At 37.5% G+C, this 532,672-nt stretch overlaps 2 protein-coding genes and 3 long non-coding RNA genes across 5 annotated transcripts; 2 read left to right on the forward strand and 3 right to left on the reverse strand.

Moving 5' to 3' along the window:
- Positions 1 to 65,555: 65,555 nt before the first annotated feature.
- Positions 65,556 to 66,241, reverse strand: LOC125367187 (chromobox protein homolog 3-like). Its single transcript, XM_048367808.1, has one exon. The coding sequence runs from the start codon at positions 66,239 to 66,241 to the stop codon at positions 65,690 to 65,692; it is 552 nt and encodes a 183-aa protein (XP_048223765.1). The 3' UTR covers positions 65,556 to 65,689.
- A 52,469-nt stretch (positions 66,242 to 118,710) lies between these two features.
- LOC125367251 lies at positions 118,711 to 140,694 on the forward strand. The gene is made up of 3 exons (XR_007214026.1): positions 118,711 to 118,852; positions 129,763 to 129,766; positions 140,683 to 140,694. It is a non-coding gene; the product is annotated as an uncharacterized LOC125367251 (long non-coding RNA).
- On the reverse strand, positions 123,181 to 486,675 carry Plxdc2 (plexin domain containing 2). The gene is made up of 14 exons (XM_048367888.1): positions 486,555 to 486,675; positions 327,020 to 327,228; positions 297,868 to 298,014; positions 280,331 to 280,400; positions 219,189 to 219,311; positions 215,663 to 215,781; positions 204,507 to 204,606; positions 195,405 to 195,500; positions 195,119 to 195,200; positions 169,631 to 169,691; positions 164,510 to 164,657; positions 162,687 to 162,725; positions 146,406 to 146,566; positions 123,181 to 126,401 (listed from the first exon to the last, which is right to left on the reverse strand). Exons 1-14 carry the CDS (start codon positions 486,664 to 486,666, stop codon positions 126,285 to 126,287), a joined length of 1,584 nt encoding a protein of 527 aa, XP_048223845.1. The 5' UTR covers positions 486,667 to 486,675; the 3' UTR covers positions 123,181 to 126,284.
- Positions 459,163 to 468,542, forward strand: LOC125367250. The gene is made up of 3 exons (XR_007214025.1): positions 459,163 to 459,172; positions 463,879 to 463,884; positions 468,293 to 468,542. It is a non-coding gene; the product is annotated as an uncharacterized LOC125367250 (long non-coding RNA).
- On the reverse strand, positions 467,605 to 483,169 carry LOC125367249. The gene is made up of 3 exons (XR_007214024.1): positions 483,024 to 483,169; positions 473,167 to 473,169; positions 467,605 to 467,617 (listed from the first exon to the last, which is right to left on the reverse strand). It is a non-coding gene; the product is annotated as an uncharacterized LOC125367249 (long non-coding RNA).
- Positions 486,676 to 532,672: the final 45,997 nt, after the last annotated feature.

Below are 532,672 nucleotides of genomic sequence, written 5' to 3' on the forward strand. Positions count from 1 at the left end.
AAACATGGGTCACAACAGAAATAAGTGTGTTTTGTTATGAGCCATAAAGAATTCTCAATTTTCTCACATTAATGGAAGTCAGATATGGAATATGAAATTTAATATCTAAATTGGACTTGATTTAGCGCTATTGATATTATGACTTTGATTGATCGAGTAGGTACTGTCAATACCTCATAAAGGTAACTTACATACGAATGACACAAAACACCTTTGTAAACAACTCTCACTACCAGAGTCTGTGTACCCGCGGTAAATACCAGAGAATGCTACACTTTGACTGGTGAAAGTAAACCTCAAGCACATTCTCCTGTATTCCCATCACTATTGTTTATCATATTCTTCTTGAGTAGGAACAATGGTGGAAAGCAACTAGAAAGCTTCTTGTTAAACGGTAGAAACTTTGGAAAGTAATAAAAACAAACAAAAAGGAAATTTGCTGGATAAACAGATGAATAATGCTCATACTCTTAGCATGAGTTGGGAAAGGAGCTTGGAGGGTAATTTATTCATTTGTCATTTTCAATGAATCCTGAGTCTAGGAAAACAATCCAAGGCTAAAATCCTTCCAGTAAGTGATCATTTGTTCTGCAAAAACATAAAGGAAAAACACATTCAGAAGCAGAGAAAAATATGAAGATCAAAAAAAGGTGAAAGGACAAGAGAGACAGGAGTCTACAAGAAGTTGATGAGTTGATGCTCACCACTGAGGAAGAAGTGCTGACTGATACGCAAAAAGACCAAAGAAACTTCTTAAAGCTGAAGCTCAATTTGACCTACAGGTTGTTCGTGTGGCTCATCTAAGTTTTAGATAGCTTTTCTGTAAAAATTGGCAAATTTCAAGCCAAATTCCTAAGTTACAACTCTGTTATCATACTCTACAGGCTTGTGTGGAAAAGGCCTGGTCCCCAGCTTCCTGCTACTGGATAGTGATGGAGCCTTTTAAGAGGAGGGGCTTAATGGGAGGACTTAAGTCACTGGGGGTGTTGTGTGGCCTTCAAAGGATTGTGGGACCCCGATCTCTTTTTCTGTCTTTCTCAGATGCCAGGAGATGTGTTGGCTTCTTCTATCTGTTGGCTTCATGCTCCTACCCAGAGGCACTTTGCTTTCAAGCCACGGGGCAAATCATTCATAGATAGAAACCTCTAAAACCGTGACCAAATTAATCTTTCCCACTTTTAAATTGCTTGTCTTGGGTATTTTCTTACAGTGATAGGAAGCTGGTTGTCATTAAAGTGATAGCTTCTGATTAACAAAAGCTTCTTCTGAAAAAAATTGATCTGGTCATTTTGTTTGTGCATTTCCTCACCCTTGGAACTATGGCATTGAGGATTGGAACTTTGGTATAGATAAAGAAGTTAAAGTAATTAGCAGGGAGGCAACTATAGAGAAACTTTCAGACTTAATGCCCAGGAAAGAGCGTTTGGAGAGAAAATGGAAAAGATTGGTTTAAGCCAAATCGAGAGCACTTTGAAGGTCAAGACAAGCAATCTGGATTTTATTTGACAGGTTCTTTACACCAAGTTCCATAGTGTATTTTTACTTTGTGACTTCAGTGGACGTGTTGTGAGGGTGAAATCAAATAATGTCAGACTTTCCCAATTTGTGAAAAATCAAATTAATGTAGCGAGACTTTTATTCTCAACTTTTTTTTTTTTTGCAGTTTTTTGATCTAAAATATTTTTCTTAAATACTTAGTACCCCTGCTAGTGAAAGTTGGTCCTGTTAGTAGAGGAAAAGATTGAAAGATTTTTTTTTTTTTTTGGTCTTTGAATAAAGACTACTCAGAATGTGTGGGTTTCAGGTTTACTCTTAACAACTTTTTCATTCTTGAAATCTTGTCCTGATATTTGTGTCCTCATAGTTTGGATTATGCAGTCACACAATCTGCTAAAAATATGGCTTCTAGTTGAAATGATTAATATGACATAGCATTTCTATAAAAAGCATGGATATCACCAAAAGCAAAGAAGAGGGCTAAGATTTTTGAGCCATACTGACTGCTACATGTAATGTTAAATTCCTCACAGTCAAATCCAATTTTACCCTCCTCAAGTAATGCTTCTTATTAGAGAAAAAAGTTTCTCTAAGTGAACAGCAACTGAGCACAATTTTAGTATTTAACCCCAGGTACAGCTGGTGACAAAATCTGACTTTGACCTTTCTGAAGTCTGGTGACTAGCAATTACTTGAAGTTTGAGAATCATAATCATAACTAGTAGGTAAATTGGTAGTTACTTTTTTGTTCTCTTCCAATATTGGTATCCTTTACATTGTTTAGCTTTGTTTCATTTTGATGTTCAAACAAGGCCTGGTTATGTACCCAAGACTGGTTTGGAACTGAAAATCCCATGTTGGTGTTTCAGGCGTGTACCCTCACAGCTAGCCTTATTATTATTTTTCAGTAAGACAGTTCTGTATTTTGAAAAGGATGGATTTGGTATTACAATGGAGGACTGATTACAGGGAAGAGCAATTGAAGCTCGGCTGCTGACACAGTGAGGAGAACAGTACCCCAAGGCAACGCGATACATTGAAGACTTTTCTCTCTATCTGATGGGGGTATTTTCCTGCAAATGGATAAATGTATAAGTGAATCAAGGAACATTTTTGTATGCTTTAAACTTAAGAAGTATTCAGTTTATAACTGAGAACAAAATGGAAATGAAAGCATTCCCTTGCGTCTTTTGGCATGCCCGCATGCTGATGTCGAAGGATAGAGACACTCCTTATACTCCTGCCTCACTAATTGAGCCAGAAGTTCAATACTGAGGTAATCACAATATCTCAGAGGCAAGAAGTAATTATCTGGCTGAGGCTAAAAGGAAAGAAGGGTGGAGGAGGAGAGTGTGGTATGTCCAACAATATTTCTCAAATGTGACCACATTTCTTTACATAGAGGAAAGTAGATGAATTACACAGACTTGATAATCACAATGGTTCATGCAGAGAGACACACAAAAAGTTCAGAGGAGAGATGATATGATGTCAGAAGCAGAGACGGTTGTGATGTGCTTTGAAGATGGAGGGAGGGGTCAGAATTCAAGGAATCCAGGCAGACACTCAAAGCTGAATAAGGCAGGTAAATAAATTCTCCTCTAGGGTCCCCAGAAGAGAACAGTCTCATCTATACTTTAACTTTCTCTGTAAAATTATTTTCAGATTTTGGAACTATGTAATGGAGGCATCAGGAATTGAGAGAGAGAGAGAGAGAGAGAGAGAGAGAGAGAGAGAGAGAGAGAGAGAGAGAGAGAGAGAGATTTTCCCAATGAGGAAAACAGAAGTTATGGTGAATGGTGAGATGAAAGCCAAGGGTGATTTCAATATTTTAATTCTGAGAAGCATGTCTTTTAACCTAGCCATTGTTTTTCAGAGCAGGAAATAATCACAGAGGGAGATGTAGGGGTGCAAGGGTACTGGTGTTGTTTTTTCATCTTAAGCAGTATGGCAGGTACATGTGAGTATTTGTTTTACAGTTTTATAGATACGTTAAAAGTCTGAAGGTGCCAGATGCTGGTGGCCCATGCCTATAATCCAAGCTACTGGGGAAGCTGAGATCTGAGATTGTGGTTTGAAGCCAGTGGAGGCAGGAAAGACCACGAGACTCTTGTCTCCAATTAACCACTTGAAAACCAGAAGTGGCGCTGTGGCTCAAAGTGGTAGAGGACTAGCCTTGAGCAGAATAGCTTAGGGACAGCACTCAAGCTGTGAGTTCAAGCTCCATGACTGATGCCGCCCCCCCCCCCCCAATAAAAGTCTGAGTGATTGTGATTGAAAGAAGGGTGTCAGCAGTAATAGAAACATGGAACTTTTTATGGTACAAATAGAAAGTCATCTAAATCATTGAAGGCATGTGTAATCCATCAGTGTGTCCTATTCATAAACTCACTTATAGTGAAGAATCAGAATGTTTCTGTGTTATATATTTATGTGTCATATCCCGAGAGTATATACTTGACCAGCATTTTCTCACAGAATTCTGACCACTTAAAGAAGCATTCCACCCATCCCCCACTGGTATTAAGCAGTCATCAGGAGTTGCTTCCTTGGGTTCATATCTTTGCTATATTACCAGCTCTGAGACTTAAGACAAATAACCGAATCTCCCTGGATCTCTGTTTCCTTGTCTTAAAAATTGGGATGGTATTTTAAATGATTTAGTTAAGTGTTGCCCAAATGCCTATGCATTCAAAGCTCAGTTCCCACTTCATGGAAATACTGGGAAGATGTGGAATTTTTAAGAGATGAGGCCTAGTAGAAGGTCTTGGGTCACCGAGAGTGTGCCCTCAAAGGGACATGTAGCATGCCAGCCCCTTTCCCCCACTTTCTCTCTGCTTCCTGGATAAAAGAAAGCCGATGGATCCCTGTCACACTCTCCCACCATGAAATGCTGCCTCCTCAGAGTTCCCAATGCATTGAGACCTACAAAATTAGGAGTAAACATTAGCCTTTCCTCTTCTTAAGCTGATTATCTCAGGCATTTTGTTATAATAATAGAAAGCTGAACAGCAGGGATGGTGGTAACACCCTACTGCATAGATTTGTTATATACAAATAAATGAATGGATTCGTGAAAGCCATTTTCCTAGTACCCAACATACCATATAAATAAGTTAGTGCTAACAACTTTACTAGCTGGTAGAAAACCTGAAAGTTGGAGAATTAAAATCAAGACCATAGAGCTGGGAAGTGGTAGGAATGGAATTTTAAATTAAGCAAGTAGGATAGGTAGCAGTAGACAAAACAAATTCAATCATCAGGAAAGTCAGTGTGAACATATCACTCAAATTAGATTTTTTTTGAGCTCTTAGGGATTAAACTGCTTTCATTACATTGCTTTTGATTTTAACCATTTGTTGTGTTTGATCATTTAGACACGATTTTCTTTTTTTTCTTTTTTTTTTTTTTGACCAGTCCTGGGCCTTGGACTCAGGGCCTGAGCACTGTCCCTGGCTTCCTTTTGCTCAAGGCTAGCACTCTGCCACTTGAGCCACAGCGCCACTTCTGGCCGTTTTCTGTATATGTGGTGCTGGGGAATTGAACCCAGGGCCTCATGTATACGAGGCAAGCTCTCTTGCCACTAGGCCATATCCCCAGGCCCGATTTTATTTTCTTGATGCTGTTATAAATACAGAACCATAGTAGTCCAATGTTTACTCTAAAAAAATACAGGCCAACTTTTCTTTATCTTCAAATAATTTTTCTTATGGTCTACTGCTGAAATACAAATCTGAAGGATGTTTAAATACATTTTTTAAGAGGCAGGGAAAATACTGTGTATGATATTTTGGCCTTTTCTTAACAACCAATATTAACTAAAATTAGTAGTAGGCCTTGTTTGTTATTCTTGCTGAAATAATAACCTTCTAGACATCATTTGAAGTAGCTGTTTCCATACAGCATGAACAATTAGCCAAGGTCATATATTGTAAGCCACAGTGGATTTTCAAAGAGAAACTTTCAACCTTAATGATAGATTGATGATTAATTTATGTAACCTTTGATTTTGAGTCATTTGGAAAATTTCAACCAAACCAGATATGTGTGAGTAAAACTAGCTTTTCTATTTGAAGAAAAATAATATGAGTAGTACTCCAACTCAGAGCCATTATTATCAGTTACTTTTCTCTTGGTAATTTTTTTCACTTTCATGAAGCAGATGCATGTTGAAAAGTTCCAGATACCACTTTAAACCCACTTCAAACAGCATAAGTTGAATTACACTTTTTTTTTTCACAAATTAAGAGTCTTTGTGTATTTTCCTTCCATTACTCCCCCCACATACACAAACACACCTATCAAACCAAATTGTGAAGGAGTTGTTGGCTGTCAGGGAGAGTTGAAAACTAATATAAAACTTGCAAGTTGAAATAAAATGCCATAGTTACCCGGGCATTTACTCCAACTGTGGTCTTGAATCCATTATTATTCAACCTTTGGCTCAGTGTAGTTCCTTTCCAGGCAGTATAGTATTATTCCTTAAAGCTCTCCAGCTGATTTTTTTTTTTTTTTTTTTGGCCAGTCCTGGGGCTTGGACTCAGGGCCTGAGCACTGTCCCTGGCTTCTTTTTGCTCAAGGCTAGCACTCTGCCACTTGAGCCACAGCGCCACTTCTGGCCGTTTTCTGTATATGTGGTGCTGGGGAATCGAACCCAGGGCCTCACGTATATGATGCAGGCACTCTTGCCACTAGGCCATATCCCCAGCCCCTCCAGCTGATTTTTTTAAAACAAAGTTTAAGGCATGATGGGCAGCATCAAGAACACCCAAGTTTTTACCATTGGAATGAAAGCATCCGTCAACTTCTTATCTTGTGGCCCATAATGTGACATTGATTCAGGTGTCACCATGTATGCTGTATGTCTAATGTCCAATTTCAGAACTGGCTAAGCCAGAAGAAGGAAAAACATATAAGTCTTGATTTTCAGTGGAAGGGCTTTATATGTGAGAAACATGTAGGGGAATCTTGTACGGTTAAGAGAACCATCAGGCATCAGAACTGAAGTAGTCTAGGTGGGTAGAGGTGAGGGAGGGCGCACGTTTTTATCTGCATGTCCTTTCAGCCCCAGCTATGGGAAATTACTGAGCTTGGCTTGGGCCATGCACGCCAGTTCTTCCTGTTGTCTCTCCTGGGGGAGAACACTGTACTGTGGGATTTGCTCATTAGGGGAAGCGGCAGTAAAGACACTTTTATGGCTGAGGAAACGCTTCTTAAATGATCAGCGGTGAATTTTCAGCTGCTGATTAGGAAGAGTGAAGACAAGATGAGGACTTTAACATTTCTTATTTACTACTGTAGTCTTGAAACCAGAGCTGGGGAAAATATTTCTAATAACCGCCCTCATTTCCTTGAGCTCTCTCCCACAAGAAAGCTGAGAAGAACTTTGCTAATGAATATAAAACACACAAATAGTGCCAATGAAGAGAAACAAATTACTTATGTGACTTACATGCCAGGAGATGGAGTTGCTAATGAAGTCGGTAATATGAACATTTGGAGCCATGTTTTGTATTCAGTCTTGTCTTCAGTCATTTCTCCCAACTCATTTGTCTCCCTTTCACTTACAAAAATGAAAACAAAATCATTTGGAACAGAGTCTCATTCTGTAGCCCATGCTGGCCAGAAGCTTTTAATCCTCCTTCCTCTGCCTCCAAAGTATCACCATGCCCATCTTCCTTCACATTTTTAATCAAATTAATTATCATTGTTATTGGTGGCACTGGATTTTGAACTCACAACCCTGCTTTTGCTAGGCAGGTGCTCTACCACCTGAGCCATACCCAAGGTCTTTATATTTTATTTTTCAGAGAAGGAGGTCTGCCATCTGTGATTGGGACTGAACAGAAACCAAGATCCTCCTCCCACTGCCTCTCAGAAAGCTGAGATTACAGATGTAAACTACCATGCCTGATTAGCTGAAATGGAGGGAGTCTAACAAAGTTTTTGCCTCGGGAACTTGGCCTTGCCCTTGAGCCTCCCAGAGTGATAGGAAAACAATCGCAAAAATAGCCAGCCAGACACATTAATATTCCTTTTGTTTGTGAACCTTGCAAATTTTTCCCAGGCTAGAACTCACAACATACCCTCATTATAAGTAGCTGGAATTACAAGTATACACTACCAAGCCTGACTTTCTAAATCCTTCCATTTTAAAGTTGAAGTAGTAATATCTGTTATATAGTTCTGAATTTAAATTAGAAAGCATGTGCAATCTCTTAGCATTCTGACTGACATAAGGAAAATATTCTACAATATTGGCAGTGTTTTAATTACTGTAATTTGCTAGTATGTTAGGTACCATTGTAAACATCTAGGTAAACCAACACAAGTCAACACACACATGTTTATTTAAATGAGTGAATTAGATCATCTCCATTCTGAGGTGTACTTGTCTGGCTGTATCCATGTCATCCCCCTCTAGCATGTTGCAGAAACATTGCCAAAACAATCTGTACTCCCAGAAGTTAGTTCTAAGTGTTCAGATCCCTCATCTCTATGCACTGAAACTATTTAAAGAATCATAGTCAGCCTAGAAGCAGATTGAATGCCATTGTCTTAACAGAGGTTACTCCAGGCAATTTGTGTCTAGAGAGAGAGGAGAGAGAGATTGAGAGATTGAGAGAGAGAGGTTGACAGATTGAAAGAGAGAGAAAGAGAGAAAAAGAGAGAAGAGAGAGAGAGAGAGAGAGAGAGAGAGAGAGAGAGAGAGAGAGAGAATGTTATTCATCACGTTGGAAACCTCCCTGGATGGAAAAATCATTCTTTGCAGAAATTTTTTGCTGTCTAATATCCTCTTATTCTGTGATGAGATAAAGAATGCTTGATCATTCTTTTTTGTGACTGTTGTTTATGGTCTCTATGTTCATCCCAGTGGGATTTTTCTTGGAATTATTCCAATAGTTCTTTCTTTTCCAGCTGAGAGTTATAACTGGCATTTGCTCTTCCCTAAGCCTGGGACTGCCTTGTCCAGCCTCTTCCCAGGCTTTGCTTGTTGTTATCCTCAGATCTTCACCTAAGCTGCACTCCCCTGTGCCCCAGTCACTGTGAACCCAGAGCCACCACCATCACTGCTGCTGAGACAGTGCCATATTCAGGTTGATCGCTCATGCTGCGTCCCTCAGGGTTGGAGACCTGGGTAATGGAGCCTCAGTCTTACGTCTTTACTCGGGTAGCAAGGGTGCCTAGGAGAATTTCTCTATTTCTCTTCTATAGAGAAGCTCGCTTATGATGTGGGCCTATCGAGCAGAAAACATGTGTCCAAAATTTGTGAAACAACTGAGACTAAGATCTCTGAGCTCTTTACCTAGGCATGCATGTACTGCATAGGCATGAATTCTCTGAGGAAATGAAAAGTGGCAAATTAAGGAAGAGGAAGTATAGGAGCCAAGGGTCAAGTGACACACAGCCCCAGTCATCTAATACAGGATGCACAGGCTGAGCCGGTGCAGAGGAATACAGAGCTGTCAGACACGAGACATTCCAGGTGGCAGTGTAGAAAGCAGGTGGTCATAGAAGATATGACCTCCAGCTTTATTTCAAAGACCTTTTTTTTTTTTTTTTGGCCAGTCCTGGGCCTTGGACTCAGGGCTTGAGCACTGTCCCTGGCTTCTTCCGGCTCAAGGCTAACACTCTGCCACCTGAGCCACAGCGCCCCTTCTGGCCGTTTTCCATATATGTGGTGCTGGGGAATTGAACCAAGAGCTTCATGTGTAGAAGGCAAGCACTCTTGCCACTAGGCCATATTCCCAGCCCTGATCAGAGACCTTTCTAACAGAAGCTAGAACACAGACTTGTAAAAAACCTTCAGGGTCCAAACATGGTGGCACATAAGTATAATTCCAGCTATGATTACAAAGTCAGAGAAACAGGTAGAACAGTTGCTGTTGAGGTTGGCCTAGGCAAACCACAGATTCTAACTGAAAACTAATTGCCAGCACAAAGACTGAGATATGAACATAGTTCAAGTCATAGTACCAGGCCTTGAGTTTAATCTTCAGTACAAGAAAGACAGAGACAGACAGCGAGAGAAAGAGACAGAGGGGAAGAGGAGAGAGAGAGAGAGAGAGAGAGAGAGAGAGAGAGAGAGAGAGAGAGAGAGAAGAATGGAAAGAAAAGAAAGGAAGGAAGGAAGAAAGGAAGGAAGGAAAGAAAGAAAGAAAGGAAGGAAGGAAAAAAGAAAGAAAGAAAGAAAGAAAGAACAGAGAAAGAAAAAGAAAGTATCTGGCCATATGGGCTCTAGTGGTCACACCTATAATCTTAGCAGACTGAGATCTAAGGATTGTGATTCAGCCTGGGCAAGAAAGCTGGGACGCTTATTTCTTACCTTCTTTTTATTTATTTATTTTTTGCCAGTCCGTGGCCTTGGACTCAGGGCCTGAGCACTGTCCCTGGCTTCTTTTTGTTCAAGGCTAGCACTCTGTCACTTGAGCCACAGCGCCACTTCTGGCCATTTTCTGTATATGTGGTGCTGGAGAATCGAACCCAGGGCTTCATGTATAGGAGGCAAGCACTTTTGCCACTAGGCCATATTCCCAGCCCGTTATCTTATTTCTTTGAAACTTTTTTTTTTTTTTTGCCAGTCCTGGGCCTTAGACTCAGGGCCTGAGCACTGTCCCTGGCTTCTTTTTGCTCAAGGCTAGCACTCTGGCCACTTGAGTCACAGTGCCACTTCTGGCCATTTTCTATATATGTGGTGCTCGGGAATCGAACCCAGGGCTTCATGTATATGAGGCAAGCACTCTTCTCACTAGGCCATATTCCCAGCCCCCGTTATCTTATTTCTTAAGAAAGTGAGTCTCTTATTTCCAATAAACGACCAAAATGCTGGAAGTAGAGATGTGGCTCAAGTGGTAGAGAACTAGCCTTTGAGCAAAAGGAAGGAAGGAAGGAAGGAAGGAAGGAAGGAAGGAAGGAAGGAAGGAAGGAAGGAAGGAAAGAAGGAAGGAAGGGAAGGAGGGAGGGCGGGAGTGAGGAAAGACCTGCAAGAGGTTTCTGTGCACTTGAGTGTTGAGACTATAATCCATCTGTAGAGAGAACAAACTTGTCCTTTAGTGTTGAGGATACTAAGTGTCTGTGTCCTGAAAAGTACATTGGAGAAAGATGGTTCTAGGTAAAACAATAAGGTTGTGGGAGTGGGGGAAGAAAATAGCTCTACAAAACAAAAAGCCCAACTTAATTTCCCTCTGGTATTTAAAATTAAAATTGTATGCTGTGAGTTATTTTAATGTTGCTGAAACCGTGCTTATTTTAGATTAATTTCTGAAAGAGTAAAATGTATCCAGTATGCAATCTCATTTCTTCATCTTATGGAAGAGTACATTTTAGTATTAGATGAATGGAGGAGTGGACAGTTAGCATGAAGATATTTAATTTTTTTAAATTTATTTAACCCTCAAATGAATTGTTGAGCCAGGTTCCATGTTTGCTTATTACTTGTAAAGTAGATTTCTTCATTTAGTACATAGTGAGTCTTCTTTTTTATAAAATTGTCTTTGCTAAATACTGAGTACTTGCAAAAATGTATATTTTCTATAATATGAAATGTCTAAGGGTGAAAGCACATGGCCCCATGACTTCCTTGTTCACCTTAAGAGAGAGAATGGAAGCAATCGCCACACAACAGAGGGAAGTCTGCTGTGGACATGGGTTCTTCTTGTTCCTTTCTTTCTAGTTTTCTGGTATATGTACTTATGTATCCAGGGACATTTTGTATTTTTCCAAAAAGAGGTAGAAATGAACATCTGTGGTAAATTAAGCATCATTTTGAAAACTTTGCTATCAAATAGCACTGTTGATGGATTTCGCAAGCATCTTACAGAAGCCTCATGAAAAATTTATTATTAATCTACATCTAAAACGAAACCTGATTACAGCAGCTAATGTGAAGCTATCGAGAATTACAACTAAAGGAACATTATAGTTTAGAGGTAAAAAGAAAATAGCTAAAGAAGTTTCAGGGAAAAATACTGAATAGACATATATATTTATGTATATGAAGCTTTTAATTGGCCAGAGATGGAATTTCTAATGAAAATGTGACAAGCTGAATATTTTTTTCTTCTTATGCAATATTGGAGTTATGTGAAATCTTTGAAAATAAAAGCCTAACTGTGTAGCAATTATGAAGACTTTTTTGCATAAGTCTTCTTGGTTATTAAGACAGCTAAATGAAGCACAACTAATGAAATAAAACATTGGCAATTAATGCTCTAATGGAAGTCTGATCTGTTGTAAATGAGGAGCAAGAAAGCATTAAAACTCCTTTCAAAGGAAAGTATGTTTCTTAGAAATAAAATTAAAAACAGTCCTTATTTTTGGAAATGACTAAAAGAATTTGCCTAATATAGAAACCACCCAGACACTGGGTGGCAAATTCTCCAGTCCATAAGAAATACTCATCCTAACTTGAAATTTGATTCGTAAGAAGAAAACTTACAGTTACCATAAAAATTACATAATACATGTGTCTGTGTGTATATGTATGTGTATCATATTCCCTTTGATAGTGTTGCTGTTTCTGGGTAACATGAAAATCTCAACATTGAGATGTAATCATTGGATTGAAATTTGACATTTCACTGCACAGCTAGCAAATGCTGGATGTTTAAGGGAGTGATAAGACAGAAGCAGTACAATCATTTTATGACGTACTTGTCAATCATATATTCACCAAAAATATGATCAGGAATGGTAGATTTGTATCTAAAGGCAACTTAGGAATTATCACCTGCCTCATAGTTTACATGTACTGGTATTAATTGCTTAACCAATTTCACATTGATACTCTTCCTTTAATGTGTGGTCCATCAAGGTAAAGCATACACACTTTCAGCTACTTGTTTCTCATTTGTCTATTAGTTTAAAATAAAAAAAATTAAAAATAATATGGGCCTAATTTCTAGATCTGGTTAGAATATATTACTAAGTCTAAGGAAACAAAATTGAGAGGTATGAAGTGATATGGGAATGAATTCTCAGCTTCAAGTCCATTAAGTTTACTTCTTTTTTTTTTTTTTTTTGGCCAGTCCTGGGCCTTGGACTCAGGGCCTGAGCACTGTCCCTGGCTTCTTCCCGCTCAAGGCTAGCACTCTGCCACTTGAGCCACAGCTCCGCTTCTGGCCGTTTTCTGTATATGTGGTGCTGGGGAATCGAACCTAGGGCCTCGTGTATCCGAGGCAGGCACTCTTGCCACTAGGCTATATCCCCAGCCCCTACTTCTTTTTTTTTTAAAGTTTATCTTTTTGCCTTTATTGTCAAAGTGAAGTACAGAGGGGTTAGAGAAGAACTAGACTAGAAGCCTAGAAGCCTTGGCCAGGCCACTCCTGGCTCCTGGTTCTGCCCCCACCATCACATTTCCTTCAGCCTAGTCCATACTTATTTTTATTTCTGGAGCCATTAAACCCCTAAGATGTCAAAGGATGCCATTACTATGCTTAAATCTCCTTTGCCCAGTCTCATCTCCATCTGGTCAGTGCTGCAAAGGTCCCTGTTGAAGCATCATTTTTACCTCCTCCAAGAGTCAGTACATTCACCATAGCCAAGGTATGGAATCAGCCCAGATGCCCCACAGTGGTTCAAGAAAATGTGGTATATATACACAATGGAATTTTATTTATCCATTAGAAAGAATTCTGTTGTACCATTTGTAAAGAAATAAAAAGGCCTCGGGAAAAAATTCTATTAAGTGAAGTAAGTGAAGCCCAGAGAGACAAAAGATGCATGTTTTCCCTTATACATAGAAGCTAGATTTAGCTTGTAAACTTTTTAGTAAATATGTTGACCGATATGCAAGTGTATGCAAATGTATTAACTGAAACATGGTAGGTTCAAAGGAGAACTCAAATAGTGTAATTCCTTAAAAAGACAAAGTCAAAGTTCAACAAAGTAAACACCAGGAAGAAGGTACTTGAAAGGGGTGGGGTGGAGTCAAGGAGTAGATAAATGAAGAGGAGCAAAGTGGTTAAGGGAGGAATGGATGAGAATGTTGAAAGAGATGCCATCCTTCAAAGATATATTTTATTCATAAACTACTTGGTTAAATAGCAACTCCTTTATACAAGTACTTAAAGGTAATAGTAGTAGTAGTAGTAGTAGTAATAATAGTAAAGAACTCTAGGGCTCGGTGGTGCCAGTGTCCTCCCCAAAATATATTTCCTCCAATAATCTTAGAATGTGAACTCATCAGGAATAAAGATCTTGTGATTTAGGTTAAAGATCTCAACATCTTCTTAGACTAGGGTGGGGTCCAGATCTAGGGGTGGGAATCAGTGAAAGAAAATGCAGTGCTATGCAGAGGAGGAAGGCCATGGGAAGACAGAGGCAGGGACTGGAGTCACACTTTGTAAGCCAAGCACTACCACACAGCACTAAGAGCCCTCAGGAACCAGGAGAGGAGCATGGCATAGAATTTCCATCAGAGCCTTCAAATACAAGCGACTCAACCCACCTCCCACCACCCTGCCTTGATCAAGATCCCCCAGAATCATGAACTGGTAAATGACCATACTGTATGCATGAGAAATCTCCAGAACATAGATAGTCTTTTCCCTTTGCTTGGAATCATGATTTTTTTTTCTTATTTATTGTCAAAGTGATGTACAGAGAGGTTACAGTGTCATACGTTAGGCCTTGGGTACATTTCTTGTACTGTTTGTTACCTCCTCCCTCATTCCCTCCTTCCTCTCCCCCTTTCTCTCCCCCCCCCCCCAGTGAGTTGTTCAGTTGGTTTACACCAAACAGTTTTGCAAGTATTGCTTTTGTAATCATTTGTCTTTTTATCCTTTGTCTCTCGATTTTGATATTCCCTTTCACTTTCCTAGTTCTAATACCATTATATGCAGTTTCCAATGTACTCAGATAAGATACAGTGATAGTGATTGGGTTTTTTTGTTTTTCCAGGAGGCAAATTTGTTTCTTAAAAGCCAGTTCCAATGCCTTGGCCATGTGGCAGAGGAGGTGGGGATAGAGATTAACAGCTGGACTCCCTAGTTCTCACCCCTGCCCACTCCTGACACTTAATGAGTTAAAGAGCAAATTTGATCAAGTTATTTGACTTCCCTGAGCTTCAGTTTCTTACTTGCAAAAGCAAGAATAGTAAGAGAAGTACTATTAACTATGCTAGAACATATGAAGACTTATAACAATTCCTGGCCTGTTTTTTCTTTTTTTTTTTTTTTTTTTTTTTTTGGCCAGTCCTGGGCCTTGGACTCAGGTCCTGAGCACTGTCCCTGGCTTCTTCCCGCTCAAGGCTAGCACTCTGCCACTTGAGCCACAGCGCCGCTTCTGGCCGTTTTCTGTATATGTGGTGCTGGGGAATCGAACCTAGGGCCTCGTGTATCCGAGGCAGGCACTCTTGCCACTAGGCTATATCCCCAGCCCCATCCTGGCCTGTTTTGAAAAATACTTAAAAAGATATCAACTATTATGATTTTTTTAAATGTTCCCTTTTGTCTTAAAAATATTTTAAAATTATCTTTAAGTAGTTGTACAGAGGGGTTTTATTTCAACATATCCACTTTGTAAAAGTTTATTTATTGGGGCTGGGAATATGGCCTAGTGGCAAGAGTGCTTGCCTCCTACACATGAAGCTCTCGGTTCAATTCCCCAGCACTACATATATGGAAAACAGCCAGAAGGGGCGCTGTGGCTCAGGTGGCAGAGTGCTAGCCTTGAGTGGGAAGAAGCCAGGGATGGTGCTCAGGCCCTGAGTCCAAGGCCCAGGACTGGCCAAAAATAAAAAAAAGTTTATTTATTTATTAATTAAACAAAAAATTTTGACAAGGTGTTGTGCACAAGGGGTACAGTTACATAGTAGGGCAGTGTGTACATTTCTTGTGATATCTTACATCCTGTTTTTCTTTCCCTTCCCTAGGTCAGGTAGACATATATACAATACAGAGTGTACCAAGAACATATACAGTAGCCGCGTGGCCTACGCCAAAGAAAATTCACCTAGGGCTTTAAATGTAATGTTGACAGTAGACAATATGTCAACAGTAGTCTTATATGAATGTACAGACATAGCTTTTGAGCTATTGTGATCTACTGAGAGGTCTATTTTTGACCTTTATATATTGAGTAGTTGTTTGGTTTTAGTTAAATAATGTAGGGTTGCTGACCCAAACCTGTGGGAAATACCATTTGACAAGAAGTTTTTGGTTTCACAGACCTGGTCTCTACTGTCTCCCCTCCCCCCTCCTTAACAGTCATATATCAAGGAGATCATGCCCCTTTTTTTTCTGTGTTCTAGGCTTGTCTTGCTCAACATTATTTGTTCAAGTTCTGACCATTTCCCTGCGAATACCAATATTTCACCATTTCTAATCGCTATGTAATATTCCATTGTGTATAGGTACCATATTTTTTGGATCCATTCATCTGTGGAGGGGCATCTGGGTTGTTTCCATATTTTGGCTATTGTGAATTTTGCAGCGATAAACATGGAAGTGCAAATGTCTTTTTGGTATCTTGGGACCTGTTGTTCAGGATAGATGCCTAGGCGTAGTGTGGCTGGGTCATAGGGTAGGTCTATATTGAGCTTTTTGAGAAACCTCCTTACTGTTCTCCAAAGTGGTTGTACTAATTTGCACTCTCACCAACAATGGAGAAGGGTTCCTCTTTCCCCGCACCCCCTCCAGCATTTGTTGTTGGCTGAGTTCAGAGTATAGGCCATTCTCACTGGAGTGAGGTGGTATCTCAGGGTTGTTTTTATTTGCATTTCCTTTACTGCTAGGGATGTTGAACATTTCCTCATATGTTTCTTTGCCATTTTTATCTCTTCTCTTGTGAAGTCTCTCTTTAGCTCCTTTGCCCATTTCCTAATTGGTTTACTGGGCTTGGAGGGGCTTAGTTTTTTGAGTTCTCTGTAGATGACAGATATTAGGCCTTTGTCTGTTGCTGTGCTGGTAAAGATCCTTTCCCATATGGTTGGCTGTCTTTCTAGTTTGTTTGCTATGTCCTTAGCTGTGCAGAAACTTTTTATTTTGCAGTAGTCCCATTTGTTGAGTCTCTCTCCTAATTGTTGTGCCCCTGGGACTCTATTCAGGAAGTTCCTTCCTGAGCCTATAAGTTCTAGCGTCTTTCCTACTCTGTCCTTCAGTAGTTTCAAGGATTCAGGTCTGATGTTGAGGTCCTTGATCCATTTTGAGTTGATCTTGGTGCATGTGATAGGCTTGGGTCTACTTTGAGTTTTCTGCATATGGCTGCCCAGTTTTCCCAGCACCAGTAGTTGAAGAGGCTCTGTTTATTCCGTTGCATGTCTTTAGCTCCTTTGTCGAATATCAGCTGACTGTAAGAGTGCAGTTTTATTTCTGGATCTTCAATTCTAATCCATTGGTCTTCAGGTCTGTTTTTATACCAGGCTGTTTTTGTTATGATGGCCCTGTAGTAGATCTTGAAGTCTGGTATTGTGATACCTCCTGCACTGCTTTTTTTGCCTAGAATTGCTTTGGCTATTCTAGGTCTTTTGCTGTTTCATGTGAATTTATGGGTTGCTTTCTCTATTTCAGTGAAGAATGTAGCTGGGATTTTGATGGGGATTGCATTGAAGTTGTATAACAATTTGGGCAATATGGCCATTTTCACTATATTGATTCTTCCTACCCATGAGCATGGGAGGTCTTTCCATCTCCTTGTGTCTTCTTTGATTTCCCTCACGATGAAACTAAAACAACTGGAGAAACAAGAAATGATCGAACCTAAAATGACTAGGAGGAGAGAGATCACAAAGATTAAAGAAGAGATAAATCTGATTGAAAATAGAAAGACCATTCAACAAATAAATAAGTCTAAATGCTGGTTCTTTGAGAAAATTAATAAAATCGACAGACCCCTCTCAAGACTTACAAAAAAAAGGAGAGAAGAGACTCATATACATAAAATCAGGAACTCCACCGGAAAAATTAAAACAAATACACATGATATTCAAACAATCATAAGGAATTATTTCCAGAACCTCTACACACTAAAAAACAATAATTTTACAGAAATGGATCAATTCTTAAAGAAGTATAAACTCTCCAAACTGAACCAAGAAGAAATAAATCAAATAAATAAACCAATAACTTACAGCGAGATACATGGGGTAATCGAGAGCCTCCCAACAAAGAAAAGCCCAGGCCCAGATGGATTCATCAACAAATTCTATAAAACCTTTAGTGAGGAGCTAATACCAATACTCCTCAAACTCTTCCGCGAAATAGAAACAGAGGGAGAAATCCCAAACTCATTCAATGAAGCTAATATCATACTCATTCCCAAACCAGGCAAAGACCCAACAAAAAAAGAGAACTACAGACCAATATCACTAATGAACACAGACGCAAAGCTCCTCAATAAAATATTAGCTAACAGGATCCAGAAACTGATCAAGAAAATCATACATCATGACCAAGTAGGCTTCATCCCACAGTCACAAGGATGGTTCAACATCTGTAAATCAATCAATGTAATCCACCACATCAACAGAACTAAAATCAAGACTCACATTGTTATCTCAGTAGATGCCCAAAAAGCCTTTGACAAAATACAACATCCATACTAATTAAAAGCTCTGGAGAGAACAGGAATAGATGGAACATTCCTCAAAACAATAAAAGCCATATACAACACACCAACTGCTAACATAGTATTTAATGGGGAGAAACTAAAATAATTCCCCCTAAACTCAGGAACAAGACAAGGATGCCCATTCTCCCCACTTCTTTTCAATATAGTGCTGGAATCCCTAGCCATAGCAATAAGAGAAGAAGAGGACATCAAAGGGATCCACATCGGCAAGGAAGAAATCAAGCTATCCCTATTCGCAGATGATTTTATCTTATACCTGAAGGACCCAAAAAACTCAATCCCCAAACTCCTACACTTAATAAACCATTTTGGCAAAGTAGCAGGATGCAAAATCAATCCACAAAAGTCAGCAGCTTTTCTGTACACCAGTAATATACAAGCAGAAAAAGAAATTATGGAAATAATTCCTTTTACAGTAACCAAAAAAAGAATAAAGTACCTAGGGATCAACCTAACCAAAGACCTATTTAATGAGAACTATAAAACTATATAACTATAAAACTATAAAAATCTAATAAAGGAAATCAAAAGTTTTCTTGAATGTAGTCCTTTCTCTCTCTCTCTCTCCTTCTCTCTTCCTCTCTCCATTCTTTCTTTCTTTCTTTCTTTCTTTCTTTCTTTCTTTCTTTCTTTCTTTCTTTCTTTCTTTCTTTCTTTCTTTCTTTCTTTCTTTCTTTCCTTTCTTTCTTCTTTTGCTAATCCTGAGCCTGAGCACTGTCCCTGGCTTCTTTTTGCTCAAGGCTAGCACTCTACCACTTGAGTCACAGCATACTTCTGGCTCTTTCTGTTTATGTGGTGGTGAGGAATCGAACCTAGGGCTTCATGTATGCTAGGCAATCACTCTACCACTAAGCCACATTCCAAGCCCCTCAAATTATCAATTTATGAGTACAATATACCTTGATCCATGTCCTGCCCTCCATTGTTCTCCAACATCTCTCCTAATTATTATTTTTGTGTATATTTATTTTATTCTATATTTTAAAGAAAGCACTTCCCAGTTTGTAATAAGGCTAATAATATAACCATAGGAGATTCAATAATTGAGCTTACATGCCTGAAGTGCTGGGGAGGTGTGGGGGGCATATTCATGCTGTGATTGTGTGCTACCTTCTCTGAATTGTCTGAGATATAATCTGGACACTGACACTTGAAAACTGTGAACCTGTCTCTGCCAGTCAGTTACTTAGGATATCTTGGAAGGCTGATCTGTCCTTCCCAATCTGTCCTTCTTGGTCCTGAACCAAATCTACCCTAGAGGGATAGTCACACAGCTTATCTGCCCAGTGCCCAAACCACCTGTCTAATAGAAATGTCATCCAAACATGTAATCTCAAAATTCCAATAGCTAAAGATAAAATAAGTTACTAGCGGAAAAATTAACTTTGGGGGCTTAAAAACTGTTATTAGTAAGTAGTTGTACAAAGGGTTACAATTCCTTAAGTCAGATTAGAATTACAATGCTGCTTGGATAATGTCATCCCTCCTTCATTCTCCCCTATTTTCCCTCTCCCACCCCATTCCTGAATGTACTTTAATAATACTTTATCCCAATCTGTCCATGACATTATCAAGCATAATCAATGTAAAAATTATCAGTGAACTATCTTATAGTGTCTGTAACTGAATTTTAAAAGCCCCTGTAGTTTGTAATTGCAAGGCTATCTCCATCCAGACTGGAGTCTCTCCAAGTGGCCAATAGCTACTTGTGGCTAATGGCCACCATGCACCATATTGGATAGCTCAGCCCTAAAGGGTATATGACATAAAGAATAAGCAAGTGGATATATCAGCAACAAAATACCATGAGTATGTTCAAGGTGTCTACACAAAATAACAAAAACCAACATAATACATAGACTTTGCCATTGGCTGGGTACGGGTACTATTGAGTTTGCTCGGTCTCATCTCATGAAGACACATGGTTAGCCTATGTCTAGACTGCTGTCACTGCCTTAGTGATGGTGAGAAATCAGAGGAAATGACAGATTGCTTTCATTGCTTATGATTGGGCACCAGAAACTCAGATGAGGCCCTCAAATGCTGTCTGTCTGTCTTTCTATCACTTTCTTATTCTCTTGATGTATTGAGATGAACTTCACTTTTTTTTTTTTTTACTGCAGTCTTTTCCCATTTCTAGCAGAATGTTTGTACAACTGTCTGTAGGGAAGGGGAGACAATTTATTTTCATCTGAAGCTGAAATTGTCCACTGTGTTTCTATCTGGATTCCTTTTAATCTTCCATTGATCCATGCCTATAAATCTAAGGATAGATTTTGGGATCAGCAGGGCACCGTGGTGAATCCCAGAGTGAAGTCTGGCATACGCTGCAGCCTGACCAACCTGAAGCCAAAATACCCTTTGGGGGTAATTAGTGCCCTTACCTCTTTGTGTGTTCTCAATAAGTCCAGTTATCTCACAGCTCAAACTACTTCCAGGAGATAATTAGGAACTGCTGAAAGCTGAATTAACTCTGCTAGGCCATGGGGGCATTGCAAATGACTATTTCTTAAAGAGACTCAGCAGCTTTCAGCAACTTGCTGCACCTCAACCCTCAGCCCCAGAAGGGTGGAATGTGGCATGCTTGGCTTATCCCATGCTCATTTGGAGGCTTAGAATCTCTTCTCGCAGACTGGTATTATTGCTATGTTTTAAAGGTAACGTTGGGGACATGAAGAGTTAATGCTGTGGAGAAGGCTGATTAAAGATGAGGCCATAGTCCCAGACAGAGTATTCTGACTCACTTGATTCATGACTATATTGATTTCCATCCAGCTTTCTACTTCATCCCACAGACTACCACGTTGTATGAAGGCTTACTAGCTGTATCTTGTAAAGCTCCTATTAAGTGTCATGCATGTACCAGGTGTTATCTTCAATCTTACAATAATGATGTTATATTCATAGTAAGGACATAGAGAAAGCTAGTAATGTCAGAGGCATGATTCTTGGCATCTTCCATATGTTAACTTTTGAATATTCCAACAGACTGCAAGATATGTACTGCCCTTAATTCTGTTCTGACAGACAAGACTAAATCAAAAGGAGAGATGACGACTGAGGTTGTAAAGCCACACTTCAACCTTAGGATCTGTTCAGGTGTGTGTGTGTGTGTGTGTGTGTGTGTGTGTGTGTGTGTGTGTGTGTGTGTGTGTGCCTACCCATCCAGGGGCTTGAACTCAGGGCCTGGACACTGTCCCTGAGCTTTTCCTGTTCAAGGCTAGCACTCTACAATTTGAGCCATAGCCCCATTTCTGGCTTTTATGGTGATTAATTGGAAATAAATCTCACAGATTTTCCTGCCTGAGCTGGCTTTGAACTGTGATCTTCAGATCTCAGCCTCTTGAGTAGCTAGGGTTATACCAGCATGAGCCACTTGGTATCCAGCCAGATTTGTATTCTTTTTTAAAAAAAATAATTACTTATTTATTGCCAAAGTGATGTACAGAGGGGTTACTTGATTTGTATTATTAATCTTTATATGACACAGTTTTTTCTTTTTCTTGAGCTTGGACTGGAGCACAGTATGTACTATGTACACTTGGTGGAAAAATGAAGACTCTCTAGCTGTGTGTTGATATTCTGGCTTGCATTACAGAACTAAGCAAGAGCCTCAATACACACAGAACACACCTGGAATTGTGGGAGGTAGGGCTGCTCCCTCATGTCCATGACCCTGTGGCTCCTCCAATGACCTGAGCTGCCAAGAGCACCATGGAGCTCAGCCCTGTCTAAGATGATTCAACTGTCACTGATTGCCTTCTGAAGTGAGTAGAGCTGCAGAATGTCTCATGTCCAGACTTCCTGGCTCTGCCCAAGCTCCCAGCCTGGAAGCCTCCCTCCAATTTGTAATGGAAGCGCTGATGATTGAATTAACTCAGGTGTGAAGCACATAGAGCATACAGGACTTTGTGTGCACATAGGTCTAGGCCTCTGATGAGTACTCAGCTGCTCTAGGCCAGATGCTCAACTCCAAGGTTTCCACAATGTCAAGTCTGGCAACTTGCCCTAATATGCCATGAAAAGACAAGTAATGGTGAAGGACAAAGGAAAATTTATTAGTCCCATGAGTACACCTCAGGAAGAGGCAAAGTAAGCACTTCAGCCCATCTTCAGGACAAGGATCTGAGCTTTAGGTTTAAGTAGAGAAAGAATTGGGGTAGTGAGTAGAGGTAGGCATATGCTTATATATTGTATGATATGTATTGTATGTATATGTTATATACATATGTATATATACTCATGTATATCGATATACTCATATATACATCTATATATGGACTTATACACACTTATATCTGCACATATATAATAATATGTGTATATATATATACAACATACTGTATATATATTATAAACAAGGATAATTAATGCTGCTAAGTAAGAGAGGATTTGTTCTTGTAACATTTTACATTATAAAACATTTTACGTTGTATTTACATTACATTTTACATTATGAGTCTCAGTGAGTCTTAACCTCTACTGAAATAAATAATTTTACTTAAGATAAGGCTGGGATGCTTTGCTACTTCCACTCCGAAGAGGGGGGACACAAAAGGAAATGCAGCATTAATCCTTTAGGCAGCATTTCATTGACTGATGAAATTTTCAAGTGCTTCTAATTTAGTCGGTCATTTTGCCTGGTGCTGAGCAGAGATTAGCAGGCTGTAGCAGCTGATGAGTTTCCAGGTCTCCCATTTGATCCATGGCAGAAAATGTTTTGTCTTTTAGTAAAATGCACTATGGGTAATGACAGCCTCAGGAGACTTAGAAGTTGTATTTGCTTACAGACTGGACTCCTAACTGCTTCTTTGGCATTTGTAAAGCCCCATTGCTTGAAAGGAGTCCATTTCCAGAATTTCTTTAGCCTCCCCATGCTCAGGTTTGCCCTACACACCTGAGATGTAGCTAATGAAGTATTTTAACAATTTAAACAGTAGTTTGTTCTGGAGAGAATGTCTCTGCTTTATTCCTCTAATCCAGAATGCCCTTATTGGAAATAAAGGCCTGGATTTCTACTTCCAGTTATTAATCTTTCCAGTAAGTGACATCTGCCCTCCCATGTCGTAATTTTTACTGAAAATATTCAAACTCTGTCTCCTATTTGACATAGAGAAGCATGATCCCCAGAACTCAGGAATAACTAAGGCAGGAAAATGAAGTTGGATTTCAAAGTTCTCATTAGTACTAACTGCGCACTCCAGACCTTCCTTGTCTCCCCTAACACAGAGCTTCCCCATCTCTTCTAAACTAGGATCAGAGGAGGTAGGATTTTTCCTACAGGAAGCACATTGTATTTGAAATATCAGTTGTAAAATAACTTAACCCATGGATTTCAAACAATGGATCCCAGGAAAAGAAGGAACCTACTAAGATTCTGAATGGCTTCATTTTTAACACAGAATGGTAGGATGGGAGGTATGGGAGGTGGAGAGAGGTTTGACAGCTGAGATACAGTGTTCCAAAACTTGGCTAAGGTCACTCAGCATTAGGAGCGGAGGCTGAGCTAGAAGCCAATTTCCTGGTTGTCAATCCAGTTATTCCATTACACTGTGCAGACACCACATTTGCAAATGTCACATTGAATTTTTTCCTGTAGCCAGGGGACATTGGCCATGAGTCAGGAGTCGGCATTTGCAAGGAGTCCTTTGTAGTTAGTACCTCCATATTGTCACTTACTTAGTGGCACTGTTTGGATGCTTATTTTACTTAGGTGCTTGTAATGGGTTTTGAAAATTCCCAGAGCCAGGATATACCTAAACCTAAAAAAAACAACAACAACCAAAAAATAAAAAATAAAATAAAAAGGAGGAGGGGGAAGAAAAGAGTGCCAGGAACTTGGAATGACTATTTTGTGTTAACACTCTTCTATGTTCTTCATCTAATTACCCTATTGCCCAGCTCAGTCAGACTGGCTTAGTTGTAATTGTGTTTTTTAGGCTTTTTTTTTTTCTATCATACCATCCAAAGGTTTGAGCTGACTCTGTATTGCATTAAAAAAGATCTCAACAATGAAGTAGGGTTCCCTTTTGGCCACATCCCCTCCAACATTTGTTATTGTTAGTTTTCTTGATAAAGGACATTCTTACTGAGGTGAGGAGGAATCCTCAATGTTGTTTTGATTTGCATTTCTTTTATGGCCAGTGATGTAGAGCACTTTTTCATATGTCTCTTGGCCATTCTCATTTCCTCACCAGAGAAAACTCTTTTAAAGTCTTTAGCCCACTTGTTGAGGGGGCTATTGGTTCTTTGCGATTTTGTTTTGGAGGGATTTATTTTTTTTAGTTCTGCATACATTTTAGATATGAGGCCTTTGTCTGTTGTATGGCCGGTAAAGATCTTTTCCCAATCTGTGGGCTTTCTGTTTATCTTGTGAGCTATGTCCTTTGTCCTGCAGAAGCTCTGCAGTTTGTTGGTGGGAATGTAAACTGGTTCAGCCATTCTAGAAAACAGTATGGAGATTCCTTAGAAGGCTAAACATAGAGTTCCCCTATGACCCAGCAGCCCTACTTTTGGGCATCTACCCAAAAGACCACAAACAAGAACACACTAAAGCCAGCAGCACAACAATGTTCATTGCAGCACAATTTCTTATAGCTAAAATATGGAACCAACCCAGATGCCCCTCAGTAGACGAATGGATTAGGAAAATGTGGTACATATACACAATGGAATTTTATGCCTGTATCAGAAAGAATGACATTGCCCCATTTGTAAGGAAATGGAAAAACTTGGAAAAAAATTATACTAAGTGAAGTGAGCCAGACCCAAAGAAACATGGACTCTATGGTTTCCCTCATAGGGAATAATTAGCACAGGTTTTGGCTAGTCACAGTAGAGGATCACAAGAGTCTAATAGCTATTCCCCTTTGAACGAATAAGATGATGCTAAGTGAAATGAACTCCATGTTATGGAAACGAGTGTTATATCACTGTTGTAATTACTTTCAACATGCCATGTGAAACCGTAGCTTCTCTTGTTGATGATCCTCTTGTGTCCCTTCCTGTGGTTGTACTTGTGCTATCACTATATCTCATCTGAAAACACTGGATACTGTATATACTGGTATTAGAACTAGGGACGTGAAAGGGAATATCAAAATTGAGAGATAAAGGATAAAAAGATAAACGACTCCAAAAGCAATACTCGCAGAACCATTTGGTGTAAACCAACTGAACAACTCATGGGGGGAGAGGGAAAAAAGGAGGGGGGGAGAGGGGAATGAGGGAGGAGGTAACCAACAGTACAAGAAATGTACCCGAGGCCTAATGTATGAAACTGTAACCTCTTTGTATGTACAAAGAGTTTGACAATAAAATAAAAAATAAATTAAAAAATAAAATAAAATAAAATAAAAAAGATCTCAGTGGCATAAGTTCTTCGGCATAGCTATGTCTTTCTTCATTTGTCTCCCAAACTTACTGAAATTCTTCAGTCTATGAGCTGTATCTTGTAATAAATGTCCGAGAAAGTGGCGCCTACAGTATTCTGATTTTCAGTATACTCTCACTCTTCTGCATAACTTATTCTAGAAGAGAAAATAATTAGCAGTTTGGCTCCAAAGTCAAGCAGAGCTCTAATTACTGTACTGTAATGTATTAAAAATGTATTCTGTATTCGTAATTTGGGGCTGACCACTTGAGCCATGTAGCACCACTTCTGGTTTTTTTCTGATCATGTGGTACTGAGGAATAGAATCCAGGGCTTCATGCATGCTAAGCAAGTACTCTACCACTAAGCCACATTCCCAGCCCTCTCAAATATATGTTTTAACATAGCCACCTTTTGTAGCAGAGAGACCTGACTCAGGCTTGCTTATACCTGAATGACTAATGTGGTTTGAAATTGCCTTTATAGTTAAGTGACCACACACTTTTGGGGTTGTAATTAGATGGCTTTTGAAAACAATGTTTTGGAAATGATGACACAAAATTAAAATTATGATTCATCAATACAACAATGACACAAGAGGTACAAAATTCTTTTCCTGATAGTTGTATCAATAAACTAACCTCCAGTGAGTTATTATACAGATTTTTTTTTTAAAAAGAGTAAATTGTCATGGTGCTTAGCTAAAATATGGAACTAACCCAGGTGCCCCTCAGTAGATGAATGGATCATGAAAATGTGGTACATACACCCAATGGAATTCTATGCTTCTATCAGAAAGAATAACATTGCTAAATTTGTAAAGAAATAGAAAGACTTGGAAAAAAATCATACTACATGAAGTGAGTCAGACCCAAAGAAACATAGTTTCTATGGTTTTCCTTATTGGTAATAATTAGTATATGTCTAAGAGAGTCCTAGCAGAAGATCACAATACTTCAATAGCTATGTACATATGAACACATAAGATGATGCCAAGCGAAGTGAACACCAAGTTATGGAAATAAGTGGTTTATCATGGTTTTTGTTATGTTCAATGTACCATGAGAAATTAGGTTATTTACTTTTGACTTTCGTCCCCATGGTTTTATACCTGATGTCACTGTTACTGATGTTGGTACCCTAAGTATTATATACATTTTAACTGGAAGTAGGGAAAGGAAGGGAACATCAAAATGGAGAGACAAAGGGCTGGGGATATGGCCTAGTGGCAAGAGTGCTTGCCTTGTATACATGAGGCCCTGGGTTCGATTCCCCAGCACCATATATACAGAAAACGGCCAGAAGTGGCGCTGTGGCTCAAGTGGCAGAGTGCTAGCCTTGAGCAAAAAGAAGCCAGGGACAGTGCTCAGGCCCTGAGTTCAAGGCCCAGGACTGGCAAAAAAAAACACACACACACACACAAAAAACGGAGAGACAAAGGGTAAAAGGCAAACCAATGCAACAACAATACTTACAACACTATATGCTGTAAACCAACTGTACACCTCGGGGGAGGGGATTGGAGAGGGAGAATGTGGTAGAAAAATGAGGGGGGTAACAAGTTGAACAAGAAATGTACTCACTGCCTTACGTATGAAACTGTAACCCTTCGGTACATCACTTTGACAGTAAATAAATCAATTTAAAATTTAAAAAATTTTTCATGGTATTAATGTAGAAGTAAAAGTTAAACTTTGATAGGGTACAATATAAGCATCTGAGTGAGTCAGAGAATAGAAGATTTTTGAAACAAATAACACCAAATCATTAGGTATTTAAATATTATTATATCATATGCTAAATAAAATAAGCTTCTTGGGGCTGGGGATATGGCCTAGTGGCAAGAGTGCTTGCCTCGTATACATGAGGCCCTGGGTTCGATTCCCCAGCACCACATATACAGAAAACGACCAGAAGTGGCGCTGTGGCTCAAGTGGCAGAGTACTAGCCTTGAGCAAAAAAGAAGCCAGGGACAGTGCTCAGGCCCTGAGTCCAAGCCCCAGTACTGGCCAATAAATAAATAAATAAATAAATAAATAAATAAATAAATAAAATAAGCTTCTTTATCACAAAATGAAGTATATAAGAACAATTAGTAGTTGAAATTTAAATGAAATCTTTATGAGTATCTCATTTCTGAATGGGGGAAAACATGGAAACAAATTAAAACCAATCAACAGAAAACTATAAAACACTGATGAAAGATATTAAAAATAATACAAATAAGAGAAAAGATAGCCTATGCTCATACATTTGAAGAATTAACATGATTAACTTGACACTATTAAGTTGAAAAGTTCTACAAATTCAATGCTGTCCTTATCAAAATTTTGATGGCATTTTTTAAAAAACAGAAATAGAAATTAAAATTCTGACATCCAGAAAGAGCCTGCATTGCCAAAGCAAAGCAATCTTGGTCAAGAAAATCAAAACTGGATCTGGGAATATGGCCTAGTGTCAAGAGTGCTTGCCTCCTACACATGAAGCTCTTGGTTCGATTCCCCAGCACCACATATATGGAAAATGGCCAGAAGGTGCGCTGTGGCTCAGGTGGCAGAGTGCTAGCCTTGAGCTGGAAGAAGCCAGGGACAGTGCTCAGGCCCTGAGTCCAAGGCCCAGGACTGGCCAAAAAAAAAAAAAAAAGAAAATCAAAACTGGGGACATCATGTTTCCCTATCTTAAGTTATATTACTATTATTCATCATAGCATATTACTTGTATAAAATGAGACATATAGACCAATGAAACAATATAGAAACAAACCTACACTTATACAGACAACTAATCCCCACTGAGACGTAAAAAATAAAATAGGAACACATATTAGTGTAAAATAGTCTTTGGGAAACTGGATTTCCCCAGGCAAAAGAATGCAGTTTCACTCACATCTTCTACACACACACAAAGTCAACTCAAAGTGGATTAAAAGTTTGAACATAAATCCAGAACATAAAACTCCCAGAAGAAAACAAAGGAAGAAAAATTCTTGTCAGTGATGTTGATAGTGAGTTTTTTGGCTATGATACCAAAGGTGCAAGCAATCGAAGCAAAAGTAAACAAGTGGAATTACGTCAAGATGCAAAGCTTCTGCATAGCAAAGCAATCAACAAAATGAAAAGACATCTTACAAAAGGGTAAAAAATACTTCAAAATCATATATCTGATAAAAGATTAATACTGTATTGATAGCAAAAGAATAATCCAGCAAAAGAAATATGACATATAATCCAACTGCAAGGACAAAAATTTGGGTGGATATTTCTCCAAATAAGACTTCAAGTGACAGAAAAACAAATATTGCCACCAAATATCAAAGAAGTTCAAGAAAAAACCTTTCGAATTAGATATCACTTCATACCTGTTAGAATGGGTATTATAATTTTATTATTATTGTTATTAACCATTATAATGCTAAGTTTTGGTGAGAATGTTTAGTGATGAGAACTCTGGTGTGCTATTAGTGGAATGTGAAGAGTACGTCATTATGGAAAGCTGCTTAGAATTTTCTCAAGAAATTAAAATATGGTATTTCTTTACAATAAGTGTCAACGGAAGCTCAAAGAAATTCTCATACTACCATTGTTCATTGTGGTATTCTTTCCAGGAGTGAAGATAGAGAACCAATCTAAATGTGTCTATTGATGAATGGATTCATAAAGAATGGATGCATAAAGGCTTCCATGTACACATAAGAAGAATAAAGTGGTTATGGCATGTGCTGGTGGCTCATGCCTGTGATCCTAGCTACTCAGGAGGCTGAGATCTGAGGATCAAGGTTCAAAGCCAGCCAAGGCAGGAAAGTCCATGAGACTCTTATCTCGAATTAGCCACCAGAAAACCAGAAGTGCCTCTGTGGCTCAAGTTGTAGAGTGCTAATCTTAGCTGAAGAGCTCAGGAACTGCACCCAGGTTCAGAGTTCATGCCCACAATTGAGTCCCCCCCAAAAGAGGAGGAGGAAGAGGAGGAGGAGGAGGAGGGAGGGGGGAGGAGGAGGAGGAGGAGGAGGGAGGGGGGGAGGAGGAGGAGGAGGAGGAGGAGGAGGGAGGGGGGAGGAGGAGGAGGAGGAGGAGGAGGAGGAGGAGGAGTTGGAGAGGAAGGAGGAGGAGGGAGGAGGAGGAGGAGGAGGAGGAGGAGGAGGAGGAGGAGGAGGAGGAGGAGGAGGAGGAGGAGCTGGGAATATAGCCTAGTGGCAAGAGTGCTTGACTCGTATACATGAAGCCCTGTGTTCGATTCCCCAGCACCACATATAGAGAAAATGGCCAGAAGTGGCGCTGTGGCTCAAGTGGCAGAGTGCTAGCCTTGAGCAAAGAGAAGCCAGGGACAGTGCTCAGGCCCTGAGTCCAAGGCCCAGGACTGGCAAAAAAAAAAAAAAAAAAAAAAAAAACGAAGAAGAAGAAGAAGAGAGAGGTTTGGAGGAATCTGTAGGGGGTGGAGGACTATCTGTGACCTTTGTGGTGATGTTTCCACAGCAGTCTACTTACATTCTTTGATTTGTGCATATTCAATGTAAGTGATTTTTTGTATGTAAACAATGCCTCAATAAATTGTTTAAAAACTAAAGTCAATGAAATCACAAGATAATGATTCTGCTATATAAAGCATTTTCTAAACATTTCATTAGCTTATATTAGCTTTACTGAGCCAATGATTATTGAGTACTTACTGAAGGTCTTATCTACTAATTGTTTTGAACACATTCGATGAGCTAAATACAGTGGTGCACACTTAAATTTCAGTACCAGAAATCGAAGGCAGGATGGTTATGAGTTTAAAATTAGCCTGGGCCACATTATGAGACTCTGTCTCAAAAAAAAATTCCACATGCATTCCATTAGTTAACGCCTTTCATTATTACAACAGCTTATGAAACACACAGTACTGCTATATATTTCACACATAACCAGACTGGAACACAAAGTTCTATGACTTGCTTATAATAACATGTTATATAGTATTAAATAAGAAATATAATTTTAAATCAACATACATTATAGCATAAGAGAATGTCATAATTGATGGTAATTTCATATATATGTGCAGTGTACTCTGAAAATGCTCTCCCCATCTATTCTCCTCCCATACCTCCTTTCCAAGTGTTTGATGGGTTTCCTTAGGCTCTCTTTCTGTCTGTCTGTCTATCTATTCACCCATCTATGTACCTAAATTGTTTATCATCTATGGAACTATCTCTTTGTATATGTGTGTATATAATATATGAATACATATATAATGTATATATACATATGCATGTGTAATATGTACATACATGTATATGTAATGTACCTTGATCCTCCTCACCCTTCAGTATCCTTTCCTTTCCCTTCTCCCTCTCACTATCACTCACTATACTGGTCCCTTCCTTTACATACATGTCCTGTCATAATTATCATCATCATTATCATCATCATCATCATCATCATCAATATCATCATCATCATCTTCATCATCATCTATAATATATATGGATGATGGTGCATTAGTCACGTTGTCATATTTCTTCAGAAAGTCTGCATTTTAAAAGTCACTTTTCAAGGAATCGTGATGTCTGGGATGCCCCTTCTTAGCCTTATGTTTACCATCATCTTGGCTCCTAACTCATTAAAATGTATTTTAGAATACATTTCTACAGTGCTATGTTTTCAAACAATGGAGTGCTTTCTAGAGAAGAGATACCTTTTCAATATTCTTTTCACTCATCGAATTAATAAACACAGTTGGCCCTCTGTTTTCACAGGTCCACAAATACGAATTCAACCAATTAGAGATGGAAAATACTTGGGAAAAACTGAATCTGTGTTGAATACATTCAGATGAGTTCTTTCTCATTATTCCCCTTAACAATGCAGTGCAATTACTATTTACATACCTAATATTTACGTATTAGGTGTTAAAAGCCATAAGCTATCTAGAGATGATTTAAAGTTTTTGGCAAGATGGATGCAGGATGCAGGTTGTATGAAAACTCTACACTGGTGTATTTGAGAAGCCCGAGCATCTTCTGATTTTTTTTTTTAATTTTTGGTATCCACAGAGAATCCGGGAAGAAATTCCCCCATGGACACCAGTGAGCAACTGTATTTTCCTAAAACTAGTGGACTCAGTGTAGAGAGTGAGAGGGGAATGCACATTCTCACAGACTGCTTGAGAGAGACTCAGCTAGATAATTCTTTTTGAAAATTTAATTGATAAAATGTGTGAACATATTTACTAATAATAAGTTTTGATCATTTTAAGCCAGTAATTAAACATCTGCAAGTCTATACTTGGTTATTATAATTATATGTTATACATTATTATGCATCATTGTATGAGTGTGTTTGTGTGCATGGTGTATGTGCATGGGTGTGTGCATGTGTGTGTGCACACTTGTGTGTGTATGTGTGTGTGCTGATCCTGGGGCTTGAACTCAGGGCCTGAGCATTGTTCCTGACCTTTTTTGCTCAAGGCTACCTCTCGATCACTTGCTCCACAGCGTAACATCCAGAATTTTGGTGGTTAACTGGAGATAAGAGTCTCTGGGCCTTTCCCTGGGGATGGTTTTGATCAGTGATCCTCAGATGTCAACTTCTTGAGTAGCTAGGATTATAGGATTAGATGTGCCACTAGCACCCAATGTTTCAACAAATGGTCGTGGCACATGACTATAGAGGTTGAGAGATTCTCTAAGTTCAAGGCCAACAAAACAAGATCTACAAAACAGGGCTACAAAATGATGCTACAAAACAAGATCCTGTCACAAAAGCCCAAATCAGACTCAAACCCAAACCCAAACCAAACAAAATAAAAAAGTAATTAATGCCTAAATATTTAATGAAAGGTTATTAAATACAACTTTCTGACAACATGAATTTGAGTAATGTATTCTCATATATTTGTTTAAGGGATAAAATTATAGTTTATTTCATTTTAAATATAGTTTTATTATTATTATTAAGGTTATACAGAAGGATTGCAATTTTATGCCAGCTAATGAGTACATTTCTTGTTTTGAACAATGTCGCCCCTTCCTTCTGATTTTTAATGGTAGGAGAAACATACAATGTTATGTGCAGTAAAGTATAATATGAAATTATAAATTCTATACTAGTGTAACCTTTTGTACTATTCATAGGAAGTCTAGAGGATCCTATTTAAAAGTTACTGGGGATTTCCTTTGGATAGTAAAACAATGGGTAATTATTTTCCTATTATCTTTTCCAACATAGATTTTTTATTCAAGAAATGTAAGTAAAAATATGTGCTGCAGTAGTTACTTTTTTCATGATCATAAAAGACTCTAAGGTAAATGATAAAACTTTTTTTTGTAACTTTGAAGTGAACATATGGTGGAAGGCACTAAGATAGTGACATTTCTAAGTTGCCTGTGAAGGCATGAGTGGCTGGTTTTGCCCCTAGATAGGCACCTTGGAACGCTGCCTCAATATCCCATTGGCTTCTCTCTCCAGTAAAATTCCTCAGGATAAAAATGTCTAAGGCTTTGAATGGCACCAAAGTCCCAGAAAATATTTCACTTTCAATGAATGTGCAGTCTAGATGGAGAACCCGAGAGAGTAGGGTAGGGGGAGCTGAAGTTTCTGTGGGTAGGTAACAGTGCACCTATAAGCAGTAACAAATGCTTTCAAGTGATGTTCCTTATCTTGCTGCTGCTATGCAGATATTATGTTTGCACCCCAGTAATGAGACTGCTGCATAGTGACTTCTGATGATAAAATGTCTCAGTTGGACTGCATTGCTCATCTGGTGAAGACCAATAGGTCAAAGTCCTAATGAATTGGTTCTAAACACACCTACAGCAGCACCATGTACACAGATCAGGCATGCAAAATATACAAGATGGTACCCTGTACTGTCCATGAAGATAGTGTCTATTCTTGCTGGATGAAGATGCTAAGTGAGAAGTTGCAGAAGTGATCATTTGCTTTACACATGGTGGAGAGCAAAGATGTCAGTCTGCCTTTTGTGGTTTTGTGTTTTGTTTTGCTCTCTTTAACAGTACTAGAGTTTAACTTGGTGCCTCAAGCTTACTAGGCAGGTATTCCACTTGTAAGCCATACCTCCAGTTCTTTTAGTGTTGGTTATTTTTAAGACAGGATCTTGCTCCCTGCCTTGGCAAATGCCTCAGCTATGAACCACCTGCTTTTGGCTTCCCATGTTAGCTGGGATGGCAAGCATATACTATCATATCTAGATTCTTCTGCTGAAATGAAGTCTTAGGGACTTTCCTGCCTGGGCTATTCAGGAATCATATCCCTTGATTTCAGCCTGCGATTTAGCTAGGATAACAGGTGTGTTCCACAACACCCAGGTAGGTGTTTAGAAGGGATTTCACATTTTGTTTAAAGGTGGCCTCTGTGATCTTCCAATTCCTAGCCTTCTGGGTGGCTAGGAAGGCATTCGTGAGCCACTGCACCCCAAATTCACCTGAACTTACTTCCCACTGTGACATTCCCAAATAACTAGGATTACAGGCATAAGCCACTGGTGCCTGGCTTTTTATACCTTGTTTTAGAAATAATTGCTACTCAATGAATAAATAGTAGAACCATCTCTGTTTGTTATTATTAGTGATATGCTTTATTAGTTTTAGCAGTACTAAGGATAGTAATACTGAAACTGTGTTCACTGTAATTGTTTGCAACATCAGTGAACAGGTCCAAGCAATGTACTTGTAACAGAGCTTTATTACTCTTGACATACACATAACTTACCACCTCCTAATTTACATAGCAAGCCCTGTGGAGGTTTTAGAAACATAAAGCAAAGCTGAAGGCAATACACAGTAGGCTTCCTGCCTTTGAAGGAAGAGTCCTGCAAGTTATACTTTTATTGACAAAGGGTATGTCTTTGCAAGCTCATCTGGGTACCACGAATTCTCCATGCCTCCATGTGTAGAAGTATAAACTGGAATGATGTTACTCTCTTTCCTTCGTGCTCCTGACTAAGAGGAGTTATTATAACTCATATTTCTTCTCAAGTAATGTTTGCACACAGTGACTTTGAGGCTGTCTTGTTATATTTGTATGAAATTACCTACACAGTGACCACAAGTGCATCCGATGTGTGTCATGCAGCTAATGTAGGGTGGGAAGTTCCTGTGGTAAATCAGAGCTCAACTTGCTTTTTATTCTTAACAGAAATGCTGTCTATGGTTATGAGATATTATGATTTTTTACTGAATTCAACTTTCTAGAATTTTAGGATATACATATGGATATACATATATGTATATATGTATTATTTATAGTGTGTATTATATATTGATATATATATATTATATTACATATTATATAATACATATCCATATATTATATTATATAATATATAGACATATAGATAGATTAGCTACACTTATGGAATATACATAGTAATGTGTGTGTGTGTTAGTTTTTTATTGTCTTTGCATTTTAAGAGGGATGTTTATACTATTACTTTAAATGTAATTATTGACATAGTTACATTAAAGCATATTTTTTCCTATTCAGTTCTTCACTTTTTGTTCTGTTCTTTGCTCTCTTGTTCTTTCCTGCTTTCTTTTGGGTTTCATACTCTTGATAATTTTATCCTATCTACCTTGCTGAAATTTTTTATTCTACTGTTAGTTTTTCCCCTTTAGAAAACCGTACACATATTTTCCGTACTTACAGGACTCTCATCACAATTTGTTATAATGGCACTATATTTTTATCTATATTATTATTAGTTATTTATGTTCATGTTTTACTTTATAAACTAAGGTAGAATAAGGGTCATTTATGTAGAGTTTGGAACTCCCCATCCTTTCAGCCATCTAGTAGAGTTTTGGAACATTACACTACAGAGAAGTTTTTTATTTATTATTTATTATTATTGTAAAGGTGATATACAAAGGAGTTACTATTACATATGTAAGGTAATGACTACATTCTTTTTGAACAGTGTCATCCCGTCTCTGTTTTCTCCCAGTGTTTTTCCCTCCTGACCTCCTTGCCCCCACAAATTGTATAGTTCATTTTCAACACAGTGTCTAGTGTTTTACCATTGCATTTGCTCAATCTTTGTGCTTCCCCTTACCAACCCCCAAACAAACTTACATACAAGACAAAAATAAAACAACAACAAACACAAAAAGCAAAATACAAACCCCTTTTTTTCCCATTTCTTGGAGTTCATTTCAGTAAATATAATTTTATGTGATCATATGCACATAGCAATTGAGCCCTTGTGGTCCTCTTCTAAGAATATCTTCCTTTGTTTAGAGTTCTATATAATTTATAATTTCCAATTGTGATTTTGTTTTTGTATTTTACCATCCATGTGATTAGTTGTAGACTTTTAGGCACATTCTAATTACTGCAAATGAGGGAAACCATGCAACCTATGTTTCTTGGGTCTGGTTACTTTGCTGAATATAATTTTTTCCAAGACTTTCCATTTTCTTACAAATGGGGCAATATCATTCTTTCTAATGGAAGCATAGAATTCCATTGTGTATATTTACCACATTTTCTTGTTCCATTCATCCACTGACGGGCATCTGGGTTGATCCATGTCATGGCTATGGTAAACAATGCTGGAATAAACATGGTTGTGCTGGTCACTTTAGCATGGTTTTGATTGTGGTCTATTGGGTAAATGTCCAGGAGTAGGATTGTTAGGTAATAGGGAAGCTCTATGTTTAGTCTTTTGAGAAACCTCCATACTGCTTTCCAGAGTAGTTGAACGAGTTTACATTCTCACCAGCAATGTGGTAGCATTCCCTCTTGGCCACATTCCTGCCAGTATCTGTTATTGTTAATGTTCTTGATAATAGCCATTCTAACTGGGGTGAGGTGGAATCTCAAGTTTTTGTTTTGTTTTGTTTTGCCAGTCCTGGGGCTTGAACTCAGGGCCTGAACACTGTTCTTGTCTTCTTTTTGTTCAAGGCTAGCACTCTACTGTGAGCCACAGCACCACTTTCAGCTTTTTCTGTTTACGTGGTGCTGAGGAATCCAACCCAGGGCTTCATACATGTTGGCAAACCCTCTACCACTAAGCCACATTCCCAGCCCCTCCATATTATTTTCATTTGCATTTCTTTTATGGCCAGAGATGTTGAACATCTCTTCGTGTGTATCTAATACATTTTGTGAAATCAGAGGTTTAGCTTGTTTTTATACAACTTTACTTATATAATTTTACAAAACTATACTTGTATTTCAATCTTACCAGTATTAATAATATTACCATGTACTTTACTTTTGCATACGTTTACCATCACATTTTGTAAATAAATTTCATGAGTGTCCACTTAGTGTTAGAGATGACATGGATATCAGCAGCTAAGAAATGTGAGAAAACTTGCTGATGCTTTATCAGCTATTTTTTTAGCTTTTCTCATCTAGTTATTTGTCTTTTTGCTTTCAATTTGGGTAGCTACTATTTAGATGCCCCAAAGTTTGTTTTAAAAATGTATGTTGTATTAAAAAAGAAATGTACTCACTACCTTACTTGTGTACCTATAACCCCTCTCTATATCACCTTTACAATAAATAAAAACTAAAATAAAGTAAAAATAAAATAAAATGGAAGATTAGACTTTAAAAAGTATGTTAAAATATGTTATTTCATATCTGATTTTTTTTCTAGTTTCTGGGCTTGAACTTGGGGCCTGGGTATTGTCCCTGGGATCTGTTGCTCAAAGCTAGTGTTCTACCACTTTGAACCACAGCGACACTTTCAGTTTTTGAGTGATTAATTGGAGATAAGAGTTTCATGAGGACTTTTCTGCCCTACCTGGCTTTGAACCATGAGCCTCAAATCTCAGCCTCCTGAGTATTTGCTAGGATTGCAGGCATAAACCACCAGCAGCCAGCTTAATCTGGAGTTCATTTTATCAAAGTGTTTTTTCTTTTTCAGAAGTTGTAGTTCATCTCAAGATGTTCTAATTATGCTATGTTGGTCTTTTCTATGTCTGTATGTGAATGTTCAATCTTTCCTCTCAGTTTTTCAGCATCTGGAATATTTTTAGTGTTTCAATGTCCTAGCTTACTAACTTGACCACTTTATTTCAGTTAAGGGTATGATTTTCTCATCATGGTAAGTCATATATTTTTGATTCTTGGGCATCCAAATGATTTTTGTTTGAATGTCATTTGTCATTATTATTCTGCCAGATGCCAGATAGCTTTGTCTTCATGTAAGCTTTGTTCAAAGACATAACAATTTGATGCTTTGGAGTGTCACTATTAAACATTGGAATCACAATCTCATTTAATGTGAGATGATTTTCTCCTGCCCTGAGCTAAAGTCTTCTGAGTATTTTTCCTTATTTCCCACAAATTATGTCCATTATTTTCAGCCACAGGGAATGAAAGCCTAGAGAATGCTTGCTTAGTCTTTTTTTTCCATCTAGACTTGATAGTTTTCTCACATGTATAATCATGCTGAATATGTCTTGGGGTGGCAGGAGGTGTAATACAGATCTAATTTCTAATGCCAGTTTCTTATTTTGCTAGCTAGTTGTTCTAGGGCAATGCCTTTATAATTTCTCAACTTCAGAATCATTTTCTACAAAATGATTAACATGGTAGCTATTTCATAGCAATTCTGTAGTGATAAATGCAGTTTTCAGCATGATGACTGCTGCATGAAATGTATATATATCTTTGTAAAATATAATGTGATTTGAAAGCATGGTCATATTTAAAAATGAAATTTTCCCTTTATAGGAACTTGGAAAAGGCAAAATCACAAAGAAAATTGTAGTAGTCGACTGTCCATTGCCATTATAAAATACCCGAGGATAGACACTTTATAAAGCAAGCAGCATTCTTGGGGGGGGGCACACATTTTGAGGAGCTGAAAGCTCAACATCATACTGACTCTAACCTTTCTGACTAGAAAACGTCATGGAAAATGGTGTCATAGCATGACCACCAACAAGTGAAGAAATCACATGGAAAGACAGGAAGCTAAGGAGCTGGGCAGGGGCAATATTTATTGTCCAGATCATCTTTCTCAAGAACTAACTAGAGTAAAGCAGAAACAACATTAATTCCTTTCAAGGGCATCCCCCTAATCATATTCCACTAAGCCCCACTTTTCAAGATTCCCACCATTGTCCCCATCCCCACACTGGGGGACCAACTTTATAGCTTATGAAACCTGGAATGATGCAATTAAGCCCTATCAAAAGCATAGTAAACATGAACAATATTGAACCAATGTCTGTGAATCTACTTCATTTTGCCTTATTAAAAAAATCATAAAAATAAAGGGACTATTAGAACTAGGGAAGGGGAAAGGAATACCAAGATCAAGAGACAAAGGATAAAAAGACAAATGATTCCAAAAGCAATACTTACAAAACCATTTGGTGTAGACCAGCTGTACAACTCATGGGGGGGGGGAGATAGAAAGGGAGAGGAAGGAAGTAGGGAAAATTGAGGGAGGAGGTAACAAGTTGAACAAGAAACGTACTCACTGGCTTGAATATGAAACTGTAACCCCTCTGTAATTCACTTTGACAATAAAGGGAAAAAAATAAGGGGACTTCCCTCTCTAATTGTCATCTAACTTCAAGGTAATGAGTTGGAGAGACTGACACTTCTTAGGAAGTAATTAATGTTTATGGTCATTTCATGCTTTGAAATTACTGTATTTTGAAATACTAGATATCAAAATGATCATTTCATGGAACTCTGTAGATAGGTTTAAATCCAGTAGGTAGAGTCAGCATGAAAAAGTCTATGAAAAAAATTTAAAATGTAAGATGCAAGGTGAAAGCATCAAGAGCTAAAGGTAAGTAACAGATGGAAGTCACTTGTGTTATTTAAGTCCATTGTCCTTTTCCTAAAGTAGTCAGGATGATTTGATGACTTCACAACAATCATTGTTAGAAACGCATGACTCTGGGGCTGGGGATATAGCCTAGTGGCAAGAGTGCCTGCCTTGGATACACGAGGCCCTAGGTTCGATTCCCCAGCACCACATATACAGAAAACAGCCAGAAGCGGCGCTGTGGCTCAAGTGGCAGAGTGCTAGCCTTGAGCGGGAAGAAGCCAGGGACAGTGCTCAGGCCCTGAGTTCAAGGCCCAGGACTGGCCAAAAAAAAAAAAAAAAGAAAGAAATGCATGACTCTGATGCATGAAGCCATGCCAACATGATTATTTTTCTCCTACCACAAGTAGAACTACTTTCTTGAGACATCTTGTTTACACTCTGGTCTGACAGTTATACTCCACAGAACACATTTCTTATGTTGGAAAGTACAGTGGAATTCTTCTGGCGCTGTGTCATTTTGGAAATCTTCTCAGAATTTGAAATTTCTTATATTGGTCCCTTCAGTTTTGTTTTGGGATGTTTTCTTAGCCTTGGTAAAGTTCTCAGTGGTGGGTCTTTGGTTTGGATGTGCACCTAGAGCAGGACTGGAAAAAAAATGTCAAGAAGTTGCTTTATTATAGAAGTCATTCATAAAAAGAATCCATTGCCATGGAATGAAAAAAAAATCAAGCCCAAATCAAAGCAAAACAAATGCTACTATCACTTAGAATCTAGAGGATATTCTGAGGTTTACAAAATTATCTTTGTCTCTTAAGGAAAGGTTCTACTATACATTTTAAAACTCCAAAGGCCTATCCTAAGATAATAATTCCACTTAGCTACCATTTTCTTCCTTTAGTCTCCTGTGGACATGGTGATGATCATTAAAATTAAAGCCTGCCCACTGTCTGGGAAACAGTGGGGCTCTGTTCTCAATGATCACCCCATTTTCAGCTTTCCCAATTTCATCATCAGCAATTCGAAATTATTTTCCTAATGAAAATGTCAACTGGTCCTCCATATTACAATTTTTCCTATCATAGGCTGTATCAAATTAAAGCATACAGAGGTATTTATATTGAAGACTCCATAGCCCATTCCCATATGGGATTACTCAAACCAGGACTACTCTAAATCTGTGCTTGTATCTCTCATTTTGTTGTCAAAGAGCATGAGTGAAATAAATTTCAGCTGCATAGTGGTGGTGATGTCCAGCAATGCCCAAGTATTCCTTTCGCCCTCAGAATTCATACAGATCTACAACATTCTAGTAGTCATTTTCTATTTTGAAGTTCTGAAACAATCACATGGAAAATATTAATGGGATATATTATCTCTTGGACCTTGTCATCAAAACCTATAAATTAATCCAGTTTAATGTTTGATTATTGGCCATGAGCAATTGTGTCCTGACACTGATCACAATTTACTGGTTGAGAATTATATCCTAGAATTCCTGTTTATTTCCCATGTACCTTTACCTAATGACTTTCTATCCATTATGATGTCACTGATTCTTGTTCTAGAAGATGAGAATGAATAAAGATGCTAGTGTCTTAGCACTGTATCTTTATATACCCTCAATGACTCCTTTTCTAGGAAGTTTTATAGGATGCCAGTCATAAAGTGATGATGTGAGAATTTGTAAAAGTCAGGATCACAGACATGTTAGTCTCAGATAAATGTTTCTATTTTTACAAGTTCTTATCTTTAAATATTTGACTATATCTTAACTGTGATTGATCTAAAAGGAAGTAGCAACTTCTCCTCAAAGAAGTTTCACTTTAATTTTCCACTTGTTTTTGTTGAAATTTCAGTTATTTTGAGCATGCAGAGTAGTATACTACTAGACAGAATGTATTTAGTGTGACCAATTACTGTACCTTAACTCAATATACCTTTAGAGAAATTGATTACACTCAAAGAAAGTAGTTGCATCTTTGCTAAAAGAAAGGAAGGAAAAAGAAAGAAAGGAAAAAAGAAGAAAGGAAAAACGGAAGGAAGGAAGGAAGGAAGAAAGGAAGGAAGGAAGGAAGGAAGGAAGGCATTTATATGAGGCCATCAGATTTTAAGTAAAATATCTCTGATATCCTCTTTTAAGAATTCCTTTCCCTGCAAGTCTTCATCTTACTAACGCTACCTTTCAACAGGCAGCCTGAATGCTAAAGACTGTAGTTTAACAATGAGTTTCTGTAGGTATTTTGACCCCTTTGTGCCTGTTTCTTTTTCTTCTACATAGTGGAATCACTGCACTGCAGAGAGAAACACATTTTCATTGGTGGATTGAGAATGAGGAGGACTGACCCCAAAAACTTGGCCATGGGGATTTGTATTGAAATCTTGGAATTTTGTATATGGTAAGGAAGGGAGACGAGATTGAGAATAGACAATATATGGAAAATATCTGTACAGAATTGCAGTTAAGTGGCCTTCACAAATGTGTGCTTGTTTTGTCCATTCTCTCCACCCCAACCCCATCCTGCCCCATAAGGTTGAGTAGACTTGATGAAAGAGAGTAGAGAGGAAAGAGAATGGAAGGGAGATGGGAAACAAGGAAAGAGTTTTCAATCTGATCTTTGGCTTCCATGTTAGAAACTACATGCAGATGGAGGGCATCTTAGTAGAAAACTACCAAATGCTATTGAAGCGTAGATGCTTTGTCTGTGGAGTGAATGGCCTTAAGAACAATCACCACCTGCTTAGGAATCAAAGCAAGGGCTTAGTTTGTAATCAATTGCTTTGATTTGGGTCTATTTTAGCAATACAATATGTCATGAGTAGCAAAGTTTGGACTTCCATGTCAGCACCTTGCAATGATTAATGATGCATATATAATTAGGGATTGCTTTGTTTATATTTTGTTTATTATTTTGTTTATATTTCTATGCACTTCCTAATTGAAAAATGATGTATGTGTAAAAAAATTAGTACATTACTGTCTTTTGCCAACATGTGTAGCAGTAAATCCTGAGAACAACAGTAAAAATAAAATGTGCTCGTTATTGTGTTTATTATTAAGGACCACCGATGTTTTCATCACTGGCATTCAAATCTACTGAGCATTTTGCAAAATGGCTCTATGAATAAATTATAAAAATATCAGAAAATCAATCAAAGATACCGTATTGTATTATGCATTCAAAGTCTCTGTTATAAAGAGCATCATCTAGAAGAGAAGACTTTTAGGAAATTGGTCTCAAGTGTCCAAGCAGATGGTGGAATTTACTAGCTACATGGTCAGTTAAGGCTGGATGAATATGACCTATACGTTGATTTATTCACAACCCAGGGTAGCTCATTTGTTGTAGCTTACTTGCTTATAACTTCCCTCACTTCTGCATGTATGTTCCAATGGGGATTGCTTCTCCTATTTCAATAAAGACAGTGAGAGAGATACTGGGTCTCTTTCTGTCATTCCAAGAGTATTTGTCTCATATTTTGATGTCCTGTGAGTTTTATCCTTTGTCCTTGAAGTGATAACTATGTTAATTGAATGGTCTGGTGTCTCCTAAGAGGGAGGTACTTTCAAAAGGATTGGTAGAGAATAGGCTGAGCTCATTTCTTCTTATTTCATTTAGTCCTTTTTTATGACCATTGTGTTTCTCATTTTACTTTGGAAGTTTCCAGAAGGCACAAAGTGTTTATTTCTAACTTTCCAGTCAACCTGATACCTGTGAATGACTGGACAAGAATAAAATATAGCTATTTTTAAAATTAGTGTAGTGTTATATTAACTAAATAATGACATTTCTTTTTGTGTACTTGTGCCAGTTCTGGGGTTTGAACTCTGAGCCTAGGTTCTGTCCCTGAGCTATTTTTGCTTATGGCCAGTACTCTATTACATGAGCCACAACTCCATGTCTGCCTTTTTCTGGTGATTAAATGAAAATAAAAATATTACAGACTTTCCTGCCTAGGCTGGCTTTGAACCACAATCCTCATATCTCCACTGTCTGAGTAGTTAGGATCACAAGTGTGAACTACAAATGCAAGGTTTGTGTTGTAGTTATATTAACATCTGTTAGTTGTACAAAGATGTTTCATTTTGTCATGTTCATATATACTTACACTGTATCTTGATCATATTCCTTCCCTTCATTGTTCTCTTTCTTTCTCCTCTGTTTTCCCAAACCAATCTCAGCAAATTTCATTGCTCTATTTTCACAAGTGTACATGAAGTATTTTGACCATAGACACCCTCCTTCAGCCCACTTTCATTAATACACCACAGACAGGACCTGCTTTACATTTCTTCAATCATTATTTTAATGTATGCTAATAGTTCAAAAGAGTTTTCTCCTGCATAAACAGTATTATCACTTGATGTATCTTTTTGATATAGATTCAGTATAAATAACAGACTCTACAGGCCACTTATTTTAGTCATACAGTGGCATTAGCTAAGCAAATTTTCGGTACAGGAAGGTAATTCACTTGAAGATAATTACAATGATTCAATGTACATTATTACAGGGATAGTAGATCGGAAGCAGTTCTGTTGGTGGTCTTCCTCTGTTACTGGCTTAAATGAAAGGTTTTACTCTATGTAAACACACAAGGAAATTCATGCCCTTTTCGGAAAAAAAAACAAACCCTTAAGTTGATGATATAAGTGAATTAACGAATCAAACTATATTTTCACCATGTGAGCTAAAATCTATACACTATAGCCCAGTGCTGGTGTCCCATTAGTGTCATTTAAAGCTAATCTCCCTTTCATTTCTATAATGAGTACTTGAATTTGCCTGGGAAATCACTGGATGATTCTCTCAGCCAGTATAGACAAGCTGAACAGGAAATTACCTTGGCAGTCATGTTGGTGGCCAAACCTGTTACCATCAAGCATCCTTGTCTGTCTCCAACACAAAGTTTGTGTGAATAACCATGAATTGGGGACCATCTTCAATGATCAAGGGAATTGGATTCAGGCACTTTTGCTTTGTGAGGCAAAGTATAATAGAACTTCTGTGTGATAAAGTAGCAAGGATCCAGAGGATCCCATTCCACATCTATTCAATACAGGAGAGCATAGCAAAGCCTGTTTTTTCCCTCTGTACCACATTTTTCCTTTGTATCACCTCAGAGGAGACATTACCATCTTGGCAGACAACTTAGCTTGATTACTTCTATGAATCTGTTCTTCATTCTCCTTGAACAACAAGGCTTAGATCTCAGCCTCTTACTTAGCTAGGATTATAGCATCTGGCTGCACATTGCCTTTTGTTGTTGTTCTTGTTGTTGTAGTGGTACAGGAATTTGAACTCAGGGCCTTGTTCTAGCAAGGCTAAAGCTCTACCACCGAACCACACTTCTAGCTAAAAATTGTAACCTTTTTTACATAGATAATTTTTTTAATGCTTAAGGAGTTTCTGCCAGGAGGTGATTACATGGGCCTGTAATCCCAACAACTCAGGAAACTGAGACCTGAAGAATCACAATATGAAGTCAGCCAGGGCAGAATAGTCATTGAGACTTTAATCTCCAAGAAACCATTAAAAGCTTGGCTGGAGTCATAGCTAAAGTTGTAAAGCAACAGTAATGAGCAGGAGAGTTGAACAAGAGTTTGAAATGTTGAGCTCAAGTACCACCACTGGCAAACAACAACTACAAACAAATAAACTTAAGAGTTGAGTGCTAGTGGCTCACACCTACAATCCTAGCTATGTAGGTAGCTGAGATCTAAGGTTGAGGTTTAAAGCCAGCCCAGGCAGGAAAGACTATGACACTTTTATATCCCAGTAGCCACCAAAAAAATGCCATAGTGGAGCTGTGGCTTAAGTGGTAGAGCATGAGCCTTGAGTAAGAAATCCCAGGGACAGTGCCTAGGCCTTGATTTCTAGCCCCAGGACTTATTCAAAATCCAAACAAAACAAAAGCAAGCTAAAAGCATAGTATATCCATCTACTAACAGGTCATAGCATCTTCTGTAAGTCCTTTAATTTCTTTCAGCTTCTCCGATTCTAAACATTGTCTATAGATAAAGTTGGATGATGTTGATCATTTTGCAACTCTGTAGGTTTTATAAAAATCATTTGTATACTTAACAATGAGTGAATTTTATAATATGCAAATTTTGTCTCAATAAATTTAAAAGAACTTACCGCTGAGCATGGTTGGTTTACGGATGTGCTGCAGTATTTTTTCACTTTGGAAACCTTGATATATATATATATGTATATGTATATGTATATGTATATGTATATATACATATATATATTTACAATTTACTGAGAAATCACACATACCATAACATTCTTTTATGGTGAGTAGACAATTCAATAATTTTTAAAATAAATTTACAGAGTCTGTATATCTATTATATAAGTAACCATATTATAGAATTCACTCACTTCTTGGGGTAATGGCTACTGCTATTTAGACTTGAAATGATTAGGTTCATGTCAAGGTTACCGAGCCATAATTCCCACAGTTAGAGTAGGTAAAGCAAAGGGTCAATCCTTGCTGGTCATGTTCTGGTGTTCTGTACACACTTGTTAGCAAAAATACTAATAAAGTAATTTTGTATGTATGTGCTTTTGTGTACAAGGATAGCACTCTACCACTTGAGCCACAGCTCCACTTCCAGCTTCTTGGTGTTTAATTGGAGATAAGAGTCTCACAGACTTTGTTGCCCTGGCTTCAAACCATGATCCTCAGATTTCAGCCTCCTGAGTAGTTAGGATTGAGCTTCACTTGCATGCTCTCATAACATTGACTGTGAGCCTTGTCCCTTCAATTTCAAAGCTTTCACTGTCCTAATAAGTACAGTTGTCCTTCGGTGGATAAAAGAGAAGCCAGAGTTCACATGGCTTAGCAAGCTTTCACTAAGAGATCTAAAGAGTGGGGGAATCAGAAACAGGTTTTCCTTATTATGTTCTTATTTGTTTGTGAATTTCTCAAGGAATAAAGCTTAAAAACATTTCCTGCAGAGTCTAAAACAAACAAACTATGCTGTACAGTATGTCAAAGATTTCCACTTATTTGTAACGGCTTAAGAAAGGAGAAGCAAAGGTCTAGGTTTTGTTCTTTGAAAGGAAATCAGGTCCGGAGAACAATTTTCCAAGGGGAACATGCCAGCAACACTGTCTCCTCAGTCAATTACTTTGAAGATAATTCAGCACTGAACTATTTTCTGGCTAAAGCATCACTGAGTCCTCTCTATACTTGTTTCCTACTAAACTAGAAATAAATTATATGCAATATTTCATATACAAAAGTAGGTCTGGACCTCCAGAATGATCCTGATCCTGACATCTTTCTGGTCTCCTGTGTGCATTGATAATTTCACCTTGCTTTGTAAGAGTTTATTTGTGCTATCATTTACATATCAGAAAAAAATCTTTTAAACTGCAAATTTCAAAAATGCTAGTAGATTTACAGACTTGTGAAATCATTGCCCCTCTTCCAGTGTAAATTAAAACATTTTTAAAATCAGCCCCCAGAAGAAATCCTGTGCCAATTAGTAATCTTTTCCATCCTTCTGTCTCTACCCTTGAACTCCTCTTTCCCAGGAAACACAATTCTATTTTCTCTATATAGAGATTTTCCTATCCTGAACATTTAATCAATTCATACATTTTATTTTGTGATTAGCTTCTTTCTTTCAATATAATTTTTTTGGGGGAATCTTATAGAATGTATCATTTCACTATTCCTTTTTGTTTGGTGAATTGTGTTCCATTTTAAAGAATCACAAAGTTAGGTTTTTATTCCTTCCTCAGGTGGTAGAAGTTTTATTTCTCCCTTGTTTATGTTAGTTATCTGACACTGCATTATAATACTCGAAGTTTGGCCAATTTGTAAAGGGAAGAGGTTTTTTTTTTAAATCACATTGTTGGAGAGGCTAGGAAGTCAAAATGCTCTGAGCCAAAGTCTTCTCTGCTTCTGGTGAGCCTGGTGGAGAGAGTATAGGCAGGTATGTGCAGAAGAGCCAACACAATGCAATGCATGTCTGCAACACACATTCTTGACCACTGCAGCAATCCTGCAAGAGCTAGAACTCACACCTTCCAGAAGCAACCCAGTCCAGGAAAGCAGTCATTAATCCTTCATAAAAATGAAATAACTGGAGCTGGGAATATGGCCTAGTGGCAAGAGTGCTTGCCTTGTATACATGAAGTCCTGGGTTCAATTCCCCAGCACCACATATATAGAAAACAGCCAGAAGTGGCGCTGTGGCTCAAGTGGCAAAGCCTTGAGCAAAAAGAAGCCAGGGACAGTGTTCAGGCTCTGAGTTCAAGCCCCAGGACTGGTAAAAAAAAACAACAACACCTTAATAACAATAAAATTGTATTAAAAACTGAAATAACTGCCTAAAGGTCCAATCTCAACTTTACCACAATCCTAGTAACATTTCAACATGTTTGGGAGGGAACAAGTCATGTTCAATCCATAACAGGCATCTGTTTGGCCCATTATGAATAGCATGACTAGTTTTTTGCATGTATGTTTTCATTTCTCCTGAATATATACCTAGAGGGGAATTGTTAGACCTAATGTCAACTTTCTGTTCAAAATATCAAGAAACTGTGTTCTAGAAATGGCTACCATGTCTATTGTCTTATCTGTACTGTCCAAGACTTCTGATTGCTGAATTGTCTTATCTTTATCCATTTTAGTAGATATAAAATGATACATATGCATACATGCACGGAGAGAGATCATACAGGTGTGTGTGTGTGTGTGTGTGTGTGTGTGTGTGTGTGTGTGTGTATCTTTGCTGGTCCTGGGGCTTGAACACAGGGCCTGGGCACTGTCCTTGAGTTTTTTTGCTCAAGGCTAGTGTTCCATTACTTGAGCCACAGCTCCTCCTCTAGCTTTTTGGTAGTTAATTGGAGATAAGAGTCTCATAGACTTCCTGTTCCACCTGGTTTTGAGCCATAATCTTCAGATCTCAGCCTCCTGAGTACTAGGATTACAAGTACATCACTATTTTTTAAACTATACTTTTAATTTGTATTTACCTATTCACGATTTTAGCATATTTTAAATATTCTGATGTACCTTTAAAACAATCCCCCAACATTTTAAAACCAGGAGAACAGTGAGGATCATAGCCCTTCATGCCTGAATTGGTCCAGTGTTTCTTATAATCATGCTCAGCACATCAAAGCTATAATCAAAATAAGAAGGCCTATTTAAATAGCTATATTTTTCAGACTGTCAGGAAGGGCAATTCAGGAATAAAAGTTATATAAGCTGTCACCTAAGTAAAGTCATCTTTAAAATATATTGAGAGACATTTCAACTACTGAAATTTGGTAGAGCAAAAGCCATAAACAATTGCAGGATAATAAACTTCAGGATTTAGGCTCAATATTTCTTCTCTCCTACTGAGAGATCAAATAAAAAGTTAGGAAAATATTAATAAACTCTCCTTTTATTTCTGATAGGCAAAGCTTATCCCTCATACAGAAATGAAAGGCAGAGGCAATAGCACTGTTTTCTTCCTGTTCTGTTTCCCCTTGGTCTGCTGTTTCCCAGTGGCCTCTTCCAAAAATTTTTACTTCGTCATTGAGGCAAACAGGCAGTAGCTATTACTGTATGGAAAGGAATATAATACTGGAGTGGTAGTGGTAGGCAGTGGACTCAGGCATGGAGGGCTAATACAAGAATGGGAAAGTGCTACTATGCCTTTATTAACACAAGCACTACATCATCTCTAAGTATGTGCTTCCCTAAATTCCCCACACCAAGGATTCTACACTAGCATTTGACTATAGTTGTGAAGTTAATTAGCATTTCTCAGGAACTTTAGGGGTAGCAATGCAGGAAGATCATAGAAATGTAGATTATCTCTTCAGATATATTTTATATACACAGAAATAAAGATATATAACACACACATATCTAACACATACACACTCATTCATATCCATACAATATACTTTCAGTCAATGAATAAAATATGTTATATACGAATCTTAATTTTGATTTTAATCAAATCTGTTTTAATGTTTAATATCAATGTATCCTTCTAAAATAGTTCTATATCTATTGTATAAGTATTGTACAAATTTAATTTAGACTACAATTGTTGGGTTTTTAGGATATGTACATCCGTAATGTTTGTTTCTCTATCTGTGGGGTGCGTGAGAGCGGGCAACATGGGGCTTGAACTCCGTGCCTAGACATTGTCCTTGATCTCTTTTTGCTCAAGGCTAGCCATCTACCACTTTGAGCCATAGCACCACTTCTGGTTTTCTAGTGGCTAAATGGAGACAAAAGTCTCATGGACTTTTCTGCCTGGCTGGCTTTGAATTTTGATTCTTAGACATCAGCCCCCTGAGTAGCTAGGGTTACAGGTGTGAGCTCCCAGCACCCAGTTTTGTTTCTCTATATTTTTTAGTATTAATATATATAGGGGCTGTAAATGAAATCTAGAAACACAATTCAAAATGTATAGTTTCCAAAGAATAATCTACTCCAATTCTTTCCACTTTTACTGTAAGTATTGCTATAGAAATAGCAAGAAATCTGACAATTTTGGCCTGAAAGCTGTTTCTACTGAACTCTTTCTCTAATATTTATTTATTTAATTTTACAAAAGACTTGAAGCTACATCATCAGGTATCTGTTCCCAATGCTACATCAATTAATGAGACCTGAAAATCCAATTCCATTTAGTTTTCTTGAAATGAAAACCTAGGAAAAACTCTCTCTCTTTTTAAAAGGAAACCAACTAAAGACTGTCTCTATTATCAAAGATGATTGTCCTCTGGGCTTTAGGACAGCAGAAACACCGTGTCTGGAAAATGGAACAACTTCAAGCACATTTATATCCATTTTAGATAATTACATGGGAAGGAAAGTTCTGAGTCCACGTATTTAAAAAAATTAAATCACTTTGTAGCATTGAAGAGTTCTCTCAAGGATGAAATGTCTCCATTTTGTTCTTTGTCACTTTAGAATCAAAGGGATTTGTGGATGTTCCCCTACCTCCACCTCTAAGAGGATTGCTTTCCTCTACCAAGTAAGGAATACAGTACTGAGTAGAGTTTTCATTAAGCCTGGCTTGCCCACATCTCTACCTCCAGTCTCTTGTCTAACATGGCCTCTACTCTGTGTCTGCAGAAGCTCCAAGTGCCAGTAACTGCCTTCTTCTAGCCTCATGGTGCCCATAGAACACTCTCATCCTCCATTGAATTGTCTCTGTTACTGAAATAATGCATAGTTAACCAAACAATCACATCAATGTCTCTTGCCTGAAGTCTGATCATTCCCACATTTTCCATCAGCAAGTCCTACTGCAGGTCAAATATATTGCACCCTGAACTAGTGCCCAAGGCTCCTAACTCCCAGATGTATCTGCCTCTTGTCCCCAACTCTAGCCCTTCGCAGTTATTCAAAGCAAGTAGAGGGTTCCTGCTGAAGTGACATCATCACCTTTCTCCAAAGGCTTCTCAATCTCACTTGGAGTGAAGTTCTCACATGCCCATCCTGACCTTCATGTCTGACCTCATCCCTAACCACTGTGGCTTATTTTGTGTTGCTCCAACCACAGAGGTCTACTCCATTTCCTCAATTTTGTCTAATATATTCTTGCCTCTGGGCCTCTCACTATCTTTTCTGGCCACAATATTTTCCATGGATATCTGAATGGCTTAATCCTTCAATTCTCTCCCAGCCTCTGCTTAAATTGCTTTGTTTTAGAGAAGTCTTTTCTGAGTATCCTATGTATAGTTGTCCTTCTATCTTCCTCTCTTGCTTTATTGGGTTCTTAGAAGACCTATCACCAGCTGGGCACTGGTAGCTCCCGCCTGTAATCCCTTTGCTCAGGAGGCAGAGATTTGGGCATTGTAGTTCGAAGTCCGTTTATGAAGGAGGAAGTCCACAAGATTTTTATCTCCAATTAAGCACAAAATAAATCTGAAAGTGGAGCTATGGCTCAAGTGGTAGAGAGTCAGCCTTGAACAAAAAGAAAAAAAAAGCTCAGGGATACCACTGAATTCCTGCTCAAGGAGCTGGTGTGTGCGTGTGCACATGCGCATGCATGCACAGACACATACACACACAGATCTTATCACAGTCTACTCTGTACCTGTTTGTAAGCTTCATGTTGCCCTTAACATGTAAAGTCCCAAAAATGGAAGTTTTCTTTCCCTGATGGAAAGTTTTCTTTCTATATTGGTGGTTGTACGATTTGAACTCAAGGTCTTACATACTTGTTCAGCTTATTAGCCTGATGCTCTAGCACTTGAGTCATGCATCCAACTCTGATTTTTGCTGGCTAGGTTGGAGATGGAGTCCCATGGACTTTTCCTCCATGGCTGGCTTCAAACCAGTTCTCTGGGTCTTGGCCTACTTAGTAGCTAGGATTCCAGGCATAAGCCACTGGCACCTACAAAAGCTTTATTTTACTATTATATGTCAAATATTCAACACTTTGTTTAGAACATGTAGTTTAGGACAGTTTTCCCTTACCAGACATTTACAGGCTGGATGTATAGCATAGATATGATTCAAAATGATAGTTCCTTTACACAAATAGAAAGTGTGAATGGATAGGGTATGGAGAAGAAAAATTGCTAGGCTGGAGCTCTAGCATTTGAGTCAGACCTCTAGCCCTGACTTTTGCAGATAGAACTGCGAGTCAGATGATTTGAATTTGAGTCTCACTAAGCAAATTAGTAACTTTGGGATTTTATTCTTTTAGCCTGGTTAGGCTCACTGTAAACATGGGAGTAATCATGTTTGTCTCATCAAATCATTGCAGATATGAAGTTAAATAATACGTATGAGAGCACTTGCATTGATGTCTATAAAACAGAGGGAGATCAAAATATGTTTGCTTAGCTAATAAGCAAATGAACTAGCCAGCACAGAGGTAACAGCTGGATATGTGTCTTTCCTATGTGCAGCATTTAATGACCACTTATTGTAAAGCCACACTCAGAGTTTTCCTGTGGGTTGACACATGAAATCCACTAGAGGCTGAATTATATTTTCTTTTCCTTCATTTCATCCCACCATAGGGAAAAGAATATTGCAATCATTTTATGGATTCTGGCTTTGTTCTTCATTTAGAATGACACTGTCGAATATTTGGAATGGAAGCAAAAAGTCTTCAAATGAGTAACTGAATTAGTCTTTATTGAAAGAAGTGAAATGATCCAAAGGTTTTGAAATTTCTCACAGCAGGCTCTAGTTCTTCTTGATAAAGCTTTAAAAATGGCAATGAAGACTTATTCAGATTTAAGGGCATCTGAAACCTTCACACTTAGAATTCTGTAGCTCTCAGATTGTGAAGCCCAGCACATGGGATGCCCAGAGGCGGTGGAGGCTGGAAGCAGAAGTTTCTGTAGTTTTGGAAGAGTCTCTGCTGACAGTGCAGGATGCTCACTGCAGAGAAATAATCATTTTGCAGCATACTGGCAAAAATGAGATGTCTACATGAGAAAGAAAATGATAGCTGAGGCCTAGAAATAAGAGAGAGACAAGTTAAAATCCAGTTATTCCAATTATGCAAATGGTATTAGGATACAGGGCTTGGGTTGAACTTTCCTAAATGAAATGTAGCATTTAACAAACAGCCAATGAAGAAAGGTGTGGGGATAGAACAAGGAGAAGTGATGTAAGGAAAGGAAAACAGAAGAGCAAGGAGGAAGTTGAATATTTTTCACAGGAGAAAAATAAGATTCATACCAAAACTGACAAGGATTTGAGAACTGAGTACCAGGACTTCATGCAGTCTTGGGGAGCTTCAACTACAAACATATGCCTTAAGCAACCTTGGAATTTGGAAGTTGGAAGTCTATGATCACATGCCAGCATGATGCCTCTACTGTTTCTCTCTTTGCTGCACCTGTGCTTGGGAAAGAGAGAGGGAAGCAGAGAGGAAGAAGGAGAGAGAGGGAGAAAGGAGCGAGGAGAGGGAGAAAAGGAGAGAAGGAAAAGAAAGAGAGCAGAGGGAGAGGCCAGAGGAGGATACAGGAGAGGAAGGGAAGAGAAGAGAGAGAGAGAGGAGGATACAGGAGAGGAAGGGAAGAGAAGAGAGAGAGAGAGAGAGAGAGAGAGAGAGAGAGAGAGAGAGAGAGAGAGAGGAGGCGGAGAGAGAAGGGATGGTATCTGTTCCTTCTCTTTGAAAGAATACAAATCCCTTGAATCCCATTTCTGAAAATTCTCCCCTCATAGCCAGAAATGAACCCCCAAATACTCTACCTTCAATATCATACATTGAAGGTTAAAGCCTCAACATTTTCTCTTGAGGGCTGCACAAACATGCAGTCCACGCCAAGTAAGCATCAAGATGAAGAATCCTTCAGCTCTGCAGACTAGACTTCCTGAGTTGGAAACCCAAGTATTTTAAATATGTGGCATGATTGATGGCTGAAAACAGACATAGGCAAGAGCCCTACTAGAAATCTCCTCCAGCGAGCCAGAAGAAGCATTACTTAGACTTGAGCCCAAGGCTTCTGGCTTGAAATCTAGTGCTGCTCTTACCCTGTGCGTGCCTGGGCAAATAAAGAGCCTTAGTCTGTCCCACAATGATCGAGACTAAAGAGCCCTGAGACTGGAAATGGGGAGCTTGTGGTTGAGAAGAAGCAACAGCCAGTTCCTCACCCTTGAAGTAGCTGCAGTTTTTGAGGGGCAAGTCGTCTTATTTATTCATTAATGTAAACAATAAACAGGGTTAGAATTAGGATTAAGGTATTTTAATTACAGGATTGTTTTTCGCTTAGATCTCCCCATCACCACCTCCTGCTATAACAATTAGTTTCAACCATGCTGATTGGTTAAATACAAAATCTATCCCTAGGTCTTCCCCTATCTGTTCCTAATTCCGTTCATATCCTGTTGGTAGCATGGATGTCTCTTTTCTGCATCTTTTAGCATCTACTGCCCTGCACACAAGTCGCAAACTTTGTGTCTGTGCCTCCAATGTAACAGATAACTCTTTGGAGTAATAACTGTTCTGTATTCTTCTTTGATTCTCTTTTAAAGTAAGAACTTGCCCTTTGAGAATATGTAATTTCCAGTGTCATTGTAATTGTCTAGGTGTCTGACCAGGATTGAAGATGAAGGGTTGGGGTGAAATGAACATTTTACTTTTAGGAGGAGCAATTTTCAGATAGACTTACAAGTTCCTTAATGTAAACTGAATGAGGTACCTTACTAGAAAGGAAGGATGAACTCTTATCATTTATCTTCATTCACACAGTTAATCACCAGTTTTGTGTGTTTTTTTTTAGCACGTATGTGTGTCTGTGTGTGCATTGAGATGATTCAGGCTAAGAATATGTTAGCTTTATTAGGAATATAGCTTTAATGCAAATATATTGCTTGTTTCCTGACAGCTACAGACTTTCAGAATTTGTGATATAAATATACATATACATATATATCAGGTAATACCTACACTTATATTTTCTAATGAACCAATTACAGTCTAGGCTTAATGGTACATGCCTGCAATCCCATCTATTCAGTAGGCACAGGTAAGAGGCAGTTAAGGCCAACCCAGGGCAAAAAGGGCAAGATACTGCCTGAAAAGTAAACTAAAGCGAAAAGGACTGCAAGTGTGGATCGAGTGATAGAGTACCTGCCTAGCAATCAGAAAGCTCAAAGATTAAACCCTACTATTGACAAAAGTAAAAAAAAAGTAAAGCAAATCAAATAAACTAGTATACTACTAATAGATTTTTCAAAGGAAAATCACATAAAGTATGTGGTATATAGTTTTCACATATATTGTTAGAACTACCCAAACTTTAATATTAACAAATGTTTCTCTCTCTCTCTGTGTAGTGTGTGTGTGTGTGTGTGTGTGTGTGTGTGTGTGTGTGTGTGTGTGTGTGTGTACTGGGGCTTGAACTCAGCTTCTTTGCCCAAGGCTGGCACTCTATCACTTGACCCATAGCTCCACTTCCAGCTTTTTGCTCTTTAATTGGCGACAGGAACTCATGGACTTCCTTCCTTGAACTGAGATCTCAGACTCCTTTGTAGCTAGGATTATAGGCACGCGCCAGTAGCATCCAGCTCTGTTTTTTTTTTTTTTTGAAAGCAAATAAAATATAGCAGCCAAAAATCAGGAATCTAAATCACATTTAATTGTATCATAAAAACACAAACTTTATTTTGAGCCGTAATTAAGAAAAATAGCTCCTCCCTTCCCTAGAGAACAAATGGTTCTAATTTATAATTTATTACTTAACTTATCCTTGTTATATACACATAAAATAATAGGTTGCTCTTTTCAACAGCCAAGTAAAGAATGGTTGTACAAAATTATTCTAGGAAATTTCAAAGCACAGCTAGGTTTCCTCAGTTTGGAAGGGCACATGGCTCTAAGTTAATACATGGCATTCATTTTACATTTATGTCTTTGAGGTTATAAGAGACCAGAAGGACTCCTAATTTTTTTTTCTTCCTTGTTCTTGCCCTTCATAGCAGAAGCCCACTCATTAAAAAATGTCACATTTTTATCAAGGGTGTACATAAAAGTCCTAGCACAGGTAATAAATGTATTCACGTGGGAGCAGTAGCCTAATTTTAGATGTCTGTGTCTGGTTTCCCAGAGATCTTTTGCTAAATGAAATACTCCAAATTCCCAGATGTTTCATTTAATCATGTGGCCCAGGCTATATAGAGCCCATTCAGGTCAGTGTACATAGAACATGATATCTTCATCTTCTCTGAAACCTGTCTGAGGACATTTTCCCTTCAGGACATAGAAAGTACATTCAAAATAATAACAAAAAAAGACTAGTGACACACGGAAGGTTGGTTGTGCATTTGTTCCAAATCTGCAACAATTTATATTTATCATTCTAGGCCCTTTATTGCCCTTAAGTTCATTATCAAATGATACTCTCTTCTCAGGAAAGCCCCTCAGCTGTTCCTGGGGAGGAATTAGGGAAATCTGCAGTCATGCCTTGGAGGGAATTACCACCCTCAACTCTTTACACACTCTCTCCATGCCTTCTATTAAGTGTCAGGTGCTTGAAGTCAGATGACTTGGGCTGCGCTGTTATTTTACTGGACAAGAACTGCCTTGGAATTCTGAAGAATGAATAATATGACGAGAAGAGCTTGTGCAGATTCGTTGTTACAATTCAACAGCATGTAAGGACCCAGGAGACCTGGACTCTTGCTTTATGGAGTCCTTAGCTGGGGGTTTTCATCTCTGTTATTCCAGCACTGCAGCTTTGCGAAAGCTGTGAAGAGGAAGTAAAATACATTATTGAAAAATGTCCATTTATGATATTCTCCTATAGGGTGAGGTGAAATCTACAAATAAGAAAACAAACATAGGGGAAAAACTAAGCGAAAATAGAACGAAATAGTCATGTTTTCCACTAGGCAATTGTAATGGTTTTTCTCTGCTTCCTACTATATTCAAAGCTTTTGCTATTTTGTATAAAAAGACAAATTAAGCCAAGCACTAATGGTTCATGCCTGTAATGTTGGCTATTCATGAGGCTGAGATTTGAGGGTCATGGTTCAAAGCCAGTTTGGGAAGGAAAGTCTGTGAGACTCTTATCTCCAAGTAATGACCGAAAAAGCTGAGAGTGAAGCTGTGGCTCAAGTGCTGGAGTGCTAACCTTGGGTCAAAAAGCTCAGGGATAGTGCCCAGGGTTTGAGTTCAAGGCCCATTAATTGGCACACCACAGACACACAAAAAGTGATTAGTTCTTAGAAAAAATATATACATATTTGTATGTGATAAATAAATATAAACATATAATAAATATATATGCTATATTTATTTATACAAAATAAATTTATATTATTTATACACATGCAAGTATAATATCTAAACATATATAGTGAATAAAGACACCAATTATTTTAGTTGTTGTAATTTAATTATTTATTTTTTCAAATTTTTATTATCAAACTGATGTACAGAGAGGTTACAGTTTCATACATTAGGCATTGGTCGAAATGTAACCAATTTTTTAAATCATGGTGTTTCTTCTTGTTTGGAGATAAGATGCTGAATCAGTTATATAGGGAAGTATTCTTTTTTTTTTTTTTTGGCCAGTCCTGGGGCTTGAACTCAGGGCCTGAGCACTGTCCCTGGTTTCTTCTTGCTCAAGGCTAGCACTCTGCCACTTGAGTTACTGCGCCCCTTCTGGCCATTTTCTGTATATGTGGTGCTGGGGAATCGAACCCAGGGCCTCATGTATACGAGGCAAGCACTCTTGCCACTAGGCCATATCCCCAGCCCAGGAAAGTATTCTTTAAATTAAGTGATAATATTCTTTTATTAAGAGATAAACAGCAATGCCTTTAGAAATGATATAGCAAGATATCAACTTGCCCTTAAGTAAATCTGAAAAAGAAAAAGTCAGTGTAAAGGATGTTAGTGACTAATGAACCTAGAAAAATGAGACATGAATATTCACTGTCTCATTTTTACTACTTTCTGTAACTTTATAACTTCTCAACATGTTTTTTAATTCAAAATATTCTTGCTACCAAGAAGAAAGTCTGATTACTTTCCTTACATTTTTGATTGCTTTTATTCTACATTCACTGGGGTGGGTAAATCTATGAATTTATATTAATCCAAGTGTATAGTAGTCCATTACCTTTAGTTATAAATTTTATGACTTTCCATTTCATCCCATGACAAAATAGTCAAATAGAGCTAAATTAGTTGAAATCCCTGAATTTGAATATTTATGAAGTAGTACTCTGAGCACTTTCAATTAAATAGTTTAGGGCATACAAGATCTGATTTGGGGCTAATGGACAGGTAATTTAGGGTATTTTAGATTCAAATTACCTGCCCTCTAAATGTCATTTAAATCTATATCTTCTAAAGTAATATTTTATTTTTAACCGTTTGGGGAAGATGTGAAGTAAGAAATAAAATCAGGAAAACATTGTTCTAGATTCAATTTAAAGTAAAAAAAATTTTTTAGCTTGAATTTTGGGTTCTGATGTAATATCCCCCAAATACCTCAGCTATATATTGTAGCTCAGAGAACAGACACAGCAATTCCAAAGCTCAGTAGAACCATCTTCCTGCTCATAAACTAGACTGGTTGGGATTTTTCACAGGATAAATCACATACAACACAAAATAAAGAGTCCATAAAATTGGTGAGTAAGTTTTTAAAATGCTGGAGGCAAAATAAGCTTTGGAAACTCTGAAAACTTTGAAGAGATATTTGAGAGCAGGATAGCTTAGCTTAAGACTGACAGAGAGGGGCTGGAATGTAGCTCAGTGGCAAAACACTTGCCTAACAAGTGCAATGTCCTGGGTTTGATCCCCAGTACCAAAACAAAACAAAACACACACACAAAAAAAACTGACAGAGAGTGGGGAGAGAAACTCCAGGGAATCAAAGTGATCAGTATCTCCCTGGATTCCCCAGTCACACTACACAGCCTCCCTTTCCTCGGCAGGACAGCGTGCTATGTGGAACTGTAGTTTCTATTGTTGATGATCTTCTTGTATCCCCTTCCTGTGGTTGTACCTACACTATCTCTGTATCTTATCTGAGTATATTGGAAACCGTGTATACCGGTATTAGATCTAGGAAATTGAAAGGGAATACCAAAATCGAGAGACACAGGGTAAAAAAGGACAAACAACTACAAAAGCAATACTTGCAAAACTGTTTGGTGTAAATGAACTGAAAAATTCATGGGGGGAAACGGAAAGGGGGAGGGGGAGGGGGAATGAGGGAACAGGTAACAAACAGTACAAGAAATATATCCAATGCCTAATGTATGAAACTGTAACCTCTCTGTACATCAGATTGATAATTAAAAAAAACAAACCTACATGGTTCACCCAAAGCCCTCTAGCTGCATCTCAAGTATCAATGGCTGGTGCAGTTACTCTTTGATTCCATTCATCTTCCAATCCTGAGGCTCACAAGGACGCTGGAGGCAGCTTGGGCCTATTGATTATTTCCATGTTGTCATCACTCTGAGCTTGCTGTGTGCGCCCCATTATTTCCTCGTAGTGTTATTTCTCTTTTATTGGCTATTATTTTTGCTGGAGTTGGGTGTGTGTATCAAGTATTATAAATTGAATTTCCCAACATGGTGACATTATTCTGCTTGGTTTGTGGTTTTGTTATTTTGTTTACTTTGCCTTTTTTAGATGGGGTACTGGTTTCATTTATTTATTGTCTGTTTGTTTTGATGTTGCTTTTATCAAATATTTGATTTGTGTGTGTGTGTGTGTGTGTGTGTGTGTGTGAGTCTTTGGCTTGAACTCAGGGCTTGGGCACTGTCCCTGAGGTTTTTTTTTTCTTTTCTTTTCTCAAGGTTAGTGCTCTACCAGTTGAGCTCAGTTCCAACGCTAATTAGAAATAAGAGTTTCAAGGACTTTCCTGCCCAGGCCAGCTTTGAACGGCAATCCTCAGATCTGAAAGTTGTGTGTAGCTATGACTATAAGGGTTAGTCACTGTTAGTGACAATCAGTGACATTTAGTGACACTGTTAGTCACAATTGACAATAAGTCAATTTTCCCCTTCAAACTTTCAAAAGTTTTTTCTTGGGGCTCATTAATTATTTCCTCTCTATTTCTCTGAGCCTATCTGAAATGATATGAAGAGCTCCAGGGACTTCCGGGAAGACAGTGGAGGAGCAGCAGAGCCCTAGCTGAGCTCCCTCCGACATCATAGTTTTCTCACCCCATAGAAACTTTTACTCCTAGAAAGACAGCCAGAGTAAGTTGTAACAGTACAGGGATTCTGGCCAGGAAGGAAAAATCGACTTTGCTCATCTGAAAACACTGATTTGAGCTCCGGGCGGCGTCCCGCTGCTGCGCCAGTGCCGGCACCGGCACAGCACCGGACACCGCGACCCACACTTCGCGCAGCTAAAGCACACAGCGGAGACCAGAGACAAATACTCCAGATGGCGGCTGAGCACAGATGACCTGAAATCGCAGAGAAAGGCGTGAGTACCCCAAGAAAGATATTTTCACTCGGGCCCACAGAGCAGCTTCTGGAAGGCAGCCCTTCCCCCACTGCCAGAGCAAAGCGCCATCTTTGCCACTGGCATAGGGTCAGACGAGATTGGAAATAAAGCGGGCCTGGGGAAAGCGAGGACAAAGGAGCCATCTTTGAAAAGGGCAAGAGGGACCGGCCAGTCACTGCCAGCTCCACTCAAGAGAACGCCCCCTGCCCAGGCGGGAGGCGCATCTTGGGCCGCAGCTTAGCCAGAGGTGCCCCACCCTGCCCACTGGAATTTCTAAATTTAAAGCAAAAGTGGCGAGCAGCTACCGGTGGCACAGAAACACCAGACAGGGGAACAAACAGTACCTGAGACAGTTAAACGGTCCCGTCACAGAGGGAGCCCAATTCCCAGCCTGAAACAGAGCTGCATTCCATAGCCACCTCCGCCAAGGAGGCCGCCCTGCCCAGGAGGGAGGAACATCCCCAAGGCAAGCAACTCTCAGCCAGGTAAAACAGGCCAGAGGCGCCCCGCCCTGCTGAGTTCACAGCCTATTCAAAGCCAGGCGTCAAAGGCAGTGGCCCCACAGCAGACAGAGGAGCCACAGTTCCCCAGACTGCTCACGTCCCATCTACAGAGGATGCCCAAGGCCTACCTGCAAGCTGTGCGAACCTCAGAGACCCACGATTGCACCAACAGGGGAGAAGGGTCAGAACAGATCCACCCCTTGCAAACTGAAAGCAAGTCAAACCAGACAATCAGGAAAATAGACTGCAGACCATAGCAAGGAAACCAGAGACTGGGGAAAGACCACCCAAACAAGGAGGACTCCACTTTTTTTTTCTTTTCAAACATTTTTAAACTTTAAAAAAAATTTATTTTTAATTTTATCACTTCTGAAACGTCGTTGGTTTTTTTTTTTGTTTTCGATTTTTACCTGTTTGTTTTATCAAGTGTTTTTTTGTTTGTTTTGTTTGTTTGTTTTTCTGTTTTATTTCTTTTTATTTTGTTCTTTTTAAAATAATTTTCCTCTGTTTTGTGCATCTGTCTTCCAGTATTTTTACTTTATTTCTCTCTTTGCATTCTCTTTCTTTAAAAATTACTTTCCTATGAATAACACCTCCACTCCTTTCTGCTAACTCTCCATTGTCTATCATTTTAACCTTGTTCTCTCTACTGATTCTACTCTTCTCCACATTTCCACGACATTTCTGAGGCTGAAATCAGGAAAGCAACTCCTTTTGCAATAGCTCCAAAAAACATAAAATACCTAGGAATAACCTTAACCAAAGAAGTGAAAGACCTCTTTGAGGAGAACTTTAAAAGCTTGAAAAACGAAATTAAGTCAGAACTAAGGAAATGGAAAAACCTCCCATGCTCTTGGATTGGGAGGATTCATATAATCAAAATGGCAATATTGCCAAAGGCTATCTACAAATTCAATGCAATACCCATTAATATCCCAATACCATTTTTTAATGAAATAGAAGAAGCAATCCAGAAATTCATATGGAACAATAAAAGGCCTAGAATAGGAAAAACAATCCTAAACAGAAAGAACAGTGCTGGAGGAATTACAATACCCAACTTCAAGCTGTATTATAAAGCTATAGTAATAAAAACAGCTTGGTATTGGCACCGGAACAGGCCTGAAGACCAATGGAACAGAATTGAAGACCCAGAAATGAACCCACAGAACTATGCCTACTTAATCTTTGATAAAGGAGCTAAAACAATAGTTTGGAAAAAAGATAGCCTCTTTAACAAATGGTACTGGCAAAACTGGCTCAACACATGCAACAAACTAAAACTAGATCCTTATATATTACCCTGCACCAAAATCAATTCCAAATGGATTAAAACCTCGAAATCAAAACAGACACCCTGAAAACACTAAAGGAAGGAGTAGGAGAAACACTTGGGCTCCTTGGTGCAGGACAGAACTTCCTTAACAAAGACCCAGAAAGGCTACAAATCAAAGAAAGGTTGGACAAATAGGACTACATCAAACTGCAGAGCTTCTGCATGGCAAAGGACATAGCTCGCAAGATAAACAGAAAGCCTACAGACTGGGAGAAGATCTTTACCAGCCATTCAACGGACAAAGGCCTCATATCTAAAATATATGCAGAACTAAAAAAATTACCTTCTTCCAATACAAAACCGCAAAGAACCAATAGCCCCCTCAACAAGTGGGCTAAAGACTTACAAAGAGACTTCTCTGATGAGGAAATGAGAATGGCCAAGAGACATATGAAAAAGTGCTCTACATCACTGGCCATAAAAGAAATGCAAATCAAAACAACATTGAGATTCCATCTCACCCCAGTAAGAATGTCATATATCAAGAAAACTAACAATAACAATTGTTGGAGGGGATGTGGCCAAAAGGTAACCCTACTTCATTGTTGGTGGGAATGTAAACTGGTTCAGCCACTCTGGCAAGCAGTATGGAGATTCCTCAGAAGGATAAATATAGAACTCCCCTATGACCCAGCAGCCCCACTTTTGGGTATCTATCCAAAAGACCACAAACAAAGTCATAGTAATGCCACCAGCACAACAATGTTCATTGCAGCACAATTTGTCATAGCGAGAATCTGGAACCAACCCAGATGCCCCTCAGTAGATGAATGGATCAGGAAAATGTGGTACATTTACACAATGGAATTTTATGCCTCTATCAGAAAGAATAACATTGCCCCATTTGTAAGGAAATGGAAGGACTTAGAAAAAATTATGCTAAGTGAAGTGAGCCAGACCCAAAGAAACATGGACTCTATGGTCTCCCTTATTGGGAATAATTAGTACAGGTTTAGGCAAGTGATAGCAGAGGATCACAAGAGCCCAATAGCTATGCCCTTATGAACACATAAGATGATGCTAAGTGAAATGAACTCCATGTTATGGAAACGATTGTTATATCACAGTTGTAACTACTTTCAACGTCCCATGTGTATCTGTAGCTTCTATTATTGATGATGTTCTTGTATCACCTTCCTGTGGTTGTACCTACACTATCTCTGTAATCTTATCTGAGTATAGTGGAGACTGTGTATACTGGTATTAGAACTAGGAAATTGAAAGGGAATACCAAAATCGAGAGACACAGGGTAAAAAAGACGAACAACTACAAAAGCAATACTTGCAAAACTGTTTGGTGTAAGTGAACTGAACACCTCATGGGGGGAAAGGGAAAGGGGTAGGAGGGTGGGGGGGATGAAGAACAAGGTAACAAACAGTACAAGAAATGTATCCAATGCATGAAACTGTAACCTCTCTGTACATCAGTTTGATAATAAAAATTTGAAAAAAAAAGAGCTCCAGGAAGTCTTAATGTAGCATTTATGAAATGGATAACCTTTCAAGAGCTCTCCAAAGTAGTACAGGAAAATTACTGAGAATTGTTCTTTAGAAAAGACAGAACTTGGGGGAATGAGGGAGGAGGTAACAAACAGTACAAGAAATGTATCCAATGCCTAATGTATGAAGCTGTAACCTCTCTGTATATCAGTTTGACAATAAAAATTTTAAAAAAAGAAAAGACAGAACTTCCAGGTATATATAAAACAATGGATTAAGGTACTTGTTTTTAGGAGATGAGAAGCTATCATGTGTTAAGGACATTGGCTACAACAAGCTGAAAGTTAAACTCAGTTGCTTCATTTGTCTTTTGCCACATTAAGAAAATATGTTCATTTATATATTCCCAGGATGTCTTCTTCTTTTCACTCATCAATTTGGGGGTTGATATCATACTGATAGTGAAGAATTTATCATATTAGAAGCGTAATTTTCCCCAAGAAGAAAAATATTGCCTTTCAGAACCAAAAGTGCCTTAGATAATTTGAGTTTTAAGAACATTGATATCCATTTTTTTTCTTTTTTTATTATATTATAAAACTGATGTACAGAGAGGTTACAGTTTCATACGTTGATATCCATTTTTAAAAAATGAAATTGAACAGAAATATCAGTGGAGAGTGTGGTCAGTCCGTTTAATCTCTAACTAACAAATTAAATCATGGCTAGGGAAAATTAATATCTACAGTCAATTTATTCATTTAGGAGAGGAAAAACCTCCTGTATTTCCACCATGGTGTTTCAGTATGATTTTTAGAAAATATAATTTTGATGCTGTTCACAGAGTAAAAAGTAAGTATGGAGTCTTGTGTTTATGCTCAGGTCTTTTTGCCTCTGTGTTTTGGGGCCATGTGCTAGTCAAGCCTTCCATCATTGTAACAAAACCCCTAAGAGAAACAACCTAAAAAGAGGGCAGATGTATTTGGATTCATGGTTTCAATCCAAGTTCAGCTGACTCTATATTTCTGGGCCTATAATGTGGAAAAATATCATGGCAGACTGACATGTAGATTAAAAAAAAATCTCCTTGCCTTATAGCAAGCATCTAGAAAGCAAAGAGAGTCAAAGGCAGGTTCTATTTTTCTGGGTCTGGCCTTCTAGTGGCCTACTTCCCCCACCTTCCACAGCAATTCCACCCCTCTCAATCATCTATTAAGAATTTGAGTCCACTAGTGGATCAGTGAAGGCAGACTTCACTTCCCCCGATCACTTTCCTGAAGTTCTATCTCTCAGCACTGTGTTTATCCTAGAGCCAAGCTCATTCATGCTATAGAAGACTGTTTTCTTTACTAATCCCTAAGTGTATATATATTATAAATCTGTGCTGTTCTCTGTCATTGGCCACAATGACTATTGATCACATGTCTATTACACATGGAAGTATTTTGTGAGTGCAGATAAAAGAATTCAGAAAGACCATATGGAAAATGGAAAACTGGCCAATAGCATTTAAAAAAATTATTGGGTTAAAAATGTTATTTTTAAATTATTTTCATCTGTTTATTATCAGATGTGATTATTAGAAAATTTAAAACTTGTTTGCGATTTACATTCTGTTTCTACTATTGGGTGGTTTTTGTTGGTAGTAAGCCCCTTTCTACTTTTGCTTTAATTTTTGTGTTTTTCTTCTTATTTTCTTTATGTTGTATTATGTTGTGCCAAAGAGACTGCTTGACTACAATAGAGAGACTTTAGAGGGCCGAAGGAGAGAAGTGAATGAATGTATTTCATTATATTCAATGTATATTATGTTAAAATTAAATTATGTAACTTGAGGGTAGGGATGAGATGGGTGGAAATGGGAGAGAACAATGGAAGGAGTGACATTGATTGAGATGCACTGTACTTAAAACCTGACATGGTATTGAAACCTCTGTACAACATCATCATCATCATCATCATCATCATCATCATCACCACCACAATGTTCTTTGGATATACTGCGAATGGACTGGATCAGTGAGCAATAAGAAGGAAAGGATCAAAGACAACCTCCTAGATTTAGAATCAAACTGTTCAATTTTTTTAAGCAACTACAGAAAGCCCTTATTATATTTGTTCAAAGTAACTAATGCTATTGAGGAAAAAAAAACACTCAACGACTCCCCCAATACGACTTTCAAAAGCAACATATCATACTTGATTTTCATTAGAATGTAGTAGTGTTTCACACCATTAATTCAAAACCCAAGACTCAGATTTTATGCATATGTATAAGTATATATAAAAAGCAATGCAAACAATTATTGAGCTTCATCTTCTGGACAAGAATGCCAAGTTAGTCTCTCTTCATAGAAAGCAATCACAATCTGAGGACCACTTAAATTTGCCTCTTTTGCCAGCACCAAGTGAGTTGCAGCTGAATCTTTCCATTTCATAAGAAACATAAATTCTCCACTGCTGTCTGTGGCACCAATGATTCGTTCAGGATCCAGAACCCTGGCAAAGCTCTTTGGTTTGTCAGCAACATCTCTTTTCTTCTTTGATTTGCTATCATCAGATTCACTGTGTGATAACGATTTTCTTTTTGTACCATCCTTTTCTTTACCAGCTTTTTGAGAATTAAGAAATGCTTCAATTAATTCTGGACAATCTAAATTTTCTTCAGGTTTCCAAGTATTATCAGCATCTCTAAATCCCTTCCACTTCAGGAAATATTCTACCTTCCCATTCACTACATGTCGGCCCAGTACTTTTCCTACAACAAATTCTTCAGGCTCTGCTTCTTCAACTTTTTTACTCTTGCCATTCTGTTTCTTTCCCACTTTTTGCAATGTAGTCTTGTTAGAGGCCATTTTTTTTTTTTTTTTTTTGGCCAGTCCTGGGGGCCTTGGACTCAGGGCCTGAGCACTGTCCCTGGCTTCTTCCCGCTCAAGGCTAGCACTCTGCCACTTGAGCCACAGCGCCGCTTCTGGCCGTTTTCTGTATATGTGGTGCTGGGGAATCGAACCTAGGGCCTCGTGTATCCGAGGCAGGCACTCTTGCCACTAGGCTATATCCCCAGCCCCATTAGAGGCCATTTTTAATTATAGGTTTGAAGAGCTATTATTTACCACCTCAGATGCTCCAGTTGCCCAAACTGTTCAATTTTTTAAAAGCTATTTTCAAGTAGTTATAGATTAATGAATCTGACTTCTTATAGTCCAAATTCTCCAAGAGGAAGAGGTTGAAGCTTGTCACTGTCAGATAGTGTGATGTAAATAATGACCATTCTCTCTCTGCTGTACACCGTATTTATTTCTCATGCATTTGTGGAACTCAGGGCTGGGCTGATCTCGGTTAGGCTGGGCCTCTCAGCGCAAGTTGAGCTTTGATGCATGTTTATTGTAACATTCCACCTTGAACACAGAGCAACGCAGGAGGGATTGGGGAACCATCATAATTAATTCTATGGACACCCCATATTACATAGAGCATTGTATTATCAGCCTCTGTTGGGACTACCTATAGCCGCTCGTGTCCATATTATGTTGTTCAGAGAAAGTCAGTGATCAAGTTCCATGTCGTGGGATTATGCACCAAACTCTGCTTCCTCCAGTTCTTGATATTTTCTCTAGTGTGGGTATTAACTGTTCTCCACAGGCTCATTTGTACAAGGCTCCGTCAGCAATGTGGAGCTGTTGGGAACTGGTGGCCTAGTTGGAGGTCTTGTCAGTGTGGGATGCCCTCAAAGGGATTGTGGGATCTTCGTCCCTTCCTTTGCCTTTCACTCCTTTTCACGCTGGCCACTGTGAAACAAGCCGTTTTGCTCTTCAAGGTGCTCACAGCCATGTGACTGCCATGCCGCTATGATGGGTGGACTTGTCACAGGTCTCAAGGAACACGATGAAACATCCATAGACTGCAACTTCCAAAACTCAAAGCCACTCCAGCCCTACTTTTCACTGGTTATTTTGGAGATGGAGTCTCATAGTATGTTCCTGCTGGGCTAGGCCTCAAAATTAGCTCCTTGATGTCCCAGGCACCTGAGTAGCTAAGATTATAGGTGGGAGCCACTGTTACCTGGCTCAAACCTTCTGTTTTAGGAGTTAATTTGTTAACTCATAAAGTGGTTTTTTTTTTTTTGTCAGTCATTGGTCTTGAACTCTGGACCTGGGTGCTCTCCCCAAGCTTTTTATCTCAAAGCTAGCAATCTACGACCTGAGCCACTAGAGATGAGTCTCATGGAATTTCCTGCCTGGGCTGGCTTTGAACCATGATTCCCACAAATCTGAACACTGCAAAATAAAAACAAGGGCTTTAAAATGCTATGTTTAAAAAATTCTTAAGAATCACTATGGATGTTAAATAACTCTTGTCTGACAGTGTACCAATATTAAAGATGTAAAGAAATATATTGAGAATAATTAATAAACAATAAATACATAGATAGGTGAGCTGCATGCTGCATGTGTATATGGCTATATTTTCTAACCACTATATTATGAATTTAATTGAAGGGATAAACAGAATGGATCTTTGAGAACCTACATGGCAGACCATGCTATCACAGTTTGATTACAAGCAGTGTTGGCAATCAAAAGGACTTTGGTTTGACTTTCTTTTTCTTTTAATTTTTTTTGTCAAAGTAATATACAGAGGGGTTACAGTTTCATATGTAAGGCACTGAGTACATTTCTTATCAAACTTTTTACCTTCTTCTTCATTTTTCTCCCCCCTTTCTGCCTTCCCAATTCCCTTCCCCCATCCCCTGAAGTGTACAGTTTGTTTACAGTATATTGTCTTGTAAGTATTGCTGTTGCACTGGTTCACTTTTTTTATCCTTTGTCTCTCCATTTTGGTATTCCCCTTCCCTAGTTCTGACAAACGTATATACAATACCCAGTGTACCAAAGTTAGTTACAGTGACATCAGGGGTAAAACCAAGAAAGACAAAATAAAAAAAGCATAATTTCATCTGGTATGTTGAAAATAACACCAATGATAAACCACTTATTTCCAAATCTTGTAGCTCATTTTGCTTAGCTTTCTGTGATGCAGTTTACTAATTCTTCTGAACCTTCTCAAGCTTCGTATCTTTCCTCAGACTAATATTCTTCACTTGTGAAGTGAGACACTAAGATTTGATTTACAGGGTTGTCATGCCTTAAAAACAAGCAACATGTTTAATCGCTCAAATAATTACTAATGTTACTTGCTTCTCCCTCATATCATATACATACTCTTTTCCTGAGTCACTTGATTGTATTGTATTAATGTATTCCTATCTTTCTCTTCATCCCTCTCAATTCACAGTTCCTTTGAGCATTAGTAGATTACATGCAGATCACACTATAATATCTAGTACAACAGCTAACATATAGAAGATGTTTAAGAACATTTTGTTTTAATAAGTTGAATGGATATTTTCCTTTTTAGTGACAAGCACTAGAAAATAACAGAGGACCACAATCCTCTGTTTTCTTGTTCCTGTCATTCCTGAAAGACTGTATCATGATTTAGTTATATTCCTGTGTGATAAGTGGCTTTAGTAAGTACTTGGTCCATTTTATGAGCTTATTAATTTTTAGCTTTCTTTCTTTGTATTTGAAGATTTTAAAAGGAATAAGTGTTAGAGCATTATAGCCTCCTTAATTAACAGATTTTTCAAAACCAATCTGAAATCCCCCTTTCAATACAGCTAATTCTGTAGAAAAGTGCCCATTAAGTGGTTTGTAGTTGTAATGGCCAGAAAAGTTTTGCTGTGCTGTTGAATTTCAGAAAGGATCTGATAAATGACTGTATTAGAAAGTTATGTAGGAGCTATTCCAAAATTGTTTTCCATTGTGGACTTAGCCTGGAATTTTTTTTCGTTGTTAATCAAAATTTCATTTCCATGTGAACTCATCTCTTTATTAATCAGTCCATGTATAATACAGATCTGACATCCACTATGGTACTTTGTGTCATCATTGCAAGATAAATTTTTGTGACAAAATAAGTATGTATTTTACTTAAATATTTTTTTTCTGGAAATGGTATCATTAGGAAAGTGACAAGACAGCCCAAAGAATGTGAGAAAAATAGTGCCAAGCTTTATATCTCCTAAGAGGCTTTTATCTTTGAGTATATTTTAAAAATGCAACTCACAAAATTAAAAAGATAACCCAATTCACATTAGGCAAAGAAGGGTCTGAGTAGACATTTCTCTACGAATATAGGAAAATGGCTAGTAAATCATAGAAAGACATTAGACAGCATTAGTCATTAAGAAAATACAAATAAAAACCACATATCCACCCGAATAAATCACTGATAATTAACACTAATGTTAGTGTTAATGATATCAGACTACCAATGTGGCTCTAATTTAAAAGTCAGGAAATAACAAGTGTTGGTGACCATGTGGAGAAATTAGAACTCCCACCAACTGCTAATGGATCTATAAAATCTTCCAGGAATTCTCAAAATATTAAACATGGGGAGAACACTGTAGCTCAGTGGGAGGAGCTCGTACTTAACATATATAAAGCCCTGGGGGTTCCATCCCCAGCACTCTTTAAGCAAACAACACTATAGAGAATTCCCATATTGCCCAATACTTGCACTCCTAGTTAGAATTGCCAAAGAAAATATCCAAATGAAAATTGATAAGTGCATGTACCAGTATTAGTTACAAAAAGCAAAACATTGAATACCACTCATGCTCAACCGCTGGCTAAACAAATATGGTAAACAAATATGGTAAATATTATTAGACAGTAAGAAGGAATGAAGTAGTGATGCATGATCCGGTATGAATAAAAGGGTTCTGTCGATGACAGGTTGTTACAGTACCAGTTGTTGGAAAATAAAACAATTCTTTCTTTATGGAGTTGCCTTCTCTCCTTGTTGAAGTTCCACCTAGTCTATTTTTGAAGGTCTATATTTAAGCCTTCTATTCTGTTCTACTGGCCTATTTTTTTTTCTGTTCTTTTGCCAGTATTGCACTGTCTCAATTAGTCCAACTTTTTAGCAAATTTTGAAGTTGGTTAGCAAATACTGAAGTCAGTACTAAAATGTTAGGTTATTTTGTTTTACCTTGTTGTTTTTGTGCCAGTAACTGGGGCTTGAACTCGGGGCTTGAGCTTTTGCTTGGCCTTTTCTGCTCACTCACTGGCTGGCATCCTACCACTTGAGCCCTGTCTCCACTTCCACTTCTTTTTCTGGTTATTTGTGAATAAGAATCTTGTGGATTTGTTTAACTAGGCTGGCTTTAATTATGATGCTCTGATCTCAGCCTCCTGAGTACCTGAAGAGCTAGTGATACCGGGTTTTTAAAAAATATTTTTAAAATATTTTGTTGACTGTCCTGTCTTTTGCCACTCCATATCAATGTAGAGTCAGTCTGGTAATGTCCACATAATAACTTGATAAGATTTTAGTGTTTATTATCTGGTTCTTATGATACAGTTATCATCTTTTATTTCTACTGGCAGTGTAGGATGCAATCATTCTTCTATTGTCTAATAGCAAATGAACACACATAGATAGGCACTGTTTTCTAAGGTATTTTCACCACATTTTGAAAGTGCTTGAGTTTTTATGCTTCTGCTAGTGAATCCTGAGAACCTCTTCTTATTGTGTTCAAAAAGATTATGTTTTCCAGGCAAACTTTATTTGTATCAAACCACTGAAAATTGTATAAACTTGACAAGGATCGATTTGAGAATATAGTGATAGTTTTCCTTGATAATGCTATTTTTGTCAAATCATTTCTGTTAAAAACTTTTACACACAGAGATTTCTGGGCCTGTATTCCTACAAGGCGTGTGATCTTAGGCTCCATCGTCACAGGTAATATGGGAACTTAAAGTACCCACAAACATTTGCAACACAGCAGAATGTCTTTATAATGCTGTATAATAACATACCTGTAGAGTCCGAAGGAAATATTCACCTTTAAGACAGTATTTTTAAATGGAAATACAGGACTTCATCTGGTGCCTGATAAGAGACATATTCACAATTTTAAATGAAACAACATTTACAAAGCTTGCCAACTGTGAATATGGTGACAAAACCAAATATGTCATTTAAAATTAAAATTCCTGTTGAATAAGTGATGATACAAGCTCTGTATAGATGTGTGTATGTGTGCACATGTACAGGTATGTGTGTGTGTGTTGCACAGGTATGTGTGTGTATGTTTATTCAGCTTTAAATTTCCAAAGATAGAGACCTCTGTCTAATTGTTTGCATGAATGAATAGACAACACATCCACGTACATGAATGAACAATCACATAAGCAAAGAGATCTGTGCACGTTAACTTTAGTCAATAGATGCTTTTTAGGGAAAATGTTGGTCACTATTATTCTGCAGTCCTAAGGCAACATTTATGTTGTTCTATTCTATGTTTTCACTTCCTAGGATGAAATACATATTTTTGAAATTAATAAGTAAATTAACTCTAGTGTCATAATCCCTTTAGGATTAAATAACAGGATACCACTGACTGATAGGTTTGTAAACAGTAGAAATTTCTTCCTCAGAACTCCAGAGGCTGCTTAGAGAATGATCTAGGTGCCTACAGATAGCATGTCTACTTAAGGCCTTCTTTCTAGGTGTCACTGATGGGGTATAGACTGAGGTCTTCTTTCTGGTGGTGGGAGACATGAAGCTTCTCTATGGGCCATACATGTCATTCATGAAGTCTCTAGTCTCCTGAGATAATGGCCTTCAACATCACATTAGATTTTAATATGAACTTTGGAGGGTTGTAAAATTTTAGTGGATAGCATTCATTTTTTTCTCTGAATTCTAAAAAATGGATCAGCAGGTTAAAAATTAAAATTGAAAGCCCAAAAGAGAACAGAGGATTGGGAGTCTAGCCCAGTGGTACAGTAAGTGGTTAGCATGTACCAGGTCCTATAGGTCAATCTATATCACTAAAAAAAGAAGTAAATAAGAACAGGAAGAAAGATATGCTTCTTAAAAAGTCACATTCATTGTGCTTATGGTCTTATCTTACCTATTTAGGTTTGATGTTAGGGCAGTTACAAAGTCCTCTTTTCAATGTCATATGCCCTGATAATGAAGGGAGTGTGGCAGAGGCAGTAAGATACTTGAGCCACAGAGGCCATGAGGAAAAGTAAAGCAGAGAATGTAAAGTAGGAAAAAAAATAGAAATGGAATCTATAAGGGGATAGTTTGTGCATATATTTATCTTTATGGAAAGGACTCTTGACTAAATTAAGGTAGGGAATCTTAAAACCACACCACAATGAAACACATTTTAAGATGATTTCTTTAAAACACCTGGGATTCTGGAAAACAAACCAAAGAATACAGATCCTACAGGCGCTAACTCAGTAGCCAGCTATCATAAAGAAATCGAAAGAAGGCTTTGTGAGTTGCTGTGCCAGTGGACAGTACTGTTGGATAACACAGCACTTTAAAAGAGGTGAAAAACAGTCTTTAAGGGAGAAGATTAAAGGCCCAGTCTTCCATAAGTGTCTTCAGTGTTGCTAAGTGTCATTACACCGCTTTAAGAACCCATTTTAACTTTGGTAAACCATGAGTCATGCCATTTAACTAACGTCCTTTCCCTCCCAATGTCCAAGGCACTGAGAAACCCTCCCTTTCCATCAGTAGGAATTTTGGCATAAAGCAGGAACTCCAAGGAGCTCAGCCATTAACCAGATTGATGTTGGGCCCCCAAGGCCAATACCACAACACAGAAACAAAAATAAGTTTTTACAGCTCACAATTTTGCCAACTTTATACCTGATCGGATTCCTACTTTCAGTATTCATGGCAGGGATTCTAAAAGGTCCAGTGTGTGCAAGATCTTGCATTGTGACTTTATTGCTGAAACTAACTAGGAAGTATTTTCTGGGGAGATGAGAGCCAGGAAGTGCTTGAATGTGCCTTTGTAAACACTTTGCTCTTTTGTGGGCCGCCATTGTGTCAGTTACCACAGTCCTTAATTGTTTCCTTCTATTATTGTCTAAACTTTAATTTTCCCCATCATTCCTCTCTGTATTCTATTTCAGGCAGTGTCATTATATCCAGATGACAACTTCTCTATCTCCAGAGGCTACCATTAAAATCTTGTTCTCTGATGAAAATGGCGACATTGATCAAGATGCATTGTACTCATGAACTGACACACTGAATTGAAAGCCCTTTGCGAAACTACTTAAAATTATAGAAAAATAAACTCTTGCTCTCATATTGTATAGAGAATATTGGTATAAATTTTCCAATTATTTCAAATTCCTTTACATTAAATATTACTTAACACTACTACTGCTTGAATTCACTCACCTATTTTAATTCATATGAATGGAATTCATTTGGCCTTGTTTTCAAATGCATAAACCATAAAGAGATAACTTACTATAAAACTGTACAGATTATTGTCTTCCTACTAATAGAAATGTTCTTATTTTTTTGCCAGTCCTGGGGCTTGAACTCAGGGCCTGAGCACTGTCCCTGGCTTCTTTTTGCTCAAAGCTAGCACTCTGCCTCTTGAGACACAGCACAGCTTCTGGCTTTTTCTATCTTTGTGGTACTGAGGAATCAAACCCAGGGCTTCATGTGCTAGGCAAGCACTCTATAGCTAAGCCACATTCCCAGCCAGAAATGCTCTATTTTAAATATAATCATATATCTAAAGATCCACAGATGTGCATTATCCCCATTTTGAATAGTTTTTTTTTTTAAATAAACATAGCAAGTATCTACGTGTTTCATCTTTGCTGGGCCTATCTATTTCTATTTCCACTGAACCCTGAGTTTTCAAAATTGAATACAAAAGGAATTGCATAGGTGTCACTTTGGAATTTGTATTTGAGTATATAGGAGACTTCTTCCAGTCCAATTTTCTCATGTTATTCTGATAACTAGTATTCTTGTCTTCTTCAGTTGTCCTTCAACAGTTTCCTGTAAAATTTTCATGTGTTTACCTCTTCAAATACCTCTTCTGCTGAGTATTTCAGCAATATGTGTTTTTCCTTGAGAAATTGTTTTCTTTTACATGAACCTAATGAATTGATTTAACCATAGAAATCATTTATATTCAATTAGTTCATTTTCTATGCCAGGTATTTTGCACATTACCCAGCATCTAGTGGGCGTGTTTGAACTGTTTTAAAGATGATGACAAAATCCCCAACTAGCCAGCCAGCATTGCACGTCTTTTTGCAGCTACAAACTTATCTATGAAAAACTGCAATACTTGAGATAAATCTGTGCAAGTCAATATTTCATTTCAAAATCCAAGCAGCTCAAATCTACTCAGAAACGATGATGAAACTCTTCAACTGTAGAAACTTGAGGCAAATCTCTTGACCTTTAAAAGTATAGCCCCTATCAGTCTTTTTTGATAAGAAGTTCTGGAAGGCAGAAAACAACTTTCCCTCCTATATGTAAAGATTATTGAAACAAAAAGTAATTTCCCTGGACCTGAGCGTGTTGATTTATATTTAGGTGACCTTATGAGCTTGACTCCTGCTTCTTCAGCATTCGGCTTTGATTTTGTGAGATAAAGGTAAAAACCAAATACTGAACCATGCAAATAGAGATGGTAGAAGTTTGGGAGTGAAAATAAAGTAGTTTTCAGAGCATAAAAATTTAGAATTTCAATGTTCCCTAAAATGTCTTCCAATTAAATCTAAGATTCATAACTGATTGGTGGAGTAATTGTTTCATGACTCTGCTTCTCAAAGTGTGCCCTCAGTCTTTCCTCACCTGAATTATTATTTTTTTAGAACTTCAAAGTCTCAAGATTAGATATTGTGGATCATGCCTGCAGTCCTGCCTACTAAGGAAATAAGAATTGGAAGAATTGCAACCTATTCAATGAAAACAACCTATGTAAAAAGTTAGTAAGACTCCTATTAGTTAATAAGCAAGACATGATAGTTCATTTCTGTAATCTTACCTCTACAGGAGGCACCGGGTGCCAGATCATACTCCAAGGTGGCCTTGGAGTATGGGACCCCATCTAAATGATAACTAAGAGAAAAATGAGTTGGGGCTGAGATCAAGTGTTAGAGCCTAAGCTAAACAATTAAGTTAAACAGTCTTGAAGCCCTGAGTTCAAACTCGGGCCAGTAAGAAAAATGAAAAGAAATGCTAAGTGTAACTCGGTCATATCTCGGCATATATGTGAAGGAATGTCACCTGTCTACCCTTGTTTGGAACTGCAATATCAATGACAGCTAAGTTATGAAATTAGCTTAGGTGCCCATCAGTGGATGAGTACATCAAGAAAATGTTGTGTAGAAGCTAAAAACACAAATGACAGGAATGTAGAACATCCTATTTGGGCAAGGATGGGTGCAAGTGGGAGGAGAAAGGGAAACCAGAGAGGGTAAAGGAGGGTGAATATGGTCCACATGATTTCAGGTACATGTTTGACAAATAGACCAATGACGCTGCTTGAGCTTGGTTGGGCAAAGGGAATAGGGGAGAGTGACGGAGGTTATGAAACTGACCAAGGTACAATGCACACATATATGGACATAACAAAATGAAATCCCCTCATACAACTAATTTCTGATAATGAAAAATACTCAGAAAAGAGAACATTTGAGCGATGTAAACAATGGAGCATTATTTAGCCAGAAAGAATAAAATTATATTATTAGCAGAAAAATGGATGGAACTTCAAATAATAACATTAAGTAAAACAAGTCAGGGTGAGAAAAATAACTTTGTGTCTTTAATTTCATATCTGGAATCTAGACCTAGAAAAAAAAAGGAATGACACAGGAATAAAATGGGAGGGCTGTTTGGGGATGCAAATGAATGGGAGGATGAGAGGAGGTACATATGATAAAAGTACTCATACCTATATATGAAAAAAGATTAATGAAACTCATTAAAATTGTTTAGATGGAAGCATAAGAGTAAGGGAGTGAATCTGATCAAATATATTTGAGTGGAAATATCACCACAAACCCCTTTCTAGAATTAATATACCTTAATAAAAAGAGATAAGAGGAACATTTGGATAATCTGGATGTATGATAACAAAATTTCATCAGTTCTTGGTCTCCTGTTACTATAGCCTGGCCTAGTGCTATGCTTCCTTCCCAGACCTCTCTAGAGGTTTGGGAATTAATGTCGCAATAGCTGTATGTGTCAGGAACAGTGGAAGAAATGGGCTGTTTTCCTTACCAATGTAGGCTTCTTGTTGCTTTGTTATTTGAAGAATGCCTGCATGACCCCAACACTAAGGAATGGTTCTCAAGGTGGTATTTTTATGTGCTTAAACTGAAGCATATATAGCATTTTTCACCAGTGAATAATATTTAGAAGTATCTCACAGTTCCACCAAGAGAAGAGAGACATTGATTTTACTTTAAAATTTTCTTACCAGAAGCTCGTGCCTATAATCCTAGCTACTCAGGAAGCTGAGATCTGAGGACCCAGTTCAAAGCCAGCTTCAGTAAGAAAGTCCATGAACTTTTTGTCTCCAATTAACTACTAAAACAGCTGGACATAGAGCTGTGGTTCAAGTAATAGAGCACTAATTGAGCAAAAGAACTCAGAGAGAGCACCCAATCTATCTGAGTTCAAGTCCCAAGACCCACACAAACTTTTTTATTTTTCTTACCAGAGTTAAGATGAGTTATGATCGTAGTTACATAATCACAGGCACGATATGCATCTGCTTATAAGCAGATAAAGACTGATAGTTTTTCATTAGCATATATTTATTGTATAAAAGGGATTCACTGTGATATTTTCATATCTGAATAAATGGTATCCTGACTAAGCTCATCCCTTTCATTGTTCTTCCTTGTCTTCCACCCCTGCCTTTCTTCTTGGAATAATGTCAACAGGCTTTATTATTTTGTTTTTATACATAGGTGTAAAATTAATTGACTATACTCAACCTCCATACTATCTCCTTTTACATCCACCACCATCTGAGACTCTCCTCATGAAGAACTTGTCCTATGTTTATGTGCTTTATTTTTAAGGACTGGATTCTGCAAAAGAGAAAGAAGTCATATCTGACTTTCTCAATTTGGCTCATTTCATTTAATACAATGATCTCCAGTTGCATCCATTTTTCCTCTAAATGACATAATTCCATTCTTCTTTATATATGAATAATACTCTATCATGCATATAGACACTAGTTTCCTAATCCATTCATTGCTTGACACCTGGGTGGATTCTATAGCTTGGATCTTGTGAGTAGTTGATGTAAACCTAAGTGTGCAAGTACTGCTATTTGCTGATATACATTCTTTTAGTATAGATTAGTATAAATGCCCAGGAGTGGCATAGCAGGATCACATGGTAGATCTGTCTTTTCTTCAGAGACCTCCATACTGATTTCCACAGAGGTTACACTAGTTTACATTCTTACCAACTCTGTATATGGTTCCTTGTTCTCCTACCTCCCTGCCAGTATTTGTTGTTTGTCTCTTGGTGACAGCCATTCTGACAGGGGTGAGATGGAATCTCAATGATGTTTGGATTTGAATTTCCTTCTGGCTAAGGATCTTGAACATTTGTATTTCTTTTGAAAACCATCTGTTCAATTCATTAAGGCCAAGAGTTCTTGAATCAAATTAAGTCAGACATTATTTTGCCATTAATGTTCTAGAGTCTTCTGCTTATTTTTTTTTACCCTAGCCAGAATATTTTAGGATTAAAGGTGACTCCTCGATAAAGGAAAGAATTTTCTGAATTTTACCAATCAAGCTTGTGTATTTCTTTTCTAAAATCCTGGCCTGGTTTACATTTTTAAAAATGCAGTTATTGAAATCTCTATGAAAACCATAGGTCCTGATCCAAATTGGGCATAAACTCATATTTTCCCCAATTTGTTTTTGCCAAGGAGATGGTCAGTATGAATTAGCTCACATTTTACAAGTCATTAACTTATTTTACGTCAATGAAAAAATAAAGAAATTAGGAATGGTGAACCTATAGGTCTGTTCATTTCACTTGCGACATGGTGAAATAATTGCATAATTGTCTAAATATTATGATTTGTCAGTAATTTCCTTTTTAGAAAAAAAACACAACTCTTGGAAAGGAAATCTTTATTTTTGATCAAGCTTAACAGTATGATGACATTATGCATATTGAGAACCTTTGTCCATTTTTCTTTCTAACATGGGTAGAGTCCCCTCATTTCCTCAGCTTCTCCAAGAGTTAAGGATTATGTAATGCAGGTTTATAAACTCACTGTGGAGTCACTTGGAATCTACTGTCATGTGTGGTTCTAGACTCCTGGAAAATAGAGCCGCTTAAGCCTTTTTCAGTGTGCAGTCTATTATGTTTTCCTCGGACCACATTCAGATTTTCATTCTGGGTCTTCAATTGTTTTAAAGATCAGATTGTACAGGCACACAGGGAGATTGAGTTTACCTCCTTTAGGAACCGAGCATTGACAGACACAAGCACCAAAAGGGGCTTGTGGAGGAGATGTTTGTCTATGTGGATATCACCTACATGGAAAAAGAAAACCTTACAATCTATTAAGTCTCTTTTTCTCATATCATGAACTTACCAATTTGTGAGCTTCTTTAAATAGCTTTATTTTTTTCCTTCAAGTGTGAAGTCTGAAACACCAGTGCACCTTGTACCAATGTATATCCTATAAAATTAAGACAAGGGAGGGAAGAAGGGATTAGGAGGAAGGGGGTGACAATATTTAAAGGGATGAACTTGATCAAGAAGCAGTGTAGTCATAAACTACTTTGTTGAAACACCACTCCTTTGTACAACTACTTAAAGATAATTTTAAAAAAGAATTATGATGCAAATATTTATCTTAAAACTTTCCTTCCTGATTAAAGAGGTTATCCTCTTTGTTTGAGTTTCCAGGTTCTGAAGAATAAGCTACCTCTACAACAAAATCAAAAATAGCTTCACCCTAGCTAGTTGCCATTAGCTTACTTCTGTAATCCTAGCTACCCAGGAGGCTGAGATCTGAGAATTTAGACTCAAATCCAAGCTGGGCAGCAAAGTCCATGAGACTCTTGTCTCTAATTACCCACTAAAAAGCTGGAAGTGTAGTTGTGGCTTGAGTTGTAGAACACTAGCCTTGAGCAAAATAGCTCAGGGTTGGTGTCCAGGCCCTAAGTTCAAGGCCCAGTACTGGCACTCACACACAAAAATAGCTTTACACTGTCTTTATTTTTTCAACTATAGTTTGTAATTGTCTTCATGGGACACTCCCTTTACTCCTCTGATTATTTGTTCTTTTACAACATAATAATAATGTACTATTACACCTATTATATTTATATATAGTAGATGTCATGTTCTGTCATGCTTTAATTTCTCCTTTAAGTTAACTATGTTTTCCTGTCTTTATGATTACTACCTCTGCAATTAGGTATATGAGGTTTTGCCATGTGATAATAGAAACTTGTAAATTGTTGAAATTGAAAGTAATATTTGCTAATAGCTAAACAATTATTCCTGATTATTATCTTAATTGTAGTATTTTCATTTTTCATATGAAACATTGTAAACATATTTAATACCTAATTTTTAACATTTTATACCACAGTATTGTTCAACTTGTGTATAAAATATAAATGTGGAATTTGCTTGTGCCTCTAATCCTAGCTCTTCAATAGGCCAAGATCTGAGGATTGCAGTTTGAAGCTAGTCCAGGCAGGAAAGGCCATGAGACTCTTATCTCCTATAGCAAAATGCTGCAAGTAGAGCTTTGGTTCAAGCAGTAGAGTACTAGCATTGAGCAGAAAAACTAAGAGACAGTGATCACACCCTGAGTTCCAGTTCCAGGACTGGTACATACACATTATAAAATTATCTGATAAATATATAATTATCTCTGATAAAGCTGATATTGACAATGACACAGACCTTGTGGGACACCAAAATTATATACAACCCATACTTTCCTCATATTTACTATTTCTTATTTCTCTCATTTTTCTTTCCTATGGTTTATCCCCTGTTACCATTGTATTTGATTTTGGTACCCTGGGTATTGTATATGTGTTTATCTGAATTAGGTACGAGAAGGGGAACACTGAAATGGTGAGACAAAGGACAAAGGGGGAACTAAAGCAAAGCGATATTCACAAGAGAATATGTTGGAAATTAACTGTACAGCTTGGGGGGGTTATTATTAGGGGGACAGAAAGTGGGATAAAATGAGGTAGGGGGTAACAAGTTTGACAAGAAACCTACTACCTTACGTATGTAACTGTAACCCCTCTGTACATGACCTTGGCAATAAAATTAAATTTTTAAAAAAAGACTGTGATCATTCTGTATTATTTCCAAATAGTCTACTTAAATACGTGAGCCCAACATAACCATCTCTGTATAAAAAAAAGTATAAGTTCTTATTCTTGTCCATATTTGAAAGAGCATAATTTTAAAAGAAGAAAAAAGTCCCACTCATTAAAATGTATTTAAGAGGGCTGGGAATATGGCCTAGTGGTAGAGTGCTTGCCTTGCATACATGAAGCCCCGGGTTCAATTCCTCAGCACCACATATATAGAAAAGGTCAGAAGTGGCACTGTGGCTCAAGTGGTAGAGTGCTAGCCTTAAGCCAAAAGAAGTGCTCAGGCCCTGAGTTCAAGACCCAGGACAGGCAAAAAGAAAAAAAAAAGTATTGATGTTGGTTCATTTGTCTTTTTGATGAAAGGTTAAAAAAACTGGGAGACAGTGAGCAAAGGGGTGACAAAAAGAGAAGGGGCTCAAAAAGAAATGTACTCTTTAACTGACTTATGTAACTATTACCCCTCTGTACATTATCTTTACAATAACAATTTTTAAGTACTAATTTTTGTTATTATTTTCCATTCACAAAGCATGAATTTCTCTGCAAATTTTCCCTCCTAGAAGCTTGATTGGTATAAACTTTGAGTGTTACCGGTATTTTCCACTAGTTTTCTTTAAATAGACTGTACTGCAGGATTGGCCTTAGAGCCAATGTTCTAGAGGATTCCATCATTCAGATTATTTTTCATGTGTAGGTTGGCCATTTGTGCCCTACACATTTTGTTTTGTTCTTTGATCTTCTTTCGCATCTGGGCTGTGGATAATGGCAAATATGGGGAATATATTTTACTCGATATTTTCCATAGTTCCTAACTAAGCATATAATAATAAATATTCATTGAGTGAAATGTCAATTTTCTAGAACACTAAAACAATGTGCTGATATTTCCAATTCTATGTTGATTTAATTAAAACATAATGGCCTTTGCATGAAACTTCCTGTAAGACATTTCGAAGGTTTAACACAGCCATTTTCTCAGTATCCTTTTCCACATAAATATGCATCACGTCAAAGGAGCCTATTTGGTTAGTCAGGAATGATTTATGCTAGGAGAGCCACATTAACTTTTTCCAAATAGATCATGTCAGTGAAAGTGTCTCATGATTGTGTCTTTATTTTATATACATGTAAATCATTCCAAACAATCTCTATGGATGCTGGACAGAGGGCTACATGGTGATAGAGTATATGTTCTCTCTCTAGAGCATTTACAACTGTGAGAAGTCCAGAAAGTAACAGTGCTTGATGGCCACATGCCTTTAGGCACGTACCCTCCTCCTTTGAAAGGCATACAAAAATAGACTGAACATAATACGTTATCAAAAAATTTGAAATGACATAAGTGTCCCTCAGCAGATGAATGAACAAACAAGAAGATGTGGTAGGAAATATTGTATGGTCACTAACAAAAAAAAATGAACTTCTGACAAATGCTTCAACATGGGTGAATGTGAAAAACCTCAGGCCACATAAAATACATCAGACACAAAAAGAAAATTATCACATGGTTTTCTATTTGCTTGAAGAAACTACAGTGGACAGTTCTGTAGAGACAGAGAGACAGATTATGCCCAGGGTTAGTGGGAAGAGGTAATAGGGGGAGTGATTGCTCATCAGTTACAGAGATTTTGTTCAGTGATGTGAACATTTTGGAAATAATGGTTACAGTTTCACAACTATATATGCAACTATATATGCAAATATGATTGATTCTCCTTAATCACAGATTTTAAACTAGTCAAAATGGAAAATCATGTTATATATATTTTATTAAATATTGAATAAATTAAAACATGCAAAAAAAAACCCCTAGTGACTGTATATGTTGAGTTTTTTGATGGGTTTGCTTTCCATTTAAGACGACATATCTCAGGCTGGACTTGAATTTTCAATTCTCCTGCCTTACCCTTCCTAGTCTGTATGGGTTTTATGCATCTAAACCCAGGTATAAATAATTAGAATTTTTTCTAGTGCCAGAATTGAACTCAAGACCACACAAGCTACATCCACTGAGCTACATCCCTAAATGACTGCGTTTCTAATGGGTAAATTTTATGGCAGGTGAGTTATATTTCCCCCTAAATGGTTCTTAAAAAGACAACTGAAGGTTGTGAAGTAAAATTATATACTCCTTTAGTGCTCCTATTACCCTTCAATTAAAGGAAGTTATAGAAATAATAATAATAATAAAAATGAAAATAAATTAAAAATAAATTTACCAACACTTTTGGAGTTTGGGCAGATTCTGGGAAATGTGTCTAAATCAATATATGAGTGGTGTTTTCAAATACTCAATCATCATACCTAGATTCTAAAACTTTCCCAGTCTTGTTATATACGTGTGTGTGTGTGTGTGTGTGTGTGTGTTTCCCCCTAGCCTTGGCAGAACAGGTCATAGCTCCACAAAGCCTTTGGGTATCTGCAAAGAATCACTTCTTTTTCCCCCTTCATCTAGGAACTTTTGCAAACTGCAAGCTTTGTTTTGCGATCTGAAGGGCCTCAGAATCTGTGAGCTGTATGGCTTTGCCAAGCTTGCCAGTTTGCCAAATCCCCAGCTGCCAAAAGACTAGCCCGGACTTCTTCATGTGATAGAAGTACAAAAAAGGGCCATGTGCTTGGCGGACTTGTCCAATTCCCTTCGCTTCACAGGGAAAATAAATCTCTGAAGAAGTCCAAGAGAGAGCTACCATCTGGTCTGTCTCCTGGCTTCCTCCATGTGGTTCCTAACACCTATCGCCAAGTGTCAGAAGGGCTTCCTGTGTTGGACAAAGGCCGGTGTTAGTGTTTGGTGCCAATATGCTAACATCAGATGGGAGCCTGATGAGGTGAGATGGGCAGACTGCCTTCAACCTGCAGTCTTCTCACCACCACTGGTGCTCTCAGGGAGCGCTCAACATTTCAGCAATAAAATTGGAGCAAATTAAGAGCTGGCCCTGCCCTTGCTGAGTGCCCACTAATTTCATGAAGCAAAATACCAATGCAATAATCGCAATCTTGTGCATCCACGAGGACCCTAAGGCATTTGGAAAGAGCTGAAAAGCTGCAGAACTTCCCCGCCCTCCTTCTTCCTCCCTTCCCCTCCCTCCCTTTCTCCATACCTCCTCTTGCCCTTAGTCTATATTAATTGTTCTAAAAGGTTTCTTTCACTGTGATGCTTCCATACATACACATTGATTAAAATCACCCCTTTGTTTATTCTCTGTTATCCTCACACCTTTTAAAACAATTTGAATGGGTTTCTTTTCATACATGCACACAGGCATATGAAGTACTTGGATCATATCCCCTCTTTCTCCCACCCACCCTCGCCACCAGAACTGTTTTAGCCATGCAGATATTCAGCAGAGTTTTTTTTTTTTTTTTGGCACACTTCCTACTCAGATCTGCACACTGAAAGCCAAGCCAATTTTTCTTTTCAGTTAGGCTTACTCATGATACAAAAGTTCACATCTCTTAGGAATATTTCTGTTATCTGCCCTTTGAATTTATCAGCAAAGCCCATACATTCCCCCGCCTCCTTTTCTTAGTAAAAATCCTCTGTGTAAGCTTCACAGGGTAGCCAAACATCTGTATGCTGTTGCTCCCCAAACCAAACTCACAACTATTTAAAAGGCTCTAATTACTTCTGGGAGGCTCAGGTTTTATGCTCCAATCACTTCCTAGAAGGTCTACCTCTTAGTACCCACACAAAATGGGATTAAGTTTCAACAGCAATTTAGGATCCCATGCATTCCAACTACAGCAGAGACCAAATCCAGTCTGCAGCCCAGGAAGATTTTTACCAGGAATTGATATTTAAATGAAGATCTAAAGGATAAACAGATTAAATGGACAGTATTTTCTAGTAAATGATCTCAGAACTGACTTTAGCAAGTAGACACAAAGAGAGACCTGCAGATATGAGAAATTTAGCTTTTGCAGCTTCACCATGGAGGAAGAGTAATTAGTAAAAGAAATAGCATTTGGTTTCCTTTCCATGCTCTCTGAAATCTTCCCTCAGGAAGGATGATGCTGTGTTGATCTGTTCTGGTTTAGATTTCAGATTATTTTCTACCTTGAAATGAGCAGCTTCAATTCAGACTAGAATTGGAAACAAGATTGGAATCCCAAGGGAAGTGTATAAAGAAAAAATGAAGAAATGGGATCAGGAGCCTAAAGCTAAAGGTCAAGCCATGGTCAGGCACTCAAGAAACAATCAACAGACAAAAAGATGGGAGAATCTCAGAGCTCAGTTCATCCATAGTTGGGCCAGTCAGAACCAGCCTGGTTTGGAATGCAGAGAGCTAGCCAAGAAAAGGGTTTGAAGACAACATTTAAACTTCTCTCAGTCACCTTTAAAAACCAGATCTTACCATGGTCTAACAATTTCTGTGGTTTTTAGAACATTTACTTTCATGTCAAAATATTTGTGAAATTTACACAAATCTTTGAGAATGGAAGGTCCTCAGGGATAAATAGCACTTCTATTTATCACTTCCTTTGTGTGATACAATAAAGCCTTAAAATGTTTTGATTGCATATACTGAAGAGCAGCAGTCAATTATGAGCTCTAATAACAGCAATATATAAGAGTAAATATGAAAATGATATGGAGTCTCGTCAAGGTATTAAGGAGAGGAAGAAAAGGCATTTGCAGAGTCTCTCCATATCATTGTGTGAGAATCATATGACCATCATAAGTATCTTGATACTTACCAAAAGTGCACAGAGGAAGAAGCTGGGGCTGGGGGGACTTACACCAGAGGAACACCAAGGGAGATGAGATGGTGATATCTCCCGGATACTCAGTTTGCCTCTTAGGAAATTTCTAATAATGATTCACTTGAGGTGACAGAGATACACATTTAATAATTGTTGATAGATCACCAACAATTCATAGTCAAAATTGCATCTAGAACTAGAAGAACGTATTCTCTGTAAAGTGCATCCTGAGATATTACCATCATGTTCTACTTTCTGAGCTGCTATAAGAAAGCCATGAAGACTGGCAGAACGCTATTCTCAAAAGCTGTATAACAGAACTCATACCAAAACAAATGAAGACCCAGCACAGGATGTGAAACAGCTGTGATCCAAGCCATTCTGGAGGGAGAAGTAGGAGGATCATGGCTTGAGGCCTCAAAATTGCAAAATCCTATATAAAAAAGTAACTAAAGTAACAAGGGCTGGAGATGTTACTCAAATGGTAGAGCAACTGCCCAGCAAGCACAAGGCCTGAGTTTAAACCTTAATACAGCAAAGCAAGACACCCTCAAGCACAACAACACAAAACAAAACACCACAAAGCAAAAGCAGATAAAATTAGAGACACTAACACTTGTGACTCTGTTCTCAGCTAGTCTCTGACACTGTTACTGTTCTTAGAACCCCCTGCAAGCAACCATAGAACTTCCCAGAGACCTCAAACCAGGTCAGTTTGTGTTCTGGAAGTCAGGACACATTGTAATGAAGGCAATTGAATACACAGGGTCTTTTTCAGAAGAATTAAGTATGAAGGGAGGCACTATCCCACTGGGGCAAAGTCAGAACCTTTGTCTTTTCAGAACTATGTACTCACAGAAGTTAATACAGAAAAATAATAGAATTAAGTTTAGTTAAACATGGGTAGTAATGGATAGTGAAGTCTGGTATCAGTTCATGCAAATAAGCAAGATTTTTCTACATGGTTGCCAACTGAATTATTATTTAGTGAGATTTTTACTATGATAATTAGGTTGTCATGTTTTCTTGTTAGACATCTGAAATAGCTTTATTTTGTATTTTTTGTACCTGGACATAATATTGTCAGCCATAAGGATACATATTCAGAGCTTAATATATAGGCAAATTGAGCAGTTGATATTGCAGCACTATTTAGGCAATAACTATGAAGAATCTAACATGGAAAAACAAATGATAAAACTTTCATGTGTTAGGAATTTATTTTTAATGAAGAGCATTTTCTGCCTTTCCAAATAAAGTAGCACAAATCACTTGATCATAAATTATGAATGCTGATATTTGAATCAGGCTAGTGTGAATTCAGACCTCCAGAGTGCGTCCTCTCCCTCCATTATGCAAAATAAAACATAATCATGGCAGAGTGTTTCAATATGGAAAATAAAAACCCACTGACATTCTTTTCTTTTTTCTGTCTCTGTCATTTTAATCAGTTCGGGCCCCGAATTGACAATATTTAATTCATTAATTTTTGCCTGCCTGTTTTACATGGCAGATGCTCATCACTGCTGCCATGTAACTTAGAACTTGAGAGCAAAAATAAAATGTAGGCTTCTATACATGCAGTGTGGGTATTTGCATAAACCCAGACTTGGCACTCAGATTGCCATAGGATGTGGTGTTCTCCCCTCTCTACCTTCCATCTCTCCCCACCTGAAGGCTGGAGAGGGTTAGGCATTCCCATAGGTATTATTTTTAATCTTAGTTTGGTTGTGACCCCTCACAGCTCTGCTGGAGGGACTCGAGCCTCATGAACATCCTATAGGAGCCAGGAAGCCTGTCTATATATGAAGCACCCAACCAGGGTTGGGTGCTCTCACGAGGGTCTTCTGACCTTAGCATTTGGCTGTCTTTTTCTCTCTCAGCTACAGAATGAACATATATGGGATAGACATGAGATTAACTACTGAGACTAATATGGCCCCAAGATCAGGTAAGCCAGAGCTGGAAGCAGAGCTGTCCAGCAGAACTTATTTTAAACCAACAGAAATATGGTCTACTTAGATATAGATATACCAGTGAGCTAATATACAGCAACAGTTTTTCCCCCCCAGTGGATGTCGGTCAGTATCCCATCGGTATAACGAACTCATAAGCTAATTGGTTTACAATAAGGAACAATTTAATTCAGATCACAGTTTGGGAGGTTCCAGTCCATGATCAGTTTCTCTGGCTGCTTTGGGCATGAGGTGGAACAGCGTATCGTGGTGGGCTGGGTGGTGGAGCTAAGCCACTTTCCTCAGCCAGGGACAACTAAAAGAGAGTGAAGGAAGTGGGGTCTCACAATCTCCTTCAAAGGCACACCCTCAATGACCTGAAGAGCCCCAAGTACATCCCACATCTCAAATTTCCACCACTTCACAAAAGTTCCAAGCTGGGAGCTAAGTTTTTTTTTAATTATTTTATTATCATTACTTATTTATTGTCAAAGTGATATAAAGAGGGGTTACAGTTTCATACCTTAGGCCTTGGGTACATTTCTTGTACTGTTTGTTACCTCCTCCCTCATTACCCCCTCTTGCCTTCCCTTTTCCCTCTCCCCCCATGAGTTGTTCAGTTGGTTTACACCAAATGGTTTTGCAAGTATTGCTTTTGGAGTCATTTCTCTTTTATCCTTTGTCTCTCGATTTTTATATTCCCTTTCACTTCTCTAGTTCTAATACCGGTACATACAGTATCCAGGGTACTCAGATGAGATACCCTGATAGTGCGGGTACAACCACAGGAAGGGGATACCAGAGGACCATCAGCAAAAGAAGCTATGGTTTCACATGGCATGTTGAAAATAATTACAACAGTGATATAACACTTGTTTCCAAAACATGGAGTTCATTTCACTTAGCATCAACTTATGCATTCATTATGCATACTAGGCTCTTGTGATTCTCTGCTGTGACTAGCCTAAACCTGTGCTAATTATTCCCTATGAGGGAGACCATAGAGTCCATGTTTCTTTGGGTCTGGCTCACTTCACTTAGTATAATTTTTTCCAAGTTCTTCCATTTTCTTACGAATGGGGCAATGTCATTCTTTCTGATAGAGGCATAAAATTCCATTGTGTATATGTACCACATTTTCCTAATCTGTCTACTCTGCACGATGGTGTCAGGCCATTGGCCAGCATAGAACTGGATATCATCCTGCTCCATCTGCTCCTGTTAAGCAGATCTGGAGGAGTCAACCAAAAAGTGCTTTAGTGCAGACAAGCAAAATTGGTTGCAGCTACACATCACTGAAGAATACTTCTGTCATCCTGAGGATTGTTCTTTTTTCCTTCTTCTTCTTCTTCTTCTTTATTGTCAAAGTGAAGTACAGAGGAAGTAGAGTTTCATATGTAAGGGAAGTCCATTTCTTATCCAACTTGTTACCTCCTCCCTCATTTTTCCCCATCTCCCCCCTCCAAAGTCCCCCTTCCCTCCGCATGAGTTGTACAGTTGTTTTATACCAATTGTTTTTGTAAGTATTGTTATTTCAAGGGTTAGTCTTTATATTCTTTGACTCTTGATTTTGGTATTTCCTTTCCCTTCCCTAGTTCCCATACACGTATACACAGTATCCAGGGTACTAAGATACGTTACAGTAATAGCAGGAGTAAAACCACAGGAAGGGAATATGAGAGAAAAAAAAGGTACAGTTTCACATGACATGTTGAAATGAACTACAATAATGATATACCACTTATTTTCATAACATGGAGTTCATTTCACTTAGCATTATCTTATGTGTTCATATGTGCATCACTATTGATCTATTATGGTCTTCTTCTATGTCTATCCTAGAAATGTACCATGTTTCTTTGGGTCTGGCAAACTTCACTAAGTATAATTTTTTCCAAGTTCTTCCATTTCCTTATGAATGGGGCAATGTCTTTCTGATAGAGGCATAAAATTCCATTGTGTATATGTACCACATTTTCCTAATCCATTTGTCTACTGAGGAGCATCTCGGTTGGTTCCATATTTTAGCTATGAGAAATTGTGCTGAGATGAACATTGTTGTGCTGGTGGCTTTAGTGTGTTTTTGTTTGTGGTCTTTTGGGTAGTCGCCCAAAAGTGGGGCTGCTGGGTCATAGGGAAGCTCTATGTTTAGTCTTCTGAGGAATCTCCATACTGATTTCCAGAGTGGCTGAACCAGTTTACATTGGGAGCTAAGTTTTTAACATACCAGGCTCTGAAGACTTTCTAGACCTGAACTGTAACCAAGTAACTGTCTACTCTGCACGATTGTGTCAGGCCATTGGCCAGCATAGAACTCGACACCATCCTGCTCCATCTGCTCCTGTTAAGCAGATCTGGAGGAGATTCCCTATGAGGGAAACTGTGGAGTCCATGTTTCTTTGGGTCTGGCCCACTTCACTTAGTATGATTTTTTCCAAGTCCTTCCATTTCCTTACCAATGGGGCAGTATCATTCTTTTTGATAGCGGTATAGAATTCCATTGTGTATATGTACCACATATCTTGGTCCACTCATCTACTGAGGGGTATGTGGGTCAGTTCCATATTTTAGCAATGACAAATTGTGGGTTTTTCTTAAGCTAAAGGGACATCGAGAGATTTGTAGCTCATCAAAGCTAGGCTCAAAATTCAACCCTCCCCCCCAAAATAATGAGATGCAGTGCCTAATTAAATCTGTACTGAGGACTGGACACAAATCTAACTCCTGGTGATTGGTTTGGGTAATTGTCCCAGAGAGGGAGAGGTTAAGACTACATCCTGGCAGGATTTCCATCTGTTTAACATCCTAACTACGCTAGGAATAGGTTATCACTCTTACTGTTCAGTTGATGGACAACATGTAGACTTCACTGCTACATAAAGACATTTCAGTTCTGAAGTGGGAATTGCAGACAAGACGTTATGGATTAAAAGAGAACAAAGGAAGGAAGGCAGAGTGCACAGTTCCTGAACTATCTCCACTGTTTTGTAAATCTGTGGTTTTGGAATGAGGACTCCATCTCGCTGCTGTTTGCATGCTTGTGTTCTCTCAAGGATAACATCTGCTCCATCCACATCCTCGTGCTGGTCGAGGATCCTATATGACAGGCTAGGAGGCTGCAAACAGCTTTATGTGTTGCTATGTGAAACAGCTGTTAGGCGACAATGCTTCATACTGCTGGAGAGTATGCTGGCTTTGAAGTCACGTGAGCCACAGTGCTGGCTTCTACATTGTCACTGACTATAGTAGAACTGTGAACAAGGTACTCTGCCAGCCTGAGCCTTCTAGATTAAGTGTGCCCACCTTAGAATCATGAGAATTAAATGAGGTAAGTAAAGTGAGCATTTAGCACAATGTCCAGTGCAAAACAGGGCTCAAAACTATGGTAGATGGTTTTATTAGCACATTCTAGTTTGCAGCCATTGATGCAATGGCAGTGCGTAAGTTTTTGACCTTCTGCTGTCACCAAAGCCCATCAAGTACTTGAAGACCAGCCTGGCATGGCTGGTAATGAGTGTTGCCAGTTCAGACCTGCATAATTCATTAACTTACTGTGTATTCATTAACCTACCAGGGTATTCTCAGTGAGGGAAAGCAAATGACCAGCATGGACCTTGTTTTCAACTTGTAAGATTTTTTTAAGCTATAGTGTTGATTGGTATATGAAAATAGAAGAAGCACAAACTCCACAAACATGAGACATCAGGGGCCTCTGGATTTTCCTGTTTTCCATCAACAGAAGCATTTCCATGTGGGGTGGAAAATGTGCAAATTCACTTACAATTTCTATCACTTAGCAAATATCTCCACTTTTTAACAAACAACATTTTGTTAGATATTCGATTAAGTAAAATTCCATTCATATATTTGAAAATACTTGGTATTATCTCATGCACCATTCCATTCCCATTATAGAAAATTTAGGGAAAAATGCAAGAATATTGTAAGAAGAATTAAAAGACAGAGTTCTACAGATGCTGATGTTTCTATTTTGATGTATTTTTTTCTGGTAGTTTTCTTCTTCCCTTATTATTATTATATTGAATATGATGAAAGTTGTATATATTTATAGTATACAACACAATACTCTGATTGACCTATCTATTACTTCACTTTTCTATCATGAATGCTAATAACACACTCTTAGAAATTTTTGAGTACTGTTATTAACTGTAATGACCATGATATACAATACAGATATTGAATTTGTTTGTTTTCTACCTAATTGAAATTTTCTGTTCTTTGACCAAGAGCCAATCCTCATACACACCCTGATTACTTTCAGTTACAATTCTAGTCTCTGCTTCTCAAAGTTCATCTTTACTAAATTCCTTAAACACATCAGGTCATATGGTACTTGTCTTTTCTTTGCTTGGCTTATTACATTTAATATAATATCCTCCAATGTCCAGCAAATGACTTATGTCCTTTTTCTGTGGAGTGGAATAGTACTCCATTATGTCTGTGAGCAATAGTTTTTTTATTTATTCTTCCACTGATGGGCACTTTGGTGGATTCCATTTAAGGCTATTACGAGTATTGCTTCATTGATCACAGGTGGGTCGCCATATATCTTTGTAAGATAGTGATTTCATTTCTACTTCCAGGGGAAGAAGTAACAAAGGGATTGTATGGTATTTTTATTTTCATTTTTTGGAGGCATATCCTTAGCGCTTCCCATAATGGTTGTACTAATTTCTAGTTGTATTTCATGCAAGCAATTTTAACTATATGATTTCCACACGAATGTGTTGGTGCGCTTCTGATAAAGGATGTGTTTTCCATAAAGGTATGTGAATGTCACAAAACTTTGCCTTTTTCAGAACCAAAACGAGTACTCATCATCCTTGACATATAATAACAGACCTAGCATCTAGATGCATCTAGAATGATTGCTTAAAGCACAACACTGACAAACACATGCTATTTTGAAAATTTGTATCTAAACTTCAACTATTGAGCTAAAAAATTAAGAGACACATCTCAGCAAATGGAATGGTGTAGAGTTATCACCAGTTCTCCTAAAAAGAGAATAATGTATTGCAATTGACAATAGCCGGGGCACTTTATTTGGATTTGTCTTTCTATGTGTTATCCATTGGGGATTTACAAAATCCACGCGAGCTCTAAAAAAAAATCCTACAATTTCCTGCTGATGAAGTCCATAATGGAAAAATAGCAAGTACAATGAAAAACAGCCACCTAGCTGTCAGAATAAAAAATATTAATCCCATCCCCATGGTGAAGAGATGGAAAATTATTATAGAATAAGATTCTTTCATCAAAGCAAGTATTTGCTATTGCTCCCAAGTATGCATCTGGCATTGCTGCTTCTTCACACATCTGCTTTTTCTCCTTGAACTTGATATCCATCTCAAGGGGGCATGCGGTTGCATAGCTCCAAAATAATTAGTTCTTTCCATTCTATATTACGATTGATGGGGCAGACCTCAAAAATACTCAGAACTGGGATTTACATAAACTCTGGGCAGTTCCGAGACTTTTCCAAAATTCAAATCAACCTTCTGGAAAAAAAAAAGGCTTGTACACTTTCCAGTCTCTTCCTGGAATCTTTTGCATTTCACCTCTCTTTGACTATTTTCCCTTTAGCCCATTTCTCTGCAGTTTTTTTTTTTTTTTTTTTTGGTACTTAATTGCTGGCAGCTCTTCAAGATCCTCTCTGGAATATTTCAAAGACAACCAACTTGAAGGAGCTCACACCAACCACAATAAGTGAATGTGCCAGCAAATTATGAGGCTGGTATTTTGTGTTATGCATGGAGAATTTTGACTGCATTTCCTTCAGAGCATTAGGAATTTGGAAATTTCTTTAGAACAGCAGTTTTACAGTTGTCTCCTCATAAGAGAAAAAAACCTGCCTTCCTTAAAGCTGTTCATGATGCTTTGGGTCATTTATTAAGATTTCTCCTGGTAACCATGCCTAGAGATGGTATGAAGGTCTCTGAAAGAAAAAAAAATCCATATATTTTTATTTGGGATCCAAGTCTTTGTATTCATTGAAGGAGCAAAGGGGCCAAGAAGGAGGTGACATGAAACCCTGACATCCATGCAGGAAGGAATTGGATCCCTGGGGGACATTTAGGCGTTCTAGAATAAAAAACATAAATGGCATTATTTTTTTTCCAATAAATGCACAGCAGCTTGACATGATTTGGGAATAGCACTTAGCCAGCCATCATTCCAAACTGCAGCTTCATGAAGAGAGTTTGGAAAGGAAATGTCTGTTTGTCTATGGTATCCATGTTTGATTTGTAGTCAGTGAAGAGATCATGCCTTAGTTGTATCATACCTTGGTTGTACATTTGTGTGGAAGTTCATTTTCCTTGTTAGAAGTAAATAGTAGTGATGTGGAAGGTTACTTTGTGAGCCTGCTGGATGGTACGGTACTTCATTTCCTGTCACCTGCAAATTGTTGTTAGGAATATATTCAGCTCAGTCTTAACTTTGGAGTTTTCAATTTATTGATGTGTGTGTGTGTGTGTGCATGCATAAGTGTGTATTATCATAATAGTAGTAGTCTATATACATATATACATATACCGATATACATATACGTTGATAGTATATGTATATATTTGACTAAATCTAAATTCACAATATCTTAATATGTCTTTGCTTTTTCCAAACCTAATTTCATAATCTAGCAAAAACCGTAGAAGTCATTTTAGCCCCTTTGGAAAGCCTGTCATTTTCATTTTTCCTCTATGTTTTGTGTGGCTGGGGTAGCAGGAAGCCCATGGAGAACTGGGATTGCCACTTGACCAAGGTTTCTATTTCCTGGTGTGTTGGGGGAGGGAGTATGCCATTACTAGGGCCTAAACTTAAGACTTGGGTGCCATCCTTTAGCTTTTTCTCTTAAGTGGCTCTCTATCAGTTCACCTATAGCTTCACCTCTCTTTGTGTGGTTAACTGGAGATAGAAGTCTCACACACTTTCTCTCCTGAGGCTAGCTTCTAACCACAATCCTCAGATCTCAGGCTCCTGAGTAGCTAGTATGATAGGTATGAGGTTTTCTTCTCTTAACTCCAAGACTGCAACCTGGCCCGGCTTTCTCCTGCCTTTGTCTTCCTCTTCCCGCATGTCCACTACCCACTGTATTACACCACAGGGTGGGAATGTTGAATTCGTACTCCAGTACCTCTTTTGGGGGTAACAGTGTCCACTTCCCACAGCTGCTAGATCACTTCCTCAAGTAGAGATATCTTTTGGGGGGTCCAGAATCACATCCAAATGCCTGCTTTTAATATGACTTGTCTACCTCAAATTCAATATGTTCACCAAACTCTGACTTTCCATCCTACTCCTCTTCTATGTGAGATTAAAGACACTCCCAATTTCATCCCCATATTCCTGCTGTGTAAGGGCAGAAGAATGGAGTCCTGACTGTGGAGAAGACAGTATTCATCCTTTATCTGCTTTCCTGTCCCCCCCGGATCCCAGTCTGAATGAATGGAGCTGCTCACTTTAGGGACGCATCATTACGATTTAGTTCGCACACTGTCACATCATACCACTGTCACAGACATGCTTGGGTCTACACAGGCATGTCCGAGTCTACGCAGTTACTTGAAAACACCTAGGAGTGCCTTTCAGCAGAAGAATGGGCTCAGAGGCTTCTGAGATATTAGAAAGAAATTTTTAAAAAGGCCACCCCACCTCAACTTTCTGAGAATTTTTTTAATCCAGCTAAGTTGATATGCCCAATTGACTATCATAACAATATGTTAGGAACAGGACTCAGCATTTTCCCAAGTGTAGTCAGCACATCAGGTGCTGAAAATCCTTGCTCAATAAATTATGGCTGGAGACAAAATGGCAAAGGTGTCAACCTTTGTAGCTGGCACTGTTAAGAACTGAGCGGGCAAGGAGAAGGGTTCTTTCAGTTGTAATGATTCCATTTTAGAACTTAAATGCCAGTTGAGTAGAAAACAGAACTGGTGCTTCATTTTCATTGGTAGAAAGAAGTAGAGACTGGGTTTGACTAAAAATGACCGATTCTTTGGTTGGGCATCAAGGCAAATCCTTGATGGGCAAGTAAGAGAAGGACCAAAGCTTGTCATTGCTGCCTTGATTTTCTATCTGTCCTTTTATTATCTTAAACTTAGGGTCAAATTCCTGCCCAACTCTCCAAAGAGGATGAAAAGTGTTCATGTAAAATTGGTAATCCTTCTCTCTCAAGTACAAAGATACCAAGGTAAGTAAATAGGTTTCAATGGATTGTCCATTACCAAAGTTTACAAGACCCCTTCAGAGGCTCTGACTCCCAAGGTGGTACCTAGCAGACTTCCATCATCTTCCCAAATCATCCAGAAACAGCGAAGCCTTGTAGGCATGGAGAGACTATATCCTATCCCCATGAAAAGACTATATCCTCTAAGCAGGAGCATTCTTTTCTGGGGGACCAAATGGCTTCTCCTTCCAGGATCTCAGATCACACAGATCAACACCTCCCTCATCTTAGCAGCAGAGCTATTGGCTTCATTTCCAGCCCCTCACCCTTTCTAGGTTTTGTTGGGACCTCAGGGTTGGATCCTTGGTCTAGGACTTTGATAATAGTAGGTAGGATCAGTAGAAAATATTTTCCAGAATGAAAGATGGGGCTGACAATAGCAATAAGAAGGGAGGCGAAGTACTGGCAGTACTTTGAAAGCCAGTTCTGCCTCCTTGGAGCTCAGCAAAGCACTCTGAGGCAGAATCCAGTTTCCTGGATTAATTGGTTTGTAGGTGACACCAATGGCAACCATCAGAGGTTCCTAGAGGATGCCTCATTTCTCCACATGTCATTGCAAGCCTGCACTCCCAAGTGGTTGACCTGCTGTTTTTGCCCTGCCACTCACCTAGCGACTTTCTAAAATGCTTCTGGCTTTATCATATATTTGAGTACTTGAATAACAAAGGTTTAGACAGGCAACCCTGAAAACAAAATACTCCCCAAACTGTATCAATTCAATGAGCAGCACTTAAAATGAGAATGGAAACAAGTCAAATATAGCCAGTCAAACAGAGTGAACAAGCAAGAGAGGAGAGATTCAGCTGATGAATTGAGCAATTGTATGCCTGTGCACTGTTATGCTGACAAGAGTGAAGTTCTTAATGAGTAATTGCAAGTCTCCTTGAAGTGAATATCCCCCAAGGAACAAACTTCAAAATGTATTATCTTCAGAGGAGGCAATGGGGCCTGAGTGGTTTCTGCCAAAAATCCATTTGCAAGCTGACTACTTGCCTGGGGCACAAATACACACATGAGCACATGCGCGCACGTGGGCATGTACACACACACACACACACACACATTCCCCAGGCGAACACACATACTCATACAAACCACAAACAAACACCCTCCTGCCAGGCACAGCCTAGAGGTACACACGTATAGACCACCTTTATTGAGTACAGTCCTTTAGGCTTCAAAATTCAAATATACATCCCATTATTTCAGTAGGGAGGCTTTAGAGAAATACATTTAATTTTAAAAGGGAACAGGATACCAAAAAATTCAATGTAAAATCCATTTCTTTGGAAACTTACTCCCCTGGGGTCCAAGGTCAAAAGTCTCTGACCCTTCCTTCCCCCACTTCTCCTTAATATATCCCTTTGCATACATCACCCTCATATTTACTTATACTGTTGTAATTTCTTAGCCATATTCTAGACCCTGGAGTCTATGTTCTGGTCTAAACATATGACTCTACCACACAGATATATCTGAAATAATGCCTTGATTACTAACTCAGAAATGTCTTAGTACATAAGTTGTGGTCTTGCCAGTCAACATATATTTAAAAAATTAATAAAACAAAAATTGACATGGGTCAAGACACATTGCATTTATAAGCTGCCTTGTTGAAAGGCAACTCCTTTGTACTACTGCTTAAAGATAACAGATATAATCAAAAAGAAATAAAAGAGGGCACCCAATCAAAAATGCATATAGGCTGTGAGTGACAAGCACCAAAGAGCAAGAAGAATGGCTTCCTGGTCCCTAGAGTTTGATTTGCATGTTATCCCAAGGCAAATACAGTGAACTTTTTTTTTCTTTTTAATTTTTTAGATGATTAAAAAAGAGTTGATAAGTTGATATTGGCCTCAACCAGGAAACCAATGAATTGTGCCTCTTCTGTGTCATGGTTCATATGGTGTAGGTGGTTGTAGTGGCACTTGAACTCAGCCTTCCTCTTGACAGACAAGTTTTCTATCACTTCGGCCATGGTCCCAGCCCCGTTTTCTTTAGTTGCTTTTCAGATAGAACCTCAATCTTGTACCCAAGGCTGGACTTGAACTGTGATCCTCCCAATTGTTGTTTCTTGGATGGCCGAGTTTATAGAAGCACACAGTGGGCTAAGAAAAAAGAAACAAAGAAACACCTCTCATTTTTATGATTTCACAAGATGCTCAGAAAGCTTCTCTAAAGAGCTCCAGCTGCAGCACTTTGAACCTCAAAGACAGAGGTGGTCAAAGCACTCGGGGCTCTTCACATTATTCTGCAGCCAGTTTCTGTTTCTTCTGGACCAGGATGTGTTGCATGCCATATCCTATATGTAAAATACAGATGAGTAGGAGGACCTCGACCTCCCTTCATATCTCATCTCTGACAGCTTTTAAAGACTCCCAGCAAACCACAAAATCCAGCATACCTACAAGAGTTTTTTTTTCCCAGTCCTGGGCCTTGAACTCAGGGCCAGAGCACTGTCCCTGGCTTCCTTTTGCTCAAGGCTAGCAGTCTTCCACGTGAGCCACAGAGCCACTTCTGGCCATTTTCTATATATGTGGTGCAGGAGAATCGAACCCAGGGCTTCATGTATAGGAGGCAAGCTCTCTTGCCACTAGGCCATATTCCCAGCCCACCTACAAGAATTAAGTGCTGAAAAGTCACCAAAACTGTATCACAAATGTCTGCTTTATTAATCACTCTAAATAAAGGAGGCTATTACATTATGAACTTTAGCATAAAATAAAGCCGTTTGTTTTGACAACTATGACAACCTAGCTACATGAGTATTGGAAAGAGATGAAATGCCAGATGAATAAATCTAAAGAAAGTTTTTATGTTCAGCATCTCAAGATAAAGTGGAATGATAGTTCAATCATTAAAAAAAAAAATACCAGTGGGGCAGAATGTAGAAAAGAAGTCCCTACAATAACCTATACTGGTGACTTTCAATTTCTTTCTACCCATCCACATTTTTCTCTGACATCTGAAGACTCTGTACTGGGTTAACACTGGAACTATGTAGTTAATGATGTGGTTGTTATTTGGAGAGCCACAAACAAGCACAGAGTTTAAGTGATTTTGTGGATAGATTCAGAACACATGGCCATCATTCCTTAAAGACAGAAAATAGGTAGGTCAAAAATTTCAGCAAAACCATGACCACTTCTTTCTTTGATAGCAGGAATAAGTTTATGAGGGTCAATAATGAGTTTCTAGGGAGAAACTGCAGTACAGCTTTGCTTTCTGACTTAAGTCATAGGGTGTAGCTAACATATGACAGAATCACTATTGAAAGCAATTGCTTTCTCAAGACCAGCCAGGGCACCATGTTCTTGGTTCAAATAGGTAGAAAGTGTTCATTGTTATTTCTCCCATGCTAGGGTGAGGCTTAATTAAATATTATTCCTTTAGATCACATAAATTCTCTAGGAACAGATAGATGTATTTCTCTCTTCATTGGTGTTTCTCAACTCTAAACGAGACTACTAATCTACTCCAAGGAACTGGAAGGGGCAAAAAATATGCCATGAGAATTCCTCTTCCTTCCATCACCTTGTACAGACTTGTTCTTTCTTTCTTTTTAGTTCCTAAAGAAAACCCACCTAGGCCTATGGATAAGTAGAAACAGATAAGAAATCTTCATTTAGAGAGATAGAAGTAGGAAATATACACTAATAATACATTGGCCCTAAAATAGCTAACTATCCAGGATAAACAAAATAGGTAATCCTAAATTCTAGTGTTATTGCAATAAGTTACTTCTGCCTTAATCTTTAAAGTGGTTCCGTTACATTCACATAATAAAAGTCTTATTAAAATCTCAACAGACTTCGCACTACTTTATGCATGTAACTGTAACCCCTCTGTATATCATCTTGACAATAACAATTAAAAAAAAAAAAACCTCAACAGAGTTCTCCAGCAAGTTATGTCTTTTAAAGTTTGGAACCCAGCAATATTTAAGGAGTTACCTGTCAGAAATATGGATCATAAATTCACTAGCTGGGATTGCCCCAAGAGGGTGCAACCAATGGTGAATCTGCGAGAACAAACACATAGGCTGAGTGGAAGATTCCCTAGGAAGAGCTTTTATTCTGCTTTTTGGAAGGCTGAGGCACTGACTGCCAATCAGCTGAGTTTTCATGTGGCTGTGTTTTGTCCTATTCCCAGTACAATTCTCCCCAGAGTAAAACTGGCTGTACTTTATGAAAGCATTACCAAAGGTACCTTCGTCTTTCATGTCAACAGCAGAACAGCAGTGACATTCCCACTGGCAGTGTAGGGAAGCGGGTGTAGTAACCCTGTTGTCACTTAACGTATTAACCTAAACACTTGAAGAAGTATTTTATTAAAGAGCAGTGCATGTTGGGATAACCCAGGGAATTGTTCTAAAAGGCCTATGGTGAGGCCACACTCCCAGAATGCTCATCTGTGGGTAGCCATATGATTTGATATTGTAAATAAGTATCCTAGGATATTCTGATGGAAGAGCTTTCCAATTCCTTTTTAGCAAATAGCTGTAAACTAGTGCTATTAATTCTATTTTGGAAGAGTAAAACAGGTGTTAACCAGTTTTGCCAGCACCATTTGTTGAAACTGTCTTTCTTCCATCCTATTTTTTTTAGCTCCTTTAGCAAAGATTAAATAGCCATAACTCTGCAGGTTCATTTCTGGGTCTTCAGTTCTATTCCACTGGTCCCCAGGCCTGTTCTTGTACCAATAACAAGCTTTTTGTTGTTGTTGTTGTTATTACTATAGCTTTGTAATACAGCTTGAAGTTGGTATTGAAATTCCTTCAGCACTGGTACCCGGGATGTTATATATACGTGTATTGGAACCAGGGAAGGGAAAGGGAATACTAAAATTGAGAGACAAAGGATAAAAAGACAAAGCAATGCAACAGCAATACTTACACACACAACTCAAAGGGGCGGGGGAGATGGAAATGGGGAGGGGGGAAATGAGGGAGGAGGTAACAAGTTGGATAAGAAATGTACTCACTTCCTCACATAGGACATCACTTTACATCACTTTAACAATAAAGAAATGAAAAAAACCTTTCTTACTACAAAATTGAAAAAAAAGAGTAAATGAATTATTTGCTCCATAAAGTAGTCATGTATACCAAAGCAGCATAATTAAGGCAACGTCATGTTCTAAGCAGGACACTAGTTATCTATAATCTTCTACCATCAAAGAGTGACAATACATGTGCACATCACTCTAAGTGCTCCTTGTGCAACATTATATAAAGCAATATGAATTTAAAAAATAGGTTGAATTTTTGTTAGTTGCTAGTAGCTCTCACCTATAAGCCTAGCCTACTTGGGAGGCTGCAATCTGGAGGATTAAAGTTTGAAAAGCATGGGCAGAAATGTTTATGCTAGCCTCTTTTCCATCCCTAGCTATGTGCAGTAGAGTTGGTGGCTGAGAATGGAATAATTCTAGTTCCATGCCAACTGGATGGAGATAGAAAGTGACCTATCAGAAATAACCAGGGCACAAAAGGAGCAGGATCTTGGCTCAATGCTGGGACACCTAGATAGAAAGCTCAAGGCTGTGGGTTCAAGTCTCAGTATCATCCAAATAATAAAAGCATGGCTTTCATTATTTATTAGTACACCTAGAGAAGAGTTTGGGTTATTTTTGTTATTGTTGATTTGAATGAAAAATGCTGCATTGTAAAAGCCTACATCATTTTCAAAAGCTATAATATGGGTTTTGACAAATAACTTTCTACAACTTTCTCAAACACATTTTAAATCTTTGTATTTCATGAAAGAAAGAAGAAAGACAGAGAGAGAGACAGAGAGAGAGAGATTGAGAGAAAGACAGCACCTCTGGTATCCCATTTGCCAATAGACATCTGAATTCAACCCTCCAATAAAAAGTATATGTCACATATGTGATTTTAATATTGATATTAATAAATATTATTGATAACTGTTTCTTATGCCCCACTTTGTTTTGATTGATACTTAAAGTAAGGTAAATGTAGTCATATTCAGAGATGTAGTCATAACTTTAGAGAGGATAGAAAATGATATTCAGGAATATGGAAGTATTAGTTGAATTCATAGAACATAAATCAGTAAAAAAAAAAACCACCTTGAAGTCTGACTCTATAGTTCCTATTTTTTTTTTAGTGTTTTGGGAGGCTAAATCTAGTTGGACATTAGGGGAAAATATTATGTGTGCCTAATTCTCTGGAAGCAATGTATCAGGTAACAGGAGAATGAACTACTGAACATACAAGAGAACATGGTAAACATTGGCCTTCACGGTATTTCCCTGCATTTCACTTTCGGAACCATTGCTATTTAGATTTTGGGTTGGTATTTTGCATGCTTTGTCTCAGCTGAAAGGTGATTTTATTTCCTGGAACATATAATTGAGAACAATGCATGAATGGAAAAATAGATTTTTTCCATTTTAACTGCAATTTTTGGCTATTTTTATGCTCGGCTAGCTTGAAGGGCCAGATTTAACAGCTGAAATGTTGCATGTGTCTAGTTTCACTCATAGGGAAACTGTTGGCATTTGTGTCCTGGAAAAGCTAAATAGCATGGTTGATAAATAATTGACAAAAATGGCCTTTGGATATAAACAAGAAATTTTGCATTGCAGAAACCCTAATGTGTATGTAGTTCTAGCTTTAATATTTCTATGCAGAATTGAATGCTTTCCTGAAAGATTATTAGATTTTCTTCATCTGCCTTTTCCTCAAATGCTCCCAGTTTATCAAAAATTATTTCAATCACTGGCTTATGGTTTGAAACATTAAATTATGGATACTTTTCTCCCAGTCTTTCCTTGTTTTCTGAATTGTATCCCTTTTTCAACTATCTCATTTTGCACAGGTTCCCTGTCATTATAACAAAAGTATAAAGTGTCTTTTGGGAAGACTTGCAATATTGATGGATATATTGAAAGTGGAAAATAGTCTCTTTTCTGTTACGGTAAGAAAATATCTGAGATGATCAACTTATCAAGAGAAAGGATATATTTGGAAATTGCAAGTTTTGGCTTGTGATCCATTGCCCTTTTACTCTGGGGTCTATGGTAGAGCAGGACATCTTGTTGACAACACCATAAAGGTGCAAAGCTGCTGACCCCATGACTGGAAGTCAATGAAATAAAAAGGAAGAGACCAGAGTCCCACAACCTACTGAAGGGATATCCTCAATGATGTAAAACCTCCCAATTGGCCTCATTTTTTTGTTTTCTTTTGCTTTTGTCAGTCCTGGGCTTTGGACTCAGGGCCTGAGCTCTGTCCTTGGCTTCTTTTTGCTCAAGGCTAGTACTTTGCCCCTTGAGTCACAGCGCTACTTCTGGCCATTTTCTATATATGTGGTGCTGGGGAATTGAACCCAGGGCTTCATGTATATGAGGCAAGCACTCTTGCCACTAGGCCATATTCCCAGATCCTGGCCTCATTTTTTTTTTTTTTTAACTTTCACCATATCCCAAGGGCACCACAGCCTTGGACACAGGGAACTTTGGCAGAGCATTCTAAATCCAGATGGTAGCATAGCCTGGTTATTTTCCATTTGGAATCTTGTGCTTTTGTCCAGGCCATTGTCACATCATGGATTTTCTACCTTTTCCAACTTATGCCTCCTGTATAGGTAAATTATATACATGTGAATCACCATACTTGGCTTTTTAACTGAGATTAAGTCCCATTAATTTTTTTTACTCCTGGGCTGGCCTCAAATTATGATCCTCCTGATTTCTGCCTTTGAAGAAGCTAGGATTACAGGCATTAGCCACTATGGTCAGCTTGTTCTGGGAAAAGAAAAGAAGGGACAGGCTTAAGATTGGACAGGGGAAAATACCTTGGAAGGTTCGAGGTTATGATAGTATCTTGGTGGTGGTCTCTGGCTGTCTTGGTATAAGGTCCTGGGTTGATTTAGGGCAAAACAATCATGTTCATATATGAGGAGAGTCTGATAAAGAAAGGTGGGTTTGGGTATGCATTCTGGACTGGTGACTCTCATATCAAATGTACACTCCCAAACAGGTTGTTTACTATTTGCAAAATTGAGCTAGCCCTTTATGGGGTGAGATGACCTCGGTTCCAAGACCCCAAGATGCCCATTCTATATTACCTTCAGGTGTGAATGACAGCAACAGCTTTTCTCATTCATGAAAACACTTGATCACTTGATACTGCCTCTGGTTTTTATTTACGTTCGGCCACTCAAGAAATACAGTGATACGTGTTGTGATTTTAATTTGCATTTATCTAGTAGCTCCCAGTGTTGAGTATCTTTTCATGGATTTAATGAGTATATTCCATCTCATTCTCTTAAGTATTTGGGCAAATGTTTCACCTATTATTAATGGCAGTGGTTTTGCATGGTATCATAAAGGGTTCTTGATGTATTCAGGATACAAATCCTTTATGAGACATATTTTGTAAATATTTTAGTTTATTTCAATTATTAATGACTGATGATTGTTATTAAATATTTTTCTTTCTTTATCTCTTGCAAAAATAGCATATTATTTTTCCATCTCAGTCAGTTACACGGCTGGTTATATAAAAAATTTTCCCCAATTATTAACTTAAATTTCAAAAGTGTTAACTGGTGATGCAATTTTTAAAATATTTTATTGAATTTATTTAATAAGTTTTTAATTTAATAGGTTTTTCAGATTTAAAAAATTCTGTTTCAAAATACTTGTTATTATATTTGTGCGTCTTTACTATCAATGTTATTCTCATCAGATGCTATAGGTTGGTTTATTTCTCTTTATATTAACTTTCTGAAGTAAATTATGTAAGAGTAGCAGCCTCACACACAGACGCACGGTGTTATATGTCAGTTCCTTTTTATTTGTTATTGTTATTATTATCAGTTATTTATTTATTTTGTTCCTGAAGACATATCTCCAACATTATTCTGGGAATATATCTTTTTCCTATATTCAATACACTGTATGGTCTCATCTCTTTCTTTTCCCTTTTATTTTGATGGACTATATCTCACTGGAAAAGGAGTCCTTAGGGAATATGTGACAAGTCTCATGTCTGAGAATGTCTTGTCATCACTTATGCTGGATTTATTATTTGACTGGAGAGAGAGATCTTAAGTTATAAATCATTTTTTCATTTTGAGGGGAATTTTCCATTCTGTTGTATCTTGGCAGAGAGTTATTGAGAAAGGGGCTGCCATTTTGATTCCTCTGGTGCCCTAACTCTGTCCCTGTACTTTCCCTTCTTTACCCCTGCCCATCCCTGAAACATAATAGTGATTTTCATACCTCTTTCAATGAGTCAGGCAAATCTTGTTTCAGTGGTTTATCACTAAAATCATGGCGAAGTTTCAATTTAAAGAGGGGCAAGAAAATCTACAAACACAAATATCTTCACCAAGTAGTGAATCCACACTAGTTAAATTAGATTCATTTGTCAAATGGATGGGATTCTACTTATATTCACTCCATTTATCATACCAGACAACTTCTGCTTGCATGTGATTTTACTTCTTGCATTCATTTGCTTCACACCAAAGAGAATAGTTGATGGTTTGAGGGTAAATGCCACTAAGAAGAAAAAATGTTTCTTTATTATTAAGAAAAGCAGACTACTATAACAAATTAAATGTAACCATTATTTAAGCAAGATTATTGAATGAAAAATTAGAAAATATTGTAGCCAAAACTGAGATGACATTAAAGGGATACTGATTAGTGTTGAATGATCTCATAAAATGTGTTCTGAAATTTAGAAATTATAGTCAAATGAATAGCAATGTATCTGATTTGTTTTACCAGTTAATCTTAAACAGGATAAAAACATATCAACACCTGAAATTTAAAAAAAAATAGTATAGGGGCTGGGAATATGGCCTAGTGGCAAGAGTGTGTGCCTTGTATACATGCCCTGGGTTCAATTCCCCAGCACCACATATATAGAAAACAGCCAGAAGTGGCATTGTGGCTCAAGTGGCAGAGTGTTACCCTTGAGCAAAAAGAAGACAGGGACAGTGCTCAGGCCTTGAGTCCAAGGCCCAGGACTGGCAAAAAAAAAAAAAAAGTATAACAAAGATTGCAATAAAAAGTGATGATTTCAGTGTCACAAAGGAGCTAGAAATATAAGGAATAGTATATACCCAGCCACACCCATGTTCTTTCAGTCATTCAGTCCCACAGAACAGCCAGTCTGTCCTGTTTTCCTGCCTCAGTGATCAAGAAGGCTCACAGCTGTACCAACACAGGCCCAGAGCAATGGAGCCAAGTGATTTTATATACTGGAGCTTCAGAAACTGTGATCCAAAGTAAACCTTTTCTTCTTCATAAGCTCATTGTTTGAGGGGTTTACAGTTGCACATACCACAACAGCCAGCCCAAGGGATTTATTATAAAAGATTAGCTTGAGAGATTAAGGAGGAAATGTGCTATATCTAGGAAGAGCCATAAATGCTTGTGGTTCAGTTATAGTCTAAATCCACAAGCCAGAAAACCAAGGGCACCAGTGTTCAAGGGGAAGGGAAGATACATGTTCCAGATCAAGCAGGAAACAAATTTCACTCTTCATTCATATTTTGTTCTCTTTGGACCTTGGGTGTAATGGAAGCTACCTGCTCATTTAGGTAAAGATGATCTTCTTTATTCTGTCTACTGATTCAAATGCCAGTCACCTCCAAAGACACCACCTAAAAACATCCACAAATGATGTTTTACCAGTAACCTGGGCTTCCAGTAGCAACTTCATTCTTTTTGTTAACTAGTGAGGATTTGAACTCATAGTCTGGCACTTGCTAGGCAAGTGCTCTACCATTTAAACCATATTCCTAATGTTCAACTAAAATAAGTAAGCTGGTAACACTGAGTTGCTCATGTCCAGTACAGAGTACTGTTAGAAAAATATAAATTTCCATGATATGAAAGTGAAAAGAGACATCTTACAGTATGAAAGCCAAGTGCATAGCTTGAAAATTATTCGTGAACACCTATTATGCACATACCCTTGACCTTTGAATGAAAAATGCACAGTTACTCATTTAATTAACCCTAAAACACATCAAGTGAGAACTATTTTCATGTAATGAGAGAATTATACAACCCTAGTATACAGTCACACATCTCTAAGCAGAGGAGTAGTATTCAGATTTCGCTCTAAATTCTGCATTGCTACTGCATTATTGTATTGGTTTTATTGATGCTAATTAGTGCTTGGGACTGACCTGGTTTTTACTTATAGACCTGGGATTCTGTTTGGTTTTGTAAGTCTTTGAGTTAACGAGATTAAATCTGAAGGACCATCATGGACAGCCTGGCCCCCCTCCTCCTGCTTCCTATTTAACAATCAGTATTTGTTATGTGCTGGACACTATGGTAATCATTTTAGAATATTAACATACTAATCTGCTTTTATATTTGTTAAAATCCTTATTTTACCAATGTGAAAACTAGCTGAGATTCAAAGCCTTGTGATGGCAACTGGGAGAGAGAGAATGGCTCCTGGTTTTAACCCCTTTCCAAAATTAATAGACCTATGAAACTTCTACAGGAAGTCCACTTATTTGATCACAGAATCCGCTGTATTTTTTTTTTTTTTGCACTGCTCTCATGGGACTTGTTTCCTTAGCAATGCAGAAATTCCTTGACTTCAAAGAAGGAAGGAAACTGACCTTTATTGAACAGCTGCTGCATTTTAATTATGGTGCCAGAGTTTTGTTATTGTTGTTTTTCCCCCCAACAGTGATAGCAAAGAAATGTATGAGCACAACTTTTGACGTAAAAATGATTGAATGTATGTAGACTTGATGAAGTCTATGATAGCCCCTGGCTATGTAGCTAATCCTAATGGCTGAGTTTTCCCCACCACAGGGCACCATTATTTTTCTCTCTGTCCCACAGTGAAATAAACTGGGTGCTGGGTTCATAAACAACAATCTTAAATTAGATCACAAATCACTTCCCAGAAAGTCAAAGCCCACCCTAGAGCTGAAGGTGTTTGCATTAATATATAGCCCAAGGGCTCCCTGGAGGCAATCCATCTGCTCAGTTACCGGACCCCAAATCACCTCTGATTTCTTTCCTATTCAGCTTTTTCACTGCTTCTAAAAGCAGTGCTGATAATTCAGGAAGCCCCACTCTGTCTTTGCAAAGAGGCCTCTTTATCTGTTACCTGGATTGTATAATCCAAAGCATGACAGAAAAAATTTTTTTTTCAAAGGCTGGAAATAAACACACTGGAGTCACAAAGTTCTTCGGAAAGTTAAAGTAAAAGGCACATACAGGTGAAGGGTAATGAAATGTTCTTTTATTGCTGTCTTGGCAGCTATAAAACATGAGGTATTTGAAGCACTGTGTTTGGTTGATTTAAGATAACCTCGGTTGAACACAGAGGCAGAAAAATGGGAAAATGTTCAGTGACTCTAAACATGTTATTCCGAAACCTACATAACAGCAAAGCCATCATCCTTCTCAAAGCAAGCAAAGTATGTTGGCAACACATTTGTATTTGGAATCTTCTGATTCATACAAATATGATTGCCAACAATTATAATCAAATAATCCTAAATATGTAGGAAGATATATTTATGTGTTATATTGTATATATATATATGTATATATAGTATATACTTTGTGTATAGACACAATAAAAATACTTACAATAGCCCAGAGCTGGGGGGTTATGCCTGTAATCCTAGATACTCAGGAGGCCGAGATTTTAGGATTGCAGTTCAAGGCCAACTTGGACAACAAAGTCCATGAGACTTATCTCCAATTAATCACCATAAAACCAGAAGTGGTTCTGTGGCTCAAACTGGTAGAGAACTAGCCTTGAGCTAAAGGGCTCAGGGGCAGTGTCCAGGCCCAGAATTCAAGCCCCATGACTGCCAAAAAAAAAAAAATACAATATATGATAAGTGATAATAAATAAATGGTATATGTTACAAATATAAATACATATGTATTTAAAATAAAAGTTCAAAGAAATGTTTGTGTGTTCTGTTTGAGTTTTTTTAAAATTTTAAGCCAGACTTCACTTAAATTTTATATTATTTGTAGAGAGTAAATCAGGGCCTTGTAATATGTATCTAAAGACAGAACTCCTGTTTTGATACTTTTTTAAAGTAGTGAATATTCTAAGCATGTTTGGATTAAACTAGAATTTTTAACCACAATAATTGGTCCTATCACATGAACCTCTTAGGCATTGCCAAGAAAACAGTAAGAAGCAAACAGGGCTGGGATGTAATTAGGTGGAAGAACCCTTGCTTCCCACACACAGGGCACCTGCATTGCTTCCCACACACTGGGACCTGAGTTCTATCCCCAGCACTGTGAAAAACAAAACAAAACTAACAAAACCAAAACCACCAACTATTAATTCCAATGATTTAACAAAATGAAACAAAAAAGATAAAAGTATCCTAGAATGTTCATATTCTTCAATTATCTTTTTTTTTAAAAAAAGGAAATGCTAAAATGTTACTATAGCAAAGACCATAGGATAGCATGTTACCTAGACAAAGCGAAGAAGTACATTTTTTCCTTTCTTCTTTAATTCATTTAAATTAATTCAACAAATCCAAGTGCCTATTCTTGCTGAGCATTCTTGTAGTCACCAGACATAGAGAAAAACACCTTTTTAAATTTTTTTTTACTATCTCTGATGTTGGTTTTAGAGCAGAGCATAGGAAATCTATCTTCCATGAGAAGGTCTACCCGTTTTTCTTTATAGATGGCAACATTTTGTCAGGAATAGATATATGCCAGGTTAGAGTGGTGTTATGGGGTGAAGTGAAATAGAATCATGAGCTTATGCCTAGAAAACTGTTTAGAACTCTGCTGACCAGGATTTCTTGGTCAGTATATCCACAGGTTGGGGGTAACTAATATCCATGACTCATCTCTGATTAATAACAAATGTAGGAAAACTGGATTAACTCTAGGATTTGAAGCATGTAAAGTTAGATTTAGAAGTCTTTCTTATGTATAAAATTAACTTCCTGTCCAAAAAATTCAGCATAGTTATTTGTTCCAATTGTGGTATAAATTCTTACCACAATTGGACTGCATCTTTGAGATTAGGATGAACAGCTTTCTAATCAGATGGTCAAGAATTCCAATTTATTGTCATCTTCATATGCACATAGAAGGTTAGTGACTATTTCTGGATTTTTGAAACACTTTGTTCACTTCTGAGATATTCTTGCGCTGCTCTTCCTTTTCTAGTCTGTGCTGTTCCATAGTTCCACCTCCTCTTAATGGCGCATCCAAGCATTCAGCCACTCTTCAGTCATTTGGCACATTTTTGCTCTGTCTACACTCACTTGAATGAAATCATTGAGTCCCATGGCTTTAAAAACCATATTTATGTCAAACACTCCCAAATTTGTATCTCTAGTCCAGACATCTCTCTTGACTTCAGAGACATAAATTCATTTTCTGTCCACCAATTTCACTTAGATGTCTTTTTCCTTAAAAGACAGTTCAAACACAAAATGCTATAAACAGTTTTCACATCTTCTCACAATCTTGTTAATTTTATGCTCTTTTCCATCTTAGCTAATAGGAACTCTAATTGCTTCATATCCAGATTTCTGCTGATTCCTTTTACTCTAGCATCCCTTATCTAAATCATTAACAAATGCCCTTGACTCTTGTTTCAAATGGAGACTCAATCTCACCATCCAGTGAGGATGATAATAGATTTACCATTGATTTATCTTTTTAAAAAAATTATTTTAAGTGCTGTTGTGATCTGGGTAGGGGTCTGGTAAGGTCTCCTTGTTGAATAGTTGGATTAAGTCCACCCCTAACCAACTTTACTTATTGGGGTCACATATGAGACCACAATACATCCATTGCCCCCACTGACATATACCTGGCATCTTTGCACAGATCTGACAGGCTGGAGCCTTAAAGATTGCACATGCACCCAGGCCAATCCATTGGTGAAGGGAAACATTGCTAATCCCCTACCATACTTACTAAGTTTAAACCACCCTCTACAAATTTAGCTTGCCCTTGCTTTGTCCTGGGGTGAAATTCCATGTGGCTATATTCGGTGGTGTAGGTAACAAGATCAGAGCCTGGAAAGCTCAGCTCCATCTCTCAGTCTTCAGGGGATGGGAAAGGACCTAGAGATCTAATGAATCGCTAGTGGCCAGTTTAATCAACCATGCCACTAACAAGAGATGTCCATACAAAGCCCTGAATGGTGAAATCTGGAGAGCTTCCAGGTGGGTGAGTGCAGAGAGGAGCTAGGAAGGTGGTGGGCCTAGAGAGGACACGGTGGCAAGGGATGTGGAAAGAGGAGCTAGCATGTTTCTGAGTTGTGTCCTTTATAGAAAAACAAAACAAAATAAAACAAATGTTTCCCCTGAGTTCTGTGTCCTTGAGCTCTATGAGTTGTTAACAGCAAATTATTGAGCTTGAGGAAGATGGCCAAGAGGAGACTCCCCATTTTTAGCCAGTGGGTTAGTTATACAGATAGCTCAAGACTTACCATTTGTTGTCTAACTTGGGAGGTGATTTTGTGAGTTTCAGTTGTTAACTATGTGTCTATGTATGCTCTCTCTGTGCAATTACTGTGAGAATTGAGTTAAATAGTAGAATAGCCAGCAGCTAGCTGGAGAGTTGGAGAATTGGTTGGTGTGGGATGTACCACTCCCTATATACATAAATATGGTGTCAGAATGTTCTATGGAGAGAAACAGTTCAGAAACTGGTTTTAGTCTTAGGCTGCCATCATAACGTTTATTTGCATGAGCATTTTTTTCATATCTCATCCATTTTATCTTAAACAACTTGGAAATTATTTGGGACCTATTTCCCTCATTTTGTACACTAAGAACTTAATGCAGACACCTAAAGGTCTTAAAATAACACTCAGCAGCATTATTTGATTTTTTTTGTATTAAAATATAAGAGAATAAAGAGAAAGGGTGGTTGCCTCTCCTCTTAAATTCTAGAACCCATTGTCTGTTTATGATACAGATTTGTGTTTCAGAATCTAATTGTTCTGCCCTTAATTAAGGTTCTCCTTTCTTTCATCTCTCTATCTCAGAATGGGGAAAGACTAGTATTAACCAAGACGATGAAGAAAAATGAGATTCACAGGAAGAACAAGTGGAAACATTGAAAGGGACACATGTTTCCTCCCACGTGATTTCCAGCCTCGCTTCTTATTTTGCAATCTATGCATCCATTTAACGGTTTGTTCGTGCTTTTATCTTGAATTTATCTTCTTCGGAATGAAGACAGTTTTTTCCTGGGCAAAAGGAATGGGTTTTCCTATACAATGATAATACTGCAGCTGTAAGTTGTGATGTTGGAACATGAAGCTAAATGATTCAGAGCCATGTACATGGTGTCATAAACTCCTCGGATGTAACTACTTTATTGATCATCATTTCACAGATAATTGGGACTTTGAGAGGCACGTGAGTGACATTGCAGAGCTTGTCCCTTTAATTGTTGCTAGTGGCAGAAAGAGAAAATTTGTCTCAGAAATCTAATGCAAGTAAACAGGAGAGAAAATGATGCTCAGCCAGCATTTTACGCTGTAGGGGTCCTTGGTGTGGTTGTTCTGAGAAGGAAAAAAGTGACTACCCCTGGACCTTCCTTCCAATTGTAGTGGACACTGAATGTTCCCACATCTCAGAATGGTGACAGCTAGGTCAGTTATGTGGTATGGTTTTATGTCAAGGAAATGCAACTGACTGCAGTAATCTGTAATCTTCCACCCCAGTGCCTTTAGACAGCTTCCTACCAGATGAAAAAGTATAACATGCTTTCTAGAAATCCATATGGATCTCTACCTTCGGCACACATGGCTGCACCAGAGTTCACTGCTTCTAGGTGATCAGGAGCCTCCCAGGAGAGTAACACACTCGATTCAACTTTTCCAACACAAGCACTCTTACTCTATTCAGCCGACAGATGTTTAACTTGCTAGGATCTTGTCTTGTTCAAATAATATATATTTCCTGGAGGTGACATCTAATTAAATTCCAGTGGTACCATTTCACAATAAGAATGGTTCTCCTTTTTATTTTTTCCAAGTTAGTTTCTCTTTCCATGTGCTCTTGCTTGATCAGTGTCTCACTTCAGAGCATCATGATGCATATTAATCATATTCTAGAAAGAAATAATTCAAAATCCTATAACATGTGGAATAATACATAACCCATCCTCTAGACTTAGAGCTCAACTCCAGGAGGAGCAATTTGCCTTGCATTCTATCATGATTCACACCACAAGCCCTTTTTGGAAAAGACCTATATTGCTATTCTATGAAGTAATTTTAGAAGAAATAATAGCCCAGTATGGCCCTTCAGTCCTAAAATATTTGTCAATTTAACCATAATGGTTAAAGGCTGTAAATAAAGATATTAGGATGACACATGTTGAAAAGGGGTTAATTAACATTTATCAAGAAATGCTGGCATTTCTGAATTCATTTACTCTGCAAGGCCAAATGCACTTGTTTGATTGCTGGAGTTTTTCAGAATTTTGAAGTTGCAAACAACATATATATATATATATGTATATATATATATGTATATATATTCTCATTTCTTTCCTTTGACATATTTTTTGAGACTCTCTAAAAGTATAATTGCTCTACATCTAGAGAAGCAGATCTGTACATGACATTTTTTAACACCAAAGGCCTGGCCTGTGTCAGAAAAAGTGTCAGCTCAGGCAGTAAGTGCTTTACTATTCACACAGGAAGGAATTATTTTGTTTCTGATCACTCATCTCCTCCTGTTGTCTTCCATGTTACATGCCAGGGAAGTGGAGTACACATGTGAAAATTGGCTCCGTGTAAATGGGAGCCCAGAAGACTGGAACAAGCCGGTTAGCTTCTCATTTCCAGTTCCTTACATCTCCAAGGCCCAAGCCACCCTCCCCTGGCATGCAGTGCAGACACACTTGAACTACCAGGCTATGATCTTTAAACACACAGCCAAGCTCATGGAAGCCAGTTGGCTTCCTTTACTATTGACATCTTCATTGTTTCCTGATGACTAAATCAGGTGTTTATCGGCTTCCCTGGAGAGCACTGAGAAACTTCAATATGCTCTCAAATTATCCAGAGGCAGTTTCAATTCACTCTTTGAAATCCTCTTGCTGTGAAGAATCTTGGAGATTTTGTGTGAAGTGTCTGTCAGTGTTGATATTCTGATTTCCTCCCCTTCCTGGATCTGAAGTCTAGTTCTGCTCTTTATAGACATTTGTGCCCAGAGAGAGGCTTTAGGTGGGTCTCTGGTTTTTATCTCAGTAGGAAACCCTGTGATCTTTCCAAACGTTTTATTTTTTCCATTTAGATTGGTGAGCTTTAAAATAACCCAAAACACACCTGACTGAGCACTTCCTAATTCACTAATTCTGAAAATAGCTTAATAGGTTAATTGCTAATATTAAAAAGAAGAAAAGAAACCAAGCATTCATGTCTCATACCTTAGGTGGCTGAGATCCAGAGGATCTTGATTTGGCCAAATGGGGTAGAAATTTCTTCATCTCTTAAGTGATCAGCAAAAGGCAAGGCTGGAGGCATGATCCAAGGGGTAAAATACCAGTGAGATAGCAAGCCACACTGAGTTCAAGGCCTGAGTTCAAACTCTAGTACTACCACGTACCCCGCCTAAAAAAGTGTAAGGACTTTAATTTGGGAGATCATACCTTAAATCCCAACCTCTTTATCCAAATATTTTCCAGCCATACTGCAAACAACTTATCCCCATAAGTACCAGGAGAAAATTAAGATTAAGGATACTTGTTATTTTCCTGTTTTCTTATGATCATAAGAGAAAGATAACCTCAACTTCAGATGGTTTTTGAGTTGTTGTAAGTTAAAAAAAATTTTTTAAAAAAGGACTCCTGTATGAGGGACAAGGTAACAAACAGTACAAGAAATGTATCCAATGCCTAACGTATGAAACTGTAACCTCTCTGTACATCAGTTTGATAATAAAAATTTGAAAAAAAAAAAAAAGGACTCCTGTATTTGAGGTCATTCACATGCTTCCTTTCAGTTCTGGCCTCTATTGCTAGTCTTCCTTTATTAACTTCCTCTGTTCATTTATTCTTCTCTTGTCAAAGTGGAAATGATGGTACCTGAATCTCGGGGTCTGTTGGATGTGGGACTCGCATAATTTTTGGAGAATGTGTGAAATGGGATGTTTCCAGTTCCCTAAACTCGGCAGATCTGGGCCATTTATCATGAAAAGACTTTCAACTTTGTTCTGAAGAAGCTGACATACCGAATGTCCAGGAATGGATGACTGAGCAAGGAGAGCATCCCCCCAAAAGGGCTGAGTGTTTAGCTTGCAGTACAAAAGGACTGAGTCCATGGGGATGAAGAGCAGAGAAACAGAAGAAATGGGAGGCATGTTGCAGTGGTGGATTTAAACAGACATACTCACTGCTGCTAGGTTTCTCCCAAGGAATTTATCCCACATTCTGCTCATTGAGGGAGCTATCTAAAAATGTCTGGGTTAAATCTGGGTTCAATGCCTTTAGATGCACCTATTACTTTGAAGGTTAACTTTAAGGCTATGAATGTCACTGAGTATCTAACTCTGTGTCTGGTCACCTTGCTTGCCTGCCCATTCCTTTGGCTACAAACACCATTTGCTCTGTGGAAGCCCCTGTCCTTTTCCATACAGAATTAACTCTTCCTTCTTGCAATGTCATCGTGTTGTGTTGATATTTCTATCATGGGACCTGTAATCTAAGATTTAGTATATACAAATATTTACTTCCTCTACTCTACCATGAGCTAATTGAAAGCACAAAACATGTCATTCCTTTAAAAGCAATCAAGTACACTTCCCTAGCAAAGAATCTTCATTTAACAAATGATCATCTAAAAACAATCTAACAGGAAACATTTCAAAAAGTATGTGACAAGACTCAGATTTTGAAAACTGCAGTTTCAAAGTAGGGAGCAGTGAAGAGTACTAGCCTTGAGATTTATAAATGATAAATTTATAGCTAATGTAAAAGTTCAACAGTCATTAGTGTCTTTGCTCTTTAACATATATCTTAGTTCATTTGTTCTGCTTTAGTTAAAAAAATGTCAAAATACATTAGGCAATTTGTTTTAAAAAGCAGTAGGGTCTTTTTTATTTTCTAGAAAAGTTGCACAATTCTCATTAACATTTTTTCCTTTGGACATCATAAAGATAATTCATAGTATTTAAAAGTGAAGTTCTAAATTGATTTCATGAAAGTTAAATCAGCATAGAGTCACATGGCGATTAAGATTTAAAAAGTCAAGCTGGGCCCCGGTGGCTCATGCCTGTAATGCTATTCAGGAGGATGAGATTTGAGGCTAAGGATCATAGTTCAAAGCCAGTCTGGGTAGGAAAGGCTGTGAGGCTCTTGTTGCCAATAAATTACTAAAAAGAGATGGAAGTGGCACTGTGGCTCAAGTGGTAGAATGCTAGACTTGAACAAAAGACCCTCCAAGACAGTTTCCAGGCCCAGATTTCAAGCCCTAGGACTGGTAAAAAAAAAAAAAAAACAACAAAGAAAGAAATTTAAAAGTTTAAAAAAAGGATTTAAGGCTATTGCTCAGGGACAGGCACTTTTGGAATTTCTAAAAAGTTCAGTTATTTTGTATGCTACTCAGTCCTGGGGACTAGCCTGCATACACTTGATGGGGTTATCAGGGAATCCCCAAAATGCTGGACTAAGAACATAGAAGGAGTTTGTGGAATTTGAACCATCCCACTTCGATGTTCCACAAAATTTTCCTGAAGCACACAAACAATAGACTTCGCGAAGTATCATAGTTTCCTGGTTCGCACAAGGGCGTTGAATGAATAGAGAACCTTTAGGTTCCCTACTTGGAAAATTAATGAGTTCATAAAGCAAGACAAGGGACAGAGGCTGGGGTTAAATTAGATACTTGGAATTATTCCAGCTCTCAGATTTGGGATGCTAAAATCCTATCTGTCAGACACAGAATTCCTTCTGGCACCAGTTAGAGATAGGGCTGCCTGCTATGACCTCCTGCATCCTTCATTTTCTGTCACTCACTCTGGCTCATATCAGTCCTTACACCAGAGCATGTTGAGAAACAACTGGATTGACTACCATGCTAATAGCCTGATGCTACTATTACTATGCACACAGAGTTTCTGTCCCAGCCAGTAAAATATGTTAAAAACTAGTGGAGAAAAGGGAAAAAATGTGTTGAAAAGACAAGGGTAAAGAAATTAAAACAAATGCTCATTTATTGTTTTTAATATGTAGTCAAATAAGACAGCAATATTACACAAATAGCTCCCTTCCATCTTCCCCTCTAATATCCCAAATTGTTGATTCCATCTGCTGGTGGAGGAAAAAAAAACTATGTGGTTGAATTCTGAAAATAGCAATCAACAGCAAGAACATGGGTCACATTTGTGGTCACAACTAGCTTCTAGACCTTAAAAATGATGTATTCTGTTATCATGGCAGTCAGAGCACTGGATTTCTCATCAAATGTTATTAGGGAACAAAAGATTACCTGAACACGATATGTAGAAAGAGAAGAATTGCAGAAATGCTGATAAAAGAAACTGAATTCTCCCCTGCAAATGCTATATTTCTGTTAATATATCTGTGTACACTTGCATACAACCCATTGTGTTTATTTGTACATGTAAAAAGTTGTTCTAGCATCCACATATGAAAGAAAGCATTTGTGCTTTGTATCTCTTGGCCTGACGTATGGGGAAAGTAGGACTTGAAAGGTTGGTAAAGTGGGGTGGAGGGGATAGGCTCAAAGGGAGAGTGTTAGACTGATGAAGAGAGGGAAGAGCAGAGAAGTCAGTCATAATTATCAATACATACCCTACAAAAATTAAGAAAATGAGGGGAAAGGTAGGGTTGGAAGAGAAGGGGAAGAACAATGGATGAGAGGGGTGACTTTGGTCACAGTACATTGTACTCATCAACTGATCTGTTCAATGGTAACTTCTTTGTACAAGTACTTAAAGCTAACAAAAAATAGAACTAAACAAAAAAAAAACTGGGGAGAAAAAATGAGTGGATTATCACAATCCTGATTCCCAGGTCCAGGATAGATGGCCAAGTTACAGATTAACAGGGAATACATTCAAATTTATGTAACTCATCTTAAAATTAAAATAATCAGGAAACTTGTACTGAAATTTTCCTAAAGGTCTCCTATATAAGTAATATTTCTTTGTCTCTCAAACATACTCAGTGCAAATTCAGATACACTTGCTCTTAAATTTACAGGTTCAAATAAGTCCAACCTCATGTCATTGTGAACACTGTGAATGTAATCTTAGCCTGACAGGAAGTTAGGCTTGGGACATCTTATTGACATGACAAGAGGCCATAGGAAAGATGGTCTGAGGACTGGAAGGAATTCAGCCTGCTCAATTTTCCAAGCCTTGTGCTAATTGGTTTTTCTTTATTTTGGAGGAAAAATATCCCCTTGAAAAATTAATTTTCACCTGAAAGACATGTTCTTGATTGGACATACAAGGCTTTGGGAAGCAGTGAGAAATGTCCCGGGAATGGGCAAAGCTCCCTCCACACAATCTTGCCTTTTGTTTGAGGTTGACTGGATTTCCAGGGTCAGATTTTCCTCAGTGTTCTCTTTAAGCAGCACCATAGTGAGCTTTGTGCTTCTGACAAAGGGTACAATTATGCCCACTTCAAAATGCATTACAGATATTCTGTGCACTGGTGAAATTGGCAGGAAACACAGACAGCAAGCTCCCTCTCCCCACACTTCCCCAAGTGCTCAACTTTTTCTCTTTTTACCCTTCAACATGTCAAATAACTACAAGCAGAATTACCAGAAACAGTAGTAAATTCCTGGCATTGGAAGTTCCCATGATCCCAGCTGGCGTGCAAAAGAGGCTCACTCTCTATTTATTTCCCCCCTTGGAAATAATGTACTTCCCAGGCTCTGTCCAAATGCTTCAAATCAAGCAAATGCGAGATTTGTTTTGACCAACCAATGAAAAGACGTGTCCAGTTTCTCAGCCAAGGGCACTGAGACTGAATTACAGTAATACACAAGATGTTGATGGCTAAAGACATTTTGATTTCTGTAGAGCAATTTTTTGCAAGGGAAGCTCAGATATCTATTAATGTTATTTTCAGGAAAGCTTGGTAGAAGACATTTGAGCTGTGATTTTTTTTTTTTGCTGTAAATATGACCATTTGAGCATATCTTGGTTCAGTCTACCTTTCAAATGGTTGTATAGATACCCCACACAATGGTTAGAGTAATAGCAAGAGGGAGGGATTGTGTCTTGAGAAAGCTACACTTCACAGACATCTCAAGTTCTGGCACCCCAGATAAAGGTCTCCTTTCTTAGCTATTCCTCAGGAAAGTTATTTTGATTTTACATTTTTGCCTTTGGATAGTTGGCTGGGTCATGGTCAATGATAAATGGAAACCAAAGAACATAGTCCTGACTTTAAAGTGAGGAGGATACAAATGCAGTCTGTTTGAGGTCATTGCCTGGCTGTCATTGTTCAGTTTCCTACAGCAGGGTTAAAGTTGGTCCCGTAAAGGTTGGAATGATGGCTATGTTTCATACTAGTTGGACTTCCTATACTTTGTGTATATCACTTATCTCCTAGCATCTCTTGCAAAATCTGCATTCTAGTATCTGAATGACCTAAATTTGAGCTGATCCTCATAGACTATTTATCTGAACACTACTCTGAAGAAGGAAAAAAAAAAAACTGCCTGATGGGACATTTAGATCTTTATAATTTTCCCCCAAACGAAACCATCTCTATCCACTCCACTGCCAGGTTTACACCACTCCCAGTGTAGCCACTGCTCCATTTAGTTTCATGCTATGCATTTGATTGGCCTCAAAAGCCTACAGCTGTATGATTGGTCAGTGACATCTCAACTTCATCGTGAATATATATTTCTACGATGCTAGAGAAAATAGAAACTGCTGTTAAAAATCCAAACTGCACCCTGGGTATGGTAGTGTACTCATCTAATCCCAGAATTTTGGGAGGCTGATATGGTAAGATTATGAATTGGAAACCAGCATGGGCAACATAGCAACTTCAAGGCTAGTTTGTACTACATAGGGAGACCCTATCACAAAAGGAAAAATAATCCACATCCTAATGGATTAGATAGAAATCATTGAGGTCTTTCCATTGGGATAAAATTGAATATAATATCACTCTCTACCAAGTAAAAAAAGTTTACTTTATTCCATTAGGAAGGGATTTTTTTTTAGTAATTCTCAAAGGTCAATAAATATTAGATTAGATAAAAATGAGTACCAGCTTGTGATTTGCATTTAATGATTTTTAAGACTTTTATCTTAAAATAAATGTTGACAATAAGCTAAAAATGAACTCCCAACAGCAAGTTTTAAGTATTTTCTTCCAGCATACATAATTTGGTAATTTGGTCATTCATAGTAAATGCACTATAGAGAATACAAGAATGACTTGCATAAACTTTGTGAACAATTCACTCAAAAATATGTGATTTTACTTTAATAATGATCATCTTGCTTCCTTTCAACAATCACTGTGAAAACAATGGAGACTAGTGGAGCCAACACTACACCAGGTAATAATTTAAGTAGAAACTAGATGTTTAGCCCATTTAAAAGTCTTAAGAAGTAACACTACCGAGTCTGATTTGTAGCACAACAGAAAGTCAAATATACATTTGGAGGTTTACTAAGTTAGAGTTTTCAGTGTTCGTGACTAAACTACGAGGGCTTTCCATGGGTATTCTGTAGCTATAGATTTTAATCTATAGCTTTACAGTTTTAATCACGTGTCCATATTAATAAATAATTATGAATGTTTTCCAAGTCTGGGTTGGGACTTTTAGCTAAAAGAGTAAAGGGAGGTCTGGTGTTCTAGTTTTAGTTTGCCATTTATTCTAGAATTCTCTTAATGAGCTGTTTCTTTGTAACTCCAGCATGTTTTCTAATTGGTGCAAAATAGATGCATGTAAAAACTAGTAGATTTGAAGTTAGTCATAGGAAATCTCTGAGCTGCCAAGGACATCTAAAATAAGGCACATCAAGTGACTACAAACTTTGGATTGACAGACTTAAACTTTCCAATACTGAAATACCCAGTTTCAATTACTTGGGGCACGGTTCCCCCCTCATAAAAATATACCATTAAAAATGATCACCATCATCTTTACTGCTTTAAACCCACAGTTGATTAGGTAGTTAAAAAGTAAAATATCCTGATGATGCAAACAAGAAAATTGAGAAATTAATAATAGAACTAAAAAGGTTATCCAGGTCTGCTTAAAATTAGAGAGTCATCTTTAACTTCAATGTACATATTAAAGCAAATAGAAAAAAAAAGATTTGCAGAGGGTGAAATGACAATAGTTAATCCTCAAGCAAATGGGAAGTTGACTGACTTCATTCAGTATTTTTGTATTCATTCATACCGGATGGAAAGATTCAGTTAGTGCCCACCACAGTGGTTGCAGCACAATTAAGTGTAATTAAGCAGTAGCATCATTTATAGCTGTAGAACAATCAAGTCTCAAGTTTCCTCGATCGATTTGCTAGACTGAGAGATGGAGAAACGCAGAGGATGATGTGTGTGGTTGAACTGTGTTGCTGCCAAATAGAAAAGTTCATAATTCAAAATCTTGCTATGAATAAAGGCCTACACATGATGGAGAATATTTTTTTAAATCGACATAAAATATTTGGTCAATAGATCACAGTGGTTTTAACCAGGGGATAGTTTAGCCAATCTCTCACCTCCTTTCCACTTTGGACATGCTACTATCTAGACAAAACGAGCCATGAAACTGCCTAATGTACACAAGCCCTTCCCCTACCCAATGAAGACTTGTCAGTCTGAAGACATCAATGGGGCAGAGGTTGAAGAAATCTGAGGAGGTATAACACATGACTTAACCACACACAGCTAAAGTGAAAATGATAATAAATCTTTCCTATTTGAAAAGTTGTGTGTGAGCATTTTATTGTCTTATGATGATCAGTTCACTTGCCAGAACTGTTTACATGTACTTATCACTGTATGCTACAACATCCTCTAGAGTAACTTGATTTCAGTAGATGCTCAATAATTAAGTGAATTGAAGCAGCATGTAACCTGAACTATAAAAAATGCAATATGAACATACAGAAAGTACTATCACTGAACTCAGAAGCTGTCTCATAATACCTACTAGGGACAAAAAATGTCTAAATAGTTGAAATCAAATAAAAGGTTTAGAAATATGTGAGGTAGGAAATTCTTCAATGAACAACATTAGCTTGCCAGTATATCTGGGAAGAAATGAAGTAGAGGCAGAAAGGTTTTCAATGACAAAAATAAATAGCAATGCTAACTTGGATGGGCACAGATGGGGAAGTAAGAGAAGTGATATGCAAACCAAATAAAGACCCAGTAGTAGCTAAACCATGAAATCATTGATATTCAAATAACAGCTTTCTTAAGCCAGAAATAGGAAGACAGGAAGATGAGTCTGCTGAACTATATTACTGAATAGAGCTCAGAACTCATTCATTAAATAAAGGTAATGTTGATATGGACTAAGCCTTTTTTTAAGCTTCTTGGTTGGCCAACAAAAAAATGGAACAAAAATAATTAGTGAGAAGTGTATGATCCAGTTTTAATCGTAGGAAAATTGCTCTGTCTCTTTGGGTTCTAGCTTTCTTAGCTGTAAAATCAACAGATTCGGTGGGAAAAAAAACCCTTCCATTAGTCTCTTATCATTGGATGTTTAAAGTGAGATGAAGGCTTGGGAGATAAAAGCAGGACCTATCTATTGGAATTGGGGAAGTGTGTTATACTAAAACATCTGGAAAACAACTGAAGGAATTCAGAGAAGAATATTTCACAAGAGGGGAAAAAACAAACCATGGAAATCACTTTGAGTTAATGTTAAATGTTCATTTCTTATGAAAGTTCATTTAATCACAGAATGGATTTTAGCAAAACTTTTCATAGGCCACAGATGCAAGGGGCATTACTAATTTATGGCTCTTTGAGAAGAAATAACAGGATAGATTTTTTTTTTGCCAAAAAACTAGATAATTATGCCAATTTGAGACTATGTATTATCTGAATATTTGCATAAATTGAAGTAATTTTATTCCTTTTAGTGTCTGAGTTTACAAGATTTTACTTTTAAAATTAAGTTGTACATAAGTTTATACTATAATGTTATATAGTCCCTTACATGTGTGTTGCAGGGAGCAAATAAAATGAAATTATTTATGTTACAGTACTAACTTCCAAAAAAAACCCTTCTGTCAGCTCTGAGGTTTCTTTTGTCATAAAGAATAAAATGAGAAATCAAAGGTACTAGGGAAATTAAGTAACTCTACATAACAAAGAACCCAGCCAGGTGAAGAATGCTTGTAGTTAATTTGGGCCAGGAAGAGGAGAACTAATTTGGATGGTTGTCCTGTGCAACAAATTTAGACTTGGGCAAAAGGAATTTAAGCAATTTCACTGTGTGCTCGGACGGCATTCTCCTTTGACACTTTCTCAAGAAGGTTTTGAATTGATCATCTTTGATTGCCTTTTGGATTGATGCACGGGACCTTTAGATGTGCTTTATATGCATTGCATTGACTAGGAGTTCAATAATCTGTACGTCGACACATTTAATCAGTCTGCATAATAATCTTGGAAGAAGACAGGAAAAAAATATTTTTATTTTCCAAAATTGCAAATGGAGTGTCATGGAAGTTGATGTGATTTCCCCAAGATGACATAATGGAGACTCAAAGCTATGTCACCTGATATTCCTGTCATTGCTTTATGGGTCCCCTCCAAGTTACTAGCCCCAGCTGGTTAGTGGATATAATATTGGACAGCACCATTCCAGATAATATGTGTGTAGGGTTAGCAAATTCCCTCAGTGCCCCAAACCAAAGTAAAAATTGTGAACAATACCTTGTCATTTATCTTAAGTTCTATTTGTTGGCATATCTTAATGTCAAAATATTTCAAAAACAGATATGATGGTCCATACAATCTGGTTGGCTTGAGGTATTGTTCTTGGCTTTTAAATATCTTTATTAAACTAATTATTCCTTTTTATATAAATAAGGTGAAATTAGTATATTCCTCTATAGCACCATTTACCTGATTTCTCTAAAGTTTAAGTGTTTTCCCTGTGTTATTTTAAAATTGTCGTTATTAAACTTTCTCAATGGCCACAGCACACAGAGACCTGCACACTTATAATGCCCTCTTTAAGACACAATAAGTATAAAGCCCAAAGCATTGGTGATCATTCTGAAAAACCCAGAAAGTGTGTGCTTGCCCTTCTTTCCACCAAATGGGCTCCAAGAACAAATCAGAAGGTACAAAGAGAAGGCAAGTTTCATGAAAAGAAAAGGACTGAGTCAACGATTCACCGTTGTATAGACAACCGAGCTGTCTCACTTCCTTTCATCTTAACTCCCTTAGGAAACTCATCCAACTTTCCAGAAAAATATTCTTTTATTACTCAGTGCTATGTTTCACTGAAGAATTCAGGGTTGTTCATTTATATATTTATTTATTTCAAAGGAATTACCAATTTGTTTGAATTGGAAATGGAAGATGAGCTCTGAAGCACAGAAAGATAACATGATTTTATAAAGGAGTTGTGCAAAGAGTCAGATAGGTATGCAGACATCCCTCTCAGTGCTAATCATTTACTGTTGGAAGTCATACCCACTGCCAAAGCCTATGGCAAAGCATCATCTGATCCCCAAAAGAAGTTGTCCTGGTGTCCCTTATGTATCTGTACAAGAGCAGTTGTATCAGTTACATTGGTGAGTCATTTAGTTATTGCTATCTGACCAAACCTATTCTACAAGTTGGGCTCTATCATATAAACTGAATATAGCTACAGCCAATATTATTCTCACATTCTCCTATCACCTATATTTTCAATTTTGCTGTTATTAAAGAAATAGGCTAGAGAAAAAGTTACTGTTCACCAGACATTTAAAAATGTAAAGCAAAATAACAAAAAAACCCCAAAAACCCCAAAAAACCTATAGCAGAAAACAGCACTTGTTTATGTCAGACAGTTGTAGCGCTGATACTCTTGTTAGTTCACGGATGCCGTCTAATACAGACATTGTGTGCAAATTCTACACAGTTAGTAAGGCGCTACTTTTGAGACCTCTCTCCTTTTTGAGATCTGCAAACACTGAGCCAACAGTTTCTTGGCACAGAATATAAAAATGGGGTCAGAATGTTGATGAAATTGTACACACCATGTCTGAATTTAAATACTAGGTGGTATGTATAAGCATTAACTACTTTCCTTCTCAACAAAACCTTTCCTTTCTTCATGTGTAGTGAAATTTTCAAAACTTGATTAGCTGGCCAACAGTAGTTCCATCTTCAGAGTCTTTTGCATGTTCTTCCTTGAACTAAAGAAGGAAGGGGTTGGTAGGAGTGGAAGAGTGGATCAAATAAGGCAGGACAATAATGGATGTTGCATCTAATTGAACCATCTTTGCTAAATGACATAAAAATATTCTACCATTAAAGATTATTTTACAACTCTATGGAAGCAATGCAGTGATATATCTTGCATTTGTGTTGTCACAATGACAAAATGCACTCTTAACAGTCACAAGAGCCTGCCTTGTGTTAGTTATAAACAAAAATATATTTATATATTTTTTATGTAACTATTATGTGCTTTAAAGAAAATTATTGTATGGTTCAGCAGGGTTCATTCATTTCTTCTGTCATCAGGAATATGCTGACTTGAATGGCTTGTTAGACAGGAATCCACAATGAAATGGGCTTTGCTTACAGAAATTGCAAAACTTAAAAAAAAAAAAACAGCAACTATAATGTCCCTTAACAGTTTTGTCTCAAAAATGATCAAGGAACTCTTGATTATTTCCTGTTATTTCCATCAGCCAAGAGTGATGGTTGGCTTGGTAGTATTTAATAGATGGGAAATAAGAGGTAATACTTCTTAAAACAAATCAGTGCTGAGGCAGGAGTATGAAAGCCTCCTCTGTTACTTTCTCCTTCTTATCTCTTAGCTAAAAGCTAGGAAAGTTTGTCACAGGCCTCAGAAGGGACATTCATTATCAAGGAAGAAATACGCATAGTTTAAATCTCCTGTGCAGATGAAAGATTCGTCCCATAAAGTAATCAACTTGTTGCAGCATCTGGATCAAGAGTAGAAAACCAAGCTCCTTTTGCCACAGGTCTGTTTAGAAAAGATAGAAAAGCTCTTAGCTTGGGTTTGGTTTTGTTCCCATATGAGCTATGCTCAGTAATTTCGAAACGTCATCAGTACTCTTTCAAGAGAAAGAGTTCCAGCCTTTGGAACATGGTTATCTTTGAGACCTCAGAGAAGAACATTTGAACCAAAGGTTGTAGATCCCTTGTGAACTAAAGCTTTATTATTATTATTATTTTTCTCTCAGTTCCTTTGTAGCCCTGCACCTAAAGCCAAAAGCATTTTAATCTTGTCATATTTCTGCTAAGTCCAAAGGAGATATTCCAAGTGAACTCTGGATGTCATCCCATTAGGGAATTTTATGTTTAGTGTACATGATGTCTTGTACAAGAGTTAGTGTATCTTTTACCCTTCCTGAATTGGGTGTGTCCAGAAATCTTTTTTCCTTCAGGCTATAGCAGCTTAGGTGTGTGTGTGTGTGTGTGTGTGTGTGTGTGTGTGTGTGTGTGTGTGTGTTCAAGATATAAGCAAATTTTAGTCTTAACACCTGTAAGCCAGTACTGGTGCTAGTCTGTCTTAGAAATTTTAGCACTGCTCTGATACAATAAAACCTTCTTTCTCTCCAACTGGTTCAACTTCAGCATAGGCAGGATGACCTGAACCTCTTCGAAACTTCATCGCAGGCCATCGGCTTGGACGTCTCTAAAACAGAAAATGCAAAAAGTAATGAGTGTTGGGGTGAGACATTCTCATCAGGAAAATATTTTTGCCCATTATTCTGGAATAGCTTCTCAATTAAATGTAGCAAATAGGTTAAATGATGTCTTAATCCCAGGAAAGTTGGAATCAATACATGTTCCTTTCTGTACACTCTCAAGGCCTGCACTTGAATCTGTACGGTGGCTTTAATATCCCTTCAGCCGGTGGAAGTTCATTTGGGAGCTACAAGTTTCTTAAAGGCAAGGTTCCATCCTTAGGCACATTCATGGCAAAAGTGCCCAAATACAACTAGGTAAAAGTGAAATCTTTAAAAAGAAAACACACATAGCCACTGACATTTCTCCTCTCTAGAAGTCTATATTGCTATTACTTCATTTTGCTAAATGCAATAAAAAATGCAATTGTGTATAACCTTACACAAGTCCTACCCGTGTGCTTTTTAGTTTGCTGATGGACCTCCTAGTAAATAAGTGCCAAGAAATATCCCTTAATATCTTAAGAAATTGTTTAATAACACATCCATACTTCTTTGAGGCCTTTTTTACTTGAAAATTTAAAGTGGCATATTCTAAAAATGGAATCCTTAATTGAGGGTATGGATAATTTGGAACCTATGAAGTAAAATATTGGCTAGATGACTCTGGTCCTGAAATGCTACTTGAATGAACAAAAAATGAAGCATACCCCACCCCCCAGCATCCTGTCTATCAAACAAATCTTCCGTGGCTTGGAAATAGATGTACTGAGATGAATTATGAAGTTGTGGGAGCAAAAGACACTAAAATGCATTTCACTGCCACAGTGACATTGGAAACGATTACTTCATTTATCAAAGTGCCTGTGATTTGGGGATAAATAAGGCAATAAATATTGAAAGAAGTTTATTCCTATCTAAGGAATTTTAATGCAAAAAAAAAGGTTAGATGTCAATTTGCATATCCAAGCATTTGGTGTCTTGATAGATTTGCCAGTGGTGTGCCCAGGTGATTGATTAGTGGATATGGGAGAAGGCTTTTACACAATGTCATGATGATTATGAGTTCTGCACTTTGAGAAAAATGCCCATTAAGGTAAATACATTCTTCTTACTCTTAATACTATGTGTGGTGTCTATAATGTGTGATCAGAATGTCAAATGCTGATTAGCTGATCAAGTCTCATGAGGTAAAAGGCATCAAAGGCTCTGTATTGTCCAGAAGAATGAATTCAAACTAAGGAGAGGACCATAAAGTGAAATTGTGGGCCTTTGGTAGGGCAAAAGACCATCACCAGTGGATACATGCTGTAACTCAAAGTAATACTGGTCCCGGGGCTGGGCATATGGCCTGGTGGTGAAGTGCTCGCCTTGTATACATGAAGCCCTGGGTTCGATTCCTCAGCACCACATATATAGAAAAAGCCAGAAGTGGCACTGTGGCTCAAATGGTAGAGTGCTAGCCTTGAGCAAAAAAAGAAGCCAGGGACAGTGCTCAGGCCCTGAGTTAAAGCCCCAGGACTGGCAAAAAACAAAACAAAACAAGATAGGTTTCACACTGTGGTATTCATATCATCATTCCAATTTTGGCCTCCATAATTCCATCTCTGGATTTCTCCAAAGCCCAACTCTCCCAGGCAAACATTATGCTTTTGCTTTGTATCTTTACATTTCCAAAGTCAAATGTGGCCTGTGTGGAGCAGCCAGTACTTAAGAAGACACAATGCTGTAGGTAGCTAACCATTTCCAAGGAGGGGCAAGGACAAGCATATTCATAATGTGCTTGTGAAAGTTACACTTTATGAACTTCTTCACTGTTTGATTGTGCTTCATGCTTTTCCTACTGGCAGCTCAACATTTCCTAAAAAACTCCAAGGGTAGCAGATGACAGAGTCAAGCTTAAAATGGTATTTCTAAAATTCCATGGTTTATGCACAAGTCATCCAACATTTGTGAACAACATTTTATTGTTATGTATGTCTTCAACATATGACACAATTAGTTACTTGAACCTTCTTGTAAGTCAGATGACTAAGTTCCTCAATTTGGCTTAGGTGAGAAGTTTGAAGGACTGCTGACACTATTCGCTGTGTACTTTGTGAACTCATCCTAGAAGGCCTCGAATAGAGTACAAATATACTGTGGACAGTGAATCATCCTCTCTTAATACAAATGTTTTTTCAGTAATTATGTACATATACTTAAAGATAACTTTCCTTGATTCATTATTCACTAAAAGGCATAGAAATAGTCAGTATGATATAAAATGCCTAGAGATGCCAGCTGTCACTCATAATTTGGAAATGCACACACACACACACACACACACACACACACACACCCTAAGGGATGGGGAATCTTTATACCAGCAAGGAACATTTGGATTTTTAGAATATCAGTCCTGGGCCATACAAAATTATTAAGACAGGCAGATAGAATGGGGCAGCCAATGAGAAACATATATGTCTATCCTGTCACATACCAAATGATTTCATAGGCCTTACATAGTGCCTGGGCCACATGCCAGGTAAACACAACATAATAGGCATAACACAGCTCCAAAACTATTAAAGATTGCTTTTTTACTTCAGGAAAAATGCACATATTGTACCTACTGCTATAGTTTTGACTTACTGGAAAGAAAAGGCATTTTTCAGGATAATATCTTAAAATTTATACAGGTTGATTATCTCATGTCCTAATCTGAAAAGCTGAAATTGCAAATGTTCCAGATTCTGAAATCACTGGAAGACAGATACAATTGCACAAAAGAAAAATTCCATACTACAAAAGTTGGCTACACAAATGGAATTATTAAAAGCATTTTACTGAAGTACCTCTAGATTATAGGTGAAAGGTAAATGTGAAACAAATAATTTTTGCGTTTAGATGTGTATCCTGTCCCAAGATTTCTCTTGAGGTATCTGAAAATATTTCAAGATCCCAAAACATTGTAAGTCTGAAAACACTTCTGATCTCAAGTATTTTGGGCTAGTCAGCCTGTAATGAAAACTATTATAATATAGTGTGACTGGACTTTAACATTTTTGATATTATTTTACATTCTTTTGTAATTCCTTGACTTACTGAGCCTTAAAAACTGTCAAATAAATGTAACAACTGCACCAAAGTTCTGCTTTAGTTATAAAATATGTTCACAATGGAATAAAAACATTATTCCACACCACTAAAAATTATGTGATTGTGAAGAACTCATTCAGTGTTTTGGAGCCTTTTTTTCCTTCATCTTTAACATGGTATCTCATCTGTCCTTTGACATCTCTGGATCTTTGTTTTTGTTTGTCTTTGACAATTGACTTTAAAATTGGAGAGACTACAATGAAAGAAATAAAGACAAGGGGTCAAGAGGATGGTTACTGAGGCCAGTTTACGCAAAAAAAAAAAAAAATCAGGGCGATTTTTGCATCGCTATTACAAAGCTGGGTATGGTGGTGCATGCCTGCGATTCCAGCTGTAGATAGGAAGATCATGATCTGAGGTAGTCCTACATGGGATCTCAACTCCTTACTTGAAAATAACTAAAGCCAAGAAGGACTAGAATACCTGTCTAGCAAGCATGAAGCCCTGAAGTTTCAACACCACTACCACCTACACTAAAAAGAAACAGCAAATCTTCCGTGTTGTAGGTCCTATGCTTGCCACACATGCTTCATTTGATTAACGTTTACAATTCCTAAACTTAAGAGAAAATTACAAAACAATTAATCCTAACTGAAATTGTGTTTCAGTATCAGTCTGATGCTATTCAGAGAGGTCTGGATAAATGAAAAAAAAAAATAGGAAACTATGATGTTGAAGATGCTCAAAAGATTATTTTGTTTTCATGAAAAGATCCTAGGAATCCATGGGCACAGGAGCTCTCAATATCATTCCAGCCTGACATGAGCTTGGCATATCAAAAAAGGGATATACTGAACTTTTTTTCTTGGGGTGTAGACATTTCCAAATCTGTGATCATTTTAGAACAGTGAATTCAGGTTGTTCCAGAAAACTGACAAAGGTCATGAGGTCACTGGCTAGCATAACAGGATGTATGTGGACAAACTGCAGAATTTAAATCAGACAGTAAGGTTAATTTTCTGCAGAGATCCAGGGTGTAATGCTTGAAATCCTAATGGGGTGTGATGCGTGGGCGAATTTTAATTTCATTTCTGAGAATTATTTGTGTGATTAATCACACTCAGAAGAAAAAAATAGTGTTGCTGTTGCTATGTTGACACTAGTGGTAGGTCATGCGAGCAGGAATTCTCTCTAATTGCTCCTTCAGTTCTACTCATTGAACAGTCATCCAGGTCTGTCTCAGTGGTCTGTGGCAAGATCATTAACAGACACACACACACACACACACACACACACACACACACACACACACACACACACACTGCAGCTGGAGATGTGTCTTCCAGTGTGGAGAGAAAACAGAGTTTTGTGTTAGGTTATTGAGCTCTTGAAAGGAAGTGGGAGACAAGCACTTAGAAGTAGAAGGGATAGTTTCCAAATTTAAGAGAGACAGATGACACCTGTGGTGCATGATGGCCTTTGACAAGCAGCTGATCTGGAAATCCTGCTTTGTGTTTTACTTTCCTAAATGAGCAGAGAGGAAGTGGAAAGTGGATGGAAATCCCCTCCCAACAGAAGACTTGGACAAAATCACATGTCTTTTTCTTATTTGGAAAATGAAATGAACAAGATGAACAAGAGTCCACTCCTCTCTCAGACAACCCCAATTTCTACTTAAAATTTTTTTAGTTATAGACTCTCTCTCTCTCTCTCTCTCTCTCTCTCTCTCTCTCTCTCTGTTGAATACAACATTGCCTTGAAGCCCAAAGAAAATCAATCACCCAAGTCAGGTCTTCTTCAGTTGTGCTGGCAATATTCCTGATTACATAAGCTGCCCCCTCCTCAGGGAGCTTATGGATGCTTTCTTAAAGCATTTCTTCTTCTTCTTCTTCTTCTTCTCCTTCTTCTTCTTCTTCTTCTTCTTCTTCTTCTTCTTCTTCTTCTTCTTCTTCTTCTTCTTCTTCTTCTTCTTCTTCTTCTTCTTTTTTTGCAAGCTATGGGACTACATGTGTTTCTCCACCTAGACTATGCCTGCCAAGTACAGGGAATTCTGTCCCTCTGCAGTCTCTCTCCTTCAGTGAATCAGGGTAAGCCTGGAACTCTGCCTTTCTACTAGTGCTTAGGGATACAAAAAGAGTTTGGCCACACAACACAGGCCAAGGGTAATGCTTGGGTAAGGCAAGGGTAATGCTTCTCCAAAATCAAGTGCTATGAGCAGGACTGAATTCAACCTTCCTGTGTCTGTGTGAGGATAGACCTTGGTGAAAGCTAAACACAGGTTTCATATATATATATATATATAATATATATGCATATGTATATATATAAACAATAGACAATGACTTAGATACATATAATTTATACTTGAAAAATATGTCATTTTCTATTTTCCTTATTTTTGGTGCTGAATATTTTATATGAATAGGTTATAAGGCTGGGCAGCTAGATTTAGTAAATAAATGTAGAAAACACCATTTAAAATTGAATTGCACGTAGATAAATGATTTTTAAAAACTATCTTTAATGCAATATATTTTTACTTAAAAATGACTCATTTTTATTTGAAATTTAAATGTCTCCAAGTGTCCTGTGTTTCATTTGGCAATTCTATCTATAGGGAAAACAACGTACTTAGACCCGAATCAGTCAAACTTGCAATGTAATGAAAATAATTACTCCTGTTTGTACCAGTAACTGGGTCACAGATTAAATTTTATAATATAAATGATTCATCTATCTTCTGGTGCAGCTCCAAATTTTAAGACCTAATTTTTGTATGAAATGAAGGTTTTTGAGGGTTCTTTGATGGATTTTCTGCTAGTCCTATTTCAGTTCTTCCTCATGTGGCACTTGTCTTCATTCTGGAACTACCCTATGATGATCCTGAAGGGCTAAGGTATACCATCATTGGCAAGTCCAACACAGGCCTAGAGCAACCTTCTACTGGGATGAGCAAAATAGATATAATTCATGTGCTTTTCTGAAAAGCTAAAGCATTCAAAAGATGAAGTAGTTGATTTTTCCACTGTCAGCAACATTAAGTACAGATTGTTTAATTTGGGAAGAAACACTTTTTTTTTTCTGGTTCCAGGGCTTGAACTCAGTCCTTTGCTCTCATTTGACTTGCGTAGGTGACATTCTACAACTCCAGTCCAATATGTTGGTGCTCATTGGAAATGGAGTCTCTTTCTGACTAGGGTAGCTTTGTATCATTTTCCCTTAAGATCTCAGTTTCCTGAGTAACTAGGATTACTGGAAGGAGCCGCTGATGTCCGGCTGAAAAAATAGGTTGGTTTTTCTTTTTTATCATATATCTCAAACACTTCTAGGTCTATTATTTTCTTCCACTGTTCACTCTTTAATCTCTTGAGAGATTAAAAAAGAGACATGCATTTTTCTCTCCTTTGTGGAAGTTTGATCTAAATTATAAATATATATGTCAACATATACAGGGCTATGTGCTGATATGCAAAAAACACCTCCTTATATTAACTAAATTATGGCATGTACCGGGGACAATTCCAAAAGTCTGAATAACTAACTAACTTGCAGTTTAACAACATGAATATCAGGAGACTGGGACTTTTAGTGTTGGGGGAGGGTGAGGAGGGAGGTAAGATCAAGAGGTGGATGAATGGAACAGAAAGAGATGGGGTAATACAATCATAACATTCCATGTAAACATGCAAAATGGAATGAGGAACATTGAGGGAATGGGTGGGGTTGGAAGAGATAGATGAGGAGGATGAAAGGGATGACACTCACCAGTATAACAAACTGACATGTTGAACAGAAGCCCCTTTCTACAACTACTTATGGATAATTTTTGAAAATATACAAAAAGAACACATAACAACCAACAAAAACAAAAACAAAAAACAAAAAAGGTAACTGATACTAAGGTCCACTATAGGACCTGACTCTGAATCATGGTGGGGCCTGGGCAGGTATACACTTTTTTTTAAAGTTCTTTGGTAAGCCATGGACCAAGTAAAGGTTAAGAAGCAGCCACTGTCTTCTCTCTGTTTCCTGCTCACATGCCATCACTTCTCAACGGTAGGCTTTGCCCGGGGTCTTTCTGACAATCTAGAATGCCATCGACCCATCACATTGTCACATTAGACAAATGATACTCATTTCACAGTATTTCTGGGACAACTTCTCAGATCTCCACCTATAGCTAAGAAGTCTCTTTTCATTCTCCTGTATTGCCTCAGCCATTTCCTATTGCTTTATCAATATCTCTGGCCATTTATCAATGTACATTGTGATTGTTTTTGTAGTTACATATATGCAGAGTATGTAAACATGTCCATTTCTCTCTGAATATCCCAGAGACTAGTGTCAGAAGCTTTTGAACTCTGAAATATCCACTACAATGGAGTACCAAAGAGGGCTGACACCTGGAACAAGCCTACTAGCAACACTTGCTTCCTCTGTAGTACTTCATTATTTCCAGGAATTGCAAAAGGATCTGAAAATTATTCAAGGGCCAGACAAGAGAGTCTAGTAAAATTTTTGTGTTTAACCATGCCAGAGGAAAAGAAACTATGGAAAAATAAGATAAATATTTCCATACCAAAAATGGTGGGAAACAGAATGAATAAAAATTCACTAGTTAGAGAGGAAAAGAAAGTAAACCAAACATATCTAGAAATACTACCAAATGAACAAACTCTAATAGGTCCCTAAGATGATTTCCACTTATAACAGAACATTAGTATTTTAAGTTCCATGTCTTTATCATCACAATGATTAAGGGACACTCCCACCCCCATCTTGTCCTTATGACTAACAAACTCTAGGAGACTTTGAAACTATTTAATTTCTTGAGATCTCACTTTAGAACAGCTATATTCACTGATCTCATTGGAGGGTAATGAGAATTAAGGACAACTGATTGACAGACCGTCAAAGACAAATCTCTAAATTCTATCTTCCTCCTGATGGTTCTTAAGCTAGCCATAGATCTTTTCCCTGCCAAGGCCCAAGCCCAGTGTTCATCATCCATCTTCACACACAGGGATATACTCTCTTAACTTCCTTCTGAGGGGTTTCTAGTTGTTGTTTTCTCCTAAAATTAAGTAGTAATTTGCTATTAGAAAGGCAATTTACTCTGAAGAAAATGACCTGCACTGGGTGTGAAAACAAGCCAAATCACCATTGTACAGTGACTGGGCTCATAGACAAGACGAAGCTGTTCTGGTCGTAAGTGTTCTAGTAAAAGTCAGATGTGAGTTAGTACTGTTTCCACAACAATCAGCCTGGCTGTGTTCCTCAGGGCATGGTTCTCATTCCTGTGAGGAGCTGCAGTTTGTTTCTGAGAGAAGTCAAAGACAGTTGAAAGGTTAGACTCTCACCAGCTCTGACCTTAAGGATGGTAAATAGAAAGTTATTTTCTATCCTAAAGTAGTTGTGGGCTTTAATGAACATTTTAATTACACAATTAGGAAATGGCTCCATAGAGTAGTGTGTGCACCCAAACTGAACACTTCATTTGAAGATTTAGAATGATGCTTATCTTTCAAACTAGAACAAAGACCTTCACATACAACCTGAATATCAGAGTGTCATTTTATTTTATGTACATTTAAGTGAAATAGAAATGATAGTATTTAGAAAAACTAGTTAAGCTTCCATATTAAAAGATGGGCATCCCAAATGGTGAATCTTGATATCTTAGAAATTTAATTTATATTTCAAATTTTAGTATGTACTATCTTTGGTCAAGTCAATTCATACAGTGAGAAAAAATGATGATTTATGACATAGGAAACAATATAATATTAGCATGGCAGGGAAATAAAATCTAAGGAAAATGTGATTTTTGAGGATGGATTAAAGAGGAATTAAGAGATGCAGCTTAGAACATCCTGTAAGACTCAGGGCTGTCTCTGATTTCTGTGGAAGCTCCATTGAGAGTACAATCCATCCCTACTGTGACCAAAGATGCACATAGTCACTGAAATAGTATTGCATGCAACAGCTTATAGTTCTCAAAGTAAAACGATTTACAACATTTTAGACAACAAAAAATAATTTTAAAAAACCACAAAATGCCCAAGACATACCAATTAGAATGTGTAAAACAATTATTTTATTGTACTACCAATGATACAATATCCAGGGATCAATGATTTGGTTTGTGAGTTATGATGATCACTTGTTCTCCTTTCCTTTCACCTGCCATTTGGAAAAATGCATCAACAGTTACCCAAGAGAAGAGGGGAGGGATGGAGAGAAGAGGATTTCTTCAATATATTTTAGTATTTGTAATCTTTTTTTTTGGCTGCAACTTGTGATTGCTATTGAAAGCTGGGCTTTTGAATTAGTCACGTAACCAAGATATTACAACAAAGTATTTATAAGCAAGATGTGTTTAAGAAAACACACTCCCACATATACCCACACACAATGAAATAGTATTCTGTCTCCCAAAAGAAACAAACACTACTAATTCCTATTTATATCCACATGGATGGACTAATGAACATTATACTACATGAAATAGGTCAAAGACACAAAGGAAAAAACTGTCTGATCTCACTTACAGGTATAATTTTTAAAAAGTTGAATGCGTAGAATAGAACAGAGGTTAACAGGAGTGAGTTTAGAAGGTAAAGGAACTGGCCAAAGGACATGCTAAGCAGATTGAATAAGTCTAGAGCATTACTATATAGCTTCAAGGCTACAGTTAGATGCATTGTATGAAGAAAATTTGCTATAAGAGTAGGTTTTAAATGTTAGCACATAAAAAGTCAGTATGAAATGTGTTGCGCAGCAACTGTGCTTAACTTTATGGCCAATTCAGTCATGATTTTCTATACATGTGTTTATCTGAACGGCATGCTGTATATCTCAAATATATACTATTTTAAACAGAATGCTTGATGCACAGTATAAGCTAAATAAATCATGCCTGCCACATACACAATAATATGATGGATTGCTTCCCCATCACTTTAGAAACCTTTTCCTTCTTCTAATTCTATTGTCTTGTTCTAATCTCTATTATTCCTGCTAATATCGGTGGTCCCTCAACTACTCCATTTATATTCAAATTCTAGCATTTTCTGCTGGTAGGGGGCCCTGTCATGTGATATATGTCTCCTGTTTTCAAACTCACTAGGCACCTTGCATTTTCTCCTTTTTCAGATCTTGGAGTGAGTGCAAGTTCTTTGTAATGCACCAAATTTGTATCTTCACTCAGCTCCTCCACAATCCTGTTCATTCCACAGATGGGGCTGAATAGTAGGCAGTACATTAAAACTGTGCTTATCTCTGCTAGCACTTCTCCTTGCCTCCATCCTTGCCTGGCATGAGTATCAAGCCTTTAATATTCTTAGTCCTTCTCCTCCAATCACATAGGTTGAGTATGTTCTTCTATCTTCATGGGGCACAGAACCATTCTGTTCTTAGTAAAACACAATGCAGTGTGTGTGTGTGTGTGTGTGTGTGTGTGTGTGTGTGTGTGTGTGTGTTAGTGCTGGGGCTTGAACTCAGGACCTAGGCACTGACCCTGACCCTTTTTACTCTATCATTTGTGCCACAGCTCTACTCCTGGCTTTTTGGTGGCCAACTGGACATAAGAGTATTACAGACTTTTCTGTCCAGACTGGCTTTGAACTGTGATCCTTATGTCTCAGACTCCTAAATAGCTAGGATTATAGGCACAAGCCACTAGTACTAGGAAAACATAATGCATTTAAAATAGAATCCAAAGCCCTGTGCATACACCAGCTTAGTGCTCTACACCTGCACACCACACTGTGCCTGACAGGCCACATATTTAGATGACAACCACACACTATGAACTCAATGTTCTTTATCCATTCTCTGCCACATCAAAATTTGTCCCTCATGCTAAACTTATATTTATTCCAGAGTCAAGCCTAGTTAGTAGTTACTGAATATTTTTCTTTTGCCAGTCCTAGGGCTTGAACTCCCTGTCTCTGGCTTCTTTTTCCTCAAGGCTAGCACTCTACCACTTGAGCCATATGCCACTGTGGCTTTTTCTGTATATGTGGTACTGAGGAACAGCCCCTAGTTATTGAATTTGGGTTAGATGTTCCAAGGTTACAACCAGGAGATAAAAGAAAGTAAGATGTTAATTTTAAGACGACATAAAAGAAGAAAATCTGGTATACTAGTAAGAGACGAATAGCCCTAACTAAAACCTAAAACTTTCACTTGTACTATGCTTTTGAATAAATATGAACAATTCATTTTATTTTATAAAAGACTTTCTTTTAATAAAATTATCATTACTCCTTTAAAGTCTGTGCCACATTGCAATGAGTTAATGTTTTAAAAACCATAATTTTCTTTTTGCCTCTAATAAGGTTTGATTTTTTTTTCTTTTCTTTTTTTGGCCAGTCCTGGGGCTTGGACTCAGGGCCTGAGCAGTGTCCCTGGCTTCTTCTTGCTCAAGGCTAGCACTCTGCCACTTGAGCCACAGCGCCACTTCTGGCCATTTTCTGTATATGTGGTGCTGGGGAATCGAACCCAGGGCCTCATGTATACAAGGCAAGCACTCTTGCCACTAGGCCACATCCCCAGCCCTGTAATAAGGTTTGAAATCATGGCCTCAAACTTGCCTGGCTCAAGCTTGTTCAGCTGGTGTTCTACCACTTTAGGCATGCTTCCATGCCTAAAGTGTTTTTTTTTTCTTTTTCTGTCTATTCTGGATATGAAGTCTCATGGACTTCTTTTGCCTGGGCTGGCTTTGAACTATAATCTTTCAGTTCTCTGCCTACTGAGTAGTTAGGATTATTGATATGAATTACTAGTGCCTGGCTTCAAAAGTAATTTTAAGAATACATGAATTTTTTTGTCTGTCCAAAAGTTATCCTTTCTACAGAAGTTTCTCAATCCTAGATTTACTAAATCATATATTTATCAAATTAGAAAGGACTCACCACTGATACTCAACTTTATATGCTATCTTTAACAAAGCAGCTTTCATTTTAAATTAGAAGGAATTTTATTTGTGGCATGTAAATTTTTACTAGAGTGATCATCACAGAAAAGTGGAACAAAATGATCTTGATCCATTTCAAATTAAAAATGGCTTTGATTGGCTGGGTAGGGTGGCTCAATCCTCGAACTCTACCTATTTGGGAAATGGAGATTGGAGATTATCAGTTCATGGTCAACCTAGACATAAAACTTCATGAGACCCCCATCGCAGTCAATGGTTGTATGTAGTGGCACACACTTGTCTATCCCGAAGCACAAGTAGGAATACCACAGCTCAGGCCAGCAGAATAAAAAACAACATCCAGGTATAACCTTGAAAATAATCAATGTACAAAAGGACAGGAGGCATGGCTCAAGTGGTAGAGCATTTGTCTAGCAAGCATGAGGCCCTGAATTCAATCTCTAGCACCACAGGCTAAAAAACAAAAATATTGTGGTTAATCATTTCTAACAGGATTACTAAAGCTTAATTACTGGCATTACTTATAATAAATTCATTTATATTTCTGTTCCCTAGACTCTTACATTTTTGATCTCTGGAATTCAAATTTCAAATTTTAATTTTCTTACAATCACTAATAATTCTAACCCCAGCATACTTTAATAATCAACATATTAACACAATTTTCTTTCTTTGTCTTCCAGAAAAAATTATGCTACCTGAAAATGCTGGCAAGAATAATTTTGTAATGGAATAAATTTGCTATTGTGTGAAACGATAATTAGTGTTGAAATTAAAATTCCTATAACCCGAGTCTACAAATACAAAGGTTTATGTATTTAACAGAGAACAGTTACAAGCCACAAAAAAGAAATTACTCAAGAATTGACTTTGAAAGAACAGTAATCTTCTCTTCAAGGCATAAGAGAAGAAAGGAATAGAATACCTAACACAATGTCAGATTTTTTAAATGACCTAAGTCAAGTATTGAAATGTTTCACTGAGCTGCAGCCATGCAGGTTAGCACTTATTTACTCATGAGGTTCTTTCATCTATTACGAAGTTCCTGATGGAGTTTCTGTCTGTCTGTCTCTGTGACCTTCTGTAATTAAAATTAATCTGTTAGAGAATGGTAATTGTGAAGGAATTCAAGCACAGAGCTCAGTGAAGTGTATGACACTCAATATTTTTTATAATCATTCCCAATGAAGAGAAGAAAATATTTCATGAAATTAGAAATAAGCTGTTTTAAGGTTTAGAATGTAAATGAAGATAAATGAACCAGTAGTGTACATTAAAGGTGACACGTTAAAAAGTATTTTGTTTTAGTAATGATATCTATGAAAAGGCAATCCTTATGAACCTCAGCTGGCTTCTCAAAAACATTTAGTGAAGAACAGAATAAAATTCCAGCATCTAACACCATGTATAGTGATGCACATCTGTAATCCCAGGTACTCAAGAGGATTGTGGCTTTAAACAATCTTGTGTAAAGTTAGGTTGAAACCACCTCAGAGTAAATGTAAACAGAGTAAACGGAAAAAGACGCATAGGGGTAAAGCACTTGCTTAGCAAGCATGTGGCCCAGCATTCAAGCTTTAGCACAGGGGAAAAAAACACAAGCCTTTGAGAGGAGAAAGTAAGGGGAAAAAATTGCACAGTATTCCTCTCTTTAAGGTAGCCCTTTTCACTTCTCTTACTTTTTCTACAATTCTAGAATGTTGGAATCTAAAAACACAGCTTCTTTAGTGAGGGGGTCAAACTATTTCAGTTAGATTCTTCCCAACTTTTCCTTCTCGCTCACAGATCATTTTCTTTTTGCTTCCTCTTAGGAGAGAAATAAGAAATATTTACTTTCCATGTATCATTTTCTTCCTTGTCTCGAAGATTGAAAGAAGCTTAAGAGCAAGGCAAAAATCAGTCACAAAAACTGTGCGGTTCCAGATTTTTAAAAAAAGGTGTGAAGTTCTATGAAATGATATATTTATTTACTCTCCAGGTTATTCTATGGACCATGTCTTCCATACTTCCATTATTCACTTATCTAGTAGCAGTGTAGTGAGAGACCAAACTTTTAATAAATACATTCTTCTCCCAAGCAGTGATCCCTGAATCTTTGCCTGACTCCTTTCTCTGCTTTCTTTCCTGACGGCTCTAATGGCTGCCAGGTAAAGTGAAGAGCCACAGGTACCTGTCGTTTTTTGTTTTGTTTTGTTTTTCTGTCATCTTCTGCATGAGTCCTGGTTAGCCACAAATCGCCCTTGGGATCTGTGTGGCAAACAGCTCAGAAGGTCCCTGCCATCCTATTGCTATTGTGCCAGGATAAGAGTCTCATCTGGGCAGCCAGAAGGCAAAGCACATTGCTTCCCCCTCCTCAGTTTTGAGGTATCCAGTGAGATTATCCAGTGAGATTCTAGGAACCAAGGTTTCTGTGAGTTTGACTTTACCTTGAACTTATAGTATCTCAAACTGCACAGCTAGAAGACCAAGGATATACAAAGTTATGAGAGAGATAAGAATCCTCTTTTGAGGGGCTGGGAATAAGGACTAGTGGTAAAGTGCTTGCCTCATATACATGAAGCTCTGGGTTCGATTCCTCAGCAGCACATATATAGAAAAAGCCGGAAGTGGCACTGTGGCTCAAGTGGTGGAGTGCTGTCCTTGAGCAAAAAAACAAGCCTGGGACAGTGCTCAGGCCCTGAGTTCAAGCCCTAGGACTGGCAAAACAAAACAAAACAAAACAAAAATAATCCCCTTTTGGAATGTTAATATTAGTGAAAGGCATATGCAGTTATTTTTTTTACATCAACCACACGTGTCTACATTACAGGGCAGAATGCTGGAAAATGCTTAGAAGAATGATACAAAGTTGTCTATAAGTCTATGATTTTTTTTGTTGTTATTAAGATAAATCACAAACTCTCAAGGAAATGAATGTATTTGTGGGAGTTACATAGGGAAATCATAAAATTTGCTTGGAAAAGTTAAGAAGGCCCTAGGTTGTTGAATGTGTGCTGAGAGTTTTTTTTTTTAAATCTTCACTTATTTTTTTATTTTGCCTGTGATATGCTCTGTCATTTTCTAGTAGAAAATATTGGGTACATATAATAAAAGCATATGCATTGCCCTTGTAATGAAATGCTAAGACATTTGAACCATGATATGAACAATGATTTGCATTGAAACATTTGTGTTCAGATATTACTTTGAAAACCTCCTTGCAGCTTTAACTTTAAACTGGTATGCCTGATTAAAGAGTTGTAAGACAACTTGTTTTCTCAGAGAAATTAACATTAGAAAAATATACAGACAGGCAGACATACACACATACATTTTAAGAAACTTTAAAGAAAGCATACCCGTTCTTGTTTAATATGGTAGACTTTGTCAGAATCACCTATCTCTATCTGTTGGTTGGTTGGTTTATGCCAGTACTGTAGCATTTGAGCCACTTCTCTACTTCTGGATTTTTGGTAGTTAACTGGAGATAATCTCACAGATTCTCCTTCCTGGGTTGACTTAGAATGTTGATCCTCAGATCTCAGCCTCATGAGTATCTACATTTATAGGCATGAGCCATGGGTGCGCATATCTTTTTGAAAAAGCAAGAAAGATAAACAAAAATGCAGGCCATCCATGAGGTAAATGCAGATGGCGAGTCACTGATGACTGTTGAATTTTTAATTCTATTAAAAACATTTCTTTTACTTTCTAACCAAGAAAAAGTATTCAAAGAAATGCGAAGTCCAAGATCTGCAGAGCATGATGGGGAAGAAAAAGAGACAAATTTATAAAAAACAGACTATTCTGCCAGAGTAGGGTTCAATGAAGGAATACATAGATATCACCTCTAACAGTAAAAAAGGTCCATAATAAGGCTAATTATAACAGGAAGAAATGGGCAAGAGCACATTTTGGGAGATGACTACAATAGAAGATAGGTCGTCTGAGTTCTAGTACCTGCCTATGGGCAGAGTCACTAAATTCCTTCACAATATTTGTTGAGTCAAATACAGAAACAAATATATACAGGTGTTTCTTGCAATCTAGATTTGACTGTAAAGTATACAAGAAATACTGAGGTCACCTAATGACCTCACTAGAAGTGAATAAATTAGTGTAAAGTAGAATATTTTCCAACAATCAAATATAAGGAAGCATCTGTATCTAATTGATAATACGTGATGCATCTTACGTATGATGCAGTGTTTGGTTGACAGAATAATAATCCTCAAAGTTATCCATGTGGTAATAATCTCGGAATTCTATTCATGTTACCTTATGTCGCAGAAGGGAGTCTGCAGACTTTGGGATAGAGAAATTATTCAGGGCTGAATTCAGTTGAATTCAGTGTCAGCACAAAGGGCCTGACAGGAAGGCAGCAGGGCTGTCTGAGGTAGGAGAAGAAAAGGTGATGGCAGAAACAGACTTTGGAATGATGTAAGGAGAGACCGCAAGCCAAAGAATTCAGGAAACCTTTGGAAACTAATGGTGGCATGGAAACAATTCTCCCTTGGAATGCCCTGAAGGAATTAGCCCTGCCAACACATTGCCTTGATAAGACTATAAGCTACTAGACTTTTGGTAACTTGATGTAGTCATAAAATATACCTACCACACAATCTCAGGTGTGTTTTTTTGTTTTGTTGTTTAAATTTCTGGCACTCATTAGTCCCTCTGCTTTCTGAATTACTCCTTCTCAGCAGAAGGTACGATCAATATAGAGATTTACTGAATGAATATTGAATAAGATGGTAGCCATTAAAATCAAGTTTACAAAGAGTTCCTAATTGGACAGGAAGATGGCATTAAAAAGCCCACATCAATTTGCATGGTGATGAAATCACAGTGATATTAAATGGACAAACATGAAGTTATGCACATGAGTCCCAGAAGTAAAATCACTAAAATATGAATAATTATTTCTGCATTTACCAGAATTCTGACTGACTTTTTCTTTTGCATTTCAGCTTTGTCCTATTTTCTGTAATCAGTAGTGTCACTTTCACAATGGAAAAACATCAATTTTATTTTAAAAGGTAAATTGCTATGCAACATGAAATATAAATGCAATATAAAGAGTGTGGCTGTATTCAATCTCCATATTTGCATGCCAATGATTCTGATCTATTTAGTCATTAAAAAATTTCAAGGGGCTGGGAATGTGGCTTAGCAGTACTTGGCTTAGAGTACTTGCCTAGCATCCATGAAGCTCTGGGTTTGATTCCTCAGCACCACATAAAGAGAAAAAGCCAGAAGTAGCACTGTGGCTCAAATGGTGGAGTGCTACCCTTGAGCAAAAAGAAGCCAGGGTCAGTGTTCAGGTGCTGAGTTCAAGCCCGAGGACTGTTAAAAAAAATTCAAAATCATAGATCTGACATCCCTGTCTGTATAGTCATGTGGGTCTGAGTTTTTTTTCTTTTGAGTGCCAACATTTATTAGATTTATTAGATTTAACACTAGTACCTATTACCTTTCAGAATTCAGTGATTTACCAGTTTCAGGCAATTGACCCAAGAGAATGGGTGAAAAGCAGAGAGGAGAGAAGAAGAAGAGCCTGCAGAATGATTCTACTTCAGTTACATGTAGAAAAGAGTTATTTTTAGAATGATGGCAGGTTGACCTTGGATAAGTCATTTCACTTCTCTGAGCCCCAGTCTCTCTTCTACCAGGAGATAGTAATAAATTACCACCAAGGTTTCACGTCACTCTACCATGCAAACACACACCAACACATTACATACACAGGTGGACTTACTTCCATGCTTTGACATTAAGCAACGAGATGGATTTCTAAAGGTCCAATGCAAAAGATAAAATATGTCAGCTCTTTTTCCAGTCTGGTTTTGCTGGGACACAAATTTCTGTGAACTCCCTTTAACTAGGTCCTTTGCACTATGTAATTCTAATACCAGTGCAGGTCAGTTAATTCCCAATGTCCTTTGTCACAGTGTCAGGAAATCAACTGCAGAGCATACTAAAAGGTATCAACACCTCAAGACTCACAACAGCCGCCTGTGTCTTGCTGGCCATTGAGACTTCCAACTCATCACTTATCAGCAACTAGACCAGCACATTTATAACCATGGGTAAGATGCCCACTTTCTCCTTTGAAAGTCCTGCCCATAACAACATTTAGTAGAGGCTTTTGGATACTGCAAGGCCTGAGACTACAATGCTAAATGAGGATGCCATTTCTGAAATACATCTTAAATGAAATCCCCCTGTGTTTTTGAAATGCTCTCAGATATTTATTATATATTTTATTCCAAGAATATTGATGTGATTCCTTCCTTCCTTCCTTCCTTCCTTCCATCTTTCCTTCCTTCCTTTCTTCTTTTCTCTTTAAAGAAACTTAGGCCATTGAATCCAGATTTCAAGGACCTTATGAGTCTTGGGGAGAAGAATAAATCATGCACCGACTTACAGCTAATGCAAACCAGAAAGGTCAATGTTGGAGAAAGATACGTGTGTGTTATTATGGATAGAACTGCATAGGAGAGGAGAAGAGGGGAGGGGAGGGGCGAGGAGAGGAAAGGAAGTAAAAGGCAGGAAAGGTAACAGAGGGGAGGTGAGAGAGGGAATAGAGAGAATGCCACACTGTCCAGAAAAGAACGTGATCTAGGGAAGTGCATGAGAAACATGGCACTCAAAGCTCAGGTGAAAGAACTGAAGTGGCTCAAAGCGAGTCTTGGTGGAGGAAATAGAATAAGCAATGCTTTAAGGAATGGAGTAACAAGGTGTCATGGAGAAGAGTAACAAGCAAAATACTCCCATATTTTATGGGAATATTTAGTATTAGGATACTCAGATTGGGAGCCACGAGAGATTGTGATGATAGGAAAAAAAAACTTTGAATTTACAAATCCTTCATTGCTATATTAGGAAACAACCCTTTATTCTAAGGCAGAGGAACAGCATATGGCTTTAAAGCAATTGTTTAATTTTCATTCACTTGTCCCAAATAAAGGAAAGAAAGATAATTTTAACTTTGCGATTAAAAGGACATCAGAATTTCTCCCCTTAACACCCAGACAAAATTCCACGCAATTTTTCTGCAGGTGACAAGAAGAATTAGAATTGAACTTTACCATGATTGCAACATGAGGAGATTTCCTTTATTACTTTAGTATTTCTGGTATGATCTGTGGTTGGAAAGGAATGTTCCCACAAAGATAGAGTGAAAAGTGTAGGAACTTGACCTCTGGCAGGAAGGTGTTGGGGCTTGTTTATGGTGATTTGTCTGTCAGTCTAGGTTACCTAGTTCCAACCAGCTGGGCACTTGAGATTGCTCTGGTCCCTACGTCCAGCCTCCTACCTGGCACGGGTCCCAAATCTATATTCTGGACATGAAAACAGCACCAAGTAAACATGGTACTGTATATGTATAAGTATTCCTATGAGAGTGTATATGTTAAATGTATAATTATACAGTGTTCAGAATGGTAAAAGCACCTGCAATCTAATTTTTGTCTCTTATTTTGTAGTGAACACCATGTCCCCACCTCTTCCCTCCAATATATTCGGTGAGGATTTGGAGGACATAGCTTCTATATCATGTACACAGTCAACACTTACTTTACATGTATTCCATTGATTTATCAATTCATTTAAATAATGCGTATTAAGTTAAAAATAAACCTAAATTTATTTAAATCATATCCTTCTGTCTCTGGGCTGTGCTGAATTTCCCTTCAAGGAAAAGGAACAGCTGGGCATTATCGGATAAAAAGAAAAAGAAAGAAAAAAATAAAAACAACCAAGTATGGTTTCCATTTTCTGTTAGCTCTGCATAGAGCAAGATAGCTTATTTCTTTCCAAGCTGTAGAGATAAGGGGACTGAACTCATCCTATGCAAGTAATGTAGCCATCTGTGTGTGTGCAAGCCATGTGTGTGAGACCGGCCAGCTCGGAAGTCTTAGATCATGGGCTCCATATTGTATGCAGATGGTGTCTGCTCAGACGCCGTTCATCCACAGGCTGCCTTTCCTGTACTGTCCTTGGCACTCACCTCAATGAAGAAGATGCTGGCTGCCGACGTGGGGTGGTGGTACATGTAGACGGTCACCAGGATGGCTGCGGCTACAATGAGCACCAGGATGAGGACGCCCACGATGAGGCCGGCGCGGAGGCTCCCGCTTTTCTTCTCGGCAGCACTGTCATCTGTGGAGGCTGAGAAACATCCCGGATGTCAGGACTTTCATATGCAAACTTGTAAGTTTGAAGTCTCTCATGCAGGGCAATTTATGCTTTTAATATAGAAATCGTGAATTTTTTTTTCTTCCCTGTTAACTCTTGTTAGCCATATGATCAATGGAGAGGTTATGGGGGCAACCGAAACTCCACACTGTAAGTAAAAAATATAAATACCCAACTTTTTATTTGTTTGTGCCTGTACTAGGGCTTGAACTCAGGGCCTAGGTATTGTCCCATAGCTTTTTCACTCAAGGCTAGCACTCTACCACGTGAGCCATAGTTCCACTTTCAGGTTTTTGGTGGTAAATTGGACATAAGAGTCTCAGGACTTTTCTTTACAGTCTGGCTTTGAACTAGGTGCTCAGATCGCAGTCACTGGAATAGCTAGAATTTCATGGAGCCACCAGCACGCAGATACACCTGTTTTAATTTTTGGTTCAAGAAACAAAATCAGGGCTGGGGATATAGCCTAGTGGCAAAAGTGCCTGCCTCGGATACACGAGGCCCTAGGGTCGATTCCCCAGCACCACATATACAGAAAACGGCCAGAAGCGGCGCTGTGGCCCAAGTGGCAGAGTGCTAGCCTTGAGCGGAAAGAAGCCAGGGACAGTGCTCAGGCCCTGAGTCCAAGGCCCAGGACTGGCCAAAAAAAAAAAAAAAAAAAAGAAACAAAATCAGTAGTCTATATTCTACAAATGCGGTGAAAAAAAAAATCCCCAACTCTGTTTTCCTCTACAGTAACTTTCACTTTGATTTTCAATTTTTTTTTCTTTTTGTCCTAGACCAGAACTTGAACTCAGCACCTAATGCTTTGCTCATTGGCTAGCACTCTACCATATCTACGGAGCCATGCCTCCCTTGACATGATTTTTTTCCCCTCAATTGAATTGACAAAACTTTTGGAACTTCCTTTCTCATTTTCCAGGAGAAAGTTTAAATTTGGTAGGTGATAACAGACATTATTCAGAAAGTGTGCAGGAGCTCAATGTGATACTTCTGAAATCTGTTTTTAACTGAACTGGTCTTTAAAAGTATAGCAGAAACCAGAGTCTTTTTTCTTTGTTGCTGTTTTTGTATTCCTTTCCTTTTGTCTTGTTAGTTTATCCATCTTTGGGAGGGCTAGGAAGGCACAGAAATGGAGGGACAAAGGGCAAATAAATGCAGCAGAGGTACTTAATAGACACTATGTTGAAATGAAGTACACAACTTGTGGGTGGGGATAAGAGGGGAAAACTGGGAAAGATCAAAGGAAGGAGTGACACTGTCCCGAAAGAAATGTACTCATGTACTTATTACCCACTGTACATCATCTTTACAATAACAATCTTACACACACACACACACACACACACACACACACACACACACGTAATGTAAGAAAGAAAAACACATAGAAGATAGGAGCTAAATGAGTCACAGATTGTTTTATTTCTACCTACAGGGAGAATTACAGCATATGGTAACATTCCATTTTTCCACAGCTGGCCGGCTACCATCCACCAACTTGTACTGAGATGTTTGCTCCTCTAACATACATTCTCAGGCTTAGGAAAAGGAGAAATTTAATTATTGAAACTAGTAACTATTGAACTCCAAGGCAATTAACCAAATAAAACTCATCTCTAAAGTCTTTTCTTATTATAAGATTCTGCAATCTTTGATGATCGCTCAGGCACTTAAAAATCTTAAATTATGTGTACTGGGTAACTATATCTTAGTGTGTACTCAGATTGGTATTTGGGAATCATTGGCTAATTCCTTAAGAAGCACGGAAGTTCCACAACAGTAGTCCTGAGCCTATTAACAATTCACCTCTTTGTTATTTTTCTCCTTTGCCTCTAGGGGTTAAACATTCTATGCCTATTTAACTTTATAAGTACCAATTTATTTAAGTTTTTGTTAAGAAGCAGACAAGGCTATGATCATAGTGAGTGGTCAAATTCTTTCATGGAATTTCCTGCCCAGGCTGGCTTCAAACTGAGATGCTCAGATCTCAGCCTGCAGAATAGCTAGAATTACAGGTGTGAGCCACCAGTGCCTGGCTGATTCCCCAGTTCTTTATACCCATCCTTTAGATAGCCGTTGCTATTGTTTATTCTTCCATGAATCCTTTGAATCTAATGCTTAAAGCCCTAATGCTTTCCTGTACATAATAGAACCTCAGTAGTGAAAGAATATCAAATTTGAGGAGTAATTGATGATATAAAAATGGACTTACAACGTGTCAGGTTGATTTGTATTGCTTGGAAAATATCAAGTCAACAGGTAAGCCTTATTATCATCCTCTTTTACTGTATGGAGTAACAGAGGCACAGGGAAATTCTGTACAGTGCTAAGGTTATGAGGTATTAAGACAGATCACACTGGGCTCAAACAGACACAGGTTGGCCTCAGAAGCTAAACTCTGAACCTCTGATCGATATAGCCCCAATTAACACTATGAACTTTGTACTGCTGTTTCCTCTTCTTTCATGTCTTGAGTTCTGGCAGAGAATTCAAAAGGAACCTGGTAGTTTCTTGGAAAGGAAAATTCATTAAATGGCTAATGGTTAAGAATTAGCCTGGTGTCCCAACAGGGCAGAGGCTCAGTTCTTGTCATATCTCTAGTACTAGAACTGAGGTCAGACTTATGTGAATGAGTTATAGCCATTGGAATGATCTGTTCTCCAATAAACATTAAATGAAGCTATAATAAATGACCTCATCTGACCTGTCTTCAGTTACTTTGTTTCCTCAATATGATCAATAGCAATTAATTACTTATAGGATTTCTGAGAACACACAACATTTAATACATACAGTGTTCTCAGGACAGTGCTTGGAATCTAATAGCATTTAACTAATGCTAGGTTACTATATTATGATTATATTTTTACAGGAATCAGATTGAGGCAAATTACAGTGCCAGATTCATGGCGCCATATAAAATTATGTTTGTGCCCTTAACATTTGTTAATTAAAAAAAATTTGACATCATTATTAACTATGCTGTGTGATGACACCTTTTGAGTTAATTTTATGAGTAAGACATTTATTTTCATAGGAAATGGATGAATTTAAAATGTTGCTTTGGAAAAAAGTGTAATAAAAGTTTCTGCATGAGTCAAAGGGAAGCTCTGAATGTTGCTTTGGATCCATGTATAGCTCCCTCCCACCCTTCTACCAGGCCTCCTTCCTCCAGTCCTACGCCCCCAGTATCTGCTCTCCCTCTCTCCAGCTCTTCTTCATTTATCCCTTGCTCTCTTTCTACAGCTATGTCTCCTAATTGATTTTCCTTCTTTTATTGGTCAGTTTATCCACTGACCCAAATCCATCCATCCATTCATTCATTTATTCATCCATTCATCCATCCATCCATCGATCCAGAGTACAATGAACAGAGGTAGTCAGCCTCACCCAGTTCCTATATTATGTCATAAATATTTACTTCCACCATTACTACTTATTTACACTGTCTATCAAGTTTTAAGTTGTTTTATTTCCCTTTTACAATTTTTCTGTTCATTGATGTTTTAGATGTTAAGACATCAGGTCATGTTTAATGAAAAATTTTACAGACTCTAGTTTCTTACTAGCCAATTAAATATTTTTGATGATGATAACTTTTGTAAAACAAAAAAATTGTAGATTCACAAATACTACTAACCAGTTGACAAATATTTATTTATAAGTGTCACATGACTTTATGATGAGTTGTAACTTGAACTAAGTGGTTAAGGAGAAATATAAAAAAATCAGTCCTAACACAGTACCAAGGTTGAACTGCACGCAACATGGTAGTGGTTATTTCAAAACACTTCCAAATAAATCATCTAAATGATGTGGGCAAAACTGTACACATCATTTTGGAGAACAAATTTCTTCATTTCTGTATTGGTCATTTCTTTTTGTTGCCACTGCAATAATTCTAAATTAGTGATTTTCTGCACAGCACAAGCACCTCACTTGTTGTTGCTTTCTAAAGATGTTAGAAATCCAGGAAACAGGAATTATGGTGGTATATGGAAAGCTGTTCAATCAGTAGGTATAATAAGCATGGCCCTGATGAGCTTTAATTTCAAATTCTTTCACCATTTAATTTCCAGCTTAATATCACTCACCAATTAAATTCAGTGTTGTTTGCATATTTATAGGTTTGCATACACAATATGCAAAGGATTCACTCTGCAAAAAATCATGAGCATCACAAACATAAAACTGATATCTTAAAAACATAAGCAGAGCTTAGTAATTTCAAAAATTACAGTTCTGTCCATTCTCCCCACGAGTAGAGAGTGCAAATCAATTGATATTATTCCCTCAGAAGAGACATTAAATTAAGATGTCAGTTTTGGATCAGTCATTCCTGCTGCTTGATTGAATGTTCCAATTGGCAGATAGAAGTAGATCAAAGGAAACTCTGAGGAGTGAGGGTAATAACCAGATCTGGTCAGAAGGAAATAGGATTGAGGTCCTAACTCCTATCATATTTTTAGAAGTGTCTAGTACTCTCCTATTCATGCCCAAAAAACAAGTAAGTGAAACAGTTATTCCTCTATCACACACAAAATTCATATCTTTAATCTTTAGCCTGAAGTTATAGGTTCAAATTTGAGGGATTAAGGATTAAAGGAAGTAAGACACCATAAAATCAAATCCCTTGAGCAAAAAAGAATAAAAATATAATTCAAGAGACTACAAAATAAAGGCTTATTTATGGATCTATTTATTCAGTACAGGTATTGGGGCCTGTACTCAGGGCTTGGGTCCTGAACTTCTTTTGCTCTAGGCTGCCATTATGCCACTTGAGCCACAGCTCCACTTCCACCTTTTCTCTTGGACACTTTTACTCAGGCTAGCTTTGAACTGTGATCCTCAGATCTCAGCCTCCTGAGTAGCTAGGGTTACAGGTGTCCACCAGTGCTTAGCTATTTATTTCTTATTGGGTGGTACAAGGGTATGAACTTAAGGCCTTGCATTTGCTTAGCATGTACTCTATCACTTGAGCCATACTTTAATTATTTTTATCTTTATTGTTCAAATAGGATTTTACTAACTCTGTGCCTTGAATGGACTTAAACAACAATTCTCCCAATCTCTGCTTTTTGAGTACCTACGATTATAGACATTAACTAATATGCATGACTCAAGACATAATTTAAAAACTAAAAGAAGTGGTCAATAAGATAAAAAATAATATTCATTTTATATGATTATTGAATAATGACTGTAGTTTTTGGTAGCTTCTAATATTTCATGAAGTGAACTTAATATTTACACAGATAGAAGAATGTAAACATTTTCACACCAACTATTGTTGGGTAAGATTTAGTTACCATAGAGCAAAGGTAGATTTATCAAGGGCACTAAGCATGCAGTAGAACATATTCAAGACCTTAAATGAATGTTTTTAATTTCTTCTCTTCTATGAAAAGTTTATGACTAAATAACTTAGGAAGAAGAGAGTTGAAAGAAATAAGCAGAGAGGAAAAGGAAGTACAAAGAGAAAAGGAAGAAATTTAATATGATTCTTTAAAGGGCTACATTGAATTCTAAAATTAATTTTCTCCTTATTCTGTGACTTTATTTCAAGGTTCACATGTTTATAACATGTAAACACACTTTTAAATGCTGAATAAAGTTTATTCTTTAACATGATAAAAAATTTAATACATTGCTAAAAATATCTGTATTTCATTTTAAAATTTGCCCACAATTAAAGTCCAAAAGCAAAGTAAAACTAAAACAGGAGGGTTTGTTTTCTAAAATTTTATTCACTTTAGAACAAACTCTTCTCCTGACCAAAAAATGAAATACTTCAGCCAATAAATTCCATGTTGTATTAGTACCTTTGGGGGACCCAGGGCTTGATGGATTGGACAAAGTCTAGTACAAATTTCCTCAGAATCCATAAATCTTACACAGCCGATGCCAAAGTGTTCTTTTCATAAGCTTCAGAATGAAGTTAAACAATAAATACTTAAAATGTTAGTGTTCCCATTTGGATTAAAAACATAGAGTCAATCAGACACCATTTTCCCTGTGGGATATTATCTCATTCATTTATAGACTAAAGTCTGTAATGGAAGAAAACCATGTGATAAGAATTTATCCAAACTGATTCTCCTTTGGAAGTTTTCCTTGTAACTGATCTGATTCTGTAGCTTGTGTACTTTCTCTATTTGCTCTTTTACTTTCTATACCCATAGGTATGATCTTGACTGCATTTATGTATTTTCTGGTTTTTTATAATTGTCTTTACTTTTCTTGTGTCATGGTGTTACTATTTCCTGAGTGCTCATCAGTATCTCATATTTTTCAGGTACTATGATGCCTTGAAATTACCAGAGAATGTATATCCATTTCATGACCTGCATGGCAGTGATAATTCACCTATAATTCACATTATGACATTGCCACTGGAGGGATAAGAGTAAGGGATAAAGGTAAGAGTTCTATGAAAAAATATGGAAACAAGTACATAAAATACATTACGTGTGATGAGAACAATATTTGGCAAAGGCAGATAGATCAATTATCACCTATCTATTGATCATCATTATTTTTTTTTTGAATAGGGAAGTTTTTTTTTTTCTCAAATTTTTATTATCAAACTGACGTACAGAGAGGTTACAGTATCATATGTTGGGCATTGGATACATTTCTTGTACTGTTTGTTGCCTTGTCCCTCATGCCCCCCTCCCTCCCCCCTTTCCCTCCCCCCCCAGGTGTTCAGTTCACTTACACCAAACAGTTTTGCAAGTATTGCTTTTGTAGTTATTTCTCTTTTCTTACCCTGTGTCTCTCGAATTTGGTATTCCCTTTGAATTTCCTACTTCCAATACCAGTAAACACGGTTTCCAATATACTCAGATAAGATTACAGAGATAGTGTAGGTACAAACATAGGAAGGTGATATAAAACATCATCAATAATAGAAACTACACATACACATAGGACGTTGAAAGTAGTTACAACTGTGATATATCACTTGCTTCCATAACATGGAGTTCATTTCACTTAGCATCATCTTATGTGTTTCTAAGTGTATAGCTATTGGGCCTTGTGATGCTCTGCTATGGCTTGCCTAAACCTGTACTAATTATCGATCATCATTATTATCTATATATTTATCACCTATCAGTTATCTATCCATTATCTACATATCAAGCAAGTTATCCATCTTCTATGTATATATGTTTGTATGTATGTATATATGTGTGTATGTGTGTGTGTCTGTCAATCATCTATCTATCTATCTATCTATCTTTTTGTGGTGTATGTCACTACAGGCAACTGTAAAATTTCATTCAGGGAATTTAAAATATTCTGGAACTTAGAGTATGGCAATCATTTTTGAGCAACAACAATCTTTTAAACCCTTATCTTTGAAAAATAGCCCTAAATAAAATTTCCATGTAATTGTGTTCAAAGAGCCTCTTGATTTCATCAGAGTGAGAGATGTGGAATAGCCGTCAGCATGTGCTAGCCTGCTTCTAGTGAAGGCCTCATCGGATAACAAACCTTCCCCCATGAGCAAGCTCCTAAAAGAATAGAATTGTAGAGTTGATAGCTGCTCGAAGACCAACAATAATTTCTTAGAACAATCCATTCTGACTTTTCATTTCCTATAGATATATGTGTTCCTCTTTGTAATCATCTGTTTATATCTCTAACATTTATGGCCATCCAGGTATCTAAATTTGAAGAATTTGCTAGCTTTTACATTTTCCATATTAGCTTTCCATACCAAGTTATCCTATCTATCTATCTATCTATCTATCTATCTATCTATCTATCTATCTATCTATCTATCTACCTACCTATCTATCATCTATCTAAAGTTATATTTGATAAACAAATTCACAGATATGTAATCCTAGTATCTAAATTTGGGGGTGCAAAATACTAAATGGAAGAATTCATGGAACAGTTGCTTCTTTTGTCTCCTGTCAAGCTTTAATATGGTTAAGGATGTTAGGATTTTAACTTCAGAAATAAACATGTGCCATTTTCCTCAAGACTGCACATTCACTTTGGGATCAAAAGTGAGTTGAGCAAGTGTTTCCAAGATTTAGCAATTTAGATGAGAGTGGTAATTTACAATATTCAATTCCATTAATTATTGACTGAAGTCATTTACATTAAAACTGAATATTATTAATTGTCTAATATAATGACAATGAGTGCTTACTAACCTATCAAAATCACTTGGTATCCATCGAAAATCACAAGACTAACAAAGTAAAAACAAAAACAGGTAGGGAGATGGTGTCAAGGGAAATGGAGGTAGATGAATGAAGAATGGAAGTGTGGGAGAGAATGTAGTCATAAAATCCTACCTACATCCTTCAAAATTAGGAAAATTGAAGCAAAGGGTAGTGCTGAGAGAGAATGACGACAGGAATGACAGTGATCAAGATGTACTGTATTTATAAACTGCTTTGTTGAGTAGCAACTCTGTTGTACAGCCACTTAGAGATAATGAAATTTCAATTATAAATAAACAAGTAATTAAATAAATACTCTGTTTAGAAATGCACCTCCTTCTAAACCACTTTGCTAATATACAGACTTTGAGGCTTCCACGAATAGCATCAGGAGCTCACAGGTCCACACTAAAGGAAAAAAAACACTCACTGAATCCTGTCTTCTTTTCTTCAAGTAATTGCTAGTGGCAATACCCATCTTACAAGGGTTGTAAAGACATCATGCTTATCATGCACTTGGCACTGTGCCTAGGATATAATAAGTGCCTCATGAAATATTTGCTGTTATACTGCTGCTACTAATTTCTATTCCACACATTACTGCACTAGATCAATTCTATTAGTGTTGTTGTTAATACTGTTGATAATACTAATTGTTATTCTATTGATTGCTTCCCTTGGACCTCTCAATCATGACTCCACCACTAGATCACTATGATGTCTACTGAAAGCTAGAATCCAGTCCCTCACTAAAGTTGAGTGAGTGCAAGAGCATCTCAGTGAATAGATTTTTTCAATGGAAAGATCAAGGTTGATCCCACATCTTCTGCTGCTACAATAGTGCGAGGTAAACCTACTGTCTCAGCCCAAAGCTAGGATATGCAGTCAGAACACACTTTCACCCCTGAGACAACAGAAAGCGTAGTTGCTGAGGTTCTGTTGGCTCTCCAAATAAAATCAAGTCCTCATGGATATTAGTTAGCATCTGATTTAGATAACTGCAAAATTACTAAACCTATCTCAAGTTTATCGACACATACTCATTTGTGCTTAGGAATAATGTCGACTTCTGAGTCTCCTAAGAAAGCATGGATTTGTTTTGTGGTTGGAGATAAGGGTCATGTGTGCCTCAGGATTGAAACCTTAATTCTTGATGTGCTTAATAACCATGAGATCCTTCTGTTAGCTGCTGCGGTTTGATGGCTACTATTGTCCCAACCCCAAAAGACAGATAAGGAACATTCCATGTATGTGCTGTGTGTATCTCAAGTTCTTGGAGTCTGATGGGGAGAAAAAAAGAAGCAAAACAGAACAGAACAAAAGCCAGTTTGCTATATCCTGGACTTTCATTTTAGTTCCTATATTAGAATTAATGAACTATGCTGTATATATGAAAACCAAAAAAGCACTGGGAGACAGTTTTGCTGGGTATTTTTACAGCTCACTGTTTGAATGGATATAGGCAAAACATGGTTTAGATTGTGCCTTTAATAGGGATGGTAACTGTTAACTTGCATGTGGAGAAAGACACTCAAAGCCTTCTATGTTGCTTGTACCACTCACTACCTTCTATGTGGGATAGAATATCCAGGCAAGACTTAACTATGTTATCAAATCCGTTTCACCAAAGAGGCAGACTGGATGGACAGAAAACATTCCCATGACTTGTGTGGTAATATGGGAATTAGTGTCATTGCTGGGAGATCGGATAAGGGTCACAACATGGCTTCTTCTGGCTTCATAACTTTGGGTTGGCACAGTTGGTACTGTCTGTGTTTGTTGACATTCAGGGTAACTTTTATAGGAGGAGTATGGTCAGTGGATGTCTATATAGCCAAAAGCAGTCCTACCTATGACAATGGGCTCCTACATTTTTTGGACACCAAGTTTCTTTGGGTAAATGATCCGAGACCCTGGGCTTCCAATACTTCCCTATGTAAAATGAGATTACAATATAACTTTCTTCATAGGGTGCTGAATGAGGTCATAAAACCATGGAATGCTGGCATATAGTTAATTGCCCTATCATTTTCCAGAGAAAATTTTCATTATTTATAACTACATGGGAAGGTTCAATTAAAAAAATGAAAGAAGAAATTTGAACCAAATCATCAGAAGTGTCAGATTTTATACTTACTAATTAAAGAGGATGGTTCATTATCCTTATAATTTAGTAGGGAATTTTAAGAAGCAAGGGATAAATTATATATGAGAATTATTATGAAATTATATTGAGTTTTTGAAAACCACGTGTGAAGCCTTTTTACTTTTTTTTAATAGCTAAGGTAAAATTGGCACTCATCAAATGCATAAATCACCAGTGTACAATTTAGTGAATTATCCACCCAGTTATTAAACAATCACCACCCACATCAAGATGTGGACTACTTTCATCTCCCTAGAAAGTTTCCTTGTCTTGCTACACATCAGTCCTTACCACCCCTTGCTCACAGATAGATTAAGATGACTAGACTTTGAGCGCAAGGCCTTGCACTTGCTCAGCAGCTGTTCTACCACTTGAGACATGCCCCGGCCCTTTATGATTTTGTTACTTCAAAATAGGATCTGGCATTTTCTTCTGGTCCAATCTAGGCTATGATTCTTCTGTTTATACTTGCCACATAGCTGGGGTGACAAGTGTGTATCATGTGTCCAGATTTTTAAAAATTATTTGTACAAAGGGCTGTGTCCTGCTTTTTGTTGGTGGAGATGGGTCTCTTGAAAACGTTCTGCCTGGAATGGCCTCAAACCGTGATCAGGCCAATTTCTGTGTCCCAAATAACTAATTTACAGATGTGAGTCATAGCACCCACACTGTCTTGACTTCTATTATTGTAAATTAGTTTGCTCTTAAATGAATTTCATAGAAATTGAATCACACTTACAGGTACTTTTATATAGGCATCTGGACTCTTGCTTAACAATGCTTTTAAGATGGGCATGCATAATTAGTTCATTTGGTTCCATTGTTTCGTTGGCCATTTTCTAATTTCTCTTATGCTTTCTTTTATTCATATATTATTTCGTGTTATTTATGTTTTGCATATTTGGGGAGTTTCTAGATACTCTATTTTCTCACCAGCTACATTAAGTGTAATCGATAAAAAGTATATGGTTTCTACATGCAATAGGTTGTTTGTTACAAGAATATGTTGAGAAATGATTAAATCAAACAAATGAGCTTTTCAAATAATTATCATTTGTTGAGAAATTATCATTTGGTAAGAATACGTAGTCTCTTATCAACTGATAACATGGTTTTATGGTTCCTCACTTGATTCTGTTTTTGACAAAATGTAAATATAGTCCACATGGTTTTAATCTTTTGAGCTCAGTGATGTCGTTATGGCTCATAATTTGGTGTATCTTGGCAATCATTTATTTTCTACATATTTGAAAAAAAAAAGATCTATAGTTCCACAGTTGTTGGAAACTGCTCTGTATCATTCACATTTAAAGTGCTTGACAGCGTAGTTTTAATTCATATCATTTCTGTTTTCTCTGTGTTTCTGACTAATTTTTACCAGTTATGAAAATTTTCCTGATAGACCGACCATTCTGGAATGTTTATATTTTGCTCCACATCTCTGTTCATATGCTTTGTATTTTAATCTACCTTATGCCTATATTTCTCCAGTTAATTTTAAACATGCTAAAGGTATCTCAGATTGACTAGAGAAATGTAATACCCATTGGAATCTCATTTGGATGGTGAGCAGGTAAATCCTGCTCAAAATATTCATAGCTACTGTCTTGTTACAAAACTTGCTCTTCCTGCATTTTTATCAGTTGGAACGCCTTCCATCTAGATAATCTAAACCCTCAAGTCCCGAGAGCCTTCTCTCTCACTCGACAATCACATAAAAAACACATCGAATGTGATATCAGCTACTTAACATTAACATCTAGGTCATTAAGAACATTTCACATGTCTATTCTCTTACTGTATTTTTGTTGATTTAAATAAGAGTCCAGCCTAAAGGTTCAAACTACTCATTACTAACTTAATTTTATACTGGGATGACTGGAAATTGCCATAAAGTATTAACTCTGGAATGCAGATTCAAAGCATGATATTTAAACAGGCATGAAATTTAGTCTCAGTTCAAAAATCTTTATAAGCTACAATAAGAAAATTAGACAATAGTTACTTGAGTCAAGCTCATGGAAGAAAGGCAAGGTGCACTACTGTAGTCAAAGTTTTAGAAGAAAAATCCTTATTCCTGGGGGAATATTCTAAAGCATAAAAAATTTTCACTATTATAGTATAGATAGACTGAGAATAGAGCTAGCACTAGCATGGAATGTAACCAAGTGAAGCAAGGGCTAAAGTAAATGCCAGGGTATTTTATGGCTTTAGAAACAGAAAATGATAGATATTCAATCATCTCTCAAGAAGAAATAACCATTTCCTTTTGCTTTTAAGACTGAGATCTACACAAAAGAAGCAGATAGAAATAACAAGGAAAGGCAAAGAAAAAAGACTGAAAGATTGTTGTTTTGATCATTTATGTATGAAAGTCAGAAAAATAATTCAACTGAATGATCAATGGGACCCTAGACACTTGATCTCTCACTCCAGAACAGGAAATAAAACAAAATAAAACCCTAGAATCAGTTTGATGAAGAAGTTGAAACACAAAAATTCTAACCTTTTACCCTTGGGGGGGAAATCTTAGGATAGGTTTCGAAGTAACTGTCATAGAATTAGAACTTAGGACAGTCATGCCATACAAGTTTTGAAGTGTGTCTCTGCTCCTTGAAACCAGTCATTTGAGATTTGTACATCTACATTCACTTAACCATATGCTGCAAAGGTCACAATATCATCATCTTCTTAATGCAGACAACAACCCTCCAATTGTAAACAAAAACTCACATATATCTGGAATTCAAATTTGGTAAACATCCTGGCAATAAAAAAATCAAAAAAGGAGAATCACATAATTGCCTGGGCTCAACATTGTGCTTTTGTGCAATACAGATAACTTTAAACATTAGTAACTAAGGATTTATGGTCACACCCTCTTTGAAAAATAAATTTAATCTAAGGGGAAATCTTGAAAGCATTCCCTTTTTAAAAAAGGAATTTCTGGTTCATTGATACCTTTCTCAACAAATTTAAAATAATAAAATCTCTTGAGGATTTTTGAGCCTGACATAAAATTTTAACATCTGCATTGTAGCAGAAAGGCACAATTCAATTTGCTGTATTGAGTTAAATCTGGTGGTAACATTTCTTCTCAATTAAGAACCCTCATCATTGATTCAACTTGCAAACCTCCTCTCAGCCTTGGCTATAACTTGATTCAGTTTGCATTCTGAAGACATACACATTTCTAGTTAGGTGGAGAACGCCATTTGAAAGCAACCTGCTGGGGTGTCATAGAGGGCATTTAAGTGTTCTACCTGATGAAATACATAGCTAAAGTCATTCTTAAAAAATAATTCTGGTAATAATCCTGGTAAGTTATCTCTAAGTTTGAGAACTCAAAAGATGCTGCTTCAGTTATCCATGGCCATTATGCACATACACACTGTATTTAAAGAACACAGTACACCTGCTCCTTACCAGTGAATTAAGCTGAAACTTCTAGAGAAACCAAGAAGGCTCAAAGCACTTTAAATTAGATTGTGGAACAAACTACACAGTACGTTGTGTTTGGAAACCATATGGCAGTGATTCTGACATGACTCAGTTTCACAGGAGAATTAATGTAATTGTGATTTTTCATCGTGAAGGCCCAAGTGGAAACTCATACATAATTGCATGAGTGAAGGAGATGCCATTTTCAAACACAGAAGTATAAGCAGGTGCCAAAGACGAGGAAAATGAATATAGGAGAGTAAATAAAATAGCGTATTGATGTCCCTTTCCAGGTGGCATTTGATGGTAAGAGACTTATACTAAAATAGATAAATCATACTGTAAAAGTCATTAGACTTGGAGTTTGTATCAAGGCTGACTATGTTCATATACAACCTTAACCTTTGCCTGCCTCCTCTTCCTTACTTACAAAAATGGAAATCATAATAAAACAGCTCAAGGGTATTGTAAATTAAATGAGCTAATGCATTTAGTGCACTTAGACCATAGATTGAAACAGGAATCAATCAAAAATTATTCTTCTTTCCTCTCCTCACCCCCACCCACTTGCTTCACATAAATATGAAACAGCTTGATCATTTGATTTGAGTTAGGTATTTAATTGTCAATATAATGTTCTAGGAGAATAACCAGAAATACCCCATTTGGAGATCTAGTCCTTAAATTGGAGCTTCTGAGTTTTCAAAATGTTAGTTATTAACAACAGTTAATTAGGTTATATCTAAGGGAGCCTGCACACATTAGGTTGAATTCCTGTTTAGATTTGTTTATGGTATTTTCTTCAAACTACTCAGAAAACTTCAAATTTCTATTCAATCCTGAAGGTACTACCTAACCTCAATGTCCAGACATTAGAGAACTCAATATACAATTGAAGATTCATGGAAAACAACTTGGCAGGTTGTGTCTCAGTCTGGGACCTCTAAGTGAAAAACCCTATGGTGTGACATTGGTCTCTAGCTGCTCAGAAATATGTTATGCTTTGATATCAAAGGCAAAGGAAAAACATCTTCAGGAAAGTGAATATTTAATCAGATTGTCTGTAAATTCCACTAAGAAAATCAACTACTTTACAATGTAGAAATATACCAGAAAGACTCGGAGCTGAGGTAATGTAATGCATTTGAACAACACAATCCATAGAATGACAGAGGAATTGATTTCTAGATCCATATGCACTGTTTTGAAAAATTTCAACCATTTTCCTAGAACAATAAAGATCTCAAAATTAAAAGGAATTTAGAGACAGCCAAACAAATTAAGAAATTAAACCAAGATGTCTAAATTACTACATGTAGTGATCTTTCCTGAATGCCTATATCCCCTAGAGGAAAAAACAATGTCATGATACTATTTTAATAAGGGTACAATGAGGAGTAAAGCATAATTTCTCCTAAGTACTTTGTCCCTCTGATTTGCAGAGCTGGAAGTCAAACCCAGGTTTTGGCCATGTTAAGCAAGCACTCTACCACTGAGCTCCAGCACCAAGATATCATTTTGTAAAGAAATACAACTTAAAGCTCCTTAGATAGGGTTGTTCAAATTGCATTTGGATGTTTTCAAGAAAAATTTCTTTTTAAAAAGATGTGGAAAGAGTTTTATTACAAAGATATATATATATGTATATATATATACACATACCAAAATAGTTTATATATAGTTATATATATGTAATAGTTATATATAGCCATATGCCCAGTTATATATATTATATATAGTGATATATATATCGATATATATATAAAACTACATAAATATAAAACAACTTCACAGTATTGTTTTGTTAAACCTTTTTCCTTCAAATTTTCAAGTACCAGTATAGATATTTCCAAATCATCTTAGCAAATCATTAAATCTGTCACGAACAAGATGTTCTCTTGAATATTTAATTTTTGTCCTTTGTTTCTCAGAACAGAGGAAAAAAAAACCTAGTGTAATATGTTTCCACACTTATTGTATTATTTCTAAACTTTATGTACAACACATGTTGATCTGTCACTCAACTCAGCAAGAAAACACTGAACCAGTACCTGCAGCTATGTACATAATCACATGGACCAAAACAACAAAGGACAGCGAGATGTTTGCATGAGTTTTTCTACCTCCTGTCTGGCAAGTGATGTCACATACTTTTATAGATAAAAGCTTTCATGCCAACTCATTGAATTCTTCCCATGTGAAACATCAGCGCGAATGAAAAACAAAATACTTTCTACTTTGGAGACCATATGTCTTTTGTTATATTAACAGGATGATTTTTTTTAAAAAGGGGTAAAAAAAGAGAAGGGTTCATTCCTACCTCCATTATCTTTGAGATGAAGAGCTATTTTGGTGTCATCTGAAATAAAAATTCAAAATTATTATAACATAAAACAAATTTTAAAAATGCATAAATCTCACAGTTCCTTACTCTCTATTAATTTCTTTAGCTGTAACATGACAAGATTTTGGTCATTTATTCAGACAAAACCTAGCTCAATGAGAGCAAGATCTAATTTTCACATGATACAGTAAGTACCAGAGTTCGGACAGAGATTGTTAGGATGAAGAATTTAGTGAAAGTCCTTAACTTCTGTGAAATAGTTACAATATAAACTTTTCTAGTTCATTCTATAGTTATGATGTACTTTATTCATTTTTGAAGAATCAAGATTAAGAACATTACAAATTGGAATTCATCAACATTTGTAAATTTTTCTGTGAAAGTTTGACATTTAAAATGCTTTTCCCATAATAACATAAATGGCCAAAATCATTGGTGAAAAGATCTTGTTGTTGATTTAAAAAATTCCAAAAGGGACTGGGAACATGGCCTAGTGGTAGAGTCCTTTATGAAGCTTTGGGTTCGATTCCTCAGTACCATATCAACAGAAAAATCCAGCAGTGGTGCTGTGGTTCAAATGGTAGAGTGCTAGCCTTGAGCAAAAAGAAGCCAAAGATAGTGCCCAGGCCCTGAGTTCAAGCCTCAGGGCTGGCAAAAAAAAAATCCATAGGATTTGCTTTTCTTCTCTTGTTATATTTCATTATGAAGAGTAGTGTTTCTGTTATAAGAACATTTTCATGGTCATTAATGTAATGATCCCAAATATTATGAATTTAAATACAATGTTGCTTTTCAAAGCAATAAAGTACTTTTGCAACTTGCCTTCCTTCTCAATTTATTCTAGAAACCTTTCATTATTCAATTACACTTCAAATAAAAGGGCAGTCTCCAAGTTTAAATTCCTGGTTTATGGCAATGATGACTATTTTTAGGGCTATTTTTATTTCTCAAGGTTTCCACGTGGGCAATCATTGTCATATTTCCACCTACTTCCTAGTGGTACCATTCCGATTAGAAAGTTATCAAATACTGGCTGACATATCTTCTTCTCCCGTGAATTGCCTAAACTTGGGATCATGCTCATGGCTGGCACTCTACCACTTGAACCATGCCTCCAGTCTAGCATTTTACTGGTTAATTAAAAATGGAGTCGTTTGGGCTCTTTTTCTTGGGCTAGATTTGAATTGAGATCCTCAAACCTCAGACTAATGAGTAGCTGGGATTATAGGAGTGAATCATTAGCATTTGGCTGAAGAGCACTTTTAAAAGGACAGTATTTGTGGCAGGCACAGTGCTTCTGCATAGATGAGAGGTTAACATTTTATTGAGTACATTCAGGAAATACTAGAAACCTATGTGAGTAGAATTATCTATGGCCTAGAATCCAAAATCAATAGGCATGCAGTATCCATTTCCCCTTCCACGCAGTGGCTTCAGAGTGTTGAGTTTGGTATAACTGCTAGCAAATGACAACAAGGACCAAACTAGATCAGAGGTAATAGCTTTTAAATGCATTTATGAAATGAATTCCTGCATAAACTTTCAGCCTATGAAAAAATTTTCATCTTTCCCTCTTTTAGAAATCTCTTAGAAACCAACTTCCCAAAGAACAATTTTCTCCAAAGAACAATTTTCTCTCTGAAAAGCAGCAGATATATGTAAATGAATGATATATACATATAGATATATATGACATTAATATATGAATACATAATATATTAGTATATATTACTAGCATTTGCCAGCACAGGGATTTTCTCATCATTTAGGGGAAAAAAAGCCAGCTGTCTCATGAGCACCTTCTGTGGGCAGGCTGGTGGGCAGCTGGGAGGTGGTTGCTCTCCTCGTGGTAGTTAAGACTCTGAATTGGGTCGCTGTTGTGTGTAGAGTTGTGGTGGTTTGAGAAGGTTCCACTGAATCCGCATTCTCACACATCTTTTCTTTTGACTAGGAAGAGACACACAACAGAAAATATACTGATCATGTAGTTTTCAAAACTATATCTCAGAAGTTAGATTGTAAAGCACAACAGATGACAGGTATGATACTTTTGTATCAGACTATATTTATAAATTTTGGTAATTCAAAAAGCTTATAAAGCCAGATGCTGGTGGCTCATGCTCGTAATCCTAGCTACTAAGGAGACTGAGATATAAGGCTCATGGTTCAAAGCCAGCCCAGGCAAGGAAAGTCTGTGAGACCCTTGTCTCCAATTAACCACTAGAAAACCATAAGTTGGTGCTGTCACTCAAAGTGATGTAAGACTACCCTTGAGTGGGACAATGCTCAGGGTCTAAGTTCATACCACCACAACAAAAAACTTTTAAGGAGAGAAAAAAGAGCTGTCACAAAGTCTGCACACCTTAGAACATTTACGTTTCTCTTTGCTTTGTGTATGTTATTCTTTTCTATTACTATGTATCTTGCCTTAAGTTTTATGGTAATGTACTTAGAAAAAGATATAACATACAAAGGAAAAAATGCCAAAACTAGGAGATAAACAAGTGACTAGATGAGTTTTAAAAGCTGGTTAGCTACATGAAGGCAAAGTGCATTCTCTTCAGCTTCATACTACAATTGTCTCCATCTCTGGTGTCTACTGAAAACTCCAAGCTTCAGTTACAGGTCTCAGCAACAAAGGCTGTCGATCACCTTTCTGATCCTACTTTCATTATTCTCCCTACACTGGAGACCTCAGCTTCATCAGTAAATGCTTTAGTACTTAAAACATAAGCTCAATGTTCCTATTCCAGTCTATCCATGTACCTGTTCTTTCTGGGCTCAAGCCCAATCACCTCCTTGCTTTCTTTTTTTATCACTCCAATTGTTTTAATAGTTTTAAGCATCTTAATCTACCTTTTTTTTTTGCTAATTTTTAATATTCTCTAAAGTAAAAGACCCATTTTTGCCATGTCAGATCAAAGGTAGGTGTGTTTGGAGGATTACTCACTCCCAGCACCAGGGAGAGCTTAATGGACTCATCTTATGCATCCTTAGCTGGGCTGACCATACTACTTGGCCATACTTTGGTTCATCTAGTTTCCCATTGTCTTCAGAGTCAATTTCTCCACTGTTCACTCTACCCACAATTGCCATCCCACAATGAGCCTTAAGTGTACACTTGGGCTTACCTTTTATCTCCTGGATAAAAGAAATGCAATTAGGGAGCTCAGAGACAGTCCACACACATATAATTCATAAATCAAAAGCAATCCAGTATTACTTTTGAACACTTGACATTTTTCTAACTCACACTTGGCAATTCCAGTTTTAGGGTTACCCGAGAAACTTCTATACATTTAATTCAGGAGCCATGTATAAAGTTTTATCTAATTGCAAAACTCTGGAAACAATGTCCATTAAGAAAAAGGAGGAGTGAGGAAAATCTAATTATGAAAGGGTAAATTTTAGGATGGCAAAGCTTGGTAGGTTTTTGTTTGTTTTTAATTTCCTTGTTACTACATTCCAGTAACTAAAAGGTGACTAGGACATGATGAGCACACAACAAATATTTGTCAAGTAAATGAATTATAAGCGCATATCACAGAATATAGAGCTACAAAAAAAGGATTGCATAACACTACAGGAAATAACATGAGTAAGAGAAGAAAAACAAATTCATCATTGACAAATCTGAAATTCAGAATACTTTTACTTCTAATAGGGACAGGCAGGGATCCAAATATAACAGAAGAAAACTCTGCTACTTAGTCAGTGATAATTTAAGCTCTTAAGAGTGCTTGTCTCATATACATGAAGCCCTGGGTTTGATTCCCTAGCACCACATATATAGAAAATGGCCAGAAGTGGCGCTGTGGCTCAAGTGACAGAGTAGCAGAAAAAAGCCAGGGACTGTGCTCAGGACCTGAGTCCAAGGCCCAGGACTGGCCAAAAAACTGTTTTATAAGCATAAAATCAGTGTATAAAGGGGCTTCGTTTTAATATTTTTGACATGCACATAATGTACTTTGATTAGATTCACCTGACCTATATTACTTTTAATGAACCAAATTTTTGGTTCATACACGATTTAATACCTCAAGTCTTGAATCCTGTCTTCATTTTTTATTGGGCATCAAAATCACATTAAAGATGGAAAAGGTTAAACAAAACTTTAAAAAATAATACGCAAAGGAAGAGATATTTAAAATACTGTCTTAGTATTTGCACTCAACCAACGACCTCATTTTCTACCATGATCATCACCCTCACCAGCTATGCCTATTGATTTCAGATCATTCAAACTCTGTGGCTTAGGTTAGAGCTATGTTCAACATAGTGACCCCTCATGCCTCAGAGGAGGCCAGGGTGATTTTTCCCAACAAGCCATTTCAGTATTATCCCCTGGATCAAACCATTCTGATAGCGTCCCCCTTCCCTTAGGAGATGCAAATCCCTTCCCCTTGTCACATGTAGGACACTGTTTACCTCCTTGATCTCATCTGTCACCACTTGACTCCTTTATTTGGATTGCTCTTCAGACTTCCCTTTAAACATCATCTGTTTTCTTCTTAAACAAGATGGTTCACTTGTGGTTACTCTGCCTTTGCACAGGATAGATAGCCCATACTATCTATCCTACTGGACATAATCCTTTCTGGTCTGGCTGGACTTATTACTTAGTGTTTTGTTTATGGGAGTGGGTGTGGGGGCTTGAACTCAGGGTCTGGGCTTCGTCTCTGAGCTTTTTCACTCAGGGCTAGTACTCTACAACTTTGACCACAGCACCATTTCTAGTTTGCTGGTGGTTAATTGGAGATAAGAATCTCATGGACTTTCCTACCTGGGCTGGCTTTTATCTGCAATCCTCAGTTCTCAACCTCCTGAGTAACTAAGATTACAGATGTGACCCACTGATGCCTGGCTTATTTGTGAAGTTTAAATGATCAGTGTTTAGGACGTTGTGGGGAATTCTAGTCTTGGGAAGACCCAGTTTTCCAAGTTTGCCACCTTTTCTCATTTGCAGTTGTCAAGAGTGGAGACAGAATGTGCTGAGAATTCATCAACTTCAATACTCAGGGAGGCACTGTCCCAAAGAACCTTGGCTCTATTCCAGTTCCTCCTAGAAAGAGAATGTCCTTCAGTGCTTCAGTTCAGCAAGTTTCAGGGATCTCTTCAATTTCTTGAGTCTCTTCAGCTGGGTATAAGTGGACACCTGCAGATGGAACTCCATCTGCCTTGGGAAGCTCTTGTGAATCTTAAAGGGTGTGGACCACAGTGAACACTAGGCTGCCATTGTGCCTTTCTGCCTCACTTTGGAACACAGGCCCCCTCATAGAACTTATTTCTCACTGGACTCAAGCAAATTGCTAGTCTTTGTGCTGTGACCCACTTCTTAAACATAAAAAGTAGGTACTCATCAAATGTGTTCAGCTGACAGTATGTCTTAGAAAGAAATGTTAACTCTCGCTTCAGTTATAGAAACTGGATGGGAGTAGATGGATTTTCTTACTTATGTATAGTGTAAGAAAAAAATAAAATTGCTTTCTACCAAGCTAGAAATAAGGTTGTTGGTAATTTAATTATAGAAAGAAAAGGGAAACAACGAGTGCTATAGAATTCAGTAGATTCTGTGTTGCTTGGGAACGGGAGAATATTTTAATTTACCTGTGTAGTCTTAGTGATTAGCACAGTCCACTGAACACAGTGACTTCTCCACAGATCTTCCTAGTCAAATTTATAATACCACACTTCCTCTGTTTTCCATGGCTCATAGTGAGACCATTTGTCTGAATTACATTCTAAATCTTCAATGTTATGTTCAAGAGTGTTCTTCTGGTTTCATTTATTTGCTTTAGTTTTCATTTATTTATTTATATTTTTATTGTCATTAGGGAGTGCTTCAATAAGGCAGTTTATATACATACAAATGCATCTTGTTCTAATTTCATTTATTTGAGATAGCATCAGATTGTATTTCCCAGCCTGGTCTAACTCCTGAACTCAAGTGATCCTCCCATTTCACTGTCCTAACTGCTGGTATTACAGGAGAGTACCACCACCCCTAACTTCAGGGAGATTCTTAAAAGTAGTATTTTTTCAGGATTTTCATGAAAAATTGCCCCAAGAATGAAATCTTAAAAGCTTCAAGTAACCATTGAGTTCATCATAGATTTTAAAATAGCACTTTGACATTATTTGCTTTGTTGACTGGGAAAACTTGTGGAATTATCTATAACATTTACTGAAAAATTGTATCTTACAACTTAAGAAAGGGAAAAGAATCACTTTTCCTCATGAACCAAGGCAGAGATAGGTGATCTTGAAATAATCATGTAAATGGAATTCCCTAGAAAACTTAAGCAGGTGGAAACTGCTGTTGTAACAACATGCCATTGCTTGAATCATTTCATGGCATGATCGTGTCTATCCTGCTTGCTCTGGAGTGGACATTCAAGTCTCCAGGCAGCTACGTCGTATACTTTCATGCAATACGTAACTCACTGGTTTGCTGCAATCAGCCTTCTCTCCAATATAATAGCTTTTGTTATTTGAGGTAAAAAGTGGAAGAAGTGTTTCCTCAATGGTAGAAAAGCAGCAAGTATTTAGAAGAACTACGCTTTGAACAGAACTTCCCATCCTGACCCAGCCATGTCCCAGACGTCTTAAGAACCACCCTCCATTTCTCCCACTGACTTCTCTACCCTGCCTCTTCTCCTCTTAATAATAACAGCACCTACCTCACAGGACAGATACAGGATTTATATTATGTTATCTATCTATCTATCTATCTATCTATCTATCTATCTATCTATCTATCTATCTATCATCTATCATCTATGTCATTGACCCCAATGTCTACCACACATCAGGGGCTCTAACATCTTATTTTGCTAATTTTGATTAAAGTAGATATGTTTGTATCATCTATAGATGACCATTTAGTTGTAGGAATCTATGATAATGAAGAGCACACGTACCTCTTCAGGACACCCACTGTCTACCCAGTCTTGTCGATGACGGTCGAATCCACTGGAACATCTTCATAGAAGACCCATTTTAGTTCAGCAAGAAAGCAGTGAATGGAATAGAAATGAAAAGGGGAAAAAAGGTTGGTAAGTATCTATTTTTAAGACTTCCAGTTTAAGCACATCAACTTTCTTCCACAGGTCTGGTGACTGGAGGACATGATTGACAGTGTTACTGAATGGACATTGACTGTGTTATTGAATTATCTCTCCTAGGCTGTCACAGTATTAAGGTCACACAGGGCAGGGCCTCCCTATGTTGAGGTTGGTCACATTGTGTGGGGTGACTGTACTTCTGCACAAACGTTATGAGCAATCGCTATTCTCTGAAGTTGGTTGACTATATTCTAAATAAAGAAACCTGAAGATATCCCCCAATACAAACAATATTTTGCACCATTTTTCATGATTTCACACATTGATTTATTAATTTAAAGCCATGCAAGTATCTTATTGTGCAGTTAAGGATTGGTTTAGCATTCTGAGGTATTTGTAAATAGCCCCTAGGAGAGCTGAAAAGTTTTAGAGACTGTAGTATCCTGCATGGTGACAATATAATAAGACAGTGTATGCAAATAACAGCATTCATTTACTTTTATTTTTATTTGTTTTTGTGATACTGGGGATGTTACCCAGGGCCCTGTACATGGTAGGCTCATTATCTACCATTGAGCTACAATCCCTAGCCAGACAATATGACATTATAAATATTAGAGTTTTTTCACCTGGGCTTGAGGTTATGTTACATCAGTTTGGCCTCTGACAGAGCTGGAGATGCCAGCAAGTCAGGTGATTCACACCGAGATCCATTTCTTCTTAGCTGATCTTCATGAACACTGTGGCCACTAAGGTTTGGTGTGAACTTTTATGGCAGGCAATGTATATTGTACTATCATCCCATGTGGCTGGGAGAATTAAGAAAACCATCTATTTGATTTTACTGTGAACTAGGAACTTGTGTCTAGTCTACCTGTCCTGGGCTCTAATCTATGCATCTTTCTTTCATGGCTAATTTTTATCTGTCTTCTTTTATGTAATAAATGACGACTTTGAAGATCACAGGTTTCCTGAGTTATATAAGTTCTTCATAGTGAGCCTGAATTATGATTGAATTAGGCGAAAAAAGGTTTGATTGTTCAAGTACTAGGTTTTCAAAGTTTTATTCCTTTGTCCTTGAATGGAATAATTTTGTCTTCTCTACCTATCTTAATACAGCATATTCCTTTTCAAAGCCCAGGAATTACTATCCAGAGCATGTTCCGATAAGGCTGTGATTGCATCTCATTTTAATATTGAGCTGGTCTCTCCTATCTAATACCTCATGGCTTATGTCTTATGCCAAATTTGATTGAGAATATTTCATAGTTAATGTGAATTTTATTGATTTTATCTGAGAGAGCTGACACAAAATACTTTTTGCTAGTCTATTAAAATTAAGGGCTAACATAGATACACACTTTTAATATTTAGTAAGCCTATATATTTATGTTTAGAGATAATATATGAATTCTGTAATTATATGATTACCTAACAGTCATTGATTTTTCAAAATAGATGAAAGCCATTCATCTTTTATCTCTAGTTACTTACAATGCTTATAGTTTTACTTAGCAGCTTTTTCCTTCATTGGATTGCAATGGATCCACATGATAGCTATTTTTTTTTTAAAGATTCCTAGACAGTCACTGTGAACCAAAAGATGAAAGAGCATAATTTAATTGGAAAGTGAAAACATCCCTACCATTAAAACAAAGACAATGTTTATCTATCCTTCTCTCTGGATAGAACCTGCTGCAGTCAGCTATTTTATGCCTATGAACCATGTTGAACACACTTGGCACGGAATAAACATCAGTGTGTGATTTGTCTCCTAACTTTAGTCCTCACTGAATGAGATTTTCATATGTAGCATATAGTTAATTTCAGGCCAAGAAGATGACTATGATAACCCCTTCCTCCTCTTCTACCTTCTTTCTTTCTTCTTATTTTAGTGTGTGTGTGTGTGTGTGTGTGTGCGCGCGCGCGTGCACCACCCCACACTTATCTTGGGGCTTGAACTTAGGGCCAAAGTGATGTTCTTTAGTTTTTTGTATGGCTCAAGGCTACTACTCTACCACTTGAGTCACAGCTCCATTTCCAAATTTTTGGTGGTTAATTGGAGTTAAGAGTCTCACAGACCTTGCTGCCCAGGCTGGCTCTGCGGTGCTATCCTTAGGTCTCAGCCTCCTGAAGCCCTAGGATTATGGGTAATTAGCCACCAGCACCTGGACCATCTTCTTCTTCCTTTTTTTTTTTTTCATTTCAAATTCTGTTAAAAACTGAAGAATGCACTACTATTCACTTTTCGAAGATCTGAATGTATTGATTTTATATAAGAATTATTTTCTGGGAGTCCCTTAATCATAATCAATTAAAGAACACAGACAACTTCTTGAACCTAGTTTGCTTTTACATATTGTATCCAAAGCCAGTGGGATATACTTTGACCTTATAAAGGACATTATCAAATCTGAAATTTGTATCACATGAAATGTTAACATAGGAAAAGTAGTCACTTAGATTGTTAAATTATTCCCAGGGAGCTCAGCAGTGATTTCCTTGAGGTATTAGACAATCCTCCAGTCACTTCGTGTGAAATTGAGTTCTACTGAGGATTGTCAGTCAATTAAGTAACTCATTTACTTATTTATTCACAATTGGCCCACTAATAATCTATTTGCAGGTTATAAGAATGAAGAAGGGGTGGGGGGCAGAGAATGGCAAAGCAAAGTAGGATTTGGTGCAAAAAGCTTATACGTTTTGTAGCTTACAGTGGCTTAAAGATGAATAAAATAGGAACCTGCTGTTTTGGCAATTTTTTTCTAACCCAGTAATCTAAAACGCAGCCAAAAGCAATCACAAGCTAAAGGGTATGTGCATGTGAATGAGTGTTATATAAATCACTTTAAAAATCCACCTTTATATTACTTCTAAATCCTAAATAAATAAAATCATGGTGGAAATAATTTTGTCTCCACTCAGGTGCTGTGGTTTCTTTAAAATTTTTTTTTACAATATAATAATATTAACTATGTCATGCTTCAGCATATTGATTTTGCAACATTTTCTTTTTCTGGTGCTGGTTCTGGGCACTATCCCTGAGCTTATCTTTTTTGCTCAAGATTAGTGCTCTATCACTCGAGCTATAACTCTGAGCTGGCTTTTTAGGTGCTGAATTGGAGATAAGAGTTGCATGGGCTTTTCTGCCCATGCTTCAAACTATGATAATGAGATCTCAGCCTCTTGAGTAAGTAGGATTAGAGGCATGAGCCACCAGTGCCTGGCCATTCCATTTTTTTTTTGTTTAACAGTAACTCACAAAGTGGCAAGCAGGAGTCCTCTTTTCTCATTCCTACAGCTCTCATAATACAACTCAGATACACGCTTCTTACTTCCCACGAATAGACATTGTTTGACCTTCCCTCAGCTTGTCGGGCTCTCCCGTGACATCGCCTCTAGATGTGCTATTTATTGTATGCATCTGGAAAATAATGCACTTAGTAAACCAATTCCACTCAAGCATCCCTTGCCCCTAGAAACATCTCCTCCCACAGCTCTTTAATAGTGAATGTAAGCATGAATTATTATATAGTTGGTTGTCTTTTTTGAAAGCCTCCATAAAGGGCATTATTAAAAGCAGGTGGGACTTGAGTTCCAATTATATCCTACTACAAAACATGTGTAATTCTAGGCAAGTTATTTTTTCTTCTTTAAATTTTTTTTATTTTATTGTATTAAGAAAAATTAGAATTGAATCTGTCTTAGCAGTATAAAATAATATTACTATATGTATTCCATAGGAAGGGATTGAATTAAGCTAATTAACTTATTCATGGCCTCAAGTACTGATTCAATTTTTATGGTGAGACTACTTGAATTTTACTTTCTTAGCTGTTTTGAAATACACAATATACTTTCATTAACTATACTTTCTTTATATATATATTTTATTATCAAACTGAATTACAGAGAGGTTACAGTTGCATACATTAGGCATTGGATACATTTCTTGTACTGTTACTAACTATACTTTCTATCTTGTGCATTAAATCTCAAAAAGTATTCCTCCTGTTTGATCAGAGCTTTAATCGTCATAATTTAATTTTTTCTTTCTTTTTTTTTTTTTTTGGCCAGTCCTGGGCCTTGGACTCAGGGCCTGAGCACTGTCCCTGGCTTCTTCCCGCTCAAGGCTAGCACTCTGCCACTTGAGCCACAGCGCCGCTTCTGGCCGTTTTCTGTATATGTGGTGCTGGGGAATCGAACCTAGGGCCTCGTGTATCCGAGGCAGGCACTCTTGCCACTAGGCTATATCCCCAGCCCTAATTTTTTCTTTTTAAGCTTCCTCCTTCATTTTTAAAATGAGGTAAGGGAGATTATGTAAAAATAAAATGTTGGATGTAATTTTGAAAATGATAACTGTTTTTAATCCTTAAGTAATAACTATATAGAAGGCATAGAGCAAAGTTCACAATGAAAGAAAAATGGAGTGAGGTTTGAATCTTATAGACAAGACTTAGAAAATGCTTAGAAATTTATCTATATATCATATTATCATGAAATATTTTATACCAAAAGTCTATCATATTTGATACTATATACTATTTACTACTATAGAATTTTATGAGATAAAGGTCTTAAGTGGCTCTCCTGAAAGGGACAAATCATTACGTGCTATTTATAAAGATAACACTGTTTTGTAAATATCCATCTGAAACTGAAATTAAAAAAAAATCTGAAACCAAAATTTAAAAAGTAACCCTCCAAAAGAAATCATTTCCCCATGGTATTACTTACTCATACCTGAAAGCAAGCAGTCTGAGATTTTCAAAGATGCTAACTTTTACTCTGAAATGGTACTGGACATTTCAAGTCACTTTTTATTACTTCCCAAACGTTTCAGAGAAATACTAGAAATTATAAATAGCTAAGGACATTCCTTATTTTGAGTCAGATACTACACTGATAATCAAAAACTAAGAGATGAAGCTCTTGCTTAAAACATCCTTTTCCAAAATTATTTTTTAAGTTTCATGGCTCCACAGAATCAGCTAGTCTAGGCCCTGCCTGTAAAGAACAAAGATGGTTTTTAATACTGTTTGTGGAATGTGCTTAAAGGATTGATTCTAGAACCTTTGTATATTTTGGTAGTACTTCTAACTTCAATTTCTTTACCATTTGCAGTTAATGTTCATGTTCTGCTATGCAATCATTGATTAAATTTTCAAAAGGAAAAAGAATTAATGTTGGAAGAAAACCAACAATAGGCTAATCTGGAAACAGTCAATCCTTGAAACAGTCTTTCTAATTAACAGCTTCTTTAATTTTTTTTTAGATTTTCATGGATGTATAATTTAAACAACAAAAAAGTCTATTTAAAACTGTAGCAGTAGTTTGCCGTTCTAGCAAAGAGGAAAGTTGTGGGGTTAAACTTTGTATTTTCTTTCTTATAGAAGCTTCTAAAAAGGTATTTTTATATGTTCTTTTTAACAAATATTGTGTACAACCTTTAAGACATCAATGTTTTGATCAAAACAAGACCCAGCTTATTTTCTGCTTGCTGTAAATTAAGCAAACATGCTATAATAAAAACAAAATGAAGGAAATAAAAAAAATCTGAGCACCCAACTACAGTTGGTTCCCAATAGCTTATTTTTCAAATTATTCTCATTTTACCATTAGCTAATCAATGCCACAATAAATTCATCAAGGGCTGTCATTCTATTCCTCATTCAATTTCAATGATGTGTTGACTCCAAAGTCCCTCTCCACCCCCAACCAAACTGTAAGTGAATCTGATGATTTTGTGGTTTGAACAACAAACAATATTCTCCTAGCTTGTAGCACCTCTCAAATCAAGAACTACATGCATAAATCTCATCACATTTCTTTCTTATCAAAGTGTTGTGGGAAATGTTTCAGAAGTAATGCTTCTTTTGCAAGAGTAATATATTTAGTCAAAGTAAAAATGTTAGAATGTATGCAGGAGTGGAGCAATAGACAAAGATTAAAAATGAAATGTATGAACAATTGAACCTACATCATTTTGTGGGGAAGAAGAAACTTCTACCAAAGAGAATATAGGAAAGAAACTCTACAAAATCTGAAGGCTTTATTAGAGTTAGCTTCTAGATCAGGAAGCAAGGAACCTTTTTCTATAAAGACTCAGACAGCCAATATACTAGGATTTGCAAGTGATGGACATTTTTCTCTTAATCAAGCACTTCTACTATTGTGAGTTTAGAAGCAGACATTGATAGGTACATAAACAGATTAGGCTAATAACTGTGGACCAATTTATTTACAAAATCAGAAGCTGGATCATATTCAGTTTACATTCTTCAGTTTGCCAATGTATATTATAGGTTATTGTATAAAGTAAAGATCTCTAATATTCTGGAGATTTCACGATAAACATCTCATCCAGCTATCATGATTTATGTGGTTCTCATAGCATTAAGTCTATTAGAGTACACCATATTAATGGAAAAATCAATTGTATAGCTAGAAAACTAGTGTGAAAAATGATCCTCAATCATACAAACAGGAATGGTACTTTAAAAAAATTTAAAAGTAAAAGTATTGAGATGAGAGAGGGGGTAAAATGTTTGACAAGAAATGAGCTCACTACCTTATGTAAACAACTGTAACTGCTCTGTACATCACCTTGACAATAAAATTTAAAAAAAACAAACAACCTAAGAGTTAACGAAGGCCGACATAAAAGAATACACTGCTTGATAAGAAAAAAAACCTTGAATATTCGGTTTTTCAGAATTTTCATGCCTGACCACTTTTATATACAGTTCTGGTGTAAGATATGAATCTGTCAGTAACCTAGTAGAAAGACTCTGCTGCAGGATCCATTATGAATTTTACATAGTTAAGTAAGAATTTTGAATATTCTTTCTCTTTCTCTCTCTCTCTCCCTCTCTCTCTCTCTCTCTGTGCATGTCTTTCTCTCTGTGTGTATTACCTTGGCTGGCTGGCAATCTACCACTTGACTTATATCTATTGCTCTGCTTTTTGTTAGCTAATTAGATATGGAATCTCAGGGGATTTTCTGTTTAGGCTTAGTACAAATCTCTATCCTCCAGATCTCAGCCCTCTGAGGCATGAGCTACTGATTTCTGGGCATATATATAATAAAATAAAGGCCCAGATATTGATCTAGATTACTACAGTAGTCCTAACATGTGCTTATAAATACAACAGGCAACATTATTCTTCCAAAGATGCCATCTCATTTTAAAATCATACTTTCTTTTCTTTCTCCAGATGACTGGTAAGATATAAAACCTCCTACAATTAGTTTATCTTCTATTGATTAAATTTTCAAAAGGAAAATCATTTTTTGCAATTGCCATCTACTAATAACTAGCCTCTTTTCAGTTTCAGAATGTTGTGGGTGAGAAAGAATTAATGTTGGAAGAAAACCAACAATAGGCTAATCTGGAAACAGTCAATCCTTGAAAAAGTCTTTCTAATTAACAGCCACAGTTCATGTTGGCAAAATGTCCTCACTTGCGCATTTTCATGACTTTAAGGAAATGAAGAATATATAAAAGTAGACTAAAATTTGCATTCATATCATGTTGTGCAGAAGCAAAGTTAATTATATACTGGGCAATGCACTAATCCCAGATTAGGGCAAAGTAATTAGTAATATCCTAGAGCTGCTAACTTTTCTTCTTCTGCAAGTATTGGGATTTGAAATGAGGGCCTCCCATTTGCTCAGCTGGTACTCTACCACTTGATCCATCCCACCAGCTCTACTTTTTGCTGGTTATTTTGGAGATGGAATCCTTTGGACTTGCCTCACAAACTGTAGTCCTCTGGATCTCAGCCTTTTGAATAGCCATGATTACAGATGTGAGACATAGGTGTGAGACACAGGTGCCAGGCATATGTTCCACATGTTTGAATTGAGGAAATGATCATTTTATCATTATTATTGAAATTTAACAATAAATTGTTCTTTAAAACAGATAACTGTTTTAGGATTATGGTTTTTGAATAATGCTTAGCCACTTCCTTCTTCTATCATTGATCTCATTTTAATTTTTTTCCTTGAGTTTCCTCACTTATTTGCTATTCTATGGAAATTTTATAATCATATTATGATGTGCCAGTAATCTTACTGTGCACATGACAGACTGCTAATGGCAATAACAGACCTCTTAATATTTACTAGCATTCCAGCCATTGCTGTGTTTACTGAAGTACCAGCCTAAGTACCTCATCAAATTTTCATTTGTTTCCTTAGATGGATTACTAAATTTGGCAGGGACTATTTTGCCTATTTTTGCTTTTATTAAGAATGTTTTAGTACTGAATTTTAAAAATTAGATCTTTCTGATGGGAAGATTTCTGATAGGGATTGTTCCCCCTCTCTACCTCCTAAGGTGAAGCTGTTGATTTGTATAATTGTTTTATAACAGGGATCTTTATTTGCAACTTTGGTTTGTAAGAAGCATATTTGTGATTTTGTTTCCTTCCCCTGGGTACTAGCTGGAATCACAGAAATAGGTTAGGTTGTTAACAATGTCAATCACATTTCAATTCCCATTGTAATGGAGAGTGGAATAGGAAATGCCTTTAGTGCTTCAAAGTTATGTACATTTTTCATGTTGTTGCAAAATATTATTACTATTACAATTGCATCCGTTCTGTGTTTTATCTCAGTGTGCTAGCATTTTCTTCTTAGGAAAGGAAAAATAAATGTTGGATTTTATCAGTTATTTTCCCATTTATCAAGAAATCAAATAATTGTCAGTATTTGAGCTACAAATTTCATTATAAGATTTCTTTCTTTTTTTAAGACAGGGTTTTGTTATGTAGCCTGGGCTGACTTTGAACTTATGGATCTCCTGCTTCAGTCTCTTCAGTGCTGGGAGTATGGACATACACTACTATTTGTGATTTAAATTAAATCATATTAAATTAAATAAATTTGTGGTGTAGCAAAGGCTATTTTAGGATTCACTGTTTGGAGTTAGTTCCATACATTTTTTTTAAAGTGGAGTGAAAACTGTAATTTACTAACAAAATGAAAAATGCAAATACTTCTTTTTTTGTTCATAATATGGGACTAAAGAGTGAACTCAGAGCCTAATGTATACTTGACAAGTACTCTACCACTTAAGCCATTCCCTCACTCCAACACCAGCAACAATAAAGGCTTCACAGTTTCATGGATCACTTCCCTTAGCTTACTACAAGCTCTATTCCAAACTGCAATCAAATTTAAAGCATATTTTGGTTCTCTGCCTTCTGCTCTGAAATTCTCTTAATATCCTATCCTACTCTAACTTTCTATTTAACTCCATTCAAGTGCAGCTTTCATGTTGCTGTAAAATATTTATTACTGTCCCAGGAAATGTGTGTCTTGATCCAGACGCATGATTCTCTCAACTCCAATTCTCAGCACCAAGTTTGATGGTAGAAAATTTATTGTCTAAAGGAAGTTTTGTAGTGAGAGATATGAGCATAATACATCAGCTTACCCGAGCCTTTACCATTTGGAATCAAGCTCATTATTCCATTATTTTAAGAATATACCATTTTTTTTAAAATGATGGGTCTTAAGTATGGCTCTTGAAGCTACAGGCTGGACACAAACATGTTTTAACAATTTGACTCATTTGTGAAATATGTTTTACTTCTTTTGAAATATTGGAGCTCTTCTTTGTCAAATATTAGAGGCTGAAATATGATTATTGAAGGAAAAGTAGGATCACAGTTACAATGCCTTATTTTGTAGCTTTCAGAATATATGAACATAAAATGAGTATCCTACCTGGAGTGTGGGTCATAATAGGAGCAACTAGGGCAAAAGAAAAGGTCAAGGAGAATGAATATGGTCAAAACACTTTCTGCATATGTCAACCATGAAGCTTGGTGATATGGTTTGGGAAAGGGGGATGAGAGATGAGGAAGAATGGCTGAGATGGGTGAGTGTGATCAAGGCACATTGTTGCCTTGATGAACCCCCTTCGTATGACCAGTTGACAACAAATCTTGAGTATTCCATTAAAAGCACTGCTGTGTTTTCCACTTGACTATATGTGCCACTTCTAGTGTCTTGAATGAGGCCAGCAGGGGACCCTGTCTCCCCAAATGCTGACACACAGCACAATGAATCCCATTCAAACAATAGATCCATCCTTGCACACTTGACTCCCTTTTCATGTTGGGGTTCTAAAAGCAAGGGCACCTCTAGCACTGAACTAACAATTAACAGTTGAATGAATAATATTTAACACGCTGTTAGAGCATTTGCAAAAAACAAATGAACCCACGCTTCCTCATTTTACATGACAGGTAAGGCCCTTGTTTGAGCACATCACAGTTGAACTAAACTCTTTTAACAAGTGTCAGCCATAGAACTCTCATCCCCAACTTGCAGTGTTCTTCATAATTTGATGGTTGCAAAAAACTGAGGCTATAGTATTTAGTGACCAGAGTCTGAGCTTTAGAATTGAATTCATAAAACCAGGATCAGGGGCTGGGAATATGGCCTAATGGCAAGAGTGCTTGCCTCTTCTTATACATGAAGCTCTAGGTTCGATTTCTAAGTACCACATACACAGAAAAAGCCAGAAGTGGGCGCTGTGGCTCAAGTTGGCAGAGTGCTATCCTTGAGCAAAATGAAGCCAGGGGCAGTGCTCCGGCCCTGAGTTCAAGCCCCAGGACTGGAAAACAAATAAACAAAAACAGGATCAGTTTTTCTCTCTGCCATCTATTGTAATTTTGGGAGTTAATATTGCAGGTTCAGTTTTGTAGAAATGGAGGCTGTCCATTTACAGTGAATGACATTGGACCTCTTCAGCCCCTTCCAGCTTTTACATTCTAGAAAGCTCTCTTTATCTGAGTATCTAGTAAACAGTTGCGTATCATCGGTGCACCTGTCTCCTTGCAAACTATAATTTTGATTCATATTTTATGTTATATGAACTTTTTCAAAGTTTTCACTTGGAATAATCTAAATCTGAATAGAAAAATTCCAGGACAATTCTGTGTCTCTCAGTTGTATGTGTGATTGGTCTTTTGCTCACAGTTACAAGATCAATAACAATGTATTCTCCATCTTCTTAATTCAATGTATGCCTTTCTAGTATAGTTATATTTAATTCAAAATTTTCTTGTAAAAATGCTCATGGGAAGTGCTTGTATATTTTTGGTTAAAGAACATGTCCCTTGCTTTCCTGTTCCTTGTGGTCTATAATACCATATGCTAGAGGATTTTTGTAAGCACATGAAAATAAAACATGCATACAACCAAAAAAAAAAAAAAAGAAATGGAAGCTGTCATATTCAAGTTTGCTACATAGGGATGAGAATTAAAGGGGAAATATAGATGGAGCTCTTTCATTTTTCTAGTGTATAAATGTAAATTCTCTTATATATTTTTAAGATTCATAGCACTAGTACAGATCAAAAAATCCCTGTTTGAAGGAAAAGAGAAGAAATTTTAACATAATTCCATAAAGGAAAATCTCCATAATGCCCTCTAAATCCGGACTCACACTTCAGCTTCTTCTCACCCAAAAGTTAGGGCGATAAGGCAAACAGGAGAAAGTTTTATTTAATGATGAATAAATTCTTTTAGAATCTGAAGTTCACTGCCAGCATCTATCCTTGCTCTCGTGGTAAACTAGAAAGAAGAGCTGAGTTCAGGGGGAAAGAAGAAAAAGAAAAGCGATTTCCCCATGGGCTGCGAGCCAGTGAAGCGAATATTCAACCACAAAGAAGCCTACGGATGTTTCAAGATTCCATTTTGTGACACTACTCCTTAAAAACTTCTGACTTTGTGTCAGTGTTACACTTGAGTGGATCCCCTAAACCCGTAAGGTAAATAGGAAGTAGTAAGCAACTTTTACTTTGTGGTTGGCTCAGAAAAAGGAATCTAAAATCTTGGGGGCTGTTGGAGCACTGCTGCTGTAGGGGAGACTATCTGTTTACCTAGAATTTTTATTTAGTGGTGCTGGGATTCATGGCTGCCTTTCTCTCAGAGCTCTCTGTCTTTGTCAGAATCATCTCACCTCTCACCTGCCAATGGAGCAAATGTGGACTCTTGACAGGGGATGAAAATTTGTCAGATAAAATGATGGTCTCATCAAAGAAGGTCATCATCCTAATTTATCACTTTATTATTAACGAATCTCAGTATTAGAACTTGGAATGTGGAGGATGGCAGAGAAAATAATAAAGATGACATTTTTAGATTGCGGTAACTTCACCCCCATGATGAACCACAATCATTTACAAAAGGTGTCCTCAGAAGTAGAAGAAACATTATAGGATCAGGAAGAGTTATTCTTTAGTGGGTCCAGCAAATAATGTTTTTGTTTTCTCCCGTCTGAGACAATTACTTAAAGACAAAGTTTATCCCAGTTGGGTGCTTGGAAATAATCTGCAGAAATAAGGATGAGGGTGGGGGTAGATTAAGAATGCAGTACTTTTGAATCAGGGGCATGGGCAGGAATTACTGATTTGAAATCTGTTCTGAGTACAGAGACAGACAGTGTGCTGAAGTCAGGGGCTGCTCTGGAGGAGGCCAGGCTGACTCCAGGAGACACCTGACACTAGCTGATTTCTCCCTCCATTATCTGGAGTTCTACATTGCAAAGATCTAAATGCTGCCTAAGAAGAAACAGTTGAAAAGCATTTTTATTTAATCACTTGCACAGTTTAAGCCATTAATTAATCTGGCTTGTGTTCATTGTATTGTATAATGTCACTATATCTTTCAGATAAGCTATATGAGCTCATTTGAAATATGATAATATGACATTAATATTTTCTATGTGACCCTAGAAGATGAAGCGTCCAGTAGTATAATGCTAAGATACAGCTACTAAGTGAATAGCCTTACATTCATTTGCAGAACATTAGTTTAGAAGGTATTCACTTAAAGCTATGCATGTATGTATACATGCATGTATGCATACATGTTTGTATGTATGTATGTATGTATGTATGTATGTATGTATGTATGTAGTAGCAGTACTGGAGATTGAATTCGGGGCTTCCTGCTTTCTGGGATGGAGCCCTACTACTTGAGTCATATTTTCAATCTTGCTTTTTTGCTTATTTTAGCAGACTTTTTCAGCCTTGGCTGGCCTTGAACTGTGATCCTCCTGATTTAAGCCTCCTATGTTGGTAATATCACAGGTGTGAGCTACTGACTCCTGGCTTGTTTCAAAAATGTTTTATACCACACCTCTATATCTTTCAAGAGATATTAAATTTGTGAGATAATTTGTGAGGTAACTTTGCTAAGACTTTTGTTAAATTACGATTTCTTTTTATACATATATGGTAGCCCATACTAGTTTATGATAGGCCATCAATCCTTTTCCTGGATTTATTTTGATCAAAGAGCATGTTTCCCATTCATATTTAGAGTTCATAAAATTGAAATAAATCATCTTCTAAGTTTTTTTTTTGTGTGTGTGTGTGTGTGTGTGTGTGCACGCACGTGCACACCTGCCTGTCCTGGGGCTTTTACTCAGGACCTGGGTGCTGTCCTTGAGCTTTGGTGCTCTAAGCTTGCATTCTACCACTTTGAACCATAGCTCCAGTTCAGCTTTTTGTTAGTTTGGAGATAAGAGTCTCACAGACTTTCCTGCCTGGTCTGGCTTTGAACTGCAGTCCTCAGATCTCAGCTGCCCCTAGTGGCTAGGATTGCAGGTGTGAGCCACTCGAGTCCATGATGTTCTAAATTCTTTAAAATTGTGATTATTTTTTAAAAAACTGAATTTGATGGGAATACTTTCCTAAAACTTTTTTGAACCTGAAGGCATATAGCCAAGACAATTCCCTTATTATTGAGAAAGGCTGTTTGAGAATCTGGGATACATGTAGATATAATATAATTGTCACACATGTGTTGTATATACATGTTGGTGCTTGTGTATACGTGTATATTTCAGTTTATTTTCTTGAAATCCAAGTAATAATGCTGATGTTAAAATAATAAGGTGTTGGAAGCCGAACACAGGAGGCTCATGCCTATATCCAAGGTACCCAGGAGGCTAAGATCTGCAGGCTTGAGGTTTCAAGCCAGAGTAGCCAGAAAAGTCTATGAGGTGCCATCTCCAAAATAAGTATGAAAAAGTGAGTGTGAAGCTATGGCTCAGGAAATAATGTCTAGTTTTGCTAGAGGCTGGTAGGACAGAGCAAGCTTGGCTTTGTCTTTGAAGCTTGTTGCCCTCTCTTTATTGCGCATGTTAGACCACACCTGAAGGTGAAAGGTTTGCCAGACTGTGCTAGGCTGCAGGTCCTACGAGTCATGCATTAATACATGCATTCCAGTTGGAGGAAAAGTATGTTCCTCCCACCGTGCCTTCTTTATTCTACATCAGATTTGTTGGGCATATAAAAATATCAAATTACTATATGCTAATTCCATCAGAGTTTTATGCAGCTCATGTTTACCAATGTTCTATGTCTTATTAAAAAGAGCCCAAGAAAAGGATTTTAAGAATTAGGGTGTGAAGCAATTTTCTGCTTCATAAAATACAGCCAATGTCACCTTATGTTAGCAGAAACATTTTTAGCTGTGTAGGTTTGAGGTTGTTGTTTTTTTTTCTTTAGATTTGCTTGTTATGGAACTGACTTTAATTCACACACACACACACACACATACATACACACACACAGCAAAAGTTGTGTAAGCATTCATGGAATATGTAGACAGATCTGAATTGCTACACCATTCTCTCCTCCAGCTTACAATCACCCCTACTCACCACATCCCATGTTATTTTCCTGTTCATTTCCTATAACTGTTATATCTTTTTTGATCGAGGCATTCATTTGTTATTTCTTGCTTCCTATAAGTGATGGTCGCTGGAGTTATTTATCCATCTGCCAGTGTTTGCTTCACTAAACCCATCCTGGCCATAGACAATATCTTTTTCCTAACTAGATTGTAGTGAATATATAGCATAGTTTCTTCCCTAATCAGCACATTTGTTATATTTCTTCCCTTTATTGGGCACACATCCCCAGTAAAGGGCCAGATAGTAAATATTCTGAGCTAGTGGGCCATATGGTCTCTGTTACAGAAATTCCATTATGGAAGATAAATGGGTTAACCTAGAAATTCCAGCATTGCCCTAAATGTTGCATATGCCAATGCAGCAAAAACTTAGACAATCAATAGTACCAGAGAGGCTTTTGGTAGGAAAGTATAATTTAGGGAGCAAACATTCCATGTTTAAGGGAACCAGGCAGTGGTGGTTCAAGTCTGTAATTCTAGCTACTCAGGAAGCTGAAATCTGAGGGTCATGGTTTGAAGACAGGTTGGGCAGGAAAGTCCATGAGACTCTTATTTCTAATAGAATGCTCAGAAAAAGCTGAAATTGGAACTGTGGCTCAAAAGGGAAATAGTAAGTCTTTTTCCCTTGGCAATATATTGCCATGAAAAGATTTCAAGAGCTGAGAGAAAAGAAAAAAGTAGCTTTTCTAGGAAGAAGAAAATCTAGGCTTTCCAGAACCTACCAGTTCCTTTCTATAAAGGCTCAGAGACTCAGAGGCTCAACAGCGTGTCTCAAAGCATTGTGAACCAGCTTTGTCTTTGTTTCTTTTCTGATAATGTATACCAGGCTGGCCAGTGTTGCATGATTATACAAAAAATTATATTTTAATGAAAGTACTATGTTCTTAGATATACTTAGAATTAAATAAATCATGGATTATTACATGCATTGCGAAATTACTGGATTTTTCACTTTTGTATGAACAAGAAATTTCCAGGCATGTCTTTTCCTTACAAACTCTGGGAAGGGTCTGATAACAGACAAAAACTATGTCTCTAACCCAGGACATGGCAGAAAATAAAACCTTACCATTTAGAAAATATCATGAGCATCTTAAACTGCATAGTTCCCATCAAGAAATTATGAATTATCACTGAGTGGTGGTGGCTCCTACCTAGAATTCTAGCTACTCAGGAGGCTGAGACCTGAGGAATAGGGTTTGAAGCTAGCCTGGGCAGGAAGGTCTGTGAGACTCTTATCTCCAAGTAAGGACACAGAAAGCTAGAAGTGAAGCTGTGGGTCAAGGGGAGAGGGCCAGACTTAAGAAAAAAAAAATCTCAGGGACAGATCCCAGACCCAGAGTTCAAGCCTAAGAATCAGGGCACAAAAAAGAAAAAGAGAGAAGGAAAGACAATAAAGAAAGATGAAAGAGAGAGAGAGAGATCGGGAGAGAGAAAGAGAAAGAAAGAGAGAGGACATGGGGAAGAGAGGTAGAGAGGGAAGGAAGGAAGGAAGGAGGGAAGGAAGGAAGGAAGGAAGGAAGGAAGGAAGGAAGGAAGGAAGGAAGGGAGGGAGGGAGGGAGGGAGGGAGGGAGGGAGGGAGGGAGGGAGGGAGAGAGGGAGGGAGGGAGGGAGGGAAAGGAACAAGAAAGAAAATGAAAAGGAAAGGATAAATCATCATGTTTTAACTTTGGGGATAAAAGTTAGCAGAGGGTAGAATATCAGAAACTTTTTGATTACTTTTTTTTCTAGTTTTCTTGTGTAAAGATCGAGAGAGTTGGCTTAAGCATTACCTCATATTTTTAACACCCTTCTAGAGTTTAACATTAGATTTTCACCAAAATAAATAATGGAACTATAAATTACTTTTGTTAATATTGGAATTTACTGGCCTTTTCAACAGAAGATTGTCAATGTAAGCTTCGCCCAGTATTCAGAACTAATGTCAATATTTTTAACGGTAAACTGTGAACTTTGCTTTTTCAAAATAATGCTTATAAGCATTACAATGTTTCCCTATAGTACTTTGGGCAGCTACGGTTTTTATAAATTGAGCAAACACAATTTAATTCTTGGCTAATTAACTTTTAATCATTTCAGGGCAACTCATTATTATATTAGTGGCAGTAAGCTAAGGGAGTAGAACTACAATTTAGCACTAAAATGGTCCATTATTAGATTCTCTATACATGCTCCCCCACCCCCATCCCCATAGTCCTGGGACTTGGACTTAGGGCCAGATCACTGTCCCTGGCTTCTTTTTGCTCAAGGCTAGCACTATACCACTTGAGCCACGCGCCACTTCTAGCCTTTTTGTATATATGTGATGCTGAGGAATTGAACCCAGGGCTTCATGTATGCAAGGCAAGCACTCTTGCCACTAGGCCATATTTCCAGCCCTCTATATGTGTTTATTAGATCAAATTTGGTGAAATCTAGCTTTCTAAATGACTATCATATATAATGTGATGTTACGTAATTGTATGGACTTTATCTCTGGTTTGTGAAATGGTGCTCATGTGGAGAACACACATAATTTGTTGACTAGAAAAATAAAACACAATTTAAAAGGCCTGGGTATTTCAGGGTGGGACTTTCGTTATTAGCAGACTTGGCTTAAACTTCTGTTTCTTAAGATTTTCCAAAAGAGAATACCACTTCTATTCTGTATACATATCCCTTCTTAAAGTCTGGCAGGTTGCTAGTGACCAAAGGGGACAAGAGACTAAAATAGGCGATAAGATAGAGAGAAAAAAATGCACCATTCCACAGTGTCTTTTTCCTCATAAAAGAACCAAAAAGAATTACTTACATTTTATATCCACAAAAAGCTAGTAAATCAGATGCTGTGTTCCCAGAAGAAAAGTGTGCAGATTGAACATTTGGCAGTGATACTTTTATGTTTTGAAAAACTTGCCTTTGAATTGTTCTGATAATTGTGCCTAGATTTTACTAATATACTTAAATTATTTTCTTTCTTCTTCTTGAAAAGATTAATTTCTTTGCATATTGATTGAATAATGGCAGATGGTGATATGTAGGTAAAAGTTCAAACAGAGCAAAAGGAAATTTGATAAAATGGCAATATTTTTTAGTTTTGAACTGAGGAAGGAAACCTGGTTACTAATAAGCTAATTATCTAGTCACAAGTTTTTTTCTATATCTAAAGTTCTTCAAAAACACAAAACAGGATCAGCAACCTTTTGTTAAAGATGTGCTTAGAAAACTCAAAAGTGAGGAATAAATAATTTTACTCATAATAATTTCCTTTTTTTGGAAGATAGTTTTGTTTATGCTATATTTTTGGACAAACTAGCAGAAATTCTATAATTCTTTACTTGAAAGTTGATAAGATTAATTACAAAATGTCATGTACTAGATAGAATGAGTTCAGAATTCAATTCAGTACTTATAGATATTGCAGCTCAAAGACAATTACCAAGGTTGTAAAAAATGTCTAGAAGTTCCTTAATTCCTTTAGGATAATAAATTACTATTTTAGCAGTGAATGTGTTTTAAAAATTATAATTAAAACATTTCCCAATGATTTTTAGCTAGCTAACAATATTCTGAAATATTTTTATTATACATACTATATCTAAAAGCATCTTGCTTTATAAAAATGCCAAACTTTTAATGTACTTGACAGCAAATATTTTTAGATATTTTCTTTAAAGGCAGTACTTCTCAATTTCAGTTGTATGGATAACTGCATCTATTATAAGCATGGCAAGTCACTGTAGGCTTACAGTAGTCTTCTTACATCAAATGTGTTTCTACTGTTCTGTTTTCAGACCATCTCAGGATTCTCTGAAGATGACATATTTCCTACCAAAGACAAAATGTGCTTTGTAGAGTTACAAAAAGAGTCATGTGAGGCACCGATGGCTAATGCCTGTAATCCTAGCTATGTAGGATGCTGAGACTTGAGGATCTTGGCTCAAAGCCAGTCCCAGAAAAAAAGTCCATGAGACTCTTATCTCTACTTAACCACCAAAAAGCCAGGGGGAGGCTGTGGCTCAAGTGGTAGAGTGCTAGCCTTGAGAGAAAAGCTCAGGGACAGTTCCCCAGCCCTAAGTTCAAGCCCCAGGACTAGCATCCACACACATGAAAGAAAGGAAGAGAGAAAAGAAGGAAAAAAGGAAGGAAGGAATTCATATTTTAAGATTAGCAATCAATTTGTATACTGAAAATAACAATGATTTTGACTACATATTCCTAGTCAGTAGTTCTTATAAGGATATAGCAATAATTTCAACTTTTAGGAGAATCAACCTAGAACATAAAACTATTGATCCTAGAACATGGATCAATGATATTTCTGATCCAGACATCAGTTGCTGAGATCTGAGGATCTTGGTTCAAGGCCAGCCCCAAGGAAAAAAAAGTCCATGAGATTCTTATCTCCAATTAACCACCAGAAACTGGAAGTGGAGGGGTTGGGGATTTAGCTCAGCAGAAGAGCACTTGCCTGGCAAGTGTAAGGCCCTGAGTTTGGTCCTCAGCTCTGGAAAAGCAAAAAGCTATAAAAGACCAAAACTGGAAGTGGAACTGTGGCTTAACGTGGAAGAGCAGCAGCCTTGAGTAAAAGGAACTCAGGGACAGCACCCAATCCTGAGTTCAAGCTCCATGACTGATCAAAAAAGATGTTTCTGAAACACTTCCATATAAACTTCAGTGCCTTTGCAGTGTGAACCTTATCTCATGCCAAACCATTAAAATAAGCTGAAGATGGTAGAAATTCTCTAAGTCTTTTCAATTTCCTAAATTATTTTTCTATGTACTAGGTTTAGCTTTCACACCCAACCAGAAATCCTAAAAGTTACTGTATATGAATCATATAAATGTATCCTCTACGAGCTACATGTAAAATGAACAGAAGCCATAAGACCAAAAGGGTTCTGGGATATATGGCTTTTTTCCAGGATATAAAAGATACAGTTGAATACAATTATACTAATTCTAGCTACTGATTTATTTTGAATTCTAAACTGCATTTTGATTCATTGACTCCAATAGTATCTGACTTGCCATTCAACCACTCCTCATTCAAACACTATGTTTCTTATTCCCTACTTATAATCTTCAAACCTTGAATTAAATCCACCTTATAACTAAATGACCTTGTTACCCCCAAAAGGATGAGAGTAGAGGCGCTCCCTGCTTGAGGGTTATATTCTGAGATGTATCAAAAGGTGAAAATCAAAGTTAAAATATGCTGAGTATTCTTTCGTATAATAACCCTCAGAAACACAATACATCTTTTAATAGTTTTCTTCTTCCTGCAGGAGCTCAACACGTCACATAATCCTGCTCTTCCTGCAATGCCTCAGAGGAATGGGGGTCTTTAATTGACCTTAGATGAAATTGGTGCTTCCTTAGAGCCAGACTCATAGTATGGAAGATATCCACTATCCATTTGAGAACTACAGTTAGATTCAATGCTACAAATATAATTAAGAGTCACATGGAACTGAGTGCCAGTGGCTCACGCCTGTAATAATGATGCTGAGATCTGTGGATCTCAGTAGGTAGCTGGTCGATATTCAAATCTAGTAGATTATGCATCATCATCCAAGTTTTGTTTGTAATTTTCTGGATTACTATGCTAAATACCCAGCTCCAAAAGACCTGTGACTCTGATTAATCCTTGATTTTTGTTATGACCACTTCAATGTATGTATGCCTGATACGTGGCAAGTGTTCCATACATGGTCAAATAAACATATATTTTAAGAGTCACAAATGAATGCGTAAAGAAAACATATCACTGACTATTACACAACCATAAGGAAAAATGAAATCATGTCATAGTTAGGAAAACAGATGGAAGTAGAAATCATAAAGAATCATAAAGTTGAGTGAAACAAGTCAAGTACAAAGAGCCAAATGTCATGTTTTCAATCATGTATACAAACTAGACCTATACACAAACACACACATACACACACACACACACTCATGGATATGAACACTCTTTTTGAGAATATTTACATACATACAGTCAAAATATATTACTAATTTTTAAAATGTGCTCTTTTAAGACGATGACTGATCAACCAAAGAATCTCAAATGATACAATAACTAAATCTATTATTATTATTATTATTATTATTATTGTCAGTTCTACTCTATTTCTGTGAATTTGTATTGCTCGTTTCCCTTACCATAATTCATCATCATGAATTCTTGGTACTCCATACTTATTTGCCTCAAATCTACCTCCTCATTCTAAAAGTTTATATTTCATTAGGGATGTAAGTTCATCTCTCTCTCTCTCTCTCTCTCTCTCTCTCTCTCTCTCTCTCTCTCTCTCTCTCTCTCAGCAAGCACTGAATGTAGTCAGGAATAATAACTTAAACAGAGACATTCAATCCTTGTTGTTGAAGGAATGGAGACAGAAGTGAAGTGATTGATTTGAATTTTGTCGATTTATAGACACAAAAAAAAAAGTCTCAAAAAGAAAATGAAACTGGAGAGAGTAAAAGAAGGGCTGCCATTGTCCTAAAAGAAATGTACTCTTTACCTGACTTATGTAACTGGGATCCCTTGGTAAATCACCTTTATAATAACAATTGGTTGGTTTTTTTAAAAAAACCAACAGAAATAAGTCAAGTATTTTAAGTACTTTTACTCCTGGATCTCTTTCTATTTTCTTGTAATGAAAATCCTCTTATACCTTGGTTAAGCCATTGAAAACTTTTGTACTAACTTTTTGCTACCTACAAACTGGAATTAATGGAAATAAACAAACCAATTAAAGTTATCTTATCTTAATAGAGGAAGCCCAATTTGAGAGTTCAGTAATCACCAGCAGCTGTCATTCAGGAACAAATGGGTATAAGGAGAAAGTTAGGGTGGTTTGAGAACAAAACTCCAAGGGACAATTTTTATACTACTGAGAAGACTTCTCTAGTTTTTTTTTTAAATTTGTTTCTTTTCATAAAAGCAGTAAAGTCTAGGGAAATAATCGTGGGCAGCAAACCAAAGTGTGGAGGCTTACAGGTCTAAGGAGAGATTAATAAAAGGGCAGTGGGGAAATTATTTTGAACAAAAGTCTAACCATCCATAGTTAAATCAATTAATTAAAGAGACCTTTTTCTTTTTTGATACATATGTAAGTAGGCTGCTAAGGAATTAAAACTAAATCCAAGATTTTAAATCAGTGTTGAGTATTCAATAAAACACCTAACAATAATAACATGAAGAAAACTTGTGTTTTTTAAGTGGTGTCCTGTGATGAATTTTTATTAACTACCTAGTCTATCAACTGCATAATAAACTACACTTTCATTAATATGCAGACATTTTAGGTATCTTGGGATTGTCCTCTACATTCTTATTATGCTCTCTTATAAATCACATCTCTAGCTACATGCTGGTGGCTCACACTTGTAATCCTAGCTACTCAGGAGGCTGACATCTGAGGATGAAGTTTGGAAGACGGGCAAGGCAGGACATTCCCTGAGACTCTTATTTATTTCCAATTAACCGCTCAAAAATCAGAAGTGGAGCTGTGGCTCAAAGTGGTAGAGCACTAGCCTTGAGCAAAAACACAAAAAAAGCTCAGGGTCAGTGTCTAGGCTCTAAGTTCCAGTGCCAGGACTGACAAAACAAATAATAAATCATATCTTGTTCTTGTAGCATCTTCTAGGTAAAACACTATTTATTTTCCAGTGCTATATCTACCATTTTCCAGAAAACAATGATGATTAGTTTGCTTATTGCACAGCCAGTATGGCAAGTATAAGACAGAACAGGTGAGCTATCAAGACTAAAAGCTGAAGATTGAAGTTCATTTTCAAATCTAACATTTAAGAGTTCCCAAAACTTGTGCAAAGGACTCCAATCACCCCAGTTTTCACTGTTGGAAGGATGCTGTTCCATGTAATATCTGAAAAAAGTCCTTTGGTACAATAAAATAGCTGAGAAATATCTCAGTATAAAGTACATGTAAACAGTAGGGCAGATTTCAACTGGTAGATATGATTTGATTGCCAACACTCCTTGTTTTAAGGTCTTACATATCTATTTCCACTGAAATTATGGATGGAAAAAAATGGTCAGTGGTAGATAGGTTCCTAGATGAATCTCCAATGCCTTAGTTTATCCAAATATTATTTCTTTCAAGAATTGTCTTATTGATAATCTGACTAAGGTGGTCACTTGGTGCTGGTTTCTTCTGCATTTTCCTGCCTTTATAAACACTCGGAAGTCCCTTATCCTGGAAATCCTTTATTTCCACAGACAGAGAATCATAGTTCTTTCATTTGGAATCCAATCTGAATTTATTCATTCTATTTTCCTATAATATAAGATAAGTTTCTTATGCCATGGAGATGTAAGGATAATCACATATTTATTAGCTTTTGACCAAATTAGAGCCTGGCAATGGAGATACACAAATGAAGAAACAGCTGGAAACTCTATGCTAAAGACTAATGATGATAGTTTGCCCAGGGTAGTGATCAATGAATAAACATGATCTTGAACTAGATATGGAGAAAGAAAATCAATCTCTTCCACTTATTTTGAGCATTTCTAGTTTCAGAGGTATATAACTCCTTAAGTATATATGTGAGAATTCCATGTCTTTAGGTTCCTCACACTCATAACTACAGGTTTTGGATAACTTTTGATATACATGTAATACTCATGAAATCACAGCAAATTATAAAACACTACCAGCCTTTGATTTTATAAGCAGATTCTCCTGATTGGGATATATAACCAAGTTAAAATTGGCCTTGAAAGATGCTAACTTCCTGCCCGTCTGCTTTGTCACTACCTGAAATTCATTTCCCAGAGGAAATGACTGCACCATCATGTTCCATTTTATTCATAAAAAAATGATGTTCTTACCACAATACTGTACTCACAAAGTTAGCAAGTTAAAATTGTGTCTCACAGCCTGTTATCAACAAACCAACTTTCTATTTTTAATCATTCAATGACATTTTGAGCATTTTCAAACATGTCTTAGCATGGCACCAATCATGCTTTGGTGGAAAGTAAGAGACAGATGACTGCAGTTGGTGGCAGGAACAATTGCTAACTAAGAGCATAGTACTTAGTTTTCCACCTGGGTAAAGAAGCTGACTTTTCGTAGACTCTGAAGGTGAGAAGGGGATTTATTCCCAAACAGAGTATAATCCCATGAGGAAGGTTTGGGACCGTATTGACAACCTTAATTGTTATGTTCCAGCTGCCTATGACATCATAGATGTGTAAAATGGCTAAGCAAACTACACTGAAATTCTTCATCCTGTATATCCACTATGCTAAGGAAATAAGCAGGTATCTGGGAAGAAAAGCCTTCCTCTGCAGTGGCTCAGGTTCCTTGAAGTGTGTCCATCCATTATTGCAATCTGTTGTATCTCATCCTGTACCTCCTACATCTGGGTAATCTCTGACAAGCTCTAGGGACTGAGCCATCCTTTTTACTGCTCATGAAAAGAAATCTATGTTTCTGACACCAGCAAGGCCTGCAGTTTGTTTCAAGTTCAATTACAAGACACCAAACCATTTGCATATTCTCTTGTATTGTGAGCTTCAGAATTACTAATCACTAAATACTAATCTTTCAAGATTACTTCAGTATTACTATTGTTGATATTCTATACAAATTTACTGAGAGCATGCATTTACTATAACCCAGGCTTACTACAGAAGTCATATACTAAACCATTTTTTCCCCAGAGTATAGAATGGAATCATCAATTTGCAGACATAAAATTGCATGGGAATGGTAGTTAAGAGGCACAGAGAATTAAAAATATGTGTTAGAAGCTGGGTACCTATGGTTCATGCCTATAATCCTATCTACTCAGAAGTCTGAGCTCTGAGGATGGAAGTTTGATTGCAGGCATAAAGTCTGTGAGACTGTTTTGCAAAAATCTCAGAAGTGGAGCTGTGGTAGAGAACTAGCCTTGAGCAAAAAAAAGCTTACGCATCAGACCAAGATCCAGGCCCAGTCTCAGTGTGTGCACACACACACATGCACACGCATGAACATGCACACACACACACACACACACCAAAATATATGTCAGATAACTTTGTTATTGATTATGAAGATTATTAATGCTTTCAGGCACTTTAGGGAAGAGAAGAGACTAAACCCCCCCCCCCATATTTGAGGGCTATTTTGCATGTGATTTAATCGTGGCATATCTGTATTTCACATGTACACATTTAATAAACTCAAAATTTATCCTCTTAGCATACTTTTAAAATTCAGAGAGAGGCTAGGTGCTGGTGGTTCATGCTTATAACCCTAGCTACTCAGGAGGCTGAGATCTGAGGATCATAGTTCAAAGCTAGCCAGGCAGAAAAGTCACCATGAGACTCTTATGCAAAAACCAGAGCTGTCGCTCAAAGTGGTAGAGTGCTAGCCTTGAGCAAAAGGCCCAGGGACAGCACTCAGGCCCTGAGTTCAAGCCCCTCAATGACCCCCAAAATTTAATGAGAACAGCAATATATCTTTACAAAAGATGAATAAAATTTGAATTGGCCTTGATGGTGTTAAATCTGTAATCCTGGGATCACAGAAGTGGAGGCAGGGGATTCCAAGTTCAAAGCTAAATAGTAAGTTCCAGGTGAGCATAGGCTACATATTTAATAATTATTTCTTACCTTTGAAGTTTACTGCACCAACTGCAATTGAATCCAATCTGAGAGGATACACAGGAGTCACAACCATTAAACTGCAGGCATGCTAGGAAATAAGAGAAAACAGATTCACCACCAAAAACTGACAGCATGGAAGGGGAAAAAAAAATACTACTCAATCTGTTCATCCCTATATACGTTCAGGATCAAGCTATCCATGTAATTATATAGTTAACACAATAATTATAAAGCAAGTATATCATCAAACTTGCCAATCATCCCGCTCAACAATGTTCATGTATTGGCTTACTGGGTAGTGGAGTCATCTCTACTGCAGAGACATTTGTGATTTTTGACATCTGTAGTTCTACTCGGTGGTATTCATAAATTGTTCTTCTCCGAACATCTGCACAAATTCAGAAAGAAAATTAGCTTTTTATATCTCCCCGTATATAAAATAACACCATTTTAATAATGGGTGGAGAATTATATACTTGTTTTTGTACCTGATATAACTAAAATGAAGCTTAAACCCATGAAGAGATTGAATATATACAAATCCGCTGGAAAAGATGTGCCCAGAAGTCTTTCTAATTCATGAAGATGTAAACATTGACTATGGTGTCAGATTTCTCCCTGATTGAATCAGTGCAATTTCTTCTTAACCAAAGAATGATTGTGCTAGAAACAGCATAGAACTTGCACAAAAACAGACATGAAGACCAAGGGGAAGAGAATAAAAGCCCCAGAATCAAATCACAGCTGAAGTCATCTAAATGTGGACAAAACAGAACAAAAAAAGTACCACCTTTTGCAAACTTTCAAGGCAAATAAGATAATTGCTCATCAGTGGTCTTTGTCTGGATAAGGTATATTTCTAATATGCAGCTTTCCTGTGCCTTATGTTGAGCAATTAAATTTCAGAAGTAAACTAATAATATGACCTTGCTATAAAGATCACTAGATAATAATGACCAATAATAATGACCACCTATCATATTTGTCATTTCATGTTATCCGTTGAAGCTTCAACATTGATACTGACTGGGAAGTCTCTGAGAGTTAAATACTGACCACAGGTATGGAGCAAAGAGAAAGGGGATCTTCCCCTCCCCCCTCCCCCCCGCCCGCCGCTCCCCGGCCGCAGGACAGCTCTATCACCTGCTAAGGTACCTCCAACTACTGGGATGAGATGGATTTAACAAGACCAAAGCTAATGAGAATGCTTTTAATTTGGTGACTTGCCAATCAATGAGAGCTTCCAAATGGACATTTCTGTATTATTTCAGAAACACCACTGTCAAAAACAAGTCATTAGGAATTTATTCACTGGTTGGCATCATCAAATGGTAAAAGCTTTCATTTGATTCCAGACATTATTTAATTCATGAGTCTGTTTCAAAAACACAAAAAGCGAAATAATATTAAATAGAATCTTGGTGATATTGATACGACTTCAACTAGTCTCTTGCAATATTAGCAAAGCCACATTAACTACAAAGCTTTTCCATGATGAGCTTTAGACACTAAAAAAAAAAAAAAAAAAAAAAAAAGAACAAAATAACCCATAGAGAAAATGTGGCTTAACAATCAATTCTATTCTTATATTTATTTGGATATCTTCATAGTTTATTAGCATAGCAAATAAAAGGTTCGCTAATATTTTCCTATTTGTGTTGTCAATATCTAATGATTGTCCCAAATGGTTCAACTTTATTTATTTTCTAGTTCAAATTGAGCATAGCTCATAGCACTATTTATTGAATCCATTTAATGTAAATAGCACCGGCTGCCTAACTACAATGAACAAAGTTTTTCCCCAGCATGAAGACTTAGGAAAAATAAGAGGCTTTGGATAAAATAAAAACACTATCATAGCAGTTACAAGCTTCTACACGAACAAGCCGGGAAACAACAGAATTAGCTAGTTGAAGTTGTTAAGGAAAACATCTAGAAATAAAAAACATTCATGAGCTTCAAACTTATTTCTAAACTCCCCCTGTCATCCTATGGCTATTTACTAGTAATGTAATTAAGCCTAAGATAAAACACCAGAAACCTGAAGTGATCATGAAGAATGCATTCAAATCTCTCTAGCTTTCCTTTCATCATTGTCTCACTGCTTACAAAATTTGAAGACACAGCTAAAAACCTAAATGTTCAAATTTACTTGTGTTCAGCATGTGAAGGGAGTTAAGACATGCGGCCTAGAACAAACTGTACCCTACCAGCAGAACAATTGGCACCCTACCAGCCTTCTTCTTGTTTGTGTAGAATAACTAATGGATTATATAAGCAGAGTCTCCTGGCTTCATTTGTGATCAATTCGCCCCAGAAGAGAAGCAGTCCCAGTGTTGGTATAGCTGGTCAATATGGTGGCCCAGTGGTATTAGTCATGTTTAAAATCAGAGTGTTTACCAAATACAAAACATCACAACAAAAATACTACCAACAGGAAAAAAAAAAAGAGATAAACCAGTCAGATATTTGGTCCTCAATTGGGAGTACAGAGAGGAAATACCTATATTACTTTTACAAGAACAAACTTCTTGTCATAATATTCAATGAGAAAAAAACTAAATTCTTATAAATGTAGACAGGCAGTACTGGCTAAAAATAGAAACATTCTGTGAAGTAGAAAAGTGTGAGTCAAAACAGAAATGTTCATTACATAATAGGGGAAAATAAGCAGGAATTAAAATGTGGGAAAGTAAAAACTTAAAGGAAAACGTGAAAAGGAAGGTTAAAAAAATAGCTGAATTCATGATTTAAAATGACAAAGCAAATAAATCTGGGTAACAAGAATCCTCTGCTTTTTACAGTGAGGCAACCATAGATCTGGGGTGTCACATGGATAAGCTTTTCATTTGTTGTTTGGTGTAAAATAAGTGTTCATTAAGCTGAGTACCAGTGGCTTAGGCCTGTAGTCCTTGCTACTCAGGAGCCTGAGATCTGGAAGGTTAAGACCAATCTAGACACAAAGTTAGACCCTCTTCTCAGAGGCCAGGTATGTTGGTACTCACATGGAAAGCTATTTGGGAAGCAGAGTAGGATAGCAGCCTGAGGCCAGTTCAGTCAAAACTACAAGGCCCTATCTATAAAACAACTGAAAACAAAAAGCAAAATATAGTCATAGGGTTTGGCTTAAGTAGTAGAATGCCTGCCTGCCTGCCTAGCAAGCGTGAGGCCCTAAGGTCAAACTCCAGTATGATCAAGAAGAAAAGGTTCAAGTCACAGCCAAGCAAATAGAAGATGTTAGAAATGTATGAATTTAAGAATAAAATATGGCTTTGTACAAAGTGTTTTCAGAGGGTATTTGTTTTACAAAAGAAGTCATGACTTTGATTTCTTCTGTTGTTGAGTCTTTTGTGAGCTGGTTAAGAAATAAGAACCCAAGCAACTAATGAAATTGTGGTGTTAGGGGGAGTTATTTTCTCTACTACAGAATGAATAATTTTGAAGGGCTTTCCATCATGAAGCTAAGCAACATGATTTAGTGGAGATTTATAGGTTGATCTGGCTATAAATGAATGGAAAAGACTATTAACATTGAAAATAACAGGTGACTCTCCATTCTTCTGAAAAGATTCGAGATAGATTTTATAAAGGATTATAGGAAAGAAGAAACAAGAAAGGATTAAAGAAATCTTCAAGTTAACCATAGCTATCTATATTCTCCAAAGTCTTCATATCAGTTTTTCAAATTATACTTTCCCAGTCATTAAAATGGATGTGTCCTACCACCAAATAAAAATTGCAAATTATTTTTTTTTTGGCCAGTCCTGGGCCTTGGACTCAGGGCCTAAGCACTGTCCCTGGCTTCTTCCCGCTCAAGGCTAGCACTCGGCCACTTGAGCCACAGCGCCGCTTCTGGCCGTTTTCTTTTTTTTATATGTGGTGCTGGGGAATCGAACCTAGGGCCTCGTGTATCCAAGGCAGGCACTCTTGCCACTAGGCTATATCCCCAGCCCCTGCAAATTATTTTTATGTAGAAATAAGATACAATGTTTATATTGGAAAAAGGAGTATTTAATAAGCACATTTACATTTGAAAAATTACTACTTAGTAATAGCAGAGACTCTAAAACCATTTAAAAGTAAAATGAAAGCATATGCAAATATTATATGTGGTATTCAGCACTTATTTATGTGTTTGCTTGTTTGTTTGTCAGGCAGGAGCTTGAACTTCTGGCCTGGGTGTTCTCCCTCTCTTTTGCTCAAGGCTAGCGTTCTATCATTTTGAACAACAGAGCCACTTCTGATTCTTTGGTGGTTCATTGTAGGTAAGAGTCTCCACATACTTTTCCTGCCCTGGCTGGCTTCAAAATGTGAGTCTCAGGTTTCAGCCTCCTGAGTAGCTAGGAGTACAGGCATGAGCCACAAGCGTCCAGCTCAGCATTTTATTTAAATGTGTGTGTGTTTGGCCTACTGTGGCCAAACTGCTGATGAAAAAAGGGTTTGGTATTAAGAAGGTGTCAGGTAACAGGCTGCTGCTGAGGAAATAACAGAGGAGTCTTCCTCTGAGAAATTGTCATTGCCATAACTTGTAGTGGAGACATTGCACATTAGGATAGTTGCTGCCTGGGTTGGCTTCTGTTGTTACAATTCTACATGCATGTGTTCACATAACTTTCTAATTAGTCAATTGACATAGTCCAAGATTTTACAAGAAAGAGAGAAAAAGAAAGGAAGGAAGGAAGGAAGGATGGAAGGAAGGTAGGAAAGAAGGGAGGGAGGGAGGAAGGAAAGCAAGGAGGGAGAGGAAGGAAGAAATAGAAAGAGGAGTGACAGAAGATGAAAGACAGAGAGAGAAAGGGAAAGGAAGACCCTTCTGTATGCATACCATGCAAAATTACTTGGTTGGACATTCATTGAGGCCCACAAAGAATTATATCATTAGATTATTCAAGAAGAAGTGATGGAAATTAAAGAGGGATCTATGTATTTGTATCACAATGTCAAAACTTCCTTGGAATGAAAATACAATTAGAGCAATAATGAAATGTAACATTCTGTTTTTCAGATTTGCAATGTTAAAAAATGATAGTTGTATCTGAGAACATTTGGGAAAATATGATATTCAATATAATGCTAATGGGAGAGCATTTATGAAAAGCAACTTATCAAAATATGTAAAACACTATTAGCATTTACCATAAACAAATTAGTGTTTTGAGAATCAGATATGAATAAAACCTTGAAAACATGGAAAATCAGCACAGATAATTAATAGGAGCAACCTTTTAACAACTGAAGGGATTGTTTCCATGATTGATTCCCACAGGAATCTGTTGTTCCTATTAATGACCACATTTTAGCTAAGTAACTGAAAATATAGTAAAAAGTCTCATGTACTTTAAGGGGAAACAGGTCACAGTGATATTTAAAGCACATTGTCTACTTTCTTAGTGCGTATTTGTGTATGTACATCTTTCACATGAGGGACTGGGTAGAGCTGGACAATGGCTTTGAGAGTTAACTCTTTGAAGTAGATTTGCAGGTAGTTTATGTTTTCTTGAGCTTTATATTTTCTTAAGTTTTCTGACATTTTATAAATTACACTGAGTTAAAATGCACTCTGCTTCTAATTGCAATGGCATGTTTTATACTTATTTATCTGGGGTAAACCGAAGTCATTGGTGATCTTTTCAAATCTGGATCTGTACAGTCAGAAAGATATCTCTGAGCTGGTGGCAAAGGCTCAAGTGATAAAGCACCAGCAATAAGCAAGCAAGCTAAGCAAAAGCAAGTGTGAGGCAGTGGGGTTCACGCCCTGGTACATCCCCCACAAATGCCAAAAAAAAAAAAACACAACAAAACAAGCAAAAAAATGTTGATCTTTGTGGTTGTCTCTGCTCCCACAGTGTTATAAATGCATTCCACAAAAAAAGAGAAAGCAACCTAAGGAAGGAAAGCAGCCTAAGGAAACACAGGCAGAAAAGACTCCTCCAAGTCATAATAAGAGACACTAAGAAGCATTCAACATCATACTCTAAAAGCCACAAGTTCTGAGTCCTTATGCCAAAGAATTTCATTGTGGGAATTCTCTTTGCATCCATTCTGCTGGGTGTCTGGGTTGGACTGTGATTCTCCATTTAGCACCACTGTCTTTAAACTATGGTAATGATATTCCTAGTGATTATCATAGAAATGACATCTGTAGGTACATGTGCATGGCCACCTTTGTGACAGGCATTGTCTGCTTGGTAAACACGGCATTTCAGGTTCTAAAATTGCCATTTTTAGGTGTAAAAAGTCACATAAGCTAAATAATATGTTCAAGGTCTTGTGATCAATATTCATACTGTATTAGCCTTTCTACTTTATGCACCTTTATCTAATTTTTGTCTTTATTTTCTTAACACAAAAATTAGTTTCACCATAGGTTTCCTTTTCATGTTTATAGAAAGAGCAAAGTAATTTCTAGCTCTAACCTCAGGACTATTTATCAGTTCACTAACAATGTTTGAATTCCCTTTGATATTTTAACAATCAAATCCTTTGATTTTTTTTCTCTTTGACAAAAAGGACTGCCTTAATTATGTTTTAAAGGTAGCAGTGAAATCATTATTTTTTTTTTGCAAACTTTTTTTCTTCCTGATGTAGGTAAGGAGAAATCTTAGTACTAAATAAGGATTTTGAAAGTGCTTTCAAGCTTTCACCCAATCAGATAAGAATGGTATAGGAAGTAAAGTTTCATTGGGGGAAAATATCCTCCAGGCTGTGGCTCAGATTGTTACACTGCCTCGGTTAGGTTATGCCAAAAGCTTCAATTTTATTATCTGTAGATGGAGATGACTAAAAGAACAGAAAGCTGATTATATAAGACCAGGGACTCATACTGTATCTTGAAATATAGGAAAGATGAAATCGCTTATTACTTAGGAGAAAGATTTGTTGTTGCCTAAATCCACAGAGGAGAGGGAAGAAGGAATACCAGAACTAAAAGGTGTAATTCCCTAAACAGACTACTATTAGTGACTAGTATGAAAATGAAATCGAATTTTGAAAAGGACTTACATGTTTACCTAAGTTCTCCTTGAATGAATAAAAAGCATACAAATCTCTAAGAATTATTTTTTCTCAGCAAGAAATAAATAACTATACAACTCCAGATATGCTAATCTTGGGTAATTCTAATCTCTGGTTTGCATAACCATGCTTCTCTTTTTGCCTAGCTGGACATTCAATGAAACATTTCTTACTCATGTGATTCTGTTGCACTTGGTTATATGGAAACAGATTTTGAAGGAGATTCACATTTTCTGTTTCCCAAATGATTTTAAAGTAGAACACATGAATTCTAATTTTCTTGCTCCAATATGGTCTCACTTAACACAGCAGAGATGGGGGAATTTGAGACTTAGAACTTCTATTTCTTCTTGACTAATTTTTTTCTGGATTGAACAGGAAAGTCAACAGGATATAGGATTGCTATTCTTACAGGCAGTTTGCTGAAGAAAAACCTTTCTCTTAAATCTTTAATTCTGCAAACCATTACTTAGTTGAATATTGGATCAAAATCATTAGACATAATGTGGTCTCCAAATGCATATGGATTTTCCAAATTTATTCAATGAAATTTGCATCTGGAAGAATATTTTCTCCTTGCAAACCTAACCAGGCAAAATAATTTTGTCATGAGGATCACACTAAGTTAATACGCATACAATAAAAAAAAATTGTAAAAGAAATAATACTTTTGTATTCTGGTGGGCCTATTTCTTAAAATAATAATATAGCAGATTAGCAATGTGGTCCCCTGAGTGAGTGGCAAATAAAATTCTTCCAGGAATAAAAAGCAGCAATAAATGCATGAAAACTAGCATTTCCTGAAAACTAGCAATAACTGACTGAAGTCATGCTTGACTTAGCACCTCTGAAAAGAAGAATGTGAGAAAGTCCCCCTCAAACAGGAACCAACCCTGATTCTCCTGAGCTTAGCCTTTTATTTAAAAGTTCTGTCAAGTAGCTTTTCTGTAGTCGACACATACTAATATATCCTTGCTTTGTTCTCTTGTAATTTCATTTCTAGAAAATCTGCTTTGATTTAACAATTTCCTTGAATATTACCTCCCTCAATTTCTCAGCTAACCAGGAGAAATGCAATGTAGGAAACACTTTCTTTCTCAATTTGAATTGCTATATACAAAAGTCATTCTAAAGGACGATCACCCTTATAATGTTGCCAGACACTTAAGGCACTGAAAAGTCGAGTTTCCACTCCATTTGCTTCCTGCTTTTGAGAGATGACATAATTAAACAGAATCAGCTCAAGTCAAGACCAAACATCGGACACATGAGATAAATTAAGTCCACCATTAGAATGAAATAAAAGAAGAAAAAAAAAACTTTGAACAAAGAGGAAAGAAATGATCTAATCTTGAGATGTATTTTGCTTTTACTGCTTGCTTTAAAATAAGCACAATTGGGAAACAAATTTCCCATTACTTATGTCAGGACTGTTTTTCAATGAAAAGGAGGTTTGAAAAGCAGCTTTTAAAAGACAGTTATTTACATGGTCCAAACTGTTAAAAATGCAGCTCATTGTTTTGAATTTTTTTCTTTGTTTCTTTCATCTTCTCTCCCTCTCCTTCATTTGCTCCTTCCATTATTTTCTCCCTCCTTTTCTTTCTGCCTATTTTCTTTCACTCCTTCCCCTTTTCCTCCCTGCCTCCCTCCCTCCTTCCCTCCCTCCCTCCCTCCCTTCTTTTTTTCCTCCCTCCTTCCTTTCTTCCCTTCTACTCTTCCTCTTGCTGTTGCTGGGTGTGAATCCATGATCCTCTACATACTTAGCACACATAAGCTATACTCCCAGCAACTGTTTAACATTCTAATATGAAGAATAGCTATGTAAAGCAATGCATACTTTTGACTCCACAAAATGTGAGTAAACTAGATAAATAACAATAATAGAATAAATAAAATACAGACTTACAGCTCCTCTGGTATTTCTGGCTTCAACTACATTTTTATTTGCCTAAATTTACACTTTTTCTGTTATCTCCCTTTCAACTCCCAGTTTTGTACATGAATGTAAAACATAAAATAGCTCAGAGTTGCCTTTTTCCTTCATAAACTTGTTTAAAATGAATAAACAAATATGGGAATAAATAAACAATCAAGCAATTGATCACTATTTTATATTCTTCTTATTAATGAAGGAACTAACTTGATTCAAACAAGCCAAGTATCTCATAGCTATTTAATTTCAGTCACCTAAGTTTATCAGTTCAAGAGTAATGGAGACAGCCAACCCCAGTAGCAGTTGTAAACCCAACAGTAGACTTCAAAAGCAGCTATCAGCTGCCTGATTTTTTCCTGGGTGAGGTCTGCCTAAGACTGGTGCCCTTGGGCATTGTCTCAGCATCCACACCAAAAGCTCACCCTTTGAAGTCACCCTTCTACTTACTGGGAATTTGTTGGATCCTGTGGACAACGACAAATGCATCTGACAGCCCCACTTTCACTGGGTGATTGGTAGAACTTATCTGTGTGACCAAGACAGGAATCTGGAAAAGGAAAAGCAAGTTACCATGTTTTAGATCTGAACTGCAGTCAGATATTTGGGGAGGGGGTGGTGCCCATCTTGCTTGGTGAACCAAACCAGCAGACAGAGATCAGAGACTAGACCCAGTACAGGAAATACCATGAAAGAAACTTACAACTGCTCAGAATAGCATCAGCTTGAGGCTACTGCAGGAGTTCAAGGGTAGGAGAGCTCCTGGAACCAGGGATGGCTACTTGTTATGAAATGTAATTCACTTTCAGAGACTCTGATGCTGAGTAAGCAATTTATACATTTAATCCACGCTAGAATCTCAAAAACAGAGATTTTTTAAAATTGTTTGTTTTCCTAAGTGACTTTTAAACATCTCTTTCTCAAAGAGTTAAAGAATCCTGTATAACACATGGTCTAATAATGACAAAACCTAGAAATAAGTACATTGTTAAGTATAAATTTAACCATCACTTTGTTGATTACTGCCTCGTATTACTCAGTTATGATTCATTTAATATATAGCTTAGCTTGGCAATTTTTAATGCACACTTGAATTCACCATATTTGGTGAAGCATCTATGGAGGTATATGATGTGTATGGGCCATCTTAAACATGCTAAATTTAAATAAGATAATTAGAGACGTGAATATGATAGACACTTCTAAAATGTTTGCATATGAGAAGGTACAAGTCAATGGTGACAGATTTTAAGGAGATTTTTTTTTTTTTGTAATCCATGCCAATGACACTAGAGTTTATCCCAAAACACACAGTACGATTGAAATGTGTGGTGGCACATGCCTGTAACCTTAACACTTGGGAGGGTGAGGATTTTGAGTTTGAAGGCCAGCCTATTGCATACAATAAACAAACACCCCAAACCAAACATCAAGAAAGAAAAGTTCGGGCTGGGGATATAGCCTAGTGGCAAGAGTGCCTGCCTCGGTATACCCGAGGCCCTAGGTTCGATTCCCCAGCACCACATATACAGAAAACGGCCAGAAGCGGCGCTGTGGCTCAAGTGGCAGAGTGCTAGCCTTGAGCGGGAAGAAGCCAGGGACAGTGCTTAAGCCCTGAGTCCAAGGCCCAGGACTGGCCAAAAAAAAAAAAAAAAAAAAAAAGTTCAGGGATAATTGGCAGTTTCAAGTAGAGGAAAGGAATTCCATTTGAAGAATTACACATGGACTGTTGAGTTATGAAGTCTGTAGAGATCCAAGAGAAAATAGCTAGGAAGAAAGTAGTTAGGAAGGATCTAAGATATGCAAGAAAGAGACACCTGGCTTCTACACCAGCCAGGAAGAGGTGGGTTATGGGAATATAGAAGCTATACAAGGATCAAGGCATGCCATGCATTTGACAGGAACTGAGAGGAGAAATAAGGGTGTGAACAAGTTTTGTTGGCAGCAGGATTTGGGGTCTCATTGTGCACTGCACAAAAAGTGGTGTTGCATTGAAGTGCCAGACTTTGAAGTCAGACCCCACTTTACCACGTGAACCCCACTTTACCAGTGAACCTGAGATAAGCAGGCCCTGTGAGCAAACCCAGGACAGCTTATTAGGGTCTAGAACTCTAACTACTAGGAATGCTTAACTCTAACTGCTCCCAGAATGCCTCGAACCCTGAGCCAATCAGATTTGTACCTGTGTCCTAATCCTGCTTGCTTGAACACCTGATTGCTGTAATTTTGTTTTTGCCTTTATAAGCCCTGTGTAACCGCAGCTTGGGGCTTCCTCCTAACCTCCGCTGTGTGGGTGGGTAGGACGAGGCCCAAGTTGCAGCTCGCTTGAATAAAGCCTTGCCTTGCTTTTGCATTTCGGAATGTCTGAGTCTCGGTGGCCTTCTTGGTGGTCGTTTTGTGACTTGGCATAACATTATGACTTCATAATGGTCTTGAACAGTTCAGAGAAGTAAGGCAAAAGTGAGCCAAAGTGGGAAAGGCCAAGAGAACTATGGCTAGTGCTGGATACTCAACTAAATGGCAAGCACACTGGCTTCAAAAGCTTCCTTTAAAATGTTATAGGATTTCATGAGAAAGAGGCTAGGAGCACTGAAACTGTGGTATTTGGTCCTGTGTCAAAAGTTAAAAGGCTTTCTTCAGTGTCTCTGCTTTCTCTAGAAGCTGCAGGAGTCCCTTGATCTGACCAATGACCCTTTCCAGATTTCTTCCCGCCACCAAATGTGCCAAACATGCTTTAGAATTGTTTTATGATTTTTCCGCGGTGCGTGTTGATCTGTTAAACATTGTTATGATGTATGCTAAGTCCTTGCCTTCCCCAAAGAATGTATAAAACAGCTGGAAGCCCTAGGCTCAGGCCTCTGCATCACCAGAGTGCTGAATGCGGGGAGGGCGGAGCTCGCAATAAATGCCCTTTTTGCTACTTACATTGGTCGTGGTCTCTGGTGATCTCTGGGGGTGCCGAACTCGAGCATTTCAATATGTACATACATATACACTATGTGTGTGTGTCTTTTAATACTAAATTCTAAATATGAGAGAAAATGTGACTTTCTGTTCTGAACCTGCCATACTTAATTTGACAATCTCCTGTTCCACCCATTTCCTTGCAAAGCACAGAATTATATTCCTATCTATGGCTGACTAATAATCCATTGTGTGTGCATACCATGTTTTCCTGGCATGTTCATCATCATTTATAGTTATAGGTGAGATGCTGTGAATGTGCTGTGTCCTCAGTGTGGATGTGAACATATGCCAGAGCTGTTTATGCAATGGTTGCCTTTTGGGTATTGAAAACCTTGATTTTGTCTACTAAACTAAATGCCCATTCTTGTCAAAGGTTAGTGAAGAAAACGGGAACATTGCCAGACTTCTGCAAAAATCCCCTCCCAAAATATTTCTGCCTGACTTTATGTGTTATTGTGATATTGTTTTTATTCTGAGCTATAACCTTTTTACATCGAAATAGATCAGATAAAGTAATACGACCGAATTTTCTGAGTAATCTAAAAAAATTAGAATTCATTAAGATGCATCAGATTGAATGTTAACAGCCACATTTAAGATGAAGTGCTTAGCTTTTTACTAATAGCAATGAAATCTGTATGTGCTTATAAACAAACTATTGATAATTACAGCCAGTATTGGGCAAAAATGTCACCAGAATTAAATTGTTGTGCTGTCACAATCATCCATTCCACAAAAGAATCTGTATTAATAAAGATATGAAGCACTGAAGTCAGTGAATTGATGATGAAAAGAGATGTCAAACCCCAAAAGCTTTGGTTATGGGAAGCTGAGTCTTGCCTTTCCTACACACAAATTTCTATTCATCCTCAAGATGCCTCTGGACTCAGCCAGTCTCAAAACATTAAAAACTCTGAAGTATTGAAATTCTTTTGTTTCTTAAGAAATGAACTTTTAAAAATTATCATTAAGTGCCTATAGTAGCTGCTTTTTCATTTTCAAAGCAAAGCTAAAATTTTAACTGGGTCTCTGTGATTTGCATTATACATGTTTGAGAATTGTTTCCTTTTGAAGTATATTATTTCCATAGGACAGCATACAAAGAAGCATTGATGCCAAGCAGAATATAATTCCAGTCTCAGCCCAGAATATAATTCCAGTCTCAGCCCAGAATATAATTCCAGTCTCAGCCCAGAATATAATTTCAGTCTCAGTCCGGTGGCTCATGCCTGAGCTTAAAGCATGAATTAGTGGCAAGTCAATCAACAACGAAGCCAAACACTCTGGTTCAATCCTGTAATTCCAGCCACTTGGAAAATATAGGTTGAAGGATTGCAATTTCAGGCCTACTGGGCAAAAAGCAAGAGATACAATCTGAACAAGAGCTAAAACTACAAGAGGGCAGAGATGTGGCTCAAATGACAGCAAATCTACCAAGCAAATGTAAAGGCCTTGAGTTCAAATCCTAATACTAACCCCTCCAAGGAAAAGAATTACTTCCCTATTGGCTTACACAAGCATTCCTGATTCCCCTTTTTCAAACATATTTTAATTTTTTGTTTTATTTTCCAAATACCATCAGTTGATTATTTGATAAAACTTTTTTTTCATCCCACAAATACTATGTTGAGATAAAGAGTAAGGATAGAATACAAGAAGGGTTATCATAGCTAGACAAAATAAAGACAGAAACGTTACCAGAAGCAAGCCACATTCAGGCAGACAGAGCACCCTGGCCTTGGAAAGAAGATTCAAAGACAAAAGCTGTTTCCTTCTGTGCACTGTTGTGTCTATCATTCTCTCCAGGACTCAGGGCCGACAGTACTTAAAACATAAGCTTTTTTTGTCCCTTAAAGCAAGGAGATAAAGGCGGTGGCTGCTACAATGCCAGGCAATGAGCTGTTCCTTTCTTTCCCTGCATTGCCCTGTCCTGCAACCCTCACCCAAACATTGATTTATTCCTATCACAGCCCCTGTCTTGCATCTTCCTGGGGCACAGGGCCTCAGCATGAGATTGATCGTAACTAAAGTCCTAAGGGTGATTGATAGCCATCAGAAGTGAGCTGGAACAGAATTTTTTTTTTTTTTTTTGGGCCAGTCCTGGGCCTTGGACTCAGGGCCTGAGCACTGTCCCTGGCTTCTTCCCGCTCAAGGCTAGCACTCTGCCACGTGAGCCACAGCGCCGTTTCTGGCCGTTTTTTTTTCTGTATATGTGGAGCTGGGGAATCGAACCTAGGGCCTCGTGTATCCGAGGCAGGCACTCTTGCCACTAGGCTATATCCCCAGCCCTGGAACAGAATTTTTATAAACTCATTCTTGTCAACTTGTTAATCAGCAGTATGCTATTTGGTTGCTTCATGCTACAAACATCAGCCCAAAGTCCACAAATATCCTAAGATTTTGATCTTATGTACTCTTATCTATCCACTCAACCCTAATTTCCTACCCCATTTTTTCCTTAAATATTTAGCCTAGTTTTGGTGTCACTTGGTAATGAATCTAACATTAAATAGGAACTTTTTTTTCCAGGAAAACAACACACTGAATCAAAAACATTAATAACCAAGTTGCCTACAAACTAGAATGTGCTTTAGTTAAACTTAATATGAAATACTCTACGAGATTTTTCTGAATACTGACAATTCACACAAATGTTAATCACAGATGATATAAAAACAGAGATGAGCCCTAACTGGAAGGTACATTTGTAACAAACCAGCCATGTAGTATACACCTGTAATCTGTTTCTTTTGGCATATGAATTGTGGTTTCTCTGTGTAATAGGAGAGGGAATGCTCATTGTGAAATTGATCTTCATGTTGAATTTGGATAGCATAGGAACATGTTTATAATTTAAAGCTAAGTAAAATAAAATCTGGATACAACATTTTGAATACAGAATTTGGATAGAACAAAGAAAAGGTAAAATGCATAGCAAAATGTTAGTAGTGGCATAGCTATAATCGTATAGAAGAACGATGGTGTGTTTTGTTACTATATAGGGAGATTTGGTCTCCAAAGTCTAAAAAAATAAATCAGAATTATAACATGTGGGAAGTCTGAAAGGAATCTGAGAACAGAATGCAGTTGATTAGCAACGTTAGCCCCTGTTTTCAACGAGCACCTGCAGGCTTCACCCCTATGTAATGCATGAGTGGGCTTGGAATAAGAAAAAAGAAATTTGTGAAGGAGATATGGGATGAGCCCATTCTGAGTCCATTTTCCAGCTATTTTTTCACCAGGTAAAGATCCAAGCCAAGTGCCCCAGGATTTCTAACATCTTAACATAAAATGTACAGGTCTTTCATTTTTATATTCAAATACTATATTGTTGGCAACCTTGTTCAAGCATGCAGACAGCATCTCATTACATGAACTCTGTGTGGAAGCTGGCTGGCTATCAACATGACAAACTATCACCTTAGCTTCCCAAAACAGGAATAGATAAGTCAGATGCCCACCTAAAATGTTTGTGTGCCTTAGCTACAGAGAGTAAAGCTTGAGGTGAAGGCTTTCACTGGGTGTACAACCAGCTAAGTGAGCTTGCCTATGAATGCCCAGCCTAGGCACCAACACTGAAAACAGAAGCAAACTCTAAACCCTGGGATGGAGAGGCAATGGGATGCATCAGACCCTTCAGGGAAAAAGAGCTCTTTGGTTATGGAACAACAGGGCAAGGAGACTGGCTATGGCTTGATAACGGGCAGGAGCTTCCACCCTCTGACATGACTTCTTATCTTTATTGAAGGACAAAGAAAAGTGACACAGAAAAGCCCCCAGCAGCATCACATCCATCGCCCAGCAAAAGAGACACTGTTAAAGGCAGAGCCAACATCAGGAACAGCTTTCTCATTTCTAAAATAACCTCCACCTTCCACTGGAACTTTGATTTTTCTACTTGGCCACATAAGCCACCAATTCATTTTCACTCATAGTATTTGTTACTGGAATTTAATAAAGTGAGAGCCACTCCATGTGTCAATTTTTAACACTATGTAAAGTAAATAAAGTTCCCATGTCAAGAGATTTCTCATGTAATGTAAAAACAAAAGATATTCAAGCATGCAAACAAATTTGCTCCTAATAGAGCACACAGGTAAATTTTTAATGCTTCCTATGTTTAAAATACAGGAGAAGTGCTAATCTAATCTTCTAATCTAATTTTCCCTTAAAATATGTAAGATTGTGTAGTCAGCATTTTGTTCCATTTGGGCTTTTCAACTTTGTATTGTATACAATACACAAAATACATATGTATAATGGATATACAGATACATATATATTTGTATTTATTACATATATTTGTATATATGTAATTTGTCTACACAAAGATTTATAAAGTTTTTAGGCAATAAAATGATATACTGCATATTATATATTATGTTTATAGGTATATTTGTTATTTATGTATATATAACATATATGTATTAGAATATATGTATATTTCTATAGTATGTGTATTATATATGTATCATATAGCATAATACATTCATTATATGTTATATAATGTATATTATATGTTATAGCTATCTATCTGTTATCCTATCTATCTATCTATCTATCTATCTCATACATCTCAAGAATTCTCATCCATAGAGTGGCCATGGAGTTCAAATTATGCTTTAACGTTGGCTGGCTGACTGTTGAGGCTGTTCTGACCTCTTTTTCTCTCTTGAATTATCCAGTTACCATGAATTCGAAAACTTTACAAGTGTTCCTCTTTTAATACGTTCAGGATGCCAACCATGAATTCTGGGTTATTATAGTTCAAATAAGAGAAATAGTCTTGAAGAAATTTAAAAACTGCATCAAGGGCCCCATTAAAACCTACAAGTTATAGGCAATGGCGATTTATTAGCTATGCGGCTACCATGGACATGGTGAGAGTCTCACTAAGGATCATTAGTTTTACTACATAAATGGTGGAAGAGATTAAAAAGTGGTTTTACTTAATAAATAGTAAAGTTCCTCTATAGTGACCTTCTATAAAATTTGCTGTTCAACAAGATGTTAAGGTACCCAACTAAAAAAATAGAATCGGCAATTCTATTATTTATTATTTCCTTCTGTCACTGTATAATATTACAAGTCTTTTTGTTTTTAATTGCATTATCCTAGCCTGATGGATATCATTGCCCTTCACATGAACTGGTAATACATAATAAATCACCAAAGTTTCAGTACATACAAGAAGAATGACATCTTTCCCCAGTGTGAATCCAGAGTAACTGAAAATTCATACCAAGAGCAGAGAGACAGCAAATTCACAACTTCAAGTGAAAAGTGAAGAAACAGGTCAGGAAAGGTGACAGTTCTAATAAGTAATATGTGCCAGGACAGACTGTCAAAGCATGAACATATTTGACTTGAACTCTCCTCTCCTCTTTTATTGAAATATTTTTGAGAGTGTTTTCTTGGTTAAATTATTAATAGATTTGAAATTTTAGTCCATATTGGTTGTAAGCAGGTAAACCATTCTGAGTATACAATAGCAATGTAAAAAAAACACCAGGGCTGGGATGTAGCGCAGTGGCAAAGCTCTTGCCTAGCAAATGCACCGTCTTGGGTTTGATCCTCAGGACCAAAAAGGAAAAGACAAAAACCCCACAAAAAAAACAAAAAACATGATATCTATCCAAAAGCCCACAAACAAAATCACAGTAATGCCACCAGCACAACAATGTTCATCGCAGCACAATTTGTCATAGCTAAAATATGGAACCAACCCAGATGCCCCTCCATAGACGAATGGATCAGGAAAATGTGGTACATATAAACAATGGAATTTTATGCCTCTATCAGAAAGAATGACATTGTTCCATTTGTAAGGAAATGGAAGGACTTGGAAAATGTTATACTAAGTGAAGTGAGCCAGACCCAAAGAAACATGGACTCTATGGCCTCCCTTATTGGGAATAATTAGTACAGGTTTAGGCAAGCCATAGCAGAGCATCACAAGGCCCAATAGCTATACCCTTATGAACACATAAGATGATGCTAAGTGAAATGAACTCCATGTTATGGAAACAATTGTTATATCACAGTTGTAACTACTTTCAATGTCCTATGTGTATGTGTAGTTTCTATTATTGATGATGTTCTTGTATCACCTTCCTGTGGTTGTACCTACACTATCTCTGTAATCTTATCTGAGTATATTGGAAACTGTGTTTACTGGTATTGGAAGTAGGAAATTCAAAGGGAATACCAAATGTGAGAGACACAGGGTAAAAAAAGAGAAACAACTACAAAAGCAATACTTGCAAAACTGTTTGGTGTAAGTGAACTGAACACCTCAGGGGGGGAAAGGGTAAGGGGGAGGGGGGAGAGGGTATGAGGGACAAGGTAACAAACAGCACAAGAAATGTATCCAATGCCTAACGTATGAAACTGTAACCTCTCTGTACATCAGTTTGATAATAAAAATTTGAAAAAAAAAAAAAAAAAGAAAATTTTCGGGAAAACAAAACAAAAAAAACACATGAATTCAAATTCTAGGATCATAGTTATTGACAGAACAGGAAATAAAAATTTGATTTTCTAAATTTCACTTATTAAAGAGAAGATTCTAATCTCTCTCTTCCCAGTTTGCTTAGCCATAAATAATCTTGTATTACCCAATTCAGGAATTAAGCTGCAAATTTTTTGTGGAACTTTTTAATAAACTTTATGGATACCAGAGATTGTTGAACAGTTGAGCCAAATAATGCATGTGTAAGCACTTTGCAAAAGAATTGAATATGCCAAGTGCTGTTTTATGCCTCATGTGAGTTTTTTAAATACTTTGTACAAGTGCCAGGAGCATCTTCTTCTTAAATGCATAGGGCCTCCTATTTTGGCAAAATTTTTACAAATAGAAATCCTAAAAAATAGACAAACTGCCTATCATTTTAATATTCTCAATGACAAAACAGGAAAGCAGCAAATGTTCTACAATTAAAGAGAAGGAAAGGGAAACTAATTTAAAGTGCCATCTCAGAAGAAAGGAAAATCTGCTTTTGGTTCTGTAACAGTCTAAATAAAGATGAAAATTTTGATAGTGAAGTCTAGAGAGATAGAAACCACATCAAGAACACAAGTCTCTGTTTTTCTTGTTTGTTTTTTTTGTTTGTTTTCTTGTGCCAGTCCTGGGCCTTGGACTCAGGGCCTGAGCACTATCCCTGGTTTCTTTTTGCTCAAGGCTAGCACTCTATCACTTGAGCCACAGCGCCACTTCTGTCCATTTTCTTTATATGTTATGCTAAGGAATGGAACCCAGGGCTTCATGTATATGAGGCAAACACTCTTGCCACTAGGTCATATTCCCAGCCACAAATCTCTGTTTTGATGAAGTCTACAATGGTTGAGTTCTAAGGCCGTGAATTCAGGGACCTCGGTCCTTCATGAAGCTTTACCACTGGTGTCTAATCTAAACTCCTAAATGTGAATGTTCTTCTGGCACTAGATTACAATGATAACTAAAAGTGAATAAGTCCATTTGATAACTATTACCTCAGTTTCCTGTGAACATGATAAAAGAATACAGTGAGTTACCATGGTAAGACATAGCCCTGGAAGAAGAAATTTAACTCAGAACACGCCCCATATAATATTCTATAGATATTACTGGCCCAAGTAAGTGAAGAGATATTTCATACATAAAGTCTTATTAAATAGCATAATTGTTAGATTTTTAAAAGTTGGTTTATTTAGTTATAATTTAGCCATCTCTTTATTTATGAATAGTTTCAGAAGATTTGACCAATATGAAATCTTTTCATATCAATATTATTTGTTAATAGTCAAGAATTCATTTCCCCAAAGAGAAGATAATCCCTCAATTGAAATGAAGATAGAGTTTATATTATAAATACCCATTGACCTATGGCTTAATTATTTCTATTATTCATTTACATTGTCAGGATTTCTCTCAAAAGTACTGACTGCCTAAAAAAAAAGTCATATCTCCTACTTGGGACATGATTCCTGCATTCTTTGTCTAGTAGCCCTTAAGTGCACTGTCAAATGAGCTTGAAATCAAGTACATTATCAGTCTAGTCTAAACATTCTAAAAATTTAAGGCAATGGGTTAGAATTTTTTCTTTTTTTATTTTATCAATTTATTAAAAGGAAACAAGCCCTAAATATAAATACTCTTGCTCTTTCTGTCACTTACAACACTAATTAATCTTTCCTATAAGCCTCCAATAACCATTATCCAACTCTTGTGGGAGTGACTTTCTGAACTTCTCAATTTTGGGTCACTGAACTATTCATGTTTTCAGGGTCATTTACATTTAGGGAATCAGAATAAAACATCATTACAGAAATCAATAAAACACTACCCCCTCCCAAATAGTAAGGATATAAATATTCAGTTGTAGATAAAAATTCCTTATGAAGTGTGCTTTTTTATTTTGAGTTGTTTCACTGTAGTATAATTATTACAGAATTGTATAAAATTTGTGGGACCATGTCAATGATACCAGTGGATGCCCCAAAACAAAGTCTTCCCCAAATTAACTATGAATGTCACTGAGGAGATTAAAAATAAAGAAGTTATTTCTTTAAGCAAAATAACCCAGGAGATAAGAAAAAGAATATCTGATGTCCTTGGTACATGCAAGGAGGGGGTCATGGTCGAGGTAAAGGTCACTTACTTCTTTGTACCCAAAGATGATGCGTCCATCCATGAGAAGAGTTGCCTGGAACGTAAAGCTGCCTAAATTGTAATTATCCTGGAGATGTACATGGTCCCACTGGACAACAAGTGCAGTACCTGCCATTGCCAAAGGCCAAGAAAGAAAGTAAGCAGTGAGACAAACACACTTCTTAGTTCTGGGGAGAGCAGGCATAGACGCTTTTATCCAGCCTTTAAATCTGGTAGCGGTGCTATTTCGATTTTATATGGTTAATTGTAATTTTTCCACTGAAATAGCATTTGGGATATATATTTAAAAGCAATGAGTGTTTTCTAAATCCTAACTTCATACTGAGGTTGATATTGAGCCAACTCAGTGTGAGGGAATCTTGCCTTAGGAATTTCATTAATGTTAATGGTTACTATGTGCTTAAATTTCCGTGAATTGCTTTCAAAATGCAACCCAAGTGGATTGATTGAATGAACTTCAAATACTTTTGACAACTGCTGAGAAAGGAACATATTCAGAAAAGCTAGACCCATTTATGAAAGACTTGCAAATGTCTCTCCCTACTTAAGAGGTATACACTCACCCCCTCTGAAGAAGTCCCTTCATACTAATGGGAAGTTTCCTTTCTGAGTAATAGTGGATCACCTTTCTGCCTTTGTTGGTTTGCTTCTAGACAGCTAGCTGCCCAGTAGCTGTAAGGCCTCCGGGCTAAAGTTTCAGAAGCTTCCTTGAAGCTCATTGGCTGAGCCTGGAGCCCTGTGCATTCTATTCTGATAGCCCTATGATTAAAGCAAATACAAAATAGATGTTGAAACACAGATTAATGCTCATGTTACCAATAATCATTGGTGTGTGTGTGTGTGTTTAAATTTTAGAGCTAATATTTTTATTTTAACTCTAATTGATGCTATTTGTCTTTTTAAAAATTCGATTATTAAAACAAGTTGAACTAAAACAACAAAATGCATCTCTGGGAAGAAAATATTTGATTAAAAAACATTGTTGTATAATAAAAGTACTTTTCAGAAAGCCTTTTGTGCTATTAGTGTTATTAATACTATCTCTTGAGCTAGTGGAAAACCTTAAGATTGTTACTTGAAATATTTTCATGGTAAAATGTCAAAGTGTAGAAATGTATTTCTTTTGAGCTACTTCAGAAATAGCAACACCAACATATTTGTTTTTCCAAGAGAGTCTCAGTACATAGCTCAGGCTGGCCAGGAACTCATGATCCCCTTGTGTCAGCCAGGAGCACAGGCTTGATCTATTGTGTGTGGCTCCACAAAATGGACTTCCCCTTGGTGATTCTATCTGGAGGAAACATTTCATGCTCATTACTGCCACAGGTGAAGATGCAGGTTTCTCCCTTCCAAGGGCATCTCATAATCTAGACTATCTTATTTTTGAAAATTAGAAAAGGCTAGAAGATAATGCCAGCCAGGCAATGCTTCACCATTGTACAAGCACAAAACTCTCCTAATCATAAAATTCCTTCTGAACCTCTCCTGTTTCTCATATGCCGCAAGCCCACATGGTCTCATTTCTGTCAACCACAGTGGTGCTGTGAAAGCAAGACCAGAAGACATGGCTTTATGCTTTGTAATCCCTAAATCACTCTGGACATGCTTGGGCCCAGTCAACCCTCTGATCTCATTTCCTTTCCTATGACATGGAAAGGACAATCCTTGCCTGATCCTCAATAAATGATTTCTGCATTTGTTAAAAGAAAATACAGTAATTGGGCACCAGTGGCTCACAGTTATAATACTAGCTAATCAGGAGATTGAGATTAAGAAGGTGGGCATTTGACAGTAATCTGGGCAGAAATGTCTGACTCCATCTCCCATGTAATCAAGGAAAAGATAGTCTAAAGGCATAGTTCAAATGTTGGAGCACAAATCAAGCCCCAAGTTCAACTATCAGTATGGGGGAAACAACCCATCCACAAAAAAACCAAGTCAGAGAACAGAGAAAAAGAGGAAAACAGTGACCAAAATTTCTTTGTGAAGATGAGAGTTCTATGTAAATTAATTAGGAAATGTTTTAGTGCAAATTCTGATGTTGGTAATCTCAACATATTGTTAGCTTCAGGTGTTTAAAATAGACTTGTTTGAGAACATATTTTATACTATGGGGTAGTGTGGTTTCAGTAGAGAGATTATTGTGTGCCAAGAATTTTAGTTAAATTTAAAAATTTGCATGTCAGTTCTATTTTGTGCTTATCAAAGAACCAGCATTTCAAGGTTCATCTTTTGTTAAACATTGCAGAAATCTAAAACCTCAATATTATGTAGGTAAGTGTGCTTTTAGAGATAAGTGTTTATCCTGACTTGATTTGCTATTTGCTGTTTTCTAATTAGTCCTTTACTCAAAATATCATTCTCTAGCTAGTGCTGAAAATGAGTAGAACAATTGGATAAATGGACTAGGAAGAGTTTTTTCTTGGACAACTACGAGGGGAAAATATGGACAAAGAGAAGCAGGGCTAAAGAAGTGAATGCACATTTTCAAAGAGTTAAGTGTCCAGTTTTTCAACTTCACAGACATAGACTTTGAAGTTATTCAACAACTTAGAGCAGTCTGCCGAAACTCATATACTTTTTCTCCTATGTGCTTATTGGAACTGAGCTTTTGTAACCATCACCCTACCCATAAAAAATACCCCAAAGTAAAAGTAAAAATAGAATGACAGTGCTATTCAAGGTCACTATCAATTCCAAACATTCTGATTTTATGCCTGATCATATCTCTGGTCAACTTGTAGGAATTAAAGTGTATGATGTGCTATTTATGAGCCATCAAATTATTTTTCTAGTAAAAGGGGTTACTTTTATGTCTTCTCTTATTTTGGTGCATTAATATTCTATGACTTACTCAAACTCCAGTAAACATTGAGGCTCACTTTTAAAACCTACTTTAATTTTTACAGTGATAGTACCTTAGAAGAAATTTTCCACTTTGCCACACAGTCCTCTGAAAATTCTTATTTACTTAATTTGAAGTATAAGGATTTAACCCAGAACTTTGTGCATGCTAGTCTAGTGCTCTACCATTGAGACAGCTTCAGCCACTGTCTTTTCTAGAGATACTTTAAATTCCTTAATATCCTCATTTATTTATTCATTTATTGTGGTAGTGGGATATATGGAGTTTATACCTTTTAGGAACTTACTATGAATATATTACAGTGATTTACACATCTTTATGTAGAACTTTATCATGAGTATACTCTGCTGATTTAAATATCCTTAAATAAGAAAGACATGGATCCTAACATCAAATCAATGTATTTGCTTTGTCTAAGATTTTAGTAAACATTTGTTGGATGAGCAAGTGAATGAGCTCCATTGGTCCAGGGTAGTTTACAGTATCATTGATTTCTTCCATTGTGTTCTCTCATAGAACTAATATCCAGCAGCTTATAAGTCTATTCTACCAAAAAGGATCTACAAATATTAACATGAATGAGATGATGTTTTTTTCTAAAACATACATTTGACCAAAAGACAAAAAAAGGAATCATATCAATACATACCATTGTCAAAATACCTGACTGTTGAGTTTCTGGAAACACTGGGATCAAAATTTGCCATTAAAGGTGCTATGTACTGAGTGGCCGTGAGCATTCGATGTACAACTTCTCCCGTGTATATGAAACCTGCAAGCAAAGGAGAATCACGTGAGAAGGAAAGGGATCAGGAAGAAATTATACCTGAAATACCTCCAATTTATGACAGTCCTGTTTGGTAATAAAATATAGAAGATGTGTGTGTGTGTGTGTGTGTGTGTGTGTGTGTGCGCGCACACACGCACGCTCTGGTACTGGGACTTGAACTCAGAGTTCAGGTGCAGTTCCTGAATGATTTTGCTCATTGCTATTTAGTACTCTATGATTTGAATGACAGATCCACTTTCAGCTTTTGGGTGGTTAATTAGAGACAAGAGTCTGATGGACTTTTCTGACTGGACTGGCTTCAAATCATGATCCTCAAATCTCAGCCTCCTGAGTAGCTGGGATGACAGGCATGAGCCAGCAGCAGATAAACTTTGAAAAAGAAACATTTTAATGTCTCACTGCCTGATTAACAGTGCTTACTCTTTAAAAAAATTTACTATTGCCTTTAAGTACTTGTTTGGAGGAGTTGCCATTTAACAAAGCAGTTATGAATAACATACATTTTGATCCATGTCACCATTTTAAACATTCTCACCCAGTTTTGTAAATAACAATTCTCAGACCACTTGTAATTGTCTTGCAGAACTTCCCATCACAAATCCATGACATGTACAACTCTAATTGCAGGAGAAGTTTATTAGACTGAAAAATTCTAACAGAGGACTATTAGTAAATCAAAGTTTCTATTTTTCTCTTATTCATCCCTTGTTATTTTAGTACACTGTATCATGAAAGTTCTTTTTACAACTGAATTTCTTTTTATGACACTCATGTGTAGCATTTATCTTTCTTTTTTGTTGTTTATTTGGTTGTGGACTGAGGATTAAACATAAGAGCTTGAGCATGCTAGGCAAGTGCTCATACCCAGTGCTAAATCCTCAGCCCTAGATTTTTTTTTATTATCAAATTTCAAACTTAAGTGGAGGGTATTTTAGAAATATGAAAATCTGTGCAAAATATCTTCCTCCTCTATCTTTCTCCCCTCCCCCTCCCCCTCCCCCTCCCCCTCCCCCTCCCCCTCCCCCTCCCCCTCCCCCTCGTCCTCGTCCTCCTCCATCTTTTTTGAAAATTGCAATGGAGTTAAATACCTCTGCCTTGATAATACTAGGATCCTATTAGGAAGATGAGGTCAGTATGTTTGCAGATCAGATGGTAAAATATTGACAATTCACAAATGCCTCTCCAATTACAGAGTTATAAGTGCCAGCCCTTTATCTAACAATTGGATACTGAGAAAACAATTTACCACGGAGGAAGGACTTCAGCTTTGAATTAACTTTCAATAGTTCCTATGTTGGGGCTGGGGATATGGCCTAGTGGCAAGAGTGCCTGCCTCATATACATGAGGCCCTGGGTTCGATTCCCCAGTACCACATATACAGAAAATGGCCAGAAGTGGCGCTGTGGCTCAAGTGGCAGAGTGCTAGCCTTGAGCAAAAAGAAGCCAGGGACAGTGCTCAGGCCCTGAGTCCAAGCCCCAGGACTGGCTAAAAAAATAAAAAAAAATAGTTCCTATGTTACAAATCTAACCCACTTTGAATTATTCACACTAGGCTTATTTACTTTGTGGATTACCCATGACAAATCTTTAATCCTATACTGGCTTCTAGCTTCAAGGTCTTCAGATGCCTAAAACAAGAGCCAGCTGAGGGAATATTAAGTGATTTTAATAACAATATAAGGAATGTACAACTTAAGTACAAATATGCAAATCAACATACAATATTACAAAATAAAGTCCTAAACAAGTTGTTCGTAACAATTTGATTGTAATATTTAGGAAGTTACGAATTAACTAGACATATGAGACTGCTTTATGCCACTTTTCTATAACAATTAATAAAATTACACAGAAGATTATAAAAAGTCTTACTAAATTATGAAATATTTAAGCCTTGACAAGAGTTAAACTTTGTTATCTCACATTATGGTCTGACAGAAGATTTTATTGACATTAAAAATGGAGGTAACAAGTTATGCAAGAAATGTACCCATTGCCCTATGTATGAAACTGTAACCCCTTTGTACATCACTTTGACAATAAATAAATAATTTAAAAAATGTGTATTCTCTCTTTTTTGCTTCAAATTCTAGGTTGTGATTCCTAAGTAATTTACTATAGATCCATTTAGTTAAATAATTGTAGAGTTTAAAAGGAAGAAACATTTACTTATTTAAGACAAGACTCATTTCTTACTATAAGAAATTATGCTGATCGAATCATTGCTTTTATCATCTTTCTTTCTGGATTTTCAGCAATACCCTCAATGGGAACAGTTCAATATCACATCCTCAAGACTATAAATATACAGAGAAATTATTTTTCAGGGTTTCTGTTTTCTTCCTATCCTTAGAAGAATTCATTTGGAATTTCATGATGGAAATGAACCTCAGAATTCTAAGAATTCTATCAAACCTTGTGGAAAAATGGCGTTAGATCTGAAAGAGTTCTGAGACAGACAGAGATAGATAGATAGATAGAGAGAGAGAGAGAGAGAGAGAGAGAGAGAGAGAGAGAATAGCTCCAAGTAGCTATTTTCCTGATCCTTATTCTCTTTACTCACAGGTAAAAGTGCTTAACTCAGAACAGAAAGAGCAGCAATTCAAGGCAGAGAGATAACTTCAAATCATGATGACATCTATTCCCCAAAACAATTGTGCAAGAAAAGAACAGCAAACTTGAGACAACAGGTGAATAGCACAAAACCATGAGTGACTTCAGGTACATTGTCTTTTTTTCCCTACTTGAAAATTTGTTGATTGACATACAATATTTGTACATATTTATGAAGTCTAATGCAATGTTTCAATTCATGTAGGCATTGCATAATTTATCACCTCAGGGTAATTAGTATATTTATTACTGTAAACTTTGATCATTCCTTTCTATGAAATACATTCAAAATCTCTTCTCCTTTGTGAAACTACTGCACTATTGTTAATTCTGTACACTCTGATGTGCCATAGAAGACCAGACTATATTTTTCCTATTTAACTATAGCATTAAATGTGTATGCCATTGTTCACTAACAATTACTCATTGCTTCCTTTTTTTTTTTTTTACTCATTGCTTCTTTATCTTCCCAACTCCTAGGAGATCAACTGTTTTAGATTCCACATATACAATTACTACTGGTAACACTTTGTTTATTGTTGTTGTTATTGCTATTATTATTATTGATTGTGGGGCTTGAAATCACGGCCTGAGAACTGCCCCTAAGCTCTTTTGCTCAAGGCTAGCACTCTACCATTTTGAGCCATGGCTCCACTTTTGGGTTTCTGGTGGTTAATTAGAGATAAGAGTCTCACAAGCTTTCTAGCCCCAGTTGGCTTTGAACCATGATCCTTAGATCTGAGCCTCTTGAGTAGCTAGGATTATAGGTGTGATCCAACAGCATTCATCTACTGGTAACATTTAAAACCAAGAAGACCTATCCAGGTGTTCCTACATTGATTTGCAAGAAATTACTCCTCAGTACCCCAGGTTTCAGATTATGGGATCCACTCACTGCTCTTATGTTTTAACAGGGAAAAAGTTCTTTACAACCATTATTTCCCAGAATTCAAAGGTGAAATTTCAAATTGTTCCCAATGAATGTGATAAAACTATAGGAGAGTGATAATAGCAAAAGTCACAGTTACAGGTCTTCACACATATGTGATTGTAACATTAAAATAAGTTATGTTTCCCATAATGATTATAACATAATTACCACAACTTAATGAATGAGAAACAATGTTTATAATTACTAATTACTGATAATGATATTACTAACATAGTTAACTCCACAATACCAAAGAGTAACATGGACAACAATCCAAGGATGGAAAAAATGAAACAAAACCAACCAATAATCTACAACAATTAAAAAAAAATGTACTGCTCTTAGAAATGTGTTGAATTTTGCTAATCAAGAGAACACTTATTTCTTGACCACACTGAAAATTCCTATCAACACCTTGGATTATTTCTTTAATGAGTAAGAATTAAAATGACTAACATCAGCAATGAAGTGGACTTAGTACTTAAGTATCTATATTACACATTTACCATTTCATCAGTGATTAATAACTTAGTGGATAGCAACCTTACAGGTATGCAAATTAAATCCATTCAATTATTTTCAAAGCTTAAAAGCACTGGTGATTGCAAAGACTGTGTTTAGACATTTATCTCTTAAAAAAAAGTTTTTTTGCCTTCCCTGGCCATGGTCTTTCACATTTTGACCTAATTTATGAAATACATGTTAATTATTTTCCTTAAACTTCTTTGTCATTATTTATAGGGCTAATTATAACATTCTTTTTCTAATTATATGCTTTTAGTATAAATAGTAGTCATTAGATTTGTAGAAAGGTAATTATTTAGATAATTATGAAATCAGAAAAATACCTTCATTTAAAAGAATAAGAAATGAGCATGTTTTGTACTTAGAATCTCAAATCATGGCCAATCCATTGACCTTCCCTTTACCATTTCTAAATTTAGAGTCAAGTTCTGAACTTACCTGCAATCAACAGCTTTGTTCTTGCTTAAAAGATAACCTTGAGATATTCTGTATTGGGAGTCGGTACTCACTTGAATAATCTGATTTTGAATACCTATTATTGAGCCATTTGGTGATTGTGTGTTTGTAGGCCTCTCATGAATTAACACCATTCAATCATATATGTGTGTGTATATATATATATATATATATTATATGTGTTCTATTGTGTTAAATATCATCAAGTATTTGTCATTTACAATTCAACCAACTGCCAAGTAGAAATATATTACATGTACTAAAATATATCCATGAGTTATTAATAAACTATAATATTGTCAATCGCCAAATACTTTCAACCAACTTTTGAGATAAAACACATCAAATATACTTTGTAAGCTAAATTAGAAATACATATCTGAGCTAGGCACCAGTGGCTAATGCTTGTAATCCTAGCTACTCAGGAGGCTGAGATATGAGTATTGAAGTTCAAAGCCAGCCTGAGAAAGAAAGTCTATGAGACTCTTATCTCCAATTAACCAGCAAAAACAAAACAGAAGTAAAGATGTGGCTGAAGTGCTAGAGCACTAGCCTTCAGCAAAAACAAACAAACAAGAACAACAACAAAAAAACCTTCAAGAAGTGCCCAAGCTCTGAGTTCAAACCCCAAGATCAGTACACAAGTCAGGAACCAATGAGGATTACAAATCACACCTAAATTACTTCGTGAGGAAAAAAGCAACAAGTGACCATTTGTTTATTTTTTGTTGTAAATTATGTTTATGAAATTACCAATACAAAAATTTATGTTGAATCTATTTAAAGTTCCTCCTATTACCTTAAAAGAAAGAACTGGATGAAGATAGGAAGACAAAAAATAGAGTAACCCATGTACTTGGTCTTAAGGTCTTTCCAATCAATCTAGAAGCCAAACTCTCCTTCACAGACCCAGGCTCCAGACCTATGATAGACTCAAGCACCATGGCATTCAGTAAATGAAAGCTCCAAAAATTTCATCCAAAGTCTCACATCCCAAATCAGTCCTGTGGATACAAAAGAACTGGGCCTCTCTGCTCACTTCCCCAGGTAGCCAGCCTGCAGTCACTAGCAAGCAAGGCCCTAGATTCTACTTCCCTAGGATTTCTAGATAGGAGGATGAAAGGATATTCCTCATCAAAAATCAGTGTGTAAAGACTGCAAAAGGTACCACAGCCACAAATGCCAGCAACATAGGTCACAAATAATCGGAGATTATGACAACGCCAAAGTAAGCAGGCTTTCTGGAAAAAAAGAAAAAAAGATTCGCTTGGCTAACTGATTTGTCAGGGTTTGCTCCCTATGGGATTTCTGCCCCAGGTCATTTGGGATACCTACCAGAACCCTATGTGATCAGCTGTATCCACATCCAAGCACAGACCTGTGCTAGTAAGGGAGCTTTTCCATGCTTCTGCCTTTCACTTCCTCTCCGAAATCCTCACCTTCCACAAAGAGACAGCTGTCTTTGCTCTTTGTATCATTCCTTCAGATTTCCACCAGAGGGTGGTTATCCTGCTCTGTTAATGGAACCTCTTGCATGTCCCAGGCTCTTGTGAAGTCTATGTCTGAGGTATTATTTGCCCCAGTGTTGGAGAGGCTCCTTTGGGATCCAGTTTGGACAGCTAGCTATTAAATGTTCTGCATTCCTACACAGTGAAGAATTGTCCTGCCCAAATTCCAACTGTGGTAAGTCACCAAAATCTGGGAAACCATAAGTAGTTGCCCATTGCACTAGTGGTTCACCATTACACCACTTCATTCTCAACCAAATTCCCTTCCTCAGAAGTGCATTTGTGGGCTGGGGATATAGCCTAGTGGCAAGAGTGCCTGCCTCGGTATACCCGAGGCCCTAGGTTCGATTCCCCAGCACCACATATACAGAAAACAGCCAGAAGCGGCGCTGTGGCTCAAGTGGCAGAGTGCTAGCCTTGAGCGGGAAGAAGCCAGGGACAGTGCTCAGGCCCTGAGTCCAAGGCCCAGGACTGGCCAAAAAAAAAAAAAAAAAAGAAGTGCATTTGTGTGTGAAGTACAGGGGATCTAGCTTTTGGCTTTGTACTTGCTGCCACTTGAGACACACCCCCAGCACATTTTGCTCTCATTGTTTTTCAGATAGGGTTTTTCATTATGCCTGGGCCAGCCTACACTGGAATTTTCTTATTGATACTTGACACATAGCTGGAATGACAGGTGAACAGTATCTCCCTCAGCTTTTCATTGATTGACATGGGTTCCTGTGAACTTTTGCCCAGACTGGTCTTAACCTATGATCCTCTCCTTCTCAACCACCGAAGTAGCTAGAATTATAGTCATGAGTCACACACCCAGCTCAAAGTGTGGCTCTTATATCTTCACTAGAGGGTTATTACTCTGTTCCCAAATACTCTTTTGGATGTTTTAAGCCTCATGTCCATGATTTTCCCATCACCACATTTATTATTGACTCATGAGATTCATGTGTCTTAAGGCAATATTTAACTGTCAAGCATTCTACTGGAAAAGTCTTATTTAATGGGAAAAAAATGTTCCCTAATTTGAATGAAGAGAATTGGATATGAACACTGACTTTGTTATTTATTAAGTGTATGATTATGAATAAACTATTTAAATACTCTGAATTTTGTTTCACCAGATTCACAATGGAGATAATATCTTTTCTATGGGAAAAGGATTATATGAGTGAAACAATGAAAGAAACCCATTATAATTCCACACATGGAACAATACAGTTTCTTAACAAATACCAGTTTTTCTTTGTCTTCCAGTTCTGCATAAATTTTCTGCAATTTTCTTAAGTATAATCTGAAATTACTAAAAGTTCCTTAGATAGCCATCAGATTAAAGAACACCTTCACTGTGGATACAGTGAAACACAACATTTTTGTACAGTGTAGTTCACATCTATAGTCCTGGCATGTCTTTTAAGTCCCTTGGTTCTGATAAGTTGTGACATTAATAACTACTCCTTGATATGATAACATTGAGTCCTTAATGAATTCATGTTACACCTTTCCCAGCCCTTTCTATATCACCCTACTTATTCACCCTGGCCATAAGCCATGGGCTACATTGGTCAGCTGGAAGAACTAAATTATAAAATGGAAAAAAAAAGAACATTGAGCCAGTTATGTATTCTCCTCTATTTATTTTTTTTGTGCCAGTTCTAGGGCTTGAACTCAGGGCCCGGGCACTGTCCCTGAGCCTTCTTGCTCAATACTAGTGCTGTACCACTTGAGCCACAACTCTACTTCTGGTGTTTTTTGGTGCTTACTTGGAGATAAAAGTCTCAGAGATTTTCCTGCATGGGCTGGATTTGAACCACAATCCTCAGATCTCAGTTGCTAGGATTAGTCTTGAGCCACTGGTACTCAGTTTAAGTATGCATTCTAATTATAATTTACATGTGGTACTTTCAATATGTCCTATAATTTGAACAACTAAAGCATTAAATATCAGAAGGTAAGCACCATCTGAGGAAAGAAAGGAATTGATACCATATTTCACACACAGGCACATCCTTATGTACATAGAGAGGCAGAGTGAGGCATCTTAAAGTACACAGAATTTTATAAATCAATACAAATCACATACAGAGTATCTTAAAATCCAAAACACAATAAACTCCAGGCAGCTTACTTCCTCTAAATGCATTTTCAAAAGAAAAAAAGATTTTTTTAAACTTTCTGCTAACTTAGATGCACAGATCTATCAATATCTCTGTTCATAGCCAGTGAAAATGAGCTTTTCAAAGGTACATTTCCTTTCAGGTATAATGAATTCTTTTTACATTCTGTCTGTTCTATTTTAGGCAGCACCACAGTTACCTAGGGCAGAAAGATGGAAAGGGTCCCTGATTTCTTCTTCTCACACTTTATATTTCTCCTCCCTCCCTCTCCAACTCTAAATAAAAAGACCAGCAAATAAAATAAAGTTCACAGAGACTCAATTCTTCCTAATACAGACTCTAAAATATTTTTTAAAAAAGTACGTTCTTCCAGTGTGACAACTAAACAAAATAACTTGTATTTGTTTTACTTAGAATAGAATACAATCTGGTTTCCTTAGTAGTTGCTTCAGAAACAACATCCTTTTTTTAACTTTTAAACATTTTACTTCCTGTAATCCTATTGTTAAAAATATCCAAACATGTTTTAAATACTAATACATTATTTGCCTTCACTTGGGAGTCATTGCAAGGTCTTTTAAGATATTAAACATCTTAAATACATATTCATACATTTCAAAATATTCTGTGGTATTCAACCAGTGACTATATGTTGCTGTACATAGTGACTGTTTCAATAATCAACAAGTAATCTTTAAAAAGATATAAGGCATAGATGTAGAAGATATGTCTATGCAGTATAAGTAGATAATAATCATCTGTGTATTTTATTTTCTATCTAGACTGAAATATATGTATATATAAGAAAGCATAATAATATAATCTTTAAGATGTGCTATTTTCTTCCTGCTGAGTTCAACCACTACCATACACGTTTCCTTATTATTTCCATCCTTTCCTTCATAATTACCATGTATGTTTGCAACAGTAGAGAAGATTAGCTTTGACTATGTTTGGGCTTAACATAATTGACTCATTCAGCATTCTTTAAAAATGTTTAAGGTAATCATTGCTCACACATATAATCCTGGTACTCAGGAGATTGAGATTTGAAGATTGAAGCTCAAAGCCAGCCTGGACAGGAAAGTTTGAGAGGCTCTTATTCCAAATATTATTTCCAAATAATCTCCAAAATTCTGAATGTCCAGTTGTGGTTCAAGTGGTAGACAGAGTGCTACCCTTGAGTGAAAAAGGTAAAAGATAGCTTCAAGGCCCTGAGGATAAGCCACAGAATTAGCTAAATAAATAAATAAATGAGCTGTAATTTTTTGTTTGTAAGTCGATATTCCTCAGATAGTCATATCTGTTTGCATAAGCTATGTTCTTATACATTTTACCATTATATAATATTCCATCACACGTACATACCACAATTAATTTATACAATGCACTCTTGGTAACATATTGTCTCACATTTATCTCTTTGGTTGATGTTTCCTTTGTTTGACTATTACAAGTGTTGCTAGTACAATTGTCTTTGCCTGCTATATATGTATAAGACATTCAAAAGTAAACACCTGGAAACTGACTGTCTAAGACTGAGGGCATGTACATGTACCATATCACCAGATAATGCTAAACAGTTTTCCTGAATCATTAAGTGCCTCTTGTCCCTATCAGAATTCCATATAATCATGTTTCATTGTTACTTGTCTGGGCATTGTGAAATAGACCTCATGCAACATTTATTTACATTTCTCTAAGGTTGAGTAATTATCAAATCAATTATTTAAAAAAAACTTGCATTGCAATTTCTGTGAAGTAATTCAAAAGTCTTCGCCTTGGTGTCAGGCTTTTGTTTGTATTGGTTAGAATCTTAAGGACTTTCTTGCTGGTGTTAGTTTTGAACCATGATCCTCAGATCTGTCTCTTGAGTAGCTAGGATTATAGGCATGAGCTCCCAGTGCTCATAGATTAGATTTAAATAAATAAATTCTAGATACTATTGCTATGTCTTTTATATGGTTTATGTCCTTTAATGCTTCCATATGAAATTATAAGATTTTTTCTCTCTGATATGATAGTATGAATATATTCTTCTAAATGATTCTTTAAAAAGGATTATTAATTCACCTGTCACATTAAAGCTTTTCTTTCACCTGAAATATATTTGTAGGTTATTACAGAGGGATCTATTTATGTTTTTAAATAAATAGGATTCATTCAGGACTCTCTGTTTAAATTCCCTGGTCAATTGGTTTGTATCTATGTGGAAGAAATAATAATTTCTTACTATTTCTTCATGCCTAGTGAAGTAAGGCTCATCAGCTCTCTGTTTGTCATGTGAAGATTATGTGACCCACACTGACCAGCATTCCACCTAATCTGTGGGGTTTCTTCCTCAAAATGCACATACACACAGATACAAAAGAAACCATGTTCAGTGCAAGGCTCCATTGAAATTATGTCCATTTGGAAGAAATTTATCATTCTTCATCTTGAATCTCCAATTCATAAACATAGGGTTGATCTCTATGTACATATGCAATTATTTCTTATGATTTCCCCACAACTGTCATTTTGCAGTTTTATTGAAATGTTAAGCAATACTAATAACTTGCCCATTTTAGGAGCTTTAGCATATTGATAATTACATCATCTAGAAGTGAGAATGTTATTTTTCCTCTTCAAAATCTACAGATTACACTTGTTTTACAAGCTTGCTATCTTTATTTTGATTAAACATTGTAGATCCGTAAGTGTAGAAACAACATAATCTTAAATAGGTATGCAACCTATATGTCATTACACTCAATGTAGACAACAAAAAAAATCACAAAATATAAAGCAATATACAATTTGGAGATCTACCTAAAACAACTATCACAAAATTATTTTAGAAGAGCAAATAAATTATTTTATACAACGTAAGAGAGCATGTCATTTACCTAGGAATAACAATGGCAATAATTTCTTTCCCATTCTATTTCTTCTAACTTCCTAGGAATTCATTTTCACATTACAGAGAAATACATTCCTCTGAAGCTACTAATCTATAGGTCTCCAAACATTGTGAAATCACAATGGAAACCAGAAGAGTTCACTTTCTCAGAGTGAAGAAAAGATAAAATGGGCTTAAAGCAGGAGTGTGTAGAAAGTACCAGCCATATCAAAGAGCTTCCAGATGTAGAATCCATAAAAATTTGGTGACAGAGCTAAGGAATTAGTTACATGGAAGGGGATGGTGCCTCTTAAAAGGATGAAGAAGATGACAAAGACTCAATGATGTAGGTTTGAAAGTTTCAGAGTAAGGGGTTATGACCAAGTTAAAATCCAATTTCTACAATACAAATCCAATCTTAGATACCAAGATAATGAGGTTCCTGTGGTGATCTTTCACTGGAAAGCTGCTTGTTTTTACCCTGAGATCTGTGCAATCAGATTCATTTGTTGCACAAATGGCCATTTCAAAGTCAAGGGAGAGATGGAATTAGTAGCTAAACTAACCCTGGGGCTGGATTTCCAGCTCTGTTCCAGTTTGGTCAGGATACATGGAGCCATATTGGTTAATTGATCTTCAAGCTAATGACAAAAAGTGACATACTCCATATTGACCTGTTTCCTATAGCCCAAAGCTTCATGCAAGAAGCCTAGTATATTACGTAAAGGAAGTTATCAAATATTCCAATGTGTTTGCTGGCAATATTGGAGCTTCACAAATGCTATACAAAGAGATAAGAAGAGATAGCACATATATTGTATGGCAAAGATTTCTCTTTCCAACTTCGGTGCTGCTATCTCTTTGGAATAAACTAAAGTACTGTTAAGTACTGACATTATGGGAAACAAATACTGAGAAATAAAATTGTCAAACTTAAAAATCTATGAGGGAGAATTCTGCAAATAGTATGTAAATATATTGGGGTAGAAGTTTTGTTCTATGGACTCCAATTGAATACATGACAACCTCTTCTAAGCCCTTCCTTCAAATATTGCTACATTGTATTAGAGATCAAATGCAGGAATTTGAGAGAAAAATAAAATTTCAGCCCATAGAAATGTAAATGGAACATTGCAAAGGTGTGTTAGAAAGTATATAAAAAGCTTCACTGGGGTTTGCAAGCTTGCTAACTCTCAAACTTTCTCAGAGAAGCATTTAGCCTATGAGAGAATTTGGTTCCTTCTGACAAAAGGGTAACTACCTATAGATTGAGAGCTGAGACCTATGAGAAGTTTATAGAAATATTTAGTTATTCTAAACCAGCTTAAAAATGGTGTTTCCTACAGAAATTAGAGTCTGATTCTTTTTTTAATAATTTATATATAAATTAAACAAAAATTTTAGACAAGGTGTTATGCACAAGGGGTACAGTTACATAGTAGGGCTGTATGTACATTTCTTGTTATATCTTACACCCTGTTTTTCTTTGCCTTCCCTAGGTCAGGTAGACATATATGTATATATATATATATATATATATATATATATATATATATATATATTACACAATGTACCAAGAACATATACAGTAGCCACGTGACCTATGCCAAAGAAAATTTGCCTAGGGCTTTAAATGTAATGTTGACAGTAGACAATATGTCAACAATAGTCTTATATGAACGAACATGCATAGCTTTTGGGCTATTGTATTCCACTGAGAGGTCTATTTTTGACCTTTATATGTTGAGTACTTGTTTGGTTTTGTATACATAATGTAGGGTCGCTGACCTACACCTGTGGGATATACCATTTGACAAGAAGTTTTTGGTTTCACAAACCTGGTCTCTACTGTCTCCCCCTTCCCCCTCCTTAACAGTCATATATCAAGGAGATCATGCCCCTTTGTTTACTGTGTTCTAGGCTTGTCTCGCTCAACATTATTTGTTCGAGTTCTGACCATTTCCCTGCAAATAACAATATTTCACCATTTCTAATCGCTATGTAGTATTCCATTGTGTATAGGTCCCATATTTTTTGGATCCATTCATCTGTGGAGGGGCATCTGGGTTGTTTCCATATTTTGGCTATTGTGAATTGTGCAGTGATAAACATGGAAGTGCAAATGTCTTTTTGATATCTTGGGACCTGTTGTTCAGGATAGATGCCTAGGAGTGGTATGGCTGGGTCATAGGGAAGGTCTATGTTGAGATTTTTGAGCAACCTCCATACTGTTCTCCAAAGTGGTTGTACTAATTTGCACTCCCACCAACAATGGAGAAGGATTCCTCTTTCCCCGCACACCCTCCAGCATTTGTTGTTGCCTGAGTTCAGAGTATAAGCCATTCTAACTGGAGTGATGTGGTATCTCAGGGTTTATTGGCATTTCCTTTACTACCAGGGATGTTGAACATTACCTCATATGTTTCTTTGCCATTTTTATCTCTTTTCTTGTGAAGTCTCTCTTTAGCTCCTTTGCCCATTTCCTAATTGGTTTACTGGGCTTGGAGGGGCTTAGTTTTTTGAGTTCTCTGTAGATGACAGATATTAGGCCTTTGTCTGTTGCTGTGCTGGTAAAGATACTTTTCCATATGGTTGGCTGTGTTTCTATTTTGGTGGCTATGTCCTTAGCTGTGCAGAAACTTTTTAATTTGTAGTAGTCCCATTTGTCGAGTCTTTCCCCTATTTGTTGTGTCCCTGGGACTCTATTCAGGAAGTTCTTTCTGGTGCCTATAAGTTCTAGCATCTTTCCTACTCTGTCCTTCAGTAGTTTCAAGGATTCAGGTCTGATGTTGGGGTCCTTGATCCATTTTGAGTTGATCTTGGTGCAAGTGATAGGCTAGGGTCCACTTTGAGTTTTCTGCATATGGCTGCCCAGTTTTCCCAGCACCAGTAGTTGAAGAGACTCTGTTTATTCCATTGTGTCTTTAGCTCCTTTGTCGAATATCAGCTGACTGTAAGAGTGCGGTTTTATTTCTGGATCTTCAATTCTAATCCATTGGTCTTCAGGTCTGTTTTTATACCAATACCAGGCTGTTTTTGTTATGATGGCCCTATAGTAGAGCTTGAGGTCTGGTATTGTGAAACCTCCTGCACTGCTTTTTTTTGCCTAGAATTGCTTTGGCTATTCTACATCTTTTGCTGTTCCATATGAATTTATGGGTTGCTTTCTCTATTTCAGTGAAGAATGTAGCTGGGATTTTGATGGGGATTGCATTGAATTTGTGTAACAATTTGGGCAATATGGCCATTTTCACTATATTGATTCTGCCTACCCATGATCATGGGAGGTCTTTCCATCTCCTTGTGTCTTCTTTGATTTCCCTTACTGGAATGTTGTAGTTCTCATTAAACAGGTCCGTCACGTCTTTGGTTAGGTTGATCCCTAGGTACTTTATTCTTTTTTTGGCTACTGTAAAAGGAATTATTTCCATAATTTTCTTTTCCGCTTGTATATTGCTGGTGTACAGAAAAGCTGCTGACTTTTGTGGAATGATTTTGTGATCTCTCCCCTCCTAGTCGTTTTAGATTCTGTCATTTCTTGTTTCTCCAGTTGTTTTAGTTTCATCGTGAGGGTATTCACCTGCTCTGCTTCCATTCTTTTAATGTGGGTGCTGAGTGCAATGATCTTGCCCCTCAGTACTGCCTTAGTTGTATCCCATAGGTTTCTTTGTGATGTATTTTCATTGTCATTGTGGCTTATGAATTCATTAATTTCATCTTTAATTTGGTCAGTGGCCCAAGTGTTGGATAACAGTGTGGGGTTTAGCCTCCAAGAATGTGTGTAGCCTCTGTGGCAACTGTTGTTATTGAGGGTTACCTTTATTCCACTGTGGTCAGATATAATACATGGGATGACATCAATACGTTTGTGTTTGCTGAGGTTCTTTGTGTGGGCTATGACATGGTCTATTTTGGATTATGATCCATGTGCTGCTGAGAAGAAGGTGTATTGGGTCTTTGTAGGGTGGAAGATTCTGTATAGATCTGTCAGATCCATTTGGGAAATGGTGTTACTTAGGTCCTCAGCTTCCTTGCTAATCCTCCCATTTAATACCATGTTAGCAGTTGGTCTGTTGTATATGGCTTTTATTGTTTTGAGGGATGTTCCATCTATTCCTCCAGAGAATTTAGTAAGTATGGATGTTGTATTTTGTCAAAGACTTTTTGGGCATTGACTGAGATAACAATGTGATTCTTGATTTTAGTTCTTTGGATGTGGTAGATTACATTGATTGATTTACAGATGCTGAACCATCCTTGTGATTGTGGGATGAAGCCTACTTGGTCATGGTGTATAATTTTCTTGATCAGTTTCTGGACCCTGTTAGCTAATATTTTATTGAGGAGCTTTTCTTTCTGTTTCTGTCAGTGTGTCCTGTACAATTTCTGTTGGTTGGGGTTCCCCTCTTAGAATTCGCTGTAGGGCTGGTTTTTTATTCACATGCTTTTTTAGATCCTCTTTGCTATGGAAAGATCTGGTTTCCCCCTCAAAAATGAACTCCAGCTTTGCTGGATATTTTATTCTACGTTGGCAGTTGTTGGCCTGTAGGAATTGGATGGTGTTCTTCCATTCTCTTTGCGCTTGGTAGGTTTGTGTGGAAAGGTCTACTGTTATTCGGATCCTCTTCCCTTTGTAATAAATTTCTTTCTTCGCTTTGGCTGCATTCAAAATTTTCTCTTTATTCTTGAGATCTGAAGTCTTGATTATTATGTGCCTGGGTGAGGCTTTTCTAGGGTCTGGTCTGCCAAGCATCCTATAGGCTTCGGTTGCTTGGGTGAGGTCCCTTGTGAGATAGGGAAAGTTTTCTGCAATCACTTTATTGAAAATATGTTGAAGCCCTCTGCTCTTGTATTGGCTCCTTCTTCTATTCCAATTATGCGCAGATTATATCTCTTGTCTTTGTTCACAGCTCCTGGATTAGTCTGCCCTGGAGCTTTACCATTTCTTGGAGTGTGGTAATTTTCTGGTCATTATCGGCTGCATCATCATCCAAGAGAGAGATTCTGGATTCGATATGGTCAATTCTTTGTGCTATGGATTCAAGTGTGGAGTGTATGGATGTCAGAGAGCTACTTATGGTTGCCAGATTAGCTCTGATCGTGGAAATTTCTTCCTTTAAAGTGTTGTATTTCAAATCTATTTTTTCTTGCATTTCACTTCTCAGGATGTTAAGGTCTTCTTTAATGGAATTTTGCACTGTATCCATTTTTGCTTCCATTTCTTTCTTGGCTTTCTGGAGGTCCTTCGAGACTTCCACTCTAAACTCCTGGAATTGTTTTCTGATTTTGTTTCTGAGGCTTTCCATCATTTCTGTTAGCATAGCCTCAGTTGTTTTTTTATTCTCCATCTCCTCTTCGGTCGTACTGCTTTTTGAGCTGGCAAGTTGGCTTGCTCTTTGATGAGCTGTGTTATATTTCTTTGTGATTTGCGCATCTGGAAATCTGTGGGTGGCTTCCCTGGTTTGGCTTTGTGCTGGTTCCCGTTGGTCCATCAGTGGGAGACTTGTTTGTGTCCTGGCTCTGGGTTTGGGCTTGGCTGTTGAACCTTACTGCCCAATGGGTGAGCGTGACCTTCTCAATTGTTGCTGAGGTGGTCACCCTCACTTATGCACGCTTGTGCACTCCCGCGGGGGTTTGGACAAGAGGTCCTCCTGTTGGAGGGCTAGCATGGTGGCCCACGCTGACCCTCCAGAGTGTGTGTGTGTGTACACTCTAGTGCTTCCTTTGGGGTTGTGTTTCCCCGAGTTGTTGGAGGGTGCTTGTGTCCTCTCGCGAATTTGCTGGGGGTGGTATGCATGGGCCCCAGCAGGATCAAGTGTCCGGGCATGGGGTGGTGCCTGCAGACTCTTTGTGCCTCCGCTGTGAGGGGGAATGTGTGTTTGGGCCCAGGTGACTCTGCTGTGCTGGTGTTGCTCACCAGCCAGCCTGGGGCTTCCAATGCCTACCAGTCCCCAGGCCCCTGCTGTGGAGGGGGTGGGGCCGGTGTGGCCAGGTCCAGGCGGCTCTGCTGGGGCTTTGGGGGCGATGCCTTGGCCCTGCTCCACCTCTGTTAGTTCCTGCTTCCTCCCAGAGGTCTTAGCACCACCAGCTATGGAGCTGCTTTATTCCCTTGGGGTGGGGAGGGGGAGGGAGGGAGCTCTAGCTTCTTTATAGGGTTTGGGTCTCTGCTAGAGCTGGTCTCCCATTGGGGGGGGGGGACAATGTGGAACTTACTTGTCCTGGGTTGAGTGTGTGTCCCGCGCTGCTGTGGGCTTTTTGGGGCTGTGGTGCTGGGGTGTGGCGAATGGTCGTTTGGGGGTGGTGGCCCCGGCGCTCTGCGTCTGCACCTCTGGTTTCCCTGCTGCTTAAGTCTGATCCTGGCCATTTGGTCCCACAGCTCGGGTGTCTTGATTGGTCCGTGCTCCCCCTGGGGACCATGGAGCTCTTGCTGTCTGGACTCTGCACTCTTGGTGTGACTTTTCGGCTGTTGGTTTGCCAGCGCTGGCTCCCCTTTCCCAGCCTGGCCCTGTTCTGGCCAGGGTCGGCGGGTGTGGGGGGGTACCACGTGGCTCCATGTAGGTTATAGACTCGTCTTTTTTTTTTTTTTTTTTTTTTCCATTTCCTGTGTTTCTCTGTTGCTTCTGGTTGTTGGGTTTGCTGGATTCTTTATTTTTTATTTTTTTGGCCAGTCCTGGGCCTTGGACTCAGGGCCTGAGCACTGTCCCTGGCTTCTTCCCGCTCGAGGCTAGCACTCCGCCACTTGAGCCACAGCGCCGCTTCTGGCCGTTTTCTGTATATGTGGTGCTGGGGAATCGAACCTAGGGCCTCGTGTATCTGAGGCAGGCACTCTTGCCACTAGGCTATATACCCAGCCCGGGTTTGCTGGATTCTTGATAGGGTGTTGGGTGCTGGGGTTCCAAGCTCACTATACAGTTGGAGCGAGTTGGGGTGCCTCCCTATCATGACAGCGCCATCTTCTTTCCAAGCCTGATTCTTTTTACAACACTTAATACTGAAACAAACATTTCACTGTGACGTTTTTGGTGCAAGCTTTTGAACTAACTGTGAGTTTATGCATGTGTATGGTTTACTTAGAGATATCTACTTACTATCTAAATAAAATATATGTTCTCTGAATTGTAAAACAATTATTTTTAGAACTCAAAAACTGAATTGGAAAAATAGGGTTTCAATTCAACAAGCAAGAGAAAATTTCGGAGACGCATTTCCCAGTACTGCTTGCAAGTTAAGTAAAAAAAGGTTCTAGATGTCACTGCCTGTCATTTACTTACTTCCCTTGGGCCAGTATTAATTACTCAATCCTATCTTGTCCCCAAGCTTGGCAAGGTTAGGTCTTCCATCCTTCACGGCTTTCCAGTTTTTTTCCCTGTGCATCTCAACTCTCTCCCCTTCCTACAGCGCCCTTCTCTTTCATAACTGCACCTGTCTAAAATTGCACCTGATCTCAGCCTTGTTTTCTCTTCCTGAGCAATTGCTATCCTTGCCAGGCAGATGTCTTTGAACTTCATGTCAGTTCCCGCCTTTCCTTCTGGCACTATGTGTTATTGGTGTTTGTATCTATAACAGCATGTCTGTGTTTTCTTTTCTCTTTTGCTAGACATACGTTTTTCCAAAACAGAGGATATGGTTCAGCAATCATGACATTAGCATGAATGCTTGGAAAAGTGCACTGTTTGCTTCACACATTGATTCTTCCTTCCATTTGGCCGGCAGAGGGCTGATTCTATGCCAGATGCTGTTTTGGGAACTTGATCCACTAGTGGGAAGATAGAGAGGGGCCTGTCCTCTGGATGGCTATTCCCCTGCTTTGGAACGGGTTGACTATTAAGGATCTTTCCAGTTCTAAGGATTTATGATGGTAGGAATCATTGTCTCATTATCAGAGTCTTTAAAACCACATTGAAGTGTTTCTCCACCGAGATGGCCTTATAATTATTCTTTCTGTCTGAAAGAAGAGATCACACAGACAACTTTTAAATGGAAGATTTCTCTTCACAATTAACATCAAGAAGAGATATTTACAGACAAGATGATATTTTCTCCAGCAATGTAATCAATTTGATCTAATTCTTTGGAGCTGAGCATACAAACGTGAGGGTAGAGTGTTCTAGAAGAAGAAAAACTCTGGTATAATGAGATTTTAATGTTTTTAGAGTATCACTGATAATGTAATTTAATATATCTGCTTAAGAGAGATCCTGCTTTTTCACTAGTAAAGCAACAGCATTATGCAACACACACAACTAATCACTGTGTATGCAGACATTTAAAACCACTGCAAAGCAATAATTCCCATGAGAACAGAAACCTTTTATTTTATTTTATTTCACTTTATTTTAGGCAGACAGAAGATTGAACTCAGAGGCTCATGCTTCCTAGGCAAGAACTCTACCATGTGAGCCATGGTCCTAGCCATTTTTACTTTTTAATTATTTTGCAAGTAGAAACACACCTTCTTGGGGCTGGGGATATGGCCAAGTGGCAAGAGTGCTTGCCTCAAGCATTTGTTGGTCAATTCTCAACAAGTTACAGGTAAGCTCTACTCTTATTGTTCTCTTGTTGCTTTAATTGGAAATAAAACGGGCTTTATGACTAAGACTCCTTGGATTGCAGTTCGAAGCCAGCCAGAGGAGAAAAAATATCCCTCTAAAACCATCTCCCAACTAACCAGCAAAGAGCCAGATTGGAAGCTTGGCTCAAGAGAACCAGCCCAATGCTGAAAGTGGCACCATGGCTCAAGTGGTAGAACACTAGCCTCGAGCAGAAGTGCTCAGGGACAGTGCCCAGGCCTTGAGTTCAAATCCCATGAATGCCAACTGGGATAAGCTATCCAAGCAATGAACACCTAGACCTTCAGGATGAGGTCAATCCTGACAACAAGGAACCATGGAGAGGAGTAAGGTGATGAAGTAAATGGAGTCAATTTAAACTTGCCCTTTCAAAATTAATCAGGGCCGGGAGAACAAAAGGAATAACTATTTACACACCTAATGTCCATACCTGTCCGTTTTCCATCTGGACAGAAACTTGCATTCTTGCCTTTGTTACTTGCTTACTTGCTATTTGTGTATAAACACACACACACACACACACACACACACATATTAGCTTCTGACTGGTTACTCCCAACCAGTCCACTATCCCTAAACACTTCCTTCCTGCCCCCAGTCTAGCTATTCCTCCTTCCTTGTAATGGGTCACAATTGGGTTTATGTTTCAAATGGAACTTTTCTGGCTTGTGCCCAGGGTGTGTTCTCCCATGTTGTTCATGCTAACTGGTCCTGTGAACTTGTCAGCCTTCTGCCTGACCTTTTCAACAGTCTCTTTAACAGGATAACATCCCTCACCCAGGACAACACCTGGGAACTTGCAGTTCAAGGCCACCCTCTTACTACACTGCTCTGCCCAGTGCAGATCTGGACCCTGAAGACCCAAGCCCCAGTGACTCCTTGATGTGCCCAAGCTGCAGGAGGTAGCCAGAGGAGACCATGACATCCATGATAACCATTCTCGTGGAAATGATGAGGACTTTTACCAACCAAACTGTCAAACAAATACTTCTTGGACGGTACCACGCCAAATGACGAATTAGGGATCCCTGACTACTTCGCCCCTTTACAGAAGGAAGTAGCTCCAGAAGAAACAACCTCCGCCCTTACTCCCAGCCTGATACCCCTCCTCTGTTATTAATAAACAACAAATGGGGGAATGTTAGCATTTCCCTAGCCTCAGGTCCTTACCTCCTCCCACTAGCCCCCATATCCACCCATACCTAATGAGCCACTCCTACTCACTTCTTACCTACTTCCCCTTTACCCCCAGAGAGAGAAGCTGCCACCTGGATAAGGTGCAGATGCCATGTAGCTCCCTCTCCCGTGGGAACTATGGCCCCACTAATAAACCTCCTTATGAACCTTCTTAAAAAAAAAAAAAAAGAGTGCTTGCCTCATATACATGAAGCCCTAGGTTCGATTCCTCAGCACCACATATATAGAAAATGGCCAGAAGTGGTGCTGTGGCTCAAGTGGCAGAGTGCTATCCTTGAGCAAAAAGGAAGCCAGCGACAGTGCTCAGGCCCTGAGTTCAAGGACAGTGCTCAGGCCCTGAGTTCAAGGCCCAGGACTGGCAAAAAGAAAGAAAGAAAGAAAGAAAGAAAGAAAGAAAGAAAGAAAGAAAGAAAGAAAGAAAGAGAAGAAAGAAAGGAAGGAAGGAAGGAAAGAAGGAAGGAAGGAAGGAAGGAAGGAAGGAAGGAAGGAAGGAAGGAAGGAAGGAAGGAAGGAAGGAAAGGAAAGAAACACACCTTCTTGTCCCAGTGGCTTTGGGACAGCTATTCTCCTGTCTCTGCTCTTAAGCATATGTGAATACAGGTGAGTACCACCATGCCTAGCTTTGCTTTTTTCCTTTTTGGGGCTATTGGGTTTTGGACTCAGGGCCTTGATGCTTGCTAGGCAGGTACTCTACCACTAGGCATTTGTCCAGTCCTGGATGTCACTGGTTATTTTTCTGATAGGGGCCTACCTACCTCACTTCCTACCAAGGCACATGTCGCATGTATGATTCCCCTATTATAAGCTCTTAAGGCTGCTGAATTGACCAATACATGTCACCATATCCAGGTTCCCTGGTAGGCCATGATGGAGTTCCCCAACTTTCTTGACTAGGCTGGCCTGAAACTCTAATCATCCAATTCTCAGAAACTCCCACCGTTCTAGGCCAGCTTTGTTTTGGAAATAAGGTGTCACTAACTTTTATGTGGTCTGGTCTTGAACTATAATCTTTCCTATCTTTCACTCTAAAGTAGCTAGGGAAGAAAATGCACTTAAAATAAAACAAAGACAATGCTGAACACACAACAGCAAATGCTAAATGCAGTCTAGAACATAAGGATAACACATATCTTAATAAAGATTGACTATTATAAAGAGAAATTTAGAAAAATGTGATATACTACTTCATAAATATTAAAATATCAGGCCCAAAACTTCCTGAAATATGCATGAGCATTTCAAGAATTAATGTGTATGTATGATTCCTTTTCACCTTTTTAATTAGGTAAATTATTGTCCTAATGTTAGACATGTTTTAAAATTTTATTTCTTCTTAGAAAAAAAGATCAAGGTATTTGCTGATCTCAGATAGGATTTAATCTTTTCAGTCTTTTTTCCATTGAATAATGAAACAAAATTATAGAGAAGCATTTTTTATACAGACTAAAATATCTGTTCTCTGTAGAAAACAGAACCCTAAAGAAATCCCCTTTATCTGTCCTTTTATTGTATTAGAAAGTACTTAAAAGCATTGTAACCTGAAGTTTATATCCATTACAAACTTGATGGGTATTGAATATCATCGAAAATAAATAGACTAAGGAAAATGTATGGTAGGTTTTAAAAGTAAAATATTACATGAATAAAGATGAATGATAATTTAGATGGTATCAGAAGATATAATTCTATAGAAAGATGGGATGATGAGATTTCTCCCAAGTTTAGTGTTAATAATGGCCCATACCTATCTCTTCTCAAACAATGAGGACGCCATGTTTGATGTAGGTTGCAGAAAGTTCTTTCTTTTAATTCCCATTTCTATTTTTCTCTTTTCCTTTCTGCAATACATATTCCCCATCTTAATGCACAGGGAATTGAGGATGAGGGAATGGAAAATTGCTGTTATTATCTGTTCTCAGTTTCTAGAATTTTTTTGCCTAAGGCTTTATTACTTTATTTGTATCCTCTTAAAATTTGTAAGATGCCTTCAAGTTCTTAATATGATATAAATTGCCAAGAGAGAAAGTTGGTATGTAGTAATTCTTCACATTTATTTCAGCAGGGCACCAATGTATATGTGTGTGTGTGTGCACATGTGTGTACAATTATACATATATACATATATATACAATTGCTGGCTTTCATCCTCACAGAACACACTTTGAGAAATATGCTAGTATGAAAAGGTGAGGGCAAAGGATCTAGAAGCATGTACCACTGAAAGTGTTCTACTTTATGATAGGCTTTTCATTGAATGGTTACTGGCAGTGCACGGGCATGCATGGACACACACACACACACACACACACACACACACATTTATTTTGAGCCAGAATCTTTTGTCAAATAATCCACGTTTCTCCTAAAAATAACTCCATGAGTTATACTCTTACTTAATTATAATTCAAGACTCAATTAAATTCTTGGAGAAAATAAATGTTTTTTTTGAATGAATTACAAAGGATATATTGAAGATTTATTTCAAATACATTATTTAAAATGATAGGGATGATATATAGGCAGGGACTAAGATTTCAAAAACTCTGATGGTGATTGCACAATAATCAATTTATGTCTGAAACCATTTGTAAAGCCTAGTGCAAAGATTAGTCTAAAAATGACTAAAGATAATTTCTATCTGTATCTCTTTTAGATGAATCTATCATATTTTCTTTTCTTCATATTCTCTTGTGGAAATGTTACTGATGAATATATACATAGTCACTCCTGAGAGGTAAATACATTGGAAGGATTTTATTCTGAGAAATTCAGGCCCCTCAAAAATGAGCCAAAGACCTAAAAAGAGACTTCTCTGAAGAGGACATGAGAATGGCGAAGAGACACATGAAAAAGTGCTCTACATCGCTGCTCATAAAAGAAATGCAAATCAAAACAACACTGAGACTCCAATTCACCCCAGTAAGAATGTCCATAACTAGGAAAACTAATAATAACAAATGCTGGAGGGGATGTGGTCAAAAGGGAGCCCTACTACATTGTTGGTGGGAATGTAAACTTGTTCAACCCCTCTGGAAGCAGTGTGGAGATTCCTCAGAAGGCTAAACATAGAGGTCTCCTATGGCCCAGCAACCCCACTTTTAGGCATCTACCTAAAAGATTACAAGCAAGACCACACTAAAGCCACCAACACAACTATGTTCATTACCACACAATTTGTCATTGCTAAAATATGAAACCAACCCAGATGCCCCTCAGTAGATGAGTGGATCAAGAAAATGTGGTACATATACACAATGGAATTCCAGGCATCTATCAGAAAGAATGATACTGCCTCATTCATAAGGATATGGAAGGACTTGGAAAAAATTATACTAAGTGAAATGAGCCAGACCCAAAGAAACATGGACTCTATGGTTTCCCTCATAAGGAATAATTAATACATCTCTAGGATAGTCATTGCAGATCCCAACAGCTCAATAGCTCGTATGAAAACATAAGATAATGCTTAGTGAAATGAACTCCAATTTATGGAAAATAGTGATATATCATTGTTATTTTAAACATGCCATATGAAACTGTACCTTTTTTTCCCCTCTCGTATCCCCTTCCTCTAGTTTTACCCCTGCTATTGCTGTAACTGATCTTAGTACCCTGGATACTGTATATACATATTTAGAACTAGGGAAAGGAAAGGGAATACCAAAATTGAGAGACAAAGGATTTAAAAAACAAACCATTGCAATATTGATACTTACAAAACCATTTGGTATAAATCAACTGTACAACTCATGAGGGGTGGGTGGGTGGAAACAAGTTGGATAAAAAATTTACTTGCCTTACATAGGAAACTGTAACCACTCTGTACTTCACTTTGACAATGAAGAAGAAATAAAAGAAGAACTAAAAAGGGGTAGGGGGGTGCTTCAGGCTTCCAGGCTGTTCAGTAGTACCAGTGACCATTCCCCTGACTTGTTCAGGGTTCCAAGAAGAGAAAGAGTCCCTATGAATGTGGCTCTGTTGTGAAAAATTAGTAGATCAACTTCCCCTGCCATTCACCCCACCCTGCCATTTTGCTTGGAGATCACAAGAACTGAATTGCCAACTAAGAACAAATATTTAACGTTTTAATGCATATTTCATTGCTTCCTGCCAATAACACGACCAATCATGCTTATCAACATAGACATTTGAGGTTGATTTTCATTTGTAATTCATTTGAGCCAAGGCTCAGCATTCATTTCCTATGAAAATGACATTACACATTGTTGTTATGTCTGAAAGCCTAGTCCAAAAATAGAATATTGATTTATGTGGCACAAATACTTATTGCCTATGTGACATTTCTGGAACAGAATGGAGCGGCAGTAGTATTGAAACAAAAATTATCTCACCATAAACCAATGCAAGGCCAGTGGGGCCCTTAGTGATAATTGGTGTCATTTTATTCACAATGATCAGACAATTGGATTGCTGGTGGTACCAGCCAGGATCCAGAATCTAGAGGGTCTGAAAGCCCTTATGACACAGAAAATGTTGGAAAGATCGCAGAAATCAGGGAGGTGACTGCTGAAAATGCTTTCTGCTTTCCTCCCCATTTAGTTTTTTCCCCCTATTTTTATCCCTGTCTATGTGACTGACTCTGTTTTACTGGTCTCTCCAAGCCTCAACTTCTTGTGCTTGCAGGAGACAATTCGATTATTCTATCAGTTTGCAGTGAGGATTAGAGTGAAAACATCGACAGTCCCAAATGTATTGATAACTTCCACAGGCATGTATGCATGGTGGGCACCATGTCTCCAACTGTTGTTGCTACTACCATGAAACTGTTGTTACTGATGTCATGTTCACCAACACTATCCAGTGTACTAATACCAAATTTGCCTACAGGCTGAGCTCATAGAAAACAGCTTCAATTTGTTATTGTTGCTTTGTTTTCCCACCCACCTTCTAAACAATGACTTTTGCGGCTCTATTCTGGACAACACAGGTGTATACTATATCATTAAGGTAATGTTCACGTAATTAATAATACAGTTTTTTATGTATTAAAGAAAAGACTTAAGAAATGAGCATTTCTGATTTAGAATTTAAAACTGATTCCTATTCTTATGGTTTGAACCTGGGAATAAAGGAGCCTTCAGTAGTCTTGGTCTTTTGTTATTTTATCTTTTTGTAAACCTCACTTCTTTCCCTTTTGATAAAGGAATATATGAATTTTCTTTTTTTTTTTTTAAATATCATCCATACAGTACTAGGACTTATTAGTGAATGCTGTGGCTCAGTAAAGGGGGGAAGTATATCAAGAAGAATAGCAGAGTGCTAGGCAGTTCTCTTACATCACCTCCTTCTAGTTTCCTTCTTCATGTTCCATCCACAAAGTGCAGAGCTAGTATTTGCAACAAAAACTGACAGGCACTTGCAAGAAGGGAAGGAGGGAATGTGTCTAAGATGGGATAGATTGGAGGATCACTGTATGGCCTACAGGGGAAGAGCAAGCTCTGTTTTAGCAAAAGAGAAAGGAGAGAAACTGCACCTGCCAGCAAAACTTCACATATTAGATATTTCTGTAATCAGACACATTAATCCAAAAAAATATACCTGTAAGGGACCTGGCTGTTCCTAACAAGCGTTGGTAATAGTCATACAGAAGAGAGTTGAAGCAGCCCATAAAAATACAGGACAGAAACACCATCACAAACTAGAGATGAAGTCTTATGAATTTTTTTGTTTTTTACAAATAGTTACAGTTTGTATAGGAAACTTTTTTGACAGAATAACAGAAATAAAGCAAGAAATTAGAGATGAGAAGACTGTTATTTTTAATAGTGTTTGAAGTGGAAAAAAGGGACTTTGCTGTAGAAAGATTGAAACAAAAGACTTACAAAAAGAAAATAAAATTTCATGTTTGATCTTACTGCCTAGAGATACTGTGACTGGGAATATTTTAAATTTCCTTGCATTCTCTCTCCCTCCTCAGTTGCTTTGTATTTCCTTAGATAATCAGTTCGGCCTATATAAAAGTGACTGTTTCATACTTGGTCCTTGGTCTCAAATCTCCCAGAATTCTATGCTCTCAGCTGATGGCTTAACTTCCCATTTCACAGTGGAAGCAAATTTGGAAGAACTTGTCCCCCCCAATTGTTGCTGAGGTTTGATTCTAGGCCTTTTTTCCTGAAGGGATCTTGATAACTTCTAAAGATGTCTTTTCAATTTTCTCAATTGCACTTGTGCACACACACACACACACACACACACACACACACACACACACACCTCCCTATGGCTCTATATCACACAAAACATACTTCTGTTGGCTCCATCTCTTATCCATCCCTTTGCAGAATTCTTTGATAGGCCTGTTAAAAATGTTAGCTCTACCTCCACATTCATTTTGTTTCCAACTTATCTTCTTTTTTTTTTTTTTTTTTTTTTTTTTGCCAGTTCTGTTGCTTGGACTCAGGGCCTGAGCACTGTCCCTGGCTTCTCCTTGCTCAAGGCTAGCACTCTGCCACTTGAGCCACAGCGCCACTTCTGGTCATTTTCTATATATGTGGTGCTGGGGAATCGAACCCTGGGCTTCAAGTATACGAGGCAAGCATTCTTTCCACTAGTCCATATTCCCAGCCCTCTCCAACTTATCTTGACCCTATACTTTACAGTTTCTGTGTTCCAGATTCCTGCAAACTTGTTCTTCTCCACAGGAACAGCATGTCCCCTTTGCTATCTGATGCTCAGCTGAGTCACATTAACACCCTTGTTGACAGGTTCATTCAAGAAAATAAAATATTTTTAAATTGTATGGGTGCATTATTGTAAAGAGAAACACAATCCAGGGTGGATTCATTGTTATGACATTGCTGATTTTCCCCCATCTGACTTTTAAAAACAAGTGAAAATTAAAATATGTCATGAGTTCTTGAAAGTAACAGAAGCCCCAGTTACTGCACTGTTAAACCTCCCAGGTGAGCTGGCTCTGGTGAGTTAGATTAACCCTTTCTACTTTCAGACTTTCAAATATTCCACATAGCTAAAGTTCCCCCTCTAGAAATCTGTTATGAAACTTCCTCAAAAATTCTGCACTCTAGGGTTTCTTCCCCCTTTGCTGGTTTCTTTTTCTCAATAATGTTTGAAAGCTGATGCTTTTTCCACTTGCCCTATAAATACCGTTCCTTGTCTGAGTCTGAGCTGAATACTCTGTTTACCTACATACAACCATGAAATATTCTTGCTCTGTCTTATGACTTTAAACTCACAAGTGCCTATCTTTTAACCTTTTAAATCCACTTTTCTTCTAAACTTAGATTCATAAATCTTAACTGGCTATTCGATATCTCTATTTGAATGCTTTACAGCAATCTCAAATTTAACATGCCTACCTCACAGGCTTTCCTTTTCATTCCCTGAGTTTGGTCCTCACATAAATATAAAATTGCTATTCACTTTGTTGCTCAAGCCAAAATCCTTAAAAATTGTTCTTGACTTTTTCTCTTTCTATTTCCTGTGTATTGTCTTACCCAAGTCACAGTAAATATTCTCAACACATCTTTCAAAAATATATACAGAAGCCTCCAAGTGATAGGAATGGAACAGATGAGCTATAAACCCTACATAGAACAAATAAAAGAGTGATTCTGCTATTGGGTTTCAACATAGTAGAAGTAAGCTATATTCATATGAAGAATGGTCATCACCCATTCTCAGAGAGATGATGATAAATCCCCAAATAAACTGCAGCATAATTATCCAAATCAAAATAGTAAGTAGATACAGGAAGACGTTTGGGTATAATAACAATACAATCACAGACTGTACTGTGTTTGTTGTATTGTGTTTCTGTGTTCCAATACAGAAAACTTCTGAGATAGAAAAATAAGAGATGAGAGGATGAGAGTCACATTTTAGGACAGGCTTATGTACACTGAATGATGGAGGAAACAGTCATTAAAATGATGCAAAAATCTTATTGAAATTCTGGGACAAAATCACCAACAAATTTTCACATAGTGACTCTGGAGGGGAAAGAAACTTTCTTAAGCTGATGACTTGCAGAATCGAATGTTGCAAAGACGTCAAGAAGGACAAGGAGGTCAGAGAGGACAAAGGCTGGTCAATGCATTATATTTGTGAAGGTGTTGGGGCACTAAAATTTCTGATGGTTCTATTTGGGGAAGAAAGCAGAGTATTAATATTATCAGACTTTTTGGTGAGAATACTCAATCAAATACATCTATAGGAGGAGAAGTAATGCTGACTAAATCTGGAAATGAAGGAAACAAGTACAGGTCACAAGACAGGCAAGAAAGTAGAAGAGGAGGAAACAGGAAAGAAAGAAAAGGGTTGGAAAGAAGGGTTGGATCCTAACAGCAGGTCCCTGAGGAGTCTTAGCATAAACAATAAAATCACAGAGTTAGAGGGATGATTCAGGTGGTAGATCACCAGCCAAAAAGAGAAATCCGTTGCTACCAAGGTTGAGTCTTGGACTTGGACCAAAAAACAAAAAAAAATAAAATAAAATCATTAATGATGAGTGGTAGAAGTTTTATTAGATTAGATAGGTTTATAATTCAGCTTTTCCACCTAGGCTTGGAATGAACACACACCATTGGATAGGCTTTTATTGAATGGAAATGAGAGCCACCCATGTGTGTGGAAGAGTGTGTATGAAAAGAACATTACCTCCATCCTCTTAAGTCTTTACATATGTTTGATTGTCTCCTCTTATCATTTTACAAGCCACTCTGTTCCCAAATGAGATGTCAACAATACTTTATATCACAAAATTTCCTTACAAACTTATTTTCATCACTGCGCTAGAAATAAAAACAGATGATTTATGGGACAAGGTATAAGTTATAATCTTAGAGTCCAAATTAAATTATTGAACTAGAAAGTGAGGATACTGTACAAGATAACATGGAGGTTTTGATTTACTTACCAACAAAATTCACAATTTCCTGTTTAATTAATTAATTATTTTTTCCTTTGGCTTCAGTGGTTACTATTAGGGCTGTAAATATATTCCACATAATGTTCATTTCAATTTAGATGAGGTCCAGGCCAAAAGAATGGAGTTCTGATGACAAGTAATGTGTAACATCACAAGAGATGTACAGAGAACCAGAATGTAAAATATACCAAATTATTTGCAAAATTATTTAATTAACCCAAATAGTCTCCCTTCTTTTCTGTCACCTGTGTTGTTCAGGTGTTATCAATTATTCTGCAGGCCAAGGCAATTTTTCTTTAAATTACAGAGTAGGAAGGGAGGAGAAAAGTAATAGGAAAGACAAGTCCTAAGCAACCAAGCTGCAGTCAACTATGAATTAAATTAAGAGTCTTCTGAATTACCCAAGATGTCTGTACTTGGCTGATAACTACGAGATGTTTATTGTACTTCCAACCTGTACCTTGGAGAAAAAAATTATTTATACCATATTGCTTCCACGTTATGGACTTTCTTATATGTTGCTATGGAAACTCTACCATGTCACTATCCTACAAACATACATCAAGTCAAAAAATGGAATTACAAATTTATAACAATTTATTCCAAACTCATACATGCAAAATAAGGAGTTGGTAACCTGTTCTAGTGAGAATATGGTTCTTCTGTCTGTGAGAAGTGTTAAGTTTTACCAAAAGCCGTTCAGCATTTTCTTCCCCGGGCCCCTCAGAGTTTTCCATGAGGGGAAGAATTTCCATGGAAATTCTAGCATTTGCTAGAATGAGATTCTCTTATCATTGTGGCCTTATTGGGTACTTATTTCCAGTGACGGGAATGACAATTCTTTGTTTTTCTTTCATTCTAGAAGCAACTGGGCCATATCACTCTTAACTTCTGTAACAGAGAATTAATTGTTAGACTCATGTGTTCAATGAGTTCATTTACAGAACAGGTGATATGTGCAGTATTCTTTTTGTGTTTTGTATCAAAATTCCTCTACTGGAATGTCTGAAGATTCATAGCATTTCCCTATGCATAAATGCTGATTTTATCTAAAGAAACATTCTAGTTTGGAATGAATTACAAAAAAGAAATGGCAAAAAAAAAAAAACTACACTGTCAAATATTAAGAGAATCTCTGTAGAAGCTCTTCATTTCCTAAGCCAGTATTAACTAGATTTTCTCCTTCTAGAAGCTTCCTTTTGGGTCTTTCTGAATAAGAGATGGAATTCTTTTAAAAGGCATATTTCTAACTGTATTTTTTTCTCTTCTTTTTTGGTACTGGGGATCGAACCCAGGACATTGTACTTGCTAGGCAAGCACTTTGCCACTGAGCTACATCCCAGCCCCGCTAAAGCTATATCTCTTAGTGTTCAGAGGTCATCTTAGCACATTTTACTTTCCAAATTATCAAAATTATTTCATACACTGTGCCAGGCAAGCATTGAACAATGTCAATAGGACTTAAACCAAACAAAAAGCAACACAGAAATCAGCACAACAAAAATCACAAAAACCCTTGAAATACTCCTTTGAGAGGAAGGATTTCTACAATTCCTATGTACATTTTTAGTGAAAATTCGTTTACTCATGATTTATCAAAACTTTAGACCATCATGTGAATATTCATTTGCAAATAAATATTTAAGAACACAAAAAAGCAATCATCACTTAATCAGACTCAAAAGAGCCATTTCTAAAACAGTATAACCTCATTTATGGGTCTGGAAGATGATGTTACAAAATGCTGATGGCAGCCATTTCTCTGTATGGCTATCAATGTTGAATTGATTTCTATGCACTCTTTCATATTTCCCACACAGTTTAGAACACACACACTGTTTTTGGCGGCAGTGTCTGGAGACGTGACGAAGAGCTTAGGCAAAAATGGGTTTATTGATTCCTCAGTCATTAAGCTTTATTACACCAACAAATCTAAAATTGGCATTTATGGACATTATTTCAGCTGCTTAATGATGACCCCTTCCTTTTCAATGTTCCCATTCTGAGCTGTACCTTATCATTCTCTTGTAGGCTATTGGTCTCCTGATTCCAAAAAGTCCTGGTCCCAAGATCACTCCTGATTTCAAGATGTAAATTAAAAGCAGAGATCCAAGTTTTTCATTTCTGTTCCAATTAAATGTGTTTGCCAAAGCCTCTGTGCCAGAAGTAACCCCTAAACGGATTTTTTTTTAAATTTACATCTTATTTCCCACAACTGGATTAAAGCATCATCCATACTCACAGAGCACACAGACAGTAAAAGCAGAATTTACATCTTACAGGAATGATGCTACCTTAAAGAAAATCAGAATTCTATCAGCAGAAATGAAAATGTCACTGTTCTGAACAGTTTGAAAGGATGAACAAAAGTGTAGCTTCCCTTTCCTACAGATATACAAGCCTTAATTTATAGAATCTGTGGATATTTATCGTCATCATCATCATCATCATCATCATCATCATCATCATCATCATCTGTGTATGTGTGTTGGTACTGGGGCCTTAACGTAGGCCTGGGCTCTGCCCTTTAGCTTTTCTCCCCCCTCAAGGTTACAGCTTTACCACTTGAGCCACACCTCTGCTTCTGGGTTTTTTGAGGTTAATTGGAGATAAGAGTCCATGGACTTTCCTGTCTGAGCTGGCTTTGAATTTAGATCCTCCTCCTGTGATCTCCATTTTCTGAATATCTAGGATTACAGGTGTGAGACACTGGCATCTGGTTTTAATATTATTTTGTACAGTGAGAAACAGTATTTGAAGATGTGATCAATGTTTTTGGATTCTGAGATGGTTAAATGATCCTGGATTATTTAACTGAGCCTGAGTGAAAGCACATAAACCCATGCATGAAGGAAATTCTCTCTCTCTCTCACTCTCTCTCTCCCCCCATCTTTGTCTCCCCCCCTCTCCCCTTCTCTCTCCACACATATATGCAGTGTGTTTGTCAATCCTTAAAAGTAACATATATATGTATTACTTTAAAAGTTCATATAATGTCTTATTACGTTCTGAATATTACTTTAAAATTCATGTATTCAACAGGGAAATAATTCCCTGGAAACTTCAAGAGAATAATACCTTTTCAGCAAGGTGCTGCCCGAGAATTAAATTGGACTTCATAAAATACACAGGAAGGAGATGGAAGAAGATGGTGGAGGAGCAGCCAGAGCCCTATCTAAGCTCTCTCTCCAAGAACCCAGTTTTTCTTCTATAGGGAAAATTCTAACCCTAGAAAGATAGCCCAAGGAAGATATAACAGTATTCAAAGCAGGAAGGAAAAACAATGAGACAGCAATTTAAGAATCCAGATTTCAGCCGCAAGCAGCGGCGCTATCAGCCTGGACTAAATCCACACCCATGTCCAGCACCCACCAGCGACAGGGAAAGAAATCTGCCAGACAGCAGCAGGCAGATGCAGGCTGCAAGCAGAACGGGAAAGCTCCGGAGAACCAGAGGAAGCCTGAGTACTCCACAAAAGAGTCTCGCTTGAGTCTGCACCTACAGCACGCCATTTGAAAGTAGCCCTTCCCCCCATCCACCATAGTGAACCTCCATCTTTGTTGCTGGCATAGACAACCAGAGCAAACCAGAAATAAAGCACACCAGAGGAAAGTAAGGTCAAAGGGGCCATCTTTGAAAAGGGCAAAGGTGCTGTTATGCCTAGATTTCTGGTCCCCAAAGACCACCAAGGAGCCATTACTGATGCAAACACACGACAGTCTTTATTGCAAGCTCGAGCCTGGACTCCCAACCGTCATCCACACAGCGGATCTGGATTGAGAGTCCCGACCCTCAGATAGGCAGGGTTTTTACTGTGATTACAACAGGGGCAGGGTATTTCCAACTTGGCAGATACTTGATTGGATGGCATTTAGCAAGCAAGTCTTGTCCTATTTCTATTGGCTATCTACCCTTTCAGTTATCTATTTTGGCTTTGATATTGGGAACTGGCCTCCATATCAGGAATTGACAACAGTTGGTCAGGTAGCACTGATGCAGGGGGTTAGTGCAGGGGGTAGAGCAAGTCACAAATGGGTTAAGCAAGCTGTTTACAGAAGCAAAATATTGCGGTCAGGCTGACCTAGTACCAACTTTATTTTAACAATTGCGACCATGTTTCCCAATAACCACTAAGCAAGCTTGAGCAGAATAAAACAATTCAGTACTCAATCATAAGTAAACCAACCCAACAGTTACCATGGCATTTCTACTACTATTTTGGTTATTTCTATAGTCTATGACTATGATCATTTTTTTATTGTCTGTTACCATGGTTGTTACCCAGGTAAAGAGGTGAACAAGTGCTTCCTACATTTTTAGATGTCATACTATAAGAAACTAGACACACGGGTGGAGATGCAGCCCTCTATCATGGAGTTATCACCAGAGTTTAGAAGCTGTTATAATTTTAACACTAAAAGTTATATTTAGTTACTCCAGTTTTCAGGTCAGCTGTAACAGCACCTGAGTAGCAAACCCCAGCTCTGCCCAGGGGAAGAAGTCCCCTCCTCCCAGACAGGAGGAACCTCCAAAGGGCAAGCAGCACCTCAACAGTAGTAAACACATCAAGAGGCCCACCTCCAGGCTGCTGTCACTGCCACTACCACTGAGACAGCAACACACTGGTTTCCCAGGCCAAACATTGTCCACCAGTGCCTGAGGGCACCCAGCCTCTACCCACAAACCCCCACCAAAGACACAGCCAGCCCTGCCCAGGAGGGAAGAACTTCCCCGCGGGCAGCTCCATCCTTCCAGCCAGAGCCCACCACTGCACCCTTCAGCTGCCCCAAGGTCCCATCCAGGGTCTGCAACAGGCAGTTCAGGAGTCACAGAGTTCTGGCACTACAGGCAATTTGGGAGTCAAACCCAGGGCTCTGCAGGCAGTGCCAGGGTCTGAGTGAGGGCTCTGCAGGCAATTCTGGGGAACTACCCAGGACTCCGCAATCAGTTTGGGGGTCTGAGCTGGGATTCTATAGGCAGTTTGGGGAGCACACCCAGGGCTCTGCTGGCAGTTTGGGGGTCCCAGCTGGGGCTCTGATGACAGTTCTGGGGGGGGTCTACCCAGGGCTCTGCAGGCAGTTCGGGGAGCCCACGCATGACAGTCCGGGGTCCACAGGCAGTTTGAGAGTCTGAGCCTGGGTTCCACAAGCAATTCGGGGGGCCTATCCAGGGCTCCACAGGCAGTTTGGGGGCCTACCCAGGGCTCCGCAGGCAATTCAGGCAGCCCACCTGGGGCTCCGCTCAGAGTTCAGGGGTCCCATCCAGGGCTCTGCTGACAGCTCAAAGGTCCTAGCCAGGGCTCCTCCTACAGTTCAGGGGTAGCATCTGGGGATTCATTAACAGTCTGGGGGGCGGCTACCCGGGCTTCGGCTGACAAAGAAACATCAGAACTAAACAACTGCATAGATCATGTAGACTTAACCGATATCTACAGAATATTCCATCCAATAACAGAATATACATTCTTCTCAGTAGCACATGGAACATTCTCCAAAATAGATCACTTGTTAGGGCACAAAGCAAACCTGCACAAATTCAGAAACTTTGAAATCATTCCTTGTATTCTCTAAGACTACAATGGAATAAAACTAGAGCTCAACACAAAAGGCCACCAAAGAAAACCCCACAACTCATGAAGACTCAATAATACATTGCTAAACCACCAGTGGATCATCGAGGAAATCAGAACAGAATTTCAAATGTTTATGGAACTAAACCAAGATGAATACACACATGACCAGCTCCTCTGGGACACAGCAAAAGCAATACTAAGAGGAAAATTTATAGCTCTGAGCACATACATCAACAAATTGGAGAAATCTCAATTCAACAACTTAACAAAGCAACTCAAACTCCTTGAAAGTGAGCAACAAGCCAAACCCCAAGCCAATATATGGAAACAAATAGTTAAAATCGGAACAGAATTAAATGACTTAGAATCCAGAAAAACCATATAAAGAATCAGCAAAACCAAGAGTTAGTTCTTGGGAAAAAATCAACAAGATAGACAGACCCTAGCAAACCTGACAGAAAATGAAGACAGCACACCCAAATAAACAAGATCAGAGATGAAACAGGTCACATCACCACAGAAACAACAAAGATCCAGATTATAATAAGAGACTATTTTGCAAACCCATATACCAACAATTTTGAGAACCTGGAAGAGATGGACAAATTCCTAACAAAAACTGATATGCCCAAACGTAACCAAGAACACTTAAATCTACTGAACAGATCCATATCCAGCAATGAAATTGAAACTGCAATAAGAGATCTCCCTTCCAAGAAAAGCCCAGGTCCAGATGGATTTGCAGCAGAATTCTACAAGGCCTTCAAAATAGATCCAACACTCCTCAAATTCTTCAATGAAATAGAGAGTAAAAGCTCACTACCCAACACATTCTACGACACTAGCATGATGCTAATCCCAAAGCCAGACAGGGACACATCAAGGAAAGAAAACCCATTTCCTTGATGAACATCAATACAAAGCTCCTCAACAAAATTCTGGCCAACCGACTTCAACAAATCAAAAAAAAAAAAAAAATCATACACTATGATCAAACTGGATTCATTCCAGGGATGCAAACTTGGTTCAATATATACAAGTCAATTAAGGTAATCCACCACATCAACCAGAGCAAGGTAAATAATCGCATAGTTATATCCCTAGATGTGGAAAAGGAGTTCGATAAAATAGAGCACCCATTTATGAAAAAGCCCTGGAAAAACTGGGCTCCCAGGGAACCTTCCTGAATATAATAAAGGCTGTTTATGACAAACCAACAGTGAGCATAAATACTAAACGGTGAAAAGCTAAGTCCATTCCCTTTAAAATCAGGAGCAAGACAAGGCTGTCTGCTCTTTCCTATCCCATTCAACATAGTACTAAAATTCCTAGCCAGCACAATTAGGTGAGAAGAAAATATAAACGAGATCCAAATGGGAAAAAATGGAGTTAAACTTTATCTCTTCCCAGGTGACATGATCCTATACTTAAGAACCCCATAGACTCTACTCCCAAGATAGTAGAGCTGATCCAAAACTTTGGCAATGTAGCAGGATATAAAATAAATCCTCAAAAATCAATGGCCAACAACCTGAAGAGCGAGGCTGAAATCAGAAAAGCAACACCTTTTGCAATAGCCTAATAAAACATAAAATACCTAGGAATAACCTTAACCAAAGATGTGAAAGAACTCTATGATGAGAACTTTAAAATCCTGAAAAAGGAAATTAAGGCAGAACTCAAGAAGTGGATAAACCCCCCATGCTCCTGGATTGGGAAGATTAACATCATGAAAATGTCAATATTACCAAAAGCTATCTACAAATTCAATGCAATACCCAGCAATATCCCAACACCATTCTTCAATGAAATAGAGGAAGCAATGCAAAAATTCATATGGAACAATAAAAAACCCTGAATAGCAAAACAATCCTAAGTAGAAGGAACAGTGCAGCAGGAATATCAATTCCAAACTTTAAATTGTACTACAAAGCTATAGTAATAAAAACAACTTGGTACTGGCATAAGAACAGGCCTGAGGACCAATGGAAAAGAACTGAAGACCCAGAAATGAACCCACAGACCTACGGTCACCTAATCTTTGACAAAGAATCTAAAAATATAGGTTGGAACAAAAACAGCCTCTTCAAAAAATGGTGATGGCAAAACTGGGTCAATACCTGTAACAAACTAAAACTAGAACCCTATTTATCACCTTGCACCAAAATCAACTCCAAATGGATCAAAGACCTGGAAATAAAATCAGACACCCTGAAAACTCAACATGAAGGAATAGGAGAAACTCTAGGACTCCTTGGCACTGGAAGAAACTTCCTTAACAATGGCCCAGAAATGCAACAAATCAAAGAAAGGCTGGACAAGTGGGACTGTATCAAACTGCAGAGCTTCTGCAGGTCAACAGACATAGCTTCCAAGATAAACAGAAAGCCCACAGACTGGGAAAAGATCTTTACTAGCCATACAATGGACAAAGGCCTGATATCTAAAATATACACAGAACTCAAAAAAGATAAATTCCTCCAAAACAAACAAAGAATAACAGCCCTCTCAACAAATGGGCTAAAGACCTAAAAAGACACTTCTTTGAAGAGGAAATGAGAATGGCCAAGAGTCACATGAAAAAGTGCTCTACTTCACTGGCCATAAAAGAAATGCAAATCAAAACAACATTGAGATTCCACCTCACCCCAGTAAGAAGGTCTATTATCAGGAAATCTAGTAATAACAAATGCTGGAGAGGATATGGCCAAAAGGGAACTCAACTACATTTTGGGAATGAAAACTTGTTCAACCCCTCTGGAAAGCTGTGTGGAGGTTCTTAAGAAGGCTAAATATATAGCTCCCCTACGACCCAGCAGTCCCACTTTAGGGCATCAACCCAAAAAACTACAAGGAAGACCACATTAAAACCACCAGCACAACTATGTTCATCGCAACACAACTCGTCATTGCTAAAACATGGAAACAAACCAGATAGATGCCCCTGAGCAGACGAGTGGATAAGGAAAATGTGGTACATATTCACATTGAAATTCTATGCCTCCATCAGAAGGAATGACACTGCCCCATTTGTAAGGAAATGGAAGGACTTGGAAAAAAATCAAACCAAGTGAATCAAACTAAGATCCAAAGAGACATAAACCCTATGGTGTCCTTCATAGGGAATAGCTAGTACATGAATAGGCTAGTCATTGTAGAAGATCAAAAAACCCCAATAGCTACACCATATGATACATAAGAAGATGCCAAGTGAAATGAACTCCACGTTACGGAAACAAGAGTTATACCACTGTTCTAATTATTTTCAACATGCCACATGAACTCGTACTACTTTTTTTCTCTCCTTCTTTGTCTGTTTGTTTGACTGATTGGTTTGTTTAGTTTTGTTTCTCTTGTACTCCCTTCCTGTGCCTGTACCCTTGCTACCACTGTATCACATCTGAGTACCCTGGATACTGTTTATATGTGTATTAGACCTGGGGAAGGGAGAGGGAATACCAAAATCGAGAGACAAAGAACAAAAAGACAAACCATTGAAAAAGCAACACTTACAAAACCATTTGGTGTAAACCAAATGCACAACTCTTGGGACAAAAGGGGAGGGAGAGGGGGGAAATGAGGGAGGAGATAACAAGTAGAACAAGGAATGTACTCACTGCCTTTCATATGAATCTGTAATCTCTCTGTATTACACTTTGACAATAAAGAAAGAAAATGCGCAGGCATCTATAAGCACTATCCATTACTTCTGTAGGCATTGACTGAGTGTTTATGAAAGTAGACTGGTCTGGCCTATAGAGCATGCACTGTTGATATTCTAGCATTTTATTCAACAGCTGCTTTCCCTCATCCAATAACCTTATATTGGGGAAAAAAACTATAAGGAAGAGCAAAATAAATTCACATTAAACCTAATATAGTATTGGGGCAAATACTTAAGAAATACATTAAAGAAATAGGAAAAGGTTCCTTTTCCTCATTTTTCCTGCAGAAATAAGGTTAAGGTAGTAATAGGGTTTCTGATCTGCCATGGCAAAGAAATGAAGAATGCCAGCATATTGGCTTCTCCTTCAATGTCAGTGATTAAAGTTTTCTTTTCTTCCCTGCAGAACTCAACATGACATAAGCTATTTCAGGCTATGATCTCTCTTTCTTCAAAGTCAATGCTGGCAGAAGAGACCACTATCTCCACATAATTACCTTAAGTACTGCTCAGTGTCTACTATATCTCAGTAAAATAAGAAATCCCAATTTTATGCAAAATATATCCTTAGCTGTACATGTGTTCATGGGAGACAAATGCTCCCAGTGAACCCATCAGAACTCTATTCCCAAAGCACAAGGAAACAGTCTGCATATTGCCAAATAGAAATGAGTAAATCTACCCCAAAACCAGTCAAACAGAAAAGCAAAAATTCTCCCCTTGAAATAAGCACCATTCAGATAAGCCTAGAAGGCACTTGATTTAGCTTTCTTTATTTATTAAATATTCATAACCCACTTTAAGTGTATATGAACCTTTTCTAATACTTGTCAATACTTTATGTTCACCCATTCACATATTCTTCCAAATTTCTTCCCTAACCTATCCACCTAGAAATTTGTTCAGACTTTCAAGTCTCAGCACTTAAAAAAAGTATCTCAGTAATCAGACACACACAACAATTACTTAGTTGTAAAGATAAATAAGTTTTAGGATGGGAGCTCAAAATACTCACTTGGCTCTTTTTTGCTTCTGGTACTTTTTGGCCTTTTCTCCTGTCTAGAAAATGGGTTCTTTTTTTTTTTTTTTTTTGCCAGTCCTGGGCCTTGGACTCAGGGCCTGAGCACTGTCCCTGGCTTCTTCTCGCTCAAGGCTAGCACTCTGCCGCTTGAGCCACAGCACCGCTTCTGGCGGTTTTCTGTATATGTGGTGCTGGGGAATCGAACCTAGGGCCTCGTGTATCCGAGGCAGGCACTCTTGCCACTAGGCCATATCCCCAGCCCCAGAAAATGGGTTCTTGAATGAAACCATGGGACTGCTTCTGTCCTTCTCAGCTTCTTGCCTCATAATTTTCTCCATTTGTTCTGCTGCAGCTATTTTTAAATATTTACAATTCTCCATATTTTCTGTCTCCTCCTTTCCCTTGTCTTCTTCCTCCTTTAACTTCCCTTCTCCTTTCCTCTTACCCTACCTTCCTTTTTCTGCTCTTCTCTCTCTCTTGTTTTTTAAAATCCTATTTCTGCCTACAAAAGGAAGAAGAAGGAAGAGAAGGAGGAAAAAGAGAAAGGTGAAGGGGGAGGGAGAGGAGGGGACTTGAAGTAGTAAGAGGGGGAGAAGAAAGTAACAAGTTTTCTTGTTACCCACAGAAACCAGAAACAGATGGAGAAAACTGTGAAAAGTCACACCACAATGTCCCTTAATTTCAGAATAAACTGTTTCTAAATTCACATTCCAGAAGTATTCCAGGCAAAACTAGTCTGCAAGCTGTTCCTTGGGGATAGTCTACTGGCCAAATTTAATTGAAGAAAATTCTACATTCCTCTCCCCCATGAGTTTATAAGAATATTAGCATTGGAAAAACTTAATTAGAGGAGGAACTATTTGACCACGCAACCTGTTTTTATACATCATGTGATCCTCACAAACATGCCTTTGACCTTTTCTATTTCCTTATTAGTCTAGAAGTCACTTAACTATCTTCTTAACACCACCCTATATGACACTTCTAGAATTAGACCTCTAGAATACTAATCACACCTTACAGCTCCTGGTCAATATTCAAGAAATGGTGATTGTATCCAAAATGTATTTCTAGAATTTGCATATCTTATATACAGTTCCACATCATTTTAATTTCCCAATGCTTTTCTAGTCATTGTCATTCGACCAATATTTATGGAACACCCAGAATATGTCACACAATGCTCATGTTATAGGATTACATAAGAACATATACAATCTTAAATTTGAAAAACATCACTATAAAATTCTTAATATTGAGTGATCTGCAAATATTACAAACTATTAAAAAATGGTAATGCTTTAGAAAGCTAAAATACAACCAGCTCACACCTTCAACTTAAAGTGCCACAGTGCCACAACCTTAAGGAAAAAAAAAAAAAAACACTTGTTCATAGAAAAGCAGCTGTTAAATTGCCCATAAGAGCCAGATGTTGGTGGTGCATACCCATATGTGCCCAGCCACTCAGGGACTGAGATCTGAGGATTGACGTTCAAAGCTAGCCTGGGCAGAAATATCTGTGAGACACTTATCTCCAACTAGCTAACAAAAAAGCTGGAATTGGAGCTGTGGCTCATGTCAAAGAGCACTAGTCTTGCGCCAAAAGGGCACAGGGATAGAGCCCAGTCCCTGAGTTCAAGCCCCATGGTTGGCACAAAAACTGCCCACATTTTTAATTCCTTAGAATATAACAGACATTAAAAATAAGTGTTACTTGGTCACTATTTGTTCAATATTGTGGCTGAAGTCATAAAATTCATTTATGTATTTACTCAGCATTCTCTGGAAGTTTTTACTATATACATGAGGCATTGGCCTCAGAGTTGGGCTGACAATCAAGTCCTAGAGATTATTAGAGATGAAAGTAGATGCTTACAATAGAGGAAAATAGCTATGAATCCAACTGAGATATTAGTGGGCAGAAGGGATGGATGATCTAGGCAAGAAATCAGGGAAGAACATGCTAAACAAGGACTTACAGCATATAAACAAAGATCAATATAGGAGGAAGAATGCTATGAACCAGAAATATTTAAATATGTCAGAAATCCACTATGAGGTAAACTTGGGACAATGAATGGTTTTCATTACACGACATTTTTGCTGAAGCAGAAGCCACAGGCTCATCTTTAAAAAGTTTCTTGTTCTGTAGTGTGGACAAAAGCCCCTTCCCCGGGCAAGATTAGGCAACTATAAGAGCTATCCAGAATGACGGTGCAAGGGAAGACAGAAAGTACTTAGGAAAATTGTAGCATTAGAGGAAGATTTTAAAAGTATAGCCATCCAAGACTTGGTCATTATGAGATGTGATGAGAATTAGTGAGAAAGAAGAATGAAGAATGATGGCAAGATTTCAGGTTTAGACCCAATATGGCAGTAAATTCATTTCCCTGAGAATGGGAACAAAGAGACAGGTTGTAATTAGAGGAACTTCTAAGGCAGGACAGTTTTGTCTTTCAGGCTCTTGTGGAGTCTCAATATACCAAGATGCCAAAAGCAGTGCTGTTACACACACACACACACACACACACACACACACACACACACACACTCCTCAATTCCTAGAGCATTTAGGTTAGATACATCTTCACATTAATGTTTTAAATCATGAAGAACCTGACAATGGCCAAGTTCATAACCCTATATGTGTACTGTGTACAACAGAGGTGAAAAATGGTTTATAGCCTGTTACTTCAGGATACTGGGTCTGAAGCTGACTTGTTAAAAAGTTGGCTATGTACCCTAATATTAGAGTTGTGAAAATAGGGGACTATACTAATGCTGCTGCTGCTACTGTTGTTTCAAAGTTTGCCCTTTTAATAAACATTAACTCAGGGTCAACCTTTACTTTTCTAGGGGAGATTTTACATGAGGAAATATTTTCTGGAACTTTCAAGAGACAGTTAAGCAATGGCACTTTGCATGAAATACATCATTTTCAATGTCCATTGTGGATGGAATATCTGCACATAGCGTGCAGAAGAAAAATGTTCAACTTCAGAATTTCAGGATCTTGCTCTCACTTTGTTCTACCTTGTTCATCAACATGTCTACTGAAGGCACTTATTGTATTGTGATGATTAACATTTGCATAGTACAAAATAAGAGAACTAATGGGGAGTGTGCATTGAGCTAGCAAAGCAACATTAAACATATACATGACCTCATTGTCTCCCCAGTGTGGTAATAGCAGAGTTGCACAACTCATTTACAGCCATATTTTCCCTTCCTTCAAATTCAGCCAGTGTGCTCATTCTTAGAACCATTTCTTGCTTTGATTTTATAGTGCCTTCCTCTCAACCCTCTATTGGTATTTCAAATTTTGCTAATGAACCTATGAGTGATGATCACTTTGGTGTGTTGCTTCCTGTTCTGGGAGGATCAGTTGCTGTTACTTGATTGCCGTGGTCTCATGTCTGAATTGTAAAAGAATATCCAGGCATTCTAGAAGAGGCATAGATAAATTTGTGTTCACTAGTTTAATTCCAGAGCTCTCTTCCAAAACAGATGGCCTAAGGCTAGAATATGAACCACACTCCAAGTACTGTGAACTTTTGTGGGCAAGGGCACCCAGCATTTTAGAGTAGCTGGTTTACCAAAAGGGAAAGTGCAGCTTCATTTGTGGTGAACCAGTTTCTTTGACACATCCCATGCCCCTGGCAAGACTTCCAAACCAGCACCATGGGTTACCAGTCAAGGCAACGAAGGATCTTCCCTTTCCTCCTATTGGTATAAAGTGCAGAATGGTCTTAGAACAAGGGATATAGAAGCCTATGCTCATGTTGATCCCCACAAATCAAATGGATCCTAATTAAATTAAGGAGGGACTACCGTGAGATGTATGTGGGTGCTAATATCTCCTGCATCAGTTAATTACAATTCTCTCTTGGACTCAATTTTACTCTCTCCCTACCTCAATTCAATACCATACTGTAAAGTTGTTAGTTGTTAGTGAAGTATTTCCTCCCAATCCTCTTCTTTTCCATCTTGGCTCAATTTATGTGCCATTGTTCTTAACCAAATAAGGAGATGACAACAGGCCCAATTCTGTATCCATCTTCCCAAATATAAACAAAAAAAAAATCAGCCATAATAGTGAACTACACAATACTCTCCATGACCCAACTCACTGGTTCCTATATAAAATTCCACTCTCTGCTAGTACTGAGTGATGACTTTTGTCATCACTAGGCCCTAGGCTGTCTTCCTGAGTTTCTCAGTAGGTCTTTCCATGTATCTTAAGGACAAATCACCAGATAATTGCGATGAACAGTTAGGCTGTGCTGCCTCTGCCTGAATTTCCCTTTACCAGATTTTCCCATGTTCAAAACCTACAGTGTTCTTGCTACAAGGTCCAGGTCAAATGCTGATGTCTCATCATTGGCTCATACAGAGAAACTGATGTATAATCTCTCTCTTTCCCTCCCCCTGCCTCTGTCTATTCTCTAACACACAAACATATACACATTTTAATTCAAGAGCAGACCTTGGAATTTTACCAATTTAACATTCTTTATCTTGGCTCTCTCTGAGTGGTTCTGAAAGCTGTGACAAGTATTATTTTTAACTTTGTTAAAGTATAGACTGAATCATCCTGGAATGAGCTTCACAGCTAATAGTGAACCCAGCTCATGCCTCAGCACCAACAAGCTATGTGCTTTGCAAAGCTTGAATACAAATTTCTCAAAGAGCTAAGTAATGTAGTAAGAGTTCCAAAATTTTATAGAAAGGTATCCTTCCTAGCAAATATAGAAACGTGGCTAGTAAAAGTTACCTTAAATATTTACCATTTTCTCCCCACTGCTCTAGGTAAAAATAGCATTTAATCTTCGCAGTGTTATTTTGTGGTAAGGGGCATGAACTCCTGGGTTTATGCTTGTGAGGCAGGCACCCAATGCTGGAGCCGCACCTCTAAGCCTTTCTGCCCTAGGTATTTTTTAGAGAGGGTCTCCCTTTTTGCATGTTTCTATGGACCACAATCTTGTTTATGATTCTTGCTCTAGCTTGAATGATAAGTGTGCATCAGTAGCCCTAGCCTTTGCTGTTAGGATAGAATCTAACAGGATTGATTATCTATATCTATCTATCTATCTATCTATCTATCTATCTATCTATCTATCTATCTATCTATTGCCTCAAACCTCCATACTCCAGATCTCTGCCTCCCAAGTAGTTAACATTACAGGCATGAGACACTGATACCTAGCCACAATTTCTAAAAGCAGAAGCTACTAATGAATTGAAATGATAGGACGACTACAGAAATAACGCATGGACCAGGCAAGATTCGAACCAATATCATAGTACTCCAGTTTACATCTTTAACAAAAACATTTATACTGTCTACTGGGTGGTAAATATGAGAAATTACCATAGGATACTACAGAGTATCTGTACTTATCTCAGAGAAAGAGAAGAGTACCTTTTGAGTTCTTTATTCTTTAGTGTTCCTTATAAATAGAAACCTGGTACTGATCATTGGGTTGACCAGCGAATAAATAGCCACACAAGGTTAACAAGTACTCCCCCAAGTGTTGAATATCAACAAATTTTTTTTCAACTCAAAACAAAACAACAATTGTATTTACTCACAATTCTGCTTTCTCTCAAATGCAAGCCTGCAAAGTCCCATTTTCTTTGAGGATCTTCATTAAAAGTAATTGAAGACACATTGGAAACATTTAGCTCCCTCACTGCTGCTATGTAAAAGAAGCTTTGGTTACAGGCACCACCATGCTAGGAAATGTTCTCCCACTCCTCAGAAACAAGAGTTCAAAACAGATTTGAAATAACTCTAGGCTGCTTCGGTCCTGCATGTTATACAGTATTTGAATTTGTAACTCGCTGACTCATGGCTATTTTGCTAATTTTGATTTGAAGAAAAAGAATGGAATAATGATGTAAAGGGCCTGCTCCATAGACAATAGTGTCTCATTTTTATTCTTCTAGAATGTATTTCATCAGTATTCAAGTTGAAACAGGAAGAAGGTACTTGCCTACAGCCATAGCCAACATGCTCTTGATTAAAAAAAATGAAAAAGAAAAACAGTACGAAGGTTCAGGGTTATGTCAGAAGTATTAGGGAAACTATTAATTGGAAAAGTTTTAATGAAATGGAGACCTAGAAACCACAATCCAATCATAGAAGTACTCTTACTAAGTGTGGACTACTTACTTTTTGTTTTGCTTTAAAACAAACTGCAGATAGATTACCCCTGGCTATAAATTACCTACTTCATTAGGTTAAGAAATTACATTTTTATTACTAGCCAAGTGACTCTTCATCAAGGATAGCATACCCAAAGGCCACACACCACGGCTTATGTACTTAAGCTTCTGAGGAAGATGACATCACTTAAGGTCAGAATCCCAGGGCTCTCTGTGGACCTCACAGACATCTCACTGGATAGCACCAGGATTTGTCAGCTTGGAGCTATTCTCTGGGTAAGGTAAATGGAAGGGAAATGATGCATTGTGCTTAACGACAAGAAAATAGACAACTTGCCGAAAAAGTTTTTTTTTAATTAACTTATTCAGCCAGCCCAACATTTTTAGAGTAGTTTTAAATATCATCTGCTTTATAAGGAGATCTCGTGTATCTTCTAGCTGAACCTTTCACAGAAAGATCTCCTCTTCAAATGCAAGTATGAGGGCTGAGGTAGATGCATCAAACCTAATATGAGGTAGCCAGATAAAATTTTGGGATCTCTTCTGGCCTACATGGACTGGCATAGCCCTGCTACCAAGATAAACAGACTTTACTTCCATAGAGAAAAAAAGGTAGGTGTATTAGAACTGATAACCCACAAAGGATTGCAAAATGAAGGTTTGGGTCATTGTATTTTCATTATCTCTTTATTCTTATTTTTATTTGTCCAATATGAAGAGCTCACAGGGAGGTCTAACTGAGCAACTGCAAGATCCCTTAATTCAAGCCTCAGTAGTAGAAAATAATAATAATACTAATAATAATACTAATAATAATAATAATAATAATTGAGTAAAAGGCTGTGGGATGCATTGTCTTATGGAACCCTAAAGGGGCTATACTATCACATTTAATTTTTTGCAATTTTTTATTTTATTATATATAAGTGACTATACAAAGGAGTTGCCAGTAAAGTATGTTCTATGCCTTTTCCCTTTTGAGATTGATACCAAATGGTATAAGCTAACTCGAGGACACCACCACAATTTTTCATTTGCAACACGAAGCTGACAGGAATCTGCAAACTCACTTTAAGCTGGAGAAAATGCCCCCACACACACAAAAAAAATCAATCAGAATAATCGGGGGCTGGGAATATGGTCTAGTGGCAAGAATGCATGAAGGGCTGGGGATATGGCCTAGTGGCAAGAGCGCTTGCCTTGTATACATGAAGCCCTCGGTTCGATTCCCCAGCACCACATATACAGAAAATGGCCAGAAGTGGCGCTGCGGCTCAAGTGGCAGAGTGCTAGCCTTGAGCAAAAAGAAGCCAGGGACAGTGCTCAGGCCCTGAGTCCAAGCCCCAGGACTGGCAAAAAAAAAAAAAAAAAAAAGAATGCATGAAGCCCTGGGTTCGATTCCTAAGCACTACATATATAGAAAAGGCCAGAAGTGGCACTGTGGCTCAAGTGGCAGAGTGCTAGCCTTGAGCAAAAAGAAGCCAGGGACAGTGCTCAGGCCCTGAGTCCAAGCCCAGGACTGGCAAAAATAAATAAATAAATTAATTAATTAATTTAAAAAATTAAAAAAAATTTAAAAAGAATAATCAGAGTTCACTACTTCTTTATGAAAATATCCTAGCAGAAATAAGAAGGGGACCAGTATAAACATATTTTAAGTTTGGAGCCCAGAATGAGGAAAAAATTAATTAACAATAACAGGTGCTAATCTATCTTTAAATATTTTCAGACTATAAAATAGTAAAAATAATTACATGTCCCCAATGTAAATCTCTGGGAAGAGAGACACAAAACGGGGGTGACATTGAGTCTCATAAAAATGACCATATGCTTCACCATGTAAATCTTGGCCTGTTAAGCAAATGATTACGGGAAAGTAATTAGATCCTCTATTAAGAAAGAGTAGTAACTTTTTTTTTCTTTCTTGGTTTATAGGCAGCTATAGTTGAACTTATGCATAAAACCTCTAATAGTGTTCTCTGTGGTGTAAGTAGCGAGATTTTTATGTGTCATTTTACTGTAGAGTCCTCACTGACCAGATGTTACATAAAGTCTGCTTCTTAAAATGCCTTTTGTTCTCCTGGGCATGCAGAGTAAATATGAGAATCTCCCAGGGAGCTGTTGGAAAACTACATTCCTGGGTCCTGCTGCCAAGGTCTAATTGAGTTAAGAATGTCCGTGCCTGGAGGTGACCTGGGGGTGGAAGGGAAGGGAACTTTAGTCCCATTATCCAGACCAGCTTTCCCAGGTATCCACAACAAAAGTGGGCAACTCATAGACACATTTGAAGCATTTTGTAACTTGTCTACTTTTCTGAACCTGAAAACAGCATCTCAGCAAACCAAGTGTGTATTCTAAGCAGATATATCCCTCCCTGGTCCCAGTCTTCCAACCAGATGACTGACCCTCTGGGGAGACTAGGGCATGTCCCAGGTGGCCACCTCTTAAACATATCTGGTACTTCTCACGTGGAGTGTGTTATTTATTCCAGCATTGTATCAGTTTTGTGGCAGACACCTGCTCAATGGGAAGTGTTGAAAAACATAAGTGCAATTTTAGACTATGAAAATGTGTGTGTGTGTGTGTGTGTGTGTGTGTGTGAGAGAGAGAGAGAGAGAGAGAGAGAGAAAGAGAGAGAGAGAATTTCATTCGTGTTATTAAACCAGTAGGTTGAAAGGTTGGACTTAGCAGTGCCAAGAGGCTTGGAGGAAAGCAGTGAGATCAACACTGAACAAAACAACCCATAACTTCTAAAATGAACAGGAAACACATACCTTTATCCCTGACTTAAGAAGTTGTACCATATAAAAAAAAAAAAGCCAAGATAAAAAGACGCCCCTGGGAGAGCATTCAAAAGGTACAGATTTCTCAATAGGGATATTTTTATCAAAGACAGTTTCTGACCTCTGCTATTGCCTTCTTGAACTCTTCCAGAAGGCAGTCCTGAATGCCTTCATCCTATGTATTTTGACCACATGCAAGCTAGACAACATGTGGCTGGTTCTCCGGCCCATCGTTCCTTTTGTCTATTTTTCCAGGGAGGACAGCTGGTAGATGTCCTATACAGCTGTCTTCATTGGAGAATCTCTTGGATTAAAATTCATACCTTCTGACCCAGAGCAGTCACTGGCCAGATGCCTTCACTAGAAGTGGCCATCTATACCACCTTCTACAGGGAGGAATCTCCCCTCCATCAGAGCTCCAGCTCCTCAACTCACCATCCTGTTACAGTGCCAGCCCCAGAACTCAACCATATTTGTTCCTCAGAGCTAGCTCTTGCTCCATAAAGACACCTTTTAGGTGGGATGACCAGAATCAGGACAGTGCCCTGAACTTAAGGATCTCTTCATTCCAGAAGATTTTGGCTTCTGTAGTTTGACTACTGCCCAAAGCCATTGAGCACTTGGACATCCTAATTAAAATTTACCCAGACCAAAGCAAGAGGAATTCCTCCAGTTTTGGTTCTGCTGATGTAGAAATCACTTCCTCTTCCTCTCAGGTCCGCTCTTGAAGCCCTGATTCATTTTTCTACCAAATTGAAACAACTTAGAACAATATGTAGAGATTTCGATCTCTCTTTAGAAAATACTTAGAAATGTGCTTTATTTTTTGAGTTATATTGTTAACTGCATAGTTGCTCATTCTATAAAAGTATGTCTTTGTGAAGTAGGGATGTTTTCTACTTCCAATGTGACTGTTCTATGCAAACCATGAATCACAAATGTCCTTTTTCTGTCCTTCTGTCACAAACACATCCAGTATTATGACATTAATCCAGCTTGATCCTCAGGAACTTTAGCTGGATTAAACCAGCGTTGTGGGGTTCATGTTTTTAGGATGGCATGCATAAGTTCCTCAAAAGTTAATTTAAATAAAACTTCTTCATAAAATCAGTGACTTCGTTAAGAATTCAATATTTCAAATCCTAAAATATGAATCATCTTCAAGACAGAGGGTAGAGCTCAGTGGTAGATTGCTTGCTTAGAATGTGAAAAGTCTTGAGCATGATCACCAGGATTGCACTAATTGTATAATTAATTTTGAAGTAAGGGTTATTATGCAACACATTTTGTAAATTATATTCTTAAAGCTTGTTCATTTTGTTCAAAAAAGGTATTATTTGATTAAATTAAGACCAGCACATAGAAATCTAGTCTGATCAGTTGTTATCTGTAAAAACATTAACTACTAATGACATTTGAAAGACAATATAAGCTCACAGTAATAAGCTGAAACACAGAGATGGTTGTGAAAATGACATTACTTCTTATTCCTGAGTTCTAGCCACCCACTATTCTATTTGTACTTTATCTCTGATAATACTTCCATGTTGATCATCAGTTGAGATTTTTTCTTTCACTGAACAACATCTATATTTCCTGCCAATTATTTCTAAGATGCATGTATAAGTACATGTACAAATTCATTTTTTCTCAGATTGAAAATAATATGCCTCATTGTGGATCTGAGTGATCTGTTTATTGGTAGGTGTTCTCCAGGTTTTGTGGTACCATGTCTGTAAATTTGGGGAAATTACTTGCCTTTATTATTTCAGATACATTTTTCCTATTCTGTTCTCTCTCTTTTTTTGTTCCTTCTTTTCTGACACTCTAGTTAGAGTATGCTGTATTTTTTCTTGTTGTCCTATGGTTCTTGGATATTTGTTATGGTTTTAATATTACATCATTCTTTATTTTTCCTTTTTAAAAACATTGTGATTTTTTTGAGTTTGGTCTTTTGTGACTTTTTTGAGTTGGTCTTCAGTGGAACTGCCTCTTTGTATGTTAGCCTGGCAGGAATTCCTTTACTTGGATAGTTTTCTGCCTCTCACTTTCTTCTGCGTAGAGCATTTTAGACCCATTTCCTTTAATTTCCAATTCCTATTTTCCTCTTATGAAGACAAAGAAGATTCTGAAGGGGTAGTCCTCTGACAAAAGAGATGTTCTCTTCGTTAGAATACGGATCTAGAAAAAATTTTGTTTTGCAGAAAGTTCTAGATGGCTTCATTCCCCCAAGGGCCACAGGGGACCTTTCTCTGGGAAGGGGATCCCAATGGGTTCCTGGGAGACAGGCTCATAAAAACTTAGATGTCCCTCTAAAATTAGAGTCCCTTGGAGTTTCTCACTCTGAGGCCAATGCAGAAGGAAAGTGTAGTTCCATTGAAATGATGAAACCATTACCAATGTGGACCCTCAGCTTCTGTTCCAGAGAAATTGATCCTCTCTGTGCCTGTTTGCATATGTTTGCCTCTCTAGATTCTAGGGACAGTTGTTTGCCCTGAAATTTCATTTCTTTCTTGGATCCAAGAAAAGTTATCAAGTTTTAGTTTGCTGAGCTTTGTCCTGTTGCTAGAGTGGAGTGACAGGACAAAGGTCAGCAAACTAAAACTTGGAATTTTTGGGAAATAAATAATATCAATGGTTTTGTTCAATGAAATGTTACAGCATACCTTAAATTTGTAAAAATGCAGTTTCTATTAAACACAACACAGCTAAGTACAATAAAACGAGGTATGATCATGTCTGCATGAAATTTTTCAACATTTATTTTATGGTTTCTGGGCTTTAAATAAAAGTATTTCCAATTTTATAATTGTAATTATCAACTAAAATAGTTTACAGTCATTTTATTTTTATGATAAAGGAATCATAGATTTAAATAATGTTGTAAATACTCTAGATTGAAAAAAATATGATTTAACAGTGCTAAAATAAATGTTTAGACTTCTCTGTCAAAAATAATTCATCTTCTTCACTTCTTAAAATAATGGTTACAGGAAGACTGAAATTAAACAACATTTTTAAGAGACTGGGTTATACAGCTCAGTGCAAGTAACATGCTCACAGGCACTAGATTCAATCTCCAACAACACAAAAGCAAAGCAAAAAGAAAAGAAAAAGAAAACCCGCCATCACCACCAATAGCAACAACAACAACAAAAATTCTCAACTGAATAGTTAGGAATTGAAGAAAGTAAAAATAATTACCCACAGTGTAACCATTCCCAAAACACTTAGCATTTGCCTTTTCTTCATCCTATTTGCTGTGAATTTCTAAATGATTACCCTCAAAATATAATTAGAAATTTATATCTTATATTTCTCCATGCTAGTATATGATCAGCAGATATGAATTTCTAATATCACCAGGTATTTTAATTTTAAGGGGTAAAAAATGTGGGCCTTCTCAATTATTTCAAAATTACCCATTTTATTATACTTTATCTGATAAAAATGAAAGAAACTCTCAATTTTCCCTAATATCATCATCAATGATTGAGACAGACATGGAAAGGTAAACAAGCAGTCTTTTTGCAAGAATAAGCTTGAAAAATAGTTATGCATACAAGGTATTTGAGAGGAAAGTAATAAGTTACAAGGAGAAGGATAGAAGGAGGAAAAGCAGTAGCAGGAGGAGAAAAGGAAAAGGAGGCAGAGAAGGAGGAAATGAGAGGGGGAGAAAAGAAGGAGAAGGAGGAGAAAACAAAGGGAAAGGAGGAGCAAGGGGAGGAGAAGGGAGAGGTGGAGAGAGGGGAAGAGGAAGAGGAGGAAAAGAGGAAGAGGAAGCAGAACAAAAGCAAATCTCTTCTCTCATAGCTCAATGACTAAAACCTTAACAACAGTAAACACACAAATGGTAGGTTTTATCTTATCTTCAAAGAAAATTTAAAAGCACTTTTATGCTTTTCCACTTACATAAGCTTCTTTATACAAAATCAAATTGCTCTAAATTCTCCTAATTTTCTATTTAACTAAGGATGCTCAGCTTTTTAAAAAGCAATGGTGACTGAAAATAAAGCAATTACCAGGTATTTTTGTCCAGCGTCTTTGCCACCAGCAGAAACCTCTCATTTAAACAATAATTCCAACAGTTTAATGGAAAATCTTCCTGTAGCCCTCAGGCTAGTCAGATCAACAAAGTAATCAGAACCCAGTGTAACCCCATTAGAATTAGCCACCATAAACGATTACACCTATTAATTTTTCAGAGCCGTGTAGCATATGCAGAGCTACATAGAATAAAGCGAGAACAAGATATCAAGCTACTTTTACAATATACATACTACTTTTCTGATATAAGAAAATAACCCTGAAAATGAAGGCAGCTTGGAAATAACAAATACCTAAAGGTATCTTTCTCCTTATCCAAGTTCAGTTCCTGGCTTCAGTAGGATTTGAACTCACTACTAGCATTTCTCTTGCTTATTCCTATTGACTCCATTCTAACTCTTGTGTTGAAGTGCCAGACTTTGAAGTCAGGCCCCACTTTACCACACGAACCTGAGATAAGCAGGCCCTGTGAGCAAACACAGGACAAGCCCATTAGGGCTCAGTTGGTCTAGAACTCTAACCGCTGGGAATGCTTAACTCTGACTGCCCCCAGAATGCCTCGAGCCCTGAGCCAATCAGATTTGTACCTGTGTCCTAATCTTGCTTGCTTGAACACCTGATTGCTGTAACTTTGTTTTTGCCTTTATAAGCCCTGTGTAATCGCAGCTCGAGGCTCCCTCCTAACCTCTGCTGTGTCAGTGGGTAGGACAAGGCCCGAGTTGCAGCTTGCTTAAATAAAGCCTTGCCTTGCTATCGCATTTCGGAATGTGTGAGTCTCGGTGGTCTTCTTGGTGGTGGTTTCGCGACTTGGCACAACAGTGTGGCCTCTTTCTGCATCTTTAATGTCCTAGTCTTCAAGCTACATCTGGATTGCTCAACCCCAGGGAGCCAGTACTAATGAAATACCACATGTGTGGAGACATAACAGAAACAGAATGCTAGTGAATCTGAAGTCCATACAGACATACAGATAAGGCATCTAGGGATTTGTGGAATCTGCTAGTTTTGCTCTGAATACCAGAGAACTGGGAGAATTGTAAATTATTATTGGGGACTACTAAGATGAGCTTTCAGGGGTATGGAGGAATATTTCAGAGAATTATTTAGATACAGAAGATTAGACAACATAGGATTTATCTTCCTGTCTAGGGATCTATGAAATCTAAGCTTATTTCCTTTAAATGGCAAGCCAAATTGGAATGGGCATTCTTTTGCCCAACTATTACTCCAGCATCCTTCCTCATGCGTGGACCTCTAGATAGTCATACTTTCTGGTCTGCTAATAATATTTTTTTAAGACAAAATAACTTCATTCACTCATTAAATTCAGATAGTTAATGGATGCATAAAGTTCTATTTTATGAGATCATATACTTGAAAGAAGACCGTGAGGAGGTAAACAGCATTCTAAACATTCACACAGTGAGAATAAAGGAGGATATTCTTTGGAGAAGACCATAAGGCCTCAAGAGTTATGTGCATATGACTGTATAAAATGATGCTTACCAAAAAGAATTCCATTTAAGAAATGGAAGTAAGAGGTTTGTCATTACACTGCTTGGGGTTCCTTCTCCTTCCCTCCCTCCCTCCTACCCGCCCTTCCTTCCTTCCTTCCTTCCTTCCTTCCTTCCTTCCTTCCTTCCTTCCTTCCTTCCTTCCTTCCTTCCTTCCTTCCTGCCTTCCTGCCTTCCTTCCTTCCTTCCTTCCTTCCTTTTTTCTCTTCTCTTCTTTTCTTTTTTTTCTTTCTTCCCTCTTCCTTTAGCTTATTCTCTCTGTTGCTGTTTTTTATTTTTGGTCTCTTTGTCTTCTATATAGGTTTATCTGATTTCAGCAGGGAAGGGGAAGCACAGAAAGGGTGGGACAAAGGGTGAACCAATTCAACAGTGAAACTCACTATATCCTATGTTGGCCATGAGCTAAACACTGAGGGGTGAGGGGAAAAACTGGAAGAGAAAGAGGGAGGAGGTGAAGCTTTACTAAAGGAAATGTAGTCACTACCTGACTCATGTAACTCCTCTGTATATCACCATTCCAATATTTTTTAAATCCACACAAAAATTAAAATAAATAAATCATCCTGCATAATCACTGAGTCCCTCCCTGCCCAGTAATGCTTTTTCTTCCTGTTATTTTTCAAAATTACAAAATATGATTTAGGATTATTATTGAAATATTACTATTTGAAAGCCAGAACAAAAGGAGATAGAAGATTTGGTAAAAAAAATCTTTCCTAAACAGTCAATCAAGATAATATTTATTACCTTGTCTTTTTAAACTCTCTCTTGTTGGAGACCTCAACAGTACAAGCAATTGATTTCTAACCAGATGTAATTTGAACTTAATACACTATAGCTCAAAGACTAGCAATTGTTCTTATCATGGTGAATGGAATTGGTAAACTGGGAGGCAGGGTAAGAAGGCCAATTTTTGTTTTATTTTTGTGAATTTGACTTTTTGTGATGCTTAACAATTTAAAATTCACTACTTAAGGGGCACTTTATATTTCATTAACTGCCATGTAGCAAATGAGAGAAAAACAAATGAAAAATTTAGACAGTTTTCCTCTGCAAGTATAGATTTGCATACAAAAGGAGCACAGGGCATTCCATTCACATCATCAAGGGAGGTGATAAATATTCCACGCTAGCTTTTTCATCCATTTCACCTTTAGTCCCTAATCTCATGTCCAATTGTTGGCATTCCACACATTATTTTAATAACAGATAACCATCTGTCCACACAGCTAAGTTTGGGGACCAGAATTACCTACAAAACTACTTAAAGTAGCAGTCATCCCAGCTCGGCAGCTCCCACCCATCTTAATCATGTGGTCCCATGATGGACTCTGAGTGACAGCTACAGAAATTAAAACTCAGAGTAACAAACTTAATTTTATATTTGGAAGCAGTTAATATATTACATTGGCAGCCTAATATCAAATGAAAATCTGGTTCAGTTATCCATACAGAAAGAAAATAAGCAGGGAGGTGTCATCACATATTTGTGGAAATACATTTTATAAAATACATGGAGGGAAACTTTTATAATGCTTAAAATGTTTGTATCCTGAAGTGCTTTTTAAAAAGAGATAAACAAATGCAATCAGATGCTGCTATCAGTGAACCAGAAAATAAGATGATACTTCCAATTAATTTTGTGCATTATTTGTATGGATGATTGAATTTTTTGAATAACAAAATGCTTATTAGGTGATGATTTCATTTTGCAGTTTATAAATAAAGGCCTAATATTTAATTTTAGTTGTACTTTGTAACTAAAATAACGTTTACTCATGATAAAACACACACATATACATATATGTGCATATACATGTATATGTTGAACCACAGTGAAATATGTGTCTGCATTTTACTTACTTTCTAATTTTAAATTGTATTGCTCCTAAAAGGACAAGGCATTATCTTAAAGTTATTTTCAGTCTTAAGTGAATTTATGTCTGTGTAAAAGGAGTAGGGATGAGGAGAAATATAAGAAGGAGAGGAGGGAAGAGATTTTTTTAGAACACCATGGGAAATAGCAAAGCAGAAGGTAAAATGAAGAGAATTGCGGGTTTAAATATTGATTTTATTTATTTGCACAGTTCATATTCACCATGAAAGCATTCATCCTGTTTTATTCCACATACAATGTAGAAAAAGGTTAAAGAGGAATGCGTGGATATAGTCCAGGCAGATAGACAGTGAACAGAGTAGAAACAAATGTGTTCCTACTTAAACACTCCAGCCCCTGGCCTAATTTGAATGACATGTCATCAACTTTATTTAACCAGATCCACAGTTTCACTTTTTCTCCCATGCCTTCCATGGTTAATGGCCCACTTAAAATCTGTAAGGCTGGTGAGGATTTGTCAAATAGGTCTGTTTATAGCATGAGTCACATACAGAAGGGATTCATCAAGAATCTGTGGGTCCGAAGTTATGCAGGCTCCTTCCATGTTCTTAGGTCCTTTTATTGCACCTTAAGGGATCTTTTCAGTTGGGAAGCTTTATGAACACAATGAATAAACAACTCAAAAGAGGGGTCACAAACTGGCTCTCTTTTTCTCTCGCATCTATTGAAGTTTAGGCACTAGAACTATACCCGGAGCACCACTGTGAGATCAGGCTAGATCTAGTGTAAGAGACTCAATGCTTACACATTCCTCATCTTCAAACTACTCTATATTGCTTCTGGCAACTTCACTGGACTCATTTCTCCCTTCCATTAAAGATAAGCTGAAGTACTTGACAAGCCTCCAAACAAACTCCACAGGGGTTCAACTCTGTCACTTGGCTCAGCATCCCACTGTATGAGCGATTCCTTCCTTCCTTCTCCATCCTTTTCTGAATTATTCATAATGCCTTGACTATTAAACTTCTATCTTTCTTTGGGCCAAAGCCAAATGTTAATTCTTCCCCAATCCTGTTCTTGTTTAGTTGAATAAAAATCACCTCGTTTTTGAGCCAGTCTATTCTCATTACTTCTTTTTTTTTTTCTCAAATTTTTATTATCAAACTGATGTACAGAGAGGTTACAGTTTCATACGCTGGGCATTGGATACATTTCTTGTACTGTTTGTTACCTTGTCCCTCATGCCCCCACTTCCTCCCCCCCTTTCCCTCCCCCCCAGGTGTTCAGTTCACTTACACCAAACAGTTTTGCAAGTATTGCTTTTGTAGTTATTTCTCTTTTTTTACCCTGTGTCTCTCAAATTTGGTATTCCCTTTGAATTTCCTATTTCCAATACCAGTAAACATGGTTTCCAATATACTCAGATAAGATTACAGAGATAGTGTAGGTACAACCATAGGAAGGTGATACAAGAACATCATCAATAATAGAAACTACACATACACATAGGACGTTGAAAGTAGTTACAACTGTGATATATCACTTGTTTCCATAACATGGAGTTCATTTCACTTAGCATCATCTTATGTGTTCCTAAGGGTATAGCTATTGGGCCTTGTGATGCTCTGCTATGGCTTGCCTAAACCTGTACTAATTATTCCCAATAAGGGAGGCCATAGAGTCCATGTTTCTTTGGGTCTGGCTCACTTCACTTAGTATAACTTTTTCCAAGTCCTCCCATTTCTGTACAAATGGAATAATGTCATTCTTTCTGATAGAGGCATAAAATTCCATTGTGTATATGTACCACATTTTCCTGATCCATTCATCTATGGAGGGGCATCTGGGTTGGTTCCAGATTCTCGCTATGACAAATTGTGCTGCGATGAACATTGTTGTGCTGGTGGCATTACTGTGATTTTGTTTGTGGGCTTTTGGATAGATACTCAACAGTGGGGCTGCTGGGTCATAGGGGAGATCTATATTGAGCCTTCTGAGGAATCTCCATACTGCTTGCCAGAGTGGCTGAACCAGTTTACATTCCCACCAACAATGAAGTAAGGTTCCCTTTTGGCCACATCCCCTCCAACAATTGTTATTATTAATTTTCTTGATATATGACATTCTTGCTGGGGTGAAAAAAATCATACACCACGATCAAACTGGATTCATCCCAGGGATGCAAAGCTGGTTTAATATACGCAAGTCAATTAATGTAATCCACCACATCAACCGGAGCAAGGTAAAGAACCACATGGTTTTATCTCTGGATGTGGAAAAAGCGTTCCATAAAATCCAGCACCCATTTATGCTAAAAGCCCTGGAAAAACTGGGATTCCAGGGAACATTCCTGAATATAATCAAGGCAGTTTATGACAAACCAACAGCAAGCATAACTCTAAATGGTGAAAAACTAAAGCCATTCCCTTTAAAATCAGGAACAAGGCAGGGATGTCCACTCTCTCCCCTGCTCTTCAACATAGTACTAGAATTCCTAGCCAGAGCAATTAGGCAAGAAGAGAATATAAAGGGGATCCAAATAGGAAAAGATGAAGTTAAACTTTCTCTCTTCGCAGATGACATGATCCTATACCTAAAGAATCCCATAGACTCTATCCCCAAGCTACTAGAGCTGAACCAAAACTTTGGCAAAGTTGCAGGATATAAAATAAACCTTCAAAAATCAATGGCCTTTCTCTATGCTAACGATCAGAAGACTGAGGCGGAAATCAGGAAAGCAACTCCTTTTGCAATAGCCCCCAAAAACATAAAATACCTAGGAATAACCTTAACCAAAGAAGTGAAAGACCTCTTTGAAGAGAACTTTAAAAGCTTGAAAAATGAAATTAAGTCAGAACTAAGAAAATGGAAAAACCTCCCATGCTCCTGGATTGGGAGGATTAATATAATCAAAATGGCAATATATCCAAAGGCTATCTACAAATTCAATGCAATATCCATTAATATCCCAACACCATTCTTTAATGAAATAGAGGAAGCAATCCAGAAATTCATATGGAACAATAAAAGACCTAGAATAGCAAAAACACTCCTAAGCAGAAAGAACAGTGCTGGATGAATTACAATACCCAACTTCAAGCTGTATTATAAAGCTATAGTAATAAAAACAGCTTGGTATTGGCACCGGAACAGGCCTGAAGACCAATGGAACAGAATTGAAGACTCATTACTTCTTAATAACACTCCCTTTCCTCTTCTTAGATTCTAAGCTTCTTCGATTCTTAAGGTGCATCTTGAACTTTCTTGTTTAGTGCCTTTAACAGGCCCTCAGTTACAATTGATTGAATTAATAAGCAATAAAAAGCAAGTAAGTTATTTAGCTAAAAACTTTCATACAAAATACTAGTTTCATTGAGTCACAGTGTCTAAATATCTCAGCTAGTCTTCTCTAAACAATATACAGATTCCTACAAACCCATAGAGATTTATTTATGTAATTAGGGACCCGTCGCTCATGCCTATATCTTAACTTGTCCAAAGGTTGAGATCTGAGGATCATGGTTCAAAGCCAGCCAACACAGGAAAGTCTGTGGTTACACTCTTATCTCCAATTAACCAACAAAATCCCCATTCATTATTAATCTTCATAGGAACTAACATGTTTATTACTGTATTATGCTCACTATATATACTTATTACAACACAAAATGGAAAACTCAGTAATCACACCACACCGCACATTGCCAGAAAAAAAGTGGTTTGATTTACTTCAGCTCAAAGTAGGGGCTCAAAAGATTTGGTTTACTATTTCTGATTATGAACCTTTAATATTTTTGTTAATCCTCCATAACTCTTGTGATAAAATATGGTACCATGACTAATGGGATTTGTACAACATTCAGAAGACTGTGAAGAAAGGAACTCTGGTCTCTGGTCTCTGGTGCCTTAGTCGGAGATTACAGCCTTTTTGTTACACTACTGGAGTCCTTTTTACATTGTTTCTTGCCTTACAGCTTCATTAATTTTCGTTGCTGTTTAGTTTTCCATTCATTCTCCAAACTTTTCTTTCTTTCTCTCTAAGGCCTATGGCTACATTCTTTGCTCATTTTGTAAAATTCCACTGGAAAAACTTCAGGATGGTCTAAGATGATATTGAAGGATGACAGCTGTCTTGCTATGATAGTGCTCATTTCTAAACTCATCTGCACATTTGTAGAGAAAAGCAAAAAAAAATTAAATTCAAACTCTATGCCAGTGTTTATTATTAAGACTCTTGCATGAGTTGTGAATATTGTAGGTCACATTGAAATACTAAAAAAAGAAACCACTGAAGCTAATATCCATGTGGTTGTGTATGTAGCCATATATATTAACCATGTGCAAGGAAAGAATATGCCAGCATTTCCCTTAGGAACATTTTCTTCCTAGTTTTTTTTTTTTCCAATTTCCCTCATTTGTATGGTCTTAACCTTACTGCCAAAAAGTGAAATAAGATTTAGAAGAAAAGCAATGATGGATCTAAGCTGAAAATTATGATAACTGTACTTTTTCTGCTGAAATTGTTTTCAATAGCTACATTCTTTCCCAGGTATTATGTATACTCATGACTCTGTTCCAGAAGACAATGGTTCCACCGATAAATATGCCTCCTGGAATATGGGGTAAATTAAAAATAATAACTGCATTGAAATGGGAGATTATTAAATAAGGTGAATGGGTAGAAAACCACTTACCCCCAGTTGCCACAGTGATTTCACGTAGGAAATGGCCATAAAATGGAAAATCGAAGGACAGATTCACTCTCTGCAAGGAACAACACCAAAGAAGAAAAATCAATAATGTGCAGAATAGTTAATGTAAAATGAAGAGCTTTTCACTTAAAAAAAAAAGATGCTTCAACATTACTCCATTAGAACTGTAGTTGACCTTCAAAATCTGAATCATGGGTGGTGCTAAAGAACAGTTTTTCCAGTAAAGAAACATCTGAAGCATGTGCAAAAAAGAAAAAAGTTGACAATAAGAGTCTGCTTATCTGTGAACTTGTGAAGACTATGGGGAAGCTAAATTTTAGGACAAGCTATTCTCTCTAGTTGCCTATTGAGGCAGTCATTCTGTCGTTCCAATGCATAACTTGTTTAGGTTATTTGTAGTTTGGCTAATTCCTAAGAAAATGGAATATGCTATCTATCAAGATTTATTCAATAACAACCCAAAGATTTTACTTTACATCACTGCATACTAAATTTGTGTATTTCATAATAAAATGCAGTTATATGAAGGACAATTTCTTGCACCTACATATCTAGATCTGAAGAGAATTTTGTTTTTTGAAATACAATAGATTCTCCAATATGAAAGGTAATATTTGTTTTCAAAAGTTTTAGAATAAACAGAAATGGTTAGTAAAGAGCTATCTTTATTTGACATGGGGGAAAATTGGAGAGTCTTAGAATGAAATTTCATAAATTGTGTTTTCTTCCTTTTTCTTTTTTTCTGAAAAGGGTCCTGAAGCTTTGGGTTTGTTGTTTTGTTTTATCCTTTTTATTTTGTCTGTCATGTAGCTTGAACTCGGGGCCTGCGTACTGTCCCTAATCTTTTTTTGCTCTAGTGTAGCATGCTACCACACTGAGCCACAGTACCACTTCCAGTTTTCTGGTGGATATAAGAGTCTCAGAGACTTGCCTGCTAGCTTTAAACTGCTATCATCAAATCTCAACCTCGAGTGATTACTAGCGTGAGCCAACTGAGCCCAGCTGAAGCTTTGATTCTTAATATGAAAAAGTTGTATGTGTGTATATCTGTGCGTTAAATATATATATACTAAAATAAATAAAAACAGAACAATTGAAGATTGAAGTTTTTGAATGCTTAAATAATAGCTACATATAGTAGCTATATTATTTCCAAGCAAAACCTACAAATAATATTGAGTTATATGAATTACCTAAAATAAGAGGCCAAAAGCAAACTAACTAGATTGCTGAGAGCCCAACATCACATATAAAGTACTGTAGTAAAAGGCTACTATTCTAAAACCCCACAGTTTCTACATTATATCTCTCCCACTGTACAAATAATAAAAAAAAGAACAGAAAAGTACACCTCCTTGATTTAGCTCTTTCCAATTTTGCAAATAATTGCCTTTTCATATCACCAGAGATTTCTAACGACTCATTTGGCATGAAATTAATCACTGAAAATTTACAGTGACTTTCAAGTAGGTTTTCTTTCTTTTTTTTAATGAAAGCTACATCTTCATAAAAGGTTTCTCATCATGTCTATTCTGTGCTGACACATAGGAACAACTGAACCCAATTTCACACTACTACTTGGAATAGGTGATGATTGATCATGCTCAGATGAGTACAGAAATGGCAAAAACATCTATCTCCAAGGAAATGTCGGAAAGCATCCCACAAATGAACTTTCTCGTGTAGATATGTCACCATCATTCTATCCAGGCTGGTAAACTGGTAACATTTACCCCTAAAGCATGTTTATTGCCAGAGACAATTTTGTTGTAGTATATATTACTAGGAAACTGTCAATAACCACCAAGTTTGCTCTAAGCAAATGTAACCTGAGTTTTTTTCAACCATTGCATATATTTACATTGTTTGGAATAAGATTCAGGTATAGATAGAAAGATTGATGTATACTACACACTTAAGCGTGTATATATAATACACATGCTAAGAGTTTTTCTTGAGTCAAGTATCGTGATTTACATCTGTAATACAAGCTACTCGGGAGGCACAGTTTGGGAGAACCACAGTTTGAGGCCAGCTAGGACAAAAAGGGAGAACAAACCTAACCAAATCAGGCCTCGTACTTCATGTCTGATCCCACTTCCTCTAGGGTTAGTTAGATAGATGATAAATAGATAGATGATAGATATAGAATCAACAGGTATAGAACTTGCCTCATAAGTACAAACCCATCTGTTTAAACCCAGGGCCAGCAACAACACAAAAGAAATTCTTGAAAAGCAAACAGGTCTGCCAATCCAAATGTAGTCACACATCACCATGAAGAGCAATATCAATGATGGCAATGCTCCTGGGTTTAAATGACCATGTCACCATGGCCTGCTCCACTCTGCTACAGAACAGTAATGACAATGTAGACAGATGGTCTCGTCTACAAAGTGGTGTATTCCACATATTTTTCTCCCGTCATGGCAGTCACTCTTCTTCATGTGTAGCCCATTACTTCCTGTTCTCCTTGAATCAAATGCTCTAGCCATGTCTCTTTCTTACTTCACATCACTCAGTTTAAAACCTTGTCCATGGGAATATTACCAATGGAGTGATACCACAAAGGATTCAAAAGTTAAGGGAGACAAGTTTGAGGAACTGTAGAGAAGAGCATATGAGAGAAAAGCTGGATAGTTGCAGCTACGAGTTAGAGATGGAGCTCAGAACTCAATTTCACTCAGTCCTAGGCATTAGCCCTGAGCTTTTGCTCCTACATTAGCATCCTGCATGGCTGTGCCACAGGTGTGAGCCAGCATGCTCAACCTGGGAACAGTGATTTTGAGACAAAAGAGAGTATTACTTGGTCATAGGCTGGAAGGTAAACAGGAAACACACTTCCAATAGTGGGTAGAGATGCAGAATCTGTGTTATTTGCTAAAACTTTGTCAAAACTACACCCATCTGTGACTATGGCCTTTCAATCACCTATTGCATTCACCAGATAGGTCCCCTTGACATTTCTGTTAGCAACAAACAGACTATCAGATACATTCAAGGCCACTCACCCAGTTTTCTAAGTCTGCCCACCTATCTCTTCTTGCTTCTCTACCTTATTTTTCTGAAACTTTCTACTATTTTTTAGACTATTATGTTTGAATGCAGGACCTCACACTTGCTTGACTATGCTTGCTCACCTGCTCTACCCCTTGAGTCACAACCAACATTTTGCCAATTCTATAGGAAATAGAGTCTTGGACTTTCTCCCCAGTTGGGCCTCATGCCACAGTCCTACAGATCTTAGTTCCTTTCTTTCTTTGCTTTTCTTTTTTTAACGCAAGGCCTGCACTCTACCACTTGAGCCAAAGTACCACTTCTGGCTTTTTCTATTTAAGTGGTGCTGAGGAATCGAACCCAGGGTTTTATGTATGTGAGGCAAGTACTCTATCACTAGACCATGTCTCCAGCCCACCAGATCTTCGTTTCTTGAGTTAGGTAGGATTACAGAATGAGTCACCAGCACTCAGCTTCTGCTAATAAAATTTTAATCACCTAAAATTATAATCCTAAGCAGAAGCCCCTCTCATTTGTTTGCCAATTGCTTAGTAGTATTATGAGGATAAATTAATGAAAAGCCCTGGAGATACAAATCTCTTAAAAAGCAAGATCTGGAGTGAACACATTCATTATTTCTAAGATCATTTTCAAAATCTTGAATAACAACTGCTTTTTTGTCCTAAGACAGCTCCTGTTTACACAAGTAAAGCTGTGCTTCTCTGGTTCTCTTAAGTCTCCTTTATTTAATCTTTATAAAATATGATCTTGCTGACAACAGCATGTGGGAGGAAAATTAGTAGTAACTAAAATTTTATTAATTTCTGATCTCATGAGTTCATGATAGCAGAGAATCAAAAAAATACAAGGAGTATAATATCCTCATATTCAAAAATGGAGCAATAAATTAATCATTAATTTTATAAATATTCTAAGATCTATTTTTAATCATTCAAATAAATTTTTGTTTGTGTCACATGCCTATCTCTTGATCACAGATGTTATTATTATTGTTGTTGGTAAAATTAATACTATATTTTTTCCAACAGGAATGTCAAAAAGTAGGTCAAACAAAATCTTCAGTCACATTTTTGCTTCATTTTTTATGCTTGGTATGGACTTTGGGAGGAAATGAATAAAAATTGGATCACCATGATAATTGTAAGTTAATTTGGTGTGATGTGTTCTTCTTCCAAAAATTGCATATAATAACTAAATAAGTTACCCAATAAATAACTTACTTGAATAAGTTGTCTTTGAAGGCAGGTAAGATGGCCTTAAAATCCAGATACCCAAAACTCCATAAAATAATTTTTAAAGAGTTTACTTATTTCATTTAATTAGCTACTACTTTTTACTATTCATAAACACATCTTTTTACAGCATGCTTTTAATAGAAATCGATGAAACTTCATTTTTAAAATTTTGAACCATTCTTTTCTGATTTTTGAATGGTCAATCCAGAATGATTATATAATAGAAACACTTGAAATTACCATCTACTTCTGGTAGTAGGTGATTGTGTGCTTTCCTTAGTCACTTAACAAAGTCACATTTAAGCCAAAGTTTGTTCATCTATAATATCAACACACTTATTTAAAGGCTATTAAAAGGCTCAAGGTATTGAATACTACCAAGACTTTCTTTTTATATTTTTAAGATTCTAAAATAGATTTTACTCACACAAATGAGAACAGTTTATAATGATTCCTTTGTAGTCATATTTTATTATCTTGAATTTATACAGACAAGATATTCAAAGTTTATTGAAAATGATTTCTTCTTACATACTTACCAAGACTTCCTTAATCACTGAGTTAATATATGGAGAAAGCGTCTGACTTAAAAATAATTCCTTAAAGCTAGTTTCCTAAATAAAAATAGTACTTATTTGATGACTAATAAAAAGCTCAAAATGGTTAGGTATAAGTTCTTTCTTAGCCACAAAATATATCGGTATAATACTTCTCCTCAAAAAAGACCAATCCAGGGGCTGGGGATATAGCCTAGTGGCAAGAGTGCCTGCCTCGGATACACGAGGCCCTAGGTTCGATTCCCCAGCACCACATATACAGAAAACGGCCAGAAGCGGCGCTGTGGCTCAAGTGGCAGAGTGCTAGCCTTGAGCGGGAAGAAGCCAGGGACAGTGCTCAGGCCCTTAGTCCAAGGCCCAGGACTGGCCAAAAAAAAAAAAAAAGACCAATTCAGAAAAAGTGCCTTCCTAATAGAATTAATATCATAACTAGACAATGTTTATGAGAAACATGATGCTGCTTTGATGTTTGTCATACTGAAATTATTATAACTCATGAATTTACAATGCTTGGGAAAATGAAATTAGTATTTAATATAACAGGCATAACACTAAATATTTTTCTTTATTGAGCAAGATTATTTGTGAGATTTCGTTGTTCAAAGAAAGATAAGAAACAAAATAATTGTATAATTATCTACTAACAAAATGCCTCCAAACAAGATATCTATTAATGATGGAAAGTAGTAATATGATAGTGGGGAAACAAAAACTGGTAGGACTGTCTTTAAAACCAGGTAATTGAAGTTCATATCACTGGTCAGGAGACATACTGTAATCATGTATATTGTTACTCTTTTAGGCTACTAATTTGTAAAGAATGGAGACTTATTCTTACACCTCTGGAGTTTAAGAAATCCCATGAGGGAACTATGAAGGTGGGGTCTTAATGCTGAATTATCCCATGGGGGAAAGCAGAAGGTCAAAAGAATGTGCAAGAGAGAGAGACCACCAGAGAACGCCAACTCTGATTTCATAGCAAATCCATTCTCGGGATATGGAACACAAGTCATTAATCACATCAGTCTCTTTGGAAGGCTTTGCTCTCAGAGTCCTGAGACCATCCACTGTTCATTGGGCTACACTTCCCCAGCACATGAATGTTGGACAACACATTCAAACCACCATGTATTTCCTGCTAGGAAGCATAGAGAAGGACAAAGTACCATTCCCATTGCATTTGTGCCAGAAACAGAGGTTGATACCTAATCATGCAGAAATAGAAGACAGCCCAAATGAGAGACCTTAAACAAAATAACTCTTCAAAAATGCTCCAGGAAATGGGTACTCCAAAAAGGAGTGGGATTAAAAGGGGAGGGGTAGAGGAATGAAGACAGGAAGGAGGAGAGAATGCAATCATAAAACTCAAGGCATAACCTACAAAACTAAGGAAAGAGTAGGGTTTGGAAGAATGGAGAGGATGATGCAGTGATAAAGATGCATTGTGTTTATAAACTACTTTATAGAATGGCAACTACTATGTATACCTACTTAATTAATAATAATGTTTTTTTAAATGATCCAAACCACAATTCTCAGATTTCAGCTTCCCAAATAGCCAGGATTATAATGTGAACCACCAGTGGTTGGTGAGATTGGCGACCATATTTTTAATTAAAAGTACAGTACCAATTGATTTTTAAAGTATTAATACTTATAGAATGAAGTGAAAGCAGTATGGCAACAGAATTTTTTTTTGCAAAACTTTTATTAGCCTGAAATATTTCAAGACAAAACTTCACACAAAAAATGAGAACTACTAAATTCAAACGACTGGTGGCAGTGACACCCAAACCTGAGCCTGATAATTACATCTTGTGTCTTCTTTTATACTAGCAATTTCATCTCTTTCTGATGAACAAGGCTTTCAAAACGATGTTTTCCACCAAGAACCCTTAGTAATGGCAACTTTGATGCTTTTGCTCTTGGTAGATGCAGCAAGTGAATTGTTGTCTGATGCAGGCCTGGTGATCTTTCTCTGGGTCAGCAGTGCCCATAGACAAATTGCATGTGGAGTTGAAGAATATGCCTGTAGGTGGAAAACCTTCCCAACTGCCCCATCTGCCCTTATTTCTCACCATGCTTTGTCTTAATGAACTGTAGCCAAATTGAAATGTAACTAGATAGAACCCATGTTAATGGCAAATGCCTTCCACTCACAACCCCCAAGACAAATCAGAATTCTGAAAGGGGTGGAATGGATCTACATAAGGACTAACAGAGACTCCTGCTTGATGTGGCCATGGTATGATGTGCTTGGCCATATCATGATGCCATGACAGGGCATACAGGTGCCATCAGAGTCCCAGTGACAAAGCTGTGGGCTTCCTCCCACCAAACAACCTATTTCCTAACTCAAATTATTCTTTGCTTTGTACATTTAAACTATTTCTTACCCTCAAAGACAGATACAGAAGCTTGTTTTCCAAGCTTGCAAAGCATTTACATGCTTTCTCTTGGTAGAGAATCCAATTACTATCAAGAGTCTCAAATCTTCCCATAGTGTGTGACTTGGTGAAAATTTCATATTATATAATCCTGTGAAAATTGTCAATAGTAATTGGATTTTCTCTTAAGAGAAAGAACTGAAATACTCTCATTTATGAGAGGTAGGAGAAGGGGATGAACATGAGTACAGTCACATGCTATGCAGCCATAGTTCAGTCAATGACAGACCACATGGAACAGCGTGGGCTCCTACGATGCAGTCTCTGTATAGTGTATCAGCACATTTGGTGACATATATACAATGACAAAATTGCCTAAATGCATTCCTCAAAATGTTTTTCTTTTGTCACGTGATGGATGCATGATGGGATAAATAGAGAAAGATAGGTAGATAGATAAAGGGAAATTAAAATTGACAGGTTTAATACCACGTAAATACCAAAGACAGAATAGAATATGAGAGATGTGTGTGTGAGTGAGTGTGTGTGTGTGTGTTTGTGTGTGTAAAACAGAAAATGGCTTTTTGTAGATCTACTTCCAGGCTACAAATGAGTCTCACTTATAAATGACTCCAAAATAAAAGGGTGCAGAAGTCAGGATTATGAATAATTCATTTACTAAGTGGGATTTGAAGATGTGGCCCTTTAACCAATTGTCACACTGTGGGAGGGGCCAATGGGACAGGAATTACTAATTCAGTGAGTGAAAACGCCAAAAATCTGATCAAAAGATCAAATTGTTCATGAGAAAGAGGTCATCAGTATGCAAACATATAGGTAGAGGAGCTGTCTACTTTTTTCAGAAATAGAGTCCAGCAATGAAATTGATTATCTGAGATAGACTTCTAACATCTTCAGCCCTTTTAAAATAGGAAAATTGAAAATTTAAGTAGCAGAATGGGGAATGAGACTCTTCAAGGGAATATTAATAAATTGGAAAATGAAATGTAAACCTTTTTCTCTTATCTGATTCTGGCTCACTGAATAGGAGATTAAGGAGCAATTGTTATATTTATTTACCTCTCACATTGCCTGGATCTAGGAAGCATCTTGGGTAATACTAGCTTGCCTGTGCTTGCAAATGTTTAGAATTACTCAGATTAGCAATGTGAACTTTTATTATTCAGCTAAGTTCACCAAACTTCTCTACTTACGATACCTGTTAAAATTCAAAGCCTGAGCCAAGAGAGTGGGAGCTGAAATCCTACATTGTCCACACAGTGCTAGGGTTGCTGTTATTTGCTGCCTTGATTGCACCTTGAATAACAAGGCTCTATATTACATAAACGCTCTCTGAGACTTACAAACCATTACTGTAAGGAAACCTTGGCAAATGTGTAATGTGTTAAAGGGATAAACCGATTGATTTCTGAATAATATGGTCTCAAGTGCATTTACTTAACAGCCTTTACATGGGCTGAAATTTTCCACTGAGGAAATGACTGTGTACAGGTATGTGCTGACTAAGCACTTTTAAAGCAGTGATTCTCATGACCTTCTTTTGCCCAGTATTCTGACTTGGTTGACCAGCCATTCTTTTTTTTCTTTTTTTTTTTTTTTTTTTGGCCAGTCCTGGACCTTGGACTCAGGGCCTGAGCACTGTCCCTGGCTTCTTCCCGCTCAAGGCTAGCACTCTGCCACTTGAGCCACAGCGCCGCTTCTGGCCATTTTCTGTATATGTGGTGCTGGGGAATCGAACCTAGGGCCTCGTGTATCCGAGGCAGGCACTCTTGCCACTAGGCTATATCCCCAGCCCCTTGACCAGCCATTCTGAAGCAGAGTAGCTCATCACTTATAGCATGAAGGGATCCTTCCTACCTCCAGCTGATTATAATCTTCCCTTCAGGGAATTAGCTCCTTACTTTTCAACAAGTGGAAAAAGTCCACCAGCCAAAACAATCCTTTCTTCTTTCTATTGATTTTATCAGATTTTTTAAACTATTGGATCAATTTATAATTGTAATATAATTATATAAATATATATTTATTATTTATCACATATATCATATACAACATTTATATACTATATTACTTTTATATGTTATATACTATGTTACTTATATAGATTATATAAGTATATTCATTGCATATGTTATATATATGACTTATGTGAGAGATGATATATTTATTTTTATAACATATGTAATTTACAGGAATTGAAAGCTGGGTCTTTCTGTCTGTAAGAACTCAATTAAATTGAAATCAAGTGATAGAAACATATACAGCTACAACTCTAGAAGAGCATCCTGCAGCAGAAGGCTAGGGTTCTAAAGGCATAAACTTTAGTTGAAATGAAACAACTTACACAAGAATGAAGAGGAAAGCTTTTTCAGCCTGTCAAAAAAAATTTTTTTTAAACAAACCTAGGTGGGTACTATAAACAAAACTGAAGCAGAAATCTGTTATCTAAATAATCTAATGGAGATAACAAATTAATTAGCCTTCAAGATAATCATTTAAAAAATAATCACACATCCTTGGCTTTTTTTGGTTTGTGGTAATAACAAAATGGTGCCAAATGAGAAAATCACAGACTATGTTCACCACGGGTAGTCAAATTTGTCTCAGCCATCAGCCATATAAGTGTTATGTGAATGTAAGACCTTGGGGGGGTGGTGCTCCTTGAGGTAATAAGAAAGGGGGGGAAAGCTCTGCAGAAAACTTCATTTTGGTAATGAAGATTCATGTGTATACTGCAGTTGTCAGAGAATTCCATCAAGGACAATTTAAATTTTTCAAACAAATACCACATCCAATTTAAAGACCAGATATAAATATTATAGCAAAAGTCCTATCAGTTTCATCAAAAAATTTAACCTTCATTCTGAAAGAGAAGGAAAAGGAGCAGTACTCTGAACATTTCCCAAAGCTACTTAAAAAGTAACATCTCACCAGACATACAGATAGAAAGATCAAAACATTTTCAGAGCCAGAATGTGTTTGTGTCTGGCAAAGTGCACCTTGGCAAATGAATGAAAAATATTGAGAGATATAATATACATAGAAGCCTAGGGACGCTGTATCCATCTACTGAACTCTCCACCCATCCATTTGGACTTCTATGCCTGTCTTTGTACCGTTCAATTTTAGCAAATATCTGCTCATTCATTTTAGTGAACATGCTGATCTTGGTTATCTGATCGTCCTATGAAGATGCATTGCTTGACCAAATTTTAGTCAGGTTCTGAATCTTCTGCTGGGTTCCACTGTGTACTCACAAGTAATGTTCAGTTTATAAAGAAAAATGCTGCTACGTTAGCTCAGCAAGAAATCCTCCCCTTCAATCAAACACTGAAGGGTGGGATTCATCTGCCACGTGTTGGCTGATGGCTGATTGCCCTGGAAGCCTCTAGAAGAATCCTTTCAGATCATTTTGGTCACAATTCTCTCTAACCTTCCTGTTTCCTCTTAGCAGTTTTTATCCACTGCCCATCCCCCATTCCACTACTTGGTTATAAATCCTTATTTGACAGTGTTACATTCAGAATTGAACCAATCAATATCTACACTAAGGCCTCTTCCCCTAGTGCAAACCAAAAAACTATTTTATTCCTGTTAACTTCTATCAGGCTCTATTTTTTTCTTTGATAAGGATTCTTCGATTGTCTTAAAGAATTAGAACTTTCACATTAAAAAAAAAATTATGTGCCCTTTTCTTGCATATAAGTTTATCTGATTTAGGGAGGGGAAGGGAAAAGCACAGAAACAGTGGGATGAAGGGTGAACAAATGCAATGATACTTACTAGATACCATGTTGGAAATGAACTATACAACTTGGGGTGTAGAGGGGTGTGGAGGAGAAAACCTGGGAGAAAATTGAAGGATGGGGTGATACTGTTCAAAAGGAAATGTACTCGGCTGGGGATATGGCCTAGTGGCAAGAGTGCTTGCCTGGTATACATGAGGCCCTGGGTTCAATTCCCCAGCACCACATATACAGAAAACGGCCAAAAGTGGCGCTGTGGCTCAAGTGGCAGAGTGCTAGCCTTGAGCAAAAAGAAGCCAGGGACAGTGCTCAGGCCCTGAGTTGAAGCCCTAGGACTGGCAAAAAAAAAAAAAAAAAAAAAAAAAAAGGAAATATACTCATTACCTGACTTATGTAACTGTAACCCTTCGGTACATCATCTTTATAATATTTTTTTTGTAGTCATTTGTCTTTTTATCCTGTGTCTCTCGATTTTGGTATTCCCTTTCACTTTCCTAGTTCTAATACCAGTATACACAGTTTCTAATGTACTCAGATAAGATACAGTGATAGTGCAGGTACAACCACAAGAAGGGGATACAAGAGGATCATCAACAATAGAAGCTACGGTTTCACATGGCATGTTGAAAATAATTACAACATTGACGTAACAGTCATTTTCATAACATGGAGTTCATTTCACTTAGCTTCATCTTATGTGTTCATAAGGGCAAAGCTATTGGGCTGTTGTGATCCACTGCTGTGACTTGCCTAAACCTGTGCTAATTATTCCCTATGAGGGAGACCATAGAGTCCATGTTTCTTTGGGTCTGGCTCACTTCACGTAGTATAATTTTTTCCAAGTCCTTCCATTGCCTTACGAATGGGGCAATGTCATTCTTTCTGATAGAGGCATAAAATTCCATTGTGTATATGTACCACATTTTCCTGATCCATTCGTCTACTGAGGGGCATCTGGTTGGTTTCATATTTTAGCTATGAGAAATTGTGCTGTGATGAACATTGTTGTGCTGGTGGCTTTAGCGTGTTCCTGTTTGTGGTCTTTTGGGTAGTTGCCCAAAAGTGGGGCTGCTGGATCATAGGGGAGCTCTATGTTGAGCCTTCTGAGGAAACTCCATACTGCTTTCCAGAGTGGCTGAACCAGTTTACATTCCCACCAACAATGAAGTAGGGTTCCCTTTTGGCCACATCCTCTCCAACATTTATTATTGTTAGTTTTCTTGGTGTAGGACATTCTTACTGGGGTGAGATAGAATCTCAATGTTGTTTTGACTTGCATTTCTTTTATGGCCAGTGATGTAGAGCACTTTTCATATGTTTCTTGTCCTTTCTCATTTCCTCATCAGAGAAGTCTCTTTTTAAGTCTAGCCCACTTGTTGAGGGGGCTATTGGTTCTTTGCGGTTTTGTTTTGGAGGAATGCAATTTTTTTAGTCCTGCATATATTTTAGATATGAGGCATTTGTCTGCTAATTTGGCCGGTAATTCTTTTAAAAGAGTGAGGACGTTCAAATAACTACAAGCTCAGTATTATTTTAAGGTTTTCAGTATTCTTTGGTAAAATTATTTCATGTTTATTCTCAATTAGCAAAGCTGGGAGAGGAGTAGTCAAAACAGGCAATTTTTTTTTTGTTTCTTTCTTGTTTTTTCAAGTCATAAAATTAAGATTTCAAAGAGGTCAGTATCCCAGAAGAAAAAAAAATACAAACGCTAATCTCAGACTCTACTTAGGTAACAGATCCTCCTCAGAGATGTGAAATAGAATGTCATTTGGGGTTTCAAAAGACAGAATAATTCTAATATAGGCTAGTCATTAAATCAAATTCTGTATGTAGTAATGAATTAAGCAATGTGATCTAGAAGTGCAGAAGAAAAATCACAAATATGTAGAATTTGAGAGGCCCACATACAATAATGAAATAAACTCAGGTTGATTTCCAGGTTTAGACAGAAATTTCTAGATTTCCATGCTGGTAATTGTATAATGCTGAATATGGGCCCAAAATACAAAAATAACTAAGAATTTTCCGAGAAAGTTCTCTTCTCAGTGCTTGCCATATGGTAGAGACTTAGATAAAATTTTCACTTTCCATTATTTGGGAATTCATGAACCAGGTTCTATTATCTGCCTTTTATTATTTCTTAAATAATGATGGGGGAAAATGGCATTTAAACAAAAGGACAATGGAGAGATTTGCAAGCACGTGGATATGAAGGTTCTTGATCTGGTGGCTGATAAGGTGAAGAAGGAGCAATCCGTGTGTTTTGAAATACCTACCCAATATATAAATTTTGTAATTCTATGTTTTGCTTTGCTCTGAGGTTGTTAATGAACACTTGCACCTGCGTTCTTCCCTCTTCTTCTCTCTGGAATATTGAGCCAAGCTTCCAAATTACAGCTCAGGATCATGCTTATACATGGGAACAGAGACAAATTTTTCATTAAAAAAGCCATAGTCAAAGCCAGGTGGCTGGTGGCTCATGCCTGTAATCCTAGCTCTTTAGGATGCTGAGATCTGAAGATTGTGGTTCAAAGCCAGCCTGGGCAGGAAACTCCATGTGACTCTTATCTCCAATTAATCACCAGCAACTGGAAGTGGAGGTGTGGCTCAAAATGGTAGAGCACTAGCCTTGAACAAAAGAGCTCAGGGACAGGGCTCAGGCCCTGAGTTCTAGCCCCACAACTGCCACCCTCCCCCCCCAAAAAAAGAGAAAGTCATGGTAAGCTGTGAATTGTTAACTCATGGTGGTAATCATAACTACACTGGGATTCTGAGAATGGGACGATGGCAGTTTGAGGCCAGTCAGGAAGATAAGTTTCTAAGATGCTTCCTCCAGCCATAGCTGGGCACAGTGACACATGCCTTTCTTCCACATATACACAGGAAGCTGAGATTAAGAAGACTGAAATTAAAGGCCAGAAGGAGTAAGCAAAAAAGTCCTGGAAATTTTTGTCTCCCATAGGGTACTGGACTTCATGGCTCATGACTGTGATTCTAGCTATGACCAACCAGGATGGGAAGCCCAAGGTAGAGTTCAAAATGTTCCTGGATGGAGAGTGAAACCTAAAAACATCCAGCAAAAAGCAGTGCTGGAGGCATGGTTCAGCAGTATTATGCCAACCTAGTAAGCACCAAATCTTTTGTTCACATCCCCAGTTCTATTCCCACAAAAGGTAATATTCCTGGGTTGGAAGGCCCTCCCCTGTCTTCTCCATTCCCCATTCACAGGAAGCAGAGAGGGCTGGGAAACTGTCACTTCTGGGAAGACCAATCTTCAGGCTTCCTCCATTTTTCCTCTGGTACAAAGCTGGATTGGTCAGCTGCCTCAGCATCTTTCCCAAGCTAGGGCTTTCTTTGCTTTTGCTGGCCTAATTTGTGGACACAATACATGCCCTTGAGCATGTAAATCACAGCTACTGTTTATAAGATTTGAGAAATATACCCTCTTTCCTATAGAGCTTAAAATTAAATCCTGTTTCAAACTCAATTAGTAGAATGCTTTGCATCAAGAATCATGTCCATTTGTCATTTTCCTTGTGCTTAGGCTTTTCAATAACTTCAAGGAGAAAAAAGTAGCTATGATTTGGTCCATGAGAGAGGGGTGTGTGTGTGTGTGTGTGTGTGTGTGTGTGTGTGTGTGTGTCTGTGTGTCTGTGTGTCTGTGTGTGTCTGTGTCTGTGTGTGTGTGTCTGTGTGTGTGTATTGAAGGAAGAATGAGGTGGGTTTTCTTAAGCCCCTTAGCATAATACTACCTTAATATTATAATCCTGGCACCATGTCTGACAACCAATGGCACGATGGAAATGGACGAAGGAAACAGGAATATGAAGGTGGGGAGGCCAACTAGGAAAATTGAGGTTATCTAGAAAATGTGAACATCTTGAATTAAATTATAGTCATGGCAAAATAATGCTTTCAGAAATGAAAAGGAAAATTATAAGCCAGGCACTGGTGGTTCACACCAGTAATCCTAACTACTCAGGAGGCTGAGAACTGAGGATTGAGTTTTGAAGCCAGCCTGGGTAGAAAAGCCCATGAGATTTTTCACCTCTAAATAACCATAAAAAAAAAGAAAATAGACGAGGACCTGTGGTTCACGGGGTGGAGTGGTTCAAGAGGTAGAGTACCAGCCTGGAGTGGAAAAAAAAATTAAGTGAAAGAATGAAGCACTGAGTTCAATCCCCTGGACTGTATCTATATGGGAGGTAGATATGTGAAGGTATGTGTGTATATGGATGTGTGCATGCATGAACATGTACTTGTCAGTGTGCTGTGTACATTCAGTGTGTGTGTGTGTGTGTGTGTGTGTGTGTTTCTGTGAAGGTGTTATGGAAATGGCTACAAAGCCAATTTCGAACAGCTGGAATGATAACACTTCACACTATGACAATGACACAGTAGCTAGAAGGCTTTGAACAACTGACAATATTTCATCCCCACTGCAATAAAACACTGGCCGAGTTAAGCACAGAAGCTTTTTTTTCCCCCACGTCTAGTTCAGGAACTGAAGACAGCCATACTCTTTGGATCTTCAACAGCAACATAACAGAGCCACGGTCATAAGATAACCAATGCAACCCTAGTTCAAAAGGGCTCTGGGACAGGAGGGACAGGCCACACAAAGCTGCCAACAGATGGAAACAGATGGCAGACATCCACAAATGTAGGAAGAAAGTGAGGGCTTTCATTGGGGAGCTCCTTGCTCCTTGTAGAGATTTCACTAACAGGATCTACTAACACCAGGCTGCCACTGCATAGAATCACCCCACAGAGACATCAACATTCACATTGCATCACGTATAGGTGGCAGTATGAAACACTGGAATGTAACTAGAAGGTTCTCCACTGCAATAAACTCCACATCAATATGGTCCTGATGTAATTGTTCTCATTTTCTCCTCATTTTTGGCAAATCTGTTCTAATATCCACAGTGCACCATTTCAGAATCTGTCATTTTGCCTGGGGTTGCCTGGATATGCAACTAAAAATGGATGATGGAATTCAACAAGGAGAAATAGCTGCTTTGTTTCTCAGACTCAATTTTTTTTAAAATGTTCTATGCTGAAATTCAATGACTCATCACGAGGAACTATAATTAATTTCCATTTAGCTGTTGAAAGTTGATTTCCAGACACCAGAACTTCCATGTATACACAAGGAAAGCCATTACCCAAAACCTTGTTATTTAACATTTATCAAATCAGTGACCCCTCTGAGTTAGTCCCACTGATAATCTTATTATTTTATGTCAATAATGGACAATGGGGGTGCACTCATAAAATTCAATGTATATCCCAAAAAATTAAGAAAATTGAAGTAAGGAATAAAGTTGGGAGGCCTGAGGGAAGGTGAAGACATGACACCAATCAAGATGCATTGAATCCATCAACTGCCTTGTTGAATGGCAACTTCTTTGTACAGTGACTTAAAGATAACAACAACAAAAAAACTTAAAAAATGTCAACTGCACTTGAGAAGTTAAACATGTTTTGTTTTCACTGGAAGCCATTTTAAAGACATGGACTCATTGACAAGATCACTGTCATTCCTGCAAAAAAAAAATAGTAAATTCTAAAAAGGATAAAGTTGGTATTTAACTGGAAATGATTACCAAAGAATGTCCTGAGAATAGGGCATCATCCATTGGGTATATGCTTTTTTGAGCAACATTTTCACCAGGCTAATACCTCAGTTTCGCTTACTAGTTATACACTGTGAGTAGGTTGTCTAATTTTTGGCACTACTTGGACCTCTTCTAAGAAACAACAAGATGTTAGTAATATTCAAATTGTTTTGAAAATGGAAAAAGCCAATCCATCTAAATTTTCATCTGATCTACCAAAAGAAAATAGCAGTGACATGTAGAATGAGAGTCACCACTCTGAATAGTCTTTCTCATTCTGACATTACAGATGATGTTTCAGAATAGTTAGATCATTTACTTAAGGAAACTCCTCTGGTAAATAATGATCCCATATGTAAAATATCACTCTGATGTCTTGTAGGTTTTAATGCTTTCTCTTAAAGTTAAGTTTCTTCACCAAAGCTCATAATTTGTTCTACATATGATATTTCAATCACCAATGAGTTTGGTTTAAGCTTTTCCTCGGCCAAGGGAAATAAAGCCATATCCAATGAAAGATACTAAAGTCAAGTAGTCTTTCAAATGTTTTGTAAAATCATGGATTGAAGGGCTGGGGATATGGCCTAGTAGTAGAGTGCTTGCCTTGCATACATGAAGCCCTGCGTTAAATTCATTAGTACCACATATATAGAAAAGACAGAAGTGATGCTGTGGCTCAAGAGATAGAGTGTTAGCTTTGAACCAAAATAAGCTCAGGCCCTGAGTCCAAGCTCCAGGACTGGCCAAAAAAAAAAAAAAAATCATGGATTGTAAAGCTTAAATATGATGCAAGATGAATCTCAACTTTGAATCTAAAGCATTACTCATTATACACACTAAGAGACCAATTCCATTAATAGTGGTTGTCAAAACAGCTCACAGTTTCTTTAATATAATTAATATAATATAATATAATAGTGAAAGGACTTACTGCAGCTTGGCGGTGAGTGTTGGACAGAATTCCATGAATCTTCACTTTGTCTTTTTCCATTTGGTCAATGTTCACCCACAAGTCCCGGCTGGCAGAATCTGATGGACCATATATCCGAGATAAATAGTAATTGTGATCAGTGTCCTCCTGCAATCATAGAGAAGCAGGCATATCAAAAACAGAAAATTGGTGCATGCTAGCACTCAAGAGGCTGAGGCCAAAGGACTATGAATTCAAGCCAGACTGCACTACTTAGCAAAAGGAATTCAAAGTGCATTGTGTTTATATGTGGGAAAAACCATATTGAAAACTCTTCATAGAATTAACATGTGAAAATTCAAAACCATTTTTTAAAAACGATATACTTTTTATTAAATCCTAGAAATTAGATATGATACTAATGCTCAAACTAGAGAAATGAGATACATAGACAATGATATCTTTAAAAAAAACTGTTACGCATACAAAACTTATAAGAAAATACATATTGTGTGTCCAAGACATATGTTTTTTATTGTAGTAATAAGAGAACCCTAATTGCTGCTGAAACTAAAATGTTTCTTTTAGAAATATGTGCTGAAAGTCTGGGCCATAATTACTAGTGACTGATAGAAAATTCTAATTTCCATTCTCTAAAATGATATTAGAGCTTGCCTTTGGTTAATGGCCCCAGATATTCAGACAATATCTTTTATCTTTTTTCAGATAATATCTGAATAATAACTTTTATTTTTCATTATTGGTAACAACATGGTGCCTTTCACAAAGCTTTCATTTTTTTTTAATGTTTCCCACTTGACGAATAGAATTAAATGTTTTGAAAGGGAATTTTTCTGAGGAACACTCAGACAAATCATCTGATTCCTAGCTAATTCTGGTTGAAAAAAAATTTTTTAACCATGCAATGCATTTGTGCTGAATAATTTGAAGAGTCAGTAAATAGAAAAAAAATCATAGGACATTCAGGTAGATATAAGATTTATTGAATATAAAGCTTATGATTTAAAAGACAAATTGTAGGATTTGAATTTTATCTAATACATTTATTAATTTATTATGTAAGTGTTAATTTAAGTGTTAATTGAATGAAATGTAAGTATTCTTGAATGTTTCTGAAATAAGCATGCCATGTCCCATATTCTTCTTCAAAAGTCTTCAAGTTGAGACAGATACATACATACATACATACATACATACATACATACATACATACACACACACATACATACATAGCTTGCTCCATAATTACATAGGTAGGTAAGTAGTTAGTTAGATTGATATTAGGTAGATAGATGAATAGATACTGATAAGTATCTATTGATCTACCTCTCATATATATATATTTATATGTACATACATGAATTACAAAAGGAAAAAATCTAAGATATAAATGATAGATAGATAGATATAAATTACAAAAGAAAATGAAAATTCTAACCTGTATTCTGAAGGAATTTTGTATCCTGACTAAAGAAAGAAAAGACTCAAGTGTGTTTTACAATAATGAGTAAATCTTAGCAATAAGTAGTACATCTTTTTTTTTCTTTAATAAAGATTCCAGGTAAACTTCTACTTTTACTTTGGTTGTTGTGTACAAGTTCTGTGTGATTACATATAACAAGAGCGAAGGACCAGGAATGTGCTCAGGAGGGAACAGAAGCTATGAAGATGGAGGTAGGTATCCAACTCTTCACAGCCCAAGGGAAGATGGCCCTACTTATGGGTTTACTGTGCTCCTGTGCTTCACACTGAAACTCAGAAGTGACAATTTTCTGGATACTGATTTGCACATGACAAACATCTCTCATTAAATGCTGGTATTATAGGTTAAGTAGCGAGCCAAAATGGATGATTGTGAAACTTGCCAGTAATCATTAGGTCTGAATAACAAATAAACATAATTTATTTAATGTTTAATGAGTGGTATGGAAGGATTTCCTTGAAGGAAGTATTCAACAAATTTCAACTTAAAAGTGAAAAATTTTCATCCTTATTGCAAGTATTATTATAGAGTTCTACAATACTGAGGTCAATGAAACGATCTTTAGGCAAAATATCCAAAAGATCCTATGATACTTTAAAATTTTTGTGTAATTAGTAACCCATAAAGTCATAAACTTTCAAAACAGAGTTTAGTATCATTTCTGAAATTAACATTTATAAATTATTTTTTAGCTTCTTTAACCCCGCATCTTTATTATTAATAAAGAATTAGTTTAAAGTTATCATAAAGAATAACAATTTCATTGTGTGGGATGCCACTGGCTCATACTAGCTACTCAGGAGGCTGAGAATCATGGTTCAGGTAGCTTTGTTTTTGTTGGTGGTGGTGGTATTGGTAGTGGTGGTGGTGGCTGTGGTGGTTATGGGGCTTGAACTCAGGGCCTGGGTACTGTTCATGACCTTTTTTGCTCAAGGATAGCTAGCACTCTACCACTGGAGCCACAGTTCAAGGACAGCCAGGACAGGAAAGTACGGGACTTATCTCCAACTAACTTCCCCACGCCCCAAAACTGGGGCTCCAGTAATAAAGTGCTAGCTAGCCTTGAGCAAAAAAGCTCAGGAACAGATGCTAGGCCATGAGTTCAAGCCCCAGTATCAGCACATTGAAAAAAAAGAGAATATCATTGTATCATTGAGCAGATAAAGTGAAAACACCAACTTGTTCTAGCTGGGATATGGCAAGCTTATCAAGTGCAGTGTTCGGCTTAAAAGAAAAAAAACAAACCCAATACATTCAGTGTTGCACAATTTAGTATAGCCATGGTATAGAAAGAGCCTAGCTACCCCTCAATAAACAAATGAATCAAGAAAATGGAGGACATACACACCTCACACACACACACATGCACACACTCACACATATAAACATATATGTATATAATTCCATTTTGTGTGTGTATATATGTATATGTATGAGTATTTTTCTGGAATTTTAGTGGTAAAAATATGTCAAATGAACTCAGGTCCAGAGATATAGTTGCTGCATGTTTTCTCTCACGTATGGATGCTAGAATCAATTTATAAATGTACAAGTAGACACCTATGGAGTTGTATGGAAGTGTACACAAGTGTATTCACCGAAGTATGGTATTTGCAGGCAAGAATTCAAATAAGATAATTCCTTAACAATGTTAACTCACAATCCAATAAGGAAATACCAGGAAACAATACTTGAAGGTTGGGGGGGAATCAAAGTGTTAGGGGGTAGACAAATGAAGACAAGAAGGGGGACAGAATGTAGTCATAATATTCTGTGTGCTTTCTACATGATTAAGCAGTTTGAGGGAATGGGTTGGGAGGGATGGGAGAGAATGATGAAAGAGATGACATCAATCAGGATGCATACACTGAATTTTTTGAACAGTAATTTCTTTGTGCCACTACTTAATGAAACTGAAATTCAAAGAGAAAAAATAATGGAAAATACAAATGTATGAGGAAGGAAAAGAATATCATTGTGTTGAAATAATGAATTAAGAGGAATAATACACATGAGATAGTCTAATTGTAATGTATATCACAGATTGAGCCACACAAAAATATACTTTCACTCCTTAATTAAACCAGAGCTGTCCAACCTACTATAATGTCTTTGAAAGTACTCAAAAGCTAAGGAATAGGCCTTGTTATTTGATATTAGCACTTGAAGCTTGCCTAGTTGTCATGGAAACTTTTATCCAAACAAGAAGACAATTTCTTGTTTACCTAGGAATGTAGACACTCAAGTTGTCAGATTCCAGAAAGATTTTTTTTTGGCTCAGATATTCAGGAAAACCATAAAATAAATGCTTCAAAAATGTGACATTTTAGCACTACTAAATTATTCAAACTACATAATGTTCTTTTATGGGGGTAATGGTATTTAAAGAGTTGTCAAAATTCATTCTGGCAATGATGATTTTTATTTTCTTCTCGAAAGTGAACCATTTCTAATACCATGGAAAATAAAACAAAACACTACTGTGATATGCCTGGTTGCCAATTCATTTTAGAAACCAACTGTTCCTGAAAGTAGATGGCACAGTGGGTATCTATAAATGCTATATAAATCCAGGGTTGTTTTATTTTTCTTTTCAAAAATGTCTGGAAACATGTAGCTCTAGAATGAAGAAAAACACCAAAAAGCATATACAGAAGAACAGTCGTTCTAAGGACAGCTTAGTTATTCTGCAGCAGCCAGGCTGTGCAATTCCTAACCCAAATGCTCTTCTCACCTTCTCAGGGTATTACATTGATTTTATGGTGGACAATTTTTGCAGATGATTCATATTGCTGTACATAATAATAACATCTGACCTCCAAATTCATTTCATTGAGACCAAAAAAAAAAATCCAGAGGGTACTATATGGCTACCAATCTGTGACTGATTTGATATATAAGGCACAGGCAAACTTGCTAGGAAAAGATGTTTAGCACTACATTAATTGGCTACCACTTACAGATCGCTCTATGATGAATAAGAGAATAGTGCAAGTTGAATGGTCTTTCCTAGGTGGTAATAAATATATTGAAAAATATATTGCATTTCCTAAGAATGATTTTACAAAGACCTCATTTAAAGGTGAAGATATTTTAAAATGTATGTGTGAATAGTGCACTCATTAGAAATAAATAGTAAAACAATAATTCTCTATCATGTAACAAAACACATGCTGTGATAAGTGACCAAAAGGATATGTTGAAAAAACTGAAAACACAAAAAAAGAGTGAACAGATAGTACCCATAAAAAATACTGAGATTAACTAGGAGAAGAAATAGGATAGAAATAGCTCCAAATCAATGGACACAGAATATAGTTCTTGGAAATACGGCATGAAATTTTTAAAAAGAATAAGGAAATAAATTATTCTGGAAAGATGTTGTAGACAAATATTTGTGTCTTCTCTTTAAACCTCTTGTGTGGAAGGCAAAATCACACGGATCTGTATTTGGAGAGTGTTTAGGCAAAGATCAAGGGTAAAGGATGTCCTTGGCTAAGGTCTTGATCCCATAGGGTCAGCACCCTTAAAGAAGAGAGATGAGATTTCCCTCCTTGCTCCTTGCAGCTCTAGACTGGAGAAAACCAGCAAAAAAACATATACAGAAGAACAGTTTTTCTAAGGACTCCTTGCTCCATGTAAGGGCACAGCAAGACCCAAGAAAACATGCAATAGGTTTCCATGAGGTATCCTTTTCACTAAAGAGAGAAGTCTGTAGGTACCCAATACTACAAAACAAATTATGAATGAAGAAACAAAACATCAGATAACTTGACACTTCTGTAACCTCCACTGGCTTGTAAAAGGCTATCATTTTTCAGTGTTCACACACAGTGTTCTCACAAAGTTAAGAGATGGTACGTTGGAGTTGCTTTCTCATCTTATAAGAACTTTAAACCCTTATGATTAGAATCCCATTCTGATGGCTCAATTAACTTTAACTTCTGAAAGTCCTAGCTACAAGATAATCACATTGAGAGCTAGAGTTTTCATATATGAATTTGAAGATGGACACAATTTTGTGAGTATCACATACATATTCTTTCATTGAGTTTGGATTTATCAAAAACATCCCACATAGGTTATCTTTGAAAATACATACTATTTCCCAGAGCAAGTAAAACACTTCCATTCTTATCTAAAAGGGCTTTTGGAAATCACAGCTCTCCATCTTGGTGTAGTTTTTAGAGAGAAAAAAAGAAAGAAATGACTACTATTGACAAAATTTTTACTTGATTGACTTTTAAAAATTTATAGCTCAATTAAGCATGTCACATAACCAATGTTTGTGGAAAAGTTGGTTTCTTTCTATGAAACTATTCCTCCACACTTGGCCCATATGCTCCTTTCTAAGTTCACTGTTACAATCCCAAACTTGTCTACCTGGTATTTTATGTAACAAATATATGAATATAGTTTAATTAGTAAGATTTTCCCCCATAATACTACTCATTTAATCTCAGAGAACAAAGCTTTTCTTCAGTACCTCTTTCCTTTTTTCTAGTATATCCCTGCTTTCACTATCTTAACATCTTAGATTAATAAAATGGTGAACAAGCAATAGAGTAGCTATAAATGAGATTTTGCTAGAAGACTTGCTATCACATTATCCATATTTAGAATAAGAAGTAGATGCTACTTTACTCTTCTGTGTCTAATTTTGAAAACAAACTTTACTCTCTGAGCCTCAAGATTTAAGGTTGTAAAATAAAGATTAGAATAAAAATAGTCAACATCATAACACAGGAGTTAAGGATACTGGATATAAATGTGAGCATACATTAGAAAATATAAAATGATATTGAATACTACTTTTGTTTTTTTACAGAAATTTCCCATGGCAAGCCAAACTTTTATTCCAATTGTGGTGGGTAGCCTTTGTAGAAGAGGAAGTGAAAAGATTTAGAAAATTTTTTAAAAGATTAAGGATTACTCCACTCTGGAAAGAATAGCATGGAGGGAATTAGTGGGAGAGGTAGAGAAGCCAATGAGAGAGCTCTTACAAAAGGACCGGCAAATAGTCCTGTACTATGAAGGAATCCAAGAGCGAAGGAGAAGAGCAAAGGTATTTAGGAGAAGCAACAAGAAAATACATAACCTTACTACAGGCCTTATCAGTGTCTTGAAAATTTTCCCAATGAAAGGGATTTAAAGAATTTTTGCATTATCCAATTATGTCATCCAACGTATCTGTTCCTGAGTGGAAATTCAGAGCCATTGTGCTCAAAGATGCTCTTCTATCCATATCTTATTGAGGGACTGTTGTGTCAGTATTTTGGGTAGCTTTAATATCCGTATCCCAAACAATCTCTAAAACAACTTTCTTTTGGTATAGAAGTACTCTTAGCAACGTTCATGTTTCTACTGCTTTCTAAAAACCATTTAAAAAGCCAGTTTTAAATGATAAATTCCTCTTAGATCACATGTTGAAAGAAGGAAAGTCTTACTGGCAACTCATTTAACCTTAGGTAGCTGATCTGCAGATCAAATGAGGGCAGTGAAAGGGAGAGAGCTTTCATTAATTTCATGAGTCATTAAAAATAAGGAAGCAAAAAGAGCACGAAGCAAAATAAATGCCATCTGTTGGGCAGTTTTGTTTTAAAATTACCAATCTTTGATTGAAACAACTATTTTCATAGCATGGCTTTGCTGACTTTGCAGTCTCTTTGAGATCTATAAAGCTGGCATTTAATCTTGCAATAAAATTACAACATAGCCAGGAGAAATTTTTATTTTAGTGCTGTCTGAGAAGCACATTTTTCTTTTTTGCTTCTGTGTTGCTAAAAGCATCGAGGATGAAATATCAGTATTATTAGCTTCTCACCTCCTTAAGAACTAGTTGGACAGACACCAAGAAAAATGTATAGAGGTGAAATCCTCAAGAGAACACATTCTAAGATAGAAGGATGCATAAAATGGTCTATTTATTTACAAACATTTCTCTGAGGTGCCATTCATTCAAGTTAACAAATACTTGTGATGCTCTGATTATGTTTGTGCGAGGCCTTGAGCTGGGTACTCTGAATGGCAAAAGATGCCTAAGATAGATACATGCATAGTCCTTGTTCTCTAAAGCATGTAACAGAGTAAGATAACTGAAAAATCTCTTCTCTCAACTAAAATAAGATAAATGAGCTCCTAATAAGGCAATCTCACTCAGCTTTGCTCAAAAGAAAAATTAGATCCAGGGAGATGGGGGTAGAAAAGGGGCAACTTAAAGCAGATCAATCCTCCTAGGAAAAGTGCAACACCCTATTTGAAAAATAAACAAGTATAAAGGGCTGGAGGTATGGCTCAAGAATAAGCCTCCAGCTCAAACCTCTGTTAGAAAGGAGGGATGGAGGGAGGAAGAGAGGGAGGGAGGGAGGAAAGGAAGGAAGGAAGGGAGGAAGGAAGGAAGAAAGAAAGGGAGGGAAGGAGGGAGGGAGGGAGGAAAGAAGGAAGGAAGGAAGGAAGGAAGGAAGGAAGGAAGGAAGGAAGGAAGGAAGGGAAGGGAGGGAGGGAGGGAGGGAGGGAGGGAGGGAGGGAGGGAGGGAGGGAGGGAGGGAAGGGAAGGGAAGGGAAGGGAAGGGAAGGGAAGGAAAAGGAAAGGAAGGAAAGAAAGAAGAGAGAAGGAGAGATGGAGAGATGGAGGGAAAATACAAAGAGGGAAGGGAAGGGAAGGAACAGGAAAGGAAGAGAAGCAGAAACAAAAGAGAAAAGATATAAGAAATGATAAAAGTTCATTGAAGTAATTGTGTAATGGTATTAATTCTGGGCCTAAACAATAAATTGGGAACTTGCCAGTTATTCCAGTTAGACAGAATGATCTAAGTAGATGGGGAAGAGTAAAACCTAAGAATAGTATGGCAACTCTCTAGAATAATCATCCCATTTGAAATGAGTACAGTTTGATCGGTAGAATTTATCTTGAATTCCTGCCCGTGCGGAGTCTGAACTTCATTTTGTGAAACCATGGAAGCCTGTGGAGAAATGGATGAAGTGTGGGCATTCAAGAAACAATCTAGAGAAATAGAATGGGGAGAAATTAGAATCAGACATTGGTTTGGAAACTATTTCAATAGGCCCAATATAAAATCATAATAGCTCAAACTAGGTTGCTTACAAGAATAAAAGGAAGAAAGGTCATGGTGAGAAAGGATAGGAAGACTTCAAAAGAATTTTTTGCAGCATTTGAGAGAAGAAAAGCATTCAATATTGACTTCAATTTGAAGTACTTAGTATAACTGGGTCAACCCAGAAAAGATCAGAGTTAGTGATTTCAGGTAGCATTATTTTTATTATTTATTATTTTTTATGTTGTACTACACTTCGTGCTTGAACTCAGGGCCTGGGCACTGTCCCTAAGCTTTTGTACAAATGTCCTCAAGTGGTACTCTGCCACTTGAGCCACAGATCTACTTCTTGCTTTTTTATTATTTAATTGGAGGTAAAAGTCACATTGGACTTCCCTACATGGGTTCATTTTCAACCAGGATTCTCAGATCTCAGCCTCCTGAGTAGTTAAGTTTACAGACATAAGTCACCTGTGCCCAGCTTCTAGTTAGCATTTTTAAGAGCTTCACAAATGTACATATCATATTAAGTGCTAGAAAACAAATATGTGGAAAATAAATATCACTGTTTCTAGAATATAGTACATACATACAGCACAAAATTAAAGGTTCAGTAGTAGCCAGATATAACTGAGAGGACCACGCTTATTCAAATAACACCTGTGTTCATCTCCCACTGAGCACTTGAACTTGTATTCCAGGTAGGACAGAAATCAGGCAACAAATGTGTTTGAACTACAGATTTGTCTGCACATCAGACTAACCTGGAGAATTAAAAATTCCAACGCCAATGGCATACACTAGGCTAATTAATGAATCTCGCATGAGGCACAGGGTGTGTGCGACCATGCAACTGATTGAATAACTACTGAACAAAAGCCAATACCACCAACTAGCTGAATTTCCAAATTGTGATTCAAAAATGTCCTTGAGAAAAAGAAATTAAGCTTTTAAAAATCTGTTTTTTTTTAAATTTGAGATATCTTGGAGACTGATCAGCATTTAATAATGTTACTTGTATCATTGTCAAGCTTATTACTTCTCAAATCACTGACAGAAATGCTAATGCTTCAGACATCTATAGGACTAACAAATAATCCTTGGTCTCATTTACAGATAGTGACCCTTCATGTTCCTTCTGTGTTGAAATCCATCCCCTTAAATGGGATTGTGTCCAGATTTCTGCTCCCTAATGGATAATCAATCAAGCAAATTTTTGAGATGTCTGCTTAATATCTTACTGGTTGAATATATACTTGTCCCAAGTAATATATGTAGAATCATAGCACCATTTTTGCTGCATTGACTTGATGTAGCATCTTAGGCATGTTTGTTTCCTGGTTATATAAGCTTTGAAACAAGGGTAAAGAAAAATCACCTTCAACAGTGCAGTAGATAGATGGCCTGCAGCTGGTAGATCACAACTATAATCCTAGCAACTCAAAAGACTAAGATTTGAGAATCACAGTTCAGAGTCAGCCCAGTCAGGAAATGGAGCTGTTGTGCAAGTGGTAGAGCACCAGCCCCTAAGCAAAAATGCCCTGATTTCATGCACCAGTATCAGGGGAAAACAAAACAAATCAACAGCAACAACACAAGTGTGCAGTGGATAAGTTGCACCATTTCATGTTGAGATCAGTACGCAATTGCAAAGATTACCAGTCAGCTATAATCAGATCTTCACCTGTATTTATAGCATAACAGAATACTCCAGTTTTAATCCTTTATAAGGAAAACAAAGTTATTTTCACACAGTTGTGTTTCTTGTTATCTTTAGGTAGTTGTACAAAGGGGTTTCAGTTCAACATGGCAGTTTTTGAGTGGAATGGATCTTGGTCAATATCACCCCTTCCATCATTGTCACTTTCCCATACATACATTTAATATTATAATTGTATTCCCCCATCATTTCTATTGATTCACACAATTCTTTAGTTTTGAAAGTTCAAGTTCAAGGTAGTGGCCCTTGGCTCACTGTATCCTCATATAGAACAAGGTAGAAGAGCATGTGAGAGAGAAACATTTCCTCAGTCTCTTACTAACAGCATTACTTCATTCATAAGAGCAAAACCCTCAGGACTTAAGGCACCTGCCATTATGCATCTCCTAACTCCATTAGGAATTCCTAATTGAATTAAGACTTAAAGTTTCCAAAACACCAATCTGAGGAGATACATTCACACCACAACAGATAATCACCAGGATTTGCATACTTATACAGTGTGAAGCATATGCTAGTTATAAACAACACACTGTAGAAAGAAGTTCTGGATAACTTGGGGAAGTTTAAATTCATGCATTTGGAAATTTAACTAAACTGGTCTTTGCTCTTGCAGTGGTTCTGCGACTTGTCTATAGGTTGATGTCATGCATAATAGGCTTAGATACTGATTTAATTAGTGTGAAGTACTGATTGGATTCTGGAATTTTAAGATCTCCAGATTAGTTTATCCAACATATTTGGTCAACTAAAACACTTAAAGTAAAACCATTTTTTCCTTGAAATGGTACTATACCCTTCAGACAGATGAGCTGAAGGACTAAATGAACCACTTTAGCTACTTTAATTCTGATTTGGCCTTTGCTAGGTTTGAGTGGACACTCATAGAAGATATATTTTGAGGTTCAAATATAAATCCGTTAAATATGTTTTCATTTGCTATTAGAGTATTAAAACATTTATTTTGAAGAAGATCATTTGATATATATATATATATATATATATATATATAAAACACAATCTTGAATTCATGTCGCTGCAAATCTAGTTAGAAAGAGGCATTAAGTGGCTATGTAAGTACCATACTCTCAGGGAAGTTAATTGATTTAAGTAGAGCAAATGAAAAATTCCAAAGATATCAGAGCAGAGACCTTGAGCTGAATGCTTATAGGTAAGAAATCTTCTTATATTTGTAAAATATTTGTAAAAACAGACACTATTTGCTATTGAATTTCCTTTGGGGGCTTAGCTATCTAATGAGTCATTTTTCTCACTACTCTACAAATGGAGTAAAAGTTGTTTAGACTTGTCACCCATTGAGGTAACAAATTTAGCTCATTTGCAGATAAAATTTTAAAATATAGCTTAACGGTGATAATGTTAACACCCTAGGAAGAAATGTGTGTTGTTCTCTAGGAAAATTACTATTCTAGGGATTGGAGGAAACAGGGAAGCAAATACAGAGAAAAAGTCCAATATTCAATCAGAGGGCAAAGAATGGAACACACATTCCTTGGAATCAAAGGAGCGATGGCAGGCCAGAAGAAAGAACACTGCAGTGCTCTTTCAGAGCCAGCACAAAACCCATAGTCCAACACAGGTCTCTGCTGATCATATTCTGACCCAGTAATCAGTCTGCAATGTAGGACATAGTTTCTTAAATACAATACATATTTAGTTGCCCTAGGATTTTTATGAAGATCTAAAAGTTTCGCCACAAAGATAATGCCAACAATAGTTTGCAAAACATGTTAAGGAATGCTTTTTAAAGCCAAGGAAGAAAAAAGCAAAATAGAATGCGCGCACACACACACACACACACACACACACACACACACACACACACACACACAAATAAATAACTTATTAAGCAATGAAATCATTTTCTTTGATTTCTCCTTTTATGACCCAAGTTATGTTTTAGGATGGCATCCAAAGTCTAGAGTTTCAATTTTTCTCCTCCTTTAGAAACAGACATCTTTAAATAATCAAAAGAATTGGTCATAAGATTGTTGAGTTGAAGCCCAGAGAATTTCTCAGACTCTGACAAGTGTATTTTATTCACAAAGCTTCTAAGAATGTTGCAAGATTTCCATCTTCAAAGCCAACACCTCCCCCTACACACACAGTGATAGTAACAATGAAAATGCTAAAATTATTTGCATATTGGTATAGTTTTTATCTTGATTGCTCTCCAGAGTCCTAGGTATTAATAATGTGATCACCTGGTTGATACTTTCAGAAACTCCTAGGAAAGAAGATGCAGAGAAAAAAGTCCTATGCTCAAGCAGAAGGCAAGGACCGCAACTATTATTCTTTGAAATCAGAGTCAGGCGTGGATAAAGAATACATCCATGCTGTTACAACTAGCACAAAACCTAAAGTTCAATCTAGGTCCCTGCATTAGATCCCTGGTGATTTATAACTAATCAGACCACTATGCAGGCCATGAGGTCCCTGGCTCATGATGTGAATACTTTTGCTACCATATGGTCCTGTCATTGTGTGTTTGTGGCAGGTCTCTCACAAAACAGAGCCAGTCATGCACTGGAACTTCCAAAACTGTGAGACAAAATGAGCCTTTCCTCATTTATAAGTTCATTGAAAACAGATGAGATCACTCATAGCAGGCTGTGAGACCATGGGGCAGGCAGAGAGAGACACATGAACTTAGGGAAAGGACATGTGGGTTGGGTTCTGGGCATGAGTCTGTTCCCACATTTAAAACATTCTAATCCTCATTCAAGAAGGCAGTCTATGGGAGTCTTCTGAGGATTGAGCCATCCACAAATAATGGCCAAGAAACTCATTTGGCCCCAAAGGAATGCAAATCCCTTCACAGTACTTTCAGAACTCTGGGCTCAGGAACTAAGCCTTTGGATGGAACTCACCCAACTGTCATCTTTACCCCTACCTAATGCCCTATATCCATACATTTACTTTGAACCTTTATATTTATAATAATAGAATAATTTTAGTCTAATCCCCTAGCTTTGAGAAAGCTCAGTTCATATATTCATTATTTACTATAGAACCCAAGCATTTGACCCACATTAAGTATTTGCTAAATGAATACGTGATAAATGGAGGGTTAAATCTAAGAACCTTTTTATTTTATCATGTGGGAAATTATACTCTATCTCTTTAAAGGTCAGTTAATAAATAGCTTTATATAGGACAACCCAAGAGTGAATCAAGGCAAAGTTGCTAGTCCACTGCTGTGCTGCCAAGAGCACCATGATGAATCCTTGCTGGGTATAATTGTGAACTGATACTCATGAGACTAAGTCTTGAGGTCTATAGGTCAAGTCATGTGAGAAAAAGATGAGGAAGATTCACTAGATGACATCTGGGACTGGCCAGAGGAGAATTAGGGCTGAATGTTCAGGATATAAATTTGTCTTAAGAATCACAAAGCATTTTAGTAAAGGTTAAAGATGTTGAAAACAACCTTCCCTGTTCAGACTGTAAAATTCACATCAGATGATTTTTGAGCAAAGGCTATAGGAGATATTGAAAAATGTCTACTATTGATTTTCATAGCTGGGTGCCAGTGGCTCAAGCTTGTAATCCTATCTACTCAAGAGGCTAAAATTGGAGAATGTTGGCTCAAAGCCAGCTCAGACAGGAAAGTCCATGAAATTCTTATTTCCAATTAATGCCCAGAAAGAAAGAAGTAGAGCTGTGGCTCAAGTGGTAGACCTCTAGCCTTGAGGGGGGGAAAAAAAAGCTCAGGAACAGAGTCTGGGGTCTTGAGTTCAAGTCCCAGGATTGGCACATGTGCGCGCATGTAAGCGCACGCTTACACACACACACACACTTTCATCTAACATTATTTTAGCATTCATTAACACATAGAAACTGAATTCTGTTTAATGATATTAAAAATAATTCCCGAAGTGATCAATGGCTAAGTCAGGTATTCACGTAAAAACACTAAATCGGTATATTTCCTCCAAACAAAAGCTCCCAATCATTCCTTTCTCATCTTTATCTTCCTTTTCTAGGTTTATCTGTGGCATATCTTCATTTATTTGACTTATCCTTATTTTTAAGTACATAGAAGGAGACGTTTTAGCTAAAGAAATGGCTCATTCTAAATACTGGTTGTCTTGGTTAGAAGGGAAAGAAAGTGTTGTCCATAGGAGTCGACGCTCCACAGGCATCTACATGACTGTGCCTAGCTCGCTCACACATGCCAAGTGAATTAGATATGCTAAGTATTTTTCTTTGAATCCAACTCAATTTCCAATTCACTACCACCCTCCAAACTCAAACCCATAATGAAATCTATTGATAAATAATAATTATAGGCCAGGGTACTGAGAGATACATATGTAAAAGGTTAGAGAATCTCTCCAGCCACACATAAGCATTTATGGGAATGAGAAAAGGTGTGGATAGTCTGGTACATTGAGGTAACTATTTATATTCAGGAGATAACCATGGGGAGTTCACTGGGAAATAGACTGTGGGTATAAAATTTGAGTCTTATGTTTTCGTTAGCCGTTCAACAGTCTCCTGACTGAAGAAAGTAAACCTCTATGTATGGCACATGGACAGATTCAGGTGTGCATTACTTCAGAAACATAGCTTTGTGAGAGGAAGTGAATGTGTGCAAGTGACATGCATTTGCATCCGTGCAGGTCCATAGGGTCCAATATGAACAGATGGAAGGCAGACTTAGATGTTTCCCTTGCCTGGTAAAAGGAAAGAAGGACTGCTCAGCTATGGACATGGGGTTGGCAGCCCTGTAACTAGCCCACTGTCTGCTGTCCTTCATCAATCTCTTCTCTTGTAGGGGAAAATGTTATTAGCTTAGAAAATGTCATATAGATGGATACAGAGAGAGATAGATAAGATAGACAGATAGATAGATGATAGATACCAGAATTGTACTCCTCCATCTAGAAGAACTATATTGTGTCACTTGCATGGAAATCGATGGACCTAGGAAAAATTTAAGACATCAAGGGGGAGGGACATAACTCAAGTGGAAGAGCACTTGTCTAGCAAGTGGAAAGCTGTAGCATGGTGAAAATAAAAAGGCAGTAGGTGGAGCACCAGTGGCTCAGGCCTGTAATTCCTAGCTAATCAGGAGGTGGAAATATGAGGCTCCTTGTTCAAAGCCAGCCCAGGCAGGAAAGTCCATGAGACACTTATCTCCAATAAATTACTCAGAAAAAAACAGGAAGTGGAGCTGTGGTGCAAAGTGGTACACCGCTAGCCTTGAGCATCAAAAGGCTCATGGACAGCACCCAGGCCCTGAGTTCACACTCAGGACTCGATTTTTTTTTTTGAAAGAATCATCACAAGAGGATATTTGGCCTTTTCATAGTAGGAAAGCATGTTGGTTTCACTGCTTAGGGAATCAAGGTGTCAAAATCATGTGTACACAAACTGTAAGGTAACAGGCCATCCGATGACCTTTTTTTCTCCATTGAAGTAATTTTTAATTCAAAAGTTAGGAACAATGAATACACATGTGCATGCAAGCATACACATAGCACACAAAGGTACACAAACACAAATTCATGTGCCCATACGTGCCCATACACACACCTACACAAGTGATGAAGATTTCGACTTATATAGGCCTTGCAAAAATGTTGAGTATATAACAACCTCATTTGGACATAGGCATTCGTGAGAGCAGCTACCTGCAATGCCAGGTTAGTTAGCTTTTGGGTGCTTTCATTCCATGGGAAGACAGTGGCACGTCTGTGAGTTCAAAGACTAAAGATGACTGGTAGAGAGTTCCCCAGGACCAACTGAAACAAAGGAAAGCCATGAGCGTTTCTCCTAGACTCTTTTTCCAAGCTTCAACTCCCACATTGCTTTGCTTCAGGAAATGTTTCCAAGTTGGAAATCATTTCTTCTCCTCAAATTGTGTACTACCATCATGTAAAAAATATTACTAAGAAAAAACAAACAAACAGGCAGAGCAGTCACATGGTCATTTATACTGGCTATAATTTACATTCCCAAGTGATCACTAAATGAAAAATAGATCCCTTTAAAAACATTTCATAGTTGTTCTTTTTTTTTCCCCTTGGTATTGAGACTTGAACTCAAGGGCTTGTGCTCTTCCTCAATTTTCTTACTCATGGCTGGCACTTTATCACTGAAGCCATGCCTCCAAGCTTGGCATCTTGCCAGTTATTTTGGAGCTAGAATCTCATTGATTCTCTGCCTTACTTGGCACCAAACAGGTATTTTCCAGAACTCAACCTCCAAATAGGATTTCAGGTGTGAGTCACCAGTGTCTGGCCTTCTACACTGTTGTTAAGTCAGTAAGAATGTGAACATTTAGATAGGTGCTGGCTACTAAAGAGGCTGAGATCTGAGGCTTGCAGTTTGAAGCCACCCTGGGTAATAAGTCTCAGCTAATCTTTGTAATCCTGTTCAGTGATGCAAAATGATGTGTTTGGTCATGGTAAATAAGTGACCTGTAGCTGCCTTTTAAACTCTTCTACCATAAACTCACCGCTGAAGGGAAGAGTGCACTAATTATTTAATTTCCTCAGGCTTGTAATGGCAAGCAATTGTTTTTCATAGAGTTTTAGAGAACCAGTGAATACACAAAGATTCATCTAAGTTTGTTTATGGTTGGAAGACAATTTGACTATTATTGGATCCACTGGTGAGATGAAACACATTTCTAATGAAAACTTACTATTTTGGCTTGGTATATTTCTATATTTAGACACAAACACTTCCTTAGAAACACTTCAAAAATAGATTTATTTCATTTGAATGGGATGAGTTTCTATTTTGAGAAGAATCCAATTCACTCAAAAAATAGTGAAGCAATATCTGATTACTAGACTGAGAATGGTGACAAATCATTGTTTACTGAAATGTTACTTAAAAAAGAAAATGATTCCTTAGCACTCTCTTCCCAAGTGTATAATTTTGCAATCTTATTTGTAAGGAAAATTAACTGTTCTTCAATTCTTTAAGAAGATTTGTAAATGTTGTTCATAAATATTTTCAAAATATGACATTTTAAATTATACTTGATTCCAGTTTTATATGGCCGGGCAGTAAAGAATTGCATTCAAATAATGTTCACGGAGACAGATGTGTCACAACGGAAGAATATTACAATTAAGTTTCCACAGAAAATTCAAATCAATGTACTTGTCTTTGAAAATTCTAGAAATGGAATATTATTAATTCCCCTCCCTCAAAAAAAGGACAAGTAGAAAACCTTATTTTGAAATGAAACATTTTTGGCTTTGAACATACCTGAAATGTTTACTTATTGAGAGATCATAAACTAGGTGAAATTTTTACTTTAAAGAAATACTTTTGGGGCTGGGAATATGGCCTAGGGGCAAGAGTGCTTGCCTCATATGCATGAAGCCCTAGGTTTGATTCCTCAGCACCACAAATATAGAAAAGGCCAGTAGTGGCTCTGTGGCTCAAGTGGGCAGAGTGCTAGCCTTGAGCAAAAAGAAGCGAGGGACAGTGCTCTGGCCCTGAGTTCAAGCCCCAGCACTGGCAAAAAAATAAATAAATAAAAGAAAGAAAGAAAAAAGAAATACTTTTATATTTAGAAATTTTTCTTTCAAATTTCTTTAGTGAAAAGTGGTGTCAGCAATCACAGATACAAAATAGAAAGATGGTGGGTAGGTAAAGATATAGAAGTATGCCTGACTACTCAGGAGGTTGAGATCTGAGGATGCCAGTTCAAATCCAACATAGGCAGACAAGTCCATGAGTCTCTTATCCCCAACTAACCAGCAAAAGTCCAAAAGTGGAACTGTGGCTCACGTGTAAGAATGCTAGCCTTGAGCAAAAATGCTCAGGGACAGTTCCCAGAGTTCAGGCCTCAGTAATGGCACAAAGAAAGAAAAGAGGATTTTTGATGTTCTCTGGAAATTTCCTTTTTAGCTACTTATTACATAAATATGCATACATTAAGTTTACAAAACACTGGACATTTATTGTAAAAATAAAAAGAGAAAACAATTTCAGACACATTTAATTGATCCATATAATTCAGAGCAATGGATCCCAAACTGCTACTTCTATTTAATAACTCAGGATTGAAATACCATATGGAAATAGCTCAAAACAACTGTTCCCATGGGCTGTAAAGTTCAATTCTTCTCCTGTTTATAGATAGATTCAGACACCTTTGCATTGCTAGGGAATGAACAGAAAAGTTTTCTTTCAGAGAAACATAAAAAGAGAAAATTAGCATGACTAACCCTTTCTTGCACCTTTGTATATTTCATGTCTTCCTATACAGATCATGGAGCTACTCATTAGCAAATTTGTTTATGATGTGGAAAAGAAATGAAGCTGAATATACATATGCAAGTTTATTTTTACCACATGATCCTTATCTATCCAAAACCTGCTTTATAAATGCCAGGTGAATTAAAACCCTGAATACTGCATATTATACTACTGTGGAATGCATGTTCTCACAATGTGAGTTTAAATAATCAGAGAAAATGTTAAAGTCTTGTATTTGTAATGTCTCCTTAATGTTTAGATCTAGGCATTTTCTCTTCTAGTTCAGAATATTTGTCCAAGACACAAAACTTATCATTAACAAAGCTCCATAGGTACTTCTGACTGCCATATAAAGTAATAGATTATCCCAGTTTATCATGTTTTTCAACACAAAGGTACAAAATGGTGCAATTTTGAAGCGCAAATTAATTTGCTAGGTAAAATAAGTAGCAAAGGCTTAGTATGATTGTCTCACAAAAGTAGTGCAATTATTTGTATCAAGTAAGTAAGTTCAAATCCTGCGTTCTGGCAGATGAATTATATTACCAATGTTTGTGGATTTAAGTCCTGGCCCTGATTCTCACTCAGATGCAGAAATAAACACCATGTGACATCTGTGCCAACAAAGATCTACTTAGGCTCTGAAGTATAATTTTGTTACTCTATTTCTATTTTGAAAATACTAGGATAAAGCTAGTCCTAAAGGTAAAGCAAGTTGGTACAAAAAGCGACTGTCCAGTGAAAGACACAACAAGCAATCTCATCACTGCCAGGGAACCAGGTAGCTGAGGAGACAGGTTATGTTTCCCACTGGCTGAGTCGTGTCAGTGTTCCTTGGAGAATTTCTTCTTCAACTGTTTATTTATCTTAAATTTTTATTGTAAAGGTGATGTAAAGTGGGGTTACAGTTAAATAAGAAAATAATGAGTACATTTCTTTTCTAGCAGTGTTACCCCCTTCCTCATTTTCTCCAGCTTTCCCTCCCCCCACTCTCCTTCTTTCTAAATTACAAAGTTCATTTCCAACATGGAGTCTAGTGAGTATCACTGTTGCATTACTTCACCCTTTTCCCCACCTTTTCTGTGATTCACCTTTTCTTCCCCAATTCAGATAAACTTATATACAGGATAAAGGGTACTGAAATCAGAAACCCTGACCACAGGTTAGGAGAGGAGAAAAGAAAGGAAAGACAAAAGAAATAACTGCAAACAGCAATTGTTTCTTTTCCTTGTTTGGGAAGGAAATTATCACAGACCCTCTGGAGCACTGCCCCCTGCAGGTTAACTCAGGGACTGCACCCTGTGAGCTGCAGCTACTGGTCTTCAAGCCCCACCCCCGAGTTGCAGCCCTTATGAAGGCTTCTTGCTCCTTTTCTGTATTTTGAACTGCATATACAGATTGGACATGTTCTCAATTAAGAAATAATTAAGGTGAATTGTGTGTGATTTGTGAAAATCATTCATAGTAATACCACTTATGTAGGTATGATGTGTTCCAAGAACTGCATTGGATGTCTGAAACTGGGGACGGTACCAAACTCTGTGTGTGTGTGTGTGTGTGTGTGTGTGTGTGTGTGTATACATGTATGTATGTATGCAAGTAAACATATGTGTGCAAATATACACATACATGTATAGACATACACATGTGATAAAGTAGTTCAATTTATACTTATGCATCATTAAAGATTAACAACAGTAAAGTATGACAATTACACCATATGTCACAATAAGTTATGGAAATGTCACTTGACCCCCAAATGATTTCTTGTGCCCTCACTTCTTTATTGCACCTTTCAGCTTCTTTTTGGCATATGCAACTTGCCAGTATCACTGCCTTGGTGATTCTCAACCTTAAGGAAATAAAGGCCACTTGAATACAGTAAAATAATTCAATAGCAGTTACTCTGATAACTAAGGTGGCAACTGATGAGTAATGGGAAGGTAGCATACATAGAATTCATATGTAGGACTGGGAATATGGCCTAGTGGTAGAGTGCTCGCCTCATAGAATTCATATGTGGGTCAAAGGAGAAATTCACACACAAGTCAGAGCAGAATGGTACAAGTGTTCATCAAGTTACTCATAATTCTGTAAAATTTAAGACTTTTGAGTGCTTAGTTTTACAACATCCTATTTAATATTTTCAGGTCATAGATAAATGTAGTTATTTGAAACCTGAAAATGAAAACTGTGGATAATGGGAGACAATGATAGATAAATATCGTGTCCTATGACACCAAGGCTAAGCTATAATTGCTGACATTGAACATAATAATTTTCATAAGAGTATAATTTAAATGTCTTGCTGGGCATTTAACACTTCTTGTTGGGCAAAGAAGAAAGCCACATTGCCAAATCATGAAACAGAAATTCTCCTGGTTAACAGTTACCTGATATTAGTCATTACCATGAGAGGATTTAACAAGGTCCTCATAAATGTCTAGGGCACTGTGGCAAAAAAGTCATTGTGATAGTCTACTTATTAATCTTAGAATCCCACCGAGGATTGAGAGATTGAATATGTTACTTCTGTGCATAGAGAATGCAAGCTTGTTATCCACACTAAAAGCTGATTCTGGGTCTGAAAATGAGTCATATGATCAACAGATGTAATAACTTTACAACTTGTATGTTTCATTTAAGGGACTATTGCTATACTATTACTATAAGTAAACTCAATTAACTAACAGCAAAGCATCAGAGGGATAATGTAATTATTCTTTATGAAACTTTCTGAAGGACAGTTATGGATCATTTTTCCATTTTTGTTTCAATAAGGAGCTGACATATCAAGCTAAGAATAATCTATAATTGAGCAAGACATATGAAACCCTATTTTAATCCTCATTATCTTTTTAAAGGACAAGCAATAGCTACCGATATTATTTCTGTATGATTCCCTATCTCTAGTGCATTTCTTCTTTGCAAAATGAAAGTCCCCATCAATATTCTAAAAAGAAAGTGAATAGAATTCAATCAGAAGCTTAAGATTTGATGTTTTATTTCACTTGCCAAAACAAAAGGAATAGAAGTAGATTCTTTCATCAGTAATGCACAATATTTAGTAATACACAATTGAAGAAATGAGACCAGTTTCCAACCCATATTATATGAGTGCTGACCAAATATTTCTGCAATCCTTAAGCTACACTTTAACCTTTTGGCTAACACTATCTCATATCACAGCACTATAATTCTCAGCTAAATTTAATTCATCATTCTTCTACATTGGGGCATTCTCGTCCAGTCTCTACTATGCCTTCCATAACAATGTTTTAGAAACATGGACATAATCTTAATGTTTGCTGTTAATATTTTCAGTGGTTTTTGAGAACCTTCATAAGTCAATTCGAAACATTCAGTCCAAAACAAGGTTTAAAGTTTTTCTTTTGTAAGAGCTAGGGGTGGTAGCCCACCCCCATAAGCTCAACTTCTTCAGAGGCTGAGATAGGAGGCTCTCGGTTCAAAGCCAGCTTGGGGGAAAAGTTAGTAAAACTTTATTTAAAGAATGAGTTGGTACACTCATATAATTGCAGGTAAGTACGTGCAAGAGAATTGTCCTCTAAAGCTGCCTTGTGCAGAAATATCCTGCCTGAAAAATAATTAAAGCAAAAAAGGGATGAAAGGCCTGGCTGAAGGGGTAAACAACTTTCCTAACAAGCAAGAGGCTCTAAGTTCAAATACTAGTTCCTAAAAATAAAAATCGCTATTGAGAAATACATTTGCCCCTTTGTATCTTCTAACAGGCTCTCCATTACTTTGTTTCATTGACTCCTGCTCTTACATAATCCCTTGTGTTAACTAACCTTGTGTTAACTAACCTATGCTGTCCACACTTCTCTTTGTCTGCTTCTATGCAAGACACTCTAACATGTACTTAGCTGCACCTGGGAATGTTTAAGGCATTTGGGAGGCAGGTATGTGGGAATGTATCTTAGTATTCTGGTTCCACAGTGTTCTGAACTTACAACCACAAGTGGCAGCTTCTATGAGCTTAAAATTGAAATGATACATTAAAAAGTAATAACTAACTTTTCACATTCATGACAACATAGTAACAACTGATCAGTTATCAGGTAGCACTTTTCTTTCTACTAAAAATAAATGAGCCAAGTCAACATAATTATATGCTTTTCACACAGAAGTTCTGTCCTTTATATTTCTTTACCTTTACATGAATTTTACTCTCTATATCCTTACAAATGTATTACTTTTATTGTTACACATCTGAAATTGAGTGATATTTTAGGTTTAAAAGACATGAGAACAACCAGACTTTGTTTTTCTAAGCATAATCTTCAGCAATGATAGATGGTGGGCTGGGCATTGGTGGCTCATGCCTGCAATCCTGGCTACTGAAGAGGCTAAGATTTGAGGAACACAGTTCAAAGCCAGTTCAGACAGAAATGTCCCTAAGAAACTGTTATCTCCAATTAACCACTCAAAACCCAGAAGTGGAGCTGTGGCTCAAAGTGATAGAGTGCTAGCCTTGAGCAAAAGAATTTAGGCCCTGAGTTCAAGCCCTACAACTGACAAAAAGGAAGAAAAGGATAGCATTTGCCATCTATTCATAAAATCATGATCAAATCAGTGATATCTTTTAAATCTTTTGCAGTGATTTCTTTACTCTAAAATAGATTATGTAGCAACAAACAAACACATACTCACATACAGGCACATGCATGCACTCACGCGCGCGCGCACACACACACATACACACACACACACACACGAAGCCACCAAATAACTGTGCAGCAATAAACAGTTTAACTGGTAATTTTTAAGTAACATCTTTAACATAAGTGTATGTATATATATGTAACATAAGTATATTTATACAATGTAAAGTAACATAAAAACAAAATGCCAACACAACTAGAGGCATATGGCATGTGGAAGATCAAAAAGTTTAACATATTTTTCAAAGAAAAATATATAACTTTCATTTCCAGCTAAATCTATCACCCAGTTCTTCTGATCACTCCCTACTGTACACCATTTAAACATGAAATTTATGCACACATGGAGCTTTTAAAGCTTCTGGACACACCTGAAATTTTCTTTTTTTTTTTTTACCAACATGAGAACTCCATGAAACATCTTATATATAGGATATGAAATTTAAGACTTTTCAGAACATCAATAATAGCTAAGTCTGCTTTGTGGTCCAGATCACTGCAACTCAAAAATTGGCCTGTGAGTTCCATATGCAGCCACAGCTGGAGCACGTGCAGAATAACAGTCAGTCTCCAGACTAGAACTGAGAAGCCCCAACTGGCCATTTTAACTAGACTCCCAGGTGATTTGCAAGCATGTTTAAAGTTTCAAGGGCACTGGCTCATTTCACAATTTTTAAGTCAGTTTTAGATTGTAAAACAATGTGATCATGTGATTCTTTGTTTCTTTTTCTCTTTTGTTATCTTTAGGTAGTTGTACAATGGCCTTACCATTCAAAATATCAGATTATGACTACAATGGAGCTTGATCGGTGTCACCTCTTTCATCATCCTTCCCCGCCCTCCCAACCCTACCCTTTCCCTCTATTTTCTTATTTTGTAGGATATGCATGGTTATGACTGCTATCTCCTTTCCCCCAATCGTCTCTGTTTATTTATCTATACCCCTCTGAGTGAACCCAACCCCCTACCTCTTCAGTACATTTTTCCTGGTGATCATTTTGTTGGAAGGCAACTTAGCCTTTCTAAGGAATTACATTGTTTGAATTCTCTTCTGACAATACTACTAACTAGCTAATACATTTGTGTACACTTAGCACAGAACCCTGAAGTGTTTATTGTACATTTATAAATTTATTCCAGCTTCCACATGAGAGAAAATATCCATCAGAGCCTGACTAACTTCATTTAACATGTTCTGCCCCACCCCCACCTCAGGTCTATCCATTGCTTTGCAACTGATGTAATCATCATTCCTCCTGATGGATAAATAAACTTACATTGAGTATATGTACCACGCTTTCTTGAACCAGTCCCTGTTTTTAAAACTTCACTTCATCAGGTCATCCAAGGGCTTTTGGGTGAAGGGGGAAAATGCACATTCCACTATCCTTTTCATAAACTTCCATTGTCCTGAGAGAGGAAATATTGAAATTCCAAGTATTATGTGTGATGAAGTGGTAATGACATATCTTTGGTGTGGTATGTCACAAAGGAATTTGAGATTGAAGTGAACAATAAGAAACCAACACTGATCTGTGCAAATAGGACACTGTAGGATGCTGAGCTTTAAGACCCTCATCAATAACAGACATTCAAGGCTCAGGCCTGCATGATTCCCTGAGTCTCCATCCCATTGCATTCTCCCAGACATATGCTGGGAAATGGAAGAAGAGACCATGAAGACAGCTGCCTTGCCTGCTGGATCATTCTTGTATTTGGAGTGATGGGAAATCTGCTCAAACAAGGCCAGATCATGAATGGAACTCAAGCTTATCTCAAAGTCCTGTTATTCCTGTATGTTTCTAAAACAAGTATCAACAAATAAAATAGCACATGCACTGGCAGTGGTCCAAAAGCTTGTGTTTAGTTCTTACTCAACGGGGCTGGTTGACTTTATGTCCACGGGAAGAGAGGCCATAAAAAAGAAATATCTCAAAGAAACTAACAATTAAGACAACAATTACTTGTCAGCAGCTGGCAGATCTCCGCTTACTCCAGAGGAAATAACAGTCGATTTCAACACATCTTTAATATCTTCATGGGAAAAAATGTTTTTAAAGAAGAAAAGGACAAAAGGACCAGCAGTCTGCAATTGTAGCAATTCTTTCACTGGCATTCTAACTTTTCCAATCCCTTATTATCTGTTCTTCTTAAGAGCCAGAACAAATATAGTCACCGAGTCTCAAGCTAAGGGTATAATAGCCTTTGCGTATTTCAGGGGATTCTGTGCCCAAATAGTAAATGCACCATTGTATCCTGAGAGATTTTTGTTGTTGTTGTTGGCTTTTTCATACATAAAGTGCAGTGTAGACAATTTGGCAGAAATATGAAGAAGGTAAATACAAAAGCCATTTGGGTGCTTTTAGTCTTGCTGGGACACATGACTTTGTAATAAGCACTACAGGTTGGGCTGCTGCACAGAATAATTGTGATTGCTGACAGCAACTTTAAGAGTTTCTGAAGGAAAAGGCACTCAGTGCTGATTCCCAAAAGATACAGAAAAGTCTTATTATGGTATTCATTTGAGAATAACCACCTCAGAGCCACTTGATTATTACTATTTCACTCAATTGGATAGAAGTTTTTTTTTGCCCAAGAAAGATACAATAACGTCCAAAAATAATATTTCAAGGGTCAAACATAACTAGGCATGATTTTAAAGACTTTAGAGTCCCAGATATCCCCATCAAACTCCAGGACCACCAGCACATTAAAATAAAAATGTTGGTATAAACACAGCTGATCTCCATACTATGTATCTGTAGTTTCAAGATGAGTCTCCTCCTAGCCAGGTTGAAACTTTAACATGACTCACATGTGAATTTGCCTAGATAGAGCAAGGTCACGTAGAAAGGACAGATCACAGGAAGATGGAAAGTCTGTATTTGTTACCAGCTCCTTTACTGACTGGTGGTAGATATTAGGAGAATACTAAACCTAAAGCAGAAATGGCATCATATAAAAAACTCACTAGAGACAAGTGCTGGTGGCTCATGCCTGTATTCAAAGCTACTTAGAAGGCTGAGATCTGAGGATCTCTATTCAAAGCCAGTCTGGGCAAGAAAGTCCATAAAACTTTGATCTCCAATTAACCACCAGACAATAAAGAAGGGAGCTATTAGTCATAATGTTAGCTGGGCTAGAGCAGAAAAGCTCAGAGATAGCTCGCAGGCCCTGAGTTCAAGCCCCACAACAGATAAAAAACAAATAAATAAATAACAAATAAGGAAAATAAAGTCACTAGGATTGTGTGGGGAACCTGGGAACACAAATCTCACCATATATCCCTTGCTAAAAGGACCAAACAAGACAGTGTCTACATACTACCTGGCAATTCTTGCCTCAGTGTGCTTTCATCAGATTGTGCCCTGCTCCCTCCTCTCTTCCTTTAACTATAACTCCTTAATCCTTGTGGTCTACATTGAGGTAGAGAATTGTGAAATGGGATAGATAACAAAAGCATAGCTAGAATGGACAATGGCTTATATTTTGAAGACTGTGAATCTGTCTCTAAGGAAATGGAGTTTTCACTGTGATTTCTGCAAACCCCAGGAGGGGTCCTAGCTCCAGGTGGTCTATGTCTCTCATGCCTTTTACTTCAGCTCTGTTTTCTCCGTCCTTTGCCTCCAAGTAAAGGGAGGCACAAAAAAGAGTTTGTTCTCAGCTCTAAGTAGCTATCATAACATGGTTAGAAAAAAAATCAAGGACCACTCAACAGAAGTCAGTATTACCTCTTAAGGTAAATTATATGACATCAGTTTCTCATGCCACCTTCTGTTGTCACTTTAATGGGTCAGCCAGAGCCCTAGAACCACACTCTTTGCTAAGGCCTTGGAGAGGGCATTCCACAATGGCTATTTCTAACATCTACAACATCTCAACCACCTTAACTTCAAATCCATCAAAGATGTCTCCAAGTTTAAAAGAGACCTGTGAAGTTTTCATATTGTTTTCAAGACCACGTTGTATATTCTCCATGGACTTGAGTTCTTTTCCTAAATACTGTTCAGAGACTAGCAAAGCAGAAAGAGGGACACCTAGTTCCTAAAAATTATGAGCTCAGGGCTGGGAATGTGGCTTGGTGGTAGAGTGCTTGCCTAGCATGCATGAAGCCCTGGGTTTGATTCCTCAGCACCACATACACAGAAAAAACCTGAAATGGTGCTGTGTCTCAAGTGGTAGAGTGCTAGCCTTGAGCAAAAAGAAGCCAGAGACAGAGCTCAGGACCTGAGTCCCTAGCCCCAGGATTGGGAAAAAAAAAAAAAAAAGAAAGAAAGAAAAGAAAAAAAATTACAAGCTTGTCATCTGGGAGGAAGAAAAAAAATATAAGATTGAGAAAGAATGTACAAGGTAACAATTTGTGTATTTAGCCCGAATATACAAACAGCCCTTTGTTCAGAGATGAATCAACACTCCTCAGACTGTAATCCCCTGTTACTGTAGCTGGGGTTTTGTTATTCAGGACTCCAACTCCAACCTGTTTGGCAATCAGGTCAAAAAGGCAAATCACAACCGGGGCCCTAGACAGACCAGAATGGGCAGGAAGGTCTTAATGCACAACTTTCAACTTCTCTATTTTTCTATCCCTCCTTTCATATCAGAAGCCATCACAGAAATAAATAAGTTCCTCAAACTCCTCCTTCCCCTGAGAGGATGCTTCTAACCAGTCCACATCCAGCTGCCCACTTCAATGATCTTTAACCACAGAACATGTGAGGCCTTCCACTCTTTCCCACAAAACATTCTTGTTTGCTCACTAAACACTTTCCCACTCTCTTATTATTCTCCATGTCTCTGGAAAAGGTGACCTCCATTCTGTGGCAGACTAAATATTCTCTGTTTAGTTTCCTTTGGGTGTCATTTGCTGTATCTAAATGATTTAATTTTTTGAATAATGTATATTTTACAATAGAGGTCTCAATCTTGAATGTGTGTGTGTGTGTAAACCCACAGGCTTGAAATCAGGGCCTGGGCGCTGTCCCTGAGCTTTTTCCCTCAATGCCAGCATTCTACCACTTGAGCCACAGCTTCATTTCTGGATTTTGCTGGTTAATCAGAGATAAAAGTCTCACAGACTTTCCTCTCTGGGATATCTTCAAACCACAATCCTCAGACTCAGCCTCCTGTATAGCTAGGATTACAGCCACCAAAGACTGACTTTGATCTTGATTAGTTTTAAGAGACTGAACACTATTGTTAAGACCTGAGTAAGCTTACAATCTTCCCAAAACACACATCAGCTAAGTATCTTCCTAAATGGCCATTCCTGAGAAAAGCCACTATAGTATGTCATTCTATAGTGTAGTTTTATGTATGTATCACACATGTGCAGGGTTGATTTGGCTATGGTGGTTAGATGATGAGTTCCTTAAGAGCATCATCACCCCAACATCTTTGGCATCATCACCATTCATAGTTAGGTGATCTGTTCTTGTGAGTAAATGCATTGGTAGGTAATTGACTGACTTGGCTATTACAGTTAATGAAACTGATTGTTAAAAATTCTGGAAGGAGTTACACTCCAACAATGTAACTCCCTAGAAAGACTAAATCCAAGTTCAACAAAATAAACACCAGGAAACAAGATACTTGAATGGGGTATGTAGAGACAAGGAGAGTGGGGTAGACAGATGAAGCTATGGAGGGAGGGGATAATGTAGTAAACAATGCAATGCATAGCTTACAAAATTAAGAAAAAGGGAAGGGGTGGATTGGGAGAGATGGGTGAAAATGTTGAAAGAGATGACACTGATCAAGATGTGTTATGTTCATAAACCGCTTTGTTGAATGGCAATTCCACTGCACAACTACTTAAGATAATAAAAACACAAAATAAGCAATTATAGTTAATAAACTACAAAAATTCTCTAAGGTTTGGACTGGGATTCAGAGACAGCATGTATACAGTAGAAGTTGGCAGCATGATAAGAAATATATTCACGAATCCAGAATATTCACCCACCTCAATCTGTGTGTTGTTGTCCTGCCCATCGTCCAGGAGCAGGTCGGTGAAACCTCGAGGCTCTGGAGAGTCTTGGCCTATGCTTGCTCGGTTTGTGTCTACCGCCTTCAGAGGATCCAAGTTCCTTTTCCAGCGGTGGCTGTACGCATGCGCATCCACATCCACTTCTTCTGCTCCTGGAAAGGTGGGGGCAACTTCATACTGCCAGCCTGGGAAAAGAAACAGAATGTGTAAAGTCCAGGTATAACTCACAAACAGCATATCCACAAGCGAAGTAAAGGTGAGTGGACTTGTGGTGAAAATGGAAAATTAACAGAGCACAGTGAAATCAGAGAACTTGCACCTGGTTGAGTTATAAAAGCATTTTCAGGTGGCGTATGATTGCAACACACCACAGACTGTGACCGAAATTCACGGCCCACAGTGCAGCAGCATTTCATCTGGTGAGCAGCTTTACAGCAATGCCTTTTCCATCTATGTTCGGACACAGGCTTTGTAAACATTCTCTAGCTGCTCTGAGAAAGCACATGAGAAGAATCCACTGGAATGAGACTGAGCAATTCGCAGTTTGCTTGAAAATAAAAGTCTAAGAGGATGCACAAAAAAATGTGGCATAGAATGGTAGCTGGTCCATCTAGCTTTTCTATAGAGCACCTAAGTGGACATTCAGATTTTCATTGTTCTTTCTCGCAAACAAGAAATGTATAACTTCCCCTAAAGTAGTATATTCAGAAACGAAAGTCTGAAATTATGAGGGTGTATATTTGTATCTATTTCACATGAAATAGGCTGGCTCGGAGACATCAGTGTCCTTGAATGGGTTAAGTCCTATGTGGAATTCTCTTCATTGTAAGTGTGCAACCTACCCTTTAGTTTACAAGGCAGACCTGGTTCATTGCCTAACTCATTTAATAATCAGTACCCTCTGCAGGGATCACAGCAGCTCTTGTTCATCCACGCTCTCCTCACCTTGGGAACTTGTCAGGGTAGTAAAGGATGACAGCGACAGGCACTTATAGAAATGGATGGGATGGCAAGGAGATAAAATCACAGAGGTATTTTAAAGCCATCTGCAGGGACTGGCCCCGGTGACCCAGCACTTCCTGCCACTAGAGGAGGGAAAATTAGATTTAATCATGACTCCCAGTCTTTCATTTCAGCAGGTCAGCAGGGGAAGGTGTTCCACCAGGATTGGAAATTCCATTTCTGAGCAAGAGGAACAACCATCTACCAAGCCATTACCAAGAGATATGGATTGACAGGCTTTATAGCTACTTGGATATGAGTTCAAAAAGGGCTCACAGAACAGGGATGCAATCATGTCTCAGCTATTCTCCTAAGTACAAGAACACTCCAAGAAGATACAATATATTTAACGAAGCTTACAATATTACTGAATCAGCTACTTAGTATTCCAATAACTAGAGGCTACTACTGGATCACAGCTTTGTTCCTTTCAACTCATAAAGGCTCTGAGAAGTCTTCTAGATGAGACAATGAGTTGGTAAGATCTCCTGCATAGTCCAATGCTTAGTTGATACAAGCCAGAAAGAAATCTTATCATGGTGGCTCCATCTATTCCTTAAAAGGATCTTAGGGTCCAAAATAGCCAAAGCTCCACCAGCAGGCAGCCCAGAGAAAGAGAATTACAGCACTGCGCTCAATTCACTGAGCTATATGGTAAAAGGAACTCAGGTCCCCTAAGAATCATGCATGGTCCCCATGCATCCTGACCCCAAGGTTTCAACAAGCACATCTAATGAAGTGTTATCATCGTTACTCTAAAAAACGTTTCTTTTTAGACACATTTGTCTGGAATAGAGACCACTCCACAGTATGCAACTGTTGACTGAGTGACTGAATGAGGAAATGCAATCACCACTCGCTATCTCTTTGGAGTCAGAGCCATAGACCTGGTAGAATTAAGTACTGGGAAAAGTACTCTGCAAAGGTTCAATAGACTTGGGATAAAAGTATTTCCTTTTAGAGCTTACTCATTGTGGAATCTCGAGTAATTTATACAACTTTGTGCTCTAGTTACCCTATATTTTAAATGGGACTGAGAATATCTTACCTGCAAAAGCAGACAGTGTTTCTGAGGAATGTGTCAGGCCTTGAGACCTATTATTCTAGAAAAAGCTGCATAGAGCATATGTGTTTGTCTTATTTATATGCCCTGCCTCATTATCAAAGAATATATGAGGTAGCTTACAACAAAGGTAAGCAATAAGATTTTATAATAGCCATCCATATTAAACCTCCTAGCACAAAACTTTGGCCAGCATCAGAAAAGAACATTTGCCTTGTGTGCAGGGTGGTAGCTCTCAGGAAGTGCTATCCATGGAGATTTAGGTGTACAAACAGCTGACAAACCGAAAGGAGATGGCACTAGGACCTCAGACTTGATAAGAACACAATTCAGTAAGTACATTACTCCTTTCCATAATGTTCAGTAGTATTTAAAATGTCAAAAAATGATACACACAAAAGGCTCAACTTCAACCTGAGGCATACATAGCATGACAATCCTCTGAAGAAGAAATTAGGCAGAAATATCCTAAAACGTCTACAGAGTTTTCATTAAAACCTTCAATAGAGAAGCTTAAAGTAACTTTTGGATTTCCTTCCTTCCTTCCTTCCTTCCTTCCTTCCTTCCTTCCTTCCTTCCTTCCTTCCTTCCTTCCTTCCTTCTTTTCCTACATGCCAACCTGCCTTCCTGCCTGCCAATTGTAACAATGGAAGTTCTATTTCTCAGTCATCTCAAGTCTCTCTTTCGATTTTTCTTCCTGACTTTTGACTCTAAAAAGCAATGCCAAAGAGTTTTAAAACATAGAATGATGATCTTCATATTTTGAATTTCATTTGAAATCTAATGAATATATCTAGTTCGTGGTCCTATAGTAAATATGCAAGTGTATTCTCTAGCTGGATATAGGTGACAGTGAATTTGGTAGACAGGTAGAACTCTTGTATGACACATGAATAGTTGGTTATTTTACTCCTGATAAGCTTCTGTCTCCAGAGTACTGTGTTTCTTCCTTTTCCACTTTTTTTTCATTTTGCCATTTAAATTATCCTGTGACATCGTTTTTATTGACATATTAATTTGTACCTATGACTGGAGTTCTGTGTGGTGTCTCCACATTGGCCTGCACTGCTCCCTGACCAGGACTTCCTTACACTTACTGACCACTACAGACCACAACCGACCACTAGCTACACTCACAGACCTTGGCTGGCACCTTTCCACCCACAGACTTTCTGCTGTTGTCATTCCAACTGCAGACTTTGAAAACCAATTATTTGTTCCCTCTAATTGGGCTTAAAAAGAGTAAACAGCATCTCCAGGCAGGTCTGATGGGTTTTCTAATGAGAAGATTTGTGAACTTCAGCCCCAGTTTCTGTGAAAACATATCAGATTGCCCTGCCAACCCTCATTGTTTTTCTCCAGTTATGTTATGAATAAACGAGGCTGCCTGTTCATGTGCAGAGGTAGCACTGTTACATGTATGATTACACACATGTTCAGTAGGACAGGGCTCATCAAGACGGAAGCATGAAGTTGCTTAGATGATTCTGGTAACATTTCTGAATGATTTCTAGAGATGTGTAAGTCAATCAAAATGGATATTTTATAGAAACCAAGACAGAAGGAAAGCAGAAGGACCACAGCTGCTTATCTATATAGTAAACTATTCGTCTGCATTTCATGGGCTTTCAAATGCATGAAAATATTTTAAATTATTTTTAAGTTGGCCCCAAAATGGATTACTCAGAAGAAAGATACATTTGTGAGCTAGAACTTGTCCTTTCCTAGCTGTAGTGGAAACAAACACACCAGGAGAAATCTCCAGGAATATTCTGTGCAAACAGATTGTTTGCGTTCTGTCTGCTGTACATTAATTAAACCACCGATGGAAAACCTCCACAGGCAATCTTCTCCAACATATTTGACTAGAGCCATTAATCATATACCTTGTGGAAACAATGTGTATAATCTAACAAATTCCATTCAGATATAAGGGTTTAAAAAACTATAAAAATACACATTTCTTTATATACAGTATATAAATGTATTTTGATACAATTACAATAGCTGTAACTTATTATTGAAGAGGGTACTGTTTTACCCATAGAAGGTCCTTATGAAATTCTCATAAGGACAGTTGATTTAAGAAAAGAATAGGATACATATACATATCCTTCATTATTCTTTATAAAACATAAAGTATCTTTTTCCCCCCACCCTACACTAAAAGCAAAAGTAAAGAAAGGGATGTTGGGTTGAAAATATTAACTTAAAGTCATATCCTAGTGATATTATTTATATACCACATACTTAACTAACAATTACATTTTAGAAAATATATATATATAAATTATTATATATATATATATATATATATATTTTTTTTTTTTGCCAGTCCTGGGGCTTGGACTCAGGGCCTGAGCACTGTCCCTGGCTTTCTTTTTACTCACGACTAGCACTCTACCACTTGAGCCACAGTACAACTTCTGGCTTTTTCTATTTATGTGGTGCTGAGGAATCAATCCCAGGGGCTTCATGCATGCAAGGCGAGCACTCTACCGCTAAGCCAAATTCCCAGCCCCATTTTGAAAATATTTTAACACCTTGAGCCCTATACACAAAGCACTCCAGGAAGCAACTGCATGAAACAACATGCAACAGTTAAAACTAGACTCCATTTCTACTGTTCTACCTGGTATGCCTTTTGTTTGTACTTTCTAAGTGAACTCAACCACCACTGTGAATTCCCTGCAGGAACAATCAGACACCTTGGTGCATGCAGATTTACTTGCAAGAGTCATCTGAGAATACACGGAAATATTTGGCTAAGGTGGACTTCCATATGGCTTTGCATCTCAATTTATTACTGCAGTAAAGAGGAAATTCTACGAAAATAGTGATATCCTTGGTTACGTCTAGTAATGAACTGTCTATCCCAGTTGGCTTGGAGCTATAGATTTATAGCATTAGAGAGCAAGGTAGATATAGAAGATAAAGATAAATTATTTTGTCTAGAGATAAAACTATTTATAAAACACAAGGCCTGATTCAGACCACTCCTCCCTCATCTTCCTTCACCAGACTTTATATTCCCACCACACAGAATTCTCCAATAATATCTTGATTAACAATGAAAGTAGTATTTTCCCTATTTGCACTTCCTAAACTGTAGGAAATCTTATCAATCCTCAAAAAAATCCAACTAAAATATTGTCTTTTTGAATGAGTTTACCTTTGACTCCCTATTCTACAGAACTGAGTTTTCTTCTACAATCAAAAACCTCCTTTTAGCTGACCCTTTAAATGATCTTGTCCTATCTCACTTGAACATAAGACTGTGCAGAGATAATATAGTAGGCCTGAGACTTGTTCTTTTTTTTTTTTTTTGAGACTTGTTCTTTTTAAAAAATATTTTGCATCCCTGTCTTTCGGGTAACATCTGGGAATTTAGCATGAGGGAGGGTCCCCAACAATTCTATAACTGAGCTGGTGGTAGTAGGATCAAGGTGTGGGACTAGGCAGATTATCAGTAGAAGAGCCTTCCCAGAACATAACACAAACACAAAGGCTTGGGATTTAGCTTAACTAGCAGAACACTTGTCTAATATCTATGAGGCCCGGGGCTCAAGCCCACAAAAAAATATAAAACATAACAAAAAAATCTTGCTGGAACTAAACTATTTCAGCAAATAGTAAAGTTTATACCTTCCTTCCCCAATAGAGATAGTTAAATGACCAGATGGTTATGACATTTACTGAAAGACTTATGTTTCAAAAACTTGGTTGCCTATACATCAGTGTTCAAAGGATATCCAGTCATAAAGTCTCTGATTTCAACAATGAATTGATGCATCTACTGATGAACTGAACACCCGAATGGACTATTGGGAGACCACAGAAACTGTGAGAGTTAAGAACTAGTTGAAGGAGATAAGTCATTGAAAATACGGTCCTTCCCTCCCCTCCCGTCTCTTCATCTCTTCTACTCCCCCTTCCTCCCCTCTCCTCTCCTATCTTCTTCTCTCCTTTTCCCTTCCCTCTGCTCTCTTCTCCTAGGCATCCCTCCTCCTCCCCCCCTCCTCCTCCTCCTCCTCCTCCTCCTCCTCCTCCTCCTCCTCCTCCTCCTCCTCCTCCACCTCCCCCTCCTCCTCCTCCTCCACCTCCCCCTCCCCCTCCCCCCCTCCCCCTCCCCCTCCCCCTCCCCCTCCCCCTCCTCCTCCTCCTCCTCCTCCTCCTCCTCCTCCATCTCTCTCTGTCTCTGTCCTCCCCCTAATTCTCCTTCCCCCTACAATGAGATGGACCTCCCCACCTTTCTTGCCATGTCATCCTGGCACACCACAGAGCCCCAAACTGGAATCAGTTGACCATAGACTGAAACTATAACCCAAAATAATCATCACCTCCTTTGCTTTCACCAAATATTTTGTCACAGGTATGGCAACCATGTCAGAAGAAGAAACTGTTGGGAAACAAATCTGTAAAGTCCTCCATTTTCCTGAGATGAATTTCAGTCAAAAATAGGACACTGGCCAGTTGGAGGACCTCTAGTAGCACCATGGCTATATTTCATCTCTGTCTTCATCGCTACTGCAATCCATAAGAAATGGAACACATCTTTGGAAAGTGTGGACATGATCCAGAAAGACTGAAAAGTTACAAAGTAGGATGAAGAGAGAGACATTTTAAATTAAAAGTGAAAATTAAGTAGTTACTCTATAAATTTGAGTTCAATCTCTGAGGAAGCAGAGAATTAGAACCCTGAACTTCCAACAGCAAGACAGCAAGCATCCTACACAGTCTCCATTTGCTGCCACTTGCCCTTCTCTCACATCTCACTTCAGGTCACTGTGGTATTCTTGGTCTTGGCAGGGTGCACTTTATTTTGGTGAAGAACATTTGGCAGTGTAAGAAAACTATAAAGAAAGTAAGGACAGAGTGCATTGGCTCCATCCTACAATCCCAGCTATGCAGTGCAGGCAGGAGGCAGAGGTAAGAAGCCAACTTGTACAAAAATATAATTGAGTCCAATTCAAAACACAAACTGAGCATGGAAATATAGACTATCTCCCAACTTATATCAGAGTCAGAGGTGGGAGGCTCACTGTACAAAGTGTTTGATCCAAAATATATGGTTTAAAAACTGTACTATTAAATAGATAATCCAGTATGCAAATTCTAGAGGTAAAACGAATAAATCAATCCCATAGAAATTATAAAAGCATGCTCAGCATTATAAGCACATAGTAATAAAATTAAAGACAACTTGAACATGCTACTATAATTTATCAAAATACTTAAGGTAAATAGAATTTTAGGGAGGGGAGCCGGGGGGATGGGAAGTGGGAGAAAATGGGGGAGGGAGTAACAATGTTCACAAGACATATACGTCTTACCTTACTTATGTAACTGAAACCCCTCTATACATCACCTTTACAATAAAATGAAATTAAATTAAAAAATAATTTTAACTGAGCTGTGGTTGTTCTAATAAAGCTAATACTAATTAAATTAATAATAATTCCCCCTCATATGGTATTAATAATGAATTTCAAATTCATTTTTATACTGTTGTACTTAGGACAGATACATGAGGAAAGACAGGTGGTACACTGAAAAAGGTTCCAAGGCTGGGGCTAGCCATTCAGTATCAAAACTGGGGAAAATTTAACAATAATATTGATGATATATGATATCATGAAAGGTTTGGAAAGTCATTGAAAATAAATATTTGTTTGAGTGAGGGTTTCCTACTCAACAGTACAGTAGAAATTTTAAAACAAAGAACTCAATAAATATCAACATTGGTCTTAGTGTATAGATGACAATTTTCCATTTTATAAAAGTTGTTTAATTACTCAGGAAATCAGCCTAATATTTTCAGTTAAGTTGCTTAAACTGAGAGAATAAACTCACTTCCAAATAGGCTGCAATTTTTCAAATAATGTTTAAATAGGTAGAAAAGACTTAATTACAGCTAAAGTTAAAGCTTAATTACAGCTAAAGTTCTACCTTTAAGTGAGATCCTGGCATGATGAATCCAGAAATCACATGAGAATTTTTTGTATGTCCATACCACTTATAGAATAACAAGGTGTAGCATTATTTTATTTTATTTTTAGCTTTTAAGAAGTAAGGGTGATATACAGAGGGGCTATAGTTACATATTAGGTAATTAGTACATTTCTTGTCAAACACTGTTACTCCCTCATTTTCTCCTACTGTCCCTACCCCCAACCCCCCTCCCCTAAAGTTGCAAAGTTTGTTTCCAACATAGTGTCTTGTGTTTCACCCTTGGTCCTTTGTTGCACCATTGTGTGAGTCCGTTTCCCCTCACCAAATCAGATAAACATATATGCAAGACACAAGGTACCAAAATCAAAAACAGTAACAACAGAGAACAAACCAAAGGAATAAAAGAAATAACTTAACACAGTACATTTAAAAAAAAAACCTCTTGTTTCTTTATCTTGGGATTCATTTCAGTTAGCATCATTTTATATGGTCACATGTACATAGCTATTGAGCTAGTGTTATCCTAAGCTAGGACTATCCTAGACATATACTAAATATTATAAATGAGGGAAACCATCAAGCCTATGTTTCTTTGGGTCTGGCTTACTTCACTTAATATGATTTTTTCCAAGTCTTCCATTTCCTTACTAATAGGGCAATGTTAATCTTTCTGAAGCTATACAACAAACAGGATCTCATATCATAAATATACTTAGAGCTCAAAAATTAAACACCCCAGTAACAAATCCTCAATAAAAAGCCAACAACCTCATTAGTAAGTGGGCTAAAGAATTAAAGAGCCCACTCTAGAGAGGAAATAAGAATACCAATAGACACATCAAGAAATGTTGAACATCTCTGGCCATAAAAGAAAAGCAAATCAAAAGTACATTGAGATTCCATCTCACCCAAATTAGAGTTATCAAGAAAACTCATAACAATAGTGGCTGGTGGTGACATGGCCAAAAGGGAATGCTAATACACTGTTGGTGGGAATTCACATTGGTTCAATCACTCTGGAAAGCAGTATGAAGGTACCTCAAAAAAGTTAACATAAAGCTGCCCTAGGATCTAGTAATACCATTCCTGGACATATACCCAAAGGATCACAGACAAAGCAACACTAAAACCACCCACACAACTATATCCATTGCAGCACCATATCTATGGTATGGAATTGACCCAGATGCCCTCAGTAGATGAATGGATCAAGAAACTGTGGTATATATACATAATGGAATTCTATTTTTTAATTTTTAATTTTTTCCCCTGGAAATATCCATTCACTTTAATTCAGGGTTCATGTGGTGATCACCATAAGGTATAATTTTATAATTTGTATGGTCTCTCTCAGCAACAATATCTATTATTCTACCTTTTTTAAAGTTACTTAGCTAAATGTCTTAATATATTTATGTTCTTCAAGGTCACATAATATATATTTGTTCTAAGGTTTTCATTTTATTTTAGAAAAATCATGTGTTATGATTGCTTAGAGATTCCATAGCACAAGGAATAATAAATACTACTTGGTAAAATACCTTTACATTTATATTCATCATTAGCCAACTGAAACTTCTCCTGTTTCCTGTCTTGGGAATGTCTTGGGAATGGCTGATTTTAAAATGAGAATCTGCACTAAAAGCTAATTCTCAATGCAAGAAAAATATGACTCTGCCAACTAGGGAGACAGCAAGATAGAAAATTCTGTAAACAAGGACCAGTTATGGCCAATAGACTCTCTTGGGAAAATGTGAAAATTGGGGCCAGAATAGACCAGATGGAATCAATTGTTATAATGGTGCCCCAGCATCACAATGATGTCCAAGTGCCTAGGGCCCCAATCACCCAGAGCCTTCTATGAAATGAAGGCTGCCAGATGTCTGATAGACTCAAACTCATTCCATATTGTCATCACATCCTATTTAGTTTGTGGGATCAGAATCTATAATGGCTCAATGATGAGCCCAAAAGGACTCAGCTGTTGACTACGAATGACAGCCAGCACATTGACTACTATCAGATTGTGATTTGCAAAATGATTTAAATCCGTTAGATTACATCATTATCAAAATAGCCCCAACTATCTATAGTCTAAATGACCTCTATAAATTTGTATGAGGTTGGACAGGGTACAATAATAGCATTGGTTATTTCTTTATCACTGTTATCTCAATGGCTATTTTATTTAAAAAGTAAAAATAAAACAAAACCTTCCTTGAATTTTAACTGTAATTTCACGTGAGTGACTCAACTCTTCTAGACCATTGAAAGGTGATGCTAGGAAGTGGAAGATAACACATGCATGCACACAGGTGCCAGTCCTGGGGCTTAAACTAAAAGGCAAGGCTCTGTCCATGAGCTTTTTTCACTCAAGGTTGATATTCTCACACTTGAGCCACAGTTCAGCTTCTGGCTTTTTGGTGATTAATTTGACATAAGAATCTCAAGAACTTTCTCTGGCTGGTTTTGAACCACAATCTTCAGATCTTAGCCTTTTGAATAGTTAGTATTACAGATGTAAACCACTGGCACATTTTCTTATAGTTGAACCTAGTATTATTTTCTTGAAGTAGGAGTACAGCATTCTAAAGTTCAATGTAAACAAATTTACCCATTTTCCCCCAAACATAAGCAATATTTTCCATGTACTTTCTACACACCAATTGGCTGCCTAAAAGCTCAGGCAGTACTAAACTCATAATGGCTCTCCTACCCTAAGCACTTGTCAAAACTGTGACCTGTAACTGATAAGTTTGAGGTGTGATAGGAAAACTAGCAGGATTTTTTCCCCTTCTTCACAATTCTGCAAGCTTGTTCATAATATTCAGCTCAGCAAACTCAAATATGATTTTTCTTCTTTCCTTATTCAGTCAAGAACTTTCACCTAAAATTGTTTTCATATTTTCCTTTCAGCAAAGGAAGCACTTTATATCTCTTAGAAGTACCTAAATCACCAGCATCCTTTTCTTGTACTGGCACCAGTATATAAAAGAAAGGATATTTGTGTTGATCCGATAGCCAAGGTAAGATGACAATCAATGTATATTCTAGACAGATTATGTATAGTCGGTGGAAAAACTGGACAAAGGGATGGGTTACATTTCAATCAGGATAAAGGTAATGGTGGGAGCTTTCATTCTGCAAAATATAACCATGTGCATTTTAAAACTAATGAAGTGTTTGATTTTGGAATTTTTCAGTTAATATTTTCAGAATATAGAGTTGAACGTGGTCAAAAGAAAACACAGAAAGTGAAACTGCAGATACAGGAAAGGTGGTGTGTCTGGATTGATGAGTTATGGGTCCCTCCTTAACCCTACAGTCGTCACAAAGACTGAATAGGTATTACTCATTCTTTTTGAATATCATTCTGGAAGAAAGTTGGAAAATACAACCAGGAAATCTACTTTATGGAATTAAAGATGACTGCTAATTTTTTAGTTTGGATTTCTGGGATATCTACATTTTAAGCCTTACATACAACAAGCTAGATTTATAGGCAAGGCATTAAAATTATCTTCACATTTTTTGAATCTTTTTATTATCTGTAAGTAGTTTCACAAAGAACTTGCCATTCACCAAAGTAGTGTATGAATACACTGCATCTCACTTCTTGCAACAGTCTCATCCACCCCTCCCAACCCACCCCTTCCCTCAGTTTTCTTAATTTTTAGGGCATGTATTGAATGTTTTTCCATTTAACAAAGTAGTTTATGTATGCAATGTATCTTGACCTGTGTCATTAATTCAACATCTCCCCCCCCCCACCTTTGATTCACCATTTCCCCCTTATACATCTCAATTCTGTGGTATATACAATTCATTCTTGCCTTCATTCTCCCTTCTTCCCTGCTTCATTCATCTACCCATCTCCCCTTGTTGCTCTTTCCTCTACCCCTTCCTTGCCACCTTGTAAGTACCCATTTTCTGGTATTGATTCTGTGGAGCTTTGATTTAATCTTTTTTAAAGTATTATACTACTTGAGCTTTCCATAGAATCTATTATACTTCCTTAATTCATTTGTATCCTCTTGCTTACAACCAGTGTTTTTACTTGTAGATTTTTGGGTACAAACCAACTACCACAAATGAGGAAAACCTTGAAGTCTGTGTTTCTCTGGGTCTGGCTTACTTCACAATACAATTTTTTTCCCCAAGTCTTTCCATGAATGGTATAATTTTATTCCTTCTGATGGATGAGTAGAATTCCCATATATATATATATATATATATATATATATATACATACATATATACATACATATATATATCAATTATTATTATTTCTTGTCAGTTGTAGGCTTGAACTCTGGACCTGGGTGCTGACCCTGAGCGCTTCAATGCAAGGCTAGTGCTCTGCCACTTTGATCCACAATGCCACTTCCTCTGCTGTGTATATATAAACCACAGTTTCTTATCCAGTCTTCCACTGAGGGGCATCTGGGCTGATTCCATATTGTGGGTATGGTCAGTACTACTGAGATGAGTATGGTTCTGCCGGTAGCTTGAGTGTGGTCTTGTGTGTCCTCTAAAGGTCACACAGGTTCAATTACCACCACTTCATTTTCCATATAACCTCAGGACTGGACTCAAACCTATGGCTGTGTTGTTGTGTTTTATTTATTGGTTAAATGACATTCTTTTACATAGGACCATGAACTAATTCAGGGGAGGAGAGATGCCATGCCTTTATTTGATTTTGTGCTCTAGTTTGTTATTATAAAAAATTATCCCTAAAATTACCTAGATTTCAAGCCTATCTGTTTCCCTAATCCACATCTTCACATAGGGTAGAAAGTGGTAGCCGCTTTTATTTAAGACAATATTTCACAGCTTAAAATTCTAAGCTTTGACTATGTGAGCATATTGAGTTATTTCAAGGGAAAACTAGAACCAGCCTTGAAAATTTCTCTGCAATTTTCTATACTTTTCTGACCTCTTTTCCTATACATATGTTCCACTGAATAAAAGATCCAAATTACAGCATAACTTTCAAGCACTATAGAAAGTTTAGCAAGATTAATGTAGCAAGAAAAAGTAATTTCCTCAAAGTTTTCCTGCCTCTCACATTGGATACATAGATTTACTGACATAAATCACACAACCTTGCAATCCATAAAGCAACGGGAAAACACACTTAGCTTTGATGTCTCCAAATGGCTTTAGAAAAAAAAAAGTTCTAAGTGAAAAAAGTAACTGCAGGAAAGATTTATGCTTCAAAATATCAAAGACAATTGTGCACCAAAAGAGTATTAAGCATTTGATCATTAGACCAGGTTAGATATAATTCCTTAACATATATATTTCTATGTATTTAAATTTGAAATACTTGATATATAATACTCTACTTACTTCATTCATTTTTTTGGAATATTGACTAGTAGATGCTTGTACCAAGACACTCAGTTTACCCAGAATCTTTATTAATAACTCAAACTAATAGTCTGAGATGGGGTTACTTAACATGGCAAAGAAGTGTTTGTGTAAACTGAACATATTGAATTGTAAGACATATCATCTTCCAATTAATCTCTTTCCTAAAACTGGGAAAACTTTATTCCAAACACAGGGAAAATGATGATGAATAAAAAGTCAAACATCAATGCAAACATAGCTAGGAATTTTTGTATTCTTAATAATGATCATACTTTAAATACTGTATTTTAATCACTGAATGTAATAGAATTTTCCCACTGTTTTTGAAGCAGAGACATATTTAAATTGTAATGCCATCTAACCTTTATTCAAACAGCACTTTTAAAATAAAGTTTTCAAGAATCTCTAAGATGATGTGAATGTCTGAATTTTGTCATCACTTTCCTGAGAACATTTCCTAATTAAATTGCATGATTGCCTGTATTTATGCTGATTGCACAATTTAACTAACATTGTAAATAAACCACAATCAACAAAATTACATTTGGAGAAAGAAAAAGAAAGAAATCAAGACAGTAAAACCTATACTAAAATTAGATTTCAATTTTTGTGATTTATTCCTAAAATATACAAACAACTAGTTAAGAATTAAGCCACTAAAGTGGAATATAAACCTGATTTCAGCAAAAAGCCCTCAGCCACTGGAAAATTAGAACTCTGACAGTTTTAGAATTGAACTGTCTCATCATTCTTTTTTCTTTTGTATTAATTTTGTATTAATTTTGTTAAGACTTGTTTTTTCTTATTTTTTATATCACAAAAGTATATTGCAGTTACACTAGAAAAGTATCTGGGTTAAATACTTGTTAAATATATATATATATATATACATACGAAAACGTCCTGCTATGCTTGTAACAAACTTTAGTCCATATCCATGGAAAATATTTGAATTTCATAAAATAATTTAAAGTACATTATGTTTCATTATTGTGCAAGCATTGCTTGTCAGACTGTTAGATTTTATATATGTATTAATGATCAACACAATACAAAGACAACAATTCTTTCCTTGCCTTATACATAAGATCTGCCTGACAAACATGGATTTCTGAAATTATATCCCAGCTCAACAACTCACTAAATGAGGTACTTTTACAAGTTCTTTATAGTAAACACCATCCCACTCATACTAAAATGAAGCAAAGCACTAGTCATAACAGTGTAAATAGGCCAAGTGTAATTGGCTCACACCTGTATTCCTAACTACTCAGGAGGTTGAGACGTAGAAGATGATAACTTGAATCTGGCCTGGCCAAAAAAAAAAAAAAAAAAAAAAAGTCTTAGAAACTCTAAATTTAAGCAAAAGTCAGGCTCAAGACATGGTTCAACTGGTAGAACATCCAACCTAGCAAACAAGGTAGCTGAGCATTCCACCTAGTACTAGAAAATAATAAAATGAAGAAAATAGCCAAAAGAGATTTTAGAAATATAGATGTAGACATTTGATGCAATTTAGAAATCATTTCATTGTAAGAACATAAGTAAGTCGGATACATAGCAATAAACCTCATCAAAATAAAGACCATGTCTAATAAGCTAACAGCAATCAATAGACTGAGTGGGGAAAAGCTAAAACTTTCTTCTCTAAGATCTAAGACAACAAGAGGATGACAAATATTATCACTTTTATTCAACAGGATGCTGGAATTCCTACCCACAGCAATCAGTCAAGAGAAACAACAAGTAAAGGGCCCTGAAAAAGGATATTGATTGTCACTGTTTGCAGGTGACATTCTATTTTTTTTTAAATAAAGACTCCACCAATGAACTACTCACACTTATTAATAAAGCAATTTAGCAAAGGTGGAAATAACAATATCAACATATAAACATCCAGAGTATTACTACAAGATGGAAAATTATTTGAAATAGAAATACCCTCAGTTCACATGAGCACAAAGATAGCCCATGTTTATGATCAGAAACATATATTCTGTTAAAATGCCCATACAAAATAACAATAGCCTTCTTTTACAGACTTAGAAAAAATCCTAAAAAATCCTAAAATGTGTATGAAACCACAAAAAGTTACCCAGATAGTCAAAGCAATCTTGAGTAAAAAGAGACCAAGAATGATATGCTATAAATCCATAGTAGTAAAAGTACATAGTATTGTCACCAAAATAGACAATGCAGAGGAACTGAATAGAAGAGAAAGCCCAGCAGCACAGCCATCGATCTACACTTGATCTCAACAAAGATACAAGAAGATTTTTTAGAAAAAAAATCAGTCTTTCCAAAATATAGTGCAGGAAATTTGATTATCACTATGAAGAATCAAACTAGATCGTATCTGTAACTACTTCCAAAAATTAAATTCAAATATAATAGACGGACATATCAGATTTGAATTAATGAAATATATGGCAAACACTTCACAACACTGGAATGGGCAAGTCATTTTTGAACAAAACCTCACATATGTAGAAAAGTAAAGGGGGTAATAGACAATTTTAGTGAACTTAAAAGCGTTTGTTTGTATTGAAAACAATTATCAGATGAAGAGACAAACTCCATTGAGGAGAAAATAATTTCAAACTACATATTGAGGAAGGTCATAATACGAAGAAATATAAGATCAATTCAATAATTAAATAAACAAAAAGTATGGACGTTCAGCAAATAATAAAAATAAAAATATCAGATGAGTTAGCAATCCTTTTTTTTTGTATTTATCAAAATGAAGTGAAAGAACCACTAATCCCTGTTTACAGCACTGGTTACAACAGCCAAGAAATGGAAATAACCTAAGTTGCCATCAAATACTGGATAGATGAAGACATTTTGGAAAATAAACATGATGAAATATTATTTAGTCATAAAAAAAGTCAGGCCTGTCATTTGCAATAACTTGGACTGAATTCAGTGCAATGTGCCAGACACAGAGAAACTGCAGTACTCTCTCTCTCTCTCTCACTCTCTCTCTGTCTCTCTCACTTTCTCTCTCTCTCTCTCTCTCTCTCTCTCTCACACACACACACACACACACACACACACACACACACACACACACACGTGCCTTTGCCCTTGATTGTTTTGTCAGTAAAACTCCCAGAGTGGAATCGGTAGGCAGTTGCATTTACATTGTCATCAGGATAAGAGCAGATGAACAGCAAATTGCCATCCATTACTAAATTGTATCTTTAAAAAAAAAAATGTACCTATGTGATAGAAGAAAAATAAGATGTCCCTATTTTTTTTCTTTTAATGTCTGGGAGATGACCCCGGGCCTTGAACTTGCTAGGTAAGTGCTCTACCACTGAGCTATATGACCCCATCCTCTCAGAATTTTGATAACAGTCTCATTTGCTAATTCTGTCAGGAACAATGTGAGACAATGTAGAACACGGCCCGGCCCCTCACAAGCCCCCACCACAGCCATGTTATCACTTCTGTCTCCTGCTGCTCTCTTCCTATGCTATGTGATTTTCTAAAAAAACTAACAAACCACAACAACATCTGTGGAATATACAAAAAGAGATAGTAGTTCCTAAACCAAGGCCTTTTGCATAATAGATAAGTTTACATTATGAATTGATATAAATAAATAAAATATTTTCCACGGTTCATATTTTCTTGGTGTATAGGCAGACAAAGTGGTTTCATTGTGACATTTACATCCTTTCATTTAATGTGCTTTGACCATTTTCATCTATCTCTCTGCCTCTGACTCCATCTAGGTCTCTGTAATCGCTCTGTGTGTGTGTGTGTGTGTGTGTGTGTGTGTGTGTGTCTATCTGTCTGTCTGTCTCTCTGTCTCTCTCTCGCTCGCTCTCTCTGTGTCTTTCTGTCTCTTCTTCTCTCCCTCCCTCTTCAGTGCTGAGAATTGAATCCAGGGTCTCATACTTTCTAGACAAGTAATGAATACTGGATCCATGTCTCAGACGTCTATGACTGTCCTATCTACCACTTACATTAGCCTATGAAGTAATGGCATATCACTTCCACATGGTCAGTCTTAAAACATGCCTTAAAAAAATCTTTGCCTTTTTTCTTTCATTCTATGTTCAGCTACTCATCCCACGGATATGTTTTTGTTGTTGCTGTTGAGGTCATCCTTATCCAAACTAAGCCAAAGGAGCATAGTTGTAGATTCACACATATCTAAATATGGCACTAATAGTGCAATCTTCATTTGAAAATTTGCTAATATGAATATTCAGACCTTATCAAACAGGCTAAAAATACTGGCCAGAAAATTACAACACCAAAAAAACCAACCTAACGTTTGACTTTATCAGAGAATATGAGTGATGCATTTTATCTTTGCCATACAAGACTGCAGGATGATATAATACACTAAATGTGTCCTGTTTTGCTGTTTGTATGGTATGGCTTGGCTTTGCTAATCCTAAAATCAGTTACAAAGCAAATATTTCATTGTTTATACTTCAGATAAAATCCTAGATAGTACCTGGAGCCATTTCTCAGAAATGATAGATAATAGCATTTTGCAGAAAAGGTTAGATATGACTTACAAATTACACAGGGGAAATATTAATGACAGTGCAAAAATTACTATGAATGTTAGCCTAGATGGGCTCATTCTTAAAAATTATTGAAACATCTTTGTCTTTCATGGAAGACACTCACACCAGTGTTTCCAGTTCTGTATTTTCTCAGTTATCCATATGGTCTGAACAGAATTTCTAAATCACTGAGTGTCCAGTATTCTAGTAAATTGACACTAGGCTGTAATGTAGCAATACCCAAAATACAGTTATGTAAATGAGAAATAATCTGAGGCCAAATCGAGGACAGTGACACTAAATTTTTCCATTAGAGGAGAGAAAAAATAGCATTGATCAGAGTCTAAATTTTCACCAGAATCAATGTAAAATAAAAAGGTAAAAAATGAATACCATGATTCTAAACTCTTCCTTCTATGTTGTGTTGACAATCAAGCACTCAATGAATTAATTAATATTAGAAAAAAGAACCAATCATACCAAAATTCAGATAGCAAACTGGGAATGAAGAGACATATCAAGACTTAAATTTCATTCATGTAAATGCAGATATGTATGTATGCATACAGGTTATGTATCTATGCATGCATATAGGTTACTGGAGGATATTAAGTTACCTTGGAAACAGGTTAAAATAGCAAGGAACCAGTGGCTCATTTCTATAATCCTAGGGACTCACAAGGTGGAGATCTGAGGATCCAGGTTTCAAGCCTCCCTAGGAGGAAAGTCCTTGGGACACTTCTTTCCAATGAACCACACACAGCCAGAAGTGGAGTTGGGGTCAAGTGGCAGGGTACTAGCCTTGAGCAAAAAACGCTCAGGGACTGCTCCCACAATGTGTGTAGAGGGGAGATATGTAGGATAACGAAAAGCCAAAATAACTTTTTGAGAAACTTGGAAAACTATGAAACAAAGGATTGCTTTATAGACAAGCAGGTGTTCTGACATGTGGTCGTTTGTGAGGGTCAAATGACTTGTAGTTTGTTGCAGCCCTATGTGTCACTCCTTCTTTATTTAATTAATTTATATTTTTGGTGCCAGTCCTGGAGTTTGAACTCAGGGCCTGGGTGCTGGGTGCTGTCCTGTGCTTTTTTGCTCAAGGCTAAGTACTCTACCACTTGAGCTTCAGCTCTACTTTTGGCTTTTTCTTTTTTTTTTTCTCATTCTTTTCTTCCTTTCCTTTCCTTCTTCTTTCTTTCTTTTTGTTTTTTTTTTCTTTTTTGGTGCTTCATTGGAGATATGTGTTTCTCAAACTGCCCTCATCTGGCTGGCTTCTAACCATAATCCTCACATCTCAGCTTCCTGAGTAGCTAGGATTACAGGTGTGAGCCCTGGCTCTGACTCGCTGCTATACATACTCAGTAAACGGGATCAACCTTAGTCACCTTTCACTTGACATTGAAACCTAGGTAATGGCTTTATTCCATTTGTAACTTCAATTCATACCAGCTTAAGTATGGTAGTACTTGAGTTGGGTGCCTGTAATCTAGCTACTCGGGAGGCTGAGAACAGAGGATGATCATGGTTCAAAATCAGCCTGGGCAGAAAAGTCTGTGAGATTCTTATATTCAATTAAAAAGCTAGAAGTGAAGGTATGGCTTAAGTTGTAAAGTGCCAGAATTTAGTGAAAAAGCCAAGTGACAGCATGAGGCCCAGAGTTTAAGCCTCAGTGCCACAAAATAAACACGGAAATAAAAAAAGAGCAGTAGTAATCCTTGAAAATAGAAAACTGAGGAATTATTAAATTCATATGCTATACATGTCTTCTATCATTTTCCCTAGCACTTGCATCTTTCCACACTCACGTCCCTATTTGCCTTGAACTCCAGTCCCACTCCAAAGCTAAATTCCTCCATCCCTAGTGTAGGTTAGAATAAATTAACACATATTACCACATTTTTATTCCGCATTCTTTCAGAGGAAAAGCAATATCCTTTAATACCAACTTTCAAGAGTAGTGCTTATGGAGGCTGGCATGGAAATAAAGAGAAGAAATACACTACCACATGTTGAGGTTAACTTTACCTAAGTCTCACGTCTCACCGCACAATGTGCTACAGTGAAGTGCTTTCACCTGCTTTTTGTAATGAATTACTTGGCTGCATAACAACCAAGCAGACTGAAATCATGTTTTTTAAAAGCTATCAACATCTTTCAATACTATTCAGAATGCTGAGAGAATGCTTTGTTCTTTTCTGCCTTATCAGTCAAATACTTCATGAAGTTTAATTAAAATTAAGTCAAAAATATTCTCTCTGTTTGTATAAACCTCAAATTTGTTAACCTCTTATTGGGTTTGAAAAAAGCATACCTGTTTCAAAAACTGACTTAATTTTCTATTTATATGTAAATTTCACTTGCTAACCTTAGATTTGGGTCTTCTCTGAGAATACTAATCCTTAATTCTACTATATTTAAAGTCAGGGCAAATGTAAGAGCAGGACCGCTTTCCAGCACATAGCACATGTTCCAATATAGCAAGCATCTCAAAGTAATTTGGAAAAAATGTCTAAGTTCCTATGTAAAAAAACAAACAAACACCATTGCTTTCACCTGAACTCGTAAAATCATTCATTCACTCATTTGTTCATGAATCACATCATTTTATTTTAAATGTTCCAAAAACTTGGCAGTGTGATAAAGACACAGCCACCAGACCATGACACACATAATTCTTCCATGCCTAGGAAAAGAGGTAAATGGGATTAGGGGTGATCTGATACAAACAGGAAAATGTTCAGGAACCAGATTCACCAAGGGCCTTGCATAACTTAAGGAAACTGGGAATTAAGATAAATTCTGTTAATTATTTTTAAATGAATTGTATATTTTCAATAACTTGTTTCAACTGTCTAAAATTTTAGGACAAGTGAGAGAAAGAAAGAAAGGAAAAGAAGGAAGGAAGGAAGGAAGGAAGGAAGGAAGGAAGGAAGGAAGGAAGGAAGGAAGGAAGGAAGGAAGGAAGGAAGGAGAAAAAACACAACATACTTTCTATTCTGAAGATAATCAAGTCTCATGCTGACATACTAATATGTTCATTTCCTAACAAGTTGGTCAGTCCCTGTGGGTTATTGATTTACATGAAGAGCAGACTATGTTGAAAATAACAACAACAACAACAACAACAATAACAATAATGTGTAGAATCCTACTGTGAAGTTGGTGTTTTCAGTGCCCCCTAGAGGCCCAAGTACTAAAGTGAAGGTTTGGTTCAAGTCTGGGGCACAACTAGGAACCTGTGGACTGTTTGGGAGGAAGGCCTAATAGGAGAAAGTTAGGTCATTTGGCACTATTGGTATTTGAGCTGAAGACTATCGACTTGTTAGAGTCTACCATTGAGACATGCTTCCAATATGATTTTTACTTTTAAATTATGTACCATATTAACAATCCTGTATAAGAGGTAAAGATAGATTAATTTTAATACTCCTGAGTATTTATTCCATTCAGCAATGATAATATTGGCCTAATTTTGTTTCAAAGTAAATTTGAAACCATTATATTTTATTGGTTACATAAATTCATTTCTGTGTTTAGATGGATAGATATCATTTAAAAGTCGTCTGTAGCCTAACAAAAATATGCATTCTGAATTAGCCACCACTGAAAGAGAAAAAAAGTGGTCTCCCACCAATCTGACTTGTCATTCTATGAAACACCACTTCAACCCATCTAGCTGCACTACCCCTAGACTCTGAGCTAAAAAGTGTCATGAGAAAAGAGTGGTCATAAATCAGTGAGTACTACAGCTCTCTTCCTACAAAAAACTCCACACTATGTCAGATTTAGATTCATTCATAAAATCATGTCCAACTGAACAAAGTTCAAGTCTCAGTTGTATATCAGATTACATAAACTGGCATAGCAAAGGATATGAACTATGGACAAAATATCAACATTCTTGATCATCTTTTCTCTGGGCTTTTCTGTTTCTTCATCTGTAAAACCTATGTCAGTGATATCATCTTCAACATAGAGAATTTGAGCTAGGAACTAGAAGGGGAAAGCAGTTGCTCAAAGTCATGTCTTTTTGAGAAACTAAAACAATTTGAACCTTAAATAATACAAACATAAACACTACTAAAAATCCTTGATTGCAGATGACTTCTCCGTTAATTGACTTAAGTACAGTTGAGAATCAGCTATAGCTATAGAAGTTTCTTTTCTTGTACATCCTCTCGTTCATTATTATGAGAATTTCTGAAATTCCCACACTTCCTACAAAAGAAATGAAACCAAGACATTATTTTCTCAAAAGCTTTCCAATATGTTTTAACAAGCAAATAAAGACCAACACAAAAATGATAAATATGCTTCCTAAGACTAAATTTTGTGGACAGAATGATTCTGTGTTTCTGAAATTGGTATGCTGAACTCCTAGTCCTTCCCTAGCCCCCCCACCCCCACCCACGGACTTTATATTCAGACAGACCACTTAGTAAGTCATTAATGGAAGTTGGTGAAGTCATTCATGGGGATAAATCCAATAGGATTAATGCCCTTAGGAGAAAACACAGAGATAGCACAGCTTCCTTCCTCCTATTCTTCCCTCCCTTTCTTCTTCTCCCCTCTTCTTTCCACTCCTCTTCCTTCTCCTTTTCCTCTCCTCCACATTGGAAAGCCAGGATACAGGTTAATGTCTGTGAAGGAAGAAAGTCCTCCCAGGGGCTGATGGTGTTGACAGCTTGATCATGAACTTCTAGACTTCACAACTGAGAAAATGTGAAGACAGGCCAAGAAATTGACATTTATTCTCATCTCTGTGTGTCTGGAATGTCAACAGTTTAGTGAAATATAATTGAAATAACAAGCCTGAGGCACTATCAAACCCATCAAAGAGAATTTGAATAGCACTTGAGATACTTTGATATTACTTCAAATGACACCCAGCATGGGTAACACTTGTTAGGAAAAGGAAACATTTATTTTAAAGAGAAGTTTTTCAATGATAAGAATTCAATTGGAAAATCATCTAATGCCAGGCTTACAGATCTATGTGCCTGTTGCTGGCTTCACCAGCTCTCTTTGAGGATACTGTCTGAGGTAAGTTTGTTTTAGGAAATGATCTGAGGAAGTTCTTGTGGAGATCATTTTAGGGAATTAATTCCTTCCTGCAAGACAACTAAGTTCAGAGAAACTGAAGAGGAAACTGGGAGGAAAATAAAACTCTTTTTTCTTTTGAGTTCCATTCAGGTTTCACAACAAAACAAAGCATGACTAGGTAATTCATTGAGTAGAGATTTGCTTCTCATTAATTCTGGAGGGTGAGAATTCCAAAACCAAGATACCAACATTTCCAGGGAATGGTAGATGGGGCCTTTGGTTTTGTATCATTTGGGAGAGAGGGGAGCAGAACTTCTTTCCATTAGAATAGCATTGATGATAATAACTTATTTCCTTACAATCCCAACCATGCCCTACGATCTGATCAGACAAAGCCAGCAACTTGAAGATACTGGTTCCAGAATATTGATGAAATAAAGAAGTATAGTTTGTACCACTGGTTTGGATTATTTCAAAACTGTTCATTGCCTATTTGCCAAATAGGCTCAGAGGATATAAATTTGGCATTGCACCAAAGTATCACAAACTTGTTTTTTAGTCCCCACCTTTCCTTGTTTCTTTAGGAACAGTCCTTAAAAATATTTGCATAAAAAAGAATCCCACGGAAGTTAAAGGTCAATTTTTTTTTTCAGACAAGTTATTTTAAGGGCTAGCTAGTACTATGCTTTTGTAAATCTCCACCCTTAAGATTATCATGGGGCTGGGAATATGGCCTTGTGGCAAGAGTGCTTGCCTTGTATACATGAAGCCCTTGGTTCGATTCCTTAGTACCATGTACACAGAAAAAGCCCGAAGTGGGCGCTGTGGTTCAAGTTGGTAGAGTGCTAGACTTGAGCAAAATGAAGCTAGGGACAGTGCTCAGGCTCTGAGTTCAAGCCCCAGGACTGGCAAAAAAATATATAATATATATAATATAATATATATATATATACGTGTGTGTGTGACAAATAGTTCTCCTGAAGGTTCCTGTTCCACATACAGACATTCATGTAAGAAAATACTTGTAAGCACTCAACCTTATTGCTCTAGTCTTTTCCTTTCATTTACATAAAGGCAAAGGCAAAACCATCATAATGGCATTTGTAATCTACCTTAGCTCAATATCATGTCATTGTTATTGCTCACTTATCCCAAAGCCTCATATTTACTAGTCTACTCACCAAATAATAGAAAGAAAAAATGTGCAGCATTTTGAGCTTTATGTGGAATTATGACTGGTGGATAACACTTTATTTAACATCTTGTTCAAATGCCAAGCAGTTACTGAGGGGTGAAACTAGAAATAAAAATACATCCACTGAATGTTATTGTGTATCTGCAATCTTAGCACCCTTATATAATGCTGAATTCTGCTCTTAATGAAATACTTTGACCTCCTAACTGGGGTGAAATTAAATTTAAGCACAAACAACAATCCTCAGGGAAATGCAAGTAAAAACTATAATGAGATGTCATCCCACCATGCTCAGAATGACTGTTACCCGAAAGACACTAAAACAAACAAACAGGTAAATAAATGCTGGTGGGGATGCAGAGAAAGGATGAAGGTGTGTGTGTAAGTATCCATCAGTATAGCCAGTATGGGAAACGGAAGGAAGGGGCTTCCAAACATGAGAAACAGAACTATCATGTGATTCAAGAACCTCAGTACTTGGTGTGGATCCAAAGGAAGTAAAGTCACTACGTCAGAAACATATTTACACTTAATGTGTTTTATTTTCAGCTCTATTCACGATAGACACAATATATAAACAACCTATATGTTGATGGACAGATGAATGGAAAAAGAAAATGTGGTATGGGGCTGGGAATATGGCCTAGTGGCAACAGTGCTTGCCTCATATACATGAAGCCCTGGGTTCGATTCCCCAGCACCACATATATAGAAAACGGCCAGAAGTAGCGCTGTGGCTCAAGTGGCAAAGTGCTAGCCTTAAACAAAAAAGAAGCCAGGGACAGTGCTCAGGTCCTGAGTCCAATCCCAGGACTGGCAAAAAAAAAAAAAAAAAAAAAAAAGAAAGAAAATGTGGTATATAAACAGAGAGACAGAGAGATGGATAGGTGCAATTTTGGAGCACGTGTCTCATGTGAAATTAGTCAGGCACAGAAAGACAATATTGTAAGTTCTCACCCAGGTGAACCTAAAATACTAGCCTCATAGAAAGTAGAGAAGAGTGCTCAGTCAAACTTGAGAAGGGTGAGAAGGATAGAGGGGGGAAAGAGCAGGGGTAACAGATACCAAAAATGTTTGGTGGAGGCTCTGATGAATCTTCTATAGCACAGCCATGGTTACAAGAAACATAGTTCAGTACAATAAATATTATATGGTATTTTGATATGGCAACTAAAATAGACTAAGAAATCAGGCAACTGTGAAATCAGGGACATTACACTATCATCAGGGGATGACTTGCAAGATAACAAACTAGTCAGATGAGATGATGCACACTGATAACCCTGACAAATGGAGAGGCAGAGATAGGAAGATCACCATGCTAGGCTGGCTGGGTTATAAATGCAAGATTCTTTGTGAAAAACAAGGAATAGCATGATGGGAGTGGACCAACTGCTAGAGCATTTGGCTAACCTATTCAAGGCCTTGGATTCATTCACCAATTAAATAAATAAATAAACAAATAGATAAACAGAGAAATAATAAAACAAACAAATAAATAAATAAATGTAAATTATGATCTGAATGTGGAAACACTGGGTTCCCTGAAATGGGGTGTTTCAAGATTAGGCTGACAGGGTAGATGAAACATATAATGACTAAATCTTAAAATCACTCATTTCAAGACTAGATCATTTCACTAGCTCATTATTTAACTGGGCACATTCATGTTACCAAGCATGATCATTGTTAAGGAAGTCTAGCTATTCGTCTACTCCTTTAACAAAAACCTACTGGATTCTCTGGGGGGATAATAGTGAGCTAAACCAGACCTGGCCTCTTCCTCCATGGAGCTTACAAGCTCTTAAGAAACATTTAATGACATTTGTAGCTAACTGAGAAATGCAGAGATTGGTAATGAAGTCCTCTGATTGTAGACTATCCTACTTTCTTTATGAAAGTTCTTCTCAGCACATAGAAGCTAACCCAGGCCCATACTTCCTGACATAATAAGCACAAGCACCAAGAAAGACAATTTACTTTGTCTTTCTTTGTCAATGTAAAGCATTCGCCAACTATGAGCATATGAAGCATGGCCTTCAAGTGACTATATTCCTGTGGTAATGTTGCTTCTTTGCCAGCATTTCAGTGCCATAGACTGGCTGACAGCCCTCCTTGAGACAGACAAACCACAGCCTGGTGAGAGAACTAACAATTTTCATTTCCCAGTACAGTGAGGACCTAGCAGCAAGATGGTTCTGTTGGTTACAGAGCTATATGTGAAACTGGCCACTTACCTTCTTCCTGATGGAAATGTGAAATAAGGAGTAAGAGAGATCTCTGGCTTAATAGAATGGCCTCATAATCTACACACATCTTGTACTTTTCTCTGTCATTTCAGAAATGGCTCCCGAGATCAATTATTGATGCCTGCTGTCAATCATGGTCTCTTGTGCCTTAAGATCTCAAAAATCTGATATTGGAAAATGTTGGCGCTCAAACATGTCATACATGAGATGTCCTGGGTTTCTAAGTTTTACTAAGCAGAGTAAGTATAGTGATTCTGTTCGCCCTGCAGAGCTCTCTTGAGAAAAACATGAGATGTTCTGACTTTGGTTTTTTTCTTATTTTCAAAGGCTTCTCCAATCTCTTCTGGGAGTTTGTTTTACTCCTTCATTCAAACTCTTTCTGACTACTCTGGAAATGGAATGAAAATAGAATGGCGTTCTCCCAGGGAGCTGGGTCCTTATAATGACAGGGATGCAACCAAGCAGTGCTTATTAAGGGTTTCTTTCTGGACAGTGGGCCACCATTCCCTAACCACTTCCTCTAGCAGTGGTCATTTGTCACCATGGGGAAAATGTCATTACTAGAACTTTTTTCTACTGTACTAGATGAGGTGCTGTTTCTCTCAGGCCAATCTGCAGCCTGCATCTCTCCCACTGAGGTTCTGTCAGGTTCTCATGCTTACTAATTTGAGGCTTTCACATAAATTAGAATTTCCTGCTTACAAGTGTTCAAGCTTCTTTGGAAAAGTACCTTTCTTCTCCTACCAACTCCCTTGATAATATTAAGGACAATAAAGTAATAATTGCGTTAGCAATAAGCCTAAAAGTAGAGACTTGAATCACTCCTGTAGAAAAGAGAATCAAGTGTATTTTTAAATCTTAATTCTAGACAAGCAACATATCTCTCCATCAAGGGAAAATAACAAAATAAGGGGTAGAAATTAACTGCCTCATAGCATATTGAGAGAAATAAAATTCAAAATTAATATATGTTTGAAGTCTAAATTTGCATCTGTACAGTTGTCCCATCATAAAAAAATTAATAAAATCTTACTTAATACTTTCCAGTCAACATAAAAAATCTCAATTTATATTGCATTTCTGGTACTTTCCTTAATTTGATTATTCACCATATACAGATAGAAAGCAGTGATGTTTTAAATGCATTTGTTTTACTGTGGCAAAAAGAAAAAGAAAAAGAAATTAGAAGACCTTAAATAGCTCAAGTGCTTTAATTGATCAATTAAATGCTACTTCCTTTTTACTGTAACAGTAAATAAAAGCTCAGGCTTTGGTATATCTCTTCTCTATGTTAATAACCCTAAAGGTATCTATAAATGTATTTTCCTTAGCCTAGACTCCTTTCCTTAGCCTAGACTGTTGACTGACACATTTTGATTATATTAAGAAAGCTGATAAAACAAAAACAAAAACAGAAAAAAACCCTTCTATTGATTTTGAGTTGTCCATAGGATGGAGGCTAAACCTATTAGTCTGACATTCTGGGCCATTTTAAGAGATGCCCAAATCCACTGTTCAATCTCTGTATTTAAAATGAACTGCTCCCATTCACACTAAGTATCTGGAGAGCCTTCTTCTCAGAGTGCTGCACCCAAACAAAACTCCTGCATTGGCCTAAAGGCCTCAGATCCTGAAGCCTGGCTGAAGCACACATCATAGCAAGTATCATGTGCTGACTTACATGTAACATTCTTCTCTATCTGTGGATGGGCTGAGCCAGTTTCACACAATCCCAGTATAAGACACATCATTTTATTTAAAAAAGAGTTTATTAAAGGTATGTGGAGGACTGAATAAATAGGATCAAGTCATGCTACCTAGACATCTGGGGAAACATACAATTTCCTAAGACAGATTTGATTGTAGAAAGCCCCCGAATTATTTGTTATGACATTTTTCATTTTACTGCATCCTTGAACTTTCAGTTCTTAAGACTGAATTTTTACATTTAGTCTTTATCCAAGCATCCTACTCATCAAGTTACACAACTTGTCTCTTCTGTGCCCATCTAAGAGACTATAATGTCCCTCATTTTGCTCCTTTGCTTCTTCTGATTTAGGGCAAGACAACTGTGCTAGTCACAGATAAAATGTAAAATGGCTCATGGTTCTTTCTTTCCTCTTATCCATGGTAATGAGGAACTGAAATCCTGTGACAGACCCAACCAACTCTACACTTAATTCTACAGCTTGCTTGATCTGCTCAAACATCTTGTTCATCATGTCAATGATTAAGATATAAAAATATGGGATCATTCATTCCTCTCATTGACTAATAGTTTGAGAAAGCTCAACGGGGCCCTAAGGCAGTCTCTCACAGGGCTTCCACCACAAATACAAGATGTAAGTCCATATCACAGTTATATAAAGGTATTCTCTGTCTCTTGTCTGTTTCCATGGTCCTCTTGTGAAACAATCTGAACATGTAACTATAATCTACCATAGGGCTGACCTGGTCCTAAATTTTGAGAAGAGCTAGGCTTATAATTGTGACATCATAATTGATCTATAAGAAGTATGAGAACTGCTGTGACCAGGAAGTTAATCTCAAATAATATATAAACTATTCATTCCTTGAATGAATTAGTTGAATTGAAATCAAAGAATTGGCTAAAACCAATAGTGAGAAAAAATGCATTCTGCATTTTAAATAATAACTTAATGCAATTATAGTACACATAAACTGCTGGGGTAGAGAAGAAGGTGAAAAGCAAGAATAGCCTAATATAGAGTACATGATTATATTTAAATTCTACCAGCTTCATCTACTGCTTCTAAATGATTTTGTTTTAGTTTAAATACAGCTAAAATTTATACAGTAGACTTTTGCCATACAGCCCTGAAAAATAGAAAAAATGTAGGTAAATAAACTTCTGAATTGCATGCAGTCCATGGTCTTTTGACTTCTTATGATATTTGTTTTTCAAAACAGGACATTTAAACCACTTTGCTGCTTTCCCTTATATTTATATGCTATTTTATGGCAAGTCTCAATTGTTATAAGTACAGCAGTTTGCTGTTTCAACAAAACAAATGGCTTTCTGACATATAATCAGAAGGAAAAGGAGTGTTACATGATTAACTTGAAATAGTAGCCAGAACATAGAAGACTCTACAAAAATGTTCAGTGCCTGAGGATTTCAAGCCATTTATTTTTTTCCCTTTCGAACTAAGAGCCTGGTCTTTCTACTAAATTCTCACTTTGTGTCACAGATTGCCAAAAAAGCTTTGAAGTTCAAGACCCAAGGTTTGGAACCTGGAAAGAGCCTGATTTTGGACAATATCTGAAATTTAAGTCCTTTCCCTTCTTTATCTGTCAATTCTCCCATGAACAAATTTAAATTCACCTCCAAATCCATCAGATAGGAAGAAGATGGTGTAGGATAATAATGTCAGAAAGTTAGTGAAATGCTTCCAAAATGAGCATTTTTAGTGCAAACCATGGTTTAGTTTCTGTGGGGTTTAAATTCCAATGAACAGAAACCAAAAACATACGCTTTTGATTTCTTTGAAGGGTCTGTTATGGGTGAATGGACAAACCAGAGGAAACGCTGGAGCCCTACAGAAAATCAGTGCATCCTGCCTCCATCATGTGTTCATCATCCTTTCATTTTGCAGAAAGGAAACATCTGCTCTACTGTAACCAAGACTAGCAAAATAGAAAAGAAACAAACAGTTGTTAAAGATGGTCAGCTACTTGGATATTGCATATTAAAACTGTAATTAAAGAAAGCCCTGAGGTCCTTCAATTTTTAAAGATGTCATCAGCAATGAAGCTAAGTTGTGTCTGACCAGGGCATTTACAGTAACTGATTCCTTACAGATGCCAGTTCTCCAGGAAACTTTTGGCCACCTGTTTTCAATTTGTGGGCTTAGAGTCTTACTCTGAGCTAGCTTCCTTGTTGGAATCTGAGTAGTTCCATCTCTTGGAATGATGTGGGCACTTAGTGAATAATTTTATATGATACTATCTTTAATACTTTATCTGCTTCCCTACTTTTTTATAAGAGATGAAAGGGAAATGGTCTGAACAAATGGTCATATCAATGTTAACATCCCTATAGGTTTTGTTGCTTAATTCCTAAGTAACATTCTTAAGTGACATAAGCTGGATACAGAATTTTTGGGACCAAGAAGCTCTGTGAACTTGTCAACTTTACACATACACTCCTTCCACCATGCGCTGAACAAGTAGTTGTTTCATTTCCATTAGATGACTGGTAATTGTACAAAATGGTTCCCAGGTGAAAACCGGTTGACTTGTAACTTCAACTTGCTGTTTGCTCTTCTGTGCATGCCAGTGCCATAAATGAAGTTTAAAACATCCTCTCCACACTAGCCTGTCAAATGTATATAAGAACTACCTCTTGCCTCAAGGTTTTTTCTGGGCTAAATCTCCCAGGCTCTTTGAGCTTTCATACAATATCAGCTCACTTTTCTTCATCCTTTTTAGTTGTGATGAGTCTGGTGTGTCTCATCAATGCCAATGTAAGTTATATTGTCTGTAAATTCAATTCCAAATAGAAGTTGTAACTGGGATGGGCTCTTTTATTTTCCTAGAAATGAAATTGTCACTATAACCATACTACTTTTAGTATAGATGCAGTATGATCCAGCTTTGAATGTCTTCCCCTCTAAAAGTGAGAAACTAAGCAACATCTCTCTTTTGTTTGTACTATTGAAGCAGACAGATGTTAGCTCTATTTTTTATTTTTGCTTGTGCTATTGAAATGTCACTGTTCTGTGCCTGGAATCTTGAAATAATTTTAAGAGCACAGTATCATTTTAACATAATTTACTACTTTTTTTGTTGTTAATTTTGTTGTGGTACTGGTATTTGAACTCAGGGCCTCATGTTTATTAGGCAGGTGCTCTACCACTTGACCTATGCCACCAGCCTGAATTTTGCTGGTTACTTAGGAATGAAGTCTTCACCACAGACTTTACTGCCAGGTTGACTTCAAACCACTATCTTCCAGATCTCAGCCTCCTGAGTAACAAGGGTTATAGGCATTAGCCACCACTGCCCAGCCATTCTTCATGGGTTTGTTATCATTATTGTTGTGGTTTCTTTCTTAGTATGTGTATTAATTTGAAGGTTGTATTTATTTATTAATAGAAGAGATAAATTAGAAATGATTAAGTGGGTTTCTTGAACCTAAACCCAAATAACTGAATAATAACATGATTGTTGCCCATTTTGTTTACCTACTTATTTTTCTTTTTGAACTCCCCTATGTATCTGTGTTCACCCAGGCAATTTTAGTTAATATCTTGTCTTCATATTTATTTTACATAGTATTTTATCTTTCTATGTTCTAGACCTGCCTTTTAAACATCTACCATAAAATGAGAGTCTTACTGAACATCCAACCTGCCAAAGTTAGGATGTTTCTGTTCAATAGGCCTGTGTGTGATTTTGTTGACTCATCAAATATTTAGAATAAAGCAGCTAAAACATTGTGCCAAAATACATACGTTTTGTGCTGGGAATATGGCCTAGTGGTAAAGTGCTTGCTTCATATACATGAAGCCCTAGGTTTAATTCCTCAGCACCACATATATAGAAAGTGGCACTGTGGCTCAAGTGGTAGAGTGAGCAAAATGAAGCCAGGGACAGTGCTCAGGCTCTGAGTTCAAGCCCCAGAACTGGCAAGAAACAAAACAAAACAAAATACATATTTTTTAAAATACAAAGCACACCAAGTATTTTGCATTTTAAAGGTAGAAGATGCAATGGTGTCCTTAACATCATATTTTATACAAGAGGAGCTGCTGCTACTAATTGTAACCTTGGTGCAATAAACCAAGTCTTGCCATATGGTTGCCATCGGTTAGCACTGAGGAAGACAGGCTGGAATTTATGTCTGCATGGCCAGGGCAAGCAGAGCTTGAGAATGGAATATGGTTGCTGTGAGTGCAGCTACTACCAGAGCTCCAGCTGTCAGAGCCCCACTACTGTGTCTTTACAGCCATTCTCCCATCTTCCCCCATAGTTCCAGCCAGCCAAGGATGGGGGAAAGGGGTAACAGAGATGACTGTCCTCTCCTGGAGGCCGTCTCAATCATGAACAGCCTGGCATGGCTACCTTCAGTGTGGTAGTCTTTAGTTCAGCCACAAGATGAAAGGATGAACAGGAGGAAGTGGGAAAGAGAAGGGAAAGTTTAACAATAATAAAACACAAAATTGTCCTGAATTCCAAAGACAAGAGAATGTTAGTAAACACATCATATTTCACTTGCTGTCTTCTCATGACACCAATCAGAAATAGAACTCTAATTGTGATTTGTATCAATTCAGGTATCTATAGTGTATACCTCTAAGTGTTTATTTGTCTATATACAGAGAAAATGAGAGAGAGATAGAAAGAGAGAGATGATTTAACCTCATGTTGTTTTTCTGCACCTGTAGTTATACAGCTACACCTTTCTCTCTAATATGCAATCACAATAGTCTCGATGTGATTGTAAGAACCCACCCCACTCTTCTTGTACTCAGGAAAACTGTTGAAAATCTCCTTGTCCCATTTTACTGAGAGCTAATGACATAGTCTCGCAAATGGCGAATGGGAATTTACTAATACAAAGGGTATGCAAACTCCTTTGAGGACTACTGGGATATAATTAAATTAGGAACATCTTTCTAAAGCTAGGGCACCCAAGCCTGATATTAACGACAGCCAGTACATGGCATGCTAAGGAATCAGACCTTCATCATCCTGAATTTCCAGGTACATAAACTTATATGCCTTTATGTGAAAAAAATAGAACACAACATGCTCTTTGATGATCTGTATAGTCTGGGCCGTTGCAGGAATATCCTGTCCTACCTAAGCCAAGGGATTCACTGGTGGGGTGATAATATCATTATTTTTCCAGAGCCAGACATCATCTTGGCCACATGACATGCAGAACACACATGTGTAGGAGCTGATTTTAGTGAGAAACCCCATGTGTCACACTAAGGAATTTGGAGAATGTGTAAGTTCCATATCAAAAAGTTATCTCTGTCCGAAGAATATCTTCCTTTGGTCTCCCTGTGTGCATGTGTACATACCTGTCGAATCTATCATGAGCAAGGGTAGTTTTTGTCTTTCACCATCCAGTGTGTTTGTTTGTAGATTTATAGGCACATTTTGGTTGTCACAAATGAGGAAAATCATGCAACCTATGTCTCTTTGGGTCTGACTTACTTCATTTAATATCACTTTTTCAGTCTTTCCATTTCTTTAAAAATGGTACGATATCATTGTTTTCAATAGCAAGTAGAATTCTACTGGGTACGTATACCACATTTTCCCGATAAATTCTTCCACTGAGGGGCATCTCAGTTGACTACATATCTTGGATTGGTAAAAAAAATAAAATAAAATGCTGTAATATACATGGTTGTGCTGGTAGCTTTAGTGTGGCTTTGTTTGTGGTCTATTGGATGAATGCCTAGGAGTGGGATTGCTAGGTCATAAGGAAGTCTATGTTTAGTCTTTTGAGGAATCTTAATACTGCTTTCCACAGTGGTTAAACTAGTTTATATTTCCACCTATGTGCATATGATCATATAAAATATTTATCAAAATGAACTCCAAGAAATAGAAATTAGGTTTTTTTGTTCATTTCTTCATTGCTATTTTTGTTTTATCTTTCATCTTGTCTGTAAGTTTATCTGTTTTGGGGAAGGCAAGGGAGAACACAGAAAGGGAAGGTGAACAAAAGGTGAACAAATGCGTGACACTAACTAGACTATGTTGAAAATGAACTATATAACTGTAGGTAGGTAGGGAGGGAAAAAGTGGGAGAGAACAAGGGATGGAATGACACTTTTCAAAAAGAAATGTACTCATTACCTGACTTATATAACTGTGACTCCCCTGTACATTACCTTTAGTGTGTGTGTATATGTGTGGATGTGCCTGGGTACCTGTGTGTGTATGTGTGCTTGTGTGCCTCTGTGTGTACATGTGTGCATATATGTGATTCCTTTTTTAAATGCATAGCAGTTGGCTCCCTGACTGGGACCAAAAATCATATACCCACACTTTTAATGGAAGAACAAATTGAAAAAAATGGCCAGTGGTAACACCAATTACTCAGAATTATTTAGGAAAAGACTTAATGATTTTGGTAGAATTCCTCCTCAAAAGTACTTACCCTGCAGCTTGAAGGGCTGCTACATTAATCACAGTTAAGTCAAGTCATTTTAATGCTGCATAGTAAAGAAACTGTTAGGAAGTTCAAGTCTGATGGTTCATCTAGTTTAATAGTGTCCTCAAGCAAAAGGCCACTGACTTAGTGTAATACACATTGTTTTGAATAATGTACATTAGTAAGTGCTGCTCTAAAGTGCATTCTGACAGAAGAGTGGCCAAATGCATTTCCAAATTTCTCATCATGCAATATTCACAAACTCATAAATTAAATATTGTTGATGAAATGGAGATTTGCAAAGCAGGGAGATTTGTTAAGGGCTTCCTTCAAGAACAGGTTCTATAAAGGCATGAGGAAAATAGGGTTAAGAAGGCAGCAAAATGAATTACACAACAGTTGTAGCAGAGTCTATGAGTCATCTCAGGTGAGGCTGAGATCTGGTTCTTCCCCATGGAGACACAGAACTCACTAAAACACCTGCTGTTAGCCAAGCCCTCTGCTTGTGTTTCGAGATAATTAAAACAAAACAAAACAAAACAAAAAAACTGAAGAAGCCTGCTCTCAAAGAGCACAGGGTCTAGTACTGTGGAGAGACCTGTAAAGAAATAATGACATGGCAAGGTGACAAGTACCTGCAATGGCAGTGTGTGACATTGTGCCGAGGAAATTGTATTGGTAATCACAAGCTCAGTGCCTGCCTGCAAAAGTATTCTGTAGATAGTGTGCACTTCACATTGTCTCTCTGGTGATCAGTTTACATTCCTGTTAGTGTATTGCCTCTTTTGAATCTCAGAGCTATTTCTGCAGTGATGGAAGACAGCAAGCTATTTAATAGACGATGTGAGAGTTGGGAAAGATCCTATCCTGAAACTCCTTTTTTTTTTTTTTTTTTTGCTTACATAAAGGACTGACACTGCAAATACGAGCATCGTCTCTTGCTTATTTCTGTGTTCACCCATCTGAAAACTAACCAACCAGCCAACAATAAAGCTGTAACTCATGGTATACTGGCCTGGCTCCCAGGAATCAACTGTATGCAGCTCTTGCCAACTCCATTTACAGTGGTGTCTACTTGGTAGCTTCACATCAGCCCCAGGGGGAGTGGCCAAGGAAATTTGTAGTGCAAACACTACAAGTCTGGGTTCTCTCTCTTTCTCTCTCTTGCTCTTGCTCTCTCACTCTCTGTTCCTCCCTCTGAGAGCTGGCTATCAAATGATTAGAGACATAGCATTGCTCATAACTGATGATATTATTTTGGCAGTAAACTTTTCCTAGTTTCCATATTCTCTATGTCTCACCCAATAATAAATTGATTGGCTTCACAATAATACAGTTTGGAGTCATTCTTATGTTAGATGCCAATGCACTGTACCTTCTCCAAAATAGATTTTCTGACTTTACCCATGACTTAACACTTAAAGAAACAGAAACTTAATTTTAATCAGTGTCATCAACATGGCTCTTTGGATATTTTCCCAAAGGTCACCACCCAATATACTGTATGACTATGAGTCAACCACTGCAAATGTCTGATGGAAACAAGAGTAGTGAGAAGTGTTCACACCCTGCTAGGGTCTCACAGGATAGGGTGCTCATAATTTCAGTGGAAGAATATATGCCTGAAATATCTTCCTGTAATATCCTACTCAGAGTCTTGTATAGCTGGTGTAAAATTGGATATCATTGAGGAAGAATCAGGACAAAAAAAATCCCTAAACAAAGAGCCATCCTACAAATAGCAGAGAGAAACAAATTATAAGTAATTTACAAGCGAAGAATGGTGGCAGACATTTCCAAAGAAGAATGATAACCAGAAAAGGCCAAATGGATCTCCAAAATATAAAAGAAAAACATTCTATGGAAGATCTTATTTTCAGATGTGCTTAGGGCCCTCCAGCTATCCAGGTGTAATCAACACTGAATATCAAAACATCACAGTCTTATTTGGCTGGATTACCATGAAACTGGTCGCTATATTTAGGGACAATCAACAGTGTTTGCTCAGTTCTTAGCTCCTAAGTAGCCAGGATTCTAGGTGATAGCCACTACTCAGAGTCTATACAGTAAACTTTGTTAGCAATGAGTTCCATCAATATCCATGGATCCAACAAAATAACTGGCAACTGGTATTCATCAATATAAAGAATGTGTAAGTATTATCCAAAATCACTGTGGCATGTTAAAAACAAAACAAAACACAAGAAGCACCCTGTTAACACCAGTTAAGTACATTCAAGCAACTTCTTGATAATCAATTCCAGACCTGCACAACAACACAGAAATACAATGTAAGATGAGCTATCATAGCTCAAGGCATATGACTTGCGCTTCCAAGGTGCTAAAATAAATGGTGCACATAAGCCATCACCAATTTCATCATTTTTAGTCTCTAAAGACAGAAATCTGTGTGCACAGATGATTCATATTCCAATTGGTTATGCAAAAATGGCAGCTGAGTAATAGGAAGTAATTTGATGTCTGTGTAGCTCTTGCAATTTAATAGGGAATGTTTGTTCCATCCATAGGAAAAATGGGTAGAAAAACATGCTGGCACCGCAATTTCTGGATCAGGTACTAGCTTGTTTATGTTGGGGGGAAAATCAATATTCGAGAAAAGTCTTGTTTGATGGAATTATTCGTTCAATTTGACAGTATTAGGTGAAAAGTATTGGAGGCTCATAGAGAATAGAATAGAACAGAATAGAATGTCAGGGAGGACAGAATAGGCCAGATAAAGAGAGAAGATTCACAATCTCCACTTTCATAAAGGTTATGGAGATGGAATAACAGAAAAACATTACAATAAAAGAAATAACCTGCTCTGTTTTCCCAGGTTTTGTTGCTACCGCTTAAAACGCTTTACCTGATTTCTCTTTCCATAAGAAGTTGTTGTGTAATGCTTATGCTCCTTGTGAAGTGTGTTGAGAGCCATTCAAAGATTCCCATCATGTCCTTAAACAAAGTGAAGGAATAATAGAAAATTGAACTGGGAAACATCAACACAGGAAATGTTCTGGATAGTTTCAGAAACCTCAACAGTGGCTTTTTATTTCTATAGGTCATGGAAATGGGGATAAAAATGTGGGTCAAATTCTTCAAGATATACCAGGTTCAATTCAGATTTCTGGTTGTTTTGCATTCTAAACATATCTGTCTCAATCCCCAAGGAAGGTTTTCTATAAGTGATAGACCTCAGGTTTAGAGTGACAGATTTAAATAAATTCCTTTTGTCCTCAGTCTACATTGAGCTGCATTTTAGAGTATTAATATCTCTAAATTTAATTTAAGGAAGTAGCAAAGAGGCAAGCCATTTCAAGATCATAAATTAAGACATGTACTCTTGAGTCACAGTAGCCATCAATTTAATAAGAAAGCTGGACAGCATCCTTGCTAAAAAGAGAAATTTCACTACTAACACTAGCAGTGTTATCCTTTCTAGGATAGATGGGGTTTTAGGAGCTCTTTATCAAAAAGTAAAGTAGACTAAGAATTCCATGAAATTATTTCTAGTAATAAGCTCTTGGAGTTAATCATTTTTGGAAGGGGATGGGGGAAGTGTTGGAAAAATTACTCTTAATGTTGACATAGAAAGAAGATCTTTCTAGCACAGTACTGAGACAAAAATGTACACAAATGACCCAGTTTTTGTACAATCATATACATATAATCTAAAGGGGAGCAAGATTGAAATAATGGTTAGAACTACATATGTGAAAATATTTCATGTGGCTATCTATAGGTATCATTCAGATTTCTTTCTTTGTTTGCACTGGCTGAATAACCCTAATTAAGAAGTCTGGAACACAAAGTACTCCAAAATGTCAGCATTTTTGAGTGCCAATGTGCTCTTCTTAATGGAAAATACCACACTTGGCCTCATGGATGAGCGACACTCAAAATTTAGGAACACTTAAAATGTACAAAATAACCTTCAAGAATGTATACAAAACTTGCACAAATATGTGCTAGGTTCAAGATATTTCAATAGATATGTCCATATCCCTATATCTGAGAAAACCCAAAGTCCTAACCACATTGCTTTCATGCCTTTCACTGAACCTTTAACCAAACCTTATATGTTTCTCATATTCTTACAATGTGCATTTATGGCAAGTAATTTTAAGAGTTAACAAAAAAACCTATAAAGAGATCAATATACCTTTTAAATTGTGACACACATCAGTAGCATACTCTATCTACTTGAAAATTAATTTTACACACTCTCGGTTCAATAACTAGAAGTAGATCTGAAGTTAGTGTTTGTTTGCTTGCAAATTTCTGACGCCTTTGCTGTCAAAAATGCATATAAATCCTTTTCATGGTATCATGATATCAAATTTCCAACTTGTTGAATGTCATGAAATAAGTTGCCCTCTACAAAGACAGATATATTCATGCTGACATTTCAACAGTTATGCGAGTGGCCAAGGAAGAGATATCTAGAACTGTTGTTTAATGAAAGAGAAATGTTCCAACGCTTACATCTTTAGTAGTTTTTCTTAAGTTGTTACTATTTGTATTAAAATGAAGGAATAATTATGCAGCCATATAATGAAAGTATGACTATCGATGAATAATATGCCATTTTAATTATGCTCAAACAGTTCTCCAGGGAAGAGGAAAGGTGGGAGAAAAGTGAGGGAGGAGGTAACAAGTTTGGCAAGAAATGTACAAACTGCCTTACATATGTAGCTGTAACCCCTCTGTACATTACCTTAACAATAAAAATAAAATAAAGTATTTTTTAAAAAGTGAAAAAAATTGCTCCATAAGATATTTGTCGTTACTATGCAATGTAACCATGGGTAGCAGATGGAAGCTATTTAAAAGCTGCTCTTGGCTGGGTACGAATGGCTATAGTCCTAACTACCCAGGAGGACAAGACCTGAAGGATCTCGGTGCAAAACCAACCCTGTCCAGATAGCTCAATTAACCAGCAGAATGTCAGACTGAATACATGGGGTCCAGTGGTAAAAGGCTAGCCTTGGGCAAGACAGCCAAACAAGCATGTAAGATCCTGTGGTTATAATTGGTTTCACTGTATCTATGGCTATATAATCACAAGATATAGAACATTTTTCAGATGTGTACAATGTGTACTTTTCCCTTAGTGTTTACCATATGTTGTATTATTGAAATATTTTCAGGAGAACAGGTCTGGTCTTTAATAGACCTCCCAAGAGAGGTCAACATGGTCCATTTATCATTGACCTAGTCCAATTTCTACTGATTTAATCTTTTACCCTTTCGAGGATATGTGAATTGGCTTCATTAGAGAAGGGACATTTCTGAAGAAAAAAAGAGTTCATTACTGAGGTGAGAAGACAAAACTAGGTAAGGGAAAAAAAATCTGCTGGAAGCCATTTAAAATTAAACAAGGGTGGCTTAAGGTTGTAGGATAAAGGGAATGGGCAGATACTATGCAGGAAAAGCTTTTGTTTGGATGTTGAGAAAATATGAAAGATATAGCAAGTTCTTTCAAAGAAATGGGACCGGGGAACTGTTGATTAGCCAATTTAATGGAATCATTTGAAGATACAGATCATCCATCCATTTTAAGCAATGACCCCTATTGGGAATAGCTAGAAGGTCTCATTTCTCTACTTATAGTGATGCAGGGTATTAACTCTTCTTACCCAGTTTCCTTGTCAGAATGCAATGCTTCCTCTTCTCATTCAAATTTATATCACACATGGTTAGAGTGTACCTGGTTTTGGATATGCAATTCCTGAGAAAGGTCATAAACTGCCAGCCTGCTGGGAGCATTAGAATGATCAAAGTATACACTTTCTATCTGATCAGTACAGTGTGCTTACAAAACACACTTAGATTTTAGTGCTGTTCCTAGGGTTGAAGTCAGGGCCTGGGCCTTTTTTGTGCTCAAGGCTAGCATTCAGGACTTGAGCCACAGCGCCACTTCTGGCTCCTAAGACTTAATTAGAGATAAGTTTCATGGATTTTTCTTACTTCATAAGGTGATTTTCAGATCTTACTCTCCTGAATAGCAAGGATGGTAGGCATGAGCCACCAGAGCACCATCTATGCTGTCTTATGCAAGAAAAGAACTGAAGGCTATTGAAATAGCTTTATACTTGAAAGTAGAAGCCTCTTAATCATGCTTGCATTCTTTCCATTTAGAAGAGTTAACACCAAACACTGGGAATTTAATAAAATTTGAGAATAATAGAGTAATAAATGGGAAGAAGTTGACTGTTCCAGAAACTAGAAACAAGGTTTCCTTTCTTCATTGCTGTTTTTGCTTGCTTTTCTTTGTCTTATTTGTTTATCTGTATTTGGGAAGGCAAAAGACTTACAGAAATGAAGGGACAAAGGATGAACAAATGCCTCAGTGGAACTGCGGAACTATGTTGAAAATGAACTCTACAACTTGTGAATGGAGACAGGAAAGAAAACCTGAGAGAGAGACTGAGGGAAGGGGTGATATTGTCCAAAAGGAAATGTACTCATTACCTGTCTTATGTAACTGTAACCCCTTTGTACATCACTTTCATAATAATAATTATAAAAAAAAGAAGTTGACCAACCTGTTATGCATGGAAGAAATAATTATGGTCCTTCCATTTGGAGAACTTTGTCCTTTCAATAAGGCTGGTCTTAAGTGCATGACAGTGAAAACTAGTCTCATTCCTACCAGGGGCCTCCCAAGGTCACATATCTTGCATCTTGTATGCCAAAGCATATATTTTCTGCACAAACAGTTAACAGTGAACTAAAAACCTGAGCTCTAGGATGCAGGAATTCTGGGTCTTTCTTCTTCATTGTTGTATCTCAACACCAAAAACAAAGACTGACAGATGATGAATTCTCATTAAATACTTGTCTCATTTATTTGTGGAGATGTAAATGGAACCTATTAGTCAGTGACAGAGTTTCAACCATATCTTGACAATGTTCTATGTAGTCATATAGCCCAAAGCTATGAGGATAGATGAGAAAAAAAATATGTCCCAAATTCAAAGACAGTACAACTAGAAATATCAATGTTAAAGAAAACTGAAGATCAAATTTCTCAAGAAAACCTTCAGAGCTGTCAAAGAAAACAAAAGGCACTACAAACAGGAAAGAATGATGGTGGACTCATCGTTACAGACACTGATGACCAGAAGAAAATGAAACTTTATTGATAAAAGAGATAAGCTATCAAGTGAGATGTTCAGCCATACTGCTTAAGGTAAAACACGAAGTTCCTTCTAAAACTGAAGACCCAGTGAAGACATACTCACAGAGGAAAGCTGAGCAAATGTGAACATGGTAGACAGAGCTGCAAAATGATACCGGATAACAATCAGAAAAAAAAAAAAACAGAAAAGAAAGAAAGAAAAAGGAAGGAAGGAAGGAAGGAAGGAAGGAAGGAAGGAAGGAAGGAAGGAAGGAAGGACTGTTTACTTGAAATGGTAAAGTTATAGGTGAATGTTAAAAATAAAAGTGAAATGATTTGCAGCCAGGTGTGGCTTATACCTGTGAGCCTCAGGACTGAAGTTTGAGATCAGGAAGGATCACAGGTTGTCCCAGCCTGAGCAAAGTCTTTATAGAACCTCATCTCAGTCAATAAAAAACTGAACATGCTGATGTATCCCTGTCATGGGAAGAAGAAATAGAAATATCACCATCCAAGCTAACCCTACACACAAAGTGAGACTTTATTTTAAAAATAACAAAAACCAAAGGACTGGATGTGGCTCAAGGAGTAGAGTGCATGCCTCACAAGGCTCTGAGTTCAAACCTCAACATTATAAAAACCAAACCAAACCTCTATTTTTTTTCTTCATCTTATTTTATTTAAGACAATTGATTTTTTTTTTTTTTTTGTCAATTGTGGGGCTTAAACTCAGGGCCTGGGCGCTATTCCTGAGCCTTTCTGTGCTCAAGGCTAGGGCTCTACTACATGAGCCACAGTGCCACTTAAAGAGTTTGAATGGTTAATTGAAGATAAATATCTCATGGGGACTTTTCTGCCTGGGATGGCTTCAAACAGGGATCCTCAGATCTCAGCCTCCTTAGTAGCTAGGATTACAGGCATGAGCCACCAGCACTGGGCTAAGAAAATTGATATTTAAGAAAAACTATGTAACAAACAGTACAAGAAAGGTACCCAATGCCTAACGTATGAAACTGTAACCTCTCTATATAATCACTTTGACAATAAATAAGAAAAAAAAGACGGAAAGAAAAGCAAGCTGGCTAGCATCAAGTGTACTTTGATACACTGAATCTTTTCAAAGGAAAAAAAAAGAAATACCATATAGTACACTTATATAACAAATGAAACGGCTGATGTTATTGAAAGTTTTTATAGATATAACTTTATATAGAAAATGATCTACTATTCAAACAATTCTATAGATGTATATAAACTTTGAGTGAATACTGTTATCTTTCAAATAACCACTAAAAATTAAAAATACAGCTAAAACTTCAAATAAAGCACATAAAGGAGAAAGCTAAAAACAAAATATGAAAGAAAGATAAATGGACCTAGTGAGCAGATGGAACAGATAGAAAACAAGCAGGAGAGCCAGTTTTGCCAGCACCATTTGTTAAAGAGGCTATCTTTCTTCCATACTATTGTTTTAGCTCCTTTATCAAAGATTAAGTAGGCGTAGTTCTGTGGGTTCATTTCTGGGTCTTCAATTCTGTTCCACTGGTCTTCAGGCCAATCCAGTGCCAATACCAAGCTGTTTTTATTACTACAGCTTTATAATACAGCTTGACGTTGGGTATTGTAATTCCTCCAGCACTGTTCTTTCTGCTTAGGATTGTTTTTGCTATTCTAGGTCTTTTATTGTTCCAAATGAATTTCTGGATTGCTTCCTCTATTTCATTAAAAAATGGTGTTGGGATATTAATGGGTATTGCATTAAATTTGTAGATAGCCTTTGGCAATGATCCTTATATATCACCCTGCACCAAAATCAATTCCAAATGGATTAAAGACCTCGAAATCAAAACAGACACCCTGAAAACACTAAAGGAAGGAGTAGGAGAAACACTTGGGCTCCTTGGCACAGGACGGAACTTCCTTAACAAAGACCCAGAAAGGCTACAAATCAAAGAAAGGTTGGACAAATGGGACTGCATCAAATTGCAGAGCTTCTGCATGGCAAAGGACATAGCTCGCAAGATAAACAGAAAACCCACAGACTGGGAGAAGATCTTTACCGGACATTCAACAGACAAAGGCCTCATCTCTAAAATATATGCAGAACTAAAAAAATTACCTTCTTCCAAAACAAAACTGCAAAGAACCAATAGCCCACTCATCAAGTGGGCTAAAGACTTACAAAGAGACTTCTCTGAGGAGGAAATGAGAATGGCCAGGAGACATATGAAAAAATGCTCTACATCACTGGCCATAAAAGAAATGCAAATCAAAACAACATTGAGATTCCATCTCACCCCAGTAAGAATGTCATATATCAAGAAAACTAACAATAACAATTGTTGGAGAGGATGTGGCCAAAAGGGAACCCTACTTCATTGTTGGTGGGAATGTAAACTGGTTCAGCCACTCTGGCAAGCAGTATGGAGATTCCTCAGAAGGCTAAATACAGAACTCCCCTATGACCCAGCAGCTCCACTTTTGGGTATCTATCCAAAAGACCACAAACAAAATCACAGTAATGCCACCAGCACAACAATGTTCATCGCAGCACAATTTGTCATAGTGAAAATCTGGAACCAACCCAGGTGCCCCTCAGTAGACAAATGGATCAGGAAAATGTGGTACATATACACAATGGAATTTTATGCCTCTATCAGAAAGAATGGCATTGTCCCATTTGTAAGGAAATGGAAGGACTTGGAAAAAATTATACTAAGTGAAGTGAGCCAGACCCAAAGAAACATGAACTCTATGGTCTCCCTTATTGGGAATAATTAGTACAGGTTTAGGCAACTCATAGCAGAGCATCACAAGGCCCAATAGCTATACCCTTATGAACACCTAAGACGATGCTAAGTGAAATGAACTCCATGTTATGGAGACAATTGTTATATCACAGTTGTAACTACTTTCAACGTCCCATGTGTATCTGTGTAGCTTCTACTATTGATGATGTTCTTGTATCATCTTCCTGTGGTTGTACCTACACTATCTCTGTAATCTTATCTGAGTATATTGGAAACCGTGTATACTGGTATTGGAACTAGGAAATTGAAAGGGAATACCAAAATTGAGAGGCACAGGGTAAAAAAAGACAAACAACTACAATAGCAATACTTGCAAAACTGTTTGGTGTAAGAGAACCGAACACCTCAGAGGGGGAAAGGGTAAGGGGGAGGGGGGAGAGGGTATGAGGGACAAGGTAACAAACAGTACAAGAAATGTATCCAATGCCTAATGTATGAAACTGTAACCTCTCTGTACATCAGTTTGATAATAAAAATTTGAAAAAAAAATATATAAAAGAAAACAAGCAGGAGAGTATAGTTAAACCAAATATATCAATAATGACATTCAATTTAACTATGGCAAACATCCAAATTAAAAGTTAGACTATCAAGTTAGACTAAAGACAAACACATAAAGATCCAAGAGTAAACTCTTGATATAAAAGATATATCTTATATGAAAAGACATACATAGATTACAAATAAGAAAATGCATAATTTGGTATGGTTAATCCATCATCAGACAAAGTGGATTTAAGACCTGAAATGTAATCTCTAGTAAACAGTGGCAATTGCATAGGTGTGATAAGGACATTTCATTAAAAAATAAAGTAATTCTAAAATAAATTGAGTATCTGACTGAAATAAGCAACCCATTAAATATATGAGACACAAATGTCAGAACTAGAGGAAAAAGTCTTGTATCATACATAGTATGATTGGTCTTTACCAATGTTGCCGAGAAGTTTTAAAAAGCCTATTAACTAACTGAATTTAGTTGATATATTTAGGTTTACTTTTTACTATCAGCAACCAGAGAATATTTATTCTTAGCCATATTATATTGGGTATTCAACAAGTTATGCTAAGTACTAACTATGAAAGTAGTCAGATTTTATTTTCAGGCATTATATCACACAGCACATGTATTTGATCATCTGAGTTTCTCTGGGAGTCACATACTTCATAAATCCACAAAATCATGTAGGGAACGTAAATGTTTTTAATTGTGCAAAGATTAAAATCATATTTGAGGCCATATGAAATGCTGTCAATACAATAGGTAGAAGGAAGTGTATAGCTATGAGTACTTCTTTGGGCAAAAAAAAGAAGCGTTAAAAATAAATGACCTAGATCTCTATCTTAGGAAACTAGGAACTAAGAAACAAACCAAAATGAAAGGATATGAATGAAAGAAAACTCCATCCTAAGAAATGCTTCTTCATTCAAGAATCACATTTGAAAACTTGGCAACTCACAGTTATGAACTTTGAACAAAAGATAAAGGGACCTTTCTATAGGTCAAATCATAATTTAAGACTATTGAAGCATGTAAATGGAATAGTATTAGAAATAAACATTCAATTAGAAAATAATTGAAAATTTTCACTGCCTTCTAAAATACATTTTTTAAAGAAAAAAAGCATAAAGGCTAGCATTCTACCCGTATTTGAATGGCGTAAGTAGTAAGCTATTAAATGAAGGACTATTAGGACAGAATGAGTGCTAGTTTGGTTATTAAGTTGAGTGCTTTAGTCACTAAACAGATTCATTAGAATGGAAAAGGAGACTTTTATATTACGCTCCTCCAATCAGAACATATTATAAAGACACATGAATATGACCTTTGAAAGAATGAAATTTAAATCCAAGATTTGTGAAGGTAAAGCCATTCCAGGGAATCTTTAAATATAAATAAATGTTCCATTAGCCAAGTTTTTCTGTCATTAGCCTAATGTATGCTTCTAAAACGTGAGTGCAGAAATGTCACAGCAGCCTGTAATGGAGTTGTTTCATTTTTAAAAATCTTTTTTGGAAGTGGAAAATAAAATAAGATAATGTGTATGAAGCAAGCTGTCAGTCACAACACTGCAGAGGTGAAACAGTGCCACACATAGATTTAAGCCAATCATACATTTTAAAACATACCACAGGGAAGAACATGTATATTAGCATTTTTAATTAACACAGTGTGCTGAGGACATATTAAGTGTGTAAAACAGACACAGTCTGTGTCCTCCTTGATTTCTTCTCTGTTGCTTTTTGTTCTGTCTGCATATTTGTTCTTCATTCATTTACCTATTTAATTCGATCAGTAAGTATTACTAGCTGTCAATTAGCAAATTCTTAAATCATCAGGTTTGAATACTTATGTCTAACTCGAGAATTCTTGAACAATGCTGGACAATAGAAATACGAGGGCCACTTGAGCAAGTGCAAATTTTTAAAGAGAGTTAGTTAAATATAAAAAAAAGAACCAGGGTAAATTCATTTCAATAGTTTCCTAATCTCAGTGCATCAAAAAACATTGCAGTTTTTATGTACAGTCAACATAGATATTCTGTATTTTTTAAAAATATGATCCTGGTAGTTAGAAAATAGAAAAAAATTAAAAATCGGTGAAGCATCATAACAGCTCTAAAGAGGAAAGGTTATTTTCAATGTGGCAAAAATAAAACACTTGGGAATGGTTTTCATTTTGTTGTTGTTGGGGAGGGGGTTTGTAGATAGCAAGAAAACTGAATTTTATCCCAGTCCCCAGGATATAGAGTATACAGATATATGCATTTCATTTATACCTCCAAGAAGTCATATACACAATATTACATTTACAGAAGAGAAAACATAAACTTAAAAAGCTAATGTGTCACTCGTCCTGAAGAGAATACTTAGACTGAGACTGTTAGTTAAAATCCTTACGGTTTTATATTTGTTTTCTTCTAAGACTAAATACTAGTAATGGGAGAAGATAGGTTTATATTGTCAATGTCAAACCTTTTCATAGTTACCTTGGAAGATATTATTTTCAAAGATGAGCAAATGCATTTAGCTTAGTTGAATCATTTGTACAACTTTTCAAATTTCATTTTCAAACTTCCTTTCATATTTCATCAGGTTCATTTGGACTTGTATCACTTACTCTAAATTGCTGTTTCTCAAAAACCATATTAAGCTGTCACCATGATTTACATTCAGTATCTTACAACCCCTCCCATCTTTGTAATTTATTACTAGCTACTTTCTTTTCTGGACTCTGAAATTAAGACAAACAGAAAGTCATGCAAGAACAATGCAATGTATTCAATCTCTTAGTTAAATGAAAAGAAAACATGTGTGTCTTTTCATTTTTTATTAACGATGGCTCATAAGAATCATTTAAAAATCATTCCTGAAAATCTTTTGAATCATGATGACCATAAATTCCTGAATGAAAAATAATTCCGGTGCTCAGGAAAGATATAAGATTCACAGCTATGAAATTGAACTTTGGAATATCTTTCCCCTTCCAAACTTTTCAAGTTAAGCCAAATTCAGAAATAACTCAGTTGTTTTTTTTTACCTGATGCTAATACTTTTAGAAACTCCTATATGTTAGAACTTTTGCTTCAAACTTTAAACAAGATTGGTATTTTGGATAGACTTGTTCTTTGGTTATATTGTTCAAAAATAAATAAGCAGACAAAAGTTTTCCTTGATTTTTCCTACTGCCTCATCTTTCATTTCTCTTTTCCTTCTCTTTGTAACTATCAAGGCTATGTGCACTCTCACAATCATACACATTCACAGGCACAGACATGCAATATTCCACTAAGTTCAATTATCTCTGGCCCCAATACAAATCCCACATGCCTCTGGTTGTCTCCTTCTCTATCTCACAGCCATGGTCCAAATCATCACCACTGATAATAGGAGCTTCTGAGCAATCTGAGTGCTCTCTCTACTCGTATAGTTCTCTCCCTGCAACTCATTTGCTATCTACAAATCTCAACTAACTGATCAGGTAGAGATAGATAGATAGACAGACAGACAGATAGGTAGATAGACAGATAGGTAGATGATAGACAGATGGACAGATAGAAAGAGATAGAATGATAGCTACAATAGGTAGACGCATTTTTTTTCCAAAAACGCTGTAGAGAAAAATGTAGAAATCTGAGTTCAGTATGTATAAAGCCAAGAATGAAGAGGGAGAATACACACAGACACACACAGACACAGACACACAGACACACACACACACGCGCACGCAAGTATATATACATACATTTATATGAGCACGTATATGTATTATACATATATAGTTCCTTTATTTTGTTCTCCATATATCATACATATATTCATATGTGTGTATACCTATGTGTATGTATATATACATACATACATGCGCGCATACACACACCCACACACACACACACACACACACACACACACACCCTTTGACTTACTTAAATTGGGTGCCCAAACAATTAGGTTTAGCTCTCTAAATTCGTTGCTATGTCTCTGTCTTGTATTGCCATTGGAAAATGTGAAGTAAGTGACAACTAGCCAATTCTTCTACAGATTTAACTCATACCACTATTCATTTCCAAGATGGCCACTTAAAAAAAAAAGAACTATACACCCATAAGCAATCATACAGGAATTGAAAATATCCCCACAAGTTCTCTGGGCAAAACATTGAAGCAATGCTCTGATTAAGTCTGGTATCCTCTAGGGTTTTTAGTGCTAAATGGATTTCCTGCATTTCAACTCCTATTAGTTTCATACAGTCAGAGGTAGTTTTAATTTTAACTGAACAACTTTTGGTTTGGTTTTGCCATCTTGTGGGAGAGTCCAGATAGCATGTATTCAATTATGGTTGAATGAATTTAGGTGGTTGATTATCCTTAATTCTGTGGGAATCTAAAGAAATCAGTGTCATGTTCACAGAAAATTAGCAGCTAGCCAGCTGGTGGAAAAACTGATATAATGAATCACTAACTTTGTGGCCCAAACAGCAGCTGTAGTTAAGAACCCAAGCAGGCCAAGAGAGATCTCTTGAACTACCATCACGCTTTTAGAAACATCCATTTGTAATTGGGAAATTGGATTCTATGTGAATCCAAGTCTGGTGATTATGAAACTCTCTCATAAAAATGAGCTTCCCTCCATGGCAGAGGTGTCTGTGTGGTGTTGATTATGAATACACTGGGAAAATATTTTTGTCAAAGGCACAATAGAAGATGTTAAAAACACCCAAATAGGGCTGGGGATATAGCCTAGTGGCAAGAGTGCCTGCCTCGGATACACGAGGCCCTAGGTTCGATTCCCCAGCACCACATATACAGAAAACGGCCAGAAGCGGCGCTGTGGCTCAGGTGGCAGAGTGCTAGCCTTGAGCGGGAAGAAGCCAGGGACAGTGCTCAAGCCCTGAGTCCAAGGCCCAGGACTGGCCAAAAAAAAAAAAAAAAAAAAAAAAACACCCAAATATTAGGTTACTGATTAGAATTTTAAATCATATATATACATATATATATAATGTATGACTTATTCTCAGCTTGAATTTTTGCAATGTGTCAGTTCAAGTTATGTGTCTTTTGCCATGATGCCCATTTTGATGCCAACTAAATCCAGGGAAATCAAATTTTACGATTACTTACAATGCAGACTTAAAAGTAATGCAAAGTGGGTAAATCAGTAAGATCTGTGCATGTGCTAGTAAGTATGCCAGTCCCAAGACTTAAACTCAAGTCCTGGACATTGTCCATGAATTTTTTTGTTCAAGTCTAGTGCTGTATCACTTGAGCCACATCTCTACTTCTGGATTTTTGGTGGTTAACTGGGGATGAGTCTCATGGACTTCACTGCCCAGTCTGGCTTTTAACTCGGATCCTCAGATTTTAGTCTCCTGAGTTCCTATGATTACAGGTACAAGCCACAGGACACCATTACAGAATGAAAAGGAACCAAATTACCACTTGTTGACCATGCTTAGCAAAATTAGCCAAAATCGATCACTCGTCATTGTATAAAAAAATATCCATTAAATAATTATGAACTACAATTGTTTTTGCACAGGAGAATATCATGTGTAAGAGATTCTACAGGCCTATGCTCTAAATCTAAACTACAAGAGATAATTATCATAAATAGCAGATGTTTCTGAGAAATCATGAGAGAGCTTGTTTAAAAAGGGCAGAAGCACACAAATATCCCTATGTGATATAAACATTAGCAGTTATGTAAAAATAAAAAAATCATCCATTCATAAATATTCAGGGAGCTTTGACTCCATACTGTGTATTAACACTATTTCCCCAAAAGTATTTTCAAAGAAATTAGCTATAGAGTCATATGCCTTATGGATAATGAACCCATGTAATAGCATATGTCTATAAGCGAATACACTGACAGGCAAATCCAAATAGCATTTTATTTAAAAGACTGTTTAGTTCCAAGCTACCAAGTGGAAGTTGAAGCCCATTATTCAGCCTAAAGGAAGCATTTCACTCCACAAGGACAGCCATACCTTTCAAAGTCTGTTAGCATATGAGATTCCATTAGAGATTATTATAAATACATAAAAAACCTTATATTTCTATGCTACCTTCAGTTTTTTAAAGCATCTGTTTCTGAACTTAAAGACATGCTACATTCAGTTTCCCAGATTCATACTATAAACTTCATGATAGAGTTATAATCAGTTTTCAGGCTTAAGATATATAAATCAGTGAAAAATGAATATGCAGAATTGAGTTCCATAAATTCACACTAAGATAGTTGAGAAGGACTAAAAAGAACTACATGTTTGAGTTCCTACTCCTTAACCACTCACTATTCATTGGTTATTTTTTAAAACTTTTAAGTGTATTTTCATTATCTTTAAGTAATTGCACAAAGAGGTTTCAATTCAACATGTCATGAGTATAGTGTACATTGATCAACACTACCTCTTGCACCACTTCCCCATATCTTTCCCGATTCCACCTATACATTCAAGTTACTGGTTCCATTTTCATATATGTACATTGAATATTATGAATGTGTTTACCTACAATCATTGTCCCCCAAGTTGGGGAGATTAGTAGACAATTAGGCCATAAGAACAGAACTCCCATGAACAGGATTAGTGTACTCATAAAATCCCAGAGAACTCCTTTCCTACTTACAATATATGATACCAAAGTAGGAAAAAGAAAGAGATGGAGAGAGAAAAGAAAAAAAAAAAAGAAAGAATGAATGAATGAAACAAACAAAAGAAAGGAAGGAGAGAAAGGAAGGAAGCAAAGCAAAGAAAAACAAGGAGAGTAAAGTAGAGAAAAAAGTGTACAAGAAGTTAAACTCAAGATATTTCTAATCTCCAGACAAAAGTCTAGAAATCTGGCTTTCTGACAAGTACTTTTGTTCAACTCAGTGTCTTTTAGCTTATCTGTCAGCTTAAATTTGAAATTGCCACAATAAATCTCCTGACAGATTTTCATGCCTTCACTTTTCTATTCTCAATCAACCACCAAAGTGATTTGTGGTAACAGCCATTACAATACTCCACAGCTCAAAATCATCTGAAGGCTCTAGGCTCACTTAAAAACCTTACTATAAAGTCTTTCGGCTGAGTCCCCATCTGACCTCAGTGTGTCCAATCCACCCATGCTTATAGCTGCTGTCTTTTTCATTCCTTCCTTCTGCCCCAGCCACTCTGGATCTTACTCTTCTAGCATAGGTTGAGCCCATTTAATATACCTGGATTTTAATAATGGGTAATGTTCCTCTTTCTTTGAGTTCTCAGCTGGTCTGAGTTCACTTCACATCTTAAAAAAAAGAAAAATTACTTTGTAAGAAACTAGTTATATGTGTTAGTCAGTTTGTCATCACTGTGACACAATTCCTGAGAAAATCAACTTAGTGATGGAAAAGCTAACTTTGGCTCACAGATGCACAAGATCCCATCCCACAATCTCTTGCCTTTGTTTCGCTGGGTCTGTGATGACACAGTGTATTAGCAACTCAACTTCATCTCCAGAAAATGAGCTACCAAGCCATGTCTGCATATTAAAAGAGCCTAGAATGATCAGCGTACCCTGTTTGTCTCAGTTAATATCCTTGAATATAATCTTGTACTCCATCCAACAGCATACAGAGCCATATTAATTCCCCTTTCACTGTAACTGAAGAAAATGAAAAGTGTGTGTGTATGTTTCTATCAAAGGGTATAGGTGTGTGTGTGTGTGTGTGTGTGTGTGTGTATGTGTGTGTGTGTTTGTTGCTTCAGAAAAGTCTTCACTGTCAAGTAAAAGTGTCATTTTCTTATAGATATCCACCTGGAGAATCAGTATATATTGAAAAGTAAATATTCCTTTTCCATGCTCACATAAGCATGGCTCCTGCTATTTTATCATCCCAACAGCATTATGAATGTTAGCTTCATTTACCACATTACAACCAGGGTTAAAGGTATACCTCTGATCTAGCCCTCTGCTGCTCCTATTAATTGTTGTTGCTGTTCACTGTAGAAACTCGTGTAACTCCAGAAAATACTGGGATATTTCTACTCTGAGATATTTTGAAAAATGAGTCATGTCTGAAGAGCTCTTAATTCTTTCATTTGTGCTTTTCAGACTTTTCCCACGCTAAACTATTAAAGGTCAAGTTTTCCACTAGCCTCATCCTTCAAATGCCCAAAGATTTAGTGCTATGACATGTAGACTTCTCTGATAAGAATTTAGACTCTTCAAGAATGAAGATAGGACTCCATATGATACATCACAATACCTTTCTAATGTTAATAGATGATGGATGTTTATTACAATTCCTTGATAGAATAATAATGGGATGCTTTACTCTGTTTTGAAAGGAACACAAATGATGTAAGCAGTACAGTTTGCGGAATTGTAACTACTAGTTTTTATAAATAGCATCTACATAAGAAAACAGAGAAGAGTGGATAGTTAAGCCAGTGTCATAGGTGAAAGAAATCCAAAAGAGAAGAAGCTGGAATAATCGACAGTGAGGACTTTTAGAGTGCAGAGCATTAAAATAACCTCCACCTAGAAAGAACAGTTTTCTCATCGAAACCATAGTTTTTCAGTGAAACCATGAAAATTACTTACAGAGAAAACTAACAGGGAATGGGCTAGCAACTTCCTTCTTTGTTTAGACATTGGCTTACTCTTTTTGCTGGAAGGAAAATAACAAAGACTACTGAAATCATTCTTGGTCTGGGGATTGGGTTGGGGATGTAATTCAGTGGTAGAGCACTTAGTCCTAAGTTCAATGCCCAATACAAAAAAAAAAAAAAGTCTTAATGAGAATATCAGTTTCTATTATTCTGGAAGGCAAAAACAAAAACAAAAATTAAACAACCATTTTTCAAGGTGGTCCTCTTTTACCTGTTTACATTTAAAACCCTGCTTAATTTCTGCATTGGAACTTGAGAAATGTTATCAAGTCCAGATCTCAGTAGCAGGAAAAATAACCCATCTCAATAATTCTGTACCATAATCTGGTGATCTGATAGTCATGGGCTGAGTGTTTGGAGTGTTTGGACTCTTTACTACATAACACATGTAATGGATCCTTCTGGCTAATAAGTTGGTAAAGACTTTCATGACAAATTGTCATCAATAAACTTAAAAATTCACACAAACATCTTCAAATACTAAATGCTACCAGCTTGATCTCATTCAGTGATTTAAATGGATCACATCCCTTCAATATAAAATATCTAACTGAACTGTTGATTTTGCAATACTAATATGAATAGTAAAGTATGATTCCACACTTATTGAAGGATATTTAAATAAACATGTTACTCTTTTGTTCTCTGTTGCTTGGAGGATCCAAATAGGTACAAAATGTGCCTGTTTCTTCAAGGAACTTTTAATATTAGCAGTGATATTAAAGCAAACACAAAACCAACTATAAGCAAGGGTTATAACTTGATTTAAAAAATAAAAGCAAGACACTAGAGTTTTACCAAGTGAGAGGAGAGAGAGATAGGCAGAGAGAGAGAGAGAGAGAGAGAGAGAGAGAGAGAGAGAGATTATTATGGAAGAACCATGGCAAGATTTTAGCAAAGAGGCAATATTAGTGCTGGATTCAATAAGAAAGGCAAACTATTTTTTTTTTCTGGTCCAGGGGCTTGAATTCAAGGCCTGAGCACTGTCCCTGAGCCTACTTATGCTCAAGGCCTGAGCTACAGCCCCACTTTTGGCTTTTTCTGAGTAGTTTATTGGAGATATAAGACTAACTGGACTTGCCTGTTGGGGCTATCTATGAACTGTGATCCTCTGGTCTCCACCTTCTGAGTAGCTAGGATTACAGGTATGAGCCACCAGGGCCTGGCTAGGTAAATTGTTTTTTCAAGAACTGTGACCATAACATTAGCAAAGAATGAAAGCAGGAAAGCACACATATTTTGGGGGAAAGGTAAGAATGAGTTTTCTTAGCCACCTATGTTAGAAACAGTAGCCAAGCCACATAAAACTTTAACCTATCCAAAGTCATATAACATGTGACTGAGTCAGGAGTAAAGGCTCTTAGCTTGGGCTTACAGTTGATTACGAAAGTACAATACTCTATAAGGATGTAGTAATTTCCTATTGCTTCTGTTACAAACAACCACAAGTTTAGTGCCTGAAATGGAACTCTAGTGTTTTAGCCTTTGTTTCAGATGTCAAAGTGTATCTCACCCAATGGAAATCAAGATTTTCTTAGGGCTGCATTCTGAAAGCTCTAAGATTTTAGTTCACTGCTTTATCCAGCTTCTAGATGGCATGGCCTTCATTCTTTGCCTCTGTCCCTATTGTTCATCCTCAAAACCTTCAGTGTGGCCTCTTCCAATTATTCTCGACTCTCCCTCTTTCTTTCCTCCCTTTTCCACATGCAAGAACCCTTGAGATTACACTGGGTCAATGTGCTTATTCCAGATAATCTTCCATCTCAAGGGAAATCTACTTATCCATAGTTTCAAAACATAGCACAGCCAAGGGAATAGGAAGTAGATGTGAACATTTTTAGTACAGGGACAGGAAGCAATATACTGGCTATCACCAACATATTAAATATGAGCGCATCAAAGGAACAAGGTGGAAAGTGAGAATAGAAAGCTATAGAATACACATAAATTTAATCAAAAGCAAAAACAAACAACAGCAAAAGCCAGAGATCTAGGTGCCAGTGGCAGATACCTGTAATCCTGACTACTCAAGAGGCTGAGATCTGAGGATTGCTATTCAAAGCCAGCCTATACAGGAAAGTCCATGAGATTCTTGTCTCCAATTACCCACCCAAAAGCCATAAGGGGAGTTGTGGCTCAAGTGGTAGAGCACTAGACTTGTGAGCAAAAAAGCTCAGGGACAGTGCCCAGGCCATGAGTTCAGCCCCAGGAGTGACACATACACACACACACACACACACACACACACACAGTGAGAGATAAGAAGGTTTTTTTTGTGTTGTTTTTTTTTTAATGGGGAGACTCCCTTCCTCCCCCATTGTGAGGGAATGCTATAGGACATTCTTTACTCAGTGTGTGGCATATACAATTAATTGGAAGATGAGCTGACTGAAAGCAAAGGGTTCAGCTAGATACCAAAAGATCCCACTGAGCTGCATAGAAAAATAAACTTCTCTAATGTGCCACAACCATTTCATGATGGTACTGGCATTTTCTCCAAATTTGAAAGCATTCTGCCTGGTCCATTCTTATCCTTAATGGGTGAAGGGGATTTACACAGCACGAAGCATCGGCTCCAATTTGAATTTGTGTTCTTTCACACGGGCTTGTCTAAAATTATAACAAGGGATTTGAAGGCTAGTGTGAAAACACATTCCCAGGTCTCTGGAAACCTTTTTCAACCCAACAGGGAATAGCATAATATTAATCCTTTGTATCTGATTGGAGTGAATTGGAGTCTTTGTCACACTGACTGAAAGCAGTTTGTTGGGGTCAGATTGGGTCTTTTCTTACTGCACAAGACTCAGTGAATTCACTACCATCAAGCGGCAATTGAATTCATTCTAAGAGTGAGAGCCCAGAACAGATGAGGTGACAGTGAGAGGAGACACTGTGAGTCCTTGGTGGGTCTGATCAACCTAAAGACAATGCAGGTACAGAGAAAATTGCTCACAGCCAAAGGATTTTGCCAAGACCACGGGCTAATACCATACTCCCTAGTATACACAAGGAAGATACACAAGGAAGAGAAAGAGACCAAGGCTAAGAGAGCTGAGTTTAGGCCAGCACAGCCTTGGCTAGGCTCATCATTGGTGGATGTTGACAAGAGGACATGCTCTTATGAAACTCTGCAGAAGGGAGGAAATCCAATCACTAGTACCACCATAGAGTTTCAACAGCTAACCTAACCACTCTAGATATTGATAGAAATACAGATTTCTCATTGATGAGATGTACAGAGCACTCACTAGGTCACCAGAGGCAGCCGTAAAAGGTCACATTTTTGTTTTATAGAATATGGCCCAGTGGCAAGAGCGCTTGCCTCGTATACTTGAAGCCCTGGGTTCGATTCCCCAGCACCACGTATATAGAAAATGGCCAGAAGTGGCACTGTGGCTCAAGTGGCAGAGCACTAGCCTTGAGCAAAAAGAAGCCAGGGACAGTGCTCAGGCCCTGAGTCCAAGCCCAGAGACTGGCACAAAAAAGAAAAAAAAAAAAGATAATAATAATCTGGTTACCACATGCACCACTCTATATCCCATTATCTTTTTATGAAAACAGAACGAAAGATTCCAAATATGTAGTATCTGGCATATTCATATATCTTAATATGCATTCTGGAAGTTTTTGTGTCAGAGCTTGGAGATGAATAGAATCTTAATCTGGACCTCATGTCCACCTCTTTAAAATAACAAAAGCCTATGGAAATTGATAGAGTCTCCATGGGATATCACCACTGATTTCTCTATTCTTGTTGAGAATATTTATTTCTCCTAGATGATAGAGAATTCTCTCTATGGAAATTCTGGAGATAACTGAAAGACTATCAAGCAGGTTTAGGCTTATGAAATACTATAGATTGCTATAAACTAAGATCTTTCAAATCAGTATGGAATATATGATGTGGTTACTTCTGCATGAGAGCTACCAGAAAGTAGAAAATAGACTACAAAATTATGTCAAGGACCAGGCATGGTAGTGGTAAATACTTAGAATCTCAACTCTGTGGGAGGCAAATTATGGAGAGGATTACAGTTCAAAACCAACCTGAACAAAAAGGAAAAGGAAAAAATAGTTAGAGATGACCTGTCTTTAAAAACAAACTGGACACAATGGTACATACCTGTAATCCTAACTAATCCGGAGATAAAGGTAGGAGAATTTCAGATTAGGGGGAAAAGGAAGTGACTCTATCTGAAAAGCAAACTGAAGCAAAAAAGACAGGAGGTGTAGTTGAGCCACAAGTGCCTGCCTAGCTAGCTTTACTCCCTGACTTCAAACCCCAATACCACCAAAAATTCAAAATGAATATTATTATCACATATGGCAAATGATGGTTGGAATGAGCAATGCACAAAGAAATCAATCTCCCCCAAATAGAGATCCAAATTGCCTTTAACAACAGTGTTTCCAAATAAATAAGCCACTAAAATAACTCATTTTCTTAAGATGATCTGGTTGGATTTAATCAATCTAAAAGACAAGATAATACATGTCCTAGTTCAAGAATTTCTTTTGATAACCGGTAATACATAAATGTGAAATTCAGGAGAGTGTCTTCAATAAGGGACATGAAGAAAATCAGTCACACAGGGAACTTTGCATGGTCTAATAGTTTACTAGGCACAGAAGTATCTGAGTCTAGTGCTGGGTACAGGCTCATGCCTGTAATCCTAGCTACTCAGGAGGCTGAGATCTGAGGATGACGGTTCAAAGCCAACTGGGATAAGAAAGTCTGTGAGACTCTTATCTCCAATTAACCACCAGAAAACTGAAAGTGGAACTGTGGATCGAGTGGTAGAGTTCTAGCCTTGATCTGATGAACTCAGGCACAGCTTCCAGACCCAGAGATCAAGCCCCACAACTGACAATAAAAAGAAATTTCTGAGTCTAATATAGGTCTTGAGTAGTAAACTACAGCTATGTCAATAGCATATAGCAATGACTATGGGATAAGTTAGATGGAATAGGTTTGGCAAGTTGGCTATACCATATGAAAGGTTTTACTAATGTAGAGTGCAGAAAATATGAGAGAAACACTTCAATGCAGCAGCCATTAGTGCCAAGATACATGCTTACACTAGAAGAAAGAAAAAGACTCTAATGCTACTGTTGTTGTTATTGATGTTTGTTAAGCTTGGAGATTCCGTTAAGTTCTGCTTCTTGTTGGCTAAATTCTGTTTTCTCTAGCATTGACCATGTGGTGGACAATAGAATTGGTTTTAGCAAGCACCATCTTGGTTCCATCAAGGTTCCAATAACCCGTGGAGGTGGAGCCCACCCATCCCCCAGGTAATGAGCATGCAAAATTCCTCGAATTCCTCCAGGCAGGGCGGTAACCCTGCCCCCCCCCTCCATAAACTCTGTAACTGTGGCCTTGCAATTCAAATGTGCCTTGCAATTCAAATGCTCAGAGGTGAAGGTGAGCCTGCTAAAGCTCTGACCAGCTATGCTGCCATGATGCTGTGCCAGGTGTCTGTGTTCTGTTCATGTCCTGTCTCCCATCTCCTGGACCTTCTCTGGTCATAGCATCCCAGTTCAGCTCCCCATTGGAACTAAACTGGTTTCTCAAAATGTGGCTTCATTTCCTCACCAGATAATCTGTGAAAATTTTTGTTTCCTAGGAAAAGATTTTTGTTTTCTAACTGACCACATGGTTCTAAAATATGGGCAAAATAATATTATTTTGCCACTGGAATTCCAGAAAACTTACATGGCCAATTAAAAAAAAAATTCTGAACATACCCCAAAGCTTGTGCACAACTGTCTGTATGTCTGTCTATCTGTCTGTTGGTAAAACATGTAAAAACTGGCATCATGGTTTTAAAATTACTTGATTTTGACTACTATTTTAACTTACTTTAAGTTTTGTGTTCCAAAAGAAAAAAACCCAGGTTTTAAATCCAAACTGATTATGTTTGGGTACAAGCAAATGTGTCTACAAAAAACTCCAAAAAGTTCAAGTATGCAGCTTGTGGTATAAGTACAATGGTGTAAAACCAGTGTGTTATTCTTTATGTCCATCTATGCTAAAAGTCAAGTGTACATCTGATCCTGACAATTCTTTGGTATAGACTAAGATTTTGCTTCTCCATTTTTCTCTCCTGTGCTCTCATAAACTCTTTAAGTTCAAGGGACCAGAGTCATTTTGGAATGAGTGTGCAAATGTGGCTGCTAACCTAGATTTTCCTGACCCAGGATTAATATTTTGCTTTATAGGATTCCGGTTGACATATGTGCTAGCTGCGTGGACTGTGGACATGTGTGCTAGCTGTGTGGACTGTGGCAGTCCGTGGCTACAGGAAGCTGCCTCCACAGTCTGCTCCCAAACCGCCTGGTTTCACTGATTCCTTATGCTCTCTCTCTCTCTTTCATGGAAAACTGCTCAGGGAATCTAGGAGTCCTGTGAAGATTTTGATAGGCCCAGAGTGCTCCTGCTTTGGCTCTGCCCCACCCAAGGTTAGAGTTGGGCTTATAGCAGGCCTATCATGACAGAATTGCAACTGAGACTTACTCCAAGGTTAAAACATCCGAGTTATGTTTGGTGGCTACAGGGTTGCCTTGGGGTAGCATTGGTGTCTTCCCCCTCCAAGTCTCAGAAACTTTCGTTTCTGCTGCAGAGAGCAGACTTGGTTGGCCTTTGGTCTGTGTGGATTTTGTGACTAGGAAGATGGTTAAAAGCCCAAGCCTTCTAAAATCTGTTTAAAGTTGTCACCCTGCTTAAATCAGTAGGGGACCAGCCTACAAAAGCCAGAGTACTCAGAGTAACCAGCCAGGGAATACTGGGAGATTTCAAATGTCTTTAACCAGTCTTATGTAGAAATTTGCAGGTAACCCAGCAGGAGGTGTGACAATCTATCCAGGGGACTCTGAGATGCCACTACAGCCTCACCCAGATCCAACCCATCTCTCCTGCCTGTCTCCATCACACATGACTAACTAATGAAGCCTGCTGATTCAGGATGGAAGACACAGCCACATCGGGTCCGCTGAAGCTGAGACTTTTACATTGTCCTGACCCTTTGCCCTCTTGATTGTCATTCAATTGTGTTCCCTTCCACCTGCCGGTAAGGTTAAATGATATGCTTTGATTTGATGGCACATGGATCTCATTCAGTTTGCTGTTCTCTAAGTGTTACAGCAGAACTCTGGCAAGTATTTGTTGGTCAGTTCTCAACAAGTTACAGGTAAACTCTACTCCTATTTTTCTCCTGTTGCTTTAATTGGAAATAAAAAGGGCTTTTATGGCTAAGACTCCTTGGACAGTTCAAAGCCAGCCCGGGCAGGAAACAATATATATCCCTCTAAAACTCCATCTCCCAACTAACCAGCAAAGAGCCAGACTGGAAGCTTGGCTCAAGAGAACCAGCCAAATGCTGAAAGCGGCACCGTGGCTCAAGTGGTAGAGCACTAGCCTCGAGCAGAAGTGCTCAGGGACAGTGCCCAGGCCTTGAGTTCAAACCCCGTGAATGCCAACTGGGACAAGCTATCCAAGCAATGAGCACCTAGACCTTCAGGTCTATCCTGACAACGAGAAACTATGGAGAGGACTAAGAGGAGATGAAGTCTCATCTTAAATGGAGTCAATTTAAACTTGCCCTTTCTAAATTAATCAGAGCCAGGAGATCAAGAGGAATAGTTGTTTACCCACCTAATGTCCATACCTGTCCATTTTCCATCTGGACAGAAACTTGCATTCTTGCCCTTGTTACTTGCTATTTGTATATATATATATATATATATATATATATATATATATATATATATTTTTTTAATAGCCTCTGACTGGTTACTCCCAACCAGTCCACTATCCCTAAACACTTCCTTCCTGCACCCAGCCCAGTTATTCTTCCATCCATCAGAAAGAATGACACTGAACCATTTATAAGGTAATGGAAAGACTTGGAGAGGATTATGTTAAGTGAAATAAGCCAGACCCAGAGAAACACAGGTGGCATGGTTTCCCTTATTAGTGGGAACTATAAATCAAGAAGTAGGCACACTGGGTGGCACCCAAGCGATTATAAATGAATTAACTGAAGTGTAATACAATATAAGGAGAACCCAAATCCTATTAATTCTTTAGAAAGAGTAGGGCAAAGCCTAACAAAACATGTACTTGGAAATGAGTACTGGAAAAGGATGGGGAAGTGTCAAGAGGGAAGGGGCAGAAGAATGATGAGTGGAGCTGAGTAGAATGAAGGCAAGACTGCACTGTGTATGAACCAAAACTGAGAAAAATAAGGAAAGGGGTGAAAATGTTGAAAGGATGACAGATCAAGACACAATGTACACATAAATTACTATGTTAATTGGCAAAAGTTCAATACATAAACTGAAAATCAAGAAAAGTGAGGGATGGGAGGGGTTGGAAGGGATAAGTGAGAATGTTAAAAGGGGTGACATTGATCAACATGCACTGTATTCATAAACTTCTCTGGTGAATGGCAAACTCCTTTATACAACTATTTAAAGAAAAGAAAATGTATATTTTTAAAAAGATAACTTCCTAGATTTTCATCTAATTTCTTGAGAGAGTACTCTGCCTTTTTTCCTGTCATGCCTTCCAAATTGTATCAAAGTCACTATCAAAATCTTCTTGAATCTCAGCCTAGAAATGGTTATTTTCTCTCATCCACTTATTAAATTCCAGTATGAATATCCCAGAAGGAGATTCTCAAAGATCTTAGCTGGTTAACTGGTCAACAAATTTGCCCCTGTTCGCCATTGGATTTATCTTTATTTCATTTGAAAAGGCTAAGCTACTGGTGCATAAAAACCTTTTTAGTTTGAGGAGTATTTCTCTGTCCTCATGACACACATCTGGATCTGAGATTCATTTTTTCCCCATTGCCCATTTTTCACAGTCGCTGCTCTAGTTAGAGATATCAGTAACTTCCTTTCAGGAATATTGCAACAGACCCGTTAAGGATGTCTGGATTCTATTTTTTTTTTATTCCATATTATTCTGCACACCACTTCTAGTTTAATCTTCTCTAACCCAACTCTGATTACAACACTCCCCTGATAATCAGCTTTCATTTACTTCTGATTGCAGAAGGCTAGCCTAACTCTGAAGTTTCACTTCAAGGCCATTCTCAGCTTCATGTCACTACCTTTCCAAATGTCTCTTCCCCTGCTACCAGGTAACTGAAACACTTGCTTGTGAGTGATCAAACCCAGGTTGCTATTGCTTTAGATTTCCCACTATGCTATGCCAACACATGCAAATTTCACTCTACAGAATGTATTGTAATGATGTGAATAGTGGAATGGAATTCACAAATCAGGATGTCTATTAGTTTCAGGTCTTTTGTGAATCCCAAAGATATCCAAGGATAAAGAATAATATGTTTGTTATTTGTTGCCTAGAGAAGTCTACATAACAATGAGTTTAAATTACAAAGCCCACAACACATAGATGTGTTAACAGCTTTCCCAGATGTGTTGTAAGGATGGGCCAGCTATAAAGGACTGGCCACTGCTCTGTATACCATCTCTTCCTCATATGTCAATTTGCCCAGGAATTCGTTCTCTTCTAGTACAAATTGCACTTAGTGAACTCATCTGGATGTCAAGTCCTTCCACGGGACAGTGGTAATTATCTTGCATTTTGTTTCTGCCTTCTTTTCTCTGACTAACATTCTAGCAGTCTGTTAATATTTCAGCAAAGGATTGTGGGATATTAGGATGAAAAATAAAGCCTCAGTCCTCAGGCAACAGACAACTGATTACAATGCACTACATATTATAGTAACCTTACACTGTGTTAACCCTGGGAACATAAATGTGGGAACAATTCATTCTGCTGTGAAAGAGGATGCATGGAGGGTTAAAAATGAGTAGAAATTTGAAGAGAAAGCCTATGAATTCACAGTAAAAGTAAAAAGATGTTGAGCATATGCATCAAAATGACCACAGTTCTGGTATGTGAAGTGTAAGGCTCAGCTGGCAAACATCTGGAAATGATAGTAAAAAAAAAAAAAAAATGGGACTAGGACCATACATAACGTGCCCTAGTGGATGGATTTTAATTTCCAAGCATTAGCAAGATTAATTTGCAGATAAATGTCACCTTTGGGAACAGCTGTAAACGGGTGGTAGGAACAGAAAATCAAACCTGGAGCAATCAATATAGTTGTAGTATGAAGTTTGAGGGTTACATCTAAATCCCAATGTGATGAGAGAGCAGTGAGCAAATAAAGGAGACACTTCAAAACTCAAGAACACCTGAGGTCTAAAACTGAAAAGCAAAAAGGACTAAGCCGAGGTGTCAATATTGCTCAATACCTTGAAGGTTGTAGAACGCTATCACTGGGTTAGAATGGAATACTTACATATCAGCTGCCTCACTACACACTTTATGTACAGTATCTCTGGATATTTTCATATCTAAGTTACAGGTGAACAGTCTCAGAGTAACTACATTGCCACCAAACCAAGACTCAGTTATCACATCCCGAAGTAAATGGGTTCTACCACAGAGGGAAAAATGTGGTACAATTTGTGGCACTTACTCATTTCCATGGTGCATATGATCTGCCATTTGACAGTATCAAATTGTCAACAAGAGAGCACTGAAAATGCAGTGTTGGGCAATAAGATCAGTTGTCATGAGCTAGTCTGAGCCAGCATGGGCAAAGCAGTAAATGGAACCATAAACATATTGTCAAGCATTTTATAAAGTGGAAACTGGCAAACTATGACTCATGGGTCAAATATAGCTACTACTTATTTTCATAAACAAAGCTTTACTGAAATGCATTCACACCCATTTGATTCTCTATTGTCCAATGCTATTTTTGCGCAGCTAAGGTAGAGATGAATAGTTGAAACAGAGACATCATGGCCAGTAACACCTAAAATAATTACCATCTGGTCTGTGGAAAGTCCAAAACAGACAACGCGTATGTATGTGTGCTCTTAAAAGTGATAGTAGACCCTGAGAAGGAAGAAATGAAGTGGGCATAACCAAAGCAAGGCATACAGGACATCTTGGGTACCAGAAGTCCTCTGTTTGCCTAGTTACTTATGAAAACATGCCAAGCTTACAACGAAGACTTGCGTATTATTTTTCTGTGCACAATTATTCAATAGAAATAAAGAAACAACATTTAGATGACCAAAAATACATTTATAAATCATGTTCAATGATTAAACTCTATATTAGACGATAAAATAAAACTCGGATATGTGTGTGTTTGACTTACAATAGATGCGGATGAATTCTACAAATATCAGTCAGCCCGAGAAGAACATACCAGGAATGATTGGATGTGATTCTTACCTAAACATTCCCAGTTTTGGACTAGTGACTTTCAGCTCCCAGGGATAAGACAAAAAGAAGCTGCGCTCTTGCTAGCCATCCATGGAAACGGCTAGATGTCAAAGAGAAGGCAGCCTTAGGCCAAGCTCTCAGGTGTGAGTCCTGAACACATACATTTCTTCTGGCCAGCTCAAACACCCTACATTTCTCTCTCAGATGAAATCAAGAAGCTGGAGTTCTGACTTTCTTGGGCTTTTCCATGTGCCAGGTCCCAGTTTGTTAACTTTCCAAATTTTAGACAAGATGGCTCTACCTCCAGGCCAATACCACCTGTCAGGATAGTCTGTGGCTCTAACTCCAGCAGCTGGCCGGCCTGTTGCCTAATAGCAATGCACAGGAGCACCTGCATGCTGGCGATGCATCCAAAGAAACCATCAATCTTGTCAAAGAGCATTAGCTTCCCACTATCAGCTTCTACCACCCAGGATTTCAAAAAAGGGCTAGAGGAAGCAATGATTTGTTGAGCATGACAATATTTTTTATTTTTCCACTAAGGAGATTAAATTTCATCTTTGTGGACAGGGGCAGTGATAGGGCAGTAATTAATGCTCATTTAATGATGAACCATTTTTAAAGATATAGAATTTTAAAGACTTATTGTAAAGGCTTTCTTACCTTTAGCAAGTTAAACACACACACAAATACACACACATATATACACATATATAACAATAATGATAATATTGTTATTTGTATCGGAATGAAGACCTCTACAATTGTAGATTGCCAGATGCCTCTTGAACAAACTCTTGGAGCTCTCTGATGGAATATTTAGAAATCAAACTTGTTATGCACCACCTTGCATAGGAAGCATTTCCAGGCTAATACCACATTGCTTCCAATCAAATTGTGCCTTAACATAGAAAGAGAAACTGAAGGGCACCATGGCCTTCCATCCAGGTGAAGAGCATCGCTACCACAATAGGAAAACACATACCACAGTACTTACTGCAGTTCAGTAGCTGTGCTAGAAACCACACAAGGAAGACGCCATTTGCATTTTGCCAGAGAAAAACTTTGGCTCGACATGAGTTACATAATTTTCCTCAGACCTCACAAAAACCAACCATCTCAGCCAGGAGTCCAGCCCAAGCTTAACCAATAGCAGTACAAATTCAGTACCAAGGCTGTTTGTTTTTCATTGATTTTCTTCTTCTAATCTTCTGTCAAAATATTGTCTAAATTCCTCTTTGGCAAAGGGAAGTTATAGAGATGACCACTATGATATTCTAAATAAAAAAGGCAAACAACAAAAGTCATGGGATATGCCAAAATCTCACTCACTTATGGCTCTCCAAATTACTTTCCACTTGACCCTATGTCAGGACCATGATTCTGCATATCTCAAATGTGATGTATTACCTAAGTTCGGAAGAATATTTGGTTTGGAAAGTTTAGTATCCAAGCATGCTCAGAAAGAATGTGCTTTTAATTCCCACAACAATCAAACTTGGGGCTTTGCAAGCAAAACCTCCAAGATGAGGTCTGAGGGTAATCTATCAAAAGATTATAATTTACTTCAAAGACATTTCATGTGGAGAGGTAGTTCTTACTCTCCCTCTATGAACACCATATATGCTTACTGCCTCACTGTGCAAGAAGAAAAGATAATCCCACAGAAGAAAATGAAAAATAACAGGGAAATCATAAAATGCCCTGTAGTGTATAAAACAAAAAAGAAAGAAGGATAGTGAAAGCAAGATGGTGAAAATACATATTTAATATTTGTTGGAAGAGATTTAGAAATTGACCAGAAACGTCACCCTGATAACTCCAGTTAGCTGACTGACTGGTCTTGGTACATAGAAGGGAAAACTGTTAGGCAAGATTAAGTTCAAGATCAGGAAAGGCAGCAGGTATGCCAAGAGAGAAACAATGAGGAAGTTACAGAGAAGGAGCAGAGGAGAATAAATAAGAGAGTGAAAAACAAACTTAGAAAATAAATAAATCAGGAGCAAAATAACACCAAATGTCATGCTGGTATCTGGTACTTTTATCAAAATTTCCTGCTTGCAATATAGCTTTTACTATTTGGGGAAAAATAGCGAATGCTTTCTCCACAGAGCCATTAAACAGAGAAAGACTCTGATATGAGAGCTGCTAGGATGTATAAGTTATTTTAACAGTGTATACTGGGCAGTGTCAAGAAGCTATTTGTTTGGCAGGTCAAGTTCCTGAGGCAGGAATTTGTTAAAATATTGTCTCTTTTCCCTCTCTACCTCCCTGCCCCTCTCTGTCTTCTTTTTCTATCAAACATATGTTCCCAGGCATGCACACAGATTTCATAATTAGAAGGGATTTCCTGTTTTGAAATTGAAATTTATTTCCTAAATTTTCATCCCTGAAGCTCCAGTAATTTTACATATGCCATTGTGTCATTCTTCTTCAAGATTCATTTGTAGACATCAGAAACTCAGAAGCCAGACCTGAAGGGACCTGAAGATCCCAAAATGGAGCCAGACTCACGTACCAATGACCTTCCTTGTCTTCTCACCAACCAGTGATACCCCTGAGGACCAGGAAAGTGATCATCAGGATACTGAAGCTTAATTTGAAATTCTGTGGAGTATAATAGTCTGAAAATACATCTTGTCTTACTTTAAAACAACTAAATACATAGAAAGCCAGACCTAGGGGCTAGACTGTGCATTGTACAGATACTTTCTTTTTCAAAAAAGATTTGCTATTCCCTGATTTGCCCCCTTATCTTGCACGGAAGAATTTGTTATACTTTAGTTGAAAAAGATGTATGTGTGTGTGTGTGTGTGTGTGTGTGTGTGTGTGTGTGTGTGTGTGTGTTTCTTTGTAAAGTATAGAATAGCAGCATGTCTCACCCATGATGAAATGCCTAAGGCAGATCCAAGAAGAAGGGATGCTAGCACATGAGTTCAGTTGAGATCCTGAAGTGTGTTTGCTGGGTTAGCGCTGTCAACTGGCTCTATCTAGCTGAACAGTCTGACTCTCACACTTTACTTCCTTTTCAAGACTCCACACAGACCTCTGGAATCTACATAACAAGTCACCACAAAACATGCCACTTCCGTAAAGGGATTTGAGCAAAGGTCCTGAGAAGCAGCAGAGGCAAGCAAAGCCCTTTGACCTGTTCTTATGTACTGAAAAGCCATATAAAAGTTTGCAAAGTGTAGACTGTGCCTTTTCTCTGCTGTGTCAGGAAGAACAAACATTGCCATCCTCAAGACTAATTCTGATTCAGGAACTTTGTTGAGATAGGCAGTGATGGGAAACAGCAGAGGGGCTGCTGGTCCTCCATTCCTGGTCCCCATAGACTGGTGTCTACAGGAGTTCCTCTTTTTATACTCGAGTAGGTCCTGATATTTTTGCTACTATTTGCTTGTTTTAGGGAACATTTTTAAATGTGTGTGTGCGCCTTTTAAATTACCTATAAACCAAAAAATGTGCACCTGTGAAAGAGCAGCTGAGCTCAAGTTGAGGGACAGCCATTCAACCCCTACTGTCCACAGCCTGGGAACTAGGCAAGTCTGCACATGTATACAATGTGGACAGTAGAGTGAAAGGGAAGAACTGGGGGTGCTGTGAATGTGCAAAGCTGCTTAATTGTTCTAAAGAGTCCAAGTTCATCTGGGAGAGGGACACAGACCATGATCTTACAAACCCTCCCCATACCCAGGCTCAAGCATGCAATCCCAGCTACTCAGGAGGCTGATCTTTGGATCACAGTTCAAATCCAGGCCAGGTAGAAAAGGCTATGAGACTCTTATCTCCGATTAAGCATGAGTAAACCAGAAGTGACACTGTGGCTCAAAGTGGTAGAGTGCTAGCCTTGAACAGGAAAGCTCAGGGACAGTGCCCAGGACCTGAATTCAAGCCCCATGGCAAAAAAAAAACAACAAAAACAAAAACAAAAAAACCTTCCTCTTATCCTATACTTGTACTCTGTGTGTGTGTGTGTGTGTGTGTGTGTGTGTGTGTGTGTGTGTGTGTGAATGAGTTTAGGTAGGTAAGTACTGGGGCTTAGAATTCAGGGCTTCTTGCCTAGGTCTTTCCCACTCAAAGCTAGCACACTACCATTTGAGCCACAGCTCCATGTCAAGGCTTTTACTGATTTACTGGATATCAGAGTCTCACACACTTTCCTTCCTTGGCTGGCACCAAACCATGATCCACAGATCTCAGATTCCTAAGTAGCTAGGATTAGAGGTGTGAGATACCACCATCCAGCTACACTTGTACTCTTGAAAAAGAAAATACAGACTAACCAGACAATTAACCAGACAAACTTCCCCTATGACATGTAGACAACAATGCTCATTGCTGCATCTTTGAACAAACACCAGGACCATCTTTGCCTTTTCTTAGGTCACTTCTGTTTCATCTTGTTTAGTAATCTCCCCAAATATGACTGATTCATTCTACAAAAGCAGTACAGATTTCTGGTAACTTATTGATTGACTTTCTCCCCCACATTTACTATGTATTTCGTATTTCTAACAGGCTCAGGATGCTTAAAATAAAAATTCTGTGTGAATATCTCCTTTGTTGCATTTTACTGATAAGAGTCAACATTCCCTGTAAATTGGCAAGTGGTCCTCGGGACAACCTATGAATTATGCTAAGATCACAGAGCTAAAGACATTATTAGTGGTTTGAAAGCACCTAAAACAAAGATCTCAACTTAAAAAAATATTTTATACATCGATAACTTAATGCTAGTTACTGAAGTTCTACCATTTTCAACTGAGATGTGTGATTCTCTTTTTAAAATCTACTTCAATAGACTTTGTAATGAAATAATCTTACAAAATGGGATTTTAGACTTTGGACCTAAGAGAGCTATAAAGCCTCACATTTAAATAGCATTAAGGGAAACTTGGCAATATAAGAATTCCCAAAAAACAAAGTAATGAAGTTGGGCCTGGGGAAAAAAATGAAGAATGTGGGGCTTTTGGAGAACACTAAAAGATTCCAAATAAGGCATTTCTAAAGAGACAGAAAACATTTCCCTCTGGACTCTCCAAGCAGACCAGCTCTGCAAGGACAGTGATTTCAAGTCACAATGCCATCACCATTTCAGAATAATCATTGCACTTCAGTTAGTTCCATCTACAAAGTGATTTCCAGCCAGCACACATGGAAAGGAACAAGAATGAGGAAAGAACACAGGAGGAAGTGTATTAACATAAAATTGCCCTGGAAACTTCCTGTCCTTCCTCTCAGTGCTGGTAACCAGCAGGTAGTTTCTCAGCTTTAGTGGAATGGAAAAATAGGGTTGTTTTCTTCCTTTCTTCCTGGCTGAGGGCTTTGCATTCAATGTGTAATTCTCCCAAAGCCCTAGTGTTAAAAACCTGACCCCACAGTGGTTCTGTTAGTGGGAATTTGAAGAGGTGGAAGCTAAAGGGAATTTGCTGGATCCCAGGAGCATGTCCTTGGATGTCCTTGAAGAGGAGTGTGAGACCCTGACCCACTCCTGCTGTTTTACTTCTGGGCTATGGCATGAGCAGTTTTGGCTCACCACTATGTGCTGCCTTGCCATATAGCAAGGGCCAAAGCAACCAGGCCAAACCAATCCTCCATGGCATCTTCCGAAATAGGCAATATAAACCCTTTCTCTTCACTTATTAACCCAGATATTTTATAATAGTAATGTTAATCTGACTAACACAGAGTCTCATTCTGCTCATAGGAAAATAATTGATCTTTTGATGATGTTCTATGAATCTGTGTAAAGAACAAAACAGATCAAGAGGCACTTTAGAACTTGATTTTTTTTAATTTTTTCTTTTTTTATTTTCAAACTGATGTACAGACAGGTTACAGTTTCATATGTTAGGCATTGGATACATTTCTTTTACTGTTTGTTACCTCCTCCCTCATTCCCCCATTCCCCTCCCCCTTTCCCTTTCCCCCCCAAGAGTTGTTCAGTCCATTTACACCAAACAGTTTTGCAAGTATTGCTTTTGTAGTCGTTTGATTTTTTTACCCTGTGTCTCTCGATTTTAGTATTCCCTTTCAGTTTCCTAGTTCTAATACCAGTATACATGGTTTCCAATGTACTCAGATAAGATACAGGGATAGTGAAGGTACAACCACAGGAAGGGGATACAAGAAGATCATCAATAATAGAAGCTACGGTTACACATAGCACGTTGAAAGTAGTTACAGCAGTGATATAACAATCGTTTCCATAACATGGAGTTCATTTCACTTAGCATCATCTTATGTGTTCATAAGGGTATAGCTATTGGGCTCTTGTGATCCTCTGCTATCACTTGCCTAAACCTGTGCTAATTATTCCCTATGAGGGAGACCATAGAGTCCATGTTTCTTTGGGTCTGGCAAACTTCACTTAGTATAACTTTTTCCAAGTCCTTCCATTTCCTTACAAATGGGGCAATGTCATTCTTTCTGATAGAGGCATAAAATTCCATTGCGTATAGGTACCACATTTTCCTGATCCATTCGTTTACTGAGAGGCATCTGGGTTGGTTCCATCTTCTAGCTATGACAAATTGTGCTGCGATGAACATTGTTGTGCTGGTGGCTTTAGTGTGTTCTTGTTTGTGGTCTTTTGGGTAGATGCCCAAAAGTGGGGCTGCTGGGTCATAGGGGTGCTCTATGTTTATCCTTCTGAGGAATCTCCATACCGTTTGCCAGAGTGGCTGAAACAGCTTACATTCCCACCAACAGTGAAGTAGGGGTCCCTTTTGGCCACATCCCCTCCAACATTTGTCATTCACTTGTTGAAGGATGGAAAATAATTTTCACAAAGCATTGGGGATTCCTTTTCATGTTGCTGGAATGGTATCCCACATACAGCAAGGCCATTTAAACTTGGGCTCACCTTCCATGATAGAAATTGAAGGACTGGGTACAAATTGAGAAAGCTCTAATTTCACTGACAGTCTCCAGTACAAATGGTTACCCTCTAGAGAATGGACCCCTGTTCAAGTGACAGAAAGTCCTTATCTGCCATCCCATGACCGAAATCTGCTCCCTGTTCCACAGAGGAACAAAAGAGCCCTCCGCAATAAATTCCCCCGTTCCCAGATGGTCTTCATTTCTTCTGCTTTCCTATCTTTTTTTCCCCCAATTTTTTAATCAGCAAAAATTATTTGTGTAATCAAAATGATATTTATGAAAGAATCAGTTACATTCAGATATTCATTTGCACACCACTATCTAAAGCTAAACACTTAGAAAATAGTGTATGATCTCCATCAACACTTTATATCTACTTGCTCCCTTAGAGATAAAGTTCTTCCCTCTTTTCCAGAAAAATAATTTACCTTCTTATGTTTCCTTGCCACTATAAATATATTTCTTTATTTAATTGGCCTGCTGGAAGCCTTCATTGGTAAAGGCACAAGGAGGAATGGCTTATATCTGTGAGCATGAAGCCATCAAAATCTGTAAACAAGGAAAGAGATTAGACAACTCTCCTTGCACCCCTCACATTGCAGGAGCTGTCTTGTCAGATGTTGCCTGTGTACTTCTCCCATGTTATCTTAATAAATGTTGCTGTGATCAAAACATCTAGGGCTCTCATTGGCCTTTAGAGATTGTCGTTGCTATCATGGACAGTTTGCATGGGGTGTCCATCCTTCAGGAACTCTTAAAAAGTCCACCAATTAGGGGCTGCCTCATTTCAGTATGGAGACTTTCACACCATTTGTCTCAAAAGCAATGCTCAGAATGTGAAAGGCAGAGGAAGTAAGAGCCATGCAGTCATTTTCACTAAGTCATTTCACTGCCAATGTCTCCCTGCAAGAAATTCTGCATTTGTCCATGCCCCCCCTCCCATGTTAGAATCTTGAGAAAATGATTCAATCAGCTCTCTCCTGTAATGGCCTATTATATTTTTCAGTGAAGACAAACTCAGTGCAGAGGTTTCTGGCTGCCAATGCCACTAGACAGCTCCCTTCTAGTCTATTCCTCTTGGTGCTTTCCTGACAATATAATTCTGCAGACAACAAAATCTCATTACCTCCTCAGTGCAGAACTATAATTCCCATCAAAATAAGGTAGAGTGGTAGCACTGTCCATTCAGACAGAGATACATTCTCACTTGGATCTTCAGCTTAAGTGTGAAATCATGATTACTTTGCTTGTTCTTATTTTAAATAGAGAGATGATATGAAATCACTGACTTATACAGAGACTTTTGTGTGAGTAATTGGCTTTTTTTTTCTTCTCTATTTACATGAGATTATATTGTCCAGGTAGAACTGCAAAGATGTTCACTCTCTAACATTTCTATTTTTACTCCTATTTATCCTATATTGAAAACTAAAGAAAATACCAACCCTGCCTTCCTAAGATTGCTTATCTAATGCCTTCATGTGGATACGTTAAGTGTTCCTAGGTGGGAGCTTTATAATTCCAGCCGATAAGCATAATGAGTATACTGTTAAGCTAATAAACCTGGCATAAAACAGCCACTCTGTAAAACTTTGCAGGCTGCATGCTTTCTCAAATCACCGGGTGGGCAACAGCAGGCAACTCCAACTCTATGAATGTTATTCCTCACCTAAGCACTATCCTACAGAGGCTGATGAAATCTTATTTCACTATGGGTAGATCCTGGATAGAAAAAAGAAAAGTGCTACCTGAGCCTGTGATCTCCCCCTGCCCCTCCGCACCCCTCCATTGATTATTCAAAACCAGGAAAGGCTATGCATATGAAGTGCATTTAACTGTGCATAAAATGTGAAGATAAAGTACTCAGGTGCTGTCTTCATTTTTAATGCTGTAGACACAAAGTTCATTTGATATAGGAAGGAGAAGGAAGAGGAGGAGGAAGAAGAAGAAGGAGAAATAGAAGAAGAGAAAATCCTCACAAAGTAGAGAAAAAAGCCATTTATCACTGAATACATTGAAAGGTGCAGGTTTGTCACAGACTGTCTACACAAGGCACATTTAACACAGAATCGTTCGACTGCTGCGACGCACCACTGGGTTATAAATTCACTGGTGTGCTGAGGCGATTGTTTCCATCCCTTCCGCTGCCTCCCGGTTCCAGCTGAGCTGCAATGAGCTTGACAAGCTTTCCTGCAGGACCTGGGCGACCTTCCCTGGTGCTTTGATGTTAAATACAGCTCACTGGTGTCACCACTGGAGCTTAAGTGAGTTAACTGTGCTGTCGTGAGCTGGGCCACACATTTATATTCCATACAGTACACAGTTTGCAGACCTTTAACTTCACCCTAATGTGAATTCCATTTTCTGCCAACTTTCAAACACAAAAAAGTAGAGAGAGGTAATGGGTCCAAAATACAAGTGCATTGTCATAGGGAATAAACCCACCCATGATAATAAATTGGGCTTAAGGAAATTTCATTTTCCACCTAAAAATTTCCCCCTAGCACTATCAGGAGTTACTCTGTTATATGAAATCTATTTTGTTTAAACATAAATACCTATTATTTTACATAATGTGGAAACTGAACTACCAAGCAATTGACTGCCTTTATTAAAAATCTGTTACTCGGTAGAGAAGAAAAGAGGACCCCAGCTTTCTGTCATCTTCTCAAATAGCATTCCCTGGATTTATAGAGATAGTAGAAAATTAAATATAGATCTGGGGAAGTGAGGTGCCCTTAAAAGGTTTTCTCTTCTCGCAGAGATCCCTTCCCATTTTTGCCTTAATATTTTCATCTGCACATGGATAAAAATGTGATTGGCCAAGGTGATGGTTCATATGGACCATCACTTGATTGGATTGAGAAGCCCTAAATAAGTATAGAAAACTTCTGAGTAAGTCTGCCAGGGCTTTTCCAGTTGGCTAGTGAGGCTTGATTTAATCAGTGGATTCATCCCTTGATAGAGCCATAACATGCAGGCACTAATAGAAAGCAAGGAAAAGTAGGAGGTGAGGCCTCATTGGAAAATTCCTCAACTAGAGGCCTGTCCTTGAAAGTTATTCCAACTTCTGACCCCTTTCTGTATTCTTTCTTCTTTGGTCTTTGTCCACTATGATATGAACTACTCTGTTACACTTCCTTTTCCATAACAAACTTGACACCACTGAAACTATGAGTCAAAATTAATCTTTCTTTACGTTATTCTTATGGGTATGTGGGCCACTGAGATGAGAAAGCTAACTAAAGTAGCCAATATAATATTACCTTGCTAAGGAATCATAAACATCAACATACCCGTTAGTTTGTAGATAAACCTTGAGGGAGATAAAAAAATTATAATTTGATTAACTAATGAGAGTGTAATCAATCATACATTATTAATTTGATTTTATACAAAAATAAGGGCAGGGTACACAACTCATCTCAACATTTGCTAGAAAAACAATTCAAATCGATTTTCAAGTGGAAGCAAAGATGAGCTTGGCTGAGTCCTTCATTCCTAACTTCGACTGTCATAATTTTTTTAAAGCTATCAACTTGCCTGAGTGTAAAAAGGGGGTTAAACACTTGCTTCTGCCTGTGTCCAATAAAAGCATTCAGTTTAATAACTACAAGTAGAACCGGGTGCCAGTGGCTTACTTAGTCTTGTAATCCTAGCTACTCAGGAAGCTGAGGATTGTGGTTCTAAGTCAGTTTGGCAGAAAAGTTCATAAGACTCTTATCTCCAATAATGCAGAAAAACTCAGAAGAAGCCATAAAGAGGTTTAAGGACAGCACCCAGACCCTGGGTTCAAGCCCCAGGACCAGCATACATATATACATACTTACATACATACATACATACATACAAAGATACATACAAGTAGTAATAACAATACAGCCACATCCTTAAAATAACATCATTTTGACACAACAAAATACATAAATCTCTTTTTACTTTTTTAAACTCATTTTACTCTTTCAGAACTCTCTTATTAACTCTCTGATGAACTTAAACATGTTTCTATTTTGCAAAAATTACTTGAAGACTTGTTCTAATTAAGTAAGGCTGCTAACAGTAGGCCTAAGGGAAATGTCAAGTGCTGTGTGATATTTTGTGGCTGACTTTCATTGAAACAGACCAGCTCAAAACATATACAACCGTGTTCTTTCTAAATGATGTTAGTATGCAATCGCATATTCTCAACCTAATGCTGGAAATCTGCAACTTCCAGGTTTCAAGAAATAAAATACTGAGAAGCTTATAAAATTACTCAAGAGATTTCTTAAATATAAGCTAATCTTGGCCAAACAGCATGTGGATAAGTTAAAAATAAACAATATAGATGAACAGATAGATGAAATCCCTTGAGAACTCAACAAAAGTTTTAACATTATTAGTTGAAAAGAGCTTTGACTCAAGAGCCTCAAAGGTTTTGAACAAATGATGCCTTATTTTTTCAGCCCTCAAAATTGTGTGGTACGGTGTCTGTTAGTAAGGAAATAGTTCCATGACTCAGTGTCTGAGCTTTCTTAGCCTTGAAGCCAGTCCAAACTGTGAATTTCTGCCAGCTTAGACCAACTTTATGAGCTCTAAAAACATGTTTTAGTTTTTCAATCTCTGAGCTGTGTTTTGCCACTCAAATCCCTGAGCTGGATCTGGCATATGCTCACTGAAGTGTCAACTGTTTGTCCCTTCTTCCCTGGATTTGGGCCATGGCACACAATTAAGCCATCAAATAGGACTTCTTCAAAAACACTGTTAGTTGAAGACATACAGGGTTCTTCACAGTGAGGACTCATCTGGCAGAATAAGCTCTACCCAAGTGGAGTCCACAAAACTCAAGTGAAGTTGTAGCTCCTAGAGGAGCCCCTTTAGCAACAGCTACCATCTCTGGACTCCGGGATCAGTACTTGTAAAAGACACCAAGCAAATAAAGCTATTGGCCCCATTCAAGCTAGAGCAGCTGTTGAGGAAGAAAAGAAAGCTGTAAACAGAATGGAGACTTCCAGAGGAAAAATGTAGTTAAAAGTAAAATTGATGACATGCTTTGTTTTTCTGTTTGGCTACCTCATGGTACACAGCCAAAATCAGTTACTTACATCATTTGTGAGCAATGAAAGCATGAACCATGGTTTCTTGGAATAGTCTCGAAATCACTAAGCCAGTGTCCAACTCTTCTGGAAGGAAGGAGATTTTCATTGCTTAGTGAAGAAGAGGATGTCCAACAAAGATGAAACATCCCATGTAAAATATCTTTAAGATAATATATATCCTTTGCGGGCTGGGAATATGGCCTAGTGGCAAGAGTGCTTGCCTTGTATAGATGAAGCCCTGGGTTCAATTCTCCAGCACCACATATGGTGCCAGAAGTGCTGCTGAGGCTCAAGTGGCAGAGTGCTAGCCTTCAGCAAAGAGAAGCCAGGGACAGTGCTCAGGCCCTGAGTTCAAGCCCAGGACTGGCAAAAAATAAATAAATAAGTATATATATATATATCCTTTGATAGTTTGGTGTCCACTTTTGTCCATGAGAATATGTAGTGGCCTGTGTCTATGATCCCAGCAACTTTGGGTAGCCTGAAATACACTGCAAACAACAGTCTAGGCATCTGTCCAGGCAGGATGTAAGACCCTATATTAAAAGTAACTAATTAAAAAACAAAAGCTAAAGGTAGGGCAAGTGTGAATCCTGAATCCACAAGTAAGTACAATAAAAAAGTTAAATGATGAAAATAAAAACAGAAACAATCATTTTGAACCTTTAGGCATCACAACACTGCTCCAGAAGAGACCCGAGAGGTCACTACCAAACTCAAATGCCTAGCAGGTTAGGGACTCATTTTCCTGCCTAGAGCCATTTGCATCTTTAGAACATCATTGGTGGAACATATAACATGATTGGTACAGGGAGTGGGCATGTAGGCTGGAATTTTTCCCACCTCTTTTGCACAGACTTGGAAAATGCCATGTGTGAGCAAAGAAGATTATTTGCAAAGAAAGCAAGGCATGGGATAACTATGGATGACCAGAGACACTTGGCCCAGTGTTGAGAATACATAAAGGTAGAAGCAATAGGAGATCATGTCCCATCTAAAGTGGGGCTGCTTAGTGGGAGAGCCTGTGCTTAGCAGACACAGGCTCTTTCAACAACCACCAGCTCCAACACATTTGTTTGGAAATATTAGCTACTGTGGGCTCCAGCTGTTTGGAGATGTGATAGTTGTGAAATTATTTGGGTGTGGGTAAACTAGTCACTATTTTCGTGGTTTTTTGTTTTGTTTTGTTTTTTTTAGCCAGGAGGCCTAAATCAATATTTTGAAATTATGCAATGTAATACATAAATCTCTGCTTTCAAACCAGCTTTTCAAATTCAAGAAGGCTGTCAGTATTTTTCTACACCGACTCCTGTGATAATCATTCCTATAACCCAGTATCTTGAATGGAAGACTAGGCACTTTGAACACATACCAATCAGAGGGCAAGTTTGAAGAATAGCAGACAGATAATAAAGGTAAAACCAAGTGTTATGGTACACTTTCACCATTATCCTTGTGCAAGTATATTTCAAAAAGCAGACATGTAAGATCAGTGACCTTCATAAGAAACAAATTGTGGAGATACTATTTATTGCTTTCTTTCTCTGAATTCTTTTTGTTTCTTGTTTAATTGGATAGATTAAGTCTCAGCTTCATTTGTTAATTGCTTTCCTTAAACAATTAAGTATTCATTATAATCCCTTTTATTAGGCAGCTCCAATTTTTGCAAGCTGCAGATGTCCTTACAGCAGGCGCCCAGTGAGATTGGCAGTTGAGAATATTCTAGCTAGCAAGCTGCATTCCTTTTAATAAGTGCCTATATGCAAGATAAGGTCTTTTTTTAAAAAAAAAATAAGGTTTGTATGTATATGTGTGCATGAATGCTTGTGAGCATGTGTATGAGTGTGGACACAAAGGAAAACAAGCACAACACTATAAATGCATAGGCAATATCAATTAAAGTCAAAAGTGTTTGTAGCATGGATTTTAATTCCATCTTTTTGGATAAGAATCCTACATGTTATCTTGATTGAAGGACAGTTTCCAAACGGCACCTTGGTGAGAAATGATCACAATCGAATTAGACACAGACAGACCTCATTTTTCTATTTCTCCACACTTGTTAGCCATGATCAAATAAATCATGCTGTACTTACAAATGCACAGAGTTAAATAGTGTAATTTTGCTTGGGTGACAGGACACATCTTACTGGCTATGCTAACATATCGAATGGGTTTGGAAACTCTCCAGACTGCCTCCTGAGAGAAGTAACTTAAAAGACTGTCATAGGTAGTGGTGTGTAAATAAGCCTGATATAAGGTTGTTAATATGACTGTCTCCTAAGTAACCTATAGATGATGTCATGACTTCTTAAGCATTTAGTTTGCTTGGCAATGTGTTATTACCTGGCCTTGAAGAAGAAGCTAGGACTTTTGAAGAAAGTTTTGTTTGTTTTTGAAAGAGAATATAACCCAATCAATTTACTCTGTATGGAGAAATCACTACCAAGAAAATCACTACCAGAGGTTGAGAATGAACTTTCTGTATCCATTCATTATTTCTCCTGAATATGTTCTTTCACATATTTATTTTAAATTCCTAATCCATGGCAGACCTCTATTGGATTATCTTAAAACATCTAATAGCTCACAACATGTTCTAATTAAAAATAAAATAAAACAGTTACATCAACTTGCTTGGCTTGTGTTTCATTCACTTCATGTGAGAAACAACCAGTCTACTCAAGTCTCCCAAGTTTCTATCATTTTCAAGGGTTTCCTTTCACAGATTTTTCTCTTGGGAGAAAACACAGTGACTCGAACTCTTTACTTCTCTCATTCAGTCCTACGGAAGCTCTACCTGCTCCGCAAAGCTTTTCTTCATCTTTGAGAGATGTGGGTAGGATTTATCTGGCTCTGCCATGAGCCAACTTCATGTTTTAAACCACAGGTCTTTTACACAGTCTAATCACTTACAGAAATAAGCAGTGACTCAGCACCTCACCTAAACTCAGAGTTTGTTCAACTTCATCTTTCTGGCAAGAAGAGAGGACCTAGCCAGCTACAGATCCATAGATTAACGAATGGCTGAATTGTGGGAGAATACAGCTGTCCATCCAAACAGGTGGACTCCATCACTGAAGGGGACACCTGCATGGAATGTGGGAGTGGAAACATTTCACTCATTCATTCATGTCCTGTGAGAAATACAAGCATCCCAGAATGCATCATTCACCAGGAGAGCTTATGCTATAACCTTTGAAAATCACGTTCATCCCATTTATTCTTTCACAGTGAAGGTTTATTTCGGACTACTTACTGTTACTTTTCTACTTTTAATTGTATTAATAAGTAGTTGTAAAAGAGATTAATTCCATAAATCAGGTTATGAGTACAACGCATCTTGGTCAATGTTACCCCTTTAAAGTAGGAAGAAAATGTGATTTTCTGTGCTATTTAATTGTCTAGTTCATCCTGAGCTATTCAAATGAAGCTGAAGCAAAATATATGCATTCATACTTTATTTCATTGCAATCTGCTCAAACTAGTCAATTGTAAATACCCATTTAAAAGTTTGAGACAAAGGATACATGTTTCCCCTTGTTTGTGGAAGGTAGAATCTATTTATAAACTTATAAGTAAATACATTGAATGTATGCAAGTGTATCCAAATTTATTAACTGAAATATGGTAGATTCAAGAAGGAACTCAAATAGTGTAAAAGGGTAAAGTCAAAGGCCAACAAAATAAACACCAGGTAGTTAGTGGGTACTAGAAAGGGATGGGGTGGGGTTAAGGGGACAGGGATAGATAAATGGACAAGAGAAAGGAGAGAGAATTCAGTCAATGAATTCAATGAATATCCTACAAAATTAAGAAAGGTATGGATGGGGAGGGGTCAGTGAGAATGTTGAAAGAGGTGACATTAATAAAGAGGCATTTTACTCATAAATTGCTCTGTTAAATGGCAACTCCTTCCTACAACTAAAGAATTTTAAAGTATGCTTAGCTGTTGATACAAATCAGGACCTTTGGAGAAGTAAAAGTCTCTAAAAGTTCCCATGTTTTGTCTGAATCCTTTCCTTGCTTATGTGAGAAAACACAAATGGCTCACACTTAAAAGGACAGTTATTTAAATTCAGACTGAATATGTGCATTTGACAAGAAGAAACTGCATTCTACTTTCATCACTAAAAAGATTAGAGCTAAATTGGATTAGATACTTTAAAGAATTGCAAAACCGCTTGGGAGGAGGTATGTCCAAATGTAAAAGGAGATGCATAGAATTGGTAAGTACAAAGTGAGTTTCTGTGGTGTTTTCTATGCCCAAATTCAGAATGTGTTTTGAAGTAGTTCTCTTACCCACATTTTCATTGGTAAGGAGGCCTGCTTGGACCTAGAACACCCCACAGCCCACCCAGAACTTAACAGAGCCTTAATTCTGTTACTGCAGCATGCAGCATTGTTCTTTCTTCATGATGAAATCACAGCTCTTGACTCTTTCAGTACCATAAGGCAGGAGCTAGAATCATCCTTGAGAGAACAAACTCCACTAGGTTCAAGAAGATTTGAGACATTTTAAATATTCGTATTATAACCTAGAAGATGAGCGTCAGTCAATAGCCATACCTACACAGGACCCTTTGGTAAAGAATAGTCTTCAAATTGGGCAAGTAGTTATTATTGCTTGGCATCCTCCTTTCAGTATAACTTAAAAGCCGAAATGAATTATCATGGCTAGGCAATTTGGACCATCAGAAAATTAGATATGTAGCTGTAGTTTAAATGGCATTTAAACTACAAAAATATATGATAACAACCAAGATAACGATGAATGTTAACTCTCATGTTTGAGTACCATGTGGACTCCTGGTATTTGATGCATTTCTTTCTTTCTTTTTAAATTTCTAAACCACTAATATTTGGGAAACAACTCATGGTCATTGTAGCCCCAATACTGAGTAGGTCATTGGGAGGTGTCTCTGACCCTTGACTTGCTTAGTTTCTCAAGCCACGATTCTATTCTCTACTTGAGTGTTTTCTCTCATTTTTTACTGACCTTCCTTGTTCACAAAAGAAAGCCAAGGAGTGAGAGAGATTAAAAGGATCATGCAATTGTTATTTAATACCCCATAAAACACAAAAACAATGGGGGGAAAAGAACAAAGCATGATCAGTCAAGTAATTGTATTTTGTTCTCCTTTGTTTATGATCTTCCTTGATTCTGCTATGCATCATACTTCCACTATGAACATATTTTACTAATATTAGCCATCACCATTAAATGTGACATAGAAAAAATTCACTGAGAGTCAAATGTATTCTCTGACATTGAGGAAGTAATTAGTCCCATGCTCTCTTTGTTAGCAGACATCAGAAATACTTGACAACTAATTTTTATATTTACCTCCTTTGTGAGACCAAATTTCCAGCTCAGGATGAGACTAAAGTAACTCACAAGAATGTGCAAATGAATTGTTTCTACTCATTGGATTCATTTAAGGTCAACCTGAACATATTTAAATAAAAAAAAAACACCTTTCATTTATGAAACAGGAGTAAGGCAAGTTTCTCTTTTGCTTGTTTCTTTGCTTTAAATACAGGCAGGCATGTGTGGGAAAAAGAAAACAGGCACAGCATTGCGCATCTCAGCTGTCCCAACATTCTAGGCTTAGACTGAAATCCCTACAGAATAGCAAGCAAGAGAAATGCTTCAGGGCTGTTCATCCAAATCAGGATGCTGTGATTGGAAGCAACAAGTGAAATCAGTTTGAGAAAAATAAACTAAGTTGGAGGAAAATGACACAAGTAAAAAACTAAAACCAAGAAACTGTTGTTTTGTTTTGTTTTTGTAGAAACAGGGAAATAGCTTCAGGGAAAGATTTTGAGATGCACAGACAGGGGTGCTTAAGCAGTAGAGACAGAATTTGCTTACACTGAGCATATACTTTGAAATACCCGCCATCAGTCTATTCATTATAATACATAAAATTATCTTACACACTAACTACAAGCCCAAAAGACATTATCAAAACACCTCATCAATGAAATACTTTCCTTGCTTGGATGAAACAGAATTAGAAAACAGTGTATGTATGTTGGCATAGTAGAAAAATTCTCCACCCTCTATGATATGTTTACTGGCTAAGCCACTGAAAGTAGTGGGTCTCTAATTTGACTAGAAGGCAAAATTGTTAGGTCCTCTCCCTGAGGGCTACATGCAGATGCCCCCACCTCATTAAGTCTCCACCAAGTTACCTGGGTAACCAGCAGACCTGGAGGCAGTTACCTCCCCTTTCCCTGAGGTCACCACCTTATCCACCTGGCCACACCCCTTGCCCCTGCCCTAAATAAAGCAGGGCTGGGTGGGGGTCTCTCTCTCTCTCTCCCTTCTCTCCGGCCATGGATCATCTCGGCCACAGGCCAGCAGTTCGGTAATAAACTTTCTCTTCTGCCTGAATACCGTGTGGCGTTCTCTTTTACCGGCTACCTACTTTAAAAACCCAACATATATGGTGCCGTGACTCGGATGGGGATTAAGAGTCAGGACAGGCGGAATTCCCATCTATTTTTCTTCTTTTTCTGGGAGTATCCCCAGTCCTGACGGCCCTTTTTCCGTGAACCGAACTGCTGCGAGTAGCCACGCGGCACTTTTCACTAATATCATTGCTGGCCTCCACATCCACCTCCACCTCCACACCACTTGTCTACCCCGGTGAGTGAAACTGCTGCTGCTTGGGTTCTCTGCCGCTCCGTCTGCCGCTTCTGCAGCTCCGTCTGCCGCTTCTGCCACTTCTGCCTGCTGCTTCTGCCTGGTAAGCTCATTCACTCACCAGGCGCCTCCCTCCCGTGCTTTTTGGGTTTTGCATCACAGTCACATCCAAGCCGGGACACTGCTAGCACGCCTCTTGACAATGAGGCCTGCTTGAAATACTCGCTCAGATACAGTTTTTGCCACTGCAAGGGTAAATGGTTAGAAGTCACTTATATTCAGGCTCTCTCTTTCTCTTTTCCTCTCTTTCTCTTCCTTTTTCTCCCTCTCTCTCTCATCTTCCTGCTTACTTGCTTACTTTATAAAATTCCCAAGTTGTACCATCGTTGTGTGCCTTGCTCACAAAGCTGCCTCTTTTCACAGACCTCTGAAACTGAGGCTTGACCACCAATGTGCTTTGTCAGCAAAGATATCTAAAAGTTCTTTTCTCTAGCATTGACCACGTGGTGAATGTTGGGTTTAACAGGCATCAGCTCAGGTGCCATTATGCCATGCCACGTGTTCTCTGTTGTGTGTTTGTATCCTGCCACCCCCCTCAACATGGCATCCCACTGGCGTTTATCAAAATATGGTTTCTTCATTTGATAATCTGAAAATTGTTGTTTGCTAGAAAAATTGTTTTTCTAACCGACCACGTGGTTCTAAAATATTGGGCAAAAAAAAAAAAAAGAAGTCATTTACTACTGGAATTCCAAAAGAGTCTACTGCTGAAATTCATTTTTACATGCTGTAAAAACTATGTGCACAGTGTGTATGTGTGTTCCATGTGTGTATGTATGTGTAAATGTCATTTGTTAATATGTCCATTTAGCTATATATCTGTGCTAAAACTCATCACAGCTACTGAGTTTTGTCATTGCAGAATTCTGGCAAGTATTTGGTCAGTTCTTGACAAGGTACAGGTAAGCTCTAATCCCCTTCGTCTCCTTGTTGTTTTAATTGGAAATCAAAAAGGGCTTTTGTGGCAAAGACTCCCTTGGATTGCAGTTCGAAGCCAGCCAGGGCAGAAAATCTCTCTCAAACTCCATCTCCCAACTAACCAGCAAAGAGCCAGGCTGGAAGCATGGCTGAAGAGACTGATCTCTTACCAGCCAAATGCTGGAAGTGGAGCTGTGGCTCAAGTGGTAGAGTGCTAGCCTCGAGCAGAAGTGCTCAGGGACAGTGCCCAGGCCCTGAGTTCAAATCCTGTGAATGCCAACGGGGGCAAGCCATGCCAGCAACAAGCACCTAGACCACTGGGACTCAGCCAGTTGCGGGAACAAGGATCATGGAGAGGAGTAAGAGAATTATGTCACATCCTAAATGGAGTCACTTTGTCTCGCCCTTTCAAAATTAATCACAGCCGGGGGATCAAGAGGTAGTAGCTTGTCCATCTAATGTCCATGCCTGAGTATAAGAACTGTCCAAGTCATCCAATTTTTAATTTTGTGCCCTAAACCCTTCCTTTTGCCTTAATATTTTTTTTTGCCCAGCCCCTGCCTCATGAGACTTCTTCCAGGCTTCATTCAAGGACTGGCATCTACCACCAAGGGAGACAGTTTTGAATATCCAGCTACATTTGTGTATGAGGTATAATATCTCCAGCACTTCACTGTATCATGATATTAAACCTATATTCTACATTCTTACTGCCATAAGCAAATAGAGTCCCAGGGATATATGAAATTAGAGTGAAAATATAGCCCCTGAGAACTGAAAAGCACTAGTAAAAAGACTTTATTCAATGAGGTCACAGAAAATTGTCTAGAGGAGGCATTGACTGTTTAAAATGAGGGACAAATGACACTGAGTTCACCTTAATATGTCAATAGATATATATGGAGAATGGCCACCATTCCAATTTTATTCCATTCAGCTAACATTTTTCCGTTTTTATTGCTATTTCCAAAGGATCAAAAATCATGCTGATTCCTTTTATGATTTTTAAATTTTTTTTTGTTTTTAAGTATTTACGGTGATCATCTTATGCACACCCTCTCAATTTCCATGGTCTTGGGTGAGTGACAATGACTTAGGGACCTGACTTGCAGTCCAAAACCTGCCAGTGAGAAGCCCAAAGCCCAGAGGAGAAAACTAGAATGCCCTCAGAGAAGGGCCCCAGGAGAAGGAGAAACTGGACCACACGCTCGTCTATTCCCTTGCTCCTCTGCACCATCAACCTCTGCTTCTGAAAAACAAAACAAGCAGCAGCTCCCAAAATGGCAGTTCTATAAGGCAACCAAATAAGAATGGCTATCACTTCTATGAGGAAAGGTGGTAATGCTTTTTATTTAACGGCGAGTACAAGATCTATCACACATTTCTTAGTGTCTAAGTTTCCTCACCTGGACATGACCATATATACTCCATCAAGCTATTATGAAGACTTGATTTAAACCACTTAGAAAAATTCAGGACACACATATGATAAGCTCTGGGCATCCACAGGCTTTTGTGTCTGAGCAGTTAAGGAACCACCCATTGAAGACCTACATTGAGTTAGACATAGAATAGCTGTGCCTATACTGACCATATATAAGGTTTCTTTCTCTTTGTCATCCTTCCCTAAACAATACAGTATGACAAATATCTACACAACATTTACATTGCATCAGGTATGGTTTATAGTGTATGAGATGAGGTCTATCAGCTCATGCAAATGTGATGGCATTTTCTCTATGAGAATTGAGCATCTGTGGATTTCAGTACCTTCAGGTCCTGGAACCAAAGGATGCCAACGAATGCCTGTGCACTACCTGTCCCAGAAGTGGAGCGCTTCTCCTTCCTGTTGTCATCATGGCAGCAATATCACCACTCCCTGAACAATAAAGTATTCACTTCCAAACATGAAAGACATTGGCAAGTACAAACCCACTAAACCTGCAGGCAAATAGATACACTTAGTTTACACAGTTTCCTAATCATTCTCTCATGTCTTCAGCTCTGAGCTTCTTCACTGTCAAAGACTTGGTGACTGCAAAGATTGCCACATCATCCCATTACCACCAAGGACCCTGAATGCCTGAGACTAATGAACAGACACAGCACCTATTTCATGCTTTTCACCAAATTTATTTCTGGAAAGCAGTGGGAGTAGAATTTCAGGGTCTAACCTGTAAGTAGCATCATAATGTGCCATGCTACTTAGTGCTCTAGAAGGACATTAAATATGTATTTACAGCACTAAGGGAATGTGAGAGTTTCAGGAGCTCTTATAATAATACCTGGCTTATGATATTACAGAAAAATTTGTCATCCCAGTATCACCATTGCATTCTTGTAGTGACATTGTATGGCTGTTATTCTCTTTATGCATTTGCGACCAAGTTTTTCAGAACAAGAACCATGTCTATTACTCTTGAGATTCATCATATGTTGAATACATGTTATCCCAAGATAAGACATTTGTTAATTCATTATTTATCAATGAATAAATAACTGGATCTGTAATTAATGAAAGAGAGAATGAGTCAGAATGAAGAGATGTGTTCATTATACTCCATTTTTCTGTGTCAGTCTGTTCATTCTAGTATCCTCTTGCCAGGCTGTGGTCAAGTTTGGCTCATGACTTTGTTAAAGTGTTTGCTGACTTCTACAAGCTTTCTTGTTAACTTGTGTTCAGATGAGATGACACAAGGGTGAGTTGAGAGGGCTCTTGGTAAACTTGAGCTTTTCTACAAAACAGAAGTGGAAAGAATAGTTTGGGCTAGATAAATAGGAATCTGGTTAAAGAACTGAGAATAGACTCATGATCTCACATATGAGAAAGAAGGAGGGTGAGAAAATATATAAAACTGCCCAATTGTACTTACCACCTCAATGGTATTTTGATGTGTATGTGTGTGAAAGAGCATGTGTAAATCCCAGTGACTTTATCGAACTGTAGTCACTGACAATTTTGATTTATAGACTCCCACCATTAATAAAACTAATCACTGGTGTTTATAGCCCCAGAGCTTCAGTTCTCATCCATAAAAACTGGAAAGCGAAAGCAGTAATTCACACTATCTAAATTCATCAGAGATTGATATACATACCAGAATGCCAGAATGTTTGTTTATGCACAAGATAGGAAATAGTAACATTGTTAGTGCATTTTTCCCCACCAGGGACTTTATATTGCTCCTAAATTTATAATCAGAGAATTGCTTAGTGATCAGAAAGTTAAAATAAGGAAAATTAGAAGAACTTAATGTTGAAATACTCAGAAAAGCAAGGTGAGGTTATCTGTGCCATTGTAGAAAGACATTTCTGTCTTCCATTTTGGATGCCTCATTCCTGGAAATGTAGGAAGGTTTATGGTCAAGATCCTAATGGAGTTAGTCACCTCTCCATCACAGATAATTATCTTCCAAGTAGGAAAGGTTTACATTGGAGAAGGTTCTGTTCATGGTTGACTGACCTTGTCACACTGGGCTCTGATGATGAGCACTGGATGAGAGAGTTTGGCAAGTGAAATCTGCTCACTTTCTGCTGGCTGGGAAGCAGAGAGAAGGAACTAGGGTCTTAACATTCCCTTCAAGAATTCCACCCCCCCCAATAACTTAACTTCCTTACATTAGTCCACACCTCCTAATGGTTCCATCACTTCCTACACTATTTGAGCCTTCAAAGGGAGACATAAGATCCAAACTACAGCAGAGCAGTCCTATGGGCTGATGTATAGAATAAATAAAACTGTAATGTATACTGTCTGATAATTAATAGTTCCTCTATAACCATTCTTGTAAAACTGAGCTATCTGTATCCTAAAGGAAAATAAAATATCCTTCTTGATCTTCAACTCCCTTGTTCACTATTTCCTATACCCAGTCTCCAAGAGTGGACATTTTACTTATCAGAAACAGTCCAGTGCATCTGTTATGTGTTAAACTCTCCTGAGCACAAAGCTAAGGATATTTCAAATATATCTGTGCTAGAAGCCCCTTTCCCAACTAGGGCCCCCAACTCCTACCTCGTCTCTCTCTTCCAGAGATGAATTCTCAGTTGTAATTTACCGTTTACATTAAATAAACACAGATTATCCTAGTGACATTTTAGACCGTTGTGTGCTTCTATCATGATAACTTATTCAATTTAGAGAAAAAAGCATATTGGAAATTTTCATAAATAATTTCATAAACACATTCCCATGAAATTGTGGTTATGTTGTTGTATCCTGGAAGTTGCCTACCTACAATTCTGATCAGTTTGGATACATACTTCCTTGATGACAACCTTATTTAAAAAGGAAAGAACGAAAAGATTGCTTTTTAATCCTCTATCAGGTAACAGGCCACAGATGACTGTTGAGTTTATGTACTGGCAAATATTCTTGGCCTAGAGGCTCAAATGAATGGTTGAAATCTGGTTATGTGCTTCCCATTACAATATGATCTTCAGGACAGCCATGTCCCAGAGGGGCTACTTTGTTCTTATTTGTACAAAGGTATGCAAAAGCTGATTGAGAGCAAGCAGTCTTTCTTGGCCTCTGACTATAATCTCAGCTTTTTACCTCATATTTAGTCTTCAAGACTCATGTGATCTCTAACCTCAAAACATCCAGAATCTGTCAGGTTTCACAACCTTTCTTGGTACCAGTGAGCCCCAGCTACCATCTCTCATGAATGCACAGTTCCCATCATCTTTGGATGAAGTCCTCTGCCGCCACTTTTCCCCTCTTGTGGTTTACCCTCAGTGCAACAGTTAGCATGATCCACGAAAATATAATCCAAGTCTTGATCCTCAACTACCCAAACACCCCACCCAAAGAAAAGCCAAAGTCTCTACAGTGCCTTCCAGCCTAGATGACATCTCTCCACTTAGCTCTTGATTTTTCATTTCATTAATTCTGTTCCAGCCACACAAGGCCTTCTTGTCATTCCCCTACAAACCAAGAGAACTCCTGTGTTCTGTCAGCCTGAAACACAGTAATGTGCAAGGTGCATTTACTAGGTTTCTTTGGGCCATTGGTTAAATATAATTCTATAAATGAAGCTTTCTCTAATCACCCTATGGAAAAGCAAAGCAACACATATGTCCACATTGTAGTAAGTAACTAAGTATGTCTTTTTACTTTCTGGAGTCAATATGCTTATACTGGGGATTGGACTCAGGTGTTATGCATGCTACTCAATCACTCTACTACGAAGGACCATCCCCAGTTTATTTTCTGTATTTTTTCTTTGTTTTTTGTTTAGTTTTCAGTACTGGAGTTCGGAACTATATTTCCATTCCTTTTAGTTATTTTTTTTTTCAAGCCAATTCTGGCACATTTTCTTAGGGCTAGACTCAGATCTTGGTCATATTACCAGGATTACAGGTATGTGTTTATAATCCTTTTCTAGTTTTTCACAAAATCTACACAAACTAGTAGGATAAAAGAATGTTTACAGAGAGAAGTTTAAGATTATCAGTTTATAAAACGACTTAATATCCCCACAAACCTAAATCATGAAATGACTAGAGGCATGGATCATGTTTATTTTGGCAGATAATTGAATTATTTCCACTGGCAGACCTCTCGGAATCTGGATGCGGCTAAACTGAAAGTGACTTCAAGGCTCATCCATAGATTAATTATCATAAACAAAGGGAAAAAGAAATGGAGTTCTTCTATCATCAGAGCTGGTGAAAGTTATGCTGTCATCGATGCCTGCTTCCTAAATCCAACGTGCAACTAGTAAGCAAAGATGGATGTCTACACCAAGGCAGGTGATGTAGAAATGACATTGGGTGCTACAGCAGGCTAGCTGATTCTGTAGCAGGAGGAAGCTCCTACTAAACAGACCATTGAGATCTACTCTAAGAGAGACTAGGGAAGATCACATTTTCTGAGAAATAGCTTATGGATGTCAATGAAGTTACTTCAAATCTAGAATTCTTTATGTCTTTGCTGACACTATGAAACTGCAACATTTAAAGCCCTGAGGCTTCCCTTATTGGTTTAACTGCACAATGGTTGTTTGTGAACATTTTATCTTTTCCATCTACTTGAAGACATGATATAGAGTAGAGTAGGGTTTTTTATGTTTAGGACTGAGGAAATTTATTTTTATTTATTGTTTATTTGCTTATTTTTATTGTAAAGGTGACATACAGAGGGTTTCTATTTACATAAGTCAGGTAATGAGTACATTTCTTTTTGGACAGTATCGCCTCTTCCCTTTTTTCTCTCAGTTTTTTCCCTCCAGACCTCCCTCCTACACAAGTTGTATAGTTCCTTTTCAACATAATGTCTAGTGAGTATCACTGCTGCATTTGTTCACCCTTTATCCCGCCAGTTCTGTGATCTCCTTTACCCTCCTCAAAATAGAGAAATTTACTTACAAGATGAAAGGTATAGACATCAAAAATAGTGATAAAGGAGGGAAAGAGAAGAATAACAGAAAGACCTCATTTCCATTTCTTGGAGTCCATTTTAATAAAGACCATTTTATATGATCATATGTACATAGCTATTGATCATTTATGATCCTCTCCTAAGAATATCTTCCTTTAGACAAAGGACAAACCAATGGAACAGCAATACTCACAAGACAATATGCTGGAAATGAACTTTACAACTTGGAGGGGAGGGTGGAGGGAGGGAAAGTGGGAGAAAAATGAGGAAGGGGGTAACTATGTACGACAAGAAATGTACTCATTACTTAATGTATGTAATTGTAACCCCTCTGTATATCACCTTGACAATAAAATTAAACTAATACACACACACACACACACACACACACACACACACACACACACACACATATCCTTCTTTGGTCTCACTGTGTGAATGCTTCAAGTTCTGTTTACCCTCCATTGTGTTGACTTACAGATTTATAGGCACGTTTTTTTTCTTTTTCTTTTTTTTTTTTTTTGGCCAGTCCTGGGGCTTGAACTCAGGGCCTGAGCACTGTCCCTGGCTTCTTTCCTCAAGGCTAGCACTCTACCACCTGAGCCACAGCACCACTTTTGGCTTTTCCTATATATGTGGTGCTGAGGAATCGAACCCAGGGCTCAATTTACCAGTAGGCCATATTCCCAGCCCCTTTATAGGCACATTCTAATTTCTACAAATGAGGGAGACTATGCAAACCCTGTTTCTTTGGGTCTAACTTAGTTCACTTAATATAATTTTTCCCCAAGTTGTTTCATTTCCTCATGAATGGTGCAGTGTCCTTCTTTTGATGGAAACATAGAATTCCATTGTGTATATTTACCACATTTTCTGGATCCATTTGTCCACTGAGGGGCTTTTGAGTTGATTACATATCTTGGCTATGGTAAATAATGGTGCAATAAGCATGATGTGTCTAGGGGTGAACTTGCTGGGTTATAGGGAATATCTGTCTTTAGTCTTTCGAGGAATCCCCAAATTACTTTCCATAGTGGTTGTACTTGCTTACATCCCATCCACCCCCGGTTTGAAATTTTCTTCAAATCTGGAGCATACTGTAGAATACTTTAAGTGTCATCATATTCTACCTTTAAAAAAATAAGAGGAAGATTGAATAACAAATGTTCTTGGAGGGGACAGGTAACTGAGAGGTTGTAATTTAAAGCACTGTAATTTTAAGTAAAATATTATACTGTACACACATGAACGTTTTAAGAAAATATAAAATACTTATCAAATAGTCATTGTATTCATAAAGAATGATAATTAAATGTCTTACTATCATCTCATATTTGGAAATAATGTGAAACTTTCAGCTTTTATTCTATTTACCCCAATAATAAGAATTTAGTGATACTTGTAGACTAAACATATTTTTTTGTGCTAGTACTAGGGCTTGAAATCAGGACCAGGGTACTGTCTGTTAGTTTTTTCACTCAATGCTGGTACCCTACCATGAACAACAGCTCCACTTCTAAATATTTTGCTGGTTAACTGGAAATTAAATTGCACAGACTTTTCTACCCAGTCTGGTTTCATATCACAATCCTCAGATTTCAGCCTCTTGAGTAGAAAGGATTAAAAGCATGAGCTACTGGTGCCTCAAAGTTATTTTTAAAATATACATCTGGTAGGAAGTAACATTAATTTTACATTGTGTGTTGATCTGACCTTCACATTCCATTTTTGAGGTTGCTTGATGGGATTCATTCATGAATAGAAGGAAAAGCAAAAATAAAAAGGAATAAAAAGAAGGGGAAAGGAAGAAAAGAAGGGAGGGAGGAAGTGGTGAAGGGAAGGAAGGAAATAGAAAGGGACAGAGGAATGGAGCAAGGAAGGAAAGGAGAAGGGAAGGTAGAAAACTCCTGCATTTACTGTAAAAACAATGTCTTATGTAATATTTTATGTAAGTACCAGTTCTAGGAAGCTGATGGAGGACAAATAGGTTGTTTGCTCTCTATAAATTACATACTAAAAGGGAAATTAGACATTCTGTTAAGTTACTCTTATTCCATAAGTGTTTAATGTGTCAATAAGGATACACATTTTAGATAAGGGTAATGTAAAACCACAACAGGTACTTTTAAAACACAATTTTACAGGAAAAACTGGCTTACGAGATCACAAAGGAGCGTAGAGGTGGTTCTCTGGAATGAAGAGAAAGTGTCATTGAGCAAGGCTGGGTGGGGGGGAGGTAACAGGAGACAATATTAAAGAATAGTTCTTCCTTCTTTTGAATCCTAAATGAACTCGTGTGACTAATGGACCTTGATATACAGAGACTAGGCCAGCAGTTACGCCATTGTGGGTACTAAATATTTACGTAATTCACCCATTTGTCATGTTTTTCTCTTTTATGTCCAAGCAACTGTAATTTATTTATTTACTTTAATTTATTTGTGGTTATTGTAAAGACATTATATAGAGGAGTTCTGATTACATACGTCAGATGAAGAGTACATTTCTTTTTGAACAGTGTCACTCTTTCCCTGGCTTTCTTCCAGTTTTTCCTCCTGTTCCCATTTGATTTTTAATTTAAATTATATTTAGTGACTATCTGCCATGTGTCAAGAATTGTTCCAGGCCACGCATGACAGGGGACAAATTGTTCAAGTTCATGCATGACTGCAAAAGGATAATTGTAGTAATTTGCCTATGGAGCATGCTAGCCTGATATGGAAACTTCCACATCTTATGCTATCCCACAATACCTACTGTAACAATCACACAGCCAGTAGAGCAAGAAAACCTGGCAAAAAGCAGTCCAACATCAATGTAGAAGGGGTGAGATTATCCCAAGTGGCTGCTGAGAAGCCCTTCTTTCATAGGGCTTACTGGGGAAACTTCAGAACTGAGTTGGCCAGTGTGTTAGCCACTAGCAGTATATGCCCCCAGGGTGGGTGAAACACAGCTTAGTCCAAACTGAGATAGGCTACCATTGTGAAAACACACTAGATTTCAGTAACAGTAAGTGGAAAATAATGTAAAACAAATGTCACATAGTTCACTTATCACTATACAATGAAGTAATAATATCTTTGACAAGCAAATACATTTAGTAAGATGGGACATACTTAATAAGCTAAAACGACCGTCTACAGAATGGGAGATCTTTGCTAGCAATACATCAGAAAGGGGCTTAAATATACAGAATATACTAAGAGCTCAAGAAAGCAAATCCTCAATGAATTGACAACTCAATTAATACCTGGGAAAATTAACCAAATGGAGACTTTTCAGAAGTAAAAATGGCTAATAGATACATGAAGTAATATTGACATCTCTGACCATAAAAAAATAAAATTTAAGTACAATCCAAGCAACACTAAGATTCCATTTCACCCCAGTTATAATGGCCACTGTTGGTGGGAATATAAACTGGTACAAGCATTCTGGAAAGCAGTTTGGAGATTGCTCAAAAAAATTAAACACAAACTACCCTTGACCCTGCAATACTACTCTTAGGCATTTATTGAAAGATTACAAGTCAGGATACAGCAAAGCCACTGCACACTCGTGTTCATTGTTGCACTGTTTACCATAGCCAAGGCATAGAAACAGCCTAGACAACCTTGAACAGATAAATGGATCAAGAAAATCCGATATATATATATATATATATATATATATATATGTATACACACACAATGGACTTTTACTCATCTACTAGAAAGAATGATATTATATCATTTGCAATGAAATAACAGAACAAGACTGGCTTCAAATTTCAATCCTCAGATCTCAACCTCCTGAGTAGTTAGCATTATAGGCATGAGCCACTGTCACTCAGCTATAATTTTATTTTTTTAAGATAAATTTCATTGGTTTCTTTCAGCTTTTTTTTCAAATAGAGTTACTACAAAATATAGAGTGGATTCCTATTTACAGAATTTCAATGTCATTTTCCATTGGTCAGTAGTGCTGGAGAAAGTTAACAAGTTTTGTGCCCTTCTAGTTCTGTTTCCCCTCAGGCACCCTGAGACACCTGGTCTTCTCTCCCTGTGGTCTGGCTTGCCACACTCCCTTCACATCAGTGATCCATCTTTTTTTTTTTTTTTTTGGCCAGTCCTGGGCCTTGGACTCAGGGCCTGAGCACTGTCCCTGGCTTCTTCCCGCTCAAGGCTAGCACTCTGCCAGTTGAGCCACAGCGCCGCTTCTGGCCATTTTCTGTATATGTGGTGCTGGGGAATCGAACCTAGGGCCTCGTGTATCTGAGGCAGGCACTCTTGCCACTAGGCTATATCCCCAGCCCCCTCAGTGATCCATCTTGACTCACTATCATCCTCCAGAACAAAATCCTGTTTTTCCCCTTTCGAAATTCCTTAGTTTAAATAAACAACAACATAAATAAAAGTTTCTAGGAAAGAGATACGAACAAATAAACACCCTTTGGCATTCTGTTGTTCAGTAAGGAATCAGGAATACAGTTAGGAACTAAAAGTGGCCTGTTTTGATTCCATTTGAGTTTCTGATCTCTAGGGCAGTGACATAAGGAACATTTTACATGAGGCTATAGGAAAGGATAGGGAATAAAAAGTACCATCCTGTGGCTCTCCAGAAGTTTCTGGGATCTTGATGACTTCTGGAAAACCACAGAAATTTTTCTTGTCACTCTGGTGTCCCTTCCTTTTCCCCTAGGTGATTGATGGGGTTTCACAGTCCTTTGCCTCCTGCTGTACCTCCAGCCTGTATTGCTGTAGTCTAAGCTCATTTCTCCTTCTAAAGTGTGGCCTTGTGTTCCCTGTGGCTACTTCTCTGGCCTCATCTCACTGATGAGAACCCCACCAAGCCCAACTCCTGAAGTGAATTCAAAGGAACTTTAGCCCTTAGGATGGTGGCCCCCAACAGCTCAAATCATTTGCGAAACCCTATGCATGAATATTCAGTTTTTCTTCTTCAAAGCTCACTTACAAAACTTATGAAAAGAAACCATTTCTGAGGAGGGGAGTATTGATGAGACAGGAACCATCAGGGCTCCTAGGACAAGGTGATGTTTAAAGAGTTGTTTCACTGATTGTAAAATGTCACTTACTGTCGTTTGTCTTGGAGACTATTTTTAATTGTTTACTTCATACATATTTGTAGCATCATGCTTCATTTCAGAAGGACTATTGCTTTGCAAAGGGAGTTATTTATTTGGTTCCTCAAAGACTCATTTCGGCACAGAACTTCCAGGTGGTTTGAAATCAGACTTAGAATAATTAGAGGGAATTTATGAACAATCTTCACCACAGGAAAACATCCCTCAATTTTACTCATGCTAGATATCTTTCCAGAGGTATTTATGACTTGAAGAATGAGGCTTATAAAATGTATGTATAAGAATTCATCAGAGAAGAACTAAGTAGCTCACTGATCACTATATCATATAGTCACTGATCACTGTATCATAAAAGTCATCAACTATTTAAACCAATGGAATGATTGGACTTGCTCTTGTCTTTTTTCTACAAATGCTCTTTAATGTTTCTTATCACAAACATCAAGAATACTACACCTTCTTAATGTATATTTACCTTTGGAAACCTGAACCAGAATTTATATTTTAGCCTAATAATATGTTTTAATAGGGGCCCATAAAAAATTATTAACTCAACACACATGGTGGATTTCTAAACAAATGAGCTTGTCATATCAGAACAGTTCCCACTCCTAGGAGACTCCTGATCCCATGCATCAGGTGATCAATAAAGTATAACCACCTGTGTTTGCCTATCTGCAGCATGAATCTTCCTCTTTACTGGTGAATGCTGGAGCTATGCTCTTGTGTGGTAGAATGAAATAAACACAGCTCTTTAAATTATGTATAGAATTACCCCACCTTGGAAGATCATAGTTGTTGTGATGATAACAGTGTGTGGTAAAAATGGCAAAAGTCACTTCAATGAGATCACCAGGAAGGAAGATTCTGTTTAATAAATAACTTGAAAGTTACCTCATTCCCTATGGTATGGGTTTTATTTAGACTTCAACAATATCGGTACCGAGATTTATTGTTATATGGTCATAGCTGCCAACATCAAAAAGCATTGTTGCATGAAGTGAGCATCAAAAGTGGGGCCAGTTTAGAGGGAGAAGCAGAAGAAATCCTGAAGCATTAGAAATCTACCTTTATATACAGATGCTATCATTCCTTTAAATCATAGGATTGAGTTTTATTACCAAAGATGAAGTACCCAGCACTATGTCAAGAATTCATAGCAATCAATATATTCTTTAGCAGAAGTGTCTGCTAAAGGCCCACTTTAAAGGCTTATTCCCAGGACTATAGTGCTACTGGTAGGGCCACCTAGTGGGAGGAAGTTAGCTCACTAGAACCAACCCCTTAAAGGGAATCATGAAACTCTGCTCTTCCACCTCTCTATTTCCTGGCCATCCTGATGTAAACAGGTCTTCTCTTCCACATGCTCTGCCATGGGTTCCCACAAAGATGCACTGTGCTGCCACAAGCCCAAAGCAGCCGAACAACCAAGCAACCAAGGACAGAAGTCTCCATAACTGGGACCTAAATAAACCTGTCTTCCTTTTAATTTTGTCGTAGTAACTGAAAGCTGACTTGGACGCAGCTAACTTTGTACACAGTATCCAGCACTATTGGTCACTGTCATGGACATAACTTTATATCTCCAGAAATAGCATTCAATAAGCACTTTGGGCCCATAGACTCATGAACAGAGCTTTTACTTGCATGCTTTAGGTGGTAATGTGGCAGAGAGGGTAAGAGTGAAACCGAGGGCCTAGGTTAGCAAGGGTTGAGTCCCCCTCAGCTTCAAATTAGCTAAATTGTTTTGCACAAGCAAATCATTCAAGGTCACTATACCCAGAAAGTCTTTACTAAAATAGAAAAAGTGCTAATAAATTCTTCTTTCAGTGATTGTCAGGATCAAGTAAGAGTCCTCACACAGTGGCTGGCACACACTAAAAGGAATTATCTAAATATTAACAACAATTATCATTCATAAGTATATGTACATTCAAGGTACTAGAGACATATGATTTGCTCTTAGTAAATGTTAATGAAGCCTGAAAATTTCTTCCTATTGTATCTGTGTTCTGTGATTTAAAAATTCCTTAATTTTCTTGAGCAAAACAAAATGTCTTTTATATGAATTCCTTCCCTCTATGAACCAGCAAATTCATTTAAGAGAGAACATACTAACATGAAAATAAAGCTTTGCTACATTTTGTTTCAATAAGGATCTCTTAACCTATCCTGTGAAAATGAAAATCCAATATTCTAAATCAAAAAAGCAATTTCACACGTATTATCATTCAGCATTTGCTTTGTGGAGAACTTGAAGGTAAAGCCAATTCGTTGGTTATTAAACTTCAGTTTTACTTCAAACATGAGTTATAACAACTAAATGGAATTTGTCTAGAAGCAAAGGGGAAGTTTCCTTAATCATGCCTAGCTTTATAATGACCCCAGAGATTACCAATCTCCCAAAGGCAGCAGCGTCTAAATAGACTTAATCTCTCTGTAGGGAAGACATAGGGAGCTTTTAAACAGGAGGCAGAAGTGGCCCCCCGTTGGTTCTCCTTTTCTAACCTCTGCAGTAAGTACCTGAGTAATAAGGAACACACCTGAGAAAATAATAATTCTGATGTTAGACTCTGGCTACGCCACTCAAAAAGTCTATAGGACAATTCTGTAAATGTGAACAGTAATGATGGGAGATTGTGGAAAGGATGCAGAAGAAAAGGGAAAGAGGGAAAATGTAGAGACAATGTCAGACGTTAAAATGCTAAATGGCCTCATAGCCACCTGGAAGGGATCCTACATCATCATCTTGACCATCTCCACCATGGGAAAGGTAGATGGGATCCTTGCCTGGCTTCACCACACATGACTGAAGTCTGCTGATTCAGGATAGAAGGTGCTCACCACTTAGGATCTGCTAAAGCTCAGACTTTTGTGTCACCCTTTCTGTCAGCTCCTTCCCTGGAGTCTTCTTTAGGTGACACTTTTTCTCTGGTACATACATTTATTTGTAAACCTCACCCAGCCTGACCTGGGAAAGAATTGTTGGTTATGTTTAAGTTCAGTATTAATAAAACAGGTCTAGTACAGGAGAGCCACTTTGGTAAATGTTATTTAAAGTAACTGTTACGCTCATGGTCTTAAGGGCCCAATAAAGCCCTCACTGAAGAATCAATGGTTTGATTCTATGTACATAGAACTAGTGGGGAATGAAATAAGGATACTGTGTCTAACCAGTGTCATTTTGACTATTTGGTGAATGACAGGGAATTGGGGTTAACTGGTGCCATCTTGTCTTCATGGTGGAAGAAGATGAAGTTCCACCCCCAAGGGATGGGCATGCCTGTATTTCTAGAGACAAGGGGTAGGGATTGGACAATAGGTTACAGGACCTGCCAATCCTGTGCCATGAACTCTAGAGACTCTTAAGCTCCCTGTGACCCTGGCCCCTGATTAGGACTCTATTTAGGCCCTGACCAGCTCAGCCACCATTTTGTGCCATGCCTGTGTCTGCTGATTCTCCTCAGGTCACCATGACATTCTAATTCAGCTCTCCATTGGAGTTGATCTGGTATATTGGCATTGGTTTTCTGATTTTTCTTTGCTTTACTACTCCCATGGTTCAGTTTTCTACAGTGTTAAATGCATTTGAGGCTACAAATTTTCTGAAGGCAAGTGTCCACCTGCAATGGACAACTTTCTAATAAAGGCTCCCAATTCAACCTCTCAAAAAATGCTAGCTATGAGTGCATTTTTTTTTTTTGCTTTCAAACATTTTATTTTTTTTAAGTTTTTATTATAAAACTGATGTACAGTTACAGTTTCATACGTTAGGCATTGGATACATTTCTGGTACTGTTTGTTACCTTGTCCCTCATACCCCCCTCCCTCTTTCCCCCCCTGAGGTGTTCAGTTCACTTACACCAAACAGTTTTGCAAGTATTGCTTTTGTTGTTGTTTCTCTTATTTTACCCTTTGTCTCTCAATTTTGGTATTCCCTAATTCTATGAGTGCATTTTAAATCAGGACACAGAAAGTAAAAACCAAGCTATAAGGTGACACACAAACCACTATACTATTGGATTTTTATATTACTGTCAAGGCAACAGAAGCATTTAATACCTAACATTTTCTTAAAGTAGAATGCTATATGTTGTCTTTATTCTAACTCTTTAGCTTGGCAGTTATATTTTCTGGTAGATGGTTGGGTGAAGGTCACAGAAAAACAGCCAGACAGACAGACACAGAGAGAATTGAACGTGTAGGGGAGAGGCGGGCGTCGAAAGAGAGATGCTTGTAAGAATGATGAGGAAAAGAGCACAACATAGACAGGGGCTGAGATGTATATAGCTCAGTGGTGATGGGGGTGGGGAGAGACATGAGGAAATGAGCCAAAGAGAGAAGTTGGACTTTCTGAGGAACTCCTTACAGATAGTAAACGTTTTTTTAAAGTCAAGAAGACATGAATTTCAGAAAGCAGGACAGGCCTAGGTTATAGGTATTTAACAAGATTCTTTGATGCAGGCGCCCTATGAATGAGAAGGGAGGGTTTACCAGTGGAAATGAACAAAGGTTTCCCTTAGTTAAATACTCATGCACATATACCTAATAATACTTTGCAAGTACCAGAACATAAATGAATTGTATTACATGCCTACATGTTAAAAGTTTAAAAGGTAGATTTTGGCAATTCTTGATTGAAAAGGAAATTTGTTTATAAATTCATGATTGTAAATCTTAAAGGAAATAAAAGAATCCCACAAGATAGCCCGCCTACCCTCCTCTCTCAGGAAGCTATCAAACTGCTCACTGGGTAAGTCCTCCTAATTGAAGGTAGAAAGCATTAATGAATAAACTAAAGAATATTCGGGTCCTTGAAGTGTGGTGAAAAAAAGGATAACAACAAGCTAAGAGAAAGACCCTGGAGTTGAATGTTCCTACTGAAATCCCACTTCTGGACCTGGATGTGATAACCATGTAATTCTAACCACACAGGAGGCAGAGATGAGGGAATCATTGTACAAGATGAACATGAGGAAAATGAAAAAGTAGCAAAAAACAAAAGCAATGGGGCTGGGAATGTGGCTTAGTGGTAGAGTGCTTGTTTAGCATTTGTGAAGCCCAGGGGTGGATTCCTCAGCACCACTTAAACAGAAATGGCCAGAAGTGGTGCTAAGGCTCAAGGGGTAGAATGAAAGCCTTGAGCAAAAGGAGCTCAGGGACAGTGCCAGGCCCCAAGTTCAAGCCCCAGGACTGGTTACACACACACACACACACACACACACACACACACACACACACACACACACACGGAAAATGGTACAAGCCTGTGGATCCCAGCTGTTTGAAAGGCAGTGGTAGGACTGAGATGAAAGCCTAGCCTGGCTGAGGATGTAGTCCTTTCAACAAACACAAGACCCTGACTTCAGTACTTGAAGAAACAAAAATACCCCAATTCTAACTAATTCTAGGCTAATCTAAAAACCTACCACCCCACAGTATTTCTCTGGAAACTGACTGAGAAAAGAAAGAGAAATATGCAGGCTAGTGACTAACCAGGGTTAGCATTTGTTTAAATTATATGTTTTCTGAGTGACAGATAGTACTAGTAAACACAAGCTACACAAGTGTTTCTTGCTCTACATTGTACCTGCTTATAGGTGTCTAAAATTAAGCCTGACAAATGCATGATGACTTCATATTACAGTATTTTGTAAGGTTTATGTAGTATTGATAGATACTTGTAAACTTACCACAGTGAGACACCTAGGGCCACAGATAGGGAAAGGAAAATAAAGTAAATATGAAAAGTAATACATTTCACTTTATAGTGGCATGCTGCGGTCACTTAATAAATTCTCTCTCCAAGACTGCCTGAGTCATTAAATGAGGATACATTTTGAGGGCACTAGGACAGTATTTAATTACATGGCTCGAGCAAGTTATTAAATAGGACCCTTGTGATTTGAAAACAATTAATGAGTCATTTAATGAATTGGACACCAGTATATTTGTAGGGGCCCAAGTGGCTTGAATGAGTTAACATGTGTCTCCAATTACATGATTAGTAGCACAAAGGGCATGGCCACTAAGAGAAATAAAAATAATGGCCATGAAAATAATCAACAGACCATGTCAGTAAATAAATGTAAAAGACTGTATTTCTCAAAAGGGTGTGCACCCCTTGAAAAAATCATCAAACATTTTGAAACAATTTAGTACAGGTCTTCATAAATTATGGACTAGGACAAAGATAAACACAAGCCCTAAACCAGTTATCTAATATATCAGTGAGCCAAAATTTTGGCTGTATTATGTTACCATAAAGAAGATTTCTCAGAGGTATAGAGATTTTTTTTTCCTGCTATGCTCTGTTCTGCAAGATCAAATCAAGGGCTAAGCTTAAAAATAGATCTCTAGCAAACCACCCAGTAGTGTTCAATGTTTAAAAGAACTTTAACTCCCTCACAGTAGCCTCCAAAGAATGCTGCTTGGCTCTGTGGCAAGTCATGTCACTCATTCTGTATATTCACCTAATAGGCTCACCATGGGCTAGCCACAGAGTTTATTATCCTCATCCTCTCTACTACCCCAGAAACAGCCAATTCTCCCCCAATGGCCCATCATCTGACACAGGCATTGAGTATAATGTGGCCGCCTGGATCTGTGCATGGATCCTTAGAACCAATTTTGACACAATTTTGACTCAATCTCTGAGGCATATGGGTGACTATGACCTTCACTCTTCAGTCATCTTTGCTTGGGGGGCCTGCTTGACTGTGCTCCATAGTGATACTCAGGCTACAGTACCATCCAATCGCTTGTTAGCAATCCTCCTGGGCCCTCTCCCTCACTCTGCCCTCAGACACCCATCTCTTGTTCCCCTGCACCACACCATAGATAATCTACTCCATTCAGTTCTGTTTTGTTCTGTTTTGCTGGAATGGTACTAGAGTTTGAACTTAGGGGCTAGATGCTCTCCCTGAGCTTTTGTGCTGAAGGCTAGTGCTTTACCACTTGAGCCACAGATCTACTTCCAACTTTTTGCTGATTACTGGTAGACAAGATTCTCGGGAACTTTTCTGCCCAGGCTGGTTTTGAACTGCACACCACAGTCCTCAGATTTAAGCCTCCTGAGTAGCTATGATGACATAGGAAAGAGCCACCAATGCCTGACTTTTGACCTGTTCAGTTTTTGATCATTGTTTTGGAGGCTGCTAAACAATTTGATAGAACTCAGCCACCAGGAGAAAAAAGAACTTGGACTGAAAACTAAAATCTGTAATTGATGTCAAGTCCTAAATATGCGAGGATGATTTCCTGGACACATCCATAGACACTCCCAGAGGTGAAATTTCTATCCGCTTGGATATACATTAATTTCACCAAATATTCATTAAACCATATTTTCTTACTCCTCTCTTGCAAAAGTTGGTAACTCAGTGTGTTTGCTTATTATTTTTTAATTAACATAAAGTAAGGATTTGAAAAGAAAGTGCTCCAATGGACAACTGTTTTAATTATAGAAAACTCATGAATAATTTCTTGCTTGTAGACCCCAGTGTATCTTGCTTCCCTGTCAAAGTAGAGGGAGAAGCATTCCCTTTCACAAGACTTCACAGCAAAATTTGCAATTAAAAAAATTACACATGACAGAATATGGGCTGTGCAGAAGTAATCAAAATCTTGTTCCCTTCTTGGTGTTGGCTCCACACACTTCTGCTCTGTAACTGGCTTACAGCGTGGTGACACTGCCCATGCAATTATCAAAGGTTGCCATCCTCTGGAAAGCAGTATCTATCTCACTTTCAGTTGTGTGTCAAGGGACTTCAATAAGTTTTAGCACTTCTGTACCCAAGGACAATAAAAAGACTGATTTAGATACATTACTCCATTTTCTACTGATCAACAGGGAATATGTTTATATACCAATTTCAAAAGCATATGTTTTGGGGTATGAGTTTGTGTATGTGTACGCACACCCCCATACCCACACTACAACCTGAGCCAATCTTCTACTCATATAACTTACTTTCCAAGTTTCAATCACTCGTTTCTCTGTTGTAATGTTTCACTGAATTTTAATGATCATATTAGATAGAACATCTCAGTAATGAGTACTAAAGAGATATGATTTAAAGCTTTAAAAGCTCACCCCTAATAACTCAGCTAGAGGCAACCCCTCCAATATGTGAGCTACAGCTTCTTAAACTAGGGTGTTACACACGAGTCATGATATCCTGGCCCCCTCAGCAGTGGTGTTATGAGGTGTTAAAAACTCATTTCATAACAATACCGAGATACCATTTCTCTGTAACTCTTTCTTAAGAGACTATAGTGAGGTTTCCTAGAGATTAGGTAATGTGCAGTAGTATGAGACTGAAGGCAGATGCATTTCTGTGAATCTAGTTGTTTTCTCTGAAGCTGAATAAACAGCAATAAAAACGTCTACTCAGAAATTTGTTTCCAGGAGGGAAGAAGACGGCAGAGGAGCAGCAGAGCCCTATCTACGCTTGCTCTCCAAGAACCCAGTTTTTCTCCTACAGGGAAACTTCTAACCCTAGAAAGTTAGCCCAAGGAAGGTATAACAGTATAGAGATTCAAGGCAGGAAGGAAAAAAATCAGACAGCAGATTCAAGAAGCCAGATTTCAGCTGCAGGAGGCTTACCTGGCAGAACCATATCCACACCCACCTCCAGCACTGCACCAGCAATGAGGAAAGAAATCCCCCTGAAGGCAGCAGACACAGGCCGCAAGCAGAGCCGGAAAGGTCCAAAGAACCAGGGGAAGCTGAGTACTTCAAGTCTGCACCCACAGAACACCATTTGGAAAGTAGCCCTTCCCCCCATCCATCATAGTGAACCTCCATCTTTGTTGCTGGCATAGACAGCCAGAGCAGGCAGGAAATAAGGCATGTCAGGGGAAAGTAAGGTCAAAGGAGCCATCTTTGAAAAGGAAAAAGGTGCAGGAGTAGTGAGTCCCAGCTCTGCCCAGGGGAAGCACTCCCCGCTCAAACAGGAGGAACCTCCTGAGGGGCTAGTGGCCCCTCAACACCAGTAAACACAACAAGATTGATATGCCCAAACTCAACCAAGGAGATTTAAATCTACTGAACAGATGGATATCCAGCAATCGATATTGAAACTGCAATAAGAGATCTTCCTTCCAAGAAAAGCCCAGGTCCAGGTGAATTCACAGCAGAATTCTACAAGGCCTTCAGAACACATCTCACACCAACACTCCTCAAACTCTTCAATGAAATAGAGAGTAAAAGCTCACTACCCAACACATTCTACGATGCTAGTATAATGCTAATTCCAAAACCTGACAGGGGACCCATCAAGGAAAGAGAAATATAGACCCATTTCCTTGATGAACATCGTTGCAAAGCTTCAACAAATTTCTGGCCAACTGACTTCAACAACTCATCAAAAAAATCATACACTATGATCAAACTAGACTCATCCCAGGGATGCAAACTTGGTTCAATATACACAAGTCAATTAATGTAATCCACTACTTCAACATGAGCAAGGCAAACAATCACATAACTATATCCCTACATGCAGAAAAGGCATTCGATAAAATCCAGTACCCATTTATGATAAAAGCCCTGGAAAAACTGGGATTCCAGGGAACATTCCTGAATATAATAAAGGCTGTCTATGACAAACCAACAGCAAGCATAATACTAAATGGTGAAAAGCTAAAGATATTCCCTTTAAAATCAGGAGCAAAACAAGGCTGTCTAGTCTCTCCTTTCCCATTCAACACAGTGCTAAAATTCCTAGCCAGAGCAATTAGGCAAGAAGAAAACATAAAGGGCATCGAAATAGGAATAGATGAAGTTAAACTTTCTATCTTTGCAGATGACATGATCCTATACCTAAAGAACCCCATAGACTACTCCCAAGCTACTAGAGCTGATCCAAAACTTTGGCAAAGTAGCAGGATATAAAATAAATCCTCAAAAATCAATGGCTTTTATATCAGCCAACAACCTGAAGAGCAAGGCTAAAATCAGAAAAGTGACACCTTTTGCAATAGCCTCAAAAAACATAAAATACCTAGGAATAACCTTAACCAAAGATGTGAAAGATCTCTACGATGAGAACTTTAAAAATCTCAAAAAGGAAATTAAAGCAACACTCAAGAAATGGAAAAACGTCCCATGCTCCTGGATTCAGGGGATTAACATCGTGAAAATGGCAATATTACCAAAAGCTATCGACATATTCAATGCAATACCCAGAAATATCCCAATACCATTCTTCAATGAAATCAAGGAAGCAATTCAGCAATTCATATGCAACAATAAAAAACCCTGAATAGCAACAAAAAAAAATCCTAAGTAGAAAGAACAGTGCAGGAGGAATATCAATACCAAACTTTAAGTTGTATTACAAAGCTACAGTAACAAAAACAACTTGGTACTGGTACAAGAACAGACCCAAGGACCAATGGAACAGAATGGAACACCCAGAAATGAACCCACAGTCCTACATCTACCTAATCTTTGACAAAGAAGCTAAAAATACAGGTTGGAACAAAGACAGCCTCTTCAACAAATAGTGCTTTCAAAACTGGGTCAACACCTGTAACAAACTAAAACTAAATGCCTACTTATCACCCTGCACCAAAATCAGTTGCGAATGGATCAAAGACCTAGAAATAAAATCAGATACCCTGAAAACACTACAAGAAGGAATAGGAGAAACTCTAGGACTCCTTGGCACTGGAAGAAACTTCCTCAACAAAGGCCCAGAAATGCAACAAATCAAAGAAAGGTTGGACAAGTGGGACTGTATCAAACTGCCAAGCTTCTGCAGGGTAAAGGATATAGCTTCCAAGATAAACAGAAAGCCCACAGATTGGGAAAAGATTGCCATACAACAGACAAAGGCCTGCTATCTAAAATACACACAGAACTCAAAAAATTAAATTCCTCCAAAACAAAACTGCAAAGAACCAATAGCCCCCTCAACAAGTGGGCTAAACACTGAAAAAAAGACTTCTCTGAAGAGCAAATGAGAAGGGCCAAGAGTTACATGAAAAAGTGCTCTACATCACTGGCCATAACAGAAATGTACCTCAAAACAACATTGAGATTCCACCTCACCCCAATAAGAATGTCCATTATCAGGAAATCCAACAATAACAAATGTTGGAGAGGATGTGGCCAAAAGGGAAGCCTACTACACTGTTGGTGGGAATGCAAGCTTGTTCAACCCCTCTGGGAAGCAGTGTGGAGGTTCCTAAGAAGGCTAAACATAGACCTCCCCTATGAATCAGCAGCCCCACTTTGAGGCATCTACCCAAAAGACTACAAGCAAGACCACACACTAAAGCCACCTGCACAACTATGTTCATTGTAGCACAATTTGTCATTGCTAAAACATGGAACCAACCTAGATGCTCCTCCGTAGATGATTGGATCAGGAAAATGTGGTACATATAAACAATGTCTCCATCAGAAGGAATGACACTGTCCCATTCATAAGGAAATGGAAGGACTTGGAAAAAATCATATTAAGTGAAGTAACCCAGACCCAAAGAAGCATAAACCCTATGGTGTCCCTTATAGGGAATAGCTAGTACAGGATTAGGCCAGTCATGGTAGAAGATCAAAATACCCCAATAGGTGCACCCATATAATCACATAAGATGGTGCCAAGTGAAATGAACTCCACGTTACGGAGACAAGAGTTATACTGCTTTTGTAACTATTATCATCATCCTTTGTGAAACCGTACCTTTTGTAATTTTTAATTATTTTTTTCTTGTCTGTTTGTTTGTTCAATTGTTTTGTTCAGTATTGTTTCTCTTGTAGTCTCTTCCTGTGGTTGTATCCCCACTACCACTATATTTCATCTTAATACCCTGGATTCTGTTTATACGGATATTAGAACTGGGGAAGGGAAAGGGAATACCAAAATTAAGCGACAAAGGACAAAAAGACAAACCATTCCACAAGCAATACCTACAAAACCATTTGGTGTAAATCAATTGCACAACTGGGGGAAAAGGGTAAGGAGGAGTGGGGGGGGGGAAGTGAGGGAGGAGGTAACAAGTTTAACAAGAAATGTACTCATTGACATACATATGAATCTGTAACCCCTCTGTACCACACTTTGACAATAAAGAAGTTTAACTAAAAAAAAAGAAATGTTTCCAGAAATCTAACATTTTTTTCATTAAAATCATCTGTAAAAATAGAGTAAGGTTATTATTGTCATTTTTAATGATTTAGTCGACAAATGTATACACTGATACAGCCCTAGAGTCACCTAGATGTAAAATATTACCTATATATAAAATAGAGGGTTAATGACAATTTTGCATTTTGAACTTCATCCTGTGAATTTCAAATCTGAACAAAACACATCTGTATATTGAAGAGTGTCAGCCTTCCATAAGCTGAGCCAGTTTACAGCTGATTAAATACCTGCTCTTACTTACTTTGTTCCCTATAAGCCCTGTGTTTCTTTTTGTTTCCTTCTTACCAAATTTTAATGCCAAATTTTTCCTTGAAGTTAAGACAAAGAACAGTGAATCAATAATCAATAAAAATCTGGTATTGAGTTGCTTTGCACATCTGCAAGGCATACGCTTAGCTGGCCTTGTAGCTGATACTGAACTTACATGAAACCCTTTCTTTTTTTTTTTTTTTCTGGCATATGCTACTACTTAGCCACTTCTCTTTTGCTCTTCAATAGTTGTTTCATCGAACTTAATATTAATTCCTATAAACCTTTCACAATATTGTATCTAATTTGTCAATTTCTCTCTGGCACACACCTTTCCAATCCTAACACATAGAAAATAGAACAACAAAATTGGGAAAGAAGTGTCTGAATTGGGTCTTCTGTAAGAGTTTCATTTCCATTTTCATCTGTTAGTTGACTGATTTCTCCAAAGCTTAACTAATTCTCTCGCCTATCCATGATGAAGATAACGATCATTCCTTTGATCTCCTGGTACTGGCCATCCTTAGAGTTTCTACTTTTCCTTAATTAGAGGATGCAAAATCCTCAAGCACTTGTTCTCTATGGGTATAAAAGTCCCACTACAACATAATAATCTTCTTTCCTTGAGTGACTTTTCCACAAAAATAAACAATAATAAGTGTTTTAAGATCCTTCAATGAAAAGCAAGCAACTATGAATTTGTATTATTAAACCTGAACCTCACTTTAAACATTCAAATTGCTTCAAGATGAACACAAGATCCATAATTCAGAAATCCATTTAGAGAAAAGTCTGCTAATCACTTAACAAGGTACTGGTTAGACATTTATTACCCACTTTACTAGAAGCATGGTAATTGCATGTGTGGGTGTGGGTGTGCATGCTGTACATGTGCTCACCGGTACTCAGTACTGGGGCTTGAACTCAAGGCCTGAGAGCTGGCTCTATGCTTTTTCACTCAAGGCTAGTATTTTACCACTTGAGCCACGACTCCACTTCTAGCTATTTGGTGCTAATTGGAGAGAAGAGTCTCATGGGATTTTCTGCCCAGGCTGATTTTGAACCATGTTCCTCAGGTTTCAGCTTACTGAGTACCTAGGATTACAGGCTTAAGCCACCAAGGCCTGTGCTATGATGTTAAATTTTAACCTTTGAACTTGAGCTGGAGCCAGCAGTAAAAAGTTTGTCCAGATAGATGTCCAGTGGCATATAAAAATGCATGAAGATGAATTAAAATAATCATTATATTGATTCTCTCTTCTTGATAGAACTTCACCTTTTCAGATTACAGCAAAATAAGAAGAATGATAGTTGCAATTCTCAGGATTGCAGTGAGCTGTCTTCTTATTGTTTTAATTCCCTAAATGAAGGGATCATATATTTTTTTCACTGCTGGTGTTTCCAAAATGTAAATCTCCAAGTCTCTATTCGCTAATAATATCAGAAAAGATGAAAACAATTCCTGTATATTAAAGAAGAGTAGATTAGAAGATATGATTAAAAGGAAATGTCCTAACCAGAGGGCTGGCTTGACATGGTTAGGTTTCAACACTTTTTGACATTATAGTTACGTGAAAGTGGGCATGCATTCAGCAGAAATTGTATTTCACATTGTGGGTTTGGTCCTCAGAATTGCAACAACAACAACTATGACAATAATAATGTTCAGTTTGGAGCATTTCTCCAGCTAATAGTGTTAGGTGTGATACTCACTGTCCTGGAAAGCAGCAGTCACAACTCTCGCTCAGCCTTGTAGCCATGGGTGAACCACTGATCCTTTGCAGTGGGCTTCGTGGCTGAGCTCCAGTGCTTGGTAGATTAAGAGGGCTGAATGGGATAGAACAGGCCCCTCCATCATAAGATGATGAGCATATAATGTACTTGTGAAAGAGAAGCTCTATTTCCTTGCTATGACTAAACTTGCCATGAATTCTAACAGAATATCAAGATGCCTATTGAGGACCATTTAAAAATCATATGACACCTAGAAAAGGCCAGAACTCATTTTATATATCCTATTTAATGTGTGAGAGAGGACAGAGTAATCTGAAGCTAAAAAAAAATAATAATGAAAAGACAAAAAATAATTTGCTTGGCAATAAAAACAAATTGAGTTGTGATGACTGACTGCAGTGTGGAATTAATAAATTGGGAAGACCTGATACCGTTTTAGTTTCAATTAACTAGCAAGGGTAAAGATAGTTCATTGACTGATTAAATTAAACAAATGTCAATGAACACATTATACATTAAAGGAATTTGCCTAGAACCAAGTACAATGGATTTCAAACAAATTCCTTTGAGAATTCTATCATTGTAAGAATAAGTATTCTACTTAAATGTGGCCCAAGATAGTATTTACTGCTATGGGCTGGAGTGTAACCCAGTGGTACAGTGCCTACCCAATAAAAAGAAGGTCCTGAGTTCAAATCCCAGTAGAACCAAGAAAGAAAAAAGAAAAGAGAAAAAGAGGGATAATATACAGAAATGCGATATACAGCTTGCATTTTTGTAATGTTTATCCTCTTTACAAAGAAAATATTTTTATTTATTGTTAAATACTATGGTTTATTATAAAATGATAATAAACAAAACTGTATGTTAAAGATACATAGACAAATAAACTGAGAGAAAAAACACAATAGATAGTTCAGAAAGAGAACCACTCATACATAGGCTCCTTATTTCTGGCAAATGGTACTGTACTGAGGCAGAATAAAATTGTGTCTGAATCAAATGGCTATCAATAAGTACATGGCTCATATGATAAAATACTTGCCTAACACACCTGAGTTCAAGCCGCAGCATCACCAAAAAAAAAAAATAATAATAATAATCTAGTACATAGACAAGAATTTTATAAAGTTAAACATTGCAGATGGTTTTTCAAAATTTTTTAACTTAAGGAAAAATTTGCACAAAAAAATCAAACTCAGCAATATTTTCAAAAATAATAGAATTCCTGTCACATGTTTTACTTTTGATATGGCCATAAAAGCAAGATTGACTGAAGAAATGTTTCTGATACCCAAGTGATATTCCCCAAATATTTGCCCATCTAGATCTTCCAGCTAGTAGTTTACAAAATTTCTAGCTTATAAAGCAGTAAGTCCAACTTATCTTAAACCTCTGACAAATTTTCTCTTGTGCAACCCCACTCTGATCTTCTTTACCTACATCTCCAATTCATCTTTCCAAAGAAGAAGGGCCGACTTTGATAACTTCTTTTACAACAGTAACAAAAGCTACCTCAAGTAGAACCAAAGTATTTGTTGGTATATATTGAGTAGAATCAATTGTACCATGGGTGATAATTCATGTTGGAGACCAAGGGAAAGAGAATAAATTACTACTATGGTTGATTCATAGGCTAGCCGGTTAGGACAAGCTCCTAAACAGGGCAACTTGATGAAGTTGCAGTCTGCAGGCCTCCTACTGCTTGAGCTCATTCAAGGAACAATCTCACCTCCAGTGCTCCAATAGGGAATGAGCATTGGATATGCAGCTGAAGCTGGACTGCCAGACCTCCAGCCCACAGAAGGGGAAACCATCATCTTTCCACAGTCATGCAGACTGCTTGTATCATTTGTATTCATGACAGCAAAAATCTAATCATGTGACTTTGCCTGGAGGCAAGAGCGGTTGAGGAAAAAAAAAAAGAATCACCATTAGCTAGATACCCCTGTGCTCAAGTAAGCATTAAAGTATTGTGGTAGAGAGAGAGAATTTGGGAAGAGAAGAGCAACATATAGGGAGCTGGATTTCAATACAATTTAATAGAAATGATGGATCCTGAAAACTCTATTACTCTAGTTCCAGTTCTGCAACCTGGCTATGGGGATGCCTTTGAGATATCACTTAACTATAACTTCCTACTTTCCTCCTTCTGCCTTCCTTTTTTCCATTCCCAACTTTTTCTCTTTTCTTTTTTCTTTCTCATTCACTTTCCATTGGCTACTCCTCTCTCCCTCCCTACCCTTATTTTACTCATCTTTTACAGCCTTTATAATCTGAATATCACCAACATCACGTTATTACCACAGAATTCAGTTATCAGTTTATATTCAGTGAACTCAACATTTCGTTGAGCTCATCTTTAAATCCTTGATTGAATTTGCATTTTAAATACGAGAGTCTGCGTTTTAGGTTTCTTTCAATTTAGCCAATACATGGCCAATATTAATTCACTATTAAATGATTAGATGCATTTTTGAAATGAGTTTTTAAGAACCTACAATATTGGGCTGGGAATATGGCCTAGTGGTAAAGTGCTCGCCTCATATACATAAAAGCCTGGGTTCGATTCCTCAGCACCACATATATAGAAAAAAGCTGGAAGTGGAGCTGTGGCTCAAGAAGTAGAGTACTAGCCTTGAGCAAAAAGAAGCCAGGGACAGTGCTCAGGCCCTCAGTCCACGCCCCAGGACTAGCAACAAAAACAAAACAAAATAAAAGAACCTACAATATTAAAACACAAATGGAAAAAATTCTTAACAATTTTAGGTTTAACAATTTAGTGACATCTAAGTGAATCCTGCGTTGAACAGCTTTAACTTCAACAACAACAACAAATCTAAACATTTTTAAGTTTGCCAAAAGATTTAACCTGACCCCAGTTACAGGAGGCAGAGGCAGAAACTTTTATTGGTTGTGTTACCCTGTCATGCCCAAGAATCTGAGTGGGCAAAAGTTTGAGAGACCCAGTGAAATTAAACTTGACAACACTGTCAATTGTTGTATGTGTATGTGTGTATAAATATGTTGTATATATGTAGTATAAATATTATATATTTTTATATATTGCATATTACATATTTACAATATATTTAATATATAATTATTACATATTTATATAATATATTACAACTAGCCATACTCAGCAGTATCTGACATAAGTACTGAGATTCAATGATAGAGTAATATTGTATTTATCTTAACTTTTTTTTTTTGTAGTATTAGAGTTTGAACTCAGGGCCTTATACTTGCACTGCAGGTTCTACACCAATGAGCCACACTTCTAGCTCCTTTCTGCACTGCCTACTTTTCAGATAGGAATCTAGGGCATGCCTCAAATTCATCCCTCTTGGTATTTTTGCTTTTCATTATATCTGGGATGACAGCTGGTTAGCACCATACTATGAGATGAAGTCTCATGGACTTTTCTGCTTGGGCTAGCCTAGGATTCTGATCTCAGGCTCCTGTGATTACGCACATACTACCACACTCAGCTACTTGTTAGGAAGGATCATGTGTGTATATATGCTCGAGATAGCCCCAAACAATAATCATCCCAATCTCAGTCTCTCAAAGCTATGATTATAGGTGTGAGCTACCAGCATGTAGCAAGTTAGCATTTAAAATATTCTCATTAATGGAAGAAGATGCATTTGCAGAATAATGTTGGGTTAGGGAGCAAGTTGTTCTTCTTGGTTTCAAGTCATCTTCAAAGTGAGAAAAACTCTCTTTCTGTTCACAATTGAGAAAGATCTCAACAAATTCTTTCTTCTTGTCCAATGCTTTGTAATTCTGATTCTTTTACTATTATACCAGAGTTGCAGTGTAAATACAACTTAAAAATAAGAAATGACGAAGGACAAATAATGGACTAGCACTGATTGTCTCCTCATTTTGTGTACCTATATAATGAAAATATTCCAAGTAAAAAACAATTTTTAAGTCAAAATATTACCAAAAGGGGGGGGGGGGAGAATTGAGTGCCTTTGTACATTTCCAGGAAATGAAGACAGTGAACTTTTCTCTTTTTCATTAACATATTCCACAATATATGATATTGAACTGAAGAGATGACAAATATCTCATACCTCATTGATTTTCAAACTTCTGGATTTAATTTTTATCTAAAAAAGTATAGACTTGAAGGAAACAAGTTCTATTTTCACTAGTATACAGTTGAAGAAAACAAGTTTTTCTGCATTAAAACATGAATGCATGGTAAGAATCCTACTTTGTTTTTAGCTGAGTTTCTTGACAGAGATTGTTCTGTGCTTGGTTCACATTTGTGCACAGGCAAACACGTTCATCATACACATCTTTATTGCTATCCTTTCTAGTCTTTACTTTTGTGTCAAGTGTTGACCATTTTATTATCTGTGACTTAATTACCAAGGCAATTATGTAACTAAAAACTTGGCTATCCAAATTCATTCTATAAAAGTGTTTCTATGATTGTTGTATCACAGTTGTAACTACTTTAAACGTGCCATATGTAACTGTAGCCTCTATTATTGAGGATCTTCCTGTATAACTTTCCTGTGTTTGTACCTACACTATCTCTGTATCTTATCTGAGTATAACAGGATATACTGGTATTAGAACTAGGAAATTGGAAGGGAATACCAAAATCGAGAGACACAGGGTTAAAAAAAAGACAAACTACTACAAAAGCAATAATTACAAAACTGTTTGGAGTAAATGAACTGAACAACTCATGGGGGGGGAAGGGAAAGGGGTAGGGGGGAGGGAAAATGAGGGACGAGGTAAGAAATAGTACAAGAAATGTATCCAATGCCTATTGTATGAAACGGTAACCTCTTTGTAATTCAGTTTGATAATAAAAAATATATTTTTAAAAAAAGTGTTTCTAAATGTGATGTTTCTTTCTAAACCTTTCTAGCTTCTGAGATGATCATTTCTCAATAAAAGGCACACCATCCTTTTCTTCACATGACCTTAATTAAAACTTCTAGGAATTTGCTTTTTGAGACATAATCAATGAGTAAAAGGAGAAAACGCCATTAATATTTATTATCTTTCTTTTTTTTTCCTTTTTGCTCTTCTTTTCTTTCCTCTCTTCCCTCTCCCCTTCTCGCCTCTTCTTTCCTTGGTCCTTTTTTCCTTCTTTATTTCTTTTTTGTTTTCCTTTGCTTTCTGCAGTACTTGTGTTGGAATTTTGGACCTCATGCTTCCTGCTTGATCATGGCTAGTGCTCTTCCACTCGAGCCACAGCTCCAACTTTTTTTGCTTCAGTTATTTTTCAGGTAGGGTCTCAGATTTTATCCTATAGTTGGCCTCAGACTGTGATCTTCCCATTTTTAACTCCCACAAGGTTGGAACCACAGATGTGTATCACTATGCCCAGTATATTGTTGAGATGAAGTCTTGCTAGCTTTGTAATCTGGCTGGCCTCAAATCAGTATATTCCTGATCTCTGCCTCCTGAATAGCTGTGATTACAGGGATACACACAAAGAATCGGAATGATTGCTAAATGGTAACAGAAGTCATTTAAATCATCTTGGGCTCTATTTACCAGAGTTGCTTCTCCTGGATCATAAGAAAGTTGAAATGCCTTAGACTGGTACAATAACTTTTCAGCATGAACACTGGAAAGTCCTGACATTAGAAAACATTCCCAAACTATACCTGTACCTGAGGCAGACCTTGCTGGGGGTCCTTGGATAGCATTCAGCTTCTCAGGCCTGGTGAGTCCCTTACTGCCAAACTTGCCAACTCTGACTGGCTGTGGCTAACAAACATCACATCCAACATTCAAGGCCCAATTGTTATATAAATGTTTTTACAAAGGCTTGTGTGGTTATTTTCTCCTCCCCCAAAAGACTTCCCATTCTGAATTTTAACAATAAAGATCTGCTCTCCAGTATATCAACTGCACCCTAATATTCTCTGGGCTCTTCCTACTCCCCTTTGTAAAATGAAGTACAGGCCTCACCAGGAAGAGATTCAGTTACAAGTTCCCTCTGTTACAAAGCCTTCACAAAGGACATGCACTGCCTGAGGTGGAGGAAACATGGAGGGTGGGGAGATGATTGATGTGCCCATATGGAACTCAGTAAGACTTCTTACATTTCTGAAAATGTGCCTGGCCTCCTGCAAGATTATAGAGGAGGCTTGGTGGTTTAAATGCAACCTGTTCCTCATTTGCCTGGAGCATATTGCTTCTAAAAGGAAGGGTGGGCTCTATTTTAAATACTTAGTATGTTTTCCACTTCATGCAGACAACCTTCAAATCCATCAGTAGTCCTGCACTCGTTCCCAGTTCCCTGGCAAAAGTTATCATTAAGAGGACAGGGTCAATTGTATTCATCCATGCTGCTGAGCTCTGCCAGAAGTCTCTTACAGAGCTGAGCTTACTTCAGCCCCCAAAGCAAGATACAGTGACCCCTCTAGCACTTGTTGAATTCACTCTCTCCCTTTTGGCTTCCTTGGCCACACAGTGGCAGGTATGAATGTTTAAGTATATGGAAACCTGATTTCAAGGTTAAGGAAAAATGTTAGCTATCAATTATGAGATGCCCTCATAAGGACTGGAAATTAGTTTTATAAACTTACTCTCAAAACGTTTTTTATTTTAGAGCATTTCAGGGCACAGCCCCCACTTTTAATTGACTTAAAATGGAAACAGAACTTCCATTGACTTGGCAATGGAAAGAGAACTTTGCACCAACAAACAAAGGAAAAGGAATTTCTTGTAGTATAATATGTGTGTGTATATGTATATATATATATATATATATATATATATATATGTAGTTGTACAGAAGACTTGCCATTCTACTATATGAGGTGAGCATTTTACCATTAGGCTATATTCCCAGCACCATTCTATTATATATAAGCCTATATACATATTATATTGCGCAATGTATTACATATTATATTATGTATATTATTTTATAGTTGTATATTTGTACATATATGAATTATATATGTCCTTATCTATTATATACTGATAAGTAGTTACTTGTACAAAGCACTTGCCATTTAATGAAGTATGAATACAATGCGTTTTGCTCAATGTTGCCTATTTTAATCCATCCCTCTCAACCCATCCTTTCCTTCTTTATTGTAAAGTTGATGTGCAGAGGGATTACAGTTCTATAACTCAGGTAATGAGTACCCCTCTACCCCCAAATAGTATACTTTATTTCCAATATAGTGTTTAGAGAGTATCATTGCTGCATTGGTTCACCCTTTGTTCCACCAAATCTGTGTTCCCTCTTTCCCTTCCCAAGTCAGGTAAACTTACATACAAGACAAAGAGTACAGAAATCAAAAACAGTAACAAAAGGGAAAAAACAGAAAAAAAGAAGAAAAAAAAACTGCAAACAGTACAATAAAAAAAACCTCTTGTTTCCATTTCTTGGAGTCCATTTAGATAAGGATCATTTTATGTGATCAAGTGCACACAGCTAGATCCTGTCTGTGAATGTTTAGAGTCTTGTCCAAATGTATTGTCTTTTTTTTTTTTTTTTTGGCCAGTCCTGGGCCTTGGACTCAGGGCCTGAGCACTGTCCCTGGCTTCTTCCCGCTCAAGGCTAGCACTCTGCCTCTTGAGCCATAGCGCCGCTTCTGGCCGTTTTCTGTATATGTGGTGCTGGGGAATCGAACCTAGGGCCTCTTGTATCCGAGGCAGGCACTCTTGCCACTAGGCTATATCCCCAGCCCCCAAATGTATTGTCTTTTTATCCCTTGTGTTTACCTATAGATTTATAGGCACATTCTAACTATTACAAATGAGGGAAACCATGCAACCTATGTTTCTTTAGGTCTGGCTTACTTCACTTAATGTAATTTTTTTCCAATTATTTCCAATTCTAGTACCCTTTTTAATGAAAAGGCTAATTGTATACAATATTTTATATTAAAATTTCGGATGCTGGGCACATCATCACCATCATCATCATCATCATCATCATCATCATCATCATCATCATCATGCAGTACTGGGGCATGAGATCAGGACTCTGTGGTTCCTAGTTTGAGGCTTTGCCACCTGAGGCATTCATTTCTCCAGCCCTATTATATTAAGGATTTTGATCAATATTTTCAATCATCCCCAGATTTGCCAATAATATAGTGATGGCTCAGTGTCTAAAAGATCATGCTTTGAACCAAATTCAGCTGAAGAAATAATTCCCCACTCATGGAAAATAAGGCTATTACCTCCTCATCGTAAACCCTCATTTACCTAACAAAACAAGGAACAAACATCGCTGTTCACTGCACAGTATAATAAGCAAAGCCATAGCCACATTCCACATAGCCATCTTTTACTGTTTCCAACAGGACTAGACTCCACCATCTTAAATCAGTGCAGCCCAGACAAACATTAGCATTGAACTATCGTTGCACTTCGGAGACTTGATAAACACACTGGATGGACACCCTTGTTTTGAATCCATTGTGACTCCTTTGCTTTATTATGAGGCTTTTCTGTCAAAACAGTACTTTGGTGCCATGTAAACAGTCAAAATGTTTTGTGAGGAGTTTGTGCAATCATTTGAATCAGCAGGAAGGTTAGACATGTGGCAAAGGGGAGTTAGCAAAACAATCCCACACTCTTTCCCAAATCTTGGTGACCTTCAACTCGACACAGAGAAACTTTAAAGGCATCTCTCAAGTTGCAACAAATGGAAATTTTCTGCCTTTAGGTTGACTTATTCAAGAGTAAAAACAACCCAAGTCCTATGACCAAAGACCTTCATTGCTGTAAGGTACACACCCTGGAGGGAGATATCAGAAACATTCAACCCCATCTCCCTCCACCCTGCCGCTAACTCTGCCAAGCTCCCCTACACTCCACCCTGTTTCTCAACTCAGTGAATGCCTCCCCCCTCATTCTCTGGGGCAGCCCGGTGCTCCAAACCACATTTGTCTAGGTGCGGCTGAAACACTTTTCTTCTTAGCTAAGCTAAGCAATGTCAAAATTATTTTTCAGACTTTCTTTAAGTGCAAAACTACAAAAACAGCAATAAGGACATGATGTACTTAGGACAAAAAAAACCTCATGACTGACATTGTCTGTGCTGGGCTGACTCTATGAGCTCATGGGTTTCTGCTTGGTTCAATGTTATGTGTACCTCCTATGTCATCTAATGTAGCTGTCGCCACTAGGCTCTCAGCATTGGTGAGAGGGCACCACGCTGGACACCTGTGTTTGCTTTGCATCTGGGTATATGCTAGTATGGGACTGAACTTTATCTTGGGAATAGAGTGCATCACCTGAGCTGTCTTCTGCCAGACTATCCTCCTTGATCTGAGCTACCTCTGTAGAAGGATCAGTTCATGTTCTGTACAGTTTTTAAACTATTTGTCCTAGAAATTTCTTCTCAAAGCTGTTAGATGATCTGAAGGAAAGGAGCTGACCCCTTGTTCCAACATTCAGAGGATGTGCTCTCAGTACCTTTAATTTAGTCAAAGATTATTAAATAACTAATATGGGCTCAGTATTCATCCCTATGCAGAAGAAAACAGGAAGTCCTGCCCTCCCAAGATTTTCACTAAAGGAAGTGATAGAAGGAATACTTAAGCTGGTTCTATGCTACTCAATAAAGCAAGGGCCTTGGGAGGAAAATCAGAGCAGAAAATCCGCTTTGGGAACATAGTATACACACATACATGAATGTGAATGCAGAATGTCCTGTCAATCCTGGATATGATTATATTTAGCGCAACTGATTTGTAGGTCAAAGAACTTTCAAAACTCATATTTTATTTTTCCCTATAGGATACTACCTGATATTGCCACAATGCTGTGGTCTGTGTCTACTTTTTGATTGTCTTTTTTATTTATATGTAGTTATTGGAAGGTTGTAAACTGTAGTGATGTCCCACATGAGCATTTCCTCATGAATCCGATTGCTTTGTGCATGAGCATTTCTCCTCATGAAGTTCTATTACTTTAGAAACTGGGCTGTGATTATCCTTTGATTCACTGGACTTTCATTTCTGGGGGGATCTTAAAAAGGATGTCCCAATTTTCCAAGAGGAAATTGCCTTCTCTTCATTTCCAATTTCTCACCCTGTGTGAGAAAGCATTAAATCCACTCTTAATGGTAGACAGTAAGAAGAGTATCTGGGGTCTGATCCCAGCTTCATCTTGGGCAATGCACTCAACTTCAAATCTCACCTGACAATAATAGATTCTACCATACACAATTACTGTATATGTTAAATGAGATACATATTTCATGAAAAATCTAGAGCAAGATGAGCAAAGTGAACAGATGACATATTTTTGTCCCCTTAAATGGGCTAACATCATATCTAGGTGAACTAGAAGCAGATACTGTAGCAAATTTTTAGTATTTTCTAGTCAGACAATGACTTAACCTTTTTATACGAGGCATTTCAGTTAATTTCTCATCTTGCTTTCCACTTGTAATTTTGCTGAAATATTTCACTATTTTTTATCATTTTTCTCTATGAAGTGCATTTCTGCTCCTTCTTATCTATCTTTACTTAATAAAAACTTCATTCATTTCAATCATTTTATAATTGTTATTTAAATAGAACCCCAGGCTTGTTTTCTTGATTTTATTGTGCCAAAAAAATTGCCAAGCAACTTTCATTTTCTCTGAAATATTTTCTAAATTTCTTCTCAATTACTATGTCTAGTCCAAAATTACTTTCATTTCAAAATCATTTGCATTTGGTTTATCTTTAATCACTTGTTGCTTTAAGAAATACCCTTTAGAGACTTATTGTAAAAGTCAACACCAAATAACATGATGATAATGGTTTACTCAATTTTTGAATAAAATTACTTTATTTCACATTGTTCCATAATAAATCTTGAAATATACTTCCCTTAATTTAAATATAAAACATATTAAAAATAAGATTATTCTGTTGAGAAAATATAAATTGAATATTAAAGACAATTAATTGTAAACATAAATATGATACATATTAACTAAATATTTGAAGTTAATACTAAACATTAAAAGTAATATAACATCTAACATTGTTTATTCTGTCATAGTATCCTCAAAAGAATTCTATTATCTAGAATGAGAAAAATGTAGGTTCACAGAAATTAAATCATGAACCTTGAGTTTTCCTACTCAAAAGCCTATGCAAAACACAGTCTAGCTGCACTAATCCTTATGATAGAGTAGAAGGTATGAGTATATACTTATTCAGGTTATAATCTGATGATACTAAAACATAGAAGAAATTCTGGGTTTAGCTCAAGAGAGAGCAGCTGCCTGGCAAGCACAGATCCTGAGGCCATACTCTAGTATCCCTCGCAGGGATTCGGGAAAGAAAGTGTAGGAAAAACAAAAATACCTCCCATATTTTAATTTAAGACTCACAATTTTCACTAAACATTTCAACAAACTATTATGTCCCTCACTTTAGCAATTCTTATATGGCTGCTGATTTGAAATAACATTTTAAAATGAAAAAGAAAACGAGCCTGACTGGTAATTCACACCTGTAATCCTAGATACTGTGGAGACTGAGATGTGATGATTATGCTTGGAAGCCATCCCAGGCAGGAAGTGCCATGACACTTATCTCCAATTAATTCCCCCCCAAAAAACTGGAAATGGAGCTGTGGCTCTAGTGGTATAGTACAAGCCTTGACCAAAAATGCTCAGGATCAGCACCTAGGCCCTCAATTCAAGCCCCAGGATGGGAACAAAAACAAAAAAGATGTTATTGTAAAACAACAAACAAACAACAAAAAAAAACACCTGATGGCTGGCACAATAAAGTAGACATCAAAAACTTTCAAAGGCATTAAGTAACTCAGCAGATGAAGTGCTTTTTCATAAATTAACAGAATATCTACTAAATAGTAGCCTTCAGCTATCTACTGGATAAATACTTAGCTATACATGATTTTAAATACCAGTGGTTGGTGTATTAATCACCGATAAATATTTTAGATATATCAACTTGTAAAGAGAAAAGGGGTTATTTTAGTTCATGTTGTTGGAGGGTTGAATCCACAATTACTTGGTAAAGGGCCTGTAAGGATGTAGAATTTGGCAAATTAAAGCCACTTGCCTCATGGCCAGGAAATAAAAGAAAAAGAAATGGGTTGTGAGAGGAGTCGTACGATTCCCTTTAGTCACACCTCCAATGACCTGAAGACCTCTTAGTAGATCTCACCTTCTAAAGGCTCTACCATCTCCCATTAATGTCACACTAGGGAACAAGACGACCACATGGACACTTGGGGGACATTCACAATCTAACAACTGGACTAATATAATGTTATTTTTTGATAGTGTAGCTTTAAATTTTTAAAGTAAATCTTATAGAATAAGAAAATAGATGTCTTTGAATTCAGATTAGGTGCAGTAGCTGCAAGACATTTCCTTTGTCTGGGATGTATTAATAGTTTACAGACATCCTTAGTGTTTTATTTATTCTTTGTTTTAATACATGGGAAGACAATTAGAATAGCTTCCAATTCTACATATAAAAATCACAAATAAGCAGGATGCTGGTGGCTCATGCCCATAATCCTAGCTACTAAAGAGGCTGAGATCTGAGGATTATGGTCATAACCAACCTGGGCAAGAAAGTCCTTGAGATTCTTATCTCCTATTAACCACTAGAAAACCAGAAGTGGAGCTGTGGTTCAAAGTGGTAGAGTGCTAGCCTTGAGCATAAAGAGCTAAGGAACAGCAAGGCAGGCCCTGAGTTCAAGCTCTTACTTGAGACCTTTTATTATTTTTATTATCTCACAGAGATTTTCTTTAAGATTAATATATTAATATAGACAATAATCAATCAAATTTCAAATGATTGCTCCTTCTGGTTTTCCAAGAGTGGATTTATAAGCTAATTAAAGCATATAATTTTAATCTAATGAGTAACCAAGGCACGTCCTACCCAGAATGTGTCCTAACAATCATTTGACTTCACAGGTTTAACTTGAGCCACGGAGATGTGCAGAGCTGTTCCAGTTCTCAGGATATTGGTTATCCCACACACATGCATCTACTTTCCTTCTCAGCTCTTATCTTCATTGGATCTTTGCACTACTGAGAGATCTGAAAACTACTGTAATCCTCTTTTACCTTTTTAATTACATTTCTGCTATTCCATTAGCTCACCATCAGTCGAGGTCCTAAAACATTAAATAGAAAATTCCCCAAATGAGCAATTCATGAGCTTTCTATTGCACCGTGTTCCAGTAGCATGACAATAATCTCAATCTACCTTGCATCATAGCATCTGTGGGTATGGGAGTGGGGAACTTTCTATCTCTCTATATACATAAATGGTTCCATTCTACTCGCCGTTTCAGACATCCAGCTACGGGTAATGGAATGTATTTCCCACAGACAAGGAGAAACTACTGAACCTCCACAACTAACAGAACTTTATAATAAATTACAGCAGTTACTGTAAGCATGGTAAAATTTATTCAAATGCACTTAAAGAAAATGTCCTAGAACATGCAAATGAAGTAAGTCAGGCCCAGAGAGACAAAGGATGCATGTTTTTCCTTATATGTGAATATGTTGGGTGGTATGTAAGTGTAGACAAATGTACTTACTGAAATATGGTAGATTCAAAGGAGATCACAAATAGTGTATTTCCTTAGGAAGCCAAAATCAAAGTTCATCAAAATAAAACACTAGAAAGTTAGTACTTGAAAGAGGTGGAGTGCGGTCAAGGGGAAAGGAGTAGATGAATGAAGAGGAGAAGATGGAGAGAAGGTAGTCAAGAAAATCAGTTTATATCCTACAAAAGTAAGAAGAGTAAGGGAAGAGATGTGTAGGGGAGGGATAGGTGAGAATGTTGAAAAGGGTGACATTCCCTTTCAATTTACTAGTTCTAATACCAGTATACACGGTTTCCAATATACTCAGATAAGATTACAGAGATAGTGTAGGTACAACCACAGGAAGGTGATACAAGATCATCAATAATAGAAGCTACAGATACACATGGGACGTTGAAAGTAGTTACAACTGTGATATAACAATCGTTTCTATAACATGGAGTTCATTTCAACTTATGTGATCATGAGGGTATAGCTATTGGGCTCTTGTGATCCTAGAACTAGGAAATTGAAAGGGAATACCAAAATTGAGAGACACAGGGTAAAAAAAGAAAAACAACTACAAAAGCAATACTTACATAGCTGTTTGGTGTAAGTGAACTGAACACCTCAGGGGGGGAAAGGAAAGGGGGAGGAGGGAAGGGGGGTATGAGGGACGAGGTAACAAACAGTACAAGTAATGTATCCAATGCCTAACGTATGAAACTGTAACCTCTCTGTACATCAGTTTGATAATAAAAATTTGAAAAAAAATTGTGCTGTGATGAACATTGTTGTGCTGGTGGCATTACTGTGATTTTGTTTGTGGTCTTTTGGATAGATACCCAAAAGTGGGGCTGCTGGGTCATAGGGGAGTTCTATATTTAGCCTTCTGAGGAATCTCCATACTGCTTGCCAGAGTGGCTGAACCAGTTTACATTCCCACCAACAATGAAGTAGGGTTCCCTTTTGGCCACATCCCCTCCAAAAATTGTTATTGTTAGTTTTCTTGATATATGACATTCTTACTGTCATAGCTAGAATCTGGAACCAACCTAGATGCCCCTCAGTAGATGAATGGATTAGGAAAATGTGGTGCATATACACAATGGAATTTTATGCCTCTATCAGAAAGAATGACATTGCCCCATTTGTAAGGAAATGGAAGGACTTGGAAAAAATTATGCTAAGTGAAGTGAGCCAGACCCAAAGAAACATGGACTCTATGGTCTCCCTTATTGGGAATAATTAGTACAGGTTTAGGCAAGTCATAGCAGGGCATCACAAGAGCCCAATAGCTATACCCTTATGATCACATAAATAATGCTAAGTGAAATGAACTCCATGTTATGGAAATGATTGTTATATCACAGTTGTAACTACTTTCAACATCCCATCTGTATCTGTAGCTTCTATTATTGATGATGTTCTTGTATCATCTTCCTGTGGTTGTACCTACACTATCTCTGTAATCTTATCTGAGTATATTGGAAACCGTGAATACTGGTATTAGAAGTAGGAAATTGAAAGGGAATACCAAAATTGAGAGACACAGGGTAAAAAAAGACATACAACTACAAAAGCAATACTTGCAAAACTGTTTGGTATAAGTGAACTGAACCAACCTCAGGGGGGGATAGGGAAAGGGTGGGGGGTATGAGGGACAAGGTAACAAACAGTACAAGAAATGTATCCAATGCCTAACGTATGAAACTGTAACCTCTCTGTACATCAGTTTGATCATAAAAATTGGATAAAAAAATTGAAAAAAAAAGAAAAGGTGACATTGATCAAGATACACTGTATTATAAATTGTTTTGTTAAATGGTTAACTCCTTTGTACAACTACTTGAAGATAATGGTTTTAAAAAAAAAAATAAAGAAGATGCACTAAGTCAGATGATTAAGTTAAATCAAAGGAAAGTAAGTAGCCTCTGCAAATCCTGTTTTTAGATTTTTGTCTAAGACCTATGCTAGACAAGGGAATGTTTTAGAACAAGAAACAGAAACATGTTTAATCAGCATGGAGTAGCTTTTTCATGTTCAAATAAAACAATCTTCCAAGAGGCAACATAAATAACATTTTGTTTCAATTTGTTGATTCTGCTTTTTTACTTAAGGCAATAGGTTATATTGTTGGTGAATATATTTGTTTTAAATAGTCATAGACCAACCTATTTCTTGGATTTTCACATTTCAATCACAGATACAGTAAATCCAATATTCTTTCCATTTAACAAGTAAAACAAAATATTTTCAAAAGTGTGTTTTATCTATATTTTCCCTCCTCTACTCACTCCTTCAGAAAAACCTCACCAATGTTTGACTTCTCTGTTATCTATCATGTACTAAGTTATTAAATGAACTGAAAATTTTTAATGTCTACTGATTTTTAACATAGAAGCTACAAAAAAAATCATTGGACTTTACTACCTTACACTTTTTAAAATTAATAGCAGCAATCCTCAGTAGAAATAAGGAAATGTGTAAATAGTAATGCTGAACTAACCCATGGCATGCATGTCTTGTTTCCCTCAGGATCCAAGCCATGGTCTTAAATCAAATAGAAATCCCATTCTTGGAGACATCTATCCAAAGTAGCTTACATGCAAGGAATTGTGACATATTCACTCATCTTCCCCAGGGTGGTCTAGGATAACCAGTGGGTTTCTTGTTTACCTAGGAGGCTTTTCTGCACACTGCTCCTAGAACTATAATTTCTCAACAGCACAGTGGTCAGTTCATTAGTGGCATATGCAAAACATCTCATGTCAAATACCAAATCCTGCAAGCACTCCTGCAATGTAATTTCAACTGACAGCTGCTTCAGAACAAGTCCTAGAACCAAATATTGTTTTGAGTTGAGATGTGCACAGATGTCTTTGTGGATATGACTTTTGCACAAACATCTACCCAAGAATGAAGGGTTACTTTATTTAAAAAAAAAAAAACCTGGATGGGAAGAAAAAAAAAAGAGGCTCAAAGATAGTAGCAGAACACGTTAACAACCTTTGCAACTCAGGTGTCATTAAAAATTGAAATATGATATGAACACTGGAATGTGAGTAAGGTGAGCTCACTTTTTAGATCTTACATATCAAAACCATCTCCTCTTTCCTACAAAAATAAAAGCAGGAGGGCAAAGCTCCCAGTTGTTACTTTGTTCAGGTTCTTTTTTAAAAAGAAAACTAGAATAAAGATTGGTATGAAATGGAATATCAGGAGTATTTTGCAGCCTACTTCTGCTATTCCTTAAGGCAGAATTAAATAGAGTTGGAGCCCCACACAGCTTCCACCCATACTCTAGATTCTAAACAAATAAGAGATCGAAACCTCGGGGACTAGTGATATTAAAAAGCACAGGATGGTACCTACCATAAGTCTAGGAAGCTTGGCTAATCCTTGGCAGCAAGGAAAGAGATTCTACACAGTTTGCCTCTTTCTCTGATTGGGATGTGCGGTAAACAAAAGAAAAGAAAAATGAATTGCTGTAAGGGAAGCATATTGTAGGGTAGGCATTTTAAATCCTTTTAATGGCAATACATAAAGCCAGCAAACTTTCTCATTCCCAATTAATGAGCTGATTCAGAATCCAAAGATTAAAAGGGACACAGAATGAAGAGAAAAAGATCGGCTTTAATCTCCTTTTACTATGGGATTGGTTAGCTTTCTGTCTGAGATACTCAATTTATAAAGAGGAAAGGTTTAGTTTGGAGGGTGTCTGGGTGTGTGTGTGCGTGCATGCATGTGTGCGCGTGCATGTGTATCCATGTACTTATGCACCAGTACTGTGCCTTGAACTCAGGGTTTGGGCACAGTCTTTAGTGATTATTTCCCATAAGGCTCATGCTCTATGGCTTGAGCCACAGCTCCACTTCTGGCTTTTCTTTGGTTTCCACATCCAGCTTTCTGTGGTTAATTGGAGATAAGAGTCTCTTAGACTTTTCCTTTCTGGGCTGGCTTTAAACTGCCATCCTCAGATCTCGGCCTTCTGAGTAGCTAGGATTTCAGGCATGAGCCACCAGCGCCCTTGCATGAATATGCTTTTTGATATATTTTAAATGTACTATAAATGAATTTTAACTATCTAAACCAATAAATTATATAAAACCTCTGCTTCTTTACTGGGATCCCTCACATCATTTCACATTTTACACAAAAGCACTACATCTAAGCAAATGGACAATGGAGTCTATAAGAATGCTACTCACAAGAACAGCTATAGGCTTTGGACATCACAACTAATTAATGTCACCAGTTGAACTCAACATGCCAGTACATGCTTGTAATCTCAATACTTATGAGGCTGAGGCAGGCATATTGGAAGTTCAAGGGCTTCCTGGGCTACCTAGTTCAAGCTGATACAGAGTAAGAGCTTGTCTCAAAAAACAAACAAAACACAAGTAGCTGAATTTTATAACTTTAGTTGAATTGGCTTAATTCAAGCCATGTATAGCATCAATCACCACATTTCCTCTCTCTCTCTCTCACTCTCTCTCTCTCCTCTCATTCTTTCTCTCAAGGGGCTTGAACTCTGGACCTGGGCACTCTTCCCTGAGCTTTCTGGTTCAAGGCTAGCGTTCTGCCACTTTGAGCCACAGTGCCACTTCCAGTTTTACCATTGTTAATTGGAGATAAGAGTCTTACAGACATTCCTCTGTGTGGGCTGGCTTCGAACCTCTATTCTCACATCTTAGCTTTTTGAGTAGCTAGGATCACAGGTATAAGGCACTGGCACCTGGTTTATCCTCTCTTATATATGTTAGAATATCATTAAATTTCAGTGTAAAATAGAACCCTTTTATTTAGAATTGAAGAAAACAGGCTGGCATTTCCCTAGGAGTCTGAACTAAAGGCCACTTAGTAGTCAGCGTAAGGAACTAAAGATGGCACCTCACTGTGTGAAAGATGGGCTCTCCATAGAACTTGTGTGTGTGTGAGGAAGGACAAGTACCTGCCATCAAGTTAAGATCCAGTGGAGACATAAACATGAAGCCAATTATCTTAGAATCTGGAAAGGTTAAAAGACATGTGCTCCTTCTCTCACTGAGGGGAGGAGGAGCTGCAGGAAAGGTCACAAAGATTGGACATTTGCACTCATGCTTGAAAGATGAGTTTGAAATTGCAAAGTAGAAGAAGGGGTACTGTAGGGAAAGAAAAAAGAATGGGAATAGATAGGAAAGAAAATAACTCAGGTCATTTAAGAAAGGTTGAGAATGGAGTGAATGAAAGGAAAAGGAAAAGGATACTCTATCATTGGGATAATTAAAAGGCTTAGAGGAGTGCATCATGGCTGGAGAGATATAAAGCATAGGAAGGAAGCAAGTAGACATTCGCTGAAAGAAGCAAGTCTGTGCAGAGGACAATCTTTTTGGGAGAGATAAATGATCCACAACACAAAGCTTAGAGTCCTATATGTATATACATGTATATATACATATATATATATATATATATACATATACATATGAGTGGATATAAGAGACATGGAGAAGGGCAAGTCATCAGACTTTGATAAGCCTTGGGCTGCAGAAGAAGGGAGTAGCAGAGATTAGATAATAAAACAGCCTCTCACATTCCTCCAGCTTTGAAGAGCACACAAACGCTGCATCCGGAGGCCTTTGACCCAACACCTATCACACAGAAGGATATGAGGTTAGTGTAAGTACACTGACTGCTGAGTTGATGTTCAGTCACAGTGATAAGCAGATCTGTATGCAGCAAGTGCACAGAGAGTTAACTGAGCCCATTATTTGTGCCTCTGGTTTTTGGCATGGGGAGGAAGCTGGTAATGATTGAAGCCAAAATACCTCCTGCTGACATGGAGGTTTAGATTTATTACAAGAAAAATAAGAAAATCTCAACCAGAGAGAAGATGCCTTCAAGCATGAGCCATTGGTTAGTGAATTCTTACACAATGCAACTTCTTTGTTTGTTGTTATTATTATCATCAAGTAGTTGTACAAAGGAGTTGTTATTTAACCAAGCAGTTTATGAATATGATATATCGTGATCTATGTCAACATTCTCAACATTCTCACCCACCCCTCCACTACCCACCTTTCCCCTCTCTTCTTTGTAGAATATACATTAGATTCTTGGCTATGTTCCCTCCCTCTTTTCCTCTTTATTCATCTACTCCTTCCCCCATGATCCATCCCCTTTGAGAACCAGCTTCCTGGTGTTTCATTTTGCTGAACTTTGATTTTGGCTTTCTAAGGAAGAACACTACTTGCAATCTCTCTTGAACCTACTGTATTTCAGTGAATACATTTGTACACACTTGCATAGAACCCAATGCATTCACTTATAAGTTTGTAAGTTAAATCTAGCTTCCACAAATAAAGAAAATAGTCATGTTTTATCTCTCTGGGCCTGACACCATTAATCTTTATCTTAGAACTCATTCAGTCATTATTCTTGCGCTTTTCACATTCCTTTATTAAGTGCTTTTCAGTACTGGACATTGAGAAAGCCAACTTTTGTTACTGCTAGAGAATATAACTATCATGGCAATTGTACTGGGCTTGTCTACTGTAAATTCATTTTGGAATGTTTCTGAATGTTGCTGAATTTGCCCTGCAATACACATGCACAATTGACTTGCATGAGACCCTTCAGAGTCCAAGCTCTTATTACAGCCCAGATTACCTTGGGGGAAAAGAAAATTAAGACAGAAGCAGGGTTGAGTTTACAGTGACCCCAGTTACCTGCAGATCAAAGCTGATCTATGTGACACATTTCACCTGAGTAAGATTTCCTTTTAATCAAAGCAGGTTTCTTAACATAGATTAAGTTAAAAATGCATTCAGTTGAATGATTTCTAAGAATTCTTAAATTTTTCCTACATTTTTCCCATAGAAAATCTGTAACAAATGGTGATAGATTCATAGGCCCACCAGCTAGTTTATTAATTGGCTCCAAATGACATTTGAGATATACTAGTAACCATCTGATCCAAATCCTGAGTCTTGAGTATAAGAAAAGTCACAGTGAGGAAAGGAAAAGATGCCATTTAAATCCTTCTCTAAACATGCTTAGCAATTCTTTTTGCTATTCTTTAGCCTTTCCTTCACCCTCTCTTCCTTCCTAATGGCTTCTAGTGCCACTAAAATGTCTTCTGCCTCTAAGCCCAGGGAATCACTCAACAACCTAAAATGTATCTCCCAAGCCACTTATTTCCTCTCTTCCAAACTTTCCTCTCTGCTTTGTACTCTCAATTTAAACTCATCTATTTTTCCCCTTGCAGCTAATTCCAACACAGACATTGAAAAGAGAGAAATATGAAGGAATCAAATGGCAGAGTAGTGACAGGGATTAACATGAGGTTCCTCTGATCATATAGAGGAAACAGACCACACATCAAACAAACTAGAAATAATCAGAGTTTGGCACCAACCAAAACAAAAAAAGAATCAAATTTAAGCATCTATAATAGGGGAAATAAACAGAGAGAAACCAAAGCACAAGATGGGGTGACACTGTCCAAAAAGAAAGGTACTCATTACCTAACTCACAAAAGAGACCCCCTCTGTATATCACCTTTATAATAACAATGGAGAGAGAGAGAGAGAGAGAGAGAGAGAGAGAAATCTAAGCCACTTCAAAATTCACATGAGAGCCTTGGATACCACAAATGTTATTTAGATTCATATAAGGACATGTTTGCTCATTCAAATGAATTAGCTTTGTATATGACCAGGGCAATCTTAAGTAAAAATGAGAATAGATTAGAGAAATCTTTCCTGCATCTTTTTTTTTTTTTCACCAGGCAATTTTTTGAGAGTCTGTTTCATTCTTGGCAAGGCATGAAGTACTGTGAATTTCATTCTGAAGGAGGAGTGCATTGACTGGAGTGCATTGACCAAGCTTAAGAGAAGAGATCACCTTTGTTACATAGTTACAGGTTACTGAAGATGAAACATTATTAGTCTAGCATGTGCCAAGGACAATAATTAGGGGAAATAGAGCCACCACTAGGCAGCTTTCTGTTTAAAAAAATCTGACCAGAAATCAGCACTTCTAATTTTTTAAATGTTTACATTTTCTGTCCTTTCTCCTCTTTTGGCACTATTCCTCCAAGTGGCCAAGTAGGTGGGTGGTAGGTTTATCTACCTAAAGTCCCTCAAACAGCAATAACAAAAAGAGATCAGTCATTTCTAATGTACTTGTTTAAGCCACAAGACAGTCAAATCACAATGGAGAAATGTCTTCCCTCACCAATCTACCTTCCAAACACATATATAAAACACTCAAGGCCCCAAATTCTGAATAAAACAAAGGGTCTCTTAAGTATTCCAACAATGTCATTGCCCATAGATGCTTGTTTCATTATAAAATAGGTACATATGATGCCTTTATTTTTTTTATGTATAGCTGTACCATTTTTAGATATCACCTGAAGGGTGAAAAAGAATTGTTAGTAAATGAATGATTTTTAGTCTAAAAACACAAACATAGCACTAAATGTGAGGCTCAGTAGTAGGACAGTGGTCTAGTAGCATGAGGCTCTGAGTTCAAACCCTAGTAGCACTTTAAAAGAGTAGCTAAAAAGCACAGACATAGGAGATTAATTTGTTCTTTGATACAAACAGAAGCATGGATTTTCTGATTCCTTAAATTAATCACAACCAGATTGCTAGTTGGCAATCCATGATGTTAACTATATAATGGAAAGAAGAAACAGAAAGTAAAATGATTTCATACCTGAGCAAGGGTCCCCCAAATCCTTAACTTGCTAGTTGTGCTGCTTAGTGAAAGTAACTCAAATTTTGTATGATATAGAACCCTCAACTGTAAATTAAGTAATTTATAACTTTCTATGAAAGTTATCTATATCACATATAAATGAGATCTATATCACATATAAATTAATGCCTGATATGCAATAATTCTTTACTAAGTTATGAATAGTTACTTGAATATTATGAATAATTACAAATAAGTTATGAAAATAAACCAGAGCAGAAACTAAATTTCATGATCCTATGTATTTTGTACATAACTACATATAATCCTCAGTTGTAAATTAAATCATTTATAAGGTATATATAAATTTAGTGAAATGATCTATGAAAAGTACATAAGTCAATGCCTGGGCATATAATACTTACTTAATATCTTATTGTCATAAAAAATAATGTTCCCTGATGATTCATATTGAGGAAATGATTTTAGCAATTGTTTTCTTTATTCTCATCACTAGAGCACGATACTCTGAAAGAGGCTGAAATTCGAGGATAGTGGTTTGAAGCATGCTCAGGGCAGGAAAGTCTGTGGGAATTTCCCAATTAACCACAAAAAATAAAAACCAAGCCAGAAGTGGAGCTGTGGTTCAAGTGATGGTATAGCATTATCCTTGAGCATAAAAACCCAAGGATACTTCCCAAGCCGTGAGTTCAAGCCCTAAAACTGGCTAAAAATATAAAAATAAAGAAAGGAATGTAATTCTTAAAAAGTTCAGCTAATTTTCTTAACATTATAGAAACATCAATGTAATGTAGTTTTCTCCAGTGGAAAATTGTTATAAATAGTGGTTAATCCCACTGGTGTATGTTTACTCCCCAAACTACCAAAACTCTAGAGATTTCTTGGTCTTGAACAACATGATCATAAAAATGCAGAACCAAGGAAGAGAAAGTAAAGGTCAAAGGTTAGCTTCTCTTCACTAGAAAGTTAGCAAAGGCTAAATAAACTATAAAGAAGTGAACCATGCCCTTGCCTCGCTCCGGGACTCTAGAACAGGGATGGGTGGCAGTCCTGATGCCCCCTCTGGCACTGGGACACTGGCAGTATCCAGTCCTTGGTGGTTCATAAAGGCCAAATTAGACTGCAAATGTCAGCTAAGTTCTGAAGGCTGGAAGTGGGGGTTCTGCTTGTATTGCTAAACAAAATAGCGAACTAGCCGTGTTAAAAAATTCTAGGTCTTTTGTCTCCATCAACATTTCTCAACCAAGAACTTTGGGATTAGATAATTAAGCCATTGACACAGAGGGCCACCCTGTGTATTTTAGGATATAAAGCCCCTGCACTGGCCTCTACTCACTACATACCAGAAATACCCTTCACACTGTGACTTGCCAAAAGGCCTCCAGACATTGCCATATGTCCCCTGGGAGGCACAGTTCTCCTGTGTTGAAAGCCTCTAATCTCTATCAAAAACAACACATGTAGACCTTTTGTCTATTGTATCTTATGGTAGTTTGATTTTTGTGGAAAGATACATGGATGTTTTCTTTTTTTTGCCAGTCCTGGGGCTTGGACTCAGGGCCTGAGCACTGTCCCTGGCTTCTTTTTTCTTTTTGCTCAAGGCAAGCACTCTGCCACTTGAGCCACAGTGCCCCTTCTGGCCATTTTCTATATATGTGGTGCTGGGGAATTGAACCCAGGGCCTCATGTATAGGAGGCAAGTACTCTTGCCACTAGGCCATATCCCCAGCCCATGATGTTTTCTTTTTAAGACGCTATCATTTCAGTCAATTATGTAGAGACAATACTAAACACAGTTTACAGGGGACCCCCCCCACACACACCCAACCCCCTGATGGACTGTTAAGTAACATCAGCCTCCCTTTAGGTACCTCAGCCTCTTGCCTTGATAGAGAGCAGTGCTTGGTCCACCAAGGTTCTCAACAGGGGATGGTGTGTTTTGCACCATGCAGATGATGAGGTGGGCTTGCTACTTCCTTTTTATTATTATTATCATCATCATTATTTTAATTACATTTGTATTACCACTAAGTAATTGTACAAAAGAGTTACTATTCAATAGAGCAGCTTATGAATACAACACATCTTGTTAAATGTCACCTCTTATATCATTCTCCCTTGGCCCTCTCAAACCTACCCTTCCCCTCATATTCTTAATTTTGTAGGCTATACAATGGATTCTTAAGTGGTTCTTCCTTCCTTTCTTTTGCCCCTTCTTGGCCTTGAACTCAAGGCCTGGGTCATTGTCCCTGAGCCTCTTTGTGTTCAAGGCTAGTGCTTACCACTGGTGCCACAACACCACTTGCGGCCTTTTCTGAGTTATTTATTCGAGGTCAGAGTCTCCCAGACTTTCCTGCTCCAGGTGGCTTTGAACCATGATGCTCAGGTCTCAGCCTCCTGAGAGCTAAGATTACAAGCATGAGCCACCAGTGCCCTGCTTATACTTAGCTACTTATCACAGACCGACTCTGACCACCATGGGCTGGGCCCAGGTTTCTGTGTGGATTCCACAGCCGCCCATAAATGGTGTCATAACATCTTACAGGCCCCAAGTCTGGCCCAAACAAACCATGAAAACACTGGTTTGTGCAGAGACTGCCTAGAAAGCCAGAGTAAGTTCAGGAGGGTCAAGTAATTTAGGGGCAATTGGATCAAAGAGATGCAAAATGTGGAAAATAAACTGAACTAGATTAAAAAAAAATTGTCCCAAGATATTGTCGCATCATATAACCTCTTGGGAAGACAGCTTGTCATCTAACCTTCAATTCAGTAAAAATCTTTCTTCTTCGTTTTCCCATTGCCTTTGCTCTCCCTTGCAGTATGTTTTCACCCAACAAAACAATTGCAAAATTTGCCTCAAGCTCAGTGTTGACATGCAACGAACTAAGATGAACTAGAGCAAGGGAAAAGATAGGAGGGCAAAGGTGTTTCAGGAAGGCATTAAAACCTAAACACACATATATTATTTGTCAAGAGAAAGTGATAGTCACATTTTCTCCAATTACTATTAAGTAAACAATGTAAGAATAAACAATATTGCTTCTAATGAATTGTGATATACAAGCTAAGAACAGAAATAAGGCATTACCCACTGTAGGTCCCCCAATTTCAGATAATAAATGCTTGGACAATGGACATCTTGTCCATATTTATGCATTTTTCTCTATTGCCTTAATTGATCAATTGAAAGAACACACATCAGAGTAGTAACACAAATGGCTTCCTTGTATTATATCCAAATTTCAAATTACTTTGATTAGTGTAATTATGTAAAATTGACCTGGTACAGGCTGTATAGCTTACTTTGCTATACTGCAAAAGAATATGATTCCTTTCGAAATTTGGTACATCAAAGAAGTTTAAACAAGCCACGTTCTTTTACTTCATGATAAATCCCAGGTAATCTCAGTTGAAAGGGCCCTTGCAATATGTATTATTCTGTAAACTAGTCAAAATAACATAGGTTTTCATTATCAGCAGGACCAAAATTCCATGATATTGTTCACATAAGTACATATGTTTTGATGTCTTGAGCACATATAATTTGTAAATTATATCATTTAATAGGATGAATGTTTCTTATGTATGGGGGCTTAAGCTAGGCACTGTCCCTTAGCTTTTTCCCCTCAAGGCTGGTGCTTTACCACTTGAGCTACAACCTCACTCCCGACTTTTTGCTGGTTAATTGGAGATAGGAGTCACATGGACTCTATTGCCCAGATTGGCTTCAGACCTTGATCTTCAGATCTCTACCTCCTCAGTAGTTAGGATAATAGGATAATAGGTGGGAGCCACCACTGCCCAGCCACTTCAACCCTTTTCACAAAGCAGACTCCAAGTGACTGGATTTACTGGGATTTCTACATTTTGTGAAAGCTCTCTTAAGTGAGGCTGATGCTATGAATTCTTGGGACTGCACTTTAAGTTATTAGATTAACTTGTTCTTTATCCTGATTCAAACCTCGCTTGTAATTCTAAGTTTAAATATCAGGCTATTTCTGGATGAAGGTCTCCATTACAGCATCTCTTCCATAGACAACAGCTGTGAGGATTCAGCCAGGGCTAACTAACGGAGCTTCTTCAGGACTGAGGGAAAAGAGCTAGAAGAAAACACAGCATTATCTGCTCTTTGCCTCAGTCCTTTGCTCCATCAAGGGCTGCTTCTCACCATCATGCATGTCTATGAGAAGATGGATGAGTGCTGAACCAAAGCTTGCCTAGTAGAGCAAGTTGTTGGACTGGAACCTTTGCCAACAAATACCAATTATAAGTAGGAGAACGCCCTTTAAACAACACAAATCCCAAGAACTAGATTTATTTATTTTTGTCATGGGGTTTGAACTCTGGGCCTAAGCACTGTCCCTGAGCTCTTCAGCTCAAGGCTAGCACTCTACCACTTGAGCCACAGGACCACTTACAAGAACTAGATTTTTTGCTGTTTTTTTTTTCATGTTACTACAGTTTGAACTGCAGGCTTCATGCTTATTAGGCAATTGTTTTACCACTTGAGCCACACAAACCCCCAATTTTGCTTTAGTTTGGTTTTCATATAGGGTCAGACACTTTTGCCTCATTGGATTCACCTCCTCTTACCTCCCATGTGTGATTACATAGCTAAGCCAACAAACTCAGCTACATTTTTTAAAATTTAGGTCAAATAAGTAGACGTATATTAAATAATAGGATGGATAGCCCTGGGTCTATATGACTTTATTTTTATGCATAGTGACACTGGATCAAGAGAAAACCAAAACTCTCTTAGACTTTATCATTCCTGAAAAGAATAATCACCTTCACCAATCTCCCAAAAGCATAATACTATGGGAAGATCATTATTTATAACTATTACCAGTGTCATAAAATGCTTTGCTTATTATGTCTTTGCCCAATAATCTCTTGTCTAGTGGTTTATTTTTAATATATCGACATCAATACATCCTTTGTGGTTAAATATCTGAATGTTTTTAATATTGTAAGTACTCAACAAGTGTTTTTGAAAGTAATTAGAAGACATGGAGGGTAAGCTCTGTGGTGAGAAAATACCTCTCTGTGAGAGCCAAGAGCAAAGGACTATAAGCTTCAAGGAAAACCCATCTTTCATTTAGTTTTCAGCCTAGGGTTGTCTTTTGAGAATTCTAAGCAAGCCACATTTTGCTTTCTTCTCAGCTACTGGAAAATGCATTATGATTCATGTCTTTCTAGAAGTGTAGTACACAAGACATTGTATTTAAAATGCATACTTTGATGGCTTTTAAAAAGAATTTAACAGATGGCAATTCAAATGCACATTATTTGCTTTAGAATCTCTCAGTACGGGGTGTCTAGTGGTGGTCATGTAGAAACAGATTAGAGGGGTCTTTCATGATTAAACACCCATGAGTTTATTAATCTTTTTAGTAAATTTGCTTTGTATTTTGGTTTTTAATTATAATAATCCATAAGAAGAGTAGAGGTTGTTAACTTTTCAGAACATACTGTCTATAAACAACTCAGCTGACTTCTGATGCGTGTTTTGAAGGAGGGAAACTTTTAATAAAGGAACTATTAGAAATAAGTACTAAAGATTATTGTGAGGAAAATACTTGATGTTTTTCTGACTAAAAGTGTGTGTGTGTGTGTGTGTGTGTGTGTGTGTGTGTGTGTGTGTGTGTCCAAAAACCTATTAGCCAAGCAGGTGCCATTTTTTTCCCAGGTAAGATAGGGATGTTTCTAATGCATGCAATACAAGCAAAGTGACAAGTAGAACAATTATGTTAATAAGATCAGCCAGTGAAGTTCACATTAAACAGTATAATCCTCCTAAAGACTGCTCTATTAGAGGCTGTAAAATATATTGATGAAAGCTGCTAGAATGGAATGGCAATCACAGACTACTACCTTAGGCCTATCAAATTACTTGAAAGTAATTTAGGGATTGAAGGAACACAACTGAGAGAACTATATTAATACTGCAGAAGATTGATGTAGCCAGGCTCAATCCAATGCCCACAACATACTCAAAGCAAATTTCCCTTTAGGAGAAAATCCTGAAAATCTCTACTTAATTTATTTACCCTGCACTGCCTCCTACCATACTTCTCCTTATTTTCTTTTTACTTCGTGACAACCTAACACATCCACTGGAATAGGACATCACATCTTATATTAGAGTTCATTTTGTAGAATTAGGTTTGCATTTTAGAAATTGGCAATCTCATCTCTGCGTGTTGTGTATATGTGTGTGTACGTGTGTTTGCATGAAAGAAACATAGAGGGAATACCTGTTTATATGTGCACACTGATTTTTAATATATATCAATAAAATCACATTGAAAATATGCTTTTGGATTCTTTTTATTATTTTAGTTCCCTATCGCAATAAATGTTCCTTTTATAATCAAGAAGCTATTTTTCATTAACAAACTATACACAAGGTAGATTGCAAAACTATTTGTTATAAATTTCACAGATCCTTCCCTGTTTCAACAAATGCCTGCACATCTGACAGTCATAGGGAATTAAAATCTTCATTTAAAAAACACGTGACATGAGATATTAATAGGGATTTCTTTTTCCCATGACAAGTCTTAATGTTCAAGTTTTAAAATATTTTTGTAGTCTTGCCTAAGATTATTGCAATGAAGCAAAATTATACTTTGAATCTTGAATCTCCTCCCCACCAGAGACTTGTTTGAAAGAATGGGCTTTGGGTGGCACTACTGGGAGATTATAGAATCTTTAGGCTATGAGGCCTAGGTCATTGGTGGTAAGTCCTCAAGTTGGACTGTAGGACTAGCTCTATTCCTTGCTCACTGTCTTTTGCTTCTTGGAACAAACTAGTTTTGTTCCGCCATGATTCCTACCTTGATGGGGATCCCATCACTGGTCTATAAAACAGCACCAACTGACCAGAGACTGCAGCCTTCCAAGCCGTAAACCAAAATAAGCCTTCCCGTGTATAAGTGAATCATTTCAGGTATGTGTGGTAGTGACATAAAGCTGATTAACACTCTCTCATTTTCTGTCTCCAGTGCTCTTTTCTGTTAAAAACAAAAAATAATGAATTGAGAAAAATCAAGAATTGGGAATCAAGGAGATAATTAATGCTCACTTCCTGTAATTATTTTCCTCCCCCTTCCTTAAAAAAGTCTCTCTCCTTCTATGACCACATTCAAATAACTCCCCTTTGGCATGAGCACCAGGTCTATATTTACTGTTTAGGGTGGTTGCCATGACTACAGTTGGGGTACCAATCAAGAAGTGAGAGGTTGAATTCATAAAATCTAGTGCCATTTCTGATTATTTTCTGGCATGGCTACTTTGAAAATAATACTAAAGAGAACTGACTTGAAGGATTTCAATAAATGACCTCCATAAAGGCAGCCCGACTACTTCGATCACTTTTGATCCACACTGTGACTTCCTGGGCAGAAACATTTACTGCCAGGGTCTTGCTCTGTGATTGACACACCAAAGAGAAAGAGCCCTAGCAGATCCCCCCCAACACCTGGTCTTCTCTTAGCACAGGCTTAATACTACGCTTTACCTCCTGCTTGCAATATTTTTTTCTTACTCTGCAAGCCTGATTTTAACATTTCACCTGACAAGAAGTCACCATAATTACCTTCTCAAAGTTGTAGCAACAACAACAACAACAACAACAACAAAAACCCTCCAGAATTCCTACACATTCATTTCTATTTGTCGGCACACTCATAAAACCTTTGTGCTTGGCACACCTGTTGAGAAATTGAGAACTAAGGGCCTTCTTGCAAAGTCAGGAAATAGCAGAGAACTGAAGTGACCTGTCCCACCTGTTGAGTAAAAATTATTCATGGTGGGAATCACATCTTAAACCCATCTTGTGCCAACAAAAATCTGCATTATGCTTTATTTAGCAAGCAACTGCATTTATAAGAAATGAATAACCAAAGGACATTTTCTTGTGCAATTAGATTTTGCTAATGTTGGAGGAAAATAAATCAAGGTTACATTTATGGTTCCAATATTCAACATTCTTAAGATTCTAGATATAATAAATGTATAAGCTACATATGACATAATAAATAATAATCTTTTTGTTCGTTTGTTTTGAGACCATCTTGCTATGTATCCCAGGCACTGGCCAGGGTTAGCATTGGAAGCTAGTCTCTCCACACTGGTATAAGTTTATTTGAGTTGAAGTCAGTAAGAGTGTTATTTATTAAAGCACTTCATTATGTTGTGACTTTGCACATGTAAAAAACAAGCTCAAAGTCCAAGTGCCTCCCTAGGGCAGGAATGGGAGTAGGTAAGTTTAAACTCTAAAAAATAGTTCCAGCATTTAAATGTAGCATTGTATCTCTCTGACTAGGTAAATGTCTCAAACAAAAATGCCATAAGACACCTTTAACTCATGTGTTCAATCAGAAAAGGACCTTTCTAATACTTCCAAAGTACCAGGATTACAGAAATTTCAGAATTCTACCCAAAACTGAAACTTTAAAGAGAACCTATTATCTGAAGATACTTGTAGTCATCTTAGTTCTCCAAGTAAATTTTTTTTTTTTTTTTTTGGCCAGTCCTGGGCCTTGGACTCAGGGCCTGAGCACTGTCCCTGGCTTCTTTTTGCTCAAGGCTAGCACTCTGCCACTTGAGCCACAGCGCCGCTTCTGGCCGTTTTCTGTATATGTGGTGCTGGGGAATCGAACCTAGGGCCTCGTGTATCCGAGGCAGGCACGCTTGCCACTAGGCTATATCCCCAGCCCCAGTAAATATTTTTTAAAAAAATAAAAGTTCATGAATATTTGTGCAAAGACACTTCTATTCAACATGTCAATTTATAAGAACTATGCATCTTGATCAGTGTCACCTCTTCCATTCTTCTACCCCCCTCCCCCGGCATGCCCAGGTCTAGTTCAACCCCATCTATCCTTTTCACCTAGTTTACAGTTTTCACCCCCTATAACTCTCCCCATTCATTAGTCCCTCTCTATGGCTCTACCCCTTCTCAGACAAAACATGTTTCAGTTTCTTGCCATTCATTTCATTAGAATGTCAGTTAATTATTCAAATGAATTGCACCATGGGAATTCACCCTCAGGTACACATGAAGAAATGTTCAACATCTCTGACCATAGAAGAGCAAATCAAAACAACACTGAGATTCTATCTCACTCCAATTAGAATGGTAATGTTTTTATGTCATCTCTTAAGTGTTCCCTAATATGAGGCTGGGAAGCCCATTCACTGGAGCTCCTTGTTGGTTTTTATGTCTATTTTCTTTAGATTTTATAATGTCCATACTATTATAGTAGTACATGAAAGTAAAATACAAATAATGAAGGTAAAAGAAAAATCATTGACAATTGTCAGTTTACATGTCAATTTGCTAATTAATTTTAATGAATTTTATTTATATTTTGATTATGTGTTATTGAGGAATTGAACTCAGGGCCTCCTGCAGTCTAGGCAAACACTCTAGCAGTAAAGCCACATTCTAGCCTGCTAATCACTTATTATGATTCATTTCCACCTCAAATTGATTCAACATGGTAGGCAACTTTGTTATCCTTTCACAAAGAGGAAAAAGGTTCAAGGTGTAGACCACTGAGGATGCAGGTAGTAACTGGTAGAACAAGAGATGAGAAAAAGATAATAGACAAATAACAATTAAATGTTGTTTTTTTTTTTTTTTAAAGACGAGGGGAACTGGCTCACACCTGTTTTCCTAGCTATTCTGGAGGCTGAGAACTGAGGTTCCAAGCCAGCCTGGGAGGAAAGCCTGTGAGACTCTTATTTCCAAAGAACTACCAAAAAGCCAGAGATGGAGCTGTGGGTCATAGTGGTAGAGTGCTAACTTTGAGTTCAAAAGCTCTAGGTAGCGTCAGGCCCTGAGTTCGAGCCCAGGACCAGCACATATACACAAAAAAGGTCACATTGAATCAAATGGATATTTCTCATGAGTGGTTGATAGAACTTTTATTTTGTACATTGTTTTTATTTACTAAAATATATTCTTAGTAAGATTGCTTCTATAATTTGAAAGGAATAAGAGGAAGCATGATATATTAAGACTAAAGCACTGTAATTAGGTTTAACAAAAATGCAGAAAATGGGAAGACTAATTAACAAGGTAGTCTTATTTTACCTGAAAAATTAAGGATAAATATATACTTGTTTTTATTTATTTCAAAGGATCAACTAAATATGTATAAATCTAAGAAAAAATAAGTAGCCTAAGTACAGTTTTGAAATGTTACTGATTTGCAAGCCCCCTCCCCAGTACTGCCTAAATAAGTAAATAACCCTAGAAAAGAAGTTAGATTTAGAAAAATATAAAAAGCTGATCATCGACCATCTAATCAGAAATGTTTAAAGGTCATTTTTCTTATAAGTTGTAAAAAGTAAACAAAGGACACTGACCGGCCCCTACTCTCAATCACTGAGGGAAATAGTTTCTTCATGAAGATTCTAGGCAGGTTCCTAGAATTAAGTTGGTAGCAGTAATCATGTTTTTCTTAGTGCTTGCTTTCTGACATCTGTTTCACTGTCATAATCAGGACTTTGATAATAGTAATGACATGAGTAGTATATATATAATAGTCATGTTCAGTGCCTTACCAAAATTATATCCATTATATATGCTCCCCATCAAATTCAATAGCTACATTGCAATAATAGTATTCTATGCCTTTACCCTCCTTTTGTAATAACTTATTTTCAGTAATTACGAGGACACCACATAAATTAGAAGGTTCTTTATGTGATAACTCTTCCAATGAAATAGGAATTAAATGCACATGATTGCTCAGTGCATAAAATGATGTACATGGTGCATTAATAAACTACTTCTATTCGATTTACTATTCAAAGTATTCTCTTTTGAGATAGTGAATTTGCTTAGTTATCAAGCTACATTTAACTTAATAGTATGACGGAAAGAATGTTGTGGCTCTGATCTTGCCACCACATGTCTAATAATAAGATCTCCAAAACTCACACAAATTTTTTAGGTTGAATGTTGTAAAATGAGGAGTTTGGGCTACATATATCTGTATCCTCCAGCTCTTAAAGTTTTATATTTTATTGGGGTGCTGCACATTTAAAATCTTGAGTTTCCAGTTGATAGAATTACCTTCCCATTTCTGCAGCCAAAATAAACGAGGCCTTTCATTTAATTTTGATGTCTACAGATTCCTCTTTTGTCGAAATATTAACATTCCACAATTACATATAGCTTATAACTATCATCCAAAAAGCATTGCTATCCCCTGACATTTACAAGATTGATTTTGGAAAAGGAAAGAACCCCACAAAAATACTTTATATGATCAAGATAGAGAGGGGGGAGTACATTGAAACAAAGTTAGATTTAGATAAAAAGATTGCAATTTGATGACATATGGCACACCTTATCAGAAATGTTTAACACTCCTTTTTCTTATACTTTTGTTCCCAGTAATACTCCATAGAAATACAGCTCAAATTTATTATTCTCAAAAGTTTTGTTCTCAACTATGCTTTCACTATTGTTTTCAACTATTCTGCCACATTCATTGTGAACAGAAATTCTACAGACTCACCTATGCAAACTTTATTATACTTTAGATTTTTTTAAAAAGATCCTTGTGGTTATATGTAAATAAATGAAAGCAGATGACCATTGCTTCAACTTTTATTATTGTTAAATGGTAATACAGGTTAAACCTTAACTTGTAGGAAGAAAGTAAATGAATATATGTCCAAAGTCTGCATACTGAAGAATACACTGCTCCCTGGAAATTGATGTTGAGTGTATATATAAAATTTACATAGAAAACAGAAAGGAGTTTCCATTGGCAAGTCTCTTTGGTCCCCACAAAGTAATACACATGTTTGATTCTAAGCTAAAAGTGATACTTTTTTTAAGATTTACTTATGAAAAACTATAGCTTAAACTTACTACATCAAGGGTTTATATTTATCATCACTTTTCTAATCAACCAGCAGATTGTTGGAAACAGAAATTATCTCACACTTACTTATCTTCAGATCTTCATTATAAAAGGGCTATAGAAATCAATGTAGCATCAATTAAAATAGAATTGTTGCTACAAACCATCTTAATGTATAAGTTCACACTCAATTTCCAAACTATAATTTCCAACAACTTATGAGAGCACAATATGCAAAGAAGAACTAAGTATGTAATAGTGAAATGATCTCCTACATAAACTGAAGCCATTTATGTTTTCTAAACCATCTGATTGTTTTGCTCCTCATTCTAGATAGTCATTGCAAGGAAATGATTAAATTTACAAGTTTAAGGATTATGAAGGTTCCTTGAGGCCTATGAGTTGAAAGTTGAAACTTTTGTTACTCTAGTTTCCACGAGGTGAACTTTTCTCCATCTCAACTCCCCTACTGTGATTTTCTGACTTGCCACATGCCCAAAAGCCATGAGCCAAGAGATGCTAGCTTGAAATGTCAAGAAACAACAACAACAAACTTTCTTTTTAAGTTTAATATATAAAGTATTTGCTATAGCAATGAATAACTGACTATAGCATAAAATGAAATGTACACATAAAATATACACTTGTTGCCAGGCTCACACCTATAATCTTAGCTATTCAGGAGGCTGAGATCTAAGGATTGTGGTTAGAAGGCTATCCAGGAAAACTCCCGAGACTCTTATCTCCAATGAACTACCAACGAGCTGGAGTAGCACTGTGGGTCAAGTGGTAGAGCACTATCCTTGAGCAAAAACGCTCAGGGAGCATGCCCAGGCCCTGAGTTCAAATCCCAGGACCTGCACAAATAAATAATGGAAAGAATTTGTCTTATCAAGTGGTTTTTATTGAACAATGACCCAAAGATGATTGGCATTTCTCATAAGTCATAATTTTATTTGGTGTTAAAATACTTTTCTGTATTGGAAAAAGCTCCTTTGTAACAAAAAATACCTAGAATAGAAGGGGTTAAATGTAAAGGGTAACATTATACAATAAAGGGTAATGTATATACTTTGTTAGTAAAATAAATGCTATTTATTAATAAAATTAAAATAAAGGTAAAAGGCAGTAAATTAAAAAGTAAAGGACAATAAAACATTTATTACTTATCAATAAGAGAAAAATAAAGGTAATGGGTAATATATACAATGTACACATGTATTTAAATGTCACCTGGTACCCCATACATACATGCAATTTTAAAGTCTTATGTGTGAGTTAAAACTTATATTAAAAAGAATAATGATAATGAAAGAGCATAAATCAATAGTACAAGCTATTATTATTATACTAATATGCAATATATTAGAGAAAATTCACCTATGAAGAAGGAAACAAATTAATTGACTTATGATCTAAAGCACATATTTATGCAAATAATTGGCAGTAATTAGATTCAAAAGTTCACTACCTCATAACTGACTATGACATCACAAAAAAGATCAAAGTTGAATATTGGTACCATAGAAGCATTACCTACTCTCTCAAATCTTGGATGAATCAATTCCTTCCCAGAGCTTTGCTTAATAACATTAGATAAATTAAGAATTATTTAAAATTAAGAATTCCTAATCCAAACATCAGAATCTAAAATCCAAAAATCTGAAAAATGTTTGAGGGCTGACATGATAACATGGAAAAGTCCATTGTGACACTGTTTTATGCACACAATTATTCAAAATCCCACAGGCCATATTCTAAAACATGTACAAATCACACTTGAGCTTTGTGCTAAGATTTTGGTTTCACATAAAGATGCAAATCTTCCAAATTCCCAATACATTCGCAATCCCCAATCCTCTGTTCCAAAGTGTCTTGATAACACACTTTGTCTCAAAATCATTGAGCTTACATTTTCAAAATGGCTTCAACACCCTGATAAAGCTAAAGCTACTATAACAAACTGATTTTTTTTTAACTGGGACTTAAATACACCTAATTACAACTTTCAATTATTCTATATATGGAAACCCTACAGAGTTGAAGATAACAAATAATAAAGAAAATACCAACAATGTGTGTCATCCCTATAACTTCTCATAAGTAAAGCATTAAATGCTACAAATGCAAGCCAGTATTTGGAACCTGGAAGTTTCAGGAAGAAAATGTATTAATTCATTGAAGCATAACTACCTTGTATTTTGCTTTACCAACAATGCAAGAAGGGTGGGGTGGGGGGTGTGAGTAAATGGTCTTAGGCAATATTTAGACAGGTTAATTATTTAGACAGAGTGTAAAGTGAATAAGAAATAAGCTAAGCAAAATGAGAGGCCTGTGTTTCTGCTTTATGTAGAAGCATGTGGCAAAGCAATTTGAATAGACAAACAATGATAAATGACCCAACAAGTTCAGTTACTAGCTGAAGGATGATGCTAGACCAATGTACATTTGTATTCTACTTTAGCATCTCTGCATGTCTTATAAAAACAAATTCATTAATACTGCATTGTGTGCTTATTACAAAGCTGAAACAACCCAGATAATTTATAACACAAACTAACCATCACAAGATAGATCCATAAATATGGTGAAATTCTCAAATCCTGGTCTAAACTATGCCATCTTTATCTTTTTCCGTCTTCCAAACTCCTTTGTCTTTGTTCATCACAACTCATAACCCCCAACACAGAGAGAAACACACACACACACACACACACACACACACACACACACATACACAACACAATAATTGGAACATGATAAGGTCTAGTGTCTCAGTTACTAATAGAAACAATCTTTTAATCTATTCTGAAAGATAGCCTAGTGATAAGAAGGGCTTATGGCTTTAACTTTTATTTTTAATCTCAATCTTGCATCATCTTGATATCTTGTCCTCCCTTCCCTCCCCCTCTCCTTCTTCCTCTTCCCCCCCCCCCATCTCTCTTACCCTCCTCCCCTCTTCTCTCTCTCTGCTATTCTGGAACATAGATGACAATAATCAGCCTTTTCAACTTCTTGTCAGAACTCCAATTTACCTAGTTGGAAATATTGAGAGAAAATAAATAATTCTCTTTTGTAAGAGTCTGCAATTTCTTCATGAGAAAAGAATTTCAAAATTTTATGAAAGAATGTTTTTATTCCTTAAATATAAAGGTTTAAAAATTCTCATTTCACAAATATTTACTCAATACCTATCGGAGCCAGCTACTGTTTTATTCACTATAAAACTCCACCTTTGGAAGAAATAATGAAATAATTACAGAATAAGGGAAAATAATATTTAAAAATAATAATTACAAAGAGAAAAAGCAACTTTCCCTCCCAGAGTAGTATGTGAATTGCTGGTGTTCCTATTGGTAAATGAATAATGAAGTCAGTATTGCATTTTCTTCAAGGCGTTACTCTGGATTTAAAAGAAATAAATGCCTGTGATTGAACAAATTTTTTGAAATACTTATTTTCTCAAATGCAGGTAGAATTTTGTGTTACAAACAATTTGTAGTCTGGATTTAAAATTAATAGAACCTGTTTGCTTTTCTTACAGCCACTTCTAAAGATGAAATTCTCTTTCCAACAAACTTTTGTATTTGTGAGATTTCATGTGTTTAACAACTTCAGGTTACCAAAAATGTCAAATTGGCGTCTTCATTTTGTGTGTTAGATGTCACAATGATTTTCTCATACATGATAAAACAAAGCCTACTTAAAATTAGGTTGTACTTTGGGGGAACTGTGATCCTGTTCTTAGGTACATTCATCTGCACATGGGGTTTTCTGTACTTGTAGCCAAGTGGTATGCCAGTCTGCCTATCAACTAGCTGCTGCCCAGAAAGAAACTCCTTTCCATTTCAAAAAATTATTCCCTATCTACATTCCCTTCTAGCATTTCTGCCATTTTGTTTTTGTTTTCTTTTAATCGTGTCTTCAGCTCAGCTTGCCTACTCATAGCTTGGTGCTATGCCATGTGAGCTATGGCTCCTAGCCTTGCTTTTTGCTGGCTAATTAGAGATACTATCTCACAGACTTTCATGTCCAGGCTGGCTTTGAACCTCAGTCCTTCAGGTCTCAGTGTCTTGAGTACTTAGGAACACAGGTGTGAGCAACCAGCGCTAAACCGTCTGTTCCATCTCTGGAAGAGAGATGACATTTTTCGGAAAAAGTTTGCCATTTTTGTCTAAGTCACTACTTCTCCTGCACAATCTGACAAGAGCCCCTCCCCCATTCTTTCAGGAAAATGAGTAAATTTTCATTTGCTCCTATCCTTGCCAAATTCTGTATACATTTTTTTCCCTAGACCTATGATCCTGGGCTTTAAAAAAGATTTAGCTTCATCAAGTTGCATTGTATTCATCAACTGCATTGTTGAATGACAACTCCTTTGTACAATTACTTAAAAGCTACTAAAAACATCTTTTAAAAAAAAAGATTTAGATTCATTTCTATTTTGGTATGTCTGACCTTCCATTCCTGGATGAAATCTTAAGACTGGTGACATGCTCTCCCACATATATTGCTTATGTTTTCAGATAAATTTACTAAGCTGCAAGGTAGCACGTAGGATTTCTTTCTTCCCTAAGGAGTTCACTTATCATCCAAGGGAGTTGTGCAACCCCCACAGCAGTATCTGGATCTCTAGAAACAAGTTCATTAACAAGGTCAAAGTATCACTTTCTTGCTCCAGAGTGGATGACACAGCAGAATTTTGTTTTAGGTCCACAGCTCATTCCAAGAAAATGAGGCTGTTTCTGAAAGCCTCTTCTCATTTTACACATGAGTTTGTTAAAATACTATTAATACTGATAATTTCTTGAGTGTTCTTTAAATGCAGGTTTTATTGGAATAATGTTCTTCAAATCCAAGTACTGCCCTGGGCTGTTGGGGTTGGGAGGGCAGGGGAGAAGATGGGGAATAAGAGAAGCATTTGTCATTCCAGGACTCAGGCATGCAAGTTGGAGCCTGCTGAAGCTCATGGGCTTCCAAGGACTCTGCTGCAGGGCGTTCCTTGTGAATGGGCCCCTGCACAGCTCTAACTGCACTGTAGACAACACACCACTGCACGTCATTGTGACTAATCCAAGATGACAGGTACTAGACCTGGCAATATGAAATGCGAAGATATCAATAATTAATAGTTCATCATTACTAATGACAGCTTCCTCAGTACCTCAGTATTCACCACTCTAGGGGGAATGCTGGGTTATAGTCTTCCTCAAAGTGCCATTTCCATCTTCTACAAAGTCTTTTTCTTTTTACGCTTTCAGTACTGGAAAGTTCCACACAGTTATTATTTTATAAAAAGGTAGAGAGCCTCAAACACATCTTTTAGCAACTAGATGACAACTGAATGCTAAGGACCAAGAGCCTTTCCCATCATGCATATCTCTGACAGACATCTGTCTCTCCCACAAGTCCTGATCTTGCTGTTCTGATTTGTTCCTTACATGACACTCAGGGTCACATGATCCCATTGCTTTGGGGCTTATGCAGAGACAGAACATCAGGGAGAAAGCATGAAGCAGAGAAATGCTCTTTATTACAAGGTGACCAGGAAGTGAAAAAGAGGAACAGAAGGAACTAGGGTCTCCAATACCTTCACAACACTGACAAATTACTTCCTTAATCCCTAAAATATTCTTTTATCACTTCCTAACTATGCCACCAATGTCTGACCAAGCCTTCCATACATAAGCATTTGGGGGATAATTGTGATTCAATACATCACAGTATGTAAAGACTAATTGACTTGAGGTCCCAGACAAATAGGTGTAATGAGTTGCCATCACTGGGACACATGCTGAGCCCACTGGGAAAGTATGGCACTATAGCAAGAGAAGCAGAAGACAACCTAGAGTTAGTAGGACATTTCTACATGAAGGAAGGGTGCTATTATTATTAGAGGAGAAGAGATACAGAGCAGATAAACACATCCAGTGTTCACACCATACAATTAGAGTAGAAGATGGGATGACCTGTGTAGATTACTCCAAGAAAAACAATGACAAGGGTGAGAGAAATATGCTCCGAAAAACCAAAAACAAATAATCGAGGACTTGAAGGTTGCTTATCAAAGCTCACCTAAACTTACAATCTTCTTCAAAGTGGATCCCAATGAAGTTCTTTTAGACTTTTGTTGAAAGAAAATAAATGTTTTAAAAGCTTCCCAATAAACGATATCTGGTAATTTCTTAAGGATCTAATCACAAGGAATGTTTCTTTTTTTTTTTTTTTTTGCCAGTCCTGGGCCTTGGACTCAGGGCCTGAGCACTGTCCCTGGCTTCTTTTTGCTCAAGGCTATCACTCTACCACCTGAGCCACAGCGCCCCTTCTGGCCATTTTCTATATATGTGGTGCTGGGGAATTGAACCCAGGGCCTCATGTATATGAGGCAAGCACTCTTGCCACTAGGCCATATCCCCAGCCCACAAGGAATGTTTCTTTCCTAAGATATCTAGAAGGCTGATTATACCAATTCCATAGTATCATTTTTACGTAATTCACTGTTTATCCACAGACCTTTAAAAACTATGAAATTTTCTATACAGAAGAAATGAACTGATTTTAATGTTTTATCATACAATTCAAGTAATTGTATTATAAATCATTACAGAAGATTAAAATCTTATCATATTGTGCTTTTTAAATGTTATTCAAATTTACAAAGCTTAGATATTTAAAATTACTTTCTATAAAAACAATGATTATTTCTTCTGCTCTTTATGGCTTGTAATATAAGTAGATCCTTCCTAAATCTCATCCTGTATAAACAGTCTCAATTCTTCACAAATACATGAGATAGTTTCCCTTACTTTGTATCAGCCACTCAACCTCTAACTTGTTTATAAAATTCTTTTTGTTGCAGTTTATTTAATTATTTATTTAGGGGATGGAGACTGGGGTTTGAACTCAGATCCTTTCCTCCAGACCTATTTTGTGTTGATTATGATGAAGATTGAATCTAACAAACTTCTCTGCCATGGTTGGCCTCAAATCCTGCTCTTTGAGGTCTCAGGCCTCCTGAGTATCTTGGGATTGCAGGTGTGGGCAATCCAGATTGTCATTGACACTTAAGAACTTATAGTTTGTAAAGGTATCCAAAGAGATACATAGAAAGCTAAACAAACATCTGACCCAGTGAGAAATCAGGACACTGTCTCAGGTTCTATCATTCAATAAAATTTGAAAGATGGCTTCCTATTCCTACAACCAGCAATGCAGAGTGGGCCATTCTCAGATGGTCACGGGCCTCTCAGTACAAACAGCCATTTGCAGACCAAGTACAGGAGTAAATGATCTGCAGTATGATTCAAAATGTTGAAAATGAACTATACAACTTGTGGATAGGGACAGGAAAACAAAATTGGGAGAGAGTGAGGGAAGGTGTGACATTGTCCAAAAAGAAATGCATTCTTTATCTGACATGCATAACTATAACCCCTTAAAAAAACTTTCTGAATGAAGATTGAGTCCCAGAAGGACAATTTTGGAGGCAAGTTTTTTTTTGTTTTTTGTTTTTTGGTCTTGTTTTGGTTTGGCTTTTAAAGCAAAGCAGGTTCTACTGAAGTAAACCATGGAAGAATAGAATTGTTGCAGAGTAGAGTAAATTTAATGGAAGACAGAGAAAAGCCATCAAAAGTCACATACCAGTGCTTATCTCACTAATAACTCAGCTCCTTATTGGCCGTGTCTCTTCAACAAATGCTTTATTTTTCTAAAAAAAAACAACTTGGCAAAATTGAGGTTTCACAAATCTTGATTTCCTGTATAGGGTTGTTTTGCAATGTCCAGACAATGAGATTATCATCTGCAGAAGTACTTTGAATCATGCTTGTTTTCAAAAATATCTGAAATGAGCAACAGATGTTAAAAAGATAATGAAGGCTAAACAACAAAGAATTAAAACCGGCTGGCCAGCTTGTTCAAATTACTCCTGATTAAAAAATACTCAGATCACTGTGCATGCATCTTAGAGAAAAAGCCAGTCATACACTGTGCTGATATGGAGATGAACTTCAAACTCTTAACTGCAAATGTCTGTTGTCTAAATAAAATAATAAATGCTATAATGTTTGGAATGGTAGTGATTTTTCAAGTCTATTCTCTTTCAATGTACATCTCCCCTTGCGTTGAAGTTAATTCGCTAATGGGCAGACATGAAGGAGAACTCTAAAGGTAGGAGATTTTACTATTTTCAGTAGAGCTGTTTCTTAAAATACAGCAAACTTATGGTTGGAAGTCTAGAAACTAGATGTAAGTTTTTTCAAGGAACACATAAATATCATCATGTCCACTTGTTCTTTGCTAGGAGTTCGCTCTTCCCTTGGGGTGGTTCCTGAGAAGTTAGAAACGAACATTCCTTCTCTATGTTGAGCTGTTAATTTTAATTAACCTATTAACCACTGTATATTTCCTAACAACCACAATGATGGTATTTGGTGCATTTGACAGTGAGATTAGGAAATAACACTCGCACTTGATCTGAGGATATCATTTCAACAGAAAAAGGTCACTGTTAAATAGTCACAATTAATAACTTTTTATGAAGTGCTGCAGTACTTGTTCTGGCTATTATCTATTATAGGAAAAGAAATTATATCATTTCTTAGTTATTTAGAGAGTGAATTTTTTACAAAAGGTTGTCCCTCTCCTCCCCCCCAAAAAAAAGATTTGAGTCAAAAGCTCAAAGGCAGTTTTAGCAAAACATGAAACAGGCATTCTAAAATGGATATGAAAAAGCAAAGAATCTACAAGGAGGAAGGAAGTGTATGGAGATCAAGAACAAGGAGAATGGGTTTGTCCCATCACATACAAAGTGGGTGTTTGTAAAGCAATGAAGACCATGTGCTATCAGTACAGGGATAATTATGGTTTTCCCTTTTCTATCTTTGAAGCATATTATCTTAGCAGGGTTTACCCCAGGGATTCTCTTTTAAAGGAGAACATTTAGAAGTTCAAAAGATCCATGAATGTTAGTTCTAAATGTAAGCTAAGAAACTGCTGAAACAGGAAGAGATACATACAAAGACAAGCTGACCACCCTGTTCATAACATTAATTATCCATCCAAGAAAGATTGCACAAATCAACTGTGTGGGAGAATTAGGATCAGCAAAAGTAAACAAAACCATCAAACTCAAAACAAATTGGAGAAAAGTACACAATGGCCCTGCATGAAAAAATCAAGGACCACAATTCTGCCGTTAACAGAAGCCAGGAGCAATGAGGAAAGCTTACTTTAGTTTATTGGGTAAAAGAAGCTACCAGTGTTTTAAATCTTCTTGAATCACCACTAGCAGAAAGGATTAAAATCAGAGTTTCAAGTTTGACTCCCTGTTCAGATATGTAGTGTTTTTTTTTTAATTTATTGTCAAAGTGATGAACAAAGGGTCAAGTTTCAGAGATATGTGGTCTTTAAGAGATTATGCTAATTGCATACAAGACTATTATTGCTACTTACATATACCAATCTATATCCATAGTCTGTATCACAGAACATTTTTAATTAAAGAAGACAAAAATACACAAAAGAACAAACATGCAATGTGCTCACTGCCTAGCCTCTAAACACAAAGTGGGGTATTTAGGCATTCATCTATTCTCAGCTGTCCTCTTGTGTTAATTTGGTCAGGCCACATATAATATGATCAATGGTGTAAGGATTACCTTAGTAATACCGAAACTCATTTTCTAGTGACTCCTGAGTTGAGAAGAATCTTTCTATGGGGGATCAATGAAATAAATCTCATGTGAACCTTAGGGAAGAAAGGCCTCTCTGAAAGGAATGTTCTACAGATAAAATAAAATCTAAGGACTGTAATTCACCAGGTTAAGAAAGAGACAAAAAGCAACTTATTCATACATAACCATAAGTACGATAGTGATTAGTTTTATTTACCCTTTGTTTCCCCATTTCTGAAACAAACACAAGGTAAAATCTTCATTGTTAAAAGGAAGTGTCTTAGTCCATTTGGTGTTGATGTAACAGAATACCTGAGTCTAGCTAATTTATAAAGGGCATAAGTTTATATACCTGTCATTCTGGAGACTGAGAGTCTAATTGCATGTTCGACTTCTTCCTGGTTTCTAATGAGGACCTTTTGCTTTGTTATAACATAGGGGAAAAAGAAAAGACCAAAAGAAAGAAAAATTAAACTCTGGGGGGCAGCTTTGCTTTCTAACTTAAAATAATTAGTTCAGCCCTTGGTCCTTTGAGGGAATCAGTCCTCTTTTTTTTTTTTTTTTTTTTTTAATCAGTTATGGGGCTTGAACTCAGGGCCTGGGTGCTGTCCCTGTGCTCTTTTGCTCAACGCTAGTGCTCTATTACTTTGAGCTACAGCACCACTTCCAGCTCCTGGAGAGTAATTGGATATAAGAGTCTCACAGACTTTCCTGCCCAGTCTGGTTTTGAACCATAATCCTCAGATCTCCACTTCCTATGTAGCTAGGATTACAGGTGTGAGCTACCAGGGCCTGGTTGACCTGATCATTCTTTTTGGCTATACCATTTCTCAATATTGTTATAGCTAGGACAAATTTCAATATGAGTTTGGAGGGAACAAGCTACATGCAAACCACAGTACAGAGGAAAAATAAGACAAAAACACAGGTAAACTAGTACAAAAATGTAGGCCAAAATATCTGATCTTGTAGGATGTTTTCAAAAATCCAACACTTAAAAGTTAACAAGTTGGAAAGCCATGAGTTTGATCTCTAGACACACACACACACACACACACACACACACACACACACACACACACGAATGAAATCACATGTCTAAAAGATGCCAACAAAAATCAGTTCAAAGAAGAAACATTAAGTATTATAGAAAGTGCAAATCTCCCCATTACTTCTTTTGGCTCTTCTGAGAGCAAATCCTCTACAGTGTGTGGCAAGCATCCGCATACACCTCCTTACATCAGCCACCAAAACAAATTCCAAAAGACTAAGCTGTAAAAGCTGAAGTTATTAAAGTGTTAGCTGATAAGTATGATGTTTAAGCATGGTTCAGTTCCAAAGGAATTACACAAAGAAGCAAAATCATTTAGTAGTTTATAGCTTCACTGAAAATCAGTGGTATTCCCCCCATTCTGGATATAATCCATCTTCATATGTATATGTATATATATATGTGTGTGTATATATATGCATATATATGAAGATGGATGCATCTATACATTTGCACATATCTATCTGTTTGCCTGTCCATCCATCCATTTCGTTATCATATTTCTCGCCATACAGTATTTTAAGATATTAAATTAAGATAATTCATTTAAAGAACAAACATGTAGTAAGAAACCAGAAGCATAGGAGAATGTTGGAGAGTGGTTTTTTGGTTGTTCTTTTTTGTTTTGTTTTGTTTCGAAGTACTGCCTATTAATAGCTTAAAGTGAGCATATAACCAAAGGTTTAGGGCAGTTTGGTAAATATCTGGATCCAGTTTTCTGCTTTTGAACTATTATCCTATCAAAGTAGTTTTTATATTAATTTCCATCTTACTGATGGAAAACTTCTAGAGTGAAAATGATTAAGAAGTCTCCCAAGATGGCACTCAAATCAATAGCCTAGCTTGAACTATACTTCTATGGCATTCCCTTCAATTTGACAACAATTTCTTGCCTGTCTATACGAAAACTTTTGCAGCTGATTCAGATGTAAATGATCACAGACCCAGACTTCAAGAATTCAGGATCTGGTCTAATAGACCATGAGAGAAATGCAGAAATGGAAAGAGAAAAAACTCTACAATGACAATCAAGCAAATTCCTTAAAGTGCCTTTAAGAAGGCTCCATGGTAACGGGGCCACTTCTAGGGAAGTATCACTTGAAATAAAGTTCCTTAAAAAGGGTAAAATGTGGATGGATGGATGGATGGATGGATGGACAGAGATGGGCTTGGAGACGGAAGGGCAGGATGGAAAGTGTAGGGACACTCTTAGAGTGTTCAGGAGTGTTCAGAAGTGACTCACACTCAGGGAGCCCCTGGCAAGAGATTTCCAGGACACAGAGATGAACTTGTGGAGACTATATGGTCATGGTTTTGAAGTCCTGGGGATGGAGAGTTTCCTATGGTAATGAAAAAGCAGAAAACTTTAGATCCCATGACCTTAGATCAACACTTGTTGATCATGTTGTCCCTTTTTAAAAATATGTCTGTGCAATAAGAGCCATCATTTATAAAGAAAAACAAAGTGAGACAAAATTACACTTACACATATATCTATATATCTATATCTCAGTATGGAAACATTTTATTTGTGCAAGGAAAAAACCTGTTTGGAGAATGCTACTGTCTGCACTACTAAGTTTTATTCAAATGCATTCTCCCTGAGGAGGAAGAGGCATTGATAACATTTATTCCAGAAAACCAAACATAATAAATGGGGCAAATTATCCTGACTACAATCATTCTAAACCTCCATGACTGAAAATGCTTAGTTCTGATAGAGATATTCTAGACCATATTTAACTTCCAGACCAAACTGAACAACTCAAGCTCAAACCTGTAACTATTCTCTAAAAGAAAAGCATCTCACATTTCCCATTTAAATAGTATTGTATAGAAACACAGTCATTGGTAGATAAAAATAATCAACCTGTCATTTTTCAACTAACTTGACCCAAGTCTTTTTTGCAGAAAACATTCACAAATTCAACTTGTGGTACTATATATATATATATATATATATATTTTTTTTTTTTTTTGGTCAGTCCTGGGGCTTGGACTCAGGGCCTGAGCACTGTCCCTGGCTTCTTCCCGCTCAAGGCTAGCACTCTGCCACTTGGGCCACAGCGCCGCTTCTGGCCGTTTTCTGTATATGTGGTGCTGGGGAATCAAACCTAGGGCCTCGTGTATCCGAGGCAGGCACTCTTGCCACTAGGCTATATCCCCAGCCCACAATATATTTTTTTCCAATCTCTGTGAAGCGAAATTTTACACTAGTGACAATGTCATAACAGACTCTACAAATTAATAATGTTTCGATCTGAATTGTCTAGCTGCAATAAAAGCAGAAAACAATGAAAATGTGCAGCAAGAGTAATAACAGCTAAAAACAACATAAATGCTATAAATGATATGCTAAGCATAAACTGATGTCTCTAGAACACATAGTATGGAGAATAAATTATCAGTCTCTCTGCCCTCTGGTGGCAATAAAAGCAATTGCAGAACTTACTTAATGCCTGATAAAATGTCCTTGTTATGAAATCAGATGTGCTTTCTTTGCCAAACTCCTGTAACAAGAATCTTGGTAGCTACATGCCAACTTTCAGGAGCACTGCACGTTTTCCTTGGTATTGAACTTTTTAATAAGGTTTTTTTTTTTTTTTACAGTGGAAACTATAACTTTCCTTGTTTTACCCTGCTATATCTTATTCAGTAGGCTAACCACATAATCATAAAACTTCTCATAGGAAGATGTCCACCAACAAAGCTCCGTTAGTTTATAATAAAGCCTACCAAAATACTAAGATACTTAGCGCCACTCCTTTTTACTCAATTCTAAGAAAATATTTGTTCAAAATAATGGTATATTCATGTTAACAATTTTCTCCAAAGCAAAAACTTGAAGAACTTGAAATAGTAAATTTAGTGTGTGTGTGTGTGTGTGTGTTTGCATTGTGGATTCTATTCAAAATGACATTATTAATGAAAAATGTTCAGGAAAAAATGAATAGTTGTGGATATTCTTTTAATTTTGTACTGTAAACTAATTATTTACTCCCAGTGCCAAAAAAGTTTTTAACTGAATTAACTTTAGTTTGTATTTAGTGCATTTGCGCACACACATACCTATTATGAAACTGTTCTTTCAATTACTAATTCAATGGATATGCCTATGAAAATAACTATTACATCTTTTAAATAAGGACATTATTTCCTGAAGAGATCAAGTAATTTTTCAACCAATGAAATGACCAAAGAAATAAACAAGTGATATTTTCAACGAATATAAACTCATTCTTAAAATGAACAACTAGACAATTGTAATTGACAAGGCAGAATCAACATCCAGAGAGTCTGTGTTTTATTCTCAGATTTAGAACTGGGGTCAACACACACATTCCAGTAGCCATAAACAGAGCAATGAGGAAGTAAATGTGCTCTCTCTTTAAAAATTCACTTTGGAGGCAGACACAGTGCTCTGGACCTGGTAAACTTTCATTCATGGATTTCCTTGGAGACTCACCTTTACCTGGAATCCCCAGGTAAAGCTGCCTGAGACTCCTAGGGGGTCTGATAATGGACCTACATGCAGTATTGTCTGTGCACTCATTCAACTGTTCCCTGTCCTTCCAAATTAACACACACACACACACACACACACACACACACACACACACACCACACCTGAGTATTCTAACCAAGAAGTTTTCCTGTCATTTTCCTTTTCTCTACAAGTGATTGGTGCTCTGGAAGTCTACAGAAGTTTGTCTCTTTTGCCTCTTTTCTCACTCGTTTTCACTGAAGGGCAGACAGTAGCCGGCCCTGAGCTTGCGGCATGCAGGGTCCCGGGAGGGCGGTGGGCGCACACCAGGCCCGCGCTCAACCTGGCCCCCCGCACACCTGGGAAGGACCCGGGGGCGAGAGGGGCACATCCCTGGGGAGTGAGAGGGGGGACGATGCCAGAGCACTCTGAGGATCCTGGGCACGTTCGGACCTGTTTGCAGAGCCGCTGGGTGGACAATGGGACCAGGCAAGGGTGAGCGCGCCTCTCTGCCTTTCCCATCCCCTGCCCATCGCCGAGCCCTGCCGCTCCTAGCGCCCCACTTCTTAAAACCCCAGGCAGGCAGAGCACGCTAGGGGGGGCTCACCCCAGGGAACAGCTACAAGGAAATTTCTCCCGTTGTGGGGGGCCCTGGAATCCCCAGCCTTCACACCACACACACACACACACACACACACACACAACACACACACACACACACACACACACACACACACACCTTCACAAGCACTCGCTTAAAGGAAACCCGGAGCAGACACCGCGCGGAGTGGCCAGCTACCCAGTAGCATCCTTGGGACATTTTGGGGGTGACAGTGCCACCCCCTGGCGCGCAGGTGCAGGAAGCCCCCAAAGCTTCGGGGAAGGCCACCAGTGAGTGCCCCAGCATCCTTCTCAAGTTTATCCAAAGAACAACTGCAATAACTTTCCCCAGGGCAGGCAGAGGAGGCGAAGGGGGGCAGAGGGGTGTAGGAACGGGGGTGCCATCGCAATCTTCAGCTGCGCACAGAATCCATGAACAAACGGAAAGTGCATCTTACTCACCATCGATGCGCTTTCCAGACTCCCCTTCGGCGAACTGGAAGCGGTCGCTGAAGAAGTGACAAAGTAGCACAACTCCGGCGGCGGCCACATCGGCCCTCAGGAACCTCGCCATGGCGCTGCCGCGACCTCCCTCCCGGGCCCCTCTGATCCTTTCCCGGTGTCCTGAGCTCTCGGGAGAGAAGGGCGGCGGGGGGGGGGGGGGGGAACCCGGTGGGGATAAGGGCGACTTGGCGGAGCTCTATGGATAGGTGTCACTCGTTGGGATCTGGAGGCCTTGGTAAAACAATAAATAAGTAAAAATAAAAAAAAATTCCCGGGGACTTAACCCGAGGGAGCCGCGCAGAGCCGCCGGGGAAGGCGAGGCGGAGCGCAGTCGTCTCCGGACCTCCGCGTCGCTTGGGCTCCGCTCGCGCCCTCCGCAGCCCTCACGCGCCCCCGCCACACAACAACGGCGGGGAGGAAAAGGCCACTCGCAGCCGGGGGTCACCAACTCCGGGTTCCACTCGGACGAATCTCCTCTCCGCACACCCGGTGTCCGCAGACGCTGACTCCCGGGCGCCCGGGATCCGATCCACTGATTTCAAAACAGATCTAATTCCACAAGCCAGCGCCTGTGCTCGTCCGAATCCAAGGAGGCGAAGTCAGCCTGCCCGCCCGCCCGCCGGCCCGCCCGGCGGAGGAACTTTCCCAGCCCCGGGATGGCCCCGGCGCGAGGTTGGGGTTCGCAGAGAAAGGGGTGGGAGGCGGGAGTGCTGGAAGCTGGCGAAACCCCTCCGACAAGTTTTTCTTCTTTGCTTCGCCCAACGCCGGGCGCGCGTCCTGGGCGTCCCGGCTGGCGGCGGGAGGGGTGCGCAGCCCCGGAGAGCCGAACCCTAGGAAGGCTCGGGTTGCAGAAGCCTGAGGTCCGAAGCCAGGAAAAAATACGATCCAAAAAATAAAAAAAAAAGAAAAGGAAGAAAGACAAGAGGGAGGGGTGGTGAGTCTGAGTCCTGGGGAGAGGGTTCCACCAGACGCAGGAAGAAAGGGCCCTCGAGCCCCCACCCAGCCGAACCCCAAGTTTGGTGGCTGAGGAGCCGCCGCGGCCGCCCCGCTCCCCCGCGCTCCCGCTCCACAGTTCGGGAGGGAAGGCGCCTCGCAATTTGCCAGATCTGCCGCGGCACCCTCCTCCCTCGGCCCTCCCCCCTGCCCTCCCCCTCGCTCGCTCTCTCCTCCAGGCTTCTCCCACCTTCCTCCCCAAAGCAGCCACCAGCACCGACCTGTCCAATGGCTGCGCACTTTTCCTCGCGGCTGGCCGAGAAGTCGCGGACTGAGCAAAGCCGCGGAGCCCAGCCGGGGTTGGGGGGTTGTAGGAGGGCAAGTCGGGCTTCGTGCGCCCCAGGAGCGCCAGGACCCCAGGCGAGCCGGGGTCGCCACCAGGGGAACCCGGGGCGGCACCTCTGCGCCTCCAGTTCGCCATCAGCGCGCCAGGATCGCGCCCTGGGTCCCCCAGCCAGCCTCACCCGCACCCACCTGGCTCCCAGGCCTCCCGGGTGCCTGTCTGCAGGGAGGGAGCGAGAGGGGCGCCGCCAGCGGGGTCTTCCCGGGAACCAAGGGGTTAATTACAGTCCTCCCTTCCGGGAGAGTTTATCTGGTTGTGACTGGGGTGAGAAGAAAGCAAAGCAAAGCCCCGGGAGGTTTCTGACCCCCGCAAAGCCCCCGAAGACCCCAGCCCCGCGCCGAGGGTGGCAGACAGCCGCGGGCTGCAGCGTGGTCCGGCCGCCGCCGCCACCGCGGCTTTGTGGCCAGCCAGCGGGAGGGAAAGCGAGAGTTTAAAGGAACAGGAGGCCCATTGAATTTCCTCGCGGGGACTTGAAAGGGCTTCTGCTAGTTTGTTTCTGTTTTGCTTTTTTGGCGGGGGTGGGGGGGAGTATTTTATTTATTTTTCACCTGGGAGGGTCTGCTTTGGTGTGAACCCATTCTGGACCCTCTCTTTCCTGGAGATCTTATTTTGTAAACAGTTCACCTTATCTGAAAGGATGAAATGCAAAGGAAAGAAGCAACGCATTAATGGTTAAAAATACATGTTGCCCAGCCAGCCAGCCAGCCTGGGCTGGAATTTCAATTTCCTAACAATGAGCAATTTACTCCATCCGTAAACCTCAGTTCCTCATTCATCCAGGGAAAAAGCCGCACTGACATCCTTACAAAGTCATAGCAATAGCTTAGATGATATTTTTATTGTATTGTTATTATTGTATACTTAATGTTGTATGCTTGTGTTCTTTTTCTTTCTTTCTTAATTTATTTTTGTATTTCCTAGTGGGAAGTACATGCCTTTGTATTTCTTGGAGAGACAGGAGACCTAAATTCAATAATGCATTTGCTCCTGTTCTGGGTTCAAAAGTTCTTTAGCCTATTCTTATCCCTGCCATTCCAGGCTCTCAAGTATGTGCAGGATCTAGTTAATCAACTTTGCCAATATGCTCCCCCAAAGAAAGCCTCTCTCATAGGAAACAGGCTAAACAGTTTTTCCCTCATATGATACTCGATTTGCTCTTCATTTTAAAGCAATATTTATTTGTAAACATGTCAAATAGGTCAAAACTACACCTTGTATTATGTCAAGACCCTTGATCACTCCTGAGCCCTGTCAGAAGTATTTGGGTTTGTGTCATGTTATATATGAATTTGAATAAACTAGAATACCTGTTTATCACAGTTTGGAACAAGAGTTTTCTAATCAAAATGTGGCTAACATTTAGTTGATGTTGATTTCCACCCCTCTGTGTCCTTCAGTGAGGCCACCACTCCCATAATACAAGTGGGGAAACTCCCTAAAACCACTTGCTATGATGTACAAAATTATGGAGAACATAGCAGTACCCATCTCAGGACAGGACAGGCCCTCTTCATTAACCTTGGGTAGTTCCCTTACCAGCAGAGAAAGGCCTCTGCTCTCCCTGAGATGTCACAAGTCACTATCTTATCTGATAACATTTTCTTCCTTTCTCCCCTTCATTATCATATATGCAAACTGGCAGTGTTAACTTTCCTTATTGTTTGTTATCAGTTATTTCCATCTATCTCTACCTCTATATTTATATCTCAGTGGTTCAAAATAGAAATCCATATATATGGAAATATAGACATAAAGATAGATATGGAAGTCTATGTCCCCTAACTGAAAGGGAACCAAATGGTAACTCAGAGATAGCCTGAATAGATTTGTACATTTTGGCCTATCTCCCTTACCTATTCTAATTGCATGGTTTTGTTCCTGTCTTCACTGTACTATGAAGAGCTACACACAGAGATAGAGTTGGAGTATAGGAAGAAAAGCAGGTGAACAGAATTAAGCTTTGCACGATGGTTTGTCAAGTACTCAGAGCTAAGTAAGAAAGAGTGCCATTGTCCTCAACTAAGTTGCTAGGCTTTACCTTAAATATCAACTGATAACTTATTTGTGAATATGTAGTTTGCCTTACATTGTAGTAAATAGCAAATAAAATATTAGACACTCTGCTCAAAATGAAATGGAAATAGTTGATTACTCGCTTAATTCTGGCTAGTTAAAAGTGATGTGCTTTGTGGCCTAAATTGTTGGGTCAACCATAAACATTCCCCACAGTGGAAATATCTGTTTCACTTTCATACTGACAAATTTGAGACGACTTCCTGGCAAAAGTTTCATCATCTTCTTTCTGACATGGCAGAAGTGTGGTATAATGAGTGGAGTTTGTTGCTACATAAATACAGGAACTGAATGGGTGGTTTGTTTTTGTTCACTGGTTTAATTTGAGCTAATTTTCCAAGGAACAAATGAGTTAGAAATTCCAAATGAGGAATATGTGCTTTATGCGCAAGGAAAGAATTAGGAATTCTAAGATGCACTCTCCTTTACAATCATATAGCAGAACCATTATTACTACAGAAATTTTGTGTGTGTCTGTGTTGGTACTGGGATTTGAACTCAGGGCCTCACACTTTCACTTGCTGTTGCTGGTGGTGGTGGTGGTGGTGATGTGTGTGGGGTGTGTGTGTTTGTGTGTGTGTGTATGTTTGCTCAAGGCTGGCACTTTATACTTGAGCCACACCTACATTCCTAGCTTTTTGTGTTTAATTAGAGATAAGAGTCTCATGGGCTCTTTGGCCTGTTCTAGCTTTGAGGCAAGATCTTCAGATCTCAGCCTCCTGAGTAGCTATGGATTGCCTGGGGCTCATTACTACAGAACTCTGAGCACTCAGTAGACCTGAGCTAGTATCTCCATGGATTTCTAGCCAGTTAGCCATCCTTTATTTTCAGAAAGATTTTCATTCATCCTACTATTCTCCTATCTGCATAAAGTTAATTACAATTAGCCCTCTCATCCTACCTCCAACTCAATCAATGCTGTTTCCTGGTTGCTGTTCTGAAATGAAAGTTGACTCACAGATTACAGAAGAAAGTAATCAGCTGGCTTTTTTGGGGGGGGGGGAGAGGAGCGAGGGGGAAGTGTGGGTGCATAACAAAACAACAACAAGATTGATGTAATATAGGCTATGTAGTATGTTGTATTTATTGTAAATTTTTTTTTTTTTTTTTTGGCCAGTCCTAGGCCGTGAACTCAGGGCCTGAGCACTGTCCCTGGCTTCTTTTTGCTCAAGGCTAGCACTCTGCCACTTGAGCCACAGCGCCACTTCTGTCCATTTTCTGTATATGTGGTGCTGGGGAATCGAACCCAGGGCCTCATGTATATGAGGCAGGCACTCTTGCCACTAGGCCATATCCCCAGCCCCAATTATTGTAAATTTTAAAGTGATTATTTCAAGAAACTATTTGGTCCACTTTAATAAGATGTTTTTAAAGTTTCTATGATTGTGAGTTGATGGAGAGTAGTGGCCACCAGTGGTTTGCTTTGATTCAGGTGATAGATGACCTGGATATCTGTAGCATTTTTTTTTCCTTTCCCGTGTTGTAGAGCCAGTTGCTAATACAGTTAGAAGACTTACTTATTCATCTTGGCTGTTCTACCTGCAGATTCAACCAGGGTGCTCATCTTATTGTTGCTGGATATTTCAGCTTTTTTTTCTATGTAGGTTCAAGGAGGAAATCTTACGAATAAGGCATTTGGGGATCAAATAAACATTTTAACAATTTCCTACCAGTGTTGTAGGTAGGAAATTTTGGGGGAAGTAGAGCTGACTCCATCTTGATTATTAGGTCAACCTGACCCCAAAATTCTGCTTCTGTAAATGGCTTGCTTAACTTGTTTGTTGCTTGCTCTACCCCCTGCGTCAACCCCCTAAATCTGTGCTATGCGTTTACCTTTATAAACCCCAGTTTGAGGACTGCTTGGGGCACAGTTTCACTCGCGAGTTTGTGCTGCATCCCTGGCCAGTCAGTTCGCTTTGTTGCTTCCCCAGTCAACCCATCTTTTTGCTTGAGACTGTCTCTGAGTGATGGACTCTTGGAGGGATGAGGAATCCCCCCCTGGAGTCCTGTAACACCAGCTAACCTCTCACCTTATTTTGGAAACATGTAACATGCAGAAATAGTTATGGCATTTAGTATCGATGTTATATAAAAAACCAATTATATTAGACATATTTATAATGGCACATATAGTTATCTTTTTTAATCTCAGCAGGTTCGAGATTTTGTTGATTAGTGAATGTACAAAATGAGCAGTTTAAGGTAGTAGAAAAGAATTAATGAAAAAGAAATTGATCACTCTTTGTTATGTTACATCATCATCATCATCATCATCTTGATTACAAATAGGTTTGAACTCAGGGCCTTGGCCTTGTTTCTACTGAGCACTTGAGCCATGACCCCAGCCCTAACATTCATTTTTAAGAGGCAAGAAAAAAAAAGTGTTTCAAAATTATTTAACCAAAAAATAAATTAACTCCTGCATTTGGGGGGAAATTAGGAGATTGGCAAGCATACAGCAAGCACTGAAGGAATTGAAAAATGAAACAAATGTGATAAGATAATATAATGTACAAAACATGACTATGGGCTTTGTGGAAAAGGACTGAAATGGTGGTTGACTTTGTTGTCCAGATTTTTATGAACTGATCAGAATATCTGAACCACAGGAAATACATTTCTCCAGAGTTAGCCCCCGGAGAAATGTTGCTTCTGAAGTCACAGGGTGTTTGTCTGGCTGCCCCTGTGCCTGTTCCAAATCACGCGGGCAACAGTCACTGCTGGAATTCCACCGCATGGCTGGTACTTGGGACTGAATAATCATGTTTCTCTTCGTCCTGAGTTTCCACTCTTTGATTGTCATTTGTAGGAAATTTTCAATGAGATGTAATTCTTTTGCAGGTCATGCAAGATTTTTTTTCTATTCTAGTTTGTTCAGTTTTTTGGATATAAGTGCTACTGGGATTTTGTATATTATTCTTCTGTGTCCTCTGATATGTTTTTTAATTACTCTTTCTTCTATTGGTATGGAATATTACTTTGATTGATTCTGTTTTGTTGAATTGACCTTGTATGTATGAAATAAATTATAATTGGTTATGGAATCTAACCCTTTGTCCAGTATTTTTTTAATCTATTACCATACAAAATATTACTTGGTATTTTTCTTTTCTTTTGGTGTTTTTTGTTTGTTTGTTTCATTAACAGAGTAATACGGACTAGGATGAGGAAAAAAGTTTTCTTCTCTTGTATGTTTTTGGAATAATTTGACTGAGGTTAAATTATCTTTAATCTTTCTGTAGAGAATCTATGTGGATATGTTATTTTTTGTGTAATGATGGATATTTTTGAATTGTTCAGTTTTGTTTGTGCTAGGGCTTGAATTCAAGTCCTGGATACTGTCCCTGAGCTATTTTGCTCAAGACTAATGCTCTACCAATTGAACTATAGATCCACTTCAGGCATTTTGATGATTAATTGGAGATAAGACTTTGCTTCTGCAGACTGGCTTTGAGCTGTGATCCTCAGATCTCAGCTGGAATTACAGGCAGGCATGAGCCATTGGCAACCAACCAGGGAATTGTTTGTTTGTTTTTTAAATAAATCATTGTTTCGACTTAGGATCAGATTATTAAAATTTTGTTACTTTAAATCTTTTTCTTTTTTTATCTTGTAGAAATTTGCACATTTATTATCTATGCTGTTCACAAAAATGTTCATAGTATTTATGATCATTTTTCTTTTGCAAGATGTAATAAGGTCTATAATGTGTATTTAATTATGTTTTAATTTTCGATATTAATAGCGTTAGTGTTCTCTCTGTTAGTCCTTGTACAATGAAGGTAAAGTTTTGTGGAATTTATTGATTATTCAAAAAACTCTGGTTTTTAACTTTTCTCACTTGTTTTTCTAATCTTTATTTCATTTGTCTCTATTAAAATCCCCATTATATGATTCTTTTTAGGTAGATTACACTATTATAATTTCTTCCTGTGGAAAGTTAGGTTTTGATTTTTGATCTTTGTTTCTCTAATGTAGTTATTTATAGCTATTTTTTTTCTCTGAGTTGTGCTTTTGTTTCAGCTCATAAATTCTGGTATAATTTACTTTCATTTTCATTAGTTTCAAAAATAATTTTCTCAGTTGTGCGATTTCTTCTTTGATCTATTGATTATGTAGTAATGTCTTATTTAATTTCCACATGTTAGTGAATACTTCATATCTCTTTCATTCATTCCTACCTTCATTCCATTGTGTTCAGAGACGATACTTTGTATGATATCAGCTGATTTACATTTGTCAAGACTTGTTCTATTGCCTAAGATATAATCTAACCTGTAGTAAACTCTGTGTACACTACAGAGGAACATAATCCTCTGTCATTCTACAGAAGATTTACACATATACAGAATGTTTTACAGTTGTCTGTTTGGGCTACATGGCTTATATGTGTATGCAAGATTTCTTCTTCAATTTGATCTTTTACCTTCCTTCTCTATCTACTACTATGAGAATTAAGATAGTCAAATATTATTATTCACTTTTTTGTTCCTTTTTCTCCTCTTCAGTAGTGTTAACTTTTGCCTCATTTATTTTGTGCTCTGTTGTTAGGTAAGGTGCATATATGTTTATGATTGTCAGATCTTTCTGAAACCATCAAAAGATCTATTTGTTTATCATCATTATTACTGCTCTTTTATTTTTGGTAACAGTTTTCTTTTGAAAGTCCTTTTTTGTCAGATGGTAGTATAGCCTCTCCAGTTCTCTTAGTTACTATTGAGAAAGTGTGTCCTTTAACTTTTAATTTAGTTTTGTCTTTAAGTCTAAATCTTGGCTGTTATTCTATCCTCTAGATAAGCTTTTCAAGAATTCATTCCCGGTAATATTGACTTTTAATTCATTTAATAGTTTATATAATTACTGATAAGATTGAACTTTGCAATTTTGCTCTTGTCTTTTATATACTACTTTTCTTCTTATATCCCTGACTTAACATTGCTTATATTGTACTTTTTAGAATATAATTTTAATTCTTTGCTATGTTTTACTTTATATTTGAAATTGGACAATAATCAAGTTACTTTCTGAATATAAACTATTAAAAATAGTTTCCTGGGTGTGGTCTTGAAATGGAGTCTAGCCGGTGCCATCTTGGCCACATGGTAGATAGAGAATTGGGTTTAACTGGTGTCATCTTGTCCTCATGATGGAAAGAGATGAAGTCCCACCTCCGAAGTGATTGGCATGCCTGAATTCCTAGAGGCAGGCCGGGGACTTGAATGATAGGTTACCGGACCTGTCAGTCTTGAATTTGGGAGACTCTCCAGTTTCCCATAACCCTGCCCTTAACAGTATTTACGTGCACACCAGCTCACAAGCTATTACACTATGCTTCCAGTCTCATGTCTCCTGTGGCTTCTCCAGTCACCTTGGCATCCCACGTCAGCTCTCCAATTGAGTTGACCTGGTTTATTGGTATTGTTTTTGCACTCTTTTTTTCCTCTCATGCTCTCATGGCTCAGTTTTCTGACACTATCGAGTGTATTGGAGGGGCAGCAGGTTTTGTGACAGGAGTCTCCCTGGCTCTTCAATAAAGACTCACAATTCGACCTCTCAAAACGTGGCTTCTCTGTTTCTTGCAATTGAGTTACCTTAAAACAATCTGGGGGACTTCAATTTCTATCTTCACGTATAGCAATCTAATTTCAATTAATACCTAATTATTTTCTATGTTGTAGAAAAATTTAGCTTCTATTTCCATGTTGGTATAACCACAAATTATCTGTTCCGGTATTGCAGATCTACCAACACAGATTTATAAGTATTGTCATAGGAAATTGTCTTTTAGTCACATAGAAGGGAAAAGACACAACCAAAAGCACATTTATTTCCTCTTTTCTATTTAACTGTAAACTTCTACACTCATGCTCTTTTTCTATCCCTGTGGATTAATGATTTTATTTATTTTTCCATACAAACCTGAAAAACTCTAATTTCTTTCAGGGGAGGCTTCGCAACAAAGTTTTTGTTTATCTGGAAATGATATATCTTCTAAATTTTTGAATGTCAATTTACAGGAGATAGACTTCTCAATTAGTATGGTTTTATCTATTTTACTTTCTTCCTGCTAGTCCCTAACGTTTTCCATGGGAAATCAAATGTTCATCTCATTCAGAATTCTTTGTATTTGACATGTCCCTTCTCATCACTTTCACGACATTCTGTTTGCTTTTCAACAGTTTGGTTTTTGTGGCAAGATGTAGTTTTTGTGTGTGTGTGTGTGTGGTTTTTTTTGTTTTTGGCTTTATCCTAGTTGGAGCTAGTTTAGCTTCTTGAATGTACAAATTAATTACATTACTCAAATAAGAAAGACTACTTCTTCAGATATATTTTCTGGCTCTATTCACTGTCTTTCATCTTGTTTAGGATCTGCCTGATGTATTGGATGTTGCCCCATAGTTCTCTGAAATGTATTTTTCTTCTATCTTTCTTCTGTCTCTAACATATTATCATCTCAATGATTATCTTGAAGTGTGATTATTCTTTCTTTTGTCTTCTCAGTTATTTTGTTGAGCCATACCCATGAATTTTTCATATCAGTTACTGTAATTTTCAACTCAAATTTTCCCTTTGGTGTCTTTCCAAATAATTATATTAGAAAATCAACCCTAATATCTCTTTTAAACGTTTTTTGCTGTTGTTGTTTTATTTTTGGGATTTTTTTTTCCAGTCCTGGGCCTTGAACTCAGGGCCTAGGCACTATGCCTGAGCTTCTTTTGCTCAAGGCTAGCACTCTACCTCTTGAACCACAGAGCCACTTCCAGCTTTTTCTGTTTGTGTAGTAGTGACCCAGGGCTTCATGCATCCTAGGCAAGCATTCTACCACTAAGCCATATTCCCAGCCTCTTTCAAATGTTTAAGTAACTTATTTAAGTATGTTTTCTTTTAAGATTTTGAACATAGTCTAAAATAGTTGACTTAAGTCTCTGGTAAAACTAACATCTGAGTGTCCTCAGAGAGTTTCTGTCAATTGTTTTATTCCTCTTAACCACAAATCATATTTTCTTACACCTTTGCATGTTTCATAATTTGTTTTGAAAAATGGACCCTTAAAATAATCAGTCTTGGGCTGGGAATATGGCCTAGTGGCAAGAGTGCTTGTCTGGTATACATGAAGCCCTGGGTTTGATTCCTCAGCACCACCTATATAGAAAAGGCCAGAAGAGGCGCTGTGACTCAAGTGGCAGAGTGCTAGCCTTGAGCAAAAAGAAGCTAGGGACAGTGCTCAGGCCCTGAGTCCAAGCCCCAGGACTGGCAAAAAAAAAAGTCAGTCTTAAAATCACTTAAATTCAGAGTCTTAGCTAAGTCTGTGTCTATTGGGTTAATCCTTTCATTCTCAACGTAATACAGAACTCTGCATCAAGCCTTTGTCTATAGCTTTATGATCATGCAGAGGTGAGTACAGTTTTACAGGGTCTTCCTTCCTAATGCACTATTCATACTTATACACTTCTATATTCTTAGGAAAATGTTGGAGTTTTGCAAAGTCCTTTACATATTTCACTTTCCAGTTATATTTTTAAAAACTTTTGGTTCATCTATTACTTACCTCATTATTTGTCAATTTGCACCCAAGGTAGCCACCAATGTTGAAAACATGACTATAGGTGTTTCTAACAAATGCTCCTACAAGAAGCTCCCACTCAGCCACCGAAAGAGAGATTTTCAATACTGGTAGCACTCCAAGTCAGCTGTAGAATCTGAGTCTATCTGGGATCCTGCAGACAGGTCAGATAAGGAAAGAACTTTGCAAAACAGTAATTGAAAGAGCTCCAGTTCTGTTGTTCTAACTCCAGCATCTGGCAAGTTACACTAGAATACAGAGTTACTTTTTCATGGTACAAACAGAGCATGCTAAAAATGCCACAAATCTTACTGCTCTTGAGAGATTCTATCATAAGAAAAAACATGCTCTAAGTTTTGCTACTGCAGAAGATGATTATGATAATTTTTTACTGGTTGCTTTTATACAGGAGCAAAGTTTTGGAGGTCCTTACTAATTCTGATGATGTCACCACTACATCATCATCATCATCATCATCATCATCATCATCATCATCATCATTATCCTCAGTCATCATCATTGTCATCATCATCATTATTGGCAGACCTGGGTTTTGAACTCAAGGCTTTATGTTTGCTTGCATGGTTTTCTTGCTTGGCTGTCATTACCACTTAAGCTATGCCTCTGGAACTTCTGTATCATTGTTAGTAATAGAAAAATTTTGTAAATGAATCTGAAGGAATTATAGTATTAGAAATTAGAAGAGACACTATGTAAATTTCTAAATATCTGGTTTAAAGTTATATTATGTATTTCCTTATAGTACACCACATATTTTATAATATGTATCATATCTATATTGACATACTTATCATATTCATATTATATTTACTTTGCTGTAAGGTAAATTATCAGAGAGGCTACACTTTTAAGGATTGAATCTTGCAGTCTTTATTAGAAAGTTAACAGCCTGAAAGCACCTACCTGTTACAAAGGCCTGCAGCCCACAAATACCCTTAACACTGTCAGGAAACAGACCAGAAAGGAAAGAAAGAACAAAAACAATACCAACAAACCAATCCAGCTTCAATGGAGAGCTAAAATGGGATGCCATGGTGACTAGAGACCAAGCCCAGAGACAGGACACAGGATGTGTACATGGTGACATGTGGCATGGCATAATGACACCTGAGCTGGTCTGCACCTAAATAGGAACAGGTCAGGAAGCAGGGTCACAGGAAGCTCCAAGACCCAGGCATTGGACTCACAGGTTCAGTAACCTATAGGCCCAGGTGCCCACTCCTGTCTTCAGAGATTCTGGAACACCCATCACCTGGGGTGGGGACTTCCCCTTCCTCTAGGAATTCAGGCACACCCATGAAGACAAGATGCCAGACCCTACAATTCACCATGTGGCCAAGTTGGCACCAGCCAGACCTGACTTCCTTACTTCAACTTTAAGTTAATTCTTTTAATATATGCTAAAATTTATAGCACTGTTATATTAGCATAGTCCTATTCACTTGCGTAAGTTTTAGGAGAGTCAACATTATGTTATCTCTCTCCTACCTTGCATATAACATTATGTTTCAATAAATACCATAACAAAAAATAACTCATGAACTTTTGTTGTCGAGCAACGCAGTTGTGCCAGATAGTGTTCTATGCTCCTTTTACAAAAATTCTAACTAGGTAATTGTTGTATTTTAATTTCTAAAAAGAAGTTAGCTTCTTCTGGGTTATTAGAAATTTTAGTAAATCAGTCAACTTAAATTTCGTTTTTATTTCATCACGTGACATCTTATGAAAGTACTTCTGTAAAAAACGAAAAACTATTATTTTCAATTCAGTTTCAACAAGTAGACAATAAGATTCTGGACAATTCTTGAAAGTTGTGAATTTGCCTTAAACAATTTTGTATATTCACACTAAAAATTCATTAAAATGTTCAGCTTCATGAAGTCATAGCTATTTCTATGTGAGCTGATTCTGTTTGACCAAAGCCCATTCTTTTTGTGCTTCTTCAAATCCTGTGTAGCTGAATTTTTCTGCATGTGACCCCCAGGATTCTGTGTTACATAGCTTTCTGATCACTTTGTCAAATACTTGAGAGGAAGAGCTAAAAGGAAAAAGAGGTTTGGGGGCTGAGTGTCAGAGCCTGTCAGTCCCAGAGAAATTGTCTGGCTCCATTGCTTCTGGGCAGTACTGAGGCAGAGCATCATGGGAGGTGGTGTGGCGGTTACACATCTCCTGGTGGTCAGAAAGTAGAGAACTAGGCAAGAAGAGGCTCAGGATAAGATCATCTGAAAAGGCACATCCCTGGGGACCTACATCTTCCAATCAGGCCCCATCTGCAACATTTTCTATCAAACTCCTTAAATAGCATCACCATTTAGGAGCCCAAACCTTCTACATACTAGCCAGAGGGGGACAATTCATAATCAAGTCTTAATAGATTCTTAAATTGTTGTAATTTTTCTAACTACTAAAGATGATGTAATTGTCCTATCTTATATGTGAATATATGTATATATAGCTATATATTAAATATATATAATATATTATGCAATTTTATGTAATTATATATTATATATATACATATAAAATAAAGTATATTTTTTATGTTATGTTACTTAACCCATTTTAAGTATATGGTTTAAGGACATTAAGAATATTGACGTGAGCCAGGCACTCGTAACTCCCTCCTGTAATCCTAGGTACTTGAGAGGCTCGGATCTGGAAGATTGTCAATCAAAGTCAGCCATAGCAGAAAAGTTTAAGAAACCCTTCCTCAGTTCATAGTTGGGTTCAGTGTCTTGTATCTGTCACTCAAACTACATGGGAATCTGAGATCGGAAGTGGTGATTCCAGGACAACCCAGGCCAAGAAGGTTGAGGCTCCATCTACATGGAGGGAGGCAGGATACAGTGGCCCACATCTGTTATCCTAGCTATGACAAGAGGTCTAAAGGAGGAGGAAAGTGGCTCAGGTATGCATCTGATATATAGCTGGCACAAAAATGAAGCTAGCACCCAGGCCCTGAAATAAAGCCCCAAGATTTGCGCGCGCGCGCACACACACAGACACACACTCTGATGGTATTGTACAATCCCCCTCCCAATCCATAGCCAAATTAAAGCTTTGAACACATTACATAATTCCCCCTCTTATTGCCTCTAACCTCTGGTAATCATTACTCAATTTTCATTCTGTAGTTAACTATTTTAGCTATTTCAAATAAGTGAAATCTAATAGTATTTGTCCTGTGAGTAACAGGGTTGTTTCACTGAGTACAATGTTCTCAAGGCTCATCATGCATATTGCATCATGTGCTAGAATTGCATTCCCTCTCCATTGTAGGTATATGTAAATATGTTTGGGTGTAGATAGAAAGAGGAGAGGGGTAGACATAGATGTCTATGTCTATATATATGCATATGTATATATATATGTCATATTTTATTTACCTTTTTATTCAATAATGGATATTTGTCTAAACTGTTAGAGATTATTTCAGTAAAAACAGTGTTACACAAGTAATCCATATGTTCAACCAAAAACTGAGGTGCTAATGTAGAAAATGTCAGCCAAGGAAAAACAAAACACTAACTATACATCCCTTAGAATACGTGCATGATGGTACCACGTGATAGGTGGATAAGACTGAGTTTTTCATTTTTTCTTCTTTAGATATGGATACATTCCAAATGCTGCTTGAAAATTAAGATTCAATTAAACTTTTTTCATATTAACATACTATGGGTAAAAATCTATAATTATTCTCCAAATGAAGATTTGTAAATTAAGATCCAGAGTTCAATGTGTGGAAATAACAAACTCATTAGAAGTATAGGCATCCTATTGCTTGCATGGGTTGACCCAGGAGACAGAGCTTTCCGGTAGAAGTTCATGGCTCCAATACCCTGCTGATTCCAGCCTAGATTCTAGAGATGTTAACTAGATGGCCAGGCCACAGTGACTACAAATGACAGTGGCCAATTCATCATGTCTGTTAGCCCCAACAATCAGGAAGATGTGATTGAGGGCCAACACAGGCCAACTTCCGATTCCTTGGCTGTGGTAAGATCTCATCTCAAAGAAGTAGACTTTTACCAAACTGAATGCAGATGAATTTGAAGACCCAGACACTGAGAAAAGGCTCTGGGTTCAAATTTGTCTCTAATGATGCCCTTGTGAGGGCTTCCACTGTGATGCCTCTCCTCAATCATGGTAACAAATTTTATATCTTCTTTTCCTAAAAGAAAACAATTTATAAAATATTGCACATCCAAAGTCTTAAGGACTGCTTTATGGTGCTGATTTTTCAATAAATCAATAGTAATTTACTAAATGACAAATCAATCCTGTTGGTTTCTTAAAAAATCTTGTTCATTTGCTTCATTTTTCATTTTAATACATACTTTCATGGTCCCTTTTTGAAAAGGTAGCAACCAAATTTTCTCCTAATAATCTTCTCTGGTTCTTTGGTTCCTTAAGTAATTCTGTTTTTTTTTTGTTGTTGTTGTTGTTTTAGCAAGAGGTCATAGGTCATATTTCCGTTTCCGTCCCCCCCCACCTTTGTTTTTTTTGATGGCGCTGGGGATTGAACTCTGGACCTGAATGCTGTCCCTGAGCTTCTTTTGCTCAAGGTTAGTACTCTACCACTAGATCCACAGTACAACTTCTGGCTTTTATTTTTGTACATATAATTTATTGGAAATAAATTTATTGGAGATATTGAAGCCCAGCTGCCTTTGAACAGTGATCCTCAGATCTCAGCTTCCTGAGTAGCTAGGATTACAGGCAAGAGCCACCAGCACCCAGGTGCTTTTTTCTTTTTTTTTTTTTTTTTTTGATAACCCAATAAGAAAATATCACAAAGTAGGTTTGCTATAAACATTATATTATTGTTAGAAAAGAGTTCAATATCAAAGCAATTACAAATATGTCTCCATTTAATTATGAAAAAAACAAAACATCATTGAGTCATTGCCCTGTAATAACCTTTATTAAGAAAATAAAGGTCAAATTTCACTGGGGATGAGGATGATTAAAATAAACATATGCAAGAGACAGGTTTGTTTATGCAATGAGAAGAACAAGCTTGAGGAGGCAAGACAGGGGTGTGGCAAAACTCTTTCAGCTGTGCATGTCAACACCTGAAACTCCGAGTTTCTACACACCCACACCATCAGCCTAGCATCAACTGCCTTATCCCAGGCCTTCTTCGCTTGGCCCCTGGGTCCCACCCAGCACTGCCAGAGAAAGTCAAACTTGTGTAACAAACAACAATTACTACTGGAGTATGGTATTTTAGCTGAGCTGATAATGGTGCTTGAAGATATAAATGCATCTGTAGGAAAGAATAGAAAATTGACCTTATATTTGATCCCCAGTCGGTCTAAATGTATATTTCTATGCTTGAAAACAAATTCCTTGGTCCTTCTTGCTTTTGTGAAATACATATTAGAGAGATTACTGTACTTGAAGAGGATTGGTAGACAACCTTCCAAGCAATCACTTTGAAGTAATCTAATTGGACCACCTTATTTGTCAATGGCAAAAACTGAAAATAGATTTCAGGTCCAGTTGGTAGAGATGGGACTGGCAAGTAATTGAGCAATAGAGCTTCTTTTCACAGGCATTCATATCAGGTTGAATAAGCAACAATTTTTCAAGACAATAAGATTCAAACTCTTGACTTAAGAGGACCCTGTGTCCTCTAGGCCTCCCTCCCTCCCTCCTTTCCTTCCTTCCTTCCTTCCTTCCTTCCTTCCTTCCTTCCTTCCTTCCTTCCTTCCTTCCTTCCTTCCTTCCTTCCTTCCTTCCTTCTTTCCTTTGCTCTTTCTTTTCTTTTGGTTCATAGCACTAGTGAAATTGTATTTATTTAAGAAAAATATATTGGCAAAACCCTACAAACTTTGGTATACTAATATTAGTCTATTAGTATTTAATATTCTGTATTAAATTAACACTGAATATCCTGCTGTTTAACCAGAAACAAAGAAACAAAAATAATAGACTATTTCAAGTTTGGCACTAGTGGCTCACACTTGTACTGCTAGCTACTTGGGAGGCTGAGATCTGAGGATCACGGTTTGAAGCCAGCCCTCGCAAGAAAGTCCATGAGACTCTTATCTATAATTAAACATCAAAAATCCAAAAATGGAGTTGTGGCTCAATTGATAGAGCACTGGTTTTGAGCAACAAAATTCAGGGACTGTACCCAGGCCCTGAGTTTGAATCCCAAGACTGGCACCAAAATTTTTTTCTAGAAAAATATGGTATGGTATTATAGTAATCTCAAAATATTGTAATAAAATACTGCAAGAGTTCCAAAATAATATGTAACCTTCAAGTAACACATAATTTTCCCCTTTGAGCTTACTGAGTTTTTCAGGGCCAGTTTTATAGCTGTTGTATTTTTGTAGTGGTTCATAAGTATGATTTAATCATTTCTGATTCATTGAAATGTGAAGTATTTACTGAAATTCTCTAAAAGATGAAAGAACATTTAAGCTTAGGTATTCTATGACCTACTTAAAATGACAGACAAATTACAATATAATTTGTATAATAAAAGGCAAATGAAAGTTTTAGAACCGCTTCAAACATCCAAAAATTTTTAATGAATGCTGATATGCCATTGTTAATGAATGCCTTCTGCATATAACTGGAAAAGTCTATTAGTTTCTTTTAATACTTAGAGAATTCCATTTATTATTAAAGAATCAAATACCATTTTTTTCCAGCTCTTACAAAATTTAGCTTGACATATTTTACTACTTGCATGCATGCTCTCCTTCTGATTTAATTTTAGTTGTTCTGAATAGACCATCCATCATTTTTAGGGGACATTTTTCTTCTTTTTGGGCTTGGGACTTCTTCAAGCACTCTAGCCATTTGCTACTTCTCATGGGATGTCATTATGAAAATATTTCTGTGCCTTTCTTAAATTAAAATTTCTAATATCTTAGTTTTTGTTTCAGTTTTAATTCATGTTTTTCTTTTTCTTATCTTGTATACGTTTTCTATCTTTTCATCAGTAAACATAACTAGCTTTACTACGACTTTTTAAGACTTTCCATAAAGTAAGTAGTTCCTCCACATAGCAAAAGTTAACCTTGTACTATCATTATATAGATTGTAGAATTTCTATCGCCTCTAAATCCTATGTCAATTTGAACTTTAACATGGAAAAGCATTAACATAGGAGCTTTAGAACGCTGGAATCAGACAATCATACCCAGTACTTTTTTAATACTTTTGTGGACCAGGAAATGTTTAGTAGTAACTTCAACAAAACATTGTACTTTTTCTTTTGTGCACCATAGGCATTCAACAAACCTACTTTATTGGGATATGAGAGTTAGCTTTGACTTCACCTTGTGAAGGCTAAAATAACACCAAAGACCAGACAGCAAGTTTTTGCAACAAAGTACAGAGTACACACTATATTGTTAACACTGTGTTGTTATTTTGCTTGTAACTGTCCATGAAGACAGAGTATATGGTAGACAGCACCTAAATGACTCCATCTTTGAGTGGGAGGAAGTTTACTGAATCACAAAAACAAGAGGTTGCATTTTAAATACTCATAAGGAGAAGCGGCTATGAAGATGTAGCATGCTCTGGGTTGAGATGTGTACATTTAGTCTTGATATTGTGATTTTTTTAGCCAACAGGTCAGAAATATTCCAAAAAGGAAGAAAAAAAATAAATGTATCTACACTGAAAAATATACACACATTTTTCCCCCATCATTATTCCCTAAGAATGCACCATCACCTATGTGACATTGTGTTAGATATTGCAGGCAAACTAGAGATGATTCAATGAACACAGGAGAATAGACATACTTTATATGAAAATACTAAGCAAAATAAATGAGAATCTATGGGGTTTGATAGCCTGGGCTACACTATCTCCCAAGGATACCAAAGGCATGGACTTTGGCATGGATTGGGTCAGCAACCCAATTGAATTATTGTCCAGTAATCCAGGATAGCAGACATATGAAATAGCAGAGTTTCTGGAAACAGCATTGAAGAATAATTCCAGATACAGCCACAAAATTACACAGAGAAAGCACCAAATATCATTATAGGGTGGGAATGAGCTAACAATCCTGTTCTCCATGTCAAAGGATGCTGCAGAATTCTAGTATCATTAAGTATCCTCATGGCTTACGCATTCAATCTTGTAAATTCTCAAATGGGGTCCAAGATCAATGACAGAAATTCAAATCACTAATTGAATTTCCATTCTAAGTATGATTCTTAACATTATGACTTATTTTTATATCTTGGAGGCCTGGGGCTGCTTGACGAAAAAGGAGGTAAGGTAGATAGAAAACACAAAATGCAAAGAATAGTATTGTCTCAAGCTAATAGAAATGTGAAAAATTGGTAACTGAATGGATGTAGCTGGTACAGCCAGGCAAGTGGGCACATAAGAGACAGAGATAGAGCTTATTAAAAGAAGACATAAAATAATGCAGAAAATATTGGCCCTGTAGAATGACTAATCGGTTATGGTCACTTAAATGTTAGCATTTACGTAGCTCAGAAAGGACTAGTATGGGAATTGGGCTAATTCAGTATTTTCTAAGCCACCATTGGTAAATTTAGGGCAGTCTCACAAATGATCAATCATTAGTTTTTATTTTTTAAAGCCTTCCAAAATACAAAAAATATACATCTGATGTGATAGTAAAGTATGCTATATATTAAACAAAAGACCAAACCTTAGAAAACTGTGACATTAACCTCCTAAAGTAGGCTGGTTAAAAGTCTTTCTGAAATTTGTTCTATTAGCATCGCAAACTTAGTTTGTTTCTTATGCCACTCCCTGCCTGATGGCTCTGATTCAGTGGATCTGAGTTGGGTGGACCGTGGGAAATGAATTTTTTTTTTTAACTAGCTCTTTAGGTGATTGCATAATTCCAGCCACCGTAATAACACACTTGGGGGAAAAGTATTAAAGTCATGGCAATAAAGATTCACTCTGCAGTACTTCTGTGAATAAATGTCACGGTGTTTTTCTTTCAAACTATCACTCAAATGTTAATGATGAGTGGCAGTAAATTTAATAAAGAAAAATCCACTCTATAAAATGACATTGCTTGATACTGAAAGCTTCTCAAATTTCTTTTTTATTTCTGAGATTGGTTTTGTTTGGATTAGTAAGTAAAAAGCATAGATTAAAAATGTTAATACAAAGCACATTCCTCTAAGATTAAATCCATTGATGTAAGGTGTAGTCACTCAGTATTTAGAGAGTAATAGCTAATTTGAAGACCAACCCTTCTCATTAAATGGATCCTCCTTGGTTATGAGTTCATAAAAGACAGGTCAGAGTTTAGATCTTCTTGATTCTCAGACAATAGTTTCTCCTACATAACTGGCTTACTAGAGGCATTTGTGGGAACTTTCCTCCCTCCTTGATTAACTTGAAAATATCTTTATAGGGCAGTAGATCATTGTTTAAAGGAGAGATATAATTTTGTCTTGGAATAAAGACTAGCCCTTAATTACAGATTCACTCTCTCGGTGTGACTAATAAGATGTATATATAATGGACCTAAAACATGTATTTAAAGCATACACACACACACACACACACACACACACACACACACACACACACACACATCTATTATTTATTCAGTTTAGTTTAATTTTTTGTGTGTTTTTTTTTTTATCATGGGGCTTGAACTCAGGGCCTGGGAGCTGCTCCTGAGCTTTTTGTTCAAGGCTAACATTTTACCACATTGAGTCACAGGGCCACTTCTGGTTTTCTGGTGGTTAATTGGAGATAAGAGTGTCATGGACTATCTTTCCCCAGATAGCTTAGAACCATGGTCCTCATCTCAGCCTCCTGAGTAGCTAGGATTACAGGCATGAGCCACTGGCACCTGACCAGTGTAATTCTTAATGGCTGAATTTGCTAAACACATTGTCCATACTTGGATCTAAGGAAACAGTGTATATTACTGCTCTTATATAATGTAATATAATGTAAGAAACAAAGTATCTTGCCTTTTCAGAATTGGAAAAATACAAATCATTACTTTTTGTTTGTTTAAAATATGGTACAGAAATTAATTTGAAATAAACACTACTTAAGTGGTAGTAGTTATTTTATTTATTATATTTTATGTAAATTACATCATATAAAATTTTGATACAAAGGTTATGATAAAGTTATAAATCTATAGAGAGCTTACATTTGAAATACTGTTATTTGGGTGTTCTATTAATTCACATTTTTATTTTTGAAACAATCTTAAACAAGAATGTATTATAACTTCATTGTGTTCTGCATGAGTAAGATATTTGCCCAAATTATGACCAAAACTTGACAAAAGTATCTATCTTCATACTAGACAGTGAAGTGACTGTCATCATCAATAAAACAGTATAGTTATAAATATACCGGATTAAACAGGAGAGTTATGAAAAACCAAAAATGATATCTTATTCTATTGCCTTACCTTCACAAGTCAAATCGCAGGTCATTATGACTAATTTGGGAACTGTGAAACAAATTAGTAATGGATTGTATGTGCATAATTGAAGATTTCATACTTTTAAGCTCTATTTTAATACTATAAACACGAGGTAAAATCAACAAAGAAAAATTAAATGTCTATCTTGAAAATTACAATTTAGCTGTACTTTCCTGGTTCATTTTCTTGATGCTTCTCTTCTCTTTGAAAATTTGTTTTGAAAATAAATGGGTTATTATAATAAAGAAGTTACTATCTATAACCTTGTCTGCATTTCTTCAATTCCTTTTTGGCAGTACTGGAACTTGAATTCAGGGTCTTCTCTAGGCTAAGCAGGTGCTCTACCACTTGAGCCACACATCCAGCCCTATTTTCTCACTTCCCATTTAGGTGCACATGTGAACCTTGATCTGTCTACTTTATGCTTTCTATAACTGCTAGAACCAGAGGCATCTGCCTCTGTGTCCAGCTGCCCTGTGCAGAGATGGAGTCCAGTGCACTTTTCTGCCCGAGGCCTCGAATTTCCCAGTGTCAGCCTCTGATCTAGCTTAGCATAGCAGGCATGCACCACTGCACTTGGCGATGAGTTAAAGAAGTGGTTCTCACAAGTTTTTCAACTCTGCTTGGACTCAAACTTACAACCTTTCCATTTTCAGCCTTTCAAGTAATAAGTCTTTCAAGTAATAAACAGGGTTACAGGCAGGAATCCAGTGCCCAAATTCTTTTTTTTTAGTTAGCTTATGCTATATTACAGTCATTCTTACCCCCCTGTCATTCTTATTCTCCCACTCACCCCTCCTCCCACTCACTCCTCACTGCCTCCAAAGCATCCTCAGTGGATTCCTTTATTACATATTCATAGTTGCAAAAAACTGTTTCAACAATAGTTTCAACCTCTTTTATCTTCCCTTCCAGTCCAGCTTCCTCTAGCTATTCCCAACCTATGAACTGAGTACTTGCCCCAGTACCATTCCATTGATGAGATTCATTCAAATTGATGTCTCTATTAGTTGAGAGAGTCATGAAGTAAAAGATGACAACCAATCTACTAGCCACAGAATAAATCTGTGGAAAGTTACAATTTCTCCTCAAACGACATTACTTTACAAGTGTGCATATAAGGAATATGTATTTGTGTGCAATTACTAAAGAATTGTTTTTGAATTAATTTTATGAACTTTTTGTTTATGTGGAACACAGGAATAAAACCCATGGCTTCATGCATGATTGCCAAGCACTCTAACACGAAGCCACTTTCCCAGCCCCCAGAGTTGTTTTTCTTAAAAATTGCTTTCTTGTTATTTTCAGACAACACAGATATGAACTTTTATTTGTAGTTTTGTTTTCTTTATTGGCTAACTTGAATTCTTGACCCAGCTTTGGGGTACACCTCTTGCACATAAGAACTTTCCATTCATTTTATTGAGTACTGCTTCAACTATCTGTATATAGGAATTGAGAAATCAGGGACATTAAATAAGGTCTTTATTAATATTATTGGAACTTAAAGGGATTTTAATGTGTACATTAATATGTACATAAAGAGTCAAAGGATGGAGACAATAAAGAAGTCAAATGTTTATCTGTCATCAAATTAACTTTTCTTTTTCTGCATGTCTGTTGGGCTTTGCTCTACCCGCCCCCCCATCTACGTGGGAGGGGGTCCTGGGCTTGTCTGCCTCTTCTGTGTGGGATCCTTTCTCGCTCTCTCACATCCCCCGGGCCAGTAGGGATTAGTCACAGAAGCAGGGACCCAAGGTAGCTTCAGTTTGCATGTGGTTGCAAGACCCCATGCCTGCCAGCCCAAGGAAGACACGGGCGCGTGGGAGTCTGGGAAAAAGCCTCTGGGGCGTTCTGGTTTATTCAAATGAGGAGCCAACAGATATACCCCCAAAGGCGGGCACAGGAGAGGGACCACTGTTTGGCCACAAGGGCTGCCCCTCAAGTGATGTCCTCTAGACATGTGCTCACCCCCAGGGGCAGGCGCTTCTCTTCCTGTTAAAGGCGGAAGGAGAGGGGATGGGCTAAAGCCTCTTAAAGGCACAGCTGTCCCCAACACATGTCAAATAGAAAGTGGGTTTCTTTGCACATTTTCTAAGAGTCTGAATCTACTTAGGGTATTTTTATATGAAGGAAACTGTGGGGAAGATTCCTTGCGTGGCCTTTGTGAGAAATCTGATGTTATTAGTTTCAGTGAAGAAGCCTGCTTTGTAGGCTTTTCTGAGTAGTCAGCCCCTCTGAGGATAACTTCCTCCATCTGTAAATATAGATAACAATTCTTACCCTACTTGAGAGTGTGGTTAAAAATGAAACAATCTAGAGACATGTTATAGATAATATGGTGGATATTGTACTCTACCTAAAATAGTTAGGAATATGGTATTATTATCTACCTGAGATGCTAAGTACTTGAAGAGACCATCTTAAAATTAATATGTTTGCTGCTTAAAAACCTTTAGCCAGGACTTTTGCAATTGCTGATATATTATACTTCTACCTACAATCTTTCTTTGCTCAATTGCCTGGTTACATTTTATAATATGCTATTTCCCTTCATTGAAGTTCTCCTTGGACTGTCATTCAGATATTCTCGACACCATCCTCCTCCTTGAGCCCTGAAAACTCTTCACTCTAAAACCTGCATTGTTTTCTGTGTCTGCTAATTTAATCATGTGGTACACTCCAATTAATTGAAAATGTACACCCAACATTTATAATATTACCTCTTCTCATCCTATCTATTGCTGAAGGTTTGACCCATTGCCTTTAGGAAAGAAGCCTTAGTAAAGAATGTGACCTTTCGTATGAATGCCATTGATTTAGAGAATACTATTTTTATGCCTATACCATAAGCACCCAGATTTATCTTTTTTTTTAAAAGTTTTTATTACAAAACTGATGTACAGAGAGGTTACAGTTTCATATTTTAGGCATTGGATCCATTTCTTGTGCTGTTTGTTACCTTGTCCCTCATACCCCCCTCCCCCCTCCCCCTTTCCCCCCCTGAGGTGTTCAGTTCGCTTACACCATACAGTTTTGCAAGTATTGCTTTTGTTGTTGTTTCTCTTAATTTACCCTTTGTCTCTCAATTTTGGTATTCCCTCTCAATTTCCTAATTCTAAAACCAGTATACACGGTTTCCAATATACTCAGATAAGATTACAGAGATAGTGTAGATCTAATCCAAGAAGGTGATACAAGAACATCATCAACAGTATAAACTACAGATATACATGGGATGTTGAAAGTAGTTACAACTGTGATATAACAATCATTTCCATAAAATGGAGTTCATTTCACTTAGCATCATCTTATGTGATCGTAAGGGTATAGCTATTGGGCTCTTGTGATCCTCTGCTGTGGCTTGCCTAATTATTCCCAATAAGGGAGACCATAGAGTCCATGTTTCTTTGGGTCTGGCTCACTTCACTTAATATAATTTTTTCCAAAGTCCTTCCATTTCCTTACAAATGGGGGAATGTCATTCTTTCTGATAGAGGCATAAAATTCCATTGTGTATATGTTCCACATTTTCCTGATCCATTCGTCTATGGAGGGGCATCTGGGTTGGTTCCAGATTCTCGCTATGACAAATTGCGCTGCAATGAACATTGTTGTGCTGGTGGCTTTACTGTGATTTTGTTTGTGGTTTTTTGGATAAATACCCAAAAGTGGGGTTGCTGGGTCATAGGGGAGTTCTACATTTAGCCTTCTGAGGACTCTCCATACTGCTTGCCAGAGTGGCTGAACCAGTTTACATTCCCACCAACAATGAAGTAGGGTTCCCTTTTGGCCACATCCCCTCCAACAATTGTTATTGTTAGTTTTCTTGATATATGACATTCTAACTGGGGTGAGATGGAATCTCAATGTTGTTTTGATTTGCATTTCTTTTATGGCCAGTGATGTAGAGCATTTTTTCATATGTCTCTTGGCCATTCTCATTTCCTCATCAGAGAAGTCTCTTTGTAGGTCTTTAGCCCCCTTGATGAGCGGGCTATTAGTTCTTTGTGGTTTTGTATTGGAGGAAGGTAATTTTTTTAGTTCTGCATATATTTTAGATATGAGGCCTTTGTCCGTTGAATGGCCGGTAAAGATCTTCTCCCAGTCTGTGAGATTTCTGTTTATCTTGCGAGCTATGTCCTTTGCCATGCAGAAGCTCTGCAGTTTGATGCAGTCCATTTGTCCAACCTTTCTTTGATTTGTAGCCTTTCAGGGTCTTTGTACAGGAAGTTCCGTCCTGTGCCAAGGAGCCCAAGTGTTTCTCCTACTTCTTCCTTTAGTATTTTCAGGGTGTCTGTTTTGATTTCAAGGTCTTTAATCCATTTGGAATTGATTTTGGTGCAGGGTGATATATAAGGATCTAGTTTTAGTTTGTTGCATGTGTTGAGCCAGTTTTTCCAGCACAATTTGTTAAAGAGTCTATCTTTCTTCCAAACTATTGTTTTAGCCCCTTTATCAAAGATTAAGTAGGCGTAGTTCTGTGGGTTCATTCCCGGGTCTTCAATTCTGTTCCATTGGTCTTCAGGCCTGTTCCGGTGCCAATACCAAGCTGTTTTTATTACTATAGCTTTATAATACAACTTGAAGTTAGGTATTGTAATTCCCCCAGCTCTGTTCTTTCTGCTTAGGATTGTTTTTGCTATTCTAGGTCTTTTATTATTCCATATGAATTTCCCGATTGCTTCCTCTATTTCATCAAAAAATGGTGTTGGGATATTAATGGGTATTGCATTGAATTTGTAGATAGCCTTTGGCAATATTGCCATTTTGATTTTATTAATCCTCCCAATCCAGGAGCATGGGAGGTTTTTCCATTTCCTTAGTTCTGACTTAATTTTGTTTTTCAAGGTTTTAAAGTTCTCCTCAAAGAGGTCTTTCACTTCTTTGGTTAAGGTTATTCCTAGGTATTTTATGTTTTGGGGGGCTATTGCAAAGGGCATTGCTTTCCTGACATCAGCCTCAGTCTTTGGGTCGTTAGCATAGAGAAAGGCCCTTGATTTTTGAAGGTTTATTTTATATCCTGCAACTTTGCCAAAGTTTTGGATCAGCTCTAGTAGCTTATGGGTAGAGTCTATGGGATTCTTTAGGTATAGGATCATGTCACCAGATTTATCTTTCTATGGTTTTCCTGTCCATTGTCAAAAATTAAATCATTATTTTGAAATCAAATCAAATATAATTTTAATACTTCAAAATATTATACAGTGAAGTAAGATGTTTTGAATGAAAAAAGAAGAGATCACATCAAACTATACTTTATTCCAATAATTGCTATAGCTGTTCTACTAATCAATATTGTTATTCATATTTTACTGCTGAATTATCACAGATAAGTGTTGTTGGGAAAAAAATCAGTATTATATAATTCAGTATTATTTGGTATGGTTAGATACCTGCACCATGGAGAAAGGGAGATGGCTATACATTTTCCTTAAGAATTTATTTTTTATTTCTTTAATAACACAGGTATCAAACTCAGAGTATTCTCAAATTTCCTCATATTTTACTGCGTAGATGCAACAGAAAAGTACAAGTGAAAAGAATCATGACGAATAATAAGAAGAAATGACAGGGAAAGGAATTTTGAGATGCTTGTGGAAAAAGAAAAGAAATCACTGCCCAAGACAGAGGAGTAGAGAAAAAATGTGTGGGAAAAGAAGGTACTATGTTTTAAACAAAAATAACATGTAAAAATTAGGCAAAGGGGTTTGGATTCTTCCCATGGCTGTTGACTTGTTCTTGTCAATGGCTACCTTGTGTGTGCCTCTGAATAATTAAGGACCTTTACGATGCTAAATAGATGGAGGGAAGCAGGCATTCAAGACTTCTGGTTGCTTAATTGTCAGATGTCAGTACTGTGAATCTTGCTCTTGGAAGGTCATTTCCCTCTGTTCTCTAAGATGACAAGGAGTTGTCACAACTCAGTACCATGTTGACAGGAAAAATATATCAGTCCTCTTCACTGGCTAATTGGTAAGGAAGAAATCCTCTTACACTCTAAGTTATTCATTGTTTTAATTATGTAAAACTTTCCCCTGCCTCCTAAGCCTCTTTTGGATGGACATTTAGGAATTCATTAATCCTCTTTTGAAGATCAGATTGATAATAGGAAGGCACTCACATTGGCTTGGAATCTTTCATTTTTTGAAAGAGGATTTAAATTTTTTCATTTAGTTTTTTTAAGGTTTTAAATAGTATGAAGAGCACAATGACAGTAGTTTTAATAATTAGCATTCATGACTTATTTACCCTATACCACTATTTATAGATGTCTAACCCTCATGAATGCCATTTTGAGTTAGGAACACATTTTTTAAATTAAAAAAATGACTTTATAAATGGAGAAGTAACTAACTTGTTCAATCAATGTCAGAGATAAATGTTTAACACACATACACACACACACACACAAATACACCCTCCCCCCCACATTACTCACTACACTGCTCTAGGATAGATACTTTCCAAGATCATCAATTTCCCCCTAACCCTTTGAATTTCTTATAAACACTTCCACAAAAAGCATATAGGTTCTCAAACCGTCCAAATACTTAAAAATTCTTAATAGGAGTCGACCAATTCTAGCTTCTCCATCTCTATCTTGAAATGTGTAATGCCTATATATGCCTCTAGGTGTCACTGGCAGTCCTAAAGCATGTGCAGAGAAAAACAAATGGAACAATCATAGAGATAGAAGTATAGAAAAGAAGAAATAAAAGGAGAAAGATGTTAACATCATTGCCTAGCAGACACCTCAGTTTGATTAATACACATTAAGGTTTAATATGAACACATCTATAAAATCCTCATTCACCATAGCCAGATGATAGGCAAAATAGAAATTTTCTTCTCAAAGATAAAATCTTCTTCAAAGATAAAATCCCACCATTTCATTCATATTCTCAAAATGAATTTCTGTTTTAACTTAAGAGCCAACTTGACAGCATCTAAGGAGAATCTGGTTAAGATATTTCTTTTAAGCTAAAAATCTTCTACCACAATAAAAAATGTATTAAGGTCACCAGAGTCATCGTTCTTATCAGCCAAGTCAGCACACATTGTTTTTATAGGGGTTTTTTCTTTCCACAAAATGATAAGGTCAATATGGAGTAAGACTGAAATCATTATAGAAACTTTCAGTGCACAATCAATGGTGATGTCCATGAAATTGAGCTTCAGCCTGGGAAGTAATCCTCTTTGAAATAGCTTACAATGTTCACCTACTGATGGTGAAAGTCTCAATTCAGAGTGCTAAAGGTTGTTTACAGACACTAATGGATGATTTGTGAACATTTATCGTCTATGGACGATGGCTAGGTAGGTAAGGAAACCAAAACGGCCAGTGTCTGTGTACTACTATCTCCTGGCTTTGATCTCTCTGGGGTCATCTGACATTCCTTTTGGTATAGTTTCCCAAGGAAAGGCCTTTTTTTTTTCCTCAAACCTAAATGAATCAAAAGTTCATTTCGTTTGTTCCTTAATTCACTCTTTCTTTTATATATTCATTTTTATACTATGTATGCATACATATATATGTGAATATATAGTCTTAAGGTATGTACACTGTAAGGCTTCTAGGCACCATCGATAATTGTAAAAATAACTAAAGCCTGGATAGTGGTCCATGCTTCTGTAATCCCAGTACTGAGAAAGCTGAGACAAAATGATCCCAGTTTCCAGGCTCCAGGCCAACTTGGGCTACATAAAAGGACCTATCTCATAAAAAAAAAAAAAAAAAAATCGAGGAATGAGATTTTATACATATGGTCCAACTTACTAAGGAGGCAGAAATAGGAAGACTGAGATTTGAGGTCAACTCAGGGTGTTAGCATGAGATTGTATCTTTTTTTTTTTTTAAGAAGAAAAGAAGAACACAAGCTCATTTGTATTATCATAAGACTCTCCTCAAGGGACACTAAGCTCAGAGACCTCCCCAAGTATGCAAAACCACGGGTCCTTGGTGACTTTCCCCAGAAAAGTGACTTTCATCACACATAGTCTAAAAAAGGGAACACATGAAAGAAAATGCAAAAGGGAAAGGCAGCACGAAGAAATGGAAGGAAATAAAAAGGAGGTGAGGGATGAAGGGAAGGAGGAAATGATAGAGGTGGCTGTAAAAGTAGAGATGAAGGAAGGAATGAAGGAAGGACAAAAGAAAAGAGAGTAGGTAGAAAATAAATAATAATATAAACAATAATAACATAAAAGAATTTTCAGTAAGAAGGAAGCTTGAAATTATAGTTTATATAAAGCCAGTCCACAAAATTACATTTAGTAACAGACAGATCTGAGGATAATATTTACAATATTCCTATATTGATATTTGATGTGTTTTCTCAATGATGTCATAAAACACACAAATACGTATTAAATGTCTAAGATGTATGTGGATCAAATTAAGGATTATGAAAGATATAGAAGGAAAAAGTGATTGCATTGTTTTGAATAGTAAAATATTTGCACAATAAATGATGTCTGTTATTATTAAAATTTTGAGGACACTTCATACTAAGAAATGAAAGAAAAAATCTTCAAAGTGAATTTAAAATAGCACCTTGACATAGCTAAAAATTGATCATGCTTTATGTGATATTACTCTTGGTTCTTAAAAATAAACAGCTTATTGAGTATTTTTCACTATCATTAGGCATTTACTCTTTAAGATAACTAAGGCTCTTAAATTCTTCTTTTAAACATTCAGTTATACCTTATCCCTAGTATTTTTTAGGGAGTCTTAAAATTTTTTCAACTTTGATTTCTTTCTTTTTGGTATTTGGGTTTTTTTGGTAATTTATTTATTAATAAAACAAAAATTTGTTGACAAGGTGTTGTGCAAAAAGTGTACAGTTACATAATAGGGCAGTGTGTACATTTCTTGCGATATATTACACCCTGTTTTTCTTTCCCTTCCCTAGGTCAGGTAGACATATATTCAATACACAATGTACCAAGAACATATACAGTAGCCACGTGGCCTACACAAAAGAAAATTCACCTAGGGCTTTAAATGTAATGTTGACATAGACGATATATCGACAATAGTCTTATATATGTACATAGCTTTTGAGCTATTGTATTCCACTGAGAGGTCAATTTTTGACCTTTATATGTTGAGTCGTTGTTTGGTTTTAGTTACATAATGTTGGGTCACTGACCCTATCCTGTGGGAAATACCATTTGACAAGAAGTTTTTGGTTTTACAGACCTGGTCTCTACTGTCTCCCCGTTACCCCATCTTAACAGTCGTATATCAGGGAGATCATGCCCCTTTGTTTTATGTGTTCTAGGCTTGTCTCACTCAACATTATTTGTTCAAGTTCTGACCATTTCCCTGCGAATAACAATGTTTCACCACTCCTAATCGCTATGTAGTATTCCATTGTGTATAGGTACCATATTTTTTGGATCCATTCATCTGTGGAGGGACAGCTGGGTTGATTCCATATCTTGGCTATTGTGAATTGTGCAGCCATAAACATGGAAGTGCAAATGTCTTTTTGATATCTTGGGACCTGCTGTTCAGGATAGATGCCTATGAGTGGTATGGCTGGGTCATATGGTAGGGCTATATTGAGCTTTTGGAGAAACCTCCATACTGTTCTCCAAAGTAGTTGTACTAATTTGCACTCCCATCAACAATGGAGAAGGGTTCCTCTTTCCCTGTACCCCCTCCAGCATTTGTTGTTGCCTGAGTTCAGAGTACAGGCTATTCTAACTGGAGTGAGGTGGTATCTCAGGGTTGTTTTTATTTGCATTTCCTTTACTACCAGATATGTCAAACATTTCCTCATATGTTTCTTTGCCATTTTTATCTCTTCTCTTGTGAAGTCTCTCTTTAGCTCCTTTGCCCATTTCCTAATTGGTTTACTGGGCTTGGAGGGGCTTATTTTTTTGAGTTCTCTGTAGATGACAGATATTAGGCCTTTGACTGTTGCTGTGCTGGTAAAGATCCTTTCCCATATGGTTGGCTGTCTTTCTAGTTTGGTGGCTATGTCCTTAGCTGTGTAGAAACTTTTTATTTTGTAGTAGTCCCATTTGTCGAGTCTCTCCCCTATCTGTTGTGCCCCTGGGACTCTATTCAGGAAGTTCCTTCCTGTGCCTATAAGTTCTAACGTCTTTCCTACTCTGTCCTTCAGTAGTTTCAAGGATTCAGGTCTGATATTGAGGTCCTTGATCCATTTCGAGTTGATCTTGGTGCATAGTGATAGGCTTGGGTCTACTTTGAGTTTTCTGCATATGGCTGCCCAGTTCTCCCAGCACCAGTAGTTGAAGAGGCTATGTTTATTCCATTGTATGTCTTTAGCTCCTTTGTCGAATATCAGCTGACTGTAAGAGTGCGGTTTTATTTCTGGATCTTCAATTCTAATCCATTGGTCTTTCAGTCTGTTTTTATACCAATACCAGGTTGTTTTTGTTATGATGGCTCTATAGTAGAGTTTGAAGTCTGATATTGTGATACCTCCTGCACTGCTTTTTTTTGCCTAGAATTGCTTTGGCTATTCTAGGTCTTTTGTTGTTCCATATGAATTTATGGGTTGGTTTCTCTATTTCAGTGAAGAATGTAACTGGGATTTTGATAGGGATTGCATTGAATTTGTATAACAATTTGGGCAATATGGCCATTTCCACTATATTGTTTCTGCCTACCCATGAGCATGGGTGGTCTTTCCATCTCCTTGTGTCTTCTTTGATTTCCCTTATTAGATTTTTATAGTTCTCATTAAATAAGTCCGTCACATCCTTGGTTAGGTTGATCCCTATGTACTTTATTTATTTATTTATTTTTGGCTACTGTAAATGGAATTGTTTCCATCATTTCCTTTTCTGCTTGTACATTGGTGATGTACAGGAAAGCTGCTGACTTTTGTGGATTGATTTTGTATCCTGCTACTTTGCCAAAATGGTTTACTAGGTGTAGGAGTTTGGGTACTGAGTTTTTTGGGTCCTTCAGATATAAGATCATGTCGTCTGCCAATAGGGATAGCGTGATTTCATCCTTGCCAATGTGGATCCCTTTGATGTCCTCCTCTTGCCTTATTGCTATGGCTAGGGATTCCAGCACTATGTTGAAAAGAAGTGGGGAGAGTGGACAACCTTGTCTTGTTCCTGAGTTTAGGGGGAATGATTTTAGTTTCTCTACATTTAATACGATGTAAGCAGTTGGTCTGTTGTATATGGCTTTTATTGTTTTGAGGAAAGTTCCATCTATTCCTGTTCTTTCCAGAGCTTTTAATAAGTATGGATGCTGTATTTTGTCAAAGGCTTTTGTGGCATCGACTGAGATAACAATGTGATTCTTGATTTTAGTTTTGTTTATGTGGTGAATTACATTGATTGATTTATGGATGTTGAACCATCCTTGTGACTGTGGGTTGAAGGCTACTTGGTCATGATGTATAATTTTCTTGATCAGTTTCTGGATCCTGTTAGCTAATATTTTATTGAGGAGCTTTGCATCTGTGTTCATTAGTGATATTGGTCTGTAAGTCTCTTTTTTTGTTGGGTCTTTGCCTGGTTTGGGAATGAGTATGATATTAGCTTCATAGAATGAGTTTGGGATTTCTCCCTCTGTTTCTATTTTGTGGAAGAGTTTGAGGAGTATTGGTATTAGCTCCTCACTAAAGGTTTTATAGAATTCGTTGGTGAATCCATCTGGGCCTGGGCTTTTCTTTGTTGGGAGGTTCTTGATTACCCACTGTATCTCGCTGTAAGTTATTGATTTATTTAGTTGATTTATTTCTTCTTGGTTCAGTTTGGGCAGTTTATACATCTCTAAGAATTGATCCATTTCTGTAAAATTATTGTTTTTTAGTGAGTAGAGGTTCTAGAAATAGTTCCTTATGATTGTTTGAATATTGTGTGTACTTGTTGTAATTTTTCCGGTGGACTCCCTGATTTTACATATATGAGTCTCTTCTCTTCTTTGTTTTTGTAAGTCTTGCGAGGGGTTTGTCAATTTTATTTATTTTCTCAAAGAACCAGCTTTTAGTCTTATTTATTTGTTGAATGGTCTTTCTATTTTCAATCAGATTTATCTCTTCTTTAATCTTTGTGATCCTCCTAGTCATTTTAGATTTGATCATTTCTTGTTTCTCCAGTTGTTTTAGTTTCATTGTGAGGTTATTCACATGCTCTGCTTCCATTCTTTTAATGTGAGTGCTGAGTGCAATGATCTTGTCCCTCAGTAGTGCCTTAGCTATGTCCCATAGGTTTCTTTGTGATGTATTTTCATTGTCATTGTGGCTTATGAATTCGTTGATTTCATCTTTAATTTGGTCTGTGGCCCATGTGTTGGATAACAGAGTGGGGTTTAGCCTCCAAGAATGTGTATAGCCTTTGTGGTAACTGTTGTTATTGAAGGTTACCTTTATTCCACTGTGGTCAGATATAATACATGGGATGATGTCAATACTTTTGTATTTGCTGAGGTTCTTTGTGTGGGCTATGACATCGTCTATTTTGGAGTATGATCCATGGGCTGCTGAGAAGAAGGTGTATTGAGTCTCTGTAGGGTGGAAGATTTTGTATAGATCTCTCAGATCCATTTGGGATATGGTGTTACTTAGGTTCTCAGCTCCCTTGCTAATCCTCTGGGTGTTGGATCTGTGTCTTGGAGAGAGTGGGGTATTAAAGTCACCCACTATGATTGTGTTTGGGTCTATCTTGTTCTGTAGTTCTGTGAGAATTTGCTTGACATATGTAGTGCCTCTTTTGTTCCATGAGTATACATTTATCACCGTGATGTCTTGATTCTGGATTTTTCCTTGTATTAAAATGTAGTGGCCTTCTTTGTCTTTTTGAGTTGACTTTGAGAAGTCCAGCTTGTCTGAGATCAGGATGGCTACTCCTGCCGTTTTGGTAGGTGCGTTTGCTTGGAAGATCTTGCTCCATCCTTTCATTTGGAGCCTATTTTTATCCCTTGCTGTAAGGTGGGTCTCTTGTAGACAACAGATGGCAACTTTTTGTTTGCGGATCCATTCTGCCAGTCTGCTCCTCTTTATCAGAGAGTTTATACCATTTACATTCACAGAGATCAAGGATAAGAGTGGTTTTTCTCCTTCCATTTTCTTGTTAGGCTGTTTTTCCTCTTTTTTTTCTTGTCTTTAGTGAGCTGCTCTTTCTGTTGGGCTCTGGCTGTTGTAGTTTCTTTCTGTTTCTGTCTGTGTGTCCTGTAAGATTTCTGTTGGGTGGGGTGCCCCTGTTAGAATTCACTGTAGGGCTGGTTTTTTATTCACATGCTCCTTTAGATCCTCTTTGCTATGGAAAGATCTGGTTTTCCCCTCAAATATGAACTCCAGCTTCGCTGGATATTTTATTCTAGGTTGGCAGTTGTTGGCCTGTAGGACTTGGGTGGTGTTCTTCCATTCTTTTCACGCGTGGTAGGTTTGTGTGGAGAGGTCTGCTGTTATTCAGATCCTCTTCCCATTGTAATAAATTTCTTTCTTCACTTTGGCTGCATTCAGAATTTGCTCTTTATTCTTGAGATCTGAAGTCTTGATTATTATGTGCCTGGGCGTGGCTTTTCTAGGGTCTTGTCTGCCAGGTGTCCTATAGGCTTTGTTTACCTGGAAGAGGTCCCTTGTGAGATTGGGGAAGTTTTCTACAATCACTTTATTGAAAATATGTTGAAGCCCTCTGCTCTGGTATTCGGCTCCTTCTTCTATCCCAATTATGCGCAGATTATATCTCTTTTTTTGTCCACTAGCTCCTGGATTAGTCTGCCCTGGAGCTTTATCATTTCTTGGAGTGTAGTAATTTTCTGGTCCTTATCAGCTGCATCATCATCCAAGAGAGAAATTCTGGCTTCAATATATTCAATTCTTTGTGCTGTAGATTCAAGAGCAGAGTTTATGGATGTCAGGGAGCTATTTATGGTTGCCAGATCAGCTCTGATCATGGAAATTTCTTCCTTTAAAGAGTTGTATTTTAAATCTATTTTTTTATGCATTTCACTTCTCAGGATGTTAAGGTCTTCTTTAATGGACATTTGTACTGCATCCATTTTTGCTTCCATTTCTTTCTTGGCTTCCTGGATGTCCTTCGAGACTTCCACTCTAAACTCCTAGAATTGTTTTCTGATTTTATTTCTGCGGCTTTCCATCATTTCTATTATCATAGCCTCAGTGGTTTTTTTATTCTCCATCTCCTCTTCAGTCATAATGCTTTTTGGAGTTGGTGAGTTGGCTTTGCCTTTGATGAAATTTGTTATATTTCTTTGTGATTTGTGCATCTGGAGATCTGTGGGTGGCTTCCCTGGTTTGGCTTTGTGCTGGTTCCCGCTGGTCTGTCAGTGGGAGACTTGTTTGTGTCCTGGCTCTGGGTTTGAGTTTGGCTGTTGAGCCATACTGCCCAATGGGTGAGCGTGACCATCTCGGTTGTTGCCGAGGTGGTCACCCTCACTGCACTTGGGGGTGGGTAGGTTCTGTGTCTTTCTCTGCGGGATAGTGTCCTGCTGCTGTGTTGTGCTGAGCCTAGGGTGCCCCTGGTGGGGGTTTGCTGGTCGCTGATTCAGAGTGGCGTGGAGGCTTTTCTCTTCTTTGGTTCTTTTTTCCACTCCGTATCTTGGTCAGATTCCTATGTAGGAGGGTTTTTTCTTATATTTTTATTTTTATTGTAAAGGTGATATACGGAGGGGTCAAAGCTACAAAACTTGAGTCATGAATGGATTTCTTTTTGAGCAGCACCATCCGTTCCCTCTTTTTTCCCCAATTTTTCCCCAACCTCCTTCCCCCACAAGTTGGATAGTTTATTTTCAGCATAGTATCTAATGAGTATTACTGCTGCATGTGCTCACCCTTGTCCCACAATTTGTTGTTGTTGTTGAAGTGAAGACAAATGTGAATCAAAGTGTTATTTTGCTATAGAACAAGCAATAACTTGTATTTGCCCATATGACAGTGTTGCAAGGAATCATGTTCATGTCATGAATGGTATGTGAGCTATAGAAGGCAGGCGAGGGAAGAGTACCTAATAATAACTCACCTGTAATTTATTAGTATTTTCTAGTACTTACCAGAATCTGGGTTCTCTTTCCAGGGTCATAAGCTCCTTGAGAGTCTGTCTCATTTCTGTCTCATTTGTTTGGTATCCAGTATACTCAGTCCATATCTTACATATATAGGTGTTGTGGTAACATATTTGTGATTAAAAACTAATTAGTTAACCTCAGACTTAGTAATTCTATGCTACACACACACATTAAACAGTGTTACCTCTGGGAGGGAGACAGGAGTAATGACTGGGTAATCTATGAGTAGTTTCTATGGTGCTGGTGATATCTCATATTTTGATGAGTGTACTGCTTATATAAGTTCTTCTTATATTCATTTCTGCACTCCTAGCATCTGGCCCAGTGTCAGACATAATGACATAATGGACACCCATGAAAGCTTATTGTTGAATCAATTTGGTTGAATTTAAGATGAAAGGGAGAGATTTATCAGGAATATATGGCTGTGTTATTGCCACTTCCTTAATCTATTGCTCTACAAAATTCCAAAGTGTTTAGGTGGGTACTATACCTCTTCTGTAAAGCAAGAAAAACATTTGTCAACCGTACATATTTCCCAAATCTTAAATGTTTAAATAAGAGGATTGTTAATCTCTAGGGTTGTTTTATACACATTAACTCTTCCCTGTTGATAAGATATTCATTTCTTAGCAGGGTTAGAAACATGTATGCTTGGTCATGAACCTGACTTTGTGTGGTATTAACCAAGGTGGAAAGTTATTTTAACTGACTTTCCAGAATGTAATATTAAACTTAACTCTGGGAGTTTCAGAAGTTGCCAGGAGTGAAAAATAGCAGAGCTTAAATATGTCCATAAAATAACAAGGCTTCCAACTCCAGAGTAATAGATTTTAAAGAAGTAATTGGAATGCTTAGCTACTGTTGCAACATGACAAATGAGAGTCAAAACTTTCCTTTTTCTAAATAGTCTCAGCAAAACAAAACAGTAAAGATAAATACTTCCCCAAGAATCACTAGGCTGTAAAAGTTCAGAACACTTAAATTTATTAGATGTTAAAGCCAGGAAGAATTGCACATGGAGAAAAAGTTTTCTAATTATTTTTTGTCTTTGTGATAAAAGAGGGGGATGAATAAAAAGATTTCAAAGGCAAAGGGAAAAACTGCAAATTTCATTTTCATGTTCTTTTTTTGTCATTAAATTTTAGGTCTTCTGTGTGGGAAAGGAATTGATTTCCTCTTGCATGATAAGGTTGAACAAGAAAGAAAACACTCAAGTTTTCGATTATAATTTGAAGAACATTCCAATAGTTGTGCCCTATAAACGTTCATCCTACTCAAAAAGTCTATTAGCAAATAGTTAATAGTTATCTAGTATTTAACAATAACAAGCACTGTTATGGATCAGTTTCCAGGTATCCATGCCCAAGAGTGGGGTCCTACTTAAAAGAATTAGTGGTTCCATTCAATGCCAGCTATTAATTCATTGAGAAATATTTACAAGCCTTATCAGTGGGGTCCCTATAGCATGCCATTTATTACTGCTCTTTTTACATTAGAATGTATACTGTGGGAGGTACCAAGGTCTATAGTTCAGAATCAAATTTCTAGAGTCAGAATAAGTTGAATCTTATCTTCACCACTTCCCATATAAGGATACCTGTCGATAATGTAAATAAATCTTTCTCATGACTAACAAGTATTGGAATTTGTATGTAATCTATCCCAAAGAAACATGCAACTATTTTTATTTTAACTGATTAACACTGAGTGTGCCCTGATACATTATGAATTTCATTCAATAGATAAATTTTTGTAATGTGGGTTTGGAATATTTCCATTATACTGATTATTCCTAGCTTGTGGAGGTGACCAAAACTGATGATGCTACTATTTCAAAATATCCTTATATTAGAAAGAAGAGAAGAAAATTTTGGAAATCTCATAAATGGCTATGAGCTCAATTTCCTCATTTACAAAATATAAAGCAGTGATAGAATTCAGACATTATTTGCTGTATGAAAATTTTTCATGTTGTGAATTTTACAGGTTATACACTCACCCAACTCTATTTATTTTTGAGTGTTTTTTTAAACAATTTCCTTATAAAACCAAAGCTGCAGCAGCAGTCACACAAAAGACTAACCACACAGATCCTTCTCACAGAAGTTGGTTTAAAAAAATGGGATTCTCCAGGTGCCAGTGGCTCATGCCTATAATCTTAGCTATTCAGGAGGCTGAGATTTTAGGACTTTATCTCCAAATCACTATCAAAAATCCGGGAGTAGAGTTGTAGTTTAAATGGTAGAATGCTTGCCTTAAACACAAAAATCTCAGGAACAGCAGCTAGGTCCTGAGTTCAAGCCCCAAGACCAGCACACACACATACATGCATAGACACACACACACACACACACACACACACACACAGTTCATTACTTTGTTGATTTTTTAATTTGTTGGTTGGTTTCTGGTTGTACTTTAACATACTGCCTGTATTCCTAGTTTATCAATAAGAGAGGCCAATTATAATTAATCTTTGTGTTGTAGTATGGAGAGCAGACCAGAGACAGTAATAGGTGTTTTATAGATGTTTATAGAACTAAGTATTTTTCTTCTGTTCAGGTGTTATGACTTCTGAATTCTACCAATATAAAAATACTTTTTGGAGTCCATGGGGTTATTTTCTTGGATAATTTTGTGTGTCTTAAGTTTCCCCAAGATTAGGTAGACACAAGCTATGAGAAACACATTTGGTCATCTAACTCTTCCTGTGGGAATGTTTAGTCTGAAGTTTCCCAAAGTTGCTCCTTTCCTCAATTTCCGTTTTCTGTTTCTTTGCTCAATCATAGCAAAATATTTTTGTGTTACTACACTTTGGAATCTATCAATGAAGTTTTTTTTTTTGTTTTGTTTTTACTAAGAATAGATTTTTTTAAGTGAAGAACAGGATTATTTATGTAAAAGTATCTGAGGATTCACTGTCTTCTTTCACATGAGCCTTTTTCTCATCTATTTATATGACATTTGTTTTCTTTTTTAGTGGATGGGAAACATGAGAGAGCATTCTCCAGCTTAATATTTTTATACTTACCCATTTTTGATTAATTATAACTATGTGTTGCAGATGTCCAGAATTTAAACTGGGTCATTTAGTGTAATTATACCTTTCCACACAGCCCAGATTGACTGCTGTTATTTTCCATGGACTGCTGCAGTTATGCGCCTGAATAGAATTAAGATCCCATCATCCTGTGTCTTGGGATATTATCTCATGGATGATGAGAAAGAAACAGAAACCAGCATGAGGAGAATTGTTCCTGTAATAGCAAAAGTAAGACACTTTTATGACTGCTTCGAGGCTTCTACAAGTAGGGAAACTGCCAAATGACACCACTAACACCTGCAAAAAAAAAAAAAAATGCCATTTCACAGATGTGAACTGACGCTGGCATGGCAGAAAGGAATGTTGTCACTAGTGGATTTAAATTTTCAAGAACTGCATCATAGCCTTGGTAATGAAACTTCCTCATGCCATAAGACCATTGACTTTTTAATTCTAAAAATTTAAGTAAAAGTAATCTGAGTTCCAAAACACTCCAAAGTATTAAACTTTTTGAGTGTTTTACTAAAGCTAGCACTATTCTTCACCTTCTTTTTAGTGACAGGCAGATTTCAAAATACTAAAAAAAAGACATTGGATAAAATTGCATTCAGGCTACATATGTCAGGCATGCCTGAATTATAAGTGAATTTTGTTTTTATACTTTGGTAACATCTCTCTAGATATCTTATTTTACATATGTAAATATTTCTAAATTTAAAACAAGTCCAAAATACAAAAACTCCTTCTCTTAAGCTTTTTAGGTTAGGGATATTTAACATGCATGTTCTGTCTGGAGGATTTCATTGCTTTTTATGAATCCAAACAATGACTTGGGAAATAAGTAACATGCTAGCTGTCATTTATTGAGTCATTGTTTCATCTCATTTAATCACCCACTAAAATTCTATGAGGTAGTTATGAACTGGAGTTTAAAAATGAAATTAACATGACTTGTTCAAGAAAACCAGGATGGAAATCTGATTTCACCTTCACATTTGTCTAGACTAGAATGAGAGAATCATATTACCCAGTGCTTATTAGAATCTTAACTGTGATATTCAGATTACTCACATGACTTGAATTTGTTGATGAAATTTGAACACATTTTCCTTCTAGATCAGATTCTCCCCTTTGCATCTGTGATTTCAATAACTATATCAATATCTTTTTAGATTCCCAAGCAAGAAATTTAAGGTCCATTTACATTGCTATTTTTCCCCTAATGTGCTATATTTCCACAGAGTCAAGAAGTGACCAGTCTGCTATAAAAATTGGTCTTTATATCTTTCTCATACACATCCATATTTTCAGTTCAGGTCCAGGTACTTGTCTGTCCATGGAGGTAATCTTTATATTGCTCTTAATTCTGTCATTTGTCCCCTATCCAAAACCATTTATCACATTGCACCATAGTTATTTTCTAAAGTAATAAGTTAAAAATGTGTGATCGTGCCACTTCCTTGCTAAAATGGGTTTTCTGGCAAATAAAGGACAAAACTTAAGATCTTTGTCAAGATGCAACATCCTTTATTAGCTTGCCTTGAACTATGCTTCTGGTCTTATTTCCTGTGTTGTGTGTGTGTGTGTGTGTGTGTGTGTGTGTGTGTGTGTGTTTGCTAGTACTGAGATTTGAACTCAGAGCCTTGTGCTCTTGCTTGTCTTTTTTTTTTTCTTCAAATTTTTATTATCAAACTGATGTACAGAGAGGTTACAGTCTCATACGTTAGGCTTTGGATACATTTCTTGTACTGTTTGTTACCTTGTCCCTCATACCCCCCTCTGTTTTCTCAAGACTGGTTTACTACCAGTTGGGCTACAGCTTCACTTCTCAGTTTATGCTGGTTGATTAGAGAAAAGAGTCTTGGATTTGTTTTCCTGGTTGACTTTGAACATTGTTCCTCAGATCTCAGCCTCCTTAGTAGTTAGGATTGCAAGCATAAATCACTAGTTCCCAGCTTCCTGTGTATTTTCTATTTCATGCCTTGCTTGAATCAAACTTTTTGAGAAGTTATGCAGAGTTCTCTACTTGTACAACACTCTGGCGATGGCTTCAACTCCAGTATTCGTTCCTTGTTATTTTCAGGACTTAGCTCATCATACCTCATGTATTTGTTTTCCCTTTAGGTACATGTACTGGCATTCAGTGTTTATCCCCAGTAGATAGATGTCTCCTAGAATGTCAGATTCAAGATTTATTCCCCTAACCTCTAATAGCTATAGTATAGAATATTACATATAAAAGTATGCAATACATTTTCCTAAATAAATGACTGAGTTAGTAGTATACAATGGAACACTAAAAATTCACTAAGTTTTTGTGAGACTTCATCTCAACAAATGGCTGAGTTTAGAGGCACACATCTGTCATTCCAGGGAGAAAGCAAAGCAAAAATAGAAGCTTTGAAACCCAGGCCTCTCTGGGCATAAAATGAGATGATACCTTGAAAATAACTAATACTAAGGTAGACTTATTGAATAGCTTCAGGGATAAAGTGCCTATCTAGCAAGCCCAAGGCCCCAAATTCAAATTTTAGTACCGTCAGCAAACAAACAAATAAATAGGCAAGCAAGCAAACAAATTCAACTCATTGAGAAGAGATAAAGATCCACTTTCAAAATAAACAGGATGTTGAAAAAATCTAACAGAATTTTAAATAATTATATTTCATAACAATCATGGGGGCGAAGTACAATATCTATAAGAAGATGGAAGATATCACTGGGCAGAAAGAAATTATCTTTCAGAAGTCAAATGCAAACACTGAAATAAATTAAATGTATAATACAAGTGATGAAGAAGTCTTCCAATGGGCCCATTAACAGACCAGTTATTGAAAGTAATTTCAGTTCACTTGTTAAAGGCATTTAACATAGAATACAGAGTGACATCTTTCAAGTAATAATAGAAAACTTTTACAAGACTGATACTCAGCAAAATTATTATTATTATTATTTTTTTTTTTTGGCCAGTCCTGGGCCTTGGACTCAGGGCCTGAGCACTGTCCCTGGCTTCTTCCCACTCAAGGCTAGCACTCTGCCACTTGAGCCACAGCGCCACTTCTGGCCGTTTTCTGTATATGTGGTGCTGGGGAATCGAACCTAGGGCCTCGTGTATCCGAGGCAGGCACTCTTGCCACTAGGCTATATCCCCAGCCCAGCAAAATTATTTTTAAGAAGTCAAAGGAAGACTTTTTCAGGTAAATAAAAGTTTTGAGACTTTATTGCTCTGGTCCTGTACTTGTCAGAAAGTTCTTAGCATAGAGGATAATGATATAGGCTGACCTTGGTGATTCTTCTAAAAAACAGTGGACTTGAAAAGGTAACAATAATGGTAAAACATAATGGATTAGTTTTGTATTTTGAATTGCTTTTAAGCATAGTGAAGAAATACTAACAATTGATTTTTTCCCCCCACATAGATTTAGTTTTCATGTCAAAGCAACACATACGTTTTAAGGGGCAGGAAATAAAAGAATACCATTTGAAAGTTCTTACATTGTATATTAAATGACATGGAAGGTTGACTCTCATAAGATAATGATGTGCATTAAATATTCCACAGCAATCACTTAGAACAATAACTTACCTACACTATGCTATACTAATGCTACTTATCTACACTAATGCTGAAAGTTTCTAAACTAAAAATGACTGAATTCGTTTTTCAGAACCCAGTTTGCTAACATCTACAGCTCATATAAAATATTTGGTTTAAACACAAAATTCAAATTTCTCTGGTATAAGGTCTAAATTCTACAATGGATAAACATCATTTTTCATGCCATAAGTTCTCAGCAAGTTCAGATATTAAAAAAAAACAACTAAGATTAATCTAGTAAAGGATCTTGTGAGAAAGGTGGAGAGTGTTTTACTGTATCTTTTCTCAACCCAAACATATTGGAATTTAACAGTGTTTCATTTTAAACAGGCAGTAGAAAGATGAATTCTTCCATTCTCCTTTCCTTACCATGGTTTGCTTTTGTTTTTCTTATCTTTTGTGCTACAGGTAAACGAGCAGCCAGCCAGTAGGCTGGCTTCCTGAAGCTCCTTTTCATCCCCCTTTCTTTCTTCTTGGCTCTGCCTGCAGATGCTGTAGTAGATCAGAGAGTCTCAAAAGCGGGCCACTTGCTCATTGTCTTTCAAGTCATGGTATGATAGAGAGTGACGAAGAGGAACAAGAACGTTTGCAGCCGTGACAATGGTATCTATTATGCATCAATCATAGAACGAGGAGCTGAATTGTGTGGCATTGATATGTGCCTATTGTGCAAGGTTTTTCTGTAACATCAGATAGAAATAATCATTTGGAGCTAGGCTTCCTGGGAAAGGCAGCCTTGCATTTTAAATATGATAGATGAGTCTCTAGTAGTCCAGAGCACATCAAGTGTGAAATATCATGGTGAAAACAAATGGTTTTAATTATGTGGATATTCAAAATGATCAAATATTGACATGTATCATGTACCATTCATCTAGTGGCAGTCCTTTGAATCAGAGATTGTTGATTTCATATTTCTGTCTGGCAACAAGTTTAAGTGTAGGAAAATGCACAGGCTTCAGAGAAGTATAAAAGCAGGTGTCTTCCAAACAGTTTTCCATTAAGAGCAAAATTTCTAGTAAGTTGTTTTTGTTTTTTAGCTGAGATTTGAACTCACGGTTTTGCCCTTGCTAGGAAGGCATTCTACTACTAGAGCCACACTTTTAGCATTTTTTTGCTCTGATTGTTGTTGTTGTTATTTATTTTTGTTAAAGTATGACTTTTTTTCCACAGGAAAAGCTTGGACCATAACCCACCTGTTTGTTTCCAGCTTTACTTGCAACAATAGGTGAGCATCATATTCAGCATTTTTCATTCATTTGCTTTCTCATGGACTTGTTGCCTTTGAACATCAATCTGCCCTAACAGCACCTCCCAAGTAGCTAAGATTGTTGTCATGAGCCACCAGAAATTAGTTCTCTGGCTTTGGAAAACAAAGCAGTTCATTTAGAGACATATATACTAATTTTTATGAACAAATTTGGGGAATTTGGTAGCAAATCTGGCACTATGAAAACATTCCTTTTCCTAATTTCGCACATTATTAAGAATGAGCCAGTTCTTTAGAATAAACAGAGGTTAGGTGCTTGGAAGTTGATTTAAAGGAAACAGTTCTAGTGTGAAATGTTGGTCTTAAGTATCTCCATGAATCCTTCACTCTTTGTGGAGAAAATACATCATGGGATTCTGTCAATAGTCCATTAAAGTTTTCAGAAACCAGTAACAATACAAGGATACTGGGGCAGGCATGGGGAGGTGTGTGTGTCCTGCCGGGGAGGCTGGGGGTGGGTGGGGTGGTTGTTGTTGTTGGTGGTGATGATCTAAACATTCTGACCACAAGAGGCGCTAGAGCTACTGGGAACAAGCAAAATACCTGTCTCAGGAGGACAAGGTGTGGAAAAGTGATTTTCCAAATGGCTATGATCATAGTCAAGGATGGACTAGGAGATACATCTTTCAAAGGTGTATCATTTTCTTTAAGAACTGGGATAGGGAGGATGGAGAAACAAAGGATTTAGGCCTCAGCATCACCATCCGACTTTGATCAGAATATCAGAATAGCTGCCCTTCCCACATCTCTGCTGATCTGTCACGATCTCAGTTTCTATCCCCTCTATCTGTGTGTATTGATTTCAGTCATCTTGGTTTCCCTAACTTGTATCACCATTAGTCTTCTCTTCTAAACTACATGCTGTCTGGACAAAAGCTTTTATGTTTTTCTCCATGTAGTACAATGCTTGTGTATAGAGCTAGAGAATTAAACATGAGTTTGAATGTGTTGGCTACATACCTGGACATAATTAATGTCACATAAATGAAGACATTCCCTTGTTAGCTCCATTGGGAGAGGCTCTACTAATTTTTCAGGCACATTGACATAAATTATTATCATCTTGATATTGATGTGTTTATAATGTCAAGATCTATCATAATCTTGCTTTGATTTGGCATTAAATACCTTATCCTTCTTGCAAATTATTTCCATGAGCAGGATAATAATGAGTGGCATTGAGAGACAGTTATTGTAATTCACTTCCAAGTTTTATCCTGCAAACTTCCATCGGAAATAAAATTGACTTGAAAGTTGAGGGGTGAACTCTCACAATCTCAGAATATTTCACCACAGGTGGTTTTTTGTTTGCTTTTAGTTTTTGTGCCAGCTTTGGGGCATACATTCAGGGCCTTGTGATGCTGCTTGGCCATTTCCACTCAAGTCTGGCACTTGAGTCACGGCTCCACTTCTGGATTTCTGTAGTTATTTGGCATAAGAATCTCATGGACTTTTCTGTATGAGCTGGCTTTGAACCATGATCTTAGCCTCCTAAGTAGCTAGGATTATAGTCATTAACCAACAGTGCCTGGCGGGACACTCATGCCTGGTTTTACCATATTTAGAAATTTAAATCAAAGAAATTAGGAAAGCTGGTTTGAAGAGAGGTATCATACACAAAATTTAATGAATAAGTAGTTATATAGTGACCTTCATGATTGTTTTCTATAAAAGATTTTAAGGATTTTGCTAACAGACTGCACTTCCC

Source organism: Perognathus longimembris, chromosome 18, assembly GCF_023159225.1.
Source record: "Perognathus longimembris pacificus isolate PPM17 chromosome 18, ASM2315922v1, whole genome shotgun sequence".
Classification (NCBI taxonomy): domain Eukaryota; kingdom Metazoa; phylum Chordata; class Mammalia; order Rodentia; family Heteromyidae; genus Perognathus; species Perognathus longimembris.

Coding starts and splice junctions, on each gene's coding strand:
- LOC125367187 (XM_048367808.1), bottom strand. CDS start 66,241: ATGGCCTCTAACAAGACTACATTGCAAAAAGTGGGAAAGAAACAGAAT.
- Plxdc2 (XM_048367888.1), bottom strand. CDS start 486,666: ATGGCGAGGTTCCTGAGGGCCGATGTGGCCGCCGCCGGAGTTGTGCTA. Junction 327,229..486,554: donor GTCTGGAAAGCGCATCGATG/GTGAGTAAGATG, acceptor TTCTTTTCCCAG/GCTGGCAGTATGAAGTTGCC. Junction 164,658..169,630: donor ACAGTGGGTGTCCTGAAGAG/GTACGTGTGCTC, acceptor GTCTCTTCCTAG/TCAAAAGAAAAGATGTGTGA.